The sequence below is a fragment of the Pezoporus wallicus genome, unplaced genomic scaffold (assembly GCF_028554395.1).
Source record: "Pezoporus wallicus isolate ANWC-B61680 ecotype Strahan unplaced genomic scaffold, APGP_CSIRO_Pwel_v1 contig_14831, whole genome shotgun sequence".
In the NCBI taxonomy this organism is placed as follows: domain Eukaryota; kingdom Metazoa; phylum Chordata; class Aves; order Psittaciformes; family Psittacidae; genus Pezoporus; species Pezoporus wallicus.
The window spans coordinates 1-537,500 of record NW_026642428.1 but is presented as its reverse complement, the minus strand read 5'-3'; the positions used below and the strand labels follow the sequence as shown (position 1 = coordinate 537,500).

Below are 537,500 nucleotides of genomic sequence, written 5' to 3'. Positions count from 1 at the left end.
CCCATGTTTGCCTATCATTAAAGAAGACCGAAAACATTATCTGTTATTTCAGGGGGAAAAATACAACTTTTTAGTTCATTTCATACAGATGAAAGCAAATTACAGCAAATCACCTCTCCACTGAATAGCGGCCCCCACATAATGACTTTATTTGCTTAATCCCCAAATTAAACGCCGTTTCGAGCGAGGGCCCTGTGTTATTACTCTCATCATGTCGAGAACATTTTCCTGCCGAGACCAATTTGAATAAAACAAGGGGCCTTCCTTGAACTCAATCAAGGAGTCATAATGTGGTGGGTAATAGAGGTTGCTGATAGATTTGCAGGCAAAAGTGTTATACCTAATGATGGGATATGGATAATAGTCCTCCTGGAGGTCCTGATGCGATTCCAGTTGGCTGCCAGATGCTAAAAATCAAGAAGAGCATTGATCAGTGACAGGGAGCTGTAGTGGATTCATCTAGTCAAACTTCAGCTGGTTTTTCCACTGTACAGTTAAGCCAGGCATAAATTATATTAATTGATTTAATTACATACTTAAAACATCTTCCCCAATTAATTTAATTAGGTGGCTACATGAAGCTACTGGCAGGGGAAGATTAGAGGCTGCTCACTTAATTAACAGAATATGAATGAAAAAAAAGCAAGCAAACATAAATGAAATTGTGAGCACTAATTAAGAGCCTGGCTGCAAACTTAAATACTTTCTGACAAAGTGGTGACAGGAATGGAGACGAGAGAGGGCTTTTTTTCCCAGCAAATTAAGTGCCACAAGGTATATATATAAGGAACCGAGGTAACGCAGTTAAAACATTGATTTTCTGACAGAACTACCGAAGTCAAAAGCAAAGGGACGTTTTCAGGAGAAACACTGCAACAGATTTTTGCAGCCACAAAGGCTGAATTGCTGATGAAGGATGAAATATGATACTCGGACGAGTGTATGGTTAAAGGGGGAAAAAAATGGGAACAGCTTATTGCAATCGCTGAAGCAAGAGATGTTTAGAGAAGCAGCGCTGCCGTAACAGCTGGTAGCACTGCACACCTTGGCCCTGATGTGAAAGCTCTCCAGGTGTCTCTGACGTGATTCCTTCAGGCTCTTTTTCACACGTGCCATGTGATTACACGAGCGCCAGGAAGAGCCGATCACACCTGATGCCCACTGCTGCTGCCGGAGATGGATGTAGGCCTTTCTGGCCTGGTAGCATCGCCATGTTGCTTGGATCTTGGTAGCGGCCATTTCAGTACCCCCGTGGCCTTTGTGTCTTTGGCCAGGTCGATTTAAGATCTTTTCCACAGTTGATTGATTCTTTATCACTGACAGAATGTCATTTTTGCTGGGTTTCTCATCACGCTCGAAGTCTGATGCAACTTCTGCCAACTTTTTACAGTTTATTGTAGCCAGTGGTACAGCATAGTCCTGGAGAAGCTTTTCTGTGTGCTCCAAAAAAGAGGCAATGCTCCCCCAAGATAGACAGTAATGTTGCTTGAATGCCAGAAAGCCTGGAGCTGTCTGGTCTATCGTGCCGTGGTAAACAGCCATGTCGCAATCGAAGCACGGATTCTGTAAGGGCTGACATGGAGATGTTTGTGGGAGCTGTGGGAGGAGAACAGCCACAGATTAAGAGGAATTGCCATTGATTGTAAATGAGTGGTCAAAACACATGACTGGATTACTATTTATGACTTAACTGTGGGAATTTAAGGATCTGAAACACACTCATGTTAATTTATGCATCATAACCACAAAGTGTAGCCCAGCTTTATCATAAAACCCACTGCCACACACAGACCTCAGAGATCATACAAGAGGAAGAGCATTTTTACAGAAATACAATAATTGCACATAAGAACTGTGATTTACCCAATATAAAAATCAAGCTCTACAGTGATTCACTGACTACAATCAGAAAGTATCTGCAATAGCTTTAGTCCACTGAGACTGCCTCTGCCTGTCCCAGAAGAACGGGTGACATCATGCCAATATAAATGCCAGCAGGGTCAAAATTGGAACAGAAATGTTTCTGCTTCTTAACACAACTTTGTGTTTACTGACAACTTCAGCCAGCACCACATTAGCTCTGATTTTCCATCCTCGTGCACTACTTTCAGGTAATTATTTTTATTTACATTAATAACTCATGCATCTCCATTTCTCAAGTTTGCTTTCTCTTTGATTTTCAGCTCTCCTCAATAGCACAAAAGTCAAAGTCTAGAAAGATCAAGCAAAACTCCAGACAGTTTGCTATGGCACACAATAATTAGCCATAAAAAGAAAGAAATGTCCCTTTTGCATGGGGATCAAGAACTATCAGCAGGCATTAAGCAGTCAAGGTCAAACACCCCTATAGTCTTCTGTAAATATAAAGGGAAACACTACATTTGCTTAACTGCAATGGGGGAGATTTAGATGAGACATTAAAAAACTCTTTTATAACAGTAAAGACAGTTAGTTAAGCACTGGAACAGATGGCCTAGGGAGACTGTGGAGTTGCTATCACCGAAAGTTTTCAGAACAGGTTAGAAAAACATCTGTCTGCTATATTATAGATACAGGTAATTCTGCCTGGAGGTCTGGATAACCTCCTAACATCCTTTTGAGACTTATTTCCTAAGAGTCTGTGAAAAAACAGACAAATGCTGGCAGGAGACTTGAGAAACTGGCAATATAAGAAGTATTTCCTATTTTACGTCAATATTCACTGGATTTGGTTGAAACAGTCCTGTACCAATTCGGTGATATTCAGTCACTTTCTAAACCATCCCTGGTGAAGTCAGTATTAAAAACACGAACAAAAGCCTCATCATCCTCACTGTCCAGATACCTGTGTCTGAGGGGGAATCTGCAGCTCGGGTTCCAACTGCTGAGCTGGATACGTCCACACTCGCTTTGATTTCCTTGCTGAAACCTTGGAGCTGCTGGATGGACGTCGTGCAATATTACCTTTGCTAGAGGAGTCTGTGTCATAAATTGCTTGCTTTGAGTTTGGGAAGGTGATGGTGTCTGTATTCTCAGCATCCGCCCTACTACTAATCTCACCTGTACCAAAGGAAAAAAAACATGATTGCAGGTTTCATTGTTAGAAGGGCAACAACAGCACCAAGTTGATACTCCTCCACCTACCATTAGGTACGGGCTCTCTCCAGTTTGCTCTCATGTCCCTGTAGGTTGCAATTTTCAGTTTCATTCTGTAATAATCTAAAGTTTGAAATATGCTAGCCAACAGCACAGCCAGGATAGCAATGGCAAAATGTCGGCACTCACACTCCAGGTTATTCCATATATTAATTTTAGTTTTCATTACGAGGACCTTTTGAATTTACATGATGGCTACTAAACCCACAGCTTGTTTTGCCAACATTCCTTGCCATACATGCCACAAGCAGCTGTAGCAATACATTTAGAGTACACTTTGTGATAGGTCAGAATCATATTGCCCAGAGAATATTCACTTACTAGGAGTCATTCATTTAACCACACTGCCAAAACAGACACTTGATAGCTGTTGTAAGTTATGACTCACACTGGTTTTACACTACCACCACCAGTCAGATCTTCAGATTCAGGTGCTTAGAATTTGGAACATGCAGGTAGGAACCTACCAGGATTTCAGAAATGAAAAAAGAAATCTGATTCCCATTCAATTGCAAGACACAGGATGCTCACGTACTTAGTACACCTAAGAATTTGACTCATTAGACAGCTGTTTCCTTGTGAGATAAAAGAGGGGCCTGAAAGTGAAGTTGCAGGTGCAATTGATGGTTGTTATCAATCCTTTGTACCCACCTACAGCTGATTTCTTGTGCTGCCTGTGAAATTCATGGAAAGGTGCTGCTTTGGATACAACAGGAGGTATCTGGAGAATTATCTTTGCTGCTGGATGGATAAGCCTTTGTTCAGTTAGGCTTGGAACACCTACAAGAAGATGACATTATTGAACAATTCATATATATTCCAGCTGTGAAAGAATTAGTAGCAGTAAAGAAAGAACTCAACGAAGGCAGACCAAAGTTATTGCAATTCCAAATCGGAACTAGAAAAGCGGCAGTTTTCTGTTATTGAAAAATTCATCTTTCAATATTCAGTATTTTACCTTCAAGGATGGTGAGCTTTGCCTATAAAATACATGAAAGATACTGTAATGGTGCTGATTCTAAGAAGAAATTATATGCTTTGTACAACGACAATTTAGTAAGCAGAATGGGTGAGAATTAACTTTTGTAAACCACAGTAAAGGTGGACTGGTTGCTAAAACAGTCCAAGTGCAGGGCTGGTTGAGATTGAATGATTCATAACCAGACATTAATGATAATTGTTTATCCTGACCATGTTTAGTCGTACAAGAACCCTCCATCACACACAATTCTTCTTTCCAGTAGCAACTGAACTCTGTGAATTACAAGATAACTGACTCAAGGAGGGTGACTGATGCTCAACATAACATATGCTGTGTCCTAAGTTAGCTACCACATGGAGTAAGTAGTGTGAAGTCGATCTCTACCCTTTGCAGTGTTTGAGATCACAATTCTTACAAGTTTTGAGGTGCCAGAAAATTTGATTACCAGATAACTGCTGCAAACAGCAAACAACATGCCCTACACAGCATAACTCTGGTGGTAGTGGTACCCAGGTGGGCTTCTGTGACTGACCTTTTCTTAGATCTTCTTCTAACAGGGGTAAGGGAGAATCCATGTAATGAAAGGTAGGCAAACCCCATAGGCTGCTACCTGCATGGCCCTTCACAATCTTCTGACTGCACATCTAGGAAGAGACAAAAACTTTTAACAGAGAAACCCAGGATTCGCAAAGACAGGCTTTTCTACTCCTGCAATAATAAATTGTATGTATATATCTATAATGCACACACAGACAAGGTACCAAAAGAAAAGGAAGTACTTTCAAATATGTAAATAACTTTTCTCTGGAAGGAATATCAGTGGAATTACAGTATGTGGAACTACTCAGAAATAGGTTAACAGTACCACAGGCTTCTGAAGTCCCAAGGTTCCTCAAGGACAGCAGGGGATGACACAGCCTGATAACGTGATGTGGAAACATGTGCCACGCTGGCTGTGCTAATGTGGGATTGAGGCTCCTTCACTTCCCCAATTAACCTGTGCTTGCCTGAAAAAACAGAACCTGCTGGTTCTAAGTGCCAGGAATTCAAGTGGTGACACACATCACTTTGGGACAGCGATACCGTGTGTCTCATTGTTACACTTACACACATAGAGCATTGCACAGGGAAAAGAATATATTGCCTCCTTATCCTTCAGTACTAGAAATACAAACACTGTGTTATCATCTCACGTTTTTGCCTCTCTTTCCCGTATCCCAAGTACCACATCCCATGCTTTTGTGGGTGACAACCTGTTACCAGTTACTCCATTACTCTAATGGTCAGAAATTCTCACATTGGATAGAAATGTTTGAACCCTACTGATGGGCTAAGGGGAAGAAAACAATGCCTTGTGCTAGGAAATTTTTTTAGTTGCTTTTTAAAGTACTATTTCATTATGAATGATAAAATACCTTAAAATAGTATTAAATGCACAAAAGCAGAGAGCTAGGAAATACTGTTAGAGCTGCAAAATGGGAATAATGGTATTTACCTCTTTCACAGAGCACATTGGGACATGCTGGTTTAAAACACAAGGTTTTAATGACTGATTATCATGCTGTGTACAGCTTTTAGTAGAACAGGATCCAGACTAGAACTTTGAGCACTGTGTTATAATTAGTGAATAACATCAACCGCCAGCTGCAGAGAAAGGGGCAGACAATTCTAAAGAACTGCTTATAATCCTAATAGGGAAATGAGATAGATCAAAATAAACTATTCTAATTTTTCCTTCCAATTTGTATAATAACACTGTCCACAAGAAACATTATGGAGATAGAAAATAGGTTTGCTTTATCATAATAGAGAATCTTTCAGAGAAATCATAGGCACTCATTTTAGTTATGGCCATTACAGAGCATTATGCTTTAAGGGATCCAGACGTATGAATCTTCATGTCCTTGTGTTCCAAGAAAAGCAATAAGCATAGAACAAAGATTAACTTTACACCAGTTGGCATGTAAGTGGCTTGATGCTGAGGAAAGAGAATAATAAAGCACACTTTTCCACTCACTCCCAGCCCCAGCAGTTTGTTGTGGACACAACAAAAATATATAAAATGAGATAAATTTAATTAAACAGTGACTCCTTTTCCAGGCTGTTGCTATGAGTAAAGCAGCACTGATTTTACTACTGGTCAGTTTTATCCTAGTTTAAATCCCAGGAGTTTTGTTATGACAAACAGTGCTATGAAACATACATATTTGATTTGTGCTCATTGAGATGTAATAAGCTACCAAGAAAAGCAATTCAGGTGGAGTGTATGAGTTCAACAGTAGCCTAGAGGCTTCTGGCTTTAACTGGAGATGGCTATTTAATTCTTCTTTGCTGTATCCTGTAATTTCTATAAAGTCCATGGCAAGGACTGTGCCACTGTGATTCACTGCATAGGACAGAAAACACTGTTCTGGGGCAGCTCTGTAGCTTCACTGTTACCTAAGAAAATCCCACCCAACCTGTACGCCCTCTCTGTGGTCTTTCCACATCCTATTTGCTGCATTGGGTGCTCTCTTGAAGCCTTCAGTGAGAGAGCAAAGCAAAACTTGACAAACTGCTTTCATCTTTTAGGTACTTTCACTAAAATTAAGCCAATTTGATTACTACTAATAAAAATAATACTGAAAACTGCAAGAAAAAAGGTTTACTTTTAGCATCATTGTACATTTTTATTACTATTATTCAGTGATTTAACTTGAAAAGATTGCAGACTTCCATCTGCTTATGTCAGTGCAATTCAAAACCTTTACTCACACCTACAGCTTTTATGCATAAACACAAAATGTAGTGAATTTAATACTAGATATTCCAGAAGTAGCAGGTCCTAGTTAGCATTTTAATGCTTGTAGTGAGACCCAAACCACCTCAGAAGCAAAGGATTGCACCCCATCCAGCACTAACCTGTAGGCACCTCACCCGCTTCCTCTCTGGCAGACCCCAAGCAACCATTACTGCTGATGGGAATGGGAATCTCGGACATTTTCCTTCATGAATAATGTCTTCTAAGGAAGTTTGTCATAAAGATTATGATGCAGCAAGAATGCTTTCCTTGAAGTCAGCACACAGGATACTGCTTCATCACGGGCACTTTTATAGTACAGTTTTATAGGGCTGGGAGGGAGCCCTTCATTGCAGTGCAGACTGAGGCTTCTTTGCCTTGAAACATGCTTGGGGTGTGTGGAAAAACTATTTTTTCCATTTCAAGCACTTCTGAGTGCAATTAATCTGGGTCAGGAGAAAAACAATTCTATTACCCTTCTAAAGGGGTTTTCTCCTGTGGATAAACCTCTCCCACTTGATTTTTTTCTTTTTGCTTCGTTTTAAACAGGGCACTTGTTGTAAGACCACAGGGGTTTTCTGATTAGTTCTCTATTTGTTTTCCTTTTACCCAGCAATATTTAACTAGAACAACTTCCTTTTTTAGATACATTTATCATACGCTCTTTCCCCCAGTAAAAGAATAAGAAAGTAGTATTAAATACAGAGAGAAGATGAGTACTATCTTGTACCAAAAATACAGTTTATCAAGCAGGAATATTAACTAGATGAGATTCGGTAAGTAAGTAAATAAAAAAGAGCTTCAAGCAATGGGAGGAAATCAGTTCAGATTGTAAAAAACTCCAGTGGAGTAAAGGCAGAGGTGCCAAGTGATCGCTCTTTGCTCTCAATCACAGAATCATAAACGTAGAAATGTTGGTTAGAAGGGATCTCTGTAGAGCATCAAGTCAAATCTTGAGTCTACTACCCACAATAGACCAGGTCTGCTTTGGTTTTGTCCGGATATGAACTGCTATAGGATTTCTTTGCATTTTATGGTTTCACAGCCTTACAGTCTAAAGGGATGTACTTTTTCTGTGTTGATTTACACCCTGAGCAGCCAAGCAAGGAAGCAGTATCAAAGAATAGTTTCACTCACTTCCATCATCTATCAGCTTCTATTGGGAAAAAGGGGAGAAGAATCTTGTTCTGATAATCAAGGCAGTAGCAATAAACAATAAATAAAGAAACTGTTTAACTCTGGTTTCAGATAACCAGATTTGGGTCCTCCAAGTCCAAGAACCAGCACATGCAATAAGTGCAGAAACACTGAAAACTAAGTAAAAGGCATATTCTCACCGGTGTCAGTGGAACTACTCTAATGTCAGATGAGTAAAATTTCTAAGTCTCTGTATGAGATTTAAAATAGGAACCATTTTTATGACTGTCTGTTTTTTTATTCAAGATGATTAATGCTATTTCCCTTAGATGTAATACTAAGATATTAATGTACATTATTTCCCCTCAGATTTTGTTTATCTACAGGAAAAAGTCCAATTTAAGTGGAAAGCCCAATGTTAAATCTTCAATATGGAGCAATTAGGCATCTTTAACAGCAGACCTTATATGTTATTCTTACCTACTTTAAGCTCAAAGTAACCAGAGATGGCTCTGAACTAATCATTTTCTACGTACATGGAAAAATCAAGCTTTGTTCCTCTTATGGCCTACTTCTAGCTCTCCCAGACATTTACCTCTATCCAAGTTATGCCATAACAGGTGCAGAGAGAATAGATGGAGAACTTGAGCGAATCCCACATCTGCTTTTTGAAACAGGCAACAGAAGCAGCACAGAAGGAAGTAAGAAAGATAATTGCTGGCTTGAACCACAGTATGTTTTACTTGTGGGCAAAGGGCCAGCTTACACGAGGCAGAATATGCAGGACCAACTTATTGGAATTCAGGGGTGGGCCTCCATTCTTGTCCGGAGACAGCTGTAAACCAGCAGCCCATAGCATCCCAATCAGGCACGGAGTTTTGTCAAGGAATGCTGATATGTACAGAACCAGCTTCAGCTGCACCCCTACCTAGCACAGTGACAGTCAATCTCCAATTCCAGATGACAAGAACTGGATAAAAACTTAAAACAAATGGTGACCTTTCCAAAGATTAATTTGTTTACCAACAAAACGGTCTATGTTTGTCATCTGAGATGGGGGTGACCTTCACATTCCCATTTCTAGGTTGAAAGGATGCTGACTGGAGTCATCTGTTAAGTTAAATCTCTCTCACCAATTATTTCCTTTTTATTTTTTAGTGACAAGAAGATTTTATTAATTCTCTGTGCTTTTCATTATGATTACATACCATAATACACATGCAACAAGCTTCTTTTGATTTACTGTAGTGTAACAGCGATTTGTTTAAGTCTCATTCTGCTACCACTGCCAAATTATGCTGGGACTGTAATTATAGCCACATGCATAGGTTTAAAACACAATCAGGTTTGCAGGACCAAAAGACCTGTTTTTTTTCTACAGCTTCTTCTAGTCACTTGAAATGAAAATAATTGCCCTGCTTTGCCTTACTTTATTATTTTGGAAATGAATAGACATTCGGTGATAAGCATTAGTTATTAGCTCTATGCAAATCCCGAATAAAGAATGAATAACAGAGGATATGATCAGAATGGTGGTGCTTAAATAAGTTAGCTTAAACCCTCCCCAACACAGAATCACTGCCATCACCATTAGAGCCACACTGTGTAAGATGCAACTCATAAAGGCTAGAAATCATCACCATATTAAATTTTACCTCATCAATAAATTAAAAGGTTCCTAAGTTTACAGTATAATATACATCTGTAAGAAAACAAGGACCAAAGAAGTGCCAGCATAATTCTGTAAGAGAACAGCAGTCCTAGGAAAATGAAAGGTGTAGTTGTGAATCCTGTCTACATTGCAGCAGTACATCAGGATTATTTTTGCTGCAATTCAGATTACTATTGTTTTTCCCATTGTAGACTCCACAGGAAGTACACGTATTTAATCATTATTTATTCATCATTTTTCATATGTTACCCAGATATGAGGTACAAAATAAAAGTGATGCCCAGTCTGCACACAGCGTTTCAAACAGAATTAGGGTCCTCACTTTAAAGTAACTACAGAACTTTCCAGAGGATAAAGCATTAGTGCTTATCAGACCCAAAAAGGTACCAAAGGGCAACAGATAATTGTTCTTAGTTTCTATCATAAAATCCAGCATCAGCAACTTTATAATACCAAAAGAGCAAGAAAAGACATTTTTCATTAAACAGTAAGATCCTTACTAATAATTTTTCCACCTACTCAAACAGCAGAATAATAAGAAGTCCGTGTAGATTTGTGCTGACCTATCTGGTCACCTCACAACCAGCGTGCCTTTAATCTCATCACATTTCTAAATGCTCAGGTCTCCTCAAAAACTCAGATGCTGACAACTCCTGGAAGCACCCTGAATGCAGGCAACCAGGCAATTAGATTTTAATTTACTTCGGTGAGAGTCCTTCTGCCACTGATTTCTTTTGGAGAGAATCTTTGAATAAATGTATCTATGTAGGGCATGTACACGGGTGTACGTGTGTGTGCGCCCGCGTGTGTGCGTACAAATATTGCCCTCTAATGGCTGATGAGTAAAACCAGGGGAGGAAGCGCCCAGTTAATTCTTGTAGGTACTTTAATTGATGGGTTTTTTCAAACTAAACCCCATATTTTAGACCTGCAACAACACATCAATTTATTTCAGTTACTGCTGGTGATCTATAATTCCTTTAAGCTCAAGTATAGCTCACATGTAACACAGGTGCCTTAATTCACTACCTCAGGAGTGGATTTTGTACATCTTATTGCAAAATTTTACTCCCAGTGAAGCCAGAACATTTCAAAACACAGATTGTGCCATGGGATTTGCAAACTCCTAAAAAGCATTTACTTCAGTAAACCCTGTAGGATGAACTAGATAGGAAATATGTACTTGGTTTTTCCCTGTCATGAGCAGTTCCTTAGCAGCTGTAAATATGTATCAGAGAGCTTGACTAATTCACACTAAAGGTTTGTAATTCAAGTCAGCATTAAGAAGTTCTCTCTGATCCGTGCATGTTTTCAGTGCGAGCAGTGAAACACATGGCTCTCTGCAGTAGTATAATATTCCTCCCTGTGAGTGTTTTAGAGTGGTTCTAAACAGCTATTAGCAATGATGCCTTTTTCTAATTAACTCTGTATCACAGGGTTAGACAAATCACCTCTTCATCTGGGCAACAGCTTTCAAAAAGCGTTTTTTACAAGTGGCAGCTTACAGCTGTGCCATTCACAGGTTCTGCTCATGTTCTTTAAAACCAAACACCCCAGAATGTCTCTTACAGCACTGGGCTTGCTTCATAATGCCTCTATTACATAGATTAAACTGTAGAAGAGGATCCTCGTGCGAGACCATTGGGCATATTCTTTCATGTGGACCACAGTGCTGTGCTAAATATCAATGTCCAAAAGTAGGAAGTTCTGAGGTATTTTCACTTAAAATAAAATTATTTAGAACTGATATGTATTACCCTTAATAGTGAAAACTAATACATATAATAAGCCCTTAAGATAAAATTAGTTACTTACAGGAGCAGATTTTTTCTTGGTTATAAGTGGCAACTTGATCTCATTGTTGTGTTTTAAACCAGCTTTATTATCAGTGTTCTCTGGGTGAAGCATAATCTTCATATCCATTTCCACCTGCTGCTGAAATACACGATGGGCATTGTCTTAAAAGCACTGCGCTAGGACAGAAGTGTCTTTAAGCAAGAATTGGCCAACATGTTAATGAATTCGCAAAATTATGACAAAAACCCATGTTGTTTACTATCCACACTGAACTGGGCAGACAAGGAAGAAGTGCCTTTTGAATAACAAGGCATACAACTACTATTCACATACATGTTTTGCCAAAATTGGTTCAAGTAATTCCATTAAAAGCTCTGAAATTTTCACATTTGCAACTCTTCGAGTTAAATTCTGAGTGGAAAGGGCAATCAGGTCGGACTCACTTGATTAACATAGGTCATTTGTGAATTCCATCTTCCTGGGTTATAACAAATGTTTTATACACCCCTATCTATTGGGATAATGTTATATTGCATTCTTCCCACAGATTACAGTGAGAATCCAATCCACCTTGGCTATGTTTGCGAGAGACTTGAATTCAGGAGTCACTGACCTGATGGACCAGAACAGCTTCTTTGGATTGGTTATGGCCCATTGGCTCCATGTAGATAGAGCACTTGCTTGTAAGTAAATGAGGAAATAAAAAAATCCTTATAGTAATAAGAATGAACACATAGTAGTTTCCTAGTGTACTGTGTTAGCTGCATGGAATGGATTCCACTCTTTTGCTAATAAAAATTATTGATTTAAAGCCCAGTGGTCAAAAAAATACTTTTAAAGTTTCCTGTTATGAGAAGTATCTAAAGCACACACTTGTTCTAGAAAAGCCAGAAGTGGTGCCATGTATTTGTACTAGAGTGGAAGTTTCTTAAGTTGAAAACATTTTGGTTCATCTCAAGGCATGTGCTTTAGTTTATATGTGGATTTCTATCTGGTCTATGAGCATCTCCCAATACTTTTATTGCAGTAACACTCTTAACAAGACTCTGCACCCAACAGGGTTTATTTACCAACCAGTGCTAAATAAGGAGGAATCCTTATGGTGAATATGCTTAATTCCCATTACATGAATACAGGAATACAAAAAGCTCTCTTACATAGCAAGATCCACGTCAACATATTTCTACACAGGAACTCATATACTTCTGTTGTGTGAATGTAAAAAAGAAAAATTATGAGAATTTTATTTTTGACAAACAAAATATGCCAAAAAAGTTCAAGAATCATGAGATGTGTATTTGAACTATTAAACCATTGGGAAGCACTAAAAATGGTTTAATTCATTTATCTGCACAATATAGTCTCTTCTTTTGATAGTAATTACAAGCAGATGTATCAATGAGATGCTCATTTAGGTTTGGGTTTGTAAGAACAAAAGTTATTATCCAAGCCAATTACTCTCTTACCCACATGGCTGCACAGAGACAGAAAGTTCAATTTTCACCTCATCAGTGATTTTGTGGTATTTATTTTATTACTATAACCCACCACTGTACAGAAAGGAAACTGCTTGTGCTATTATGAAAGAATTGGGGGGAAATTGAATATCTTCTCAATTAAAATAGGAGATGAGTCTCAACACAGACTCCCCACCCAGACTGAGAGTGCAGTGATCAATGCTGCAGTGGCAGATTCCACACAGGATAACGACAGTTGAAATGCTTAATAAAAAACCACCTGATAAAAGTTACTTTGTCAGCTGAAATGTGTGGCAAGTGACAACTCTGCATTTGCAGGATGTGGAGTGGATGGTATCATGGGTCTCTTCCATCCGTACCATCCAAAGTCTTAAATTTAAGATGTTTTGAACCATCTTGATGCAGAAAAAGAACATATCGGAGCATCCAGAACAGGTTGGTATCTTTGGTACAATGAAATGGTTCAAACCTTATTCTACTTCAGCGCAAAAGCTGTTTCAGAGTGGAGGGCATTTTTACCATTAGTATGCCAATAAATCTGATTCACTATGTAATTCTGTTTTGCAGATGAACACGGTACCTGGCTTCTAATAGAGTCAAATTCCTTTATGAATGGCCTACATTATATTAATCTTCAAAGTGATCTGTATTATGGGTAAGTAAACCACTTTTCATGTCTAGCTATTTGTTATTTGCATATTTTAGAGCCCTCTAGAAACATCTTTTCAGTCACATCTTTAATTCTGTCAGTGATGAGAGAATATTAACTTCTACTGTATATTCAGAACATCACAGAAAATACCAACTATTAGGAAAACCCCCACCCAAACGCCAAAGCTGCACAAGCATCAGCTTGGCTGGCTTCGGTTCAGTGTATTTAAAAAACTAAAACAGAAACTGAACTTCTACACTTACCAGTTAAGGGCAACAGTGGCTTTTCAGAGGCTTTACAGTTACTGCCCAAGGAAGAACCATCTATATGGTTCTCAGGCTTTATTAGAAGAAATCCAATTACAAAATAAAGGGGGAAGGGGAAAGTGCTTCACAATTCCCCCCGTGAGCTGGATTTGCAGAGTCTTATGTGGCTGCTGCTATGATTCACAAATACTCTGTGTGTGAGTAAATAATTTTAAGCCTATTCTGACACCTGTGGGCAAGCTATTTCCCATATGACAAGTCTTCTAGCAATGGATATGTGAAAATAGCATCTGTGCTTACTTGACTCCATCCTTTTTTTATCCTAACTACTATAAGCACAACTTATGCTCCATTTCTACTCTTGCACAGCATACTGTGGACAGTATTACAATATTACTATGTGAATTATTAATTTCCCTCAGAACTGCTATGAGTTGAAACATTGATATCTTCAAGCCTATTTACCTGGAAATACTGTCTGCAAATGGAAAACTATTTATGTCTTATAAAGGTGACTACCTTATACACGAACAGAAGTCTTTCCCGCAGTTTACCGTATCTTTTATGCAAATACAAGACAGAGAACCACTTTTAGTCTCAGACACCACAAACGCTGATATCTGTGCTCATGCTATTCCAACATACAGTTCCATTTTATTTAAACACGCTACTTGCAGAAGCCCGGTTAAGCATATGGTATTTGAAGGACTGGGACCTTAAAGCAGAACAAACATTTGGTTTCATACTCTAAGAATACGCTTGGGAGGGGAGGGGGGAAATAAAGAACAGAGGGCTTGTGGATGCACCCAGGATGATACCAACGTCCTTCCTAACTTAGATTTTATCCCAACTGCAAGGCTGGGAGAAAGCTCATATCTCTCAGCCTGCTCATTCTAGTGAGAATCTTTTTAACGCTTCAGTCACAGACGGTATATTATCAGAAACTGGATCCATGAGGAATCAGAACATAACATTATGGTAACCTACAAGACACCAGTCTGCTCACTGAATGTGGTCTCTGCCAGAATAAGCACTGTGTTATTTCTGACCTGTGACCCTGGAGACATGCGTAGTGCTGATTTGCTGTACACCTGCACAGTCATGGGCCCAACCGGCACTCGTGGTACGATGAGCTGTTTCTGAGAAGCACCAGGATGAAGGCCCCTGATTTAGAAAGAAAAACAGTAAGGTTTTAAAAATTCCTTTGATTTCACTGTTAAACCCATACTGCTGCCACCCGGCTGAGTCCAACAAACTGAATTTAAATTAGCATTTAACAAAGGAAAGATCACAGGACTTAACAGGAGGTTGTCGTAGCTACTTAGAAGTACATTTACTTCTGTATTGTTTTTAACTTAAACCAAAACCAAACCAGCAAATGACCAGAATAACCTCATCTGGGCCAATACTCCCATTTGCTTTACAAGACTCTGAAACCCCAGTTTTTCTGTCCCGCTGCTTGCATTTGTCTCTGCAATAGACCAGCTCTTTCACTTACCATTTAGGGGGCCCTTTTGAATGTACTTCTTTATTATCAGCAGAAGAAATAGTTAACTCTTGTCTGTTTATAGAATTTAAATAATTTTCAGCATGTTTCTGTTAGAGGGAAAAAATAACGTTTAGAGTATTACAAAGGTATGAGGGATATTAAATTTACTTAACTCAGTTAATATTGCAGTCCAGGCCTTCCCTTGACTGAAAAGGTGATGATTTTGTGCTTCTGTTGGACTAAGTCTGATTTTGGCTGATGGGCACAAGATCAGGTAATTCTTATGACCCAAACAAAAGGAAATCATCCTTCGTCTTCTGCTTGTGCTCTATTTTACTTACTCTGAGCCCAAGTTCAGTTCTTTCCCTCACTGTTTCGAGGTCACTGATATCCACAGTTTCTACATTTCTTTTCAAGTCAGTATTTTTCATCTTAACTTTAAGCTTGTGAAGTTCTTGCACCTAAAAAACAAGTTATGACAAAAATCATACCCATACCTTTAACCAAAACCAACGTTATGTAGCAGGACTTAGCCAAAATTCAGTATTTCCTAAATACAAGAGAAAAAAACCGTGGCTGTCCATAACTTCTGTACTTGGTAAGAGAATAGAAAGGCGACAACCCAAGCCCTTATCCCAAGGTCACCGTCGCCTCACGCAGGGGCTGAGCCCTCCCGTCCCCTCAGCAGGGGCAGCGGGGTCCCGTGGGGGTTCTGCCGGGGCCGCTGCGGCGCTGCCCGGACCCACCTGCCCCAGGCCGCCTCCTGCCTCCGGCCGCGGCTCCGCGAGCCCGGCCATGGCGCCCGCCGCCCTCGCCCCTAGCAACGGGACGCGCTGGCCGGACCGCACCATCCGCCGCGCCGCGGGGGGGGGGGGAAGCGAGGGCTGTCCCCGTCCGTCCCCCCCCCCTCGCCGCTGTGTGGTAGCGGCGGTGCCGGAAGGGGCGCGGCGGCGGGCGCCATGGCGGCGGCGGGGCCCTTCGCGCTCGTGACCAGCTGCGCCGCCGGCTTCGCGGCCGAGGAGCTCGTCAAACGTGAGTCGCCGCCGCCGCGGGGCCCCGGCCCGGCAGCCCCTCACCGCCAGCCCGCGCCATGAGGGGAGCCCCGAGGGCTGCTCTCCTCTCTTCCCCTCCCCTCTCGCGCCCTGGGCCTGCGGTGTTTAACCGCCTGCCTTGAGGAGGGAGTCGGGGGCCTCCTTAGTGCTTTAAGGAAGTAAGCGATTTAAGGGAGGTGGTACAGAGCGCAGGTTGTGTGTTGTACCCTCTGTACCAAGCAGCAGGCGGTAACACCGCAACTGAGGGGAAAAAGGAAACCGCCCATTCCATTGGCCCAATTTTAGATGTGAACCAACAGTCTTCAGTTGTACCTGGACTAGATAATTCGAGAATTGCCTTGAGGGTGAATAGGAATAGGACTTTTTAGAACAACAAAGCAAGGACAGGTTCATGAGACCATCAGGGTTGCTGCTGGCCATTCACTTGCGGAGCACAACAGTGAACTTGTTTCTCTGGGACAGGTCCGTGGCCCAGGTGGCCTCAGGAACAAGGGGGACACCAGAGTGGCTCAGGAGTATAGGCAAGAGAAAAACAAGAGATGGGTAAATACCATCCCTTTAGTTTTATCTTTCTATTTACGGAGTGAACAGACTGCATTAGACCTTAAGCATTGTCCAGTGCTGAAAGTCTAAATTCTAAAGGTCTCTTGCTTTCATGTGTCATACTATTTGTTGCCCCGGTGCAGAAGCATAAAGAAAGGGAAAACTAAACCCCTTCCTTTCTGCAGTTATTACAGTTGTAGATTACAGTTACTCTGTATCAAATGCATAGAATTCCTTCCAAAGGAAGTGGTTTTCTGGGCACCCATTTTTCATTTTTATTGCCTAAAAAAAGAGTAAGCCCTGAAGTAGAGAAAATCCTGGTGGAATTTTTAGCAATTGTAGAATCAGGGGGATTCCAGGAAGCAGCTGTTTAAATCTGGGTGGTTTTGCCATTGCAACTTGTTAGTACAGCCTTGCTTTTTAGGGAGCTATCACAAACGGTTTGATGTGCATCCTGAGATGTGCAACTTACCAACACCCTACCCCCTTGTCTGGATTTGTTCTCAGCTGTCTGAGTAAGATCTTACTTGGGACCTCCTAAAGCACAGGGCAGCCCCCAGGGACTGGCTTCTTCCATCTCATTAAACCACATTTTGAATGAACAATAACAGCACCAGCTCTGCGGTCAAAGGCTGCTCTGTCACAGCAGCTGGGTTGATACTGAATTATTTAAGCATTCCATAAAAAAGAATATTACTATCAGTCGTTGCTTATTTTTGAGGAAGGGATAAGTGAATATTAAGGTATTATTCAAGGTTCCTGTAGTTTTCCTTTGATTATTTTTCATTGTGAAATTAATTAAGTAAAAAAGGAAGGTGAATAAAAAGCATCACAGAAGAAAGTCTTAAAACTTCAGGGTTTAACTAGTACTCACTTTCAAATGTCTCTTCTTCCACTGTTTTTCAGTACCAAAACTGGAGCCTTACAGGCAGTCTGTGTGTCCTCTGGTTGGGTGGTTTCACAAAAGACATTAAAACCTTCCTGAAAGAAACATGATGATTTACTAAAATAAATACCACAAGAATTTAATTTTCTGCTTTAGATAACAAGTGAAATCAGATCAGCTCCAGAAGAATGAGCAGAACAAGCATTGTGAAACATTCAAGGACGTACTGATAAGGCCAAGGCAGCTCTGGCTGAAGGGATTTGGTGGGTGGAAGCAAAACGCTGGTGCAGTTCTCGGAACTTGTGCTTTTACTGCATGAAAGTGTCGCACCAGATTAGAGACATTATTTAGTAATGGATTAGAGCTGAATGCTGAGATTGGGACCATTATATCAGCACCTCTGAGGCAGTACACTGAGATACAATATATTTGGTTAAATATGCTATTAAATACTGTGTTGATGGTAGGGCCCATAGAGCAACTGAGTTTTGAGTCTGTACCACAAACATGAAATGAAACTGGTATCATCACTGCTTCTGCCACTGTGTTGCTTTATTTTTCTGGTACATGCTCTTTTTAGGAAATTCTGTCCTGTAAGTAGAAAGATGCTGCTTGGAGCATTCACTGTTAGGAGGTGTATGAGAACTGATCTCTCCTGCTGCTTGCCAGAACTTTCCAGGCTAATTACAAGGCTTTTCCCAGTGTTCTCATCCTGTTAAGTGGGAAATAGCTTGAGGATGAGAAGAATATTCGCTAGACATACTTTAATTCGTTCACATTTCCATAGGATTTCCTGAATGCTTATTGCGTGAGATACTGTGACAAAACAAAGCTATTTAAAATGCAGAAAATAGGACTGGCTTTTCTTTTAGATGTATTTATCCCAAATTAAAACAGAAAATGATTTAGTTTTTAATAATGCTGGCAAATAGATAAATACTGTCTGATGTGATTTCCCCCCCCCTTTTTTGGCTATTTAGAATCATAGAATAGTTAGGGTTGGAAAGGACCTTAAGATCATCCAGTTCCAACCCCCCTGCCATGGGCAGAGACACCTCACACTAAACCAGGTCACCCAAGGCTTCGTCCAACCTGGTCTTGAACACTGCCAGGGATGGAGCATTCACAGCCTCCCTGGGCAACCCATTCCAGTGCCTCACCACTTAGGACTGCCCTTCTCCCCCACAGCATATTTCTTGTGTCTCTTCACTCCTCGTGTAATTTGCAGGAGTATTTTTTATGGTGTATTCCACCAGGTGGCTCTCAAGGCCCAGAATGTGAGAACTACTTGGTGTACCTACCAACTAAGGGGACTTAGAATCATTTAGGGCTTCATAAAAGACTGAATTGTATTCTTACAGTATGTACTCAATCTGGAAAACACAAGAAAGAGTGATCAATACCTTAATCCCTTTGGAAAACACCCCTTCAGTCAGGAGTTGGAATGGTTCTGAAAAAGGTATTACTGTTAAACACACAATATAGTCAAAGCGCTTAAATGTCAGTTGGGTATTAGAGAACAGGGAACACTGCTGCAAAAGGCAAGAGATCAACATCTGGGTCTTTGATTATTGTTCAACTCTCTTAAAGTCCCTTCTGGTCTCCAGTTCTCCTTTTTCAAAAGGATTTGCTGCCTTGCACTGGCAGAACATGGAGCCTCTGTATTACAGAAAGGGAATGGATGTTGGGTTTTACAGTTCTGCAGTGTCCTCTTCTTTATCTTCTGAATCATTGTTTAATTTATGTTGTCTGAATGGAAGATCACAAAGGTAAAAGTCAGCAAGTTTAAGTCAGTGAAATGATCAGACATGTAAATAACTGAAAGGAGTTTCCAAAAGTATTGGTCAGAATTTTGTCCACATTATTAGAAATTACAGATACTGCTGAGTGAGGAAGGGACACAACCAAGGAGCTTTCTGAAAAACCAAAGCTGGTGACTGACTGCCTGGAGTGAGCCATAAAGCAGCAGTCACTGTCTGTTACTGGGCTGAGCCATGCACTGATCTCGTGTGCCAGATGCTGTTTTGTTCTTAAATGGTTTTCTGGTAGAAAATGGGCAAACTGAGTCATGGACTGGGATAAACTGGAAGAAGAGAATTGTCCATGTCCAAGAAATGTGGTGATCCTGGTATAGGTGGGTGTTAGTACAGGGGCTTCGGAGACTGCACGGGTGAATAGTGCCCTTGCCCGTGGCAGGTTATAACTGAGGCTGATACTGGAGCTGCCTTAGAAATTGTCTTGTTTGGTCCCTGGCCTCAAGTAATTCACTGTGAATGAGGAAGCTTCTATTGCTCCAAAGTGCTTTTGTACGCAAGTGTGGGACACAAGTACAGGAATGTCTTAATTAGCATCAGCACTTATTGGTAAGACTATAAAGGTTATTTCAGTAAAGTAAGTGTCCAGCATTAATAAGTGCAGTATTTGTTGGAGGACCTTGAACTCTAAATCATGTTTCTGAGTTACACTAAGCAATGTTCTTTTGTGGCATGAACTTTTCCATGCATGTTTTTAGTACTCTTTAATGGTGCTGCATTTGGAGGCTGTTTGAATTCCTGTCATCCAGACAAGCCACTTCTGCCCTATGAAAAGGCAAGCTAATTGAGACAGCCCAGCAGGCCTGCCTACTGTTGTGGTCACAGAGTGACTCAGTTGGTTTTCCAGGCTCTTTGCATGGCAAACCACTGACACTTTCAATGGCTGAGGAGTTTAAAATTAAAAGTGAGTAACTCCAACTCTGTTAGAGATGAGGTTGACAAGCTGCCTCCTTCTTGCCAGATTAATTTTATGCAAGTTTATTCTGTATGCAAATAGAACTTGATGGGGTTTATTGTGATTAATATCCTCTAAATCAGATATGAAAGTGTTCTCTCTGAATTTACTTCTTTTATATTAAAATACAGGCTGTCCTGGAAAGAAATTTCTGGAATCTGGAGGTGGCAGATGTAATCCTTTAAACTAGCTCCAACACAGACTATATCCTTGACAACTCGCTTTGAGCTGTAGTGTGTTTCTTTTGTAGTCTCTGCTTGTTTACTCTAAAGGGCAAAACCTAATGGTTTAAGTGACTTTTTGTGGCAGAGAACTATTTAGAAGATACCCAAACTACATTTGGTTTCCTGCCATGAGTAATCAGGCTGCTTTGCAGTCATTCATTACAGCCCTTCATGCAGGCTGAGGCATAGCAGGGCTGAAGCCTTTCAGAAGGTTCCCTGCAGCCCTTCGAGGTTAGTGTGCAACACCCATTTTGACTGGGAGAGAAATTCCACAGGGGACTGGCAAAATCTCTTTGGATGAATGGTGGGTCATCAGAAGCACAATGGGATGAAAGACAACTGCTTAAAATACAGGAACCAGTGGCATGTAATAGGAAATAGGACATGGCCTCATTCTCCTAGCAGTACTTTGAGGCTGAAATTTGTCCATGAACTCTTTTGTGAGGGGGAAAAATAATCACTTCCAAAGCAAATGTAAAAGTTCTTTCACACTGGCTTTTGAAAATTGTTCTGCAAGTTCTCTCCTTTTGTGTTCTTGCTAGGGTGGCTCACTTCACTGCAGTGACTTTTGAACAGACTTCCTTTCCTCACCCTCTTCTCCTCCCCCCTTTGGCTTTCCAAGTCTTATTACTGATTTTCTGGGTTTCAGTAATTTCTATGGCCTCCTTTATTCTTAGCTTCTTGTGGCACTATTTGGGGAACAGCCTGTTCTAGCCTCTCCAGGAACTGTTTCTCAGTACCTTCAAAACCTAACCTTTAAGATCTCTGAAGCCCCCATATACTTAATTTCTGTTAACTCTTCTGATGCCCAAAGCAGTTCTAGCTGACTCAGTCCTATACAACCGACCTGTGCCTTAAAGGGTCTGTAAATTTGTCGAGCTTGAGCAAGATATTCTGCCCTTTCCAGCAAGGTATGGATGGGTTCTTCTACCGCAAACTATAATTCACCTCCACCAGGTGGCTGTCATGCTATGAGCGTGCCCTGTGAGGGTTGCTCCCAGCACGCAAAGGGCAGTGTTTAACATCACATTACCAAAACACTGCCTTGGATTTTAATTGTCGAGCTCCTACATGGAATTTAATGGGAATTACAACTCAATTGTAGTAACTTGCTTTATTTTCTCATTAGTTACCTTCAGGTTTTGGTCACAGTCAAACAGTTCTTTACATCCGAATGAACATGCAGGGTTTGTTTCTGCTGTAATAAAGTTTAGGTATTGTCTCCATACATCCTGTTTACAGGTAACGGGTTTGAGGCTAACACATTAAAAGGCATTTCCAGGAAAAAGGTTTCTTTCTGAAGAGCTTCTGTACCACATTTTATTTTGAGAGCCAGACAGTAAACTCTTCTGAAAGGTAAATAATGAACTCTAGCACAGAGTAACAGATTGAGGTGGAATTTTTAAAGATCTGAAACAGATACTGTTTATTAGAGTAAGAAAAGATGGCTCTGTACTGGCATTCTCCCAGCTTCTCTACACAAACTCTTTTCTTGATGCTGGTTTTATCACCCACCTCACTCATTTCCTTTTATACAGGTATCACAGGAAAAGATGACATTACTGTGGGAGCAACTACAAGTGGAAGAGTGAAGTTTTACCCCTGGACAATAGATAATAAATATTACTCTGCAGATATTCACCTGTGTGTAGTACCAGACACATTTCTTGTTACTGCAGATATTGCTGAATCAGTGCAAGCATTTGTTGTGTACTTCGACAGCACAATAGTAAGACTCCTCTGCTTCCTTATATTGCTTTACCTGTATGATATAGTTGCCTTATCACAGTGCTAACCACAAATTACATTCTTTTATCTTGTGCCATCCATTCCTTTTAGGCTGTTGTACTTAATTGTCAGTAGATCAGTGTTAAATTATTCCTGCTAACAATAGAAGGTGTTTTCTTTCCTTTTGCTATTATACTCCAGGTGGAAGGGAGGGTTTTGGGGATGCAACTATGCCAATGAGTTAGGCAAATTTTCCCACCATCTCCAACTACTCCTAGCATATTTCCTTACTTCATTTTATTCTAATAATGATTTAAAACTAGTTTGAAAATCTAAAGGATTTGAGTCTGTATTCCAGATAACTTTGGTTTTTCTCCTTCAGAAATCTGGACTTGATAATGTCTCTGAATGGCTTGCCTTGACAGAAGAGTGGTTACCAGAAGTCATGATCCTTGTTTGTAATAGAGTATCTGAAAATGGTATGAAACCCACAGAAGTTCCATATTAACCTTGCATAATGATCCATTTTCTAGTTAAATCAACACTATTGCGTCTCAAAATATCAGTGCAAGACTGAGCTCTAGATTTGATTGAGAAGAGTCAGGTTACTCTTATGACCAGGAATACAGGTTTGCTTTGGTTCTACATCAGTATACGCAACACAACAGCAAGCTGTAAGGTGCACGTATGTCCCTCTAACTGAAGTCAGCTTCAAACCTGGGGTTAATGGTCTTCATTCACTGTGGCACTTCACTTACACACCCATTTGAGTACCCATTGCAAAGCCATTTGATTTTATGGTAATTGCAAAAAAAAACCAATTCTTTTTGCTTTTTGGAAGCTTTTGGGAATCAAATTCAAAAATGAAGGGAGGACCCATACCAGCTACCATATACTGATTTCCCATACAATCCAGAATGAGCAGACAACTTTGAAGGAATAAAATGTAGCTGAACATTCAGCTACTGGTATTAGTCTCAAATGTGTATCTTCACTATGCATTTTTGTTTCCCAACTTCAGGTGTTAACAGACAGAAAGCTCAAGAATGGTGCATCAAGCATGGCTTTGAACTGGTGGAACTTAGCCCTGAGGAACTGCCTGATGAAGACGGTAGGACTGCTACTTCTCTTTTAACTTCTACAATGAAAAAGCACACCAAAATCTCTCCTGAACAATTGCAAGGGGCATAACTTTATTTATGTGCTACATGATTACAGCATGGAATGCTCCCAGTTGGTGAGGCTTAGCCTCAGCTAGAAAAGGTCAGGAGGAGGAGGAGGAGGAGGAGGTTATTTCCTCCAAGAAATTCCATTTGTCTCCTCCCAAATACAGCTGCTGTTTATGTAGCACCTACATAAAAATAATATCTGCTCCTTTTTCTGGCACCAATCCTAGGACTGTATTGATCATATTCCACTTTGGAAATAAATCTAAAAACAGGAACCAGGGCAGGAAAATTCTTAAGAGAAGTAATTCTGATGGTGACATGACAGGCTGAAAAGGAGATTGTTAAAAACACCTCAGAAGAGCATATGCAGTTACACAGGAAACAAACCAGTTTCAGAATCACTGGCTGACCATACATTTATAACCTGAAAAAACCCATCCGAGTCACAAGAGTGATGTGTGATGTTCCACTCTTGAAAAGTGACCGTGCGCTTCCTGACAACCTTATCAGCATCAGCCCAATCTACTCATTGCAGTGATACAAAGACAGTGTTTACATCTTACCTCTACAGAACCAGAATGAGATAAGCAACTCCCATTTCCAGGCCTGAGTGGAATTAGTCACCGACATTTGCTCTATTTCAGGTTCACTAAGGATGTAGCTATCACCAGAAAGAGTTTAGTCTAAAGTCCGAAGCTAGAACACAAGTCCCACCCCTTCTCCATGTAAGTGCCTAGATACAAATTGTATCCTGGATGGCCAAGAACGCTCCTTCTCTCCCCACCATGTCTTTAAAGTGCATTTGTTTTGGGGACTTTGTTAGTCAAGTAGGGGGGGTGGAGCACTTCTGATCCATAGAAACCAGAAGAATCAGAAGGGGATATCCCTTAGAAGTGCTTTAAAAGGAAATGCTAGCAACATTGAGTTAGTTTTCTATTAATTGTTGTAAAGAACAAGCTGTTTACCACTTAATGGAAGTAACAGGAAGAGTAACAAGTCAGGATGGTACTCTTTGGAGTACTGCAGGGGAGGTGGAACTAGATGATCTTACGGTCCTTTCCACCCCTAACTATTCTACGATATGTTCTTTCCTGGGTATTTAATATGGTTGTTGGTGCACAGGAAGAAGAGTATTCCAGTAAGTAACATATTTACCCCATAAACACACTTTATGAATTATAGAAGATAGAGTGGATGCAGTAAACATACTGGGCCGTGATCTGTTTAAAAAGCCTGACATTTCTGGCAGCTCATCACAAATAAACCGCAGCTCTTGCTATGACTGTCAAACAGTTGTTCGTGCAGTAAGGACGAGACCTCTAAACTGAGACTCGTGGTAATGACTCTGATACAGAACCCAACAGCAGTGTCAGAGGGTAAAATACTTGATCCAAGGGGTCAGAGACAGCTTTAAATTCATTTTTAAGGGCAGTTTCAATGATTGCACCTGTCCCTGAGTCATCCTTAGAGGAAGTTCATTTTTAAGCAATCACATTTTTGTATCCAAAGAGTTTGTTTTCTTCTCCTATTGCTTTGTGAGACCTGCACAAACATGGGAAGCTGACTAAACTGAGGAAATGGAAAATTGACTATACAAGGTGGTGTCAGAGCTATTCAGTAAATAAGTACAAGTCCTAATAATGCTTTCCCAAGTCTTTCCAGTTACTGTAATGCACAGGATAACTTGGAGTTAGATGTGGGTATAGCTTTACAATGATCATTTGTAACAAGCATTGCACTGTTTTTAGATGGTTAACCAAAGTTCTTTACTTTATAAATGAGGGAAAAGTAATTCTAGCATCTATTTTTATGCCATACAGCATTCTCAAAGAACTTGGGGTAAAAAGTGAGTTGCTTTTAACAGCAACTTAAAACTCACTATTAAATTTACAGGTTACTGAACCATGTGGGCCTCATACTAAATATTTAACAAAACCCCACTGAGAATTCAGATTTCTCTGCAAAAGGCTGAGCTCACAGTTCATAATGCATGGAAGTCCAGACCAAGAAGAGATGCATTAATTTAGATTTGTTTGGTCTCTTATGAAGCAAAGGCAAGGAATCTGTTTCTTAACAGTAGTGATTTATATTGACTGTGATAAGATTGGACAGGGATTCAGACACACAGCTCCTTACTTTCAGACATGTAATGGGCTTTGGTCTAAGGAGTGCAATGTCTCTGTCTCTTGGTTTAGATGACTTTCCAGAGTCCACAGGAGTGAAAAGAATTGTACAAGCCTTGAATGCCAACGTGTGGTCCAACGTAGTCATGAAGAGTGGTATGTAACAGGTTCATCTTACATCAGTTCTGGAGAACACAAGGCCTACAGGCCTTACAATTTTGGGCAGGAGTTTAAACTGAGCAGTTACAGTACTGCTGCCACTGCATCAGTACAAAGAGAATTACAGCACTCTTCAAGCTTTCACATGGAATAATAGGGATTCAGGTATTGCTTTCATTGTCCCTTGACGCACAGAGAAACATACAGGCAGTGGGTGGAATTTATTCCTATTTCAGCATCTGTTCATGTTCCTTTTGTAATTGAATTTGTTCTCTACCAATGACTTGAGTTAAATAGTCACTAACTCAAAAACTAAAGCTTGTTCTTTCGCACTCTAGCAAGAAGTACCTCGTCATTATCAGCCTGGCCTAAAAACTGATACATGGGTTAGTGGAGAAGTGTTACATTCCAAATTAGTTATAGTTTAACAAAATACTGTTCTGAAATAGGACTGAGATTGGCAAAGAAGTGATTTCATGTATCTATTGAAAGACATATTAAGTGCATTGCAAGGACTCTATTCCCTACAGAAAATCCCACTCAAGTACATGGAAACCACAGAATGTTCTGGACACAGTGCAAAAACCAGTGCGTGTCCTTCCATCTCTGGTGTCACAAAGCCTCATCCCGCCAGCAACCTTCCAGTGTCTGACTGCACCCTGATATTCAAATTCCCACTGTTGGGGCTTCTTCCTTCCTATGTCTTTTAATTGTGTAATGGTTTTGAGTGCTGAGAGGCTTCTGTTAATTCCTGTAACTGCAGGATGGTTCCTGGGACTCACCAGGGCTGGGATGAGAACTACTAAACCAGTAATCTTCTTTCATTTTCTTTCCTTTACGTAGCTTTTTGAGTGTTTCTCATACCCATCAGAATGAGGTTCACGTGGGTTCTAACTTAAGGTACCCACTGTAAAGCAATAGGCGACCCTTTGAGGTGGTGTGAAGTTTTCTCACTAGTGCTAAAACAGTTCCCTTAATGGCACGTTTCCTGCATTTGACAGATGCCACATTTCACAAGAACAGAACTTGGTCACACGTTCAGGTCTTCAGGGAGGAAATTCCTGTGCATCATTAGTTTGTTCTGTAGAAGTCGGACTCCTTGGAAATCCACATTTTCTATCTCCCCAGTGCAGGAACCACGCAGCATTGATGCATATTGCTACAAACCCCTCAGGAAGGGAGCTATATTTGGAGGTTGTTGCAGCCTGAATGTGCCTTCAAAGGGAAACTGTTGAGCTCATTTTACTTAAAATAAAATCTTTTATGACCTGTAACTATCTTTTGCCTTCAGCTTCCTCCTGATCCTGGAAACTGGCTGCCATGTAAATCACACTGCAGCTTTTCCTGCTGAATTACCTCTACCTGCTGGCCATTTAGAAACCACGGAGTCATACTTCATGTGAAGATCTTTCATAGAGCATAACGTATTTGTGTAGCAGTAAATGCTTATAGCACTGTTAAGTGTAGCCATCCAAACAGCCAGTGTTACAGCACTGCCTTACTTCTGTTTGTATGAGAATTATGTTTACAGATAGAGCAGGAAAGACTTTTTTTCAAGTACAGGTGTTAAACCCATAGTAATTTAAGGTGTTTTACCTTAAACACTGAGAATTCTTCTCAAGTTGGGAAGCAGATTTTTCACACAGCTATTACGAAAAGCCTTGACCTTTTGATTTTCTTCTATAACCATTAAATACATTCATTTCACCAATTCACAACAATAGGTATTAAATATAACATAGTTGAATTACATGCATTTTCACATCAATTAATACCAATTAAACAAAAAGTATTGTCTCTGGTAAAATTAAAACTAAGCAGTTTACCTGAGAGTCTCCAGAGAGCAATTCCTTTTTGGAGTTGGTATGAAGCTGTTGGTTCTCCAGGCCTCAGAGCTCTTCACCTGAGAATCAGGTGGTTTTCTTCCTCTTGTGCAGAACATCTTGCCCATATAAAGGTAGTGCACTTCTGTTGTGATTTTCTGTGTGTCCCCCACCCCACCTATCCGACCTTAGCAGTAAGAAGAGAAACAACTTACTGGCCTTTGAAAAAGGCTTCTTGCTACTTTCGTGCTTAAATAGGTGCTTTAGTGCTCCCAGCTGGAGCTGGTTACCTCAGGTGGGGCCAGGAACAAACCTGGCTCTCTTTACAAAAAAGTAGCCTGGTTTAGGGGGACTAAACATCATTATTTAAACAAATCATGAATTTTGATCTTTTCATTCCAATTTTATATGGAAATTAGGATCACCACATTCTAACTAGAAACAGGTTATAGAGTAGATAAAGGCAGCAGAAAACATTCTTCCATGAAACAAGCATATTATGAGTCTCAGAGCCATCCATGCTCACAGCACAGCATACTAGAACTCTGTGACTACTAATGAATGATACCTGTGAAACTACGGACTCCATCGTTTTGGAGCCACCAACTATTACAGTAAGTGGAGTGAGATAATGTTTGGCTTTGATGCTGTCAGAACACTGTGTAAGGCATCACCCACATCCTGAATTGCACCCAGAAGTTGAAATAACTTTTACATCCAATAAAAAAGAGTTTTTAGGAAGGATTTTGAGGGTGTGCCTGCAACCAAGTGTTGTGTCTGCCGCCTCCCTAGCCACGGGTCCAGAAACAAATAGCTGCTTTTCAGAGGTCCCTGCTGGAGATTCCAGTGCTTTCTAACTGAGCCAGTGTTCTCTAACTACACTGGCGGAGGTCTTGTGTATGTGGTGGTGGTGGGGATGGGGCCACTGTCCTGTACAGGCTGAACTCTAATCGTAGATACAGAAGAGGTACATGATTAGATCACTTCATCCACCCCGCTGCCAATGCGGGAACGTTCTCTCTCAAGTACACTCTGGACTGCAATGTCCAATGTAGCTTAGATGACTCAGACATTGGCGAAATGTCCATCTTTAGTTTCCCAGAAAGACAGCTCTTTGCTCAGCCTGCTGAAACCTGGGGAAGCTGCTCTGGTTTGGGTTGAAGTCCCAGTCTTACTGCTCAGTTGCCTGTTAAGCTGGCTGATGGACTTCATGGGCTTTCACATGTCTTGCAAGTGAACATTTTTAAGGCAATTCCTTCAGCTAGACTGATTCACTTCTTCCCAGACCTCTGGTGAGTGATCTCTTAAAGCAGTAAAGCCCTATAAAACACAGCCAGTTGAAACAAATACCTGCTGGGGGCTGGAGGGAGCAGGAGGGAGAGGACCGGGACAGGACACGCATTAGCCTAAGTACACAGTGAAGATTATTAAACAGGAAATGAGGGCTTAGTAATTCTCTAATGGAGACATGTTTACATGTTTTCTAGAGAGCTGATGGCTTCAGTTACACATTCAACTCTTCAAAACGAGATTTTGTATAAATGGCAAGTCAATTTGGACAGTGCATGAGCATGACATCACCTCAACGTTTGAGGCTAGAGCTTAGTCATTAGGGGAATAACTCAGAACACATTTTTTTTTCAGGGAAAAAAAGTAATATTAATCTCTGTGCTGGCACAAGTCACTTTCCTGGCTGTTTGCAGTACAGTAACTTCATGCTGGTTCTTTTTTAGTTGACTAAAATGCAGAGATTTTCAGAAAAACCTCCTCAGTCCCTTGTGTGACTGCAGTTATCCCCTACTCAGTGCAGGGCCAGCTGAAAACACGGCTCAGGAAAAAAGCCTTCATCATATCATCTATTATGCATATATTTCATTTTAAAATAAAGTTTAAAAAATGCTTTTTATTATACTTTAATTTAAAAATCCTGCCCTGAATCTATTAACTTAGATGACTGTTCAGTTTTACATTTGAACTCACTGGGGGTTTTTAGGTTGGATTTACACCACCATTGAAATACACAGGGGGTGAGCAGATGCAGACACTTTGTAGTGTGAAAACACATTGGATTTGATGGTTGGGGCCTCCCTCGAATTCTGAGTTAGGTATTTAGATACTAAGAACTGCCTTTGCATTTATGCTAGTGCTGAACCTGTTTTGACAACATGTGTATAAGCAAAGACACTTGTTGCATTTCCTGTATCTAACCACAAACCCAGAGCTGCTTCCCATGGATGGTGAAACCCAGTCCACTGAGCCTCAGCAAACAGCAAATGCTGCTTCTGCATCTTGAAAGCTGCCTTGTTTGGAATCAGAGACGTTTTCCAGACTAAATCTTAACAGAGCAGGGACTTCACGTAAGAAGAAAGAAGAGCTCACATCTCTTGTGCCATACACATCTAGTCCCTGTAGGTAATACTGCACAGTAGATGTTGTCAGTACAGTTTTAAAACAGAGAAAACACAATTTCAAGTGCACTGATGCAGTTCCACAGGGTGCTGCTTGTCTCCCCTGAAATAGTCTCTATCCCATCTGGTCAGTTACTGTTTGTATTAACACTGCATTTTCTGTCACACTAACTGCTGGTTTGTTTCCAGACAGGACCCAGGGCTTTGGTCTTCTCAGCACATTAGCGGGTGCAAACCGTAGCATCAGGTCAGAGGAGAGCCAAGATACAGAAGTAAACAGTAATTCCTATTTCTTATTCTTTGCTCATACTGTTTCTTGTGTTGCTTTTTCCAGTTGTCACACTTGGTGTGGTGGTGCCTTGCTTTTATTCCCTCCTTCCTCGAGGGATGCGTCACAGCCTGTTGTGCATGTTGTTTGTCATTAATACCCAAGAGCCGTGTTTTGTGCAAACCAAACTCTACCACCTGATAGTGTTATTTAAAAAACAACAAACCTACCATAGCAAACCTTCATGTAGCACCTATTCAGTGTTGTAAAAGTGGGTTTTCGTAATACACGTTACAGGTTTTGCAGTAAGCAGCAGTTTAAGATAAAGACTAAGCTTTTGAAGTCAAAACAGGAAGCACCTGATTTACTGCTGATGTTTGTAGGTGCATTATTGGGTACTCTAATACCTGTTTGGTTCCTGACAGCCCAATCCAGCAGCAGCAGAAAGGGAAGAATCCTGTTCAGACAACAGGGAAGATGGAGCTAGCACAACCAACCTACAGATGGACAGCACTGTAGGTAAGCTCTTCTGCTTGGCAGATACATTGGAGCAGGCACCCTGGCTGTGATGGTCCCAGAAAGCCACTGGCTTCTTCTCAGTGAAAAGTATAGGATAAACATGCTTGCCCCAGTCAGTAGAGAATAATTACTGAGTTTGGGTGTTCTTATAAACGTGGGCCCAAGTTTGCATGGGACAGAGCCCCTGCAGCACTGGAAACATTCAGATCTGATTTGATGACATTTCCTGATGCACATACTATATACATTGTATATATCTAGAAACATCCATGTAAGAATAAAGCTTCGAGCTTTAGGGTTGCAGAGAAAAATCATTAACAGTTTGACCCAGCAGGAAGTGAATGATTGAAGCATGCTCTGCCTGGGTCAGCCCTAAGAGGTTCAAGGGTTTTGAGCTACAGGTCCCTAAATAATTGCAGGAGATGGGACTTTCTTACACATTTTATGTGGAGACATTCTAAAGGATGAGTGTTGTTAGTTGTGGTCTAAGCACAGTCTCATTACTCTTTAATTTACTCCGTGGTTGCTCCTAGATAGATCATTTTATAATAAGCAAGAAACCTTAAATATTGGATGAACTCAAAAACACTCCTGCAACATAATGTATCAAAATTAATTACCACTGTAATGATGCTGTGAGTTGTCTGTATGAACAGTCAGTAAATTAAATGGTTCTTTCGCTCCTATGGGGTTGGAATTTGCAAATGGGCTTTGCAGATGTTAAAATATGGAGTGCATCAGAAAGGCTTTGCTACCTGCTGAGAAAATGGAATAACTTACCTTGAAGCAACCTGCACGCATTTGTTTCAGACCCTGTGTTAGACACGGACATTCAGGAGCTGGCCAGCCTGACCACCAGAGAGGGTGACCTGGAGAACTTTGAAAGGCTGTTTTCAAAGCTGAAAGAAATGAAAGGTAACGTGCCAGGTTCGGAGCTGTATCACCTATTCCAGTCACGAGAGCCAGTGTGGGAGCTGGGGAGACTCCTGTGCAAATTCCTGTTCTCCTGTCTGAGGTTGTTTAATCTTTTCATTATTTGCCCTTCGCTTGACAGGGAAAGCAGCAGCTATTGCTCAGCTGATTGCTGTCACACTGATTTTGTTCAGCGTGAATTAATGCTACAGTTTCCTGTAAACGACCTGTAACAAGACTCATTTTTAAGCTCTGTAACTGTCTGCCAATCTTACAGTTCAAAGCAACAAATGTTAGAGGTGAAATCCAGTGCACTCAGAAGCATCAGCTTTCTGGTGACTGGGAACTGTGACTGCTCTTACTAAATCAGATTAGGTTTTTATGATCTTTGGGTTTTGGGTGTTCTCCCAAACCCAGCTGCAAGAGGCATTTCTCTGCCTGCTCACTGCTGAGGGTGACAGCCTAAATTCTGTTCCTTTCCACAGATAAAGCTGCAACGTTGCCTCATGAGCAGAGGAAACTACACGCAGAAAAGGTGAGGGTTTGAAATTGGTGATGAATCTGTTAAAACTGGGGTTTTCCTTTCTAAGCCAGGATTACTGCTGTTGTAGAGTTCCTATATTCAGAGTAGCAAGAACAAAGCTCACAGTCCCGGGAAGACTGCCTCCTGTCTCCCAATAACTGAGTAACAAATGGGGGATTTTGAGACACTGGAAGAGGCTTTCCCCTGTCAGAATGTGTGCAGTGAGGCCCTGCAGCCACCGAGGGTGTAAGCAGCTTCCACTTAACTCAATGGAAAAGCCTTGAGCTCAAGGAAAATTTAATATGCCTTAATTAGCACAGGGCTGTTATCAGATGTGCCTCCAAGAACTGCAAATTATTACCTCTGTGTTGCTGACATCACTTCAGAGAAGATTAGCATTGTGCTTAGAACCGTGGCTGCTACATTAAGCTGCTGCTCTGCTTGTATTTTCTGCATGGGAAATGCAAAATCTCAGTCACTTCAGGGGAATTTTTCCCCCTTTCCCGTCTTTTTTTGCCATTTTTAGGTGGCCAAAGCATTCTGGATGGCAATTGGAGGAGACAGAGATGAAATCGAAGGTCTCTCCTCAGATGAAGAAAACTGAGTTCTGTAGCTGTAAGCACCAGAGCAGCCCTCGGGGAGGGATCTTTTCTTGCCATGAGTGTTCATTGTGAAAGCCCCATTTACCTTGAGTTGCGTTCTTTGGTTAAAGGACTCTCGGCATCACTGTAGTAAGTTACACATTCCACAACACCTAATGGTTACAGTGGTTTTGTCTGACCGTTTACTCTCTCAGAGAGAGTCCTGGAAGGCGACACAAGCACTGAGAGGAAATAATAATCTGTTTACATTTCCAAATTAACGTTTTTATTGTTTCCTCTTTTGAGTTTAAATAAACAGATTTACTGCCGCTTCTCTCTCTACATACGGCTGCTGGTGGTGAAGCGAGTACTTAATTCTGAACTGAACATTTTAGATGTAAGCCTGTTTGATGTTTTTATGTGGCTTTATAGCTGAGTTACTAGTTAAAACAAACCAGATTTATATGAGCCATGAAGAGAAAGTTGCTGAATTGTGCCCTGTTGCGCGCTGCCATGCCAAGGCTGCAAGGTTAATCCTGCTGAGTGACAAAGCCGTGAAAAATGGCCCACAGGCTTTGAATTGTGTTTGTGGCTGTAAGTACATGGTCCTTCCTGGGAAATCAGGTGGTGTGCCACACTCCCTGGGTTCCCATTAGAAGCTTAATTTGGGATTAAATGCCAGACAGGTTTCTGCTGCTGTTCCAGGGGTGAAGTTCCCTGCCCAAACCTTCTGCACTGCTTGGCCTGCAAGGCCTAACAGAACGCACAGTCCTGCTGGTGAGTTGTCCTGAACAGCTAAAGAGAAAAGCTGTGATTTCAAACCCCCACCCTGCGACCTGATGCATTTATCACAGACTTACGCTCTCGTATGTTCATTAGAAAGCACCAGAGTACAGGTTTCACCTGGCTGCTTCCTGGCAGCAGGGCTTAGGCAAGATTCCTTTGTCTTCAGACTGGATATATTAGAATCCCAGACTGGTTTGGGTTGGAAGGGACCTTAAAGCTCCTCCAGCTCCAACCCTCTGCCATGGCAGGGACACCTTCCACTGGAGCAGCTTGCTCCAAGCCCCTGTGTCCAACCTGGCCTTGAACACTGCCAGGGATGGGGCAGCCACAGCTTCTCTGGGCACCCTGTGCCAGCGCCTCAGCACCCTCACAGGGAAGAGCTTCTGCCTAAGAGCTCAGCTCAGTCTCCCCTCGGGCAGGTTAAAGCCGTTCCCCTTGGCCTGTTCCTACAGGCCCTTGGCCAAAGCCCCTCTCCAGATTTCCCATAAGCCCCTTCAGATGTTGTCATCTGTTGATGACAGTTTTTTGACAACACTGTTGTCATCTCCTGCACTGGCACACAGCCACAGACTGACTGGAGAATATAAACATGCGAGGGACGTGGAAGACAAGAAGGAAGGCATTAGGCTGGTGGGGGAAGGAAAGAAGAAAGGTAAATCCCATCCTCTCCTCTTTCCTTCCCTTCAGCCCTTCTCTGGTGCTTGCCTGGCCTGCCCTATGAAATGATGTGTATTTCCCCCAAGAGCATTTCCTTACCAGTCTGAAAATGCCACATTAAGGAATCTTATTCAGGAATTCTGAAATTAAGTTTTCCAATGTCTTGTTTTCTTCATGTCAATAAATTGGGTGATCTCAAAGTGGCTCTCCAGAAGTTATTTGACAGCTTTCCATTTTGAAAGCACTTTCACAGTGGTTCTTGACATTCATTGCCTCTTCTTGTAAGATTAAGCAGCACTACAATAACAAGCTGCTTTGGAATGTTGTAAATCATTCCCTGGGAAAACACTACAGTGTTTTCAACTCTAAGAAATAGATCTGAAGCCTTGTTTAGTGCTTTGGAAAGCATTTCTCATGCAAAGACTGAGCAGTGTCTCCACCACAGCAAAGTACTTATTGTTAAGAAGAAATACTCCTTTTACAGGGATACACATAGAGACATTCAAGGGAAGGAACACACCTCCCAGGGCCACCTCTTCCAAACAGGGTGATAGAGAATGGCTCCGGGCCTTGCCGTGAATCTTAACCCCAGCACAGAGCTGTAACAAAGGACTGAAGGGGGGTCCTTCCAAGTAGAGAATGGTTTTCCATGTTTGTTTCTTGGTAGCTGAAGATTTGTTTTTCCCTTCCTAAACACCTGTTGTGCCACAGTAATAAATGGCAAAAACCCAGAGGAAATTAATTGTTAAGTCATTATAAATAACAATAAATCAAGAGTAAAATTGAACTGACCAACTCCAAGCATGCCACTGGTTGCTGTGAGCTTTCAGCTCTGAAGGCTACAGAAATGCTGTGTCCAAATCAGTTATTAAAAGGAGAAAACGGTCCTTGCATACAGTAACAGTGATGTGTTTCTCAGACAGCCGTGGACTGCTGAGATCAGGTTACAGACTTGTGGGTCTTGAGCACCTACACTGAGCAGGTTTCCATCTGGAGCCCCAATACTCCCCAGTTCCAGGGTAACCAAGGGCTCGGAGGGAATTCCAGTCCTGGTCTGGCCTTTCAGCTTTAGGTACAGCCCTGGTGAAGGGGGAGGATGACACCTGCAACACTCCCCTGCCTGGACAGACCAAGGCTTGTGACCCAGCTTCTGCCTGAAGGGAAGCCTCCATGCAGCATGGATTCACTCTCAGGCTTTAGCTAAGGAAGGCTTTGCCATTTTTCATTTACTTCCAGCCTGTATTTTGCTCCAGCTTCCCATTTTAGGGCAGACAAGTCTCTGATCCTGAAACCCATGATACATTCAGGTGACAACGAGCAGAGCTCGCAGCTCAGAGCTGATTTACTGCATCACACTTGAGTTCTGGCCACGCCAGTACAAAACCTGGACGAGACCTGTTTATGACTGCACTGTTGGAGAAGTGAATGGAAAAAGTATTCTCGTAAATCCCGTCAGGAAAACAACAGAAAACTCCCTGAGTGAAACACAACGAGGAACGTTGGGAGCTCACGGAATTAGATCACCGTGCACCTTGGCTCCAGCAGTGATGGGGTTTGGGGAGTGCTCTCTCTGAGGCCAGCCGAATGCTGTGGCACCTGACCTGCCTTCCACTGGAACAGCTGCTTCCCTAGACATTCCATGGCTTGGAACTGCCTTCGAATCCCATTAGTTAAAAGAACTAGTTGTATTTTTAATTACTTTTTCAAATCTGGCTCTAACTTCTTAAACAAAACCATCCAAACTGTAAGAAGAACAAAGCTCTTACCTGTAACTGAGATCTCACATGGATTACTGGGAACAACCTCCGTTACACACACCTAAAGGTGCTGCTGCCTCTGAATTACCTGTGGCTTCAGAACTCCAACTGTGTCCTTAAATACATTGTCACAACACTGTTACTTTGTCATGAGCTCCGTTTTCCAATCAAAGTTTATTAAAATGTCAAAAATAGAACTTACAGTTTCATGTAGGAAAGAGGAGGGCATACATAGTACAGGCCTTTAGTAACAAAATAGGTGATAATGCGCAACAAGCTAAAGCACGTAGGAGGCATCACTGCCCGTTAACATACCATCTCGGGTTAAGTCTAAACTAATGCAAACATGCTCGTACATATCTATCAAAGGAGGAAAGTGGGATGCTGCCATGGGGAGAGTGAGCAGCAGGGACTGCTGCAGGCTCCTCCAGTAGCCACGCACAGGAGGAAATGGAAGATGAACCAAAAACATTTATGGAGTAATTCCTCATTGTCTTTTAAAGCCTCATACATCAGAGCAGACCTGCAGAGCACAACTCTGGAACCTGGCTAGGTGTTAAAAGCTACAACAGCATCTGGGGTGAAGGCTCCTGCTGGGGAAGTCCTTGCTCTGCTCTAGTCACCAGGGTTTGCTGCTCAGGTCTGAGGGAATCTTACTCTCACATCGAACTGCCTAATTTCCAGCAATCACCAGAAAGGAACATCTGAAAGGTTCAATTCTGAGTCCCTGTTTGCCCTTTCTGTTCAAAATATCTGATTCATCTGAATGTTCCAGAAGGACCACATAAATACAAAAGCACGTACATGATAAAAACATCTACTGAACTTCTTAACCATACCGCTCAATCAGCTACGATAGTGACTAAGTATTTCTCATTCTAGCTTACCAGCTTATTTGTGAAATCCCATTCCTCCTCCCTATCCAGTACCTTAGAGACCTGGGAAGCTCACGGTGTGTTGTGATGCGGCTGCAGTCCTTCACTGAGCTGTGCTGCTCTTCCTCCCTGTGCTCTCCCAGCTAGTAAGTAGGACAAGGCTCTGTGTCCACACTTGCTGGGTGTTCTTCACCCTGCAAAGGACTCTGTGGTTCACACTATGCTGATCCTTAAGGGGAGAAGAAATTTAACTTCTCTGTGATTCCTTCTCCAAGGTCACCCCCAGCCTTTTCATGGCAGGGAGGGGTAGCCAGAGCCTTGGGGAGATCAGTTTCAATTAGATTTCTCCACCTTTGTACACAGCCATGCTGATTCCTGGAGATGAAATCAAATGGACAGCACTGGGTTACTCCTAAGCTGAACGCAAAATACAAACTGAAACTCAGTTCAATACATTAATAATAAAAAACCCAAAACAGAACAACAAGGCCATCAGTGTCATCTGCCAGCAGCCAGGCCCCTGTGTGTGGCTACGCCAAGTTAAGAGCCCAAGTTCCTGCTAGTGACTCTCCTAGTAACAAAAATGTACGAAATACGGCAAAACTAGCCAAGACTACCACTAAAAATGAGAAGATTTTCCAGTACAGGAATGGAATCTAAGCGAGGCCGTGGCTGACTGCATACGTTTGTGCTACATACCAGAGCTACTTCCAGAGAGTTTTAGGAAAACAGGGAAACCCGCCGTCATCTCCAGCTGAACGCTGCCTCTCCCCTCCCGTTAGTGTCCTGGCCAGCAGCGCGACTGAGCAGGTTTCACATCTGAAGGGGAATTTGCTTTCATCTGCCCCATCCTTTTCAGCTGTGCAACATCAAAGCAAGCTCGACCACACCATCCCCTGGATCCCAGCCCTGCCCCAGCCTCTCTCTTTGCATGGTCCAGGACTTTCCCTCTGACTTTATAAGGTAACTTTAGAAACCGTAAAGCTTTTATGAATTACTGAGAAGGCAAACAAAGGGGAGGGGAGGAAACTGGTATTTCAGTGCAGATAATCCTCTCCATTTTATCTAACTGCTGCTAGACCAGCTTCCATTTTCCATCTGAAGTCATTTTACTTAGGGGATGATGAGGTGAGATTAACCAAAATCTTCATGCACAACCCAAATCCCATTTTTCAAAAGGCAGCTATTAGTAACAGCCATCAATTATCCTTTATCAAGTAGAAGATACAAATCTGGTTCCTACCAGAAATCCAGGCCCAAATCTTACTTGGGCTTCGTGCTACAGTCAGGGTTTATTCCAGCTTGCAGCCTCTGGGCCAGGCCAGGTTCCTGTGCACACCATCAGCTCACACTGGAATCAAGATGTCATTTCTGTTGCTACTGCACAAGGCTCCACAGGGTCCAACTTCCTCCCTGATTATGTGGACAATGAAAAATGCTGGCTAAAATGAGCAAATACAACTTTAAAGACACTCAGGGAGGAAACCTAGGGCCACCTTACATAGCACATCTTTCCCCCTCTCCCACTAAATCTCTTCTCAAAGTCAGATACTTCCACAAAAGCAAGGATATATTTGTGTTTGCAACTATGTTAGAAACCTGCATCTGAAAGACTATGCCAAATCCATCCTCAACAACGACCTACTGTTTAAGTGGCCAGAAAACACTTATTTTATACAGCTGCTCTTATTGCACAAGTCCATGCAATCAGAGATTTAACTAAAATCGGACACAATGCAAAAGCTTGAAACAGTAAAAGTCCTAGAGAACCTCCAACGCTATCATACAAGCCCTATGGCACAGTGAGAGCTCCCAGTCCAAATTTCACAAGAGGATATTCCTGGATGGTTCAGGAGCCCATCCACCACCGCGTGTCTTCCTTGGAATTTCAATTCCATGTACAAAATGTTGCTTGTTTCCAGAAGAAATCTCTGCACAGCATCCCTTGGTGTGCCTGGTGGAACAAACACCAGCAGAGAGCCTCGTGGATGGTCTGTTCCTGGGTCTGCTGAACACGGGGCACCTCATGCCCTGTTTTGCTGATGCTCAGGTCCAAGAGTGATGGGTTTTTTGCAGACCAGGCAGCAGGGTTGGTATCAGAGTGGTCCTGAAGGAAAAGCCTCTACAGGTACTTGGGAATTCCTGATGGGTGTTTGAAATGCTTCTGCAGTCTGCACCCCTGTGGGACCTCGGTGCTCTGGGGCTGCAACCACAACCTGGCGCTGCAGGAAAACTGCTGCTGAACTCGGTGGTGCTGCTTGGTTTTGCATCTGGGAGCACAACAGGACTAAAGCCTGAACACAATGTCCATCCGGGTCTGTCCTTCCCAGAGCCGGATCCAGCTCCTGTGTTTGCCTTTCATGTATAAAACCAAAAAAGGCAAAGAAGATTTCCATAGGAAACTGATTATCACTTTCTTCCCTCCCCCTTCTAATAGTTTGGCACAAATGCGTAGGATACTCAATGCAGATATAAAGAAACAGATAATGAGATAGCACTGACAAAGTTATGAGACTTATTTGGCAAATGTGAACCATAAAAACAAGTGCTAAGAGTTGGTCTTTTTCCAGTTGTGGAGTTGTCTGCCATGACAGTTGCTGCAGGGAAAAAAATATCAGTCTGGAGCATGTCTGTTTAAAATGAACGTTTTATAATACAAGTAAATACACTCTCTCCCAATTTCTCCAGGCAAAAGCACATCTCAGAGCATTGGAATCAGCTGAAATACGTTCTAAACACAAGGGGGTTGTGTCTGAGATGTCCTGGTTCACGTGCAGTCCCATGTGACAGCACAGGACAACTGCGACTGCTGAAAGCAGCCGCGAGGGTCTGTTCACTTCCATCACTAGAGCAGACCTGGACACTGGAGTCACGAAGCCCCAGCGTCTCCAGAAGTGGCAGATCCCATCCAACAGACTGAGAAAACAGAATTACAGACTTTTGGTGGTTAATGCACACAGACTGCAGGGTAACAAAGGCTTAACTTGGCCATGCAGAGCTGTCCATGTGACAAACATCTGCCTATGAGCAGCTCAAGTCAAACATCGCTGCAGCAATATCAGAGGAGCCTTCAGTCTGGCTTCTTTTGCTTCACATCAATCCAGCCTGAGGCCATCAGGGTATCAGCTGCATCTCTCAGGCACCGAACAAGACTCTGCCTCCTTGTTAGCAGACCAGTGTGGGAAATTCGTTCCTTTTGGGAGCATTATTGGGGGAATTAGTTCTTGTGTGTGCTTCAAACACTTCTTTTTCCCCCTCCTGCTGCAATCCCAGGGAGGACAGGCGTAGATCAGGTGGATGGTGATGGGAACGGACAAGCAAGACTCATCCCAAAGTCCCACGGTGCCTGGCTTTTCAGAGGTGCTGCATGACACGAGCCTGGACTGTGTGAGGCAAATGGGAAGTTTCCTCTGTGGCTCCCATGTGCTCACAGCGGCACGGAGTGGGTGCTGGAGACACAGCACGGCCTCCTCTCTGCTGAAACAAAGTCCAGTTCTTCATCATAGAATCACAAAATAGTTAGGGCTGGAAAGGGCCTTAAGATCATCTAGTTCCAACCCCCTTCAGCCTCAAATTGTAACTGCAAAGGCCCAGAGCGCTGGCACCAAAGTGCTAATGGGTTCAGTGGAAGTGGCTTAAATGGGTAACTGTAAAAACAAAATAGAACAAAACCCACTTTCTTTTTAGCAGATTGTTTTTCACATCACTTCGATAACCGGGAATCCGTTCACTGAGTGTTTAACTAAGGGTTAAGCCAATTCCATTTTCCAGTCTTTGCTCCCCCCACCCATCCCCAGGAGATGTTTCCTTAGGAGACACTGGAACAACGAATGCTCGGGGAGCCCATTTGTGTGAGGACTTTGTCCAGCCACTGCAAGGGACCGTTGAGGTGCAGTTCAATCCAGCAGGGAGTACTGGTCACAGTCTGCCGCCTGCCAGAAAGAAGGGGTTGGGGGAGAGAAGAAGAAAAAAGGAACAGAACTTTACCAATGTGAAGAGGTTTTACAGCTACTGGAGCATTCTTTCCTGCTTAGACAATAGTCGTGCATGTGAGGCCAAAGGAATGTCTCTCTCCTCTGTAACACGCTTCTGGCCTACACTGCCAGCTGCTTTTAAAACCCCTACCTTTTCTCTTTACATTTCTTACGATCCCAAAGGAGCAGCTCACTACACAGCCTATTTACTACTCAGATTCCTGAAAGCAGGCAGCATCGGATCCCCTGAATGGAATGGAAGGTGTTTACCTAAGCACAGTTCTTAAGTTTTCTTTTACAGACCTCATTTTCCCTCTCCTGATTAGGTAGCAACGTATGCAGGTTACCAAGTAACTTCAGTTTCTCTATGGATAAGCCAAGGCTACTCTATTTTACCGTATCTGCAGGTTCTGGCAGGATGTGGAAGTGATGGAGACATCATCCCCAGGCAACCTTTCGGACTCTCCCCTGCAGCCCCTGTGCACTTGGAGCTGCTGCAGCAGCCTCTTTGCACAGCTCTGCTTGCTGGAGGTTGAACCCTACCCTACGCGTGCTGTGCACGGGCTCTCCAACAGACCTGTGCTTGCTCGGCTGCCTTGAAAGAAGCAGAAGTGCAGCTGAGTGTAGAAGGTTGCAAACCCTCTCAGAAAAGCAGGGATGTGCCATTAAAACGTGTTTTAAAATCCCTCCAGAGCTGGTGGCTGTGGCTGGAGAGTAGAGGGGGATGCACTGCTGGGGCACTGCACATCCCCTGCCACAAAGCACATTCCCCCTCTCCTGTCACTCTCCCTGAGGCCGGACCCCAGGGAGTGTCTCCAGATGGTAAAGCAGGGAGGGATGGGAAGGAAGGGAGGCCAAGGCACAGGGCATGGGGCTCTCCCTCCTCTGCCGAGGGATGGCCTAAGCCTTGTTCCATGCGGAGAGGCAGGGACAGCTGCTGTGGAGGAGGAAGATTACAAAGAGAGAGAACCAGCCTGGAAACAGCCTTGGTTTACACCCTCACTTCCCACAGAAGCTGTCCTTGGAATCTGCCTGTGGGAGGGAGAAGGCAAAGCCTGCGGGGCCCAGGGAGAAACCGCTGCTGCAAAGGGGACCCTCTGCCTCATGGGGCTGCTCTGGGCTCCCACCACCACCCCTGCTCCTTCCTGGGCTCCGGGCACAGCTCTGCAGGGCTTTGGCCAAGGGCTGTGACCCATTCTGCTGCTGAATCTGCAGCTCTCCTCCTTTGAACTGAGGATGGAAGCAGATCCCTGATGCACCCCACCCATTCCCGCTCAGGCCGTGCCCAGGAGCCTGCCGTATGCAGCCACTTCATGTGGTGAAGTGTTCTACATTAAAGGGTGTCTCACGGGCTGTTTGGGCAGGAGGACCGCAGGACAGGGAGCAAAGCACCTCTCGCTCTGTCAGCAAAGCACACAGAGCTCCCAGGTCCGAGGTAAAACTAGGCTCCCTTAATGTAGCACAGGGCATTCCCCTTTGCTGCCTGAAACCAGTGTGAGCCATCCAACAATCCTGGCAACACCATACAGAGACCCACTGCCCATGGGGCTGCTGCCCTTCTGCCCTCTGCAAATATACCATGGCAGCTTCGCTCTACCTTCCCACCAAGGTGACCCCTACTGACTCCAGCCTTTCCACAAGGCAAACCCTCAAAGCTCCCCATCCATGCCTTCAGCTTGTGGCCTCTCACTGCACAGAGGACAACGTCTGTATCACAGGCTGCTTGTGCAATTGGTTTCCCCCACTTCCCTCCACCAAATCCCTGGCACACCCCAGCACTGAACACCCCACCAGTTCCACTCCTCCAAAGGCCAAAGAGCTGAACCAGAAATCACTGGAACAGCGCTCTGGATGCCGCTCCTGCAGTACCGTTCTCATATATGAATCGGTTCAACAAGCAAACGTGCTCTGACAAAGGCAATCAGATGTAGTATTTTGTGGCAAGGAAATGAAGGAGCAAGAGAGCAGCTTCGGCGCGGTCAGCGTGAGCGTAGGGTTTCACTGACTCCACTACTCTAATGAGATAGTTGACTTTCCGTAAGTCATGCTCATCTGGGTTTCATTAGGAGCGTGGCTGCGAGCCAGGGCTCAACGCTCTGGCCCGGGTGCAGGACAATTTCAAAACAAAATGGACTCCAAACATCTGGAGAAATGAAGAAAGCAGGAGAGTAACGTGCAGGGAGCAGGCTCCAGCTGATACTCCAGCGTCCGTGCAAGGGGAGCACGGGCAGACAGCCCTGCGGCTCCAGGACACAGGGGCTGCCCCTGGATCTTCAAGGAAGGCCACAGGTTTACAGGGTACACGCTCAAGTGAGTATTTCAAATCACATTTGGCTGAAATCTCTGCCAGCTCTCATAAAAAAACATTAATTTTCCAACGAATTTCATCTCTCCTGCTTGTAATATTAAACGCTGATTTCACTCCTTTTGCTACCTAGGGACACTGGCTTGCTAATGCAGAGGAGCGACAGCAACACCAGCTATGGAGTACTCATCCACTGCACTGCCCCCCCTGTCCCCCATACTGTCAGAATAACCACCAGACCCTACTACATCTTCTTATCTTCAGTATTCACTGAGAAAAACTGTAACCCTGTTTATCCCGCTGCCTCTGGTCACAATGAAGCAACTGCCCTATGACAAGCACTAAGGAAAGGATGAGGAGATTTAACTATAATTGTGCAGCAACTCTAACGGTTCTTCCATATATATATATTTTCAAGCCAATCTGCTTTTACTTTAATCCCATTAGTTCCTGATAAAGGAAGCATCAAACCCAAGCCATATCTATTAGGAAGCATTCACACTGATCCTGCCTAATAACAGTGTAGTTGTAAGACACTCAAACTAGCAAATATACATCTAATTTTAAGAAAGTCCAATGTAATAGTTCCTGTAGAGGCCACCTGGATTTATCTGCTGTGCTTCAGGTAAAGCTCTTGGTTTGTAGAACACTGTGACTAAATACATGTGGTCTTCCCCGCTGTATGGCATGACTCTTTACTATGCGGGTGGCGAGATACCGGTTGCCCAGAGAAGCTGTGGCTGCCCCATGCCTGGCAGTGTTCAAGGACAGGTTGGACACAGGGGCTTGCAGCAACCTGCTCTAGTGGAAGGTGTCCCTGCCAATGGCAGGGGTTGGAACTGGATGAGCTTTAAAGTCCCTTCCAACTCAAACCATTCCATGATTCCAGGATCTGCATTACTGAAGAGACGCTGTGCTAATTTCTCCCCACCTAAAAGCTGAGTGAAGCAGCTTTGCAGGACGTTGTCCTAGGCTGTGGAACACAGGGGTGGCAGCAGCAAGCACAAGAGCTTCATTCATAATGCCTCACCTGTATTCTGCTCCCCATCCCTTGACAAAGCTCATCCGGATCGTGCACATCCTGGTCAGCTGGTACACAGCTTCAAAGCCCTGATTCACAGACTGAGCCAAGAGAGCGGCGAATTCCTGGTTGTTAAAAATCTTCAGGTTACATCCTGCAAGAAAAGGACATGACAGGAACAAGGCATCAGCTTAACCAGATTAACAAAGCCATCTCTGAGGATGGAAAGAAACTCCGTGCTGCTCTCCCATATCCTCAGACCATGTGATACTGTACACAGACTGTTTAAACACAGCATTTCAGAAACAGGAATCAAGGTTGCCACATTTCCACAGCTCATATGCTCAAAAGGAAGAAAACCATGTTAGACAGAGACTGATGAATGCTAGAGCCCACACAGCAGATTGTGATCTATGAGACCAGACTTGGGATCTGCATATGGAACCTCCTTCTATCTCCTTTACAATCATTTCCCTCACATTGTAATTTAAAAGCCTAACTGTGACCATAAGACTTCGCAACAGCAATTGCTACAGGGCCTGAAAAGAAAGGAATGCACAGGCTCAAACCAGGAACTCACTGGTGTTGGATTTACATGGGGGCCATCAGCAGAAGTAATGGAGAAGTTCTGATGTGAAACTGCTCTGACAAGCCAGAAACCTGCTACCAGGGTTAAAAAGGCTGACAGCAGAGCTGCTTCCGCTGTAATTCTCTCCTAAATTTATCAAATGCCAAAGAAACTTCCTTTAAAATTGGAGTTTTTCCCCAGTGTTCAGACTCAGCTAAAAGACTGAGACCAAGTTATTCAACAGCCTCCCAGTACCTAAAGGGGCTGACAACAAAGCTGGAGAAGGATTTTTTACAAGGCCAAGGGGAATGGCTTTAACCTGCCAGAGGGGAGACTGAGATGAGCTCTTAGGCAGAAGCTCTTCGCTGTGAGGGTGCTGAGGCGCTGGCACAGGGTGCCCAGAGAAGCTGTGGCTGCCCCATCCCTGGCAGTGCTCAAGGCCAGGTTGGACACAGGGGTTGGAGCAAGCTGCTCCAGTGGAAGGGGTCCCTTCCTGTGGCAGGGGTTGGAGCTGGGTGAGCTTTAAGGTCACTTCCAACACAAACCAGCCTGGGATTTTATGATCCAACAGTTTTGAGGTGATAAAGGTGAAATAAAACATCCCTCACGGTTTAAACACAAAAAATAAATACACAACTCTTAAAAAAAGCACTGCTACTCTTGCTTTCTCCCAGATAACCACAAACAAGTTAAACTCCAAGATTTGGCACACAACTAATGCTCATTTGGGATCACATATGGGCCAAGTCTGAAAAACAACTATTTGGACTGTGATGAATTGTATTTTGCTAAAATCACTTCTGAGCCTACTCTCTTGGGCTGGACTCATACTGTCATCTGTTTTGGGTCGAACTGCATATACCAAAGTGTAACCACATGCAATAGCTCAGCAGCTGCAGAAACAACCAGCCATCTCTGTGACCATAAAAAAGCACAGCCCAAGAACCATGTATCTTGCAGAGGGTTTGAAGGGATGCTGTGTCAGGCATACTGGAGACTAAGGTGGGGAAATAAGAAGGGTGAGAGCATTGGGGTTGGACTGAGCACAGAGCTATTGCAAAGAAAGCATAAAACTTGATGAGGATCTGTCTGCCAAGCTGTTCAGACTCCAGGACTGGCTGGGAACAGGTTCCTCCAGGACTGTGCCTCGGAGGAGCAGGTACAACTCCATCCTGTCAACAAGGCAATGAAGAAACTGCTTCAAACCCAGCAGAGATTTGAAGATGAGTCTGAGAAGGTGGCAAAAGAAGGGAGAGCTGGAATCCAAAACATGTGCCTTAGATGAATGTGCAGCGGAAATGTGGGTTGTTTATGTCTTCAAATGTTGACTCCAGCCCGGGTGGACTCCTGTGATGTGGCTGGAGAATTAAGTCATGTTTGCAACACTGGCAGCTGCTTCCTAAGCATCTGAGAAAGGAAACCCTTTCAGATGGGCCAGAGCTTGCAGTGCGTGGATCTCAAAAGAAAGACTATCTTTATTCAAGTATTTTGAAACAAAAATGTTTAGTTTTTAAATACACACATGCTTTCAACTGTAAAGAAATCAGCTTCTGTAAGCCCAGCTAAATTCCATTTCAAATGGCAACCTCTCATACTAACTCTTTTGAATGTATCTAACAAAACAAGTATTTTCTTTCTGGATAGATGCAATAAATTCTCTTGTAATCTTCCAGCTTACTTTAGACAGATGTTTGCTGTAACCAGAACAACGAGGTGCCTACAAAAGTGATTTCCTTAGAATGAATCTAATTCAGAAAGGATGGGGTAAGTTTTACTACACAAAAGTATCAATTTAGATTTGTTATGGGTGAATCTGCATTAAGGAAAAATTCTTACATTATATACTTTCACTTAAAGGTGCAAACCGAATTATAAGCATGGCTCCCATAACACAGTAACAGGTTGATAAAACACTGCATGGACAAATGGCAGATTCTGCTCTTAGTTCTGCTTAGATGCTGGAGTACTGTTTCTTCCTGCCTGCACGTAGTGCAAAACCATTACTGGAGCGTATGTAGTAGCTTCTTTTATCAGTACTTCATTCTTGCTATAAAAAATGACCTGCTCGAGTTGTCAGGCTGCTTATAACAGGGTAAAAAAGGTTTCTGATTATTGCCGAGAACAGAGGTCAGCAAACCCACGCCCACCTTCACCAAGAGCTTGCTTTCCATAGCAAGGCCCCATCTGCAAAAGGTGAGGCCTGCGTGGGATCACAGACAAGGCATCCTTCCTTACCTGGTGGAATCTTGCAAACTGTTGCTGGGTGCCAGCCATAGCGTTGGTTGCAGTTGGGAGACTGGACAAAAATGGCACTGTCACTAAGGCACTCAGCAAACACTTCACCACCGATGTAGTAGAGTCTTACTCCTCTTCCTAGGAAACACAGAGCACAGTTTTGGTTTTGCTCGAAACAATCGTCTGCAAGAAGAGCTGGTAGAGATGTAGACACCTCGGCATGAGGCAGCTCTCAAAGCACAGCTGAACTCTCACTAGGGAGCAATAAATCTGCTTTGTGAGCGGGTTGAGCTGAGGAAGGCAGGAGGACCAATTTATAAAGTCAGAATTGCACCCTCTGGCCCCACTGTCAATCACAGCCAGCCTGCATGCATTTACCACCTCACAGACTGCTTACTCCAAACAGAGATGTGTCTGATACTTTCCAGATGAACATTCTATCAGTTAACATATGGTTTTCAGCCTTTTCTGAAAGTCATCGCAGCTGGATACAACTGTTTGCTTATTTAGTTAGTGATTTGGAATTAAATTATACGTTTTCAAGCCATTGCCTCTCGCTTGAGATGACACTGTATACAAGGACAAACATACATTTCCCATAGGAGTTTGCACAAATTATTAAAATCTCAATTAATAAAGAAACAAATTTCACCAAGACATCTTTGTTGCTCAAATAAACACTTGCTGTGGTCTTACATTCCTATTTTAGTATCTTGCTTTCACTCTTCCATAAAGCTAAGGAGCCTGCTGAATTTAAAGACTGAGTTCTGAATCTTGGTGAGGTTTTTTGGAGGTTGGGTTTTTTTTTGGTGCTAGAAGTCATATTAGAAAGATGTAAGGACAGATCTTCCTGTATGAAGCTTACTGCTCAGGAAAGGGTACGAAGGGCAGCAAGATAAGGATAAAAAGCAAGTTCATTTTTAATAGAAGTCAGCAGAAAATGCAGCAAAGCATAAGCAATTTTGCTTTTTATTTAACCAGCATAAATTTGGGATATTCTATTTAGTGCAAGTTCAACTGAAAACGAAATTGAACATTACCTTGAAGTGTAAGGAGGAGAAGTGGGAATTGAGATGAAAATCAAGGAACTAGGTTTCCATTTATAAAAGAAACAGTCAGGTAGAAAATAAAATAGTGCAAGGTGGAAAGGAATTCACAAGATCACCACTAACATCCATCCAAAGACAGGAGAGTGCACATAAGAGTTTAATCTCTGTTTCTGTTACATGCAGTGTTCTAAAACTGAGCAAGGTGCGTGCCAATTAGCTAATTAAAAAGCTTTACATGCAGGTCTCCACCCTCCACCTTGAAAGACACTGACTGACCCAAGGAAACAGCTATTACCAATGTGTCGTCTTGTGAGCTCCACTGCTGCGTTTCTGTTCACGTTGGACAGTAAACCAAGGCAGAAACGTTCAGAGTTAGATGGATCAGTGAAACCATCCACGGTCATAGAGGGCTGAGAGGCGTGGAAAGTCTCTCCCACTCGCTGGTTGAGTTCATAGTAGGATATGGAGCACCAGAACGCCGGCTCGCAGTAGGTAACAGGCTGCAGATCTGCACAAAAGAAGCAGCAAAATGAATCACAGGCCCTCAGGAGGGGAAGGGGGAGGATGAAAAAAGCTACTGTTCTGCCTCATTCCTTGGGCTCACTTTAATCACCAAACTTTAATTACTTGACAGATTTTAATGGACCGCAGCTAGAAAGTTACATCGCTCTGGAGCTTTTGGCACACGGAACAAATACCATTGAAGGTATTAGTCACTTAGCAAGCGAGGTGTCACTTAACTATCTTCTTACTTGGAGAGAATGTAAAAATAAAGTTAGCTTTCCTATGAAATGTGGGATCACTTTTAGATAGCCAGTACCCTAAATGGAGAAAAGGAGAGAAAAGGAAGGACCAGAAAGCCTTAGAAAGAGCAGATCACAACCTGCTTTCACTCACACAGGTCTCCTGAACCCTTTTGCTGTGCACTTAAACCAAGCAGCAAGTCCAGCTTTCATTCTTATTGACTCTATGATCTCTCTGGCACTGGAGAAACTAGTAGAGTTGTCTGAAATATGCACCAAATTGTATGTAATATGGGCATTAAAGTGATGTAAAACTTAGATACTTTCTACCACTGCACTTGATCTCAAATTAACAACAGAAAATCCATTTCCTCAATAGATGATGGCACATCTCTTTTGTTGGGGTTAAGGTTTGAGTCAGCCTGTGGACTGAAGTTCGTGAGCTGACTGAGGCTGAAGAAGTCTCAGGAAGATAATACTTCATATGCCAGAAAGGTGGGACATTCAAATAGCATCAAATGATTTAACTGCTCCCACTGAAGCCAATGTGGTTTCAGCAGAGGAAGGCTCAAGTCAAATTTCTTGGAAATACTGCAGTAGATGATGCCCAGTCCGGCTGCAAGCCAAGAATCTGCTGAGCAGAGGAAGCAGAGAGCAGACTGTGCTGATAAGTGCTCCATTCCTCTCATTCAGTGCAAGAAACAAAAGCAAGAGAATTCCCTCCAGTCCTCCTCCCAGCTTATCACTTCATCCCCATTCACTTGGTGCTTAAAAGCAGAAGAGAACAGCTTCCCATCTGGCCAGAGAGTTAACATCACGCGGCAAACCCCAGGTTTTTCCATAGGCTTTCCCATCTGTTGCTCCTGCAAGGCTCAGGAGAATCTGGGGCTTAAGAGATCAGCTCCAAAAAAAATCAAAGACAGGTTTTTACCATCCCAGCTTCCTCTCACCCTGAGGAGAGTGTCTCGACAGAGGTTTGAGAGTCATTTCTCATCTAGTACCTGCTGTTACTCCTTTAGAAGCAGGCTGAAGCAGCCAAAAGACATGTCGGTTTCCTCTCTGTACGGTGGTGTACGAGTTCCCAAAGTAGCGAATAATCAGAAAAAAACCCTTTGGTTTCTGCTTTGTTAGAAGCTTTGCTGGCAGCAAATAAGGAACTCAACAGACCTGCATTCTGGAGAACTCTGGAACCCTTAGCAGAGCTTCAAAGTCTGTGAATTTTGAAGCTTATTCCCCACACCTTTCACAATCTCTCTCTTTCCTAATTATATCATTTAAAAGAATATGCTCTATCACAAGCAAAGCCCCGTGTTCTTGCTCTCCTCCACACATTACGCCCACAAAAGAAACAACATATCTTCCTCTTATGGAAAAAGGACATCGCGCTCAAAGTGAAAGCTAACAGAAGGCAGCTCAATACAACAGGGGTCTCTACAGCAACTTAAGAGATCTGGTGAGCAGATTGTCCCACTTTAAACAACTTCACAGCTTAAAGCAAGTCCCTCTCCTGGTATGCTGAATGATATCATACTGGACACGGGGCTTTGAGCAACCTGGTGTAGTGGAAGGTGTCCCTGCTTGTGGCAGGAGGTTGGAACTGGATGAGCTTTAAGGTCCCTTGAACCCAAACCAGCCTCTAAGTTTACTGTCTCTGCCTTTTTTCATATGCAGTTTTCCCACTGGAAATGGCCCCATCAGGCATACTTCTCCAACACCAGCTTTAATTCATCCATTAGCGGCTGGGGCCCTGCGCACATCATAAATGACTCTGGGCTTCACATGACTCCAGTGCAATTTGATTAGAGGTCCAGCAAATACCAGCACTGACATTGGTCTCTTAAGGTGCATCCACCCAGTTAAGAAAATAGACTGTGCTCCACAGGACTGTGCTCTTACTCCACAGCAAGAGCCTTTCTCATTGAAAGGCTGCCCAGCTCCAGAAAAATCACATCAACTCTTTTTAATCCTAACAATCCTTAAATTATGTCCTCAGATTGGTCCTATTTAAGTCATAAAACCACTGAGGCCCTTATTGCTCTTTATGGTTTCGTGGTCCTGGCCTTCAGAAACCACCTCCGCTTGCTTGCCCCTCAAGGGAACTGCGGATTCCCCACTGAAGGATGTACGGAAATGTTATTTCCGGCTTATTTGCAACTTGAGGAAAGACACAAACCAACAAATCCTATTTTGAAGAAAACCTGGCCTCTGAAAAAATGCAGCCAAGCTTTTAATGATGCTGCTTTCTGCTGTGATTTGTGGGCTTAGGCTTCAGCTTAAGCTGTCAGGGGATGGGCATGTTTCCTCTTGTGTAAGAGCTGTGCTGAATATTCATGTTCAGTTTATGGATTTACTGTTTGGGGAAAAGTAAGACAATGTAGCTCTGCTAAAGCCAAAGAATCCTGAGGGGGTATACAATCAAATAAAACATGATGCATTAAACCTATGCAAAGCCTGCCTGAGTGATCTCCATACAATTTCAACTTTGGCTCAACTACAGCTTTGCTTTCACAAGTGTCCACTGAGTATTGGGATGCTCCCCATATTGCATCTTCCCTACAAGACAAAAGTACTATCTACTCCTAGAAACACAGAATAGTTTGGGTTCGAAGGGACCTTCAAAAGTCATCTCATTCAGCTGTGGAGGAAAAAAATCACTGGCTGCAGTGTGTGCTCTAAGCAGAAGAGTGGTGGTTCTCATTTCAGCCAGTGCTTTTGATACACATTCGAAGTTACTGATCTGTGTTATCCAACTGGATTAGTTGCAGGCACATTAATTCTAACTCCCTTGGGACAAAAGATGAATAGGTGTACATGCTCTCTTCCCCTCTACACACTCTGAGAAGGGCTGTCTGCTCTCTGCTTTGGGAAATTGTGTTTCAACACAGAGAGGAACAGAGGCTTATGTTCCTGATGGATTTGACCGTAGGGGATGTGCTTATTTCACTTACAGCTTTTGCGTCAAGTCTTTTGCGGAGCAAACACTGACAATGGATTTCCTGTACACCAAGGGACTGCCTCACTCCAAAATAACAATGTGCCTGCAACCACAGGCTTGGCCCTTGGCCAGTGTCAACTCCCTGACTTCATCCCAAATGTCCACATAATGCTGGCAACTCTCCTTTCATTTTGGTTGTTTTCTGTATCTTCTCCAGTTCGTATTTCAGTGATACAGAGGAGATCACTGGATATCTGTAACTTCCATTTAAAGCTTATGTTTGACAACAGAGAATTTGACAGCATGAGCTGAAAGAAGGAAAAAAATAAATCCCAATATGTTACCTTGCAACACTTTTGTGCCTGTGAATGGAAAGATGAAACTCCCTGAGTTCCTTCAATCCCCTGCTACAGTCTTACAGCTTTGTGCTGAAATACATATATTGCTCCTCAAAGAAACCTTGCTTCCATTGTCCTACTTGGTTTGGCCCAAGTTCATTGCCTCTGTAATGCTCTGGAATATGGCCATAGGATTTAAGTCCAAAGTTCAGCTTACACTAAGTAAACTGCCTTAAAAGGTTCACGAAGTTCTGGTCAAATAAATGGACATCAATACGGTGATACTATTTTCTTTAAGGCAATACTGCACTGCTGCTGGGAAGTTGCTGCTTATTATCCTCATTGCACACTGTTGTGTTGTTTCTATTCTATTAATTCTATTCTATGAACTTCTATTTCATTTTCTCCACAAACACACAGAGAAAGCCTGATTAAACTTCTGCAGATCAAAGTACCATCCTAGACACTGGAGCGTTCTGCTAATCCACAGAATTCTATAGTGCAGCAAAAGCAGGAGCACTGCAGGCCATCAGCATCCAGTTCCAACCCCTGCCACAGGCAGGGACCCCTTCCACTAGAGCAGCTTGCTCCAAGTCCCTGCGTCCAACCTGGCCTTGAGCACTGCCAGGGATGGGGCAGCCACAGCTTCTCTCGGCACCCTGTGCCTGTGCCTCAGCACCCTCACAGGGAAGAGCTTCTGCCTAAGAGCTCATCTCAGTCTCCCCTTTGGCAGGTTAAAGCCATTCCGCTTGCCCTGTCCCGGCAGGCCCTTGGCCAAAGCCCCTCTCCAGGTTTCCTATAGCCCCTTTAGGCACTGGAGCTATCCTAAGGTCTCCCCTTCAGGAGCCTTCTCTTCTCCAGGCTGACCCAGCCCAGCTCTCTCAGCCTGGCTCCAGGTCAGGGTTGCTCCAGCCCTCGCAGCATCTCCGTGGCCTCCTCTGGACTTGCGCCAACAGTTCCATGTCCCTCTTGTGTTGTGGGCCCCAAGAGCTGAATGCAGTGCTCCAGGGGAGATCTCACAAGAGCAGAGAGGGAAATGATGACAATTTCGTCAGCTGACAGTTTTAACAGTGGCTCAGCTTCATGCCCCTTCATTTACTATTTTGTAGCTTCCTCACATGCAAAACCTGACAAAATCTTTAAGAGACAAGAAGTTCTCCATTTATGGAAGCTCTTGCCTAAAAGCAATAAATATTTGATTTGCAAAACTTCAAGGTATCTTAATGTTGGGAAGGTAAAATGCTTTTCTGATGTCTGCTGCTTAGACTTACAAAGAGGTTCTTTGTGGTTAACCAGCTTCACCTGCTCCTCCTTAGGTTTTGTCACCAGACAGCACATCAGGCATCCGACAGGCCCATCCACTGAGCAGCATGAGTTAGTAACTAGTGTCCTCCTTAGAAGACACATGTTGGGGCCTCTTTCCTAGAAACTCCTTTCTTCCTTATGTAAGGCAGATGCCACAATCAACTTGCCAGGTTGGTTTTGTGACATATAATGGGCTTTTTACGTTGAGGTTGAAAAGAGATTACTAGAAATTCTCCCCAACTCCCAGGCAGCACATTCAACCAAAAAGAAAAAAGGAGATAAAAATAAGCCAGCCATGTATTCTCTTTTTAGGCTTTAACAGCTAAAGCAAGTAAAAATTTAGTGGCACTGTGGCAATATATCCCATGCTTCAAAAGAAAAGAAAAAAAGGGCAAAAAAAAGAAGAAAAGAAATCCCCTCTTCAACAGCCCCAAGATATCCACAAGTCAGCCAATGACTGACAAATTCTGGAGCAATGTCAAAGTACTCCGTGCCAGGATTAAAAGCATATGTAAACTTTATGGCTACGGTTATTCAAGAGTAATCTCAAGTGGCCTCTGTCTGCTGGCTTAATGAACATTTAGAGAACTGATCCTGCAGCTAGCCAGAACTGTGAGTGCTTTTTATGACAGACTGTTGAGAGCAATTGCAGATAGGGTAAGAGCTCAAACTGATGAAGATCAGACGTTTTATGTCTGTAGGTATGAAAATAAAGGGCAGAGCCATGTGAGACAGCAGCAGAGGTTCAGAAATAACCATAAAACCTCTAATAGTACCGCAAAGGTAAAGGCCTGGTTCCAGGCTCATTTGAGCATAAGACTCCACAAACACCTCTAATGCTCAAATAAGGCTGTCCGTGACACCTATGCTTCTCCATACACCAGCATTCCTACCTTCCCTCCATTTATGTGGACTCTCCAAACACACAGCAGCTACCTCCACTTTGCTCTGCTCAGTCCATGCTCGATTTCATACTATAACAACTTGCATAACTGGGCCAGTTCTTCCAGTGGTTTAGGGCACTGGGACATGAAGGCTCTGGGCTGCTTTATCCCTGTGTGGTGTAGGGATGACCCTAAGGTAGATGTACTCTGTTGTCTGACATGATCCCAGCACTCATAGTTTTGTTGGGAGAACACAAAATCACCAGCAAAACAGATGGACATATTCCTTGCAAACCCATGTAATCAAATGAGTGTATTTTTGCTGTAATCCTTCACACATTCTGGTATTTGTCTGCCAGCATTTCTTGGGTTTTTATTTAAGTCTGATGTAAGTTCAGATTTCTGTATTTTGTCTAGAGTTACTATGAATCACTGTTATCACGGTGAAAAGGATAAGTGGAAAGGAACATCAACAATGCTCACAACCCCAGCAAAAGTGCACAACATCATCATTAAAATGTCACTACCTTGACTGTAATTACACACCGTTCTCAAGATCACACGCTTACCCAGATTATTGTGTGCTGGAGACATAGGGTTTGGTGATAAGTTTGGAGAACCTGAAAATCAAGACATTGTAATTATTGGTACAGCATCTGCACAAGGGAAAACACTTCCACCAAATGCTCAGCTCTGCCTGGGCTTGTTGGAGGGATAACCCACTTCTCACTTAAGACTCATTTTGTGACACCAGCAGCTCCTGTGATGTTGATTACTTGAGCTTTCAAATGCTATTACTTCTATCAGCTTGCTACATCTGCAATATTGCTAAGCATCTTCATGATGCCTTCTCTTAAGCTTAACCCATTAATTTTCAAAACTGAGCAGGCAGTTGTCTGTTTTACTGGCAGTGATCAAAGCTCCAGGTTCCATCATGACAGCTACAGTTAGTTGGGCATTTAACAGCGTGATTTTACATTACTAGGCACAAAACATACTCATAACCACCAAAAATTTATATCAACAAATCTTACTGGTCTAGGGAACATGGAGGATTGGATCAAGATACACAGCTGTGACCAAACAACTGCCAGAATTTTATCCTAAATCATTTCAGTTTGGTCCACAAATCCTGTGCGTGTGTTTCAGGTATCTGCACTTGGATGTCCAGAGCAGCTTCCACAGCCTCTGGATGCCACGTGGAAGCACACAGGTGGTACAGCCCATTTCTGCTTTTCCTCTCACACTGAGTTTTGCTGGTTTCTTTAAAATTTGTTTTTCTACAAAGTCCATGACATCTGAAGGAAGGGATATAGCATTCAAACTTAAACTGGGTATTTATGACATCTCCCAGGCCAGTCCTACTCCAGTCCACTTTCCAAAAAGCCATACATATATTCCAAATGTCAACCACATTACCAATAATTGTATGCACTAAAATGGATTGTCCCAATAGGCTTATGTTTGATGTAGAAAAACAAACCCACAGTGCCTTCCTCCATCTGTGTAAGTGTGGTGAAAGACTGCAAATCATTCATGCCTCTTTTAGAATCCCACGTATGCTCTACGGCTGAAGACATGCACAGAAACCAAGATATTTGTGTGCAGTATTTGCATTAATTAGGTTCTGCATGTCTGTCTCTGTGTAAGTGCCATGTATTTGCATAACCCTCTTGTAAAGCATTAGCCTTTCTAACCAAGGGTGTGGTTTTGGTTTTCAAGCGTAAGCTGTAAGAATTCAGGGTCCAATTCAGCGGTTCTTAGGAGCAAATCCCAGATCAAGAAGAGGCTTTCAACAGTTATTCCCATGTGCTTTACATGAGATGTCAGGCTACATTTGCACTCCTACCAGGATAAAAACCTCAAACCACCGTCAGATCTTCAGTACCCCAAAGGAAAACTTTCAGTGTCTCTGCTATGACCTAGAAAGCTGCAGCAAATGGCAAAACATGACTTACCTGCATCCATGCTGGGGTTCATCTGGTGGTCACTTGTTTCTCCATCCTCACTCAAATAGCCTGGAGGGGGTGTCTCTAGAAGCACAAAATGATCATACTGTTATTGCAACTGGATGCAAAGTCTGGATTTTAGACACCAAAAACATTGACTTTGCTATTCACAAGGAGCTAAATTTCTTTTTTAGTATGATTCTTCCTCAAGCTGCTGAAAGGAGGAGCTGGCACAGCCAGGATGACAGTCATAGCATATATGTGAATAACTGAGAGGGAAACAAAAAAATCCGGATTTTCAATCCCATCAAACTTTAAGCCCTGCAGACAGTATTTGTCCACATATTTTCCCTCTCCTGGTGTGCAGCTGCATAGCTTGTCCATGCAAATAAGGTGTAAATTGCTTGTAAAAGAGATACATAAATAGAAGAGCTCAATTTCATCAGAAATTTAGTTTTACTCAAACTAAAATGGCTGAATTTCATTCAAACCTAACCATGCAGAGGGAACATTCAGCTTCATATTCCACAATCAATAGAGCATGTGCTACTGAAGAGGTGAGTTTAAAGAAAACAAAACCATAAACAGCACTGCTGTGTGTCTACATTTACAGCCTTCATCTATTTTTGTACAGGTTCCCACTCCTTAGCTTCATAGTAACGATGGAAAGAAAGGCTTTCCAATCATCCAGACTGGCATATATAGATACGATTCACTGTGCAATACAACCCTTTTCCCTCTGCTCGCTGTATGGAAGATATATGGTACCTGGAATGTAGTTGCTCTGTGGCTCGATACCTGCTGGGAAGTTAGTGTTCTCTGGAATAGAATGGCTATAATCATCTAACGGCGGGAACTCAGCTGGGATCTCTGTGTGCCGAGGCACCAGCACTGGAGGTAACACTGCACAAATGGAAAGGAAAAAAAGCAGACCAGCTTTAAAATAAAATGACTGAAACCCTAGAAAATGAAGAGAAACCAGTTTGGAGTAACACCCTTAAATACATGCAACACCTAAGTCGCTAATTAAAGGACACAATTTGATAGTTGCTTCTGAAATAGCAGCAGTTAAAGATGCTATTCTTAACATCCCTCAGCTGGGGATGGGATACGTGCTTCTCTGAGCACACCTAGTCTGTCTACCCCTTCTAAGGCGAAGAAACTGGTCATCTTGAAAACCCATTTAGAAGTTATACCACATGATTCCAAAGGAATAAATTTCACACAAAATGAAACAGCAAGGTAGCATTAGCATAAACATCCAGACTGGTTCTGCAGATTTGCACCAACACGCAGCAGAAGTATCTGCAGTTCCAGATGAAAGTCTCTCTCAGAGGCAGGAGGAGGCTTCAGAACAGGATGTTCAGTTGTGCTGGGAGCTACTCTTAGATCCACTTCAACTTAAAATTAAGTTTACCCTTAATTTAATACCAACACTTAGGGATACATACAACACTGTCACAGCTCATACTTGTATCTACTACGTGTGTGAGTTGTTTGCGTGCACAATGAATGCCGCATTAGGAACCTGACAACAGTGCAACCTGCTCTACTTGGATTTTATCGATTTAAAATGATATTTTCCCCTTGAGTGCAGATTCATAAATTATTCTGCTGCATACAGTAAGAGATTAGCATCAATAATAAATACACTTTGGCTTTAAAACCCTACGCCTGCTGCTTTATTCAATTTTGAAATACACTTATAAATCCCTTATGCTGGTACTGAGAAGCTGCACCCGGGGCCAGCAGTACCTGGGGTTTCCACTCTTTGGTAATGGTAAGGATTCACACAGACTTCATCCTTCTTCATGTTAAAGGCATACTCGCACATCTCCATGGCCCGCAGCTCATGGTGGCTATGAAGGTCTGGCCATCTCCACAGCCGGCAGTAGATCACATGGGGAAGACCCTTCCGGTGAGACACCTGGAGCCGGCCATCTAACGATCTGCAGTCAGAACACAGAGATGACAGCGATTTAGACTGGTACACAAGGGTAGTATTGAGCACATCCCATCAAACACTACACAGGGGAACTTAACGTGAAGACTGGAGGCTTCAGCAGGAGGCTCAAAGCAAAGGCCCAGCCAACTCAGCATCCTGACACCAGCTCAAAAGCTGCTGGTCACCTGGTCACCAAAACCTGCTGAGACAGTGCTGCAAGGATGCATTCCGGTCCAGTCTTCAGGCCAAGAGGAAATCTCTGAAACTTAAAATATCTGTTATATAAAAGAGATTTATTCATTTTCAGAGGCTAATTTGGAGGCAGACAAGAGCCACAGCAAGTAAGAATACATCCATTTAGTGGCACTTCTTAAACTAACTAACAAGAGGTTTGCATCACTCTCAGCAATTTATGCTGTGCATGGAAAGGTACATCTTAACATATGTGCTAAGAAAACTGGACTTTTAAGATACAGAGACATGAATTCCCATTGTGACAAGATTATCCAAAACTGACGTAGATACCTTTCCTTCAAACAGTGTTCCCAACTATTACAAACAAGCAGATCTTCCAGTTTCGTTTTCCAAACTGCTACTTGAAAGCAAAAAAAGTAGATTTTTAGCCTTGCTCACTTTTGTTTGTACATCCAGCCTGTGTCTCCTCCAACTCACTTTTCATCTAATTCCATCCACACAATAGCCTGCTCCTAGCAAACCTTCCTGGGAAGGTTCAAATGGTCTCCAGCAGAGGAAAGAGCTGGAGAAGGGTCTCCTCCATCCTGGATATGTACTCCACTCCCTGAGCTGATAAACGGGAAAATCCCCTAGGCACTTTGTTTGAAGTCTAAGCCTTCATTTCCCTTGCTTTTCTTAACAACTGAAATGAAACACTTGAGGGGGTTGGTGAAATGAAATATTCCTAATTTTTAATTTGTCAAGGAAAGAAAAAAGGAGAAAAATTGAAATTTTGCTCGGAATTCTTTCCCTTGGTTCTCCATGTTGGCAGCCAATCCAGAAAAAAAAACCCAAACCCAAACCACACAAACAATTACTCCAGCAGCGGTTGTGCTAGTCTTGGCTGCTCTACAAGAGTTTTCCCAAAAGCTTCCCTGGCAGAGGTTGGTAACATGCACACCTCTTGTAAACACACTGCTACAGCAACGAGGAAGGCAGACACAACCAACCCAAGCTCTTACTGACAAGCACCTGATTTAGGGAAGCAGGAAAATATGTCATACAACGTTATGTATGAAGTATATAAGGAGTTCATCACTGAGGGACTTGTTGGTAGAGGTTACAAAACATCTAAAACCTGCAAGTATATTACAGCCCTGGAAAACGCACAATGACCAGTTATTTATTGCATGTATATATAGTATGTATTTCTTCATATTGCGCTGTTATTTATGGGTCAAGCTCTCTCTTCAGACTGCTTTGGGATGGGGTGACCAACCAGATGAGCATCTGGCACATTCTCCAAGTGTATTCTTAAGCTAAACTCCTTCTGAGGACAGGAAAGCAGAAATCAGTTTTCCTGGGTGAAAGACTCACAAGGAGAGTGCCAGCATCTAGAACCAATCTTCTATGGAAGGTGGGAACCGTGGTGGGTCCAAGGCTTCATTTGTGTGACCTCAGAACTTGTCAATGTGGAAAAACTTATATAATATAGCTACTAAAAAGTGTGAAACTATATTTAGCAAGAAGAGAGTAGGCTGAAACAAGGAATAAACCGGGACTGCTCTTCTGTTCCCTTTTCAAACATCTCCGCACTTAGAAGGATATCTTGCATCTAAGTGAGGGTAAAGGAGAAAAAGACTCAGATTATTCCAAGGGTCCCACAGGAGACACAACTGTGGCAAGTGTTCTTACTGTTCCCAGTCACCATCAGCAGATGGACATGACAGCAGCACAGACAGATGTGGGTTGAGGTTAGCAGCTGAGATGGAGGACTAACACAAAGTGTCTATGACTTCTGGGTTACTTGCAAGGATGGGTCTTCCCTACATTTCCCAGGGTGGAAGAAACTCTTTAAACCTACAGCAAACTTCCCAGTCAGCTGGAGGGTAAAATGCACTCCTTCCCACCACCCCAGGGCTCTTGGTAAGGCTATGAAGTCTTCACAAAAGACGAGCCAATGTCCATCCATGATGCCCTCTCTGGATGCCGTGCTTCAACACCCAGGTTAACTGTGCCCCTGCACCAACAAAGCTCTTGCAGGAGACCGTGGGGAGACACCAAGTCACTGTTGTCTGAGCAGGCCTCAAATCCTGAACAGCTTCAGTGGTTACCTAAACCAAAACCAGCCTGAAAGCAGAACTGATTCTCAACCACTACTATCACAGCTACTCATTTTTGTTAGCAGAGATTACACACTGGGGAAAACGTGTTGTGCTTGCTCTCTACCACTGCTCCTGGCATGAATGCTGTTTGTACTGCACAAGAGATGGGCTGCTCTACAATCTTATCTAAACCAGACTTCTTAAAATGACAGAGCCATATGTTTTATTTTCAGATATATTAACCTCCCCTTCTCCCCTCTGACCCCAATAAGAAGATATGGGAAAAGAAATTATATTTCCCCAAAGCACTGGGGACTAATTGCATTTTTATGATTGTGAAATCTGTCCTCAGGCTCCTCTGTTAAGGGACTTGGGACAAATGAACATCATCCGCTTGTTCTTGGGAACAATGTGGCAAAGTAATAGTGCAGCTTTATTTCTTTCTGCTGTCCTGCCTCAACTCTCAAGGAGAATTTTGACCAAAGCAACAGATAACTGGTATGCCTGAGATGGGACACAGGATTTCATGAGCAAAGACCGTGCTCTACTACAGGCAGCTCTTTGTGTAGATACAGACCTCCAAGTACCACAGTCAGCTGCCACATCTTTCTTAGCTACCTGAATGCTTCTTTGTAGATGCAAACACTTGATTAAGCGTAAGAACTGTCTTGGGCACCCACACATCTCACTTATACATTATCTAGACTGCAGTCACTGGCTCCTGTCCCCTCAGCATCACACCACAAGCTGGTTCAGGTCCTGAACTTGGCAGAAGACTATCCACTTTTCCATGGGTTAACAGGCTGCAACATTTCCTGAAGGAACCTGATGAAAGCCAGAAGCTGTGTGAGATGAGTTAGTATACACTTTTCCTAGTGTGCACCACATCTGCTAGCTCAGCACCTCTGAAGCCCACAGCCCTCATGGATGACCCAAGCAGGCATGTATCTCACTTCCATGTGCACAGTAATCCGACAATAAACTCCATAGAACACACAACCTCTACCTTTTCTTAGTCCTGTTCTGAAGCACAGTCTGATCTTGAATGCTGAAGCAGTCTCCGAACCACCTGAGAGCTTAGCACATCCATTAAAATTAGTGGACTCTAAGTACCAAAGATTCCACTGAGTTACTGAATTGCTCCTCCCTATTTGCTTTGTTTTAACCAGCCTGTGTTGAGCAGATCTCCCGTACAACTGACTTGCTACATTCATCATTCCATGACATCTAACAGGATTTCTTTTAAAAATACTCAGGCTGCTTTGGCCAAAAATTCAGCACTGGATGGCTGTCTCCAAAAGCAGCACCATTTGTTTTGGTGGGACACACATCTTCAAAGTGTCTCTATACTGCATAGTGGGACTAAACAGCAGAAGTAGTAAAAAGCTCTTCCTTTCAGTGTCGATGTTTAGAGCAAGCGGGTGATGCAGACTCTGGCTGCCAGAGGGTGTTCTAGTGCATCTTTTATAAGTAGCACATATCCTGAACTTGCAAGGTAAGAACAAGAAAATATTGTGATCCCCAAGCCTGATTTACCGAGGGAAATGTGATGAGCTGTAGTTATCACCTCCTGTGAGTGTGAGAGAGTGTAGGCTATGACAGCCTGCAAGATTAAGTAAAGCCAAAGCCAGAACACAGCAAGATTGCTGAGCTGATACCAGTTAGCAGTGGGTTATAGCAAAGAAATTAATTCAACAATGATTCAGAAATACAAAGTCTTGATGTGACAAGAAAAAGCAGAGAGGAGGAAGACAGGGGCTCAGTGATGTCAAGGATCAGCCCATTGAGAGGAACAGCAGAGACCAGCACTTCCCTACCTGAACGACAACTCCCTGGCCAGCAGACTGGGTGGCTGTGCTGGGTCAGGAGAGCAGACTAAGGCCCCACAGCATGCTTGTCCCAGCCCATGCTGTGGCTGTTAGCAACAAAGATAATGACTATACACCCATAGCCTGAATGCGGGATACAGCTCAGAAGACTTGGTGCTTGGTGAAAGATGCCCAAGGAGAAGTCAGCCAAAGGCTTGAGGTTTACAATACGGTACAAACATGATCAAGGGGTATCCAATGCAGAGGTTTCTCCACACCTAGGGCAGTTATAATCAAAGATTAAAAAGTGTTGAATGAAGAAAGAGAGACCAAGACCCCAGGAATGCAGTCAGGTGATTTAATTGCTTGCACAACAACTTCAGGCATGGTCAGGACACCACTGCAGTGTCCACAAGAAACAAACAAAAACCCCCTCAGGCTGAACACCTTTAGGATTGATCCATCATTATATGTTGTTACAAGCAAAGTTTAACACATGAAACTGCTAATCCAAACTGCCCAGACTGCTGCTGCTCAAAGACCAAAGGGCAACTGCAGGTCTTAATAGCGAAAACAGAGGGGAGGAAAAAGAATGACAGAAGCATTTTTAAACACTCCTCTGTAACAATCTGAAACAGAGTGAGGAGTAAATAGAACATTAAATTGCGTAACAGGGATTTGACTTCCAGGCACGACTGTGGGGTTTTTTGGTTGGTTGGTGGGGGTTTTGTTGTTGTTGCTACTTGGTTTGTTTCATGTTGGTTTTTTTTTAATCTGATTTGATTTGTAAGACCCTGAATTGGAAAAGAAAAAAGAAACCACCTACCCCCACTTGAAAAGATGTACTTGTTATTTTATGTCTTCCTCTTTGAGCACTTTGCAGCTATCTTTCCTCTAGATGCATAATGAAAGTCTCCCTTGCACCCATTCTCCTTCTTTAAAAGTAAAGTCAAAATCAGCGGGATGCAGAAGTGCAAATTAAGCTAAGTGATATAAGCAGTAAGTTACTACAGGTAACCTCTGCCAAGGTTGGTAATCTTCAGATTTACTTTATCACAGATCCACTCCCTCCCCTTACCATTCAAACTCATACACTCCTGTTTGCAAAGCCCAACAGTTTTATGTCCCTGTCATTAATCTTCCAAGTGAGCAAAATGCCTGAAAGCTCAAGTATCCAGTAACACCAGCATGTGCAAAAAGTAAGGAAAAGAGAAAAACCATCAGGAAATAAAAGTGTAAGTTATGCATTTCCAGGGATTTCCTACTAAAAACCACAAGCAGAAGCTGATCTTTAAACCCATGACAACTAAGTTGCCTGTATGCTCTAAAATGCACAAAGAACTATGGCCACAGGCTGTGATTTTCTCTTAAGCACAAAACATAGTTAGTAGCTCCTTACTGGCTCTGCATCTGGTCTACACCAGGAAAATAAGCACTTATTCTTGTAGCAGAATCTGGCTTTTGTGTGCAGAGCACTGCAGAATCCACAGGGCTTCACCCAAAAGTTGGATGAAATCTCAACTTTCCCTGAATAGTGGCCAAATGAACAACACTGAGTAAAAAAAACCTGATCCATGCAGCACATCTGTGATTCAAAAGCTGATCCTTTGCCATCTCTTTCCCCTCAATTTGCTCAGCATCACTACATTTTCCGATTGCTGGTGCAGTTTTAACAGTACTGTCATTCAAGTTCTGGAAATAGAAGGAACTGCGTCAAACTGAGGTTTGCAATGCACATTATCACACTGCCGTAGAGGAAACTAATAATTAATACTTTTCCTTAGCACTGTACATTTATAGATTAAAAGAATTAACAACACCTCATTTGCAACATGTCTCTATGGAGAAAATAAGTTCTTGCTACCCCCAGAGCAATGAAGTTGGAAGATTCTTCCAAAGCAAAAGGAAAGTTTGTGTCAAATGCAACACCAGGAATAAGGAGTTCATCACCCCCTCAATGCTATCAAAGCTGAGCACTATTTTGTGCTGGTAACTCATCTGGAGTGCTTACTCTTCCCACTGAAGTCTTCCTTGGATGCAGAAGAAAACCCCATGTTCTCTACATCGGCAGATGGTATCTGACTTCAGATGCTTCTGACCTTCACAGTGTGCAAACAGGCAAAGGCAAGGCTGTGACAGCCTCTGGGCGGGTGTACATGGCTCTGTGTGTACTTACAGGTAAGCCCAGGATCACAGCCAGTGGGTGGCACAGCTCCACGCATCTGCTGACCATGAAGTCTTTAACAGAGACTGCCAGAACCTACAGTCTGTGACATCAGGTAGATTTTAAAGAGCAATTCCCATTTCTTCTGATGCTGCATAATTCTTCGAGTCTCATTTGTGCTGGGTTTGAAAAGTAGCTGACACTACAGAAATTACCAATATATCCTGTGTGGGCTCCTAACTGCCTATTTACATCTCTCAGTCTTTACTAAGGCTTTGCAGACTTCCCCTTCCCCCACTTGAAAGCTGAAGAAATACAGCACAGAGAGTTGATGTCAGGATCAGATTATGACAGCATGAGTCATTTATTAAGATTCCAGTAATGCTAAGCTCTTTAGCAGGTGCCTTGAGACAGTATTTTTCAGAGTCTAATTTCAGATTCAGACATAAGTATGTTTTATTGGTTTACCATAAACTGTCTGTCCATTGTTGCTGCTCTAAAGCCGCCTCCTGCTCGTCCTGTACTCCACAGCAATCTTCCCTGAGCTATGTCCACCTCTACTCCCTGCTGACACGCAAATGACAGCTTAGTTGAATTTAGATTTCTTTAAAGCTACAGACAGATCTTGCTTTGTCACGTAGTATCAGGATCTGGTTTTTCATCTGTACTTTTTACTAATCTCTGTTATTTACACCGCTTCTACTTGTGCCACAGCTATAGGTTATTGCTGCCAGCTATTAAACCCAGCTCCCTTTCCTTTATTTATAGTCATTTTGTAATTATATGCCCCTACATCTTTCACTTCCTCCTTTTTCCGATAGCCACTAGAACAGAAATGGGTACTTCAGAGGCCCAACCATGCATGGCCTTCACCCTCCCACCTTAGAAAAGCCATAATGCGTCCTAATGCTTAATTAAGGTTTAATCATAAACCCAGTTCTAAACTTCCTAATGCGCATCTTAGTATTTCTGCCATCTACACTTGCCTACTTGCACTTAGACCCACAAGGTGCGTGGCAGCTCTCAGAAAGGGAGAGATTCTTCCATGACTGACATTTCAAAGGAAAGCAGCGAATTCCCCAACAAGGCACAAACTGAAGTGACACCGTTTCTAACAACCGCAGCAGGAATGATGCAGTTCAAATGTCTCTGATGGTTCTTCTCTACCCTCAGGAAGCCCAGAGCTGTCAGCAAAGCAAGGTGAAAAAACCTTGACTGTCCTTGTTGTTACTGCAAGAGGCAGACAGGGCAAGGTTTAGTTTGGTAAAAATGTGGTAATTCACTGCTACTAATCTACCATGAATAGAAATTGGTAGAGCACAAGGGATGGAAGTGGAATCTCAGGCCCTGAGTGCTTCTGAAGATGTCGCATCCAAGCCCTTTCCCAGAACAGATGTAACTTTTTGCATGATTTCCCTAACTCCTCTTGAGTTCCAGTTTTTCCGAGCAGCCCTTGTCCTTTTATTTAGTTCAGCAAAGTTTATTTGCCCAAATCTGTGTCAGACTCATCTGAATTTATTTGTGCTTGAGCCTTAAGGGGACTGGGGGTGGAAGGAACAGACACAGCCTCTCAAAAGGAGCGTGCCTTTTTGAAAAGTCATTTATCACATGAGCTGGTCAGTTCTTCCCAGAATCCCGTGTTTAACTCCCATCCTGAAATCCAAACCCCAACACACTTGCATCCAACCAAACCAGCGACTTCCTCGCGCCGAGGAGATTCCAGGCATACTGATGGGGCTGTGTATTTGTATGTTCTGAAGAGTTTCATAAGGAGAAACTGGAAGGGTGGAAATGCCAAAGAGATTCAGATAAGCTTCCGTAACAGAGAGAGCATGCAAAACAAAAGTAGCTCAAGAAAAAAGGAATAACTGAAGCACATCGTAGTGCTAGCAAGAGAAAAGAAAAGGTGCTGTAAAACTCCGTTATTGTGTTAGCTTCCATGATATCTACACTGATTTACATTTAATATCTAGCTTCCACATGCATCATTTTGATACTGCAGGGAAAATAATCTTCCTATTTCCACTGAAGCCAAGAGAGCTTTGCAAATTAGCATCAACTGCTGCTATAGCCCAAAGAAAACCACAGCTAAGGACCCAAGGAAAGAATACGCTGCTTAACTGCTGAACGAGAAAAGAAACTAATGTGCAGCTCAATGTTTAGACAGAAGTCTCACACCAAGAGCTGCTGCCCCAAATATATATGTCTGCTAACAAAAGCAAAAGTGATTTTCATAGTGAGTGCTGAAAAATGACAGTTTTAAGACCATGGACTCTCCTTCACAATATATACAATTCCCAGTGCCTTCAACAGAAACTTCATATAAATTCCAGGAGTCGGAACTGACTTCTCAGACAAATGTTTGTGCATTCTATCAAGTTGGGACAAAGCCAACATTTCTTATGGAAACATTTTTGGTGGTCCTGGGCAACGAATGTGTTTACTTTATAGCAGATATAACTAAAAATACACTGTGCTACAGCCTCCAATTATCTTGTTTGGAATAGTTTGAGGCTACTCGAGGTTCATTGCTGTTATTTTCTTTATTATACAGTGAAAATGTTGCTGCTTTCCCTGTAATTTGAAAAGCAGCTATTTCAAGATTGGACATTTGTGTTTGTACCTCCCCCGCTCGGATAATGAGATCCAGGGTGAAGTTTTCCAGAGTGTCCATCGCCCACTTTAGGAAGCAACTCAGGTACTTCAGACAAAGATCGATGCATTCCTTGCATGACACGGCCTTTTTATGACTTCCATTAATTCCACTGGCTCTACACGCTATTGCTTTTCAAGCTGGTTTAACAGCAGCCCAGCTCTGTAATTCTTTGCCCAACCAGTACTAATCAACAGCACACCACAAATGAGGGGACTCGGTCCCACAAACGCTCACGCTTCCGTCCAACATCCTCCCCCACTCCCAGCCCCTCTGCAGGGATGTCCTGAGGGATCCATTCAACAGCAGAGCTACACATGGCTCTGGGATGAGGACCTGTTCTTCATTAAAGCTGCAGCCTGAAACAAAAAGCAGCTTGCTTAAAAAACTTGAGTCTGGGTTCCTCTGCCTTCGGTCTTCCCCATTCTCCCAATCGATTAACCAGCTCTCTTTTCCAACCAAGCTTTCCCAGCCTCCGACCCCCTCTGGCATCCTACAAGTTGTTAATGAATCAGTTCAGCATGAATCATTTCCCATGTGCAGACTGTGTATTTCATCACAGAGCCGATTCTCACAGACTTTCCTCCTCAGTCTCGATGACAAAGAACTACCTCCGCTACCAAAACAAGCCTTGAAGTTTCCACAAGGAGTTAACAGAAGGTGTGTGCTCTGGGAGAGAGGTGAAAAGGGTAGTGGAAGAAGGCTGCGTTAATTTTACAGCTCTGACTTCCTTAATTATGAGTCACCAGCAATGCAGGAGAAATCCAGCTTAAAAAGTAAACCAAAAAGAGTGAGATGTCTTAGGGGAATGCTGCAGATTTCAGATGAAACGCCTCATTAAAAGCCCACAGAAGTTAATATTTTACAGCCTCTTCTGTCTGTAATTACTACCGAAATCAGAGACTCAGGACTCTGCAAGAGTCCACGTGTATTTGGAGGAACAACTTCATAAACTTCTCTGTCTCATAATCAGGTTTTACAGCACATCTGAGGAGGGTGAGGGAAGAAAGGAGGTGGTTGTTAGTTTTATTTTGGGGGACTGCTTCTATACAGTAAGAGAAGAGGGTTATTTGTACCAGAGAGGTAGAAATGCTTCAGCTGAAACGTTTTCTCCCACCAAAAACTCTCAGCAGCGAAAAAGGAAGCTGTGTACGTGGCCACCTGAAAGCTTCCTTTCTTCTAGTAAATCTACAGATCAGTTGAAAGGCTGTTTCTAAGGCTCCCACTGACAGCAGATGTGCCATGCAGCAAGAGAAAGTCACTCCCACAGCCATCCCCTCCAGCCAAGATAATTATTCATGGAAGCCCACTTCTGCTTTCCTAAATTACAGGTGATGGTAAACAAAACCCCAAAACCACCCTAAAAAAAGTTACAGAAAAGAAGGGGGAAGGAGCATTTTCCTCATGCTGCACGGGACAAGGAATTCCCTTGCTCACCAAAAATCACACTTTTAGATGTTGTTGCTCCCTTCAGGATCCCTGTCAGGATGCACCACGTTCCCATTAAGATCTCCACTATCTATTGTAAGTAAAGCAGCACTAACACAAGCACTGATGTTTTCCCTCTCTCCTTCACTCTCCCCTGCCATAAACTGCATCAGCTCTGCACTGGTGATACAACTGGGAGCAAGGATGTAGAATTTCTATGCTTACCTCTGACTAATGCAGGATGTGTGGGAGAGCAGCACAGCAGCATGAATAACAGCTCTATGAAGCATGTATCAGTATCAGGCTAAGTCATTCTTATCATCCAAACAGGATCTTAAGCATGTGCGTGCATGGTACCTTTCCTGTAAAGGTTTTATCGTGGCTATTGCTCGCATGGAAATCCAGCTGCCATGACATAGAAAGGAGCAGGAAAAAGCAAGCAGCTGACATCAATGTGAACAAATACCTTATTTCCACGTAAATGTCAGCAGTAATGAAAACTTGAGGCAAGAAGTGATTAAAGAACAGTCCAGAAAAAAAATCCCACATGAAAACAGGTTACCCCTTCAACCACCACAGGAGACAGAACTGCTCTCAAATGGGATGTTTGTCAGAAGTTTTCCATGAGGTGACCATAACGAACAGCTGAAAATACCAACTGCATCAAAACTCACATTTACGGAACAGGGAGCCATTTCAAGTACCTTTCCTGTTGTCATCTCCCCTTTCCCTCTCTTCAAACTAAAAAGAATTAACATTCACATCCTGGGAACCTCCCTGGATAAATGCTAAGACTTTAAGCTTGAACTGGAAGCTGATCTGCTCTTGCCAAGGAGAGGGGAACAAAGAGGGAGCAGACTCACAGGTAAATATTAGTTTGTACTTGAAAAAGCAAATTTTAAAGCTGCTTTTGATTTTCATGCCAGCTTCACATCATCCTCCATCAAACCTTGGTAGAGCAGAGTGACGCAGGAGGAACGAGCACCCTTTGTCTTTGGTCCAGGGTGACAGTGACACTGCCAGTCATTATCAGCCAAATTATGGAAAATGACCAGCACAATTCCAGAAAGAAGGGATGTTTTTCTCCCTTGCTTTCTTTTTGGCCTCTCTTGGCTGGTGCCTTTAATGCCAGCCACACAGGAGTCTGGCTGGACTGTTGCATGTGGTTTTGGCACTCACAAAAGCGGCAAGGAATGCTGTTTGGGAGCACGACTCTACTCCTCTTTGCTCCCATCTTGTAACCACACAAGCTCTTTTTTCCCAGGTCTCATATCATCTTGCCATCTGGCAACCTTTATGAGTACTGAACAGTAACAGCAGAGAAAAGACTTGAAGCTCTTGAAAGCCACAGGAGAGATCCCTCCTGGCCTTGCAGCAATAGTCCACCATCCCTCTTGCTGTGACCTGAAAGTGGAACCCACAGAAGATAAACCAATTTCCAATTCTTCAAATCCTAAAGTGTTCTCAAAGCTCTACACGTATACAAACAGATCTGTCCATCTTTGTGGTAAAGCCAAGATGAGAGTAACACTAAAATGTTCCTTAACAGCTCCCAGCAACACTATCGTGCTTTCAAGGTCAACATGAAGACCACCACCACCACTCACTCCAAATCAAAGCTTGAGGGAAACTTGAGAAACAGACCATAATAACTACTCAAGATGAAATGCAGACAGGAGACCCAGGAACACCACCCAGCTTCTCTAAAACAACACAATGAGGCATAAAGACCTAACAGTCAATTATGGCCTTCTTTTTATGTCTCCTCTTTAGCAGCATAATGCACTTGCTACGGCCCTGGGTCAGCAGTGACTCAGAGAACAGAGGGCCTTCCAGTGAATCATCCACACATTTTTAAGCACCCTCCAGGTTGTGTTGATTGGGAGATGTCTCACTACCTACACCTTCCCTAAATACTTACTGGGCTGTCCAAGGCATGAGCGAGAGCGAGCACGCGATAGAGGGTGCGAAGGCGCAGCCAATCCTCTCTGAATACCCGAATGCTACAAAAAGGAGGAGACAGCACACAGAGACCTAACAGCACTACTCACTCCTGCAGCTTGTGAATACTGGCATAAGCTACATGAAGATAGGGAAACAATGGGATAAGTCACAAACATTTGATTTCACAAGTCAAGACAGTTTTCTTTCCCCTCCCCTCGTGACTAAGCCTTTGGTCCACACACCCACTCTACCCTCAAAAAACAACTCCATGAAACAAACTTGATTGCTCTAAAATACACACAGGCAATGACCAATCACACCTCCTCCTCACAGCACCAAGTCTATTTACTAAGAGTCTGCACCAACTGTCTGCTTTGTATGAAACAGGATCCAACTCCCTCTCTCAACAAGACATTAAACACTAACAAGTCCAACTCCCCTCCATTTTCCCTATCCCATTCCCAAAGCTCCACATCTCCAGACAATATCTTTTGCCCAGATAAACTTTCTGAAATCACGCCTGCTGTGTAACTATGATGTTAAACCTTACTCTAGGAACCTACCCACCATCTGAACCGCTGCTCCACACCATCTCCAGCGCCCTTCCCCTTTTCTACTTTGTTCACTACTTGAGACATTTTCCTGCACAAAGTGTAAGAAAACACACCCAAAAACCCCAAACCCCCACAAAGCAAATGAAGATCTACGCCTTCTTTTAGCAACCAAAGCAACTTGCCTGTCCTCATGTCATCCCCGCTAACCTCTTCCTCCTCTCTGGAACACCAGATCACTATCTTGTTCCTCCAACCCATCAAAAAGCACAGCTGCTAAAATTATCTTTCTGACCCATCCATCACACTCCTCTCTTAATCTGTCCGATATCTTCTACACGGTATTAAGTTCAAACACTGCAGAGCCCTGCCCTCAAGGCACTCTGGCCCTCTTAATATTACATCTGAGAGCTCATCCCAACTGCAGTTCCTCCCCCTCCTCTCAAATTCCTTGCCCAGAGTGGACATCCACATGGTTCTCCTTGGCTTCAACTTCCCACCTCAGCCTCTCCCTGTCTTGTGCTGCTTTCAGCATTACCCCAGGGCACAGAAAAGCCTTCCAGCCCTGATGAGATGGAAGGATGATCCTTCACTGTCTCATTCCTTTTGAAAGGCCAGCTGAATTCAGCATGCCATACACCATCAACACGATACAAAAGGCAAAATGGTTTAGAGGGAGGAAATAGTGCAAAAGTTTTAAAGTAATTAATACAGCCCATGGTTACAGTTTTCTCTGGATGCTCCCATGAGTACTGTCTTGCATCTTTTACACTGCCAGCTATTCAGGGACAATCTGAACCCCCACCCCCCCCCCCGCCCCTAAAGCAACAAGCACATTCTTGGCAGCTGAATTATTAATAAGGAACAAATGGTAATTGATTTAGAGAAGATTTGCCCCCTTCAGTCATCTAAGTCATGGTGCTCACACAGCTTTGTCCTGCTTCCAGCCCCTCCAAAAGTGTATTCTCCCACCCAGAGCCGTAATGGAGCGTATCCAGCTCCAAATTATCTGTGTTTATGTGACCTCTTTAGCACTGTTGTATCTGACCACTCACTAGATACTGCAAAAGAGAAACACAGTGTTCATTGTTCCTTCTGGCCCTCTCTCTCTCCTCAGCCAGCAAGGAAAAGCTTAACTGGATTAGTTCTTAAGGATTTATTTTTATCCATTGTGAGCTTGTGAAAAAAATTAAAAATTAAAAATAAAATACTCATGGAAAAGATGAGTTTTGCATCAGGCTCTGAATGTGCTGGGCTTGGGGAATTAGCGCTCTCACTGCTGGTGGAAAGTTCCACACTTCTGGCTCAGCTCTTCACACCAAGTGTCTGTCCTCCTCCTCCGGGCACTGCTTTCTCACATTGCAGCTCCAATACTTGCAACAACGATTTTCACTCCTGTTTTGCTGAATGAACTGGGGATCACTGGATAGGTCCTCCCCCTGCTATGAATACAGGTTTACTTCTAAGACAAGCTTGAGAAGTGGCCCCTGAGAGCAGCTACTCCACAGGCTGTTACAGGTGTTGCAATTAACAGCACCACACACACATCCTATTGCTTTCCTAACACTCACCACAATTTGTTTGGCATGAAGAACTGATCAGCAGTCAGCTTGCCACAAACTCAATCTTTTTAAGTCAGGACCCGTGGCTTTATTGAAAACACCACAAAGTTTGTTTCTAGAAACAGTATGGAGATGCCATGGAAAACGCAGTATTGCTGCTCAAAATGCTGGCTGAATCCCAAACAATGGGAATTCTGACATGAGGCAAAAACAGACCTTCAAAGGCTTGTAGGCAAATATACTGTCACTGAATATTTTGTCATGGAAGCAAGAGCCTAAAAATATAACAAGAGCAGATAATGCTCCACGACAGGCCGGCTCACATCCTGTCTTTACTCTGTAAACAGCACAATGAGAATTGGCACTACTGTAGAAATCAGGCCACCCAGACAAAAAGTAGGACAGTAGTTTGTAATAAACTGCAGCCTTCATCCCAGAGCCTCTATGCTCCTCGTCCCAGATATCCTGCTCTATATTAGATGAGCAAGGAACCCAGTGAGAGCACAGCCAGGCAGCTGGTCCCAGTAGCAAATGCATGGTGGGAGCACAGGGAGGAGGCGTGGAAGGGGGAAATGGTTTACCATCCATCTTCTGATAAGGCCAGCACCTGCAGGAGCAGTGTGTGCTGCCCACACCAGGAAGCCTAGCCTTGAGATGTGCTGACTCACTGAAGTGTGGTTGCTTGCAGTTGGCAGTGGTTAAGTCTTCTAAAAACACTTCTCTTCCCTGGAAGCGAGGGGCCGTTGCTATCTCCTTTCTCTATGGAGAAATCAAAGAAGAAAACCAGAAGTGCTCTGGGGAACTAGAAGACATCATATTCTGCATTCCTTGTGTCCATTTGCAAAATTTGGGCTTGAAGGGGAAAATATTTTGTTTAACATAAATGAGAGAATGGTAAAAGCCACAACAGACTGAAATGAAAGAGAAGTGCTGGAGGCACCAGAGCAAACCAAGATTCATTTCTTGTTCTCACAGCAGTACTTTAGTTACATTAGGATGAATTACACCCAAAGCCTTAGGATTCCTTTTAGGTCTTTGATTCTTATCAAAATCATCCCCATTGGTCTCAATGAGTTTCCTTAAAATACATGTGATGAAGTCCTTCATGTGGAAGTGGGTTAAGGACACTGGAAACACTCCAGTCCACAAGAATGGATGTTAAACTTTAAAAGCATTCAGTGCAGTTATGCATAACAGTCCTTAGAACAAAAGGCCATAAACAATTCTTGGGTCTAACAATACACATGATCACTCACACAGTCTAATCTTTTCTCAGAACCTCCAATGTGCCCAGAGCTATGTAAAGTTCTAAGGCGTAAAAAGGTATTCAGCAAGGCAAACAAAGCCAGGTTCCCCGAACCTGAAAGGTTAGTTACCTTCCAGGAAGGGAATGAGTAGAGCCTTCCAGCTGAACCCTGTGTGCTCATTTGCACACGGAATGAATTCAGTGAATTCCATTCCAGCCCTCTAGATGACTGACTTTTCAAGATGCTAATTGCTTTATGGTAGTACCCACTAATCCCCACTAAACCCCAATCAAACAGCAGGGCTAATACACAACCAGCATAAAAGAGAAAGTCCCTGACCCAAAGAGAATGTGATTTCCATTTACAACAGGATGCAACAGGTAAATGAAACTGACAAACAGGAAGGAGCAGTTGTCACAAGGAGCAGTTGTCACAAGGAGCAGTTGTTCAATACTAGAAGCGCAAAGTAGCTTCATGGGGAAAAGAAATAAGAAACATCACCACCACATTCTTCTTCCAGCAATTAATCAGAGTTTACTTTCAAAACACGTATGGTAAAGTCTAGGTGGGCAAATCTGGGCAGCATTTTGTTTCTTTTTACATGCAGGGGAAGAAAAGAGAGAAAAAGACATACACAAAACTAAAAATACACATTTCTCTGAAAATCACAGTGTGGCATCAGGAGGAGGAGGCTGTGGGGAAATATGTGTATCCGTAAAGCAGAGCATGCCAAAGCCATTTTGCTTTCCTCTGCAGATCGCCCTTGATATATTTCCATGGCCCTCTAAGGGATTTTTTCTATCTGTTTTTTATTATTACTCCCTATTTTTAAGGAAGATAGGGTTTTGAAGCCTCAACAAGGGCTGCGCACTCCCACACAGAATTTCACTGCTGTAAAAGCTCTGGCTGCTCAGCCAGCTACTACTTAGTAGCTCTGGTGCAATAAAAAAGCAGCACGGACCTCTAGAAGACGGTGACATTTGTGGATGTACACTGCAGAGAAGACAAAAACAGAACCTAGAGCTGCTTTGCATCCAAAAGCCTCCGACGGCTTCATGGTGCGCCTGCATCCCACACAGCACACAGTCCCTTACACAAAGAGGAGAGCTGTGTGTGGCTGTGTGGGCAGGACCAGCACCTGAGACTCAGCAGCACTGCAAATAAACACAGTTTACACGTGAATTATTGCATAGTTCTAAAGGCATTTCTTTCCTCAACAAACAGCGATAATCTGGAAACCCTGCAAAAAAAGGTGGATTTTCTTGAGCCAAATCCTTCAGATGTTTAAATAAATAAATAAAGGGAATAATCAAAGGCAAGAAAAGGGCTGGAGAAGGGCCAAGGTGCAGACCAGCTGAATCCTTACATGACCCCAAGCTGTGGCTGGTGCATTCCTGACTAGTAAGTTAAGGTGCATCCGGTGCCTGTGTCAGGCACCAGGCTTTTGCCAGATTGGCAAAAGCATTCCCTCATAATGGCTTCTTAATTGTTTTCTGACAGCCATGAGGCATTCTCCAGAGGGCTGTGAAGCCAGAGATTTGGAAGACAGTGTGCCATTTGTCAGGAGCAGGCACAGAGCAAACCAGCCACCTGCTTCCCGTCTGCCTCTCTGCCATCCTCACCTGCTGCTGTGTTTAGAAACTGCGGCCCCCAGAGAACAATTCCTCATTCCAGAAACACCCTGTCCATGTTATGTTTAGGTATTTGCTGGAATTTGTGCATCAGCTCCATCAATTTAACTGCTTAAATCTAAGCACATACTCAGACAGCGCTGCAGAAACAGGTGGACTGAGGAAGCACCTAAATGCTTTGCTCTGTTAGGATAAAAGAGACTTTGAAATCTTGAAACACTCCTGTTGTCTTAGATAATAAAGTGTTTAAAAAATAAAGACCTTCAATATTCTCCTTCACGAGCACCTATTATTCCAACCTCAGAAGGTCTCATGTACCTCAAGGCAACAACTACAAATGCTGATTTAAAGAGAATATTCACCCCTACTCTGTTCCAAACTCCTATCTGAATAAAAGCCAACATATTTAGCATTTTGCTTCCTGCTGTAGAGATTCCACAATTGCAGGCTTTGCCTGTGAGAAGAGGAAAAACAACATGGAATATCATGTGTCACTTCCTTTTCATGGCATGCAAACCTGGGTAAGCAGGGTAAAGGCACCCGCCTTTTACCTAAGCTTTCACACACAATAAATCAAGAAGGTTGGGCCTGCACTCAAAGCACCTCTTCTTTCAAGCTCTGTATTAATGAAATCCCTTCAGATCAAGCTCATTTGAATGTGTTTAACTTTACTTTGAGTCTGATAATAGCACAAGTGTATTGCATCATCTCCACTACAACAGTAATGCCTTTTAAGTTTCTTTTTAGTAGCTGCCTCAGACATGCCTTAGATAATTTTGTTGGCCAACTGAGGACTAATGCAAGACATATTCTGTGAATAAATGCATTTCCAGAGGCTCAGTCTCAGAAGGTGATTTTGCAAATGGCCAATGAGAAGTGCCTGCTTTGAAGTGTTCCTGGAATCAGTTGTTACAGTGCTTAAACCACTGATCGAATTCTACCAAAAAGGGCTTAGAGAAACGTTACTTCAGACTAGGTTTATCTTTCCTATAAATGCAAACTACTGCATTAAAAACAGACCCTTCCCCTATGAAATACGCACTTTCACAGCTCAGGAGTATTTAACTGAGGTGCTTAAAGTCAACATTTCATTTTCGTTCTTGGAACAGTTGAAAAAACTCAAAGCCAAACTGCGCTGGATGGAAAAGGTAACTTCAAAAGTCTTTCCCCTAAAAATAAATGATGAAGTTAACACCAGCCTATGTGAAGGACCAGTCCTGTTGCTCGTGGTAATACAGGCTTAACATCAGTTAACTGGCCTCCATTAAGGATTTCTTAGCCAGTAGGTCTTGTTTTTCCCTTCCTAATGTTTCCTCCCCAGCTGAGGATCTGGGCCAGCGAATGCAAGAGCGGGTATGAAATGCTGCTGCTGGGTGAGTGCAGATTTCTGCCTTGGTAGTGGAAACCATTACAAAAGGTCTATGGTAAGAGAAAATGAGGCTTGTGCTCGGTGGGAGTTGCTGGGTGCTCCATAACCCCCCATCATGCCACTTACTCTCATGCTTCAATGGACTCAATTTGATTGTACACCTATTGAAGCAATCCTGGCCCAAGCTTCCCAAAGCCATCTGGATTTGTACTTCAGCTTCACTAGCGAAATCCCAAAGCATACTCTGCCCGAAACTGAGCAGAGCAGACTGCAGGAAATGCACAAGGTTATTTCTATCCTATCATTCTAAAAACAGCCTCCTGGATATTTTGGGGAGGGAACAGGAGAATGGAGACTGCTACATAGAAGGATTCATTACATTTCTTCTTCAAGATTACTCCATTCTACTTCATATTTGGCGCAACTTTAAACCACTTGGACTTACATTTTGCACAGAATGTTTACAAGATGTGTGGGCAAATTTAGGAATATGTATTTTTTAAACTTCATTGCTTCCCCCCACACACACACAGAGTCTGAGTTACTCTATACATAAGTTTCCTTTTACAGTAAAAATGCCAGGACTTTCCATATGCACTACTGCTAGAGAATGGCATTCCAGGCAGGTCTTCATGCATCCAAAGGATGGCATTAAGCTGCCTGCATTTCTCTAAGTGCTATCTGAGAAGAACACACACCTGAAAAAGCCACCAAGGGAAGCCACAGAAGAAAATACCCCAAAGGAGCTCCCAAATCACAACTGCCTTACTTGTAGTCAGAAGACATTTCAAGGAAAGCACACAATGGCACTGCCAACTTGCTCTCAATGGAACATTTTGTTTTCAAAGGCTGTTTTACAACAAGGCTGTTTTCTTCTTGTCAGGCTCAAAGGAATCCTCAAGACGCCCTTCCTGAAAAGTGTCAGCATTGCACAAACGGGCCTCAAGAAGGAAGGGAGATACTCAAACATCTCCCCAGTGAAATACTGCCTGGGCTCCTTCCAGGCGGTGGTGCAAGAGTGGTGCCGTTACTCCACCTCTGATGGCATTAGTCCTTGGGCACATGCCTTTGCTTCTCTCATTTCGCTGTGGTTTTCCTAACGTTATGCTTTTATAGGAGAGTTTTGCAGCAAGTTTGAGGGAAATGACATCACCAGCCCTCAGTTCCACCAGCTTAATACAGAAAACTGCCACCAAAAAAGCCTTAAAAACATATTTTCATATTTTGGTGCCTCTTTAGCATTTGAAAAAGTGCTAGTGCACCCAAGCTTGTAAAGTCACATGAAGAACTTCCAACTCAAACATCTGAACACTGATACATATTCATCCTCTGTGCTGCTAATTAACCACAAGCTGATTTCCTTCAGCACTGTGTTTATTTTAGCAGCATGGTTGTCCAGAACCCACCGTCCAGAACACAGCAATAATCAGGCTTCATAAAAACAAATTACTGTGTTCACTGCTATACTGAAAAACATTCCCGTTCAATGTTGGCTTCTCTCAAGAGCACAAAAGGTAACAGGCTCTGATCAGACCTGGAGAGTGTCCACTTACAGAGAATGAACTGTTTCTCAGGGAGTGAAAATCACAGGTTTTGCCTCATAAGCCAGGGATGACATGGTATGGCAGAGGCAAAGTTAAAACTCAAAATACTCTGTTGTCCAGCCACAAATTCCCATCTCCAGTATGCTCCTGTGTTTCAATCCAGAGCAGTAACAGATAAGACCAATAGATCCATGCAGGCAAGCAGGAGAAAGCAAAGGTGCAGCAGCATGGAAGGGATGTTGCAGCTTGAGAAAAAATGGCCACAAATCACAATTTTGTCCTCAGAAAAGAAACTAAACCCCAAGGCAGTACACGGTCCCCTGAAATGAACCAAGTGAGCCCTCTAATGTGAAATCTAGACAAGGAAAAAGGCACAAAGAAGCAGAGACAGGAAGGCGAGAGGCACAATGGGCTCTTCTTTAAGGGCAGCTATAAAGCACTTGTGCCGGCACAAAAGTAGTGAGAAGGAAAGAACCCAGCTATCAGCTCTAGGAAAGCAGGTTCTAGTGAAGACATTAAATTTTAGAGATGGTCAGATCAGAGGTACATTGACCACAAGCTGCCCAGCAAGGAATATGAACCACCACAGCACAAATCCAAGAGCGCTATGGGAAAGCTATAGAGAATCTATGTTGGTAATATATATATAGGCTCTTCTTTCTTTACTCTTCAGGCTTCTAAATAGCTTATCAATTCTGTCACTAAGGCTAAATTCTGACTTTATAACAGTGTATCCACAAATAAGCTCCATTAACCTGAGAGAGACTAATAGGAGAAGGTACAACTACTAGAGACAGAAACATTATCATGCACAGGAAAAACCACCTTGGCACTGACTACATGTGAGAAGATGGGTCTGCAACATGCAAGAGGTAGCTGGGTCACACTTGACAGCTGCCTTTCCACGCCCTATTTTCTGTCTCCATGTTCTCTTTGTCTCTAGTTTAGCAGGTAATGTCTAGTATTCTTTCATGGGAAGATCCTCCAGACACCATGCAGCAAGACAGCTCACTTCTAAATAACCACTGCTGGGCTTTGTTTGTTTCATTTACATTATGAAATGCTTTTTAATGGCATTTCATGATAAGATTATCAGGCAATGAAATCTTAATGATTGAGTATGGTGGGTGATAAATGAAGCTCAGGGTTGCCATTAGCTGAACTGGTACCAATAGGTGGCACAATACCAAAACCATCAAAGGGTATGTTCTTCATCGATGAAAAATGCACACTTCCCAGTAATGAAGCCCAAAGGTCACCCCAAAGATTACAAAGCAGAAGCAACTTGTGCTGTCAAAAAAAACCAAACCCCAAGATCCCAAAACAACAAGAAAAGAATAAGCCTTGCTAACAACCCACAGTTTGACTTCATCAAACTTGCGGGCTGCATGTATTCACCACACCGCATGGGACGGCATTCCCAAAAAACAAGCCCTCCTTCAAGTGGGGTGTTCCTGGTTATAAAAATTTAGGAAGGCATTTTTTACTCTCCTTATTCTTCCTACCACCAATTGTTCCCCACGTTTTGTTTCTGTTTATGCAATCAAGTCCTTTCACTCTTACCCATGACCTAACTACCGCTCTGACCAACATACGGGGTTCATATTGTGTGCTGGTAGGCAAGCGAGCACAAGACTGTATTTCAAATTGGCAGTAATCCCATATGGAACTCTGTGACGCTCCTTTTCCTCCAGCAAGGTATTTCTGCTGACAAGGTACAGAGACACACCTCAGCCCTGTAGAGTTCTGCTTTCTCCAGCCCAGTTTTACACAGCCCTAACTCTTGGATGAGAACTCAGACTGGGAAACCTCAACTCCTTTATATTCCATTTTCACTAAGCCAGGCCTGAAACCTTCACGGGCACAGCAATGTGAACTAAAGTATGATTCTTGCAATCTTTTTTTCTCCAAAAGCCCTACCGCTAATGCAGCCATATCAGCAAGAGATGTCTTCTTTTACCATTATAAATTATTTAGCATTTATAACTGATATAAATTACACTGGCAGACTGCTTAGTTGCCCTGAGAACATCACTAAGGCACAATACTCCACAATAAAACTCAGCTTTTTAATGAACCTTCTAACCTTGGTTAAAATCTTCAGGCGGGTTGGATTGTTTTGTGGCCCAGAAGCAAAAGTAATACAGGACGCAAGTACCAGGTTTGTAGGGAACATCCTTGCTTCCATCAATCTCCTTTTTGGTAGGGACTGAGATCTACAGCTAACAGCAATACAATGAAGACGAGCTCCAAGTATGGGTGCATATGCTCTTAGTGGTACCCAGCTGGCAGAGGCATTTTGAGTCTCCATCACAGTCTCTGTCAACTTGGGGACAAACATACTCCAGGAGGGGCTGCAAAACACTCATGTTTAGCAGGATCCTCCTTTGTAAGCCCTGACATCTTCCACTGCCTTTTGCTGTCACAGTGCGACCCTATCCCTGTGTGCAAGACAAAAAGCCATCTGAAATGCCAGATCTTCACTAGCAGGAGATGGACGGTCAAAACATCTTTCCTGCACATGCCTCTGTTGAAACTGTCAGGAAATTTAGTGGTAAAATCAGGATAGACACTGATCAAATTTAGTGGCAAATCAGGATGGACACTGATACAAGACTGCACTGTGAGGGCACCCTCCCATGAGAGAGTTATATAAAATAATTGACAAAAATTATCCGAGTGAAGTCACTGAGAGACCAAATGTTTCACCAATAAAATTTAAAAGTATTAATGATTCCAAAATACTTATCTCAGTGCCCTGAAGAATTATCTGCTCCATTTCAAAGAGGAGGAAGCTGAGGCAAAGGGACACTAACAGACAGGAAGTTATGACAAGAACAGAAGATCAAGTCTAGCAGTTCCCTGGTGTGCCTCATGTAATGTTGTTTCCATATCATGCATATGTGTAAATGTTCTTTGAAGAAGGTAACTGTAACAAGAAATAAACTTTATATCTCACCGTGGCAAGACATGAAATCCTTCATAATTTACAATAGTAAAGAAAAACATTTACTACCTATATGCTATTCTAACAGAGGCATTTCTAACAGCTTCCCTAGCTGTTACAATCTTCCTGCCTAAAGACTTCTAAAAGCATGCATCTGTATGGGAAAGCGATGGAGCTGTTCTCCCTGCATTCATGCACGCCTCTTTGCTATATTCTACTTTACAGAACAGACACTCCTGCTGTATTAGTCAGAGCCCAGCAAAGACAGACACACAGTTCCAGTGAGCAACTCCCCTGTTCCTCTTCAAAGACTCGAGACTTAATCCAAAGCTCAGGAAGCATCTGTGAAATGCACAGGGGCTGTGGATCAGGCCAGAACTGTCTGTGTATATATCTGCTTAGTATAACTTAGAATCATCTTCTCACAGTCCAGGGCTTACACGTCATTCCCATGTTGCTTCAGCAGTGAATTCTGTGGATTGCCCCTTACCAGTCACCCTCCCCAGGTCTCCCACAGGTCACTGTGAAAATGAAATAGTGACCCCTCCCTTGCAAAGCTGAATGTCTTTGTCCCTTCTATGCTATGTGGTTTGGCACAGGCAAATACATTCTCAATGAGTATGGAGTGAGTACATACAACATCAGTCTTTTATTCACTGGCTGTTATTGAAGAAAGAAGTTTTTTGGAGTGTTTCTTGTGGGAATTCCATTTGCTGAGTCTGTGCAGGAGGCCCATGGAGTTACTCAGAGGAGAAGAGCTTCACTGGAACTGCTCCAGAAAAGTAAATACAAAACCAAATTCAAGTACCCACGTTGCAGACTTCACACTTCACCAAAAAACTCCCCCTCACACCGACAAACAGCAAGATCCACACTCTAAGGAATCAATAAAATACACACGTGAAGTACACAGCAAAACCACAGGGGCTGGACAATGCGCTCCAAATGGCATTACTGAGACAGGAGTTCACAGATCAACGCAGCCAACAGTAAAGTAGACAGACCAGGGGAAAAGCTTGACTCACCAACCTTCTCACCCCACCTGAGCAGAGGTCCTCACACAAAGTCATAGAATGCCCTCACTGAGTCTCCAGCTGGTCTCTGACCACGGCTTTCCCAGTGAAAGGGGGATCTTCTGGGGACTTCCCTCCTCTCACACTCAGTTCTTCTCGACTACCCAACCGCAAGGTCAGGGCTCCAGAAGAGCAGCCTCACGCTACTTCTGCACATTGTATTACTCATTTGCAAATTCCAACCCAGGTCACAAACGTGTCTGTGTCTTTTGGACTGTTCCGGGGTTTGGTTTCTTTGGTCAGCCAAGCACACAAGGCTCTACGTGCAACTTGCTGACCTTTCTCTAAAAAGTGTTTGGCTAGAAGATCGAATCACAGAATGGTTTAGGTTGGAAGGGACCTTTAAAGCTCACCCAGTTCCAACCCCCTGCCACAGGCAGGGACACCTTCCACTAGACCAGGTTGCAACCACCATGAGTTCAAACAGCCTCATCTCCTTAGACTGATGTAAAACTGAAGTTATGGCACAAAATCAATCTCTCCTTTGCAGTAACAGTTTATACCAGCATGTTGTGAAGAAGACAGCTTGCATCTACCTCTTCCGGAGGTTGCAGAGACACAAACACACACAAACCTCTGATTAAAAACTCCTCCTGAAGCCAAAAGTGAAGCAGCTGTAACACCTGGAGAAAGGCAGCACTGCTTAACACAAGAATTTCCCACCCTGGTGTTACGTTCCTTGGCAGTATTTGAAGTATGTGGCCAAAAAAATACCAACATCTGTAACAAAACTCCAAACTAGGAAAAAAAGCCACTAAGAAAGCTCCCCACAAACATATGCATACCAAACCCAAGATATCTGTAGCACAAGGGAAAAAACAAACCACCAACCAGAGAAAGAGAGATACAGCAGAAAATCTTTAAGGGTATTTAATAAGAAGCATATATCAAATTAAGTGATCTACACCTGTAAAGTTTAGGGCAACAACAGTATGAATCCCAAGGGGAAGACACTTTGCTCATATACTTTCTCAGGGAAAAAACAAAGCAGAAAGCTGGGATGTTTACAGAGATTTCTAGTTTTCTGATAGGTATCACATACATAGACACAAATAGAATCATTTGCTAGCCTGGATGTGTTATGTTGCAATTTGAAAGTCTTTCTTTTTACTGTTGTACAAACTACACCGGGAACAACTTCAAGTTTAAATAGGGTGCCACTGACCTTCCTCTTCCTGCTCTGGTAAGGACTCTGGAAACTGGATGATATTACAGAGAACCTGTGTTGCAATTGCTAGGCACAACAGGGTCAGACAGAGTTCAGCCTTCCCTTTGAACTTTCCTGCCTTTGTGGGCCATAGTCAAATCATCAGTGTTATTTTACCATGGTTTTTAAAGTTTAATTTCCTTTTTGTGGCTTTGCATTATTAACATTATTGACTTTAAAAGTGATCTGCAGTCCCCTTTTCATCTCGCAGAAAGCATGAAAATATCTGCAGATTCCTCCCCCCTCCACTTAATTAAAAACTTGCCTCAGTGACCTTCTTTAGCTGCTGCACAAGGCCTTTGCTACACAGAAGTCAATAGGAGAAATCCCTTTTCCTTCAGTGGAAGCAGGATTTCTCTAATCCACTCTTCCCGGGAAGGGCTTTGCAGTTTAGCAGAGCAAGAAGCCAGTGTTCAGCTTCATCAAGAGTGTTTCGAATTGGTTCCTTCAGGGTCCAAGTGTCAGTGCTTGACACATGGTAATCTCAAATAAGCTAAGTGAAGAAGAGTTTTAACCAAGTCTCAGCGAGAACCGCAGGAGCAGAGCAGTGGCAAACCAGCAACACTTCGTGACATTCTGCTTTAAATCAACATCACCTGGACCCACCTAAACCACTTCATTGCCTTTGGGGAGTTCCCATAATGATGTAGCTTGTTTTGAGCATGGGTTTTTCCCTACAGGCAAGGTCCATTAGTGGATTTTACATCCTAGGATCTGCTCTGTGATACTTCTTTGGGGGATCTGACACCCAGCTGAGACAGGCACTACAGCTGGAAATTCCAGGCACCTGGCTGAGAACAGGGCTCCATAGAGGAATACAAAAACTGGGATCCAGAAGGAAGAATTGCAATAGCCAGGCACTGATTTTAACCTCAGCCAATGTGGAGCACTGGGCTTTGCTTTTCAAAATAACCAGTAACAGCAAATAAGCCATGAGAGAATAAAGTGCTGAAAATCCAAAATCAGCTGGAAAATTAAATTCCATTCTCAAACACAGTCTATGCCTCACCTATCCTTTTTTCATGTACAATTCCATCCTCATTCCATATTAATGCACTAAAGTAAAATCAGGTCAGCTAAGTGTTACTGCAAGAGGGGCTGCTGAGCCTCCAGGACTTTGGGAAAATAAATAAGTATCAAGGTTCTCAGTCAGAAATACTTCTTAAAATTAAGGAATACAGCTTCAGGCATCTAATTTTGCAGAATCTTTGATTCTAGTACGAAAAAAAAACCCACCCCAAACCAACTAACCCACCACATAAATCCAGTTAAGATTCTATAAGCTTTCCTGTAGCAGCCACTGCTTCCCATAGGAAAGCAGAAATGATTCATCCAACACTGAAGCACTGAAAAGAAAAAGAAGTCACTGAACAGAAATAAGTTAGCAAGGACAGTTTGATGACAGCTCTCCCCCAATGACAAGCTTCTAAAAGATATGCCAGTTACAATAAATATTTCCAAATTAGATATCCGGCATTACATTGAGAGAGCCAAAGGCTTAAAGATGTCACATAACATAAATGCAGCTCTGTTTCACTTTGCAGCTTCTGGAGCAGTGAAGCCCTCAGCTTGCTCTCTTTTTTTTGCCTCCCCCCCCCCTTTTCTTGATATGCCAAATTCATGACCAACACAAGAAACTTCTTTTGCTCCTCTGTGACTAACATTTATCATTGGGGTATAAAGTAGCCATTATTCAACCGAATGCGAATTCAGCAAGTGCTTTTCAAAAGGAGCCACCCCCCAGCAAGAACCGCAAACCAAACAGCCGCCCACAGCCGGCTGGAGCATGCCTCTGCATTCCTGAGCGCTGAATAACAGCAGCCGCTTGGAGCCCGCGCTGCGCCCGCTCCTCGGAGCCCCCTCAGAGACCTTCCCCTATGGCAGGGGCAGTGCTGGAATGGCAGCCTGCATCGCCCCTCATGCGATCGTCTCAACTCCTAAGTGTGCCTTTAAAAAGAGATGCCTCTTTGTCAAACTGAAGAAAGAAAAAGAGGAAGGAAAAAAAGCATCAGATTAAATAAATTCGAAATAAAGTATAAAATTCCAAATCCCTCAGCTGTGTTCTAGCGCTGTCTTGGAATCATGGAAAGCAAGAAGAGGTTTGAGATGCAACCCATAGCTGATTCTGTTCCAGAATGATGCCACACACATCCTCGCTGATTCAGGTATGAAAGTCAAAGGTGAAACCAGTCTGGTCAAAGAGTGAGACCTGCCCAGAACTTGTTTCTTCACTCAGGAGGAAAAAGGCACCTTATACTGGAGGGTATAAGGTGCAAACTCCAGACATCCTATACTAGAGGGTATGCAAACACTAGACAGACCAGCTTTGGGCACCATACCAGGAGAAACCTCAGTCTGCTGCGCCAGGCTTCGATTCCCTGGGTGTGTACAGGAGAGAACGGAACCTGCCTTAAGGTCTGCAGCAGTTTTCTTGCAGTTCTGATCCCATTTCTCAGGGCTTTGCCCATCATCTACCCCAGTGAGGCCTCCTTGCACTGCTGGATATAACATGGCTCTAGGGAATGGAGACAGCGCACACAGCTGCTCCAGGCTAAAACTGGAGAACTATCCCAAGAAAAGAATAGCATCTCTGGCTGGAGAGCGTGGAAGGCTCACACAGCCTCCAGCAGCTGCAGAAGCAATTCTGGACAGAGGAACCACAGAAAGCAATACCCCCCCTCCCCCCGGGAACCAGTCCCCTCGGAGTAAAACTGGAAATATCCCCAAACAATGAAATCAGGCCACAGATAAATTCTCTACACTGTGCAGATAAATTGCTTATGTTTAAAACCACTTTACCTCACATGAAGTTCAGTCAGCTCCCAACTTCCATTTGCTCCATTCAGCTGCAAATCAGCCAAGTGACAGACGAACCCATGATGTGGGACAGGGATGGTAACAAAAGCCTCACCTCAGTGTCATGTAAATCGTATCACAGAATCCCAGACCGGTTTGTGTTGGAAGTGACCCTAACACTGATTCAGTTCTAACCCCCTGTCATGGACAGGGACACCTTCCACTGGAGCAGCTTGCTCCAAGCCCCTGTGTCCAACCTGGCCCTGAACACTGCCAGGGATGGGGCAGCCACAGCTTCTCTGGGCACCCTGTGCCAGCGCCTCAGCACCCTCACAGGGAAGAGCTTCTGCCTAAGAGCGCACTTCAATCTCCCCTCTGCCAGTTTAAAACCATTCCCCCATGTCCTGTAACTACATACCCTTGTCGAAAGTCCCCCAGATTTCTTGTAGGCCCCCTTTAGGTATTGGAAGGATGTTATAAGGTCTTCCTGGAGCCTCAGCCAGACTGAACAAGCCCAATGCTTTTGGCTTGTCTTCATAGGATATGTATGTGCTCCAGCCTTCTCCTTAAATGTTGCACAATGTTCACCCTCCGCACTTCCTGGGGTTGAAGAGAGACGTTTTGCAGCACACAACAGCAATTCCCAGACTGGTCACCTATCAGGCAGCAATCAGATTTGAAGATCTTTAACAGAAAGCCAGAGATCTCTCAAACTTAAGTAATTTCCTTTCGACCAGTGTTAATGCAGCATTTCCATGCTGTGGAAGTCACGGAGTAAAGCACCATCATCCAAACACTGTTGTACCACAAGCTGCACCTCTATTTATTTATTAGGCTGGGGAAAAGAGTTTAGGTTTGCTGCTCTGGTCACTTCACTCATGTTATGCTTTATCTTGACTGGACTTTTATAATTCTTTGAGATAAAATAAAGTACAAACAAATCAAACACCAAAGAAAGATTTTTAAATGGGGATGCCATTTTGAGTACTTGAATAAAACTGAGTAAAAAAATTAGTAACTTTTTTGCTGTAGAAGGTAGTCAACCTCCTGTGCTCTGTGCTGTACCAAGGCACTGGGAATTTCTTTCCTTTTGCTGCTAGCTTTGCCAAGATCTTTACGGGAAGGACTGGAAACTCCTATGATGCATCACACGCCAGCTCCGATCCAAGTCAGGTACCCAAGCTGGTGAGCCAACATGATAATCCTGTATTGCTAAATCCATTGTTTCCCTGAAAAACCTTGAATCACATTTAGTGCTCTTGGCCAAGGAAACCAGATGGTACTTTCTGCAAAACCTGTCACCACCACTCCCAAGTCAGCAAGAAATTGCTGGAAAGAAACAAAGATTCCCCCAGGCTCTTCCGATGGGAATGTCTGTCCCACTCTCCTTCCTCCCCTCATTTTTTTTTTGTTGAATGTGAACAATTCAGGAAGTCAGGACAAAATAATAAAAAAATAAAAGTTGTTGTTTCTGTGAAGCTTAGGAATTTCTGTCCATAAAGAATTAAGAGTCCAGGTTTCAAAGCAACAAGTTAACCGGGGCGGGGGGGAGTGTAAGTTTCATTGTGTAAGTGGGTCAAGTAAGAACTTTGAAGGATTAACTTAATGAAATGGTTCCAAGTAAGTTCTATTCTCTGCTTATTGATTGACTGAGTATCTACCACTATCCTCATATAATGGTATCAACACAATCAATAGCTCTCCATGTCAGCTGCTTGCTAATTTACACTTCCATAGTTGCCATCTGCTATTCAACCCATTGTAACACAAGCCATCAGCCTGGGATCTTTAGCCAGTGTGGTCAAAACACAGCTACTGAATGACGGACATTTTATCCATATTCCCCATGGGAAAGGAATACTTCAATTATTGTTTCATCACTTAGTTTTCCAAGTTTTGATCACACAGCCAAGACACTGTGTGACAGTATCTGTTTATTTAAATTCAGCCTGGCATTTCAGAGAGAAATGGAAGGTACTCCCTGGTATCTTGGGCAAATTAATGAAGACCTGAGGATTCCAAAGAAAACAAATCTGCATGGTCTCCCAAATGCTTCCTGTCATTTTCAATGTAGATTTTCTCTACCCTCATGGAAGGAAAAGATGCCTAGCTGACACCAAGTGTCACTAAGGAGGATTTATTGATTCTTTTCTAAGAGTATTCAGAATACGATTTTTAGTTGCATGCTCTTGGTCTGCCATTAGAAATGTATTTTTAAATTGGCGTATTATTTCCCTTTGAAATCACTGCCAGTAAAACACAGGGCCATGGGAAACTACGGGAGAAAGAAACAGAACTAACTCAATGCTTCTACCCAACAGTTCAAGCACTGGTAGGCGAGCAGTGATGGAACCGACTCCTTAAGAACTGCTTCACAAAACCCTGCAGTTACTGCAGCACAGGATACAACTTCCAGATCTGATCAGAAAAGACGCAAAGAGATCAAAGATTCAACAAGCTGGAGGACAAACGTCCAACTGTATGAGTCACTACAGACAGAATCAGCATGATAATGCTCAACCCTGTAGTCGGGATTATACCCATGATGGAAACAATGGGACATATGGGCACAAGACTATTCCTTTTCCTTTAAAACTCTATTGTTTAAGAACAAAGTAAACCACATCCAAATACATCTGGCATCAACATCTAATGCTTTGCAAGCTGATCCTTCACTGAAAAAAAAACAAAAAAACTTGAACATCTGACTACCCATAAATTCTGCTGCAGCACATGATGGGTCTGGACAGTTTCTCAAGGAGGAAGTTCACATACACATTGTGCTGCCCACCCCCGGCTGCTCCACCAAGAGCCAGCTGGCCTGATTCTCCTCACCCTCTGTCCCTTTTATGTGGTAGAGAGCAAACTTTCTCTAAGATGGTGGCTGGAAACGGCCTAGTGCTACCACAAAGGCAATTCATCCAGTTTGCATCCTATCCCCTGCTTAGATCTGAAGAGTGGCTGGGAAAGGGGCAGCTGGGAGCTGGCTGGAATGCCCTGGAATGCAATGGCAGGCTGCTTCTAAACCACATCTTTTCCCTGCAGGAAACAGGCTGCCAACAGGAAACAGGCTCACGCACTGTACAGAGAATTAATAGTAAAGAATATGCTTCCACAAAGCACTGGAGCTACCACAAGCGACTGCATGAATACACACAAGAAATACAGAGCTTCATAAAATGCTTGAGGTCTTCCTCATTGCCACGTATTATACCCTGGATGTGCCCTCATTTCTGTCTGAGGGCTCCTGGACAGAAACAAGACAACTTCCCCACAGAAATTAAACATGATTATGTGCACATCATGCTACAGGTTTACCTGGGAATGAGCCTTAACAGTCTCCCTGAAAGAAAGCACAGGGCCCAGTTAGCACCAGTTGGGCATCGATTTCCATTTGTATGTGCTATTTTTAGCAGAAACAAGCCAAAAGGTATGCAAGCAATCTCCTTTCTTCTCAGCCTGCATCTGAATGCTTGGTTCCCAGGACACAGCTCTTGTCCAAGTATTGACTCTAGCTGAAGAAATGAAGTGGAAATTAATCACCATTGCCATTTTAAACAACTTTCCTCCAGTTAACATCTTCCCAGGCTTCCCCAGGCCCATCAGCTCTTTTCCATCCAAACAAAAGAAGGTGTTCAGGCAGAGCCTGAAGATCTTCTACACTGCTTCATGCTTTCCAGACCTACTGAAGCCTGGTCAAAGTCCAGATACAAAGTCTGACACTTTGAAGAGGCATCTCAGCTACTGCACATCATGTAGAGTCAAATCATCTGGGCCGCCCAATATGGTGGGTCTAAGAGCTGAGGTCCAAAAGTACAAACTTACTCTGTGTGTGTTAATACGTGTCTGTCAGAGAAATCCTGACTAGAAACAGAACAGCCTTAAGCTTTGCCTACAAAGTCTGCATCACAACAATTTAGAAGGCAGCCCTGCGTTAGAGACTGTCCACACAGTAAAAAGAGCCGGTAGTATTAATCACCTTCTGACAATTTCCACCACAGCAATTTATAATCCTATCTCCTTTAATTCCCCCAAAGTGTCAGAGTTCATCCTGCACTGGATTAGAACCAAGAATGAAGCAAAGAACAAAATCCCACAAAATGGCAATCACAGCTCAGTGGTAAAAGCCTTTTTCTCAGTAACCCTGGAGAGGAACACTTCAGCTTGTATAAAGGCTTTTATAAAGCTTCTTTTGGACCTTAAAACCACTCAGGTGAATGCCAAATTACTCATCTTTTCGCTCACAGCCAAACAGCTCCCTGTCACCCTACTGAGCCTGTAAGCTTTGCAAGAGCAGCAGCCTCTCAGTGAGTCCAAATGTATCTTTCAGATTATTCCCTGGAACTGCAGTTTTTCAGGAAGCTGAGGGCACCATTCTCAGCTCAGAACCATTCAGATGACTTAATGCTTAACTGGTCTTCAACAGCTTTGGATCCTAAGGCACCTGAAGGTCTGTCTGCCACAAGTCCCACTGTGGGCAAGTATTTCAACACATCTTACTGCAATAAGCACTGCAGCCCTTGTGAGGCAGCTGAATGCCAGAAGACAGGCAGATGTCTTCTGCTGCTTTAAACCACATGGGGTGAATGAAAATCCCTTGCATCTCTTTAGAGCGTGTGCTCCTGACTGAGACTACAAGCTAGTTTGCTTTGCTAAGCGCTTGTAAAGCGTATTTCAAACAATTATAATCTTGAGGTCTTCTCTAACATCACCACAATGTATATTTATTAAGTCAAAAGCACACGTGCTGCTACCAAGCAGTTATTTCACATTCATTACAACTTGTCCAAGCAAGCCTTATATGCTGTCTAATCATATGCTTCTCCTCAGGGCAGAAATGCTAAGTGTAGCTTGAAACAAGAAGATACTGTTTTGTCCTGAGTTTACCCATAAAATACATGCTTGAACTATTGTTAATATATGCCTTTCCCACACCCCTCCTGAAGCTGTAAAATCCTATTAGCACCTCAAATAAAAACAAAAGTAAACGGGAAAGAATACAAGGATTTTCAATTCCAGTTTTCCATAAAATCAGGGAAATCACACTCTGACTTGCTCGCTGCTGCTCATAAGCACAGCACACGTGGGCTTCTTCACCACCCAGCACTGTTCTGCTCCAACAAAGGTGGTGGGTTTTTTAATGAAACCTTGTCAGATGTCAGATACCTTCCTAGGAATTTGCCCACCTTCTCACAATAGTCCATACTAGCAAAATTATTTCTAAGCAAAATCAGGAGCACTAAAAGTGATCACATGACTTCTCCAGGTGGGAAAAATCAAGGCTCCTGAGTCAGATGTCAAGGCCATGGGAAGCTGCCTCGTCTCTCACTGCCTCTACAGAAACACTTATGAAGTTTTCTTTCCACAGAGTCACAAGCATCAGGCCATCACGGGGACACCCGTGCTCCAACATGCTCTCTCCCATCCTGCTCAAATCATGAGGCAAACCACAGACTTTAATGCAAACTAAGTCAGCAATACAGCATCCTACTTAAGCATCTTTGCCCTCTTGAAAGCAATACACACAGATGCAACCTAGTTTTAAGGTCGTCTCAAACTTAGTTTCATTCCATTACTAGCGGATACATGTGGTTGATAAAAGGTAATATTCTAAACATAGTATGTTTAGACTTATGTAAGGCAATTGGCTGTGTATAGCTTGGTAAAAATATACTCACAAAAACAGCTTCATGGAGAAAGAAAATGTCTTAGAACATACAAGAATTTGAATCCATTGCTTCCATTAAGACCATGACTGAGTGACAACTGATTCACAGCAGTATGAGACTACGTTGACTGAAGGGGAAAAAGTGAAGACTGAAGGACTCTTTAGTCAAGCCAAGAGAGGTACAAAGAAGCAATGCTGTCAGCTGACACCAGGCCAAGTGCAGCTGAAATATGGTACCTTTATTGTTTTTTCTTTTTTAATGCGAGGAGACTATTAGCTGTTGGAAAGAAGTGCCCAACATAATGGAATCTCTGTCTCGGTATCTTTAAATGAAGACAAGATGCATTTCTAGAGGACACTCTTGTACAGGTTACTCATTTCAATCCAGAGGTCAAAACTCTACCCAGAAATCTGATTTCAAAGTGCATGGTTTACAAGGTATTAGACCGGGTGATCTTGTTGCCATAAAGATAAAAAGATACTCTGAAGACTACAGTAAAGTCTGTGCAAGCAAGCAGCAGCCTCACACAGACAGAAATGGGATTATGCCTTTTAATGGCAATCTACTATTAGACTAAATCAGAGGTGTAACCTGAAGCTGCATCCTTAGTCCCAGCATGCCTCCTTTAGTTCTGTATTTGCTTGCCAGTGGAGATACGATTTCTAGAAACAAGGAGCTAAACTAATTATCTGATGTTCCATTTTCTTCAGAAATCTAAAGAACAAGATTGACTATGTATTAGTGAGCAGACTGCAGTCACTGCAAGCAATCCTCTCCAGAATGCTTTTAGAGGCCAAAGTAGCAGCAAACTCTGTTAAACAGACCTGCTGTGAAAAGTAAAAAACTAGAATTGAAGAAGTATTACTGCAGGCAAAGGAGCCCCCTCTAACACATGCATCTGGCAGCACCTTGGAACAATACCCATGCACGAGGAGTTGTAGATTTCAGGAAGGGAATGGGATGGCTGGACTTAGACATGTGATTAGTTCCACTGATTTATGAGACTCAATCTGGAAAGACTCTTCAGAACACGTGTGACTTCCAGGACGTGAGCGTGGTGGGATTGCTATTACTCATCTCAAGTGTTCACAGGGCAAAAAGGGCTTCCTACAGTTCTGCATGGACACAGGGCTGACCATGGGAAGCTCACTGCAGGACTGAGATCATGGAGATCTTAATTTAAAGAAAGTGGTTCTTAAAGGAGGTGAAGGTGATAAAAAAACCCAACAAACAGCACGCACAAACCCCAACCACATTTCAGTGTCGACGCTTGGAGATAAATCTTCCCCACTCACACCCCTCCCCCATAGCAAAAATAAAGACAAAAATAAACCACGAAGGGAAAGGAAGGAGAAACCTCCCAAGTTTTATGTGTGTTTCAGCCCTACTGCAGCAACTGCTTTACATGGCTTTTACCTGCTTTTTGTGGGGTTTCCTAGCCTTTGACTGCAAATGCAAAGTATTCTACACACAGAGAGCAAAGGGTTTTATACAGAGTCCTTTGTTACTAATGGAAATAGAGACAGGTGTTGACTGCAGAATGGACAGGAAATGCTGTGGACAGGGAAGCAGAAATACTGCAGTCCCTGAGACCTTATTGCAGAGATCCCTGTAAGCTGCTTCCCCCAGGCACTCACTAGACCAGGCCGTGAGAAAATAAGTTCTGGTGATGACTACGGTTCACACACACACTGTAATAAACGCTTCCAGATTTCATGTCTCGCAGCATACTATTACTGTTATTCATTATTTGCTAAGAGATGACAGAAAGAAAAGTATAATAAACAAAAGAATAGAAAACTCCACAGCTCCCGCCCCAGCAGCCTTAGACTGGTTTTGCATAGCGTCCCTCCAGGGTGCAAGACAAGGCTGTTTTTCCCCCCTCTGCCTTTCCAACAGAATAAATGAACAAGTTGAACAGCTTGTGATATTTGCATGACTGGGGAGAGAGATCATGTGAACAGTTTCAACAGCAAAGTCTAAATAGTTTGTGAGTGGTAAAAAGCAGTTAGCAACAAAGTCCTCTGAAGCCCCTCACCTTGCTGATGATTGCACTGGATGTTACTACAAGTATTATGAAATGAATCGGTAATGACAAGCAAACCCTGCAATTTCCACAGTAGGCTCTTTCTACTTATTTCCAGCTTAGAGATAATCCCACTTTTATTAGGTGCTGATATATCACTTCAAGTATTGCTAGTGCACTGCAGAGGAAGAGACCAAGTGCCAGAGAATGAGAGGTTTTAGCTGAAATAATCTCATGAAGGGCTTCAGCTAAGGCCAAGAAGATGAGGAAAGTCATGTTACATTGATTAGAGATGGATATGAACACTACTACCGTAACATTAAAATTACACGAGATTCTTTTGATGCAACTTAAAGGAAACAGATTTTAAGAAGCGTATTTTCACTGAGTGCACTCCAGGCACAATTCCTGTCATTGACATTTACACATCCATGTTCTGAAATACTCTTGTCTCTGACAAAAAGCACAGTGGTCATCTAGCTAATTTTCCACGAAGAAAAGAATTGCATAAAGTTATAATGCTTCACATCTGCATTGTCCAGCATATCTGGGTAGCAGATTATTGCACATGGGAAGATTTGGCAACCGCCAGGTTAATGTTGCCTCTTGTACAATTACCTTATCTGTGTGCTAACAAATGTTCACATTGCAAAGCCAGACTTGGTTAAGAAGATGAGTATTTCAAAGGTTGCTCATTGACTTGTTGCACAAGGGTCACACAGCTACTCATGTTCCACATGTGAACATCAAATCCCTGCAGAGGCCAGCAAAGCCCATGCAGTTCTGCACCCACATTTTGTTCTGTTGTGACACCTTGCTCCAGCATGCAAAACACTTTCAACCCTCAGGAAAAGTGCTAGACTAAGGGTATCTCAAGAGCTCAAGTTCTTCAATAGAGGACAGAACCACTAAGAGCCTACTTACCATACACAATGAGACAGTATTTAGTCTTTTCTTTGAAGGGACATCAAAAGCCATAAGGGAGTCCACATCTTCAGTGCTACTCACCTAATTCAGAGGCACCTTGGAAGCACAGTTACCAAATGGCCAACTGTAATGGCTTTGCACGGGGTTAGATGCCTATTCACCAACGAATCACAACATACTGATTTGCTACTAAAGCCACAAACTTGTGTTGAAGAGTCCCTGGAAGCAAGTGACAAGAAACTACCAGTCACTGGTGTAGGATGTGAGAAAACAAAACACTTCATCATAGTCACATTCTTCAAAGTCAAGTGGCTCAGCCAAGTGAGTAATATTCCTGCAGTGGTTTGTAGGTAACAAGAACTATGTTTGTAGAAGTGGAAACCATAAAGAAAATCATGTTACTGATGTATCATTATCATAATACGTAGAGATATGACTACATAAAGTACATGGCAATGAGATAATGTGGAGCTGTCATTTCTGTTAAAATTAACTTGGCTTCCAAACACCATGAATGAGACACAGAAGCACAGCCCGAGATGTCTGCTCTGTCCAAACCCTCTCTGCCATTTACTGGCATATTAAGAAAACATTTGAGGTTAAAGTACAAGGCAAAAAATTACTGACAAATAAAAGTGAGGGTTATTGCAATCTCAACTTCCACCAACATAGCGCCGCTTGCTCCAACAAGCTGCCTTGGAGGCGCCTGCCAGCCGACTGCACGCCTTCACAGCAGCTTTCCCCTTCCTCAGCCCATGGAAAACCTCCTTAAGCTTTCCTGCACAAGCAGCTTCATCTATGAAGACTGCTGCACAACACACAGGGACACAGCTTCCTTTATCACCTCGTCTTCAGTCCCCAAAAACGACTGCAGCAGACAGAAACGTACGTAAAATTTAAACGCTTCCCTTGCTTGTTCCTCCTCCAGTCTTTTGTGCCAGGAGATAACACCAGAAAACAAAACTGGAGAAAGGTTATCCTATGAGCAAGCCTCTACCCTGCATTCCCAAAGGACTGCCAACTTCAGATTAAGCAGCAGACCTCAGGCCCCATGATAGCTACAAAACAAGCAGCGCCTATCAGTTTTTGTGAACCAAGAGGCACATTTCACTGTTTAGTCTAAAGACAAGTTTCTTCTCAAGAAAGTAAATACCTTTGACTAACAACCTCACTTGCCAGAAAACCATAAAAATTAAGAACAATGCTGCAAGCTTGTGCTGGATCCAACTCAACATGAGGTGCAATTTTTAACTGACAAGAATAAGTTACTGAATCACTGGTAGAAAAGTTCCTGACTGTGTTTTGAAATAATCCTTCTCGTCTAAAAATAAGTCTTCAGTGATTTAATTTATAGCAATACATTACATTAGAGTTACACTGGCCCAACTTTCAGCCAGCTTTTGACAACACTCAACCCTTAAATGAACCTAGAAAAATACTCCTCATAGCTCCAAGCATCACAGTGACTACAAACAAGAATTAAGGCTGAAACACGACTTGATTTGTAAAATCAAGATGTGATTCTAACACAAAAGTGTGGCAAAGTCTTTTACGCTTTCTCAGTTATTATCTCACAGTGATGTGAATCCAGAGCTGCTCTGGACTGCAAACCTGACAGCCCTCAAGTCACACATGAAAAAATATATGACTTACTGAACTAGCAACAAAAATCAAAGCCCACTCCAGCTACAAACCCAAGAACTCCTGTGCCTGGACTGTTTTACACATTGTCACACTAAGTAATGTCTTTTTGCTTTCATAACAAAGAACAATTTGTTCATTTTCTTGCTCTCCAAACAAGCATCTTTCCCTGTTGTTTAAGACACAGCACAAGGAAGAGAAATAACATTTAAACAAAAATACCCACCCCAACTCTAAACCAACAAAGAAAACCACACACAGGAGAATACAAGTCACAGATTCACAGCTGTGGTCAGCTGCAGCTCACAGAACAGTTTCAGCAGGGCCACACAGAATAATCCCCTCTTCACCAGGCAGAGGGGAGGAATCTCTCATACATACCCGCTACTCCATCTTTATGGAATTCCTGCTGCTTGCTTTTAAGCCCTTGAAGCAACTCAAATCTCTGATCAGCATTAGAGCTGATGGAAAACCATTAGCTCCCTTATGTAGGCACATGCACACACTAAACAAGGGCTATTCATATTTTGTTCTAATGTTAATAGACCATTATCTCTTTTCTAATGAAGTTACAGTACTTTCTTCTTTTCTTCCATAGAAAGGTTAATTAAAATACCAGTTTCTACCTGAAGCTAATTCTACTGAACAAAAGGGTTTATTTATTTATAGACACATATTTTAAAAAATATGCATATATACACATATAAAATAATATAAAACATACAAAAAATTATGTTAAAACTCTAATGGCCTCTCTCCAGTCCTAAATGTCCCACTTTCCCTCTATTCTAGTGAAGTGCACAAGGACTGTCAAAATACATGTACTGAATGGCTTCAAGTGCAAGCAGCTCTTTTATTGACTATCGGATATATTGGAAACACATAAACTTTGAACAGAAGCACCCCAAAGACAAATGAATAACACTATTAGTTTTTTAGCTATACTATTAGCTCTACCTCCCACCTTTCCTCTGTCTTTTTCTTCTGGAACAGCTGCCCTGCCGGTACAGCAGAAACTGAAATGCCAACCTAAAAATAGAAAGCAAGAAAAGAGAGGGGGGAAAAAGGGGGGGGGAAGAATGGGAACTGAGAGAATAAGCACAGTGAGAAGCTCTCTAATATAAAACTGTCTCCAGCTTCAAAGTCATCAACCAATCGTAATCTAATAAATGCTTCTTTATTCTTCTAAAATCAGAACACTTGAACTGTCTATTTTTATTCCTGTTTAGAAGCAGCTATCTCAACAGGGCTTTCAAACCAGTAGAGCCTGGCATGCAAAGCAGTGACTTACAAAACTCAATTTCAAGCCATCATTTCCCAGACCTTCACTTGCTTATATGGGTTCATTTGTCTGGCACACCGATGCCCTACAGCACAGACACCATTAGCAGAAAATGAGGAATTAAAGGGAGGAAACTGAGGGGATGTTTACATGAAACTATTCTTTTAACCCAGAACACTACTTAAGGGTTCTCCCTTCTTGACTGTACACCGTTCCTTGTATCTAAATGGCTACAGAGCTCTTCTGATATACTAAAACACATATTCTCTGAGTGTAATCATCAGGAATTGCAATACTTCAGACAGATTTGAATTAAAGCTTGTTCTTCTGGCCCTCAGACATGCCAACAGGAATTGTTAGGTACCCTTCCGGCACCGAAAAATCAAGGCAATAAGGAGCTGTACTCAGGATGAGTCTGGAAAATACACAAGCATAACAAAATACCCTCTCTTGAGTACCCAAGGAGGTGCATCCTCAGCACTTTCATACTTTCTTTGCGAGGAGGCTGCCTGGAGAAGTTGTAGATGCTCCATCAGTGGAAGTGCTCGAAGTCAGGTTGGACAGGGCTTTGAGTAACCTGATCTAATAAAAGAAGCCCCTTGCTCTGCCAAGGAGCTGGACTAGATGATCTTTGAAGGTCCCTGTCAACACAAACAATTCTGTGATTCTAAGATCCTAGAGGCCTCCTCCTGTTTTTCACTGAAAATCAGTTTTATTAATAGAATTATCAATGCTGTATTATGAATATGATATGATTTATTGGTATAATGCAGAAAGAGCTGACTCCTGTTTTCCATCCAGAGCATCGGAAGATGTACCCTCAAAAGTAATGTTTCTATCTTGTATATGGAACACCGTAGCAGGTCTTAAGATGTTTGCCCCCTAAATGTCACTTTGCCTCTGCCCCCCACTAACCTCAGGTAACTCACCCAAGCTCTCAGGACTTCACTCTTCCCATCAGCAAAAGGAGGTATAAATCCTTTGGCTCTAAAGGACTTTAAGATCTGTGGTTAAAATGAGAGGTCACAACTGCTCCCCCTTCAATAGTGCATGGGACCTTCAACAGGTTATGGAATTACCCTAATGAAAATGTCTTTAAAAGGACTCAATGAATATTCCATATAAAGATACTTCATTATTTTTAAATGAGAGAAGCTGACAGCACTGGAGCTTAAACATTGCCCTTCAAAGAAAATAACCATTTAAAATACACAAGGACTTATCTGGACGTTGTTTTGCTCTTAGGAAATATAAGTAATCATGATCTCAAGCATTATTTCCCAATCCTTAATTTTAATGAGGAGATACATTAAATATACTGTTTCCCACAACAAGAATTCAAATTCAGCTTGTGTCAGTACCTTTGAAAAGAGCATTTATTTCTAACTTGTAAATGATTCAAAAGAGAAAACTTAATTAATGCTGTTGTTTCCAGCCAGATGGCCAGCTATTAGTTTTCAGTCATCTCATTTGGAACAATTCACCAGAAGTCTTCAGTTGTAAAGGAGTTTTAAAGCAAACCACGACACTGCCCAGCACTGTTGGTGGCTGCCAAAACATTCAGTAAGACACAGCTATATAGAAAGGTTTGGGTTTTCCAACTGGTGTTGCTGTGGGTTACGGTTGTCTAAGTCCACGAACAACAGCACAACCGCTTGACAGACACACATTTCTTTCATTTAAGACTTTGTATTTGGATGGCATTAAATTCACATATGGTTATATAATATTCCTTAAATGAAAACATGAGGCTACATGTATAGTGTTTCCCCTGGACTTGTGCTAACAGACTCCAAACTTAAGCTCAGTAGCAGACCACTGTGGTATGATGTGTATCAACCAGTCAAAATATTCCATGTGTACAGGAGGCACCAGCACAGAGATGAATAGATAAATATTATGCAAACCCAGTTAAGGTTTACCACTAAACATTTATGGAATTCTGATATTCTCACTGACGCAGCACTTGGATATTTTCAAAGAAAGTTTCCAACAAAAATGAAAAGTGCTTTCTTCGGACAACTGAGATGCTGAGCAGCAACAGAGCGCTTTTGAAAGCAGCAGAGTATTGGGTTTTGCAACAGAGTCTACCTCTTGAGATTTTAAGAGCTTTTCACAACTGCTATTAAATTCTCTAACATCCTTGTGAGGCAAGTATTGTATGTGCTAGGTAGTTAAGTGTACAGTACAAGCAGGTTGAACCTTTTGCTCAATGTTCCATAGTGGTATGGAACAAACCCTGCTGTTCTCAGTCTTCCCTAACCACAGTGTACATTCATTATGCAGTAATCCACAACTGAAAACCTATCTTAATTCACTTATGTTTGGGAAAAATAAATATGCACTTGCAATTCTATACATGAACTTTCAGCCTATAGTTCTACCAAACAAGCTAAACCAGATATAGGCAAAAGCTTCAATGATCAGCTGTCTACCTACACACAAGTTATTTCTGGTATCTAATTCAGAGCAAAGCTCCAAGCAGTGTGCAGACTGCTGGCAGACTTTTCCTGGTGACAGAAATCAGCTATAAAGTTGTATTAGCTTTGACAATCAGTGATTACCTACTTCTTTAAAAAAATCACAGTTATTTCTTTTGTAAAGCTGCTCTCTAATGCAGTGATTTCAAACCAGCTGGATGCCACTTTCTGCCATTCTAACAGTCACCTTCTGCAAAAGCTCCACTGGCCGTAAAAAACAGAACACCACCAAATTTTGAACAGAGAACAGTAACATGAAACAGGCTGGTAAGACAGCTTTGACTTGTGGTGAAGCTTATGGTCAGTAAAGCAGGTAAATCTAGGCCCAAGAAGCAGATAGGGAGAAAGATCAGCCAAACTGTATGCAAGTTTCACCATTCTAAGCTCATCTTACAAGGTAACTGATGTGGGGTCTCACTGCAGCTTTGCTTGAAGGTTCCAGCCCAACATCAATAATAATTCTAGAACTTTCCTCCAAGAGGCTGCTGACCATGGGGAAAGAAAGGATCAAGCCATTACCAGACCTTGAGCTCCTCTGAGTTCAAGGCCTATAATTGTGGGTGCGCTTTATCTAAGCCATGCAAGAGGAAACCCTATTCCTTCCTGTGCTCTATAGCTGTGTAGCAGAGGAGGTGGGAAGGGTGAAACACATTATAAGGGCCTCACCACTTGTATGCAAGCTGGTTAGAAAGAAAGACAGATAAAAACCACAGTGAGAACAGCCAAATGCCACCTTCTGCACAGGACCAGGAGCCCCTGCCAATGCCAAACCCACAGCCAGAGGTACCTCAGCTACAATTTATGGAGAACCTCTGCCAAGCCACACTAGTGCCCACCAGAAAACCCTCCATGGAACAGGAGTGAAAAACTCCTCTGAAAATGAAATGTTGTGCAGCTAAGTATCATTTTCAACAGACTTCCAGCTAAACTCTGCCTGGCTTCTGGACAGATGTCCAGCCCAGGGCTGACAAGTCCAGTCCTTGTGGCTCTGGAGGCCTCGGCTCTCACAGGCTCTGGTGGGCAGGCTTCAAGTCCTACAAAGAACAACCCGCAGAAGCCCCAAATGCCATGAATTTAAAAGAGAAAAATGGATAATATTCTACCTACAAACACCTCTCTCCTCCATTCTCAGTTCACCGCTTTCTTGTGCTGACCTGACTCCCCTTTCTCTTGCATATAAATCAGAACATACTGAAATCCACGTAATTACACAAATGCAAAAGAAGTGGGAAAAGATTCAGACTCCAGGGGCTTGTTAGCCTTTCTTATAGGCAAAGAGTGCTTTCTAAACACTGATACAATTTTTAAGATGCTGTTACACGCATGCTATAAATTGGCTATGCATCTGACTCAAGAGGAACAACAATTTGTTCAACAAATAATAAGAAGAAAAGGTTCTTTCTGTACAGTTCCACATGTACAGAAACCACAGACTTTGTATCCCTGTGAAAAAAACCACATCTGGTCTTTCTGAGCATAGCAAAATTAGAGATGCTTGTAGTTGAGTCTTTGTCTTCCCACACAGCAACACTTAAAATCTAGTTATAGAGAGAAAGGAAAATTGGGGGAAAAAAAAATGTTCTCTAGCTGTTAAGTAGGTAAAGCAACAATAGCTGCAGACTGAACACAAAACCAAAGAGGCGTTTTCATGTTCCAAAGATGTTTTCTACTAAGCCCAGTACTTTTGTGAACTTCAACTGTTCTACATCTGTGAAGAGTAAGTGAATTTCTCTTTCATGAGGCTCACCAGTGAGATTTGCAATTTCATCATGTCTTCCACATCAACAGAAGATCCTAATACTTTAAAAATGCAATAAAATTGACTCCTTGTGCAACAGCAAAATGCTGAACACATGCAGGCTGAAGACACAAACTCACAAGGAACAACTAGCATTCTTCTTCCCATGCTTCCCAGTGTTCTTTCCCCAGTGCTGCTTCTATCCACCAAGACCTGCAGCTTCAGAAGCATACTCTTGATGTAAGCAAGGCTTGTATCATCAATCATGTTGAGATTCTCCACTGTAGAGAAAGGACTGATGGTTCAATACTTGGAGCAGTTGCTGGGGCACACGATCCCACAGATTTCCTGACCTACTGATTTTGAATAGCCTGAAGTCTGCCTGCACCACACACAGCCACACAGGACAGAGAAACCTACCTTGTTGCTTCACGCGCTAATCTGGACACCTGAAACAGCACAGCCGCAGCACCTTAGGTTTAATGGACTTCACAGAACCATGGAAAAGTTTGTGTTGGAAGGGACCTTAAAGCTCATCCAGTTCCAACCCCCTGCCATGGGCAGAGACACCTTCCACTAAAGCAGGTTGCTCCAAGCCCCTGTGTCCAGTCTGGCCTTGAGCACTGCCAGGGATGGGGCAGCCACAGCTTCTCGGGGCACCCTGTGCCAGCGCCTCAGCGCCCTCACAGGGAAGAACTTCTTAACTGACAATGAAGATTTCTTATTCTGAGGTTCACACAGTTCCTGGGGGATCCTCTAAAAAGCAGAGCAGCATTATTTCTTACCTGGCTGGGCTCTTCTGAAGATTAAGGCTACAACTCCTGTTTTAAGTAGGACTCCTATTACTATGCACAATTAATTTATTCCTGCTCATATTTGTAACCTATGCTTCTGAAGGATCAAGCCTTTAATACATAAAGAGAGAGCTCTGGCTTTTTATTCTGTTCCTATGGAGCCACAGTATCAGCAGCAATCAAACTTTTCTTCTTGCCTAAGGGCAAGTCCCACAAGTCCCACCATTCTGTCAGTGGTGGTAAAGAGATGGGTGAGCAAATGAGAATCAGGTCTAAAAGGCCTCACAACATCTTTAAAAGCAGTATTAGCTGCAACAATTGACACATTATTGTCTCTTACACAGAGAGTTGTGCTACCAGTGACAAGTACAAGAGCCCAATTATTAACAACTTCCTTGCCTTTATGCTTGGACTCAAGTCACATGTAGCAAAACGTAATTAGCAAACATTTGCTGAGCTTGGTGGAGTCAGCCTACAACAACCAGAGTGCCTGAGCAAGAACCTCTGCCCTGTCTTTATTCCCTTGCTCCTGTCTGCTCTCTTCACTGCCAATCAACACAAGCAGCTTTGGATTGGAAAAAGCTTTTTACACAGCACATCACGGCAGACAAGGCCAGAAGTTAATGAGGACTATTCATAAGCCTTACTGGAAGAGAGTGCTGCATCCCATCCCTGAACATTTAATTGCACTCAACAGAGGAAAGCTAGGAGAAAAAAGTAATAAAAGAACAGGAAAAGATAATTTGGGTATAAAATCTGATTTCAATTGAATTCAAGCACTGTTTGGCCCTATTTATTTCATAAAGTAGTTCATGCAGGATAATGACATTACTGTGCCTCTAACAGCATTAGAAGCTCCTAATAAATTAACAAGTGAAAATTAATGGCTGCTCAGTCCATTAAATCTTGTTAATTTTATTTTTGTTGCAATAATACAGCAATCACAAGTTTGCATTATTAAACCAATATTTATTAGAAGGGCTCATTTTAATTGGATCCCTGATGTGATAATCCCATACAGTGTGTATTTCTTGATTTCATCCATTTTTTGCATTTATTTCTCATTATATTTAAATGACTGCAATGTTCAGGGTCTTTTCCTAATACTATAAAAGTTAAGCAACCATTTTAAACATTTTATTTCACAAAGATTCAACACTTACTACACAATATAATGAGAATCTCATGATTCCTTTCAGAAGCTATTTTAAATATTTTAATCTTTTGAGAAAGGGGAGAAGAAAAAGGCAGAGATATGAATGTCTGAAATCCTCTCAACAAATGGTAAAATACATTCTTCCCCTTAGCCCACAGTGTTCTATATAAACACTGCAGTTATCTTTCCAGGCCAAGAGGAGATTTACCACCAGTTTTAATGCAAAATGTTAACTGGCCTGCACAGCTCAGGAACAAAAAGATAAATAAATACACATTGACAAAAGGTTTTGAATTATATTGGCTGCTGACAGAGACACCACAAATTTCAGAAGACATCTTGCTAAGGGCTGGGTCTGATGTGCTATTCCTGCAGCAGCTACCCTGAGGGAAAGGGCTGCAACACTGGGCAACACTTTCTTCCCTCATAGCCGCCTCTCCCCAGTTCCTTGTCTCTGCTAACAAAACCAAATGTGTAGTTCCTCCTTAAATGGTTGTATCAACGTTATTGCTTCAGCTAAACGGTAGTTACTTTGACTAAAAGTCAACTACATGTGCTATTACCCAGGCTAATATAAAAGGCAGCAACTCTGGGAGAAGCTTGAGGGGCTGTGGGAGCAGAAACCTCTGTGTCCCAAGAAGGGGGTTTGACCCTTGGGGAGACAACAAGGAGGAAGATGAGAAAGGCACTGATGGACACGTAGGACTGGAGGCAGAAAGCACATGTGACTAAAGGCCTGTGTACACTCACTGTATTTTCACCTTTAGACTTGATCTGCAAAGTCACACTAATTCCATGAAGTTAGTTCCCAGCAGCTTTGTAAAGCAGTGTGTACCCTGCAGCTATCGCTGCCACAGCTGGTTGTGGCAGCACAAAGATTAGGACAGGGCTGTAAAAACCTGCCCATAAAGCTAGGTCAGTACACAGGTTAGTGGACACACTTTTGTAGCAGTAAAATTACCAGTAACAAGGAGCCAGCAAGTACAACAGCAGCATTTGCACATGGGGACTGGACTATAATTATCTCTAGCGCAGCACTGTTATGCCAAGCTAAAGTGCAGACAGTCTTAAACAAGTCTATGCAATATTAAAGCTCCTCACATACAGGGACAAGCCAAAACTGAAAACAAGGAAGGTTAAAACTGGTTTTAAAACAAATATGCACATACGCACGTGGACACACAAACCTACCAGACCTCTGCTTAGTGCTGACACCAGGCAGGCACCGGCCTCGGAAGAAGAACCTATCTCACGGCCTTGCCAACAGCCTCTGTCACTTCTCATATTTACAGTGTCCATGTTTTCCTGGTCTCCAGGCCATCCTAACAGCATGGTCAATTCTTGTAAATATTATGTGATCAACCACCAACACAACAGAAGGGATGCTCACACCCAAGATGTTCCTAAGATCACTTACGTATTCTCCCTGGCTTTCCTCACCAAAATGTAAATCATTTAAGGAACATCTTGTTCAACTGCTTTTAATAATGAAATGTGCCGTGTTACCATTTCAGTTGGTACATTCTACCCTTATCAGATGAGTTCCATAAGAAATAACACCCACCTCTTTTCAAAACTATTTTCTAAATTAAAAGGAACACCACTTAAAAGGAGGTGTTCCTTAAACACAGGACTCCTGGCTCCCCTAAAACCACCCGTGATACCGAAAGAAATAAATACAGTAATAAGTTCACAAGAAAAAATATGCATATGCAAATGTATAACAAATTTATGTTTTGGTATGCGTAGTACCACTAAAGTTCTTGAAACAAAACATTTACTATCTCATCACATATCAGCAAGACTATATATACTGCACAGCTTTTAGAAACTGCTAAGTGCTCATCACATGTTCTGCAGTTCAGACCCTTATATAGGTTAAGAGTTAAAGATTCATCACAATTCAGAGGAATTTTATTTCTAGGGCAAAAGGCTGACAGTTTTGTCAGGTGAACAGTATGGCCTTTCTTCGCATCAGAAATGGTATTAGAAACTTATTGCTCTTCTCACAGGGATCAAGTCCACAGGGATCTCTAGATACGTAATTCTTTACTAACGTCAGCTAGACTTTGCCACCATTCCATGCTTACCATGCTCTTTGGTCTCAGAAGCGAATAGAGCCATCAAAAAAATCTGATAGTAGCTGGAGCAGATTGAAGCTTTCTCACAGAGGAAAGCAGAAAGGCCACAGACCCAAAAACCTGGCTGTGCTGGGGTACTAACAGCACACCGCCCTCAAGCCTGTCTGAAAAGTCATCAAAATGCCCATCCTGAAAGCTGGGCTTTCAAGATCAAGGCAACTACCACAAAGGATGTATTTTAATGGGCAAAAGAATGGGTGTTTTCAACTTTACCTCCCAATACAGTATGAAAAATGTCTTTCTGCCACACAGCCCCAGCCTGCTACAACTCACCAGGTCAGCTCCTGACACCAAAGCCCACCAGCTCGGTACATAGAGGTTTAAAGGGAACTCCCTTCTGGGGAAGGATGGGCTTTGGCAGCAGTACGCCAGATGAGGGAGGGAGGAGGAAGGTCCTCTAAAGGAACCATTCTGTCCAGCCCCAGTAACTGCAGCGCAAGAAACAATCAGAAGGTCTGAGACTGGATGGTTTCTCAGGTGGAAAAAAACAGGAAGGAAAAATCCTGCCAGCAGAGTGTTACACTGGAATCCTTGAAGGTCCCTCCAGCCTTTTGCTGCCTGTCACATATCCTTCCGGCAGAAAACCCAGGGCCTGAGGTGTCTGTCACACCATCTAACAAATGGAGCACTTGGAAAGCGTTACACATGCTGAACAAGTACACAAGCAACTATTCATTGTTTAATAACGTCAGGAGATAGAATGTAGTGTGTGTATTTCCAGTTCCAAGTAGATGAAAGTGACAGCAGGAATAAATTTCATATTCTAATTCTTTAGCCCTACAACAACATTTTTTTTCTGTTCTTTCTTAAAAGAATCCCACCTGATCACTACAAGAATTTGCTGTGTAGCCCTTATTCCCACGAGCCATGTTTCTGCAAAGCTCAAGCACTTTTACATCTGAAACTTGCTTTGTCTCATGGATACAATAGCTAATTTTGGACTTACCCTACTCCTGCTGGGCCAGTCATCACTGGCATAGCTCCACTGTAGTTCAGTCTACTGATGCATTACAGAGAATGCACAACACGAACTAATCTTTAATTATGTTTTTTCCCCCTCCCTCCCCCCAGCATACTTGAGTAAATAGTAAAATGACACATGTAGAATTATTAAAAGAAAATCCAACACAACACCCAAACTAAAACCACACTAAATTGTCTTGCAAGCACTAATTTCCAATGACATGGTAATCAAATTCACAGACACATTAGGACGAAGAGCACAGTCCAGAAAACACACAGCTTGAAGTCACAAGGGCTGGTTATAGTTCCAGATCTGCCACTGACTTCTAGACAAGCTGTTTCACATTTCCCCACCATTCCCCAACCTCTGATATATTAACCTCTCAGTATGCTGCTGAAGAGGGTCCAGTACAATCTAACCACATTCCCTCTGTAATATACATCCCAAACAATAAAAGTACATATAAAGTATCATGTTTAAAAACTAGTGCCAAGGCAGAAGGAGCTACCACCAGAATATGCTGACACTTTTCCCATAACAAAGTTTAAGATCTGCAGGATCCAGGCTCTGTGTCATAAATGAACATGAAATGTTTTAATTTCTGTACAGATCTCCTTTAACAGAGCAAGGTCTAGGGGAAACATTCACTTCTGTGTAGGAGGAACAAGCAGGACAGTCTTTGAAGGTGACAGCATTTACACATGTGGTACCTGTTTGTGTTATGTATTTTTAAGCTTGAAAATGATTTTTCTAAATTAAAGCATCTCACTCCAGCCATCTCTTTGCTTCTTCTGCACCATAAAATGTCAAAACCTTCCTCCCTTATCTAATCCACCTTGTTACTAGCAAAAGAAGTACCAAGAGGCTTCACGCTCTGCTCCCCAACAGGTCAGTCACAGCTAGGCACAATACCCAGGTCATAGCAGCAGGGCTGCTCAAGTTATTTTCTTCTTTTGAAATGGTGTTTCAGGGAAGTGGTTTAAAGAGGGTATTATCAACGTGGAAAACACACTGCTTACCAAGAATTGAAAAATAGAGGTTTTAAGGCATGTTTATCAGCTGGTACCTCTGCAGGTTTTGATTTCTGCTTCAACTAGGAAAAGCCAGAGTAACTAACAAAGGCTGAGGTGTCTATTCGCGTTACTGGCAAAAATCTTAGCCACATCAGTCATTCACCACCAAAAAAGATGAGGAGACTTTATTTTTCCTTTAAAAATAAAAAACCCCACTACCATAGCTAGAAGAAAATGTTAGGAGTTCCAAACATCTACATTTCTAAGCTGCTTGCTTCACTTTTTCATGCAACAGATGCTGCTTTGTATTAGCTACTGCATATTAAATCATTGTGACAACCAAGAAAGCATACATTTGTTTGTGCGAGAGAGAAGCATGAATACACACACAGAGATATCTTCGCACGCAGAAGCATACAATTATGCAGCAGTCAAATATTTGGGATGAACTTTGGCCTTTGTTTAACAAAAAAAAAAACGTACCCTCAAACAACAATCAGTAACAGAATCAGCAGTCATCTGGCTGAGCTCACAGAAAGCAACGGATCTGCAGCAATAAAACAGCACTTGTGGCCAGCTATTTGAAAGCGACTGGGAAATATTTTCTCAGATAGGATACTTATATACACGTCTTTTATGATTTATGACGGTCTTATGGATCGATCTCAGAATGGAGGCTAAAAATAAAGTCTATGTTAATTCAAAGAATATGAAAACCCCAAGTTTTATCCCCTCTCCCATGCTTTTGCTGCACTCCAAACAATCCCCTTCAGCCATTCCATTTGCATTCCCGGTTTAAAAAGTAATTTGAAAACGTATGCACAGCAGAGCTCTAAATCACCTCTTCAGAGTAATATCTGTCTAGCTAATATGGAAGAAACCAAGCAACCCAAACAAAACCATTTTCCTGATACATTAATCAAAAGGCAATCTGCACATAACAGTACTGGAGACCACGCTGAAACTTTTGACAATGAGAGTATCCACAATAATAAGTGTAACTGTTATCCAGAGCGCTTCAAACTTTTTTTTTATCTCAGCTGGAGACATACTTTTTCCCCTGCATTCCCCTCTTACTTTCTTCCTCTCTTGTTACTAGACAGTAATCCAATTCTCTAGCCAGTTATATTTTTCTTAAACTATATATAGAGCCAGGATAGAGCATGCAGGAGAGGACTAACACCGCACCGAAGTGCAGCGGGGCTGGAGAGCAGAACAAGCCCTCTGCCAGGCTGTGCAGAGCACGCCGAGCCCCTCCGGAGAGGGCTGAGACCGTAGAGCCCCTGAGCACCCCAGGGCCTCCTCGGGGGTACCGAGGCCGCGGTGCCCCTTCCCCTGGGCGCTCCCCACCACCACCGCGTACCCCCCTTACCTGGGGATGGTGATGCACTTGGTGTTGATATTCTGGGTGGTGATCGCCTTCTCCAGCTCGTCCAGCTGCCCGGTCTTCTTCAGCTTCTTCACCAGGCTCTTCACCGCCTTCTCGCACCATTTCTCCTCCTGCCCGTTCTGCTCCCCTTTCTTCCAGCCCAGGAGCCGCTTGACGATGGGAGGAGTGAAAGGCAGGATGGAGGACATGCTGGCTCGCCCGGCAGCGCCCCGCCGCTGGCTCCGCGCTGCTCCGCTCTGCCCCGCTCCGCGCAGGCCCCGCCGCGCCGCGGGCAGCACAAAGCCCGGCCCCGGGCGGCGGTGGCCTGGCCTGGCCCTGCGCCGCGCTGCTCTGCTCGCCCGCCCCGCCGGTGCCTCAGCACCTCGGGCCCGCGGCACCAAACTTTGCCAGGAGTTCGCCGCCTCTCTCCGGCGGCGGCGGCAGCTCCCTCCTCCCCCTGCTGCCCCGCTCTGTGTGCGCGGAGCGGCACCCACTCCAGCTCATTCCCAGTCTGTCTCTCATGCAAATTGCCTGCTGGCCGCCCCGGCCCGGCTTCCACCCCCTCCTTCCCTCCCAAACACGCTCGCTCACGCCGCCGAGGGAGGGCGGGGAGGCGGCCGGCCCGCCGGGAGCTCCGCTCCCCCCCCCAAACCTCTCCCTTCCCCGCCGCCGGCGGAGGCCCCCGCTCCCCGGGCGGGACGGGGCTCTGCTTCCCTCAGCGGCGCTCGCGGCCTTCCCGCCGCGCGCCCCCTCAGAGCGCAGGGCGGGAAAGCCCCCTGAGGGGGAGCCGCGGCCCCTGGTGCGGGTTTACCCTTCCTCGGGGCCGTGGAAGCCCATGAGCAACATCAGGAGCCTGAGACAAACCCAATCGAGCGGGAAATCAGCGAATATAAACCCAAGTGACAAAGCCCCCCTTAGTGAAGGGTCCTCAGGCAGGGTGGGATGGATGCAGCCCCACACCACAGTTGTTTCTCTGGGCGGGAAGGTGTTTTTCCACACAGAGGTAGCTGAACACAACCTGGTCAAGTCGTGCTCAAACAATCAGCAGGGTTTGCTTCAAACCCTTGCATTTTCTATTCCATTCCTTCAACTTTCCACCCCGAGCACTGGGCACCCACATAATGTTTGCCCCGTATCAGGCACAAATGACTCCCTGGAGATGTTTACCACCAGACCTGCTCAGACGGAATGTTTCTGTCAATGGGTTCAGATCTAGGTGTGTTGTGGAGATGCTTCGGGTTTGGCTGACTCAGGGAGGCATCCAGGTAAATTTCCAGTTTCTCTTTCCTGCTGCACACACGTGGGCTGCCAGACTTTACCATCGCTCCCTCCACACTGAAAGAAGGCCCAGGCCCTAAAAAACAGGTAAATTCAATCCATAAGCTCCGCAGGGCTCCAGTTCTCTGACAAACCACCCCAAAATGGTGCTGAGGCAAGCAGCAAGGTGGCTGGGGCACCTTACAGTCACCACGGGCCTCCACCGAGGCTAGTTCATGTTTGTGAACTCCATCTGCTCCACAGCCCCTTGCAGCAGTGGGCCAGGAACAACAGGTAGGAGTTTTGGGAGACCCAGCTCCCAAATGGTGCGGTTTTGACCCAAAACGCACTTCCCAGTTGTCTCCATCCTGTCGGAAAGGATGATGGTGAGCCCGCCCTCGGGAAGCCTCGGGGCCGCTCGGCAGCTCGCAGACGCGCAGGTTCTTGCCAACCCACATTCTCATATTCCAGGTTCCAGTGCAACCCAGTGGGGAGACTCCTCGAAAGCCAGCATCCAAAACCTTCCTGTGCCTGCGGATTCCAAGCAGCCAGCCCTACAGATTGCCCTGGGGCAAGTTAGGAACCTAGGAGTTCAGACAGCATCTGAGGCTCAGAGGCTTGGCTTTCACTTGGGTTTAAAACAAACACTGTGCTTTGGTCTGAATTGACAGGACCGAATTCTGAGATACCAATATTGTACAAATTAAATACTCCTTTTTTCCCCTTTTTCTCCATCATTCTCAGATTACTCCCAACATGCATTCCCTGAGTGTCTTGAATTTTGGAGGCTCACCACTAAAATCTTGGACCGTTGCCCTGACCCAGTTTTTGGCTGCCTTGGTTGACATGCCTGAAGTAGGGAAATGTGGAACCCCTGTAGATGATCCCAGCATCACTTGAGGAAGTAGCTCCTCAAGACCTCTGAAACAATGCGGGACATTTTTGACACTCACTACACTAAAAGCAGGATGATTAAATGACTGACTTGCTGTATATTTGTGTTTGCAGAAGAGGCTTAGCTCCTGATAGGTGGTGATCAGTTCAGAAACTGAACTTTCACGTAAAATCTTGGTTTTCACAACTTTAGAGAATAACCTGAATATGTGAACCAAGTGAAACACAGATGGTGAAGTACATTTCTTCATGCAGCAATAAATACTTATTACCATTTTAAATGTGGGTAAGTTTAAAGTCATCTCTTTCCATTTTCTTTATCTTGGCCTAGCACATTTGGAACTAAAAGCCCAGAAGATGATGACTGAGCATGAAGGACCCTTCTCAGACCTGGCAAGTCAGTACTACATCGGGGTGATCTCAGTGCGGATTTCTGCTGGGGACTCTACCTGTTCCCTTCTAGTTGTTGCGGCTAGAAAATCCTGGGGACCATTCCCTACTTTTTTCATCCAGAAAGTGTGCAGTAATACTCAAATCCCATCTCTGCACTCAGAATTCATGCTGTGACCTGGATTCAGCCAGGCTTCCAGAATTTTCTATACATATTCATGGCTAATCTTCACTGTTACAGTCATATCGCAAGCAATCAACTGGGTAAATTTGAATAAGGGGAAGGAGGGGAAAGAGCCGAGTGGTTTGCTCACACTTGCACAGTGATTTAGTGGCAAAAGGGCGAATAGAATTTGCTAAATACTAAACCAAACTGAGTCTAGGTTGCTTACAATCTTGTAAATGAGGCGTAGGCAACTAAATCGCTGATCTAAACTCACAGCAGCACTGTTGAACACTACTGAAAACAAACAAACATTTGGGTTTGGAACGCAGAATAAAGTTTCAAGATTAGGGACATTACATTTTATGGGAAAGCCTGTGTGCCTGCCGGGGTTACCTGTCAGAATGAACTGTTCTCTGAAAATCTGACTTTCTGAACCCCTACACAGTAATCCTTTATTTCAGAGAGTTTTGGACACTCTCCTTGTGGAAAAATTAACGGGCAGGAAAAGACAGGACTCTCCCAGTTTTGCATGGTCTGGATTGGTTTTCTGGTTTACAAAACGTCTGATGTCTTGGAAGCCACCTCTGGGCAGGATAAGTTTATGCATTTATTTGTGATATCGTTTTTGCTTTGCTTTTTAAAAGTCATTGAGGTAGAGCACAGGTTCAGTCCTAATTGTGGTTTGCCCTTAATGAAAAACAAACATGTATATAGTCTGCAGTAATGTGAGGAAACCATCTACTTGGTTCATATACTTGAAGACAAAAACAATACCCTTTACAGCTATCTTGCATTCCTAAACCTTTTACTAATAGACTAAGACCTTAACAATTAGTAAAGTTAATCTCTACGTACCTTGTTTATTAGTGGGATCAATGAATAGGAACAAAACTTAAACTTTACTTTCACAAAGAGAAAAACTGGGCTCTGATTCAGGAACAATATAAAATGAGCAGGAGAAACAAGAAGGTGTTTGCTGAAGCTTACACAAGCACATGTGCACCTTTATTAGAAGTATTTTTGATAGCTTCAAACTGACAAACAGCTTCTGTGCTTCACCTTATCTTCCCTTCATATCCTTCAAGCAGCAAGAAGGGAGCAAGGGATTTTGGGACAGAGATGAAGCCAGTTCCATCACCTGCCACCATTCTCCCCGACACCCCTTGCGCTGGGGCGTGCTGGAACAGGCGGGCTGGAGGAGGCCTGGCCAGAGCTCTCTGGCTACGCTCAGGCAACAGACAGGTCTTAGGGGAGCCTGGTGCCTGCTGAAACAGCTCCCAGGCTGCCTTGACATGCAACTGTGGCTAGTCTGAAAATCAGGGAGTGGTTGAGAACCAGCTTCTAATGTACTGCCCCATTGCTCTTTCACTCCCTGACTGAAATATTAAGTAGAATTTCCTCTGTGGTCATACTTGTATATGGAAAGCAATTTGACAATGACACTGACCAAGACAGCTGAGAAGCAGGTGCACAACCTGTGAAATTCACAGCAAAAAAGGATTTATTAGAGCTACAGCTAAGAGGGCTGTGACCTCCCCAACTCCACTTGCTCCACGTTGCATAAGTAGCAGCCGCACTAAAGGGTGAGGGTGAGATAGGTGGCAGTGAAAGTGAGGAGATAGTTTTAAACTGGGTTATATTCATAACTTAACTTGTAAATAAGGGCTACGACATTTAAGTTTGAATCTATGTCACATACAGTATGCATAAACAAGGGAAAGTGTGGGAGCTTTCCTTGGTTAAGGTAATATATATATATGTAGAACAGCATTTATATGCAAGCAAACCTATCTTAATCACTCGAACAAACCTACAGGAAAATAACTTCTGGTGTGAGTCATGAAAAAAACAAGGTCATCCTAAGTTAATGTCTTCAGAGTTAACTTCAGCACTGTGAAATACACAGCTCAGACAAACCCTTTCAGGGTGCAGCAATTATTCTTCTCTACATATGAGAAAACATATATAGACAATAAAAAGTTGCTTTGTTGAAAATTCGTAATACCTAAGAGTCACAAGCTAATTCACCTGCCTGTTCCAAGAGGCTCCATAGTGTAAAAATCACAGAACCACCTCCAACCAAAGGTCTAGTTAAGCCAGAATCCTGTCTGTGACTATGGCAGTACCTCTTGCCTAAGGAAAAAATACAAAGCAGCAGCATGTCCAGAGCGATCTTTCTTCTAATACGCTCTCTCAATTTTTGGCAATTATTTGTGGAGGCACTCCTGAACTGGAATTGATGTCCCTGGAAAGCCACAGACTCTTGCAGAGTGTAGGCCATTCCTACACTGCAAGACCTCTTTGCTCCTGACTTACATTTACAAGTGGCCTTCACTAGACCCTCATGTCCCACCTGGGACACAGAGCTACTCTAAAGATGAAGTGAAATTGTCCAGTGATGCCTGTAAGATTCCCTCATTACTCATTTTACAACATGGGCAGCACTTGGTGATCATTCAGGAAGAGAAAGGGCAGTGCTGTGGTTAGAGGCAAGTGCTCTCTTGGGACACTGGAGCTGTCCCCTCTCTGACACAATGCTCCCATGTGATATGAAGCACCTTCAGCTAAGATGATGCATGTTTATGGTGTGCCCCTTGCTCTCAGGAGATCTGGCTGCTCCCCTGGGGTCAGGTTTGCAGCAGGGCACACACAGCTGCATGGGAAGCTGCTGAGAGCTCTGCTTCAATAAAGCGGGACTTCCCTTTAGGGCCTCCTGAAAACCACACATCTAGCAGAGCTTCGAAAAGGGCAATCCTAATCCTGGATTCCCCTGATCACTGAAGGCTTGGCTTTGAAATCTTAATATACGTTCTATGCTAGCTCTTAGCATGGTTTACTCATGTCCAGTAAGTGATGGGGGATGGCAGTCCACAGTATGGAGGATAGTTCTGTTGTTTCAGGTTTTTTGTTGTTTCATGAGAGACAATAAAGCCTCATGCTGGGGACACCACAGCCTCCTCCCCTGCACAGCTCTCAGAGGACAGGAGAGGTGTGTGCAGGGACACAAAAGCCTCCTGAGGCTGAGCCCTGGGCTGAACCACAGTCACTTGTCTAAGGCCTGATCTAATCTTTACAAACATGCTAACAGCTTGAAATTAATATGATTTCAATTAACCTGGAGATAAAGCTGCCTATTAGAGACATCCACGGGGCCATGCAGATATCCTGACAGCATGGAGTGGGATGTTTTCAACACCCAGGGCTGCAGGGAGGCAGCACCTGCAAATGCTCAGAACTGCCAAGACTTTGCATACAAGTAGCTGCTGTCAGGCTGTTGCTCACACACTGCACACACACACACTTTCCTGTTCCAAGTCTTGAACCTGCAGTTTTGTATTTTTTAAAGTATGCCACGTGGTTCAAAGAAGATCCATACTCTCAGTTAGAAGGACCTTGCTCCTTGTAAGTCGTTTCCATCCTCTGGCTGCTAGAGTTACTGAAGTCCACGTAAAATTGTACAGTTTCTTGTGGTACAAAAAGCACCAGTAAAAAAAGCTGAAGCCAGAAGTAAGAAAGGAAAAGGCCAGGCCCCAAAGCCCCAAACACAGAGGCTCATTACAGGTAACACAAAAAGTCCAACTCCCAGCCACAAGTGTTTTATTTGAGATTCTTTTCCTGTGTCCATATACAACTGTCTATCCCTTCTGAATTCCTTGCTGTGCCTACACCCTTTTCTTTGCCAGGGCACATCTGTTAAAGTCTTCATTTTGGCTTTTGAAGTGGGCATTTCATATCCAGATGAATTTTAAAAAAGGTCCTGAGCAAAGGCTTTTAACAAGTAAATATAAATATATTATTTTTATGAATAGGCCCCTGTTTTCTCATGTTCCACTTGCAATGGCCTCTTGTCCACAACTGCTGGCATGTCAAACCCTCTACGGGAAGAATCCACTTCTGAAGGAATATACTCTTTCTTCTTGTGCGTAAGGGAGATTCTCAAGGAATATATTAGTGAAAAACTCACATGTTGTGCAGGGGAGGTCCCACCACAGAGCTACAACCTTGGGTAGCAGAACCCACCCTGGCACTGCTCCCCTAGCACCCATCCAGATTGAAACTCTGTGTCTCAGACACCCTCTGCTTGCTATAACATTTATGTTGAACCTGGGCAGAGCTTGAGGCTGCTTATACCGTACATACACGTACACGCACTCCCCAGAGAACAAATGCTTTGAATCTCAGGCCTGTCTCACCAAAGTCAAGTGAGAGCTTACTAATTGCAATTACTACAGAGTTTAGCCAGTAGTTTTCATCTGGTGGCTTCTCTACATTAAAACCAACAGTTAAAAGCTGCTTATTTCTTCATTTTTGAGGTTTACTTCATTAAGACGTGCCATTACCCTCTTTTTCATTTTAATTCTTTTAACCTGAAATGCAATTGAGGCCCCACAAAGGGACTGTCATCCTCATCTGAATCAAGAATCCTCTTTGAGGCAGCAGCAGTCAGGTGTGGAATTATTTGTGCATGAATAATATGTTAATATTGATACATAGCTTGCTTAGATAAGAAAAACAACTTGAAGATTTATGGCAGAAGCTCTGCATAGCCATGCTTTGTGGAGAAACTTTTCAAGCTTCATGTAGAATCCCAAGTGTTGATTTTGCCTCCTGACAGCTTAATGTGTAACCCAAGAAAGTGCATTCTTCAGGGGTGAGGGGAGAGGAAAAAAAGGCATAAAAAAGGAAAAAACCATCACAAAACGCCTATTCTTTTCTGCTGGGGGTTTCACTGCATTTTGGAGAGAGCACAGTCACACTGATATGGGGATCCTCAAACACAGCTGAACTGGAAAGAGTCCACACATACAAAAACCTTGGGTTTACTTTTTTCTTTAAGTCTTTTTCTGGGTGCTTACTATTGCAAAAAATGCAGCTTTGCTTTTATGTAAAGTTTCCATAAAGCTCAACCCCTTTTTAGGCTACAGGAATGGCACAGAAGGGGAAGAGAATCACAAAGAAATGCTCCTGCTCCGTGTGTGTGAGAGGAGGGATGTTTACTCCTTGTTTATTTGTTCTGGGGGGAAATCAAGTGCTTTGTGTGAGGGCTCTTTGCTAGTGAGGCTGAAACACACTCAGGGCCCTGCTAAAGCATTGCCAAGCCTGTCAGCAGAGGGAAAAGAAATCTGGGCAGACTGCCCTAAACTAAAACTAAACTCACATCAAATTCAGTTTAAGCACACAGTACTTGGTATGGGGGCTAAAGGCAGAATTACCAATGCAAGCATTCCAAACTCCCAAGTCAAGACCTTAATGTATGATCAAATGGCCTTGAAATTGTAACAAATTAAAATAATAATGCAGTTTTCTGTTTTTGCATCTCAAAGGGTTCATGTTTCTTACCTTGTCTTGGCCCACATAAAGGATGAGATGAAAGGAAACCAAGGCTGAGGTTCTGATGCAATTATATGGGAGTTAAGGGCTTTAAGAAGCATCACCTGTGCAAGGTTTGCAGCAAACTTGTGAGAGGTAGGAACGGTGCAGAAGAAACCAGAGCTGTGGAGAAAATACAATTAATTATGAATTTACCTGAGATACCAAACAAATTAAGGAAACCTCAAATGCTGTTTTATTGTATCATGTTGGGATCCTGCACTTATTTGTTCTTTCTTTTAGGATGAGCTAACCAGCATAATTTGGATCTGTATCAAGATTTCAAACCAAAGCTCAAGGCTGCCTACAGAAGGCTTCTTCTTGGTTTTGATATGAGGTTTTGTAATGCCACATCACTGGTTACAGGGATTTTTGTAATGTATCAAAGAGCAACTTTTTCAGCATTGATGGTCTTCCCCCCCCCACCCCTGTGTCGGGGGTAGAACTGGAAATCACATCCTTCAGCACTCAAGAGCCCCTGTGAAGTTAATGGAAGCCAATTTAGACACCTGGGTACAGCCTTGATAGAGCTTTTCAAAGGCACATGTGATTTTTATGACCTCACTTTTTGCCTTTAGAAATTCCTTTCGTGGCTTAACTTCAGATACGTCTTCACGAAAAGTCTGTCCTCTGTTTACTTATCAGCACTTATAGATGTCCTTTATAGGACCTGTTTTTAAATCACTGAAGCAAATACTGTGGGTGCTGGAGAGGGGAGTGCAAAGTAAGGAGGCTAGAGAGAATTTCAGTTACCTAACATTTATCTGACTTAGTCATGCGGAACCGGATCAGTGCAGCTGACACGGAACGATGATTAAACTAAACCCTGAATCTATATTCCCATGTGATCACCCTCATTATCTCTGCTATCAAGGTTAATCTGACAAGTAACTTTTATTTAGAATCAGCAATACTTCTTTTCCCCGCCTACCCCAAAGGCACCAGAGTTGTTTGCAGCTCCCCACTTAGAGAAAGTAAAATGTAATTTACGCCTACAGAGGAAAGAGGGAGCTGGTAAAAGAGAACTGGCTTCTTAATTTGGGGGGGCCTGAGCCAAAATGCATTACAGGCAAGAAATCAGGGTCCTTAAAGTGTTTGAAGATCCCCGTGTTAAAAAAGCCAGAATGCTATACCTCAGTTATTAAACATCCATTGACCCCTTGCTCTATCATATGCATTCACATAAAAAAGAAAAAAGCGTATATATTTCAATATCACTTTAATACTGCATAAATTGTTATGGCCTAAGCCCAGAACACTTCACCTTTATAGTCATGTAGATGAACTGCTCAAAGGAAGAGGGTACAGAAAATATTAGTAACGATCACTTCAGCCAGAAATTGCACGGTACTATATACTTACAGGATATTGAATGTGCTGCTAGATACAGCCTATGTTTAGTAAATGGGCCCATATCTCTGCTCAGGTCTATAGGCAATGACCTCATGGCTGACCTCTTTTAATGAGGCTGACTCAATGAAAGGGAAATGGTTAACTCCTCTCCCCTACCATCGCTCTTCCTGACCAGATGTGGTAATGGCAAACCAGAGGTACAAAGGTTCACAGAACTGACTGTTTCCAAAGAGATGCACCATCTCCAAAAGAAAGGAAGCCAGGCTAGAAACTACATTTGCAATGAAAGGGTACAGAGATGGCCTCGTCTAACTCCCATTTCTGGGTTTGGTTTTGCATGTGTTTTCTGGCTTGTTTTTGAAAATCTTAACCAAGCTTCCTGAGGTGGAGACTGAGGCACATTTGAAATTAGTCAGCTCAGTTCTGGTTTCTTCTGACAGTCCTTAGAGTTACGAGTTTTCCTTAGAGACTACTGAGTTGAAACGTGAGGTTCTCTCAGGTCTGAAGCCTGGCATCACGTGGAGGGTGGTTTTTACACATTGCTCAGTTGTCAGTGGTTTCCACTAGTTACTAAAATAGGGGTTGGGGTCAAGGGAGAGGAGGATATAAGGGTGCTGTGAGCAGGGGAGAAGATCCATTATCAAAGTAATTTCTTCATCATTGGTTTGTGCTTCTATGGGGAGGAAAAAGGCCCTGAAAAGGGCCATTGCTTCTGGGGTTATGAGAACTCTACAAGGCAGGAGGAACACAAAGCTGCTGCATCACAAGGCAGGGTTTGAATGGAGTTAGGTCAGATGAGAGTTTGGCCTTTGCTCTGCATTGGGTTGGTACTTGGTAACAGTGGGACTGTGGTACGTAGCAATTTGTTTTGATATTCTGGGCCCTTCATTTTATGTAATATTGGACTCATTATATAAAACACCTCTGGGCAAGAAGGGAAACCAGGCAAGTTACAAAATAATTCTCTGATCAGCCACTCAAAGTCCCATGAGATCTGTTATTGTGACAGCAAATCTCCCCACGATGCATGCAAACTCAATTCCCCCTTTTTGCACTGACATGTCAAAACCTGTGTCCATCATGCTCTCACAGCCTCCTTCAGGCCTTGGCCAGTTTTGGTGCTACCTGAGATGTGTGGAACTATGTTCTTCCTCTTGCTGTTTGAACACAAGGAGGCCTCAAGTAAGGGGAGAAATTTGAAGGCAGCCACCCAGATGTTGCTGCCACAACGTGGGAGACAGAGCCTTTTGTCTCTGCTGTCGCTAAAGCTAGAGAACGATTTATCTGATTTGTGCATGGAGCAACATGATGTGTCTTTCCATTGTGTGCGAGCATTTCTCCTGCTTCAGATGTTGCACTTAAGGGAGCAGTTAGTCCTTAAAGCTACAATGGTTTGGTTTTCTTCAATGTAATTAAATCTGGAAGATACCGAATCAACAGTTTGCCAGTATAGAGTGTTAAGCTTCCTGTTGCTACTTGTATAGCTCAATAGATTATGTGCAGTGTTTTGCACAAATACATTAAGACCTAAATACCTGAACATCTATTCATCTATATCAGATATAACTCCCTTCTAAGCCTAAATAATTAATATATGTTGCCTGAGTCATTAACGTGCCAGAACTGATGAACACTGGACAGTTGAGAGATAAGCTTAAGGAGCAGAAAGTTGACAGCAAACTGCCTCATTCCCCTCCACCCTGTCTCACCCCCTCAAGAAGAACAAAAAAAGAAAGGAAAAAGAAAAAAGGCAACCAGTTGTTCAAATTACAATGGAGTGAGGATGGAGAGATGGAAAATAGGGAGTTCAACAACATCATAGAAGCATGGAATCACAGAATCCTAGAATCCCAGGTTGTAAGGGACCTCAAGGACCATCTGGTCCAACATTTCTAAGCAAAGCATGATTTAGACTGTAGAACAGCATAACCTTGGTTAAGGTAATGCCCAGCACCCTGTCCAGCTGAATCTTAACGGTGTCCAATGTTGGGGAGTCCCCCACTTCCCTGGGAAATTATTCCAGTGGCTTTCTGTTCTCAGTGTGAAAATGAGACAAAAATGAGACAAAAGAGATGGAGAAACCTCAGGGTCCTCCTACATAAATGGGAAGGTGGGTGGGAGGGCTGAAAAGAGGAGGACACAGAAAGGCAAAGGCGAAGCTGAGAAGGAGCTGAATTTCTTTGCCTAAGAGATTTTCTAGCTAGTGCTATGTTAATTTTGTGTAGTGCCAAAGACAACATAAACGGTAGAGAAAATCAGATCTGTAGTGGTCGAGGATGTAAAGAGACAGCCGATTGTATATTTAACAGGAAGTCAGGGAGATCAAAGAGTTCTCAAACTGGTTTTGTTTTTAAATGATACCCTGGCTTTATTTTGTTTAGATTGAGCTGGGGGCCTCTCTGAAGAGGATAAAAGGAGAACAGAAATGTGTAACAAAGACATTTCCCCTCTCCTTAATAGTCAAGGGAAGTTGACATCCCCATCAAGCAATAGCAGCATTATATGTACTGCTGCAAGAGAGGAAGCTATTTTATCCTTGGAAGGAAAGAGAGATGTTATCTTCTAGAAAAGAGGTGAAGTTCTGCAGAAATTCAGTGCTGTTAATAGACTGTTATGACAGTGTGCAATTTCATTTCCAGTGAACAATGCATGTCAGAGGCCTGAATGCTACAGCAGTTAACACAGATAAAACAGAAAACATGCTCTGCAAAGCCTACACTCCCTGGTAATGTATCGCTCCAAACAGTCTTTTCATTTTAAGAGTTAAATTAGGTTTTGACTTTTAGCTATTTTCAGCTCAATGTGAAGGGATGGGTTTGCATTAATGGAAGTGGCAAAGTCTAGCCTGTAATGAATTAAGGTAGGATTAACATCAGGCTCTGAAAAGAGAATTCTCTGAAAGATCTTCTCTAAAAGGGAACATTTTGTAACACTTCTGGAGCAGGCTTTGGGCACAAATGTTGCAAATAAATCAGGTGTATGCTTAAATCTGCCTTTGTTCATCAAAACACTGAAACATCTTTATATTTTTTTTCTGATTTAGAATGATTTGAGGGCATTCTAAAACACATACTTGTTTTGCAGGACATAAAGTTTACAATGTGCAGTCCGTGCTGTACTTCAGTTTCATCCTCCTAGTGTGTGGGCAGCATTATTTAGCTAAAATCTTAACTTCCAGTTAGAACAGGATATTAAAGATGACAAATTAGAGGATACAAGAGGAAGAAGGGGTTGTGCCATGGGCAGCACATATGCCCTCTCTGCTTCAGAAAGAGGAACAAACAAGAGGCTGTTTCCCATTTCTGCAGCCACGGCTGCTGTTAGGATCAGAGTCACAGCAGCCCCTGCCAATGTTACTGCAGTTAAGGTGGTGCCAACCTTTCCATTAGAAACCTTATAGACACCATTCAATAACTTGCCATAGTTATATGGTTATAACTTGGTTATATGGTTGTAACTTGGCACCATTCTATAACCTTATAGACACCATTCAATAAATACTTGCTTCAAGCTGAGACTTGGCATCGCAGATTACCAGTCCTTCAGCAGTTCTGAACACATTTTCTTCCTCCTGAATCTTGAAAATGCCACAAGTATTTTAATGCAGAATGTCTGTGATTTAGAACGTTCCCTTTTGGGTATTTCTGTCATTCCAAACCAACTTCCTATCTCCGAGTGAACTGTGACACCACCCTGCTCATCAGCACAGGGGAAAGCTGTATTCTTTAGGTGAAATCTTCAGTGTATGACACTAAGCACAACATACAAATAAATTATGGTATGAATTATGGCCTCTCAGCTTCTAAATGTGTATCTGTATTTTCCCTTTTGCTGTATCATGCAGCCAAGGTCCTCAGTGTGACCTGTAAGCCCTGTGTGCTCTCTTAGCATCATCTCCACCAACACTGGCCTAGATTTTATCTCCGTTAAGGCTATCAACTAAAACCTCTATTTCCACCAATGCGCCCAGTTTGTTTTTATTCTGCTCACTGCTCATGGATGACTTCCCATTTAATATAACAATTTTAGGGATGTAGGAGGCACCTACACTTTGCTTGCTGGCAGGGATCTTCATCCCCATCCTTATCCAAACAACACAACTGTGTGGCTACGTTGCTGCCAAGGGCCGTGATTGTAACAGGATGGGGGAGTCATGCTGCAAGGCTCTATCTCCCAGCCACAGAAGAGGCAATGCCTGGATGGGAGTGATGTGGGTTACCCCTCCTTCCCCATGGTATGCAGTCCTCATGTTAGAAGAGAGAGGCTGTGAAACCCCATCTTCCCTTCTCTAGCCACAGCTGTGGTTGACTTGATGAGTTTTTGTTCCCTTTTTTGGCATATGCTCCAACTTCAGCTTCACCACCCTTGCTCGTAGGGATAAAGCTCTGCTTCAGCTCTCTGCTCTCATTCCCATGGTGGCACGGAGAAGTGTTCAGAGGTGGTGAGTCAGGCAGCCCTTTCTCACCCACAGGCAGCTGCCTGTTGGGTTTGTGGTCTCTGCCGGCAAAACGCAAGGAACCTTCATTTCACTAACCTTAACACAAGGCTCATAGTGTTCTCCATTTGACTGAGGTTGCCCTCAGTCCGTCCTTTTGTTTTCAAACCCTAAAGCCTCTTTAGTTTCGGGATTCCCCATAGCCTTTGACAGCAGCTGTTGCTGATCACCTGCGGATCACCCACTTTCCTCCTCAAAGCCGAGGCCATGAATGCTTTAGATACAGCCTCATAGGCAGGCAGCACGTCCAGACCTGGCAAGAGGGCAGAGCACGGGGCCGGGAGCCAGGAGGAGGATTCTCCTGCTGCAGGAAAGAGACAGCTCAGCCCCGTGAGTCAGGGCCACGCACCTGCAGAGCCAAGGCTGTGCTGAGCAGCACCCGTCCCTCCTGAAAAGGGCATTTGTTTGAGACAAGTGCTCAGCAAATCTCTTAGCTGTACCACAAACTGGCAAATGGCAGCTCATTTAGAACGTGCCCCGTATCAACTGGAGGGAGGGGATGTGAAATACGGTAAAACTGGGAATCCTAGAATGGTTGGGGTTAGAATGGACGTTAAAGCTCATCCAGTTCCAACCCCCTGCCATGAGCAGGGACACCTTCCGCTAGAGCAGGTTGCTTAAAGCCCTGTCCACCCTGTGGTAAATGCCACAGAAATGCTGAGAAAACCAGAACTACCCCCAGTCTCTCTGAATAAAGGGATTTTTTTCTGCTCTCAACAGAGAGGGGAAGAAATGACATTGCCTGTAGTAACGATGTGCTGAAGGAGGAACTAACCTGGTTCACTCTGGTTTAACAGACAGCAGAAAGTTGCTGAGGTGTGGAGGACTCATGTGCTGCTCACACTGGCTCTTCTGAAACAGTATTCACCAAATCAGCACAGAAATATGCCTGGCACTCAGTCACTAACCCAAGATAACATAGCCCAGCAAGAATGTAGTCTTCAGCCTGACATTCCTTTGAAGATGTGCAGTATTCACAAATTCACTTGATTTTAAGGAATAAAAGGGTAGATTGGGGCCCTAAACCACACAGCTGTACAGCTGTGACACCTCTCAGAGGCTCTGAAGTAGCAATCCTTGCTGCCCGCTGCTTTCTTACTGCCTTCTCCCCACTCTCTCCATCAAGTGGCTGCCTGAGTGGAATTTCCCAGGGAATACACAGGCAGTTTGGCAGCTGCCCTTATGCCCGGGGCTACTGCACATCCAGGAGATCCTGCAGGCATGCAGCAAGCCTGATGCTTCTGGAAACCATTGGACCTACCATGTGCACAATGCTCAGGCAGAGCAAACATGTGCCTGGAGTTTCCAGACCTCCTGCTGCCACTGAAAGGTCTGGGGTGGGGGGAACCCCACGATACCTTCCACCCTGATAACCAAGCCTTGCAGGACCTGGCATAGTTTAATCTGGATCTCTCAGGGATCAGAATGTCATTGCAACAAGACCTGTGTGTAAGTCAGGAAGGGCAAATGAAGCCTATGGTCTGGCTTGGGGTTTACGCCAGGACAAGGGAGATGACAATCTGGTACATTCAGTAATTTATCATTTCTGAAACAACACCTTACTCTATCAGCTCCCCTTCCTTTGTCATCAGAGAAAAACTCACACTTTCCTAGCTGAAAGTTCAGTCTAAACAGAAATGTCACTGAAAGCCCAGCGAGACCTTTGGTTTTCTAGTTTCACTCTCCTGAGCTGTGGGGAAGATTATGCAACAGGAACACTGTGGTGAATCATCTTCTGGCGTTGGAGTAAATTAGAAAATGCTTACTGCGACGTTGTAGGGGTTCGTGCCGTCTATTCGTGGTCTGCTTTTTCTTTTCCAGGGGATCTCAGTGTCTTCAAGTATCAGGTGGTTGCCTGATACCTTTGTCGGAGCTAGGAAAAGGCTCCTGGGTAGGTGCTGCAGCTCAGCTTTGGAGAAGAGGGTTGGGATGGCAGCTGTTGTAAGGAAATGATGCTAGAGGAATTCTGAATGTCCTTGCTCAGCAGTTTTTTCCCTGTGGATATTTCTTGCAGGTCTTTGAATCACTCGCTTTGTTTCTCTGCTGTAGCTCTTAACAACACACTAACCCATGAGGCACCACAGCACTAGGGGGGTCAAGGAGATTTTCCTCTAATGTTTGCTCTTGAAGCATAAAGCCTGGCAAGAGCTCAGAGACTGTTCTAAGAGAGTCTGAGTTTGTCAGAGGAAGGACAAATTGAATGTAAGAAAAATCGTCAGTGAGGCTCATCCCTCCTTCCTTGTAACTTGTGTTGTTTTCTGCTTAAAAATAAGTGTGTGCTTGTCTTGGAGCATGAGAATTCACAAGCTGAGTCTTCCCTTTCCAAATTAAGGACAGAGATCATTTGGGGAAGGAAACTGAAAGGTTAAGAGAAATATGAATATTGTGAGATTCAAAGTAAAACCGTGAGAACTGGAAACACTACAAAGGACATTTACCAGACACTTGGTTAAGATGCGTGATGCCATAAATAACCTCTACATAAAGATGTGAGCCTTAGTCACAATTTCATTTCTGGTTACTCCTTGTACCGCTAGGAAGGATTAGAAGGTGGAAAGTCCTGCAAACATCTAAAGCTAGATCAGAAATCCCACAAATGAACCCCCTGTTGTTAAGAAGTACAGTCCTGAGTTAGGGCAGTACTGAACTACACGATATGTTCTGCTTGACGTAAACTTAAATTCCAGGCAAATAAAAAGGGGCATGAGCTTATTAGCTTGCTCTGTGTAGCACTTCCATGTTCATTTCTTCCAAACAAGAAATTATGAACTTATTTTGCCATGGAAATCAAATAAGGCATCAAAGCCCAATTTCCTCAGGACAGTATCTATCATTTTCTTTGAAGCAGACATTTTTATGACTAGCTATGTTAACAAATCCAAACTAAGTATCCAATCTGTCAAGGAGAAAAATAAGTTTAGAGTGAAAGTAAGTATTGCTCATTAGATTTTAATGGCAAGGCATTTGAAAGAAGAAAACCATCCATTATTACGTTGGTGGAATAGTGTGTTGTCAGATTCTCCAGAGAGGATTTTTATCATGATGTTTAAATATATTATATTAGGGGATCACTGTTACTCTGTTCTCTAAACAAGACTTTTTAGACTAAAAGTTTACAAGTGATATATATCTGCTTATGAGTACTTCCTTAACTGCACAGCAATTAAAAAGAGCTGCTGGGTACTAATCCTACCTGTCCCAAAGCATGTGCATGGGCAAAGAGCTGTGCTGATGCAAAGCTGAACTAAGGAGCATGTATTAACATCAACAGGAGAGCACAGAATGGCACTGAGGGAATCTGCAGGATCAAGGACCAATGTGATTAGTATCTGTCACTAGAAAAAGTGCCATCGGTAATGAATATAGACCCGTGCTGGTAAATCCTGAGCCTAGAGACCGTTTGCTTTTATCACATCTGAGTTTCTGTCCTGACTGATCTCTGGTTTATGTTGGTTCATGCAGCTGAAGCGCGTCGCCAGCAGCCTGTTAAACACTAAGTAGGTCACCGTGAGGGTTGTAAGGAAGGCAAGAGCCGCTCCCCTCCTGACATCTGAGGCTGGCTGTGGAAAGAGCCTCCTGGATAAGCCAGACAGATCCCACTTTACTGGAACACTCACCTTGCCATGGCATCATCCACCGGGTTAGAACTTCAGATATAACATGCCCTCTTCCCCGACTTCCACTGCCTTTTTCAAGACAGAACTTGTTCTACATTTCCTTCACTAACCTGTCACTTCAGGGATCACATCACACAGGTCCCTGACTCAAGTCATCCCTGCTTCTGCAAAAAAGCTTTCCCCTTTAAAACCAGTTTATTTTTTAAAGATACATAGGAGTGATTCTGGTTTTCTTATAAACCACTTCCACACCTAGAAATCCACCCTGAGAAATGAAAGGAAAGAGCTACAAAGACGTGCTCTAGCTTTCTCTCAGCACAGTCACAGGCACGGCAGTGTACCTGCTGATGGATGCAATGCTCAGCCCTATCTTCAGCCATCTCCACCTGGCAGCACAAGAGCGTGCTAACTCTTTGAACCAAAGATTACCACCTCTGCAATCTTTAATGATTTAATACCTTTAATATCACTGTCTCGTCTCACTTTCTTTGGTTGCAGAACAGTGTGAGGTCACTGCAGTCTGCCTGAGTGAAATGCAGTTATTACAGTCAATGCTGTAGCTCAGCCTCGATACTAAGGCTTGCTGCAATCTTTGCCAAACTTTCATCACCTGAGTTGAACATTTCATCTCAAAGGCCTGCCATAGCCTCTGGTTTGCCTTGAGGTTTTATTCACTCTTTTGATTTAAATTAACTCAAGTGAAACCATTCAGCCATTTCTGAAACGAGGGCAGAGTAAAAGAGGTTGTTCTGCCTTTTTTACAACAACTCAGTGACATTTCCTCTGAGAATCATCCTTCCTCTCCTGAAGAGAAGCCTGAAAATTGGCAAGGGAAGGGAGCTATTTCTGGGGGAAAAGAAAAATCACTCAAGTTTGCCAAATCACAAAACTAAGAAGAACTGCAGTGTGGAAGTGCTCAGAAGGTACCTGGTGGATGCTCACCTGTGGTCCGTGGTGGCCTCATCTGGCAGAGCAGGTATTAGCCCAGCACTCATCAGAGCTGGCTTTGCCACTGCAGCTCATGGGTGCTGCAGACAGTGTGGGTCCAATGGCCTTGTGTACTACACATGGAGAGGAGCTGGAAGCTGTGGCAACCTGCAGAATGAAGCTGGGTCAACGAAACTGGGAACAGATGCCAGTGCTGGAGAGAAGAGAGTGGCTGTGCATTAGAGCATGGAACAGGAGATACATGCAGAAGGGGAGTGGGGAGAAAGACAAAACTGGACATGAACAGGAGTTGTGGAAGGAACCAGAGAAGACACAAACCTGATGACCTGTTTGTGTTATCCTACTGTGGCCCCCACAAAACCATTTACTACAAATTATATTACCACGTCCTTGTTTTCCCCTCAGTTTCTATCAGCAGGCAGGCAAGACCCTATTAAGGGATGAATAAGGACTGCAGGGTGATGGAGGCTATAACCTGTTGCAGGAGGTGGGAAGCTTGTGGTGAATTATGGAGGAAATTAGAAAGAGAACCAGTTAATGCAGCTGAAAACTGACCTGGAAACAACGCCAGCAAAATCCTTGCCTCTGCCACAGAACTGCTGAGCAGAATTAGGCAAGTCACTTCAATAAAGAATTCCCAGATGGTCAGTAAATACACATTCTCCATTCACCAAGTTCCTGACTCCCAACTGGATCTGAAGACAGTGGGGCTTCAAGAAGCTCCGGCACTGCGTGGGACTATGATCACAGACGCATCATGTCCATAGCCAGAACTGGCGAATACCCTTGAACTTGATTTCTCTGCCTCAAATGTCATCTATAAACCCAGCATTATACCATTATACCACCCCCGTATCTCACAGGGGAACAGTGACAAATAAATTTGCTAATGCTTGTCATCAGTGCCCTGAGAGAGCTCATAAGGAAGTGAATAATTCTGTCTTCATGGCAGATTTGAATGGTGCGCAGTAAATAAGGCACGGGGCCACACATTGCACAACAAGGAAGAGCAAGAGGTTGAATAATGGTTCACTAAGCAAGTTTGTGCATGGAAAGAGACAGAAGCCCTATGAGGAAAACTGTGCAGTCATATGGTAGAAGATGACATTGTAACTTAAGGGCATACATGTTCACAGACTGGGTGAGCATCCTTCTTTCGTAGTGGCATTTCTTACCTTTTGAGCACTCGACTTCATCACCTTTTGAATGCTTGATTTTGACACTTCAGTACCAAAATAAGCCCTCCTGTGAAAAAGAAGCATCATTCAAGTCAGAGAGTAGATACCTTGTGTACATCGAAAAGGGTCAGGGGTCACTTTGGGCTGGAAAAGATGTCTTGCTTTTCTGTCTCTGCCCACAAATGGTTCCCTGCCCACACCTCTCTGAACTACTGTCTAGAGAGTTTCCTCTTCTCAGAGCTGCCACAAACCTGGGCAGAAGCTGCTGTGTTTGCCTGCACTCAAGTCACCTTTCCTGGGACACCAGCACATGTGATGCTACACTTCTGTAGCTCCCATCATTTTGAATGGATTTCAAAGTGCTCATCACTTACCAGACTTGGACTTCTGGTACTAGTCAGTTGAACAACATAGAAGGATGAACAAGGCATGATTTGGAACAATTTATTTGTCACATATCTGGCAGCACAAGGGCTGTATTTGGGATTCGGGTGCCTGAAGAATATGCTTTCCTACTCTGCTTTCCCTGGGGATGTACACAGGGACTCCAGACACCTGCATAGAAAATGTTGAAAATGATTAATTTTTAAAACAAGTGACCTTAATCCAGGGAGAACCTAGAACCTTGGACCTAGCTCAAGTTTCCCTACTGAGCCTGCTCTAGTAATCTCCAGCTTAGAAAGCTGAAGGCTGGGGGAATCAGAGAGGCTTATGATCTTCATGCATGGCCTCTGCACAGCTGCACAGTAGCTTTTCCCTCCTGAGTCAGTCTTTAAATGAACTTTATCAAGGCTGATGAACCTAAAATTAGATTTTGCCAGCTCTAGGAGGCCTGGGAGCACATCTCCCTGGCCTTGCTCTGTCTCGAGGCTGCATCTTTATTCAGCCAGTGGTGGTTGGAAACCAGAATTCTTGCTTATTTCGGAGCTGTGTGGACACACATCCGGAAGGGAGTGTAATAAATGAGTTTTTTTTTGTGCTGTATTCAAGTTCACATTTCCACTGACTCCAACAGGTTTTGGATCAGGCCCTAGATAGGAATAAGGGTAGTGGGAGACAGTCTCATTAGCACAGAAGTGCCGTTATACTTACAGTGAATGCCAGTAAATGATAATTTCCTGTCCTCTGCAGCCCTCTGTGTGTCTTCTTTGCCAGCAAATCCCATGGGGAAGGGAGTGTCGCTTATTCTGTGTTTGTTTAGTGCCTAGTACAATGAGGCTCTCTTCCAGTTGGGGCCACTTGATGCTACCACAATGCAAATAATAATGATTCTAATAATAAAATGCAGACTTCAATGGGATGTGGGTCAAGCTACTCAGAAGCATTGGCCTTCCTTGCTGACTTGCTTCCTCCCACTTCCTTGCTTCCTCCTCCGGTAGGAGAGCACTTCTACATCATCAATTCCCAGGGGTGGTTGCCCTCACTGGCTCTGCAGGAAGCACCATTGCTTAAGACACTTGGCCTTCATTTTCTTCTTTTGATTTTAATCCTTTTTCCACTGACGTGCTGCAGAAATTCTCTTTCCACACCCTTCACTTCCCGGGAACATCTGCCTGCTTGGATCATCCTCCCGAGCACAGCACCACTTAGCTCACTGTGCTTGGGCACTGCATTAGCCGCAACTACAACTTTCTCCAGCCTTGAAGACATGGAAGAAGTGGAGCTACCACCCAGATACCTGGGAGGAGGCCAGCAGAGCCTGTGGTGGGGTTTCTCAGGAGAGGACAACAGCCCCGGGTATAGGGGTGGTGGGCGAGGGCTGGGGTAGCTTCTCCCACAGCACTTTGTGGATGCGGTGCAGCCAGTTTAGCTTTGTGGACCAGGGCTGGTTTTAGTTTGGTTTTTCACAGAGCGCTTCATTGACAAAAATGGCTCTTGGGTAAAGTGCTGCTTTGTTTTGGTTGGAATTTTCCAAGTTTTTGGACAAAAATACACACGAAGGTTTTGATTTTCTGTCACTTCATCCACGCCTCTACTGGAAAAAAGGAAGCTGAGGGAAAAAATGGGCAAGTAAATACATATGAGACCTCAATAAAAGGATACAATAATCAAGGAATGAAATCTGTGCAAAAAATTTAACTGAACAACCATTTTTGCAGAGAATATATTTAACATTTTCCAACCAGCTTTACCAGTGACCTGTAATTAAAGAGGAGTCCAAGCCACAGAGTTCAGAACCAGACTTTCCCAGAATTTATGGGTGTCCACGTCTGGGTTTGGTTCAGCCCAATACGAAGCATGCCAGGAGCTGAGATCCAGCTCCCACCTCTCCTGAGGCTGGACAGCACCAAGCTGGGGACATTCCCTGCTATAATACAATTAAAGAATAGTAATTGCAAATTGTAATGCTTTGGAAATTCAAGCCAACTATAGAAAAAAGTCAAGAGTGAAAGAAAAGAGAGATAAGGAGAGAAAGAAGGCTCTTAGCTCTCCTTGCGCTTGGTGCAGTGGGGAAGCATTTGTGACGCCCTCAAGGTATGTATTATTTCTCTGCTGGATATTATGGGACAGGCTTCCAAGTGAGCTCCACATCCTGGATGCTGACCTCCTTAGCAAATCTGGCCCTGCCAGTTGATGCCAAGTTCCTGAAACACTGGCTGGGGGCGACTCTGAAAGCACAGCCACACCTGCCCTGGATCTCAGCCTCTAACAGCTTTAGATTGGCACCCTTTCAGCACTGTTTGTAATCCCTCCTGCCAGGTGTTGTTTGTGGAAACACGCTGTCCTCCCCACAGCGCTTATGTCTTAGAACAACTTCATCTCGTGCTTTGGACGCAAACCAAGGTGCCATTCCTACAGGCTGATAAAGAATGCTTGTTTTGTTTCCTTGGTGTGAATATGCTGGGTGGTTTGAAAGTGATTCTAGGGTCTGATGAAAGCAGGCTACCTGTCTTGCTCCTTGTTGAGACCGGTTGGGGCAGGCTGCCAGCAACAGCTGGTTCTTAATTGCATAGACACTTATCTTGTTCTGACACCACATGCAAACATGAATGTTCTGCTGCAAATATGAATTTGGAGATTGACTCAATGGGCTTTCAAAAGCCATAGGAGTATTCTGGTGCATCAGAAGAGGCAGATGGAGGGAAACAGTGCACCAAGGAGGACTACCAGGAGACATAATCTGCACCAGCTAATCATTAGCTTCAGGAAATTCCTCTTTTCTGAGCAGTTCAAGAAAGAGCAGAATCAAAGACATCTTAGTTTGTAAATCAAATGCTGCGAGAATCTTAAACTGAGCAGTGCTGGCCAAACTTCTTCACCCACACAGTTATCCCTGTTGACGTTAGGGCTTCCTTCTGAACTACCTGCCCTTGGCCAGCCCATCAGCATCTGCTCTTGCTTGAGTCACTGGTTATTTGAGCCCAGGACATGTCTTTGTCAAGGCAACAGGGGTTTCTGCAAAGCCTGTGCAGGCGACCTGCTGCCCACGCCTGCTCCAATACCCATCTCTAATTTTCCACCCGAGGAAGGCCGGCTGTGTGTTTGGGCGGGAGCGTTTCCCAAGGTTCCAGCTCTGCCTGGCTCCCAGCGAGGGGTTTATTTTTGGTGCGAATCCCTAAAGCCAAACCCCTTCTCCTCCCTTTGCTCCGACCGCCAGTGCTGGGAGGCTCCGGTAAACACCGTCTGAGGAGGAAGCAGATAGGGAGGACGAGCCGGGAGCAGGGCTCCTGCTGCAAGGAGGGGCTGCAGGGATGGGTATGATACATCCCCGTTGGTGTTACCATGATTTATAATTAAGGTTTCCCTGGTGTAGACATGAGATCACCAAGAAAGGGGCCCTTGAAATATCTCTGGTTCTTTTTCAAGGCATGACATTTAAGATTGCCCCTACTAAAGAGAGTCCTTGAACAGAAAACAGCCCCTGGAGTAGTCAGTGTTGGTCATCAGCTGTCTGTCTACTTCTCGCTCATCCTCAATCCCATGAGAAATCCTATGGAATTTAACAGGCTTAACCAATATCTTCCAGAAAGATTAAATTGAGTCACTGCTCTAAAAATACCCCTCCAGTGAATGAGAGCGATCGCTCCAAAACTTCCTTTCAAAAATCTGTGGTGGGTTAAACCTTCGGCACTGCTTCAAATGGACAATTCAAAGGATTGATAAACAAAGGTCTGCTCTGCTCTGGAAGCTGCCCCTGGCACAGCTTCCCTGCTTAGGAGAATGGGTTTTCACCACACTTATGTCCAGCCAAAGCCCCACCACTGCGCTCTTGCCATCAGGCCAAGAAGGACTTTTGGTGCCACACCTTATGGTGTTCCTGTATAAGGGAACATTTCCTTCAGCAGCACAAACTCTTTCCACCACAGGGTTTTGCTGGTACCACACACTGGAAGCCACTGCTAGTGAGGACAAGACCTCAGTGAGTCTGAAGCTTTGTTTAAGACCAGAAGTATAATACAAGGAGTAGAAAAAGGTGCTGCTAGCTGGTGCAGTGAGTTCCCCATTGAGAAACTGGGAGAGAAAAGAAAGGTGAAGGCTCTGATAAACTGGTTCCCCTTCCAGACACACGATGTGTAACACTGCTGGGCCTGAAATGCATCTTCACCCCAGTTATTTTCCCCCTTCTATTTTGTGACTTGCACTGGACTCTTGTGCTGTTTCTTTCTTCCATTTGCACAACCTCTCACACCACACATCCCATTCACAGCACTTACAGCTTCCTGTTTTTTCTTAAAAGCAAGAGTGAACCCTCACAGCTGGAGCAGAACGGGGATGAGCAAGCACTTGCTGCCCAAATGATACAGAAAAGAAAGCCGTCCAGAAAGGCAATAAGCACATACAGCAAATGTATCCGGTATCTGAGCCACATCTAGGCATTAAAATAAGTAAATGTACTTAATTGAATGGGTTTGACTTTAAGCATATGCTGAAGGGCTTTGCTGACTCAGTGCCCTGGGTGACACAGAGAAGCAGCAAGTGGCCTTACTCCTGGCATTTAGGGTGTGCCTGGGAGCTCACAGCCTGCCAGTGATGCTGATGTCCATATGCCAAGGGTGACTCTCCCAAAAGCATTCCTCTATCAAACCAGGACTGTGTGAGGAGCAGAGGAGAGGATCCAAACCTCTCTTCCAAAGGCACAAGGTTTTGCAGTGGGCATTTCTGCACAGCTCCACTGACAGGCTGCACTGGGTATTGAAATCTAACAACTTGCCCAAAACCGTGTTGCTTTTTCCTAACCCCAAATCTCCAGCACTGCTAAAAGCTGGGTGCAAAGTCCAGGTGGTTTTAACCCGCTCCAAAGCACACCATGATGGAGAAATACCTGGGTACTGGCTGCAAAGCAGCTTCAATACAGCGCCGTGGTCCTGCTCACTCTTTCCAGTCTGGACAAGGTGTAAACCTTCAGGTACAACCCCAGTTGCTAAGGGCTCGTGTTTGGAAAGCATCGTGCTGTGCTTCAAAGCCTTTCATCGGGGCCAGGAGCCAGTGTTGGTGCATCCCTGGTGAAGGCAGCAGAGCTGCTGTGTACCTGGCTGCTGGACACACTTCAAGCGAGTGTTATTGTTTAGTCGGTCAAATCCTGGGGCTCCACTGAGGAATATTTTCCGTCTGCAAGGGGAAAAAAAAGGCTCTGTGAGTTCCAGCCTGCTCAGACGGAGGGGAGTGATCCAAGGTGCCAGGTTTCCACATTAATAATCCCAGGTGCTGGAGCTGCCCCTCGCCTCGTGTGTGCTGGGTGAGTGAGGATAGCACGGGTAGGACACAAAAGGGATGGGGAACAACTCTTCTGTTGTATTCGCCCTTTTAATTTGGACTCTTTCTCATGCATTCCCAGCACTGCACACACAGGGGCTATATGGTTTACTGGAAGTGGCTTGCCCAAAAGTTTTTCATTAATGTTTTACCCTGAAACAACACACACATCAGCCACACCAGCATGTGGTTTCAATCCAGTGAAACACTGATTCAGAACATGTTTAGCAAACATCTCCTCCTGCATCTGCAAACAATAGCTACTTCCAGACTTTCACTGGCCCGTGGTTGCTGCTGCTAAATGAGTTCTCCTCCCTGAAACCGAAAAGGTGAAATTTCTTCCTCAGTGACAGCCACTTCTCTGAATGGCTCTGCCTTTCTCCTGCTTCCCAGCTGGGAGTGCAGCCATCCCCACCAGCTCAGAGAGGATGAGATAGAACCCTCCATCCTGATGCCCCCAGAAACAGGAAACCCACAACTGTCTTTGGGACATCCTTTAGCAGCACATGCCAAAGCTGCAGTGGATAAGAGGCTCCAAGAGCTCTGAAAAGGGCCTCGGTCCATCCAAAATCCTTACAAAATGAAGTAGAAGGAAAGAAAAGGGAGCCTGTGGCTGGACTTGGGCATACACCCTATTGTGTGCCTATTTGGGGTAACTGAGTCCTGCCGACATCCCTGAGCAGGTCAGCCATTCATCCTTGTCACCTCCCCAGCATGTCTGTGTTCTGTCCTTGGCAGTGGAGGTGACTCACTGGCAGTGCCTCCACTGAAATACCGTCTCTCCTGACGCTGTGAAAATAACCTGAGATGAACAGAACCATCAACTGCCTGAAAAACAACAGCAGCCTCTTCTTCAGGGCTGGTTTCCTGAAGAGGAAAGGTGGCAGAACTGGGAAAGCACAGGGACCAGGATAACCCCTGAGGGATGACCCACATTTGTAGGGAGGTTCCTACAAATTCAGTAAAAGCCTGAAGCCCCCTTCCCTGCACACTGAAGCAGATTTTACTGCTCTGAGGAGGCAGAATTACTCACAGGTGGTTCTTTTCAAAAATACATATGGGCTGAGGCTAACAACATACGGTCTGATGGCATATTAATAACAGAGTCGAGGTTCCCTGTTACTCACACAGTGACCAAGCAGACTGAGGGAAAAGACACCTTGAACAAGGAATTCCTACTGCCCTGGTGTGCATGAATCACCCCGACCCAGGTCACCCTGCTCCCACAGCCCTGCCTAGTAAAATTAGCCATTTATGTGTATGCGGAAATAGGGATTTTTTTAATCCCTTGCTTAGATGGTAGGGATGAAACCACAGACTTTCTCCCCCACTCCAGGATTAAAGCACATTTTTGTGGGATACATATAACAAAGACCATGTAATGTCTGTAAAAGGAGTTTTGGTCCCTATTTTCCTTTAGCAATTCCCTGTGCTGATGCTTGTGAATGAGGATGATGCTCCACCGCATCCCTGCAGGGCTCACAGTGGTGCCAACCTGAGCATTTCTTACTCCAGGTTAACCAACCTCCTTTGCCCCCATGTCACCTCTTTCTTCTCCCTTTCCATCCACCTGTATTTATCCTGGGTGAACATACAAAGACTCTGTAGGAATTTTTCCTTGACCTTCTCTGTTCTTAACTGCAATTACAAAGGGAAGCACAGAACAGAGTGGCCCAACTCCCACACTGGCACACACAGTCCCAGACCTGGACTGAGATCTGCCTCTCCAGTGCACACTCCCTGCTCGTGGAGGAGGTCCAGGATTAAAACCTGCTCTGTTGACCCTCCTCTGCTTTGTACTGGTGGCACAGCAGCTTGTAGTCCTGATTTACAAGCAATGCAGCCTTCAGGGGGTCACAGCCCTGCACACAGTGTTCACTTCAGCCCAGTGAGCAGGGAGGATTCCTGACCTCCATCATGATCCTGTTCTTATCTCCTCTGTCCTGGGAACAGATCAAATGTACTGCAGCCGGGAGCAGCACTCTGAATCCAAACAAAGCAGTGCTGGAGGGAGATGACTCAGCCAGCTCCAGCTTTCTGCCCTGCAAACTGGAAGCTGCACCCGTTCAGTGGGATAAATACTCAGCAAAGCCAAGGCTGGGTCCCTCTGCAAGGACAGGTAAAGGCTTTTCCCCAAGGGACAGGACCCAGCTCATGCCAGCAGCACCCACCTTTGGACCTGCAACTTTCAGTGCTGAGATGCTTTTTGCAAAACACACCCCGGTACGAATAAAACCATCTCATTTTTGAGGTCAGAAGTGCCCTGAAGTGCATTTGCCAAATGTATAAACTGGATTTAGCTTCTCTGGAGTGGAGAAAGATGATGGGGACTGGAAAGGATGCAGGAAAAAACACAGACTTGATTTTGTCCTGTGATCAGATCAACCTGAATCAGAAAGGAAAGGGGCCACAGCTCCAGAAACAGCACCAGAAATAAGGGGGTGAGAAGTGACCCCCTCATTTCAGTAACACTGATCCAATATCATTCACTTGAGCAAAATGTGCCTAATTACATTTCCCTAAAATTAAAGGCAGTTAGAAATCACAGCTCCTTGGAATTTGTCTAAAAAGAAATACACCCCCCCCAGCATTCTCATTCATATGGGTCTGTATTTTCAGGTAACTGGTGGGGCTGGGCTCTAGGGAGAGCAAAGCACAGCAGCCTCCCTCCCTCCTGTTTGGTCCAAAGGAAAGCTCAGGGTGAAAATCCAGCTGGATGAAATGAATGTCTCCTCTCTTACAGCACGCAGTAAAACAAAGGAGCACGGAAGATTGACTTTTATCGCGAAATTTGCCACAGTTGATCTTTCCAACTAAGGATGTTCCTTCTCTGCTGGGCCTTAAATTTGCCCGCATGAAAGCACTATGGAAAGCTGAAGCAAATGAGTGGAGGTGTGAAATCAATATACATAAACTCAATGGCTGCGAGCCCCAAGGCTGAGGCTTTAGTTTGCTGCGCTTCATGCAAGATGAGCTGAGACCCCTCTGTTTGACTCCAGGCGAGCCTGCAGACAGACCTTTCACCTTCCGCCCTTGCTAATTCATCTTTGCTTTGTGTTAATGGAACAACAAATCCAGCTTTTGGACCCCAGAAAGAGATCTAATGATGGCAGGCATGGGAGAGGCATGGCTCCCAGGCATGCTCTACATGGGGAGGGGAATTTCTATCCCAAAAGCTCAGAAGGTTTTGGCAGGATATTTTACTTTGATATCAAATTTCCTTCTAGCTCATATTATACCACACAATCTCCACAGATGTGCTCTGAGCCAGACCCTTAGCTGGAATATAGTACTGTGGCTGCAGTGACTTTTAAAGGACGGTTATATTCATTAATGCTCTGATCTCTAATTCATGCATTTCCCTCTTACGAGTGGCCCAGGTTTAAATAGCTTATGTTTGTTACAAGGAACCGTGAGCAGGAAGGTGATGGTTATGCAGCAGCCACCACAGCAAAACAACTTCTGCTCCAAAACCAGCCCCTGTGCTGCAGAATGGGAAGTCAGAAACGCTCTGAATTACACACAGTGACAACCCAGCCTCACACCCTAATGCTTTCAGGTCACTGCATCACTCCAGATACTCAGGTCGCCCCCGAAAACAGCCCCAAAATCCCCGAGCCCCCAAACGCAACAAACCCAGCGGAGTGCATGCATCAGAGCAGCCGGGACGGTTTCTGCCCTCGCAGTGCCCGTTCCCGGTGTACGGGCTCTCTCTTGTGGCTGCCTGCACGCAGCACACGGTGCTCGGCGCCCGCGGCGCAGTTCGGAGCACAGCCCTTCTGGCATGGCCCTGACCCCGAGTCCAGACTGGTTTGGGCTGGAAAGCACGTTAAGATCACCGAGTTCCAACCCCCTGCCATGGGAAGGGAGGTGCTGCTGTGAATGCAGCCCTCAGAAGGGCAGAGGTGGGAGGCTTCTGGCCCTAGTGCGAGTGAATGCTTTGCTTACAGCACTTCCAGCATTGGCTGCAATGGGCAGTGGCAGTTTCTTTCCAGATTACTGCCCTTCCAGGCAGCCAGGGCCATTAACTGCACAAAAGGATGTCATGGACCGATGCTCTGTGCCTGTGGTCTCTGCTGTTTTCATGGTCTTGGATGGTTTTGTGTCCTCCTGTGCTGCCAAGCCTGGCTGCAGGCAGAAGGTAATAATGTTCCTGGAAGGACTTTGGAGTGCAGACTGCTCTGCAAAGACAGCACTGGGACTGCAGGAAAGGATCCTGTCTAATTGCCAAACAGAGCTGGCATCTCCAGGTATCTGCATCAATCTCTATTTCTCACAGCCCAGCAAATAAAAGAGCCTTAATAACTCAGTGTGAGTGGCTGGTGAGTACAGCAACCCACTGTCTGCAGCTGCTGTTCCAGTCTGCAGACAGATCTCTGGAAAACCATGCCCAGCCTTGCCCATCTGCAGCTGCCCAGGACGTAGCTCCTGATGCCAGCAAGCACCTTAGAGTACATACCTGGGGCTTGGTCACTGTCTGTGTGTGTGGTAGGGAAACCACCCCACGCCAGCCAGCAGCACCTGAGAGCTCTCAGAGCTCAGCCACCCCTCTGGCTTTGGAGCAGGGCTGGCTGGAGATGAAAGCTGCTGCTGTGACCCAGAGAAGAGCCCGTGGCTGCTCCCTGCAAGTGCTGAGGCAGCACATTAATAATCCTGAGTGACAGCGCTCTCGGGAACTGATAGGCCAAGCTAACAGATATGTTGAGGCACGGGAAGGTGTCCATATGCTTTGGTGATTGCATTGCTCTCCCTTATTGCACCACATATGCTGTGCTTTTTGCACCTAATAGATTTCTAAATTAGCTCTTTCTGTCTGAGTGGTCGCCTTAAGTGTTTCCATATCACATCTTTTATGACTAATAAGGCTTCCATTTACTTAACCTGTGCTGCCATCGGTGTGTGACATGGTTTTACAGTTACCATACCCTGCTCAGTCCTCCCTGATGCTCTACGTTGGTGATGCTGTGCCACGCCATGTGGCTTGGGCACATAGGAGCAGCTCCATCCCAGGTGTAGGATGTCCCATGGGATATCCCTGGGCCTTCTCAGCCTCACACTTGAGGCTCTTTCACATGCCCCCATTCAGAAGGAGAGAAGAGGTTTGCTCTTTCCGTTCAAGACAAGACCAGAGGAAGAAGCAAAGACAGCAGCTGCTCTTTTTGTCACTCTGCAGCCCTGTAAACATGCCCCATTACAGAGAACAGCCTGGAGGGACCTCTCTAAGCACGGGTTTAGCAAGGGAACGAAAGAGGCTGTTGAGAAATGAATAGCAACAACCCAGCGATGGCAGCACCTTTCAGGGCTGGGACCTGCTGACCCCTGAGCTGATGCATGGAGCTGAGCTAATTAAATAGAAAATAAACAGCCCTGAAGTGCCACTTGCCCAGACAGGATTGCTGCCCTCATGGGATACAGCCCACACTGCCTCATGTGCAGGGAAATGGGACCAGGCAGCAGGAGATACGGGGTTGGTGCCAGTGCCATGCATGGCTGGATGTGGGGAGGACAACCTTGAACCTGTGGCTCTTGGTGTATGCTCGGTGATTGAATTTGGTGTAAAACACCGTTATTGCTGAGTTAAGTGGAGCAGGCATGAGCCAAGGACCCTAACAGGGGCAGACAGGGCGATCACCTTGGTTTGCTCATATGGCACCTCATAGAGTGCTGGGGAGCCAGGGGTGATCCTGACAGCGGGACAACAGCAGTCATACACCACAAGTAGCACCTTGCCTCCCTCCACACCAACATAACACAGTCCTGCACCCCTGCTCTTACCTGCCCTGAGCCAGACAGGACAAACTGCCCCTCAGGAGATGAACTTTGCCGCTGATCCAGTGTCCAAACTGCCCTTTCCTGCTGGTTTCTTTGGTCTTGGGTATGAGCAACCAGAATTCCACTGGACATGCCAGGTCTTTGCAGCACCATCTGCAATACCAACAACATTCCTCTGCCTCCATGGAAAATACCTCTCTAGTGTCCTTGCTTTTTGTTTTCCCAGCCATAGGCAGGCTCAGAGCCACCCTGGAGCTGATGCATACAGGAATGCTCTTGCTATCCGGCTACTACTCCTTGCAGCAACATCCCTAAGTGCTCCAGTCCCCACACTAGTGATAGTCCATAATAGGTGTTGTTTAAGCATCTTGCCATATCCTGAGAGTCCCAGCCCTTCCTTCTGGCATCCCTGCAAGCGTTAATGGCAGGGTTCATGCCCCAGCAAGGCAGATGGTGCCCGGAGCAAAATAAGTGATGTTCTGAGATTGTTTTGTTTGATCAGTGCTATTAACCTGATAGATTGTTTGGGGAAGGGTTTTATCTCAGCCCTCACATCTGTTCTGCATTTGGAGGCAGCGGTGAGAGGCTGGGGGTGAAGAGCAGGTGCTGTGGAGTGTCTGGTGAACATTAGGGAACATTCACTTGGAGGCTCCGGGGCTGCCAAAAAGTGCACTGATTGGACAGATGTTACTTCATTACTGTCAACTCGTCATCCTGGATGTTTTAAGGGAACATTTGTTTGTTAAGGAAACACAGCTGTTACCAAGAAATTTGGGTTTCCTTCCCTTTTTTTAGCTGCAGGGCACAGGAAAAGCCCAAAGTATCTGGGCACCTGCAAAGCCCCTTTCTGGGCAGCACCCTGCACCCAAAGAAGGGGCATAGGCCTGGGAGGATCTTGCCTGTTCACCTACTACCCTCTTGCCCCAGGGCTCAGCCCTGTCTAAACTCTCCTGGACATGCTTTCCTAACCCGGTCTTCAAATTTTCCAGCACTTGAAGGCTGCTGACACTGACAGTCCAGAATCAAACATCACAGAATGGTTTGGGTTGGAAGGGACCTAAAAGCTCATCCAGTTCCAACCCCCTGCCATGCGCAAAGACACCTTCCCCGTGCCTCAGTTTCCCCACTGGGATTTTGGACAGAGCCAATTCCAGCCACAGCGATGTCAGGAGGTTTAATAAGTCCCCCCGTGTCCTGTGATGCTTTGAGGGGAGGCAAAGTTTGCTATAAGCTGCATGTGCAGTTTTCACAGGAGGAGCAGGCTGTGCAGTGACAGCCTCTGAATCCATACTGGGCAATGAATATCTACTGGAGTAGTGAGAGCATTTGTTAGCAAAGTCCTTCTTTATTAGGTATTTAACCCAAAGCAAGTCTCATTTTGCCTTTCCCCTGCGTTATAAATACACCTGCCAATATCTGCAACTAAGTGAGTTGGGAACTGTGCAGCGAATCCAAGCATCCCTTTGTGAGATGCTCCAGACCAGGTCTTCTGGAGCCACTGAATCACATCAGCTTAGGCAGCATCTGATCGATTCTGTATTATCATTGTCCCATCTATTAGCACAATAAACGATTGCCCTGCACTGACCTATCTGTATCTATATGTCTTCCCATGCCTTGCACAGCCTTGTTCTTCCCTTATCGATTTTTATCCTCCAGCTTTTTCCGCTTTGATTGATTCCAGCAGATGCGTGCAAATGAGGAGTCAAACATCTTTATGACTGGAGAACTTCACTGTTCCTAATAACCTCCCTCCCACTGATAAGCATTTAACAGCCGATACATGGGAGGAGCAGGCTGCTCATCCTGAAGGATGGAATGCTTTCTCCTTTCATTTCATCCCACTGGTTGCAGGCAGCTAAAAAGGTGGCTCAGCTTTATGCCTCCTTGTGACCTGTTTCTGTGTTTAATGTCATAGCCCTCAGCTCAGATGCTGCTTTTATGTGGCAGTAAGTCCAGAAGAACAAGCTAATTTCAACCGGGTGTCCTACAAAACGACCAGGAATAGGTCAGCTCCTGCCACTACCTGAAAAGAGTTCCCTGGTATTGCATAAGGCTGGAAAATAATCTTGCATATCAGCATCAGTGCTTCAAGCATGGCAGAAATCAGCCTCTGGAATAAGATACTAACAGAAGAGAGAAAACATCTACAGGTGTATCATGCAGGAGCATCTACACAGACAGCAGTTACTGAGTGCTTTGGTAGGTTTGCACCTATGGAAAACATCTCCTTGTCAAGCGAATTGTGTTTAAAGGCTCCTGAAACTACCTTTGCTAAAAATACACACTTCACTAGGGATGGCTGCAGAGAAACACCAGAGTGTTGGTGGAGGCAGAAAGGTGTAGATGAAATCCATTGATTAAATCTCCTCAAAAGTGAGACACAACCAACAAAATCAGCCATGAGAACAGCTCCTGCCTTTGAGCTAAGCCAGGTCATGTTTCAAACGTGAGCCTCACCCAGGTTCAGGAGCGAACCCAGCTCCTGAAGCACAGACTCCCTTCTCCTACCACCAACAGGGAGGAACAGGCAGGACAAAATCCCAACAAACATTACCCAGAGAGTTCACAACCCCCTCAAACCACTCAAGATTTACCCGGCTTTGACACTGCAGCTTGTAAAACTGTGCTCATCCTGGGCCATTGGGGACTGTGATTTTTAGGAAGGGATCCCCAGTGGCTCCCTATTTAAAATAAATGGGACACTGTGACCCAAAGATCCCCCAAGTCCTACGTATTGGGAATTACCAGCCTGACGTCCCCTCCTACCCATATCCCTTGTAAAGGCTGCTGGAATCGCAGATAAGGTGCTGGTAGTACCAGGCTTTGCCTTGCCTTATTAATGTTAAATAAAAGTTGGATGCTCTTTGCAGTTACAGCTGGAGCCTGAGACTTTCAGAAGGAATCTGCCGAAAATGACTTTTATATACTGACTGCCTGAATGGATAATTAAACAAATAACAAAAGTGAAATGCAATTTGGTTTTACCTCCTGGGAACATTAGCGTTAGTTTATTCTTTTTATCAAAAGACTTCAGAAAAAAAACCCAACTATGCAATTTAACAATATTGCTTTTGTAAACAATCTGAAAATCCAATAACTGTAAAACTTATGACATGTTATTAAAATGTCTGCTTTTTTTTGCTTTCTTCTCCTACAAGCGAAAAAGCAATTCCAATCTCAGATGCTATAATTTAATTATACACTTTTGGCTCTGAAGATACCATAATTCTTAGCACTGAATACATTCCATTTAATGGCCTTCTGGCATGTTTGGGAAGCTCAGACATCGCTGAGCACATTGGTCCGGTTTCACAAGAACTTTGCTCACTGGGTGCCTCACTCTTCTCAGCTCTGAGGAGTCTCAGTGTCCCCTCACCCAGCCAGAGTGACACTGGCCATGGGAAGAAGAGTTTGAGTTTCTTTATCTAATAGGCACGAGGGGGCTTTTGATGGGGATGGGATTGCACTGGGAAACAGGACACTTGCTTTTTTCTCCACAACCCTGAACAGCCATAAGAAATACTACCCAGGCACTAGGACCATGGTGCCTAGCAAGTCTCTGCCCTAAGCCCTGAGCCACAGTGCTGCAGATGCTGCCCCAGCATCAAGGTGCAGGAGGCCTACAAGAAATCTGTAGAGGATCTTTTGACAAGGGCCTGTAGGGACAGGCCAAGGGGAATGGCTTTAACCTGCCAGAGGGGAGACTGAGATGAGCTCTTAGGCAGAAGCTCTTCCCTGTGAGGGGGCTGAGGTGCTTGGCACAGGGTGCCCAGAGAAGCTGTGGCTGCCCCATCCCTGGCAGTGTTCAAGGCCAGCTTGGACACAGGGGCTTGGAGCAACTTGCTCTAGTGGAAGGTGTCTCTGCCCGTGGCAGGGGATGGAACTGGGTGAGCTTTAAGGTCCTTTCTAACCCAAACTGTTCTATGATTCTATGATCTATGACCTCGAGCAACATAACTTCAAGGGGCAACCACCCTGAGAATCATGGACATGCTCACCCGTGCCCACTGAAATGCCACAACCTCAGATCCACGCAAGTGCTGTCCCAGTCCTTGACCTCCCCTGTGCTCAGTCTGCCACCCCACATCCCTCTCCCTTCCCACCCCCTGTTGCAGTGACTTCAGCAAACAGACTTGATGCTTCAGCCATGACCTTCAGCAGAGCAAGAGCAGGACCCACCCTGGCCACAAGAGTGTTTCCAGCACAAGAACTAATCTGAACAGAATTTAAATGCTAACAAATAAATAAAGGCAAGCTACAGTGAGCTAGTAATAAGATACCTTTGGATGTTCATTATGGTGGATTTCCAAGCAGTTAAATACTTTAATGCATTTCCCTTTGGCTTGCATATCAATCTCACAGCCGGTCTGAAAGTAGCGTCTCATCTCCTCCCCCGTTATACATTATTGGTGAAATGCCTCAGTGGCACCAGCAGTGACTCTCCCACCAGGTAGGGGCTGTGATTCATTGACAGCAGCAGCGTGTGGATAATTGATGGCAACTGATTGTCAGCATGTGATGATTATCTCTTCGGGTTGTCTGCAAAACAATTAATGAAAAGAATTTATTTAATTAATCATTTCCTGTAAATAAATGCATAAAATAAATCACGGCGTTGTTTCTAAAAATGGGTTGCTGTAAACGGCTGCCACATGTTAGAGTGATGGAGCTGATGGTGTGGAAGAGGCACTGGAGAGGCTGAAATACAAAGTGGATGGCAGTTAACCCTTCCTCCAGACTTTGGAAATGTGGGACGTTTCTGAGGGAATGGACACCTTCCACTAGAGCTCCAAGCCCTATCTAACCTGACCTTGAACACTGTCCTGTCCCTACAGGCCCTTGTCCAAAGCCCCTCTCCAGGTTTCCTGTAGCCCCTTTAGGCACTGGAGCTGCTCTAAGGTGTCCCCTTAAGGAGCCTTCTCTTCTCCAGGCTGAACCAGCCCAGCTCTCTCAGCCTGTCAACCACTGTGTGATTCTGTGATGTTCCTCACTGATCTCATCTCCATCACAGCGAGAGCACAGGCTGGTGCTCAGCTGCTGGACCCCCAGGTTACCTCTGTTCTAACCTCCCTCAGTACAGACTCTGTTTTGTTCCTGTTCCAGCTCTGGGTTGTTCTGAGGACTCAAACTTGCACCACACAGTGAATCTCAGTCCAGCTCTATGTGCTGCAGAGCCCCTTTAGCTGCTCTCTATGTTACCAATGCTCAATCTTCAACCCTGCACTACCGCAGCATCTCCTAACTGCTACTCCCCAAAAAGGCATAAACCCTGCCTCACACAGATGTCAGTTCCTTCAAACACTCTATGTCTATGCTGGATGCCACCTGGGATGAGCCCCGTACAGCTGGGACAGTATCATACTGCATCGCAGCATGGCATTAGGGTGTTTGAGATGCTTGAAGTCCGCCTGCCTCCCAGAAAAGCTTGTGATAGAGCATCTCATAGGGATAAACCTACCTTTGGCTGCTGCCAGAATCCCGCCTGTAAATCAGGGCAGACTTAGGCCATTGCAGAAAACAATGGGCACTAGAAAAAGTGAGCAGGTAGGTGTTCAAATAATAATGCCACATTTCCATCCAACTAACCCCAAGCGGAGACAAGCACGAGATGTGTCATAAAGCGACAGCGCTTCCAGAACACTGGAAGTTTCCAAAATTAATTTTCTTCATTTTACTTTATTAAAATTGCTTTCATTTATCTCCCCTCTTAAATATTTTATTTTTCCGTATTAATGGCTGCAATTTCTACTGCAGCTTGTTTCTGTCATTAACACTGTACAAACTTAATATCATTAGTAGTTTTTTCCCTTAATTATGTGAGTGGAGAAGAAAAACATCAAAGTTTCCGTGAAATTGGAATAGTATATCTAAATTGCCTCATGTTTATTTTAACATTAACAGTAAATGAAGCTAATGGGCTTTTATATTATTAAAAGCAGCCATTTGTGTCCTGCCTGCTGTAATATATAGCAAAGCTTTAAAAGATGTTAAATAATTAGTTATTTAATAGGGATGTGCAAAATAGATCAAACAAAAGGCAAACTTCCTGGTAGCAGAAGCTTCCGTTCAAACCAGGGCCCCTTTGTGATCCCTTAAAATTGGGGTTTTCCTACCCCATCTTATGTCCCACTGTTAATCTGATTGCTTTAATCTGCAGCAGGCCCAGAGGGTTCCCAGTTTGTCAGCCTGGGGGACAGCACAGTCTGTGCCCAGAAGCAATGGTGATGATGGCATCGAGAGGATGCATGGCTGCAGCTCCCATGGGGGCTCAGAAACAGCTCCTGCCCCGTGCAAGATCTTTCATGGAGAGCAGTGACCTTCCCTCATCCCTTGCCAAAGGCTCCTGTGCTCCAGGAGGTGAAGGGGGTGATGCCAACAGGGAAAATGCTGTTGGTTTTCACTGCTGAAGCATAAGGGCAGGACCCCCACAGGCATCCTTATGCTTTGCAGTGTAAGTTTTCTACAGACAAGCCCAGCACACATCAGGAGTTATCTACTCCAAAATTCACACCAACAAATGCATTCTTTCTTCCTGGGAAAATCTGTAGCAGTGACAAAACCTTAGCAGCCAGATAACAGATGTAATGATGAGGGATGATAACGCTCTCTCCATCACTCTTCCATTGAATGAAGCCTATGGATTTCAGCACAAGGACAAATTCAGGCACAAGTTGCTCACTTGTGGCCATATTGAAACACTTTAGGACAATATTTGGCAATTATGGCTATTGCCTTTAGGGTAATACTGCAAAAGCCTACCCGTCTAACAGGAATTAACTGCAGGATTAGTGCCACTTTCCCATGTTCCCAAAAGGCAGCAAAGCTGAATTCTTTTTAACACCCCATGCTCATATAGGATGATATTTAAACACCTCCTGGTATTGCCTCTCACTCCTTCACACTCGTACTTCAGCACTTTACAAACACCATTAACAGCCTGTATCTCCCTTTCCCGTTTGTTTCTGTGCTAAGGAGATGCATCACTTAAACCAGCTACAGCCTAAGGAAAGGGTGTACGAATGAGCAGTTCTCTCTTTTGACCTATTAGTGCTATTAAAAATGTGCCTGGAATTAATAACAATAATAAACTGCTGTGGCTTAAATAAAATCAATAACAAATGGCAGCTTTGCAGAAAGCCTTGGGAAAAGGCTCTAAGAGGGGAGGGAGGACACAGGGAAGGATGCACTGGGGAGCACACCTGGGAATGACAGAAAGTAATGGTGTTCCCTGGCTTAAACTTAAGCAGGGTTTAACTCTCAGGGGTTATTTTCTGCGTGCTGCTCATCTCACAGCATCTTCACAAGGGCTTTTTGAGCAGTGTGATCCCCCGACACCAGCCTCAAGAGTAGCTGTAAGTCTTGGCTGGTGAAGAGATGCTATTTCCTGTGCCTTGGAGACATGGAAAGCTGTTGAGATAGGGATCGCTCTGCCTCTCTGCAACATGGGCTGCACATGTAGGACAGGGAAAAATAAATAAACTGGCCCCATATTGCAAGCCACAGGAATTTGTCATATGAGGAGCACTGGAGAGGGGAGAAATCACCATGCGGTTGTCACTCCTGTCTAGGAAAACTAGTTCACACCAGCAGACCGTGAGTTTATACCAGGTTGTAATGGCCTGGTTGTTCTTTCATCACCCATGAGCGTCTGGCTGAACTTTAAAAAGGAGCCTTCAGTGGTCAAAGGCAGCTTGAACAACTGGGCATAGCAGAGGAGTGTGCTGGGGATACCAGTGTGGGTAAAGATGAGGGATGAGGTCAAGCGGTTTTGCTTTAGTCTGCTTTAGGGAAAATAAGAGGTAGAGTGGGAGAAAAGAGGAATTGCTTAGGGAGATACAAGGTTTGCTTAAAACATCCAGATCTTGGACCTTGGGATGACACAGTAGACTTAAGGGTTTGCAAGCCAGAAAGTGACCTGATCCAAGGCACTAGTTTCACCCCCTGCTTGGACTGCAGCAGGGTCAGAAATGCCACAATCTCCCTTGGTGAGAACCAAGATCATACTTGCTGAGCTTCAAACTTTATCCCAAGAGACCCCAGTCAGTAAAGGAGACACCAAGGGGCCAAAGTGCAAACCATCACCCATGGGTGTGAAGCAACACTGAGCATCCACTCCTGTCCCTAGCTGCAGTTTCAAGGAGCTTTTGCACCTCCAGCTGCATCCATGCTCTTCACCCTTCCCAATCCATAGTGGGTGCCACTGCTCCTTCATCTGAGGCAGCAGCATCCAATGATCCACTGTGAGAAGGCAGGTTTATCCCCCTCCATCCCACACCTCCAGGCAGGAGGGATGGGAGGAACATGGCCCGTTGGCCGAGAGAGAATAATTACAAGGAAGTGACAGCTTTCCTTCTGCTTAACTTGCTTTGGAAGGAACAGTTGGGGGTACTACAGAAACTAATGTAAGGTAATGTAATCATTTACAGAAGATTTGTGGTAAATGAATGTTTGGCCTCTGTCCAAGCACACAGCCAGGGCTCATTACACCGGAGGAGATGGCAGTGAAAGCTTTCCACGGCCACTGTTTGTCTTGCATTTCATCTCATGTCTGACCCCCCTGACCTCGGAGAAGACTTTGCTTTTGGCTGGCCGGATTTCAGCTGCGGGAAATGCCATTTCTAAATGACAGCACCGTACACGCTCACCGTGCCGGACCTTCCGCGCTGTAACGAGCCCCGGCCTGTTCAAACCCCGCCACTTGAGGGAAGAACACAGGATTTTGTTTTATTATGCTTTTTTTTTTCCACATGAAACCAGCAGCGAGGGCCCTGGGACAGGGTAACTTAGCAACTCCACCGCAGGGATTAGGAAAATTGACTCCAGACCAAACTAAAACAGCAGAGTTTCCTGTTTTGAGCCACTCTGTACTGTATTAAAATTATTTATGAAATGGGTAAGAAGGAGGGGAAGGATGGGGAGCTGGGGCTGCTGCTGGGGGGGATTTCATCCCACTACTGAGCTCACAGCAGAGACAAGCAGCATGTTGGGGACCAGGATGCTGAGCTGGGTCTCAGCAACAGGACTATGGATCATCTGCACATGCAAAGCTTGGGTCAGCAGCTCTGGCCCTCCAACCTGGTTAGCAAAGCACTGGGAAGCATCCCAAAACTCCTGGCACTATTGTGCAGGGGCAGATTCTCATCATGGTGAAGGAGGAAAGATCAGATCGATCTGAGCTTCTGGGACAAAACAGATGAAGCCCACAAGCACACTGAAGTCAATGAACAAACCCATCCCTTCAATGTATCTGCTGATCTCTCAACTCCAGGCAAAGTTTGGAGGGCTGCAGTTAAAAAGATTTTTTTCCCCCTTTTCTATTTAAAGGTGACAAACTTCAAGACAAACAGAGGATGCAAAGAAGCACAGCCCTGCATCCCTCAGACCCCTGCTTGGTCAGGGCAGAAACACTGGCATAGTTTTGGCACCACGCTGGCGTCTGCTTTAGGCAGCAGCATTGAACAAGGGACAGAGGGACACAGACATGAAGGGTTTGAGGGAGATCTTGCTCCATTTTCTTTGGCTGTTTTCACTCTGGAGCCCCAGAGATGTGCAAGGCAGAGCTGTATCTTGAGCTCTCCTGGCTGCAGTTGTGTCCAGGGACTCCACCAGATAATGGGGATGCTCTTGGCATCACCCCAGAGGTGTGGGCAGAAGGGAACACGTGCCCCTCATGCTTTCCTGTGGGAAGCAGTTCTCCTGCTCCTCCCATGTTCCCCCTGCGGTTGAGGCAGCTCCATTTTTTTGGCACTTGCTTTTCTTGTATTGTTACAGCTTTCAAAGAGCTGCTTTTGTTTAAGGATTTTGGTAAATGGCATTAAGCAAAAAACATCGCTGGTTTCAAACCTCCCCAGTCTGCAACAGGGGAAAAAAGTCAACGAGACCCACAGGCAGCAAACAGCTTGCTTAAAGTCATCAGCAGGTTTAAAATAGCCTTGTCCCATGATTGCCCATGTCAGAGGCCTTTGCTGTGAGCTACTGGAGGCTCTTCAGGGCATCTAAAAGACATCTACTGTGTTGTGAGCTGAGCTGAGGCCCCCCTTTCTTCTAGTCATGCACAGCCACCCCGCAAAGCCCCAGAGCTAAAGACCCACAGATGAGGTATTAGCTAGAAAAGTGATGTTTCACATTGGCCAACACGGATTGAGGACCTGGATGGTGCAGTGGGAGCTGACCTGATGATGGATTCCTGCTGGAGTGGTCGTGGGCTGTGCCCACACTAGGTGGGAATAAGCATAGCACCAGCTTTGTCCATGGACATGGGTAACTTCTGTCCTTGAGGCTGGGTTGAAAGCACTACCATCATTCAGCACCTGAGAGAACACCTGAAAACTGCTTCTTTTTCCATTTAAGTAGGAAGATTTACTACTTAAAAGGAGACATGCCTTAAATGTGCAAGAAGGAAATTCAAAAGGCAGAGAAAAAGTACCTTGTCAGAGCCCGGTTCTCCTGCCATTTATCTTCTAGTCCTTAAGACATATTAAAATAGATTTAAAAGGACACTTTAAGTTTTGTCTCTTTAAGGGACACATTAGTGCTACATAAGCTTTTGTTTTAATTAAAATAGGTATTGAAATCCTCCATGAAGCTTCAGTGCAATTGTTACAGACTGCAGTTTCCTTATGTGCAGTGCAGCCAAAATATATTGTAGCTGTTATCTTGCAACAAGGCAGAAGTCTTATTAATTTAGTTCAATCAAATCAAAGCCGCTTTAATTTACAAAGCAATAAAATCTGCAAGCATCACTTTAGATCAAAGAACTAAAAACAGCCTAAACACAAGTGGAATGTTTATTTTGTACAATGGTCCATAACTGCATTTATGTGATTTAAAAGCTTTTTGAAGCATGTGATAATATTACATGCATATAGAATTGTGTCCTTGTTGTGGATCATTACTCCCCACAGAGACCAAAAAGCATTTGCTGTTCAACTCCTACCTAAAATATTTCCTTCTCTGTTTTTTTTTTTTTTTCCCCTTGCCTTAAATGGGATCTCTATGGTAATTTTTTTGCAGGGCTGTGATGCAAAATCATTTACTAACAGGGATGGGAATGCTCTATGGCGTAAGGAAAACTCAGCCAGTTTCCCAACTTTGGATGAAGGGGATATTTGATGGTTTTCCAGCACTGAAAGATGCTTCACTCAAGGGGCAACAACAGCTGGGCACCTCTAGGAATCCAACCCCACCACAGCTGCTTGGAAGAGCCCAACACCAAGCAAAAAGCGAGTTAGGATGCTCTGGAGCTAACTTCCCTCATCCTCCTGATATCAGCCATATCTGGCTGAGGTTTCTGCACTAAGCGGACACAATGTGATGGGAAGAGCAGGGTGGTCCATCCTGCTGGGATGGATTGAGATGTGTAGGAGATGCTCTGATCTCCCTGTGTTTGAAGGGTGTTTGATCTGGGGAGAAGCCCACTACAGTTACCAAATAAAGACTAGAAAGAGCCCTGTGTTTTTAGGTTTCAGCTGTGTGTCTGTAAATAATTTGGTGCAACAATGCCTGCTCTACTGTACTTTGGAAGGAATGAAAAGTATTTGCACGTTAACAAAGGGATTTAATGGATTGGAAAATGACTGTCATTTTGAACATGAGGCTTTCCACTGTATTTGAGAAATCACACAAAGTGCTGAAAAACTGGATGCTGTTTCTCACCTCCCCATTAAATCCTTCCAGATGTGGGGAGAATGAAATATGTGTGTAACTGAATAAGCCACCCCAGTGAAAGGCCAGCTCTTCGCCAGCATTGTTTGTAATGCGAACATGTAGTAGTGCAGATTTTGATAGACTGAGGAATATTTCTGCCAGAGGTTTTTTGGATGATGCTTTACACCAGCATCACCGATGTTTGAGACTTCAGGTTTAAAAGAACCCATCCAAACCCAGACCTAAACACATCTGGTTATCTGACTTTTCCTTGACTTCTTACTCAGGCCAGGAGATGGTGGCAAAACCACAAACTCTCAGGAAAAATAGTTGGAATACAGAACAGTGTTTAGGCAAAAAGGAAAATACATACTGGGAAAAATCAGTTGTAGTCAAATGATGGAAAACTACTGAAACTGCCATGGCTTTCTAAGAAATAACCCATCTCAGCCTGAGTCCTCTGTGTTACCGACTTCCCCATCCAGACCCAGCGCCGGGTGAGCCGGTCCCCAGCAGCCATCCATGGGATTTGCAGCTGGAGCAGCCGGCTCGTGCCGCCCTCTCTTGCTGCCATCCATGCGGTGGAAAAGGCAATTAAGCTAACTGGGTTTTTTAAGTTTTCGAGTCACTGTAAATAATATGGAGCATGAGTTATGCCACAAGGGCGACAGTAATTGCCGGCTTCTTCACTTTTTATTGCCAACAGCACACTGGGAGCTGTTTTATTGGCCCATTTGACTGTAGAAAAGCCCTGCTGGGGTATGTCTTGCCCTCCCTAAATCTGCCTCCGGGGCTGGGCTCTCCAGAATCTCCCGCAGGCTCCGTTTACCTGGCTGTCATCGCTTCCCAACCCACCAGCACCAGGGATGATTTAAGCACTCTTCAGGCCACGAGCACTAGCTGTATTTTCCATGGTAAGACCTGCAAACACTGTTGTTTGAGTGGGGATCTCTGGGTATTTTCATCCCAATTCCTCCCATATATTGACATCAGGCGCTGCTCCTGCCTAACATCCATGCCTGACTGCAATTAGTGCATCCTACAGGATTTCATCCAGCAAGAACCAAGGTGCCATTCATGGATCTGCTAAAAATCATCTGTGCTTCAAAGCCAGAGCCCATTCAAATTAAAATCTTTCATTCACTCCCCCTGACTTGGCACAGGAGTGAATGAAACCATCAGCACAATCCCTCTTCCCACTTATCCTGGTGTAAAATGGAGGAGTATCTCACCACTGCGCCTATGCACCATATGCATCTGTTGTATCTACCTCCCTGTACCATGTGCCCACCTTTGCTTCAGAAAAAGCCCTTCTCGTAGTGGCCAGGATGTAAATCGTGGAAAATGACACACAAAGTGGAAGTTTACAATACACAACCTTCGTCCTGGTCCACTACCTGTTGAATCCATTACTTTTCCCGTTGCTGCTTAAGATGGCTTTATAAAGAAGAGGAAACTTCAATGGCAGCAGATGGCAGATAAGTAGGAATGGTAAATAGTTTTAATTACTGCATAATGTAAGTGAGACAATAAAGGGGAGAGAGTGGGAACAAGCTGCTGCCATGGCAGCCCTGGAACTGTTGCGGGACCCAATTTGTCTGGAAGGCAGCATGTGTTGCTTTGAGTCTTAGGAGGGCTTTAAAAGAGAATGCCGAAAAATATTAATTGCATGGCTCATCTGCCCATCCATCTTCACAAGCGAGTAACACGCTTCCTTAATTTCAGGGGAATCGTTTTCAAATGGGAATCATGCAAATGAGTATTTTAGCTATTCATTTGTTTTACTGCAAGCGCTTTGTGAGCAAATGGCCTACAGCTTGCAATGAATTAAAAGACACGGGCACTGGAGACCGATTTTTAATACAAAGTCTTGACACAGAGACGACCCCGACCGACAACACAGAAAATGTTGGCATAGCAACTTTGGGCATTTTCATGCAAATTGGCTCCTATATAGATGATACGAATGCAATGTTTTCCTTCAACTAATCATCATAAAATTAGTTTCACTATATTTAAATGCTTCTACTTAATGCATTATATCCATATGCATGAAATTGCCTCAGCTAATGCAGTACATAAAATGCCAAAGATACAATGAATAGCCAAATTGCAAACAGTTATGTTATCTCCCATAAAAACTCCTTTTTTCTTATTGAATGTGGGGGCCCCAAAGGCATCTATCACAAATTGCTATTAATGCACATACACACATAGGCGCGTGCACCCACACACAAAACACCTACATTTAAGTAACATTAAGGTTGTTATGCAATCTAATACAAGCCAAAACACCTAAATTCAAGCTGGGGTTTTTGCTTATTGTTGCCTCCATTGTAGTTATATCTGTACTCATGATCATGCGACTTATTAGCTTCACAGGCAAGATGAACCTGATGTTCTATTATTATATACCCAGTTTTCTAAACACCAAAGAAATAACATTTTGCATGAAGCTACCCCCATGCAGGTCCCTGGGTCACATTGTTCCTGTAATACTCAGATCTGCTCAGAGGAGAAGGAGAAACTGCTGCTGCCACTTGGAATTTCTGTGGTTTTGATGATTTTATTCCAAATCCTGCTACAAAAAAGCACTTACGGTTTTTGACCAGATTTACTTTTTGTTATATGTGGATAACAGTGGTCTGAAGGATAGGTTTGTCCTGTGTATGCCCTTGTTTAACACTTGCTCTTCAGTCTGGGACAGGATCTCCCCAGTCTCTCTGCCTGCTCCCCACATTGAAAGCAATTTTCCCTAAGCATGACCTGACAGGAGGAAAATGATTCCATCTGCATTATAGGCCTGAGCAAGCAATTTCTAGAGTCAATGAAATGGACTTCTTGGACCTTGACTGAGCTCAGTCCAATGCTCAGATATAAAGGTCGGTGCTGTGCTCCCCTACAACATATCTCTTGGCCTTGAATATAAATGACTCTGGGTTGCATAAACAAGCATGAGCTATTAGAACAGAGGCACAGAGGAATTCACATTTGCTTCCCAAGAGACTCTTAGATCACAGAATCCCAAACTGGTTTGTGTTGGATGGGACCTTAAAGCTGATCTAGTTCCAACCCCCCCGCCACGGGCAGGGACACCTTCCACTAGAGCAGCAGCTTGTGTCCAACCTGGCCTTGAACACTGCCAGGGATGGGGCAGCCACAGCTTCTCTGGGCACCCTGTGCCTCAGCACCCTCACAGGGAAGAGCTTCTGCCTAATCTCTTTTGGAGGGTTCAATACACGTTTTCAGTGTCAAGCAGGACAGACTACAAATGTATTTTGAATATCTAAAACACTAGGGACAATAAATCATTAAAGAAAACTTTACATCACGCTAAATGCTGTTGGGGGAGTTGTATATTCGGAAGCATTCAACCATTCATCTCCTCCAGCTAAGAATCCAATGGGAAATGAATGGTGAAATCTTTATCCCAGCTTGTAGCTGTTTCAGATGGTGCCTGTATCTCTGACTTCTGAGGGTGCAAATGTCACTATGGAAGTGCCAAGTGGGATCATCACACCCAGGTAATAGTCTCTCATGAGATCCAATACTGAGAAGGAGATCTCAAAAGACTCCAGTATCTATACACAAGGGGTGCAATGTTGTGCATCCTCCTCATCCCAAAATACGTGATCAATGGTGCGTTTTAATTCTGTGTATTTTGCCATAGTCCTTAGGGCCCAAATGCTCTTCCAGAAAGTACTGATTTTAATGGAATCAATTCTTCTAATGCTGTAAATATGGACAGTCCCAAGCAATCAGCAAGAGTAACCCCCAAATAGCTGCCTGGCTGCTTTTACATAACCTCAAATTGTTGAACGACTCATCTGGTTCTGATGTCCAACCCTGGAATTCCCTCTCTGTGCATCTCCTCGGTGGTTTGGTACCACTTGCACAAAGATAAACCACCTTTACCTCATTACTCAAGGACTAATTGCAAGATGATTTAATTAAAGCATACCTCTCCTTCCCCCAAGTTAGTTGTATTTCATATTGCTCTAGTAGGAGTAATTTGCAGAAATTAAGCATTGCATGTCACTGAAATGGTACAGGTGCAATGGAAGAAAAAACCCCTTCATGCAGCAGCAGGCAGTGCCACCAGAGCTCACTGAAATCTCTGTAATGAGCCATTAATTCAGCAAATGCTGCACTTTGCAGCAAACAGTCAAATTACCCACAAAGAGGCTGGTTTTGAAACTTGTAGGTTATTCAGACTTGCTCAATGAACTCTTCATGCAAATGTATTTTAGCCCATTGGGCAAACTCTTTGCTTGGAATATTTGCTACATAAACGCACAATTAGCCCCAAGAATTTATTACATCATCATATCTATAAGGCCAAAAGCAGGATAAGGAGAGGAAGTCAACACCAATAACGGGAGCATTGAGAGCTCTTGTAGAGAACAGGAAGAGACACAGACACAGGATAAGTCCTCAAGTTTTGGCCAAAGAGTTGGCGAAGAGGTCAGGAAGAAATTACTTTATGGGTATAAAACCATTGTGTCTTCTGGAACCAGGGATGCTCCTGGTCCTGACCTGTGAAAGCACATTTACACACTTACAGACATCTGTGCAGACCACATACACGTTTACCATATATTAAACACTGCAACCAAGCCCCACAGGCGTCTGTGACAAAAACCTGGGGAGAAAGGAAGAAATGATTTCTTGTGGGGGCTGAGAACATCCCCACTTGCACCATCCCCTGCTGACAGCAGTGTCACAGGGGAAATAATCCCAACATTTACAGCTCTGCTTTCTACCAGGGCCAGCAATTTTTCAAGCTGTTAATTCACTTCATCTCATGATTCACAAGTGCGTGCCTCCCAGATATTGGCAATCATAATTTTTATTACTAGTTATTGTAACAGTGAAGTCATATTTGTCTCCATTTCACCCTGGAGAGTCATGCAGCAGCAAATTAACATGGTAAGCAAAGCAAGATAGGCAGATGCTGATGGGGTAATGCTATTGCTGCTTTCCAAAGGTGTCACTTCTTGAGGTGCTCACTGCAAGTCCTCCAAAGCTACAGTGTCACTGGCACACAGGGTCCATGCTGAACAAAGATGGGGACATGGGTGCGAGTTCAATCTCAACCTCCAGACCAGGGGAAAGCTCATGGGGCTCTGGGGCAGCAGGAGGCTTTCCTGGCCCACATTTATGTCACGCACCAGCACAGTGGGGGATTTGGCACTGACACTGCCCATCACTGAAGCCTCCTCATTGACATGCCACCAATTCCCTTCTCTTTTCCTCACATGTGATAATATGTGTTTAAAAGCCGTAAAATAAGACCAAATTTTGCTGAAAGAAACAAACCAGCATTTCTTTTGGCTTGATATAAACCACGTTTTTGCCTGCAAATGTGCACAAGTAAAAGAGAGCTTGGCAGGCAGCTTTTAAAATGAAATTAAATCTTGATGCAAGCTACAGGACAGGCTTTTGTCTGTAATCCCCCAAACACCTCCTGCTCAGGAGCAGGGTGCCCAGTCCCACATCCAGTCCCCTGTTTGCCCACGCAAATTCCCCGCTCCAGGCAGGCATTTCTCAGTATGGATTTAAGCACAGTTCACAACACCCATTTTGTAGGGTTTGGGAATGCGTTATTTTCCAGACCCTACTGTCTGTGGAGCTGGATTGCATCAGATGGCAGTTAGCTCTGTATCCAGATAATTCACATCATCATTTTAAGCAGACAAGGAATGACTCTTTAAAGGAAAATTTGACATAATCAGGGTCACTTTATATATTACCTCACAGGCCAAAGCCTTCCCTAGCTGGGAAAAAAATATCCACTCTCAAGTGTGCTGGTCAGGCTCCCCCCAGCCCTAAGCATCCCATGGGATTTTGTCACTTATCAATTAATTGGCATCATCACCGTGGAGGAGAAACCACACATCATGAGGGCTGAGGGAGAGAATGAGAGTCAGAACCCATGTGCTGGCTGGATCTTGTGGAGGTAGGCTATGCTAAAAAGGGCGGATACCCATCCCTGCTGTAGGGTACCCAACTGCTGGTGGATGCTTCAAGACACATGAGATGGTTTCCTCCCTGGAAAGCTTCTTTCTCAATCGGCAAAATTAGGTAAAACAGTAGGGAAAACTGAGCCAAGTCCCCTTCTCCCACTCCTCTGTGCTTGAGACAATCCAGCCCAGGTGAGGGGATCCGAGCAGCTCCCAGAGAGGCATCTCTGTCACTTAAGCTATAATTTGATATCTAGAAGTTCATTAATTTTCTTTTCTTTCCTCTCTCCCCTCCCCCAGATGGGAAGCACTTAAGCTTATCTTCAGCTAAATAACTCAGGTCATAAAAGGTAATACCATGGGTAGCAGAATGTAAACAAACACATTCTACCTCAATAAACATGCTAATTTCCAGCTATAATATTCACAAGTAAAATATCCATCACACAGACCCTATTTGGTGAAGGCAGCAGCCCTCATCAGTCAATGAAGTAGGCTCCTGCCAGTTCACTGCGGGAGGCAAATAGTACAACTTAACTCACTTGATGATGCCCTTGGGGGGAAAACATGAGCCTCATAAATGAGTCTGGAAATGTGATAAAAGGATAATCTTGCATAAATGAGTCTATATCATCATTACCTGCACAAACAGAAGAGCGTGGAGATTGTTTGAATGATGTGACCACATTTAATATAAATTAAGGCAGGGAGTAACCACGCGCAGGGAGCGTTCGTGGTCTGACTTGTCCTGGTACATGCTGGGGATGGTGAAGCTCGGATGATTCCCCTGATCTCCGCTTTGTCCCCCACTGCCATGCACAGCCCTCCGAGCCTGCGAGCACCCACACTGTGGCGCTCAGCTGAGCCTGTTTGGGTGGGATGGCCAAAGATCCCAGGGGACTGAACCCATGGGGCCAGTGGCAGATCCAGCACTTTGCTCCTCCCGGCTCTCAGCCATACCTGGATGTGGCTTTATGTTCTGTCCAACCAGAGGATAAACAAATGACCTCCCAGAATGACATCAGTAAATGGAAATAACCCAAAAGCACCTTGCTATGGTGCTGAAACCCCTTAGAACAAGAGATGATACCCAATGGCTTTTGATACAGCCAAAAATACGTAATACAAGGGGGCATGACTTCATCTCCCCTGCATTTGCAAAGGCAACCCAGAGCTGCAATGCTTCCCACAGCACCCTGGGCTCTGATGACAATCACACCCACCAGTTACTTTGCTTAAATGCCTAAAAGAATACCCAAATAGGATTATTTTCCCAAAAGATGCAAAATCTTTTATTTCAGCTTTTCAAGCAAGAGCACTGATGTTGAGGAACATCCACTTCAGCTGAGTTTAAAAACAGGCTGCTTGGATCTTTCTCTGCTGTAACACTTGCCAGATAACATCACTTTGGGAAGGCTTTGAGTCCTCCTGGGTCAAACACTTGAGCAAAGGCAAAAAGAGGCGAGGAGAACTCAGTGCTCCTGCTCCCTCACTTAGCCTGGTCCATAGGACCTCCGTGCCTCAGTTTACCCAAATACCACAATGTTGAACTCACATGGGAACTCTGAGGGTTTCAAACATTTTGATTCATCTGCAAGCACAGCATTTGGAAGGATAAAGCCCCAAAGCCTTCAAACTATATAATCTGTTGTGCTTTATTTTACCCACCAAGTTAATCCCTTGGGTATCACAACCCATCCACACAGTGACAGTTTGCAGTGACCCCCCGGAGCTGCCAAACCCCTTTCACAAACACCAAGCACTCACTCGTCTTGTTTGGATCAGGCTCTGTGCAGTTTCAGTGCGTCTTTCAAAACAAAATAGACTGCAACTGGTCCCTAGATCAACAACCACGTGGCCGATTTAAGCAGCATTTGAAATGCTTGTTGAAAAGGCACAATTAAAAACACGATTCTTAATTATTTAGACTATATATTGATCTTACGGTTCCATCTGTTGTTAACTGCTACATAGTGTAAATGAAAATCCTTGCTCACATCAGACCTGTCAGATACCATCAGCCCGGGAAGTGTGTGCAGCTGTCATACAGGGATAGGGAAGAGGAGGTTTGATGCCTGGTTTGCAGGGTAAGGACCACTGCGATGCTCTGAGCTCTGCTGCTGGGAGGTGCAGGGAACAACCCTGTACTCCCAGACAGCCCCGAACCTTGCCCTGCAGCCACCCAGAGATGCAAACACAGGAGGACACATGCTGTCCCCTTTTTTCCTGCTGCCCAAAGCCCTTGCTCAGGTTAACCTGGCTGTTCCAGCACACCTTTGGTAACTGAACTCACCCAAGGACACACTTTCTCTGTTTTGGCTAATTCCCAGGCTGGGATAATGATGAACGTGGGTGTGTGTATACATGTATGTATTACCTGAAGCCACAGAGTTCAAAATACAGCAGAGAAGCCTGGAAAGCCCCTGAACTGCACAGCAGAGGAGCATGCCAGAGACAAAACGTCCTCTGTGCAGCATGTCATTGAGCATACTCCATTTCCAACCTCAACATCTCAACTCCCTTTCGCCTGGTGGGATATTCCTATTACAATATCCTTGTACAAATATAGTGCAAAATACTGATTCATAGAATTTTGTTTCCAGCTGCAAATGCAGCCATTCGTGTTTGCAGCTACAATCCCCCTTTTAATTATACAGTGCTACATCTGAGAAACTCAGAGGTCCTTTGAAATGAGATGCTAGGATTAAATGAGCTTCTATTTATAGATGATTCACACCTTTCTCCTTAAGAAATCCATATCTGCACTTGGAAATACCCATGACTGCTGAAGGACACCTCAGGTAGAGCCATCAGCTTGTCTCAGTTGAAGAACCTGAGACAATTTGGAGCAGCTGAGAAGCTTCACATAGTCAATGAGCAGCCACCATGGTACTGGGAAATGCTGTGGGTTAATGCAAACTGAAGCCCCAAGGAAGCAGATGGAGCAGTTGCTTAGGGGTTAATTTTTTTGGTTAAGTGGCTATTTGTGGTCTTGGAAAGAAAAAAGAAGTCAATAAAATAGAAGAGCAGAAATCTTAGTTGCGAGTTTTGGCTGAGAAACAAGATGCCTGCGCCAAGAAGTGACACATTTAAGCTGGTGTGTAATTTTGATCTACATGTTTAAAATATTTTCCTCCGTTCTGTAAATTGAGTGTTTGAATGGGGTGGAGGGAGGGAAAGTACATTGTCATTATTGAAAACATACATTTCTAATCACGACAACTTTGGTCCGTAAAATATGTTGGCTGAAAGAGCTGTGTTAAATAATAGGGGGTGGAAAACATGACTCACAAGTGCTGTGGATGTATAGCACTGGGAAGGCTAAAATGAAATGTTAACACCAGTCTCCTGAGGAGGTGGAGGCTTTGAAATGAAAGCCCAGCAGCTGGTGGAGCAGCACGGGCAGGGGCAGCCATGTGGGGTTAACCTGCTGGCCTGCAGAAGAGCTTTCGTTGCTACTGTGGATGCTTTGGTGACCTTGGTTGCATCTGCAGCAGTGGGATCCCTCCCCAGATATCAAAAGGACATGGAGCTGTTGGAGGCAGTCCAGAAGAGGCCATGAAGAGATGCTGCGAGGGCTGGAGCAGCTCTGCTCTGGAGCCAGGCTGAGAGAGCTGGGCTGGGTCAGCCTGGAGAAGAGAAGGCTCCTTAAGGGGAGACATTAGAGCAGCTCCAGTGACTAAAAGGGATCCAGGAAACCTGGAGAGGGGCTTTGGACAAGGGCCTGTAGGGACACGCCAAGAGGAATGGCTTTAACCTGCCAGAGGGGAGACTGAGATGAGCTCTTAGGCAGAAGCTCTTCCCTGTGAGGGTGCTGAGGCGCTGGCACAGGGTGCCCAGAGAAGCTGTGGCTGCCCCATCCCTGGCAGTGTTCAAGGCCAGGTTGGACACAGGGGCTTGGAGCAAGCTGCTCTAGTGGAAGGGGTCCCTGCCCGTGGCAGGGGTTGGGACTGGATGAGCTTTAAGGTCCCTTCTAACCCTAAGCACTTCTTGATTCTACCCCATCCACTCAGCACACAAAGATCACGGTCATGGAATGAGGATGGCAGACAGCATCATAACACACACCCAAGGAGAGGCGCTTGGTAAATGACCCGAGCAAAAAGAAACCATACAGACCTACCCCTTGCTATTAATTACTATATAATCATGCAAGCTGCACAGCCAGCCATCAGGGTGACACTCTTCTGAGTCACTCTTTTAGAGGAGAAAATAAGGTTTTCACTTTCTACTTCCGGAAGACTCCCATGTCAGTGGTATTGGCACGGATGTTAACTCAAAGGCAGTGGGGACACCCGGATGGTGACCTGGCCGTGTGCCACTGTGGCCACTGCCCAGTCCCTCCCAGGATGCTAATCACAACAGCGACAGAGCTGAGCCTTGCACCAAACCCAGAATAATTTCAGTCAAGCACTGAGAAATTTTCTTACAATAAGTAACTGCTTGCAACACTGAGTCCTGCTGAAATGGGATTAAAAATGCTGTTCTGTCATCCTTTATAAATCTGCAGCAGCTTTTACCAGCCTTTTAATTCCTCACATGATGAGCCAAAGCATGTGAAAGGAGAACTGCTCATTCTTTGTCCTGGGCACTCCCCAGTGCTAATTCTCACTTGCTTAATCAGGACCATTTGGGCAGGGTGTTATGTGCTGTTTCTTTATCTGGTCTCAGGGTAGAGGGAGTTCTGGTTCATGCACTTTGCAGATGATGGGTTACTGCAGCATCCTCCTCAGGCTGGCCATGGGCTACCGGAATGCAAGAGCTGAAGACAACGATCTGTCTTCATCACCCCTTTGTGTTTCAAGGGATTCTGCCACTTGCTGTTAATGGATCAAAAAGATTTGTCCAGCCCCTTCCCCTCTTTGAGTTTTCTATTTGTGCCAACCCCAGTGATCCTGATGCTGAATTAAAGTGGGGAGACTGGTATCATGAAGAGCAATCCTGTAGCAAGCAGGTCAGCTTTTACCATCCTATCTTCCCATTACAGAGGTATCCATGTGCCAGCCGTGCCCTGCAGCTGCAGACACCTGGACACCAAAATACATGTCTCTGTCTCTCTCAAACTCTCCCTGTACTTTGCCTTGGTTTCCCAGCAAGGCTGCACGCTTGCTTTTGCTGGGATATCAGTCCAGTTTGCTGGATTAAAGACAAGACCAAGTGGAAATTTCATTTTTGCCAGCCGGACTTCCCAGCAGTGACTGCAGTGGCTGTAGGGCCTGATAAATATCCTGCTTTCTAATCAATGCATTAGGAAACCAACCCTTCTCCTTGTATTCAATGTGTATAGCTTGTCTTTGCATCAGATACCTTTTCTGATTTCATTTTATGCTGAAGGATATTTATGTATTTAAAAAAAATGACCTTGTCTCACACTATCTTCCATTTATGATGCCCTTTGCATGCCTGCAACTTCATCTAACCAGGTTCCACCATCACTTTTGGAGGGCCACAGGGTGCAGGTCTATGCTGTCTGATGTGACAGGATGGAGATTGCTAGATCCAACCCAAACACACCATTTGGATCAGGATCCCAAGCTGAATCTTGCCACTTGGGCCCATCTCTAATTTTATTATTTCCGTTGAAATAAATTATGGACTTAATTGGAATTTCTGATTTGATCCATCTACTATATGCATAAATATCCCTCAGCAGTTATTTTTCCCCTTGCCCATAGCTCATTATATTTTCCTATCTTGGGATCTTTTTTTTTTTTATAGCAATTTCATCCCATCTGCTCGGGAAAGTCCTTCAGGAAATGAAGGCTCCGCTTCCTTCCCTGCTCTCAGGGATGAGGGCACGCTGGGATGAGGCAGATTCCCAAGCAAACACCCGCCCTGGCTCCTTCTCATGCACAGACACTATTAATTACCATGTAAATGACTCTCTGCAAAACTTCACCCCATTCTCACAAGCAGCCCAGGAAGCTGGTGCACTCCTCTTTGCAGCTGCATCTCCAAGTTTGCTCCATGCTTTAAGGCATGTGCTGATCTGTGCAGAGATATTGTTACTTTGGGTACCTAAATACCAATCTTCTCACTCTGCTTTGTTCTAGGAGCCTCAAACTCTCTATCTTGGTTACATTGAGCACTTGAGTTCTAAAATCCCATTTCATGGGTTTTATAAAAGACTTCCCTGTGTGTTAGGAAGCTGACAATACAAGGCAGAGGGTGGTAGGGTTAAAGAGGCCAATGGACAACACAGCCTTTAAAATAGCCTTAATTACCAGTTGTCTCATTCATTCAAATCCCCTTTCTGAAGAGGTACCCCTGGGTCAGGGATGGACCATGACTGTGCTTCTCTCTGCCACTGTGCACCAAGCCCCACATGGCCACAGCTCAATGCATGTGTACAGCAAGTTATAACCCTAGTAACTGTAAAAAGCACCACTTATTGCACTCAGAATATCTGACCTCCTTTCTTGCAGAGGTTTCTCCAGCCTCAGCTCTTGGAGTCCTCACATCCCTAAAATCCTCCCTCATCTCATCACCTCATCAACACACTGGGTCCTCTGCCCATCTCAGACCTCCCCAGATCTGGCAAGAATTTAGAGAACGTACCCATGGAGGCTTCAGCCTTAAATTTGACCTCCCAGAGCATCACTCCTGCTATCCCTTAAGGCATTGGCACGAACCATGACTAATGTTCTGCTCCACGTCCCCAGGCAACCTGCCTGGGTGCCCTGTACCCAGTGCACAACCCCATTGAAGAGCTATGTGGAGCCGGAGCAGAGACTGTGTTCACTTTTTCTAGAATGCCTCATCCCCCAAACCCGCAGTTTTGGTTGGAACCTCTACTTTCTGCTGTTGCTGTAACAACACTAATTGCCCCCCTTCAACCACCAGCAGCACCCAGAGCCAGCTAGAGGCAGTTTTTGGCTGAGCACACATGTAACAGCTCAGGCTCGCCAGCAGATTTGCCTTGTACAAACTATTCATTACAACCTATCGTGTATGTTTTACAGAGGCAAAATTCCAGCTGTCGTAGCTGAGAAGTGTAGGAACAGGTCGGGAGACTTTCCTTTTCACAAATACATTACAATAATGGAGATGAAGGAATTCCAACAGACCCACACTTCTCAGTCTTTAATCTTGATGCAGAGCTCTTCTGGAGACCTTCCTGGGTATCTGGTGTTTCTGTCATTTTTCTTAATGAAAAATTAGCGAGCATAAGGAATAACTTGTCAAAATATAGGGGAGCGTTTCATGCATGACATATTTTCGCAGACGCTGGAACAGCAAGAGAAGCCAAAACAAATAACGAGAAGTATTTTCATTGCCTAAAGTTGAATATGATTAGGATAAACTGCAGCCACATTTCTAGGAGAAATTTATGTGCTGGCAATAATCAGGCAATTTCAGCTCACAAACCACCGCCCCTTTTCCAAATGGAAATCAAATTAATTAGTACATTTTCCCCCCTCAGAACAATCTTTTACGCAAAGCTAATCCCCAGCCCCGCTCTACTTGGAGATTAAATGAGCTCCCTGATGCTGCTGACGGTGGTTCAAGGCATCTCCCCCTTGGTCCTGGCTGACATTTGCTCACTTCTCCTTTTTCTTGTGAACCAGACCACATTGTGGCTAAACTTGACCTAGAAAGCACCAGCATGGAAGGCTAGGGAGGGTTCCTTGACTCAGGAGGAGACAGGAAAAGCTGCTCCAAGCTACTTGAGCAGCTTTGAGCAAAAACCTTTGACCATCATTAGGTCTTCTTAATGCATTTTACTCCTTGTTATTTACTTGCAATAACTCAAATAGTCCCAGGCCCTGTTAGGGAGTGAGGAAACTGAGGCAGAGTCATTTGCATCGCTCACATTGACCTAAGATCCCTGGGGCTACTCCTATAGTGAGTGCAGTACTGCTGTGCTGGCACCTTGCAATGCTCATTCCATGCTCTGGTGAGATGGGCAAGTCAGCTAAAACCTAATTCTGCAGCTGGCAGAATCAAGCCTGGCTGCTATACCTCAGCCAGGTTCCTGCAGTCAGTAATTCATCTGAGAGGAAGAAATATGATGTAACCCTTCAACAAAAGCTGAAACCTTCAGGAAGCTCCAGCACATGGCCAGCTTTAGCATCTGCACCATTGCTTTTGCAGCAATCATTTGATGGCTGTGCTCTGAAAAGCCCATATATAAACAAGTCCAAGGCTTTTAAAACTAAGGATCATTAGTGCTATTTTATGCTAGCCTAACCTTATTGATTTTCCCATCCTATTACTCCCCTTCCATGACCCTGAAGCATAAACAAGGAAATCATCATGAGGACTGCTCATATGCCCTGATTGCCCAGTACGGGTCACGTAATTGCTGCACCACCATGGCTGCATGCTCATCATACAGGACTGAAAATGCTTATCAACAGGTTTCCTTTGTTAGTTCCAATCCCTATATTAACATCTTCCCTTTCCAGTAGGGATGCTTTGGGCCTGAAGTAAGCTCCAGGAATGCTCCCACCTTACCACATGAAGAAACATCCAACCACCCCTTCTCAACTAGCGCTGGCTTCTCTTTGCATTTCCATGTACTGCAGAGAAGGGTGTAGACCTCTCTAGGACCAGCACATTTAGACCCATTAGCAAGAAGAGAAAATGGTTGGCACTTCACATTGATTTTCATGGAAACTAGAGGCACATGATCTCTTGCCAGCATGACCAAAGCTGCTGGCAGCAACCAAGGCCCAGCTGCACACCCTTGTTAAGCCACGAATTGTACAGGTGGGGTGCAATGGTCTCACCAGCTCCCCAGGATGGGCATTTCAGTCCAGTGTTGCCAAAACTGCTGCCGAGTGATGGGCAGCTCAGACCCCTAATTAATTAGTTTCTGATTAACTTCCCGTGCTTACAGAAACCTTCAAATCAGCACTAAATTAGATTACCAAGATAAGGTTTATTATGTTTTCTTGGGTTCTTCATTTAGAGCTGACAGAGGAGCCTTTGTTTCAGACTGGAAGTGCTGCAGAGACACGGGGTATCACACACAAGTGCCTCCTACACCAGGTCCCACCGCAATCCATCATGAAGGACTCCACCAACACCTACAGGCACTTGCCTGGTCCTTTGATTGCCAGCTTGAAGGCTCTCCCAGTGCCCTTATGAGTGGCACTTTTGCAGGTCAACAGCTGGCTCTGCCTATTGAAGCAAATGCTTTTGAACTCACTTTCTCTCTTAATTGTTATTTCTTGTTTCTTGGGAAGAGGAGCACGCCGTGTAGAGGAGCACAGCACAGTCCGGCTGATTGATGTCCTTCTTTTTAAGCGTTGGGTGCTAGTTTAGTAACTAAGGATCCACCATGCTCATAAAATTTCAACACAGCCAAGCATGATAGTGCCATCTGCTACTAGTTTGACAAGACAGCACTTTATAGCAGTCGGCAGCAGTGAGGTACCACACTCGGTTATTAACTCCAGCAGCGGCTGTTAAAAGGGCAGTTGGGGTTGGGGAAGGCAGAGCCCAAATGGGTTTCTCCCTCGGCCCTTGAAGGACATCACTTGGTCCCAATGGCTTTGGTGGTCATGGAGCTGCTTTCTAAACAGAGCGTTTCTGCAGAGGGAACACAGGGCTGGAGTCAGGAGTAAGAGCTCAGGATAACACACCCAGACAGAAAGATTGATTGTAATTGTGTAAGATAGCCCTTAGCTCACCCATGATTATAATTACATTAAATTGCTATTTAATGGTTTTCACATCATCTTTGACAGTAGGTTATTTTTGTAATCTTTATTTAAAATAAACTCTTTTTTTTGTGTGTGTGTCTCATTGCTGAAACCCTTCTCTGCTTCCTTTTTGCTCAGTGCATTAGGAAATCAGTTTGTCTTCATTATCCCCAGACTCCTGTATCATTTCATTATTACCACAAGATTAGAAAATAAGTAGCTCCCCCAAAAGGGCTTCTGGGTGAACAAACTTTCTGGTTAGAGTAAAATGAAGTGTAGCCTTTTCCCAATGCTATCCACATGCCACAGCCTGTCGGTTCCTAATGTTACTCTGTCAAAACAGCAAGAAAATCTGGGCTTGAAATATCCTTCCCCCATCTTCAGCAGAGCCATTGCAGCAGGGGTTTTGAAGGGAGATCTGACTGCTCTCAGGGCAGAAACAAAATCCAGACCAACAAGTGAGAAACACAACTAATATTTCATCTCCAAAACTGTATCAATGGCTGGGTGCTGTAAACCATCATTGCTGGTGAAGAGCAAACCAAATGGATACACAGATCAACCTGAGCAGAGACACTATGCTCTAGCTATCCCTGGACCTCAGGACTTGGGTTTTGGCTAAAGCCTATCTTTAAATCCACCACTGGTCACAAATGTGTTTATATCTGTCTAAACCAAAACAGGAGGTGAAAAACCTCTGTATGGATTCAGCAGTGGGAGCTGCTGAGCTGGAGGAGTTGAAACATCCTCATGAGGTGCTGCATCCCCAGCAGCATCCCTGCACTTGCTCAACTGTACCATATTGTCACCTGCTTTGGACCAGACTTGTCTCTCAAACAAATGAGTACTTACGGTTCAAGGGTTTTAGCCCCTAATTCCTATTAAAAAAAGTTAGATTTGACTACTAATTTTCTTTTAAAAACTTGCAAAAAACTATTTTGAGTGATTCCCTGCTATGACCACACAGTCAAGCATCTCTGCAATAAGCATGTAACACTCGAATATCACAAGCAGCTTCTGAAAACAAGACCTATGTACCTGAATCTTCACCCCCCAAACACAACTGAAAAAAACTAACAGTGCATTCAGCAGCCTCTGGGGTGGATTATCTGAATTAAGCACTGTCTGTGGCTACCCAAAAGCCACAGCAAATGCTTGGGTTGGAGCAGGCGGTGCTGGGAGGAATAACCAACTTCCCTCGCCAGAACAAGGTTCCCATGGTGGAAGCTTTTCCCCTCGGTGAGTAACAAAAGAAGTCAGAAGGAAGGGCTTGCAACTGGGATCTTGTGGCTGGGGTATTTTACACCAGGAGAAAAGGCGGTGTGGTGATGTTCAGCTCATCCGGAGCTCCCACATCCCAAATCCCCATGGTGAAATCACCATGGGATTGCTCCAGCAGGAGGAGGGTGATGTGCAGGACTGCAGAGGGGACCAAATCCACCCCCTCCGATGCAGGAGAAGTTACCTAATGAAGTCCTGTGACCTGGCCCTCTCCCTTATTGTCCCACATAAACCGCTCTCGTGTTGTTTAAACACTCTGCTGTCAAAACCTGATGGTTCTGGGACAGAAATGACCTCGCAGAGACACGCGGCTGGAAAACTCAGCTCGGGCAGCTTGTGTAATTAACGGTCCTGTTCCCAGAGAGAGACAATGATGAATCTCTGTGTGCTGGGCGCAGTGGGCAGGCCTAATTCAGCAAACCCAGTCACACTTGTCACCCACACTTCGAGCTGTATCAACAAGCTGGCTGGCCTAATGAGCCCAGCTTCAACAGAAAATGACCTCATATGGGGCAGGACCCCAGCCCTGAATTTGCTCTTTGTTGTTGCAGCCGCCTCCCTCCGACACGGCGGACTCGCAGCGTAATCCCCTGGTATCCCCTTGCTCTTATGTGTATTTTATATCGATGAGAAATAGGCTTTGTTTGTGCAGCTCAGGGCATGTTTAAATTGCTGGGCTACTCTATGAACAGTTTATCCAGCCAGATGGAAAAAACAGCGTTTCCACCTTTATGGAAATGTGTGGGACACACGCACCTCTCTCTTTTCAAGCTAATGATTAATTTATCACTTCTTAAGGGTTTTTTCCATCCCCACCCCCCTGCCCCCCAAATGTGATGGAGTAATTAGCAAGGCTTTTTCCTAACTAAGCCCCACTGACATTTCTCTATGCACACTTACCAAGAATAATTGAGCAGAGAAATACCTGAGATACCAGCAGAAGGCATGGAAAAAAATTATTAACCTGGAAGGAGTAAGGTCCTTAAATATTTCTAAACCCTGTTTTCATTCCAGAATGCTTATCGAACTATGAGCACTGGCCAAAAGTAACAAGAGACCTGCTTAGAACCAAGAAGAGCAACCCCAAGCCATCATGCTATGCATTTGCCTGATGCACCTATACTTTATTGCTCCTCACCTCAGCTGGATTTGTCTCTCAGCTCCTCTGGTAGGTCTATAACATCCCCTCTTATCAGTGTTACATCTGACATCTCAATCCACACCACGAGCAAATCTACCATGAAACGATACAGTGGAGAGAAGAAAGCAGGGAAGGAGCCACATGGCTTTGCATCCACCAGTAAAAACCAAATGCAGCCACAACCCTCCCTCTACATAAAGCAATATGTTAAACAATGGCAAATGAACTGATGTGGGCTCAGTTTTAGGTGGGATTTACCATGTGTTTGCCTCTTTTCTCCAAGTTCTGGGAGGCCGACACAGACCCGCAGCTGCAGTAGTGGACTACAGCTTGAGAGCTGCTAACTCAGGAGGTGGAACATGCTCACCCCAACCAAAGCAATACAAATTGAAGGTCAAGCCAGATATAAGTCATAGCTGATTAAAAAAGCCCCACTATTACTTAAGATGGGTTAATATGAGCTGTATACTCAGTAGGGAAAGAAAGGATCCTGTAGCTGTGACCCTGAGCCCTTCTCTACACAGAGCCTCAGGAGAGGAGCAGCTACAGGTTTATGGTTGGAAACCCCAAAATATTTCTCTCTAAGGCACGACAAGAAGCAGGTCCCTTGGGAACTTGTGGTTCAACACTAGTTCACTGAAACAGATAAGCCTCCATGTAATATGTGGTTCAAGTGATTAACATCTGACATAACTGTGCTGGGTTGGAAAGCGTCCGATCTGCAAACAAAGCATGCGGTTTGTGTTCTGTGTTAATGTGGCACTTGGACATTTGTCTCTTCACTGTGTGTTGTTTCATATGTCTGGCACGATGCATCTGAGCTGCAGAAAACCCACTGTCACTGCGAGGTCACCCGCTGTACACTTCTTTTAGCCTACTGACTTTGTATCATGAAAGTCATTAGGGTAATACAAAAGATAAGGTTTCAGTCAACATATTTGTCCTCAGACCTAATGAAAACACAGTAGTGTTACATTTATAGCTCCAGAAACCACAGTCTCAAATTCTATATGCCCTGGAGAGACCTTATCTGCAGCCCAGGAAACAAAGATAAAGATCACATTTAGATATTAACTTCCCCTTGTGCAGGGTCTCTTGCTGCTGTTGAGTTTTCTGCTCAGCCCAAGGATGCTGGTGCTCTGTGGCCATGGGATTATCACACCAAAGGGGGTTATTGAGGGGCTGCAGTGGCTCTACCATCAGCCATCATGGCAAAACCTTGGGTATGTCCTACCAGATTTGTCAGGGAGACCTCCCAGCCACCACTGCTGTCTTTGAGGAGTTATGATTTCCATGCAAATATATCCATAGAGAGAAAAAAAAACCTCTGGTAAGGGAGCCATCACCTGAGACCTAACCCTGGACCAAATCTGGCAGCAGCTACAATGCTTACAGGTCATTCACCCCCACCTGGGCTCTCCTCTTCCTCACACATGCTTCTCATCAAGCATCATCCTGCCTGCACGTTGAGCAGTGCCCAACAGCTCCACTTTGCTTTTCGCTTCTAAACTTAACACCCCTGCAGGTTACTTAAGGTAATATTCCTATGTAGGCAGGGATTTGCTTAATACTGCTCCTACTGTTAAAATGCACAGATGTTTATTTATCTTCCAGTAGCATCAAGGAGAGGAAAACTCAGAGGCACAGAGTAAGTTAAATCTTTTTTGCTGGAAGCAAAAGGGAACAGAAAGGAATTGAATTCATACCGCAGAACAGCAGGATGGGCTTACATCCACCCACACTGGTGTACATGGAAAGGGCATCCTCAGAGAAACCCTTTGTCATTCTGTGACCTCCTGTAGGTTTTGGAGTGATATTACCTAGTCACTCAGAGACAGCTGCGCTGCCTGTGTAAATCATAGGATCATTTACTTTGGAAAAGATCCACCAAGTACAACCATAAACCCAGCACTGCCAAGTCTACCGCTAAACCATGTCCCTGAGCACATCTACACGCCTGCCAAATCCCTCTAGGGATGGTGACTCCACCGCTTCCCTGGGCAGCCTGTTCCAATGCTTGACAACCTCTTCCATGAAGAAGGTTTTCCTAATATCCAGTCGGAACTTCCCTTAGCACAACTTAAAGCCATTTCTTCCCATCCTAAATCATTGTTTCACTTCCTTTCTTTGTAGTGTGAACTAGAAGACATCCAGACAAATTCTGCGTAAGAGGAGAGTGAAACAAAGCCACTCATGGTTTAACTCCAGATACATGAACATGTAGTACACGTGTGCAGAGCAAGAGAGGACGCAGAGAACAGCCCAAGGGCTGGATGCCTCATCCCAGCCACTGCAGATCTCCCCAAACTGGCATGATAAGCCTGAGAACCACCAAGGACCTTGTTGCGGTTTACAGAATTCTTACCCAAGCATCCACCAGACAAAGAACACACGAGTGCTCCCAAATCTGCTGCTTACACTCATCTTCGTCTCTATCCCTTGGCATGGTTTATAACCCAACATCAGGAACTGCCCATTGAAATCCCTGTGTGCTCAGTGCAGACCAGCAACACAGAGCTGCACTGAGGAGAAACCATAGGCAGCATCAAGACTTCAGGTGGTACCAAGGCACGTCCTGAAGGCAAGTCAACAAGCTCAGTGCTGCTTTTCATGAAGTACATGTAATTAAAAGATACATGTTTGGCAAATGCCCCTGTTCCCTAAGCCTGGGGACTGTTGTGGGCTGTTGTGGGCACAGCAGATCCCCACCATGTGGGTGGATTTGTTCACTGGTTTCATGCTGGTTTTGTTTTATCTACAAGGGTCCATTAAGCAAACAAGACTTTGACTGAATTTTGCTTATGGGGCTCTATGAGGCTTGGAGCCCTCTGGACTTGGCTCTGACACTGCCCAGGATTGCTTCAAATGCATCCCTGGCTCACACCTTCCAGCTGCACTGCCTCAATATTTCCCTTTAGAACCCATACCTGGAGGCTCCCTGGCAGCACTGGAGCTGAAACAAACCTCATACTCTCTTTTCTCCTTGGCTGCAAACTGGAAGCAATCACAGCTGCTGCCATCACCCATTAGCAAGATCCCAAACAGCCAGACCCATGGATCAGCTCCTCCAGCTCGCATGGAGCCCCATGCCGAGAAGGCCACAGGAGACAGAACAGTTTTCACTGTTCACCTGCCATGCAGCGAGGCTGTCAAGGCGGGGAAAAATGAGGATTTGCATCTTGGCTGGGGCCTTCCCGCTGTCACTTGGTTTGGCTTTCGAGTTCGACAGCTTCTTGTATTTCCACGAGCTTGGCATGGCTCGTGCTGTGACCTGATCTACAGCTCCACAGGAACAAAAACAGGATTCGCAGGCTTGCCATGCATGCTCTCCATCACCCCTTAAAAACCAACAGGGCCTTTTCCCAGTACATTACACCGTTTCACAAGGGATCATGATACGGTATCAGCTTGTCTACAAGTGAAAACTCTAATACAATACATCTAAACATCCAAATTCAGCTATGCAAAGCTTTCTTAAAGGCCTTTGATTTGCAGGAGAGATGTGTTACAGCTGAAACCTGAAGGATGCTGAGTGCAGCAGGATGAAAACACAGGATTCCCATGTGGTAGCATGAAACTGCTGTACAAGGCTGGCTTGAAAGGGTTGCAGAAAGGTTTCCTGTGTGAAAGAAGAGGCTTTGTGCCCTGCCAGCTTCATCCCCAGATGCACAAAACCAGAGATCAGTGTGAGAAACCAAAAGCAAATATTTCAAATAATACCTTTTGCAGGTAAGTTGTGACACAGTATTTAAAACCAAGGCTGTGTATTAGGAGAGATGCTGTTTCCCCACGCCGGGGTGGTACCCAGAGAACTGAGTCAGGAGAAAGCAGCAGCAGGCTGCATCTCATCTTCCTCCAATCCCTGTACCAGTGATTTAACAATCATGTGGCACAATGGCTGTTTCATTCAATACACACTGTTCAGCTTAGAGTCAATGCATCTGTTACTTTACCGTGGTATCTCTCTTTGCATTCATAATAATTATGGCATAGAAATCTAGGGACAACTTAAAACACATTTTTCCATGGACAGTGGCACTGATGGAGCAGGGCTTCCTAAGCCTCCTTGCCATCCTAAGGGACTGCTCGGTGCAGGATGGATTTCCTTCTGTTGGGGTTCTGAGGAGGCCCCAACATCTACTTTCACTCTGCATCCAGAAACCTCATACACCTCCAGGCCCAGCCTCTCTGGCAAATTTGCTTTCAATCAGCTACAGGTTCAGAAGTCACCGGGGAGGCTCTACAGACACGTGTGGCTGCAAATTGTCCATTTCCTTGGGATAAAGGGCTTAAAGAAAAACCCCAATATTCCTTTTGCACCTGGTCATGAGCTGCATTGAGCTGTGGGACAGCAGGGCTTGTAATGGATGTACTGATGCCCACGAGGGCTGTAGGGAGGTGCTACTGGCTTTTGCCCTGTTCCTTCTCCATGACCTTTGGGAGAAAGCAACAGCAAGGAGCGAATATGGGTTTCAGTTGGGCAGCCACAATGGATTAGGACTGGGATGTTTGGTGCCAAAATCAAAGGGATGTTGCTCCTAAGCCATGTATATACTTTGGAAAAAGGAATTGCTAGAGTTCGTGTGTGTTGCTGAACCATTATCCTTTAAAGCAAAACATCACTATGTATGTAATCAGAAGTTCAAAGCAGTGAAGCTGAGCTGAAAGCTTTCCTGTCATCCACAGAGGCATCTGGGGCAAGCACATCAGCACATCCCATGTGGGAGAGGCCACTGATGCAGCTACAACAGGACTGTTTCCTGACAGATAAAGAAATAACAACCCAGATGCACTCACATTATTGTTAATTAGCACTTCCAGAGCCAAATGTGGGGCTCGTGTCAGCTTAATCCACTGGGACTGTGATTAGAGCATGACTCTTTAGCTGGAAAACTTTCATTTGAAAACTGTTTATACCACATGCTTCACTCTTCCTTTCTTAAAAGCAATACAAAAGCAGTGGGGGAATTCCCAGCTCACTGGAGATGATGCTGGTTCACAAAAGCATCAGGAGAAAATGCATTTCTTCAACCAAGCACCCAAAGGTGCTGTTGGCAGCACAACCTGAGCCTTCTCCCATGTCACATCACTGCTGCATCACCCCATGACCTCGCTCATTTCATCAAGGCACAGAGCACCTTCCATGTGATGAGATGAACCAGTGAAAAGAGACGGGGTAGGTCTGGCACTGGGCCTGGCCAATGAGGATTACCTGAATATTTAACCAGAAGCTGGAATATTCAGGCAGTGAAGCCCTTTCTGTGTTCAAGAGCTATTTAAGCAGTCTTGGAACCAGCAAAAATGTTGGGTCATTGCCAGGGGCCGCCTGGTGCAAAATCTCTTGGCATTTTGCCCAATAATTTTCACAGTAGCAAGGGAGGACTTCTGCTGATGGAAAATGTCAGAGAGATCCCTGTGGGCACTGGGGCTGGAGCTCCACTGAACTCAGTTTGCGTAAGCAAGCTGAGCAAGCCACGGAAAAGAGTGAGTGAAAGACCCACTAAGCTATAAAACCAAAAGCACAAGGAATTTAACTTGTAGCAGCCTGATAATGATTCAATGTTTGCTCATTCTCCATCCTTGCCTTATAGGGGAAGTCCCATGTTGTGGAGGAGAAAATGATAGCAGTGGAGGATTTAATGAAGAGCTTTTGGACAACCAAAACCCTCTATTCATGGGATCCTGGATGCAGAGGCACTGCAGAGGGCTGGCATGCCTGGGAAAGGGAACAGGCTGTTCCCATCAGGCAGCCAGAGGGTTAAAGCAGGAGAAAGTCTTTGAAGAAAAACTGCTGATGGGCTTGAAGGAATCCTTTGAGGACAGAAACCAGTTCCTATAAAAATGTTTTTCAATATATTTTACAGACTGGGACCGTTTATACGAGTACCAAAACTGCCGTGCAGGATGAAAGCCACTGTCTAGCTGGTCCAGCATCCTGTCTCCGAGAGCAGCCAGCACCGGATGCTTCGGAGGAAGGTATAAAAACAATGGAGTAGTCAGACATGGGATAATCCAGCCTCTTTCATCCAGACCTCTAAGAAAGATCAGTTTATATCCAGCAACCCAAAATTAAATGTACTTTAATGGTCTGCCTGGTTTTCTTTACTGACAGATCCTTGTATTCCTGCTGTGGCATTTTCCATTTCTATTTCAGAGCAGTGAATCGGGGTCACAAAGTAACGATTCACTGTTTGATTTTGGGGGAAGCCTAGTAGTTTTGGTGCAAAGGGTGGAAGAACTGTTTGCCTGCAGGAGTCTGATGGGTGATGCTGTGGGCTTTAACCAGGATAAAAATAGGAACCAATTACTTTCCAAAGGGAAAAATAAACTGCTAAGTTTCCACTGACTTGGAGTTGCAAAAATGCATCTCGAATTCTGGAGCACTTGGTAAAATATTGTGGTTTAGGCTTGGTAAATAGCAGGGAGCATTAGTTTAGAAATAGCAATGTAAATACACAACTTAATGGGATGGTTTGTTTCAGGTTCTTTTTTGGGCTATAGACTCATCAACCTGTTTTAGCTTATGTGCAACTTGCGTTTCAGTTTTAAGAGAAACCTACAGCTGGCCATGCAGCTTTAGTCTGCCACCCAAAACAGAGATCAGCTGCTCCATATCAAAAAGATAGATTATACAACACCATACATGTCAACAGCTCAATGTCCACATGGCATTCCTTAGGTGTCAGCATTGAGATCAGCACTGTTTAACATCTTTATCAACAGCATGGACCATGGGACTGAGTGCACCCTCAGCAAGTTTGCCAGCGACACCAGTTTCAAAACTGAACGATCCTTCAACAGATGCTGGACAATGCACAGCACTTCCAAGCAAAGCTGAGTCGAAAAGTTGGTGTTAAAACTCTTGGGCCTTGGGCATCATCGGTGATGCCCACCTTGAGCATGTCCATCTGCTAGCTACAGCTTCAGAGACCTGCCTAGTGCCAGGCACTTCTCTTTGTCATCTGCTCCAAGCTCCACATCATCACAACTTCCCTCCATGCTGAGCTGCAGCCCAGGAGAGAAAACTGGAGAAATCCTCATGGTTGTGCAGAGCAGCTAAATATAGATTGTGGGTTCTCCTATCTAAGCACATGTCCAAAGCAAATCTCACAGGTGCTGGGATGCTGCAATGGTGACTAATGTTCCCACAGGGTGTGTGCCTGGGGGAAAGAGGCATTTAGAGCAGGGCACCTCTTTGCCACTGCTGGAAATCGGGTTGTGGCCCATGTCCCTGGTGGGACATGGAGCAGGCAGCCACCACCGCATTATGACACACATCCCTGCCTCTTCTTTTTGAGCCATCCAAGGCACAGCACTGAGATTGAGCAGAAACAGAAAACTAGATACAGAGTGCACAGTCATGGTGCAAAACCCCAAATGCTGCATCTGACACAGGAAATGAAGCTTTTTGCAGAGAGGACCCACCAACAGCACTGTCTGCAGGAGTGGGTTTCACCAGCGTGGTGGGCACCCATCTCACCACGATGCTCTCTGCGCAAACTCTGCTGCTCCTCCAGCTCCAGCTCTGCTTTGCCACTAGATGGCACAGGTCATTGAGAAATGCTTTATTTTATCAATATTCAGTCTAATCCCAGAGTCAGATCCCAGCAGCAGCCTGAGCCCTTGTTCCAGTGGTGGCTACAGATACTTACAAGACGGGAAAGGGGAGAACAATGCCCTTGTGCAGCCAGAGGATGGAGGGGTCAGAAACATGCCTGGTGCCTGCACACCTCTGGTTCAATACCTTCCCCATTCTGCTATCTTACTTCCAGTAATGGCACTATATTTCTTGCCAGCTAATGAAATATCTCTGTAAAGCTGCCAGCCAATAAACCCTGGCTCATATATTACATAGCTCTCCTACAATTATTTTTCATGGTGTAAGAAAACAAATTAACAGGTAAGTACCAACTGATTCATTTTTTTCCGCTATTAATTCTACAGATTCCAGATTTCACATACAGGAATTAGACCCAGGGCTCAGCATTAGACTCCTGCGTGTCCAGATCCCACCTGAGTCAATACCTGTTGATAGTAAAGGGGAGCAGAATTGAATCGCTTTGACTCTAACGGAACCTGAATATACAGATGGTACCTATTTAAAGTGAGCCTAGATAACAGCATTTCTTTGTAATCAGTCTGGATATCAAAGCAAACTGCCCTTAGTTCCCAGCTCCCAAAAACCTTCTCAAGATCAGTTTTTCCCAGCAGGAATGTTTGTGGGGAGTGAATTTCAAAGCCACATGGATTTGTGGAAAATTAATTTCAAAGCACGTGCCTGAACCCTCTCAAGCATCCAAGTGTTCACCTGACCAGCAACCAGAGCTGCTTCCACACAGCTCATCCAGTCAGTCCCATTCAACTGAACACTTAACTGCTCCCTGAAACACTTCTTGGAGCTTCAGACGTGCAACATACACTCAATTCACACTGAACGCTCATTATACACTGGGGACAGTAATCACCAGGATGGTGAAAAAAGGTTGAATTAACTTCACAAGATGACTACCTGCTCATTTCCAGGCATTGTGCCCCTGAGCTTCCACCAGATTCAGACTCTGAAGGGGAAGATGCTACTCTCAAACACACAAGAGCAGTTGATGACATGTCTGGGCGTTGCTGACGTTATAGGTTTGAACCTTGTGAAAACTGCAATGGAAAAAACAGTTTTCTGCTCAATGTGGAAAGAAAGCAAAAAGGAAAAGAAAAAAGGAGTTGATGTTACAGCCCTGGGCCTGGCAAATGGAAAAGGAGAACATTAAACCTGGGAATGCTTCTGTGAAACTGAGTCTGTTACTTTGATAAATACAAATCCATGCAACACACAAGCACCAGTAGCTTTCCTTGAGCAGGAAGATTTATAAATCCCTGACAAGCAGGGAGTCTGCCTAAGGATGGGGAGCAAGTGAACATCCCTGGCCACCTTGGAGAAGATGAACCCAGGGGCCAAGCCTGAGCCTCTGATCTGACTCAGGAGCAGATGCTTTGCAGTGCAAAAGCAGCCACCCTGTGCACTACTTCCCTGAGGACAAGCTCCTGGTTTTATCCTGTACTGCCACTGCTTTATTTTTGGCCTTTTTTCCCTTTCTCCATAAGCACAGCCATTTCTCAAATATTAGCCTCTATTTGCCAGTTTTGCTTTACAGGAATGAAGAAAAATGTGTACTGTGTGTGATTTCTGACCAGCAAAGCGTTGCGCCAGGACACAGTGCCTCTCCCACCCACTACATCCTCCCTGCAGTTGCCTTCCCAGGAGCAGGTCTGTTACACAAGAATACAATTCATTGTCCCGTCCAGCCCATCCCTTTTGTGTCCTCTTCCCTCAAGCTCCAGTTTAGCCTTTGACCCAAGTCTTCTGGACAGAAGGAGCTCTCTGGACTTTGCAGAGACCTTTCTACATGGTGGTCTTCTTGGACTCAGCAGCCCAGCCTGCAATGATCTTAGCAGAGCATCTTGCCCACCTGAATTAAGAACATCCTCTGAATCATGACACGATGCAAATACCCAGGTTCAGCCCCACAACTGGCTCCTGCTCAGACAACCTGGTCTCAGAAGACCACATCGTGGATGAGGGTTGTGACTACTTGCTATCAGGAGAGCCCACAGTGCCCTCTTATGCCCAGAGGCTCAATGTTGACTCATGAAATCAAAGCAAATCCCCAAACCATTCTCTGTCACACATGCACCCAGAGGAGTGCTGGCTCTTCAAATGACCTTGCATCTAAAGGCAGCTTCTATGTATATGTATCCACAATTACTTATGCATAACATTAAGGAGCACAAAAATTGGCTCATCTGGGCACAATAAACAAACACTGAGTAACATAAATTCCTCATAAATCTGCTATTCCCCTTTTGAATCAATAAAAACTCAAAATGAGGCAGCTATCAAAATACACTGTCCACCAATGCTGGAGCCCAGTCACTCATCACACACTGAACTTTGAATTGGGTTCTGAGAGCTCCTGCACCAAGTTATTCTGGTACACACTGCAAATCAACATACTTCATGAACTGTACTTGCACTTTTTGGTGTGTGCAGGGCAAAGGAGCTCTGAGCAAACAAGACTGGAGGGGTCATCCTGATGCTTTGATTTCTACTTTGAGGTGATGAAACATCACAGCCATGGGACTGATGGGCAAGACACCTCCATCACTTGGCTTAGGGTGCCAATCCAGCCAAGCAGAGGTTTGAGGACTCTGCAAGCTTTGGAAAGCTTGGAGAGGTACAGTCCAAAGACTCAGTCTTTGCTTTGCTACTTGTACTAATATTTATAAAGATAAGAGCTCAATAAGCATAAAGTAAGTACGAAAAGGTCATTTGCAATATGGGAAGTGTGTGACTGCATAAAGAGATCTTCATACAATGGCAAATTGTTTTTTCTCATTGTGAAAACAGGCCTGAATTGCAAATACCTCTAGCAAATCTAATCCCCACTTAGATTAGCACTAGAAGACAAATACACTCAGCTATAAAGTGAAACCAGAGACATTTATTTTCGTTTCAGCTTGAATACTCTAAGATACTCCAGTTTGTTAGAACCCAGTTAGCAAATTACTGACACTGGAAAGAAACACTAACACAGCTACAGACCCTGCATCTTCTGTAACCTTAACTGCAAGCAACATTCATGGAGTAGAGGTCTGTGAACTTTTCACAATTAAATGTAAGGAAAAAGCTGTGAGTAGTCACCTATTACAGACCTCAGGGTGGGCTTTTGCATGTGTTGCTGTATCTTCCATCAACCTAATTTTTCCTCTTCCTGCACACCTTCAAAACACCTTCAGTGGGATGCCCTGAGCTGGATGCTGGCAGGAGGGTCAGCACAGTGTCTTGGTGCATGAAACAATGAATTATACCAACTCTTTCTGTGCTATGATGGCGTTGTCATTTTTTCACCCAAAAAGACTCCTTTGATTGGGTGCTGGGGCTGAGAAGTAGCACCCAAACACAGAGGGCTGAATAAACACACAGCAAAGGGCAAGCATGTTTCTCATGGGGTAGCTCTTATTTCACCAGCCTCTCCAGCAACATCTCCACAGCAATGTAATCACACAGACAGCAAATATTTGGAATGAGAAAAATCAAAGAATGGAGGATTACACATGACAGATCATCAGAATTGGGATTGCTGTTAGCAAGAAGGGCAAAAGCTTCATTAGGAATACACTTTTTTGGCTCACAAATTAATTTCTGTTGTCTGAAAGGAATGTATTGGTGAACCATAGAAACAATCATCACATGTATGGCATCACATCACATCAGTTGCCAGTGTCCTCAACACTGCACTACAACAGCACTTCTCCTCTACAGATTTAAAGGCTGTGGCTGGACAACAGCACACAGTGTTCAGAATATATTGGTTTTAATTAATGATACCAAATAGTTGCACATCTTAAACCAAGTTAAGAAGCAGAAAGGACACAGTGTGGGACACACACAGGGACCCTCGAGGGAAAGGAGAACTCCTGTCTGCGCAAGCACCAAGCATGGGAGATGCTGGTACATCAGTTATCAGCACCACAAGAGCCTCACCTAAACCCCCTAAGACTTCAGTGACCATAAACACCCACAGCTCAACCAGCACAAGGGGAAACCGAGGCACATGAAAGCAAAGTGATGCCCTCCAGGTCCCTCGAGCCCAAAAGGAAGGTTAACCCCAGCTCATGGACCAGCCCCAGTGCCCTCTCCACAGCCAAGCTCTAATTGTTTAGAAGCTTAATAAGTTGTAACTTAAAACTAGTTTATGGCTGTACGCAGAAGAAGAAAAAAAGTCCTGTCGTAAAGTATTTATTACACTTCCTTTGGAAACGATGACAGTCCTCCAGTGAATGTTTTTATTGTTATTCATCATCTTTCGAGAGGGTTAGACAGCTCTGAAATACAGCTTTAATATGAGAGCCAAATGAGAAAGTGCAGATTTAAGGGAAACCTCGGCAGATCAGGTTTCACTCAGTGCCTGCAGCACTTACAACATGTGTTTCTGATCTGCAGCTCCACTTTGTTGTGCTCAAACTGAAACTGCATTAAATTCGCTTTGCAGGAATTGCAAAAGGACAAGAAACACACACACACAAACCCGGCTCATTTTAAGTGTGTGACTCCCGCTTAAGCCATGACCTGGAGACGGAAACGGGGTTTATCGTGGCCAGACTGCAAGTCACAACAGTAAAAAGATATGTGGAATTGTTTTCCCATTTTACTGAGTTTGTGGTTTGAGCAAAACAAATTGAGGATGCGATCAGTAATGGTACAAACCTTGCCAGGCCCCTGCAGGTGAAGCCTTTAAGCAGGTAATCTGGTTGGAAAAATAAGCCAGATTTTCCTCAATTGAAACAACCTCATGCATGCACAGCCCATGTCACCCTGCCCACAAATGGCAGCTGGAAGCCCAAAGCCCGGGAGAAAGGGTTCACCAATTACAAATCCCCTGTCCCCTCACACCAGCTCTTGGGAAAATGGGGCTGAAGTGGAGGAAATCCCATGGTAATTCAAGGAACATCTTTAAGCTTAAAATGTCATGACACGCTATAGCTATTAATTATATGTGTTAATGCAAGAGTGCCTGCCTGAGAAACCAGCTGCTTTGCCAAGCCCCAGAAATGGGCTTGCCCTGGCAGAAAACCTGGAGGAAGACACTTCTGCAGGTCCAATGAGAAACATCCACTGAATCCTATGGCTTTTTATCACCCTCTTTCCTTAAGGCATCTCCATCAAAGGCAGGAGTAAGAATGCTCCATGCACTCTCCCACAAACCCAGCCTCTGTCACCTAATCTGGCAGCACACGGATGGCAGGAGACAGTGAATTCCTCCACGCCTCGTTTAAGTCACGGACATGACGAATTCCTGAGCTTTATGGCTCCTATAAATACTCAGCAACATAACCCTGTTACCTTTCCCTGTAACAGCTTGCAAGGAATTCTACCAAAACAGCCGCGTTCAGAGCAGCCAAACCTGATCGGTTTTCTTGTTATGGTCTGGATGGATAAATATGGACCTGCATCTCCATCTGTGGTTTGGCAGAGGAGTCCCTGGGTGAGAAGGAGAGGGAAAAGAAAAGAATAAACTGACAGTGGTGGATTTAGAGTAAATATTAAGTGGAAGTTCTTCCCTCTGAGGGTGCTGAGGTGCTGGCACAGGTTACCCAGAGAACCTGTGGCTGCCTCATCCCTGGCAGTGTTCAAGGCCACATTGGATGAGGCTTGGAGCAACCTGCTCTAGTGGAAAGGGTGGCAGGAGGTTGGAACTAGATGAGCTTTAATGTCACTTCCAACCCAAACCATTCTATGATCCTATGATAGGATTCTATGAAGAAACTCATATAACCTGCAGAGGTCTGCTTGCAGGAGTGCAGGGCAGTGGTAGGGCAGCATCCCAACTGCATCAGCCTGGGTACCACTGCATCCCAATGCACACCCATTTAGCAACCCCCAGCCCATGCTGTCTTCCCCAAAGCCTCAAGCTCCTTTGTCTGGTTTAACAAAGGACTGTCCCTACAGACGCTGGGTGAGGAGGCAGGATTCCCCCAGCACTGGGCAGCAGATGCTGGGGAGCTCCTCAGCTGTTGTCTGTTTTCACTTTGTTTAACAGCTGCCCTTTGGATTGTGCTACTTTGCAGGCTGTGGACAATGAGGCCGGTGCAGGAAACGCAGCCAAACATTTACCTACTCTGCTTTGATTTAAAACAGCTTGAGAAGGGCTGAAAGTCTGTACATCAACATTTAGCTAATCCAACTTTTCCTCCTGCCAGAGAGTAAGCACTGAAGAGTTAATGAAAATAACTCCTCTGCCTTAAAGAAACCATAGTACGAATGTAGAGTCATGCAAACTCTGATCACCTTCACTTAACATTTGCACAGAATTATTTTAACACTTTATTTTAGCTTAAATAAACATGCTCAGTGTTCCAGACAGGGGGTGGGAGCTCTCTGCTGCTGGGCCACCAAAAGACAAGACAGGAGGCATCTATCCCCAGACAGAAGAGGTCAGAAGCATCTGCATTCATGGGGAGCAGACACCATTCTGAACCTGGTAACATTACTGTAGCCCTGCTCTGTCACAGCTCAAGCTTTTGATGCTTTTCTGGCTAGAAATGAAAAGAAAAAGGCTGACCAGTGACAGCCCAGAGCCCTGCTGCACCACTGAAAGGATGTGGCCAATTCAGAGCCACCCTGGAGACATCTGCAACACAAGACATTCCCCGGTGCCTTCTCTGTCCAGGATGGTCCCAGCTCCAGTGACCCACTGAGAAACACTGCCCAAACACTCCAGATGGCAATTTGTACAGGACTTTTTGGGGGAAAAAGCGGGGAGGAGGGACTCGTCTCGCTGACCCCAGGACTGGGATGCTTGGAGGGCAGGTCTCGCCTCCCATCTGGGCTGTGAGCTCCGAGCGGAGCCAGTCGGTCTGACAACCACTGGCTCTTCCTTGCTTATAAATGCTGAGAACATCAGATAATGCAGGAAGGTCAGGGTCAGCCACTGCGACTGCTTTATCCCAGCCTTGGAGCAGCTCTGCGTGTGTTTGGGTACTGCAGAGATGCAGTCTGTGCCTTTTTATACTCAATATGATATTTTAAATACCTCCTATATTAGCTCTCTTCACAACAGACATGCTGAAGCCCAAAGGGAAAATGCTATGGATTAGTGAGCACCAACTCAGGAGATCTCCACGTTTTCCCTGACTCGGCACAATGGCAGGAATCCTGCTCCCATCTCCCAGCCCCGCTCTTTGCAAACAATAAGTTGCTCATAAAATTTAAGGTCAGGGCCCTTGGCTCATCTCATCTTCCCTGCTTCATATTGCAGAATTACATTGCTTTATAACATCCTCCCTGCTAGATCATGCAAAAGATGACTGAGCTCTGCTGAGCCCAACAACCATTTGATTTAAGCATCTTTCCCAGATAGCATATATCTTTTTGCTGTATTGCTGCATATATTTTTGCTCTGTTGACAATTCCCCCACAGGCTATGGCCTAAAGCCAGGGCCTGCAGAGGGACTTCTCCAGGGTGCAGATTAAATGGTGAAGCTGTTTACCCCAGATGCTGTGGGTTTCACACATCCTTGCTCCATACAGGGAAGAATATTGCTTGGTGGGTGTGTGGTTTTGGGGGTTTTTAACTCTGGTGTGGGTAACTCCAACACTTGGCATGGACTTTTTGGGGAGTACCCTGGCCTGTCCTGCATGGCTGGTGAGCAGCAATGCACACACTTTCCTCTGGTACCCAGAGCAGGGTCAGTGCAGGGTTTGCCGCTGCTGCGAGTGGGTACATCACCCTACTGCAGTGACTGACCATCACTGGCTGGGCAGCTCCAACGATCCTGGTCCTTCATCCTTCCCATGAAGAGGACCCAGGACCAAAACACCAATTGGTTTTCCTAGCTGGCATCACACACAGTATCAAGTGCCACATTTAGAAATAGACAGACACCCCCTAATCAGATGGTTCATAAACTATTAAAAACAGAATAAGGGCTTTGGGGAAGGAGAGGTTGGCCTCTGGGTTCAGAGTCAGTCCAGCACCCACAGGTCACATTTTAATGCTTTTTCCTGAAAACAGGTAGAACAACAAATCTTTTTGCATTCCAAGTAGGAGCTGCATTCTCACACAATCTATTCCGAGAGTCACTCATTGAAAACAACCCTCACGAGGTCTGCAAACCTCCTGAAAGAGCAGATGATGGGCAATGAGCAGAGGATCAGTCCTGGGCCACAAGCTGTGGTGCTTGTGGCCCAGGACTCATCCTGAGCTTGTGCTCATCCCTCCCCAGCACCCAGCTGGTTAATTCATCTCTGCCTCCATTCAACCAGGAAAGCTGGATCAGAGTTGAGCTCTCCCACAAGGCTCAGGCAATGTCACAACCATCACTTCCCTCCCACAAACCCAGATACGGGGCAGATAAGACCCCATTTTAAAATATTTATGGTGTATACAAGCAAAAGGCACATTTACAAGCGGAAAAGCCAGGACTGCTGAAATAAAGAGTGATAATGTTGAGCTGGAGAAAGTTCAGTGTGGCTGGGGAAACAGGCAGACTCACAGCCCCGAAGCACAGCAGTACCCACTCCTCTGTGCCACCCCAAATCCCACGTACGGGGAAGCTGGCCTCAAGAACAAGCCTTTCTCCAAGTGATTCAGCACAGACTCGCTGCTCATCAGCTGCCCGCCTGATGCTCTTGCTTTCCATGAAATTAAATGCCTTTGTTTGCATCATTTTCCCCTAGCTAAGAGAGAGCAGAGCTGTGGAGCTGCACAGGATCCTCGCAGGCTCCGTAGCCGGCAGGAGGGCGACTTGCTTTTGTTTCCAGGATCTCGTGTGCACCAGCTGCCTGCATGCATATTTACTTTTTTAGAAAGCATTTCCCCCTGTAACTTGGCACAAAACCTGATTGCCACATATTTTCCCTTCTTTAAATAAACAGAGCGTAATGTGTGATAATTACGCTCCGTGGCTGGAAACTTAAAACGACTTTGGGGTATTTGTCTGTCACATCAGCTGTGGAACAGCTTAAAATCTACCCAGAGCAGCCAACATTCTGTACCCCAAGAGAAGGATGCTGGGTTGCTCTGTACAGATACAACCTGTTCCCTGTGGCTGCAGCTCTTATGCTATGGCAAGACAAGGCTGAAGAACACTTGGGCAAAGCCCCCTCCAGGCATTTTTGGTGTGAAACTTCATCTCTGCAGCGAGTTGCAATTGGTGTTTATGGTGAGTGAGCAAGCACTTAGGGAAAGAAAAAAATCCACTTTGTGCTGAGAACTATTCCCCTGCCCATCACTTTGGCAGCAGTGGGGCTCCTCACTGATGCAGCACCAGCAAGGGAACAGGCAATGCTTTTAGCCTGGGATGAAGGACCCTGAGGCTGCATCCTTTGCTCCATCCGCTTGCTGGAAGCAGATGGCAGAGTATTTTGCATTTCCATTCAAGTCAAGCGTGAAGGAAAGCATGTACTTCACTAACAAGAGATCAGCCACTATTTATCTTATACGGGTGACTTCATTGTAGAAATAGCACTGAAGAGAGGTTTGCAACCTCCCCAACAATCCACTTTTTCTAAACAGTATTTGGGAAAAGAGCAGAGCTCAGAAAGTAAGTGAGAAAATTAGACTGTTGTCATTTCACAGATTTAAGACTTTGGTGTATTAAAATAGGAAATGTACAACTTGACTCTCTTGCGTCACTTTAAGCATTATATCCCAATTGTGGATCCTCCAGCAGCAGTTTGGTTTTGGTTCCTTTATCACCAAATAGCCAGACATTTGTTCCAGCAGTTGCCCCAAGGTAAGGGCATTTTTAGACACCAACCCCTGGATCAGCAGGTGCAGAGATGCTCTCACCCAGGGTCACTCCATAGCTCACGTTATTGTTTTTAATGCTTCCTCAGAGCGCAACAGGATGGATCTGGTGGAGGATGCTGATGGATGAAGCTGTGGGCAGGAGGGAAATACCTGCTGACTATGCCTGGACAGGGGCCAGCCTGCAGCACTGCAGATGGAGCGAGGACTAACAATGTCAGGAAGTTGTTGATAACTGACTCCACGCTCACTAACAACATTGACTTCCTTTATTTCCCACCTTTCGCTACCGCAGGCCCAGTGCCTTTGCTGCACAATGCTTGTTTCTGTGTGGTAACAGCACAAAAGCAAAACCTGGGCATTTGCCTGGCTCTTGCTGCTAGAAATCAGCCTGCAAGAACAGGAGGCAACAGCCACTGCACTAATGCACAAGAAGGTTTCCCTTAGAACAGGTTCTTTGAGAAAGTAATTAATTCTAAAAATCAGACAGAACACTCTTAAAGACTCAAATCTGTTTTAGCGGAAGGGATACCCTGCATAAGCTCTCCAAGATATAGATGCTGCCAGCTCCTACCATGGCATAAGTATCTTATTTGACTAGTGGGTAGATTAAAGACTCCCTGAACACCACCGTCAGAATCCTTATAACATGGGTAATATTACTGCAGCACTAGGAATGCCACAGGAACACACAGATCACTTCTGCACAGTCAGGAACTTACAGAGACGCTCGCAAAGGTTTTACTACTACACTATCTGGGTCCGACTCATGATAAATCCTATTTATCACCCAAGTACAAGCGAACTTGCAAACAGGTTGAACCTTCACTGGGAGCAGAAGTTTGTCAAAGACAGTGGTGGAAGCAATAAAAGAACCCAAAGAAATACTACCTTAGGTATCATTTTCTATCAATTTAGCTCATTCTTATATGCTACAGGATACACAGTTGTGATATCAGTGCACAAAGCAACTCAAAACCTGCTCTTAACACTGAAAAAATGATTCAATTTTAAGATGGAGGCTTTCTGATGACTGCAGGTTCATCAGATGCTAACATTCATTGATTCATTCAGAAGAAAACCAACTCGTTACCATTTAAAGGAAAATTTCTGAGAAAAAGAGGTATTAAAACAAAAGAACTAACCAAGGATTTCAGTAGATTTCAGGATCTTTAGCAAATCAAACTGGGATGCATGAACATAGATGAGATTTTCAACAGCTACATGGCACGTTTACTCAAATCTTATTTTTTAGAGGCACTTTGCATAGTCAGAGAAAAACAGGTAAATCTTTGCCAGTGACTGCAGGATGCCAGAGAATTTCCACATGGAAACCTTCCTATATCAGCCTCCAAAATCTGGCAGCTCCACAAGATTATAGCCATGACTGAGGTTTAAATGAAGATATCCTTGGCTGGACTCTTCTCTGTTTAATCAAAAGATTACAGACCCCATCCACAGGGCTGTATAAAATGCTGGGTTTGTAATGATGTAGATTACAGCTGCCATCACCACTGAAAAGGTCTGAACAAGTAAATGGATGAAATAAAACTAGAAACAACGTTCTGCTTTCTCATCTGCCACATCACTGCCCCTGAACCACTGTGGAGGACCCAGAGCTTCAAAAACCGTGCTGGAAGTAACACAGCCATTATGGGCTTTATACATCCAAAGACTTCTGAGGTCTTTCCGACTGCTGAAAGACTTGGAACTGGCTTTTGCATATTTTGGATGACCTATTTATCCCAGAATTGGCAAGGCTGGGGAGCAGTTTTCCTCACCAGGCAGGTCTGGGTCATGGGGAGTTGGTAGGAAGGAAGGAAGGAGGTGGAAACTTTGTGTAAATAACAGCCCTCCCCCTTCCAGCTCAGTGCCTCATTGATGGTGCCCGGTCCTTGGCAGGGAGGAGGTGGGACAGGGGGGTTTGGTGTGGTTTGGAAAGAAGTAAATCCCTTTTTCAACTGAATGACATGGCCAGAGCCTCAGATCTCCTGCCAGAGGCATGTTCCCACTGTCAGCAACAGGCTTTAAAAGTAAATATACCCTGTGTCTGCCAGTAACGGGTCTTCTCTAATTATAACCAAGCATCTGACTGCCTCTGCTGAACAGTTTTGGGACTCTGGTGCTGGGCAGTGGTTGCCTTTAAGGACTGCTCTCTCTTACATAGGGCCTGGATGAACTCTGCTGGGTCCTCTCATGGATGCAGCTTTCTCTTGAGAGTGCTGCTCCTGTTTCCACAGCAGAGGGGTAGCAGGGCAAGGAGCTGCTATTAATGCATCAGTGGGGTGGCAATGAGGCAAAAAGGACATGCCATGAGGTCTGCACTCAATCATGGTCAGCACCACAAGTCCCAGGAGGTCTACAGCACAATATGCTGAGCACACACAACATCTCAAGGTCTTTTCTGTACACATATATGCTGTAGAGTATCACATATACTGCTTTATTTTTGTAGTGAACCCTAAAGATTAATAATTAAGAGCAATTTAGCTTCCAAGAATTCTGCACACCAGGCATTTACTAGCCCTGATGGATTTGCTAAGGAGCAGGGTCTGAACAGGTCCAACTTCTACTTTATGCCTGGGTCAAGCACAACAACAGCATTCAGATGAAATCTGTTCTTCACCATCTCTGTTCCCAGCCCCACTCCTCTCCAGCAGCCAGAGCCCCACTGCACCCACATGAGCCCCCAAGATTACTGATGAACGTCCAAGTGAACTTATTCTAATTGGCATTAACTCACATAACTAAACTCTCCATGCTTAAACTGCTTCTAAGTAGCCACAGACATGGTACATGACTGTGTTTAAGCATTATTGCACTTGCTTCTACCTCCACTCAGACCATTTCTGACCATTTCACAGTTCTTTGCTCTCCCCAGGTAAGCCTGTGAACTTCAGCTCCACAGCAGCTACTGGCTCATGGATTTGTAAGTTTTGGACACCAAAACCAATTTAAAGAGTCAAAGGAATTTGCGTAGGACAGACCCCTTTGAAGCTACATGATGCTGAGAGCACATTCTGCCACAGCTGCTCCATCCCCAGCAGCACCTGGCCCTTGATCCAACCTTACTCCTGCTATTTCTATGTTCTTATTTAACATGTCTTTTTCTCACTAGTTACACTTGAGGCCTTCAAGGCTGTATTTTTTTAGGTGATGAGAAGTTCAGCGTCCTCAGCTGAGAAGCATTCCCCTGCAGACAGGGTGCTGGGGAGGGATAGGCATGATTACTGCAGTATCTGGCTTGCACATGAATCCAGCAAGAATAGAGACAACCAAGCTCCCATAGCTCCAGCACCCAAAAGAGTGAAATTATAATCCCAGAGATAATAAAGAAGCTTTATTCCAGCTGTCAGTCAACCTGCCTCCACTCCTCGCCTGCCCTCCAGAGAATACATTTAAAGGCCTCAGACTTGTAGGTGATGATGTTTTATTACATCTCAAAAAGAAAGAGAAAAAGCCCCAGCCCAACACGCAGAGGAATGCAGTTTCATTTGCAGTTTCCTGAAACCTGAGCAGAAAGTTTATAAAAACTTTGGGTCATGTTTGGAGTTAGGAAACAGAATGAGAAATTGCCCTCCTTTTCCTCTTTCTGTTTGCTGAGCAGCACCACCAATCCCACAACCTTCCCACCACCCCTTTTTTCCCTCCAACAGTATTGCAGTTCCAAGCCTTGCTCTGTTGGCTTGGATGTAAATCACAAAGTGAGGGTCTGAACAAGATCCTTCTTGTACTTCTCACACCCCAGTATAAAAAAACCAAAGGCTTAAGAAAGCAATTTGATCCCCACTTCCTAAGTCTGAATTGTCTGGAAACTGTTGTTACTTCAGGTCAAAAGAAAAGCAGAAAAACCCCTCTGACCTCTGAATGTCAAAACAAAAAGATCCGTTTCCTAAAAAGTAGGAGCTGACATTGGAAATGAGGAGAAGAACCAGCCTGAGCCATCCTGTGGTAGAAGTTCTTCCCTGTGGGGATGCTGAGGTGCTGGCACGGGGTGCCCAGAGAAGCTGTGGCTACTCCATCCCTGGCAATGTTCAAGGCCAGGTTGGACACAGGGGCTTGGAGGTGTCCCTGCCCATGGGAGGGGGTTGGAACTGGATGAGCTTTAAGGTCCCTTCCAACCCAAACCAGTCTGGGATTCCATGATTTTCCTCACTCATGATCCTCAAAGGGCCATTGCAAAACTGCTTTAGACAAAAAACTTTTCCAGGGCTGGTTTGCACCAAGGACTGGCTACACCAGGGAGAAGAGCAAGAAGGGACAGTGCTGATGAGATTTGGGTACCTGCACGCTGAGCATGACCTGCCATGGGATAGAGGGATCAGGTGCAAAGCAGGGCTTGGAAGGCTTCCCAGAGCAGGGATTAGGAAAGACAGCCCATGGTGAACAGCAATGGGAAGGCCAAATCCTAAGAGCCTTGCCCCTTGGCAGAGGTATCCAACTTTCTGTGGGGCATCACCCATCCCACTCCATTTTTACTCCGAATAATTCTTCCATGTGCTTTGCTGCCTCAAGCTATCCCAGGGCAGATGTACAACAGCCAGACACTATCTGCATCCCTGAGCATTCCCCTCACATCCATCCAACAACCCATTAGCACACAATACACCATTCCCATGGCTACCTCTACCATAAAGCGAAGATGCAGACTCAAATAGGAGTGTCCTCATTGCATCTCCCAGCTGCTGGCACCACTATGCAGCCAAGCATGAAAAGGAGCATAAAAAGGCCAGATGGCCTCTTCTTCCATCCCTTTTTTCCACTCATGTCTAGCAGCAGTAGAGAGAAGAAAGCAGGCTGGATATCAGGGTATGATAGTGCACAAGGAAGATGAAATAAGTTTACAAAAGCAGCTTTATTCTAGTATTTTCCAATTTTAAGACCTGAATTTTGTATCCTTCATGTTCTTTTTAAGATTGCTTTAAAACCACACTAAAAAAAAACCAAAGACATTGCAGGTGGGATGAGAACCAGACCAGAAAGGTTGTGTCCAAACATTGGATGGACCTGTGATACCTCATATTGGGGAGGAATGTCACTTCTTCATTCTTCAGGCCAACAGCACTTCATTCTGGAGACCCATCTGGCCAAGAAAGAGACAGAGCTACCAAGGAAAGTTAATTTACCATTTCTTGTTGCTGGTGAGTCTTAACACCCAGATCACCAGTGGCTCTGAACCCAGAGCTGCACCAGCACCAGCTCTATGTGCTGCAGTTCAAGTCCAGCAGTAAATCATTTAGATAACCAATTAAGCTCAAACATTTCAGCAAAATGCCAACATTAGGAAATGTTATCTTTTAAATCCCTGGCTTTCCATGACAGCAAGCCGCTGCCAGCAGCAGAACAAGCTGCTATGTGTCCCTGCATACAAACAGTTCACCAGCACTCACAGTGGATCCATCCAGCCCATAACTAATGCCAATGGTCTGAGAAGTTAGGGGATAGGTGGATTTTAGGGTCTCATGTCCCACAGCACTCCTGAAACCACAATCTCTGGTGCTGATGACTTCAGCAAGGGCCACATAAAATCCCAGCCAGCCTATTCCAGCAGGCAGAGGGAGGGACCAGGTGCCTTTGGATTTTATCCCATTTTGCCACGTATTCATGACCACTTTGCACAGAGAGAGCCAACAGAGACTTCAAGGCCTCCTGTGATCACTTGGTCCACAGCCCATCCCTGTGACTATAAAAAAAAAGTTTGAAAACAATCCAGAAACACCCTAGGAAGGCTGCACTTGGAGAGCTCTGTGCCACAACTGTCTAGTCCAAGGAACTTAATGATCCTTGTAAGAAAAAGGTATTTTCTCCTCCTTTCCCCGCAGGAAGGCGCATCAGCCTGGCTGCAGAGCCCACTCTTTGGCATGAGTTCCACCAGCCTGGGCTCATCACTGCTTTCCAGCTTCTTCAGGTTACACCCAATTTCCTACCCCTTTACCACCCTGCCAGAAGAAGAGCCCAGCATCACACTCAGGTTTCTAAAGGCATCGAGATTCTTCTGCATTAGCCAGGCCAAGCTCAGCTGGAGAGCTCCTGGACACTAGAGAAGAGGAGATGTGGAGGCAGAGCTGAGCCAAGTTGGGTAATTATAAGACAACCTCCTTCAAAGAGAAGCTAAATGAAGTCTCACCACACCTCCAGCAGCCACCCATGACAGAACATACCCACACAAACAGCCACAGCAGCTAAATCAGAAGAGTCAAGACACTCATGTGCCCAATCACCCAATAAGAGGCTCCAACAGCATCCACATTTTTTTTTGCACTGTGGGACCCGAAATGCCATGAAAGCAGCTTGGAACCACTCACAGACAGCCCCTTTTCCACAGGGGATGTAATCTCCAGCTGGCTTCAGGTATGAGTAGCCAAAAGCAGATATTCATGCTAAAAAAGCAACATCCATTTCTCTTGAAGTCTACATTTCTTTTTTTGCTGCCATCCCAAATGTCCAACCAATTAGTGTAATGAATGGCAGAGAAAGAAAGCATTTCCATCTCCTCTCCTCAAAGGACATATTACCCATTGGCCCTTGTGTTAACTACTACGGATTTTCCAAGTGTTTTACCATGTAGCGCTGGAAACAAACTCAACCAGGTATGCCACATGCCTTGGATTGCTGCTTTTAGATGGACCACAGCTGTGTCTAGGAAACTAAGCAAAAAGCAGTGTCTTAAGTGAGAAGCGTTTCTGACATTGCAATATATTTTGCCTTTAATTCGTTTTTTCATCTCAGAATATTACTTGCCAAAAGCTTTGCAGTCTGAACAGGTCCAACCAGCTCTCACTGCATACCTCCACTGAAACCAGCTCTGGTAATTATGCATTGAGGGCAGAGATCATTAAAATAAATTACTTGGGTTCTGAAGCCTGTAAACTGTCCTTCTCTGCAATTAAAGCCATTTCAGATTTCAGTTCACTTTGTCACCTTGTCTATCTTTCTCCAAGTTGTAAATTAAACCCAAGAAGGTATATTAAAAACCTGTGAAGTTCTCTCTAATAAATGGGATTGTAGCATTGGCAAGAGGAGCAGACGCGATGCACCAGTCATGCTCTCCAGGATGCAAACCTCCTCATTCCTGCAGGTTGCACATGTGCAACTGGCCACTGAGCTGCTGGTATTGACTCCCCTCCAGAAGGGATGCAGGGCTCTGCTCTCACGTGGTATTGCCTCACTTGCCCTAATAGCTCCACACTACTCTTTCCAAAGTGCCCTGCTGAAGGACCATGTCCCTGCACCCCATTACTGCAGTGCCTGTGGATGGTGAACACCATACTGCCCATATTTTGCAACCCACATGGGACTGGCACTCTCATTTCATACAGCTGCCAGAGATAGTGTCCACCCTCTCTTCCCAAGCCAGTGAAAGCAGCATCCACAGCCCTGGATGCATCCTTCTACAGGCAGCCCGTGCAGACAAGCAGCTCCAGACAAACATCACAGGCACACAACAGTGTCTGAGGTCAGCTAATCCCAATATCCCACAGGCAGCAGTGGGGTGCTGATGAAATCCTTCATCTTATTTCTGCAGCTCAGGGAAATTATCCTTTATTCTCACAGTACGCTGACATTAAAGCTTTTTCCAATTGGTCCAGAGCCTGATTAAGCTAAACAGAAAAAAAACCCATTGATCCAATTGTGCATTTGAGTGTGTTAATGATATCTCTGTACTGCTCAGAGATCCACCTCAAAGCACCACCTGGATTGCTATATGATTTCATCACATACTCTGCCTGCAGGTTTACAGAAGGAGTTTATACCCATAAGCAACATGGAAACTGCTCCATGCAGACAACATGGACACCTCCCCAACCACCACCACCCAGCTCTTCATCCCAGTCAGCACTGTTGGACCTTCGATGTGTTGAAGGGCATTAGGATGCACAACAGAATTAATGACAGATGCTTCCATTCATTAAACAAAGCCTGAGAGAGGGTTTGAATGGGATAATGGGAACATCTGTCATCCCTGCTAGCGCTACTGGCTTAGTTTTGGCTAAGAAGGTGGCAGACATGGGAAGACCCAAGCTCACCTCAGGCCACCCCACCATATTGGTCCTGATGCTCCTACAGCAGTCATATCACTGCTCAGAGGAGGAACAGAGGCATCAGTCCTCATCTGACCGCTCTGTGGAAACCCAGAGTAAACATTTGACATCCACTAGATCAGCTCATTCATCCTGCAACAACACATCCCTTATTGTCCACCAGACAAGCTCTGCTGTGTTTCGTTTGCCTGACCTTTCCAGCGAGACCCCGACTGCCTTTGGCGACACTGAGTCCCGGGGCCACATTCCTCCTGTGTTCCACCATACTGCTGCATTGTGTGGTGGGACACTCTGGCCCAGACGTCATCGTGCAGCTGAAGCATTGGCCCCTGTGGTCCCCACAGCCCTCACTCGTGCCAGCAGACCTGCCGTCGCCAGGACGGGATGGCCACCAACAGCCCGTGGGCAGTGGCAAAGAGGTGCCGAGACCCCACCAGTCCTGGGAAAGAAATGCCCACGGGTTTGAATACAATTAGCAAGCCCAGGCTGGCAGCGCATCCATGGCATTTATTGTTCCAGGGCACAAGAGCTCTTTAGGGACAAAAGTTTCAAGTGCCTCTGCAGAGAGATTAGATCGTCTCCCCTCACTGCTATTATGTTCTGAAATAAAACTGGCCATGGCGGCTGATGGAGTGTCTGACGCTGCCTTTGTGTGTTCCTCCAGGGCCTCCGCTCTTTAAAACTGTTCCCAGCAGGGAAAGTGACCCCACATTTTACAACAAGGGACATTCCCCAGATTAGAGACAGCCAGGCTGCGGCTCTGGGGCTGTCTGAGGAGTCAGCCTCAGGCTGCAGCTCAGCCAGGGATGAGGGTGGCAGCAGAGGTGCCAACATCTGAACCCCAGGGACAATCACAACCATTCTGGGAATCCTTCCCCAGGAGAAGGGACACATGCTCCAGGGAGATGGCTGCATCCTGTTCTGAAGGCACAGGGGAACACTGACACGCTTGAGCATCCCCAAGCCTAGAGAGGAGCTTCCCTTACTGAACACCTCCCCATCGCTTCCAAATCTCTCTGCTCTAGATGTTTACCAGGACCAATTATGTAAGAAAGTCATGATTTAGTTATTAAAGACCAGTACATGGGGATAATGGAGCTGGGTAGCTCCAACTCAGCACATCAATATATTTTATCTTTGTCCCTAGATTGCTGGTGACCCAGGACAAGTCACTTCACCCATTTCTCTTTTATAAAAAAAGCACATACTGACCTCTTCTTTGATATCTGCTATGAATCCCCATTTGAGAGCTATTTTTTCGTTCTGTACACCAAATGACTATTTTGCACACGCTTATGGATAAAAAGCACACATCATCTTGGAGACACCTGCCCCACAACATCAATTCAACTCCAAGGCTCTGCAGTAACTGCAGAGGCAGAAGGAAGAGGGATGAGACCAAGAGCAACTCTCCTGGAGAGCTGAGACCTGCCAGGAGCCACCACACAGACAGACCTTTCTGCTGCCAGCACTGTGCAAGATCCGTCTTGCTGCCACCCACCCTATTTCTCATTTTCTCTTTTCATGGTTTGTCGATTAAAAGCAATTACAGTCTAGTCATATTCCTGGGCTCACAGGGCACCCTGAATGAATGCATCAAAGACAGGGCTACACAGAAAATGATTGCCAACTCAAAGCCACAATACTTCCAGTTGCGTTCCTCAGCTACGACAGGGCGAACCGATGGGGAGTTGAGATGTCTGGAGAACAAAAGCCCTACACAAAGTATTCCTGCCTGACTTGAATCGCAGCCCTGACTGCTGATACAGTCTCAAATGCAGTAATAATTGCTGGCTTTGAAGACTAACGTGTGCAGAGTGCACTTTCCACACCTATTTCACCCAAATGACAACACTTACCTCATCCTCGGCGTACCTGCTCCTCTGAAGCCCTTTGTAGTCCTGCCAGGGCAGCTCATTACAGGTCTCATATGCAGCTTCTTCTGGAAAAAGAGACAGTAAGTTTATGCAGGAGAGAATGCAAAATGAAAGAGGTTGCCCTGAATTACAGCTCACATCCCCATGAGAAAGCTTTTATTATTATTATTTCAAACCACTTGATGAGGGGAAATTAAAGAGTTAAGTTTCCAAATGGATGTCTATTGTACACACCTCACATGCCCAGCCCTGGCTGGTCCTTCACCTGCCACCCTGAAGGACCCTTCTCCCCCTGATCTTCTCCTTTCCATCCAGACTATCTGCAGGCTTTGTCAGTGCAACCCAAAGCCAAATGCAACATCTCCTCATTGGAGAGGAAGTCTTCTTGCCACCTTACTATGGAAGTCCTATAAAACCAAGGTGGGCTTTTCCCAACATCAGCCTTGCAGAGCAGCAACCACACTTAAAAGTCCACTTTGCTACCCAGAGTGACATCCCTGAGACAATAACAAAGGTAAACTAACTTCGAAGAAATGCCATCAGAAAGCCCAAACAGCTCTGACAGAGTGATGCAGAAGAGAAAGCATGACAAGATCCATGAGATGAGGTTGCTTGATCAGCTAAACCAAAATAAATTGATTTGGTTTATTTGGTTCTATCGGGGCTGGAAATGTCCCTCACAAGAGATTTGTCATCAATGCACCATGAGTGCCACCATGACATGCAGACAAATGCCTATGGACCAAGGCACCCTGTTTGATCAGCTCCTGCACACCTTGTTTGGATGCCTCTGTTGAAGACACGAGCTAAGACCCACCAACTCTGTCAGCCAACAAGCTCAGCAGCAGAAACCCATTTCTGAGGGTTGCAGACAGTTTGGAGGCATTAGCACGCAGAAGCAGGTGCTTTGCCACAGGAGACCATATTCCCAAACCCTAGCAAGGGACCCAGCCATCTGAATGTACATAGGAAGCTATACTTTGCTTTCTGCTCTTCCCCACAGAGGAGGGGCTGTGCTGGAGATGTGGCAGAGAGGAAACTAGCCATTTACCACCAGCAGTGACCCCACTCAAGCCATGACATAAGGAAAGAAGGATTTGGGCATTTTGGTTAAAAAGGAGCATCACCACTGCCCACAGTGGAAGCCAGCAGCGCCTGCCTGGCACCAGGATGAATACAAGCTCCAACCATGAACAATGGTGTGTCTGTAAAGCACCAATAACGTGGGGGTGCTACAGGAACAAGACAATCCCTGCAATTATTTTAGCCTTTTTCTGGCCCCATGGAGTCTTGGTTAGGGAATAAATCCTCAAGCGTTTTCCATATGCAGGCTGACATCCAGCAGCGCTGCCCAAACACCACTCTGCACAAGCAGAGGCTGCCCTGAATAGGTGTGACAGGTTTGGTACATTGTGGCGTATCATGCCTAATCTCCAGACCCTCCTGGATTCAGACTCCCAACCCTCTGACTCCTCTTAACACTGTGATCAGCTCCCCAGTGAAACTGGGGCTCAAATCCTTGCAAGCAAAGAAGTCAGCAGCATGCACTCTGCTTGTGACACCTATAGATGCATCAAGGCAGTTGCGCTCACAGAGCTGAGCCCCAGGAATTTGCAGCCTGCACAGAGGGCACAACCCTAATTTCAAAAACAAAGGGAAATTGGGGAAAAAGCCCATAACTTACTGCAGAAAGGGAAAAGATTGCAACCAGGACTTTTTTAACACCACTAGTACATGTGGACAAGTTCAGAAGGGCAGAGGATCAACGTTCCACCAGTGCAACAAAACAGATGCTCTTTAACATCATCGTCTGTCCCCAACATTAACAACTGTGCTGGCACATTCATAAGCCTAATTACCAGCAGCATTGCTGATCCACTATATCTACTAGTACTTGACTCTACATTTTGGAGTCCTCACTGATGTTTGCTTTTTAAAGCATAATTAAACCCCGTGAAGACCCCCTAGACCTCCAAACAGCAATCACACACTATCTTATTCAGAGCTACAACACAAACAGAAGAAAAATAGCTCTGAGGCACAACTTTAACATTTTAGAGACAGCACTTAAGCTATCAGAAGTCATCTTTGCTTGCTAAGCCCAGCGCCTTCTGAAACCAGCTCCCATCCCTGCAGCTCTAATCCATGCCAACTGAAAAAGCCTTTGGGTGTCTATCAATACAATTTCAGCCTTAATTACAGAGCACTATTAAGTAACACTATTGTTCCCTGGAAAAGCCTGTCGAGTTATTTATTAGGAAAGGATTTGGCAGATTGAGCCGAACTGCCAAACCTTTGATAAACTGAAACCTCATTTTCCCTGTGATCTCAATGAAACATATTTTTTTCTTCCTCAATGCTTTGAAATCCAAAGTCTGAGTAGTTGTCACTGAGTGATGATGACAAAAGGCTATTTTCCTGCCATTCAAAACCTGAAATTTTGCTAGTCTTTGCTGTGAAAAACAACCTGGCCAAAGCAACAAGGTTGGCGACTTCTTTATTTCATGTCTGCAGTAGGCAATACACTCATATCTTTCATCTCAGGACACTAGAAAGCATAATACATTGTCCCTGTTTTATGAGTTGAGAGCAGAGAAAGGAACCAGAAACTGTTTCTTCCCCCAGAGTGGCCTCTAGCCTTCTCAATTGCAATTTATAGACTCATGGTACACAAGAGCAGAGCTGCCCCTCATCAGAGCCTCACCCTCCCAACAGGGTGCAAACACCATGGAAAGCTTTGCTTGTGGCTGCCATAAGCCAGGACCACACATGTCCCAGGGCTCCTCTGATACCTCATATGGAGTCACACTGTGGCCTGGTACAAACTGTAGCCCATCACTTACTACCCCGAGCCCAAACCTGGCTAAACTCACATCAGGAATGAGTCCCTGCCACAACAAGGAACTGTTCCACTATGAGGATTTATAGATGCCCTTGCAATCCAAATTGTTCCCGCTTTTACCAGCAGGACAATAGCTAGAGATCAAACACCACTTTGGTACTGCTAGAGAGAGATTTTCCAGCAGGACAACCAGTTTATTCCATCAGGACACACAGCAGTAAGTGACAATTCAACTTTCAGACTATTGATATTTTCCGTTATAAACTTCTGCCCCCCATCACAGTAGAAATGTCACTCAGTGTGTGCTGGGATGACTATTGCATTTCTAAATGACACAGAGATGACACTTGTGGTTGATCTAGTCAGCATTCCATGATGAATCCTCAAGTAACTGTCAGAAAGACAAGTGTTACTAGATGGATTTCCCTCCCTGCACTGCACAGGACAGTATCCACCCTGATGGGCTCGCTCTGTTTCCATATGAAGAGGTGCTTTTCAGTGCCAACAGCTAATTCCTAAGCAAATTCTTTTCAAATGTTAATTACAGTAGAACATGGTTGAATTTTACTGACCCCATCAAATCTGACAGGCAACTTCTCATCTTACCCAGAGCCACTTAAAAGGAAAAGAAAGTCGATTATATCTTCAGGCTAAAATATTTGTTAGTCTAAAAACCTGTAAGCTTCAACCATAACCTTGCAATTTCCCTTGTATGTATTTATGTTGATAACAGGTTCAAGACAGTAATTACTGGGCTTGTAAATACAAGCAAATATCAGGTCTCAGGGCCAAAGGCCAAAACAAGAGTGTGTCTGGTGTTCAGGAAGACTGGTAACTCATTGTTACTCAATGACATATAGACAAAAGAGAGTTTATTCCCAGATCAAGGCAAAGTACAAGACAAAAAGTTGCTTGAAGATCAGGCAGTCATATTTAAGGGTGGGCTTTTACAGTGGATCCCTCCTCTCTGCTCCTTTAGGAACGGGAGACCTGCAGGTTCTTCCTACCAGATAGCAGCAAGGACCTGTGATACTTACTCTTCCTGACCAGGCTTTTTGAAGGCTTGCCCATCCTGGTGTACCTCCTGCTGTTTGGGCATACAAGAAGGCCACCTTCCCCTTGAGGCACATTTCTTGTTCACAGATGATGGGCTGACCACAGCACGTGCCCAGGGCGTAGAAGGACCAAGTGATCACGTGACTGACCTGCAGCAAGCACCAGACGGAACACCCTTTTTGGTTTGTATTTTTCAAGCAAACTTGCCCTCATCATCTGCCCATTTATCGCCACCATCCCCCTGGGCTGTGATGCCTCAATGTGGTAAATCCCGCAAGAAACATGAGTGGGATAACTGGGAAGCAAATGCACTGGCTGAGAGATGGGTTGTGCAACTCTTCCTTATGGAAGTACTTCTACAATGATTCACAAGGTCTCACCACAGCTGAGAGTTACAGAAGAGGTGAGATGGAGAAGTTCACTGCCACGAGGATGAAAGGGACGTAACATCCCTTTTCTGGACACAGACACCACCTTCCTAATGAGCTCAAGAAGCTCCAATGCTTTTCCAAAGCATTACTTCAAAGTGGGATACTGCTGTGAGTTTCATGCCTTTGTCAGTCCATATTCAGCATAGCCATCCCACTACCACAGGGATGGGGTTTACCATATCCCCATCAGTAAGACCAGCCCAAAGCCAGTCCCCCCAGGGACACCTTGGGGAAATGGTAGAGCAATTGTGGACACATCTAATGGCTTTTCCTGCCTTTATGCCAGGGAAGCAGAAAAGTATTTTCCAGGAAGACCCAGAGAACAAGCAGTTTTTAAGCAGGACCCTAGTAGCCAGGCCCATATCTCCATCACCTCTAGAAGAAGCCAGATATTACTGCTCCATTCTGCATGCTGAGGACACACCAGCCCCCAGCCTTGTTGCTGTGTGGTTCTCTCCTAACAGTTTCCCAGTCAAACCAGAGCAAATTCCTTGTGTTCTGAGCACTGAGGGAAAGCCCTCACACCCCGCTTGCATCCATGGCTCTGGAGTCAGCACAGTGACATTATTTCCTCAACACATTTGTTCAGCTTCACATGTGGAACAAATTAGTGGCCACATCCACCACACACATGCTCTTTGCTCCTCTGGGTGTTCTCCACGAGCTCCTGATGGTTAGCAGCGGCTGGATGTAACTATTGTTCCCTCCGCTGTTATGCTACAAAACCTGAGCTACCCTTCAAATAAAGACAAGCAGGGATGTGCATTTCTATGTCCTTTTGTTGGCGTTAATGGGGATTTTCTCCCCAGGCTTCCTTTGATCTGAGTTGGGATCCAATTCCTCCAGCCGCAGCACACTGGTCCTGCAGTTTCTTTTTAGACAGTGACAAAGACTCAAACCTCAAACCCTGCATCAGTGCAGCACCCATCCCCTGAACAAAGGATGAGCTCTGCTATGGGTCACGTCAACATACCCACCAGAGCAAGGGGGAGAAAGCTGTCATGGTGAGGAGGCAAAGCTCCAAACCCATGGTCCTGCCCCTGCCTAAGGCCAGTTTATCCCTGGGTGTCACTTGGCATTTTGTATTAGCACAGAGGAGAAATAATGATCAACATACAAAGGCAGGACTGAGGGAGAGCAACTAATGCAGCTTCCTGCACAAGTTAATCAAAGCCATAACTCCTGTTTTGCATCCACAACAACTTTTCTTACTTCTCCCTTTTTGGCTGGGATTTAAGTTTTTGCCTTTACTATGCTTCAATTTCTTCTCATTTACCAGACCCTTGTACTAGCTTTTCCTCAGCTTTGGCTTCTCCCTTTGCTTCCCTATGTTTCCATTTTTTGCCCCTTTTTATCCTTTGGAGTTTGTCATCTTTCCCATCTCTGCGGATGCACTTTTCCTCCTCGCCACAAGCTCTTTGAAGTGTCTTGTTCTTTCCCTGAAGCAGGAGAAATCTCACCCAGATTCCACACATTTCCATCTCTAGACAGAGCAAACTTGGGTAACACACTCCCACATCTATTTAAACCTCAGGGCTGGAGTAGTGCTGATGGCCATGCACAGCCCTGGGGGCTCCCAGATGCTTCAAGCCTTGACTGAGACAACCCTCCTTCTAGCCCCCAAAAATCAGAAGATGCATTTGAAGGTCTCAGCTTCCTGCAGAGAAGTAAACCCATTCTTGGTGGTATTAAAGAGCACAGAGCATCAAGGACAAACGCTCTCCAGGTATGACTATACCTTGGACAGAAAGGTCTGGCTCTCCTACTCCACAGGACACAGTTTTGGCCACACAGCTCAATTCAATCTCTAGCTGGAGGCTACTGGAAACAAATGGGCAATAAGTGGTTTTTGCAAGAGCAGCCTAAAGCATCTGACAGACATTATCTTTCAGCCCAAATCTTAAGCTGCCATTATCTTTGTCAATCACGTTTCTCCCGATGACCGGCAGAGCCTGAGCAAAGTTGCTGATCCTGCAGGTAAAATCAAAGCCCAGAAAAATTCCTCTGCCAGAGGAAAGCTTTTGTGAGATGAAGATTTCCCCCAGCATATCACCGTTTTCAAGCACTAGTCCAAGCAGCTCTCCATTTCAAAGGCTGCTGTGCTGACAGCTGACACAGCTTATGGAATCCCACTGGCTCCCAGGGTCTGTGGCACAGCTACAATCAGGATTTCCATCTCATAGAGTCCCCCCCTCCAGTTTTATAAGGAATTTAAAGCCTCTGCAAAGTTAACAACTGCACACTAATGACAAGTGGCAAAACTGGTTCCTGGTTTATCTCAAAGGCTTCTGGACTCAGTGCAAGTCACTGAAAGCATCACTGGAGCTTTGCGCACCAGCATGTGCAGGCACAGTTTTAGACACAGACCCAAACTATGCTATTACAGACACTGATTTTCTTTCTAAACCTACTTCTTGCTTCCTGCACTGGATATCTCAGCACAGAAGAGGGTAGATACTCGGTTGTCCCACTAAAAAAAGTCCATGCATCAACTCCGCTGCACATTCTCCAGTCACACACAGCCTCAGCTTTGCTGTTATCCCCCCATGGGAAATACAAGCTGATGTTTAGAGGCATCAAGCAGCTGGTGCCTTCTGATCCCCTGCAGAGCCTAGTTTTTGGGTAATCCCAGTCTATCCCACTAACATCCAAGCTTCTTCCAGGGCCCACAGGACAACTGATGGAATCAGCAGCCATTCCCCTTCCTCCTCTCCCGGCAGAGGTCTCAATCAAATCATGCACACTAGGGGACAGCCCCTGCTTAAATAACTTTCAAAACTCTTAAATAAGTTATTACAACTTGCACAGGGATGTGGCCTGAAAATTGGACGTTTGGCTTTATGACAGGAAGAGGGAAGACCAAACTGACATACGTTTTTTAATGCTTGATAGGATCAGATTTGGGAGTGGTTTCTCAGGCATGTGCACGGCACGTGGCCTCTCGGGTATGTACGTTCTTCTCATGGCTGAATCCTTTATTGAGGTTTGCAGTTTGGACTGTGCAGCCTTTGAAGCTGCCAGCTGAGGCTGCTCAGCAGGAGGATGTGCTCAGGACCCAGAACCTGGAGGAGCTTAACCCGCTTTGTCAGAGAAACCCACATCACACACATCCCAAATGCCACTTCCATCATCTCATAATCCTCCAGTGCAGGATGCCACAGCTATTAACACAGGGATAGTCCCACTCACGCGGGAGGTTTATCTCCAGCTACTTTGTGTCTTTATCCAAGCCTCACCATAGGGAGATTTTCCTCAAGTTCCTTTCCAAAGGGTTTTTTGAACACTGACCACAACTGAAACAACAGGGCAATAACTGCCCAGAATTTATTCTAGCTGTTTCAAGTATTCTGGCTGCCATTTAAGACTCAAGCTAAAAATAGGAAAACCCCCAGAAATCTGTATTTCTAATAAATAATTCCACTCTGGAATTCTCTCCTCTGATTTAGTCTTTCTGAATTAGCACCCAGGAAGAGATACCTTCTACATCAAGCTGCAGCTTGGTTGTTTGCATTCATGTGACCACAGATGCCAGCCTTCACCCCACTATCTTTATTTTCATGAGGAATCATAACCTCTCCCAGAAAACAGCGTTCATAGCTGCCATGAGCATAAGGAGAGAATGCTGCTGGGCTTTCAGTCCCAGACCCATTGCAAGTAGAGGTGGTTGCCGCCTTCCAATCCTTTCTGTCAAAAGGTAACATTGCTTTTTGAAATCACAGACTTTCTGTACAAATAAACCTTGCTTTAAACACTGCTGAAATGTTATGTAAGCAGTTATCCAAAGAGAAACAACATGTTTTTGCTGCTGATTGTATCTGAGCTGCTCATAAACATGAGCAAGTTCCTAAGAACTGCAGATATCTGCAGCTTTAAATAGTCTGCATTTTTCCTGTCAAGCCCACCAGCCTCAGTGAAGTTACTCCAGGGACGACTTTTGTCCAAGAGCAAACATTTTGGAAGGAATGTTTCACAGCAAGGCTTGGGTAAGGCTTTTGGGACACCACCAAGAGTAGGATTATCAAAGGAGAAATCAGTATTGGTTTAGCAGAGGTCTGTTTGGGCTGTCCTCATGTACAGACCAGCACTGATGTGCTGGTCACTTGGCTGCGTGGAAGTTCAGAGGGTTTCCAGCAGTGCTGTGGACACGCCCTGATCCCAGTGCTGCTGGCTGTCATTCCAGCCTTGAGTGGGACATGGTTACCTTCTCCTTACAGAATTCACCCAGCCATTGCCTGGTTTGTGGTTCAGCTCTGGCTGAGCCTTCAACCCAGCTCTCAAACACCTCCAGCTTCACCTTAGGCCAGCCCATGTCCCCAGGACAGCATCTGTCCCCTCTCCACCACAGTCTGCACAGCTGCAACTTCCCTCAAGCTTTGTGAAATGTTTCTCTTCCAACATCTGGATGTGCTGATTATGTGTATGATATAGTGATGCACATTACATCTTCACACCCTTCTGCTTCTCATGATGGGTGAGCCTGACCCATCTTTTGCCTTTCCGCTAACCCACTAAAGCCTGCACTAGAAATTACGGATACTTTTTCCTTAAAGAGGAGGATTTTTCAGTAGAAACAGCAAAACTTTCCCCTGTGTCAGATGTTGAAAGGAAATCATACCAACCAGCACAGAAGGTCAAACCCGCAGCTAGGCATGGGCCAGATAAGCAGCCTCTCAAGCAGGGCTTTAGAAGCCCTTAAGAAACAGCAAGGCTCTCTAGGTTCCAAGCTGTCCATATTTACCTAGTGAGCTAAACCACCATATTCTGTTTGTAAAGAAAAAGGGCAACAGGATTTCAAGTCCAGCACTGCCACAGCTACAGGGCTGTGATCCCACCTCTCCTTTGCACACCCAAGTGCCCCAGCACTCCATCAAGCGGCCGAGCTGATTGGCATTAGCACTTCTCACCAATCTGAATCAATCTGGCATCCCATTATCCTTTTATTTTTCATCCCATTTATTTTATCTCTCAGTCTGCAACACAGTATCTTCAGGCACTTGTGCTATTCAAGGGTTAAAATACTTGCTGCTCACACACCTGATGAGGTTAAAACAGAGGCTTTGGTGCTGATTAATCATTAGCAGTAGTTTCCTCCACATTCCCTACAGAATAGTTCCTAAAAAAGGTCACAGTAGGAGCCTTGTGTGGCATTTTAAATACTTAAAATAGTACATCATTACCAGCGCAAAAAACACTTGCTTTTGGGCTAATTTAAAATGGCTTAACCTCTATGCAGGCCATATAAGGTGAGGCAAAGTTTGGGCAAGATAATGCACTTTGCAGAAAGCAACATACAAAAACCTGAGTAGTGCTGCAGAAGATACACTGAGTTGCAAAACCTCCTCATCAAATGCAATAGAGCAGGGGAAAGAAAAGCCAGCCTTCGCTTTACGGAGCAGAAGGGTGCACAGGAAAGGGAACAGGCAGATTTTTTTGCCCCTTCCAGGCCACCCCTCACTCTACCCTGGCAGGGGCTGCAGCACCAGGGGCCCAGTGCTGGTGGCATTTACTAAAGGCAGCAGCTCTGTTCTCTCCATGCCGTTTCAGAACTAATCTTGGGGAAAACAGGCACAACTTGTCCAGTGACATTTTTCTGTTGGGCACCTCTCCTGTAAATCCCAGCACAAATCTCTGGCTGGGCCAGGGGAGAGTGCCCAGGGTGCCACAGAGCCTGCGACCCTGCTTAGACCCATTTGCATTCCCTTCCCTGCCTTGTCCCGGCTCTAATGCCCAAGTTGCATTGGGAGAGCAAGGACACCAGCACCTCGGACACCTCTATAGCCATAGCAGTGCAGTACAGCCTGGGTGTTGCAGGTGGGTACATGGGACAGGGATGCAGATGCTCTGGGCTTCTGCGTGGGCTGCATTCAAAGGCCTTCAGCAATGGCGCCATGGGGGTTTCCTCTGCCACATGCTCAGATGCAACAGACATCTGGCAGGATTACTGCTGAACAGGCCATTAAAAGACATGTGGGGACTGATGAACCATTCCCTTCAAGAGCCACACACAACAAACCACTCTAACACCTGGTGCAAGGGACACCAGCGCTATTGCTCCTGCAGCAAATCCTGACAGCCAGAGCTTTGCCTCACCTTCCCCATAACACCCCACATGTGGGACCCTTTAGGGCATGATGACCAGTGAAGTCACCGCAACATATCTGCAAACAGCACCAAAAATAACAGTGCTTGTATGTATTGATGGGAAGGTGTTGAAAACTCTCAGCCCACCAGCTTTGGGCCAGAAGACGAGGCTCACTGGCATCTTCTCTCCCATATTTGCATCTCTAGCTGGATGCTCTCCAGCCTTACACCCAGCATAGGGATGTATATACCGGAGACACAAACTTTGTAAACTTGAATATAACTCAATGTTTCTGGAGTTAAAGTTGGGGTGAGCAAGGTCACAAGGACACACAGGCTCTGACACCAACACACAACATAAGGCACTTGTCTTCCCAATGTCACAGAGTCCACACCAGGGCAGAGTTGTAATAGTTACCTGTCCCTACGGGCACAGGGAAAATGAGTTAACTGATCTTATGAAATTCACTAATCAATGTTTATAAAGATTCAGAGATCAGAGTCCCTCTACAATTATTTTATAGCACACCCAAGTCTTTATCAAGAGACCTGTTTGTAACCTCAGAGACTAGAGCAATGTTTTGGTTTAATCCAGCCCTTCCCCAGCCCAATTTGGCAGAAGCCAGGCTGGTGCAGTGCAGAACATGACTTGTCCAAGCCCTTGAAGGACAAGTTGAGGTTTCAGAACCCAACCTAACCAGGAAGATAAAGCTGATGTTACAATGCAAGAGATACTCTGCATGAAGAGCACTGGGACCATGTAACAGTACTGATACCATCTAAAACCACCAAACTCTTGCACAGTCCTTTTATTCCCAGCCAAGACAAGCCTGGCATGAACAGGAAACAATTTCACTGCAGTGTCTGCAATGGCACCCCTGGAAGACCCAAAGAATGCTGATCCCAGCCATGCTGGAAGCTTGCAACACGTGCCCAGCAGCAGCAGAGACTGGAGCAACTCAGCACCAAAGTCTTACAGCAGGAACAAAGAACAACCTTGTTTGGAATCTGCTCAAACTGCTGCTAAGCCAGGGAGGGCAGTGAACAGATAAAATCATGCATGTGCTATCATCCTGGTCTGCATTGTGGGGCCATGAGGGCTGGACACCCTGGAAACCATCAGTCCATGAGCAGGACACAGCTGGGATCACACATGACACCACACAGCAAGGCTACTTTTGGGAGAAGGTGGTTTCTCAGGTTAAACTCTTAATACCCAATTAGTTTTTTTGCACATTGCTCCAAATGCCTCTCCCTCTGCCTTTGGAAATACGGTGGCATCAGATTTTCCAGCAGGAAAACTCTTCTTTGTAGTAAGCATTTTATTTCAGCAACGTGCTAAAGAAGTGCAAAGGGTCACGGGAGTGCTGAGATGACATCAGCCTCTTTACTATTAATCCTGTGTTGAATATTATCCAGGAGAGAGTAATTCTTAATGGGGCCCTGGTTTGTCTTGTTTAAACTTGCACATACCTGAGCTACTTTTAGGCCTAAACCCACAGAAAAGAAAATAATGCAGCTTGGCTTTAGTGCAAGCAAGAGAAGTGCTAATTCCACCTTCTTTTATCTCCAGGTTTACTCAGTAGTACAGAGCAAATACACAAAAATGGAGATAGTTACATTAAGGCACACATAATACTACTACACCATTCTTAATGCCAATTAACTCTGGGGCCTTTCAACATTGCAATCACTCAGAGCATGCTTCAGATAATACAGCTGATAAGGTAAAAAGAAAGTGGTGTGATCAGCAGCTATAGGTAAGCCTGAGCTTCAGCAAGTAGAAAGAAAGCAGCACACAGCATCTTTGTTCTGCAGATCTCCACAGCTTTATTGATAACTAACCCAGCTCCAACATCCACATGCTACTATTAAATACGATGCTTTATACGTACAAGAAGCAAGCCCCAAGCAGTAGGAAAAAAATTCAGGAACTCAATTTCAGTGCTAAGGTTTCAGCTTATCCCAGGTTTACAAATAAAACCAAGTGTAAAGAACCAAGCAGCTGGGCCAGGCTTGCTAGTGAGATGTTAAGGACAGACTCAGGCATCCTGCCCCTGGCACAGCTCGGATCTAGCTAGGGTCTTACTCCATGTGAGAAGAAACTGCCAAAGGAGGTAAGTGTGTGAGCAAAGGACCAAAACCCAGCCCATGCAAAAGACACCTTTGCTGCCTATAGACATGGGTTTTCTCTGCAGGATGCAGGTTACAGAGGTTTCCAGCCCACTTATTAGTAATGTGGATACATAACTGATGGCGACCCAGAAAAGCCTACAGAAAGTGTAAAGCTATATTAGTATATCAAAAGACATTTTAAAAGAATAGTTTTATAACCATATGCCTGCTAGTAATGGCAAAGAGTCTCCCATGAAGTCCAGGTCTGGCACTGACGTCCAATTACACAACAGGCACCAAAAGAAGCCAATGCCAGCAGAGGAGACACTGGTCATCATGGTTCAGCTCACTCATGAGATGCCCAAAGCTGACAGAGAAACCTACACAGTCAAATGGGGAAACTCCATGGCTGATGAGCAAGCAAGAGGCTGCAGAAGCCTAAACTGCTCAACAGCTTAAGCAGCTTAACCTTTTAATTTTCATGCTCTAAATTAAGTCATCAGGTTTGGTTATTTCTGAGATGGAAGGTATGATCTTCCTCTCTAAATATACGTGTGGAAAGTTGCCAGGGGGAATGTGGGCCTCCAAAACCAACAGGCAATTCAACTTTCAGGAGAAGAGAAGCCCTTGGCAACCTCAGGAGCTGCTTGAAAGGTCTTTGTTCATGTCAGGGAGAGAAGACCTTGGTAGGCTTCACAGATCAGGAGAGCCTACGTTTCTGATGCAAACTGCAAAGCGACAGAGCCTTCAAAGCAGAGAAGACGTGTGTAAGCAGAGCAGCCCTGCAGTTCAAAGCAGCCACAGAACTCTTGATCCAACAGCCTCCTGTTAATAAGTGGGACAGTGCCCCGAGGAGCTGGCGATACTCCCTGTGCCTTTGGAGCCTCTCACACCTTGGACTGAATTAGCTCAGCTCATTTTAAACCTGTTTATGGCAAGACCACAACACTGCTCATTGTCATTAGCTACCCTAGGGTATGGGACCTGTCTGACAGCTCCAGACTGCGACAAAACCCAATGGGGCTCTGCTGGAGGAAGGCTCAGGCTCCTCACAAGGCTGGGATGCCTCAGGAGCCAGTGCAAAGACCAGGCTTTTCACTGGCATGGCACTGTCCACATCCAGTACCTATGATACAAGGGGCAAGGCATGATGTGGTTATTGTAGCAAGCCCTACAATGCAACCCCTAACTATTTCTTTCCCCCACTAATTTCTTTCAAATATTAGTTAACAGATGGTGCACTAACACCACTTGGGCACCAGTACCACCCAGGACATCAGAATGCTCCAGACTTCAATACACCAGAAGCAGACAAAGATAAAACCCTCAACAAGGAAGAAGGCTCACACATACAAGTGTGGCATCAGCCCACAGGACGGGAGATTCCTCCCAAAGCACACCAGCAGCTCTGTCAATCTCTTTTCAAGCTTGACACACATTTCAACTTCCAAAAGCATTGCTTTTGGAAGCTGAAATGCCTTTTTCCCTGAAAAATCAAGATTTCCAAATGTTAAATAGTTCTCAATTTTCCACTGGGAATCAAAAAGCATTTAGAAGAAAATAAAAATGGGAAAGACTACTCAAAAAGCATTTGATAGGGTGGGGGAAGTAACCTGCAGCACTTATGCCAGGCAGAGAACTGGTTCAATGTTCAAAACCAAGTTTAGGAGTTGCTAGATTTAAGAAAACACCTTGTTACAACTCATAAAGACAACTGATTAAACCACAGAATCTGACATTATGGAAAAATAAGTTATTTCTTGAGGGGGAGGGGAAGAAGTAGGGTTTTTTCAAACGCAAATGTAACCGGACTGATTTGTGCCAAAGAAATTTTGTTTATATATTTCTAAACTGCACTGTTTGTTCTTTGGCCCAGAGCAGGAAAACCCGGTTTCGGCTCAGAGCTCATGCTTACAGTGCAGTCACCAAGCCTCAGAAGGGAAGGTCTAGAGCCATGGGATGCCACCCGGCCAAGCACAATGCAAACTGAGGCTGTGTAACAAGAGCAGCCCAATGGCCTCAAAACAGTAAACCCGTGCTTGGATTAGTGCTTCAGACTGGTTTAGCAAGCACAATGACTTGGAATCAGTGTCTAGAAGTTTTCACTGGAGGCATAACAAAGTCAATCTAACTCATTTCAACAGGCTTTTCCCTGTTGCAAAGACAGGATCACCCAGGTTTTATAGGGGAAGGAGCCTATCAGGGGAAATGCAAGTTAAAAGAGCAATATCCGTGAATTTTAAAGTCATCTGCACTGCCTTTTATCTACATGCTGCTGAAAATATGAGCAGGATCATGGCAAATCAGGTCATTTCACACCATGGAGCCATAAAAGAACTCTCTGGGTCTTGCTGCTCTAGTTAAAGATGGCTTGGGCAGAGCAGTACTTGTAGGCAGACTACCCACCAGCCTCCCTGTGCTAATCAGAAACAGCTCTATCTGACTTGGAGACTAAAACCAGTCTCTGTTGCTGCTTTGCTGAATGAGCAGAATCCATTAGCAGGTTTCAAGTGAGTTTTTCCTCTTTTCTCTTGGGCTGGATCTAATTAGAAAAGGAACAGCACCACCAAGAAGGCTAAAATGAAACTGTCCCTTCAATTAGTGAAATGTCACTGGCAGGAAAGCCGGACCTCTGGGCTGCTGGTGTGCTGTCTGTGTCTTTGACTTGGCTCTCCAGGAGCACCGGCCACTCCCCTGCCTTCAAACCCTACTTGGTAGCTGGATGCTAATTAAATCAAATGAGGGTTTCAGCAGCAAAAATATTTCTGGAACACATATGAGCAGGGACAGGCTGACTGGTACTGTGGTCACCACCCTAAAGTCAGAGCTGCTCCTTATCCAAGGGATGGAGAAGGGAGACAGAGGCAAAACAAGACTGCTGGCCATGCCAGTGCTCCCCAGTGTCCTGAAGTTCCATCGAGCATGATGGAGGGAGAAGGGCCACCCTGGACCCCAACTAACCTTTTTTGCCTTACCCCAGTAAAGGAATCTACCAACCAGCCATTAAACCAAATCCTCATGCTAAAATGTGTTGAGATTTCACTCAAACTCACTACAATCATGACAAGAAGATTAACATATTTAATTAGTAGCTCCTATATTTAGCTGTTGCTGCCAACTCCTCAGTGCAATACCACAGACATAACTCCATTTCCAAGCACATATATGCTCATGAACATCAAAAGGCTTGGAGATGCCATTTGGGATCAGGAAACCAGGTATTCTGATGCAAATACATCCAGCCCTATTACCATCAAAAGCAAGGCTCAACCAGAAATACAGCTTCTTCAGACTGGGATCCCTTGTGACATCCAGTCTTTCCTGCTTCTAGCAGGATCTGGAATTGCCCTGAAAGAGCCTTTCTTAAGATAGCTCAGAAGACCTGTTTTTAGACTTCACCTCCTCTGCACACACACCTCTGAAGGTCACAGGACACGAGGTAGTGACAGTCTCATCACTGACCTCCCCTTCCCCAAGCAAGAATCACCTTCTGATGTCTCCTGCTCATGACAAGGATGTCATGGGAATCATACAGGTATCATTTTCCATTCCCTTGAAAAGAAGGGACTTGCCTGAAGTAGGATTAAGGCCCATAGCCCATTAATTCCCAGTTTACCAAACCAGGAAACGGCTGGCTCCAGGTTTCCCACTGCAAATCAGCAGCTCCCCCCATCCATGCTGCAAAATAAGTTTCTGCTCAATGCTTCAAACTGAGTGACTGTAATGAGGAACATGACCATTTTTCCATTTAATTCTCCCAAAAGACTGCAAGATTTACAAAAAGTGGATCCAAACAACGGTAAGAGAAGAGGCCATTCCTGTGCTCTGTTAATGGGGTGTTAAATTATCTCAATTACATGTGTTGCAATGTCACATATTTAGCTCTGTAACAAGCACTAAAATCTTGGCATTGCTTTTGGCCAAAGGCAATTGCTTATCAAATGCAGTGCCAAAGAAAAATGATAACTATTTCCTAATGCATTAGAGGAATTTTGCACTGGATGCAGAGCTTCATTAGCCAAAGACAAATGCATTGTGATGGCATGGTTTTAATCTATGTGGGGTCTATGCCGGCACCGCGAGAGCATGTTGTGGCAGGGAGGTCTGTGGAAAGAGGCTCCTGTTGAAAAGGAGATGAGCAGAGCACAGCCAGAGACATGTGCACCGATGCGTGTTAATTTACTCATGCTGCTGTTAAATATTATTTAGAAAGCTTGCCGTCTACATTCAGTGAGGGAACATCAGCAGCACTGAAAGGATGCGTAAGCATTCATTACACTATGTGAAGGATTTGTAGATTCATAGAATCATTTAGGTTGGAAAAGACCCTTAAGAACATAGAATCATGGAATAGTTTGGGTTGGAAGGGACCTTAAAGCTCATCCAGTCCTAACCCCCTGCCACGGGCAGGGATACCTTCCACCAGAGCAAGTTGCTCCAAGCCCTGACCAACCTGGCCAAGATAGAGTCCAACCATTAACCTAATACTACCAAGTCCACCGACACTACCAAGGTTCACCACTTCAGCAGGAAGACTGACTGCAGAAGCACCATTTGCACTAGTAAAAAGAGAAATAAAGATGATTTGCTACCCTGAACAACATCCAGATCTTTGCTGGATACACGACACAATTTGTGCTGTTAGGAGAGCCTGGAGGACTGCTGTGTCAGGACTGCTCTAAGTCACACAGGCACTGTCACATTTAGGTTACTGGCTTCTTCCAGCCTGGTTTGGAAATCCTGCAGCAACAGCTACAGCTTCCCCCAGCACTTGAGCATCTCCACACCCCAACCCTTCTGGAACCTGGAGGAGAAGAGCCTGCACTGAAGGGAAAAACAACATGGGGGAGGAAGAGAGTGAGCTGGGGGGTTGGAACTAGATGATCTTAAGGTCCTTTCCAACCCTAACTAGTCTATGATTCTATGAACTTTCTTTAACCCCAAGAAGAGTGCAACAGGATTTCTTATTTTCTTCCCTCTGGTTTGTCCATCCCTAATTAGTGTCTCAGAGAAAGCCATGCTGGTATTTCTTAACCCCGCTCACACAGGGAGGCTCAGCCAGCACTGCTTGGCGCTGCAGAGATTCACAGTTCATGCTTTGTCCTCCTAGCACTTCTACCAGGCCAGACCAGGGGCTAAGCCAGACAGAAAAGCACACTTTGGTCCAAAGAGTCCTAAAAAGGTGCCTGCAACAGCATCTTCCAGGAGCTGGAGTGCCCTGGCCTGAAACCAGCACTGGGAGTGTGCTAGATTGAGGCTTAATGACTTTGCCATCCAAAGGTTGACCCACAGATTATCACCTGCAGCTCCCCATGGGGACAATTCCCTGAGATTTTGTCCATTTAAGCTCAAGGGTGAGGAGCTCACCTTGGGAGGCTACATCCACCCCAGGCACAGCTGAGGTGGAGAAGGAAGGGTACATCCCACTCCCCCTCTCAGTACTGCAGGGCTAGCAGCTGGTCTCAAGGAATGCAAATTCTTCTGCCATCAACTACTAGAAAGCACGATTTCTGCTCAGAGAGGGTATTTATAGGTTCTTCCTGGGAATGCTGTGGCAGGGAACCACACAGACACAGTCCATAACATCTGGGGAAGGCTGAAGCAAGTTTAATTGCTGTCAGGTTTTGAGGACTACTTACTGGAAGAGTTTGTCAGGCTATTTTATTCACAACAATCAAAATGGTGAGAAATTCTGGACTTGCCGCTAAATATTCATAACTGAACTTGGATCTAAGACATACATCAACCAGGCCAGGGAACAAAATCAGTGCTAAATGATCTGTTAATCAAGAGACTCAAACAAAGAAGCAATGACTTACTAACAAGCCAAAATATGAGCTTGCTCACGCAGAAACCTTGCCATTCTCTTGGATCAAAGCACTTGAAAGGCATCTCATCAATTCACCAACCCCTCCCACTCACAGGCTACCTAGACCTGGCCAGTACATGCCTTTAAGGATGGCAGATGATTTCAGACCAGATGTTGTCAACCAACATAAGCTCATCTTCAGAGCGATGACACAACTTTACGACCTGTAGCATCTGGCTTGCTGGGACTTCCTACTGACCGGAAGGTTGTCAGAGGTGTCCTTAATAAATATCACACCCCCCAGAGCGTACCCACCACAACAGGACTCACAGATGACTTCTCCTGAAGAAGTGCACTCATTAACAGCTAGAGAAGGGGTCTCCATGGGAGGGATTTACTCCAAAGAAGACACATCCTTCCTGATAATGTGTTCCAGTTTCCTTTTCCCTATTAACATCTGGGGGATATTTATAGATAGCCAATTTAGCTCAGTGGTTCCACATATGGTTCTGCAGCAGTGCCTTTTTCAAGCCCTAGCACTCGCTGGGTGCAAAGAGTGCAGAGAAACCCTTTTTCTGGAAAGCAGTGAGAAATGATCCCCAGCACGCTATAAAGCTGAACAAGGAGTCACTAACATGTGAAGAAACAACAGGAAAAGGAATTTAATGTTGAATAAAGTGGTGCAACAGCTCTGGAAAAAAACAAGCGAAGATTATCCAGTTTGTATAAGATATTCCGAAACCCGGTGTCAGTCCATCATGGTTTGTATTAAACCCAGATGTATATCATCTTCTCATCAAAGAGAAGTGGCTGTAGTTGTTACAGTCGGCCAGCTGGTTTTAAGCTCCCCTTTTCCCCGTAGTGTAATATATCCCGTGCTCATTGGAGCTTACATCCCATGGAATATCTTTGCAATTTGTAACCAGCACACAATGCGGCTCAGCTGTAATTCCATAAATCACCCTGGAGCCTCCGTTTAATAATAAATCTTCTGATAGCTGTGGCCTGTAAGGGACCAAGTGAAGGGCTGAAAGGGGATTGGGGTTTTTTGCCTTTCAAAGAGAAAAAGAGGGATGCAAAGACATTTGGAAAAGCCACAAGGGGTCAGTGTCTTGGCAGAAATCCTCCTTCACCGCTGAGGAGCACAAGCACAGTCTCAGCCCCAGGATGTTTTTAATACTCCAAGACAAGGGTAGGACTTGTGGGGGCAGGGGGTTGATTTTGATGTTTCTCCCTCCCTTCTTTTAATGAAAAAGAGCAACTCAAGCAGCAATTCTGCTTTGCTGCCCTGTTTTTCTGCTTGCTTTGGCACAAGTGACCTCTCAGGAGTAGGCAGAGCCCTAAAGGGGGATGCTGACCTTGGACTCATGTTGCTCAACCAGGATGGATGTTGGGGCCATGCAGGGAGAGGCTCAGCACCACCAGCTTTCCCAGAACAACCTCCCAGTGCTCAGAATTATCTCCCATGGTGGGAGAACAATGCCACAAAGAGACAATGGGACCACAGCCCCTTGGGTTCACCCAGTCCCTCTACACTGGTGCAACTCCACGGTGAGCTCAGGGTTCTCCTTGGGTGCTTCCTGGTTTGGTGGCATCACCCCCACCATGCCTGGGGACATCAGACCAACCTGAGTGTGAGTCAGGATGGAACAACATGAAGCTGCACAGTAAAGTGGCAGTGGATCAGTAACAGCCCAAGTACACCCAAACCTGCACTGGCCACGGTGCAGTGAACTTGTGTACACACAGTGCCCTGCAGTATCTTACAGCTCTTTAAATAAATACCAGCTTCTAAGTCTTTCCCTCTCCTCTACCCACCAAAGGGGTCCATTACCAACAGCAGGTCTAGAGAAGGAGGGACCAGAACATTCCCCAGCTCATCTCAAAACAATAATCCCAGAGTGTTTTTAAAACACAGGAACATCTTGTTCAATATTGGGATAGAAGTTCTCATTCACAGCTATGTAAGAAGTTGGCTGATCTTTCAAGGTTCATCTGCCACCTTTCCCTATGCCAGCTTCCTGCCCACATGGAGGACTTCAGAACTGTTCTGAAGATGTTTTCCATCAAAGAGCACTGCTCCAAGAGGTGATGCCCAGAGGCCTCATGAGCCTTGACTTTGTTTCCCTCTCTCTGGTGCATTGTACTGGAAACAGATCAAACACAGAGAAGGGGTTTCTTATGGGGGCGTCTGGGTTGGTGAGGGAGGAATGATTGCCCAAGTCTTACTCAAGGAGCAGCTCTGACCTCCCACACCCCCTCTGCACACCACCACTTATCTTGAAGGCAACGTTTCACAACATCACATTAAACCATTACCTCAGAGCTTTCTTTTACATTTAATAAACCAAAGTTTAGGAATGTTGATATCAAAACCTTCTGGAAGTTTCATCTCAGCTTGCCTAGCTTCAGACTGAAAACAGAACCATCTCGGCCAGCTCCAAAATCATTGCATAGCCTCTTTCATCTTGCTTGATACCAGCTCATCCACATATTTGGGCGAGATGTTAACTAATGCAAGAGTTCAAGGGTATGGATAAGGTTTTTTGTAAAGGAAAAGAAATACTGGCATTCCTGTGTAACATTATCTAGGTGTTCCTGCTCCGGCAGGGGGATTGGACTAGATGATCTTTCGAGGTCCCTTCCAATCTCTAACATACTGTGATACTGTGTGTGATGTCAGTTCCTATCAGGGCATCACACACTTGAAGTCACCTCAGATGCTGAGAATCTTCCTGCCCAAGTTACTACACAGAACCCACTGGAGGGGGAGGATTAGCCCTTATGAAATACCACAAGCAATGACCAGAGGGTAATCCTGTGAGCATGCAGCAAAGACAACTCAGCTGGGACTTTCCTGATGGGAGACATTGAACAAAGAACAGCTTTACTGACCATCTACATGCAACTGCTCCTTGAAGAGCTGCAAGCAAAGCAACCAAAAAATCACATGAGCACAGAGAGAGAAGCATGAAGGATGTCTTAGGAAGGAAAGGCATCTAGCACCCAAGGTTAGAGCACTGAAGGCGTTCCCACACACTTAATTGTTTCACTAGAACTGAGGAAAAACATCTGTAGGGGGGAAAAAAGTTTTTAAAATGTCCTGTGCCAAGGGTTCAGCTCCCAAAGAGTGTTACTTCACAGGGAGCCTCCTCCAATCCACAGTGCAGGCAGGACTGAGGGAGGCCCAGGCTTGATGGGGCAGCTTGAAGAGCATCAGGACATGGGTCACCAAAGGGTTTCTGAAGTTTCACAGGCTTCAGGTTCCACATTTATCTATTTCTGATACTTCAAAGATTTTAACTGGCAGAGAGTGAAAGGAGCTTGAGACAAAACACCCACGGCAGTCAAAACAGGGGCTGTTTAAATCAAACTGCTCAGAACAAGTCACCTTTAGAGACCAAGTGTTACAGACTAGTTTTCACTGATACACCATTCATTTCCACCACCTTCACTATGAGATTTGGGACTGAAAAATCTACTTGAAAGAGGCTAAACCTCAACCGTGCACACATCAATCACAGTGTCTGCAGGGGTGGGGTAAACAGAAGCTCCTGAGGCACCTTGACTGCTGTTTCTCCAGGCAGGCACAGACAGGTCAACATCCAGGAGACTGGACAAGGACCACACATGAGCTGAATCAAACAGGAGGGTTCTGTAGAATTCAGATATTCAGCAGAAAACCTAAGAAATTTCTGCCAAACTCTAATGTGTTTTAACTTTTCTCTTGGTCTTCCAAGGCCAAAGAACAGCTCTGCCATAGGAAAACAACCCCCTTCCCTATGAACACTGCCCATATGTGGGCCTAAACGGTACACAAAGACATCTGCAAGATGAACGAGAGAAAGGCCACTGCAAGGTCCCAACAGCAGTGCCAAACACATCACAGAGCTTCTCCTACAGACCTAGCACCAAACCACCAGATCTAGGAACAAACACTCTCAGGAGTTAAGAAGCGCCAACGGGTTAATTATTGACTCACCAAAGCTATTTCTAAACCCGTGCTGTGACAGAGAACTGTAGAAGCTGTTACAGCATCAGCTCCCCTTGGACTGATGGTCCCACTCAATCCCCATCGTGCGATCTGGACCACGGGCTGGCTTACAAAGCCCTCAGAAGAAAGAGGAAAAAACATGCTGAATTCCCCAGCATTTGAATCACAGACATGTTTGCCAAGAACCGGCCTCCCCTGTTACAGTTTCATAATTCTTCAATCCTTTCAGCCTAACTCAGACACCGTTTGGGTAATAATTAACCGTTCCCAGCGCTCGGCGCCTGCTCAGTCAAGCTCTGCATGTTCAAGCTTGGCATGCGAGGCCTTCAAAGTTAACAGCACTGCAAGTTTATTTCTGTTAATTGTGCTATTTTGGAAGGAGAAGAGGAAGGAAAGCAATTTCCAGAACCTAGTGGAGGTTTTCTTCTCACCCTTCCCCCAGCATCCTTTGGGAGAAGGCACTTCCACACTCGTGGTGTCTCTTCCTCAGAAATGGGTTGTGGTTTCAATTCTGTGTCCCAAAAGTGAATGCAGTGGCTTGCCAAATATCCCTGCTGCCACGAGAGGAGGCACAGCACATGCTCCACACAAAGCCCTTCAGATGGTGGTGTTTAACAGCAGTCAGGGTTCCAGTCTGCTCCCCAGAGCAGTTCATACTGCCTGCCTGCAAAGTCTTGTGTCCCAGATGCCACCTACTGCATGGCACCACAATCTGACTCAGACCAGTCATGATGAAGAGCATCATCCAACTTAAAACACACAACCTGAGTTGGAAGATAAGAGAAGACATGGGTGTTGGATGCAAGAGACAACCAGGGATAAGGTGCAGAATCTTCTCCCTCCAAAACCCAAAACCAGGCTGCAAGGGATGCTCTGAGGACTCCTCCCTTTCTCTCCCATCACACATGCTCTCCCCTGTGACAACAGGCTAAGGGGCATGCTCTGGAGACAGAGCCAGGCTGCAAACTCCTGCTACTGCAACTGACACAGCTCCCATTATCCTAACACTGTGGTCAGACAGGCAGGACATCAAAAACATTCTGTGGCCATTTCATTTAGTTCCTGCCCCACCACAGGTCCCTGGTACAGAAGCACTGTGAACTGAGCAAGAGCCAGTATCTCCTGCATTACTATCACATACTACACAGCAGCAGCAACGGGCAACCCCATCCTGGCCATCCTAGGAAGCAGGAAACAGGTCAGAGATGCTTTCAATTTATTAACAACAACAAATAAGTCAGTAAAGACATTTCTGGGAGTCTTTTATATGGAGGGAACAATTCCATTCGGGCTCTCCCCTGTGTCACAGGTCAATGTGCACTGCCTACAGGAACTGTGGAGGACCCAGACAGTCCCATCACATATGCCATAGGGCCATCAGCTTGTTACCCAACCTAAACTGGCAGCTGGAGGGTGGTGAGGTTGCCTGTGCCCAAAGGGCTGTCACACACCAGGGAGCTGGGAAGCACCAACATACAGATGAGGAACCTCAGAGCAAACACTTGGCAGCGGTTGTAAAGCAACAAGGAAACCGAGGATCCTTTACTGGGACCCCAGGATGACAGCAGGATGGAAACATGCCACCGGTCCATGGGTCTTGTGGTAGCAGATCCCAAATCTGGCATCCCCAAGACCAATTCCCACTGCCAGTGCTAACCCCCTCCTACAGATGTGATCATGCTAAACATAATCCCATAAACACCATCCAGATGTGATTTGGGAGGCTAAATAATAGTTCTTGGTCTTCTGACAATAATGCCCAGAAGGATCTGGAAAACTGACAAAAAAGCTTTGAAGTTTTTATGCAATGTGCTTAGGACTTCTACAGTGACAGCTCCATCATCCCTGTCCCCTCAGCCAAGGCGGTGAGCACCCTTCCCACTCCCAGAGTTGCTGTTGTGACAGGAAACACCAGCCTAAGATCTGTAGAGGGTCTTGTGCTGCATGTTCAGGAATCAGGAAGCTTGGATGCTGCTCTGCTGTGGATCTCCATCTCGGTGGTGTAAAAAAAAAAAAAAAAAAAAAAAAAAAAAATCATACTGATGTTACCAAAGGAATTCTGGGCTTTGGACATTTACTGTTTCCTGGTCCAGGTTGAAAATATTGTGGGAAAAATTATACCCAGCATAAAATTGGTAGCTCTAATCCCAGCCTGCCAGCAAGCAAAAAGCAAGAAGCAGGAAAAACAGTGGAATAATGCTTCTGAGAAGGGGAGAGTAGCCAGTGGGGCTTATTCTTTAACCAAGTTTCCTAAGGAAACGTGGGAGCGAGCCACCCTGTCTGTCCAGTCCTGCCATTTCCGAGCCATTTATTTCGTTTTTAACAAAAGCTGCGTGAGGATGAGCAATTGCAAAAGACATTCCATGGGGTCTGGCATGCTGTCTCCACACCCCTTTTGTCCCTGTGCGGGAAGAGGCTGCAGCAGAAACAAGATGGTTATGAAATAAGGAGCTACAAGAGATGTCCCAGCCTTAAAACCTATGAGCAGAGTCTGCATCTTCTCAGACAAGCAGGAAAATCCAATCCTATAGCGTCTGGAGCTTCTCAAGCCCCCTCCTCTTCAAGAAATGCCTTTATTACCCCCAGAGCTTTGCCTCGCTACCAGCATCCACAACAAGGATGCCCACCAACAGCCCCAAACACACCAGGTCCCATCTTGCTTCTCAGCAGTTTTTTTCTATCTCTATCCCCCAATCCCATGTTCTCCCAAGCCAGGGCTGGAGGGCAGCTGCAAGACTCACATTTCCCCAAGAAATTCCGGGAAAGGCTCTCCTTTTAATAAGAAGGGTTTTTTTTTCCTGCCGACTTCCATAGCCAAGCTAATAAAAATGGAAAGCAATAAGAAATTCCACAGAAGGGAGATGTGGGGGAGGAGGAAAGGGAAGATACTGCTCATTTGAACCTATCCTAAATAGGAGGAGATAATTAGCCACATATATCCCAGGAAGAATAGCAACAGTCTATGCAATTACTGGGAATGCACACTTTAAGAGCATTGGCCAAAAATGCCTGCTTTTATTAAAAAGGAATGGTTTCACAAAGGCCCAACTGTAAGAAAGGTTGTAATTTGCCCAAATAAAACTTAATTTGATCCATGAAATAGCTGTGGTTTATTGTGTAATATATGTGCTATGTGTTTTAATTTAATAGAATCCAATATAATTGTAAGCCAGTCGAGTTTCTAAGCAATTCTGGGTTGTTCCCACAGTGTCTATAGTACAGATGCTACTTTGTGCATCGCACCAGCACATACATAAATCAGGGATAGAGAAAGGATTATCCACAAAGCAGCAAGCAATGCTCCGTCACACACCAAACAGAAAATAAGACCTCTGAGGAAAGCACAAGTTATTTACAGGAAATAACTCTGCATGCTCCACAGTTAACCACTGCATCCCACTCCTGCACCCAGTCTTGGGTGCTGGGACAGTGGCCACAGTGACCAGCCCTAGGATGTCACCCAGCACCAAGCGATGCTGTGGACCCCACTGCAATGCCATGCTACCCCAGCACTCCTCTCTTCAGCCAGATTGAGCAGCCCATTCCACCTCCAGTGAGGGGAAAAGAAGTTTGCTTTCCAAGGAAGCTGTGATCCATGCTGGCCAACTACTGTCAGACCAGATTCATGTTCACCCATGAGGCAGCTTCTGCTCCCAGACAGCTTGGACAAGGGACAGGAGGGATACAGTGGAGTGGAGGCATCAGTATCTTGCTCCCCAGCACAGCTCCACAGCCAGTTTCTTGGAAAACTGAGGTTAAAACCAGCCCCACTCAACAAATGCAACAGCTCAAATCCCAAAGCAGCACACAGCCCCATCCTGAAGTTGGCGTGCTCCACAAGGCCATTTACCCAGGATGAAACATTTGATTTCTGTCCTGGCATTTGTCAAAACAAACCAACCACCTTCTGGCTCCTGACACTCATTTCATGTCCCTCAAAGGCACAGGAGAGCAGCAGCTCTGGTCACGTGCTGCTTCATCCTGATCCAGGACCATGCTACATCCCAGAGGAGGCAGAAACCCTAAGCCTACAGGACCCACTGGAGTTTTGCGAAGTGCAGGTACCTGTATGAGCACTTCAGCAACTCTGCTGCTCTGTTAAAAACACTAATCCACAACCCAAAGAGCTGGAGATGTTCCATGACTTATAAAGACCATAAAGTCAGGCAGCATCACACCCCAAGACAAACCTCCAGCTCATTCCTCTGCACCAACAGAGATTTTTCTCTTTTTCCTTGCTAGCGCATGCATAGGCAACACAACATTCAGATTTTAACTACACACTGAACAAGTCCCCCACATACCTACTGCAGAGAAAACCCTGATAAGCGCTGTTGGACTGACAGACCCTGTAGAACTGTGGCAAAACCTGTGCCACAAAGGGGTCTTAGCCTCTCTTTCTAAGAGGGGAACATGGTTCCTTTTAGCATTCATTTCTGTTCTGGCTTGTAAAAGGTATTTCTCAGTCATAGTAGCAATGAATGTCAGGGACAGGGATGATGAACATCTCACAAGATAAGCAGCAGCCCCTGGGACCTACCAGCAACAACTAGCTGCTTCTCATCAGCCTACTGGTCAGGTTTAAAATACAACACTCAAATTAAGAGGATCTCATCAAACAAACACACTCCACAAATCAAAGCCCACACTCAGGTCCTACACTAGAATTACCAGTTCAGGACTTCCACCTGAGCAGAACTCAGGTGTATTTGGCATAGGGAAGTCAGAATCAGACTACGCATTGATTTTATGAAGACTTGAACTCCCTGGCTTCACCCATAACACCAAGAGAACCAGCTGATGCCTCTGCCAGTGCATTTTTGCTGCCTGCCTAACATCTCAGAACACCTGTGTTCCACCACCTCCCCAGATGAGCCATAAAGCAGCCGGGGTGAGTCAGACCATTCAACTCTTCTACAGGATCAAGATCTTACTCCTCCTTAACAAGGAGGCCTGAGGGCTGTGGTCTGGGGCAGCTCCACCTGAGCAGGAGTCACTGCCTTGGGGGGGGCGTGGGTGAGACTCACCAGCTTAAGATCAGCCAAGGCACCACCATACAACCAAGCCCCGACCTCCCTATGCAAGTAACTGACAAATGCAAGCAAACTCCAAGGCCAGAGCACTGCTGAAGCCCTTCAGCACAGGTGGAAAGTGATGTTTCCTGAGGGATTTGCTGTCCCTGTCTCCTCTGCCAATGCAGGGCTCCTACCATGCTGCTCCCAGCTCCTTTACCTCAGCGCTCGACCCTCTGTGGCAGCGCAGTGGGTGTACAAGGAAAACAAGCTCTTCCTGCTGCACTGCCCAAGAACTCCCTCCAAAAAAGAACTCGGTGATAATGTAGCCACACTGGTGATCCAACAACCTGCCCTGAACAAAGCTAAACCAGCTCAAAAGCAATCACTCAAAACCTTACAGCACCTCAGCACTGGGGCACCCAGAACAGCATCATGAGCTCAGACTGAGGACAGGCCAAACGGAAACACACCAACACCATCCTGCTTTCATTTCTAACCTTAAAATGGTTCAACCCCATATAGAGTAGAATGAAAACAGACAACATGCCACTTACCTTGAGTGCTGGAAAGCCAGGAATATTCCAGAAAAGAGAAGAAACCGCTCACAGAAGATCCCAGGCGCTGAGGGCGGCGGCCATCTTGTTTCCCTCTGAGGTGAGCAAAGAGCGGCAGCTGTGCTGTGGGCACAGGTGAGGCTCATGAGGCCATCAGCAAATGGCGACCGCCTGGGCAGGGACATGGGTGCCCCTCCCTATGCACCCACCCTCCACCCATAGCGAGACTCGGGGCCCCCAGCGTCAAACCCGGTGTGTGGGGATCCCACGGGGAGGGCCTGAGCTGAGCCTTGTGAGGGTCCGGTGTGGAGTTCAATAGCCCTAAAGCTTCTTTAGAGGGTCCGAAGTTTGGGTGGTTACAGTGAAGTATTAAAGGGAAACAGAATGGAAAAGAAGATGTCTTATTTCATTGCCTCACCACAAAATCCCTCTTTTATTCCCTTTAAAGCCTTTGCTGTCAACTGAAATAAACCCAGATTTATTCCTGGGGAAGGGCATGAGTAATAAAGAAGAAAAATTAAGTACAATCACTAGACTGCACGAGGGAAACCATAAAGTTACCTCTGAATTTCAGCCCACAGAAGGGCTTTTGCTGATGCTAACCTGGAATGGAACTGAATTCAAATGCAAAGTCAAGTTAGGGAAGGTCAATGGCATGTGAACAACAGCTTCTGGGGGTGACAGAGGGGAATAACAATGGCCATCCTTGGTGCTGATTTGGTTTGGGCTTTGGAAGAAGCCCATAGAGTGGAAAAAGATGGCACTGCTGCATGTGTGTGTGCATGTAAGGACAGGGAGGAAGGCAGCAGCCAGCTCGGCATGTGAATGGAAAACCTTCTGGGTGACGATGGGAAACGCTGGGAAGGAGAAAAGGGAACAGGAGAAGCAACCTGGCTTGTGTCTGGTTCTTCCCCGTTAAAATGATCATGGTGTTAACAAAAACCTCCTTCAAAAAGGCCAAACCATACAAAAAGGCCCCTTGAGCAACTGCATGCGAGTGCCACAGCTGAGTGGTGCAGGTGCTACGGCAGGACACACCAAAACCAAGCCAAAGGGGATAACAAACCCCTGCAAAGCTCTTGAAAGATGGCTTTAAATGATACTGACATGTTTTGACGCTGTTCCCTGACAACAATGGCTGTAACACAAACAAGGAAGAATGATGTCAAGTATTAATACCGATGCTGCATGAATTCAGCCAACGTGGTCCCAATTAAACATCAAGTACGGCTGTCATTGGAAAAATGACACTGTGACATTCCCTGCTCCCAGCGCCCATCCCAGGTCTGCCCGTTTCCCTGGTGGGATGCAGTTCCCTTCCATAAGGGGATATGGTTCCCACTTTCCCTGTCGCGGCTGGTGTAGTAACACGCAAGTCCAGCTGCAAAAGGCATGACCCAGACATGTATCAGGAGGGCTTTTTCATAGTAAGTTTATGTCCTGCTTTACCCTGAGTTTTGAGCCAGGGAGGAAGTCTCTTTGCATGTTTTCCTCTGCAAAAACATCCCCTGTTAACACTGGAAGCTGAGGAGCTTCTGCAGTCACCAGGCTCCAGAGGCAGGGACTGCAGGAAAATCAATGCACAGGGACTTCCTATCCAGTTCTAAGTGTTGGCAACACTAGTCACTGGCAATAAATAACTCTACTAACCAAGTGAGGCCAGACAATGTCCAACCTGCCCATGGGTAGCTACAGTGCTGACAGCAGATGCTCATGCAGAAGTCAGCAAAGTGCCTGATTTTATCCAGGCTTTCCAGAGAGAGTAAATCAGCCCAGACAAGCTTGTTTGACCAGGACTTCTTCTGGCTTCAACTGCTCCTCAGAGCAAGTATGTTCTTCCCAAACACTTCTCTATCAGTTTATTGCCTGGAGGACAGACCAGGAGATCTACAGGACAAACCTGCACACACTCATCTGGCTCTGCCTTATTTCAAGTTACTGGAGAGGTTCCCAAAATTCAGGCCGCTCTATGGTGTCTCCAACTGAGGATCCACCCAACCATGAGTTGTCCAAACCCACCACTTGTTTCTCAGCCATCAAACACGTCTGGGCCATTCCAGACTCACAGACAACCCCTGTGCAAGGCTTATACAACAAACTGGCCCTACTGGGCAGCCTTTGGTCTATTCTGCTCTGCCCACCAGGGCTGATAACCACTGATTTGCAGCGATAACCATTAATGTGAACAAACACAAACATGCACGCTTATCTTCGTGATGTTCCCATCATGTTTTGTGTTATCAGAGAGATCACAGAGCCCTGAGCAAGAACAGCTACAGGGGATTTTCCTCTCACCACCTCCATTTGCTCCCTGGCTCTCAAACTGTCCTCATTTACCCTCCTCTTGGACACAACTACAGCCTTCCAGCAACCCATGTATTGTTTTCTAAGGGTGCTGGCTGAGATGGAAGACAGTGGTTGCCCCTCTGGAACCTCCCATTGACTGCAGAGTGCCTGAGCAGACACTGCTGCAGGCTTCAACTGAGGATGGATTGGGGGGGGGGCACAAAAAAAGACAATTAACCCCCCCCCATAATGCGAATACTTTATTATCAATGAGTGACTGGTATTAGCTTTTTGCCTGGGTATTAATATTAGTATTTCAAAAAACCATACATCAAAATTAGGGCTTTCTCCTATTTTTGCTGTATAATTTTTCTCCTTTTTTTTCTTTTTTTTCTTAAAAAAAAAAAAAAAATCTGTATTGAAAGAATTATATAAGCCAAAGTGCATTTTCTGTTTTTTGTCCATATACACATTGCACCATACATAAATAATTACATTGTAAAAATGACTCCATAATTACAAGTATAATATATATTTTCATATAATATATAAAACTTTATATTAAATCTAGGTAGATGATATTTGGGATAGTCTGTGTCTTTTTTTTTTTCTCTCTAGTTTCCTTTCGTCAAAGGCTGACTGTTATCGATTGTTACTGAGTAAAATCTCCAGCCAACACGGACACGACGTGATGAACTGTCTGGAGTAACACGGCCCCCAGCCTTTGGCGAAGCTGATCCTCACGCTGTTGGGGTCGTAGGGCCCGTCCGTGTAATCCAGATCAGCCGTGTGCTGCAAGAGGCAGGACTTCTCGTAGTCAAACACCTTGATGGAGTAACCCGGCATCACCTTGCGCACAATCAAAGTCCTACAGTTGGGGATGTCCAGTGTCGGGGAGTTGACGAAGATGGGGTGCTCGCTGCGGTTGTAAGCCCACACACCGTCCGGTTCTTTGCTGAGTAAAATCCCGTAGCCGATTTTACTTCGAGTCCTTCTCACAGTCTCGCTCCTGTTTTCCAGGTTTAGCTGTCCGAGGCAGAAGCCGTTTCCTTGAGGTAGGTCATAAAATATACTGACAGATTGTTCGTACACTGTGTAGAGGCGGCCGACGCGCGTCCGGTGCTCCCAATAGGCCACGTTGCACCAATGGCTCCTCTTCACGGCATCGGGCGACGTACTGGCATCTGTGGGGGAAAGGAGAGGAACAGTCAGGGCTTGCTGTGGCCTCCTGGGAGAAAACAAGTAAGGAGGGGAAGCAAACGGCTCTTCCCACCCGTCAGCTTTGCTCTCATGGGAACTAAACCTGCGTTCAACACAAAGCCCATCTTCAACCCAAAGCTTGTCTTCAATTACACTAAATGCCACCAAGAAACAAAGCTCAAGCCAAGGCTGGTGACCCAATGGGCCAGCTCCCAAAGAGCTAAACCCATCTTTCTCTAACTTAATGCTCAATCCCATGTCCAGCAGCTTGGACCCTGTGTGCTCAAGATATGCAAATTCCTACCACCAAGAGCTGGCATGGATGCTGTACCACTGCAACTCAGCCACCCTTGAGCTTAGCGGGTTCCCAAGCTCCTCCAGCATTGCTGTGGTGGTGTACCCCCATTCTCAAAGGCCATTTCATTGAGCTGAAACACAGGGGATGTCCATGAAGTGCTTGGATGACTGACCTGACACTTATCTCTGCTATGTAATATTCTTTGACAGCAATGCTGATGTTCCCACGGGGAACATGAAATCTGAGGAAGCGTTTCATGCCAAGGGGGAGTAGTTGATGCAAACTATGCATGTCCTACTACAAAGCCACTGGAAATCTTTCCAGAACAATGAGAAACATCTCTTCTTTGTAAGAATTACATTCAAGGAAGACAGGAGGGACAGAGACTGCCAGAAATCTGTTTAATTTATGATGCCTCCAGAATTTATGATGCCTCCAGAAGGAAGATGGGAACTCTCAGCCCTGAAAGAGCCCCAAAGAGGGTGAATTAACCCCTTACTGAACATCATTCCCTCTCCTACTACACTGGTTAACCAAAAACCACCCTGGGATTTCAAGCAAGGAGCTCTGCTTCAAGCCAGCCCTGCTCCATGCCCAGCATTAAGCTCCCTGACAGTATCAGGCGCCCGCAGCCCGCTGACCCCTCTGCCTTCGTGCCATCACGTCTGATTAACTCACACGCGGGGTGATGCCATTATTTTGCTTCACAGACCCTATTGACACACCGGATTTCAAGCACTGCCCTACAGCCCTGGTTCTTTTCAGGCTCAAATTACCCCGAGGGGAATGGGCTCTCCTCCCCATTAACGACCTTTGAATCAAGTGGCTTTGTTAGAGTTTAACTTGAGTTGTAACTATACAAATTTAAGGGGAGGGAGATGGGGGGAAGGGAGGTAACTGGGCAAGCAGGGAGGCCCTTTGCCATGGGCAATGCTCATCGTCTTGCACTGACCCCTTCACCCATCACAGGTCCAAACCAGACATTTCAGATTGGCCTCTTTCTCCTCCATCTTCTGTTAAAAGAATTTTAGGACCCAGCACAGCCATCAACAGCCTCTTTTCAGTTTGATGCACATTTTATCCAGAACTAGGAAAGAAACCCCACAGCAAACCCCGCTGGGAAAAGAAACCCCATTTCCCTCACTTATGGCAATCCTATATGAAGGAGTGAGCCAACAGCTCATGCCCCTTAATACTGGAGGTAATGTCCAGGGCTACCTAAAGGCATGGGGAAAGCCCCGATGAGCACAACTGAGAGAGGGGTGAGATGCACCCCTTAAATTCAGAGTTAGTGGCACTGCACAGCAGGGATATCACTGAATACCCTTGGTCAGAGCAGCATCCCAGAGCCAGGTGAGCCAAACTTTGTGTTACCTACCCTCAAGGACCAGGCCTTGTCCCACCACAGCCCTTGCAGCAGGGTAGGACACTCCACCATGTCCCAGTGGCACCGCAGGGTCTTTGTGTCTCTGTGCTTCTGAGCCATCCCTGGTGGAAGCCACTCAGAGTCACTATAGTAAGAGCATCCTAACACTGCACTTGGCTAATGACAAAATCAGCAAAACCAAATGTTTTTCCCCATTCTTGTTCTTGGGCCAATAACTGTACTTCCTTTGCCATCTCAAATGACCCTCTGGCATCTGGATAACCAGACGTTAAACAAACAACCCAAGTTGCTTCAAAAGGGTAATGACTTCATTGGCAAATGCATGATGGACATGCTGTACCCAAGCACATTATTAAATACTGACGACTGGACTTGACTCTTCCTGAAGTACCTCATGATGCCTTACAACGCACCAACCATGTGAACATGAAGTTTTAAGGAAGGAAGAGAAGGTTCAAATGTAATTCTGGGTTAGAACCGCCTTCCCAGCTGCCTAGTGCTAATATGGTGCACTAAGATCTCCACTAAGAACAGCAACTTGATGATATTGGTGATGAAAAGCTTCAGAACCTCTTTGCTCTTTGAAATGCCCTACAGCAAATAGCTCCAGATTTTTTTTGAAGAGGTAAAACAAGCTGTAGTTCACCAATAACAGCATAAAGAAGAGGATCTGAGCTTCACCTGCAGATCCACCCTCCACAGTGCCCACTTTCCATAGTCATCTTTCCCCTGGGACACCATACAGTTGAGACGCCCCCCCCCCCCCCCCCAATGCCTTTCCATAACTCTTCTCAAATGCTAGATGTTGCTGCTGTCTCACTCAAGTGATGCTGGGGGGTTACAGACATGCTCAAAGCTTTTCATCTCCCAGGCCTAGAGGCTGGTAGCAATTACTGAGCTCTGCATCTGTTTAACCTCCAACCTCCACAAAGCCCTGCATGCCCATTAGGTGAGTTGGTTTTGTTATTACCGCTTTTAGAAACTACCACTCGGCCCCTGTGTTTCCCTCACAGACCAAGAATGGGACAACTTCAAAACTCCAGTTTGCCCATCAGCTGAATTCATCAAGGGAACAGGCAGCAATAAACATTTAAATAGGTGTTTCCTATGGTTTACTGCAAATTAAAGATACCTAGCAGGGGAAAGCAAAGCAGTGGGAAACCAGTGTCTGTTCTACCAGAACATCTCGCTGTAGGTGCCACCATCTCTGCTTGCCAGGAACTGGCCAATATTTAGGCAAAATCATCAATCTACACACATGCTGCAAGCAGGGGAAAGGTTTTTTTTACACCTCCTGTTTTCATGCGCCTGAAATGGTCTTATTAAAATCATTTCCATGCACTTTATGGCAGGAGCTTCAGTGCACCCATCCATGCATGCGTCCTGGAGGGTGAAATCCCCCCTGCCAATGTGCTTCTCATCTCTGTCACCCCGTCACAGCTCCTGCCTGGCACTGACAGCTCTGCCAGCTCAAAGCACGCCTGGAGATGGCCTGTGCTCCTTCACACGGGTGAGGATGTGAGTTTTAGCTAACTGCACATCAAGAAGCTAAAAGTTTCCTTTCCACCCCTCTCTTCCTGGCCAGGGGTGAAGAAAGGCTTTAAAAGCCCTGCACCACCTGCAAAAGCAACCTGCTCATGGCACGCAGGCAAATAAAACACCCTGAGAGGAGACGGTTAAAAGGCTTCTCTGAAAAGCCTTGGGGCAGGTCCCTCTTCTCCCCAGCCCCATCCAGGGGCTCGCACTCCCTGCACTGCGGTGGGCTCTTTTGACGTCTTTTATCTCCCAGTGCACTCAAGCAAATCCTGAGCAGATGAACTCATCTCGCAGCCCTGACACAGAGCAAGCACTTCACCAAGGCCCTCATACAGGGGGGCCTGCGCTGTGTCTTATCCCCTGCCAAGTATTAGTTTTGCCTCCAGCTATTAGCCACTACCACTCAGCAGACAGCAGGGGCGGCCAGCAGAAAAGCATGTCCTCTGCCTTTTAAATAAATATTCCCTTTTCCCCTCCTCTTTTTCCATGCTGCCCTTTATGCACAGGCAAGAAAATCTGCTTTTTTCTTTTTCATCTTTCCTTCCCCCCCCCCCCCTTTTCTGCTGGAACAGAGGCAGCTCGCTGGCTTTCTGTTTGAAGAAAGCAAAATATTTGAGCCCTGCAGTGCCTCCCTCGATGCTATATGAGGCATTTTTAACAACTATCATTGTAGGCAGCTACAACTTCTAACAGCTACATTTAGGCTGGCGTCAGGGCTATCTCTTCCATCAAAGCCACCTTTATTGATCAGATGGACGGGCTGAAACTCTGGCTCTTGTTTACTCTCTCCTCCAAGTCGCCCTTTCCTCTGCTGATGCCTTGCAGCAGACACATCCAAGAGGAAATTCAAACAATTTAAGATAAAAAAACAAGATAGGGAGGCAAGCCGGGGAATCAAAACCAGAACTTAATGGGAAAAGAGTCTCACATGGCTCAGGCAGAAGGAATCCGGCTACGGGAATCAATGCAAAGAGCAAATACTGTAAACCCTCGAGGCGTTAGCAGCACTGCAGAGTGTGGAGGTAAAGAAAATAACTTGAGGTTTTAGCTTCTTTGTGACTTGACAGCGTTTTGTGCCAGTGAAGTTCAAAGCAGTGCATTAAAAGAGAAAAGAAAGATGCTTTTTTCCACAACAAAATGCTGCCCAGTCCCACTGCTTGATGTCGCACTTACAAAAGCAGGATGGAAAACATGGGCAGATCACAAAACACATGAAATATCTCTGATTCATGCTTTGGCTCTTCCAAAGCCACCAAACTCCCTCCCAGCAGGTCAAATGGCCCCCACAATATAGGGCTGCAAGTAAGATCTTGCTGTGTAAAACGAGGGTGAGAAGGGATGTTTGCTGCAGTGCTTTGAGGAATAGTCCCAGTTTTGCACAGATTCCTGACGGAACAGTCACAGGAGGCACGGTGCTGGTTTTCCAAGCAGAGCCTCCCATGAGGAACGGGTGCTGCCAGCTCCCCCCAACCCCAAACCGCACTCACAGGGTTTCAAAACACACTGAAGAGGTGCCCACAGGGGAGACCATGCATGTAAAATATCAAAATGCTCTCTCCAAATGTAATGGGGTCTCGAATGCACACCTGGGCACCTGAAGAGATGAAGTGGGATGTTCAAAGTGTCCTCACACCCCATTTTCATGTCCCACCCTCCTGTACTCCTGCGTCACAGGTCAGCCTAATGCTTCTCCAGCCCTGGAGCTCACTTACATCATTTCCCAATGACCAGCGTCTTTCCATTCGGTTTTGTTCCACTTTAGACTTTACAGATCCATCGTCAAGCCTTTTTTCTCCCCTCTGCCACAGCACAGATGCATGCTTACACTACTGAACACACAGAGCATGGAAGCAGGATGGTTATAGCCACACACAGGTCACCATGAACAAGGTCCAGATAAAAAGCCCAGCGCAAAGAACACACAGGTTTCCCCCAGATCTTTTCACAGTTCATGGGGGAGTCATCAGTTAAAATAATCCCCCACAAACACCCTTAGGAACAAGCTCCAGGGGAAGGAAGGGGTTAAAGCTTTCCACAGCAGAAATGGAATTTTTATGGCCCTGTAAGAAAGAAGAAATTAATTGTCAATCTGCCCCAGCAAAGCTCACAACCGTTTTCCTTAAGCCAATACACTTAAAATACCTCTGCTGTACAAGTTTCAGCTGGAATGCATCACTGCAGTCCTCCCCTTCCCCAAGAGCCCCACTCTGCAACCAGCATCTATGGCATCCACCCAAGCACGAGACCCTCTCCTTTCAGACAGGGGAGAAGCTGAACATTGCCTCTGTGAGATGTCCTGGGGACACATGGCCACAAACTGGACACCATTTGTCTGTCCACCCCCATTGGGAGCAGTGGGGTGGGACTTTGAAGGCATCTTCCCACCCTTGGAAGAGTTGCACCCGTTGGTGAGCCCCGTCTTGGCCAGCAGCTGCTTTGTCAGCCCATGGTAACACGCCAACAATGGCTCCAACATAGATACTTAAGGTGACATCCCAAACCCACCAGCAAAGGAACGAAGGAGGCCATCCTGTGGTGGCCCTGGAGACATCAGATGGAGGCAGGAGGTTCTCCATGCAGCCCGCCAGTGAAAGTCAGGGGAAAATCCTAATGAGGACAGACAGTTTAGTCCCCTTTCCCCACTACTTGGTGTAGACCTTCCCCATGCTGCAGAGCATCAAACTCCCCCCCAGACTTCTGTTTTGCTCTGCTGAGAGAGACATAAAGATTCATCCCTCAATGACAGGAGTGTGATTTCCTACTACAATTAACCTGGTGTCACCGCTGTGGTGGCTGGGTCCCAACTCCTCCAACCCCAGCATGTCTCCTGGCACGTTCCTCACATCGGATGTGGCTGTCGGGCAGCCAAGGAGTTCAGCTCTTTCATCTGGCAAGAGCCAACACCAAAGCAAGCACCACAAAGAGCCAAAAAGAGCCCTCGCTGCCATGTATCCACCATGGAAGAGGCATCTTCCTCCTTCTCCTCCAGCCTTAACCTTGGAGCAGAGCTCTGGAGGGCTCTGTGAGCCCGTTTCATTTGTTAACTCAGTCGATGATTAACTCAGAAGAAAACTTGTGCTGGGTTAATTAATTAAATTACTCCAAAAAGGGTCTGATGGGCAACAGAGCCGGTGGACGAGGTGCATGGAGAGGCCTGGGGGGAAAGGGGGACATTTCCATGGCAGCCCAAGAAACAAAAGCAACACAGGACAAGAGCCAATGCCAAGAATTAGGATGAAAACAATTTTCTCTGCATAAAAGAAACCACTCTGCTAAATCATCAGCTCATGCTCATTTCTTTTATATCCTTCAAAGCAAAACACATGCCATGTTTAGTCCTGCCCGGAAATTTGTAAGTCATCAGCAGCAAGCTTATTTTCAAGCTAAACTCAAGGAGTTTGTTTCTAAAGTACTTTCTCTGGCCATTAAACACACAGACCAGAACAGGGGTTTAAGGTATTTTACCCTTTTTTCCCCCCAGCTCCCCTGTGTGCTTTACAAAGGTCTTTTCAGCCAAGGGTGAAAAGTCCTAGAGAGTAAAACACTGGAAAAGCCCTACTCAGGTTATTCTAAAGGCCGATGTTTTCAGAGGTTTAGGTGACTTTTTGGTTGGGTTTTCCTTGCGTTGAACAGTCTGCACGTAATCTCAGCTTCTCTTGCTTTCACAGGCACATTCATCGCTTTTAAGTTCCTGGGCTGTGCATGTAACTGCTTTATACCTGGCATGTAAAAGTTAACACAACAATGTAAATACATCTTCAAAAGGAGCCCAAAACGTAATCACCTCCCTTGGCTGCCAGCTCCGAAAGCACCAGACCTGTCATCAACCACAATTTGGCTGAGACTTCTCCACTGTTGGAAACCAGCCCTGGGTAAGTCCAAACCCGGCAACATCCCAGGGTCTGCTTGGAGGGTCCCCTGCTGCGTGGATGTGGGTGCCCCAACCAGCCCCAAAAATGGGGAGAGAAAGGAGGTGGTGGAAGACATGGGGGATAATGCGGTGGGAAGGTCCCCGCTAAGTGATTCTCTGTAAAATCAAGAGGTTTGCTGACAATCACTTGAGCATCGTCTAGTTGGGGTTCGCTTTTATCTCTGTCTCCCACTGCCAAATGGGCAAAGCACCGACTACATCTGGAGGGGAGAAGGCTCATTCCCCAGGCGTCCTCAGGAAGGCAGGACTGTGGCGTTAGGGGATGCGGGGACATGGAAAATAGGGAGAAAAAATCCCTTTTTTCCATATTGAGGTTGAGAACTCGCATGTTTTCAGCTCCTCCAATCAACCACGCACGCAATCCCTTTCCTCCCCCTCCCAGAGCCTGAAAAACGCGGAGAATTCGGGAGAAATCACCCCATAAATCACTGCATGGCAGGCTTCCCTTTCAGCCTCCGCCGCAACGTCCAACACTCCCGCCTGGCGCCGCGCCAGCCCTCCCGATTAATTAATCCAGGGGCCTCCCGCTGCAATCCCAGCTACGCCAACCGCATCCCACTTGGGCTGGGGGGCCAAATCCCAAGGGACCTCCTCAGCTCCCTTCTGCCTTTCCCAGTGCTTTGGCTTTGCAGAGCAATTTTAGGTGCTCTCACAAATGCCCTCGGGGAGGGAACTAATCTGCTCCATGACCAGAGCTGCGGCATCTCTGGAGCATCCAGAGAGACTCTGGAAAATGGGATGAATTAATAATAGTTTTCACTCCTTGAGAAGTTTCGGCTGAGCGCTTCAAAGCACTTTAAAAGCAGAAACTAATTAGCAGGTCCCTCTGAAGAGAAACAGGAATAACACCACCTTCCACCTCCATCACGCCTCTTGGGCACAGCATGTTGGGTGCTGGACTTGGCTCTTAGCTAAGCCTGGGAATTGCGTTTACTGGAGGGTGATGGTACAAATGTGTGAGGCCCAGGCTGTAACCAAACCAATTCCCTGCCTGCTTCACACCAGAGTTTTCTGCTGGAGTGGTGGGAGCTCTTTTGGGAAGCCAAACCCTGAGCTGGTGAGGACACTGCCAAGGTGACTGCAGAGATGCTCCTGAGGATGCTTGTGCCTCCATACTCCCACTAAGGATCACTCCCACTAAGGATCACTAACCCAGCACAGGATGCTCAACACTGACACCTGCTCTGGAGAAAAGCAGATTAACAAACAAAAAAAGGCCTTTTTTCCTCCCATTCTTAAAAGACACAAGGGCATTGAGCACCTCCAAACAAAAAGGGCTGTCCTGCAAAGGCCACCCAGCCAGGCAGCACACCATCACTTACTCACACTGCTCTCAGCACAGACCCAACCCCAAATTACAGCTCAGCTTCCTCCAGAAACAACCAAATCTTGCCATTTCCAGAAGGCAAATACTCAGTGGTTCCCCTACGCGAGGCCTCCTTCAGATGTCCCAGGCTGGTCATGCAACACCCGCCTGCAGAGCTGGAAACTTTGGGTTTAAGAGCTCGCACAGGACATGGGAAACAAAGCGACTGGAGCAGCTTTGCTGTGCTTCTGCAGTTTTATTATCAGAGATGCTTCCCAGGGAGGAAAATCAAAGCAATGCCACATAAAACGTCACCGCCGGGTAGATTTTAAGAGCCTGCCATGGCGCTCCAGCCCAAGCTGTTCCCTCCGGAGTGAGCCTGAAGAAGCCAGCCTCACCCTGCTATCACACCTCGATGGATTTACGGCTGAGAACAAGCTGTGGGGTTTCAGAGCGGAGGAAGATGACGTGAGAAGCAGTGAGCAGGCTGAAAAAACCCAAGGCCACCGCACAGCCACCAACAGCATCCTTGAGAGGAGACGAGGGAGCTGGAGGCAGATGTCTGTCGGCTCGATGCCAATACCACTGCATGTATCAAGGACCGAGAAAGCTGTAGGAAACTATCACCAACCTGGAAAACAGGAGGGGTGCCAGGCTGGGGAGGCTCCCTGCAGGCCACGGGCAGGAGCCCATCAAATGTTTTTCTTTGTATGGGCTGGGAATGAGCTTTGCTCCTTCCTGGCCAACAGGCTGCAGAGTCCCGCACTGGGCAGCCATGAGACCCCAGCCTGGGACCTCTGGGAGAGCAAATATCATGGCCTTTCACCCCAAATCCCTGCTGGTTCCCACCCCAGCTGTGGGTCCCCCACCCCAACCCATCCTCTGACCCCCCAATATTACCTTCCCTCTCCCCCAACATCCATAATAAAGGTTTTTTTTCTAGCATGTTATCAGTCCCCACACATATATGGGAGGCAGACAGGAGCTGAGAGTGAAATGGAAATTCAGCTTTTGTTCTTGCTGGCAAAAGCCCAAGATCTTTATATCCTGATAAAGCTCTCTCCATCCTCTCACTGCCTGAGGAAGCACCACAAGACAGGGAGCCACAGCTTCATGGTTGCCACTGAGTGTCACTGTCTGCAGGTCCTTCAGGAATCCAGCTTGTGCTGGATTACCCCAAGTTTTACAGGGAATTAAAGGATTTTGGGTGCCAGCGGGGCCTTTGCAAGCAAACAATCCCTCTGGTGTGCAAGTCAATCTGGTCATGCTGAAAGGATAAACCTGGATGGGGAGGTCTTGGGGTTTCTGCTGGAGAGGAATTAAGCACAATGGGGATGGAGTCTGTGTGTGGTGTGAGCATCTTGGGAAGAGAAGAGCCCAGCGAGGCAGAGGCAAGTCTGGGGTCCTGCCGCAAAGGGAGGATGAGGATGGCTCCTGCCCTCCTCCCTCCTTGCCTGTCTGCACAGCAGGGTTGGGAGGGACGTGCAGAGGGGTGCGTGCACCCACACACGCCAGATTTCCCCATAGCTGCTTCATGTATTTATGTGTCAACATTTTCTGGGTCTATTCCAGCCCTGACTCCAAGCAAGCAGCTCACTCCACTGACAACTGCTCGTGGCCAGCATCCATGGGCTCTTACTCCCACTTAAAGCAAAGACTAAACAATGACTTAAGCAACTCAGGATTTAAGCTCTGTAGATGGTCCCTCATTCCCAGTTGAAGCAGTGAGGACGCTGTGCTGGTGGTTTCTGCTTTGGAGGATGACCTACACCATGAACACCATGGACAATAACCCTTGTGTGCCGTGGTATGTACCAGGGATGCACCAGGAGGGGTCTCCTGGCCCTTTTCCTGTAAAATCCACAAATCAGCAACCCAGAGGAGCGGGATGTGGCGCAGGGATGCGTATCTGCTAGGCTGGGCCACATCAACCCCAAAGACCAAACACACCTCATGTTTTTACACTCCTCGGAATAGTCCTCTAAATCCAATCAAGTGCAGATAAACAGCAAGGAAATTTGCGCAAGGGTGAAGAGCAGGGGATGTGGGGTGAAAAAGGATGATTTGCATGAAACCCACAACATTTGCAGGCATGACTGCAGCTGGGTGAGGCAGCAACGTGTGGCCTCCAAAAGTCCCCCAAAACATCGTCACAGTCATCTCCCAGATGACAGAATTCCTAACCCTGTATTTGCCTATGGAGAGCGGAGGTGACTCATGCTAATTACCCTTCCTGGCCAAGGAGGACTTGTTTTCATTTCTAAAAACCACAGTTTCTTTAAAAAAAAAAAAAAGGGGGGGTGGAAATAGGAAAATACCAAAACACACGGAGAACTCCATGGGATACATCCTGTCCTGCCGCTCTAATACGAATCCCAGACACCCCGATACTCCAGCTTCACTTGGGATGTTCAAAGAGAAAAGGATTAATGAGTTAGAGCGTGGACAGAGCCCAGCAGAGGGGCTGCCAGCATTAGCTCCGTGTCTCCTGATTTCCAGTAATGCTCATTCAATAAATCCCAGCTAAAATAACTGGGGTATGTGTAAGCCGAGCTCAAGAAGGGTCTTGGTCCAGCTTAAAAACCCTCCCACCTCTCCTGGACAAGCTCTCATCTCTCTTGGAGGGCAGCTGGAATTTAAAGCTAAAAATAAGCTTTCCACGACCGGCCTATGCAGGGCTCGTGGCTGCACCTCCTCCACGAGAGGTTTCGGGAGGGGAAAGCAGCTCTGAAGGGAAGCACCAAAGCAAACGACCTTCCCATGGAGAGGAAAAGGGGAAGGAGAGCAGGTCGGGCTCTTTGTAAATCAAGGCCAGGGAGATTAAGGGAGCACGAGAACACCTTGTTATGGCTAACGAGTTCAAGACTGCACCCCCCCACCTGCACAGCCGGGCACTGCGAGAGGAATAACCAAATTCTTCCCCTCCCCTCAAGGGAAATTGATTTGAAGAACTAAATTAAAGCATATTGGGGGGAAGTACGCCTGCTATTCGACATTAAAAAGCCAGCCTGTCAGCAGCCTGAAACAGACCCGTTTCTCCTCTCCGTATCTATATATATCACATATAAAATATCCACATGGATGCAAAGAACCCCCCTGCACAAAAAGAATAACTGAGCATAAAATCCAAGTCAGAGATTTTGCTGAAACACCTTCACCAAGCTGCAACAAGCAACGCTAAGTTCCCACTTTGGACAATTTTTGTTCATTATTGCAATGTTTCTGATGGGGCTCTTTGTCAGGACTATAGTGATGGGACATGGGGTAATGGGTTCAAACTGAAACAGGGGAGATTTAAGCTGGAAATCAAGCAGAAGCTGTTCCCTGTGAGGGTGCTGAGGCGCTGGCACAGGGTGCCCAGAGAAGCTGTGGCTGCCCCATCCCTGGCAGTGTTCAAGGCCAGGTTGGACACAGGGGCTTGGAGCAAGCTGCTCCAGTGGAAGGTGTCCCTGCCCGTGGCAGGGGCTGGGACCGGATGAGCTTTAAGGTCCCTTCCAACCTGAATCAGTCTGGGATTCAATGATGTGGAAGCCTCCTCATCCAACCCCAGTGTGTGCATGGCACAAACCAATGCTATCGACATTATAAACTCTGTCAAGTTTCTAGACTAGAATCCTTAAATTGTTAAAAATAGGAAAGAAACTGCACAGTTCACATATTTTATAAAGCTGGGTTAAAACAACATCTGCAAAAAATATCCCTGTTAAACGAAATAGCAGGATTTTATTAAGTAAATTGCAAGTTGGCAAAAATTCCGAAAGAAAGGGAAAAAGCCACAGCCAGCCCTGTAATTTAAACCTTATTTTAACCGTGACAGCAGGACGGTGAGAGGCTGTGTTTCCAAATGAAAAATAACGCTCAAAATAAAGTACCTGCTCCCCACCTCAGTGTCTGCAGTCACCATGCTAATGGGCTCTTCCCTATGGAGCAGGCCTGGGAGCTGCTCCTGGCCCTCAATCTTTCGTGCTGAATCCACCAAACCTGCAAAATCCAGGATTTTTCACCACTGGAGCGCCCAGCTCCCTGCATGGTGGTGGGGAGTGATGGGTGACAATGTCTGTGAAGCCATGTGAGCTTAGCTACCCCCCCTTGATCTGCATCCCATGGTTCCAAGCAAGGAAAAGGGAGCAAGGCCTTTGCCTGAAGGCTGAGCAGCCAAAGCTGGGATTAACATGGCTGCGGGCCTGAGAAACAGCTCAGCTCAGACGACATTTCATCCCTGTCCACATTTCAAACCCATCCTGCTCCCCTGCACAACACCAGTAGCCAGCCAGGGCTGGTGGCACATACCCCATCCCATGTGGGCAGTGTGGTCCTGCATGGGTGCCCGCTGGGTCTGTGTGGCAGCAGCTGGGCTCCTTACTTTGGTATCTCACAGAATCCTAGGATGGTTTGTGTTGGAAGGCACCTGAAAGCTCACCCAGTTCCAACCCCTGCCATGCGCAGGGACACCTTCCACTAGAGCAGAAGTCCCTGAAGGGACAGGACGTGTCCTGCTCACCTGCAGGGAGCTGGTTTTGAGGTTTCCTTTGGGACTTTGGTGTTTTAGGGCAGTCGAGGCACCACGTGCACAAGCTCAGGGTGCAAGGACACCTCCTCAGCCTGGAGGCACAGCCACCCTCAGCATCCCCTGGGGCAGGCAGGGCGCAGGCAGGGAGCAGGCAGGGCATCGCCTGCCCTTCCAGCCAGTGTTCCAAACCTGCGGAGCTCCTTCCCTTTCCTGCCCGGGGTGACTCAGGCAGGCTGGGCTGGGCTGCGTGGGGAGGCCTTGCTCTTCCCACAGCACCAGCCAAAAGCCTCTGCAGGAGCCATCCCCACAGGGGATGAGGTCAGGGACAGGCGGGGTGGGCTCCTGCTGTGGGGACACCCCAAAGGGCACCGTCCTCTGGGGCCACCTCCTCCAGCACTGGGCACTTGGGGTCCATATATATAAATATATATATATATATGTAGATAGACAGATAGATAGATAGATACTTGAGCTCCAGAACTACCGCAATTAAGATTTCCCATGGAAAGCCCTGCTGTTGCAGGGAAATCACCTGGAAGCAGCGCTCTGGGATCACACTTGATCTGTTTGCTTTGAAAATACTCACAAAACCTCAAAACAAAACCTAAACCCGGCCGGTCCAACAGGCAACCTTGGAGCTGAGGAGGAGACCTTTAACAAAAAGACCAATTATCTGCTTACATTTTGCCTTCGCTATTTTTCCTGGCATTTACGACACCGGAGTTATTTTGAAGGGCTGTTTGCTCCATGAGGAGCTGAGAAAACAGGGATCCCGTTTCCTTTCTGATCTAAACATCCGTTTGCCGTGCAAGCAGGAGGAAAAAAACCCAAACCAAACCAAAACACCCCCCCCCTTACCCCTCGTGCACCTCAGGAAGAGCAAAGAAAGGGGTGGTGGGTGCCAGTGGGGAGGAGAGCACCCACCCTGCTGCTCCCTGCTCAAAGAGGATTTCACCTATTGCCATCCAAGGGGGCATCCGTCCCAAACCATCCCTAAATGAAAGGGAATGGTCTTCCCAAGGGGTTTGGGTTGCTCTCCTTGAAGACCAAGCAATGGACCCATGGCTGGAAGTCAGCGTCTTCCTCAACACATGTACCCAGCTCATCACCACCAGTGGCTGTACTCTCTTGCAGCAGGATTGAGAAGCTCTGAAGGCTGGAAAAACAGGCAGGCTCACAGCCTTGTGCTGGATGAAGCAAGAGATAAAAGCTGCACGGGCACCTCATAGGCATGTTAGAGATAGAGCACCACTGGAGCCTTGCAAAATCAAACATGGGAGCAAAGGAAAGCGGCTGTCCTGGGGCAAGTGCAAGGCAAAGCAGGGAAATCCCTGCCTGCTGCCAAAGCTCATTCCAAGCCATGTGTGCTGTGTGGCACACGTTATCTCAGCACCCAGAAGCGATGAGCATGCTGTAGGGATGCAGAACTGGATAACCAGAGTCATTGCAAGGGCAGGATGGAAGTGCTGGAGATCCTCATGCCTCCCCAAACCCCACTGTGCGCTAATGACTACTTGTGTCTTGGAGGCCCCTTATGTCAGAAAGAGCACCTCTATCAAACCAGCCACACTGACCACAGTGTCACCACCACCAGAACCCCCAAACCTCACATCAGAAACCCCCAAAGCTGCAAGTCCAGGACCAAACCCTGCACAGAGGTGAGATCTTGCACATGCAATTGCTGCACAGACCTCTGGAAGGTGCCTCCTGCCAGGGCTTTATGGCCATTGAGCCTCCCTGTGCGGGGACACACGTGTCACCCCCAGGACCCGGGCTGTCCTTGCCACCATCTCCTCCCAGCTACGCCCTCCACCCTTCAGTGAGCAAAGGGCCAGCTCGCCATCATGTTCCTAAATTTCCTGGCTTTTGAGGATACAAGCCAGGTCATTAACATTATTTATAGGTTCCTGTGTATGAGTTTCCATTTGTTTGTCTGCTTAAAAACAGTGAGGTGAAAAAAAAGGAATTCCTGGAGGTCAGGCAGTGAAAAAACCTCCCGTGTCCATGGTCTCGTGGACCCAAAGGATCAGCAGCTCCTTTAGAGGCAGAGCTGTTTCCTTAAATGCTTATTGTGTAAATATTTAAGCTACTTTACAAAACTTTTACAATGTACTTAGGAAGCATAAATCTCCCCATCAGAGCCAGCGCAGCGGCGCACGCTCAGCCGGTTTAGGGAACACAAACAGGGACAGTTCTAGTGCTAATGCTGGACCCAAGGGGCCCTAAGGTCACAATCTTATGGCGATAATCGCTCAGCTGATCCCATTCCCTCACCCCAAAATGGAGCATGGTGGTTATGAGACATGAGCACTGCAAGACAGGTAACTCCATTGTTACTGTGTCTACAAGAATCTATTCACAGTTACTGCTTAGTGGATGGCATTAGAGAGAGAAGCCCTGAGATCTTCTCTTTGAAATGCAGCACCAGATTTATGTCAGATTAGGGGCAAATCTCTAAAGCCAAACCCATCCGCTAATACACAGCCATTGTAAGAATTAAACCTTTTTATTCCCAAATGCCACGTGGCAGCTTCGAAACAAAACCTAAGCCGTTACAGGCACCACCTGCATCCCTCACCAGTGCAGGGAACTGCAAGTAAACCAATGCCAACCACCCACCACAGCTGCTCTCTGGAGGGATGGACTTCTCAGGTGAGTCGCTGCTTGCATTACAACAAAAAGATGTTGTGCTGCCTGACACATGTGTATTCGGGGTGGTTTCCATATGGAAAGCCATGCAGCTTTATGAGATTTGCTTGACACGGCCTTTCCCAGCTCAAATTCTTCAAATACATGCAGGTCTTCTTATTGACTGCAGGAAATAAGATGTTGAGCAGTTTTTCCCCCCACAAACAGTTTCTTTACTATAATTTAGGTGTGTTTGAGGCCGCAACAACAAATGGAAACAGGGAACTGGAAGTTTATTCACTTTACAGAGAAAAGCTTTCTCTTGGATATGATGAAGTGCATAGAAAGTCCAGAAAAACACTTGGATAGGAGTTCAAACACTGCTGGTGGAAAGATGAAAGCACGCTCTTCCATTCAGTGTTTAAATGAAGTTTCTCATCCTAAATCATTTAGACATTTTCACATTCCCCACATTTCTAGAAGCACTTTTCATTTCTATTTATTGTCCTAACTCAGTGCCTTCAGCGAGCGACCACGGCTCCTTGAGGCAACCTGGTTTCTAAGGGGAAAGTTCTTGCAGGTCAGTAAAGGCTCATGATGAGCAGAGCAGCCTGACTCTTATTCTCCAACCCCCATTTACTCTCCAACCACCATCATATTTTCCTCTTCTTACAGATAAATTCTTCCATGTTGCACACAGGGACAGCCAGGTTCTGCTCCAAATATTGACCAGAAACTCAAAGAAACTCAACTGACTTCACCGTGGTTGTATTTAGACAGCTGTAACTCAGAGCACAAATTGGCCTGGGCCTTCAAATTGTCTCTTTCAGAGACGCTTGGGCTGCTCTCTGCTGTCAGTGATGAAGTCAGCCTTACTCATCTGAGCATAGAGCATGGCTCTGCCATCAGACCATGAAACAGCTCCAACAAGCTTGAGTGCGATTCTTTCTTCCAATGACGCAATTGTAACCAATGGAAGGGTCTGGCCACAGGTATTTTGGCCATCCCCTGTTTCCCAGCATCCCACCAAGGTCATTTTAATGCTCACAATTTACAGTGATGGCAAAGAAACCACTGCCTTGCCATTACTGTGACATGAGATTCTGGGAAAGCTTTGAAACTCTTGAACTATTAAAGCCTATGTGACTATGGAGCCATGGGCAGACCACACACCTTGAGGTGCCCACCTATTCCCTGAGTTTGTTGAGAAGGTCTAACATGAAGCACAATGCTCAAAGCTCTAACCGACCCTCTCCCAGCCAATGCTACAAATCTTAAAGGAATGAGGAACTACAGAAAGACACAGAATAAAGGGGGATAAACTTGCCAGGAGACAATTTAGAGTAGAAACACTGGAAAGGTTTTTATCACAGGACAACACAGCAAAGAAATAGAAATGAGAATTTAAGACAGAGCTTGATAAACACAATGCGCTTCCCAAAGGCGGGAGGTAACTGGTCTAAGGCACCCCGCGTGCAGTTATGTTCTTACCTCCCTGTAAATCCATCATTAAATTAAACAAACAACGCAGCCCCAAGGGGACATTTGTCTTCATGAATCCCGATCCTGCTCAACGCTCCGGCTACCCGGACGGTTCCATCCCTGCTGCACTCCACTGAACCTCTCCCCACGAGCTCGCTGCGCTGTTTAGTTAGCGTGTCCCAGTATAAAACTCTGTTTATTTTGGCACTGTGCACACAGAGAACCCAAATAAAGTCCATTCCCCTTTCTGTGCATCTCCAGCTATTGACACTGCTCAGGACCAATCTGCAAAAGCAAACAAACGCACGTTGTGTAATGGAGCTGGAAAAACAATCAGGAAGGGGCTGGAGATGTGCTCGCAGGCTCCTGTGGGGAGGGCTGGAAGGGGCAGCAGCCCAGGGGAAGATGACTAGAAACTCAACTTTTACTCTGAGAACAACAGCCGCTATTTTCTGCCCATGACTTCATGCTCCCGACCGCTATTACCCAACGGAGATAGTCCAGCGCTGTGAAGTCACAGAGAACTTCACTGCTTCAGTGGCCACTGTGGCACATTTCCCTCTTCAAAATAGCTCTTCACATGCCTTGCAACCAACCAAATCCTCTCCACTGCCTCAGCTGACACAAGGATAAATCACAGCATCCTGGGGCCATGCGAGCAAGGCCAGATCTTCATAGCAGCGCTTCCCAGTAGGGAATGATGCAACCTGTTGGGGTACAACTCATCTGACCTATTTTAGATGTTTCTTTTGAGAGAAGGTGAATTGTGCCCTACAAGTGGCTCCTTCTCCCTCTTGACTGCAGTTAGGCATCTAGAACAGCTCAGGGATGGGTATCTGTATTAATCTAAGTGTGGCAACTGCTACCCAGACACTATCAAAATGGCTCCCGAAATTATCAGCTCTTTATTACACACAACAGCAACATCTCACTAAGAGAATTCAAATCTTATGGGTTTCAAATCTTATGTCACCCTCCTAGATGACTATGGCAGTGAAATCAAGCTGGAAATGGACTGTGAATATAAATACATCCGTGGATCCTTCCACCTGCAGACACAAACCTGAAGTGTAATTGGTGGCAGTCAGCTACACCTATGTAACTAAAGGATGTCTTGAGTATTTTCCAGTGTTGTCAAACACAAAATACACCCCCATGCTTTGAAGAAGGTAAATGAGATCTCCTGATGGCTCTTACAGCCACCACCTGCATGCTGCAGCTTTGCAAAAATCAAAGAGGCTGATATAAGATTAAATGGACTATTTAATCCCTAGAGGAAGCAGGGGCTGAAGAAGCACAATACTGCGGTGTGCAGGAGATTGTGAAGTTAAGCTCAATTCATACAAGCTCTCTCAAAATCAATACTTAAAAGAAAGAGCTGCCACTACCTTCTCCTGCAGTCTGAAGGATCCCGTGATGGCCAAACCCAGGCTGCTGCTGCTGAACAGACTCATGCCAGCCACAAGAGTCTCTGCACCAACACAGTCTCCTCTGATGGGCAATGTAAAAGGCAGAGCATCGATGCTTTTTTAGCCCTGTTGCTAAGACGGACATCTACAAAACTAAGTCCTGCTTGTACCTTCCCTTTGGCACATCCTTGTTCCACTCCTCTCCACAGCACAGAAACGTGGTAGAGGATGGGGTGAGCAGTGCCCAGCCCCATGCGCCCATCCCAGTTAAAGCCAAACTCACCTGGCTTCAGGTTTCCTTACAATTCCCAAAACATGAATACATCCCTAACTGCAGGTGAAGCTGAACCAAGTTTCTGGCAAGGGCTGTGTTTGGGATTGAAACAAGGGGAAAAAAACACAGTGGTTTTGACCCAAAACCAAGATCCCCTCCTCCCCCACCCCCCCCACCCCAACTTGGCAGTTCCCACTGCCTTTTGTCTCAAAGCTCAGGGCTCAAATACTCTCCTTGGGGAATGGGGGCAATTTTCAGAGCCCTGAGAGACACCCAGCTCCGTGCCTGACATTGGACATCCTGATGGACTCGCGCTGCAACAGCCACCGTGAGGCAAACACAGCTTCCAATGCATCAGAAACCCCAAAACACGGGAGACCATTCGTAAGCCCTCACTGCAAATCCCAAATCCCATCCATGCCCGGAGACAAGCACTCAGCAGAGCAGTCAGAGGCTGCACACAAACATAGCTGCAGGCATCTTTCCGACTGCTGCAAAGTCAAGTTTAAAAGCAGGATGTTTGGCTGAGCTGCTCTTCCCTCAAATAAACACCCACAACCTTCCTCAATACAGAGAGGCACCGCGCTGGGAGCACTCGAGTTGCTGGGCTTCCAAAATCCCAGGCTTCAGTTCCCCCCCCCCCCCGCCCAAGCTGGACAGAACCTTGGGAATGGCCAGAGCACTGTAAGGGGCACACAGGCATCCAAGAGCTGTTTCCTTCACATGATTGCATTCACCCAGGTGCTGAATAAATGCCCTTTCCCTCTGTCAAGGCAATAAAACCATGGCTGGTAACAGCAGCCACCCTCACCTACTGCAGATGGGCTTCTTTTTTTCAATCAATTCTAGAGGGAAAACCACATCTGTGGTCCCCTTTCCATCCACGAGACTTGACAGAAGCCAACACAGGTCCCTGCCTAGGTGAGGAGCCCAAGCAGAGACATTAATCCTCCTGGTGCATGTTTTAGCTACAGCACCCAGCTTTCCAGCCTGTGGTGCCTGCATCATTCTGGGCCACTGAAGTCTGGACCTGAGCAGGGGTGTTGGTACTTAATGAAGCAGACAAGTGTTAGCTGTTAATGCTTTAAACCAGTTTCACTTGCAGTTAAACCCTCAGCTTGCTTGCCTGCCCTGGAAGCATCCCCTGAATGCCCAAAACCTTCCCGGATGTTTGAACAGGGTGGAAAACACGGCCTGAAATCCCACTGGGTGCTTCTCTTGCTCAACACACCATCAACACTCAAATCCCCATGGGTCTACACCAAGGCAGCCTGATCCACAGAAGAACTGGAGAAACAAATAAGCACCATGTCTTAACAAACCTCTAATCAAAGCAAGCTTGTGCTGCGATGGCTGGAAAGCCGTGCAGAGCATCCTGCATCCCGGTCTTCCCTCTGCACAGCCCACATGGGCACCCAGGTGATGCTTCAACACGGGACGGTTCAGGAGCCGGTCCCAAACCCAAAGTGTAAAAGCACCCTGTATTTCAGAGCCAGGAGAAAAAGCCTTTTGGAGGCTGAAGGAGAGCCAGGAGCAGTGAGAAGCAGGGGCTGAGTGGTGCCAGCTTCGCCCTCGCCCGGCCCCTGCACGCAGCTTGCTCCTGCCTCCAAGGGGAAATTCGCTTTGTGAGCCAGCTGCTTCTCATTGTGTGCCTCTTGCAGCCTGCATGGGGGGAAGAGAGCCTGCAGAGAAGGGGAGAGGGAAAAGGAGGGGCCAGAGCATGGGATTAAAATAATATTGTGTAGAAATCTCAATGAGAGGGAGAAAAAGGGGAGGGAGAGGAGAGAAACAAACATCTTCTTCAAGGCAGCGATGGAGCGGGGGGATTTGAGCCACGGCTGATCTGAGATTATCTTCTGGCTCTCAGAAATGTTCTGGTGTTGGTAAGTTTGTCCTCGTTTAAACCCTGATTGATAGCATCACACACATCCAACCAGGGCAGCCCCTTCCCATCGGCAAGGTAAAGCTGCCAAGAGCATCACTATGCATTTAACATGGGCAATGCATTCCCTGCTCACATAAACCTACACTAGGCTCTCAAAGCAACTCTCTTGAGCAGCCAAGTCTTGGGGAAGTGACAGCCCTCCCATTAGCCATTAGCATCCTTTTTACTTCCCTTTTTTCTGCTGCTTTTGCATTTTACAATGAACAATTACATTTGCAGCACACTGGGATGCACACAGCTACATCAGGCTGGATGGGAAAGGGCTTCCTGCCCTACCATGGCCAAAACCTGTTTAGTGACAGATCTGATAGAAACATGCAAAAGGCCACAGTGTTAAACAGATTCTTGCATTTTTGCTTTGGAGATTCAATTCCTTTGGGAAAAACCAGGTTTTGAGCCAAGAATCAGGAAACTTTGCAATATTATTTTTACTGTTTACCATTTTTATACAATGGCTATGGCCTGACTGCACCTCTTGAGGCTGGCCTCTGACTGCAAGAGCTCAAGCTGTATTTTCTGGGACCAAGTATCCCTAAGTCTGGTTTTGCCTGCAAGCCTCATTCAGAATCACTGAAAAGCCAGCTAGACCCCCACTGCACCTACATTTATACACAGATCTGCTTGCACCCATGCAGCCAGTGTATGGGAAGGCTTAAGGCTTAATCCTCATGTGAGCATTACAGGATGGGGGGTGGGTTGTACACCAGTCCCTGATGGAGCTCCAGCACTGGTTTCCTATGAGGAATGAGCCCTGGGCACCCAGTTTCCTTGATGGCCTTGAACAGCTATGCTCAGCTTTTCCTTCCTGCAGGTTTTAAGGCAGTCATTAGCTGATGCTTCCCCACGAAGCAGCGCAGCTCAGCATATAAAATACCAAGTGCGAGCAGCCTTTGAAGCGAAGCCCTTCAAAGCCAGACACATACCAAATCCACTGAGGTTTTTTTACACAAACAAATTCAGCATGGCAAGAGCAAAACTAATTTGCAAAGATCTTTAATGTGAAAAGTCTCAAATGACCGACCCTTTCAAGCACAGCTGAATTCAATCTGCCTCTAAAGGTCCATATTGATGATTCAACGTGGAAAAGACCATGGATATTTCCAAATATGTGGCTATAATGACCTGGAAATCAAAACCAACCCTAATTTTCTTGTTGCAGCGGCCCAGAGCGCTCCTATTCTAAACCCAGGGATGTGCGAGTGACATTTTTTTTTCTAAGCATACTTTTGCTGACATTTCCCTTTCATTAAAATAGCTCAACAATGGGGGGAAGAGCAACTCACCATGCACATAGGATCTTTACCTTACTTTGTACTCGCAAAGGGATTTCCTTGCTCTCCTCTGCGGTGGCAGTTTCCAGTCACACGAGTGGCTTTAGCAGAGCGCCACTGGGAAACGACTTTGGGTGTTGGGGCCGACATGTCCCCACCAGAGCCATGGGCTCGGAAGCAAAGCACACAGCATAATGATCAGCTTACTGAGGGACATGAAACAGCCCGAGAGTCTCCTCTTCCTGACTCCTTGTCCCAGGATCACCCCATCCCATTGTAGGAACACTGATGGATTTGGCTGAACTACGAGGAGAGGGACCAACAAAAGCCAGACTGGTCCCATCCTGTGATGGGGACCCAGAATTGGAGCAGCCCTGTGGCTTGGTCCTCTCAGGAGCTGTGTGAATGCTTCACACTGGCCATGCCATCACAGGGATCTGATGGGTTCAGTCATAGCACGGTAATCAATCACCACTGATGGTTACAGACTGATGCAGGCCAACAATGTAGTTACAACTATAATTTGGACTGACCAATCTATTCACTTTCATGCAGTATTTGCTTAAACTCCCTGCAGGAAAAGTGAACAAAAAGGGCAGTAAACACAACACGAGCAGACATGTCCTGGGCACCAATGTCAAAGCTTTGGCCAAGCGCTATTGAGCTACTGAACATACGGCACCTAACAGCATCCAAAGCTCCCTGCACTGGCATGGCCACCCTGACCCAACTCTTCCCCTGGTCCTGGATCCAGTGGGCAGACTGAGCATACCAGGGATGCAACACCCATCCAGTGTCCTCACCTACACTGAGGGAACCCAATGGAAACCCACCTGAGACGGAAGAGAAAGTCCCCACTGAGGTTTTGCAGGCTCCAGAGCTGTCACCCTCACCCAGCTCAGGCCCCAACCATAAACCAAGCTTCACAATAGAGTTATTTGGGGTTTTTTTAAGTCACAAATTATTTCCAGCAGCAGGAAAGTGGAAGGATGCAGCGCGCTGGACCCTGCTCGCCGGCACCCAGCCAGTCTCATAAATGGTTGGCAGCCAGCAGAGCAGCAAACCCGCTCCTATTGAAATGAGCTTGTTACTACTAATTTTTACTGGCTTCCCAGCTGATTCATAAAGTTTTGTTGGGTTTTTTGTTCGGTTGGGGGTGTTTTTGCACATCTCTGAAAGCAATTCCCGAGACACTCGGGGGAAAAACAAGCCCTCGGCCTGCCCACGAAGGGCTGCTCCTTGCACCCTGGCACAGGCATCTATGGTCCCCTCAAAACCACGTCATCTTGTTTTCAGGGCTTCATAAAATCTTATTAGAAAGAGTTCTCTTGTATTGAATAGGCTAAAATCAAAACCTCATGGATTCAGTTTTACCATTATCAGCCGTGGCAAACAGCTTGAGACCTCAATGGCAGCTGCAGACACACATTTTATAGGGAAAGTTTGGGTCCGAGACATTAAACTCCCTGTTTTCCCATCTGCTCCCTGTCTCCACAGCTGGATGCACCAAGTTGTTGCACTAGACAAAAACAACCAGATCTAATCTCAGAGCCCGAGCTTTTTGTAAGTACCAGCAACCATTAGCTGTGAGACTTGGCACAGCTTTGCTCACTGATCTCAGCCTACATGGATGAGATCCCCTTTTTGGACAGGCAAGGGTTGCCAAAGTAATATACCCTGCAAATACCAGAATCATAGAATGATTGGGGTTGGAAAGGACCTTAAAGCTCATCCACTTCCAACCCCCTGCCATCAGGGGGGACACCTTCCACTAGACCAGGCTGCCCAAGGTCCAGGGCCCCAACAGTTTTACTCCATCAAAAACCCCAACACAGAAAGCGTAGAACACAACATGCATACACTTAGCACCATGATGGCCCCCTGGACATGAGCTGAGAGCATCATCAGCCAAGTCAAGCGCTGTAGGAAGATGCTACAGGAACAAGCCCACGCAGCGGCACCTCCCTCAACATCATTTATGTCTGTGTGGTGCTGCAAAGTGTCTCTAACACTTCCATATGGCACTTCCCACGTGCTTTGCTTACTGCTTAGATTTAATTAGTGTGAAGACCTTCCCCTACGCATTAGTTTCCCTTTTCGAAGTGTTGAACCCTAAAGAAACCTGCAGCATGAAGCACAAGCCAAGGAGCCACTCAGTGTAACGCCACAGTTCTCTTTTAGCAAAAAGCCAGATTATGCTATGGCTTCTCTGAATCTTAAGGAAAAGAATGGGAAAACCCCCCAAAACACATAGCTCATTTCCACAGACACTGTAGGGTTGAACAAGCAGCCACAGGAAGAGCTCAGGGCACAATGACTGCGTTTCTACAGAGCCCTGGTGCCCCCGAAGGCACTGCTGGGCACCAGCCACACCATCATTTACTCAGCCATGAGAGAAGGCAGAGCCAGGGGAGTTCCCAGCCACCACTGCCTGTGTTTGCCTTCCCTGCTGCCAGTGTGGGACAGGGGCAGGGATGCTCCCAGATCCCACAGCCCTTCTGCAGGGGGAGACGAATCAACTGCCTCATTCTTCCCAGTGGACAAACTTGTGTTTTGCTGGCGCGGGACCTCACAAACGGAGCGTTGTCCCAGCGCAGCGCCTGCCGCTCGGCCCCTGAATAGGCCATGCTTTGTAACAGCCAGAAGAGGGGGAAAAAGGGAATAAAGGAAATAAAAGCAGAAAACCAGCACATCCATCGCTCCAGGACCCTCTGGAGACAGGTGGGGTAAACCTAAAGACAACAGTGTTATCAACACCCACCAACCAACCCAAGCGCTCCACCTCTGTGGGGCTATCTACAGGGCTTTTGTTCCTCTGTCAAACAGACAACAGTGGTTTGCATCACTACGTGTGAAAGCAAAAAGCAGCTGGCACTTTTTTAGAAGTCTTTAACATTCTTTGGCTCCTCAAATGGAAAAATCTTAGCAAATGAGACCTTAATAAATGGAAAGAGCTGAAAAATAGCCTTTCTGCTGGCGTGTTCCGCTCCAGCTAATGGAATATGTAGATGACACTGACACAGTTGTGTCTCGTACCCTTCCGTAGTGCTGCTGAGAGAAATCCTGCTCAGGTATCCCTGGTGCGGTCCCTCCTTGCATCAAGAGATGCCCCTGCAGCAGGATGAAGTCTCTAAAACAGCCAAGTGAAGGGCTTTTATACCCTGAGATGCAAAATGCCAAGCGGACAGAGAAGCGTTACAGCCTGTATGCTCCCAGCCAAGGTTCGTATTCCTATGGAGAGGCAGGAACAGGTTGTATTGTGTGAGGAAGTTTGGGTCTGATCAGAATTAATTCTTACACAGTAAGAAACCCAATCATAATAAAAAGATGCTGCTGGTACCTTCCCATAGCCAAAGCCTGGGATAAGGAACCCAAGTGATGCTCAGCTTCTCCCCATAGGATAAACACCTCCAGGAAGGGTGCAGCAGGGCAGCAACAAGTTCCAGCACTGCAACGCTGGAGACTGTTTAATCCCTGCTCCAGCCCCAGGAGCTGCAAAGGCCATTACAAGTCAGCATTCAGCAACTCTGGAAGAGGTCAGCCAAGACAGGCACTTCCAGGTGAAATGGCTTTGTTCTTAAGGAAAAAAAACACATCAACATCACAACAAACAGGAATGCAACAGTTCCCAGCATCTGAAGCCCATTCCCCAGGGCTTGCAGCGCATCACACAATGTCTCCTCCATCTCCCCTTTCTGAGCACTCAGCCCCTTGTAGCAATGCTTTTTAACACCCACTTTCTGGAGCAATCAACCAAGGGAAAGGCCTAAAACAGGAGGGAGTGCAAGTGGAGCCTGCTGCTGGGACTAGCACCGTCCAAATCCGATGTCCCACAAGCAAGGTGGGACTTGATGAGCTAACAGCCCTCCTCATCCTCAGTCACCCCTGGGCACCCTGATCCCTGCACAGGACAGGGAGGGAGCCTGCTCTGCTCCTCTCCTCCCTCCCAGATCCCAGGACACACAGCACTGCTCGCCAGGGCTGGAAATCACGGCAGCCGCGTTCCTAATCCCCTCCGATCCCAAGCACTTGGGAAGGACAAAGAGCCGAGTCTCCTTTCCCAGTAAATTGACCCTGCGGTTCCAGGGGCTCGAGGCACTTCAAAGCCTGCAGCAGCCCGGCCAGCAGCAGGAAAGGGATGTACTTTTCGGCTGTGGAGCAGCAAAGTAAAATCCACACAAATAAGCAGTGTTCCAGAAAACCAGGTTTAACCATCAGCGGCTCCCAACGACGGGGGATGTTTTTCCTGAAGGATTTTTTTTTCCCTTTCCCAGTTTGTCTTGAGGTTTTTTTTCCTCTTGATTTTGTACTAAAACAAGTCTCGAGCTCCCACACTGCACACCCCTTCTGGGGCTGAGCATCCTCCAGAGGTAAGATGCTGAGTTCGGCACTGGAGTCTGGGAAAGGAGGTGCCTTTGATGAAGAGCTAATCTACAGACTTCAATCGTTTCAGTGAGCGCCACACATTTAATAAGTTATTTCCGTGGAAAACCTTAGTAACTCGGGTATGAATCAAGCCTATAAACACCTCTCACCCATCAAAGTGCCATAAGAAGAAAAAGTTCTATTACAGTAACTGGGAATATAAACCTCTCTCTACAGGTCCCTATAAGAAGCCAAAATTCCTCCTTCAAAACAGTCACCATTTTCAAAGGTAAATACACTCTGTCCAGTATTCAGCAAATCCCTTTGGGAAGTAAAACACAGGCGCAGAGAAAAAGTAAAGTTGAAACAAAGAAGCAGCATCAGATATACACTGTTTAAAAGACAACCCCAGTTACATCAAAAGAACTTTTACTACCTAGAAAGCCATACCCAACTCCTAATAGGGTGCAAGAATGCAATGTTTTGGCTACAAAGATTAAACTAATTTACTTTTAAGTAACTTGCTTACTTCCGGACTTCTTTTTTAAAGGGTGATGCTTAGGTGCTTGGAGATGTGATTACTCTGTGATTCGAAGCCAAACATCCTAACTGCTCAATGAAGCACAGACAAAACCACACTTTATCGGGGTGTTGTACTGCCTCCAAGAACTTCTAGGCTGAACACTTCCCAGCTAGCTGCGAAAAGCCGTCCCGGTTCCAGGTAAGGGAGGGAAAGAAAAGGCAATTCTTCTCTGCAGAAGCATACTGAGAAATTCAGTGTATTGCCTACAAGGAAATGGTGCTCCCCCCATACTGGTACATCCATTTCAGGGCATCACCCTGCTGGCTCCATCACCACGAATTCTCCCTCAGAGCCAGGATGCTGCATGTGCACACACAAAGGCAGAGGTATCATCTGCAGCTTTAATCCCTGCATTAGGCACAGAACCAAATGCTGGTAGGACAACCTTCTTCCACCCCTCGTGCAACAGGCAGCCTGTGCTACTCCAGACTGCTGCACCCTTCTCCAACTGCACAGCCACTGCCAGAATTCCACCCTCCTTCTGGACAGGACCACCCGCACCTCTCCTCCTTTGCCAGATGGGATGCTGGGTACAGGTGGCAGCATCAAGGTGTACCATCACCCAAGCATGGTCACCCACAAGCTCTATCTGAGGAGCTCCTGCACAACTCAACACTATGGCTGTTGGGTTTGCTGGCCCAACGCGAGTTACTCTGTACCGTTTTAATGGAGAAATAACTACATGCAGGGAATACCTTCCCCAGCCTTGATCCAAGGTGCTTCTCCTTCGGTTAGTAAGTGAGGATGTACTTGCCCAGTCTCAATGCTCAGCACTGAGAGATGCTGCTACAGACAACATCTTCAGCTGCACATTAATAACCCAAGTGGAGCACTCTGCTGGGGTACACCACTTGTGGATAAAGCGCTGCCATCACAACAAGGATTCTGCACATGCAGCTGCAGAATCAGTGATCGCTTCCCTTTCCCTCTTCAAAGAAAGGGATGTTTGAACTCCAGGAGCTGCCAACAAGGCCACCCAGAGTGGCAAACACAAACACAATGCAGAGAAACCCACGGTCCTCCTGTAAATCTCCAGGCTCCAGCTGCTTTATCAACCCACAAAGACATTGGTTGTACAATAAAACAGCACACCTGCATCTCTCTGAAAGGGACCGGCCCTGATGCCACCTCAAGGGCTTCCCCACCTTCCCTTTCAGGGATTAATTCCATGATTCACCTCCTAGCTTGCAAGGTTGCCTTTGATGTCAACCAGGAGCCAGAAGCTGCATGTGAACAAACCCAAAGCAACAGTGGGTCATTGTTCTGAAGCTCTCCAAACCATGGGGAAGGATGCTGCTGCGTGGTCAGCTCTCCAACAGGGATTCCAACACTCACTGCTGACCATGGCCACACCGAGCAAAGAATTCCTCTCTGAAGCACACTGGAAAATAGATGCACTTTATTTCCCATTGGCAAACTAAAGTTACGGAGGAAAACTGTTTAATATAAAAACATCTGACAAAGCACCTCCAGGATGTACTTTTTTGCACCAAAGCAGCAGCTTTTGGCAACCGGCTCGTTCCTCCAACAAGAGCAGTTTTTAGCCAAACCCTGATTGTTATAGACTGTGCAGGGCAGGGCACGCCAGCAAACCTGAAGTTAAATATGAGAGAAAAGGGAAACCAAAACCATTACTGGCCCAAATAAACATCTGGCTGTGATTAAACAGGATGCACAGATACGCTCTACAACAGGACAGGGAGAAGAAAGGACAAAAAGGCTCCAAGGTGCTGCTGCTGGGTCAGACCCCCAGGGCTGCCACCCCGAGCCCAGCACTGAGACACTCCAAAGCCAAAGGAGAGCATCAGCAATGTGCACACCCAACATTTTACCCCCAGAAGGAATGGCTGCCCCATTAATGAGAAAAATAGCTTCTTTTTTTCCCCCTATTAACAGGCAATTTCACAATCTCTCCCCCAATCTGGAAAGGGCAAATGTTTGCCCAGTTTCCACACATATCCGCCTTACATATTTAATAGGCTTCCTCTTTTTTTTCCTACTCCTAACACACAGGATCTTCATAAATTTCCTTGTTAGCATAAATCCTTGCAGGCTGTTATTTCTGGGGGGAGAGGAAGGGAGACGTTCACTTTCTCCATTCAGTGGGTTTAAAATATGCTTCCTGAAGTTCATCCTAAATATTGCTGGAAGCAGAAGAAACCCTCAGGCTCTCGCTCCGGAACCATGGCATTGCTTCAGCAGGGCTGAGTCATCAGCTGGGATGGATGGGCAGGGTCCTGCTTTCCTCCTCCCTTCAGGGGTACAGGGACCCTGCTTCCCAAATCCAACATCCCCCAGTCTCACCACTGCCCTGTAAGCAATTTCACCTTCCCAAGCCTTGGGAAAAGTCCAGGATCATTTAAATAAGCTCCAACCCATTTGGTCTCTTTGCTTCTTCTCTCTGTTTATTCACAATTACCCCCCAACAACTTCGGTGGGGATAGCACAGAGTAAGGCGCTGAGCAAAGCTCATCTCTACATGGAGCCCCCCATCTCCTAGACTTGAGCAGAGCTGCCTGGAGCAGGCTCACACGTGCACTTCTACTCTCAGGTACTGCTCCCTGCTGCACCAAGTGTGGAGAGGAGTTACTCACCCCTCCAACAAACCACCAACTCACAATTCCTTCTTTCAGATGCACATTCCCAGCTACAAATGAGTTCACCAGAGCTGAAACTCTTGAAGAGTTTATCACATGGGAACTGAACTGAGTTCAAAGTAAAAAATAAGTAGTATTCCAAGGAAAATCTAAAGCAGCATCTTCCCTGGCCTCCTGCAAAGCCTCTTGCTGCTGGTACAACATCCCCTTTACCAGCCCCTGCTGTCCCCATTCTCCTCAGCTCTCATTCATTCCCTCCTAGCACTTCTCTCTGCTTGGGTGCATCACCTAGCATCAAGTCACCCTCACCACTAGCTCAGCTGGTCCATGCAGAAGGACCAAGCGCAGGATGCAGAACTAGACACACACACAGGGAGCCCCTTCCCTTTGGAAAACCCCACCACACACAAGGCTCAAGTCTCACAGGCACTATCCCTGCACAAAGGCATTTCCATATGAACAATGAGATTTTCTGTGCAAACACTGGTTTAATTCCAAATTGAGCTTGGAGTATCGAGCAGGCATGTAGGGACACATGAGACAGGCTCTAGTGATGAGTGGCTCATTTTGAGGAAAAATAGCTATTGTAAGAGCTTTGCACTGACTGCTCCAGGCACAGTCTTCATTAAGGGAGACATTAAGGGAGTTCTGTGGAGACACCCAACCCATATGGGACCTCTGCATGGTGGCTGGGGAGGTGAGCAACAAGCTGCACCCATCACTACCCATCCACTCCTACAGCTAGAGACTCACCCTTACTGATTATTCCTCCAAAGAAAACTGATGCCCCAGTATCTCTGCCCTCTCTAGACGATGGACAAGCTGCTCCAGACCTGCAGTGATGACCACGAGCAATGATCAAGTCAGCAGACACCCGCAGGAGGCTTCCAAGCAGCATCACCACCTTCCAGCCTCCTACCTGCACCCAACCCTTCCCCTCCTGCACAGTCCTTAGGGCCTCTAGAATTTCATGCCACCACTATCAAGAACTCTGGCTGCTGCTTCATGGGGCTTTTAAACAGAGCAGTGCAGCAAGCTGTGCAAAGGGAACTCTGAAAATGGGGCTATTGCAGGGTCCTTCCCAAGGAAGGTGAGGGGTAGCCCTGTGGGGTTTAGGGGAAGGCAGGCAGCTCCAAAGCCTGTGGCCCACAGCATCTGCTCCAGCATGTCCCCACTGTCCTGAACCAGCTCCTGCAGCAGCAGCAGCAGCAGTCCAGGCCTCTCTCTACAAGCCTGGCAAGTCCAACGGGTACAGCAGCTTCTTGGCACGCAGTGGAGGAGCCAAGTCTGAGGGGAAGGGAAAAAAACTTACTACAAATGTTCCACCAATTCTGAGTCACGGGGCTGAGCTTTGGTTTCTGCCCTGCTGGATTCTGCCCTTTCCCTGCTATTTCCCTGGCTCCGGCCGGGGGAGCCGCAGGGACGCCGGCTCCAGCCAAGGCTCTGCCAGCACCCGGGGGCTGGCACGGGCTCGAAGTACAGCTCCCACCACAGGTTTTCTCCACCTCTGCTCCCCAGGTGTACATGGCTGCAGGAATAGGCCATGAGGAAGATATCGACCCCCTCTTTAGGCTCCTGCAAGCCTCAATGTGACACTGCCCAAGCTTGGAAGAGGGGAACTCAGGGATCAAACACCTCCAAGTGCTTCTCCCACCCACCCAAAGCCATTGCACATCACTGGGAAATGAGCAGCATCCCCAGTCTGAGAGAAATGCTGTGGCAGGACACTGATCCTTGGACAGCCAGCCTCATTCATGACCCAGATCCTTTGAACCTCAGATGAAGAGGACTCTGGGGTATCATCCCTCAATCCGGTTCACGACACCAAAGGTTGCATCTGCACAACCATTCACAGCGTGTACTTCCAGTTAACACTGACTGCCACTCCAAATCTCACAGAGAGCATGCTAGCTCATGGAAGAGTTTCTCCTATTTAGGAGCAGTATTATAACCATGAAAAGGTCAACTTCAAAAAGAGGGCTTTTCTTTTTAATTCATCCATACGACAGAGGTGATCTTTCGACTCCATGCTTAAACTTCCTGTTTAGAAGTTCATCAAGTAAACAAGTAACAGTAGAAGAATGGTTCTCTTTGTTATCCCAAATTGAATTTTGTGGTTTTAGTAGGAAAAGCCTTTTTGATGATCAAAGCCGAAGCAATAAATAACAGTGGCTTGATGCTAGATCCAAAACGTACTTATTTTTGGAACGGGAGTTAAACGCACATTGAGCGCTCACAAGAAGAGGCTGGGAAGACCGCGTGCTTTGGGTATCATTTATGCAGGCCTACATTTCAAGCAGACCTATTAAATAAGTTGAAATGGAGAATAAACAAACTGAAATGTGGCAGATAGACTGGAGCCTGAGTGGGTTTTTTTCCTCTTAGCTCCTTGTGATGACAAGTATGGGTTAACTGCAGCAAGGCTCTTACCCTCTTTCAGCAATCATGAGCACTGGGGAAAAATAAATCACAGAGCCCCAGACTCTTATTAGAAGTTACACCATTGGAAACTACACAGGGGGAGAGGAGGATCCGATTTCAGCCCAATCTCAGTCACGTGTTATCATTATATTGTTCAAGAAAAAGTTAAAATCCCTCTTCTATTCCAGAAAACCCACCAGATGTCCCATAAAGGACTCGGCTGCGAGAGAAGCGAACCCATTACATCCTCAGGAACCCCGGTTTTCCATCTTGGCTGCTGTAATTAATGGCAATTATCAAGTTACAATAAAAGCCATGGGCATGGGGAGCTTTACGGACGTATATCCAGCCAGAGGAACGTTTGTTAGGAATTGCAAACACTTATTCATTATAGCACAACCCTGAATGATCCAGCTCCTGGCTATCAATTGTTCCCCTGCTACGGACACTTGGCAGCACAACAAAAGCAAGGCGGGTCGGCACGCTGGATTCAGCACACGGCAGCAGGGGGACCTTAAAGGAGAAGAAGGAAAAATCCCAGGAGGAAGCACCACCATGCTATGACACTGCAGTGCCATGTCGTTTAAAAGCTCTTTAAAGTGCTGTGGAGTCGGGATCAGCTTAAAACATCCCAAGGAAGTCACAGGTCTCGCCAAACCAGCCATAAACTCTTGCAGGCAGGTAATGACAAGGGATGACAATAATGAAGCCATAGCTAACGGATCAGTACCCCAAGGGTCCCCTCCACCATCATCAACTTATCATCTCCCAGAGAGCAGCAAATCCCATCCTTGGGCTTAGCAATCCAGCAACTCAGCACTGACAGGTCCAACTCTTACCCCATCACACAGCCCACCTCAGCCACTGAAGGAGGCACATGGGGCTTCACTGAGGATGTGCATCTCCATCTTAGGTCTCAGACCATTAACCAGGTCATTTCTTGCATAGAAATTAAACGTGGTCCTACAGACAGGTCCCTCCTGCCCCCCATGCAGCCAGCCCCCAGCCTGGGATGAGACCCCAGGGGAGAAAGAAGTGAAAGGATCAGCACAGCCAAAGCCCAAAGCCAAGCAAATGAAAGCCCCAACTCTACCTGCTCAGATATAAAATCACCCTAGGCCTCATAGAGCACCATTAAATGAATGAAAGGCTGCAGGGGTGGGGCAGAGCAAAAATCAGAACCTAATTAAGCAAAGCTTTGTTCAGGAGCTTCAATGGCACTGTAGCTGAGAGCCCTGCTCGTGAAAGCAGGGCCAGGACCCAACAGGTAATGCAAGAACCACCACAAAGCAGCATCTCCATGCCACCACATGTCTAAGTGGCTTCCACAGGGGACACACATGGCTGAATGGTCACCTCCCAGATGTCCCAACACACTCGTCCCATGAACAGCATCTTATCACAAGCCACAGGGCACAGATGTCTCTGAAGGATCAACTCAAATCACTGCTATTTCTTTCCCTTCTTTTCACACCAAGAATATAAACCAACAGCAGTACCACAACCCTGTATCTTGTCCCATTATCCAGCCCCAGCCATGAGTTCCCCAGGGCAGACCATGTGTGCCAACCTGAGAAGTCTCCGGGCGTGACGTTGGGCGAGTTTGTAGCCTCTGTTTCAGTGTAAGACAACGTGGAATCTGATAGATCTGGAAGGAAAAGGGAAAACAATAAAGGCACTTTTAGTCCTCCTGTGTTTCCAAGCGCTGCGTGAGCACCCGGGGCTCTTCAGCTTCCCACCACCTCCCCAGGAGGAATTCTCCACCGGGCCAGAAAGCAGTGATTAACTTCGTACCTCTACCACGCAAATGCAAACTTCGAGTTGCTTCGACCACAAAAATAACTGCAGTTAAGTTGATCAAACAAGTAGGAACTTGGTGCTTACTGGGTAAAGTTACATTAAGCCTCTAAACAGCTCCTAGTTACTATACTTAATTATCACCATTAAAATTCTTGAAGCTGTTTATTCTTGCTTCCTTCCTTCCTTCCTCTTTGCTGAAGCGAAGGAAACTTTGTTTTAACAAGTTAAGAGTCTTTGTTATTCTCTCTTGCTTACACCCCTCTAATTAAGTGCTCAACTGTTTGCTCACAGATTAACTATTATTTTTCCAATCCAACAAGCCAGTGAAGCAAATTTCAGTCCCTGGTTGTTGTTTTAAGAAAGTCACGTGTCACTCGCTATCACCTCTCCCTGCAGCACAAGCAGTTTCTAAAGGGAATTAACTTGGAAGGGGGAGCACAGGGAGGGACAATGCCTTTTTTTTTTGCCTCCACACTGAACAAAATACCCAAAGAAAGCTTTGCTCTGCAGGAAATTGTGGTCCCTGCCCTGTCCCACAGGCTGGCTGCGGTGGTGAAAGAGCTGGTCCCTTGCAATAGGAGCGTGCACAGTGGGTGCATGAGCGGCTGCAGGCAGCTCCAGGCCAGGCAGGGAAGGGACTCACCTTTGGCACTGGGCAGCTCCTGCCTTCCCCAAGGGCTGGGTGGGACAGGCAGGTACTGCGCTGTCCGTTCCTACCTCCCTGCCCGTCTCCTCTCCATCCCTGCCTGATGGCGAGCGAAAGCGGCTCACCTTGGTCATTACCTGCCCTGTAAATCAGAGCCACTGACTATGGGATGAAGGGAGAAACCCCACACTTCAGATGTGGCCATGTCTGCACCAATCCTGGCAAGACACCCAAAAGGGATGTGGGATTCCTCCCTTCATAGAATCATAGAATCGTTAGGGTTGGAAAGGACCTTAAGATCATCCAGTTCCAACCCCCTGCCATGGGCAGGAACACCTCACACTAAACCGTACCACCCAAGGCCTCGTCCAACCTGGTCTTGAACACTGCCAGGGATGGAGCATTCACAACCTCCCTGGGCAACCCATTCCAGTGCCTCACCACCCTCACAGGAAAGAATTTCCTCCTTAGATCCAATCTAAACTTCCCCTGTTTATGTTTTAATCTGTTACCCCTTGTCCTGTCACTACAGTCCCTAATGAAGAGTCCCTCCCCAGAATCCCTATAGGCCCCTTTCAGATACTTCCTCCATCTTCCCGCTTACTTGGGCAAGAAGTGGGTGCTGAGAAGGGTTGGTCAGGATGCAGTGATGCCAATTCACAACATGCACACGCACCATGTAGCCCAGGATCCAAGGCTGATTTGCCATGCTCTCTGGGAGCCTTCCCTTCATGCCTACCCAAGCAAGCCACTTTCCCTAGCTTTCATTTTAAGTAACACTTATAATTCCCCATGAAAAGTGAAACATCACTCGGAAATTATACAGCGCTGAGTTTCAAAGAGTTCACGTCTCATTTTAATAAGCAGAGGAAGGGTAATAGCTGGTTCCTCAGGGTGCAGCCAAGGCTGCATGGAAATGGCACCCAGGAGCTCCCACTCCCCCTGCGCCCAATCATCCCGCAGATTACCCACGCAGACAAAACATCATGTCTGCAAACCTTTCATTACAGCTTCATTAAAAATAGAGCTTCGTGTTATTTTGGAAGATCTGCATGTGTCTACATGGCAATTTGAGCTGATAAACCCACATCCATTTACTCCTTAAACCCGTCAGCTGATGCTTGCTCACAAATAATGAGCAGCCATAAAACCCTGACTTGTTGGCTTCTGCCTGCTGTGCCACGTAGGGATGTCTTAGGAGCAACACCAGGGCTGCGCCATGAAAGAGGTGCCGGGAGATCAAAAGAGACAAAACACGTACCCAGTGGCTTTTGCTCATCGTTAGGAGACAGCCGAGAGTAGGGAGGCGGTGGAGACTCTGGAAAACAAAACTTAATGTTAGTGCTGTGCTCAGCTTGTCAATGAAAGCCTGGCGCTTTCTCTGTCAGGGTAGGAGCTCTTCCAAGGTTGTAAACACCCAGTGGAAGGAAACCCACTTGGAAGCAACTCAAAGCCAAGAATTTTGCAAATCTTCAAAGAATGGGGGGGTCCACCTTGACCTTTCAAAGGGGGGTTTACTACTGGAAGTGCTGTGGTTCTCCCCTGCACCCCCTGCCCTGTCTCCCTGCATGGGCCCCCACAACCTGAAGCACACAAAATGGCACGGGGCTCCCAAAGAATGATGCTTACATCATCTGCTCTGGGAGCTGACCCTCCAACCACAGTTTAAACACACACAGGCTTCACAGAAGCTCCCCAAACACACTACAAGGACTGAAATAAGGTGTTGGGTGGTAAAAAGTTGCTCCTCTCTTGGTACATGAAGCCTGACGCCAGGGACCAGACTGACTTCAGCCAATCCAAGTAACTCCGGTCCATCCCAAGGAACCCCTTGGCACTCAAGGGGCTCAGAAGCAGAGGCCAGACCCCCCATGACCCTCCTCCCCTTGACCTCCACCCACCTCCACCCTCCTCCCAAGCACACACTCAGCTTTAAGTAGCAGCACATCAGCAGTCATGGACTTAAAGTTAAGCAAGCCCTTAGAAGTGTTCTGGTCATCTAACAAGCCCTTGCTGCTCTTGTAAAGAGTCAAGGCCATACAAAAGGCTGACTAAGGTCCTCCATCAACTTCATGCTCCGGTTAGAGTTTTTTTTTCCTTCTGAATTATGGTGGTGACGCGTTTCTTTAATTACAACCTGCTAAAATTGAGGACTGCAGCCGGCTGGGCTGTACCATGGCACCAGCACTGAGCACACACTGACTTCACTGAGTAGTCAATGCCATCACCTTGACCCCAGCTTACTGGAACAAGGGTGTGCTCCTCAGTTCCCACACACCAAAAGCACTCAGCCCAACTCGGGTTAGCTCACCAAGAACCACCTCAGCATCATCCATGTGATGACTCTGGGATGGCCTGTGGTCATTTATGGCTTCCAAGAAAAGGTTCCTCATCCCCCATAACCGAGCAAGCTGCCCAGCATCAAGATGCTCTTCTCACAAGGCCCTTAAGAGCTTCCCAATAGAAAAAAAACATAAGGGTGCCAATGTCCCAATCTGGATATAACATCCCAACCTGTGCCATGCACAGTGGGCCAGTGCCATGTTACAGCCAGTCCCGCTGCCACGGGGAAACAACCCTAAGCACCGAGGCATTTTCACACCGTTCAGCTGCATCGCCTGCACGAACACGGATGGTTTTCAAAGCGAGCCACACAAACACTTGTGGAAAAGGGCATCAAGGGCTTTCTCGGGCCCCCTCCACCATCCCCAGCGCCCCGCAGGCGCGGACGAGACCCTGGCACCGGCACCCGCTATCAAAACGATAAAGAGCCACTCGATAAAGCCCTGCTCCTACTACTTCCTGCGCACAGCAGCCCTGCACCGCTGGGAAAACCACCACGGCGGCAGGAAAGGAGCTGGGAAAACTCTGCCCATCTTCAAAACACACGCAGGGCTCCTCCAAACGCTCTACACCAACCGGAGCAAAAAAAGAGCTGCTTCCAGCCTCTAAGCGAGCTCCGGGAGAAGCACGCCCAGCACAGAAGTTTCTTTGAGAGAAGTGATGCAAAGCGTGGCAGGAGGCCGGATTGCAAAACAAGTAATAATAAATAATAATCAATCCGAGGTTTTGCCAAGAAAGGGACCGTCAGCAGGTCGCTGCTGTAAAGCACTGCCCAAGGAACGCATGTGCTCCGGGTCCCGGCGCTTCCACGCTAGTTCGGGCCATCCCCCGCGGCCCCCTCAGGCCCCGTTCCGAGCGGCAGCAGCCAGGCTGGCGCCGGCAGGATGCGAACGGCCCGTTATGGCCCCTCCTGCACCTCAACAGCAGAGGAACCTCCGCGGGACGGGGAGGAAAAGGGGCTCTTTAAGCAGGAGTGGGAACTGGGGAGGGGGAGAATGCCATCCCGGAGCCAAGAGCATCCCCAGGGTTCAAATAAGCCGAGGAAGGGGCCAGATGCCCCAAATCACGGGGGAGGGAAGGTCCCCGACTCCGCTCCGCTCCTCACCTGGCCCACAGAGGCGGCTGAAGTGGTAGGGGTTGCAGCAGACGGTGGGTCCGTCGGCAACGCCGAAGCTCTGGCACTCGCAGAGGGGTTTCAGCTCGGCGGGGTGCTGCAGGTCGGGCCATCGGAAGAGTTTCCCCAGGAGGAGGTGGGGGGGAGCCGCATGTCCCCCCAGGCGCAGCTCCGTGCGGGCCACCAGCACGCAGCCGCTGGGCATGCCCCCGCGGGACTCCACCGCCTCCAGCAGGCTGTCCAGCGAGCGCTCCTTCAGCCGCTTCAGCAGCGAGTAGGTGACGGCCTTCAGCTCCTGCTCCAGCAGCACCAGCCGCGACCGCGCCTCCCGGCCCCGCCGCTCCGGGGAGCCGCCGTCGGCCGCGCCGTCGGGGCTGGGGTGGCCGCCGACGGTGTCTGTGTCCGGGGGCTGGGGGCCGCCCGGCTCCCGCTCCTTGAAGAGGCAGCAGGTCACGGTCCGACCGTCGCTCTCCGGCGCCCGCCGCGGGCTCGCCCCGCCGGCGCCGTCCCGCCGCGGTGGGGAGCGGAGCCGGGCCCCGCGCCGCTCCGCCATGGGGTCCCCGCGGGGCGCCGCCTCGCCCCGCCGCTCCTCCGCCTCCCGCAGCAGGCTGCGCGCTACCGCGCGGATCTCCGACGAAGGGTTTTTCTCCGGGATTTTACAGCTACCGGTGGCTCCGAGGTCGTGGCCGCTCCTGGCGCTCCCATCTCCGCCGTCCCTGTCCGGAATGACGCGGCTCCTCCAAAGTCGCCGCACCAGCCCTGAGCGTTTGGACCTGAACATACGACACGCGGGCGGCCGGGGGTCGCGTCGCTCTCCGCCGCTTCCCCCCCCCCCCTCCGCGGGGCTCCTCGCTCCGCCGCCGGCTCTATCTCATCTCAGACCCGCCGCCCTCGCAGCCTGCCCGCACTTCCCGGCGCCGCCGTTTCCCCGCGGCCCTTCCCAGCGAATCGCCGACGGCCCGCGGCGGGGGCCGCACCATGGGGGAAGGCGGCGGGGGAGGGAGCGCAGCGCGGGCATAGACGGTGCCGCCGGGGTTGCGCCGATGCCCGCGGGCGGTGCGGGGCCGCTCCCGTGGCGGCGCTGGGGCTCGGGCGCGCCGCGCCGTGCCCTACATCGGCTGCCAACGCGGGGACGGGGCCGGGGGGGAGCCCGGGGCAGCGCTCGGCTGCGCCCCGCGGCTGCTCCACCGTACAAGGTGGGAGCTGGGAGAAGATGGGTGGAAGCGGCGCCGGGTTCCGCGCTCGGAGCTGCCGGTTCCGTTCGGCCGAAAAATCGTTCAAAAAACAGAAAAATTATTTAAAAAAAATAAAAGGTAAAAAATGATCAAAAGCAGCAAAAGGGCGAGACCCGCGCGCGGCCGCTGCCCGCGCACACGCGGGGTCCCTCTGCCCGCTCCCGCTCTCCTTCCAGCTCCGCTCCAGGTAGGGGAGGGCCGACGGGGAGGCACGGCGCCGCGTCCCGCCCCACGCGGCCGGGTGGGAACGGCGGCGGCGCGGAGGGAGGGAGGAGGGTGCCCCTGTGGGAGATGCGGGTAGGGGTGGGACACCCCCCCCCCCCCCCCCCCCCCCCGTTAATTAAAAACTGAATGAAATACCGTAAAAAAGCGATTCTTCTTGCGGGGTTCAGGCGAGGAGGTCCCACGGGCACAGCAGCCTTTGGCCGTGGCAGGGACACGCTCCGGAGGCACCGGCCGCAGGGCTCGATCCTGGGGTATCGGGGGTTACATTCCCCTCGCTCGTGGAAAGCAGCGTGGTGTGGGTCAGTGGGAACCTGGAATAGCAAGTGATGGAGCTTTGTCTGGGGGCTCAGCCCGGGAACCCACGGGGAATTGTCAGTGATGAGTGAAAATGAATCTCAGCAATTATTTCCCTGCAGCTGATCAGCAGGGAAAAAAACACCCCCAAAAATAAACCAATAAAAGTATTTCAACCAAGAAACTGCAGTCAGACCTGGATGTTCATCGTTTTCCTTGTATCTTTGCATAGCCAAAGGTTGATGTCCACATTTCCCCAAACCTGCAGGAAAACACCCAATACACTTGGTTAAGTTAGTGCATTTTTTTACAGCCAACTTCATTCACGTGCATCAACTACGTAAGGGATGGCAAAATACCCCGTTTAAAACCTGTATGTGGGACCCAGTGGTGTTTGCACCAACATAAAGGTAACACATCCATAGGTCTTTGACTTCAGGGTTACTTCTGCCCTTAACTGACCAAAGCTCCTTTTCCCTTGCCCTTTCTGCAGTAAAAGCAGGTGATGTTATTTGGGCACTGGCTCACTTTGGGTGGAAATGATGTTCGTCATGGCCCTGTGCTCTCAGTGACCTGCAGAGCAGCTACAGTTTGCACCTACATCACCATTATCACCATTTAGAGCTATTTACAAAAGTCAGCCAATGTCTCACTGTGTTAGGAAGATCCTTATAGCTTCTTTTTGCATTAGGGAATGAACACAAGTTAAGTTGAAAGTCATGGAAGGGCTGAAAATAAAGATTCTCAGACATGGAAGCAGGAATTAGGATTTCCTGGATCTTGGACCCAGGCAGGATCCCTGCCCATCCCTAGGCTGCTCCAGAGAAGTTCCAAAGCTTGTTTAATATCCACATTGATCAATATGCCCTGCATGACCCCAGCATTTACCCCTTAAATGCAGCTGACGCTTTTCTTTCCAATATCATATTTACACACTGCCAGCCAAATTACAGTATGTCACAAATGTGCAATTACCCACATTTAAATACACATAAATATAGCACTGTTTAAACTAAGGATAGGTTATTATTTCAACGTCTTACTGCTTATCCAACACTATATAATCATAGTGCGTGTAGCATGGCATGAAGAACAATGGAGCTTTCATGGAATGCCGACCATCTCTGCGGGCACAGGTATGTGATGGAGAAGCCCTGATTTCCCCCTCCAGTGCCACCCATTCCAGCTCCTGCAACAAGAGCACATTGTTCCTTGCACTAACGTGGGCAAGGAAAACAAAACACTCAATTGTACTTGTCATAATGCACATATAATTTTTAGTAATGTCGGTTATTAAAGGATTTCTAGTAATTAACAGCAATGTGCTCTTTCACTGTCTCTTTTTCCCCCACCTCTTTTTCTTTGCTTGTAATAACAAACATTCCTGGGAGATGCTCTGGAACACATCCTATAGGACTTGGCACAAAAGCTAGGGAGAAGCTTTTGAAAGCCTGCCAGGCTTATCTGACATGGATCTCCCAGGTACTATATAAAGCCAAACCCTCTTGGGTCTGAGAGGATGGTGGGTGGCCGAAAGGGCATCAGCACCAGTCTCGTTCCAGAGCCAATCTATGCCTGGGGGTTGCCATCGTGTCCATGCCTGTGGGGTCTGAGGCATCAGCAGGCACTGGGTTTTCAGTAAGGAAAACTAATCTTATAATAATTTTCAGCTTTATTTTATCTCTAGTATTTTATACATTTCCGGTCAAAGAGAAGGATGCAGAGGTTAAAGCCCAAAATGAATAATGGCCATCTAAATAATGCTTTGATGGTTCGGTTTGTAGATTATTTAAACGCTTTGAAAATGGGGTTGAGCTGGGAATCCCGCTGTGGGGCAGTGAGGGTTGGGGACACACTGCACCCCCATGTCACAGCCTGGGGACAGGGACATGGAGTGTATGAGCCCCACCAGAGAAACCACAACGGAACTGCTGCGCCAGAGCGAAGGGTTCTGCCAAGAACTAAACCGCCTCATAAAATCAGGCTGGTTTTGCTGGAAGCTGATTTTGAAAGGAACCAGAGAAAAAAGGTTTTGACAACATCAGAATGTCCCATTTCCTTTGTTTTAATGACATGGCCGTGATTTTCCAGTTCAAACCGACTTTTCATTTTACCCTTGCAAATGTTATATTCTGTGTGGTAACACACTGTGATAGGACCTTGGCCTGTCTTCAAAATGGAAAGAGCTAAAATCAGAACAAGGCATTCTGATAAATCCAAAGTTGTTAAAAAAATAGATGTTTGAAGAATTTTCCTTCATGGGGAATTTCACAACCGCTGGGCTCTGTGCTCCCAGAGCTTGGCACCATGAAATCCTTGATGCAGAGGATGTGATCCACCCCACCACCTCAGTGTCTGCCTCCATCCCGGGTGGGCTGCAGCTACAGCAAAGCCCATCCCAGCTCCTCAGGGCTCCTGTTGTAGCCATCCTTTGCCACCACTCCTAGGACACGTGTCAGGGGAACACACTGTGGGTTGTTTCACATCACCGTACACTGTTAAGACCTGGTGTTTGCTACCTCCATGTGTTTTCCAGTTGGCAATAAATGCAGTGTGTAGATGGCTCCGAGATAGCCTGAGGTCAGTGGTTTGCACAGACTGCTCTGAGTTGTGTGCGTGCTCCCGTGCAGCTTTTGCCTGCATCCCAATGGGGAGCAGAGCAGCCCCTCATCTCCTGGGACACCTCTGTATGACCTTCCTCCCTGCCAGGAGATGCCCACATCAATGCATTTATATCCCAGCACAGCGATCCGGAGGGCTTTGCACTGGCAAAGTTTGTGTTGGCACCTTTCCTCCAAGTGGGATGAAAGTTTTGCCATCCAGCGATCCCAGCCAAATCCCCACTGGATCTGGTGGCACCGCGGCGCGTGCTGCGTTTGCTGCCTAGGTCCAGCCTGTCCCACAGGGCCTGGGGGGTGAACTGCGGCCACAGCAGCCAAATTGCTCAGGGACAAAAAGAAATTAAATATCCTCCAACATTTATCAGAATCACAAAGGGGGTGGGTCGAAAAAGGGACAAAATCCAATGGGAATTCACCAAAACCCGCATTTCACTGGACCTGAAATTAATGTTAATGGGTTAATGGAAACTCCACAAGGCAAAAACTGCAGGAGTTTCCAGGCTTTTCAAGGCCCTTCCCACCAGTATCTGCTGTGGGTGGGGACAAGCTGACTCACAGTTTCCAGGGCTGTAGTAACATTTCAACACCCCAGCGCTCCAGCCTTGGGGACTGATGGCAAAGAGCACAATCCCAGCAGAATGGTTGGGAAGGATTTTTGACAATGTGTTTTCTTGTGTCAGAAAATGCCTGTTTGGTAAAGCCAAAACTTTGTGGAAGTCATTTGCTACCAAAAAAAAAACAAAAAAAAAAACAAACAAAGTGCCGCTTGGAAAGGTTGCCTGGGCCCAAGCCTGGATTTCTAGTCAAACCCAAGGAGGTACATTCATCTCCCAACAGGTCCTCAGCAGTGGGTGATGGCACCCATCCATAGTGGTCCCTGCTGCAGGAAAGGCCCCTTGCTTGGAGCAGGGACATGGACTCTTGAATCCCAGGAGAAGACTCAGCTCTATGGGTGGTTGCAGCCTCATTTCTCTCTCGGATGCAGCTTTATAAGTCATTGTTATTTGGGGAGAAAAAGCCCAGATGAGATGGATGCTGGAGATGAGAGCACCCATCTGAGATATGGCGTCTTGGGTTCAATTCCCTGGTTTGGGTCAGGATGTACAGGGACTGAACCACAAGTCAGGCCAGTCCACAAGACCAGGACTATCCCCTGTATTATTCCCCACTGAGCACACTGGATTACACCAACAACTGCTGAGAACTGCTGCTGGCTCAGGAGGTTGGTATCAGTGAGGGAAGAGCAGCCACTGGCCACTGCCAGTCCTGTGCCCAGTAGCTACGAGTTGGCTTTGTTGGCTGGATGCTCAGTGAAACATTGCTGATTGATAGTTCCAGTCCCGTCCCTGCTACTGGCATCTAGGAGAGGACAAATGGCACATGGGGACAGGACCAGCCTCTGAGGAGGTTCCCCTGCTGTCACACCTCAAAACTGCTCCAACCCCGCCCTTCTGTCCAGGATGACTGAGGGCAGAAGTTCCTTAACTGCTGTACGCACTCAATGAATGCTGTAGAGAAGATGGGGGAGGTTAGGCCACTGCTCCTCCAGAGGTAGGTTTCTGAGGACTTCTTGGGGTTGGAAAACAAAGCTGTGATTCCTCAAAGCAACAGAATCTTGTGACCCTCCCTCTGCTTTACAGATTCATTTGACAGCTGCAGGATGTGGATCTCCTGACCACCAGTGTGGCACAGGAGTGACTGCCAGGCATCATTACTCCTCTGTGCTCTGGAACAAAGCTGCTGATGCAGGGGAAGGTCTACCTGCCACCAAACCTTCCAGTGTCTTTCCCAATGCCATTGACAGTGATTTTCTATGTCACTTTGAACTAATAATCAGATAAAATGAGGCATGGGGGGGGACAGGATGAAGACATTGACTCTTGGGCTTTAATCTAGTGCTTTATCCAGGAAGACATCCTACCTTGTGGCCCATTATGATCCAATGTGAGCGCCGTGGCTGGCTCCCAGGGTTCTCACAAGCAGGTACTGGTGCAAGATGAAGTGGATGGGGAGGAGAAGTCATGTTCAGCCAGTGCAAGGATGGTGCAGCCTCTGAGACTCCTGCAGGAGAGAGATGTACATGCTCAGTCCAGCCATCCATTTGCATGAGAGAAGAGGGGATTCTAGGCCCACAACAACTCATAGCATCTACCTCAGCCCCATTCTGTCCTTCCCCAGTTGCAGGCAGCACAGCAGGGCTTTGCCATTAAACTCCTCCTGCCCTGGTCTGGCTATAGGAGTCAAGTAATATCACATAAACCAGATGCTGTGTTCAAATAGGAAGGGAATCCCAACTGCCTGCATCCACCAGAGGATACATCTGAAAGCCACACCACCCATAACAAACATACAGGAGTTTGTCCTTTTTATCAGCATTTATTCAGCAGCCTGTGGAGACAGTCTGCTTCTCTGGAGCCCTTTCCAGGCAGATAACACCCAGTTATGAAACGGCCCTTTACTGTTTTTTGGGTTGGCTTTGGTGAATTGTCATTTTGGAGCTGGAAAGGGTCTATCTGTGGAAGGATACCAGTGTGGTGCTGCCACCAGGCTGGTCTAGCAACAAACGGTGTGTAATATGCCAAGCCCAGAGTCTTTAAAAGTAAATCCATCTCCCCCTATCCATATTTACCCATACAATTTGCAAACACAAACCTGGAAGTTCCCTGGGAGGGCAGGATTAAGAAAAGGATTACTCTATTTGGAGCTGGGCCAGAGAGCTGAGGGAGCCTACACCTATGTCCAAAATGGATTTTAATTGAGGTTTGTGGTGCCCAGTGGTGCTCTCCTAGAAGCAGGAGCTAAAAGCACGGTGGGGCTGGACGAGAAGGAAGCATCGGTTGACGAAGCCATCAAAGAAGAGCTGAGAAAGGTCAGATATAAATGGCAACCTGTCCGTTTATGCAATAGTTTGCTCTTCTATTTATGATGGTATTTTCTGGGAAGAGCTGGTCAGAGCCAACTAGGGCAGGCTTGTAAAAAGATAATTTTTCTGCCTTAGAAAACACAAAGGCAGACAGACGGGGCTGCTGGCTTTCCTCCTTTCCCAAGATCTGCTGCCCTGGGCAATTTGTTCTGTTGCAGCAGCTTTTTGCTGAAGTGACTGGCGTCTGGTGCGCTTCAGAGCAGACGCCAGTCACTCCAGTAAAGAGCTGCTTACCACAGCTTTGGTAAATATTTTCTGCAGTGGTGCAGCAGTGTCTTAAAGAGCAGCTCTGTTATTTCATAGGCATCTCCAATAATAACGCGGAGAGAAGCAGCCACAAAACATTAGCAAAAGCTGCTGCCACTGACCAAAACTTCAGAGAAGCAGGAACAGAAGTGGGAAGAGAATAGAAATAGTGACTGAGTCATTGGCTGGAGAGGCTGAAAGCAGCAAGGCTGAAAGCAGCTTCAAAAGCTGGTCCCAGGACACCAGCTTCCCCCAACTGCTTGCAACCTCAAAATGGGGATATGAAAATCATTATGGGAGAAAGAGAATACTGTCTTCTCTGGTCTGAGCCTGGACTGAAGGTAGCCAGAGGCAATCACTTCTAAAGTACCAAAACGACATCTCTTTTTGCTCCAAAACTGTGTTTTTGAGTATCTCTGCTGGCAGCTGGCTGTAGGATCTCCAGGGCTTGCTCATGCAGAAGAACATGAAAATAGAAAGCAGGATTAAGGAGGAAAGGAGCTGACCCTAAAGTCATTGGCACTGCTGGGTGTTACTGAGAGCAAATCATCCTTAAATAGGATACAGAAGTATGCAGTTTGACCCAGCAGTAGCACAGTTGCTTCTTAGACACCCAGCACATGGAGCAGGCTTTGCTGAGAAAGGAGGTGGTGGCTGGAAGCCACTCAGGTCTCCAGGGGATGTTCTCCATCCCATTGCCACACCATGGAATGAGAAACTCCTCTCTGAGCAGGCACCCTGCAGGGTCGGTCCTGCTGTACCTTAAACAGTGCTGAGAAGACATCTCTGTCCAGGAAACTGCTGGCTCCAACATCTCAGAGATGATCAGAAGCAGCAGCTTCTTCCCTAAGGCAGCCTGGGTGCCAGCAGGATGTCTCCCTGCTGGGCAGCCACCCCAGCCACCAGTGCATGGGCACAGACCTGTGGATGAAATGCTGAGTCAGGCAGCCCTGGAGGTGCAGGTCTCCCCTGCAGACCCCAGACGTCCTTTTGGAGCCACAACTGGGGTTTTCCATAGTTCAGCACTAAACCGTCTCACTGCTATTTTGGTGCCAGGCGTCTCTAGCAGCCAAGCCCTCGGAGGGTGTAAGTGGGGTAGCCCTGATCACCTTCCCTGGATAGGTCGCAGCCAAAATCTGACCTCTTGTTTACCTTCTTACACAGATGATTACCTGGGACCATGCCTGACTCCACAGCCTGACCCCGCATGCTGGCTCTTACCCACTCTACCCGAAGTCCAGCCCGTGCTACAACTGACCTGGCACAGGGATGCAAAACTGTCCCGATGTCTGGAAACAGCAGAAGGCTTCCTATGGCCCGTCAGGCTATCCAGGCACAATGTGGGATGAGAACAAGAGGATGGAGCACTGACTGGAGCAGATACCTGATAACAAATGACATTTTACATGAAGTGAGTGTTTTTTACCTCTCAGCCTCTTTTTTTTGGCTACTGAGTAAATGATGATTAATGCACGATCATCAGCTGTGGATGAACTGAGACCAAAAAGGCAAAAGGGTGATGGCTTTAACCTGCCAAAGGGGAGACTGAGATGAGCTCTTAGGCAGAAGCTCTTCCCTGCGGGGATGCTGAGGCGCTGGCACAGGGTGCCCAGAGAAGCTGTGGCTGCCCCATCCCTGGCAGTGTTCAAGGCCAGGTTGGACACAGGGGCTTGGGAGCAAGCTGCTCTAGTGGAAGGTGGTTGGAACTGGATGAGCTTTAAGGTCCCTTCCAATCCAAACTGTTCCATGATTCTATCAAATTGTGTTGCATTAAAAAGAATAATCCCCAAGTTAGGACATCATTTTTGTCTCAGCTGACAGAGCTGCCAACACCTCCCGAAGCCACCTCCAACTGAGGGCTGCAGCCTGCTCCTGCTTCCACATCCCCATGCTATGGCACTGGTCACCATTTGTGCCAAAGACCCCCTGGCTCACCCATGCCTTGTACTGAGGAACAGCATGCTGCCAGTACAGTCCCCATACTCTCAAGGCAAATGCTCGACACACAGGACAAGAGAATGACATCAACCACCCCAACACAAGTTATTAATCTCACCATTAGCCAAACAACAAACGTTCCTCCCCGAGTCGTAAAGCAGGGGTGGCATTTTTATTAGCTGAGGTTTCCTCCTTCCTTTTTTTTCCCTTCCTTTTTTATGGCCTTATCCACAAATGCTGAGAGCCAGAGGGAATTATTTGTTACTTACATTAAAGCAAGAAGCCATCAGACCACAGCTCCACAACCACTCCCCATATCATTATTTTCTTCTTTTGGATTTATATGAACCTCATTATTAAACCTTAGCTAATGCAGACATCCTAACAATGCACCGAGTGCTAATAACTGCTAAGCAGCATTATTAATTATTGTCATTACAGCATTGCAAATAGATTTTGATTATATTAAAGAGAATACTTTCCTACTTTTCCAACCAAAAAAATCCACAAATGTAGCTTATTAACAGCAATTCTATTCTTCTTGGTAAAACTATTGTTAGATTGCAAAGGCAGCTTGTCTGGGCCCTACAAAAACCATATCACGCTGGGATGGCGTGGCATGTTCTCAGACTGGTGTCGCTTAGCTGGGGTTGGGGCTGGAGAGAGCTCAGCAAAATGTGTTAGCGGGGATTCAGAGGAGGAATTGAGGCCTTGAAGCATGACAGCACCCAGTGCTGGTGGCCTATAGGAGACCTAGAAATACATACATCTGCCTTTGAGCTTACACCCCCCTTATATCCCTCCTAAAGCTGACATCAGTGGATGCTGGCAGGTTCCATGAAGGCCTGGGGGAACCAGGATCATCTGTCCCATGGGTGTTTCTGTGCAGTAGGCTGGAAGCAGATATAAGCCCACCTATGTCGAGTTATAGAGCTGACGATGTACAGTATAAGTCCAAGATCCTGTGACAGGCTTTCTCATCATTAACCCTTGCTTATAGCATTCAATGGAATTACTCATGCTGAACCCAGACACAGGAGGGCCACGTAAACACACAGCCACACTTTTAATTAAAGATGTGCTGAGATAAAAAGCTTCAGAAAACAATTTTCAACAATTAAAAGTAATATTAGAGGTGTTTGTCTGCCCCATCTGCATGTGTCCTGAGCAGCTGCGGAGGCTCGATGCACTTTTGCCATCACTGTTTGCAGTGATTGCTCTCCGCTTTGCTGTCAGGCTGAAGGGGCATCCAGACTCTTTGCTCCAAAGAGTTAAGATTTCACTTGTCAGGCTGTTTTTGTTTCTATTCACATGTCAGTGCCTGTCATTTATTTAGTCAATGGGACATGTCCAAGGGATGGAGACAGACTGGGTTAGTCATTCTGACCGTGGGTCGCCAGTCACTGCAAACTGCCTGAGGTCATTTCCAAAAGCGCCACTAACAATGAGAGGGAAGCTGGGCCCGGGAGACCTGCAGGAAACGGCGAGGAGATTAAAGACAGAGATAGTCCTTTGCAAAAGTACACTTGAGGAATGTTCCCTATGTTCTGTCAACAGAGTTTCTTCCTCGCTCAAGACTGTCTATTTTAAGTCTGAGCTCGCACCAAAAATGGAAATCCTTGCTCAATTGCTATCAGCGGATCTTGGGATTCTGGGGCTGCAGCAGCGCTACGGCCGAGGAAATGAACCCTCCAGCTTGGCCTTTGCTGCTGGAGCAGCTTTAAACAATTCCTCCTTGCAGCAGCAGCTCTCTTCTGGGTTTGCTCCTTTGCCTGGTTAAACCTGGCTGGAGCCCATGGTACCACCCTGCACTGCCTGGGAGCATCCAGCATCGTCCCACCGCTGTACCACCGGCACTGCACCTGGCTCCAGGGATGGCACCTCAGCCCATGCAGGGCAGCTGAAAGCAGAGGAGGGTTGCAAGGGCCACAGTTCAGACTCAATCCACACTTCAGGACATTCTCCTGCTTTAAGGAAGGGAATGGAAAAGAAGCATTGAAACGCAACCATAAATATTTGCTGCTGCATCTTGGGCTGAAATCAAGCCCCGTGACTGCAGATCTGGGGGAATGGGAAATTCCTCTGGCAGCCATCTGGGCCTCAATACAAGGCTGAAATACAAGAGCAGTTTTAGGTGCAGAGATGCACATTTTGCTTTTTAAGCGAAATAGTACAGGCTGCTCTTATTAACACACAAGGTACCTCTGGGTGTTTTGGAAAACATTAACAACAACCACATGATTGGTGTAAAACACTGATTTTCCATCCAGACTCTATTGTTTTCAGATAAATACATTCCATCAAGCTTCTTTTTTCGTATCTGAACTTTCTGCATGTGGCTTTTCTCTGTCTCAGACTGATAGGAATGGGGGATTAACAGCCTCCTCCTCATGGTGGCCCAGGAGGAGCCACCGGAGCCCAATGACTCAGAAACTAGTGACAGGGACTAACCCAGCCCTTTGGTTTGGGTGCAATCACCAGTGACATGGGACAGGGGTTAAAGGTAAGGAAGGGGCAGGAAAAGGAGCTGCACAGTGGATTTGAGCTGCTTTGCAGAGGTAAGGAAAAGCAGCAAATGCATTTCTGTCTTAGAATGCAAACATCCATCATGGACACAGACGAGAGTATCCAAATTCCTCAGTGTTGTATTTATGAAGCCATTCGGAGACATGATACAGGCCAGTTCCTGAAGATTTTTCCATGTGTTGTTAAAGATTCAAATTACAGAGCAATTTTCAGGCTTTGAAGACATTGGTCTTGGTATTGCAGAGCCTGGAGGCTGCTCCAGGCAGGGTCTGTCTACGCTGCAGACAGGAGATAACGCAGAGCCACCACGAGCACTGTGCGAGCTCAGGAGTCAGGAGCAGGCCAGGAATGACGGCACGGAGGCACTGGGGGGAATTTGCTCTGCTTGCAGATAAGGGAAGCATCCTGCTTTAAAGCACAGGATAAACAACTTTTAATACGCAAGGGAATTATCTCGAGAAGCCCCCAGGAGGAAGCGTGTCTAGCATGAGGCTCTGCAGGCACATCTGTGCTGCGTGGCACGGCACTGTGCAGGGATGGTCGCCCAGCCTGGACACCCAGGTGGATTTGGGTATCCAAATCCATGCTCATGGATGCTCACCGGGGCCATGTGAGGCTCCACCAACTTGCAAAAGGGAATTGAGATAGTTGTGTCTGTCTCCATGAGAAGAGCGTGGCTCTTGATCTGTTGGTGGCCTCATGGTTGCCCATGTAGGACTTGGGCCACCCAAGGGAGAAATCACCAAAGAGTTGGGTGAAATCAGAAAGACTTAAAAACTCTTTTTCAGCTCAAAACTGGCAATACCAATCACTTTTCCCCACTAATTTCAAGGCAAGGTTGGATGGGGCTTGGAGCAACCTGGTCTAGTGGAAGGTGTCCCTGCCCATGGCATGGGGTTGGAACTAGATGAGCTTTAAGATCCCTTTGAACCCAAACCATCCTAGGGGTCTTTGATAATTACACAGAATAACCGACCTAATTAAATTTGGGTGTGTTTTCATTGATAAGGCTGTGAAAACGCTCAAGGCTGGAGAAGACAAGTTTCATCTCAGAGTGACAGCATTCAGGAGAAGGAACGTGATCACAGCTGCTCCCCAGTGCTCCCCATGAAGCTGCAGGGTCCATCTCACTGCAGAGCCACAGTCTGAACCCTCGATGAGCATCAATCCTGCATGGCATTCCGGGGAATGCGGGCACAAGTTCAGCCCTTTGCCTTATCACAGAGAGGGGGATGGAGGGAGCAGAAAGAGCTAATCTCAAGTTCAGAGCCTGATTTACGGCTGAGGCCTCAGGCAAATCACTTACTGGCTTTGTGGTTTCATTTCCTCATCCCTAGAATCTCTTTCACGGGTGATGTGTGAGGGGGAATTAACATTCAAACGTTGTTTTTAATAAATATTTAAAGATTCATCTTGTGTTTTATGACTATTTCTGAATGATCTTCCTGCCCTTGGGTAAGGGTCTTTCCCTGCCAGCTCTTTAATCTGAGCTCCTCTCCCTGGAGTGGGTGCGATGGCTCTGCTGCAGATTTGTGCTTTCATTGAGTAACAATTAAGCTGCCCCAGTTCAACATAAAGGCATGTAAAGAAAGTTCTCTGCTGCCAGTTCCGCATCACACCGCGCTGGATGCCAGCAGGACACATCAAACCAAAGTGTTCCTCTGCATCAAAACCAAAGCAGCGCCCAGCACACGCTGATGAGCTGTGAGCAAGCTCCAAGTGACCCCCAGCACTCCCAAATTCTTTATTTATGTGTGAAGCATCAGTCAAAAACTCTGTTTTCACCAGCTCAGCATGATTTGGAAGTGAAAGTGTGGGTTTGAAGCTACCCTGTGCTGAGGCCAGTGGAAATTCAGCATGGGTTTGACCTGAGGACTGCGCACGCTTCAGTCGCTGCCTGTTTATTGTTAAACTCATTAAAAACATCAGGGTTTTTGCATCTTAAAAGTCTTTCCTAACATCATAAAATATGTGAATGCTTAAGAAAGAATCCGTGTGCAACTGTATAAATAGTGACTAACAAGTAGGAATTCTGTGGTGTTCAAAGGGAGCAAAAGAAGTTGTCGAGCCTGTGGTATAATGAGTTCATTTGCCTTGCAGCCTACCTGGTGCCCAGCGCCAGCTCGCCCTCCTGATGGGTTATGTGCTCCTCCACCCAGATGAGTGATTTTCAGTTAAAGATTCAAAATTAGCTGTGTGAGACATGCCCCAGCCCAAGGATGGTCACTTCCTCATGAGGTGGATGCTGGATTTCTATGAGAAGAAAATTCAGTGCGCTTCAAAATGAAGCACTTTGACACTTGTGTTGAAATCATCGCCGTTTCTAAGTGACATTTTGGTGTGTTTTTAAAATGCTGCAGGGTTTTGAGAGCAAACCCAACCGTGCCTTCAACCAAACCAACATTCTTGTTCAAATCCTCGCTTCCCAGAAAAGCTGTCAGCCATTTGTTGTATTCAGAACTAGAACAAACCTTTTCCCCAAACCTTCACGCCTGCCAATAATCCTTTTTTATCCCAGATTTAATGTTGTTATAAAACTTCCTTACTGGAACTGCTGGAACTTGACGTTGTCATTAAGTTGATACCTTGCACTGTCACTAAAATTCATGCCATTTTGTAATCCTGTAACTCCCCAAACTCATCTCAGGCTTCAGTGCCCCTCTCGCAGGGATGTTTACAGCTTATTCTTCCTCTGTAGGCAAAATTAACCCGAGAGCTAAACCTGATGAAAGGCACATTGCTGTCTGTCATAAGGGGTATATGTTGAAATATGGAGTGAAAAAAGCCAGTAGTGCTCAAACCACTGCAGAATCCCAGTGGAATGAGGCATGTGAAGGATATTTTATATTTAGCCAGAGGAGGAGAAAGGCAGGAGCCGGATGATGCTGGGTTTTTGTGTGATGATGAACATTTCCAGGGAGAGCTCTCTGCCATGGGAAGAGTTCCACACTTGAGCCTTCTAATGAACAACTGTCTGCAGTGTTTCACAACACCAGGTTGCTTTCCATGGAGAGCTGGAGCAAAGCTGCTTTCTCTCTCCAGGTCCTTTTAGCCCACACAGCTTTATTAGCCCCATGCCTGGGAGTGCTCAAGGCCAGGCTGGACTTGGAGCAACCTTGGAGCAACCTGGTCTAATGGAAGGTGTACATGCCCATGGCAGGGGGTTGGAACTGGATGAGCTTTAAGGTCCCTTCCACCCAAATTGTTCCATGATTCCATGATTAGCTGGGATGGGAAGAAGACTTGGAAGGCATAATCAGAAAACCATAACATCAGTTCCAAGAAGACACATCATCATCATCCTCCCCACTCAAAAGAGTGAACTGGTTCCCAAACTGGGGAGCCACACAAACCCTCAGGCTTAAGGGACACTTAAAAGCTGCGCTTTCGTGGATCATCCAGCGTACACCTCATGAGCAATGATGGGAATTCATGGAGCCTGCTGCTTTCTAAGGGGACAAGCATTTGGATCCCATCAAGTTACAGACTGTGCTGCTGCCTGTGAAGTTCCCTGCTTTGATTCTCTTGCTGAACACTTAAGCCAGTGACTTGGCCAGGAGCAGGCTCACTTTCAACAGAGGCAGTCACATTTCATTCCTGAATGCTCTATGTCCCTCCTGCTGCAGAGTGTCTCTGTGCTGGACCACATCACACTCCTGCAATGGCTGCTCTGTCCTGGGGCTCCTCTGCTGCATGTGAGAAGGTGGAACAATGCTGCTTTCTGAGAGTCCCTCAGAACAGAGGAGCTGGGCATTGTTTGCTTTTCCTGTTTTGTTTTGCATGGAATAACTCCCCTCCATGGAGCCACTTCGGCTCCAGAAACAGACTATTAATAAACTGAACTGCTTTGAATAGCCCAAGCTAAATGCTGGCCTTAGAGGGGGAAAAAGGTCTACGATTGCATAGAGCCTTTTCATCCCTGAGAGCCTTCCAAAGCCCATGTAGTGATTATCCACCACTGAAACGCCACTACTTCTACAGTGGCACGGAGGAGCTGTTTAACACCACAGCCCGGTCTGCCATGGTGGAGTGGAAGTCCTTATGCACAGCAGATGCTTCCTCCACGTTGGATGCTGTCTGGTGGCTTTCATCAACTCACTTTTCGTCTACAAAGAAATGGCCATAGCAAAGGGGGTAAGAGGTGGCCCTGTGGTTAAGGCACAGATCTGGAAGTCAGGAGACTCAGCTGGAGGTTGAGAGAGTCTTTTGGTATCAACATTTTCTCTGCTGGCCTCATCACATTCTGCAGAACATAAGCTTCAGGTTTTAAAGAGAAAACCAGCTCAGTTTGGGAGTCTAAGGTCCAAATTCAAGCAACCGACATGGATGAACTAGATGATCTAAAGGTCCTTTCCAACCCTAACCATTCTATGATTCTATGATTCTATGAAAGCACAGTTGTTTACGCTGTGCTGCCCACTCACCTTTAAATCTTACTCCAGGCACAGGATCAGACTCTGAGGGCCACCTCTGATATGACCAAGGATGTCCATGGTCATCCCAAATGATTCCCATACAGTATTAATAGACGTCTTGGTGAAACAACAAACGGCACAAGCCAAGTGCTCAACCCCAAGCACTCAAACCCTAAAACAGCACCTGCCCCCTCCCAGGACAGAGCTGAGCCTAAAAATGAGCAGTTTTTAAAACAACACGTCTTTCACTCAAAATCCCCAGATAATGACAGGTTTCACTTTCTTCTAGCACCTCCACCACCAAGAAAGCACAGCAGCTTCATTGGATATAGTAACTGCCTTTCCTTAGCATTAACACCCCCCCCTCCTCCCCCAGCTGACACTGTGGTAGGTCACCTCTGTTCTCTTCCCTATTAAATGAAACTGTGGGTTGCCCACGGATCAAGGCTAGTACCTGCACCTGATAATGGTACATATCGTTCATGTACTTCAGCTGATGGAGTGGGAAAGCGTCCCCCGTGCTCACCGCAGAGCAAGGCAAAGCTTTGCCTCTTCCACCAGCTTCATGTGACTGATCTGTAGGAACTTGCTTTGGCACCATCAGATTACTTGCTGTTAACATCATTTATCCTGTTGAAGTTTCTTCCCAGTGAGCAATGAAACATGCCTAATCCAGGCATATTAAAGAGAAACACGTTTCATCATCTCTCCCTCGGCTTCAACCACTCCATGAGAAGGAACAAGGCATTTGGGTTTATGAATTGCTCATAGCTGCAGCAGGCTGAAGCAGCAGCCGGTGGCCAGAATAGAGACACAGACTGACACATTTCAGACCTATGGGGATGTTTAGCTGTGAAAACGATTTGCACGGTGCTTTTCCTCAAACTGCTGCGGATGCTTTGTACCCTGGAACAGCACCAGACCTGAGTGGCTGCTGCTTCCAGCACGTGGTTTCCACGTGGGGGTCAAGCAGCCCCATCACTGCAGCTCCAGCCTCCTCCCAAGCCTTGCTCCAGGCTCAATTTGTGAGTCTGGGAGATGATACTTTACATGGCCTTTTCCAATATATATCACTTCCTATGTTTTAACCTGGTCCCTAAACAAAAGCTGATGTATTTGTTCTCAGTGGATGTGTGCCTATGGGGCATGTTCCCCACAACCAGGGCAGGGATGTGTAAAGCCATGGGTCAGTCACCATCTAATTTAGCAGCAGCATGGCAGGCTCAGCTGTACCACACATCAGGGGCTCCGTGAACATTGCCTCTGAGTGCTGCTGCTGGGCAAAGACCAAACTAGCAGCTCAGACAGCAGGATGGAAATAGGGTGTCAGAAAGAGCTTGAATTGGAGGCTGCACTTTCTTTGTTACCAGATCTTGGAGCAGGGGCTTTCATGTACCTGCCTGTGGCACTGCCAGTTTCTGAGCTCCAGGAGGACCCTGCCAGGGCCATAGTCTCTGCAGTGAAGTCCCTGCTTTTCTGAGACATGGCTAGCCACAATGAAGCAAGAACAGAGAGAGCAAAGACTGACTGCACCCTCAGATGCAAAACAGAGACAGTGCTGCTCTGCCATGGTATGGAGCAAACCCATTTAGAACCAAACCAAGCTTTTCACTTGCCACCAAAATAAGCATATTATGGAATTGCTATCCTCCCCAAACCACAGGGCTGTTTTAATGACCTTCCATTTAAGCATTAAGGAGTGAAATGTCTAATCCTGTCGAGTGTGTAAGAATGTGACTCATTCCTTTAACGCTGTGAACTGCCTCCTTTTTGGCAGCGGTTCCACATGGCAACCAGTGCAGCATTGAAAATGGCAGGATTTGAGTCTGCTACATGAAAATGATAAATAAATTCTAACTGCAGGTGATACCTAATAAAACGTGTGTGTGTGCAATAATATTATCCTGGTTGCCAAGCAACTAACAGTGAAAGAAAGAGATAAAACCTCCTGAATATGGGTATGCACTTCATTCACTTCATAAAGGGACCCACTGGCTCACGCTGGGTTTAGCAGATCTTGCCAGTGGTTAGCACCAAGATCTGCTCTGGCTGAACACAAAGAGAAAGGTGATGAATTATTTGCAGTAAATCAGGGCTGGATTCAAACCCATAGAAATCCCTGGAAGTGCTGCCACTGAGCTTTCCACCAGGTTTCTCTGAGCTTTCCACCAGGTTGGAAACAGGCAACGGGATAGGAGAAAATGGAAAACTGTGATCATGTCCCACACGGATGGGTTCTGCTGCTGCAAATGGGGATGGTCTTGAAGTCAGCTCCTTCAACTCTTCCTATGAGATAAGCAACAAACAAGCAGAAACAACCTATGGCTCCGCACCTACGTATGTGTTCAGCTGCATCCATTGCTCATGTAAGCACTTGTTTGTACACATCTATGCACGTTGCAAGATGCTACTTGGGCAATTAAAGGGGTGAGCTAGCCCCTAATGGGTTTTCATCAGCAGAACCCAAACCACTGAGCCCTCTCCTGCAGTTCTCTAAGTAAAAGAGATGCCGCATTAGTCTTCCAATGAGGATAATTGCATTATCAGTGAGAGCTCTCAAGATCTCCCAGGAGATGTTCTGGAGTTAGCAGGATCAGGTCCTAAGCATGCATGATTCACTGAAATAAACAGTGGTCTGCATGTTTAAACTTGGCTTTCAAATTTACTCCCAGAAATGAATGGCCCACACTCCACAGCATCAGCATCAGACAGGAGGATGTCCGTAACACAGAGGTGGTTGTAACATCTGATGAGACAGCTTTCTCTGATAAGGGTGTGTTGCCCTGTTTCATGCAGGTGTGAAAATGAAGAGCTGAAATTCTGAAGTTGCTTCTAAAACCTGGCCTAACACACGCAGAAGCACAGGCTCCCAGCAGGCATGCAAGGATCCTAGAATCCCAGCTTGGAAGGGACCTCAAAGATCATCTGGTCCAACCTTTCTAGGCAAAGCATGACCTAGACTTGATGTCCCAGCACCGTGTCCAGACAAATCTCAAAAATGTCCAATGCTGGGGAGCCCACCATTTCCCTGAGGAGATTATTCCAGTGGCTGGTAGTTCTCATTGTGGAACTTTCCTCTTGTGTCCACTCAGAATCTCCCCAGGAGTAACCTGTGCCCATCACCCCTTGTCTGTTCCTTGGGAAGTGCATTTGCATTTCTTCTTCCCTTCTGGGCACTCTTTTGGTTCCTCTCCTCTAGCTGGAGGAGATGATGCCCCACACCTGACAGCCATGCACTGGATGTTAGAGGTAGTGCCACCCATCAGTCCCCACAGATGATGCTCTTTTCTGTTTCATATTAAGCAATGCACTGCACCTGAGTTGTATGTTTTAAGGAATGGCTCAAGCTGATCTCCAGTTTCACAGAGCTGGTTCAATTTGCAAGCTAAAAGAAATGAGAAACAAACTTCATGTGAAATCTCACAGTTATCGCGCTGCAGGATCACTGGTGTACGGTTACTCCATGGAAAATACAATAAAAACAAGCACCAGAGTTTTAAAGAGAGGCAGAGGAGGAAAAGCACATAGCAAGAGAAGAACAAAAGGAGCTCCACAGAAATGCAGTGCAGCGAGATGAAGTGTGTTACATACCGAGTGCAATGGTTGCTGCAAATGTCACCCCTCTTTTTGCCTTCTGTTTGCATATCAGTTCAGTTAAACTGTGTTTCATACCTACTGCGTGTAACCTGTGACTACATGATGGCCTGAGCTTCCAGTGATAGGCTGTATTGTACCAGGACCTCCAGCTGAACAAGGGGAACCACTCACAGCCTTGCCCAGGTGCCTGCAGCACAGAGCTGCCAGTAAAGGCCTGACTCCTGGATTTCAGGATTTAAGGTTAAGGATTTTCAGTAGGAGGCTCTTCCGTGCCGACTGTTATGAATCTTCAAGGCTCTGCAGACACTTATATCAGCCCTGGCTATCACTCAACTGCTTGCAAACAATGACTAACACGAGCCCACACATAGCTCTGCTCAAGCACACCACTGCTCACCATCCCTCGTGAGCTGCCCGGCTGTGTCACACCACGTTAGGCCATGGGGATGGTTGCCTTCTGGTCGAGAGATGATTTGTACCAAAGGGTATAAGCACATGCTTGCTTTAAACCTAAGTAACTCATATTCTAGCCCCAGGACTGGCTGCAAGCTTGGCACGCACAGGGCCAGCGTGGAAATCCACTCTGCCATGGAAACACCGTTCAGGGCATCCAAGCTGCAGAGACCAGAGAAAACTTGGGTCAACGTACATGCTCTGGTCACGCCTCTGATGGCAGCTCCGACAGTGTGCATGAGTCACAGGGAAAAGAGTAGAGGAAAGTTCCCTCCTGTTTTAATGAATGAATAAGCTCTAAGATTTTTCTAGGGTGTGGAAAAAGATAAGGCTTAAGGGGGAAATGCAATTGTCTGTGTAGCTTTCAGGTCTACCTGGTGCTTCCAGCACATTCCTAGAAACAGCTGGCATTAGATCATGTAACATATAGGTGCCTTCAGACCATTCTCTGGACTAACTGGAACTAGTACACCTGAGATCCTAACTGCAATACGTGTCATTGTGGAGGGTTTACAGGTTTTATGAAGGTCTTCATGTGCTAAGTCCTAAGGCCACATGGAAAAGCCTTCAGAAGGATTTTTCACTGGAGCTGGCTGCACACAGTGAAGTGAATGGTGGCAGAAACTTTGCTGTGCCTACCTAGATCCCTGGCAGTCTGCAGAGACACCAGCAGCATCTACCTCCCCTTGCTCTGCGCCCCAGGTGAAGGGCAGAGACTGCACAATAGCTTTGTGGACCAAACCCTACCACCACTACACAAAGTCTCAGGGAAGCAAGAAACTGCTCCACTCCAGCCATACACTGATACTCAAGGTCAGAGAACAAACTGGAGCAACATTCAGCCTCAAGGCTCCATCACATAGGTGCTGAAGCCATCTTCACTCTGCCCTACAGAGGCCTTTCAGGGCTCAGATCAGTAGTGACTGGAGGCTGCCTTCCTGCAAGGGTAAAGCCAACACCAGTCTGCTGATGGGGACCATGTCAGCGATTTCTGGAAGCAACCAGATGGAGCCTAAGTGGGTCCTTTACCTTTTATTTCTACTTCTGCCTCTACCACGAGCACAGGGTCTGAGGTGAGTTATTGCTGCAGCTGAGGAATGCGGGGCAGCCCAGAGCCCGCAGCACCGGCACCATCCAAGGAGAGATGTCTTCTGCTGGCATTGTATCTAGTATTCTTCAAGAGAAGGTTAAAGCCTGGGCAGACAACAGTGAGGTGCGTGTGACTGTGACAGGATCTCTTACACTGAACTTTTGGACTCTTTACAGTATGAAACTATATATTATCCCTTCACTGGCTCCACAAGATGTCTGTGAAAGATGCAGCCAGGAATACTCAAGTTCACCCACTGGGGAAACATTGTGTTACGTGAAGATTGCAGCCTTCTCCCCTTATCTGAGAGGCAGTTGATGAAGGGCCTGGCGTCAGTCTGGCAACTCTGATGGCTCCCAGTTAGCACCAGCAAGAGCTGCCTATCAGCAGAAAGCTGGGGCAGATAGCAGACGGGACTATCTAATCACATACCTTTTGCATTAGTGCTGCCATATATTCCTTCCATTTACAATCAGGAGAGTGGACCGCACTGAATTTTCACAGGAATGAACTGTCAACAACCCCATCCTTCCCAAGGCCTAAAAATGGGAGCTTTATCACAGAGGCCAGTAGACTTCTTTTCTTAGACTTCCAGGCAATGGCCGGAGCAGACTTGGAGCCCCCACGAGCGAGACATTAAGGAGACCTTTTTGAGATAACAGCAGTTCACTTGGCTCTCTCAAGAATGCCTTATGGCTGTTCCTTTTCAAAGCCGAAGTAAGGAAACTAGCTCAATTAGAGCATATCAAGAAACTTTGTGTCTCCTGGTTTGTTTACCTTTTATCAGTGCTCTTAATATGCTTTCCTGCTTTTCCAAGAGGAGAAGGAGGGCCATGCTTTGTAAGATCACACTAGGAAAATCCAGTAAGAGGCAGCTTTTTAAAGTAACAAACCAGAGTTAATAACAGGACATAAAAGAACTGCTACCAGCTTTCTGGTAGCTTGATGTTTCACTGCTTCTCTCTGTGGTGGTTTGGCTGCGTGATTATATTTCATTTCCATTTTACAGAAGTCTATAGTTTTAACACACATTGCCAACCTATAATCACTCGGGTTGTGTTTAAATACCTGTGTAACCATTAGCTCTTTCTTGAGCCAAATGCCCATTAGGACTTGTCCTAAATAAAAAGCCCAGTAAAACATCTGCCATAAGGATGGCATCTCAAAGCCAAGCTCTGACTCTGCAGCAGACTCAAGTTCATCAGCTCTTGGAGCCTACATTATGCCATTAATTGCAGGCATCATTAATGGTGGCCAAATCTCAAAAAAAAAAAAAAAGCCAAATGAGATTTCCCTTGAGACAAGCAGATGTATTTGGGACGTCTGGATAAGGCCAAATCCTGCCCGCTACTGAAGCCTTGAAGTCTGGTCACAGAAGGAGAATCAGATTTGCAGCCTTCACATGACTCAGCTCTCTAAGCTGGAATGAGAAGCTCAAACCCCCCTGACTGCAACACACAATTGCTTTCAGTGCTTCTGAAAAGAAAAGTTCCTTTGGAGGTTGGTTGGCTCATCCTACATGTATATATAAAGGCCTTTGTCCCCCCTGCACGCGTCTCCCTTTGAATATGAGCTAGAAACCAGTGTCCTGCACTGCCACCTGATTTCCCAGTTCCTCTTGTGATGAGAAGGGGAAATGCTAACAGAAAAAGGAGACAAATCCTCCACCAGATTTTATATTACAGTGACTTAGTTCTCACTTGCTGCATCCCAGCACCACGCTGAGTTGTTCCAATGTCTGATCTCTGCTCACCTCAGTTGGATTTGAAACTTGCTTTACTGTTTCATCTTTGGAACAGTTTAGGAGAGGAGAACACAAAGCCTGGCCAGGGAAGTCCAGCTTTCATCTGGCTTGATCTGTAACCCAGGGGGTTGGGCTATTAAATCCAGTCTCACCCTTTCCCTCCAGAAAACTAATTTTACTCATTTCCCACTGGGAGATAGAATACAGGTCTGCTCCCATTCCAGGGCCCTTTGCCTGGGACACAAATAGCTTTGGAAACACTCTTATCGAGGCTCAAATGTCCCTTCAGAACATACATCAGCCCAAAAAGGGCTGCCTTGGTACCACTGAACCTCTTAATGAGAAAAATGGGAGCTCAGTGCACAACCAGAGCTTTCCAGGGAGATTTGCTTTCCTCTTAACACCAACACCCCACAGCACACAGGGGCAAATGTCCTAGTTGCAGGAGAAGCCTCTTACAGCCTGCATCCACTGCGAAAGGAACCTGCCCACACATTTTAGGGGGGTCCTCAGGTTGTCTCTGAGGGTTGGTCATGGCGAGGTGATGCTGCACCCCCAGCCATGCACCCCAAAGTCAGGTTATCTCCTGCTAGAGGCTCCTGTTATCCAAGACAGCTTCTCTGGGATCCCCTGTTTTACACATGCTTGCCATCTTTTATGGTTCCTCTTACAACACAGGCATAATCTTAGCTCACAGCCCAGGCTCATACCAATTGCTGAGAGCAGAAACGGTTCGGAAGCGCGGCCAAGTTGAAACCTGGTCTTGAACAGCTTGGGGCTGGCCAAGATGTCCTTGGGTTCAAGCCCCTGCGCTCTGCAGGCTTCCTGAGCCTGACCTCTCCCTCACGTCGGTGACACTTGGCTCACGTGGGTTGAGATTTCACCACCAAAGCACTGGCACCGCTCCTGTTACGGTGCCAGCGAGTTAACAGGCGATCACTAACTCCTGACAGACACATCTGCTGCCCCAGGACACCCAAACCCCGTCTGTGGAAACCATTGTATGTGCTTTTGAGCAAATAAAAAAGAGGGTTTGGCCTTGCACGTCAGGAACAGTGAAACCCCACGTGCTGCTCCCTTCTTCCATGCCAGCCAAGCCTGCTCTCTCAGCTCTGGAAAGGGGCTGCGGGATCCGGCACCAATGGTGGTTGTATTTGGGTGACACAGGGCCAGGCTTGGTGTGAGCTCCTGAGCTGGGTTTTGGAGCCTGCCTCGGACTCCTGCACCAGCAAGCCTCAGGATTTTCTCTCCTGGTATAGAAGGAGATGGAGCAATGGGAGCACAGTGTGAAGGCAGAGGCAGGCACAGGCACTGCAGGCAGCGGCGTGGTGAGCCCCCATCTCCACATCCTGTCATAGCAAAAGCTCATCCCTAGGCTTGTCTCTAGCATGCCCCAGTCTTATCCTAATTGTAAAGGACTAGGCAGGGCCATCAGAGCACGAAGGAGATGCCCACAGGATGAATAAGTGTGCTATAAAAGAGAGGCAGAGCTGGAAGAGACTCCTTCAAACATCTCGCTTGCCCAGTCTTGCACTGGGGTCTTGCCCTAGTCATGGCAGGGACACTGCCACCCTAAGGGAACAGTTTGCTCCTGACAGTTCCCAACCCCTCTTCCCAATGCTTTGCCTAATGGCTTCCAAACCTCCTGTGCTGTGGAGCATCAGGCACCTCTTGCAGACCACCACACGCCATAAAGGAGAGCAGTGGGACGGAGAGGGAACTTTTATGGTTGATGACAGCTTACAGACAAGCTGCAGGCTCCTTCCCATGGCCTCCAGGGTCACCAGCAGCTGCCATTTGGGAACCAAGGCTCCCCGTGTTGGGAGGATGTATTTCCACCGCCCTGTACTCTGCACACTGGTGTTTTTAAGGGCTGACACGTAGCAAAACAAGAACAAAATGTTTGCAGCACACTATCAAACCTCAGTGGCTTCATTTATCCCCACAGGACTGGTGTAAATGGTCAAACAAGATAGCAGAGAGCCAGGCCCACCACCTCTTGGCCTGGAGCCTGCAGAGCAACAACCACTGTGTTTTTCCATCAGCTCTATTTATGAGTTGTCTCTCATAGGAGCTACCTTTGCCTTGTGACAGAAAGCTCCTCTCCAAGTATTTCTGAGATACTCAGAACCTTCACAGGGAAGAACTTCCTAATGTCTCATCTCAATCTCCCCTCTGGCAGGTTAAAGCCATTCCCCTTATCCTGTCCCTACAGGCCCTTGGCCAAAGCCCCTCTCCAGATTAAGGAGTCTCCCCATGTGCTTATGTGCCAGAAAATAGGAAGGGCTGAATCACCTCCTGCATTACATGAAGACCATCGTTCCATTTACTTAATGGAACACATTTTTACAAGGCCTTCACCCCATCTCGACCTTCAGGCTGCCCATACCTTTCCTGCATTTTGTTTCCTTATCACACCATATAATTTGCAGACAAATGAAAATCTGGGCTTGCTCTTGCACAAACCTTTGGCCATAAAAACCTTGCCATTGCCAACTCTTACAAACGTCTCCTCACAGCTGATGGGTTTTGTAAGCCCTTGGTCCTGGGAGGCTTGTCAATACACCAGGATCTCGGCTTCCTTTCTGTTTTAGAAGTCACTTTCTAGCCTTCACAGTTACAGAGGAACGCATGAACCCCAATAACACAAAAGGTAGAAGGCAGAGAAGAACTCCCTTGTTATGAGTTAAGAGAGTATGCATTTGATGGCTTTTTAAGGGAATCTCGTTGGGGTTGGCAGAGGCCTGGGAGCCCAGCCCAGGACCCTGCTCTAGCACCTCCGTTGGAAACAGGGTCCAGCACAACACCCCCTCCCCACTGGGGGCTCTTATCCTGGGAAGTACTTCACCGTGTCTCCAGACATCCCCTTTTCCAGGCTGTTTTTCAACTTGTTACAAAAACTAAAGATGCATTGTATGCATTGGGACGCCTTTGCCAAGACAAATAAACTCCTAGATGCCTTTTTTTCGAGGCATTCGCAGTCAAATGAAGGCAGCCATGAACAATCACTACATTAGACCCAAACTTCAGTGAAATAATAAAAGAAGGTGACACTGCAACCCCGTGTCTTAAATCATATGTGTAATGCACCTCTATCTGCTGCTTTCCATCCAAAAGCTCTGGTAATTAATAGATAAGTGATAAGGCAGAAAGTAATAACGCCAGGAAGCAGAACAATTCCTTTTTATGAAAGACTGTGTTACTGTTTGCTTTCCCTGGAGTGATCTGAGAGCAAGGAATTCACTGCTGATGCTGGAGTGGGGAGTGAATGGTGGTGGGAATTAGAGATCAGTGGTCACTCTGTTGCAGACCTGTTGCAGCCCACCGGAAGGGCGAAGGATGCAGGATGCAGGATGGAGGGTGCCTGTCCCTCCATCAGTTCAGCTCCATTCAGGTTGGCCAGACAAGCATTGCACTGTGGGGGGCTTGTAAAGAGTGGGCATATCCCTGGGACCTTCTAATTAAAGCAAAAGAGGCAGAGAGAAGATGTCACAGAGGTGTGCAGGAAGCTGGTATCAAGGGGTTTACACAAACCTTGCACAGCTTTGCATCAAAGACAAATTCATGAACATAAGAGCATCAGGGGCTTGGTCCATAAGTATTTCAGCCTCATATTTTCTCACACAAGCTCCCCCAAGTCCCTTTCTGCTGCCACACAATTACATGAGAGCAGAATCTTCTTGCTCAACTCCTGGAGAGTAATTGTAGGCTAATAACATGTGCTGGCATGTGGGCTGGGACGTTAAGTATGTGTGTAGGTGCCTCTGGAAATATGTCACTTAGAAAACACCCCTTTAGCCCACAAAAGCACTGTTCAACAACAGGAATTCCTTCAGATCTATATTCATTCAAACTCTAAAGCCACTTTTTGTTGCTATGGGAGGCAATAAACCAGCGCTAAATGGAGGAATTTACACATCAGACATCTCAGATTCCTCTCCCTGCTTTCCCAAGAGCAGTATGAGGGGACAGTTAACGATGGTAGTTTATGGGATAAATATTTTGACAGAATATATTTTGATACCATAAATTTTAACAGTTCTGGCTGGTTTTAAACTCTGTTTTTCCCCAACCAGGAATCTGTGTAAAGTAATAATATCTGAAGTGTTTCTTAAGGAGCATAACCTGTCCTAGGAAAACATTCTCCTGCCCTTAAAATAATATCACTTTGCCTGACAAAGAAACTCCAAATGCCTGCACTTGCAGAGCATTCATGACTCAAAGCTCTTTTATTCCATCTTTAGGTGAGACCTTGTGATCGCTTGTGTGCAGGACCACTTGCTCACAACATTCCTGATGGGCTCCTGCTACCAAACCACCTCCACAGCACCCTTCTGAAGTAGGGGGAAAAGTGCTGCTGGTCTTGTACATGGGAAAACAAAGCAAAAATGACCGATTTGCTCAAGTTGGTGATGAAAGAGAAGTTTTAAGGAAATGGAGGAAGAAAGTGAGCATCAGGGTCCTGGGAGTAACACCTAGGGATGGGTTTCAGAATCCAGAAAGAGAAGTTAGGATGCTAACGCTGCTCCCGTTCCAATTTTGAACACACATCTTGCTTACTTCAAGTGACAGCATAACCTGTCGCGTTGAGCCCACGGACCAAGGCTTGTTTGTTGTGTTGTCAATGACAAACTGCCCTTGGCTTCCATGGGAACCTTGGGGCGCCCAGACAAGAGGGCTCGGAGGATGTGAGAAATTACGCAGCACTCAGTCTGGGAATGTGTCCCTGCCATAAAACTGGCACCTTCACCTGTCTGCTGCCTGCCTGGGGCAGCAGGAGGAGGTTGGCTTTGCCTGGCTCTCAGTTTAGCATAGAGGGGCAAGGGAAAGCTTTCCCCACTGGACTTAGCTATGAATGAGCAAGCTTTCACCTTACCTGCTAAAGAAACCATCACCCTGCAAGTCCATTTGCAAGGCTCTTGGTCCCTCCTCACACACCTTCTGAGCCCAGTTTCCAATAACAGAGGAAGAGAGACCTTGAGACCTTTCACAGCAACTGTTCTTCAATATGGGACAAGAGGCAGGTTTGTTCCCCCACACAGGCAGTGACCAGCGCCTTCCGATGCCTGTTTGCATGGGCAGACCATGGGAAATCACCCATCCCAGGTAGGATTATTATAGACAAGCATGCAAGGGACAGAGACTACAAATCCCAACAAAATCAAGCTTCGTTAGTGCCACTTCTTAATGAGCAGCTTGTTTAATTATACAGCTGAAAAGGAAGCAGTTTCGAACAACTTTCCAATATGCTTCTTGGATGCCATTACACCCACATAGGTCTGTTAATGGGATGGATGTGAAACACCCTGCAAAGTTTTGGGTTAGAGAGTGTGCTGGGACACTTTTTCCACAGTGGAGTTTAAATTCTCTGCAAGTATAAAACCAGAACTCTCCGACTGCACTGCAAAGTGCCATAGCTTCACCTTTTGCAACGATCTGTGATGGCCACGAGTTTCTCTTTCCTACCAAAAGAAGAATATCTACGAACAGCAGGGCCTGTGTCAGTCTTCAGACATGCCAGCTGAGGGCTGAGAACTAGACATGCAGAAAAATGTTGCTGGGAGAAGGCTCTGGCCATATCTGCTTCCAAACTTTCCCATGCACAGAAACGAAATGTGGACCCTGGCACCTCGGTGTCTGGCTCCAGCTCTAAAGTGGTTTCCACTAGTTATAGAACATGCTGACAGGCTCTTCAGATAAGTAGGGCAAGGCAAGGGCACTCGGGCGCTTGGCAGACGGAGACTCTGGCGTCCTGCTTGTGTGGCTTCAGGAGCAGCTTCTGAACGCCAGTTCTAGTGTCTATGAACAATTCCTGTACCGAAGGCACCTGACCCATCAACCCCTTTGGTAATTTAAAGCTCATTAAACTCTCCAATCAATAGTGCAGGACACTTGGAAGCCCTCAAATCCATTACTGTAAATGTCAGAAGGATGGGAAGACAATCACTGTTGAATGTGAACTGACTTCCATGCCTGCTCCCAAATTTAAAAGGATTTCAAGCTGTCCATCCATCTTACATTTTACGTTGTTCCCATCACTGGGCTGCCCAGATCCTTTCCCTATATCAAATAGTTTGCAGTGCCCAAACCTTTAATGGTATTCATGGAATTTCTGTTCTTAGGATAAAATTTCAGTGGAATTTGGAGCTCTCACATGATGATCTTTTCAAATGAGCTCCTATTTATTTAAACACACATTAAACACTGCTCTTTTGGGGTGGGGGAGGCCGAGATCTTCGGATAGCTGCAATTTGGAGACAGAGGCAATTTTGTCTCTCTGCAGAAGCTTGCACAACTGACCATTAACCAAATTGTTGGTGGCGTCAGGATGTTCTACCTGCATTTTCAGGTCTCTCTCCTATTACAGCACTTCCATTTCACAACTGGCGCGTCAGTTTGGAAAGTGCAGAAATTGCTTTATAGCACTATAAAGCTCTGCTTGAGATAATAGGTTATTTTTATCGAGTAAACTCTTCCCCCTGTTAAGATATTTCAGGGAGGCAGGCAGGTGCCTGCAATTGCTGTGATGGTCCTGCCCCAAAACCCCCAATGTCTGTGATGGTTTGGTGTGACCAATGTTTGAGCTGTCAAGTGACACAATGACACCTTTTGGAGGGAAATAAACAGGAAGGGATCCGGATCCTTCAGCAGCCTAAGGCTGTGGCAGGGTGATGGCAACAAAAGGGGGGTTTTGCATGAGTTTGGGGCAGGAGCTGCTTTTTCAGATGGGTTCCCCATCGCTCAGGACACGCTTGTACCGTGTTGCTTAGCCAGGCTCTGTGTTGAACAAACACTCCAGGAACGTGTCGGCAGAGTGGGGGGAGAGGCTGTCACAGGGTATTACTTCCATCCTTGTAATGTTGCTGAAACAGAAGTAGAGGCTCTTTCACACACACAAATTATGCTGTAGCGTAAACATAGCCTAGAGGAGCCCACTCGGATTTCAAAGCCGCACGGCACAGTCCATCAGCCTCACCCAGGATTTGCACACACACACACACAGACACACGCTTTTTTCAGGACAATGAAAAGAAAGCTTCTGCCTCACAATAAACCAGAGCTGATAAGCTCTGCTCTGCCTCTTCTCCAAATAATCTCTCTGCCATCAGCCGGGCAGCCTGAAACAGAGGCGGAAAAACAGAGCATGGGGAGACGTCTTCCCCTACGAAACACATCCCTGACCTGGCGCCCTCCTGAGCACTGAAGACGTTTGCTGACAGCCAGCACCAGCCCTGGTGTGTTCAGAGACTCCAGGCAGCCCCAGACCTCTGCACTGACGCCAACCAAGGTTGGGAAGATGGCAAGTCCTTTGCCACCGTCTCTGGCTCTTGCAAATGAAGGTCAGGCCATAACCATGCAGAGCTGCTCAGCAGAGACTATGGGATGCTGCAGTATCAGTGACCTGGGTTTAAAAGTTACCCAGTGTTTTCCCTGCTCATTGCAGGGGGGTTGATGACCTCTGAAGGTCCCTTCCAACCAGAACTATTCTGTGATTCAGCTGCCTTTTACCCAGCTCCAGAAACATGATTCAAACTAGAAGGCTGACATCTCCAGCAAGCTCCCATTAGTCTGGGACAGTTTGGTTTCCAGCAGATTGGGGATAATTGCTACTGGTTGATCGCCCAAACCTTTCTGCTTTGAACTCGCTTTTCAGTTGCTTATTCATTTCCCCCAAAGTGTGTCTCCTGCTTACACCATGGCGCAGTTTGGACAGGGAAGGAGCAAGTCCTGAATCGCCAGCACCTCCCTCTGCTCATGGACTGCATCTCCACACTTATCCTGGACCACGGGATGGAGGGGCTGGCGTGACAGGGCATTTATTGCTGGAGCAACAGGGTAAACAGAATCCCACATCAACCAGTGCTGTTTAAAGAGTTTACTACATTTCATGGCTGCCATAATTGACAGCAGGGCCCTCAGGTTTGGAAGGCTTCTCTGTTTTCTTTTACGTCCCTGTGTAAAGGCTTTGCACATTGTTAAGGAGGGTCTCCTTGCAGCTCAATTTGCCCTCTGTTCAGGATGAAACTTCCCAAATTCCATCCACCCCCACCCCCACCCCCCTTGTGAGATGGAGAGGTGTTAATGAGAGAAAAGCAATGAATCACAGCCAGCCCAGCAGTACAGGCTGCTCTTGAGCTGTGTAAAGAAGGTAATGTTCATAGGGAAGTGGTTCAACTGGTTTCTTTCTCTGAAAAAGGCCCTAAGAAGAGCTGGAAATGTTTTTGTAGAGCAAATGTCAACAATGGAGGACTCTCCCCCTCATCTCCTTCAGCACAGACCCAAAGCAAAGCCGTGGAGAGATGCATAAGCCATAATTCAAAGCAGCCTATTTAAATCTCAATTCAGAATTACACTCGTATCAAGGAAACTTAATATCTGTATTTTAACATCTTATCTCCACTACGATTTCTCCAAACAAACAGCACTCTGGAAACAGCCAGTAGATAATCCGTCCAATCTCTGGTATCTCAGTTGGGAAAGTCAGCGCCTGGGGCAGGGGAAAGGGATCGAAGGGGGAGCCAGGAGTGCCCAATTCCCATAGGGACATGCAGCATGCTTGCCTCAGCCTGGGGCATCGTCTGCTAGAGGAGCGCCTGGATCCAGCCAGCGTGGAAGAGGTCTGGTTGCATGGGCAAAGCATCATTCCCCTGCATGAGCCCTCCACAAGCTTAGCAAGAGCCACTGTTCATGAAGCAGTGCTCAGCATCAAACCCACCAGCGCAAGACACTGCTGCAACCAGCCAGCTGAGCACAGCCATGGGCTAAGATGCTCCTGTGTGTGTTACCAACATGATAACACACCTAAATTCATATGGGAGAAATCAACGTGTGAGTAAGCACCTGTGGGAATGTGGGGCATGTGGGGAAAAATAGTTTTTTTCAGCATTCCTTTGAAGGTGAATGCTTTTTCAACCAAGAATTGGGCAACAAATTCCCATTCTAATAGCTCAGCAAGCATGACTGGCTCCTGGGTCTAGCATCTCCAGTCTGTCAGTAAAATTGGGCCCTTGGGCACTCCCTTAAGGTCAACAAGCTCTCTGAAAGGAACCTAAAAGAAGTTTGGGGATTGATAAAGCTGCTAAAGCTGTTCCCCACCCACTAGTTTTCACATGCTACACCCCAAACACAACCACCTTCTTCCACATGCAAAGTGCTGACCCGAGTCTGGTCCTATTACATCAGTGGCAAAACTCCTTGTGATGAGGACAGTATTAATGGCTAATTCTGATAGTAATGAAAAGACAAGGAGAACTTTTCATCCAAAATGATACCAGAAGCACCAGCTAACTCTTGGCAGACAGACGGAACAAAGGGCGTGGAAGTTCACTCTGTGAACTGTGTAATGTTTCCTATCCTTACCCTTGCCAAAGGAGCCCAAGATGGGATCGCCCTGGAGAACCTGGATAAAAGATATGGTCCCTGGTACTATTTGGGAGCCAGATCTTCCTCGAGTAAGAAACATTTTCCAAGACCAAACTCAACATCACACCTAACCTATGGTAAAGCTTTCACTCTGTGCTCATTCAGCAAGATCCTCAGCCAGATCCTCACCTATGTACCTATGGGCTTATCTTCCACAAGTCAGAAGGAATTTCATGGATATGTATGAGATTGTCTCATACATATTTGTGGTTATTTACTTGTTTCCTAGCTGAAAAATGCAGATCAAGGAATGGGAAATTACTTATTTTGGCCTCACCCCCAATACTTGAACAGAACTGGAATTTGGACCCACAGTGTTACTCTTTTTTTGTTTAGATGGGACAGAGAGCAAGGGAATTCCTCTGAGACTTTCCCAAACCAACCGGCTTCCTAAAAATAGCTGCCCAGATTGGTTTGTTGGCCTGAGGTGCATTGCATTTTAATGGCGTTATAGGAAGGCTGCGTTTTTATGCGGCAACCTCTTAATCTCATGAAAGATCATTCCTCAAGAACCACCGCTCCCTGTCCCACTTTAAAGGCTCCTTTTCCTCTTTGTTTGTTTCTGCAATCTCTGTCATTGTGTTCATCAAGCATAATAATGGATGCTTTACTGAGAGGTGTGATGGCTTCCTCTGCAAGTCCTCCTGGTGCAGATATGGCAGAATATCTCCTGAAAAGAGCTCACTTTAATTGACTTTGGGTGAGTCATGAGGCAAGAAGAAAAACCACCTCTGAGTATCTGCAAGATGCTTCACCCAGCAAACAGTGTGATACAGCAAATCTGGCAATCTCTTTGTAGAGTACTGCACCAGGTATGCAATGTGAGTGAGGTTTAGATATCAAAAATTCCTAAGAGCAATAGGTTGGCACAATGCTGGTGGTGCTGACCCCTTCCAGGCAGCAAGGGTACCACCAGGTCATTGCCCCTTTCATATGATTTGTCAGATGTTTGACCTGTCACTGACTAGGACCCTGTGGTTGCATCTTGTTGATTTGCACAGTCTCACATCTCCAAGCAAGCAAGCTGGGCTAAATGGACAACACACATCAAAGCATCACAGTTTCAGCCCTCTGCACAAACATGTGGCTTGCCTTCTGGTTGGTTTCAAGCACTAGATCATCTGCAAGAATTCCCCTTCAGAGGATTCATGCACTTCTGCTGACTTCTTGGAATAGGTGCTGGAGGTGTCCTGGGGCTCAGGAACACCCTGACACCTAAGAGCTCTCGTCCATCCCATCCTGTAGGCAGCCCAGCTTCAATTCCAGTTCAGGCTGAAGCTCTGTCAAGTTGTCACCTTGCAGAGGATCCAGAAGCCTACCCAGGAAGCCCTGGGCTGTCTTCTCTCCTGGTGGCAAATCCCTGTGGCATCACCTCAAGAGCTGATGAGAGACACGCAAAGTGCCTCCTCAAAGTTGGCTGCTATACCTTAACATTGTAGTTTTCTTCACTGTAGGGGAAAAAAGCTATCGTTGTAGAATATAACCCTTGAGAGAGCATTGGAAGGTCTTGTTCTCTAATGCAGTGATTTGTTTGTTTGCTGTGATCTGCTTGAAAAGGAGAATTACAGAGTAGTGGGAGAAACACACAAACCACAAACCTGCAGTTTCTTTTTTATGAGGATGCACAGCTCAGGGTATGTGCATCCCAAGCCAAGATTCAACCCACCTTACACAGACATTTCACAAGCCTGCGAGTCTGGTCACCTTAGGCTCCTTCCACAGTAAGTGGAGAACTGTATGCATCTCCACTGGGCACTGCCTAAGACCTTAATTACTCCCTAAGATCTTAATTAATCCCTGGAGGTGTTCGCCTGCATTCCTCCACTGCAGAGGGAGCCAAGTTCCACTTCAGGCATCTCATGCAACGCAACACCTAAATAAGTTCAGGATGAGTCCGCAGAGGTGCAGAACTGTGCAATGCATTTTGTTTCTTGCCCAGGTTTGGACTCTCCCTGCAGTGAATGATCTTCCCACTGCTGAAGTTCTTATGGCAGGAGTAGCACAGAAGCTATGACACTCCTTGGCAGTAGGTAGAACGGTGCTGTGGAAGAGCACCTTCCGCATTCATTTGGGATTTATCCCTCTGGAATAGACATGAAATAGCAGACTGAATCAAATTCAAACACAATTCCTGGCACGGGGGCTGATCCATCATGGAATCGACTAGAAATAGGGGGAAGTTCCTGCAAACCCTAAGTTCCAGTGCCCATGGATGCCAGATCTTCTGGTGATAGATGCAGGACACCGAGTACCATTCCCACCATGCTTTGCACTCTCCCTTGCTCCCAACCATTGCTGGTTCAGTGGGAACCTGTCCTTGGCTGAGGTCAGCTGTTCACCTCACAAAATGTGATCTGAATTTCATCTTTTGCTAGATTTATCCTGCAAAAAGCTCTTGGGGCTTCCTCTTCCATTCTGTGCTGCTCAGCAAGGAACAGATAAGATCCCTTGAACCCTGCTGGAACCCTTCCCATCCCAGTGGCTCCTGGGGACTGGGAAGATCGGGGCTTTTTGGTAGTGAAAGGCTCAGCTCTGTTGATGATCCCAGGCTTTCCCTATCCATGTGAGCCATTTGGTGGGAATGCTGCACCACGTGCATTGCTGTGCTTTGCTCTACCTGTGGGATGGCAGGTCGCCATGGTCAGAAGTTCCTCCTTGCTGAACTGTTCATCACATCTCCAACAAAAATACCCTTTTTATGTGCTAAACCCAGCATCTCATTCCAAATGTAACAAATTAAAGTGTACGAAAGTTTGAAAATACCTTAACTGCTAGGATAAGCAAAACTATAAAAAGCCTAACGCCGCAAATCAGGGACTGTAGTGGGAACCTGAAAAATCTGGGATTGTCTGGGTGAGGGGATTATGATTCCTTTGGGTTGCTACTCCCTGGCATCCATTCATGCTGTGGGAACAAGCACAAGTAGCTTCTGGATTTCTGCTGTTGTCCAGGGGGCTGGGGTTGTTTCTCCAAGTTCTCTATTCCCACAATGTACTTTAAAATAGTCCCTGCCATGGCAATGCTCTTCAGGACTTGCACAGAAGTTCATTACCGTGAATTCAGGTTGTTTGCTCCTTCACCGCTCACCCAAAGTGCTTTTTTCTGCTGTGTTTGCTCAGAGCTGTCACCAAACTGATCTGCACAGTGCTCCACTAAAAACGCAGGCTTTGGAACTGCAAGCTGCAGTTTGCCCAGTAATTTCTGTTTGGGTGGAAAGCACATTTTCCCATGCAGAGAGGGACAAAAGAACATCTTTACAAACTACTGAGTGTATTTGTGCGCGTGTGACAGAGAGGCACAGAGCTGCTTCCTTTGCATTCCTGCTGGTATTCACAGCACACAGATCCAAACCATGGTAACTTGTCTATTTGATGAACGTGGATTACTCCAGTCCTCCATAAAGCAATACTGCTTCTATTGGGTTTCATTTGCAGACAGTTGAGTTTTCCATTCTTTCACACTATCTTGGAATTCTGTCATACTATTGCCAAGAAAACAGCCCCAGTTTGTCACAGGTACCATCAAAACTAGGTAAAAGGAGCACCGTTACTGCCTCTGACAGCCAGGCGTGTCTACCAAACCTCTGCATCTGTATTGCAGATCCTGGGCAAACCTCTGAAAGAAACCTCTCTATACTATAAAATATATTAACTGAATATTTCCTTTCTGAAACTTTGTTCTGTACAAACCAGAAATGATGTTTGAAATGAGTGCCCATCCTTTCCCCCTGCACAACCTCTGCAGACACCATGCTCGGTAACATCCTTCCCGTGCTGGGCTACCATGTCTCAGCACCCTCACAGGAAAGAACTTCTGCCTAAGAGCTCATCTCAGTCTCCCCTCTGGCAGGTTAAAGCCATTCCCCTTGTCCTGTCCCTGCAGGCCCTTGTCCCAAGCCCCTCTCCAGGTTTCCTGGAGCCCCTTTAGGCACTGGAGCTGCTCTAAGGTCTCCCCTTAAGGAGCCTTCTCTTCTCCAGGCTGAACCAGCCCAGCTCTCAGCCTGGCTTTCAGAGCAGAGCTGCTCCAGCCCTCGCAGCATCTCCATGGCCTCCTCTGGATTCACTCCCTCTTGTGTTGGGGCCACAGAGCTGGAGGCAGTGCTCCAGTTCAGTCATGTTGGTCCATTCTCACATACATGCACGGTCTGATGCACAATCCATCCCTGAGCCAGACTGCCTGAACCACCACACAGCACACTGCACTGGTACCTGCGGGGTGACAAGTGTCCATCACATGAAGCACTAGAGGAAAGATCTTGTGTATCTCCCCCGTTTCATGTCTAGTACAAGGTATCATTTGTGATACCAATTCGCTCTCGAGCTCCCTTTGCAAAGAGGGATTACCAGGTGAAACTAAGTTAATGAGAGAGAGAAATACTCAGGGTCTTGCAAGCAAGACAGGTGAAACAGGAATAGTTCAGGGAATACGTGTTAGGAGGAGGCAGAGGCACCAAAGGCTTATGTCTTCAAATGCTTTCATTAGATATAGTTTGGTTGCTGGTGCTGGGAACATAAAACTAGAACAATTGGGGAAGTAAAATAGAAAAGGAAAAAAAAAAAACAAAACAAGAACCCAAAGGGAAAATCAGAAGTGGGAATTTTAAACAGGAAAAGCATGGCGTCGGCTCGGGCGGAAGATAACAGAGAGCTCTGCTGAACACACAAACAAACAAAGGCCAACAGAGACAAACTGGCAAAACATTCCTCTGGCTGACTTAACCACTGCTCTGCTCCACTCACAGGTCTCCAGCCGATGCTGCCACTTTGTCACTGCTCCAGCATCCTTCCCTGCAGATAAATGTGAGTGGAAGGGATCTCTTTGCTGTTATAGGGGCTTGGTAACAAAAGAGCCATGAGAGAGAAATGTCGAGAGCCAAATGAGAAATAGTTCTCCTCTTGTTAAATGAGGATAATACTTCTGACCTCACTGTGAAGTACTTAAAAAGTTATTAGTAAAAGGCTCTAGATAAGGGGTAGGGCATATCCCTGGTACTGCTGACTGCAGCTGCTTCCACAGAGCAAGGTTTTCCCTTTAAAGTCAAGTCCAAAATGTGATGCAAACAAACAAGATGACTGATCCCTCCTGGCCTCGGTGCCACAGGAAAGCAAAATGCTGCAGCTCTGAAGACCAGCACTGCTCCCTCCCAGTCCAGCTGCCACAAAAGCTAAATCCCATAAAGGAGAAATGGCCACATCCATGTCCCAGCTCCTCCTGGTATCCCTGCCATGCTGCCCCACCAGCAGCTTCTTCCTCCACCCTAGTGTGTGATGAATTATCCCAGCGTGTTAAATAGACCTCCCCAGCTCTTCCCCCAGCACAGCACGGCAATGGCACTCACCATCTTCTTGGGAACTGACAGAAACCAAGGTCTAATGGCAATGATTGCTCATCTAATTCAAGTTTGGGTTACTTTAAAAGACTAAAATCATCTAGAGACCTCAGCACATTGCCCTGGAGATACGAATAGCAACCTTCAGATCTACAGCCCTACTGACAGCCATCAAGCAGAGCTGAGGACAGGGTCCATGATCTCCTGGGGAATGTGGAGTTTATTCCAGTTACTCTAATTGTTCCTAACACTATTTCCCAAATAGCACTGCATTCTCAGGAGATGAAGAAAGGATGGCTGTTTATACCGCATGCCATAACTAAACAGTGCTGGAGAATTATCTTATCTTCCCATCAGGATTCAAATGCGGAGGGTTCCTTTTAAAGCCCAAATGAGCCCCCTGGAAGTTTTCCCAAACATTGTTTTACACATTATTTCATCCACGGAAGTTAAAGGTCTCTCTTCAAAGAATGGGAAACGTATCACTTCTTTCTCTTCAGATCTCCGTGAGAAATCATCCCAAGTGGATGAAATCAGTGGAAAGCTGAGATCCCTCTCTTGTGTACAAGGCACTGGGAGAGTCACCATCAGTCCCTCATGCTGATGGCAGTTCTATGAAGCCAAAGCCTGAAATTCCTTCTGCCAGACACAAGAACCCCTTACCCATACATGGAGCTGGTGTAGTGTGATCAGAGGTATCTCACACCAGCAAAACAGGCTGTCTCATCCTGCACCAGGACAGGGAGTGGTGCTCAGCCTGACCTCGGTGTGGCAAAAGTTTGGCTGATGGTAGCTGAGCAAAGGCTTCCTTGGAAAGCTCTGCTCCCCACTGCCCTGAGAGCTGGCCGCATTCCCCACTGCATCATTTTCACCCCCTTGCAAGACTGCTCCTCACATTGAATTGAGAAAAAATGAAGAACGTACAGAAAGAACCATGAGGGGAAGACGAAGTGAGCCTCTGAAAAGGTTCTGATTGATTATTAGTCCCTGCCTCATATACAGCACTTCAAAACACCAGCTCATGAAGTCCTTTCAGCGTCCTGTAATTTCCTTATCTCCATATTGTAGTATTGTAGGAAAAGAGATGTGGGGATAGACACCACCCCCTGCCCACCATCATACAAAAAGCTGCCTGGATGGGGGAACCAGTGTTTTGGGAAGAACCCAACCCAACCTGTCTCTAACTGAACCATCATCAATGAACATCATGAGCAAACTTGGCCCACATGTGATAGCTCCGTATGCCAATCTTTTAAATAGTAACAACCACAATAATAATAATATATTATTAGTAGTAATAATATATAATAATAATAATTATTATTAAGAAAAGGACAATAACAGTTAAATTACCACTACCACCAACTGCTCAGGTGTTTTCAGAGGAACGATTCTCCAGAGTGACAATTATTTCCCTGCATGTATCCCCCTGATTTTCCACAGACTCCTGTTCTTACTGCCATCAAGCACCTTAGAAAACTGAGTCTTCTCTTGATGTCCCTCAGAAGGACTGAGAAACATGGCGGGGGGGGGGAGAGAGAGAGAGAAAAGACAAAGAATAGTGACCAAGAAACAGGAAAAGCCATTATATACAGTAATAGAAAGACTGCTTCCCTCCCCTTCAAAACACGATCGTATTATCTTAGCAACCAGCACAGCAAAGCAGATTTTACCACAGGAATTGTATAACCATTCCTAAAGAAACGGGAAGGGGAAGGCATTTATTCCTTTCTATATTTTATGACGTGAGAACTGATATGATTTGCTGAAGGTGAGGTTGCACATCGGCTTCACACTCATTGTTTTTGTATTTCACTGAATATACGCTGCAGGGCGAGGTAGTTTCCTACTGCTGGTGTTTGAAGAGCCTGAAACCATAATAGTCTCTCTGTAACATTCCCGAATGTTGGCATGTTTGGTGCCTGTTTTGTCAAGCAAACCTTTGCAGTCTCTTTCAGAGTCGACTCGGGTGCACTAAATGAGTTGCTCTCCCACTTCTGCTTGCTACTTTCTGCCTGGCTTCATAAAAAGCCCTTCAGGAGAAATAGATACAGCCATGTAAAAAAAAACCCCACAAAAGTTTTTCATGCTATGTAAAGAGTGTGCTCAGATCCAGCACTTTGGGAATGCTCCGTGGTGCTCGCATTCCATAACCCGTGCCGTGAGAAGGGTTAAATGTGATTTACAACCGTTCGGAGCAATTACACAGCACTGCAATTTAATGGTAATTCCAGCAAGAGCATCTCTGAACAAGACAGACATGTTGGGAGAGCCACTCACAGGAAGCTCTTCAGGCAAAACATTACATACACTGTTAATTAGGGTCATTGACTCCTCTGTGGAATGATCCTTATCAAGGATGGTGAGGCAGAGAGCGCAGGAGAGGACAGGGATGGTTTGCAGAGGGAGGATGGGTGGAGAACCAGGTCCTGTTCAACTTGGTAAATCATTTTCCCTGCTTTATATTGCTGAAGGATTGTGGGCACTGAGGAGATCTTGGAGCAAACCAGGCTTTGCTTGAACTGTGAAAGCTGTTTGTTTGCTTTCTGCTCTACCTGGGCAGTGAGAACAGCTTTGCTTTCTGCCTGTCGACCCCTAGCAGGCTGCTGAAATGCCTGAGTGACAAACGTGGCAGGAGGAGGTTTCAGGCTAAACAAGAACCCGTTTTCATTGCCTTTTTGCCCTTTTATTTCCCTGCAAGATCTCTATTCACGGAGGGCTTCATAAAACATCACCACGCAGTTTAAATGTGCGGCCCACGGTACCTGCCAGTTCTCCTCTCAAGCAAGTCTAACCCCTAATTGCTGGGCCTGGCCTGCTGAATGCTTAGCATCTGAATAATGAATTACTTATCTTTGCTGTTGAGGCAGAAATGTATTAGGCATTACTAGCTCCAGCCTCAGATTCTTTGACTGGGTTCCAGCTGTAAACATTCAACAGGAAGAGGTTAATTTTTTGATTCAGTTAATATAAATACTGAAAGGTTCCTTACTTCACTGTCCCACATCACTGCAACATACATGCTGTAATTAGAAGCATATTTTTGTGATTTCAAGGTATATTTTGCCAAACCAACAAAAAGCATCGAACTCCGACATTTATGCCAAAAATACCCGCTGTATAATTTATGCCAAATCAACAAAAGTCTTCTTTTGTCCTTCCCAAAACCACACTAAAGAGCAGCCTGTGAAGAAGTCCAAATGTTAAAGTTCAAAAAAAGCCCTCTATTATACAGCGTACAAGATAGGGAGAAACAACAAACCCGACTGATTCCGGCGCTGCCATTCCTGTGAGATGGAAGTCAGCATCTTTGTCCCTGCCAGGAATGGTATCTCTCTTTAACTCTGTTTATTCCCCCTCCACCCCATGCACAGTTCTCTGTATTTCTCTCTCTCCCCCCCCCATTTTCCTAAAGCTTACTTAGCATCTGGAATGTGTAGGCAGGGATCCATGTGTTTGCAGTAAACTTTGAAAGCAGAGCCAATGAGGACCACATGGGCAGGTATCCTGGAAAGCTAACCTGGCTTTCAGGGGCTGCTTAATGTAAGATGTACCAAAACCTATTGGACACAGCTCAATTAGGAACAACAACATGGAAAAAACCAAGGAAAAGAAAGAAAAGGAGAGCGTTTTGGTGGTAATTAAGCCTTTCCTTTCCCTGACTTGAAGAACAATTTTAATTAGAAGTTCAAGCATTTGGTTTTAATTCAGCCCAATGCACAAATGGTTTATTTCCACACGGCATATTTTCTTAGTCTACGAAAGAGCCTCCAACTAGGAAGCCATTATGGCCAGTGATTACAGCTTCTACATGCACTTATTGTACTTTTGGAAATAGTGGCAGGAGGGATTCACTTACATTTCTCCCTGCACATGAGGGTGGATCCACGTGCAATTAATTAGACAGGCTCAGTACAGGCAATTAACAAACATTCTTTTTTAAACAGAGAAATTCAGTAGTCTTTACATAGTCAGCATTGATAGTAGAAAATGGCTTTTTGCCAGCGCGCACAGCTCCGAATGGAATTTACTTTAGAACATCTGCTAAGTCTTTAACTAACTGCACCATGACTGAATATTGTTTGGATGAACGTTAGACAATAATGTTCAATCTGGCACCAGCAGAGACCGAATGATTCATTGCCATAGTAACCACTAATGCAAAGGGTCCCTTAAATAAGGATTCGTTATTTAGGGACACATCAAGGATGCTCCAATGCCTTTTCCTTTCGAATTTGATTTTCTGATGCATGCCAAGTGCTGAAAGTCACTTTGGTGGTGTTGAACCCAAGGTCTGGGCTGCCAGAAGACCATCAAAGCCCCCCTGGACCTCAGCAGCTTTGCCCTATTCCATTGCCTCCAACATAAAGGCAAGGGGTTCAACTGGCAGCACGTGATAAGGGCTCTGAAACGGTGGTATCAAAGACCCCACGGAGTGCAGCTATTCCTGAATAAGTACACAGAAATTACAGGGAAAAAAAGTCTATAGAAAGAAGTATATAGTAAGTAGAAATTATATAATTTGGAGAATTTCTTAGGCTATGTCAGTCAAGCAAAGACGGTGGGAGGAAGAGCTCTGTCTATAATCACACCTGATCGGGTCTCCTTGCGCATATGAATAGATAGGAAATACTTCACCAGGAACAACAAATTCAGCTCCATCAGCTGACGTTTTGGGACCAAGTACAAAATTACACGGATTTTAGGAATGGTGGGGCCTTCATCCATTACAAGGGGTCCTCAACCACCTCTGCAGAACAGGTTTACTCCCACCAATGGTATTGAAACTTCTCAGGATGGATGTAGCTTAGTGAGCCATAGGACTGGGAGAGCCACAGTAGCTTCCGAGGTACAAACACCCACTATAACCCTCCGTGCTCAGCTAGCAAGGTGGATGAACCCTCTGCCTCCAAGGTCAGCATAAAAGGCAAGGCAAGACTTCTTGTGTAGGCTGGGAGGTCCCGAGGAACCAGGACCGCTGTCTTATGGCTCTCTCAGAAGCATAAGAGTGGGAGTGCTCAGACACACAGTGAAATAGTCCACGAGACAGCATCTGGGGAGAGAGGCTTATCATCAGTCCAGCCATTTCTGCAAAAATTCCTGATTCATTTCCTGCTGGCTACTGTCAGAGTGAGGGGACAGGACTAGCTGGGCCACATCCCAGATCCCGTCTGTGTTCCTGAATACTTACTTTATCTCTCTGTGTCATGGCGCTGTGATGACATAGCTTGAGGGGCTAAAAATATTGCCAAAAGCTTTAAAAAGAGGCAGAGTTTTATATTTTTTAACTGCACCAGTAAATGGGAATGACTGGATAGATGGGGGTCAGGCTAGGGCCTGGGTGGTTACAGCAGATCTGGATGAAGCCCCATTCCTGCCTGACATGGGTTCTTTTTATTAGGCTTTCACCTGCACGTTGAAGACGTGGCAGAAATGGCAGTGGGAGAAGCAGCAAAGCCATCAGAGCAACCTTCTTTTGGCCACCACTTATCAAACTTGGCTTCCTTTAGGCCTGGCTTTGGTCACAAGTGTGGCTTTGGTCAGCAAAATTGGTTGGAAAGCCAGAGTGAGAATCTGGGGTCATGTTTTCATGGCTGCAAGCCCTTTGCAGAGCCAAGTGGGGGCCACCCCCATGGGCTGCAAGGGTGACTGAGCAGCTCCATGCCCCAGCACCCATCCCTGGGACTGATGGGCTCTGAGTGAGTGTTGTCAAAAGCACAGACCCCTCTGCCCTGGAGACAGCCTCCATCTGCAGGATCTGTCTGCCAGTGCTTCCAGTAGCAAGCTGGGAGGGTCAGGCACAATGCACTTGGCAGAGGAGGTGGGGAAAGGAGCCAGTGTGAGACTTCTGGGTGAGCTCAGTGGTGCAGAGAGGTGAGCCAGGGACATGCTCGGGGGCTGGCTAACACACATCTGCAAATGGCACGGAGCAAGGAAGCCAGATGAGACCCCTGAGCCATTCACCAAGCTGGCAGGCAAGGAAAAGCAGGGCGTTGCTGCTGTCCCCATCACAAACCCCACCAACCATGAACCTAATAGCTCATTCAGAGCTGAAACACGAAGCACAAAACTGCCAGACTCCACCAGGAGTGACCTTTCACGTTACCTCCAGTACTATTTAGACTGGCTGAGCTTCCCTGGCCTAGCAGCAATTGCAGAGTCTCCATCTGCCCACTCCAAATTAGAGTTATAGCGTGTGCAGCCAATGCAGTCTCTTGGGTTTGTTTTTTTTCTTGCAATCTTGACTTCATCCCAGCAAGGGCTCCTGTCTCTAACTCGCCGCTGTCAAAACAACTCCAGCGGGGAGATAAGGGAGAGAAGACTTTGAAGAGGCTCCTTCCTGCAAGCTGCTCGCTATCTCCGCAAGACATTTGTCAGCATCCCCTAGGAAGGGCAGCAGACGTGGGGAAGGCAGGAACCATTCCCCTTCTTAAGCCTCCAGTCACATCACAACACAGTATTTAAAATGGCTCGTGAATCCCAGATAAAAAGCAAGCGATTAGCGTCTAGGAGAAACCTCTGTTTTCTATCACCAGATGTGGCCGTTTCCCATCAGGACAGATATTCATTCATGGAAGGACAAATATTTCTGTCCATTTTTCCCAGCTTTCTTGCTTCTCTGCTCTTCACAGCCACCTTTCTCCTGATTTAAATTAGGCTGTGGCTTTGGAGCATGCCCAAATCCACCCCCAAGAGAAAATAAGATTAGAAAAGGGATGTGATTCATTTGGTAGTTTCCCCTTTCTTACATCTTGCTTTGAGTGAACCGTCGTCAGGCAAAACTGGCAATCAACAAGAGCCAGCTTCTTCACCAGAGGACATGATCCAGGGCTGTTCTGCTTTCTGGTGCTGGTGCAGTTGGTCACTCTGCTTTCATGGCCCAGCATGGCTAAGGCTTCCCTCCCCTCCGCTGGGCTCTGCAGGCTAATGCAGCTCCCTTTATCTGATAAGCAAATCATGCCCAAACTGAACCAGCTTCTGCCATCAGGGAGAAATTCCCCCCTTGGGTGGGTGAAGTGGGTCATTTCCATGCCTCTTGGCTGTTTGCAAGAGGCTTGTTTGCAGTATTCATCAATAGCTGCAAGCCTGTGGCACAGCTGGCATGCAGCAGCACTGCCCATGGAGCTCACCTGGTGATAAATAACCAAAGCCTCTCCAACTGGCCGAGGGTTTGGTTATTTTTTATTAAAAGAGCAAACCACAGACTTTGAGCGCCAATTTTCAAGTTTAAACCTGTGAAACAAGGGGATATGGAAATATTCCCATCCCAGTTTTTTCTGGGTACCTGCTGATCAGCACGAGCCCACAAACCACGCTCAACGCAGGGCTCTTCTTCACTCCTCACTGATTATTTGCATTGATTACTTGACTATTTCATTATTGATGTGATTATTGATGGGCTTTAGCTGCAAAGCCTCCTTTTATACTTGCTGTGACACAGGGCTAACACAGTGTTGTCAGGTCTTGTTTTCTTGGGAAACCCAGCATCCTCTCTGAGGACTCCCTGCTGAGAAGGTCCCCTTGGACCACTGAGAGCAGATCCCACTGATCCGCAACCTGTTCTGCATCCCCATGGAAAACCCAACACCCAGCACCATCCTCAAGCCCCCCAGCACTGAGCAAGCCCTAAACATGTTTTCCCAAGGGCTTGCTGAGCAGAACCATGCCACAGCCATTGAGGATGCCTGGCTAGAAACTCAGGAGCTCACTGCCCAAAGGGACCCCGGAGTGGACGATGGTGAGACATGGTGCAGCCACCACTGCCAAAGGCAGCAGAGGCGGTGAATGGGAGACGCCAGGCGCAGGGAACAGGATGGAGGGGTCGCAGCACCTGAGCCCCAGCCTGGCTCCACAGCATTTCCTGCACCACCGCTTCCAAGGGAGCTCAAAAAAGCCACCAGGGCCGATACTGTTTTCTTCTCTTTAAAATGGGCAAACAAAACACAGGAGTAAGAGCTATTAAAAAAGAAAATACTGAAGTCTGCAGAGAAGAAAAGGCTCCAGCGCTCCGCGCCTTTCTCTGGCTCAGCCCATTGTTCAGCGGAGGCCTGCTGTCCCTTTCCCATGCCAGCGAGAGATTTGCCTGGTGCCGGCCAGTTCTTTATCCCACTGCGCAATTAATACAGCTTCCCTCAGATAAACATGAGCTTGTTTAACTATGTCTCTTGATAGGTCCCAGTAAGGCTTGATAACATGGATGGTCGGATGTTGTCAGGACGAAGGAGTCAGACATGCTGGCAACAACCTTTTCCCTTTCAAAGCACACATGTTTAGAAAAGAAAAGGGCTGCGGCTCTGCACGGCAAAGCGCGGCTGAAATCTCGCAGGAGCATCAAACGGGAGGCAGAGGCACGGTCTGGGAGCTGCACCCTGCCTGCTGCTGAGCCAGGAGCCAGGCTGGTCCTGGCACAGGCTGTTCCCAAGCCAGTAAAAAGCATGACTTACAGTGCTCAGACTATGATTTCTATAGCAGCAGCAGAGGAAAAGCTAGGAAGAACAGTCCTTTTAATTCTCTCCTGTTTTTAACCCCCCAGCACGCATTGATGTCAGCTTCCAAAGGTCACCCCCGACCACAAGCACTAGTTTCTTAATTTAGTAACTTTTTAACTTTATCTTAAAAATCCCTTTGATTTGATTGTGCAAGAATCTCAGCACTCATTAAAAATAAACTAATTATCTGTGGTGAGACTGGGATCAGGACAGCGACAGTGCCACAGCCACAGCAGTGGTAAAACTTCTATGGAAATGATCCCTTTATGGGTCAGGACTGCACCCACATTCCTGGCTGCTCGGGTGCCTGGCTTTCAGGATGCACCCTGTACCCTGATGGATTTGGGGATGGTGAAGATCCCCTCTACAAGATGCCTGTCCCACTGTGAAAGGATGGCGTGGAGGTACCTGGCCAGGACTTTCAATGGGTACTCGCAGGAAGATATACAGGGATTTGAGGGCACCTCACTGATGCTGCTTCGGGGCCTCTTCACCCAGCCACCCACTTCAGGGGTCCTGTACACCTCCTGTCCTCTCTTCATGCTCAAGGCTGAGTTATCTCCACTGCCCTGAGGCCACCCTACTCCAAACACTCCTATCTCCCAGCTCCTCCTCTCCCCTGCTGAAGACATCCCTTCCTTTCCCATCTTTCTCTTGGAAACTATCCTGTTCTTTCCATATTCCCTCCTTCCTTCCTTCCTGCTTAGCTGCAGACACTGTTCCCCAAGTATCAGTCCTTTATCTGTGGGGCAGGATATGGGGGAAGCACAGCCTGCAATGACAGATGTTCTCTTCCTTCCCACCCTGTCCCAGCCTGTATAGCCTCCCTTGTGTGCCCACCAACCTCCCACCTCTCCCAGTCACGCTGGGTTATGCTTGGAAAAGGGCAGCACCCATGGTCACCGATGGCACCCATGGGAGCACCCACTGACACCCAGGTCACCTCACCTCACCCTGCACAGGAGGAGCAAATCAGCACCTCGGTTCAACTGAGGTCTTCAGCTTAATGTGAGGGAGCCGCAGGTGTTCATCGAACAACAGCAGAGCAAAGAAAGCTCCCAAAGCACCACAGCCCCCAATTACAGGGGTAGGGCTGGCTCCAGAGCTGGCCTGAAGCAAAACCCAGCAGGTCTATTAAAATAATAAACCCCCAGTGTCTCAAAAGTACAGGGCAGCATCATCAGATAAAAGGTGAGAAGATCTGTCCAGGGACTAGGGGTGTGCACAAAACCAAACGCAGCCTCAGAGCCCTCTTTGCAAACCTCCCTATGAGAAGATCAGCCCATGGCACCAGGAATTAATCCTGTGATAGGTTTCTTTCTATTGTGGTCACAAATGTTCTGCTGGCACGGATCCTCTCAGCCGGCAGTTGTGTTCTGTGTTATTTCAAAATCTCCATGTAATAGGCAGATTAAGCAGGTTCACGCTTGCAGTTTGCAAATAACATGGTCAGCAGCAGAAGGAATGAAATTCAGGACCTTGTGAATGAAAGCACCAAGTGACCTTGGTGGGGTAGTACTTGATGATGGAGAAAACAAGGAGAGGATGGCACAGCCATGCACAGCAACAGATGAGTGCATGGAGTCTGGCTCAAGGTGATCACTTTCCATTTATCTGAAAGGATACTGATCCTTCAGAAGGCAGAGGCAGGTTCAGAGAGAGGAAATGGCTTTAGGAGGAGCAAGGAGGAAGGCAAAGATGGCTTGTACCCTCTTGTCTTCCATTTCTTTCTTTAGCTTTTCCCTGTGACAGGCTGCTAAGATGCTGCTGGGACAGATGAAGGCTGCACAAGTAGCAGCATGGCCATGTTCAGCTGACATCAGGGGACAGTGAGTGCTATCCCTTAAGGCAGGCATTGGGTCAGCAGGTCAGGTCACCATTATGTGAGTTCCCATGAACACAAAACCACGCTGCTATAACCAGCCCTGATGCTGCCAAATGCACCTTGCCCTTTCCTTTATCTGCAGCAGACTGGGCCACAAATGTACTGCTCTGAAACCGTATCAGTGCACTAGGAAGGTAAGAGAAAAGATTTGTGAGCCAGAACTCCAGGGGTAAGGTCTGTCATGGAACTGATAGTAGTTGGAGCTGGGTGGTCTGGGTGGTCCATGACAGTCTTTGCGGACATTGAGGGCTCCAGTCCTCTTCTGCTCACACTAGACACACAAAGTCACAGCCCTTCTAGACCAGAAAAGCTCTTCCCTTCCAAACCATCACCCCATCTGTTGTCCTGAAGGTTGAGGTACCTGAGACCAGCATGCATGCTGAGGGATATTCAGAATCACCTCCAGCTTCAAGTGTAGCTGTTGATGCCATGCACCTCGGTGCAGAACTCAGCCTTAAGTAGATTCTTGCCCAGTCCAATCACAGCAGTATCTGAACAGAGCTTTCTGCAACATGCCATGAGTACAGTGGAATATTACTTAAGCAAAGAGCAAATTAGAGATTGACCATTGCTGGCTTTCCAAAATTACTAGCACGCACACACTAATATTTAGCATTCCACAGTGTTATCCAACCAGTGCGCCTGTGCCTGCCAGATGGCCTCGCATCAGCCTGATCCTCGTTTGACAGCTAAAGAGCAGACAGAGGACCAAAGTGAAGGGCCTGGATTAGAAAACAGAGCTGCCTGACTCCCAGCTCAACACGCCTTCATCCACATTGCACTGACATCTGAAACAATATGGAGACAATCCTTTGATTCCCTTAAACCATGAAGGATGATCTGAGACTCCCTTTTGTGATACAGTAAAAGAAAAGCAGAGTTGAACCAGGGCATGCAATGCCACAGGATTCATTTGAAAGTACCTGCCAAGCCTCCAGCCTGGCTTCACCACCTGCACAGTGCTGACAGGTGTCAGTATTATCAATATGACATAGAAATTATAAATCCTGCCATGCACCAGGGCCACATTCACCTCTCCCCACAGGAACTGTGCTGCAGTCATGCCTTTCCCTTCCTTTCCTTTTCCCTTCCCTTCCCTTCCCTTCCCTTCCCTTCCCTTTCCTTTCCCTCCTGTTAGACCCCAAAGAGCTATACATCCTTCAGTGAGGCCCTACACTACCCCTTCAATACCCTCACTTGGAGGACTGAGGCTGGGTCAATAGGTTGATTAGTAGGAGGCCTCGTACTCCTCTAACCGAGCCTATTTCTGAGGAAGTCCTTTGGAGGGAGGTGGGAAGAGGGGACCTGAGAGAGTTCTTTCATTGATCAGATTATTTTTAGAAAGCAGATTTCCCTGAATGGGTGTCTGGTTTCAGTGAGAAGAGCAGCTGGTGCCAGTGTTTACGACTCTGAGTCATGTTACAGAGTCTCAAGGCAGCGGAAAGTCTTATGAGCCTTGGACAGTGGTCCATGTTCTAGGTGTGCTGGGTTGTCAAACTTAGCTCTAAGGAACCAAACAGCATCAGTCATTCAACCATTGGGTGGACTCTAGTGACTATCTGCTGGACGAGTTGGAGCCACACACCTCTAAACCACTGGCAAAGAGGACAGCAGAAGAGTGAGGGCAACATTTCAATGGCTGAGGTGCTACTAAAAAGAAACTCATGTTGTTCTGACAACGTAAATTCCCTTTTCACATCACAGAGCTCATTTTTCGCCTTGATCATTCTGTGATGTTTTCTGCAAATGCTTTTGTGTCTTCCGGCACACTACGCCCAAGACCTACCTGCAGCACATACTCCCAAATTTGTATCACTTGTGCAGGCGAAGAGGCTCTGAGGATCTGCCCTGCTATTCTCTATTTCCCCTCACCATTCTCCTCTTCTAATCCCAAGGAAGTCCAGGATGGGAAAAATTACATGGTTTTGCACATCAGAACCCTTCCTGCATAAACCCCAGCTCAGCCCTGTCACCCAGCTCCAGTGAAGCCTGGTTCTGCCTACTTCCATTGCCTGCTGGTGCCTACCTCCTCCTCTGCAGAGCACCGATAAAGCTCAAGACAGATCATCCCTGCCAGAGTCAGGCCAAGTCCTCAGTGATGCAGATCCTTCAGCCTTGGAAGCACCAGGGTCCCCTGTGTGTCACACATGTCCCCAGCTGTGAAGGCTGCTGTTCCCCTCCACACAAGCAATCCCCCTTGACAAAGATCTGATCTAAGCCCCAATAGCCCTGGTGGGTCTTCAGCCCTCTTGCAGGCTCTTGAACTTGCCTTGTGTGGGGCTGGAGGCTGGCACATCCCTGCACAGGAGCAGGGGTCAAGGAGGAACAAGCCACATGGCCATCTAGTGGCTACTTCCCGCAGCTCAGTCAAGCCCACAGCACCCTGACCTGCTCCAAACCCCATTTCCGTCAAGGATCAGGCCCCAAAAGCAGAGGAGAGCCTGGTTTGGAGGAAATAAAGCACACTTTTTTCTCCCTCTGAGCTTCTCCACCCAGCTTTCCACCCACAAAACAGCCAGAAATCAACTGTCAAGCAGGAAAAATCGAAGAAGCAGCAGTTCTAAAAGGAATAAAATAATCCTTTTGTTGGTTTGTGATGGTTTTCAGCACATGGATTCGGCCAAACCCTCACGCAACTCACAAGGCTCAGCTGGCCTTTGGTTTGGAACCAGGGCTCAGATTCGTGCACATCTTCTGAGGGCACCATTCCACTCCCTAACGTGGGATGGTCACACCCAGACAGCTTGCAGGATTAGGTCAACAGATGCTCTTTTCTTTAATTGTTAAGAAAGTCAGCCCTTAGGGAGATGTAGTCCTGAAAGACTGCTCAAGAAGCATGCAGGATTAGCAGAAAAATCAAGGACAACTCAAGGGAGGCCAGTCTTGCTAAAAATGAACTAAAAACACTTTTAAAAGGGGGGGGGAAGACAAAAGGATGCTGGCCATTATGGAATATCTCCCCGTAATGGCACAGGGTGAGGCTCTTTCAGTGGGGTTGTGCATTTTTGGGCAAGTTGAGGATCTGAGTTGGAGCTTTCCAAATCCTTCCGCTCACCCCAGCCTATCAGGGCATGCAAAAGCCCTGAATGGACCCAAATGTCTTTAGAATCAACATCTGGCTCCAATAAGCAGCCCGATGGTCATGCTTTAACAATGTTTGTTCCAAACTAAATCTTTAACTAAACATTTTCTGAAAAGGGGTTTTGATAGTGGAGTTGCAACAGCTAAGAGGCTGCTTGTGTTTGTTTTTACTAGAGATCCCAATTCGCTTGGGTTTAACTCATCCTCACACATTCTTTTGGGGCTGCAACTTGGTGAAGCAGAAGAGGTTTCTGTCATTAGAACCCAATTTGATGGGAGGCATCACTCTGGAGGTTTTAACCTGCAAACTAAAAATGGGCGTAGCATCAGAGCAGATGCTTGGGTCATATTTGGGTACTTCCTCCTTGTGTCCAGGATAGGCAGGACAAAGAAATCTACAGCAAGGAAGATTCAGGACAGAGAAAAAGGATTATAAGGATTAGGTAGAATACAATTGAGGGATGTTTGCAAGAAAATAACCCCCATCTCCTGAACAACGATTTTGCCCTGTGATGGGGATGGATGAGTTGATTTTCCAAGGTGCCTTTTAGCCTTACTCTGTGATGCTGCCCTGAAGACAGCAGCAGAGCCACAGCACCTATATGCCAGCAATCACCCATCACAGATCAGTTCATGCCATCATCTGCAAGGGGTGATTACCAGCCCGCTGAAGATTACAGGCCTCTGCAGAAGAGACATCCAGTCTCCTTCACTCATAGGCTACAAGCCACAGTCAAGACCAGACTCGCCCATCATCCAGGTTGTAAACTCTCTGCACGGGGCCAAGTTCTCACTCAGTCTAGACAAACCAGGCAGAGTGGGTTGCAGCCTGGGGAGAGGCAGGAGCATGGCTGGAAAGCACTTGGGTCACAGGCTCAGCAAGCAGGAGCCTCTTCAGGGGGCTCAGAGGGTTGGTGACTGTCACACAGGGTGTGATTTGCATTGTTCCCACTCTATGGGAAAAGGGGAGCATGCAGGTACACAAACCAGCCAGCCCAGGAGCACTGGGTTCTGCCTCTGGCCCTAACAGTAATGCAGCCACTGTTGCTAGCTGTATCACAGGGATACAAAATGCTTCCCTTGTTTCCTAAAGCACTGACAAATATACTTAAACCATTAAAGAATAGGTAGTTCTAAAGCAGCTGCTAGGAGTCCTATCTTTGTATCTGCTGTCATGAAACATGGAAAGAAACCTCCAGTGCAGAGCAGTATGGGTCAGGTTGGAGACTGGATGGCAACCAACCTCTCTGCATGTCCCGCTTCATTCCCATTCTGCTTTGGGATGCTCAGGGTGGTTGGGACCTGGGTACCATCTCCAAGCACCACTGGTTTAGCCATTGTAGCTGATCCAAGAGAGGAAGAGCCAGTAGATTGCATTTATTTCCTAAATCTAATAAAATAGTTGTAAAAACTCCCCTTAGGATCCCACTGCACTCACTCACCTCCCCACATTCCTGCTTATACCCTCTTCCTTCTAGCTCCAAACATAACCCCAAAGCTAAAACTGGACTTAACACTGCCTATGTTTTACACCTCAACTTCTCTGAGAGCTGGTCCACGCTGAGATCCTGGGAGCCAGCCCAGACCGTGATCCATGGCCAGGTAACACTGCACATCCCATCCCATCCCATCCCATCCCATCTGCCCTGTGAACCTTGATTTGCAATTTTTGTTTTTCCAATTGTCCCTTTCCCATTCCAGAGACGTTTCCTGGCTTGGCTTGCCGAAAGGAAGGACACTTTGCAAACTGCAGATGTGGAGTCTGATTCCCATTTAGGACAGAGGGCCCCTTTACCCTGCTCCAGCACCGCATAAAGGCTTCAAATGCAAATGGGAACCAGGCCCTTGGAGGTCTCACTTTGAACAGGTTATATTCTTACCACTTTAAACAAACCTTTAGGAGAGGGGGGCAACTGGGGTTTAACCAGTACAATATGGCAGGGCCTGATGTTTTAGGCCTGATCTCTTCCTCATCCCAGGAGGACCAGCCCTTCCTGTCTGACACCCCGGGCACCGCTGGGGAAGAGCTGAAGGGGAACGGTCAGGAACCAATTGCAGCCAAACAGAAACCTTATTTTTTTTTTTTTTAGCTGAATAAATATAAAGATACTGTACATGAACAAAAATGAAGCACGCTCCACAGAGGATTTTAAAGCTTCCAAAAATATTCCCTCAGCCCTTGCCAAAGGTAATAGAGGCAGACTTTCCATGGAAAGCATCATTGTGCACGGTGGGGTTCAAGGAGGTCGCTCTGCTTGAAGTGCACAGCCAGCGCCCTGTCCCGGCCCTCCTCTCCACACACAGGCTCTGCCACCGGGAACAAGTGCCCTTTTTTTTTTCCATGAGAAAGAAAACAACTCTTTTTCCCTCAAAGGTGGTATGGAATTCACCCTGGCTGTACCGCAGCAGCCAGCTACAGCTTGTATTTACAAGAAGCCCCCTTAAGAGGACTTTGACGGCTGTTTATAGAAAGCCCGGATAGCAACAGGTTTGCTCAGGGGGGTTCTGGAGCTGTGGAGGTTTTTCTAAGCCCTGCTTTCTTCCCCATCCCCAAAGCAATGGCTGTAACAGATCCTGCAGTAAGGAGGTGGGAAAGGCACTGAGGAGAGGTTACTGCACACATACACATTACTGCATGCTTCTTGGAGGGCTGGAAAATAACCCTCTTTTCTAAAGTTGCTGCCTTCCACCTAATTATCCCCAAAGCTTTGACTTGTAAACACCTGACCTAATTCTTTCCATGGGCAGTTTTTAATAAGAGAAATTCTTCAAACGTGTCTTTATGATGCATCACGCCGTGTTACCTTGTAAATGAGCTGCGCACCGACCCAGCACTTCACAGTGCAACCAGAGAAAGACACTGACTCACCCAATACTCAGTGTTAGGGAGAGGCGATACAGGGAGGGTGGCAGAGGTCAGTCCCCTGCATCTGAAAACCCACGTCTGAGCTGCTGCAGAGGAAGGAAGGTCCTTAGACCTTGTCCTCAGAACAATGCATATGCATATATATTTCCTTTCTCTTTTGGATTACAAAGATTTCTGCAAATATACATCAATGAGGATGCAAAATGTGTTCAACACTTTGGTAAGCCGGGGGGGGGGGGGGGGGAGGTATAAATAGAAACTTAGTGATGCCCAAGCCTCCTTTGCTCAGCACCAGCGGTACCGTGCTCATCGCAGGGGGGGTGGACTCGATGAAGGTCCCTTCTAACCCAAACTGTTCTATGATTCTAGCCCGTGCGGACACTGGGCACAGGATGAAATCATCAGTTCCCATGCACTTCCCAGGCACCACAAAGGTACACGTGGCAAAGCCTGGGAGCCTCTCCAGGAGATCAGCAGGTTTGCCTGCAGCAGCACTCCACGCCGAGGGAAGAGTTGAGAGAGGAACCCTGATCTCCCCACTTCCCCATCTCATGCTCCATCCCGTGTCTTCTCTTGGCACTCCAGATCAGAGCTGATTTTGCAAATCCTCCCTATTTGCATCTTGGATTTGTATATATTTGTATATGGCCATGCCCAAACCTGAAGTTGTTTCGGTAGCGCACATACACCTGGACTAGCAAACGCACCGTATTCAGTGGCTGAGCTCAGCCTTGGTCCACAGTGACCCAGCAGAGCCCCAAGGAGACCAAGGGGCAGGGGAGGGATGCTGCCAGCTCCTGCTGGCCTTCAGCAAGAGAGATTAACCCTCCTGGCTGGAGGGAGGGAGTTAAGGAGCAGGCCTGGAGAAAGAGTTGCCGAAAGCATTGCAACACGATAGAAGCTCTGCAGGCCTTTGATCTCGGAGCTGTTCTTGAACTGTCACTTTAATGATGTGTCAAAGACTAAAAAGAGTTGAGATTAAGAATACTGGAGCCTGGGGAGAAGGAGAAGGCCGTTTTAAACCCTCTGGGTCTTCACTGGGTTTCTGGAAGCTTTTAGATCCTTACAGCATACTGTGCACCAATATATAGCTGCAAAGCAGGTCAGATTTTCGACGTCCTGCACCACGGTTTGCCTTGTAAAAAGCCTGCGTGCTCCCTGCATGGGCAAATCCCTGCCTGCTCCAAACGTGCACGTGCACGCTCTGCTCTAGCAAGTTTTTCACACAAAAGGCTAAAGTGAGTTGTTTTCCCGAGTTTCTCTGTGGGATGCTCTCCCCCTTTTAACGTGTCCCAAAAGCAATGCCAGGGCTGGGCTGCAGAACTAGCGTGGTGGCTGTAAAAGAGGCAGGTCTTCCTTAAACCAGCCTGAACTGCAGCAGACACTGGCAGGTTTATCAGTCCCTGACTGGCAGGAGGACATTTGGGCTCTCTGCAACTGCATATATTTCATTAATATCCCAGCCAGCTTTAATGGCATTACCATCAGGTTAATCTACTTTAGATTAATGAACCTCAGTTTCAGCCAGGCAAGCTAATTAAGATGATTTTCTTTGAACTTGTTCTAATGAATGTATTAATATCATTCAGGGCTTCTTTTGGAGCTACAAGCATGGCCATGTTATTCCTGAGAAGAGGCCAAACATTTTTTATTAGAGAATCATGTGCTGCGCAGAGGCTGGGGCTGCCTTGCCTTTGTTTTCTCTGTGTTGTACCTTTACGCTCCGCAGGGAGAACAGCCCTTTGGCTTGCAGATTTTGCCACGGCTCCACGAGTCAGTAAGAGTTCAGGAGTGCTCAGGATGGGACCTGTTGCCAAAGGTCAGGAACATTCACCACTGACCGGCTCTTGTTCTTAAAAAACACTGTTGTTTCTTTAATGGCTCCTCTACCGTCCTTCCAACAGCAAAATGCAAAGCTGTAGCTTTGTATGAACGATGCCCATGCTGGTATCACCATCAGCAGAATTTTAGGGTTCCCTGTTTCCTGAGTGCTGCTCACACATTTGGCAGATACGCTTCAATGCAGAAGCATCCATACACGCCTGGTGTAAAAGAATGGCATATTCTTTGGGAAAAACTACATTTAACTCCGCTCACATGAAAACAGAGCATGAGGCCATGTGTCTGTATGAAGACCTGACCATAAGATTGGCTCGCTCAGCCTAAGCCACCTGATGTGGTGTCCTCCCAGCGGTATTGAACCTTGCTCCTGTCCTCAAAGACAATTCAGCTACAGTTATGTGCAAACCGACCCCTCCAGTCTGCAAAACTCGCCCATAGGATGAGTACTATAGGAGTACTACAGGTACTAGTGGAGCCAGGCAGGAAAGGAGAATGGTGGGGTTGCTGGTAGCCCCCCAGCACAGTGTGGGGCTGGGAAGGCTGCAGAGATGGGAAGAGCCTCCAAGGCAGGAGCTGTGCAGAGCTCTGATGGTGGTAAGGAACCAAGTCTGAGGGTCCATGGTGTAAGTAGCTGGGCTGGGTGGGCAGGGATCCTGTCCCTCACCATCACGAGCACAGCCAAGTGCAGTTACTGGCTTTCTAGAGTGCTGATGACCCCCACAAGCAAGCATGGCTGTTACAGCTTTTCTAGGTGATTCTGTGTCAGTTTCCCATGTGAGTAAAATGGCAAGGCTACGTTCAAGGCTGGAGTTCAAAGGAGGGAGAAATAACTCACAACTTGGCTTTGCTACAAGCTGCCTGCACTGGGGTCTCTCTTGGACACCACTATGGGAATCTTCCTGGGCTGTTGTTCTGAACAAACATAAAGAATGCATAGGGATAAACACTGGGTTTGCTCAGCCTCTCACTCTTTGCCTTCCTGACAGCCACCGTCGCACCCCACGTCCCTGGGGATGCCACTAAAGAGACAAGTCTTCTAAATGACTCCTTTCTCCAGCCCCAAAGACACTCAACTTGACACCACCACAGCTCAGGGCTTGGGAGCAGCTTCCAAACCCATGTCCCTGGACATGTACAACACGGACAGCACAACACGGTGCTGGCTTAAATAAGCTCTTTAATGAATTGTTACTCAGATGAAATGAGAAAACCACAGGTCCCATCTCTGAGAGTCACAATCCCTCAACATGAATAAACTAAACAGCCTGGAAACAGTGCTATAAAAACATACTGTCACACAGGTATCATTCAAAAGCAGGGAGTATTCTTCTTTCCCCCCCTCCCCCAAGTAACCAGCCTGCAATTGATGCGCCAGGCCAAGGTGGAGTTTATTTATAAATGCACATTTGTGATGAATCACTGGGGGAAATGCATGCAGACTGGAGACAAAAGTCTGCAGTTGCTAAACCAAATAGGAAGTGCTCTTTACATCTCCTCTTCAGTTGGCATCCACTTCCCTTAAGTTTCTTTTCTGCTGGGTAGGCCTGTTTATTTTTGGGCTACTTTTGTTTGCAAAGCCAAACAGAGCTTCTGATTTTTATATTTATCTCTTTTTTGTCTTTGTAAACAGCACTTCTCACTTATTCAAGCCCCAAATTATTAACAGTGGAAATCGGATCACCTTCCTGTGTAGGGTTGTTTACTCTCTTCGGGGAAAGCAAACCCACAGAGTGGAACCAGGGTGGAAAAACAGCCTCATTAAAATGATATAAAAATAAGGACAATGCTGGAGCTACCCTGCCAGCTATGGAAGAACTCCCATTCTCTATTTTCTATTAGGTTTACTTTAAATATTACTAAATTGGAATGATTAAATCAGTATAAATCACTAACCAATGACTACTCATACCTCAGCAGTAAGCTTTCACGTGGCAGGACACTGGTTGGTGGCACTCCCTGTCATTTTTACTTGTTTTTCCCCAAACTGGCCCTACCAAAGCACATAACAGTAAAAGGAACAAGCATCATGTGTTTGCCCAACAGATTCCCGTAGATCTCTAATGGGACACTATCAGGCCTATGGGGATTCACACATCTCCATGCAATAAAGAATCAGCAGAGCTGGAGAGAGAACCTGCATCCCACCAATGAATCCTATTCACCTCCCTACCTCATCCATGTAACCCTTCAAGTCTTAGACCTCTGTTACTGCACTGCACTATTTACTGTGTTTGAATATGAGCTGAGGTGAGATAAGGAACAAGCTCTTGGTCATAAGCCTGACAGGCTGAGAGAGCCTGGAGAAGAGAAGGCTCGAGGGAGGCTTTAGAGCAGCTTCCAGTGCCTAAAGGGGCTACAAGAAACCTGGAGAGGGGCTTTGGATAAGGGCCTGTTGGGACAGGACAAGGGGAATGGCTTTAACCTGCCAGAGGGGAGACTGAGATGAGCTCTTAGGCAGAAGCTCTTCCCTGGGAGGGTGCTGAGGCGCTGGCACAGGGTGCCCAGAGAAGCTGTGGCTGCCCCATCCCTGGCAGTGTTCAAGGCCAGGTTGGACACAGGGGATTGGAGCAAGCTGCTCTAGTGGAAGGGGTCCCTGCCTGTGGCAGGGTTTGGAACTGGATGAACTTTAAGGTCCCTTTCAACCTGAACCCATCTGGGATTCTATGATTCTATCATTAAGCCTTGCATTTCTCATATGAAAATTACACATTGGCTATTTAATCACCATTACTAAGCTCAGAGTTTGTATGCAGAGGGCTGCCATGGTCTTTCCTTCCTGAGACTTTAAAATCCTTCCAACCCCACTGCAGAGAGAATTCACTCTGCCAATTTCTTTTTTTTCCAAAGGGTTTATAGAATGTGCAATGCATGCAAAAAGCAGCCTTTAACTGTTAGCAAAATACAGTCATCTGAAATGTAAGCAGCAAAAATAGACGCGCACCAAAACAGAAACAAAGATGGATGATTTTATCCGCTTCAGACTCGCTGCAGGAAGAAGCACCCTGGTAACCATTATCAATGCTAAACACTGCCTTTTAGTTCTGCAGGACAGAGCAGTGCCTCTTCTTGCTGCTCGCTTTTTATAGTAGGTTAAAAAATAACAATATTGCCACGGCAGGGTGATGCAGGCTCTAAGCTCGCGCTGTCAGAACAATCGCAGCAGTCAAGGCAAAGCCCAGGAACGTGTCGGTGAAGTACAGGACTCCTCACTCGCTTTGGTTGGAAGGCAGAGGACGGCTGGAGTCTGTGGTTTGCAGGCACTGGAGGGGCAGTGCTCATACTTCTGCAATCTTGGTTTTGTGGAATGCTCTGCCTCCTCCTGACCTTCGGAGCATGGATCCAGCCAGCCTGAAGCAGCACTTAAGTGGCTTGAATGCTCTTAGGGGCTCTTTGGTCCTTCGTCCCCGTTCACTGGCTCGGAGAACGCCATGGGAGTCTGCCTATTTATTTTACTGGCCTCGGGAGCAAGGCTTTATTTGGGGAGGGAACCTTGAGCAGGTTTAATGACTTTACACCCTCAAAAGTAATCCCCAAGCTTTTTCTCTGCCTTACTCCAAGTAGTGGCAGTGACAAAGCCCTGCACATCGGCTCTGCAGCCACTGAAAGAGCAGCAGCACCTTCTCTTCCAGGTCTGGCCGCAGGCATGGCCCTTTGCACAGGGTCACATCTCCTGGTTGCCAATGCAGCTCACGGTGCCAGGGCTTCCCGAGGTACTCCAAAGCTTTCAAGACTGCAGAGGGATATGTTTGAATAACAGCCTGCTCCCAAAATTCAGAAGAGCTGTATTATCCCTCCTGCCAGAAATAACGTAAACCAGTGTTACTCTAGGAATGGGGGTGGGTGACCGGTTCCAGTGCCATGCTCAGGACAGAGGGGAACTTGCTGTTCTTAAAATAAAACAGTTCACTAATGAAAAACTGATAAGAAAATCACTGAAATGCCAAAAATTCTCTCTCACACTAAACAAATACTAGTTCTTGTGATCCTATATATATATTTGTTGGTTAAAAAGCACATACCAGCCTGTCTAAATCTGTGATCGGTGCCCAGTTTATAACACCTTTGTGGCTTTATTTTCTCACCCAGACACATCAAAGCAGGGGACAGTTAGCCAAGGAAAACTTCATTGTTAGTATTAACTCACTCCAAGAAAAAGATTTTTGGAAGTTTGAGAATTTTTCACTTCGTGGCAATTGTTGATTAATGAACCTCAATGGCTGCAGCCTAAAAGAGGACTTTGTTCATCAAAAATGCTAAACAGCCCAGGCGGGGTAAGGAGATACTTTCTTTGAACCGAATTGATAGAAAGGCATATACAAAAGAAGAACTGTGAAGATGGATTTATTCAGTGTGATCCTGTTTGCTTTCCAGTTCTGCCCCGGGCTATTTCTACTTGCAGAAAAACAATTACTGAGGACAGGAGGAGAAATCAAAGCATCACAATATAGCTGGAAAGATTAAAGCACTTAGGAAATACTTAGCAGCAATGATAGGAAAGGAAGAGCATTACTCCTCCTCCTCCTCTTGGCTACCCCAGCAGAGCTCTTGTATCAGAGCAGGAGCAGGGCCCAAAGCAGTGACACCTTCTAAAAGGGATGGGAGCACCAGGATCCTGGGGTCTGTCTCTTCCTGGCTCTCTCATGGCTTTGTTTGGAGAAGTCAAAGATCTAAGTCAAAGTCTTAGATCTTGTTCAGAGAAGTCAAAGCAAGCTAAGATCTCTGCAGCTAATTGTGTCAGTCTGAAAACAGCGTTAATAAAAATGACTCATTACACTGGGATGATCCAAGCTTAATTCCTGTTTACTCGCTGCTTTAGGCTTCCCAGCAGAGAGATACCACGTGGAAACACGATTTTATATCTGTTAGCAGATGGTGCTGATGTTCAGCTTGAGCTGATCACCAGCACCAGCAGAGATATGGCGAGGGACCTGCACACAGAAACCAAGCTCGTGCTTGGAGGTGGCATCAGTCACAACTGGAGACTTCAGATTTTTTATGGTTGCCAGGGTAGGGAGGAAGGTTTCTAAGGAAGGTTTTGGCCAGCTGTGAGGAAACAGCATGGCCTAATAGGCAGAGCATGAGGTCAGGGTGACCTCAGTTGCGTCCTTCCCCTCATCTAGAACTCGCTTTCCTCACACATTTGTAGGTTTATTGAGGCAATTGTTTGGGATGTGGACTCATATCTCAGATATGTTTGGGATCATTACAACACCCAGGCAGCTCTGGTTAGACATCAGTTCCTCAGTGCTCTTGAAGCCCACATGAGGATGACCCCGTCTGGTCTGCTCCAGCTGGCTGGAACATTCATGAAGATCTGGAGCACCCACTGCCAGAAAAAAACCCGACCCTTTCCTTGGGGACGCTTGAGAGCTAAACCTTTGTATGTCATTTTGAGATGCCTATCGCAGACAGGGGGAGAGGAATGTAGCATTATGGTAACAGGCTGTGTATTTAGGGAGTCTGCACTGCAGTCAGAGGAAAGGGCTGTATTATGGAAATTATATGGGAAGAGATATGCCCAGGCAGTGCTGGCTGTGCTCGGTAGTCTCAAATCGTTGTGTGAGGGGGTGGTTAGATGATGGGAAGAGACTGCTGTTTACTGTGGAATGTCCTTTCCATCCCTAAGTTTCTCAGAAAGAAAGGAGAACTGTGTGCCTTTATGAAACTCAGTATTTGTATCCTGCCTCTATGATAAGGAGCAGTTTATAAATCACTGAATAAACCAGCTGTAAATCATCATCCAAGCCATTAAAGCCTCTGGGGTCTTTAATAGATTTCCTACCCCTGCTAGTTCATAAGCACAATCCAAAATGTCACCCAGACACTTCTCCCCAAGGCCTTATTTTTCATTTTGGGCTGGAAGTCTGAATTCACAACAGATCCAAAGCAGCATTTATCCCAGATGGGGTTTCAAGCACCACATCCCTGCCTTGCCTCGGCACTTCCTTTATCACGCAGTCCTCAGGACACTAAATAACACGACACAAGGGCAGACCTATTTCTCTCCATCATGGATCTCTGATTTCCACGGAGCACAGCTGTAAGGGTGCAGCAAGGCACCAAAAAAGGTTGAAATTCAAGACACTGGCAGCACACACCTCATACAGAGCCAGCCCTCCTCCCCCTGAAAGCAGGGCAGATGCTTTCATGGGTCTCCACCGCCATAGGAACAGGCCTCCATGCCAGGAGATGAGAACAGGCCTCAGCAGGGGTTACCGGCTTCCTGATGGTGGGCTGCAACACGGACAACGAGGGGATTGCAAAACGTTTGAGGGTTCCCTGTGCTCAGGAGCCTGATGACAAATCCTAGCTGGAAGGAGAAGCTCAGCAGCCAAACTCGACAACCAAGACTGAAGCACAACAGGCGAATGTCTCCACATACCCCACCTTTTAGCTCCTTAGTTCTGCCAGGCTGGAGTCCATCTTAGCTCCAGACTTCCATGGCCAGCAAACCCAAGTAACTACTTCTAATGAGTTTTCCCCTGTTTTTTGAGCATTCACTTTCAAATCCATCAAAAAAGGCTTGGATATATTGCAAGCTCAGGGCACAGTCCACAGTAAGTTGTTCCTCCAAACTCGAAGGACCAGCTTGACATTCAGCTCATCACTAATACAAAACATCCCTTAAACAATGAGGACCATATACAGGACCTCAAGGCCTGTGTTTTAGATATAATATTGCAGCTGACTTACATAGTGCCTTTGCATTAAACAGCTATAACATCTCACATGGCAGAGGTGCCTTAATAAACATACTCCTGGGTTAATCTCTTGAGTAGGAAACTATTACTCAAGCTGGAGAGAACCAAACAAGGCCCTCAAGACTAAAAAAAACCCAGACACTTCCAGGGACTTTATCATAAGCCCCAAAAGACAAGTTTTCAATGGTAGCTTTAGGACACCAAGGATTCACAGCCTGTTACTACTGCAACCAAACCACTTTGGCTCAGCAGTTAGTTAAAGTAAAGTTTAGAAAAGAAAGCTTAAGCAAAACTGATGATTCCAGTCAAGACCCGAGCAAAGCAGAACTACACACCAACTTAGGCACTACAGACTTTTCTGGATCAAACTAAGGAAGCCCAAAGGAATCCTTGTCAAAATCAGGAGAAGGAACAAAAAGGCTGCCACCATTACAAAAGAGATGCCATTTGATCTTGTTAGTGTTTGAGCCCTGTAGCTGAAAACAACTAAATTTGCCTTAGACCAGATGCAGAGGTGTCCCTGCCTATGGCAGGGATTGGAACTGGATGAGCTTTAAGGTCCCTTTCAACCCAAACCATTCTAGGATTCTACTCCTGAATGACCACACTGGTACTTTCTAAAGTCCCATTTCAATCACTATTTTTACCAGGCATTAATTCACCCACAGTAAACCAATGCAGATAAGGCAATTGTAGGTATATAAATACTAGCAAACAGCTCCAAACTACACGTACTTTGCAAGCTGACATGTACAAACTGTGTTCTCACTGTCAGTGGATTTTTTTTCAGCAGGTTGACCAAGACAGGAAACAAGATGCAGGTAGCTCCTCTGATGAAGCCAGCACTGCCAGGTTATGCTCTGGGTAGATCCCACTTTGTGGTATGAAATGCAGAGCCCTGACTGTGGTATGGACTTCTTTGTTGCATTGAATCCCTCAGTGCAGGAGCTGGCTGCCAAGATGAGTTTGCACGGAGCACACCTGGGCCTTCATCTTGAATGCAGCTTCCGTGTTGCATCAGGTAATGTAAAGAGAAACAACAATACCCTCCTCCCGCTATTTCTGCTGTGAAATGGGAGTTTTTCCTTCAATACCTTTGTGCAATGAACAGCCAACTGGCAGTTCCAGACTTTATTTTTCCTTTCCTGGCCATGCACCAATCTTGCTGGAGAACCCAACTTCAAAGGCAACGCAGTGGGATAAAGGGCTGCCTCTGCCATGCCAAGAATGTTTGCCTTACACAGGTTGAGAGGAGATGATAAGTTGGAAGAAAAAGAGGTCTCTTTGGCAAACCAGGTTCCAATGGGTTTACTGTCAAGATGTTAAAGAAAGTATATAAATAGCAGGGGGGCTGAGAACATCCCCAGTGTCTGTCTCCATCGAACAGTGATATGCTTTATCACCTGTGAACGCCCAGTAATATCTGTGAAGATACCTATCCAAATCTACCTATGGCTCAACTTCATGGAAGGAATGCTTTGACCCTGAAACAAAATTCTCTTGTGCTTTATCAGGGAACAGGAAGATTTGAGAGAGAGAACCAGACCAGAAGGTGGGAATGGAACAAGGTTCATCTGAAGGAGCATTTGCTGCCCCTTTGTACCTATTTCAGCTGAACAAAGCCAGGGGCAGGGCTGCCTAAAGACCTGTTGGAGGTAGGAAGGGGTGGCTAAGCATGTCCAATTCCTCCTTTTTCCAGCATGCAGCCTGCCTGCTGCCAATTCCAGGTGTTCAACAATAATGCAGCAGTTACTCCCAAGTAACACCTATAATTTGAGTCACTGGGACATTTCCTCTGGCATTTCAAAGCATATGGAAAGGAATGTGAAAACCTTCCATCAGCCACAGGCAGGCCGCCTGTAAAACGAAACGTAGGGCACCTCAGAATCACTCAGACGTGCCCTAAAACTTTTCCAAAGAACATATTGATGCCTCCTAGTTGCAGTGCGCCACTGGAGACCATGCATGTGAACAAAGCACTGATTTCTACACACTAAATACGCAGCAACAATTGCGAGTGCTCCCGCCCTCTGGAAGGGTTGAACATCATGTTCAAATCACTAATCCTCACCAAGTATCACCCTGTGCTGCCTCAGAAAGGGAGGAGGGATTCCCCAGCCTCCAGGGAATGACAACTCCTTTTCCCAGGAAGGACATGCGGGGTTGGAGTTGCAGGAGTCTTCTGTTCTGCTGTTCCATCCCTGTCTTTTGTGGGAAGACCTGCAGCCTCTCCTGCTCCCGTGATGCTGTTACTCCAGAGAGTTGTGAATATCTGACCATGTTGTACTGGATGGATATGATTTGCCAGATTTTGTGTTTACTATGGAATTTCTACACAGCTTCAGGAATCCCTGTATTTTATAAGAAAACAGACTGGCATAGAAAACCAGCCTTGGCGGTGTTTTATTTATACAATTAACAGTCAACAGAATATAATGAACTCCTATGCACTCCACCTCCCTGCCCTAAAAACCAGTTTTGTTTGACAGACAGTTTTGTCCCCCAGTCTCCAGGGGTACATTAACCTCTGCAAAGTCCATGCCTGAGTTCAGAATTGGCATCATCATTCCTTGTCCTGCTAAGCAAAATCCAGCAAACTCAACACTGAGCCTCTCTTTCCCACTAGAAGGGATTCTTTCAGTCCTACCCCGTGGTACAGGCCTGCAACACAGTAGCAATTTGAAGGCTGCCACCACATTATGCCAAATGGGAGGGCTGCTTCTCTGAAGGCCACCAGTGACTCCTGGGACCGAGATGTGAACTGCTGCACTCAGGAGCACAAGATCTCCCTTGATAGACTGGTGAGGTATGGATATTCCCTGCAGAGCAGCATGGAAGATAACATAGGTGCATTTTTACATTGACATTTTACCAGCCCTGTGCTGCTTGTGAATCTGCAGTTCTTCACATGTTGTCAATCTGTCATGGATCTGACTCTGTTGTGAATCCCAGCCTGGAAACCTCACCAGAGCCACGTGCTTGAACTCAGGACTCCGAATGTCCAGCCTTGAGGGCAATTTGAAGTCCCCTGTTTATAAAAGGAGATCAAGATCTATGCAGGTTTCACAACATGCCGCTTGCACTCCTAGTTTGCTGCTTATCCTACTTGACATTATCAGGATGGCCACATTCCTCTTCCTCCATAGAGCAGTGTGCTCTGATTCATGGCCAGTTAATGGTGTCCAAAGTCAGTGAGAGTTCAGAGTTAGTGAAAAGCTAACATGAGATTTGCAAGAGGCTAAAGAAGCAAGATATGTGAGAACGGATCTGAAATGCAACCTAGTTCAGATGTGCAAATGGCAACTCCCTCTGAGGATTTCCTGGACATCTTTTTCCTAACACATCTTAGCTAAACCTCTTTAAGAATGGATAAAACTGATACAAAGATGTCTACACTGAGGCTGTCTAGGAGTTTAATTAGATCAATTTGAAACTGATTTAGTTTAAACCAGTGAATGTTTTGTAATGTGAACCAGACTTTGACTTTCAAGCACATCAAACCTCATTACATGTATGCTTTGTTATAACAGTGCTTCCTTCCTTGCTCTCATGGCAGATTCCTGCCTCTTGAGGTTTGGGCTGGAATGCCAACAATTCATTTTAATGCAGTTCAGACATTTTAAAGCTTTGCTGAGCTATCCCCAAAATAACCACTGATAGTAGGTGGCAAGCACCCTGAAATGATTAGGGTCTTTCTTGTTCAGGAAAAGAAGACATTCGATGGAACAAAAGGGAAAACTGATGCGAACAGGATAAGCATTAAGAGAGAAAAGGCATGTGACAAATGGTTGAACGCAATGCCTCAGCATGATGGTCACTGGGCATGCTATGTCAAGGTTTTACTTAATTTAGTTGCACACTGTTTGCTCAAGCATTGGAGTCACATTTCCCCTTTCTTGTTGCCATGTCTCCAGTATATTTTACTCCATTCCAGTTTTACTTCCTATCATGTTATTGGCTTCATGCTGTCAAAACACTGAGCACCAGCTGGTACCTCCTTGACATATGTGGTGCTCTGCTTCCCATCCTCCCTGGTCCTCATTCCATGAAATGGCTTTTGCTAAGTTCCTACAGACTGTAGCAGGCTGACAGCAAGGAACTGCAGCATCTGCTTCAACCTGAGACATGAGTTAATCCCAGGACTGGATGGTGGCTATGTACTGTGTTTTGCTGACTCAGCCTTTTGGAGCTGTGCATTGATACAAGCCTAGTTTAAATCTCTTAGTGATTGATCAGTTCAGTGAAATGACATTTAATGTTGAAGAAGACAGATTACCTCTATCCCCACACACTGAACAGATCTTAAATTAAACAAGCACTTCCCCAGACACAGAAAGTTATCCAAATAATGCCTTTCTTTCTCCATAGCTGCTTCAAAGTGGCACTCTTTACCTTTTGGAGAGAGATATAGCTGCACTTAGTGAAAAATATCCACCTGAGGAGGAAAAGGATCTCATTTGGGAGCTCCAGCCCCTATCCACAGCACAGTCTCAAGCAGATCATCCCCCGTACTCAAGTCATGACCAGTACTGAAGTCAGGAAATAACCCATGGACATTACTGCAGTAAAAGAAGAGAAATTTTTCTGCAATGTTCCTCTCAAAACACCCTGTGCATTGAAAACATTCTGAAACAGGTCACCCACCAAACAGAATATTCACATAGGCTGCCACACTGCCAAGGCTTGGAGATGAGAGTCACTCATGGAGCCAGCACGGAGCACTGGGAAGCCACGAGCAGAGCTGTGCCATCCCCAACAGCCGTGTTTTGCCTTTGAGAACTCAGTGACTTCACATAGTTCTGGTTACAAGGATTCACCTGCTCTTGGTTAACGTTTCAGAGGCCTCAAGTGATGCGTTCCCAGGAGGCTTCTCAAACTGCAGGATAATCACTCAGGATTCTTGCATTCCTAATACGTGAGGAGGTGTTTTTCCCTATTCTCATAAGGCACAACAAAAACCAGCAATGCGGAGGGGAGCTCTGGATCCCTTGCCAGCTATTGTCAACACAGATTGAAAGAAAATCAGAACAGGGAAGTTATGTGGTAAGCACTCTTATTTTTCTTAGATGGGCTTGAAATGAGACCTTAACCTCTAAAACAACAAACACTAAAACTTTCAACCATTCAAATAACCCTTTTTCTGCTCTGGTTATCTGAGTTTCCTGTATTACAACAGAAGACCTTAACTAAGTAGGAAGAGATACAAATCTTGGGATCCTACAGGTTTTACCAGCCTCACAGAGCTCCTATGAAATCCTGTGCATTGCCACAATCCTGTCTGCGTTTCTAAATAAAACCCTCTACAGTTTCCAGTGATGCCACATCTGGTACTAAACCAGAAATAAAGTCAAACAGAGGACTTCAATCTTGCTGTCTTGAAGGGATTCTTTGTGGGATAGCCTAGGAATGGTTGGAACAGCAAGGAGGATATGGATAGATTATCCCAATCCAGAAGGGACTAGAGGGAAATTCCTTGTTGCTGGGACTCCTTGCTGGGTTTGTGCCCAAACAGCCCAGAATTTGCTGGGGAAATTTCAGGACAGGAGAAAGCAAGAACAGGAATGATCCAGGTGTGGGAAAAGCAGCATCTAACTCTGGTTGAAGAGGTCCAGAGGATGCCACTACAGCCTGGATAGGTGCTGGGGCTGTCCAAGGGGAAGCAGGGGGTGGAAGAGGGAGCTGGGCACCTTGGTGTGGGATACAGCTGGGAGCCAGCGGCTCCAGGGGAGGCTGAGGAGGAAGCTGTTTGCTTTGGATGTTGTGCCTGTGTTTTTGCTGCACCGCCCCGGGAAGATGCAGCGGGGAGCGAACTGCCCAGTCTGGTGAACTTTTTATATTCCTTTGGCCTTTTATTACCCTGAGAAGTGGAGGATTCTTTATTTTTAAACATAGCTGAAGGGCTAAATTAGCATTTTTGGCAAGAGGAGTGAGCCTGAAAGGCAGCAGGAAGGGAAGCAACTGTTACCTGGAGCCAAAACTGAATGGAAACTCAGGCAGAAATCCCACCAGTGCTGGAGTCCCATCTTTAGTGAGGAAGGTGAGGGGCACAAGAGAAAGACCTGCACAAGGCAGTGCCCAATGGTGATGAAGTACACATGGTGGGACTGCCCTTGCACACAGTGCTCTGCCAACAGACCTTGCTTGGGTGGGCTTCTCCTGTGCAGGGCAGCAGCTCTTCATGTGTCCACCACAGAGTAAGCCTCCAAGCCCACCCCACAGTAAGCACTAACATAAACAGGCTGGTCCCAGGTATGCTTATGGAGCAACTGGGCAGCACCTTTTGCCTTTAGTGCATCCTGGTTGGAGCACCCCATTAAAGACAAGCCTGAGACCCTGTTTCGGCAGGCAGAGGGGCACCACATGGAAGAAATTCAGCAGGGTACATAGTTGTACAGAATCACAGAATCATGGAATACTTTGGGTTGGAAGGGCCTTTCAAAGGTCATCATCTCTCTCTCCCTCCATCTGCTCATGGCAGGAGGTAGCACAAAGATCACTGCAACATCATACAGCATCTACACAAACAGGGATGCTCCTTTGCACACCTGACACAGGCCATAGCTTGGCTTAACGTCTCCAAATCCCACCTGACACCCACCACAGAGTTCATGTACACAAACCCTTCCCAGCTCTTTTCCCGAGAGGCAGAACTCATCCCAACCTGCAGCATGCCCAGCTTGCCAGGGACTGCACTTGGACAGGAGCATTAGCAGAGCATTGCCCTGGGTGGCAAATGTCCTGTGCTGCCACTCACCTCTCTCTCAGTTTCATGGACACAAGGCATTGTGGAGTGGTGCTTTGGGAGCAGGTTTACTTTAGAGGTATGCAGAAGCTGAAGAAGGCAATTCACCCTCTGCCCATCACGATCACAGACCTGTGGAGCAGCTCTGGCTTTGGTTCTCAGCAATGCCTCTTTAACAGTCAAGTTGTTCAGCTCCATAAAAATACCTTTTTTTATATATTGATGTGAGACAATACTGATACCCAGTGGCTGATTAAGTTAATTACAGTTGAGTAAATATCCCCCTTGGTCATCTCCAGGACTGCACCCCAAGACCTGGCTCCCACTAACTGCAGCCTGTAAGCAATGGGATGTTCAGTTCCCACTCATTTTTGGTGCTCTTCAGGCCAGAATTGCTGCTAGAAACTGTTTTTGATTGAGAATCAAGTGCAAGTTATACCTACTTTGCAGAGTCAAAACATTAGCTAAGGCAAAGAGTGAATCCTTTAATCATTCCAGCATGTTATTTGCATTTGCTTTGGCTAACAAATGCCAAAGAGCCATTACCAAAACCAAAGCAGAATCGTGCTGAGGTCATGTTATGCTTTTTGCACAGCAGTGTGCTGCACCTGGGTATCAGTTTGAAACTGCAAACAGGTTTGGTTCATCAGTGCGGAGCAGAAAAACTATGATTTCACAAGCCTAGAAACACTTGGCTGAGGGTGCATCGGGATTCCAGGCAGGATGCACTGCAGCCTCTGGGAGAAAGCTGCTGTCCTCTATTTTTCCATCAATAGTTTTCCTTCCTAAGTACATTTCATTTGAAAGAATGAATGAACAGCAGAAACAAATCCCTGCATCCCACCAACATTAGGCAGCCTATGGACCAAGCCTTCACAAGGTGAGCCAGCGGGGGAAGGTTGGAATTTATCAAAACATGACAGAATAAACGACTTAATTATGTTGGGGTGATTGCCAGCATGCAACGAGAGCAAAGAGCTTCTCAAACTGGCCTGAGGGCAGCGGCAGCTCAGCATCTGCTGCTTTACCCATACATTGCAGCAGTTTCCTGAACCTCCTCAGGTATATGGTATTCTGGGGTTGCCTGTTTTCCTGCCTATACGGATAAGCTTTGATGACATGGGCCCAGAGCTGTCATTTCTGCTGTGACAGCTCTAAAGGGCTCTTGCGTCTTGGCTGCTGGAGTTAGCAGTGTCCCTCTTTTGTCACAACCTGCCTTTTGGTATTAGAAACAATCCCCAAGGCATCACAGAATACCAGCCCAAGCCACCAAACTGTCCTCCTTCAATGAGATGTGAAGCCAAGGCTTTGTGAAGACCAAATCAACTGGAAAGAGAGGGCTTGAGGAGCCACCAGGTCCCCAGGAACACCAGGAGTTGTTCTGTCTCCATCAAACCACATTTCTACAGCATTCACCTCCTCAAAGGATGCATAGTTGTGCCTGGCTCCAGGTCACCAGGACTGGATCTCTGCTGTGGGCTGTAGTTTGGCTCCAGATTTGTCCCTATTCTTGCTCTTTGCAGGTTATGACCTGATCTGATGATCTCTGTTTTGAGTGCCCCTTTAGAATGATCCCTACCCCTGAACCCGCCCATGAAACTTAACAACAAAGACTAAAAGTCTTTCTTACTTACTGATTTTTTCCCCCACCAGCATAAGCTGCAGAATGGCAACTTCCACAGCTGCATTATTTACCTCACATTTTACTGAGGCTGCTTTTATAGCAGTGCTAGAGGTTAAATCCACTGTTATTTCCTACACAGCCTGCCTTTACTGTACGTTATAGTGCACAGTAGTCATCTAATCCAAGCAATAAAAGGATATACCAGCAGCACTGTTCTCCAAAAGAGGAACTCAAATAAAAACAATGAATTTAAATGAAAAGCAAAGAAAGAAAAAGGGAAAAAAGAAAAGAATATTTTTTTTAATGCAGTAAGTGTGTCCCTGGAAGGAAAATCACAACATTTGCCTCATTTCTCAAAGGCGGTGCAGCCAAGAGGCTTGGAAGACAATGTGATTCACTTCAAGTTAGGTAAAGCTTCTCTCCCACCATAACGAGGGGCAATAAACCTCCATCACACACCAAGGCCAGTGGTCCCAACCATGGGTAGCACCTCCTACAGGAACCCTGTGGCTCCTGCCTACCTCCTTCAGCCACTGCCAAAGAGAAGGCAGATCTTTCTTCCCTCCATCCCATCCATCCATCCATCCATGAATCCATTCACCCATCCATCCCTGGGGTGTCTCCTCTTGGCTAACAGCACTCCATCCCTGTAGCCACAGGGGAAGGAAAACACCTCTAAAGGACTCACTGCTCCCTACTTCCAACCCTCCTTCCCATCAGAAGGAGGGAGCCACCAGAGAGACTCATCCACAGACATTTTCCCTCTGCATGCAGGAGAGGGTGTTCCCAGGCTTGGCAGCATCCCCGCATCGAGAATTCGTTTGGCATTTTGCTATTAGAAAAGAAAGCAGATCCCTTTGGAAACCCGCATGGAGGAATGAGCTGCATGTCCCTCATGCCTCTTGAGAACTATAGATAGTGGCTCTCAGTATAAATAGACCAGAAGATGTGTACAGAAAAGCAGACATTGCTCTGGCCTGGCGAGGTTTCTAATGAGATCTCCCACAAACTGCGTCATGATGTCAAGAGGATTTTATTCCCTGTAATTGAACTGTTCTTGCCTGTGTTCTCTGTCCCACCCTTCAGTGCTCTCCTCTCTGAAAATTCCTTTGTTCAGCCTAAAGAGACATTTCATTAAATAAGAAATAATTTCTGGGAGTGGTAATTACAGTCTTGGTCAGATGGATGATATAGGGCTCTTCTGTTTTCCTTTCTGTTAGCAGAAAACAAAGAGAATCCCAGTGTCTTTCATTAGGTGTCAGCTCCAGCCACCTTTGCCACTGCAAAACTCAAGCAGGTCAGTTTTGATCACATTGGATTTGTTCTATCAAATGACCGAAGTCAAGTTGGAAGCGAAGATTGATGCTCTTTGATGATGGATCCTGCCTCCCCGAGCTCTGCTACCCTTGGAAGGGGTTATTCCTTGCACTGGTTCAAGTTAACCCTGTTTCTGTTTTCTTCAGAGTGAGCTCAGCACATACATGGGAAGAAAAAAGCACAATGTTGAGCAACGCAGGGGAGAAGAGCCAGAGCCCTGATCCCCTTCTGCACTGTCCCAGCTTGGTATCAGTGGAATTACACCCCTATAAAGCCCATGCAGCAGAAACCTGAATCCTGAATCTGCTCCAAGGTGTGTTCTGATCATGTTTATTCCGTATTAGCCAAGACATTATAACCAGCCTTATATACGTGGGGGGAATTGGTTAATGCCAGAAATTGCTGCCTTTTTAGTTAATGAGACACTTCATCAAGGTCTGGTTTTCATCTATGTTTCTTCTCCTGCAAAGTGCTTTACTGAGCCCCTCACTTTACAAATCAAAGCAATTCACAGGGCTGCTAGCAAAGCTTGCAGAGGTATGAAGCTTATAGACACCATTGTGCCCATGGATGCTCTCGGAGCTGCACAAACTCCCACACCACAGGGAGCTTTCTGGCCCATCTTTCCTAGCTGTGTCTGCTCCCCTGCTCCAAGGCCAAGACATGCACTAGACGCCTGCTTATTAAAGCTTGCAGATCCAAACACAGCAGCAGTGTGACTTGGATCAGCCAAGCAGATGTGTCATAGGCAGCACTGCTGGATTTTAGGGCTCGGGGGATTTTGTCCTTAGCCAAACCATGCATTTCCTTACACAAGATGAGCTAGACGCCAGGGCGAAAATCCATGGCACGTCACAGCACCACAACCAGAGGCTCTTTTCCCAAGTACCATCAGGACTTTCAAGAAGGTCCCACCAGTGTCTGCCAATATCTGTGAATGGGTGACATTCCCTAGGAAGAGACGTGCTGCTCTCATCCTGTATCCCCATGGACAGAGCTGTATCCACTCTTCAGGACTGGCTGACCACAAACATTGCTGGGAATCCTCCTTGTCACTGCTCCAATTCCTGCTCAACTTGGTGGATGCAGCAGCAGGTCACCTCTGTCCCTGTGCCACTGCACCATGGTTTCCTACTTAACCTGGTTCCATTCCCAGGTTTACACCCTGTAATGGCCAACCTCAGCCTCAGAAATCCTAAATTCTTCAAGTTCCATGAAAACAGGCAGCCTGATAAAGAAGATGGGGTGTTTTGCTTCCCCTTTGGAAGAAAGGGAGGCTCATACCTCTTCCACCACTGGAGACTCCTACAGGTTCCCCCGAGGACCCCGGAGCTCAGGGCTGCTCTGGGAATTACTTGCTATGAACCTCAGCCCGTCCCCATGCAGCACATCCCTTCATCTGGCCAGAAGCTCTCCGGGAAGTCGGGAAAGCTGAGATGTCTTTTCCCCAGCAGATTTCCTGTGTGACCTGGGCAAGTCACTTACAATCATGTGAGATCTAAGAAGTGCAAAATATCTTAAACTCCCTTAAGTATAAGAGAAACTTAAAGTTTCAGCGTAAGATTCCTTCATTTGGAATGTAGCCGAGCTTTTGGGTTTAATACCCCTACATTTGCAAGAAGCTGTCAGAGATCCTTAATGCCCTCCAGAGCTCACAAGCTCAGGTTTACGTTTCAGCTGGAAGCCAATCAATGAGGAAAAAGAGTGAAGCAGCTCCTTTTGTGTGCATCTGAAGAAGGCTATTTCCAACCAGCTACATGGAAGAGTCCTCAGGGCTCCCTACTATCTACCTACAACACGACATAAAATGACCCCAATGTGCTAGGATGGGGAGACAAACTTTGCATGGTTTCTTAGAGATTCACCTTCCCAAAGTTTTCCAGGAAACCCCCCAGCCACGCTAACTGCATCGCTCTCGCTACACCTAGGCAAACAGAGCAGGAGTAAGCAGATATGCCCAGCTTGTTCAAGCTCAACTAGCAAATTCCAGCTGACAGCTCTCAAACCGTGTCTCTGAATTTATTGGCATTTCAGAATGTTTTATAGAACCACGGTCCACTGGCAACAGAGAGCCTTGTTACAGAAACGCAGGGATCAGCAAAGTAACACAGCACAAAACTCTTTATAAAGGTGCCAGTTCATCAATATCCTTTCTAGGGAGGACACTTAGGTTCTGCACCATTCAAACGTTTCCAAACAACTATGCCTAAACATATAGGAGCTGAAAACAGGCTGGAAAGGAGCCTGAAGCCAAATGAGCCTGGTCAGATCTGAATTCCTTGATGTGAGTTTCAGCTGGGAGTTACAAGGCACACGAGCGAGCTGCCCAGAATAGCACTTGCCCCAGCAAACCCTGCCTGCTGGGCTAATGGGTTCAGGCTGCCCAGTGCTGCAAGATAGTGAGGTTGGTTTGTTTTCTTTTGAAACAGGTTCTCATGTTTCAGAAAACAAAGGACTCCAAGGGCTTCATCCTCACCCGGTGTAAATCCCTGTATCCCCTCACAAAGGGGCTTTGCCAGCTTCCACCAACAGAAGGGCTGGCCCACAGTAACTGAGGCGACCAGCCTCTGATCTGAACTGGTGGTGTGATGCTGAGTGATGTGTCGCTGGAGCAGCAGGGTTTCTGGAGTCAGACGCAACTATATCACATATATCATCAAAAGCCTCAGAGCCTGGATGATGTATTAATGTAATAACATCTGAGAACACAGTAACTTTAACGATGGCAGATATTTGAAATGAAAAGAATACTCATGGTGCTAAATCAAGGAAAGGCAGGAAAATCTGGAGCCATGTCTTCCACATTTCCCAATCATTCACATGTTGAAGTGATTGTGAAAAACTGGGAAGAGAATCCACCTGCAAGCCTTGGAGGGAGGGGAAGAAGGCATCGGGCACTGCAGCAAGCAGAGCTCTCCCCTCACCCCGGGGCTGTGCCCGGGGGACCTGTGACATGTGTGAGGGTTTTGCTAAAAGAAGAACCTCTTTACCTTCCTCCTCACACAGCCAAAGCCAGACAAACAGGTTTCCCCATGTTCAGCCCAGACAGCTACGGGCTATGGTGTCAGGCAGTTTAATTCTTCCCTTCACCCTCTTTCATCCCTGTCCCTTGTTTAAATCCTACACTGATGTGCCTCTTAATTAAGTGGCATGAGCACCCATGGAAAAGGCAGCGTTACCTTGCTGTGCTTCCCTCCCGCTATTTTCCATCTCTATTTCTTTAGAAACCAAAAAAGCTCAGTGTCACTCTGCATCCACAGATGTAACTGCGGAGAAGGAAACTTTCTGCTTAGCTGTTGAAAAGACTGACATGGAGTCAAACAGGAACACCCCTGAGCAGCACCGCACCATCCATCACACCCCTCCCTCCTCCTGCCCCTCCTGCTTCAGTCTCCTCCAGTTGTCAGGAAACCCTGCACCAGTAACAGGCAGTACTTAAACTGTCTCAGCAAGTAAAGCCTAACTACTCAAGATTTCAGTATATTTATGCAATCCAGTCTGGCTCTGGGCCCACGTTAGCTTTATTTATCTAATGTCTGTGCTGTAGGCGATGAATTCATAGGGAAGGGATTATTAGAAGACAACACGCATAAAGGAGAGGCCCAAAGTAAGTGAAAAGTCCAGTGGAGCAAGGCTCCCAGCTCTCCTCGGAAATGGTGATTGGAGCAGCAGAGCTGGGAGAGCTGGAAGGGTCCTTGGGCAGGGTCCCTGTCACAGCAAGAAGCACAGGTCTTTGTCCCTCATGGGGACCCTTCCCAGTAGAAGACACGCTGATGATTAGGAGGAATATGATTAGAAACCTGCTTCAAACCCTCAGAATAACGGTCCAAGGCAACTGGTTTCTTAGCTCTGCTGCACATGTGGGTACAGATCTTCTCTGCCTAATAATAGCCTGCACAGAACCTCCTTCCCTTGCCCGCACCATGCAGCCGTGCAGACAAGCCATGGTGTGAGGACAGGGAATCCTCTAACCTAACACCCTGGCACAGCCACTCTGATGTACAAACACCATTTCACACCATTTACTATGAGGGTGCTGAGGTGCTGGCACAGGGTGCCCAGAGAAGCTGTGGCTGCCCCAACCCTGGCAGTGCTCAAGGCCAGGTTGGACACAGGGTCTTGGAGCAAGCTGCTCCAAATCACAGTCATGTCCAATAAAACACTGTACTAAGCTGAAACTTCTGTTACCATCCTACTACTTATAGAGAGCGGTACACTCCACTAATTGCCTCAACCCAATTAGTTATGCAAGAAAATATGTAAAATGAAAATTGATGCCATGAAACCAGCCCATGGAAATTACCCTGGAACCTGAAATCAGCATTTCCGCAACAATTAGGAGTTCCTCGGGGACCCTTTTCATGTGGGAAGGACTCCTGAGTCACTGTTTCATGACACAGTTGTCAGAAAAAAGCTGCTTCCTAGAAAGAAAACCACCTCCTGAGACCTGGTAGTTGAATGTAAGTATTTAAATTCCCAACCAACATGCATCCAGAAGGGAATAATCACACACCCACCACGACAACAGCCGGAATATAGCTGCCTGTACACAGGGCTGTAGAGAATCTTGAAATAAAGGAGGTAATGGATCATAAAGACGGTGTGATCACAATGCTTAAGGACAGAAAAGTCGAATCACAATAAAGCTGTGTATTCTGTTCTCCCCTGGTCATTCCCTGGGATCTAACACTTGGGATTGAGAGCATCCCATGGCTCAAAATCACATTACAGCTCCGGCTTTAATCACTGGAATCTGAACAGAGATAGTATTTTCCTATCCCCAGTTTTGATATCTAAATGGGGAAAGGGCTGTTTCATTCCCGAATTCTTTTCCCAGTTCTTAAGCAAAATAAGAAAAGTTCCAGCTACAGCATGGGATAAAACTCTGCCCATTAGACATGATCTGATAAAAGCTATTTCCCACTGAGCACGAACTGCTGAAGAAAACTCCTTTTGTTTCTCCATAACATTACCTCCGGACTACAAAACATCTAGTTCTCACTTAAACATGGTTATTTTGCTTAGAAACAAGCTACCTCTAAACTTATGCTGCTTTAGGAGCAAGGTATTTGCTCCTATGCATTAGTGCAGCAATAGAATTTGACTCATGCTTTTATACCTCACTTTTTTCCCTCTTTTTCTTTCTGTAAGCTCTAGACAGGGGGAAAAGTGCAACGTAAGGAATTTGCATTGCTGGGGCCTTAGTAATATCCGTCAGTAAACCTGTAATTAGATAGGGAGTAGTATTAATCTTGTGCATTGCCTGAGGGACATTGCCAACATGCAGCAAAACCTCTATTGATGAGGAAGGATTCCAAGCATGCCTGTATGAAAAATGAAAGAGATGAAATATTTACTTACTTTACCCTTCCCTCAACCACTCATTTGCAACCAAGAAACCCTCTAGACCCCCAGAGACTAAATCTCCTACTACCATCACTGCCTTAACACAAAAGGCAATGCACGTTAAGCCTTTTGGTTCCTCCTCAAATGCCTGTTGTAACAGGTATTTCAAAGGAACCCCAACGTGTGATGTTTTCAGATGTGCCACTTTTTAATTTAAAACGTGTTAATGGGATGAGACTGGTTAATGCAAACCTAGATACTGGTCAGTTGTGATAATAGAAGTCACAGCCTTCTCATGCTAACACATGATTCATAACTCAGATCTCATTAAACTGGCATCAAAGACATGATTTATAGATGTGCTTTTTCTGTCCGCTCCACCCTTGTTTCCTGGATGAGAGGGAATAAACTGTTTTACACAGAGGTATGAATTTTTCTCAGATGAGTCTGTATGGTGAGAGATTACCCTGGCCCATTACAGAGAGTTGAAACACCCCCAAAAAGAGTTCTCTTATTGAAAAGGCATTTAATAGAAACAAGTGACATTGTTCCTATTATGCCTCATTGCCGCCTTCAGCACTTCCTCGAGCTATTCTTTTTTATTCTAACTTTTTTTTTATCCCTAATAAATACCTTATTAGAATGATTTGATTTGAAATTGAGAAAAGAGGCAGCAGATGGGAATTGCTAAAGTCCTTTCCACGCTTGTTCACTACTGCAGGCAGAAAACTGTTGTCACCTTTTGTTACAGAGAGCAGAATAGAGAAACACTGCATTTTGTTTTCCCTTTAAGGCTCGCTGGTTTATTCCCCAGCCAAGAACAAACCCTGTCAACTGCTATTTCCTTGTGATCTCTTTTAGAGAGAAGAAAACCCTGGATTTTGACTTGAATGGAACAAGCACTTCACCCCACCTGTGCGATTAACACTACTGAGGCTCTGCAATTAGAGCGTGTGAGGAGTCTGACAGCATGAGCTACTAAAGTCACTGAGGTATCAGCTCCAGGGTCTTGCACATCACTGCTTAACCCAGGGAAGAATTGAAGTATACACTTAACTTCAGGCTAGCGAGTAGTTTCATTGATAGAGATGTGATTATACAAGATAATCAGCATTAATTATGCACCTAAGTGCTTTGCATATCAAGGCCAAATTGTTTTGCAGCTTGAAGGGTTGAGACCGCAGGCTCTGAGCCACCCGTGCTTTTCAAAACTCCTTCCTTGCATGTGGCCAACAACACTGACAGTGGATTGTTCAGCCACATTAACATTATTCATTACTAATTTTCAAACACTAACAAGTGTGAATGCTATATCTGTTAGGACTCAGAGGAGAAATCCAACCTTCCTGCTCCATTTTCCCTCAGGGAATCCCACCCACTATGTCACAACCATCATTTTCAGTGTTTAACTTCTCATTTATTAAAGAGGAAAAAAAAGGGGGCTGACCCAGAAATGAATGGAGCCCAATGTGTCCCCGTGTGTATCCACACACACGGAAGTCAGCTCTGTGGCTGAAGCACGCCTGTGATTTCAGCACAGGGCTCAGTGAAAGCTGAATCCAAACGGGCCCATCTAAATACTGCAACAAATATTTTTCCTCTAAGGAAAAGGCAGGTTCTGAAATCTCCCCATTGTAGCAGTAAGTCAGGGAAGCTCATTAAAGCAGTTCTCAGGAGAGCAGCTGGATTAGCCAAGCCAGTAAAATGCAAACTATATTTGACAGTCACTTTGCCGGCACTATTATTTTTTAACCTAGGGCTTTACACTTTGGTGTCCAAAGTACTGCACCGCTATGCTACTATGCTACTGAATGAAACTGCTCTTCCCAGCATGACCAAGCACACTGGGAATGGGTTATATATATATATATATATATATATATATATATATATATATATATGTTATAATTATATGGTTTTATTTCATGTTGTGCAGGTGTGAAACATCTTTGCCCCAAGAAGACGCAGAGCCAACCAGGAAATATTTCAGTACTTCCAAAACCAGGTATGGATAAAAGCAGGATTTCCCACCCATTCCTCACCATTTCAAGCACACCCTTCGAGGCAGTCCCAGGGGTCTGCTGGGTGCTCAACTGTGTGTACTATGGCAAAGCTGGCTTGAGTGATCCCTCTACTCTCCACAGCTCTTCCTCTTACTCCAACTTTCCTTTCCTGCCGTGGGAGGCACAGGCTGCCTCAGCTGGGTGATGGCTCCATGTGGCCTCACGCTACCTGGGCCTGTGAAGCAACCCGGGTATGTAAAACCAAGCAAGCTTCCAAAAACCCAAAGTTAAAAACAAAAATAGCCACTCAAACCAAGTCATTTTGCAGCTGCACAACGGGTAAGCGCTTGTCTGGGTGCAGGTTCAGATGTGGTTCTTACTCACCCCACACCAGAGATGGCTGAACAGCCTCCCTACCACCTGGCTCACTGCTATGGAGCTGCTGGGCTGCCCAAAGCAAGCAGCATCCCAACAGGCAAGAGGGGGTTTGGAAGCAGAGCACTCCCAGACTGCTGAACCATACGCGAAGAGGAGGAAAGTGTCCCGAGGAACAGGTTCATGCAGTCCTTCCACAGGCTCAGCATGAAATAAAACACTTCTGTGGCCAGAGTGCTGCTGTAGCCTTCCTTCCTTCCTTCCATGAACAGCAAGGGACATCCTTGAACAGGGTGGTGGGCTCCATCTACTAAATAAATTACTCTCTAGACTTAGCAGAGGAAGCTGGGGAACAGGCAGTCACCCAGACAGTAATAAAGAGTTTCCATGACCACCTTCTGTCGAATGGTAAATCCCTGCAGCAAGTCCCCATCAGTTTTAGTCCAGCAAGATTTACTGAGGCTGGGAGACTAAGCAAACTTGTGAGGGTCTGTAAATGTTCCAGAGGATTTTCCCAGCAGGAAGAGTATTAGCTTAGGTGTCCTTGCTAAATTCTGCATATAAAGCTTTATTAGTAACACAGCCAGACAGATCATTAGAATCAAACATTTGTGCTCAAACCAGCTCAGTCTCTATAACTATAATTCAAAAAGCCTTTGGGCCTTTTAAAATTCCATATGTTCTTCTGCCATTAAAGGGCTCCATTCCCCCGGAGGCAGCACAGCACAGAATAAAAATTGATCTTACTACTTAAAGCCTTTGACAACCAACTTTGCTGTCCCAGAAGGTTATCTGGGGAATCTCACATGACATTCATTCGGGCACAGCTTAGTGGTGGAGGAGACTCCTTTAAACAAGAAGAGCAATAGTATGGACTGATCAGCAGTGCATTTTCAACCATTATTTAACCCTGGACATGCTTTTGTGAAGTAATAAGTATAAAGGAGTGGGTACTACTGAATAGAATCATAGAATCACACCCTGGTTTGGGTTGGAAGGGCCCTTAAAGCTCACTCAGTTCCAACCCCCTGCCACAGGCAGGGACACCTTCCACTAGAGCAGGTTGCGCCATGCCCTGTCCAGCCTGGCCTTGAACACTGCCAGGGACAGGTGCCAGGTCTCCAGGTGAGCCCAGTTCTTTGGTAGCTTACAACAATAAATACAGGCTTTTAGGCTGGGATGTGAGGAAGGATACAACGGCTGCTTGAAACAGAAGAAGAAAAGAGTGGAACTCTGGGCACTGCCATTTGTGAGGGCGCAGTTAGATCTAATACCCCTAATGACTGCAAGCACTTCTACCATCATGATGTTCCCCTCTGCTTCCTCTCCAGAAAGGCAAGACAGTTCCCTGCTGTCCTTATGCAAGGACATCATCCTGTACAATCAGTGTAGGAGGGCCTGGGGCAGGAGTGAGGGTGCTGGTAGGCTCCCCACAGGGAGTGTGGCTCCCTCAGAGCAGCTAGCTCTTCCCACTGAGATGTTGACCAAAAGGGAAGTCCTATGACCTGGCTTCCCTGGAAAGCACATGGTGCAGCAAGTACGGGTAACTCATCATTTCTGGGAATTCACAAAGCAAACCTAACAAAGGCTCGTTTTCCACTTGTCTGACTCCCAATCTTTCTCCACCCCCTTCTCCCCATGTGAATCTCTGATGTTTAATAAAAAGAGAGCTGCTTGGCCTCCTCCCTCAGCATGGCGCTAACAGGGGCTCTCCCATTCATTCCCTGCCACCTGTTTTCCCCAAGCTTGTAGGAACACATCCCTCTTTGAGATCTTCACCCTTTTGCTCAATCTGGTTGGAATTGGCCAGTGAATTCAAAAGCTATTAGACACACACATACACCCCCAGAGGCAGTGTGATCATACAAGACTCATTTCCTTAGGATATTAGGCAAAAATGCCTAGTTGAAAGCTTTTTGATGTTGGGTACACCTCTCTCCATTTCCTGGTTCTGCGTGAAATGCCAGCGAGAACCAAAGACATCACAAGTAAAAGCCCATCCCCAGAAGACTGTTATTAGCCTTGTTTCTAGAGCAACTCTTGGATGTATATCAAAACAGAACCTCCTCCCCCTCCGGGGCTTGCTCACTCCATGCAGATCTGTGGGTGGCATCTCCTGATGATCGCTCTCCTCAGGTCCTGCACTGCTGATGCTGGGCTGCGTATTTTTAGCTCACTGTTTGAGTCAGAGTATTAATGTTATCATTCTTATCACTCTCCTTGACTCTTCTGTGAGCCTGGTCATTAGGAAGAACATTCCACTGGTTAGCAACAAGTTACTCCAGACAGACAAATCAGTATAGAAGCTGCCACTCTCAGTCTCGGACATATCAGGGGCTTTAACTAATTCAGTGCAATTTATTAAGAGGAAATGATGGAAATGAAGTTTAAGCATCATTTGTATCAGTACCAGCAGGACTTTTCCACTCTGGTCATTCTGTTCCTACCTACAGGTGAAATCATGGAATGGTTTGGGTTGGAAGGGTCCTTAAAACTCATCTAGTTCCAGCTGCCTGCTACAGGCAGGGACACCTTCCACTAGATCAGGTTGCCACAGTGGTACTGGCACATCAGGCAAGATGGAAAGAGAAATGAAAACCAGATGGACTAATTAGACCAATGAGGCCTTATTCTGGAAATAAGCTTGATATGAACACAAATGCTGCTGCTGGACCACTGTGAATCACTTTGGAGTGACCGTCCGTGTGAGAACTGCTACTGAGAGGTTATTTCAGACAACTTCCACTTGTGGTCAAGCCCTTAGACAGGCAGACTTGGGTGAAGGCTTTCATTCCTGCCGTAAGGCATGTCTGCAGATATTTAGCTCTAAGGTAGCTAAACTCTAAGCCTGTTCATAGCAAAATTATTTTAAGCCCTTAAACCCAGAGTCATGAACCAAATGCTGATCCAAAAACCATATCCTCAACTCATTTCCCATTCTAATCCCTCCTTCTAGGAGATGCTGAACTCTCTCAGTTCACATTCGTTTCAATGGGAGTTGAGGCTGCTGAGCAGAACACAGGATCAGATCTGTACAGTCAAAAACTGCTACAGTGCCTGAAGAACCAGCTTTAAAATGAGCAGCAGAGAGCCTGGGTCTGAGCTGGGAGCTGAATCCATAGAGGGAGGCTGCAGATCCATGCTCCAGTTAATTACATTAAATAATACCTTCTAGTAGATACACAGATCGCTTTCTCCACCACTGCTGCCACCCCTGTGCCAATTATGCTAACTATGGGTTGCTTTTCAAAGGAGGAAGCAAAAAATAACATTCAGTTGAAACTGCAGGAAGAAACTTAGGTGGGCAGAGGGTAATTATCCAAGCTGGAATCCAACCAAGGGACCAGAGTGAAGAACCCCTGCTCTGACTGTGAAGGATCACAGGTTAACCCATGGCAGAGGGGTCTGGAGCTGGTGTGCTGGCTGAGAGCTCTTTCAGTACAGCACTTTCAGAAAAGGCTTTGTTTTCCCATTCTCTGTGTTCCTGAAGAGACAGAATTGTGCTCCTCAGATAAGCACACCGCAAATGGAGACCCATTAAACCACAAAGATCTATTTTAAATTAACATCAGCGATCTAGCTTCAACCCACAAACCCGAGGAAATGCTCCTGAGCTGCTCTCCCCACCAGCAGTCAGTGCACATGGCATGTGAGATAAGAACGCTGCAGGTTTTAGGTGGTAGATGTAAACCCCACCGCTTGGGCGACCTCTCGCTATCTCCTGCAGCTGCAGCGCAGACAGTGAGGTGGGTGGATGCAACCACAAACCTGAAATTTCCCAGCTTTCATTTTTAATTCAGTTCCTTCAAGTTCTTGGAGGGAAGGGAAGGGATGGGCTTTGGGGCTGGGCTTTTTTTTTTTTGCTTGGTTTCTCTGCCAATTTAAACTTCTCTTTATTCTGCTCAGTGCTATGTTTAGGCCTCTCTCCAAAGACTGGCTCCTAAAAATGAAGAGACGATTTTATTACTCCACAGAGGAACTTCAAAAAGGGATCTGATAGTGGGGGACTTTTCAACCTTGCTTAATGAGATCTAATGACTGGAACTTGCAACTAGACGCATTCGACCTTAAATTAAGATGTAATCTTGTAGCTGTGAGGGTAATGACATACTGGAAGAGTTTCTCATGAAAGGTAACCTCAGTATTGCTCAGAAATGTTATCCTGAAATCAGATATCGTTCTAAAAAACAGTATCTAATTTGGGTCTGGGTGAAGGTCTAGGGGCTGGAAGAAGACAGAAGGGAAAGGGGATGAGATCAAGCTGGATGTTTATCTGGGGTTTAGGGATGGGAAAGTCTCTATCACCCCATGTATCGCTGTCCTTCCCTGGCCCCAAGGAGAAGATGACTGCCCACGTTGCTCGTAGTGCTCTGTAACCCCATCCCATGCTCCAGCAGCTTCAGCAAGAGATGTTAAAAAGAGAGGTGGAAAGCAGCATTTCCTCTGATGGGAGACTCAGGGAGGGGATTCCTTCCAGGAACATCTAACCCGAGTGTCCCGTGTTGCCTGGTTGTAATCTCTGTAGATTCCCAAAGACAGAAATCCTTTTGTGTCTCTCTTTAGCTGTCCTGTCAATGCATGTGCTCTGTGTTTGCAGGGAAAGTCTCCTCAGGTATTCCCAGTGGAACTGGAAGCATCAGGGACTACAACAGGAACATTGTCAGACCTGCACTCTCCTACTCTCAGGGTCCAGAAGCACTGGCTGGTAACCAATCAGCAGTTACCAGTACAAGATGCCTAGGAGAGAAGTGCTCCGCTCAAGGAGGGATGGAGCTTCACAACACAGAACATCAAGGATGTCAGCACAACTGCCAGGATAAGGATGCTGTGATTCAATGCAGCTGGGAAAGGGGTAATGGAAAGCTGGTGATTCCGCCTGGGAAGACCAGGACCTCACTGTTATACCCCCTCCAGAAGTCCCTCCCTGCAGAGAAGCCGTGGTACATCAGTGTGGGCACCAGCTGCCCTCCCACAAATCCCCACAATTCATCCCAAACTGCCTGTGCCTGGGGTTTGGACCAGTTCTTTCAGCCAATATGCAAAGTGAGAGGAAAAAAGCATAAGGTTGTGTTTTGTTTTTCCACTTTGTAAGTATTAAATGCATACAAAATACATAAAACACTCGGAACTCTCTGTAAAGGAAATGGCCCTTATGTGGATTTATGAAGTGTTTTAAATATGAAAGAATGCAAACCAGCAGCATAAACCCAACTGAGTGCAAAAAGAAGGGAGTAGAAAAAGGAAGCCTAGGGTGAAAAATGAGAAAAGAAAATGAATTCAGGCCTATCCTGAAAATGAATTCAGGACCAACATCTTTGCCTTGAGATCCAAGTTACTCAGAGCTCCTTCCACTGCCCCTTGTTACCACCTACACCTGGAATTTCTTTTACAACCAAACATGCAGACAATCTCCAGAACATGTAAGGCCCATTTCTACCAAAATAACAGAATTTGCTGCTGTTCTGAAGGGCCTGACTTTGATTTTGTGCAGATTTATGAGGAAGAGTCCCAATAACCAGTAACTGCGAACAGTGCATGGCATAAAACCCTGAAAATAAATGTCTGAAACATTTAACACAAAATTTCCCAATCCTGGTGCTGCTGAAACCAGTTCAGAAATGGTTCGCAGGTGCTCAGAGGTGACACCTTTACATCTGCAGGTGGAGGAGGAGCGTTGCTTAGTGGCATTTTGGTGAGCCACCTCCATGGATTCCATTATGCTGGTAGATGAGAAGTCCTTCATCACCACTACTTTCCACTTCCCTGTCTGTTTTCCCTGCTTTGCTGGATGTAGAAAGACTCCCATAAATATCAAGGAAGGAAAAAAAGAAGTAGGAAAGTGAGGAATGGTCACGAAGGCTTCACAAATCACACAAAGCCCCCAGCATACGAGGGCATGTCATCATTTTATGAACTGCCTGCAATCCAGGGAGAGCTTCTGACATTGTGAGAAAGGAAAGGGCCGGTTCAAGATCCTTCCTTAAAGGAATTAAAAAAGAAGAGCTGAAAGCAGGCAGGAATGTCTCCCAGTAACACATGCCTTTAGAAGGATCCGATAAATCTCAGCCTGGATTTATTTGAAAAGGAAAATTCACATAAAGACACTCCCTTGATCAACATAGCCGGAGTGGCTTATCTTTAAATCAAACCCAAAAGCTCCAAGGCACACATCTTTGAAATCTGAGCTTTAATGGCATTAAGAGACTCAGAGACCACCAGTTTCAGACTCGGATCCTGAAAAGCAGGACTTGAACGAAATGGGTTGATTGTATCCAGAACAACATTCTTGTTTTCAGCTCGGGGGAGGCTGGAGAGCGAAGGGTCAAGCGGGACAGAGATTTATTTACTGGCACTGAAAAGTAAACATCAGGCATTATACTGATAACAACCTGGCCCTGACAAAGGCCATTGGCAAGGCACATTCTTGAGGAGGAAGAGTTTTGGTTGCTATATTTCTGCTTTGCTAAGGGGATAGAGAGTAAAGCAATTACATTCTTAAGGAGAAGAGGCAAGGCAGGGAGTCCTGTGTTTAAAGGGGCAGCGGATGCCAGCAGAGCGGGGACAGCAGGAGAGGGGACAGTAGCTGCAGCCCAGCAGAGGAAGGATCCAGGCTCAGGTCATTGCCAGACCCTCTTTATTTCCATGCCACTGATCTTGGTAGATCTATGAAGCCTGTTAGCCAGGGTATTGGGGCATATCAGCATCCCAGGATGGGTGCAATGCACCATCATCTTCCCTCTGCTAACATGGATAACTCAGAACTGCTTCATTTAAATCTGATAGCTCTCTGCAGTCTGTGAATCCATCCTCTCAGCAAAGATATCCTGCACTAGACGACAACGTAAGATGGGTCCTGCGCTGGCAACAGCTCTAAATTAGCTCCATCCACAACAGAGACCAGCCACCTCTCTTAGACTACATAAAGCAGGATGGGAAGGAAAGCCCTAGTGTTAGGCTGAACGGGACCCTGAGCAGCTCGGAGGTGCTCTCTTTATGCTGATGTTGCTATTCAGGATCCAAACTGGTTTCCTAGCACAGTAACCATATATGAGAATCAGGTATAAAGGTAGAAAGGCTGCTTCTAGAGCATCTTCACACTCTGAGTTTGTTTTCCCACTCTATTTAATTTTGAATACTTACTAAAGCAGAGTCTCCTGTTACTGAGTGTACCAAAAGTCAGAAATATGCAGTAGCTTTCTGGGTGCAGTTGTAGGGAAATGCCTCATGCAATGCCTCATCCCAGCCTGCTTCCCTTTACTTGTGGATTTAACTATTTACATTAGAACAACTTCTGAACAAAACTACTAAGACATTTTAAATGCTTAATTCTCCTAAAGCAGGGGGATGCCTCACTGAATGCCTTTGTTGTCACAGCCTTTTTATCTGCTTCATAGTTCTGATTTTCCCCATTTTAAGGACCCTTAACATATAGAAGGGTTTGAGAAATTTATGTCTCAAATTACTCTAAGAATAAGCACAATTTAATACTTTGTATATTATTTGCAGATTTTATTAACATTTGATGACAATGTGCCTTGGCTGAGAGCCCAGAATGCACAATGCACCTGTCAAAAAAGAAGAGGCCTTTATACCCATTGCTTTCCATGTGATGTTTACATTCATCATCACAATTTGCCTTGCTTTATTTTCCACAAAGAAACCTAAATGTGGGGTTTGGACTGAGTGATGCTCAAATTATTTATGGGTGCCCTGAACTGCTGGTCATCTGAGTGGACTTCACTGTGAAATGGATTGGTCAGTCCAACCAGCACCTTAATGTGGTCGGCCAGCCTTTTTGGATGAAAATGGAAGAGAATTTAGCTTGACAGGGCAAAACACCTGGGAAAAGCAATGGAGTATTTGTGACAACCACCTCGGCATGGAGAAGCAGCTCTTCCAGGCTGCTGGTCTCAGTATGTGTGTTTTGTCTTAATGCCATCCTTATATATGTGGGATGGGGATGGGGATGGGGGGGGGTGTCTTACGGTTTTAAAGAACCCTTTACTTGGTAAAGTTCCTGTCTACAAACCAAAAGGACATCCCAGTTTTCCCAGTGATAGCAATCTGGCCACTATATAACCACATGCAGCTAACACTGGTAGACTAGATATGGCACGAACTTCGTACCAAAGCACCAAAGTGCCCACTTTCTAGTACTTGCCAGCAAAGGTGTTGGGTTTCTACCTTCATATCTGTGTGGGGCAACTCAGGAGAAGTCTAAGCCTGAAGAACAGCCATCACCAATGCAATAGTCCTGTCACAAGTCCTAGGCAGAGCCTGTGGATCCAGGCAGAGGCACAGCCAGGATGTGCAACACAGAGAGCTCATCCCAGCCAGTGTCTGCTAAGAAAGTAAAATCTCTGTCTTGTTGCTCACCATCTCAAAGGCAGGTTGCTGTGGATGAAACATGGAACCGGCAGTAAGAAAAACCTGTGCTATTTCAACAGGTTTTTGGCTACAGAGACCCTACTGCAGCATCCACTGATATGAAAACAACCCCGAGGCACTTCTTTTTCCCCTGGGCTTCTCCAAAATAATAAAGCCAGCGTTGACAGGTGACAGACCACATCTTCCACACTGAAAGATGAACGAAGGAAATAATGATGGCAATCCATGCTGCATCTCCTTCAGAGCAATGGAGCTTAAGGAGCAGGAGCACTGGCACAGAAGGCCAACACAAAACAGGGGCTCTCTCTGTTTAAACACACAATTGCCCTTTATGATTGTGGGGTTTGACGTTTCTTTTTGAACATTTATGATCATTTTGTGTTATTAAAAAATGCAAAGCTCAGAGTTAGTCCCATAAGCTGTCAACATAAAAGAAGCATTGCTATTTGCTTTAGCCAGCGGCACATAGGAATTTGATAATAGGAATCCTAAAACCCCCAAGAATCAAAGAATAGTTTGTGTTGGAAGGGACCTTAAAGCTCATACAGTTCCAACCCCTGCCATGATCAGGGACACCTTCCACTAGAGCAGCTTGCTCCAAGCCCCTGTGTCCAACCTGGCCTTGAACACTGCCAGGGATGGGGCAGCCACAGCTTCTCTGGGCACCCTGTGCCAGCGCCTCAGCACCCTCCCAGGGAAGAGCTTCTGCCTAAGAGCTCATCTCAGTCTCCCCTCTGGCCGGTTAAAGCCATTCCCCTTGTGCTGTCTCTACATCTCTTTGCCAAAAGCCCCTCTGCAGGTTTCCTGTAGCCTTTTTAGGCGCTGGAGCTGCTCTAAGCTCTCCCCTTCCGGAGCTTTCTCTTCTCCAGGCTGAACCAGCCTGGTTCCAGAGCAGAGCTGCTCCAGCCCTCAGAGCATCCTGATGGCCTCCTCTGGACTTGCTCCAACAGCTCCATATCCCTCTTATGTTGCGGGCCCCAGAGTCGAACACAGAACTACAGGTGGGAGCATCTGAGGTTATGAAAGCTCAACCTCAGCATCAATCTTTAACTTACTAGTAGGTACCTGCACTGGTAAAAATGGTTCCTGCTGCTGCCAGATCAGAGCAATGGATTGTCACCCTCGCCTCACACACTTGCAGATACTACCAGAAAAGAGAGAGGCTTTGGTAATAGGAAATCTCCAATCTGTCCTTCATTCACTTTCCTGTTCTCCCTGAACTTAAATGTATTCCCTGTAACACTGCTGGGTAGCAGGGAAGTGCGCTCCCTCCTTCCCCCCTCCAAACCAGTAACTACCTCAGCTCCTCCTGCTATAAGCCCCCCTCCTTCCTTTCAACATTTTCTTTTACTTATACAAATTCCTCATGATCTTTTCTTTTTTTTCACCTTTCTGGCCACTGCTGAATGATGTTTTGTAGACCTGTTTAAGGAAACCTCCGCTCTGTTTAGATCTATGCACATAAAATGCAGTAGGTAGCACAAAATAAACTTTCTCATAATCCTTATAAATCTGTCTAGTTTCAGAAGATTGCTCTGCGTGGGAGAACAGTGAGGTCACTCCAAAGCCCTCATTGCCAAACTCCTTTGGCAATCTTTCCCACCTTCTCCTTGTCCTCACCCCTCTTCTCCCCTTCCCCACTCTGTTCTGTCATCATTCCCCTTGTTCCTTTACTCATTTTCATACTAATTCCAGTGCAGCTGGAAGGAAACACATGTGATGGCAATGTGAAATGGCAATACTGAAGACCTTAAAGAAAAGCACATGGCAAGATGAGCACTAAAGAAGCACTGATGGGAGCTTGGTGAGCATTTTCTGAACAGAAGACCTTTTCTCACCTATTAGTACAACAGAGTTCAGACCGTGACTTCCACGAGCAAAAAACTCCTATAGAAAATAAGACTATCCAGCAACTCCTTCTAGCAGGTTTCCATTCTTCAGCATTTTCTAGAAGCTGGAAAAGCAGCTCAAAGCCTGCGTTCAGTAAATCCCACCGCATAAATAACACTGCCGAAAGCAGAACCAAAGCTCTGCTGTGCTATCATGCTACAGAGCCAATAAACTAAAACAACACTCATGAAATCACTTAACCAAGAGGAGCTTTCCCAGTCGTGTTTCATTAGAAGAATGGCATTCAGCTCTGATCCCAAAAAGGAGCAATCATGCTGCAGTATTCATAAACTGAACTTCAGCAGAAGCAGTTCCACAGAAAAACATGCACTGAGGTTCTCTTTAAAAAACTCCCCAGCTAGCAATGCAAGGAAAAATATGTGTAATGCCCTGATACAACTGACAAGAAAAACAGAGAAAAAGATTTATAGAGTAAATTCATTAAGCTTTCAACTCGCATTCCATCGTTCTGGAGTCCAACTCAAATTACTGTATGAAAGCTCTTTCTCATGGAACTAGATGAAATTTAAGATTACTTTTAATTACAAAGGGTGTGGGAGAATGTTTTCATGGGAGACAAATACCTCTACACCTCTTACCAGTGTGGATTTAAGAGGCTCACAACAAACAGAAACTGATTTATGAGCACTGGGGCATCATTGTGTCAGGCTGCAGCATGGTCGGAGACTTAATTTCTTTACATTTACTGCCACGTATATATCTTTTGCAAGTTCTAATTGGAAATTAAAACGGCAGAACTTTTATGGGAGGAAAGTTTATTGCTACTAATGGTTTTCAAAACTAGGCTACAGAAAAAAATATTAAGCGTGGTGATGATGTGTTCTTTTTAATTTAAATCTAGTTGCACTTTCAATAACTTTTTACATAAATCACGGTCCTGCCAAATTGTTTCTCTGGTTAATCAAATGTATCCTGTTTATTGAATAAATAATGGTCTCAACCTTGCTTTTGCTTGGGTATGAACAATTGGGTAGGAGCTATTAGCTCACACACAGGTTGCAACCCTTCTTTTTATCAAGATTGTCCAAGTTTGCCAAACAGAAACCCTTTCTACTATTGCCTGTAACGCTGCCAAACTCCACCATTTCAGACGAAGCTTTCCATGCTATGCACTGATTGGTTTTTTCCTAACCAAATGGTTCAGCAACTTCAGAGGAAAAGGATTAAAACAAAGGTATAACCACACACACCCCCCCCAGCAGCCTGTCATGGAAGACAGATGACACAATGCATGTGCCAGGGGTCAGCTGTAGGTTAACAGTGACATTTCTGACCATCCAAGCACTTGACTTTGCAGAAAAATAACCCCTCGCTTTTAAGGCAGCTCCTGTTGGTATGCAACAAGAACTGAGCCTCTGCCTGGTGCTGGGCATTCATTTGCACACATTCACATCCAGCTGTAAGTGATACAATAAATGAAACCCACCAAAATGCCAAATACAACTTTTGTACGCAGAAGCCCAGAACACCTTTGACATGTGGATGCTCTGCATAAGGAAGCAAGACAGAAAGAAGCAGCCAGCTGAGGTTGATGAATTATCAGTTGTTGTACAATCTAAACCTTAAACTGTTTTCAATTTTGATGGCTTTTGAAGGTGACTGCCTTCTGTTCTGGGACTCCTCGAATGGCAGAGGGTAACTAGGGACTGATGCTGCCACAGGAAGGCCACAGCAGCCCTGGTGGGACAGGTAGTTCACCACCTCTGGAAGGCTGGCTGCAGCTTGGGTTTGAGGCTTGTGAGAGCAGGGTTTGGAGGGGATTGAAAAGACCTCAAGATACAATAAGTCAATTATTGCTTTTTTTTTAAATTCAACAGACAGGAACAAAAGAAAGCAAAATTCTTTGAGCATGATTTGAGTGCCCGGCCCTCACCTGGCCATAGCACCCTGTTCGTATCTCTGTGCATCACATATTTACCACTGGATCTTTAAATCTAGGACCCAGACTACATTTTGTAGACAACCTTATTGCTCTCTAACTTCTGTCTTCCATCCTATTTTCAACTTTTCCAAAGGGGTGGAGAAGAGCTGTAGAAAACACCATGATGCAATTAGAGGGTCATTAAGTCACTGCTGGCACTGTGTCCTGCTCCATGACTGCTTGCTCTTGCTGTCTGCCCTGTGCCAGCAGTATGTTCTGTGGCTGAGCTGTGGTCCAGCTGAAAACTAACTGAACCGATAAAATGGTAATGTCAGCACAAGAGAGAGAACAGGGATGAACAGCAACAGCAGCAGTGGATCTGAGGATGGAACCACCCTTTCCAGCAATGCAGCAGCCATAGGCCAGATTAAAGTAACCATATAAATACAATTTCAGAGCTGTTAAATCACTCCAAGCTGCTGTAATGAGTTCTTTTATAAATGTACACCCCGATTTGCTTTGCAGGTCCATCACATGAGTCCCTTCGTTTTGCTGCCGTGCCTGTAAAGGCATTCAGTAGGGATGAAAGACTTTGCTTGTGCAAAACGTTTTGCAAAAGCTAATTATAACTTCTGTGCTGTCTCACAAAAAACAGCCAACAAGATCACGTGCAGAGGCACAGGTTCTTCAGGTTAAGAGTGGTTTTATATCCCCACACTATCAGGGGACTGGATCTTCCTCTCAAGGAAATGCATTTCATGTTCATGTACTTCTAAAAGGAGGATCCACTTGTTTATGGCAGGAATTTAAGGCTCTGCCATTCACAGATATGGGATGCTGAAGCCACATCCTTCAATAAAAGAAATGAGGATGAATGAACATTAAGAAATCATTTATGCAAGCCAAACTATCAAATGGAACTGATGTCCAGATGACCATGAGCACTGTCGGTTACTGTACTTCCAAGCTAAAGTTCCTCCTTGAACTGAGATGATGATGCTATTTTGATTTTAATTCATTTTCCAGACAAGAAGTACATCTTTAATATTAACTGGTACTTCTTGTGAATCTGTGCTGTCTGTCAAGTTACAACTTTAGATTGGTTAATAGCATCTTTCAAGTCTCAGTACATCCATAAAGATGCCAATTACACTTGGAAGGAGCCCACACAATCTCACAAGTTCCAATTCCCTCATTCGCTGATATTTATGAAGACTGGATGGGGGCAAAGAACTGGTCATGAAAAGTCAAGCTCCTTGCTTGAAGATTGCTTGAAAATTGCTTGTCTGTGTCACTCTTCACTTGGAAGAGCTGTTGCAAAGTAATCCTTCTACTTACAAGCTTTTAAATAGCAGCCAGCATTGAGCCACCCGAGTAGAAGAGAATCAGCTGCTCAGGTGATGAGTGAAGGACAGCCTTGGCCACTCAGCCCTGGGAAGATCAATGCTGTTGGATGCCTGAAGGGACTCACTGTGCAGAGGGTATTAGAGCAGTCACTGCACCCCTTACCTGAGGGTATAACCCCACAACCTCCATCAGCTTTCAGATGTGGAGATAAAAAGGGATAAAGTAAGAAAGAACACACTGAGCCGGATGGCTACTTCAGTCCCAGAGGGATGGGAAGGGTGACATGTGGGTGACGCAGGGCTGACACCTAAAGGACTCCAGGCCCGAGCAGGAAGCCTTGTTTGCACTCCACAGTCTGTCACTACAGCCCAGGTGTGACTTCTTCTATGATGACATAGGGATTAATAGTCTTGCTTATTTAGACTCTACCTAAGTTATAAATCCAGGCACTGGGCATGGAAGGAAGCAGCACTCCCAGCACGGACACCATGGCAGAGGTGATACTGTGGTTTAACCTTCCTAACCATGCTGGGCAGAGAAATACGCTATACTGTGTAATGTAACCAGCTCAGTGTCAGTGCTGTCGCCTCTGAAGTTTCCTGGTGAAATCAAAGATGCATCTTCATGTTTTGACTGGGACACCCAACCTGAGCTGCAGGAGGAAGTTTGCACTTGGGGAAGGGCAGACTCTGCTGAGTTAACTCCATGGGTCAAGTCTATAGAGGTCGGTGCGGAACAGTGTTCACAGAGGAAGTTCACAGGGGATTGCTGTTGTACTTACACAGAATTTGGTGTCTACAAATCCAAGGTCTCATGACACAGCACGCAGGCCACCACACTGATTGGTAGATTTTAAGTTCAAAGGAATCACTGTGATCATCTCCTGTGACCTCCCACGTGTGCCAAAATCACAAGCAAAATTCAAAAGTAAATTCAGACCACAACCTGCACAGGAATTTCTGTCCAACTTTGAACCTCAAGCAGTGCATTTGAACAGCAGAGAACCAACCACCTGTCTGTGTAAGACATCTCAATGGTTGTCTGTTTTCAGGGATTAAGAAATACACAGTAAAATCAAAAGCACCGCACTGCTAGACTGAACAGATCCAGTTTCTAGTCTCCAGATTGTTTTCTCCTCTTCCTAGTAAACAATGTGCCAACATCCACCCCTTTGGGTCCCTCTCACACAATCTGAGAAACTAAATAGCCTCAACATTCTTGGTTCCTCACTCTGAGATAAGTTTTGCAGACCAAACCATCACCCGATGCCTCATTCCTGAACTCACTTCGGTTTGTGAATCCTTCTGTAATCACTGCTCAAAAATGAAACCAATTTTCATGGTGGGTTGTATGACATTGATGGTAAAAACCTCATCTCCATACGGCCACTGGTTATACACAAAAATTATATTAACTCCCCAAAATTACTGTGCAGAACGTAATTACTGACAAGGTTGGTTCAGCACGTGGATCTGTTTACCTAAATAAAGGCCCGCTCCATGTGACCTACATCATTTTAACTCATCTGACATTAAAATTTACCATCTTGGGGGACTGCTTCCTATAGTTCTATAAACCACTGCCTCCTGCAGTTAACACTTCCAGATGCTATCAGTAATTCACTGTATGACAAAATCAAGATCCTGAATAGAAGCAGGTAGGGAACAGCAGCAGTAAAAGGTCTGCTTTTTGAGACATCCTCCCAGAAACCCTTAGCACTGGATAATGTTTCTCCACATTCAAGGGCTTGTTTAAGAAATATCAGTTAACCAGATGTTATCATATTCAGTAAGAATTACCTTGATTTCATATAATTTAGATTTCATAAACAAAACATAGCTTTATAGGAAATCTTAGACCATGCAGAATTCACATTTCGGGAAAATTACTTCCCATGAACTATTGAACACCAGTACCAGGTTTCTTTGACAATATCTACTCTCTTAAGAGTCCTGTCGATCAACATTAATTCTGCTCCTGTCCTGTAACATTCATTGAACACATCACTTATAAGATCTAGTTCAAGATGCCCCTGCTCATTAAATGGGGCTTGGACTAACTGAGCTTTGAAGGTCTCTTTCAACCCAAACCATTCTATGATCTTATGATTTTATATTGAATTCATATCTAGGTAGACAGGGTGCTGCTGCTCATCTCACCCTACTCACCCTTTGTAAAGGCTGACCCAACATTTGTGTTACCTCCTGCTTCCTGACATAGGCACTGGAGCTGTAGCACTCGCTGTTCAGCACCTTGGGTATATGAATATAAACCACTCCAATAGCTTCTAAAAATATCACGGCTGGGTTTTTTTTTAATATAGAAACAGTTATTTAGGGAATTCTCCTGTCTTTTCTGTGCTGCTGTGGCCAGTTCTACTGCCCCATTAATGATTTTCCCTATATTCTTTCACTAGGAACCTTTATTTCATGAATATCAGTAATTTCTAGCCTTATTCTCAGTCCCCTATTTTCCTTTTATTTTCATTTATACGCATGCAAGGGCATGTTTTCATGTGTATATTGGTATGACAGCTCTCATTTCCCTTTTACACTGACTTGGAGGAGGAGAGAGGGGGTTTGTTCACACTGACAAAGTCCCACAGTTGCAGAACTGTGACTTTTACAGCATCTGCTGCAGTTTCCTTAAACCATTCCCAATTATCATTCCCAGTGTTTGGTTTAGCGTGTTGGGTTTTTTCCCCTTTTCAACCCACTTTGCTTGTAATTGCTTTAATCTTTGGGAAAACAGCCCTTTTAAAGAATCAAGTATATCCATTATACAATTAATGACTCCCAGCGGCCTTCCCTAGCGTGAGATGCTTTGACAGAAGGGAAGTTGAGCAGATTTATTTGCAATGGCACTTCGCAAGATCTTGTTTCAATTTCTTGGCCATGCTGCTTTCTGGGACAAGTAGGTCATTGCACATAAACAGAGAGCACTGCCACGGAGCCTTCGTTATCTTCCTCAATTCAAAACAGGAATATGAAAAATCAAGTGAAACACTAAGTTATTATTCCTGGTTTTATACTGCTCAAACACTCCTGTTACTGGCCTGTTTTCTGTGTCCTACAGATGCGATGAAGAGGCAACAGCAAAAACAAATACTGTGAAAGCGAAGGGTGGAAGAGAGGAAATAGGATTATTCCCATTTTACCAAAAGAGAATTGAAGCACTGAAAGATTAAATGTCTTGCTCATAGTCACACAGGGAAAATGAAGAAGAATCTGGGATTGAACTCAGATCTCCCACAACACAGTCCAGTACTTCAACCACAAAACCATTCTTCATCCACAATGACTAGATCCTGGCGCGCACATACCATTAACTGGCCAGGGGAAGGGACACTTCGAGTCAAGACAATATTAACACTTCATTGCAAAACGGTCACTGGACCATCCCTTGGACTGCAGGATCCAGCAGAACTGATGAGATGCTGAAGCAACTCAACCGTTAACTCAAGCTGGATTCCTCTTGTAAAAGCGGCAATGATGTAAACTCGGTGCAGAGGCTGAGCCTCCTATTCTCTGGAATAAACACATTTGATTCATATGCTGATTTATTTTAAAAAATGGAGCTCATTTAAAATGGGGTGAAGTTTTTGGCATTCTCAAGTCACTAGTTCATGTAATGTTACCATACCAGAGGATCTTCGTGTTCCTGCCAAACTTGCAGCCAGCAGAGTCTTTTACTGGTGATAGTTTAACATTACAGCCCTGTGAGAAAGCAGGCATTTCCCATGATATATGGGGAATCATTTTCTTATTGGCAAGGTCATTGGAAAATTGCAAAATATTTTGCCTAAAACAGAGGGAGTTTCATCCTACTTTTTGCAGGAATGTGCAAGGAGGAGGGTGGGGGGGAAAGAAAAAAGATAGAAGACAGCTCTGCAGCTTCCAGGGGATTTTGGTTAAAGGACAGGGAAAAAAGGCTTTTTTGTTCCAAAGTGTTAGTGTGTTGCTATCAAGCCTGCTATGTATTACACTTCCTCCCAGGAACTGTATATATAGTATACACAAGTATAACACAAGTACAACAGCCTGAACTGCCCTTGCTTCATCTTCCAAAGCTCATCCTTTGGACCCAGCACGACACTTCAAAACTCTTGGACTTTAACCTGAAACTCAGCAGGAGAAACAGGGCATGTTCAACATCACCCCCATGTCAAAGCACAACAAGGACTGATCCTTGGGGGAGCCCCAAGAAAAAGCAAAGAGTAGCACCAGTATTCCAGCAGAAACCTCTTTCTCCTTTTCAAGGAAGCACCGCTCCTGCTTGCTGCCCCAGGAACATTATTATCTCAGAATGAACCTGCTGAGGTTTATCACTAGCATTTGATAACAAATTGCTGCTGCTGAAGAGTGAAACTAACAATGCCTATCTTGGCAGCTGATCTTTGGCCAAACAGGCATTTGGATACTAGAAGGGAAATATATTGCTTTGAAGACTTGCTCTTTGATCAGAAACAGGGGAGAGACCCAGCAGGTCCTTGGAGGAATCCCACACTTCAGGGACAAGGTAAATGAGGGAAGAGGCAGGAAGCCCTTTTTCAGCAACCCCTAAGAAAGTGCTGCACAAAGTGATGTGCTCCAGAGGGTTTATTGTGGAGTTCACAACTCCATAAAGATACTCAACAGTTTCTCCTCTGCAATGAGGTTTACCTGCAGAGAGGGCTGTCAAGGAAAGCAGTAACTGTGGCCACATGTACAGGCCTGTGTGTCCTGCAGGAGACACATTCTCTTGCCCCCTGCCTTGCATTGCCCCACTGCAGCACCTGGAGGTTGAGTGCTCCTGGGGCAGAGCAGTAGTTGTTACCCACACCCGGATCCTCCGCGCCCTATGCAGCCGGTCAGCATGACTTGGATCCACCGACAAGCCGTGTCTTGTGCTCAGGAGCTGCTCACACTAAATTAGGCTTGGATTATTAAGTCTTCAAGAGTATCACCAAAACTGAATTAAGACTATTATCCCTGTTATGTCTGCCAAAGGTAACTCATCTAAGGTATGGCTCCATTTCCTTTTTTGGTTTCTGAACTCAGCATGTGTAGAAAGAAACCTCATTTTATTTGCAGTATCATGGGGTCCCCGGACCTCCTGGCAGCAGAGGTGGCTTCAAACTCCTTCAAAGCATGGACCAGATTTCCAGTGCCAAAGTAGATGTGTATAGATCTGGGGCCTGCTGCTGCCCACCATGGAAATGGATCTCAGCTCTGATCCTTGTCCCACGGACCAGATGTGCAGAGAACAGACCTAGCCCAGGAGGGAGACAGATGATTCCCCAAGGTTTGAGTCTTTGGGTGGTTTCATGTCACTGTGTTTTCATTATGAAGGCTCCTGAATCTGCATCCTTGTCCAAAAAATCTGCAAAGCTGACTGTTCTGTCCCCATTGTCCATTACGAGGTTCCTGGTATGAAGAATTCCAGTCCTCTGCATCCCAGCAGAGCACTTTTATCCCCTGGCTGTTCAGAGACAGGTCTATCAGAACTGGGTTGGGGAAAGACACAACATGTATGGGAGTGATGCTCTGTCACAGCCATCATCTGTCACGACCCCAACTCAGTAGCTGACCTTAAAGCTGTCTGGCTGTGGTTTGTAAATGCATCTGGAATGGGGATGCTCCTGGAGGGATCTTCCAGGAAAAACACATTAGAGAACACTTTTTTTTCTTTTTAAATACTTGCAGGATTCATAGCTCAGAGTTTGCAGCTATAACCCCAAACGCTCAGACAGTAAATCTTGTTGGTGCAGAACCAAGTCCTTGTCCTGGCTCAGCAGGACGTATTCGATGAGGTGGTGGCATGTGCTGGAGGTTTAGGATGAGTTTGTGTAAATTTATCACTGGCTCCCAACTTGGTCAGATATTTCCCCTCTTTCCTCCAAATCTGACTCTCCACAAAACTCAGGTAATAAACGTCATCTGTTCCAAATTACACAGCATGATCCCACCCCAGTGCCTCAGAGCTGGCAGGGCTGCAGCGCGCCGTCGCTATGGCTCGAGGCAGAAGTGTAGCTTATGTATCTCCAAATATTTGCCTGAAAACGCTCTCTTTGGATCCGTTTTTCTGACATTTGCTTGAACAGTTGTCAAGAAACACCCACCCAGTGTTATTGTGCTATGCAGAGAAAGTCATGCAGGCTAACATTCCAGATGACGAACTCTCCAGCAACGTGTTGTCCTCTTGGAGGGCTGGACACAGCTTCTCAATGAGGCTGGTATCAACTGTCAGCAAAACTCCTGGTCCTCGCAGGTTCACAACAGCATCAATGAACTCAGAACCCAGATGCCTGCACTCATGCAATTCCCATTAATGGCGATGGGATTGGTGAGCACATACATGTGTGCTTTTCCCTTTCATTCCTCCCCGCATAGAAAAGACAGCAAACACCTACACTTTCTATTTTACCTAAGGTGACCCTTCCATTTTGAGAGCTCTTAGCACCCCCTCCAGACACCTACAAGGAAGCAGTGGAAAACTATCCCATTACCACTCACTGAAGAAAGATGTCCATCTTTCCTTTTCCTCCCTGCTTCTGCTGCAAGATCCATTTTCAGTTTGGCCTTTCTCTTCCCTCAGGTTGAGCCTCCTTATGTTATACTTTTAGTGCAAATATGAAGAACTGAAGCAACTGCTATGAACAACCTTGGTTTATCCAGGAATGTATTTGGGGACAAGGGACTACCTCGTTCTTATCTTAAAACTGTTCCTTTCTCCTGCCCATAACGTATCATTTCCCTGTCACCACGCCAGCCCACTGAACACAATTCAGCTGGACAGGTGCCAGCCCAGTATTAATTCAGACTCTTGTTAACTTCAGTGTTTCACAAACCCTGGTGTAAGAGCTAATGAGAAATCAGAATCTGGCGCCATGGCTGGAACGAAATCAAACCATGAAGCTCCTTCCCGACCTATTATAAAAATTACAGTGTGGAAAGTGAATTTAATGGTGCAGAGCGCTTAATTGTAATATCAGTGAAGGCTTTGATCTGGGTGACTCTTGACATCACAGAATGAGGAAACTCCCTTAATGATTTGAAAACCCACACGAATGGTTGGGGAAGGAAATTTGGTTTCTGCGTCTATATTAAAAAATGTTATTAAGTCTCAGGAAGAGTTTTATTGCGGGGGGGGATGTTTGGAAAGGGAGCTGGATCACAGAGGGGAAAAAAGGCAAACAAGACATTGAGGGCATTTTTAGTACAATGGAATTACAGCAGCCTGGTACAACTTTGCTGAGGACTGAAATATGTGCATGCTCTCATATGTATCGTGTCTTTAGCCCAGATGAAGCTGTGCCTTAGTTGCAACCCTGCTCTCAAAGCTCCTTTTACCTCGGGGATGGAGGATGAATATATGCCTCCTTAGCCCATTGGCTAATGCAAGGTGCATCCATCTCCAAATCAGCTGACTCAAGTTGTTGCAAAAGGAAACAAGAGGCATGGATCCACTTACTCTTCCAAATGAAAGGATGGGAGCTTCTGATAGAAGCTGGACAAAGACCCAGGCAGAGAGGAAGAAACTTTCAACCCAGGAATCAAACACCACTCACGCTCCCATTCTCCTTCCCTAGAGGTCTAAACACTTGAATTAAGCACTTGGCAATAGGTTACACCTTCAGCTGGCAAGGAGGAATAAGCACAAGTCTTACAGGTTCTGCCCCCCTTTTACTGGATCTTCTGCGTATCTACCTTAACGTCAGAGATGATATTTCATTGAGCCAGGGCTCCTGAAAGGAAGAATTTCCTGCACCTTAGGCTGCTGACAGCTGCCAGACTTGATCTGGCAAGATTTCCTTCACAGGCTGATGTGAAAAACAGAACCTTCGCTGATGCCAAGACTCAAAGAGTGTGATATGTGGCTTAGAAGGAGAAAAGGAAAAAATACGTATATTGGTAGCACCATAAAACCCAAGTCGTGATTTGTCTGCAATCGTTCAAGAAGCCAGTCAGGGAATCAGAATTCACAGCTACCTGGTTTCCACAGCAGTGCTCAGCCTACAAGGTCAGGCTGCCTCAAGTGAGCCTCCAAAGCCATCTGCCTGGATGGGAAGAAAAAAGCAGCCTGGTCTTGAGAATTAAAACCTACACCCTGTAGGATATTGTCCTTGCTCAGCCTTCCAGGGGAGCTCCTGAGAAGCTCAGCTTGGCCTGATGTGGAAGTGGAAACAGCCTCACACATAGTGGGAGAGCTCCTCTAAGGCAGGGTCCCTGCAGCAGCATCATGCAGAGGTGTCTTGGCTGGATTTCAGAGGGGGAGAGGCCAGACTGTGGGTCACAGCTTCAGTGGCTCCCCAGATCTGCAGTCTCTGAAAAATTAACAATACCACTGCTTGGGGATGCATATTTTTCTCCTACACACCCACTTCTATCCTATGAATTCGTTTCTAGAAGATTCTCTCAACCCAACAATCAATACAAACCATGAAAACAAAGAACAGTGCAAAACTCTTCACCCAAAGCTCACACTTAATGCCAGCATTGAGGTTTTTTTGTTAGAAAATGACTTCTTTGTGGGGATTGAATCTGCCAGAGTTAGGATGTGGTACAAGACAATTCCAAGGGAAAACTGTATTCGGTGAGATGCCCTCTGAGTTCCTGAAGCCAAATGCTTTGGTTCTTGTAAGAAAGCTCTAGGAGAAGAGCTCTAAACCTGGATAATTTATCTAAGCTGAAAAATGGACACCTTGTCAAGTAACCCAGAAAAATGCACACTCTAATTGTGTACCTGCAAAGTCACCTTCCAGGCACTGAAAGATTCCCATTACATTCAGACCCATAGAGTGTAAACCAGACTAAATACTTGGCTTTTAGGCTGATGGAAATATTAGCACAAAACAGAGAGAAACGTCACCCATCTATAAGTGCCTTTCAGCAAACACCATTAGCTACACTTTGCATCACCTCAAGGCCCGGTCATCATTTCCTTGAAGAAGCAGCATGGCAAGTGCTGGGCTCACCATACTTTGGGAATGGCCATCACACCTCTGGTTCCCACTGTTCCATGAGCAGGTCTGGGCAAGTGTCCACCTTTCTCCATGCTCCTTTACCAGTCTATTTTTCAGTTTGTCTGGTTTAGAATGGAATTTCTTTGGGGGCAGGCACCTACCAAGGCTGGGACCCCTTAGGTAGAGCCATGTGCAAACAACATAAGATAAATGCCTCTCTTGCAAAGTGTATTAAGTGCAGTGAATTTACTTTTCCCCAGCGGCTGCCCACTGATACAGGAAACCTAATCCTAAACCTCATTAGGTTCTACAAACAATTCGGCCTCTTTCCCCAACCAAGTCACCATCCTGCACTGCTCCATGTTTATATTTTATTTCTCAATTCCCCTTTTTCTCTCCATTCCCTCGCCTTTGCGATTTTCCTTTTGGTAAATATTTCTCCATGGGAGAAATCTGGCCAAAAGAGATTGCAGAAAAAGAAAATGAGCAGGAGAGGTGCAGTATCAATCATTTACCTTCAGTTCCCCAGGGAAGAGGTGGGGAGAAAGAACAGCAAGGTAAAAAAGTTAAAAACGGCAGAACCACAGCAGTGCTCTTTGAAGAGCATCCAAATCTATTTCTTTCAATGTTGAGGCCCTTGTAACTGGTGCCAAGACTTAGAAGGGGAAAAAAAATCCCCACTAATTCACTTCCAAAAGTGAATATTTTAGTATCAGGCCAAACTGCTCAATGTTAATTTGGTTATTTGGCAAAAAATAACAATAATACTAGTACCTGAACTATTGCCATCTGCATCTAAAAAATCCTGGCCAGCCCATTTCCCAGTCCAAGAATTACAGCAGACACCCCTGACTATTAAAAAGTAGTTTGTTATTTTAAATGGCTATTGTATAACCAAGCATTGCATCGTGTTAGGAATGTAGTGACAGTATCTTACACACAAACACGAGATGAGGTAAGAAAAAGCAATATATCAATTGTATAAACATTCCAGAGGTCAAATTTTGGCTCTTATTTCCTGTCATAAATGCACAGCTTTAATTAAACAGTCAGAGAAGTGCTGGGGAGATGAGTTATTTCCATTTGTTACCTACAGAATGAAAATATTCAACAAAGAAAGTGTGTCCTCAGATGCCATGTGTGGGAATGCCTCGAAAGCACAGGAAAGGGACACAGCTGCCTCCCAAATAAGAGCTACCAGCAGATCCTGGGGTGAGTGATGGGACAATCCTAACGAGACCACCCCAGGCTTCTCTCTAGTGAAAAGCAGCAATATAAGGGGCTTGCAGAAACCATTTCAGCCAGAGCCATGGCAGGGCGAGCGGACAGGGAGCAGAGGGAAGAGCAGCGCTGGCCTGGGCTGAGCCAGCTTTCCCAGCAGCCAGAGAGGAGCCCTGGGGAGCTGCTGCTCTGAAGAAAGAGTGCTGGAGGGAGAAAGGAGGGGGAAACAAGGCAGAGGCCTCTGCTCACTGCCCACAGACACCACAGGGATTTGCTCTAACCTCAATCCCAGCATCAGGCTAGGAGGCAGGGTACAGCCAGCACTCGCATGTCCAATCACCTTTCCCATCCCACAGAGAGCCAGGGGTCCCACACATGGGACACGGGCCCCTACCCTGCCAGGATGCTCCACTCAGCTGCTTGTGCTGCTTAGATATCCACAAGCAAGCCACACAGAGCTGCCTCTTTAAGCTAGAGCAGAAAAACTCTCTCCTTCTACTCCCAGAGAATGTGTTGAGCTGCCATTAATTGTATTTTGGATGACTCCTGAAAATCATGCTTTCAAATAATTGGACAGTGGTTTAATTGAAAGCCTGATCTAAACCACATTGAAAGCTGAAGGAAGGGTGCTGCTGGAATGTTTATTTGTGCAGGGCTCTTTCCATGGAGAGTTAATCCTCTATTTAAAGCTTTCACTAATGGGCCAGTCAGGTTGGATGTTTTCCTTCCGAATTAAACACTCTGGGCCATCCCACAGACCTTTGCTCTTGGGCTTGCAGCAGAACCTGGTCACCCCTTGGAGACCTCAGAGGGGACCAGGATCTCACCAGGCTCTTTCCCTCTATACCAGACTGTCACTGTCAGATCATGACGCAGTCAGCTTGTAGAATGGGCTAGAAAACAGGGATAGGGATTGTGAAATAGATAGCACGCTCTCCTAAATCATCCTCTTTTCTCTTGTGAAAGATTTCCTACTCAGGAAACACTGGGGGATTAACCTATTCTGCAAAGAAGTGAAAAGCTTGCAATTAAGAGGAGCTCTCTGCGTACTTGCCCCTTATCTCAGTCCCTCCCATGGAAAGGCCAGGCAATCTCCATCCAGAATAACTTCCAGAGCACAAATCTGGCATAGAAGGGCCTTGTGGACGTGCAGTGACAGAGCTGTGAGCCAGCAGCACCAACCAGTGCCTGGGGCCCACGCAAAAGAGCTTTGTCCAAACAACACCCAGGGTCAGGCTTGATATAAACACAATGGAATTTTTACTGATTAAGGCCTTTCCTCCCTGTGCTGGATATAGGATTTCCTGTCCTGAAGCATGTTTGAGTATGTTATTTCTATGCCAGGGAAGGGAAAACACATGCACTGAGAAGAGAAAAATGTATCTCTTGGGGTGAGGAAAAGACACAAAGCAAAGAATCCTGTCTAATAGCAAAGGAAGCGTAAATAATACAAACTTTAGTGACTTGCATTACTACTGACCACCCTCTTCCCCACAGCTTCTTAAGAAGAAAAGGAAGCCCCAAACTCACAGACATGAGGAAGGGGAAGAGATCTGAAACAGCCTTAAGTATTTGCATATTAAACCTATACTTCAGGTTCTGCAGTAGCTGGATAACCCCATAGGATTCTTCTGCCACAAAATCATAGGAATTTGGAGATGATGATCAGCAGGCTGACACAAACATGCTGTGAGCGGGGAAGTGCCCTGAGGTGGACCTAATAAGCTTTATGACAACTGAAGATTAACCTGCACCAGTCCACACAGTTCAAACAGAAAACGCAACACTGAAGAACTTCCAAACCATCAGCACATGGAGAAACAGCAAAAATGGCCTTTACAAACATATAGTCCAAGCTAATGATTAAATGCAATAAACGGGTGATAAGCTCAGCCCACCACAGAACTGGGAGCACAACAGTGTTACTCAATCAGTTAACACTGAGAGTACATTAAACCTCCCGAGTAAAGTTCTGCCTAATAAAAATTCCCCTATTCAGGACACATCCTGCCACTCATGTGATACTCTGCAAGAAGACTGAAAGAATGAAAGCAGTTTATGGTGCTAAGATGATAAAACAGATCTCCAGGACATCTTTCAGCAGCGCAAGCCAAATAGTACTGCGACTGTTTAGTGATTCTGGTGAAAATAAACAAGTGGACCCCAGCAGCTCTCTGACAGTACCAAGAGGCTCTGTGGGTGGTTTGCACAGCATTAAGGGTAACAAGATTTCTTTTTCCAAGGAAGTTTTGCCATTTAAAAAGAAGTAAAAGAAATAACGCATTACAACAAGTGGCCATTCCAGGAGACGCACGAACTCCATTCTGACTTTATGGAAAAAGGCATCAATACCTCAGCGGTTCATCAATCACAGGGATCACACGCTCCCGCTTTCTGCTGTTACAGTGGAGGAAAATACAAACCCCTTCCAAAGCGGCTCCTCTACTCAAAGCTTTTCACTCCTCAGGACATTCTTCAGAGGGCAAGTACCGAGCAGTGGCTATGTGTGGAGTGAGGCAGACCTGCGCCAAAGTCAGTTTATGAGCAAGTTGTTTGAATGCAATGTTCACAGCGAAGCTGCAACAGGCATGGAGACCTCCAAGAACAAAGCACTAGCAGAAAAAAAGCCAGAGGCAAAACAAACAAAGGGCCTGGACAGTTTTCAGAGGAAAGCAAGAGTAACCCTTGCAAGGACTGCATAACTGCTGGCGAAGCTGTAGCTGTGAATTGACCACTAAACTGATTGATACTGGCTCAAGCCTAAGCGAATGTGGAAGAAAACTTGTCAGTGTACTACTCTGATGGGCCATCAGGCCATATGCAACACAAAACACTGCTGCTTTGCAGAACCCAGCCAGCTCTTGCTAAGGATCCTGGAGCTTCACAATTACAGAAATGGAATTCAAGGGAAAGTCACAAGGAGCTAAATGCCAGTTATGAATGTGCCCAATGCAAATCAGCTTCAATAGACAGTCCAGCTGGTATATACAGAATACATCCATTCTGGGCATCCATTCCTTTTCATCTCCTTCTGCACTTCTTGCTCAGTCAGAACTCCAGTGTAGAGGCAGTTCTGCCTCTCACTGTGCAGAATTACGGGTCCAGTTCCCCATCCTCTCCCACTGAAAGGCAGATGGATGCTTTCACTGGGGGGAATGATGCCTATTGCCACTGAAAATTTCAGTTTAGACTCACCAATGGGATCTTTCAAACCCTTCCTTACTCGATGTCTTACTCCAATAATTTGATCAAGTAGTTGGTGCCCGCAAGGAGACGCTTAAATGATTAAACCAGCAAATATAGAAGAGTTTATAAAATCCCACCTGAATAGAAAAAGTTAAGCAAAACACTGTCATGAAAACATTTCTGATTCCCATCCAAAAAAGCCTACCATTTATTATGAAGCCTTTAAAATTGACAATGAGGGAATTCTTCACTGTGGTCTCGCCCTCGCTTTCACCCTACAAAGTAATGCTGTATGGAGGCAGAGTAAACACTATGTGCTGTATTTTCCTAAATAAAGCAAAGGAAAAAAGCAGATCGATGTCTCTTCTGCTGCCAGCAGATATGGACTCAATTAAAAAATGAAAATATACAATAACTTAACTCTTTGCACAGGGCTCCAAACATATCAATACTGTGAGTATAACATTATTTTCCATAGAAGCACTGAAACAGCCTGGGTTGAAACACCCTCAGTGTTCAAAGTTTGAAGGTGAGTTTGTTGTTCCAAAAGCTGAAGGATCAGCAGGCAGCTCTCAGGCAGGCCCTTGAAGTTTACTCCCTGGCCAGTTCTGTCGAGGATGTTCCCCAAGTTTATCTTTTCCCAGGTGATGTGCCAGGCATGGATACCCTGGAAGGGAGAAGGTGGAGAAGTGGCTCCAGCCTTTCCCCAGGCTCCTCGTCATGGCACCCACATCACTCTTGTCTCCAAGTTTTGGACAAGGGCACCAGATAGGGCTTAGCCTCTGGTAGGCAGATGTAAGTGGCCCATGAGTTTCTGGAAGGGGAAAGAGACTACAGTTTCCTGCCTACCACGGAGTGGATGTCTCTCTTTGACTACCTCCAGCCCATGGTCCATGCAGGTAACAGATCTGCATCACCCAACCTGAAGTGTCCCACAAAGGGTAGCATCAGTTTGCCTGCCAGCATGTGAGAAGGGTGCAGATTTACAGCTGTCCCATCAAGGCTGCTTGTGCAAAGCCTCATCTGCAAAATCCCTCCAAGTGATTTCATGCAGCACACAGAGCCAGAGGAGCTCCCACCCTGCCCTAGACACAGCCTTCAGCACCAACAGTCTTTGCTCACAGTCACAAGACTGGAAGTGAGTACGTTTTAGCTTTAAACAGCCATTAACCTTCAATTCTGAAGTGCAAGTTTAGTCCCTGTCTCGTTTCCTAGTTCCAGAGCTGCCTCAGAAACATTTACCTCATCTTTCAGCTGGTACCAAACCAAAATCCTGTGATCGACTCCTGTGCATGGAAACATTCTTAAGGTGAATGCACTTCCAAAACTCAAAGCTGGAGCTGAGCAGCAGCTCTCCCATGCTCCATGTGCTGTGTGGTGCCTTCCACTATCAAAGTACTTCTGCAGGCCTGGCTGGGAGAGTCAGTGTTATGTATTTTTCTCTTAGGAGAGGAATCCAGGTGCCACATCCCCACATGATGCCATTACACGCTGCTGTAGCCAAGCAAAATTTTTGCTTCAAATTTTGGCTCTTCCCTGTAAGTCAGCACTGACTTAGAAAAACTCTCCTGACTTCAGCTTTTTAATTCCCATTAGCATCAAGTGTTTTCCTGAGTAAAAATGTCTTGACATGGGCAAAGTCCAGGAGACATTGTTAGAACAGCTGCACAGCCAATGCCCTACAGCTCCATTTTCAAACATACTTCAATGCTGTGGCACAATCTGAGAAGCTCACATATATAAAAACAAACTTTGAGATACTTTGCAGCACGAAGAAGGGAGCTAGAGTGTACAGCAAAGGTACTAGAAACTAGCACTGCTGCAGAGGCCAGGCTGGTTGTAACTATGACAGCAAGGGTGGGCACCAAAGAGGTGCAACATTCCCCTAGCTGCTTGTCACTTTATCTGAGCACATGCTTTGGCAGTTTGGAGGCAGATGGGTTGTTGTAGTCTCTTAATTCCTTTCAGTAAACTCATCCCAGAAATGGAGAGCAATGCTGGCTCTCTGTCTTAAGGTTTACTTACTCGCTAGAAATAAAAGCTCCTGCTAGTAGCATGCTGAGGTAGCCACGGTATTTCTCCAGCCCCATAAAGTAATTCCTCCAATGCTGTAGAACTTATTTTTCCTGTAATTTGTGCTCACCCAGCATCTGGTAAACATTGGCCTCAAACCCCTCTGCTGTGCTGGAAGCGGAGAGCAACTCCACCGTGCCAGGCCAGAGCAGCCACACATGTACGAGGTGTGGATTAAAGCAGTAAATACCTCAAATCAGATGTGCCAACCTCCCCCAAGCCATCACATTTCTGAGCATGCCGCGTGAATCAGGTCCAGATAACAGCTATTTACTGCCTTCATTTGCTACTACTCACAGTAAGTCAGGAGCTTCTTGAATTGCTGGATGAACTGGCGGCATCCAGGCTCCTGAATGAAGAGCAGCTGGAGGGACGCACAGTCCAAGCTGTACCCCAAGCTCCTGAGTTACAGAGTTTCTGCAAGCCCACTGGATCACAGATCAGCTCAGCCTGTAGAAACTACTCTCTTTTGTCATTTGGCTAAGTTTGCCAGAAAATTTCACCCACTTAAGAGGGTTTAAAATGAAACCCCAAGACTCCACACTGGGGCAGCGTGGCTGGCTGCTTCTCCCAGATGTACATGTAGTGAGAACATTCCTCCCATGGGGCCTACCTGTGTGAGGGACGGCTGCCAGGCAAAACCAGGCCTGAAGAAAACCAGACTTGGATGTAATTTAACAGAGTAGCAGGTTTGCATTCTTTGAGAGTTAAATAACCTGTAGAAATAATCATAAATTGATCAAGCTGTAGCTTGCTTTCTTCTTTTTGATGCCCTCATATATCCACATATACCCGTGTGTGTGTGAATATATAGATGTCTATGTATGCATGTATGTATATAAAGCTCATGTGTATGGTCCTTCCAGTTCAAAGCTGGGGACCACAGACAGGAATTACCAGCCAGCCTGGACTGCAGTGTCTGTGCAGGTCACTCCTCTGTCCTCACTAAGACCAGAGCACGGGAAAAGAGGAACCCGTCTGATGCAGCTGCACACAGAAACTGAGAACAGAGTATTTATGAAGGCTGCAAAGTCAAACCCAAAGAAATGACTGAAATAAGGCTGCCTTTGCCTTCAAAACCTCTGTTTGACCTCTCTGAGTGTGTACATTACAACACAGACTAATTACAAGATAACATGCTATCTCTCCATAGGATGGTCTGGCTCCAGGAGCTCAGTGAAGCAAACTTGCCCACAGAAGCTTTTTTGTTGAAGAAGTGGTAAAATGCACAGTGAACAAAGCAATAAGGACCCTTATTCATTTATTTCCTTTTCCGATACATTTATTCTACACAATATCCCAAGCTACCAACTTGCACCTTTAAATGACAGTAAAAAACCATCCCTATTGATTGGAGATATTGGGGGACAAAAACATCTTAGTGAAGCATTCAGGTAAAAAACATGAAAATCACAAAAACTCTTGGAAAATTAATCATTCCCTCTCCAATTAGAGTCTTCACAGCTTGCTGCAAGTATGGCCATATGGAGAACAAAGAAGAAGAAATAACACACCGAATAGCTGCTGAAGAGTAACTAGTAGTACCAGTAACAGTGCAGGGTTACTGTAGGGAGCGTCTGTACCTTGCACTGCAGTGGTTGTTCATGCAGCACAAACCAGCAGGGTGATACCTTTGCCAGCCTTGCATGCTTTAGGGATGTGGCAGCTGAAAAGCTGGCAAGCACATGTTGGGTGGGCACACCTGGACACATACTACATTAAACTGCACCATCTCCCATCCTATCCCTTCCCGATACCATGCAGCCCTGCTTCCAGTGGTACCGCCTGGGCTTGGTGCTTTCCCCCAGCTATTGAGGCTTCCCCATCCATGCATACGCTGAGGGGTTTCAGAAGGTGTAAATCTCAGTTTGGAGGTTTGTTTGTTTACTTGTTTCTTAAATGGGAAACTGCCAAAATTCAGGAAGTGTTTTCTAATTTTAACATTTTATTTCCAACAGGGAAAAAGCAAATGCCTACAATACAAGTAATTGCCATTCAATCTATACACGGGTTAGATTTCCCAGTCGGTTTCTCATCTTCCAGGGCTGAAAGGAAAGACTTCCTTTGGGGCCTGCAAACGATCCCTCCATTATGTGAATGCAGTGCATGCACATTCATAGGATTACAAATCTGAGTTTACTCGAACGACTTTGGCAAGGCTATCATGAATCTATATTAAGCTATTCCCCAATATTTATTGTCAACAGCACTGAGATTAGAAGATGCCTGCCTCCTGTTTCAAAACTTAATGGCCCATTGACCGCACTTCCTCCAAAGCACAAACTCCATGTCCCACGACACTAAATCTGTGCCATGCTAATGAAAAGCCCTCTTTATTTCAGGCCAGTATCCAGAATGGAAATGATTTAGGTCACAGTCGTTGTGTATTTTAACTCCCAAACTCACTATTTCTTTAGTAATTAGAGATGAGGTCCATGACGATGCCAAGTAGTTTGCTGACCTAAACATGCCTATCTATTCTGGATACTCTCCTGGAGATTTTTATTTAACACATTTCAAATTAGAGCTGAGGTGGGAATGAAAAATTCTTTGGCACAACTGAAGGACACAGATGAGTGCATTTTCTACTTTTTTGGGGGTCCTTAACACAGCAGTATTTTATTTCATGTTAAAGACACCCAGATGAGACGTGACAACAGTGACTGGAACAGATTTAAACAGGGGCCTGCTTAGCACTACAGAAGGAGAAGGATTTCCCAGAGCAGAACCCTCTGGGCTTGTTCTGCAGGGTGACTCGGGGAGTATTACACACAGAGGCTGGCAATAGCTTTCCTCCTGTTTTTATGTTTGTTATTTTTCTAACCTCTTCACTCTCACTTTGCTGAAGCAGAGGAAATGAGGTAAATTGGTCCTAACACGGGCCAGGAATCGCTGTCCTACTACCGATGTGGGGTTTAAAGGTACTGGGGGAACGGAACAGTAAATCTCCGGAGCACAAATTTCTTGTGATAACACTAAATTTATCCAATATTTATTGCTAAGATACAAAGTGTTATGGCAACATGAAGGAAAACAAGTTATAAGGTTTCCCTTTAAGGCATAAAGAACCACAACACTCCGCAGGCTGCTGCCTACATTTAAGCAAAAACATGGTGACATTTCAGTAATATATCAGTGCACTCACATGCTCTTTTTCACTCCTCTGATAATGCTCATATAACAGACTTCAGTTTTCATTGCTCATCAAGCAGATATATGTCTGCTATAGGGACTAGGATATTCTGTAGCTTTGCTTCAGATAGTTATTTGCTCCAGCATTCCATCTCTATCTTAAACAAGAACCACAGAGGCCCCACGCTGTCAGGGTGGGATGATGGCAGAGGCAGTAGGAAACAGTTTGGAAGTATAACCAGAACATTTTCCCACAAGTTAACAAGAAGCAAGCAGTAAATTCAGTCTAACATGGCTACACTCTCGAGCATCTTAAATAAATATGAAGATGACACTAATAATGCAGAGGGTAGCGTTTCCAACCCCATAACCTGTTAGAAAGTTACTAATCAGATATATAAGCATGCATATAAACACACACAAACGATTCCATGCTTATTATATTTTTCAACCTGAGATCAATAGTCTACTTGATTTGAAAGATCACCTTGCTTCCACAATGGATGGATAAACCAATCTTTCCAGTCTTTGCCTCTATCCTATTTTTGATAAGGTGTTTCTACTGTGTATCTTAGGTTAAGTATTAACTTACATGAGAAACAGATGTTTCCCCTTTGCAAGGAAAAGCATCTTTTCAAAGGTCATCAGTGGGAGAGAAGGACTCCCACAACTAACAAAAGGCAGTGGCAGCTGCCACGGTCCCTTCTGCTTTTAAGATCTTTTTCACGTGGTTTTAACTCTACTGAGAGTTTTAAAGAAGCTTTTTCATCCCACTATCTACTAAAAGGTATTTTCCATACTTCCATTGCAGCAAGATTCATTCCTAAAACCACAAAGACTATTTTGTTGAATGAATCCAATCCCTGTGTTCATTCCTAAACATAACTCATAATATATTTCAGCGGCGCCTCCCCTCCTTTAGATGTTTTTAATATTGGATAGGGAGATTTGCAGGATGTAAGCTTTATAGCCTGTGAAGTTTTCACATCTCCAGGTGGAATTGCTTAGCAGTTACAAAAAAAGAAGGCTTAAAAAGGAAAAGAGAAGACTTGAACCTGCTGGTCCACAGAAGAGGAGTTAATAAAACAGGAAGAATTCTCCAACAAGTACAGTTTTCTCTACTGGTTAAACTTCACGGAATTAATGATCTAAGTTTCAGTGACAACTGAAGGCTGTATTGTATTACTGTATATATACAACAAAAAGTCCCTGTCCCCTTGCAATATTGCCCTCTCTTCAGGAGGGTAATGAAGGGCATTAATAAGTAATAATGTCTAACTGTGCATATGTGCACAGCTAAACAGCACATACAGACCGACAAGCAGAGCAGAGAGGGGCTCAGACCTCACGGGATTAGGAGAATTTCATGTGGAATCCTTGATCTCAGTACATGAATAAATAAGATTTGAGGCAAAGGTGGATCTAACCTGAGATTCTCAACCTGGATCTCTTAATTCAGTGTGCGACTACAGGCAGGCAATACCATTTGAATTCTTTACACCACCAGTTATGGGAATACTAAATCTTTGAAGGAGACAGAGGACCTGTGAATGGAGAACTCTGCTACTCCTCTCTAACAGCATGTTCCCAGTGATCTTATCTGATCACACAGAAGTCCTCAGACCTGTTCCTGGAAGACGTCCTACGTGGAAGGTGGCACAGTCCCAATATCAGAAGGACTTGGATCAACCCCTGTTCTTGCTTAAGATTACCATTTCTTTTCCCAAAGCATAAGATCTTCCCAAGATTCCCTGCCTCCTGCACATGCCAGCTCTAATCAGCTGTGCTGAGGAGAGGGAAAAGCATCCCCAGCCCAGCTGATGTGGCCTATGCCTCCCCTGCAACACCCACTTTACCTCCCAGAGCGGAAGAAGAGGCATAGCAGGGAAGGGCAGAGTGATGCCAAACCACAGGGTGGGGCAAGGAGAGTGTCTGCAGGAATTCTGTAGCACCACCATAGATAGCATCAGTGACTAAGAACTTCAGTATCACACACATTTGGAATTACCAGCAAGTCACTGGTTAGGAGTGCACAAACAACACTGCGTGGCATTGCGCTGACTTGGGCTGCTCCTCAGTCTTTTTTATGCTTTAAATAAACAGACTCAAAGTCCAAGAGTTAAAACTCGATTTCAGCTCTTATAAACTGCCAGTTTCTGAAACTGCACAAGTGAACAATACTAAAATAAATAAAGCCTAAAAGTGAACACTTTCTAAGAGCCCGTACCAATGTTAATGTCAGTACCAGAGAGCGTTTGTCTTCTGTGAAGTTATATGAAGCCTTGGTTTGGCTGAACTCACGTTGTCTGGTCATTTCTAGCTTCCCTAGTGAGAATATGAATGGTTTCTATTTGGAGGAGATTACAGGTAGCCATAAATTATCACCTAAGTGTGGGCTGCCTTGCTCGCCTGAGCACCTTGCCAGCTCTTCACATCACTAGATGGCTGAAGCTCTGGCAGTAAAACCCGCCAAGTCCTGGTCCACGTAAACTCAGTTTTTGACATGTGTTATGTTGATCATAGGGAACCATCAGAGAGACCCAGTTATGGAAGAATGAAGCATTTTTTCCCCATCTATCATAGGTACTTTTGAGATGACTGCATTCCTGCACGACTACATCATCTTCTTTTTTAAACAGTCACTGCCCTTCCCTAAAATATCAGCTCGAAGCAGCTCAGAGTGCCCATAGCATCAGCTGCTAGACACAGGATGTACAACGCACTTCATTAGCACCTGCACATTGCTGTTACTTGTGGAGCTTTGGCTTTCAGGCACATGATATTAATGACTGCATTTAAGTTTCTGACTCAAAGAAGTGAGCTGACATAAAATACTGCCATGAGTGGGGATGCACACAAAGGCCTTTTCCAAAGTACACATTCACTTCATGTTCTTGGTGTAAAGCTACTTGTATGTAATGCATGTGATATACATTAACACTAATCTTTTGTAGTGCATTAAGGAAAGTACTTTAAAGGCACGGTTTAATTATGCTCCTTAACACTCCTTTGTGAGGATGAAATAATCACCCCTGTTTTGCAGGCAAGTGCTAAAAAGTTAATTAAATTACAAGAACCAGACAGTGACTTAAAGACATAGTCAGGAAAAGAGGCTGAAAGACTCAGTTCCAGTCCCTGCTGACAGGAAGCTCTCTCCAATGGATGTCGTAGCTCAAGCCAGATTTCATCTGGCTTCAGGTGCTACTGCAAACCTCATATTTTAATGAAGAGATGAATTGAGCTGTGAGAGATGTTGCTTTTCTATAGAAAGCATAAAATATTGGGGGCATTGTGAAATGGCAACAATGATAAAAGAATATTTTGTATTCCAAACCTGAAAAACTCAGAGGAAAAAAAACAAACCACATGAAGTGAAACTGCAAGAACCTGTTAAAAGGCAACACAATAACTGGTTTGGATCCCGAAGCCTCTGAAGGGTTCTGCCCTTTTTTTTGTCCTTTATCAAGTCCAAACCAATCAGAAATAAATGAATGAATGGTTATTACTGGACATGAAGACACTGTTTGAAAGATAAAGTGAGCGAGAGCATTCATTAAAATGATCCAGGTAGAAGGTCCACTGATTTACATAGGAATGATTTGTTGTTATTGCATTAATGATGTCATCTCTTTATCAAGTCACAACATAAAGCAAGTCAAGTGTTTGGCAGGTGACTAAAGACAAGTTATTAACCAAGTTCAGGTAAACAGCTTCATTCTGCTAGAAGAAAGCCTGGATATTGAGTTCATTGTGCAATCACCAGCTCGATAGGGCTAATTCAGTCAGTTACGTAAAAAGATTCTGGCTGGCCAGGGTGGGCAATGCTTGAGAAGCATTGTGGCAGTACATCAACACACACACCTCTGTGTGTCAACCCGCTGTCTCTCTCAATCCTCAAGCAGTTCATGAGCAAGAAAATACACTTGTTCTGAATGACCATCACTTTGCAGTTCTTGGGTCAGGATGCTGCTGCTCATCCAGACCATGGCTTGAGCTCCCTAGTACAGATCCTAATGCAGATCCTGCCACAGAGATACAAGGAGTTCATTTCAAATGAGATTTTCAAGCTTCCTTGACTCAAAAATATTTTCAGGAGCATTACAAACTGAGGATAAGTCCATCTGCTCACTTGTTTTCCAAGGGCAAATACATGCTGAAGCATAGCAACGTATCTCAGCATAAAGGCCCTCCACACAGAAAGGATCCAGCAGCCAAATTCCACCCTCTACCACACTGTTAATAATAGTTATTATTACTTGAGCTCCCCTAGCTATCCTGGGTGGTTCTCTGAAAACAATGGCACAGTCTTTGCCTTGAAATGGTAATGTTCCATGGAGACATGATACAACAGGCTGGAGGAGCAAAAATGAAAGAGGTGGGTGGGGACCGGGGAAGCCAGGACAACGGTCACAGGAATAGGATCACTCCTTACATCCTGTAACTATCTCCATGCTCCCATTAAGTGATTTAATTAATGACTTAGATACATTTCCAGGAAGGATTGAAAAGGCAGAGAAGAGGGTGGGGCAGGAGCGTTTAGGAGCAATAACTGAGAAGGCAGACTGGTGAAAGTGAACCCAGCAGCTCCTGAACACTGGAATTAAGGAAACTTGGCTGGATTTTGCTTTATGACACAGCCTGTGGTCAAGACATTACAATGCCTCACACACACGTGGATTCTCCGGTGGCTAGCAAGGTGTGCGACCACATCATAGCCAAAACATTTATGGCATCTCCCACATCAGTGCAGCTTCTTTGTATCGCTGAACTGGGAGAGAGTGAAATTCTCAGTTTCATCATTTAAAAGGGAGGGAGGCAGATCCATAGACAAACAAATAAGGCCATGAAAAACAACTTTTCCTTGGGAAACCAACGTGCAAACATGCAGAGAGTTAGAGAATGGGTGTCATGAGTGTGAACAGACCACACATTCTCCAGTTACCAGCAGAGAATGGCTGGGCAAGCTGCAAGGCTCTGGGGACACATGCCACCCAGATTTAGGGCCCTATGGATACACTTCACAGGAAGGGTATTTTGCTGCTTCCAGAGACAGCCCTGCAGCACTTCCTCTAAAGACAGCAAGCTCTGTAGCCTGACCTGACTTCCTCCTATCTCTGGCATCCATCAGCTCAAAACACCTTGAAAAATGGAGCAGAAACTAACTGAAAACATAGTGGTTCTTATTACAGATCATCTTTCTGATCCATATGAAGACTACTCATGTGTTTGATTTTAAGCACTCAGGACAGTGAAGGAAGAAAACCTCATGTCTGGTCTCGTCCTGTTAATGGGACTTGCCATGTGCAGATGGAGATGTGAGCAGGAAATGGAGCTTGTGCACCACCTCAGCAGTGTATAATGGGTCATGTCAGCAAAACAGGAGGTTTCTGCTCCATGTGTTTGTCCCAGAGGAGCTGGGACACACGCAACAGCTCTTGCCCCTTCACTCAGAAGGCGCAGAACAGCTTGGTCCATTTCAGCAGGCAGCCCTCACCTTGGTCAGTGCTACAGAGGCTGACCGGCACAGGAACTACAGACATCCAGATCCCCACTGTGCCCCCACCCTGAACTTGTGCACCACTCACACACTGCTTCACTGAATAAGCAAAGTGATTTCAGGAGCCAGGAAGTTTTCATCTGGCTCAGCCTCTCTGTTTGTTGGCCTTATATACTCCCCAGGTGCAGAGGTGAGCATGAGGTAATCACACCTAGTGAATATGAGGCTTAGTCTATAGGAAACCAGTGGAATTTATGTAAGTTTGGCATGCAGAGCCTTTCTTCTCTGTAAATTCTGCATCGAGTGGCATGCTCAGCTCCAGAACAGTGTGTGCACTATGTTACATGCAGATCTTCCTAATCCAGCTCACTGCCTTAGTCAGGGGGAAGTGGCTGCGACCCTGGACATGGGTCACCACATACTCCTGGTGAAGCCCACCAGTACTTCTATTGGAATACCTGGGTCACATTCAGAATAGGGATTTGAACTGAAACAATGTTTGTTTGCTGCCAGAATCTAAATTCTGTCTTAATGGGCCATTTCTCAAATGATGGTGAAAGTTCAGCGTTTATCCTGGATTTGAGGAGAGTTGGAAAAGGATGTTTAAGGATAAGAAGAGTCATTTAAACTATCAGCCACAGGCTCAAGGGAGAAGAAGAGGGAGGAAAAGACCAATCTTTTCTAGTTTTTAATTCTCCTGAGTGATTCAAAGCTTTTGAGCAGCAGCAGCTGAATTAATGCTGTATCTTGAGGCTAATAACAGCTCATGTACAAGTGACAATAGTCCAACAGACAAATCCTCTGAGACAGGACTTCCTTGTGAATGGCATTATATTCAGGTCTCATTCACAGCCTCCAAGTATGAACACTCAAAGCAGCCCAGTTTTGCCTGCAACAGGGCTGCTCGCACCCTGGTGTGGTTACTTAACTCCCACCAAGGTTAAGGAGCTCCCCACAAGCCATCATGACCCTGAGCTCTCTGTGTACACAGAAGTCCCCTGACTTACCCCATGCATGTGACTTTAAAGGAGCAGTTCAATCTGCAGCTCAAAAGCACATAGACATTGAGAGGGTGATAACATGCAGGAAGAATTGCTATTATTCCCCATGCTCAGCATTCATGAGGCTGAAACTCCAACACTGGTCAGATTTGGGCCCTCCAACATACGATATGGATATATTTGCACATCAACAAACTGGAAAGAGTCTAGAGAGGGAGACTAAGATGGCTGGGGCTGAAAAGGAGAAGTTCCTTCTCAGCCTGAGGACTTGTTCATCTTGAGGAGGAGAAGGACGAGGTGACACCACAGTGCACTCTGCCTGCCTGAGAGGTTGAGAAGGTTGAGAACCAGATGGTTCTCAGAGGTGCTTAGTGAAAGGACAAGAGGCAACAGATCAACATGGGAAATCCTGCCTAGACATGTGGAAGAGTCTAGTCCTTCAGAGGCCAGGAATAAAGGCAGTACAGTAAAGCAGCTTTATCCTCAACCAGCATTTTACACACTGACACCAGAGGTCCATCAGCACAGATTTCTTTTTCTTTCCCTACAGAATACATCCACACTGGTGCTTTCCAACAGCAGTAACAGAAAGCTGCAGTCCTATTTGGAATTCAAATGTCAGATAACAACTACAGCAAAAGCTGCCACATCATCCATGCAAAGGGCTGAGGATCTGGGGGAAGGGTTTGCATATTTGTTTGCGCTTTCAGGGGGGTTTAATTGCAAAATGCTTTTGTAGATACGGGTCCTTTGCCAAATTTAAAGTTTGAATTCCACTTTGACTCTTAAATCAGCAGAGCCCTTTCAACAACTCAAAGGCTTGAACCAAAAGGAACAAGCTACATTGTCCTAAAGGTTCATTCATTTCACAGCCTATTAGAGATCGTCATCCTCACACTCTCAGACAATGAGTTTTAGAAGTTCTTCAAAGCCATTGAGCCATTGGTCCTGTCATTGGATGTTTAAAATGTATTAATTTCCTCATTATGTGGCTATATGGTCCCCTGTGCTATGGCACATGTACCAGAGAAGAAGGTGTGAACTTTTGCATGCTCATGTTCCTGGGTTCTTTATTTAGCTTTACCAATGAGAAACATTTTATATGAATACAAGACTTCATTGTAAAAAACCTTATATTTCCCCAGTGTCTTTTTGTGTCAACAGAGGACTTTAGTGGCAAGTAATGAGTTTGCACTAAGCAGACAAACACAAATAAATGAAATCTATGTGGATAACCAAGTGTGGTGTATGTATATATTGTATCTCCAAGGATTTCAAAAGAAAAGCAACGAAACAGCACCAGAAATCTGGTCCTTTTAGAAAACAATAGCCATTTATAAAACTTGTTTTTGCTACTGACTTTCCCGGAGAAAAATTAACTCCTGCCCAAATGCTCCAGGTTTTTAATGAATTATTATATACCCAATCATGTATATGGTGATGTATCAAAAGCATATATGCGAAATAACATATTATATATTCTATAATTATGCCATTTGTTATTAAGTTTTGTTAATCAGGATTTAGGTTTTTGCCTCTCTCAGCACTTCCTACATTTCTCCCTAACCCGTTCAGAGGGGCACAAAGTCTCAGTGAAATACCCCCTGGCAGTCACGAAGACTGCCTGTAAGAAAGGCCTTTGGCTGGCTGGACCACATGCCTGACCTCTTCCTGGCTGTATCAGCATAAAGGCTGTTTGGCTTGCAGAGCCCCAGCCTAGCTGGTAGAATTGACCTTCCCAAGAATATCTGAACGATATCCAGGATTTGCTAAATATTCAGAGTGTTTGCCATAGACTGTGTCTGAGAACAGAGAATTTATGTACATTGCAGAAGCAGCAAGTCTGTGCCTGTCTTCAGCTCCTTTCAGACACAAACTACTGGACCAGACAGACCTCTGGTCCAACCCTGGTCAGGCACATTCTTTTCCTCACTTATCTTCAAATGCTGTTTCTCCACAGCACTCTGCACTCATTCACGTGTGCCAGTCATCATGCTCAAGTTATGCTCCCTTCAAAAGGGAGCCAAAAGAAGAGCTGGAACAGCTATTTCAGTGTAAAGGTCAGCCAATGATGGAGAAAGGTGAAGGGTGCAGTGCAGTCTGGAAAGCAGGAATTTAGGTGCATACGTGCCACTGATTTCAGTGGAGACAAAGGGTTAAACTTCTCCAATAGCTTAAAAATCCCCATGTAAATGTAGAACTGGCTTCACCACCACTGTGCTGGAACTTGGCAACGGTTTAAGAGGACACATCAACACTAAACAACGGTTTGGAACAGGAAGAGAAGATGAATATCTAATCCGATTGAAACTCCAGAGGAAATATCACGCAGGCTGACTGGAATGGAGCCAGGAGACTCACACTAACAGCTCTGGACTTAGGAAAAGTTCTCCACTCGAGGTCTCTCACTACCATCAATACCCCACGTTGGCACCTGGAAGCAGCACTGCATTTCTAGCAGCCTGAACCTCTCACTCTCAGAGCACAACTAAAAAGATCAGTCTTGTATCTTTTACAATCAAAAGCAGTCTGTTAATACACTTGGTCAGGGCTGTTTGGGAGGAGATGGAGGTTCAGATTAATTTCTTTGTTTCTTTCATACAGAATATATGACACAAAAGTCTTCCAAAATATAAGTGCTTCCTACTTAGGATACAAGTGGTGGGAGCGTTGCCTTGTTGCTTCAAAAGGCTGACAAATCGTGTATCTAAACTGTTTCCACCCAAAAGACCCAGAGGACTCCAAGTTTCCCAGTTATCTAGGAAACCCCACTTACACAAATGCTGTTTCCCAACACACCAGCTATAAACCGCCTCCACTTCTGCGCAAGGACATCCCAAGAACTGCAACATCAGAAAACCGGGAAGTCAGCCAGAACCTTAAAGAGTACTTGATCACAGTTCCCACACCGAAGCTGTTACATATGAAGTCTGTGGTGTCTCGGCGTTCTTCCTGAAGGCTGTTCTCATGCAGATACAGAATGTGAAGAAACCTGTCTCTCCTAGTCTGTGCCCATGGAAAAAAATGCTAATGCACTGAAGCAGGGAGCTCACAGAGAAGAAACTGCACCAGCGATGGCAGCACATGCGGTCCTCAGACATTCCTCCTGGCAGTTACCAGCGCAGAGAGCAGGTTCTTGTAGGGAAGAAGTTGGCTTTTGAACTTTCTGTGGCTCATTTCTTAGCATGGCTCCCTCACAGACCTTGCTGGGCAGATTTTAACAGTTTGGTCCTGCCTGTTACTCCTACAAGCTGCAGAGGCACTCCATCCTGGCCTCAGCCCAAGGTGGTGATTCTTCCTTTCTTTCTTTCTTTTTTAATAATTCAGCTCATTTTTAGCTGGATCACATTTCTGATCCAGGTCATTGTCCTGAAGGCTAATGTTGGAAGGGAGGGAGGCAGCAGAACAAACATCCAGGGCTAGAAAAGAGTGGGATAGGATACCCCTTTGGTGACTGCAGACACTGATTTCAGGATGAAGTGACCTTATAGCAGCTTCCTCACTTGCTTTGTGACCACCTTCTGGACCCACCACCACAAACTGCATCTATTCCACTGACTGCTTCATTGTATTTCTACTTTCATTGTATCTGAGAAATATCTCCCATACAGCTTTAAAACGGCTTTTGAATGCATCTGCTGAGCAGAGCGTATCCCCCATTACTCAACATGTGCTGGCTATCTGCTGGTTCACAGCATGAAGACCAGCCACACTCTGGTCCCATTTCATTGCCAGAATCTACCACAGGCTTTGGGAAACAGTTGTAAGGGGAGAAATAAGGATATTTCAGCCTAATTCACCTTTTGAGCATTGTTGTTGGTATTATTTCATGACGTTACGTAGAGGACTTAACTTCTCCCTAGGGCTCTATCAGCATCAATTCTTCAGGACATAACCTGACTCTCACTAATTGTATGGCACATAACATAGCCCTGAACTTGCCCATGGATTTAGGCAATCACAGAACAGTCTGTGTTGGAAGGGACCTTCAAAGATCACCTGGTCCAACCACCCTGCAAATAGCAGGGACATCTTCTAGATGAGGTTGCTCAGAATCACATCCAGCCTGGCCTTGAAAACCTGACTATGAACAACAGCACATGAAAATAACGACCATCAGCATTTTTCCAATGCATAGATCTATATCCCTGCTCCCTTGAACTAGATGATGTCTCATGGACAAAAGCCTGCAAAGGGCCTTTGCCATGACTCTTCCATATTTCTTCACTCTCAATCAGATGGTGGGAGAATATTTGTTCTTGGGGTGCCCCCGATGTAGAATTGCCAAGAATAACTGTTGCCTGTCCTGAAATGGCAGCTGCAGCCCTGTGGAAACAGCCGCGGCGGGTTCCTTTCTGAAGTGACAGCAGGTCGTACCGACATCAAAGGGGACGTGAGGTTTTCAGTGAGCGCTGTTTGTTGATTTTTTCCCCAGTGAAGTGATATTACATGGCATTTCCAACCCTCAATCCTATTAAGTGACAGAACTACCTAATAGCACTCATTAAATAACATAACTTGGTGTCAGAAATTCACTGACGGGCTCATGCGGTTGAAGGAGTGGACTTCTGCCCTACAACAACATGGGTTTGGTGGTATTGTTACTGAGGTTTTTTAATAAATGCCATTTATTTGAACAGGTGGAAGCAGAAGAGCCAGGACAGTTCATGAAAAGGGTATCGCCAACATAACAGTAAAAAAGTGGGTGCCTGAATTTTACATTTAGAAAGAAGAAAGCATTAAAAACATGTTCGTTGCTACGCTTTCACGGAGACCATTGCTTTGGCGACACCAGCCTACACTGCAGTGTTGTCACAAGGTTATGTTACAACAGTATTCAGGAACTTTCCATCTTTCTGTCCAAGGAGCTAATGTATAAATGAAGATATTAATTCTTTTTTAATCATTTTTTAAAGATATCTGTTGCTTATGGGCCCAAAGCAAACAGAGATAATAAAAACATAAAGGTCTTAAACACCATCACCGTCCCTTGCTCTCAGTCAACTATTAGCTGCACATTTTAAACCTTTAACCCAATGTATTTCTCTTGCAAAGTGAATGACAAAGTTTGTCAGTGTTCACAGAAATAAGCTTATCAATGATGTCTTGCTTCTTTCTTTCTACAGCTCTCATCCTCCTGAAGCCCAAATTGTTTTCTACCAACTGACATACAAGTAGTAACTGCAGTTTTCCTGAGGTAGAGATCTGGCATCAGAATGCAAAGGGAACAGGCAACTGCCTGCCCGAAATCCACCTTTCCTCTCAATAGACAAAGCTAGAATCCAGAAAACAGACATCAGAAAAGACGTTAGGGGCCTCCTGATTCAGATTTAATTTCAGAATTGTTATATACAAGCAGAAAGTATTAGAAACCAGAATTTCTGTAGAACATCTGTGAAAGTAAACTCTACTCCTCCCTTACAAGAGAAGCCTATTTTGCAAGCTGCCATACTCAAAACCAAAGCAGAAAACATTCACACTACACAGTGAGCAATGAAGTTTTACTGGTAAGGAGGTCATGACAGATCCCACTGGAATTGAGTGCTCATGTGAGCAACTGCTCACCAAAATGAAAAGTAATTCGCAACCTGAGCTAAAGGTGTGTAGCTTGCACAGACAAATCCTCCCAAGGTCTGTCCCTCCACACTGAAAAGTCATGGTTTTCATTATGTCTCTACCTGCCCTTTCTTACCAGCCATGCAGCAAAAACCTCTCAGGGTTATCCTACCACCTTACATTACAAGAGCCATTCCACCTCTGGAAAGACAGGGCATCATGGGGCTGTTTTCAGTATTGATCAAGTTGTCATCTTCCCAACGCTGTGGGTCATTTTTCATTTTTAGCCACTGGAGGACGGTCAAGCTCATCGGCAATGGTTTAGAAAAATCCTCTCTTGTATTCTTACAGCTACAGAAAGAAGCATTATCATCACCAGCAAATGCAGAGGCAGAGTGGATCACTTCAGTGGCAGAGCCCATTGGAAAGCACAGGGAACCTTCCCTTTTCATGGGATCATAAAGTAATTTAGGTGTAAAGGGACCTCTGGAGGTCATCACGTCCAGTGACAGTGAATCACTGTCTTGGCTTTGCAATGTCACTGAAGTGAGGAGGCAAAGCAGCCAGCAGCCTTCTGGCTCTGTCACCAAAACCCCAGCTCCCACAATTTTCTAATGATATTTTTAATGGAACATGAATGCTGTTGCAAAAATGACTTCTTTTTGTACCCTAGAGGATTAAAACCAAACATTCTTCCTGGAAATAACAATTACCAGTTAAATCCCTGACTGTAACACTAGGTAAAGGCAGAATGCTCTAAGGAATAACAAAACAATGTGTATTTCTGCAGCAGGAAGAGTTTGGAGATGCTTGTTTACCATACAGCTTGTTCCTACTTGACAGATTCCTAAAGAACCCATATCAAGAGCTCTGATTATAAATAGAGTCAGACAGCATGAAACAGTGTTTCTAACCTGTTCATAAATGGTTTAAAGGAAATTAGAAGTACATCCAAAAAACAAAACCAAGTTTACAGTAAAAGCGCAGAGAGCTAAATTCATCCTGCCAGTAAGCAATGTGTTCTATGGAACTGAGCTGAGTACATCTGCCATCATTTTACCTGGAAAAATCAAAGTGGGGAAAGGAGGAAAGATTTGTAGTTTGCCCTTTGTTTTTGCAAAAGCAAAACAAAACTAAAAAGCCCATGTACCATATTCACCTATTGTACATATGGATAAGTAGTTGAAGTAACACATACAATGATTTCACAATGTGCTTTTAAAAGATTCATTAATGGCTTTGGAAATATGGGAAAGTAATTTATAACAGCACATAAAAAGTAATAGAAGGCCCAATCCTGTCACCACTAACTCAGACTGGGCAGAGCTGAGCTCTCAGGACCTTCTGATGGATTTAGAACATTTTTCAACAGCCTAGTGCAGATATTAGCAAGCCCCAGCCTGGCTGGCTCCCACCATATCCCCACTTGCTAAATCACTCCCTTTTCCTCTTCCCTCCTCCCTCCTTTATTATAATTTAAAACAAAAATATTTTCATGTATTGAGCATTTGTGTATTTGGAATCAGTGCCTGCCTTTTCTCCATCCTGACAACTCTGAGCACTACTGGCCATTAACAGCCTGCAAGTCAAGAGATGCAGACCAGCCAGATACACCAGGCCAGAGCAGCCCACCCTCGACAGCACCCCTGAAACCACCAGTTCTGTGAACTTCTGATTTTCTTTCTGATGAAAACCAAGGTCTCCTACACAATCAGAGGGTAACTGTTGATATGCAAAGGGAGTTGAGTTTCCAGAGCCCTTTATGGTCTGAAGGAAATGTTTTCCCTCTGTCAACACGGTAAGCAAAATTACGAGGATGAACGTATGGATTGAGAGGTTGTGTGAGGGGATTGGCTGAAATTCAGGAGTCCTCTAGGCTGCCTCCTTTGAAGCCAACTTTCCCTTCATCACCAAAGTATTAAACTCTGCAAGTCAGCCCAAATGAACCACAGCCTCTGAAAGATCTAGTAGTTCCTTCTGATGACCTGAAGCAGTAGGAACAGCCAGCCAGAGGCTGGTGCACTTCAGTGTACCATCACACCTCACAGCATCCACTCCTGCCCTGACTCCCTCATGTGCCTCTGGATACCAGCACAGGACCAGGCTTCAGCCCTTCTCAGTGAAGAATCCCAGAACCTCTAGTTAAGTTTCAGTGAGACAATCAGATCACATGCCCCATCCAGTTGCAGGACACAGATCAGAGTCTCTCCCACAGGTTTCTGAACCTCTTTCAGGTTCATTAACTTTTGTTCCTCTACTGTACAGTTTGGTTCAGATTCAAGTGCTGTGCTAGCTTCTAAGTTCAGCTCTACTGCGAATGCCTCTATCAGTGCCTGGCAGTTCTTCACATTTCCAAGACAGCTCATCAAATTAATGCAGGCTGCTATGTCTCTTCCTTCCAGTTTGACATTACCCACAAACAGTAAAACTTCTCCTATTCAATTCTCTTGCTACTCTTCAAAGGCTGAAACAAGGGGGTAAAAAAGCCCCACCATAATGCAGTTGAAAGCCAGTAGGAAAGTTTATTTCTTGTGCTTTTTATTACCTTGCTGCCATTCCCTAGCCATAAGCTGGAAATGTTAAATTATTAAAAATACAATATTAATCAACCAATTGAGTTGCCAGTTCTAATTTTGGATAGAAAAATGGACAAAGCAATAATCAAAGACTTACCAAAAAAGCAGATGGCTGGAGAGCACTTCTGGCAGTCATGCTACTCACACATGGGACCACTTGAGTTTAACAAATTGGACAACAGAGAGAGTACTGAAATGGAAATTGGGGCTCTACTCCATTCAAATTCTTCAAAATGTTTGTTTTGGATTTGTACCTCTGCTGCAATTTACAACTCGAGATTAGATATAGCAAGAGTAATATTCTTGACTAGAAGAAAAACAGAGTGACTCAACCGTTTGCCAAATCACACAGATTGTGTCCCTGTATACAAATAATGACAATGTATAAATGGTTTCTTAAATAAAACCTGGTACTAAACATGTCTTTTACTAACACAGCAATAAAGTTCTACTAAAGTAGTTGGAGCAAGACGCAGGACATTTTCCTGACTCAAACCGCAAATCTTTTCCAAGCAAGGCCCATATCTGCATGTAGACATGTCTAAGTGACACCAGCATGAAAAAGAAACCCACAGCAACTTGAGATTTCAGGGTTGTCTCCACAGAGCACAGAGACCTCCTATTGCAAGTCAGACTACACCTCAAAGCTCCTTGTTCTAAAAGCATGCCCTTCACTGCTAAGGAACTAAAGGGCAGTTGTTTCTGTTAGCCAGTTTTGAGACTGTAAGGCACAGTGCGGTACTTTCTACTCAATCAGGGAAGGAAAATATCACAAAACCAGTGTCAGTATTACCAATACAAAGGCACACAGGTATTAGGTGACACCAAAACAGGAAATAAAAATGACTCATTCCATCAGTCTTGCTGTAAGAAATCAGTTACCTAAGTGTTTGACAGGAAAAACATGGAGGCCTTTGTCAGGGAGATGCCAGTTGCAGCTTAAAGTAAATGGATAGCCAAATATGATGTCACCTACCCCAACCAAAAATTAAGATGAAAGTTCTGCTGGTCTCAGGGACCAGTCACTCACCAGGGAACCAGGGGTGTATATGCACGCCTTCCCGAAGACTCCAAAAATAACATTTTTCCATAGAGCAGAAATTCCTGTAGCCTTCACGCTTTTCCTTTCAGTCATGTTGCAATCCAAAGTGCCAGCCCTCTGTAATGAGGTCATCCGACAATGTAATTTGTAGAGTTTTATTCTGTCAAAATTGATCTTAGTATTTCTATAGCAACTAGATCAAAACAAAAGATGGAGCAGACCGAATAAGTCTCTCCCTGCCACCACCCAGATTTTTATATAAATATATATGTGTGTATATATAAAGCATTACACATATATAATGCTCATGATTCATCATTGAACAACGCTAGAAAAACAGCGCTGGAGAAATAGCAGCACGGATGATAGCATTTAAAACAAGAAATGTTAGCAAATGCGTAAACTGACATCAATAAAACGTTAAAAACAAGCAATTGCTCAATTATCAAACACCTGGGAACAGAGTCTGTCTTTCCCATTAAATCTAGTCAGGAAAAGTTATTACCCATTTCTGGTTGGGATGGGTGGAAGTGAATACTTGTGCTTCTGACAGGACATGAATGCAGTATCTTTCTCCCCGGAGAAAATCACACTTTAAGCATGACTGTTAGGTTGTTAATGATTAAGAAGGCTTGACTGCATTTAGCTACCTAAGCTTAGCTTTGGAAGGGATGTTTGCAACAGATTTGCAAATGTCTGTCAATTTATTTTAGTGCCCCTGCAGGAGCTGAGCTGAGTCCAGCTGCTTGATTACAAAGCACCGGGGAAAACTCTGGATGTGGAACCCAATGCCATTTCCAATCAACTAACACGATTAATAGCACCACCACCCAGCCCCTTCCTTGTGAAACAAAGATTGATCCATTACAATGGTGGGATAAAAGACTGGATTTTTCTGCAGACCAATTTTCCTTAACATCAGAGTAGCTTCTGAACATTTCTTAGGAGATTTCAGTTAGGTTCTGAACACAGACTGTCAAACACACACTGTGTGCAGGTGGACACGTACACCTCATGTAAGCATTGAAAGCCCAGAACAGCCACACAGTTCCTAACTTGGGCTTTAAGGAGCAGATGAACCTCTCCTAACGCGTAACACGTACCTGTCTCCAGAAACCTGCGTAGTGTCACTTACAGCCTCTAGTCTAAAAACATGTGAGAGTTTCAGATAGATCCCTAAAGTGGTTGGGCAGGAATTTCTGAGAATGGCACGACAGGTAGGAAAAGGAAGATGGACTCACTGTATCGCTGCAGGTCCCACTGTGGTTCTGCTGCTGGCTGCCATCTGTGGAGGTCACCGCTGCATCAGCTATGGTGAGGGATTGTGGCTGGAAGGCAGCTTGTCTTCTAGGCCAAGTGCTACTGCTTGTTAAGAAAAGGAGAGAATGTGAAGTTAGAGAAATACTGTCATTTAAAAGAAACAAACACTCTCAAGAGCGGGATATTTCTTTGACCCCAAGCTGTCCTGCTGGAAGACAGAATTCCCCCATCGGTTTAAGAAGGGGAGTGTGATGGACAAAAAGCTCTTGGTGAATACAGGAATAAGATTCTGTGCACGGCTAATTTGAAGCACAGGAATGTTTCCACAGATTACTCACCCTCCTAAAATTAAACACACTCAAGCCTTTCACCTGAGTGAAGACCCTGACCCCGCAAAGCACTCTTCCACTTGATGGAAATTCCCTTGAGTAACAGCAGAGAAGAATTAAGTCCTGGCAGAAGCCAAACTATGTATTCATACTGAATTTGAAGATGCTTCTGAAACAACTTCTATCTATACATGGTCTTGTAGTACTGCCATTTCAAAGCTTATTATACAACTGACACAGATGTCGGCAGGTCTTATATACTACAAATTATAAAATACTATATAAATATGTTTATAAATGCACGCATAGAGCTGTTACCTTATTTTAACTTCAAAAAATCACTGATCTGCTGCTGCAGCAGGAGATGCAAAACACTGACTTAGGCAAGAATGCTTAAGTAGTATAAAATAAAAGAAGCTGTGAGTTTCTTCCTAATTATCACCAGTTTCTGACTGTCAGAGAAGATGTGCCTTTTCCATGTGAAACCCCTCATTACCCCTTCCTTCCAATAAAGGCAATCAACATTGAACTTAGAAGTTCCAGCCTGCATCCAGTTTACAGGCTTTACCATCCTGGCGCTTTGAAACGGCGTCTTGGAGAAGGCACATCAGAAAAAACTGGAGGAAATTGGAGCTAAAAAAGATTTTAAAATTAAACCAGTATTTATGTCTCCCAAATGGGAAGTTTGGAGCAGCGAGGGCAGGAAACGGTATTTAAGCTGATTACCCAAGCAAAGTCCTCTGCCTTTTCAGCAGTGCCGCGGTCCCTCAGTAAAACCATTTAAATTAATTGGGGTTTGGAGCAGGGGGAAGGGGGGGAGATGTCAAATTTTATCTGGCGTGTTAGTGACGGCCGGCTGGAGAGGGGCTTTCAGCCCCGGTAATTGGGCCTGTTTGCTCCCCCTCCACCACAGCTTTGACATGCAATGTTCTAATAACCCACAGCGCAGGTGGCCGCCGGTGTCAGCCCTGCCTGTCCCTTCCCCTCAGCACCCGCTCGGCTGAGCAGGCTGCTCTAGGCCCAGTGGCCATTAACCCCAATGCTCTTGGCGTGTCGCTTAGCAACCGATTAAGTAGCCGGGATCTTTAACATTTGTACCAGAAATTCACACAAATGGAAGTCTTTTGGGCCACGCTAGCCTCACAGACATGGATCTTATTATGCGTTTTACCTAATTATCAAGCGAAGGCAAGCGGAGCGTGGTTTCCTTGGGCGATAATTCCATGGGTGTTTGCATCCCCATAAAAAATTACATCTTCTCATTCACACTTGCACATAACTGACTAGACAAATAATATTATCATAGTGGGAAGAGCCAAAATTAGAAAGGAAATACTGCAACGTTTAGATTTAATCTGGTGAGCATTAGATCATGATTCACTTTGACATAAAAGCTCAAGAGCACGTTTAACTGGGACAAAGCGCAGTGCGATGTTTTAAACAAGAAGGAAATAAGTCTGATGTTTCATGGGCTGCAGTATTTGCTGTTGAAATCCTAATAACTGCCTACACTCTGCACTTATGCTGTACCTAATGAATCGAGTTTAAGTTTCAGAAAGCTTCAACAAATTGGAAGATCTTATTTGCTTCTGACTTTCCAACAAAGAGCAGGTTTTCAACAGAACAGAACAGAAAACTGACAACAAAGCCCCCCTCAGCTTCCAATCACCACACTCCATTCATTTTTACCGTATTTCACAGCAGCATTTTTAAAATAAGCATATTTGGGGATAAAAGATGTTTTAAAAGAGGTAAGTATTCAAACATCATAAGCAAAACTGGCATTGTTGTTTTCCAGCATCCACAGTTAAATACCCCATAGTGGATACACAGCGATGCTTCTCCAAGTCTAGAACCTGCTCAAGCCTCAGGAAGTTTTGATTTACCAAATAAAACAGTGAATTCATTCTCCATATGAAACAGTGGCTGACTCAACACAAGTTTTGGAGGTGGCTTAACCCACTGTCTGTGCCTTCCTCAGTCCAAGGATACCAATAAATCTCCCATGTCCATGTTTCCAGCATAACCTGCATTTTTCCCTATGATTTACATTCATCGAAACACATTTCCTTCATGCAGCAACTGGAATGAACAAATCTAGAAAGAAATCAGACCACAGAAACCAAGCTGCTAACTCTTTCTCACATATGCACATACAATGCCAGGTCCCAGAAGCTGCTGTGATTGTCTGGATATGGTCCTCTTACGAACCCAGCTGAGTGTGGCAGGGCTCTGTAAGCAACTGCAATTTCAAGGCAGATAAATGTTATGTAAACTCAAATTTTGCAGCTTTATCATTGTGTATCTTCCATGCCAAGTGGCTTCTTACATAGAAAGCAAACATCATGGAGTTTATTTCCAAAAAACCAAAAAACAAGTTTACAGTTCCGCTTGGCCTAAGGCTTGTTTATAAACACAGGAGCAGACCGGCCTTATTACAATGGGAATGGCAGAAAAAAAACCCTATTTTCAAGCTGAATATGAGCCAACAGTGAGCTTTCAGCAAGTAAGGCAAAGTGGGCTTTATCTGAAGCATGGCCCTGGCTTCATTGGTCTGATGAAGAGATGCTGATTTACTAATAGCAGCCTGCAAGGAAGTAGCCTACACTGAATCCCCTTACTTGAAGTGAAATTATAATGGCAACAGAGCCAAACTTCTCACTTGACACAGATGACAGAACAGGGGCAGTATCAAAAATGGTGTCTTGGCAAGTTCAGCTTGGAGATTAGGAAGAACATTTTCAGAAGAAAGGTGGGGCAGCCCTAGAACAGGTCACCGGAGAGGCAGAGGATCTCAGTTCTTCAAGGTGTTTCATGCTAAACGTGCACCTTTTGACATTTGCGTTTTCAGTGACAAAGTACCATGTTAAGAAATTCTTGATCAGGTATTGGAGGAACCACTCAACTCCTCAGTCAAATTCATAAAAGGACCTGGTCTTTCTTCTTTAAATACCCAAATGCCTTTAAAAGTCTTATCATAAGCTGCCTAATAACTGCAGCTCCATGCTCTGTACCCCCAGAATACAGAACCATCTGGGGGTTCCATTCATATGCAAACCCTTGCACTTTATCCCAGTGGACTATTCTCTATGAATACAGACTTATTTGGAGTAAAAGTGCAGGATCTGGCCATAGAACTTGCCTCACAAGAGCAAACTCCACATATTTGAAAAGATTATCAGTCAACTACAGTGCTTTCTACTGGAGAAACAGTTAAGAAACAGTTACTCAGTTAAGATAAACAAAGAAATTCCCATGCACTGAAAAGGAAAACCTATTAACTGATTAAACATGTGAATCAGTTGATAAACTGGTTATCAAAGTTCTGAAAACATTTTTAACAATGACCCTTCCTGCCATTTTTAACAATGACCCATAAAAGCTAGAATAATTCAGTGCTTTACAGGAAACCAGCTGGAGAGAAAACAGAACATATTTCTGATCTAAGAAGCTGCAGCTCTGCCCCGTGAGCTGCCAGATTTAGACACCAATTATCAGTGAATTAGTGATAAACATTTTTAATACCAATTAAAATGAGTTTGGATGAGTTTTTGCAAAGGTTTCTAGCTGTTTTCAGTACACAAAAAGATTACCAGTCTTACCCCATCTGCTGTTACTTCTAATTCATTCCTTGTTCGTCAAGAGAGAATTCTGGTGCCAGATTAAGGGGTTCTGCTTAAGCAACATCATTACAATTGCTCAGCTGCAAAGCATGGACAGAACCTCCTGTGTTTAAAGAAAATGCAGCCAGGAACTTCAGGTGGAGATTAATATTTTCCCCAAATTCAGATAAATATTCAGTTCTGAGGCACTTTTCAGACTATTCTATACAAATGCTTGACATCTATTCCCCTTCCTCATATCCTTTGCATTAGCCCTGTAAAACAGCTGTTAACCAAAATACATCCCAATCCTGAACTCCCCTTCTGCATGGCTTCATGGCAAGTACAATGTCTACAGCTCTCTTTTTCATTTCATTATCACAAAAGTCAGTCTAGCTAAAAAGCAATATCACAAGTCAGAGAAATCCCAGAACACAAGAGGTTTCCACCAGGGTCTTGTAGACTGTTCTAATAGCTAGCCAAGATTTTGACATAAAACTTTTCCATCAACTAAGGGCTTTTAAGAAGTCCTAGAAAAAGATTCAAGCTTTCTTCCAATTACTGCAGAGCACTGGAAGTAAGTTAAAAAGGTCAGTATTTAAACATTTGGCTTTACAATGATCTTAAAACAATCCAGTCTTTGTACAAAAAACCCTCTCTCAGCCTTCTCATAAGCTGAAATAATAAGGCAGAGAGAATTAAAAGCCAGAGTTAAAAGCCAGTATTCTATTTTCGTTCCAGAAACACAACATTTAAAAGTAATCAAACAAGGCATTTGTTAACAGAAGAGCATAAATAAGATGAAAATGACCAGAGGTTTCAAATTTTGACGTCTGCTACCATTTCTGGGAACTTCATATCACAAAAGCATGGCTTGCTCATGGTATAGAAAGACCCTATTTCCTTGGCTGCAGCCTGATCTCAGTACTGATGCCTGTGCTTTTGGAAGAGGAAGAAAACAAGAAGTTCAGAGGGTTCTTATTAACAGATTTACATGTATTCTAAGGCTATGATGGATTTGGAATACAGCTGAGACCCACGCAGACCCTGGGTTTGGAGAGAGGCAACGCACTCAGCACCTCTCTGTAAAGAGCTCTTCAAGTCACAAATCTAAAAGGAGATGAATACACACAGGGTTTGATACTTTCAGTTCTGTAATTTGCAAAAGAAGTAGAAACTGCCCAGCTCATATACTTAAGGTCATGTTGCACTTTTTTGGTCTAGAGAAACAAAGCAGTAGGAGAACACTATGTTCTCCCCACCACCTTCCTCCCACTGCCCCCTCTCCATAGCAGGAAGCTCCCAGTGGGAGCCACTCACTGCCTTTCAGAGGGGTTTAACTGTGTGTGAACAGAAATTCACTACAAGTTTCTATATAATCCCTGGCTCAAGCAGTTCCTCTTTCTCTCTATGACCTGGGCTCCATCTGTACTTTGTGTAAAGCAGAAATGTGGTTTTCCCCACTGACACTACAAAACCCTAAAATACTCCCTGAAACTAGATTAAGTGTAAAAATGTACAGTCAGTTTTGCAGCCTTTCATTTCTCCTTTTATCCCGTGCTTTGGAGCAGCCCCTCTGAGATCAGCACAGCCATTTTGCAAACCCAAACCCTACATTTTTACAGAACCTGCTTGGTTTCAGATGTTTCAGTTACCAGGAGCTCAGCCCGAAGAATTTGAAGGTTTTCAGAACTTTCAAGTCACCTTTTTCCTGATAGCCAAGAACCAAGTTGCCCACAGCAATGTCCAAACATTTCCAATGCCTGTTAACAAACACTTGGTTACCTATAAATACATTTAAAGCTATAGCCTCTTTATACATCCCAGTTGTATCAGTATTCAATTAAATGGTTTTCCTATTCTACTTAGATATTTTTGCAGTTACACATAATATACACTCTTTGTTCTTCTTCCAGGGCTGAAATTTGAGCAGAGCTGTAAAAGCATAAAACACCAATGCCCAGATTCGTGATACAGCTCAAGAGCAGAATAGTGCAGCAGGTAATTGATAACATATAGAAAATAACTATGCTTTGATACAGATATAGCTGTGGCCATAGAATAGGGATGAGCAGTTCTAATATTGCAGCAAGGGCAAATATAAAACTTACATTTTAAAAAGCTGTGTGCATACAGCGAGTTGTTACATCTAACATGGATTGAACCCTCTAGCAGTTGCAAGTTGTCTTGTGAGTGAAAACACTGCTGGGATGGAGAAATGTCTCAGCATGACCTGTTGATGTGACTCATTCCATGATCCCCACCACGACCTGCTGAGCAGCAGTGGCAGGACCCTGCGGTGGGGGACACATGGCACAGGGCTGCACTGTGCACTACTCATACGTGCTGCAGATTGAGGCGTAAAACTGGAGAGGGCAAAAAGAGGGATGGGAAAAAAAGAGAGATTCAAGTGAAAAGAAGAGAACTTTAATTTCTCAAAGGAAAAAAAAAATAAGGGGAAGTTACAAAAGAAATCAGAGATCAAAAATCCCCTCTGCAACACGTGAACACTTTTTGTAGTGACAGCATCATTTTCAAACTCAGGTTTCAAGCTTTGCAGATGAAGGCAAAAGCATTAGACAAATAACACCTATGTCCAGTCCTTCCTATAGCTGAGGCCAGATCAAAGCCAGACATGGCATGCCAGACTTTCCTCCTCTTTGCTACTGGGAATTCTTGACAACTCCTATGGACCAGGGGAGGGTGCTTTATTGCTCACAGATGCAGCCTGACTCATCATTTGCAGCTTGATGCTGCATTAGGCATCCCTTTGATTGTCAGCAAGGCCGCAGACAGTTTGCTCTCAAAATGGTAATTCAAATGTGCATTCCCGTGGAGCACTGAGGTGTGTGGTCACATTGGAAGGGACCTTAAAACTCATCCAGTTCCAAACCCCCTGCCATGGGCAGGGACACCTTCCGCTAGAGCAGGTTGCTCCAAGCAGCTTGGCAGAGAGACTGACAGTAGAACTTCTTGAGTTCTCCCTCAGCCCTCCAAAGGGAGCACTGAAGTCTCTGTGATGCCTTTAGTTCTTCCCTAGCTGATAACTGATGTAGATCCTTTTCAAATTGAATAATTCAACTGAATTGCCACAGACTGACAAAACAAAGCAACTGTGTCAAATCTGCAGTTTTCCTAAGAGAGCTAAAGGGGGAAAAAAGAGTTAACAGTAACCCTGCTCTGTCTCAGAACGCCTTTATTTAAAAGTAAACCATGTGTTAAAAAAATAGAAAAAAAAAAATCCCTGTCTGTAACATTATAGTTTTCAAAGATTGTGCAGCCAGGAATTACAGATAAGCCCTCTTAAGACCATAAAGAGAACTCTTTTGATAGTGCTCAGCATATTGAACTGGCTTCTCCCAGTATTTGGAGTAATAAAGCTGTCAAGCAACCCAGAAAAGGAGAGCTAAGCATTTCAAGACTCAGACACATGAACTGCTATTAACCTGCATTAACATGTAATTGTTGCTGTGAGCGCATTGTTCTCAGTGTCAAGTGCTTGTAAAGGACACAAGGAAAATCTTTCCATGTGACAGGGTAACTGCTGCACTGTCCTATACATTTCTGACACAGCCTTCCTGGCAAGCTCTAAATTGATATGTAGGAGTTATTCCTGGAAACTTCCCATATGGTTAGTAAATTTCAGAAGGCAAAGATAAGTTATTTCACTTTAATAACTTCCATGTTTTACATCACACCAAGTAGTTGCTAGTTTGCTGCAGTCTAAGAGCTGAATGAGCAATTTCAGTATGATCTTATATGACTGCTTCAAGTCACTGAACAGCCTACAAGTCTCAGAAAGGCAGCAGGGGGTCAGGGATTGTTTGCTTCAAAGCTTTGAGATATCCCAGCCAAATCAAACAGGTAATATGGCAGGAGGAGGTTTAGGATACAACTTCAACAGATATCTTCAACACTGACAGGCTGAGAGAGCTAGGCTGGTTCAGCCTGGAGAAGAGAAGGATCCAGGAAGACTTTAGAGCAGCTTCCAGTGCCTAAAGGGGCTACAAGAAACATGGAGAGGGGCTTTGGACAAGGGCCTGTTGGGACAGGACAAGGGGAATGGCTTTAACCTGCCAGAGGGGAGACTGAGATGAGCTCTTAGGCAGAAGCTCTTCCCTGTGAGGGTGCTGAGGCGCTGGCACAGGGTGCCCAGGGAAGCTGTGGCTGCCCCATCCCTGCAGTGTTTAAGGCCAGGTTGGACGCAGGGGCTTGGAGCAAGCTGCTCCAGTGGAAGGTGTCCCTGCCTGTGGCAGGGGGTGGGAGCTGAATGAGCTTTAAGGTCACTTCAACCCAAACCAGTCTAGGATTCTATGATACTATGATCTTCCATTCACTAAAGCTGGCTGTGTCTGAAGTGGCTGGGGACACACTTGAATCCATTTGGATGCAAACCCAGGCTATGAAGCACTATTACATGAACAGCTTTTTGGACCTGGCTGCAAAGCCCACACAAAGCCCATTGCATGTCACCTGGAATCAGTAGCTCGGAAGTTCCTGCACTGCTCCCTCAGGCACAGTGAAGACGCACCTTTTAAGATACAACAGAAGTGAGGTTGAAAAGGGGTACACAAAGCTCTCTGTAGATAAATCCCAAGGGCAAACAGCAGGAAGAAGAGCCATATAATCCGAAGGAAAACATTTGCACAACAAGCAGTGGATATAAGCCAGCCATTAATGAACTTCTGCTGGAAATAAGAAAAAGGTGCAGAAAGATTCTGGCACAACCTTCCAACGGGATGGGAGAAGCAGAAACCACACAACAATGTTACTGTGCTTTAAAATGGTTGTATATAAATCACAGGGAAGATGAGAGGACACAGTGACCTATGACTGCAGGGACTGGACTAGCTCAGCTCTTACCCCAAGCTTGTGCTCCATGACCCCCCAAACCTTTCCTTTCCAGCCAGCGCAGGGTTCTGGCATAGTTAATGCTCGTAACTACATGGGTATCACCAAACAGATGATGCAGGAGTATTCTCAGAGATAGATATGATTGCATAGGGAGTTCATAGAATGGTTTGAGTTGGAAGGGACCTCTAAAGATTGTCTAGTCCAACTCCCAGGGTTGCTTCTCTGAGTCCTGCTGTGCTCCCTTAAAGAGATTCCTCCTGGCCAGGTAATTCTGGTTAACCTTCCAGTGACTGAAGTAAAGGCCAGCACATCAGCATGTATTGCTGAGCAGGTAATCATGAAATCTACTCTCCAGGTCTCATAAAAGCACAGTAGAAGCTGAAGGTGCATTTATTCCTTTGGGTTTCATTCCACGCATTGTAATCTGCCTCCCTCACCTTTCACCATCTTGCTTTAACAAATATAGCCTGGGGGGATTTCAGAGCCTGTATCTTCACCTCAGGTTAAAGTGGTTGCTGATGACAGACAGGGCTAAGCACGCGCGCTCAGAACCTGAGCTCTCAGGCCAGAAGCACGTAGCTAAACTTTGCCAAATTACTTTCAGAAAAGCCCTGATTGAAAGGGATCTTCATTGTAAAATGCTGAAAGACACACACAGAACCCCCTGAAACCACGGAATGGCACAGGCAAGAGGCAGGAAACAGCCTGACTCTCACAGAACTGCTCATTTGCAGCTGATGACCACATCGGTTTAATGTGTTCCAGAGCAAATGCCCTTCCACGCAGGATCCACACGCAATCCTACCCAAAGGCCAGCCTCATTTCCACTGCGGCTGGATGGGCTGCAGAGCCCTGTGGAGCTGAAGGAAGCTCAGGTCTGCTGAAATTTATACAGGCAGTGCAAATGTCTCTTTCCATGGAATTGCATCAAACCACTTCTGCCCCCTATTTTATCTCCTGTCTAAACACAACTGCTGCTCAAAGATTCAGTCATCAGAGTTGATGTAACTCCACCTGTCTAAAGATCTTCCATTTCCTGAACTCCTTCATACATCCTCATCATGGGAGACTTTTGCTAGAGATGCTCTGAGGATGAGGCTAACAAAAGAAAGAAACAGAACACATACATATTCCCTATCCAGCTATTTCTGTGGCACCCCCAACACTGGAGATGCCTAAGGGCTGTATTAGGACTGCTTGTGCACAACCTACTTAAGTCCATATTCCATCTGGAAGATGACATGTAAAGGTTTGGTAAAGAGGAGTTTTCTTGATCAGCTCAAGCTTCCACTTCTCAGAATACAAGAACAGAACAAGGATTAAACACTGTTAATGCATGCCATTCTCCTTTACTTTCCTGGCAGTGGCATCCTTTCATGTGGTAGTTTGTTTTCCTACACAACGATTTCAGAAATACATCTCTCCAAACATCTGGAAAACATCCACTTGCTCTGCCCACCAGAGCAGGAACCAGAGAAAATCAGATTGTCTGTGTACTGCCAGGGCCATGTTTGTGGATTACCTCTGCCCTCCTCCAAAGGCTGCTTCAGAGCTCGTTCTGTGGTTACCTGAAAGCCCGCCATTGCCTCCTGAGAGCTTGTCACAACACCGCTCCCGACGTGTTGAAGCCTTCGGTGCCTCTGTCCCTGACAGCAATGGCTCCTTTTAATCCTTCCCAGTTGACACAGATCATCCTGGGATGAAGGAACTCATATTCTATGCTTAAATCATTAAACAAAGAACAAGCAGCAGCTCACCTCTGATGACTGAACACTAATTCTTATGCAGAACAAGCTCTTTCCCTAGGCCTGGGTCAAAGCTTATTTTCATAGTGGGCAGAAGAGGGAGCAGGGAAGGCCTGGGGTTCTCCTTAAGGCACCGGCAAGCAGGGGTCTGTACTGTCATCCTGCTCTTTCAGTATCCACAGCACCACCAAACATCTCGTAACAGATCCACACTCCTCCCTCTGTCAAGTGCAGCTCTAGGTGCCTTTTCCATTCTGATTCCAGCATCTCTGTTGACTGAGAGCCACAGGAAGCTCACTGCCTCTGCACAGAAGACATGGACTGCCTTGAGCAATGTACACCCAAATGGTTTAATCTTCGTTCCCAAGATATATTCAGCCTGAGTGATCTACTTCTTTAAAACTTCTTGAGAGAAAGGACAGCCAGTGACTGCCAGAATTCACCATCCAACAGTTCCCTTTTGTCATGGAAGAGATACAACAACTGACAGGAACCAAGATTTAGGATACGATGGCTTTCAGTAACCATTTCATTGAATTGAATGTATCTGAGCAGCAAAAGGAAATATCAACAAATTCCAGATGCAGAATGTAATTATGTTTGGATGGCAAAATGTTTCATATTGTTTTCTATAGGGGGAAAAAAAACCCTCATCATTAAAGCAGTGGAATTTCAGTAAACTATGTTTTGGGTTCCAGCCCAGAATAGTTACTCTTGGCAATTCAGAGGCATGGGTAAAATATTCCAAGGTTCATAAATCCTTGACTTTAATTTGTAGATATAGGTTACAGTTTGAGTATCACTGCAAGGGGGTAAATCACGCTCCCACCTAAACAGTTGCCAAAGGGTTTGTAGATATAGGTTACAGTTTGAGTATCACGGCAAGGAGGTAAATCGTGGTCCCACCTAAAAAGTTGCCAAAGGGTGTTGTACCAACCTTTTCAGCTCTGCTGGGCAGCTTTAGGAAAACCATACATCAATGTCTTTTGGGCACTCAGATACCATATACTTATAGCAGAAGGCTTCCTTGGCTCTGCAGCATCTCTTTGAACTTACATGCTTAGATGGTGGTGACCCATGAAGAAACAAGATACCTTAAGGTGGGCTGGACATGAACAAGATGTTTCCTCTCTCACATGAGGTTACATCAACTATCTCAGTCCTGCAGGCTCAGTATGAGGAGGTGGTTTGGAACTGTTAGGAATTAATTTGTAAAACAAAAAAACCCAGCAGCATTCAGTAGCCTATAAGGAATTGAATTTAATATGCCTTCTCTGGAATGAGTTAAAGGGTTCCAGAAGCACATGGTGACGAAAAAAGCAGCTAATAATGTCTGGAAAGAGCTTCTTGACTAAGATCTCATGAGATACTAGAAGCATCTTCACGCTTCTCTCAGAGCTTGGGTTCTTTGCTGTGTTAAATTAAGGGTTTAAGAAATTGGTACACAAGATTTATTGGTAAGATGCTGGTTTGTACAGCAAACTCTTTACACAACCTCCTTACAATTAAGATTTGTCTCACAGCAACACATTATGCCACAACAGGGTAGTAAAGCTGGAGGATGAAGCATGGGCCTGTCTGGAGAGACTTTACTCTACACATAGCTCCCAATTTGTCTCATTCTGTTAAAATTCTATGCTACAACAAAGCCTTGACACAGCTAAAACAAAATTCATTTAGAGGTTCTAAGTTAATCTGGTGAACAGTCAAAAGCTGAGCACCATGGGCCACAACTGAAAATGTAAGTATATGCTTAAGAAACACCTGAAGAAATTCCATTGAAGTCAGTGGGACTTCCAAAGTTTAAAAGTAGCTCCAAATTACAGAGTCAGTATTGGGAGAGTCAGGAAGTTGCTTGTAACAGAGTGAAGTGTGAGTTTCAGAAAAAATCATTCCTCTTTCTACCAGGCCTCAGTTACTCTTTGATCGATTTCAGTTCACTTTTGTACTGGCTGCATAATTATTCTATTCATATTCCTCCTCAGAAGTTTTCCTGGAATCTTTTCTTTGGAAGTTATGTGATTTTTCCTAGCATCACACCATATTCTGAAGTCCTGGACTCTCTGTGTAAACCAAAGGGACACCTACAATTTTTCCCCATCTTCCCAGGGTGACAAGAACAATCCTGCGTTCCAAGACATAGCCTTTGGATTTCAATCAGGTATAAGAAGGTGATGAGAAAGGTTTTCTTTAAAGAGCAAAGAACCCCAAACAAATTAAACAGCAGTTTACTTGTGTGTCCTACCACAGCTTTACCACAGACTCAGCAGTATTTGTTTCTTCAGAACATTCAAATTGACACCTGTAGCTGTCCCAAGGAGTTCCCAGTTCCTGGAGAATGGGAGTCCCTTATAATCTATGCAGCCTGCCTTTGTTCTTGGAATCCGTGCTCATGCAGACCAGCTCTATAAACGTAATGTGAGGTTGAGCCAGACTCCTCCAAGCCACTGGTCCTGCCATTGTCCCACACGAGCACCAGGCATTTGGGTGGTTCACCCTGAGACACTGTTCTCTCGCTGCTTGTTTCTCCTGCCATCCTGCTGTTAAACTAAAGCAACATGTCCACACAGTAAGCACCCAATAACTGGGTCACCATCTAATACTGAGAAATTAGAGAGCAGCTCCACTTCCACTACTGAGCCAAACCCCACAGTGAAGTGCTGGCCTGGATTAAAAATTCCCCCAGAGAGGAAGAAAACTGTGGCCTTGTGTGATATGGATTCCCAGTGCCTCCATCCCAGAGGGTTTGTAGGCTTGTACTGAGCTCTGCCAAGCAGATTAGATCTTAGCTGGGGAGAACTGTGCTTTTCTAGAGAAATGTCAGTGCAAGGTGAAACACAGTCCTGCTGTATCACAGCCTATAGCGCCAAATGCATCTTCTCCAATAAATGTCCTGAGAGAAGTTGAAAAGTAAGGAAAGACATTTCCAATAAATCCAGATTTATATATATTAGACTGCAGACATTGGGGGAATGTAAAGTGCTTTTCTAATGGAAGCATTCAAGGGAAAAGCCACAGTTGTAACACGTAACAAATGCACATACCCTGCAAAGTCTGCAGATACATGGCCATGAGTAAGTGGACAAATCAAATGAGTGTGCAGAAGGCTGTGTAGGAACCATTTTTACTTCTATGTTACTAACTGACACCCTCAATGACTATAATGTCTCACTGTTTGGGTTCTCACAGACTCAGATCCTCAGACACATTCAAATCTGTGAGGCCTGGGACTCATTATTACTCTACTCTGGTCATAAACCAGGCATTGAAAATGTGCTTTACAAAATGACAGTTCTGGCTACCAAGCCTGCATTTGGAACAGGAAAAGAGATGGATATAAAGAGGCGGGTGAACACAAGGAAATGCTTCCAGCTCAGGAGGACAGGAAATATTGGCAACCCAACTTCATTAACCCAAACCAACCAAATTCACAGTTCAGCAGGAGGCTGAGCCAGGCACCTCAAAGCCATCAGTTCTAAGGTCACCATATAGTGACCCTCCGTCTTGTAGGTGGCTCACCTTCAGACACCGCATGCAAAGAGATTCAACCACTGTTAAGGGCAAGGTCTAAATGGTACCCAACATGCCAAGGGAGTTCTAGGTGACTGGGCCTGCAAAGCCAGGCACTCATTTGCACAAGCAAAGGTCAAAGCCAGGACACAAGGGAAAGAATCTGTGCATCTCGGTTCACATCCGCCTCTAACAATTTCATTTTTGTATCTTATTTACATCTTTATCTGAATAGAAATCCAGTAAATGAGGTTAAGTTAAACTGGGAAACACAAATTTCAGCTTGAAGCTTTGATTCAGATGATCCGCTTTCTGATAGCGCTTATGTGAATTGTGCTCTTTGGTTATTTCTGGAATAACAGCAGGCAGAGTTTGTAAACAGGGAACCTACAACAATGCTCCTTATTCCCCCACTCGCTTAATAAAGTGAAGGATCACCTAAATTTAAAACAATATATTTAAAACATTAAGAACCATTTCCTGGAGTGTTACCTGGTTTGTTTTAAACTCTTTTTAACAACAACAACAAACAGGAGAAGGCCAAACTGAGAAGGGTTTCGTATTGCTTTTATGTTTCAATTGTACTTCCGTGCTGGTACAAGTGGAAGCACATAACTGCATTTGTACAACAGCTCTTTCAAAAGAGGAAGTCTCTCATGCTCCTAACTGTGTGGTTTTCAAATAAAGACATGAGAAAGTGGACCACAAAATGATAAAAATGGTTAATTTTAAAGGGGTATTTAGATATGAGTCTGAGTATATACACGAGTAACTTGCACCTCTGTTAAGATACAGCTCCTTACAAGCAGCACATGATGCCCATTCCAATTTCTTTATTTTTCATTTCAGACTTCCCTAAATTCTTACATTCCCTAATCTAAATGTCTGGAGACTTTCAAGTCCCCCTCCCACAGCTTCCCCAGGGATATTTCCTAATGCACTGAGAATGAAAAGATAAGAGTTCCCTGACGGTGTTCACACTGTTGGCTGCATTGTTTTGGTTTTCCCCCCGTTTTCAAAGAAATACATAAGATAATGAAAAGGCCACTTTCTCAGTGAGAACACTTGTTCCCATTGGCAGAGATGGCAAAACAAGAGAGGCAAAAAACCCCAACCACAGCGCTCTTACACGTTGTTCATGTTGCAGTCCTAGAACTATGATTTTCAAAGTATTTGCTACTTAAAAAGACTGCCCCAATTAAAGGGGGTTTCTGCCATGCCTTCATCTAATATTGAAATTATTCTTTAAAGGTTTTTCTTTAGGATTCAGAGGTAACAGATGCAAATCCACAACTATGGAATAAAGGTACATCGGATAGTGATGACAGGAGGAGCGCAGCGGGGATTGTCTCTCCCTAATGATTCCTTCAGCAGATGTTTCTGCCCTGGCATGGAGGACTTTGTGCTAAGCCCCATGAAGATACTCCTTCCTTTTCAAAGCATGCCTTCGAGATGCAGCTGTGGTTGGGCCACCTATATCATGAGATTGACCCTTGACCCTGCACTGCCTGCTCTACTACAGGCTTCCTTTCTCTAGGGATAGGCAGGGGAGGGTAGTGTTTCGCTGCTGCCATTCCAAAGCAAGAGCTAGAAATCCAAGAGTCTTTACTTAATAAATAAAATTCCAGCACTATTCACAGCAGTGATGTCTCAGTTTACATGGAGAGTTGACAGAGTTTTCTTCTAGCTACGGGGCTCAAGTGAGTTACGGCGATGAAGGAAGACCCAAGAATGTTGATTAACAGATATTGTAACCTACAAAAAGGAGGCCCAAATTCACATCCATTCCAGCCGTCAGGAACAGCAAGAGGGCAGGGCTGAAGCAGCAACCAGAGATGCAGCAATGCGAGGTATCAGTGACACCCTGCCCAGCTCAAGTCACGCTTTGCTCTGTGCAAATCCACGAACAACTCATGTTAGAAAAATGCTAAACACCAGCACCTCCAACTACATGGAGATGAGACTGTGAGGACACTGCATCACCGCAGGGCATGTGATAGATTTGAGGTACCCACCAGAAGCAGTAGAACCAAAAATCTAGCAAGGCATCTGCAAATGGGGTCAAGAAAAAAATAAGGGGCAATAAAGTACAGAATCCTGGAATGGGTTGGGTTGGAGGGGACCTTAAAGCTCATCCAGTTCCAACCCCCTGCCACAGGCAGGGACACCTTCCACCAGAGCAGTGTTGCTCCAAGCCCCTGTGTCCAACCTGGCCTTGAACACTGCCAGGGATGGAGCAGCCACAGCTTCTCTGGGCACCCTGTGCCAGCACCTTAGCACCCTCACAGGGAAGAGCTTGTTCCTTCTATCCAATCTTAATCTCCCCACTGTCAGTTCAGATCTTCTGAGAAACTTCCCAGCCCTCTCTCCCAGTTCAATGAGCACCTTCAAATTAACAGCTATATTAATTTGATTCTTACTCCTATCTATCTAATTTTACAATAACAAATATATGTCAAACATCCTCAATTTCACTAATTACTAACCCTCTTGCTATACAAGATTTTACATCATCTGTAACACAGACAACTTTCAGTTTACACTCCCAGTGAAGAAAGAAAGTGGACACACATCTAACCCTACCAGAAATTGCCTGTCAGGCTCAGCCATCCCAGCAGAGCATTGAGCTCATGGTTATTACAGATCACTCTCCAGAAACTCAGAGCCTTATGAGGAGCAGGTTTTACAGATTCCAGACGAGCGGCTAGTCCTGGCATGATGACAATGCAATAAACACACATTTCAAAGCCACTTTCCTCAGGTTCCTCTGTTGTGCACTGGAGAGTTGCCAGGAAAAATAAAAATGTTACCCAGGGGTGAGCTCTCTGAAGGCATTAGGTGCTGGAGCTGAACTTCTACGTTGATGGAGCTTACAGGATCTCAGCTATGAGATGCCGGTAATTGGGAATTCAATGTTAGGTTTATGGAAAACAAGGTGATATATTTCTTGTTGTTTTATTAGACAAAGCAAAACACAATCAGCGCTCCACGACATGTGATTATAGTATAGAGCAAGTAGCAAGATTTCTCAAAAGGGAAAAAACAAACCCAAAACGCTCCTGGGGAAGCATCAGTCATCTGTTAAATGAAACCTGTTCTTTCTTTCAGATTAGCTACTGTCTAGTGGTACATAATTAATATTGATTTGAAAGGCAGTCTGCCCAAGGGATCCAGAACAAGTGATTGTAGCACATGCTGACAAATGAAATATCATAATGGTCAGTTTACAGCACCACTTGAATGAATATCTATTAGTAGGAGGGTTTTTTCCCCCCTCAGACTTCCAAAAGGCTAAATTTTAATTCGACTAGATTTCAAACATTGGAAAATGGAAATGATATGTGAAGGAACTGGAAAGTACTGCTCTGTTTTTTCAAACACGTTAATCAGTTCTTCATGTCAAGCCTGGACTGCGTGCCTCAGTGAAGGAATTCCTTGGTGAAAGTCCATGGACTAATGGATGGCATTAAACCTGCATTCCCATGTGGGGTTTGTGTACAGGTTCCATGAGCCACAGACCTCCCAATGCAATCAGGGGAAGGAGGGCTAGAGTTCAGTGCTGTAACCTAGGATGTTAGCAACATGAATTGCATTTCTTGCCCTATCACAAACTTTCAGGAAGATACAGGGCAAGTCTCCATCTTTTTGTGGCTTACTGTCATACCTGGGAAATGGGAGTAACAGGATCCTCAGGGAAGGATAAAAACTGAAGAGCTTAGGAAAATGAGGCCTGTAATAGAAGAGGGACTGACCATAGGGTTAGATGTCCCTACCCGCGTGCAGGCAGTGCTGTCTGACACACTTGCTTTCAGAAATGCATTTGGCTGTCAGAGGGAGTGGACTCTGGTGCCTTCTGCTCCTCCTTCCCTCTCCCCACTGGAGGATTCAGGGGAAAGGTGGGAACATGCCTGGGTTGAGAACATCCTAAAGTGGTATTAAAAGGAGAAACCAAAATGGGCACAAGTAAAGCAGCTGCTGTACGAGATACCTATTTACACCTTGCATCAAGCTTTCTTTTCCCTCTCTCTAATGATAATGCAAGAAGCATTAGCAAAGTCAGGCAGACTACTTCCCCTGGCACTTCTGCCACTAGAATATCAACTCTTGAAATGCAGTTACCCTCAGAATGCAAGAGAAATCACTGAAGTAGACAGTAACATTACATAGTTTAGTAGAAGCTGTGGTCATGACCAGGACAAGAGCTGGAAAGATTTCCTACGTTTCCATCAAACATCCCATTTCCCTCTATACAATCCTATCTCAGGAAACAAACAAAGCAAAACAAAACAAATTCTATTAATTCAAGGGTCTAAGACTAAAGAAGGAAATGACAAGTTATATTAGGAAAAAGAGGGTGGCACTTTACAGGAGAAGAAGCCAAGACGTCCCCAGTTACTAGGAACAGATACATGCGTTCCCTTTGGCGCTGAAGCAAAACTGAAACAAGCCTAAAACTACTCCTTTTTCTTCAGCGTACACAAGAACAGTGCATGATAGATTTGTTTGAATAAAACAATCAGGATTAATCCCAGAAATTATTACTATATCTCAATAAGATTACTGAATCTGGTTTAAACTGTTTATATACAAGTCCAAAACAGTCTAAAGCTCACCCTGTAAATCCTGGGGCTGCGGAGCATCCTGCTGAATTCAAGAGGCACCATTAAAAATAACACATTGTTTGCATTTTTCATAAAGATATCAAGAGGACTTCATCCCTCTGAAACACGATCTCCCCCCGGGGAATTATGGATGAGCAAAACCAGAACAAGTGGAAGTTTCTTTTTTTTCTTTTCCCTTTAAATGCCAAGAAGCCAATGGGTTAAGCTCTCAATTTATCTTTGTTTCTCCAAAGATACACCACCAGTTCAGAGACGTTAAGAGCGAGACCACACCTGTGTTTCTTTAGCGGTGGCCTGCTGAAAATATTTGTCAGGCATTGTGTCAGAATCCAGAGCACATTCTTTCACTTTATGATTAACCTTTAAAGAGATTACGTTGGGAAAACGCTCCAAGTGACATTCATAGTATATTAAGTGCGTTCATACTGGAAAGGGTTTACCCTTGAAGTTGGAGGTGTTTTTCAAACAAAGCCCAACTCAGCTCTGAAGTGTGTGTCCACAGGAAAATGAACACACAACCAAAAGCTGAAAACAAGCCAGGAATGTTCTGATATTTAGAAAGTAGTAAATTCAGTACTCCATAGGAAAAAGAAAAGAGTGAAACAGGCCCTTCTTCTAATAAGATCTGGACAGAGGGATGAGCAAACCAGCTTCAGTTCAGTAAAACCTGAACCTGGACATGCCTTGCACACAGATCCCCTCATCCCACAAACACCCCAAACATCTATGAAAGGTTCTGCCACCTCTCCTGGGCTTGGCATTGCTCCGAGCTGTTCCTCCTGACAAGGTTTGCTCCCTGGATCCATGTCAGTTGGTGCAACTCCAGCGTTGTTTCATTGAGAGTTTATCTCGGAGACTAAAGCAAAAGGCAGAGGCTGCCTGAATCTGGGCCCTGGGCCAAATCTCCAAAGACAAAGAACTTTGTCCAGCACAATGCTAATAAATGATTACACCCTCCTTTTACAAAACATTAATTCCCTTGACTTGGGGCATAGGATTCCTTTTTCACGTATACAGTAGGGCTTAAAGAAAAAACACACCCATTTGTAAAGCCTCTGCAGCGAGACCTGATCAAACTTATTTTCCCACTATTACATTGAACAGAGTCCCTCACTGCGCATCAGAGTGATTTGTACCATAAATGAAGAGGTAGGAATGATGCAAAAGTGAATGTAATACATGAGTTATGGAAGCAATGTGCCAGTAGCACAACACAAAGGCTCTGCTGCATTCCCCACTGCTCTGCATGTCTATGGACACTTATGATGGCAACCAGGAAAGGGATCCCTGAACAGCCAGTTTCCCATATTCCATGCAAGCACTGGCTGTGGGCTGCTGTCCCATCTCAGCACTCTGACTTGGACCTTTGCCCAAGCCACATGGGGATTTTTCCTTATGCAAAATAACACAGAATGCTTCCCGAATAGCCAAGCCTGCATCCCCATGCCTGTGGAGAGAGGATGACAAAACTGATGAGTGACAGCAGCCATTTGGAGTGCAAAACCTCAGAAACTCAACAGCCTTCAAAACCTTGGGAGAACATTTCATGTTCTTGAGCACCATCTGCTGGTACCTTGTCCACTGACACAAGCTCAGCCACCTTCACCTGCAAGTCAGGGGTCCTCTGTCAGAGAGACAATGGCTACCTTCTATCCAAGAACTGCTGAACTATTAACTGATATGTAGTATCTCTTAACATCAATCACGTAGCATTTAATAAACGAAAACAGCAAACTGAGGCAGCCAGATCTTTTCCTCAGGGGTAGCATCCATAATAAGGTAACTAAGAGTATCTGTAAAAGCATTTTAATTCAGATAATTCAGTCTAGAGGTGTGTTTTTGTGAAGTGAATTACCCAGTTCCCCCCCCCCCCCCCACACACACACACACTGTGTTCTAGTGCTCTTTGGACAGCCCTGAACTGCAGTCATGAAATCATAGAATCCTAGAATGGCTTGGCTTGGAAGGCACCTTAAAGCTCATTCACTTCCAAGCCCCTGCCACGGGCAGGGATGGCTTCCACTGGAGCAGCTTGCTCCAAGCCCCTGTGTCCAGCCTGCCCTTGAACACTGCCAGGGATGGGGCAGCCACAGCTTCTCTGGGCACCCTGTGCCAGCGCCTCAGCACCCTCACAGGGAAGAGCTTCTGCCTAAGAGCTCATGAGAAGAGAAGAGAAATCTAGTTCTCAAAGTCAGAAAGAAAAATTTACAAATCTGACCAGGATGCAGAAATGAAAACTGACAAACCCAGGGTTATTTTTTGCTTTTAAGTCTATATTATTCATAAACCAGTACTGCAATGTCAGGGTCTGACTTAGTTTTTGAGGGCTGCTGCTGCCTCTAACCGTGCTTCTGCATGGTTCAACACCAGTCTGAATCCAGCTTCATTGTTATTTAAAAGGCCATAACTTGAGGATGAACATTTTGCAGTCCAGTCTCACACAGAAAATGGATGGTGCCCCTCCTGAGAACAAGGACTGTCCCCAAAAGTCATGGGAAAAGACTTCAGGTCTTTCAGGAGAAACTGCTTATAGGTTGAAAGATTTCATCTTCATCCTAGTGTCTAATTGCTGTTGCTTGTTGACGAAAGGCATGAGAGGACAAGGAAAATAAGGTTTACTACAATAAATTTTAAATACTCTTTGATACAAATGTTTTTTTGTTAAGGACCATGGGCATTTCTTGTGTGATTCAGAATGATTCCCTGTGTTAAGTCATGAAGATAAAAGACCTGTGATCACAAGTTCCAAAACAGGTTTCACATATCTCTAACAAAGACAGTGTTCAGTTTAAAGGTGAAAACACTGTGAAGTCACATAACAGGGATTTTTCTTGAAGGCTCCAGCCTCTCCAGAGTCCCAGTTCCTCTTGAAGCGCTTCTGTTTTCTATATAGCTCTACAGCAGTTTACTCCTGCGCTTGGAACGCAGCGAGCTGGCAGCTCCCGTTAATGCATTCATCAGGAATCTGTAAACTCCAGATGGGAGCACAGGATTAATCCCTCTACGTGGCTCCTAAAGCATCTGATACTCGGGAACATCTGGGATCTTTGTGGTGTCCCACAGTGCAGACCTTTTGTACCACCAAGCAGTAAAACTCAGCTCGCTCAGGTAGGAGAAAACAGCAGGGCACAAGGTCACTCCCAGCCTTGGGTTTGGGGGCGTTGTGGGGAGTTGGTAATTAGAAAGACTTCATATCACATAAATATTTGGAGCTTAGAGAGGCTCTTTCTTTGTTGAGTGACTTCTCAATACATGGGCTTTCTGTGGTTGTTTCTGTCAGCATCATGGATCGCTGCCTTTTCTTTTTTTAATCAATTCCAAAAATCCTTGAAAAACACCAAGACAAAGGCATGACTCACATTCAGAATTTCCTGTGGATTTTTTTAAATGACCAGGATGTCATTGGACAGTTTGTCCTAAAATAGACTCATTGCAATCATTTTCAAAAGGCCAAGGCTGTAGAAAAGTTTAAAGCAGCAGTTCTGCTTTATGAGCCCCTTTTGCCAGCAGTGCTGTGAGTGAAGCCCCAGGGCAATCACTGGCACTTTGGCAGGTACAAGATTCTCAGAAATGGGCTTTAAAGAGCCAGTTTTCACTGAAGACTTGACAAAGCTGTTGGTGTTCCACCAAGAATCAATAGAAACACAACACCAAAGCCATCTCCAAAATCAGAAATGCACTTCAAGGTTCTCCTGAGAGGTTAGGAGATACTGAGGCAGAATTCAAGGGTGAGAGATAGAGAGGAACATCAAGGGCTGATAACCTCTTCTCTTCCTCTGGAACAGGCATGCTGGTGATGGTGAGATATGACCAGTCTTGATCACATCCCCCCTGCAGCCACAGCCCTGCCACCCAATGTCACGTTCCAGTCACTGTTAGTAGGACAAACTGTTTTCTCTTCTGGGCTGCCAGTGGCAGAGAGGATGAAGATAAACGGGAAGGCAGCACACTAGCAAAATATTAAAGAGAAAGGAAGTGGTTTGGGATGGCACTTGGAAGTGTCCTGGAACATTTGCCTGATGGTGTGTTTCTCTAGAGCCCCACAGGGATGGGAAGTTAAGGCAATTCTGCTCCTTACAGGCACATTAACAGAAGTGAGTGTTCGGGTTTTCTCCAGCTCTCACATTCTCCCTTTGAAAAACAGTCTGGCTTTTCATTAGACATGGGGGATTTCTGCTGACCAGAAAGACTGAAGTTGAATGCCATATGCTCCATAAATCCATGCTGATAATTTTGATGATCTGTTAGTTATTTCATTAGCATTATGCAACTACAAAGGGTGAGAGGCCACGTTAAACCCCATAAAACTTTTAGAGTTCTGTGGAGGAGGAGTGGTGGGGAGAGAAGGAGGGAAGGGAGCAGTCTTAGGAAAGTACTGAGGAAAATAATACAAATGACACATTATGAAACTCGGTTCTGGCCGGGCTGGCAGGGTTAGCAGGTGGGCAATGCTTTCACATGCCTTTCAGATACACGCGGATATTGTGCAACTGCAGAGGAAAGCATTGGCAAAACATTACAGAAGGTCGAGAGCCTGTTCCTTGGTCTGATTTGAACTGCTGTTGATCCCAGAGCATGAATCCCTGAATCCCAGGACCAGCTGAACACAGGATGCTCGCTCATGTAGACAGGAGCAGACTCTCACTTTGCACCACTATTGATCTGAAAGCAACAACCCAACAGGGCGGGAGGTGGGAAGTGCTGTGGCTGGGGAGCACAGTCTGGGTGACTCATTCTCCAAAAAGAAATCTCCAAAAGGCTCACAGCTGAGAAGCAGCCAGCCAAGAGACTCTTACTGGTCAGAAATGTAGTATACGAAGGATAAAAACGTGCTCTGTGGTTCCATATGGCCCTACATCTGCAAATATTTTACAATTTCAAATGTTTAGAGAATTACAGAAATACTAATTCCTGCAGCCTCTCTGTGAATGTTCTCAACATATTTTATAGAAGCAGCAGAGGCAGCAAAGTAGCTTGTTCCAAAGCCAGACAGTCAGTAGCAGGTTTGAAGAGATCCAGAGTTAAAGAATACTGCAGAAGATGAAGAATGCTCATTTCATAGCACATTCAGCTTTATGCACAGCATTCACCTGGGTGAGCAGGTTGCCATTCCAGACATTATTTTGTTCAACAGAAGGAAGCAGAAGTCTTAAACACTCACATGTTTTTACACATCCTTTTAAAACCTCATTTTGTGGAATCAAACTCCACATTTATTCTTATGGTTTGGGGATTATTATGGGGTTTTAGTTAAAATTTATCACATATTTGTGGAAAAGACATCAGCGCCACAACCACCACCTTTACACCAGCGATGATCAAGCAAATAGAAGAGAAACCTTTAGTGATTTTTAGATAGTCATTATTTCTGGGGCACCCAACACAAAGAGAGACATGGCCAAGGAGATGCTGCGAGGGCTGGAGAAGCTCTGCTCTGGAAACAGGCTGAGAGAGTTGGCCTGGTTCAGCCTGGAGAAGGCTCCTTAAGAGGAGACCTTAGAGCAGTGCCAGTGCCTAAAGGAGCTACAGGAAACCTGGAGAGGGGCTTTGGACAAGGGCCTGTAGGGACAGGCCAAGGGGAATGGCTTTAACCTGCCAGAGGGGAGACTGAGATGAGCTCTTAGGCAGAAGCTCTTCCCTGTGAGGGTGCTGAGGCGCTGGCACAGGGTGCCCAGAGAAGCTGTGGCTGCCCCATCCCTGGCAGTGTTCAAGGCCAGGCTGGACACAGGGGCTTGGAGCAAGCTGCTCTAGTGGAAAGTGTCCCTCTCTGTGGCAGGGGTTGGAACTGGGTGAGCTTTAAGGTCCCTTTCAACCCAAACCAGTCTAGGATTCTATGATTTCCACTGACATCTTCTGATATTAATGAATTTTGACAACGAATGTTATGTTCACAAACCCAAGGACTATGTAGGATTGATAATGAAACATCCAAATCAAAGAGTACTTTTGAAATCCTGATTTAACTCTTCCTACTTTAAAATTCCCAGTCAGCCATTCAGGAAACAGGATCATCATTGTGCAGTTTAGCTGCCCAGTCAAATACTGCACATACCAAATGATGAAAGAAAAAGGAAGCAAAAAGTTTAAGAACATCTTATGGGCTGTCATCTGTTCCCAGGAAATGATTCCTGCATAAGTGAACCAACAAAAATGAAATTCTGTTAAAAAACAATCCAGAAAGAAGAGAAAAACTCAGTAAATTACTAGCTGCAGGCTCTGGTCAGGAGTTCCTGGCTCCCATTAGCCAGTTCTGCCTCCTAAACCACACTGGTTTCTGCCACACAAACTCCAGATGGAAAAGGCTCAGCTTTGGGTCTCCTGGTTAAACAAAAGAGCAGGCAGGGCTGCAGCCACGGGACTGTAAATATCTTGGTTTGGGCTTTTGGCATCTGTAGTATACAGCTCTCTCCTACATGTGCTTATGCATGTGCACACACATCCATTAATAAAGACAGACTGTTACATTGAGGGAATAGCCAAAAAGCTCTAAAGTGGTGACCTACTGTTATTGCAACCATATCAGCTTGAAGTTGTAATGAACCCTTCCTCCCTTCCACTTCCCTCATGCACTTTGAGCACAGATGGCCAAACCCAGGCTGGGTATTAGGAGCTTCCACTCTTCCGAGCTGTGTTATGGATGTAAACAGACGCTAAGTTTGGTCTGCAGCGTTCTGTATGTTTGTAAAGAACACAGGAACTGATACAACACATCTGCTCCCACAACACTATTTCTTTCATCTGCTTGAGTTTTGGCTTCACTGGGAGGAAGTAATTGGCTGTTAATTATGGGGGCTGAGAACTGGTCACATCACAGGACTGTGTTTGCAAGCATGATTCATGACAACATCATTTCTCAGCAGCTGTCAGCAGTAAAGGCTCAGCACTTACAAGAAACTATTATAATATTCTAGCAGAAAGGATGCAGACAAATGCTGTGCACAGCTGAGAAAGCAGCAAACTAAATGTTTTTTTATAACCTTTATTTGATAGAGACTCAACTTGAAACATGCTGTTTCTCAGGAGAGATAAACAACAACCCTGCCAGCATGGCTCCCCAGCCCGGGAAACTGAAATCCAAACTCTTCAGATGTCCTCCCCAGAGCTGGATGAAAAATGAAAGACCTTTTCTCATTAATAGCTGGAAATCTTAAACTTGTTCTTAATACTCCCCAGACTGTCTCTGTTCCCATGTCTTTCTTGTCTTAAACTTAAATTGTTTGCTCTTTGGGGAAGACATTTTGATTTGTTATCTTCATATAGGCCCTAGGAGATCTGGCCAAATTCCAGCACTACGGTATTTAAAACCAGGAAAACAGTCAACCTGCATCAGCTCAGAAGTCCATATAGAACAGCGTCCTGTCTCCAGTGACTCCCGGTAGCAAATGCTTTGGGGGGAGAAAATGCAAACATCAGAGCATGTGTGGACTGAACTTCTTCCTGACCATATTTCTCCCTGCCTCCTGCAGCCAGTAGCTTAGTAAGAAACAAAGAATAAGAAATAAAAACTGGTATTATGGCACATCAGAGACATCCAGTGTAGTGTCTTGGTCCCTAATGCTGGTGGTGCCACACTGTTGTGGTTGCTTCTTTCAGAGGGAGCTTTGGCAAAGCATGGAAAGTCTGTCCTGTAAAGCCCTAACTCATCACTGCAGATATCACCACCTGAGGTGCCACACGCTGGCAGAGAGCTGATGGGTTGTACCCATCCCATTTTACAACCTTGTGTAATAACGTGAAATCAGCAGCAGTTCGGGTTCAAACGTTGGGCTGTGAAATGGAGCCTTCCACAGGTGTCCTTGCTGTTGGGACAGTGGGTAGCGTCCCCATCAGCCATCACAGCTAAATCCACCCAGGCACATCAGACAAATACACTTAGCATTCTAAACCAAGCCTGTTCTTGGAAAAATTTTATCCCTAGAAACCCAGCATTAGTGCAATGGTCACTGGAAGAGAGGGCTGCAGGAAACCAGTTTGTCATAACCTCAGTTCTAGATCGGGTTTCCATGCACAGAAATAAGAAGCTCTATACAAGCCCTAGACAGCTCTTCTCAGTGGCCACCACTCACTTCCTACTGTTTGCCAGAGGAAAAATATGGTATAATGGACAGTACATCTGCCCCAGTGTAGTCATCAGCAATGATGAAAAACAAGGTGACCCACAGACAACACAGAGAGAAGAGCACAGGCCTTCATAAGAAATGAAAATACATTTATACAGGCTTCCAAGTTTTTGGTGTGGTTTTACATACGCAGTTCCCTGCAGCATAATTGATGCTGGGGAAAAGTCTGGTTTGCAGTAGGCAGGAAAAATTAAGGCATTCAAATGAGCTTCATGTTGTTTGTGGGCTAAACCAAAATACCAGGACTTGTATGTAAAACACAAACGAGAAGAAAGGAAAAACAATGTCATAAAACCCCAGCAATGGAGCTTAAAGAGAGATGAAAGATAACATCTCTAGACTGCCCCTCAAAACAGGTCTGAGCCTTTTTTCACTGACTTCCTTAGACTTTGGAAGGGAAACTGAAAACAACACTTGCTTGTCAATACCCAGGAAATGTTCAATTCGATACTAATTATTTCAGGAAAATGAGATCTTTAGGAACTTCAAGATTATGACCTACTGCCCTCAATAGTCTGACTTTCACGTCATGGAGAAGAGCAAGACATTTCCTTATGTTCATGAAAACTGGCTCTCCCTGGTATTAGAAACAAAACATGACAGTTTTATTGATGAGGAAGTGACTGCCAGAGAGAATAAATCCTTTGCCCAAGAACCAGAAAGTGAATCTTGATCTCTCAAGGTATAGGTCAGTGCCTTAACCCCAAGAATGTTCTTTCACTCACAGTCATGTATCAAAGTCCACTCTCTACTGACTCAACTAAAAAGCCTCTCAGCCCTTTTGCCCTTTGAACATCTGAACTGAAGTTTTACTGGAGTCTTTGCCACACTGGTTGAATGATAAGAAGTTACAAATACAACTGCTGTTGTAGTGCTTGACCAGTGCAGCCTGCTGCCCTCACAAATAATAGCACTGGCTGCCCTGCCTGGCAGTCAATTGCCACTTTTCAGTGGCCACTGTTATCTTTCTGAATACAAATGAGACTACGTTTTAAGGCTATGCAGAGGCAGATCTGCTGGGGTCATGATACCATGTAATCGATTTATGAACAATACATATGAACGTGTTTAAGGCTGCAGTTTTGATTTTGTTGCTATCTTTCCTTGGTGGGCGTGAGCCGGAAAAACTGGAGGTGCAGTGCTTTCAGCCCTAAAGAATCATGGCTATGATCTAACACCATCTGACTAAGCTTAATTGCATGGTGACCAGTTCCTGATTCCCAAGTCTTTGGGTAACTTTCCAGGTTAAGTAACTATCATTTCCCAAACCAGTCCAGTTCCTTGGTACTGAGAGTCATATCCTTGCATCTGGCCAAGATACAGCACAGACAAGGAAAGCAAAAGAAAAGCCACCTCAGCAATCCCAGGTCTTTATACCTATTCAGCACTGCCCATTCCAACACAAATTAATGATGGCCCTGTTGCCAGCGTTACCAGAAGCTATTCAGAATAAAACAGTAGATAAGTCCCAAATCTGGAAGTCTGGAGGGCACCAGCCTCTCTTGCTGCAAAGCTTTCATAGAAGACATCTGGTTTTGAAGATAGGTATGACCTCTCAGGTTGAGAATTTAAGTCTATAATAAAGGTGCCACAGACTATATTGCAGAAGCACCACAAGACTTAGAGATGGTGTTAACTTACTGATCAAAAGCTGATCCTCTGAAGTGTTCCAAAATCCATGTACTTACTCAGGTTGTCTTTATAATAGCTGAACCTTACAAGTATCCGGAATAGGGTGAGCTACTCAAAATTCAAGTCATCCACCTAAGGGTTTCCAAGATACATCTGCCCTACAGAAGCCCCCTGATAAACAAGGTCATCAGCTCTTTGAACATGTTCAGGTTGTACCTATATAAATGCATGTACCTATAGAATACAATCCTGCCCAGATCAGCACCACCTGTGAGGAACTGATTGCCCATTGGTGAAATTGTGCTTAAAACCAGCCTCAGCATAAGGGTTGAGTACAGCTCTTCCCTGGTTAATGGGGTTTCAGTCAGAAGGGTGCAGTCGCTGCCCTAGACAGGCACTGCCTGTCCACCCGGTCACCATTTTTAGTGACCTTCTGGGGCAGTGAGTAGCAATGTTGAAGATGTAGCTACAGCCCAAACATCTCAGCTGGATAATCATTAAGCAATTCACCACAAAGAAAAACAGTGTCTTCTGCAGAACTTGGAGGAAACGTGCACAGTTGCTCTCCGCACACATTTATTTGGAAGGGTTTTAATAAACACAGATGTTGGGAACGGATGGCTACTGTGTAATCATGTGTAGGAAAAGCCAAAGGACAAAAACTCCCTTAATGCAGACCTGCATTCCATGCAATATTCCAAAGTAAGTGAGGAAGAAATAGGGTCAATGTTACAAACAGACAAAAGCATAAGAATCCAGGTGCCAAAACTTGATTGTTCTAAAACATTCTTCTCCCACCCCTCATTTGTAAGCTAAAGAAGAGCCCTGAGCAGGCCTTGCTCTGAGCAACATCCAGAACAGCTTAACAGTTCAAGGGACCCACAGTGCGGGTCCCCTACAAGGAATCTGAGTCACTTTTTTAAAGTGTTAAACCCAGTTTTAAACAATGTCATTTAGAGATGGAAAGACTCCCACTATTTCTGATACCCTTATTTTATCCTTACTGCTCTTGCAGGGACACAGATGCTCAGATGAAAAGCTTTGACTGGGTTTTAGGCTCTGTTCTATTTTGTTTTTTAGAGGTATAAAAAAATCTCCATGAAAATATTTCTGAGGCAACGAACCCACTATTGGCCAGTGCAATTCCCAGGAACAACACTGTGATTCTGCTGTGACCAGAAAGAATCCCAGATTAGCAGAAACGCGTTCACTTTTTCCAAAGAGCAGAAGAGAAAAATAACTGGACACTGAAGCAAATCAAATGTCCACATTCCTGCCTTTTAACAGTCTTCAGTACAAAAATACAAAGTTCAGCTTTTCCGGAACTAACTCTATAATATGCTGGCGGAGCATTGGAATAGTGTTTTTGACTGGATTTCCCCCTCCTCCCATTTTTCTTCCCCTTCATTTGGGACTTTCATTCACTAATCCCAACTAAATAATCCCCAAAGAGTAGAAGTTATTTTTGCAAGTCCAAGATCCTCATTATGGCAGTGAACTTTACCGAAGAATCCAAAACTCAGGCAAACTGAAGAATATATTTGCGATATTCAACAAAATAATAAATTCAGCACATGACACAGGAAATAATAATCAGATGATCTCAGCCCCAGAAGTATTTCAGTGCTGTGGAAATGCCAGGTTGGAGAGTTCATGTGGAAAAGGAAAAGCCTTGTAACTTCTCCAAACATCAGTCATCACTTCCAGATACCTCTAAATACAGCCATTCATTTCACACTGCAGGATATTGTATTGAAAAGCAAGGCAGGGCCAACACAGCACCTTCTACCACTAAATATGCACTGCACAAACCTTAGCTAAGTGTGTTTTTCCTATTTGGAATAGGGCTCTTTCATTTCCAAAAAAGAGGTTCATGCTTCTCACCGAGCAAAATATTTATAGCCACATGCAAAAAAATATAAAAGAGCTTGAAAAGGCAAAGCCAGAGGTATTCCAGGATAGCTCCATGTCAAATAGAGAATGACTCATTCACCTCTTTCAATGAAAATGTTCATCCTAGATAGATCAAAGGCACTAAGCACACCAAGCCCTTTCTGCAAAACCTGGCAAGAAAGTAAAAAGGTTTTCAATCAGCACGCACTTAGTGGGAGGTCTGGGAACAAATGGAAGCCATAAGATGCTGGCATATGAAAGAGACCATCCCCTACAATGGACAATAGGGACAATGTATGTAATCTCAGCACAGTTTGCAAGGAATAGAATAGAATGAATAGATGAATATTTTTGTGCAGCTATACCAGATGCCATAGGGTTCTGATAGTAGCAGTTATGCATTATTTTTGCTCTGGACTTTCAAGGATCTTCCCTGCTGCCTATCATTCACACGCTCCATTGAAACTGATTTGACAGCCGGGAGAAACACAGCCCTTCACCTCATTGCATATTTGCTTTTGAGTCTCTGCATGGATTCTTACCAGCCTGCAGTCGGTTTGAATCTATCTTAGAATCCCAGACTGGTTTGGGTTGAAAGGGACCTTAAGGTCCCTCTACCATGGGCAGGGACACCTTCCACTACAGCAGGTTGCTCCAAGCCCTGTCTAGCCTGGCCTTGAACACTGCCAGGAATGGGACATTGCAGTAAACAAGGGGTCTTGCACTAACTGAGGTCACTGCAGTAAATGGGGTCTTGCAGTAAATGAGTCTCTGCCAGCTGTTATTTTCTTGTTAGGTTGTATTTTACCAGTTGGGCTTCCACCTCTTCCACCACCCCCACAAAGGCTATAAGGGAAGGGAAACAAGAAACCACAAAACACAGGAAAGTAAAATGTCCAAGTCTAATTTAACATAACCCTGACCCATTGCAGTGACTGCCTGCAGCAGAGGAACACAAGGCTAAAGATTATCTCAGAGAGTGGTGTTCTGTGTTCCGCTGTGGCTGCCGTCCCTTCCCCAGCAGCCCAGGGAGGCTCCTTGCACCAAGAGCACCCGGCAGTGCTGGGGCCCTTCCCAGGAAGCTGGGCAGCAAATCCCAGCCACACAGTGACCACAGGCAATGGCATGTGCCAGCCCTCAGCCTTGGCTAGGGAAAGGGCTTTTCTCCAGAGGAAGGTCAGAGAGACCCTGCCGCCTGCATTGCTCCTCTGAGCCACTCATGATCCATTTATGTGTCAGTGTTTCTGGAGATCAACTTTTGGACCTCACAGAAATCATCATCGCTCCAGCAGTAACTGGGTTGTAATTCATGCTGCCTGTTTCTGCACCTTGGGGGTCCTTTACAGTGGCTCTGGTACCTTAAAGTGGCTGGTTCATGGGAACAGGAAGGGTCAGGAGAACTGGCTCACAAAGCTCCTCAATCACGACTTCACTCAGCCTATGCTGCTGCAGCTTCAAGCCAAGCTACCTGAACAGAGGGGTACACAGCCTAAATTACCTCTGAAAAGAAGATTTAGCTATCAGATCTTCCAAAAGCAACATGCAGAAGCTCTCCACAGTTTCCAGAGAAGCTGGAACTGTTTCAGTCACTTCAGAGCAACTGATAAATTAATTAACCCCACACTGGTAGTTCAGTTCAAAGACAACAAAGTCACTGTGAAAGATGAACACAACTGCCCAAATTTCATGCCAAAGTGTAGATGTTGAACCCCTCCAACAAGCACTGCGTGGCTTTGGGCAAACCCTACTTCCTCAGCACTAATTGCAGAGACTGCAAGCTCTCTGAGGCAGGCAGGACATGAGTGGGCCCTCCTGTGATGATTAAATAAGAATGAACATCTCTGGGCAGAGTATATTCCATCCCCAAAGGTTTAGCACTTCTGTGTAGTAAAGCCAACATCTCATATTCCTCTCACTGAATGCTTTACGTAAATGTTTGTGGGAAATGGAGAGAACAGTATCCTGTAAAGCTTCCTTAGCAACTTTGCAGTTTTCTTTGTCCTCCTGCTTCACTAGCTGTTGTTTACCACTTTCAGCAGCAGAGTCAGCAGGTCAGGAGACCTATTTACATCCTGCAGTGTGGCTAATCCATGGCCAGCGCATAGCCAGAGGGACCAGTAATCTACAGGCTGGCCAGATCACTGTCGGTGAAGAAGGTGCTGCCAGACCACAACGTGTGGCCTCCAACTCGCTCCACGCTGTGAATACAAGTAACAGGGATGAGGTAGGCTTGTATTAACACCAGCCTGAGCAAAGCTTTCAGGCACTTTACACTTCATCATGAGAACATTACAGAGAGAAAAGCTCAGTTGCAAGCTTCTTGGGTTCAGGGTTTCTTTTGTGAAGTTCTTATAACCCTTTTTAAATATTAACTGTGCAGAATTGATTATTGCCATAGAAGAGAAAACCCTGACACTAATATACTTCTTAGTCATAAAGAATTCATGCATCTTACCCTATTTTGAAACTCATTATCCAAGCTTCTGGAAGCAATTTTTCCATGACCCTTACACTCCACCAGTAACAAACAGTTTGAAAATTTCACTGGGTAACAGTTGCCTGCAAAGCACTTACAATTCATAAACTTCTCATACAGTTTCTGACATTTATCATTGCTAAAGTAAATGGAAGCAATGGAATCGACTATGCATCATGAGTAATATAATGCAATATTAAAGGACACCCAGTGGAGTACTTTAGAGGCCGAGGAATCTAAATCATACACTCAGTGCTGGGAAACCGTATAGGAAAATGTGCGGCACCATTTGTTGGTTGACTGTAGCTGTCACTGCTCAGTGTTAGCAGAGGGCTGAGCTGCACTGCTGATGTGCAGGGTTACACAATTGACAGCAGTGATTTACTATTCATGTGAATTAGAAGAGAAAGGAACTGTGGAAAGAATTCCTAATGAGTGATCACAAGTGTTTCCACACCGCCTGCCACAGCCTAGGACAAAACGTGGAGCAAGACAGGAAGATGGGCTCAGGAAAAAGGAGAGGATAACTCAAGCTACCAGGACTGAGGTTCCCAGGGGGGCAGCTTGGGGGAGCCCTGCTCTTTCGGGAGTGTCCACCTAAACCATATAATAAAGACACATAACAAGTACGATGCAAAGTGGAACTGATGAGATCTGAAGGAAATTCCCACCTCCACCTCTTCTAACTTCCTTTTTGCTGTCCTCCACTCTCCTGTTCTAGGTAGAAGATGCACAGGCATTGAGTAGATGCACTCAGTGGAAAAAAAGAGTCACTTTGAATGCATAGTTGTGAGCACTACAACAGCCACTGTGATCTCTGCATTTCACTAGGCAGCAATCCTCACATGTCCTCTTTCTATTTTGTATTTTAATCTTGCCTGCCTTCCTTTTCTTTCCCTCTTTTTGCCTTTTTTCTTCAGTCCCGCTGAAGATACACAGAATCATGATGTAAGAAATAAGTCAAACCTTCCCATTCCTCTACTCCTCCTCCAATAATCTGCAAATCCTATTAGCTGAAACGATGTGGGACACTGGGATGGATAGGGGCAGACAGAGAGGCGCAGACAGAAATGCTGCCGGGCAGCGTCTGGCAGCCTGGCACTGCCCGGCTGCCGGTGCTGTCACTGTGGGAGAAGTTCATCAGAAGGCTCAGTACAAACTCTAATTGTGTTACAGAAACTGCAAGATGAAAATCAAAGTTTAAATTACTTGGGTGTTTATCTTCATTTGTATCTATCTGGCTGTTAGTGACATGGATGCATACACGAAACCATGGCAGATGAAGCAATATGAGCTGAAACCGAAGAACAGCCGGTTGAGACCTCTGAGTCCTGTCAGCAGTTACAGAAGGCATTTTGGGGGGTAATGGAAGCAACATTAACTCCAGTGCTGAAGCTCAGCACCCTTTGTCTGTGCTGACACAACAGTCTGAGGGACCAGACCTCTGGAAAAGGGTGGAAGGCTGTTCAAGAAAACAAAAGTATTTGGAGGACTCTCTATGCTGCATCATGAGATCCTGGGATGTAGACCTGCTGCAGAAGAGATACATACATGACACATGAAGCATCAGTCAAATAGAAGTCTCAAAATGCTATTTCGTTCATGTTTATGACTTTAATATCAAAATATAAATTATTTTTCTGGTATGATGGTCAGTTATATTGATCTTCTGGGATAATTATATGTTATTATTAGCAAATGAACAGCTTCTGAAGTCAGGAAATTGATTTTCAGAGTACTCTGTTCTCAGGCTATTTTAATAAGAAGCTTCTCACCATCACAGTTACCAAAGAAAAGTTTGGAATAGGTTAGAAGTGTCTAATGGCTCAAACCAACGGGAGAAACAAGAAGTTTTGAAGCTTTAGGCTTATGGTCTTTAAGAAAATCTCATGACTTCAGAGAGCTTTTTGACTTTCGAAAGCCAGCACTTAGAGATGTGATACTGCTCTTCACAGCCATTTCTTTAAAATCTTTGCAGACAACATCTGTGCCTGACACAGAGCAGACAAGGAAGCAAGGAAGCAAGCATCACGTCCAACATGACTGCCTCGTGCTCCCCTGCTTTGATGTTTTTATGGCATAAGCACATTTACATGTAAAACCAGCAATGCTCTGATGCTATCAAGAGTAAACTTGAGATGGGTGCGTGTTGCACCCTCACCAACATCCCCAGTTCAGTCTGGCAAAAAGGAAAGGCCAGGGGATCGTTGGTTTCCTATTCCCAGCTCTACCTGACAAACTATGTGGTTACCTCTTCTTCACCTCCAGATTCAACAAAGCACCACTGCACTGTCTTCTTGCTAGCCAGAGGAAGTCAAAAGGATAATCCTTATGGAGTCCTTGGCCACTAAGGACTGAAATAGAAAAGGCCAAGTTGGACAGGGCTTGGAGCAACCTGCTCTAGTGGAAGGTGACCCTGCCCACGGCAGGGGATTGGAACTGGATGAGCTTTAAGGTCCCTTCTAAACCAAACCAGTCTGGGGCTCTATGAAATATGGAAGAGAAATTCAAATCTCTTGCTTTCTTCTGAAAGATCAGCCATCTTCTTTGTAGGGGCTGTGATAACACTTTCACCAAGCTCCTCATAGTGCCACTTCCCCTCTGGTGATGATCATGCCACATGCAAGACATTTGGCACACAGAATCACAGGAGAGGGCAAGGAACCAGACTGGGACATCAGTCATGAAAGGGACAACAAAAGTTACAGCTGCTCAGGAATGCGTTTTCTGATAGGGGTTGTCTGAACACAGGTCTCTTGGCAACCAGAACTCAAGATCGTGGAGAAGGGAAGGCACTAATCTATGCTCCTAAATGCATCATAGTGAGAGGCAAGAATTAGATGTGCCTCACAGCAATATAAGGTTTGTTTCACACATACATGTATTCATACTTGCAGACACAAAACCACCCACCCTATGTGGCAAGCTCATGGAATGGCAAATTAGCCTCGGAATTTCCTGAAGATGTTTTGGGAGAGCATTAAAAGGAGGCTGTATTCTAAAAGCGTAATGTCAAAGCCTAGTCTCTGTTGCTCTGATGTCCAAACTGCCAAGCCCCTGCAAGACACACACACACTTTGAAAAACAAAACACCATAAAAAGATCAAAGATCCCTCTGGGAATACATTCTCTGCACTCTTCAAAGCCAAATGTCCCCTCACTTGCCCCCTTGTAAACCGATTAATTTCAGTGAGAACAATCTGCTCACAAAATCAGCAAATTCATGCAGTGAGAGCAAGTACTTGTATATATTAACTCAGGGACTGCAAGAGAACCCTCTGTGTTTTTCTCTGCTCACTAGGAACAACAGGATTTATACTGATTCTCATTTTCAAGCTGCAATTGGTATTTAATCTGTTACCAGGCAGCTTTTTCTTGAGTCATTTTGCACAGGGATCAGATGCAACCCTCTTTCCCTGAATTTAAGAGTAAATGAGTGCACCATCTGGCCAGCCCCTTGTCTGATTCAGCCCCAGCGCCTGCGGTGGTATTCCAAAATGTGAGGAATGCTCACCCAGTAGACTTGGTTCACATCCTCCCTCCTATTGACTAAAGCTGCTCTGGCCCCTTCTGGGCTGCTTTATATAAGAATTTGGTGGGAAAAGTAGGTCTGAATTCTTAACCATCCTCAAATGTGCATGTGTGTGGTCTGAGGAGGCAGCTCATGCAATGAGAAAGGGGAAGCCACTAAAATGATTCTGCTTCTAAATATTTTGACCTTTATTGACATTTCTAAGTAGCAGCAGCTTCATTACCAATTAAAGGAAGTTATTAGCTACAAAAGGAGCCTGTTCTTTTTTCCCTTTATGGCTCCTTTCCCAAACCAGTGCTGTTAGATGAGATCTCTGTGGCAGGACAAGGCAAAGGAACCCAGGAGACCTGGGCTACTTTATAACTAACCTCTATAGAAATCCTCATAGAAGTCAAAGAACTTTCATAAAGTGAATACTCCAGAGACAACCCATTCAGAACAAGAGACTCTCCATTTCTGTTGGTGTTAAAGCCTTGCCATGTTTTTCTACATGGGATTGCTTGGTGGGCATTACTGCTGGTTGGTTTTCTTTCAAGCACACCCATAAACAAGGCCTATCCAAATTGATTTCAGTTGTTGGTTTTTTTTTCCCACTATATGCATTTAGGGGCTGGCACGAGGAGCCGAGAATATACAAGACTTCAAACATGATTTCCTTACTGGGTGAATAACCCCAAGGTATAACTTTCCCAGTAGCCAGGAAGGTAGCTGCATGATCCACACCACATTTTAGAGTATATCAAGCCCAAGACATCATGGAAGTTCCAGCACTCTCCCAGGCACAGTAATTTAGTTTTCATCACCTCTCCTCCTGGTTATACCAAAAGAAATCCCATGACACCTTCCACCAACCTCAGCTCCTGATTTTCTGACGAGTTTCTGGACTCTCAAGCAAGACTTTAAACATTTTTTTTTTCCTTTTCTGATTTTTTTCCTCAGATTCTCCTGGCTTTTCCCCTGCATTCTTTACATCTTCTGTACTGAGCTGCTAACTCACCCTCAGGTTAAGGAAAAAAACACTTACTTGCAACCTATTTGAAACTAAGGGCTTGATCCCACAACCACTAAAGTCAAAGGCAACAAGGGAAGTTCTGTTCAATGGGAATAGGCCAGACCCAGAGTTCCTGGACAGTGTGTTTTTAATCAGGGAGCCTCCACATTTAAAAAGGAAATCATTTGCATCATATTAGTATTCATTGTCCACCTACACAGGATGGGAAATGTGTTGAACAAAAAGGTTAAGTGTGCTGATGCCAAGAGGGCTTGCCCATTGCAGAGCGGATCTCAGCAATGAAAGCATCTCAGTTGTACCTGTTCCAGGAAATTACATCCCAAACCCTCTGCATTCATGGCTCAAGGGAGTCAGACCTGTTTCTAACGGTACATAAAAGGTCAGCTGTGATCACTGTGTGTATTATTTCATCCCAGGAACAGGCCAAGTGTACCAAAAAACAAAAATAAAAGTTTAAGTGAAAGAAGGTAACAGAAGCGAAGCTGCCGCAGCCCATCTGACGTGGTTTACTCCAATATGTCACTTTAGATCAACAGAGAAATGTCCTCCTGCAAAGTGTTTATCAAGGGACCCTTGACTGGAAAAATGATACAAGAGTTCTTTGTGCCTATTGCTGAAAAGCATATGTGGCCTTCATCACTCAGAACAGTTCTCCCCAGCCTGTGGTTCACAGTCAGCTGGAGGCGGGGGCTACTTCTGAAGACTGTGAAACAAGGCTGAGACAGAAAAGCCTCTTGTCAGAAGGCTGCAGTTTGCTGCAGAGATGCAGTCCTCTCCCCTGGAAGAGTTTTAGGCACCTGCAGTTCAAAACAAGATCACAAGTCACTTGCATACAAGATGACTTGTTTGATATTAGATATTAGCTCCACTCAAACCCTTAATTTTCTTTCCAAGAGGCTTCGAGATTTTCTCCGAGTCCTGTCCTGCTGCCTTTTTACTGCTTCACTTATATTCACTAAATCATTTTTCCCTTCATCTTTCCATTTAGAGCAGAACCCGAAAGTGCAAATCTCATCTGTTTCCAGCCCTTTTTTTCTTTGTACGGATCTGCGATGATGAACAGCACCTTCTTACCCTTGCATGTAAATCTGTTAAGCATGACCAGTAAAACTGGGAGCTTAGAGAATAGTAAAGTTGAGAAGGGACCTCTGGAGATTGTCTGAGGAGAAATTATACTCAAAGATCTTTTCCTAAAGATTAATACCGAAGAAAGCTTGTGCAAGTATCAGCCAAAGTAGCTACTGATGTGCAGTCTCCAAAGACTTGGAAAAGCAAATCCAGCCCAAGCTTGCACCAGTGAACAGGTAGGAATGAACTATTTGCCTGAATTTTGATGACCTTGAACAACTCAATAAATCACATCACTCCACATACACAGCTTGATAGGAGTCAGAGCGCTGTGCTGCCCTTGAGAGCTGGGCAGTGGCTTCTGGGAGGAAGGAAATAGCTGCCACATGCAGTAAATAAAAAGAAGTTAAAAACAAGAAATACACACGCAGTTCTGCTGCAGAATCATTCCATTCAGCCTGGCTAGAAACACAGGCAGCTACAAACCCATCATTCATCTCCAACATAAACACAGATCTGGTTAGACTAGCAGCAACATAGGTTGAGATTTTTAGTAGATGACATAAATAAATGTATTTTTATATTTCCTGACCACATTAAGCTTGAAATCAGAGTTCTAAAATGTGAGCCACACACTATAAGGCTTCTAATAGCCAATAAATTCAGATAGTCACAGTGAAGCAATGTCTTCTCCTTAAAGGTACATTTTGCTGCAGTGTATATAAATACACTGGGACTTGGATTTTATGGAATTGAAATTATATGTAGTTGAACATGATCATTCAAAAAAGGTTAAAGTTCTCTTAGGAGGACAGCAAGATGGAAACCACTTCAGAAGGCACAATCTCAGATTCCAAATATTATTTCTACATGGAAAGACATTAGTAAGGAGATGGTGGGAGGCTGGGGAAAAATACCTTCCCCCCAGAAGGTACAATCCAGGAGAGGAGAGCTACAACATCCCAGGTCAAGAACATCAATGTATTCCTCTGTTCCTGTCCCAGCTCTGCTACACTAAGAGAGCACAAAACAAGTTTTTATCCTGTCCAGTACATCCCCTTCCCATTTGTAAAGTAGGGATTATAGTGCTAGTATTCCTTCAGGTGGTGTTAAAGGAATGAGTGGTCTTAGAGAATTATCAGTAAAACTTAGGAGCTAAAATACAGCACTTTAAAGTGGAGATTGGTATTATCACCATGATATCCCACACTGGGAAAATGAATACAACAGATATAATGAAATTTTGGCTTTTCAGAATGGGTCAGTAGCAATGTTAGGAGTGATTTTCAGGTGGTGGTTGGCCTTACAACACTTAAAAGCTACCTGAGATCCATGAAGACTGATGTCCATGCTGACTCCCAGGAGTCAGAGAACCTAATGCTGAGAGAACCTGTGGGATCACAAGGCTGACATCCAGCCTGGCACCGCTCACTAAGCAAGCTCTGCTGAAGGACAGCAGTGCACTGCATAGACTTCGAAGGCAAGTCCTTCAAAAGGGAACACAGTTGTTTAGTTTTCGGACCTACCACTTTTTAAGGGTCTCTTACAAAGAGACAAGTTCCCAGTGGGTGAGCAATAAAGCCAGTCAGTGTGTGCTGGCTCTACTGCCCATTATTGACTGGATATTGCTGGAAGAGCCAAGATGAAAAATATCTGAGTGCTGATGTCACCTCGACACAATTGCTGTGGAGGTTACTCAGTTGTCCTTGGGGCGCCTATTCATTTTCAGAGACATGCTGATCTTTGCCTGGTGGCTGGAGTTTTATGACCAGAAAGAAATGAAGATGGCAGCTGAGAGCTTCACTTCACAATGAGTAAAATCATCCTTTTAAGGGAGAATTCATCATTCCTAGCTCAGTTTAAAAACCAGCAGTTGAGACTAAGGAAATGGAATGTACCAGCAGAAGAGATTTTAAAACACAAAGTACTTTCAAGTGGAATATAGCTGCACAATGACAAACAAAACAATAATGACAACGTCTCCACCCACCTACGTTAAGGTGGAAAAGTCAAGTATTCAGAGCTGGCAACACCAGAATCAAGGTTGCTTTGTGTAGTCCTAATTCACTTCTCCTGTGAGATACAATTAAAAGCTATTTTTCCCCATGGCCTCACCCCAGTTAGTGGGCAGGATGAACAGAGCTATTCAGTATTTCTTTTTGAGTCAATGTGTGGCCTTGGTTTTATTTATAGCATGCAGTTTAAACTCTTCACTGAAAACAGGATTATTCATATCCTTGTGGGTTACAATATAACACTTATCACAGAAATATTTGCTTCAAAACCATAACAAATGTCTCCTGACAAAACCCCTGCCAATGAGGTAGGATGGTAGCATGGTCCCTTCAGCCCAAATGCTTAATCAGAATCAGAGGTCCCACAAGATTGTTTTGATTAGTATGAGATCATCTGAATGTAATACAGCGTATAATATATTCTTGTCTTTAGCAAACCAATGGTAAGAAAACCCCCATTTCTCCAAGAGAAAGCTCCAAAACTTCCACTGTCATGAGATCTGTATTTAAGGAGCCAACTGTTTCCTTTCAGGATCATCCACAGCATTTGCAGACCTTGGTTTCTGTGGTTTAAGGCACCTCCTTCTAAGACCACTGGGCAAATGAAAAGCACAGGCTCGTCTGGAGATAAGCAATGGAGCAGAGTAAGGCTAGGATGCAATTATTCCCAGTTCACTTGATTTGGGAAGATTCCCACTGAAATTTGCAATTTAAAAGAAAAAAGAATAAAAATGACTCCCTACCTCTGTTTGCCCTTATTTAGAAGTGTCCATGCATTTACGTATACACACCTGAACACCAAAAAGCAGTCATATCTGATTGCAAAAAACCCAAGACATTTGTATGTCTGTAGGATTTTGGCTGGAACACAACAGTGTCAATGTCCTTTTTCAGCAGTTATCAACCACAGCCGATGCTTTACATAAACTTGAATTCAGGGACTACACAATCATTCTGCAACAAGATAACTGACATCCACCCTTTTGAGTTGGATCTGAGCCACAAATCAAGTCACTCTTAAGACATCATCTCTGTGGGGAAAAAAACCATTACCTCGAGTTCCTCCACCAGTATGAAACCCATCTGAGAAATACAATTTTCAAGTTTATTTGCACAACCTCTCCAAGAAATCAATTCATGATTCCCTATGTCATGCTGCTTGTTTTACATTGCAGCCTTCAAGAAAAATGCTTATATTCGAAATATGAAAATATAGCAATTACTTACTGTTCTGACAGCCATCAGGAGCTCTTTATACTCTTCTGGTCCCTGTGCTTATCTCAAACTGCTCCTCAATGATATTCTCTTCAGAGCAGAGGATCAGATGGCTGAAAGGAAAATGCACAATGCTACAGTTTCTATCCACAACACTGGGAACTTGGCATGTCTGCAGGCTTTGGCATTATTATTATTACAAATATATTTTGGAATTTGTATTTTTGGCATAACTGGAAGATTGCTGTAAAGAATGTAGTTCTTCTTTTTAAAAATGTGTTAACTCAGCTGGGATTATCTCAATTCAAGTACTCCAGCAATGACTGTAACTAACATTCTTATTTGATTTGAGGTAGCAAGAAGAAAGTTAACAAACATGATCCCAAGTATTACTTAGTACCATTACTACCTTAGGCTGCAGCTGCCTGAAACACTGGTGCTGCTACAACCTCACTGGATCAAGACAGTTTTGCTTGTTAGAATGTTTTGTTTCTTTAATGCAAAGCTATTTTAAAGCTTAAAAACTTAAAGAAAACCAAACCAATCATGCCTAACTGGAACTACCAGTGCCAGCCTATCTTCTGCTCTGGATTTACAAAGACATACTTAATTCACAATGTAAGTTACCCCTCATAGTTTAAGGCAAGACCTTTAATTTATGCAGACAGAAGTTTATGCTGCTGTCTAGATTGTAAGTCCATCCTCCAAACCACCATTATTCTTTAGTACAGCTCAATACAAATCAGTTGTAACAGCACTAGGGATTTTCCACTGCAGACATGGACTTCACTTAATTAACTAAGAGCTGTATAAACACAGCAGGGAAAAGAAATGGTCTCTTCCTCAAAGACACTGATGCAATTATTCTGTTCTAGCAGGGGGATCACAAAGCATTTTGCAGTTCAGTCTCTCTGGAAGGAAGGCTGTATTTCAGACCTCTGTATTTCAGACCTCTTTTACACATGGGGAACTCAAGGAGGAATAAGCTCAGTAGCAAGACACAATGAGCTGTGCCTTCTCTCTGAAAGGGGACACACTCAGAGTGCTGGACTAGAAGTTCACAAGTTCATTTTTGCAGAAATTGGCACTAAAGCTCAGAATGCATTGAACTCACAGACCTGATACCTGGTTTAGAAGCACCCACCTCCTCAGCCTGATTAAGACTACCCACCCTCCACCTGATGCTCTCAAGTGACCTCACTGAATTGCTCTCAGTGCAAAAATACCTGTCAAAAGAATGCACACAAGCTCACTAACCCACTGGGAAACACAAGCAATGTTGCTTCATCCACATGCCTGAGGAAGCTATGGTGATGTAACAGTTGCCACAGATCCTATACAAGGTAGGAATTATAATCATCTTATTGCCAACATCTGGTCAAGTTTAAGATGAGAATCTTACAAAGCTTCTACTTATAGCTCTTCGTGCTTTTCTGAGCTTGGATTCAATCTCAGCTCGGGGTTTTTTAACTTTAAGAAATGCATTCTCTGATTCATTGCAATGTTTCAATGAATTATTTCCATTATTCACTTCTTTACTGCCTAAAATTGAAAAAAAAAAGGCTCCGAAATTTTAACCTTTCACATCACAAAGTGACAAAGACTCTCAGAACCTTGCCTAAGCCAGGTGGTAATTAGCCAGACCTTCTACTGCTTAGGCAGTCCCCAAAACAAGGGGGCTGTGCTACAGCAAAGCACTGAAGGAGATATTTCACTTGAATAATACAACAAAACTCCACTGAAGATTGCCAATGAGTCCTAGTAAGGCCTCATCTCTGAAATTTATCCCTGACAAGTTAAAAGTAAAAGCCATTGCTTTTTTTCTTGCTGGTTTGTTTTAACAAACAAGCTACAAGAAGAACCAGGCCCTGCCACCAAACAACAGTCACTGTAAGAGCTCACCCCAGCTGTACAGGAATTGGGATTATCCTGATTCATCCTCATACTTTCCCCATCAAGTATGAAACTTTTCCTAAGAAATGAGGACCTGACAGTTTAGAAAACAGTTCTCTCAGGTTGTGCTCATGTGAGTAAGCACTTCCTTTCCCTTGCAGACCTGACAGTGCAGTCCCATCATTCCTTTGCTGCTCTTCTCCACATACTGACCAGACAGACAGAAACAGATCCCCACCAACAAACTAACATTAGTAGTTCATAAATAACAGATTTCCAACTCACTGGCACCTTGTGCAGCACTTTTCACCAGGACTTTTCAAACTGATCTGCAGGGTGGGGAGTGATCAGCACTGCAAACACCTCACAGGTGAAGGGACTGAGGAAGCAATCACAGGGTCAGCCCAGCACTCCCCTGGCTCGCCCCCAGCTCCTCCAGCGTTGTGCAATGCTGCCTCTTGGTGGAGCTCGGCTAAATGCTCTGCAAAGTAGCTCAGCTTCCCTCCCCCGCCTAAACCTCTAGACCTGACAGAAGCAAAACTAATATTGAGTTATTAAGGTGCTTTATCTGTCCACTTCCTCACAGCTTGTGTCTCCTGCTGCATGAGAAGGGTCTAAGGTCATACCTTTTAGGGTAGCATTAAAGATAAAATGCCCAAGGGGTGTGTTTTAAAACTGGCAGTTAAACTGGGCAGCCAGAAGCACTGAGTTTGAATGTTTAATAAGGTAGGTTAAAGATCCATAGAAAGAGCAATTGTGTGACTTTAGTAATGAGCTAATTCAATTAATTAAATAATGAACTAATTCAACCCTTTCCAAATCAATTTGTGGACTCTTACTATGATCAATTAAAGTGCTTGGGGACCTTTATTAATTACAACTATTCCTAGTTCTTCTATGCATTTTTGTTATGCTGCAGTGTAAAGATGAACATTCAATAAAAATAAAACTCTGCCTTTTTGTTCATACTCACAAACTGATGGGAAAGCCTCCAAAAGCATTCTCAATGTTTTGTAGTTGTTAAGACACTTCATTTTCCCTCATTCCCAAGCTTCAGAAGCTTCCTCTTTGTGATTGCAAACAGATGATGGCAGAGCACGCAATTAGACTAATACAAGTAAATTCCAATCAGTGGTAGCCTGCAGCAGCTTCTCAGTATTCACATCAAATGGAGGCCAACTCTTAGCATGAAGCTGTCAGCAGGAAAAGATAAATTAAAAGTGATTTTTAGAAGCAAACTTCTGTGACCTTCTTCATTGCACCCAGGAGTACGTGTAGCATCTGTCACTTATTAGATATTATGGGTTGGGATTTTCAACCATCCACTCAGTTTGGGCATTCAAAATCCAATATGTACCTTTGACTATATGAGTGCAGTCTCACTAGTCTGGGCCATTTGGGAGAACAGTGTTACACTTGTCTGCACCATGAAACAGTATTAATATACAATTTAGGAACTTATTTGAAAATGACATCTTTGAACTTGAGCTTTTAATACAAGTAGAATAGATTGTGAGGGTTTACCCCATCTTTGCCAATCTTTACAATCCCTCTTTGCAAAGCAGAGATGGCAGATTCTCAAATAGCTTAGTTTTTCCAAAAATTATCACTAAGCCCAGTTGGTAGTGGTAACAGCTACTCAGTGCTCTCAGTGGGCACAAAGTACAATAGCACTAGCTTTCATAACAGCGTAGGAGCTGCTAAGTAAATACGGTGTAAGTTTCAGAGCTACCTACCTTGATCTCACCTCAGGGATCACAGTTCAAACACAAGATCTTCCAAACTTCTGGGTGGTTCTTAAGATGGAGACTGTCTTCAGAAGCTGCCCACAGATTTCCCAGGCTACAAGAGGACTGGTATCCCCATCAATGGGAGGCCAGCAGAGGTACCTCTGTCAGACTGGGCACCAAACAGTTGCATGGTAACATCCTGCTGATGGTGCCAGCCAGTGTTTTGGTGCATTGCATCCTGGAAGGGGTTTGAGCCTCTTGGTAACCCAGAGGAACGCAGGTTTGTCTTGTCAGCAGGTCAGGTCAGTCCATGGCATAAAAAGCTGGGGAAAAGGTATATTACAAGGTCAGGTCCCCCAGAGTTTATTTGGTGCAGGGCAGAGCTATGCACACATGACCACACAGTCTGGAGAACAGCACTGATGTAAGATATAAAATGGCTTTAAGCACGGAGATGTTGCCAATTTTTATTCTAAATTCACTGGACAATCCTGGTGTATCTATGCAAGTTCAAACCCAGGCTTTTTAGAGCAGAATGAGTCGTCAGTGTCCTTGATCTCTTTTGAAAGGCAATGAAATGTATCTCCCACATTTCCAACACTCCCTTTGGCCTTTCAAATTCACTAGGTCAGAAGAAACAGTTCTGAACATCTCTATTAACAACCATATTCCCCCAGCTGCTTCAAGTCAAAGCAACGTGACTGACTGTAAAGCAAGGCCTCCTCATTTCAATTACTTCCAATTTGTTATTTTTCTCTGAAAAGCAAGGCTAGGCCATTAGTACAGTTGAACATTAGACAAAAAGTTTCCAAAAACAGCTAACATAATGCCACGAAAGTAATTTTGTAACACAAAAAAATACAAGTACAGTTACACAAGTGTTCTTGTTCCAAGAACAATTGTAAGTGGGTTTTGTCTTGATTTTGAAAAATCTCCAATATCTCAGGGTAGCTGCAGTAGACCACACACTGGAAAATTATGTGGTTTTCTGGTCACTGTATAATAAGAAAGGATTTTTCTGTCTGAGACAGAAAAGGCCTATTCAAGGTTGGAAAGGGAGTGCTGGAATCAGGAAGCTGGGGAGATAGGTCATAATAGTACGAGGATAATTAGGTCTAGTTGTCTGAACTGCTGCCAGGGAATTAGGAAGGACAGCTTCTACTTTTTCATCAGCCTAGGCAAAACATAAAGGCTAAAGCAAAACTCAAATCAACACCAGTTTCATGGTATCTGCTACTGGGGAGCTCCATCTCTGGTTGTCTATCTGCAGATAAGAGGTTTCTCAACATGAAGTGTAGGACAGAGAGAAAATAAAGTGGGAGAAGTATCAGTTCCTTTAATATAGTGGGGTTTGTGCCAAAGTCTTTGTGATACGATCACACAGTATCCCACAGCAAGACAATACAGAAATATCTATACCATTTATGGATGAAGATCCACCCCAGGCTGCAGACAAGTGAACAGCAGATAAACTGTGACCCGAGCCAGTCATGACTTTGCCCTGACTTCACAACTCGCTGTAGGAAGCCAGTTGTACAACCCACTTTCCAGGTTACTTTACTGCAGTCACTTAGCAATTCTGGATGGACTCCACTGAGTACATTTTTCTAACATTCTTTTTACCAATAAAACAAAGTAAGAGATTTTATAGCCTTGATGTGTTTCTGGCACGTTTTAAAAGCTGCTGCTAATAAAACTTTTCCAAGATGAAACAAGAAGAAAAAATTACCAAGTTGTAGCAATGTAAATATCTCATGACTTTTTTTTTTCTTTGTAAAGTTGGGCTTTTCTGCAGGAAACTGGGAATCAACATCACAGAACAAGATTGTGTTAAGAGAAGAAAACCCATGTAAGCACAACTTAGAGTGGAACAGTATCACGTTTCTAGAAGTCCCTGTTAAATGGAGTTTGAAAGAATCCTGTTTTCATGCACGCCAAGGGCTTACTCCTGCTGACCACTGAAGTCAGTGACAATTCATCAAAGGACTTCAGTGATGTATAACCTAGTCCCTAAAGCAGCAGACTGGCTTGTACCTATGGCACAGGGCAGAGAGCCAAGAGATCTTAGTGCAGATCCTGGCTTGACACAAACTCCCTGTGCTCCTCATCCATAAAGAGGGGTGATCTGTGTCTGCTTCCACTGTCAGTTCTCTGAATAGTCACTCTCTCTCCTACACACCAGAGCCTTTGTTTTTGAGATGCAGTTGTGATTTAACACTGAATTACTAATGCACACCCTTAATCATCCCAACAACTCTAGCATCATACAGCAGTGCTGTGACTCCTGCACCCTGCCCTACCCAGTTGTGTGAGAGATGGAAGCATGCCAAATGTACAGCAAGTACTTTAAAATGTGCTGTAAGCACCAGGCTCACCTGCAGTAGGCTTACCTGTGTATAAATATTGCCCTTTATGTGCATCACAAATCACAAAGTGCATGAGCTGCTTGATTTTCAAGGATCACCTCCTCTATGCTTGAAAAAGGTCCATCCTAATGAGCAGGAAGTTAAGCACGTGTACCAAGAGACCTGCATGGGTAAGCAAGGAGCTGCTGAGAATATTCCTTCTGGAGTTTCAATGCACTTTTTCACTTCTGAGATCAGAGGCAGTGTATGAACTGCAGTGCCATCACCTATCTTACACTACCAAAGAACACTTTTAATGTTAATGCTCTTTCATGACATTGACCACGAGAGGGCACCAGTACTGCTCTAAAAAAACACAAACCTGAGTAGCTGAATAAATGAATGGGAATTTGTTTGCAAACTGTACAGCAACAAAGGCCTAGAGATAGCAGCTTCCACAGTCAGGAGTCACCCACCCACAGAAAGCCCAAGTGTCAGGCGGCTACAATGGTGCACTGCGGAGGGGAGAAAGAGAATTCCCAGCTCCCTAGAGTCAACAGAACTGGAGTTTTTCCTACTTTCCCTGCAAGCCTCCCTTTGCTTACAAACCCTTTTGCTTAGGGTGGGTTGGTGACAGGTTCACACATCTTTTTGCACGAGTGTTGTCCAGAGGCTCCCTCTGCATCATCTCTGTCCTACCTCAGCCCTCCTGCACAGAAGCAGTACCTGTCTCTTGGGAGGCTCAGCCTCTTCTCTCTCAGCACAGAAAGGCTTTTCATTCCTGGAAGCCAGGTGAGCAATGCCCAAACCCACATGTTTTCAGCCCAGCAAGCCCTAGCAATGGGTTTGCTTGTTTCATAGTCCTTTCAATGAATAGTACCTTTACGGGAGGAGTGAATGATAACTCACAGAACTAGAAGGAACAGCCATAGCTCAAGCTGAACAGCTGACCTCTAAGGCATGAAGAGTTGTTTTTTTCCACAAAGATATCACCATAAGGACTTCTAGAAACAAGAGAAAATAAAAAAGCATATTAACTTTCAAGCCTGGATTCTGAATACCTGATTCCATATTATGCCATATAAACACAAAACTCTTGACTTCACAAAATCTCCCAGTGACATCTCTCTGCCAAATCCCATCTAGGAATCAGACATCAGACAAGAGAAAAATATCTACAGACACCTCATTCAAGAGCAAGTGCAATTATGTATGGATGTATAGATCACTCGCAAAGCTAATTTTGCTTACAAAGGAAAATCATTGCTAAAGGTTCATATGGTTAAGCTAAACCTTTTCCTGCAGCATTCACCGTGAATACAAAAGGATTGTTCTTTTTTGTTTTAGCTGTAAGTGAACAAAATGCTGTTTTCAACTAGATGTTTCTCCCGAGTTTTTGTGACAGCTGGATTAATTACATGCAATTATCCTGTGAAAGTAAATTTATTCTGAATTCCCTGGTAAATTTCTGGCACTTCAGAGGAATCTCCTGGCTGGGACACATCTATTGGGAAGAACACCAGGTAAGCCAGAAATGGGGGGGAGGGGGGGGGGAATTCAAATAACTCAATCTATAATCAAGGTAGGAGGTAATACAGTTACTACAGAACAAGAGTCAAAAGGATGTTTTACACCACCAGCTTTAAGCTTGAACTTCTGCCCTATTTGAACCTTTGCACTATTGATGAACCTTTCTGCACTATTCAGGTAGCTGCTTCTTCTACTGTATTCGTATTTTGCAGAAAACCAGAGCAATGAAGGGTTCCAAAAAGCAAGTATTTATTTGAAAAGAAGATTAATAGAATATTCAACAATGAACTGCACATAAAATTAGATTATTTACTTCAATACAGTGTTGTAAAATCGTGTTTGTTTAAAAATGTGTTTTTTGTGCTTGGCAATTGTTAAAGTACGGAAATTATTTCTATCAGAATTATAGGATGTGGTATTTCAGAACATTTACCTGCTCTTGGGATGCTCAAGGCTGTTAACTGCTTGTCTCAGCGTACATGTCCAATCCTGTAATCCCAGCTTGCTTTCCAAAGCTCCAGATGTATTTACTTTTTATACAACACTGCAATGCAAAATATGATTATTTTTAATATTTTTTCTACTTTTCCTCACTTTCTAACCCCATCTTCAAATCCACCAACAGAAGCTCAGGAAAGTTAAACACGTCTTTTGGGAACTGTATACACCTGGGGAAAGTGATACTGTCCTACAAAGCCCTCCTGCAACTTTATTTAAAATGGATAGAATTGCTCATAGAATAGAATCATAGAATCGTTAGGGTTGGAAAGGACCTTAAGATCGTCTAGTTCCAACCCCCCTGCCGTGGGCAGGGACACCTTACGCTAAATCATATCACCCAAGGCCTTGTCCAACCTGGCATCCACCCAGTTAAAATTGTAAGTTGATGCTGGAGCTGCATAAAAGGGACATCATCAAGATAAAAGCTGCAATTATTAAAACTGCAACACCTACAACTGTTAATTTTCCTTTTCAACTTCCACAAGGTTTTTTTCCATTACATATGTAGCTGGCAAGATGCTAGAAGCACAATCACTTTTACTTCTTGCTTCTCACAGCCACTGTTTGCAGAGTTTTACTGACACTAGTGGGACAGTGGCATTCAGAACAAAACAGCTTCCAACAAGGAGAATTTAGAATATAGTAGAGATGAGTAATGTTATAGCAAACATGCAGAGAATGCTTCTAATAGTTCTAATTTTGCACTTCATTCTTCCCTCATTTCATCACCCTGCCAGAAGCTTGACTGCATCTTCCATTTCACCCAAGCACTGCTTTTGTAGCCATTCAGCAGAAAAAATAAGCTCTTCCCTTTAGATCACCCTAAGCCTACTTTGTAGGGTGGCAACACTTGACAATGCTCTTCTATTTTACCAGGTGGGAACTGGCAGAGGACAGTTGGCAGTGGGGAAATTAAGAGTGATGAAGACTTACGTTCTGAGACTATGGTATATGCTTGTGCCAATAACACGGCTGGATACAGCTGAGAATTTCCAGTGGACAAAGAATAATTCAGGCTCCTTCTATTATGGCACTTTTCCAAATGGTACTTTTGAACTACGGTTGGTTGTGGGGTTTATAATGCTCTAGATCGACTTGTGTGTTTGCACAAGGAAACTACTAAAAGGGTTTCCTTGTCCTTCCAGGGAAACGGCAGAAACAAACATTCAGCATCTTGCAGAATGCATACTTTAACATCATGAGCATCTAGCTCTGGGGATACAGGAATCCACCTAACTCTGTTCTTCATATAGTCACTTAAACCAGTAAACTTTGAGTAAATGCTAATAGAGTAATATTTTATATTCAGATCTCCCTTTCCTGTCTGTGATTAAGATGCAGAGTGACAAATCACACCCGAGAACTCTTCTCTTTTTTCACTATCTACGAACAGTGAAGACCTATCAACTAAACACATCCTCTGTGATGCAGCTAACTTAAGAAACTAACATGAGTGAACTAGTTGTATTGTGTTTGTTCCAATCTGTTTAGTGTTATCTAATCCACCCATGAGTACCGCTTTATGAAACCTCGTTCTTTCTTCAACATGAATTTATACACATGCATTTCATTCAACCAAAACCAAAACTAAAATGATACAGGCACTGATTTGTTTTCACGTTTTTAAGTGACTTATAAAATGGATTAACCATGTCCTTTTGTATAAAACTAGGAAAATAATCCAGAATCTTTGTACGTGTTTTATATAACAACAGCTACACTTGCAATCTCTGTAAAACCCCATGAAAACTAGCAGAAATGTAGGAAACTGATTTTTTCTGACAGCAAGGCATTTCTGCCACACTATCAATGCACTTCCTCAACACTGCAAAAGAACAGAAACAAGATTTAAATATGTGAAAGAATTAGATTCCCTTTTCAGTGCATGAGAAAAGGACCCCTTTGGTCTATACCACATTTTCAATCATTTTTAATGCACTGTTAAAGTTTCACATAGAAAACATTGGCCTCTTCACTAGGCACAGAGTTATGTTCGGTTCACACACAGCTCTGAAGGTGTATCGATTACTTTCTCATATGAAAATTTAGTATGAAGACCATGGCAGGGGAATGTTGAGATCCTGACTCACTTCTTTTTACCTTCAGGGTTTTTATGGGGTGTTGGAAGTTCTGCGTACCAAACTGAAGGGGCCTGGGACAAGGATGGGAAAGGACCAAGTATCTGGGATGCTTTTACTCACAAGAAAGGGAAAGTGTTCAGAAATGAAACAGGAGATTCAGCATGTGATGGCTACTACAAAGTTAAGGTATCGTTAAAGAGGAAATGCACCTTTAGAAATGTTCTGGAGCCATGTCATGATATTTATTGCTGAATTTATTCTTCGTGCTAACTCCAGGACGAGACAGTAAATGAAAGCCCGGATTTGTGGGTTTGTGCCTAAGCTGAGATGTCTGAAGTCAAGATTTACAGATTTATATTTGTTAAAACATTCTCATTGCAAATTCTGACTAACATAATCGTGCTGCAGAATATCTCAACTCATTTTTCTGTCCCCTGTTTGATGGTGAAAACATGCTTCCACAGTTGTTAACACAAAACATTACAGGACTTTAGAGTCAAGGAAAAAATAGTCAAAAAGCACACAAGTAGAAAGAGCCATCATCTCAAAGCAAATGCAGAAAATAACTGACAGAATCCTCTTTTTTTGGGCAACTCCTCTAGATTTTCTGCATTCAGTACTATTAAAGACAAACGAGTAACTGTAGAGTCACTCTGCTTAGACTAGAGATATGTTAATTGGGTTTTCTTTTCACAGGATGACATTCAGTTATTAAAGGAGTTGAAAGTGAATCACTATCTCTTCTCTATCTCATGGCCTCGGATTATGCCCACTGGAATTAAAAGTAAGCAAAACATTTCCACCACATTCTTACCAGCATTAGCGGACATTCCATAGTTGTTTAACATTGCCTTTAAGCAGATTTCTGTTTCTTTGTCCTCAGAACAGAATTTAACCATTACCCATCTGTTGAAGCACACCCATCACTGTAATGTAAAATGCCTCAGTTAAAATGTTGAGGTTTCTATTCTTCCAGCTATTTGAAAACTAATCCAGGTAATTCCTTGTCTGTGTGTTTCATCAGCAGAGCAAGTGAATGAGAAGGGAATACAGTTCTACAATGATACAATTAATAGTCTTCTGGAAAACAACATTATCCCTATTGTGAGCCTCTACCACTGGGATCTCCCACAGGTTAGATAATGTTTAAGTAAGTGAAATGTTAATATAAATGCTTCTGATAGGAAATTTATATGGAGTTAGAAAAATGACTAAAGATGGCTACATGCTTACGTATGCTTAGAATTCTTTTCTATTAATCTGCATTTTATATACACTGAAGATCAAAAAATCTTGTCAGCTACTGAAATATAAGTAAGTCTTTTTTAACAGGCAGGTGAAACTCTAAATAGCATTATTGATTCTTGACATTCTTCTTTACAAAGGTTCTTCACGAAAAGTACGGGGGCTGGCAAAATATAAGCATGATAAATTATTTCAATGATTATGCAAATCTGTGTTTTGAGAAGTTTGGTGATCGTGTGAAACACTGGATTACTTTTAGTGACCCCTGGGTAAGTTATCAATGCTTTCCTTCCAATCACTCCCATTACATAGTCCTGTTCCCAAAATTCTGTGGAAATGACACTACAGGAAAGTATGTTAAAAATGGGAGAAGGAAAGGGAGCCACTTTGCCCCAGAATCTCAGTGGCCAGATTCTGCACAAGGACAGAGTTTTAAGATATGAAATTACAGTCACCAACACGTTGTTTCCAATAAGCCACAGTATATTATCAACCAAGCAATGAGGCTGTACATTGAAGTCAAGGGGAGGTGAGAGAAAAAGGGGAATGAAAAGGATAGAGAAACGAACCATACAGGAGAGCAGAGGATTCGAGTCCATAGCACAGCAGCAAAATCTTTAGCGCTGCTGTTCAGAGACTAACTCACTCTAAATACTCTATGTATTTGCAGGCAGTTGCTGTAAAGGGATATGACACAGGAGAACATGCGCCAGGACTGAAGCTTGGTGGATGCGGCGCGTACAAAGCAGCACACCATCTAATTAAAGTAAAGTCATGCTTTAAATTCTGTGTGAATTAAGAGGTTTTAGCAGATCATTTATGTTTTTTGATTCTGCTCTTTAAATGGAAATACACTTTTGCACTGATGTAAGTTCCAGCTAGTACACTGTGGGAACTGTAAGCCGTCCTGTTTCCGCTATGTGGATAATTAAAGAATTGCTGATAGTGCACCTGGGTCTTGAGCAAGCCAGGGAGTGTTTGTGTGCATGGGTGCAAGGTCGGGCTGGGAAACAGCCTGAGAAGTGATTGTTTATAGAATGGAATTTATAGGGGCTGAAGACAGTCACTGTGATTGATGTGGTGCTGTTTGGCTTCATAGCTCAGACCCATATCTATACGCTATGGCGAATAAAGAACTGGACTGGAACTAGTTGTGGAGGCTGTGTGGGTGTGTGTGTGTGTGTGTGTGTGCGTGCTTAGCCTCTTTCTTTACAGACACCACAATTTCCAACTAGTCCATTGCAATTATCACCCGATTTAAACCACCAGCACCGAGGTGTAGCATGGTGTACCAGGAGCTTGATATGACACTTGCAACAACTTACGTTTTCTTTATAATTTAAATATCTCTTTTACAGTATGTTTCAAACTGGGTGAGTAACAAAAGACCCAGGTTACTCCAGAACCAAGGAGTAAAAATCCTGACCAACAGCTTTGAACTCGAATTCTGAAATGAACTTGACTTTTGCAAACAACTTGAGTAACGTTAGCTCTCCTGAAAATGAACTTTGACTTGCCTGAATAAATTAGGCAAAGACATCCAAAGATGGGACACTGGACATACACTACACTGCATTTTTATTACCTTCATAGGGACCTCCTGGGATTTAGGGAAGAAATCATGCAAAATGCTTTTTTGACATTTTATATGAAATGAAAGCTCCCACTATATATATAAAAAATTATGTGATATTTTAAACACACGGTGCAAAACCTGCTCTTGATCTTTCAGCACTGACTACGGCATAAGATTAAAATGTGCACATGATCTATTTTCTTTAACTTCCAGGCTCATGCAAAGGTATGGCACTCCTACAATGACACATGGCATAGCGAGCAGCAAGGTAATAAAGATTCATTCTGTGATTATGCTTCTATTTATATTAGTGTAGTAAAGATTATGTAAACTGCAGAATTGTTGCTTTGTGGTTTAAGGTACGGTTGGAATTTCCCTAACAAGTGGCTGGGGTGAGCCTATTGATCCACACAGCCAAACAGACAAAGTTGCTGCTGAAAGATACATACAGTTCCATTTGGGATGGTTCGCAAATCCGATTTACAAAGGAGACTATCCAGAAGTTATGAAGAATTACATAGGTAAGTCCCAGTAACCAACTATAACATGAGGAAATTCTACATTTACAGCATATTACAATGACCACCATGTAGTTTAGTCCAGTATGAGGACACAGGAGAGGCAAGGCTAAGCAACAACAAGTCCTCAGCAGTCTAGGGGACACGCTAGAACTATGTTGAGCTGCTCTTGAGTCCAACAGTTGCTTATCTCAGTGCTCCAAACTGGAAAGGAAGCAAATACTTCACTTTTCAAGTCACAGTCCATTTTAGTGCCCTGATTGAGATAAGGAGTTCTTAAATATCTTTCTTTAACATAAAAAACAAAGAACCAGTAGTTTTCCATCGCTACAGCTTGCATTTCTATAGGGTTCTTCCACTACCTTTGTTACACAGGATGAAGAAAGTAGACAACATACCCAGCAGCAAAGCACTTCTTGTGATGTTTCCTTTCCAAGCATTCTGTTGACATTTATCAATGCTCTTTGGAAAAAAACCCTAATCACTTTAATTCACTTTCTTCTTCATGTATGGTACCCAAAGTGTGAAAGATTATTTCATCTTCAAAAAGCAATCAAACTAAACTGCCCTCTACTAACACCAAGTTCAGGAAAGCAGCATTTACTGTTGGCGAGGTAAAGAAACCAAATCTCTGTGCTTCTCAGGTGTTTCCTATAATTACTTTAATAGGTAAGAAAAGTGCCCAGCAGGGCCTGGGGACCTCAAGACTACCAACCTTCTCAGCACAAGAGAAAACCTACATTAAAGGCACATTGGATTTCCTGGGAATAGGCCATTTTACTACTCGTTATGTTCTACAGAAGAACTTTCCTTCTCTACAAGTGCCCAGTTACCACACTGACTATGATCTGGCTGAACTGGTGGACCCAAAATGGCCAGCTCCAGGACCTAAATGGTTATATTTTGTGCCCTGGGGATTCAGAAGATTACTCAACTTCATTAAGGTGATTATAGAGTAAATCTTTAAAAGGAGAAAAACAAGATGCTGGTTACATGCAGGAACTACACTTACACCATTTTAGATTGTCAACTTTTTCACCTACATGTGTCTGGTCATACTGGGAAGTTTCTTTGCCACCTTGATTTCAGTTCAGAAAACTACAGAATTGAGTAACTTCAAAATGAAAAAACAGCTAAGTTAAATTCCTACTTACACATTTACTTACTATTACCTTTAGGATGAAAAATCAAGTAAAATGCATAAAAAATGATTTTCTAAGTCTTGTGTTCTGTATAGGATGCTTTTGTTTATATGAACCAGTCTAAAACCATCTTTGTTTGCAGACGCAGTACGGGAACCCTCTCATTTATGTGACAGAGAACGGAGTTTCTGAAAAGATACAGTGTACTCAGCTGTGTGATGAATGGAGGATAGAGTATCTGAAAGCATATATTAATGAAATACTCAAAGGTAACTTTAAAAACATCTTTTTAGTGTGTGAGCTTTCTGAGTGTTTTCACCTTCCGATTAATTTTTTACATCATAGAGAAATAAATACTCACAAATCTAAATGGACAAAGTAGACTAATAATTTTCCACAGAATTGAAAACCCAGCCAAATGTAGTGATGCTGATAACTATAATAGCCTACATGAGATTTAATACTGTAATAGATCATCAGTTTCCACTTTTAGAAAGGAGAAATTACATCTACGAGCTCTGGTATCTCTAAGCTAAAGGAAGCATTTTCAAACAATCTAAACTACTTCACATTAACCATTGTCCTGTCCTCCTCCCCAGCTCCTTCTGGTATAAAACAAACCACCTACAGAACCAGATTTTAAGGATGACAAATACAGGCAACAAGTTTAACAGAATCATTTCTATTCTGTTTACAGCTCTGAATGATGGTGTAAATGTCAAAGGCTATACTGCCTGGTCACTTCTGGATAAGTTTGAATGGAACAAAGGCTTCTCTGAGAGATTTGGATTTTATCACATTGATTTCAAAAACAAGAACAAACCACGATACCCAAAAGCATCTTCTGACTATTATAAAAAGATTATCAGTGCAAATGGATTCCCAAACCCAAGAGAGGTGATGTCAATTGCTAGTTTTATTCTTTTCTCTTTCTCTTTGATATATGGGCAAATATCACCTTGAATTTTGGGAAACAACTTGCATGAATGCAGTGCTTGAAACAACACCTGGGTTCTGTAAATCAGAGATGTGTTAAATACACAGACCTCCAGAGACAAAATGGAAACAGCCTCAGATACTGTTTCTAAAGCATTTCACAAACTCTAATGGGACTTACTGATGTGCTTTGAGATTTGAAATCATGTTACTATCAGATTTCTAGGCAGAAAATTACACATGTGCTGCCTTATCAGAATATGGAATATACCGTGTGCTTTTAAAAATGTTATTAAACAATTAACTATAAAAAAATACATTGCAATAAAAATCACAGAGATAAACATAAACCTTCAGAAAATCATGTGTTGACAGAATAAAATAGGTTCAAGACAGTTGTAATGGGCAAATGCTCAGGGACAGAGAAGAAGCTTCTGAAAATGAAACAGTCTTACAGTTTAATCAACCTTCTCAGGTGGACAGCTGGTATGGGGAAGCCATGGACTCCTGCTCCACCACACACCAGAGCCTCGCTACAGGTAATTGTGCCTTCTGTTCTGTTTTAGAAAAGCATATCATGGTTTTCTAACTTTAGATTTCTCAGCAGAGTAACAGAATGCTTCTGTTACTAGACCCTAAAAGATATTTTCTCCCTGAAAGCACAACAGCTTTCAAATAAAATAAGCCTCTCAAGAAATGTCTGTCTTCACTCTCTCCCACTAAAGTCACCATAGCTAAGTGGATCAACTTTGCATGTTAACAGCATACACAGATGAAGGAGTTACTATTTAAAATTAAGGCTGGAGATGACAGTATTCTCCTTAAGATGCTAAAAGTGCTAAATGCTCTTTCAAACAAGCCAAACCCAGAGAAATCAAGACAACCTTGCAGACAGAAAAATCTCTAAATCATAGAATCCACCAGTTTGGAAAAACCTTTAAGTTCATCAAGTCCAACCATTACCCCAGTACTACCAGGATCACCACTAAACCCTGTCACTAAGGCCCTCATGTACATGTTTTATGAACGCTTCCAGGTATGGTGATTGGGCAGGCTGTTCTAATACCCGATCACCCTCCTGGACAAAGAAATTCTTCCTAATACCCAGTCTAAACCTCCCCTGGTGCAGCTTGAGACTATTTCCTCTAGTCCTATTGCTTGTTACTTAGCAGAAAATACTGACTCCCACTACATCCTCCTTTCAGGTAGTTGTAGAGAGTGATAAGGTCCACCCTGAGTCTTCTCCAGACTAACGCCCCCCCCCAGTTCCTTCGGCCATTCTTCATCAGACTTTTGCTCCAGACCTTTCACCAGCTCTGTTGCCCTCACTTCCCTACTCCTGCTGCCACGCTATTTCTGATACAAGCCTGGGTGCTGTTGGCCTTCTTGGCTGCCTGGTCACATGGTGGCTTATGTTCAGCTCCATCAATCAGCACCTCCAGGTCACTTTCCACCGAGCAGCTTCTCCAGCCACTCTTGCCCAAGCCTCAAGCATTGCACGGGCAAAATAAGAGTATTGGAGGGCTGTTTCTGCCCGGTTTCGAACCGGGGACCTTTCGCGTGTGAGGCGAACGTGATAACCACTACACTACAGAAACCCACCACATTTGACTGCTACATAAAATGGAACTATAAAAAAATGGGCTCAGGACTTGCCTAAAGTAGTATCAAGCCACATTTCTGATCTTTCATACTCCTGGTAACAAAGCTAACAACACCACAAGTTCCAGCAGCTGCTGAAGAATACCTAATGCAGCAGACTTTACTTGCAGTTCCCACAGTGCTAACACATCTCAGTCAAGACCTTCCCAGAGTAATTGAGGACCTTTCACAGTTCCTGAACTAGAATTAGTCTAGCACAGTGGGTTTCTGAAACTTTTAGGAAAGACTAAATAAGCACTATAAAGTCTCAGAAGGAGGATGAGATAAATTCCACATGCTAGAAAAGGTCAAAGCAATCATCCTGAATGTATCCTACTTGGCCTCAGCTGCTGAGTTACACATTCTGTGTGAATTAACTGCATACTGACCTCCTTAAGGCTTATTTGTGGAGTAAAATACTACAAAATAAAACCCATTTGACTTTTTTAAAGAAAAATCATGAAAAGGCTGAAGCACTTCCTGAGGATTTCTCTCTGACAACTTTTTTTCTACCTTTCTCTTGGGGTGGGGAAAACAAAAATCAAAGTAACAGTAGAATACTGCTAATGCACTGAAGCTAACTCATGGTAAGCACGGTATTTGCAGCCCTTTGAATACTGCCATGTCTTCAGAAATTAAAAAGAGGGAAAACTATCATGGATTTGCTCCAGCTTTTGCAGACTTACAGATTTTTTTCTGTTTTTGTCAAAGTTAACATTTAACAAAGTAATTTTAACAATAAATGTTAAAAAAAATCCTTAATCTTTTAACTCTAAGAATTAGTATACTCCAGTAGATTAAATATCTTGTTTATTATTCATTCAAATTTTAGATTCCCTGATTGCTCACATGGAAATGGCGACAGAGATTGTTCTTCCCACAGTTTTCACACTCTGCATACTCATCAGTATTGTCCTACTAATATTCTACCTTCGAAATCACAATTAAAGTTGCATGCTTAGACACACCTTCATTTTGCCTAATGAATAAGTGCAACTGGGCTTGAGTTTACCACAGGCACCTCTTTTCTACCACTGCAGAATGGAACATTAGGAAAGGGTAAGAGATAAAATTTACTGAGGATAAACCAGGAATTATAGAGATTTATAGATTTTAAGAATCACGAGTACTGGGGATTCCTTACTCCTATTTATCAATAACTTTTTTTTTGTGCAAAACATTTGTCTCTTATTATTTAATCAGCATACGCTATACTATGTAATTGTTTCAAGTTGCACTACCAAAACATCAAACTATCAACATAACACATGCAACTATGATCCCAACATACTTCAATGCTTATGCCCAACCAATTATGCTGAAGAAAATCAGCAAAAGTATGCAAGAAAACTGTTAAAATAATTCAGTTCGTATTGAGGGGAAAAAATAATCTGGAGAGAGAAGTAAATCCAAGAATACTTCGATGTATAAGTACAGGGACAAAGGAAACCTAACTGTCAGAAGTCCACACTGCCCTGAACAGCTTTCCAGATATACCTGGAGGATGAAATGGCACTTGACACCAGGAAAACATGACAGTATTGCTTGTTCTGTTGGCTTAATTCACCCTTTGAACATTATCTGACCACATTCTTAAATAAAAAGATCTGAAACCCCAAAGTGCAACACTTTATTGAACGCTTGTAAATAAGTGAACAAAAATATCTACTATATTTTCAAAATAATTATCCCATACAGTCATTATTGCACAACATTTATAACAAACTGGACGCAGACAGAGGAATTATGTCCATGTATGTCAGTCACACTTGAAGCACACTAAAGCAAGTAACTCGGGCAGATGCATTGTTCTTCAAATCACAGAGTGTTTCTAAATATACTGTTGGGACACAGATAATACTGAGCTTTCATCTTTACTGTACCTTTCAAGGGCCTGCCTGCAGAGAAACACGCATTTATCTGAAATGCACCTGACTGCACTTGACCACTGTAATAAAATACATTCTGTCTTGGGTGCTTGCATTAACTGTGGAATCGGATAAGAAACCTGCATAAAAGAAAGAATAAAAATGGGATTAGCCACTGTCCTTGGAAAGAGAAATTGTAGAGATTGGGTCATGCAGCAGCTTCAAGAACTGGTTTCAATACTTTTACTGTAAGAATCACTTCCTGACAAAAACTGACAGGAAAGCTTTACCAAAGCATTACCCTGTAGCAAACCTCACCCCAAAAGGCTATTTCTGTACCAGTCTACATGCTTAATTCTTCCCCATTCTCACGCTTCTGTCATTTTAATTCTAAAAACATAACACAGCAAAGGTGAGAGGCAGAAAAGTCACTGCTTTCTGAAACTCTCACATTCTATAAATATCGTTTCAGCCTTTCAATAAAAGAAAAAACATCATTTTTCTTTAGCTGACAAGCTTGAGTAAGAAAAATCTCAGACCCACTGAACCCAGTATAAAAGCCAAATTTGATTCAAGTGTCTACTTTTATTATTTCATTTTGCCACAAACACTCCTTACTTGTATTGTTTGACGTCATATGTTCAACTGGAGGATTAGTACTAACTTGCCATGATGTTTTAACCTCCTTCGGTCCATGCCCACTACTTATATCCACCTTCCACACTTCTGGGGGACTGCTGAGAGAATACCAAAACCAGTCCAAATTCAGTCAAGGTATTCAGTCACATCTCAATTTTAATGCTGCAAACATTGAGGGTTCTCTTACTCTTGATAGAACTTCTTGACAAGAGCCGAGCCGATGGGCAGTTGAAACACATGCTTCTCATCTAGAGGATTCTCTCTATAATACTTCATGCAGATTCTACAATAGACAACAATTGGTTACTTTGGAGGAATGCTTATGCGGCACTGCATAAACCTTGTGTAACATGAACTATACTCTCAGATTTTATTATTTCCTTTCATTTTCCATTTTAGTCACAAAGCAAAATTTAAGCAGGAAGATCCAGCTGCTCCTTCTGCAGTCTCATTATCATCAACATTAAGGAGGGCTGCTTTGTAAAGAGAGTGCCTTTACAACTGCTGAAAAGAATTATTTCTTATTGTCATTTCAAGAGCAAGAAGTAAAATGAAATAATTACTGTGTCAAAGGGAAGAGGTTCTCGTGTTTTAACTGAAGTAGGACTGTACAGCTGACCATTATTTCCAACATATGGTGAAGCTTTTGAACACGATGAACTTGTTCTTGTAAATCCACTGATGTGGAAATGAAGTAATCCTGGAACAGCAAAAAAGCTTCTGCTCTTAACTGGACACTCAATGTCTACAAGCACACAACACAGTCTCAGGGTACTAAAATAATTTTCCTGCTTCTTTTGAGATGGCAAAATTTTAAGAACAGCCCAGCAGACTCAGAACTATGTTCCATGCTATCCAAGTATGAACAGAAGTTCTCTGTCCTGCCTGACAGCCACCCATATCAGATACCTAGGAAGTCATATATGAATAACGAAACAACATGGATATTTCTGCGGTACGTTGTTCCATCCTCACGATTTGCAATACAGTTTCTCAGCTTACAGGAATGACTGCAACCCCCCATCAGCTAAGTATACTCTACACTGCTTTCAGAGCTTAAAAAATAAAGCATCTTACCAAATAGGTCAATGTTGCAAGTTCCTGGCCTGTGAAATAAGCAGGAGAAAAAAAAAAAAACAAAAAACAAAATTAAAACTTACTACATCGTGTCAGATGAAATAAAAATACCATTCAGGTAATCAAATGGGGAATTTTACCAAAGAAGAGTCACTAGGACTGCAACGTTATTTATTGACATGATTACTCATTAAAGACAAGGAAAAAAACCTGTAAAGTGACATGGTAGGGCTGTTCTTTTACTTACAACCAATCCTGCACAGTGAAGAAACCACATATTTGAAGACAACCCCTCTTCTTGCGACATACAGGTTTACAAATAGTGAAAATGCAAAAGCAAGTGAAACGAAGAATGAAAACAGGATGACAAAGCAAGAAAGAAATGAAGCAATAAAGGAAAAGAAAGGGTTTAATAACAATGTTAAAACACAAACTCCTCCTACGGATTCAGAAAAGCACCCCTGTCCTGGGTTCAGGAACTGCACCAGCTGCTAGGAAGAACAAACATAACTTACAGCTGAACCCAGGCCAACCCTAAACCAAATTATAATAGGGAAATACTCAGATCTCAATTTGAGAAAGCAGCACACAATCATACAAGTTATAGTTATTTTAAAACTTTTTTTTTTTTTTTTTAAATTTTGCAGCCATATACAACTGCAAAGTACAATGACCAAAGGAGGCTGGCAACAGCCTTTCAGCAGATGGGAGCAGAAGCGAGATCGAGGTTACCCGAACCATCATTGTTTCCTGCACAGAATACCTCTCCTCTTGAATTCTAACCATGTTAACAGCTACCAGGCTTACCTATGAAAAAATTGACATAATCCTTCTTCATCTTATCCAAACCAATCTCCAAGAGCATTTGAATTGGAGTGATGCCAGTGAGAGAAACAGCCTCCATCTTTCCATGGTAAGACTGTTGAATCAATTTGCTCAGCAAACTGCTACTCCCTTGATGAATCTGAAAATTAGAAAGGTTTTCTTGTGATGTAACTGTACAAAATAACATAATCGTCAGTTAGAAGTACACCACCACGGACACAGAGGCAACCTGCGACACCTCAAAGTAACTTGAAAACAATACAACACAAATGAGGGGCAATAAAGTGACAAGAACTATACTGTACTTCAAACAACTCAAAATGTTAATGTTTACTGTAAAATACAAGTACAAACTTATTGTTAAATACAAATACATACCCAGGGCTGTATCTCACCACGTTCCAGGGATTCCAGGATCAGTGTGAAACATGCCATCAACTCCTGATAGGAACTGACACCTTAAAGAAAAAAAAAGGGTGCAATATTTTATCAATCCATATCATGACTTTAAAAAGGGTTACTCTAAAGAAACTACGACCAAAAGAGACCACTGAACTGTGTATGACTGCTGGAGAACAGCACACAGCAGAGGCAGATTGTCATAGAACACGTTTTAGCTACATTCTCTCTATAGACATTGAAGATCAACACACTTCTATAAACTTAACTGAACAGTTGCTGCACTCAAGGGGAATGAATGCAATTAAAAAGATACATAAGCCAATCCCTCAAACAGAAAGGACTTATTATAATCTCTGGAACAGCTTAACAAAAGTTATTTCTGTTAAGTGATCTGAAAAAATAATAATAGAAATATATTTTACTGAAGGACCATGAATGGTATTACAAGAATGATATTTATATGCAGCTTTATCAACTTAAAAGATGTCCCATGTCCTTCGGATCTAGAAAGACAATTTCTAAAGCTTTCTGCTTTAGAGCACCTGACTGTTAGCAATTGCTTTGTACCTTTTACAAATAAAATGAAATACAGTATCTGCTGCTAGATGTTGCTCTACCTTTTTATGTTGCAAGAAAGTAAATCAACTCACATACCTAAAATTGGCTCTTTGAGGAAAAGACAAAACTGTTGATAATTTTCTGAAAAGCTTAGTCCTTAAAACCGAGAGAAATTCATATTCATTTCACTGAGAAAGCAACACAGAATAGTAGACACAGAGAACAGAAGAACTAATGGAAACCAGATGAGGCAAAACCCCACAATACACTTACATTTCATTTTGCACCATAATTGTTCAGCAAAATCCAGGTCTCCTCGCTCACTGAAGATAGATTTTATTGAACTGTCCACTGCCTCTGTGTCACATTGGATTTTCTAAAAAAGTTAGTTGGTCTTAAGTAAGACAGGATGTCTAACGTTGAAAGGCCTTGGGAATTTAACTTTTCTCCAGAGATCAAAATAGGATGCATCACTAATTTTTCCTCTTTTTCCAGGGAAACTACCACCTAGAAACTACTCTGCATAGTAGTTTGGAAGCATAGTTTTATTTAAAACTGAGACTAATTCCATTCAGAACTATCACATTGGATAATTGCTACCTTTGGACCATGAAGTGAAACCTACCATCAGAAAGGCTTTGGATCACAGCCAAGTAAAGCTCAAACAAACTGTCTAATAAAAACCTCTCAAGATGATCCTTCTCTCCTTACAATGACACGATCCATAGAGCATTGGTAAACAGCAAGAATAGAGCCTAGCAAGCACTAGCTCAGAACAACCTGTGTTACACTGAACTTACATGATTAAATAACTGTATGTACAACCAGCAGTGCCCTTGGAGACTAAAATGAATACATAAATAGGTTCTCAGAACAAAAAACTCTTGTCATCCCCATCCTAATTATTTCCGGTTTAGCTGATACAAAACACATTCGATTTTTAGCTTATCAGTGATACACAAGTTCCCTTTCAATAAGGAAAAGGCCCAAATCTTTTCTTGTAGACTGAAAAGGAAATCTGAATTTCTCCATTGCTTTAGAATATCTCAAACCCCTAGATAAATAAGACAGATACCCCACTGATACCATTAAATTGGCCCAAAAGCATTACATTAGTCAAGAAAAGCAAATTAATGCTAGAACATAAATACTATATATTAGAGAAGATATTACGCAAGTCAAAATTTGCAGTAACTACAGTGGTTATAAGGGTAAAAAGCTGACAAAATAATCGGTAGGAAATCAGATATACCTCCATTCCATCTCTGTTTCCAGACACACAACATCCATCCAGCTTCCTCTTTAAATCTAGTAGAGGAGAAAAATAAATTTCACCACTATGGAAGAAAAAAGTATAATCAAACCAATCATCTAAAACCCCAGAGACATCATCACAAACAAATACCCTGACCAGATGGCTAACAGACCAAATGCATCCATTTAGAAACGGGTTTTACTGGGCAAGGACATAGTCTGAAGATCGAATTTCTTAGTATTTCTTACAAGCCCTGCATTTTCGCCATATACCTTTACTACATGCTGTTATCTGAGTATTGCCTTGTGAAGTGCCAGTGTGGAAGCAGTAAGGAGCAGCAGGCGGTCTGTTAAGCGTCTGGCTTTCTTCTACATGATTTCTCAAGAGTTTTTGTCTGGTTTATCTTTTGTCCAAGCTTAATCTACATACCAAAAATTTTACAGTTGCACTTGAGAAGCTTTTGCATCCCTGCGTCTGCTTCCCTTATTAGATTTGGTTTCTAGTACCTTAAAACTTCTGACAAGACACACAGCGTTCACCACAGTTTTCACAAGTCATTTTGTATGCTTTAAGACATCATCAAAATAGTTTTCCACCACCAAACGGACATTTGGCACATGTGGAATTGCCTTTTACTTCTGTGAAATGTGCCATCCCTCCCTCCCCATCTCCCCATGTAAGAAACAGCAATTACCAGCCAGAAATTCCTGGACTAGTTCAACAGCAGATTCAGGCTCTAATGGCTCAGGCCACTTGGTCACACCTGTCTTCAAACCTTCAGCCAAAGCCTAAAGGCAGCATGAACATCGAAACAACACAAATCAGTTCTTGTGTGAGGTTCTGCACGTCATACTTCAAAAAGCAGTTAACGTCCCCAAGAATCACACATCTCTCTCTGTACAGCCAGCCATGATATCAGAAACTTCTTGAATTTCCTGGCTTGGGTGTTCATGAGTCCTCTTTGTATTCAAGGTTCCCAAAACTGAACTCAAAGTTTATTCGAAAATAAAAGTTACCCTTGAAACATCTGGTGAAGTTTTAAATAAATTAACACATAAAAATCACCATTCCATGTAAACCCAAAACTCAAACTTCTCGCTTATACTTACAAGGAGAAACTGCAGTTCTCTGTATAGCTGATACACAGGACTTCTGGGGTCCCCAGGCTCCAGGGCAATATTCTGAAAGTTCCAGGAAGTTTATGTCAGTGTCAAGCCTTAGAAACCAACTGTCCTAAAACTGTCATTAGTGAAATGCATTTCAGCATAACTGGTAATTTAGACTTTAAACGCTTGTGTTGCTTAGACAGTCGCACAAGTATCAAGAGTTAAGCTTATTTTCTATCCTTTACATGGCTTATGTCATGAGTAGTGTAAAGAGCTCGGGTTTGCTTGCTTCTTCCTTCTTGACTTACCAGTGTGGCAGCTGAAATTAGTGGGGGTGTGTCCAGAATCTTATCAACAGTATTCCATGTAATATCAACACAGATATTGATTTCAGATTCTACAATTGTGTCCTCCAGTGCAGCAGCTCTGAGAAGTTCATACTGAGCAAATCCTTTTGTTGTCACCTAGGATGAACAGGTTTAAAAATCAAAAAAAATACAACACTGGTTGGTTCGTATGCATGCAAAAAAATCACTTTAAAAGCATTTCACACACACACAGAAAGGGCTAATATCAGAAAAATTCATTACAACACAGGGAGCTCAAATGTTACTTCAGGAGAGACTTATATTATGGGCTCGTACTTAGGTGAGTTTTTAAAAAGAATCTATAAAGCTTCCCAAAACCAGCATCATAAATCCAAAACCAGAGTTTTAAAACTTAGACTGGAAACTTGACAGACCGTAAAAACTTACGACAGATGAATGATGCATTATTTTATGTTGCATTTTGAGCTCTCCCAGGTTTGCAAAACAGGTTTTATCAGCTGTAGGACCTAGGAAAGAAAAAAAAGAATAAAAAAACCCAAACATTTGGCATAATTCAAATTCAGAACTTCTTTTTCCTTCCCCCGCCCACCTTCCCTTACTTTCAAAGCAAGGCAGTACCAAGCCAACACCCCACAACAGACAACTTTGGCATTGCTACATCGACATTCCCACAGTTTTAAGCCTTCCATATTTTATTGTGTGTCATTATAAGCTTACCATCACATGTAACCATATGCAAATTGATCCCCATGATTTTGTTTCCAGCTTTGAGAGGCTCAGCTCCAAGCCAACAGGTATGTTCAGGATCAGAACCGTCACACCTTATCCAGAGGGGAGGAAGCACAACCACTTCACCTAGCTTCAAGTGGGTCATGTTTGGATTTTGAACCATGGTAAACAAGGAAATCAACTGTCTGAAAATACAAATGGGGAAAAAAGTAAGATGCCAGCAAAATACAGCTAAATCCAACCCTACGTAAAACCGAACCAGTGTTTATCACACTTTGTTAGCGGACATTAAATCATTCTGCAAAAAGAATGCAGTCTCATAATCCTCTTGTTACAGCTTTCTTTGCTCTCCTACACCCAGCCAGTCCCACTGACCTCACAGGACAGCTTGCAAGTGCCTTCCCAATACCTGGACTTCAGGTGCTTTGTGGGAATACTATTAGCCAGGAGAGGCCATCTTACAAGATGAAAAGCAGTCATATCTCCTCACTCAACTAATGCGTAGTTTAACTTGGGGGGATTCAAAATAATACAGGTTCTGAATATTGGGAAGAGAGACAAAAAAAATATGACATCTGATGACACTTACTTTGCTCTTCTGACAGAAAGAGGCACTGGTCCAGAATTCTCCTTTGGTAAAAGCACAGAGGCATCTGCTTTTGATTCTTCCATGGAGTCACTGTCTTCACTGGGTCTCTTTAAGAGAAATAATTAGATATGTAAAAAAAACGGAAGGTGTGTGAAAATACTTGATGGGAATTCAAAAGTGTGGATTAATCAACAGCACGTACACTTACTGCTTTCTGCAAAACATAAATCATAGTGTTTCCATGCCAAAATCTTTCAACGGGACTTTCACAACTATCACCAATCAAACAGATCTCTACATCACTCTGAAAAAGAAAACAGTTAAACTTTTAAAATACACTACATGTAAATACTGCATTCCAGCACATTTTTTATACCAGAAATGGCAAAGGTAACTAATTCGACGAACTGTTTCCCAACCCTATTACAACTATTCACTTATCTAAGGCTGGCTGACTTCAGGAAAACACAGTTCCTGCCTGCTGTTGGTGGAATCAAATCAGCTGCAGAAATGCAACAATTTTTTGCTCACCAATGTGGAAAATTTAATCTCTAACAGGTTGATTCTATGAGAAGCTGAAGTTTGATTTGATCAACAAAACTTCAGATATCTTGATATCTAAGGGGACCTTGTTGTCACAACTGCAGTTACCAGACATCTTGAGATGGAAAACGCTTATTTAAAGTAACATTAAATACCGATCACTTCTCTTAATGTCTCGTGAGAACTCTAAACAAAGTCTGGAGACATTAAATAACTCAAGAATGAAGGAAGACCAATCTGTCTTTGGGCTTTTCCATGCCCAGAGAAGTATTGTTTGATCCTTTGCAACTAGTTTGGTTTTCATATTACTGTATACTTCAACAGCCCCTGATTTTATTTTCAAACTATTACCAAGCTCATATAAATTCCAAGATTAATACAACTAAATAGCACTGACGCTCTCCAGCCATTGCTATGTGCCAAAAGCTACTAGAAGCAATTGCCATTTTCATACAGATAGCCCAATCCCCCTAAAATTACTTAAATAAAAAGCATGCCATCAGAAGCTGCGAGTTTGAGGCATGAAAACGCTACCTGAGGGCAGCCACTGCTGCAGCAGCTGTTTCCTCCCCACACAGCTCCACTGCGCACCTTCTGCGCTCCACTGGGCCGCCACCCAGTAACACTCTCACCTGACCCATATAGTCATTTTGAACAACTTAATTCCTATCAAGTACCGAGCAGCAGGTGGAACGGAGGAATAAGAAGGGCAGAGAGGGCTGGCGGCGACCCGGGAAGGCGGCACCGAGGCCCGCGTCTCTCCGCCCTAAGACAGGCGGATGTAGCCCTAAGATAGAGATGGATTTAAGAGGTGTCGCTGAGGTAAATTTTCGGTTTTACGCCATATTCTCACATATGCCTCAGCCGCTAATCAGTGGCTGAGTATTTTAAACAGACACACTCAGGTTACGTGACTATATTTTCATATATATGTTTACCTCTAAGAGATATGGATGTTCAGGGATACTTTCCCTTCCTTCTTCATATATCCTGAAAGAAAACGTTGAAAGTACGTTAACACTTAACGTACATACATTTTTTTTCCTCAGCGTTCCTCATTAAACAATGAACTGCATAAAAACAACACGGTCCTACAAACAGAGCCCCTGCAGCCTCTCACACAAGACCCACTCGATACCCCCACCTCAGCCACCCCCTCCCCTAAGCAGAGGCCCCTGCAGGCAGAGACCGCTGCTTCTGGCAAAGCCTCACCGGAGCAGACACTGGTACAGCCCGACCGCACCCCGCCACCGCTGCTCCACCACCATGACTGCCGCCCGCCACAACCGAACTGCGCGCCTCACCCGCCCCCCCGGCACTACATTTCTTTGAGGCAGGGTGACTCGTCACGCCGGATCCTTCCGCCAGAAAAGAGTCCCTCTGTTTGAGAGGAGACTGAGAGCGACAGAGGCCTCCGGAGGGACATCGCATGTCGTGACATACCCGCAGGGGCTCAGGCAGAGGTCAGGGTAGGGGACGGACTGGCGGAACGGCGGACGGCGGTGGGGCTAGCGTGCGGAAGAACATCGCTCATACTGAACGGGGAGTAAGGTGTCCTTCCTTTTCCGGTTGGGGCCTCGGCGGAGTCGGGCGGGAGCACGGTCCGCTCCGCGCCGCCACCATGGTGAGGCGCAGGCCGCGGCAGCCAGGCGCGGTCGGGGCAGTCACTGAGGCGGGCGGTGGGTTCAGGCTGGTGGGAGCCAGGCCCGGCGAGCAGAGCTGTGCCGGGTCGTGCCGCGGGCAGCCCTAGGGCTGGAGGCGTGGGCCGGCCTGCCGGCCGCCATTTTGGAGCCGTCAGCCCTCGGCTTGCCGCGTGGAGCCCGTGTGGGGAGGCCCGGCCGGGTGAAGGGGGCCTGGGGAGGGTGGCAGAGGGGATCGCGGCAGAGGGCTTGGCTTGGTCCGCTGAAAGTCACCCTTTCACTGTCCGTGTGGGAGATGGGGCCTGTATCGCCGCCTAGCAGGGCTTCTCTGGTTTTCTCATTTATTTCTCTAAAGGAGAATGAAGCCACACGGAAGCTTTGGCAGCTACATGGAGTCAGAAGAATGTTTTTTATAAGTAGCTTTTGCGCCTTTTTTGTTATTCCAGAACAGAACGGTTTGGGTTGGATGAGACCTTAAAGATCATCTAGTTCTAACCCCCTGCCACAGGCAGGGATTACCAAAGGTTACTAAATTGTTACCCAAGGATTCAGTTCTAGATTAATGTCACCCAAGTGACTTGGAGATCTGTTGAACTTAAAAGCTCAGGTATAGTTTTCTGGCCGTGGATTGTGCTGAGGGGCACTATGTTATGTGAAAATTATTGCTATGATGATGTAATTTGCGTCTTATCCAGTGCTCAGCGACAGTTGCCTGCTGTCAGCGTGCTGGCACTGCTGAGCTGAAGACCCCTTCATTCTGAGCAATAGTGGATGGATGGGAATGGTGAATGCAAGAAACTTAACTTTACTTGTGCTTAATTGTGCATCCTTTTCCTTTCCCAGGCTTGCGCTCGCCCACTGATTTCTGTGTACTCTGAGAAGGGGGAAGCATTGGGCAAGAATGTCACCCTGCCCGCTGTGTTCAAGGCTCCCATCCGCCCCGACGTTGTGAACTTTGTTCACACCAACCTGCGCAAGAACAACCGGCAGCCCTACGCTGTCAGTGAGCTTGCAGGTATGGATGGATGGGAACACCGGTGGTAGGCCTCGCCTGTGGTGTAGGTGGGCTAAAACTGAAACAGATCCAGAATGGAAATGACAAGTGCTGTCAGTGGGATTCTGTATAGGAGGTGCGATGAAAACCCCCGTTTAATAATCCTTGCTCTGTGTTGAGACTTGCCTGAGGCATTTGTCAAGAAGAAACCTGTGCAGATGGCATTTGTTAGCGTTGCTTCGGCAGCTTGTAGGTGCAGACACCCTCTGCTTCCCAAGAAATCTGTACTAGGAACATGCGCTTATTGATGAAAGTATTTCACATAAACATGTTAGCCTGCTAGGAACAGCAGTGCCCATTCAGATCTCCAAACTGAGGGCCAGGCTTAGAAATTAGTATGTTAATGTACTTGATTGTAATAAGCAGGTCTTTCATATGGTAAGAATTAACTACCCTGCTCAGATCGGGATTTGTTTTGCTGAAATGATGAGATTCCACTTCATTGGTCCGTGTTTCTGAAACACATGATAACAGTGGAAGTTCTGATGGCTGCTCCTGGATTCAGCTTATCCGTGTTTGGGAAAACTCCTCTGTTGTCACTGTTCTGAGTGAAAATCTTTCTATTCCAGGTCATCAGACCAGTGCTGAATCTTGGGGCACTGGGAGAGCTGTTGCTCGTATTCCTCGAGTACGAGGGGGTGGAACTCACCGCTCTGGTCAGGGTGCCTTTGGAAATGTATCCTTTCATAGCTGCTGCCATCAAGCAGAACAATTAAGTATCTAAATAAAACAGAACCTTCTGCTTGAGGCAGTCGTAATCTACAGTGCATGACCAGGTTTAGGAAATGAATGATGTGATTAGAACCTTCTGTATGCAAATCCAGCCTGGTTTTAATGAGCAGCAGCCCCCATTGATCCCCACTGCAGAAGGGGGTGTTGTGCATCGCATGATGCCCTATCCTGCCGTGATGTCGTAATTTGCGTCCTACTCTGTGCTGGGTGACAGTTGCCTGCTGTCAAGTGTCCTGGTGCAGGTGGGTGACGAACACTTAACGCTGAGCAAGGATCCAAGTGCCACACTAGAGAGAGAAGCTTCAACAAGGTGGTTCTTAACAGTCCATGCCTAGATGTGTCGTGGAGGCCGCATGTTTGCCCCCACCAAGACTTGGCGGCGCTGGCACCGGAGGGTGAACACAACTCAAAAGCGTTACGCCATCTGCTCTGCCCTGGCTGCATCTGCTCTTCCAGCTCTCGTCATGTCCAAAGGTGGGAATACTGTCTCTGGAAAGGCTTTACCTTGCCTGAGCAGCATCAGTGACTATGTGATTACTCAGAATGTTTCTCCTGGGTAACTGAATTAGCTTCTAAAGAGTTGAGAGACTGCCCATTCTTCTGTGCGGAGTGGTTTGCTTAGTTACAACGTGGGAAGGCACTTTGCAGTTGTGCAGTGTTGGAAGTTGGGAAGGTGCTTTTCTTTGTGTTGCTGACACAAATCTTGTGTTTATAAAAACTGAATCGGGACTCACATGGCAGTTCAGTTTGATTACTGCTCATGGAAGCCAAAGATTTGCTTAGTAGTTACTCAGGTACAGCAGGTTCTGCCCAAGGCAGGCATGTGAGACTTCACTGCTGTAGTTATTTTGCCTGAATATCAGATCATGAATTCAATTTCCACTTCTGGTGATTTTGTACCATTTCTGCGCACACAAGTCAATAACATGGAGAAATGCTTGTGGCCAGGGTCAGTGGGTAACTCCCTGTCTTGTAAAACCCTCACTAGGCCACCGGATTGAGGAGATTCCAGAACTTCCTCTGGTTGTTGAAGATAAAGTTGAGAGTTACAAGAAAACCAAGGAAGCTGTTCTCCTTCTTAAGAAGCTTAAAGCTTGGAATGACATCAAAAAGGTGAGTTTATAAGGTGGTGTTTTTGAGGGAGCCCCAGGTGATAAGACCCTGCAGTAGGAATCCATTCTCATCTCTGAAGAATGATGAACTCCTCACTGGTCCGTGTTGCAGATCCACAGTGATGATTGTGAAGTTCTGACTGAAGCCGTTTGATTGTGCCTGACTGGTGGGGTTGAGACTCCATGGAATACTCAACCTTGTTGCTTTTCCGTAGGTTTATGCCTCCCAGCGGATGCGAGCTGGGAAGGGTAAGATGAGGAACCGCCGTCGCATCCAGCGCAGGGGACCCTGCATCATCTACAACGAGGACAATGGGATCATCAGAGCTTTCCGGAATATCCCAGGTAACTTAACTTCGGATGTGCCGACTCTTTGTTGGGAGACTGCCTGGAATGATGAGATTCCACTTCACTGGTCCGTGTTTCTGAAACACATGATTTTGTGGAAGTTCTGACTTGGTGACGAAGCCTCTCTCTGTTTCTGTGGACTTCCGTGTCTGTTCAGAGTGTAGTCCTCCATTCCTTGATTTTAATCACAAGCTGACGGGATCGGTTCGCCTGTTTTCCTGTAGGAATCACTCTCCTCGATGTGAACAAGCTGAACCTGCTCAGACTCGCTCCCGGGGGCCACGTTGGGCGTTTCTGCATTTGGACAGAAAGTGCCTTCCGCAAGCTGGATGATCTGTACGGCACCTGGCGCAAAGCTGCCACGCTCAAGAGCGACTACAAGTGAGTGTGGACAGGATGGGAGAGTTCCAGACCCAGATTAGACCTTAGGCAGAAGCTCTTCCCTGTGAGGGTGCTGAGGCCCTGGCACAGGGTGCCCAGAGAAGCTGTGGCTGCCCCATCCCTGGCAGTGTTCAAGGCCAGGTTGGACACGGGCTTGGAGCAACCTGCTCTAGTGGAAGGTGTCCCTGCCTATGGCAGGGGGCTGGAACTCCGTGAGCTTTAAGATCCCTTCCAACACAAACCAGTCTGGGATTCTGTGACTGACAGGATGAATGTTTGTTTCACAGCCTGCCCATGCACAAGATGACCAACACGGACATTGGAAGAATCATGAGAAGCCAGGAAATTCAGAAGGCCCTGCGTGCTCCAAAGTAAGGGATTTATCTATGAATGGGCACCTTCCCCAGTTGCCTAAATCCCTCAGGTGGGGGGGCTGGGTTTAGGTTACATTTTGGGTACAAATACAAGGAATTACAATTCCTCAAACCTCAGTGAAAACTGAGCGGAATGTGGGTTGTGGCCTGAGCCGGTGCTACGCTATGGATGTGTTCTCCGCAGGAAGAAGATTCGCCGCAGGGTCCTGAAGAAGAACCCATTGAAGAATCTGAGAATCATGATCAAGTTGAACCCGTACGCCAAGACAATGAGGCGCAACACCATCCTGCGCCACGCACAGAACGTGAGTGTGCCGGGGCCAGGCGCGGTGGGGTCGGTACCTCAGGGATGTCCTCATCATCTCGTTTTGTCTTTCTTTTTGCAGCATAAACTTAAGGAGGAGAAGAAAGCCAAGGCCAAGCTGGCAGCCAAGGTCCCGGCAGAGCCCGCAGTCAAGACCCCTGAGGCCAAGGCCCCTGCAGCCAAGGCCCCTGCAGCCAAGGCCTCTGCAGCCAAGACCCCCGCAGCCAAGGCCTCTGCAGCCAAGACCCCCGCAGCCAAGGCCCCTGGGAAGACCAAGGCTAAAGCATGAGGCGGGCGGCTTCCCGCGGGAGCGTGCCCGGCTCTGTCCGGGATCACCGGCAATAAATCCTCTTGGAGCAGAGCGCCGGTGTCGTGTTTGTCGTGTGTTCGGAGGGGAAAGGATGCGGGGCGGGGGGAGGTCTTTCCCTACCCCCGCTGGAGCCGGGGTTTGTCCGTTTCCCGTTTTAATCGTGGGCTGTGACCGGAACCGGCCGCACGGTGGCAGCCGCTGCCCGGAAACGTTCAAAGCGCGGAGGACCGTGTGGCTGCGCCTCCTCCGCCCCGCCAGGGGGCGCTGCGGCGGGGCGCGATGACGTGAGCGGGGCGGGCTGGCGCGCGGCGGAAGATGCTGAGCCGGCTGCAGGAGCTGCGCAGGGAGGAGGAGACGCTGCTGCGCGTGAAGGCGGCGCTGCGCGAGCAGCTCACGCGGCTCAGGGTGCGCGGGAGGCGGGGGGGGGGGGGGGGGGGGGCGGGCCTGGACCGGGACCGGGCGGCGGGGGATGGGGCGGCCCCGACACCGAGAGCGGCCGGGGGGTGCTGGAGATCATGTGACCGATTGCGTGTGATCACAGACACCGAGGGCGCGGGCAGAGGGAGACCCACAGTACACGGACCGTAGGCAGAAGCTCTTCCCTGTGAGGGTGCGGAGGCGCTGGCACAGAGGAGCTGTGGCTGCCCCATCCCTGGCAGTGCTCAAGGCCAGGTTGGACACAGGGCTTGGAGCAAGCTGCTCTGGAACTGGAGGAGCTTTAAGGCCCCTTCCAACACAAACATTCTGTGGTGTTACTGAGTCATTGCTGCAGAGGTGTCAGTGTGCCCGTGCTGCAGGTGGAGGAGCTGGCCCTGCAGTCCATGATCCGGTCCAGAGAGGAGAATGGGACCGTCCCTTCCTCAACAGCAGCAGAGGAGGTTCAGAAGGTGAGGGAAGGCTTTGCAGGGGGAGAACAGGGGGATGGGGAGTTCCAGGGGTGGCACCGAGGTGACAGCAGTGCCTGTGAGCAACTGGGGGGGCTGCGGTTCAAGTTCTTGTTGACCTCGTTCACACTGCTTTGTAATTATAGATCTGATTGTGACACTCTTACCCTGACAGACTCTTGGGCAGATGGACAACGAGGCTGCCATCAACCAAACCGAGTTACACTTAAGTCTTCAAGATCATGGAGAGGAGGAAGAGGAGGAGGAATCAGATTCTTGACGGAAGAAAACCTGAGATGGTTTTCATACAGACTCAGGAGTTTCTGCCTCATTCAAACTCACCATTTTGTCCTGTGCACAGATACAAACTGCAGGACACGCAGGACATGAGGTCTGGTGCAGTTACACTTGAACATGCAAATGTCATGTCATAGACATTAAAAGAATGAACATTTGCCGTACAAACATGTAGCGTAATCCCTTCCCTATTTAAAACCTAATGTAGCTTACTGCATCCGTGGCTGGGGCTTGGGAAAGTCATTGAGTCAGACTAATTTAACATGTATTGTGACCAGCAAGTTTGTTCTTATTTCCTGATGCTGAGAAATGAAACCAGGCCACAGAGGCTGGTGCTGACCCAGTGATTGTGTTTTAGACCTCATCTGCCTCAACTGGGAGGTGGGAAAAGCCATGTCCAGGCTCCTGGCTTCCATGTTCTCACCTGAGCACAAGGTTTATTCCTTCCTCTTTCTGTACCTTCTGGTGCTCTACCATATTGGCAACTTGGACCAACACAGTGAAGTGTTTCCTACTTTGTGCTCTCTCAGACTAGCAGCCAAGAGCCTTGTACTCATCCACAAATCATACATGCTACTTGTAATACAGAACTAGTGCTTTTTGAGCACTGTTACTTACTTTTTCCCTTAGCAACTTGTAAATAATGCAATTCCACCTTCTGCTTTCAAGTGATCTTCAAGGAGGAGTTTAAGAACTTAGTTATAAAATGGGAAGTGAGTGCCCTCTCATTTCTTTAATAGCACAAAAAGCACTGTAACTGCTGCTCATGGACAGACAAGATGCTTTTCCTCCTCATTTTATCCATTCTCATTTAATACACAGAAATCCAAACTCTGTTAAACTGGTTAAAAACAAACAATAAAAGTAATATCCTGACTCAGCCACTCTGTCAGCTGTCATTGTCACTTACCTGCTGGTTGTGCCTGCACAACAGTAGGGGCTGTTGCTGACTCCCGTATCACTCAGAGAAAACAGAATCAACACCCTTGTGAAGTCTGCTTTTAAGAGCAGGAAAGGATTTGGGAATTGGTTGAGTAGCCCAGGTGTGGTCAGAACCTGGGATTCTACTTCCCATGAGCTGTCGCTGCTGTCTGAGGAGAGATGGGGTATCTGGCTCTTATTTGGACTGTAGCTTCCTGGGGTGTCCTACTACATGTACCTGGACTTGCAGTGCTCATGTTACCCTTGTCTGGGGAGCAAACATGTAAAATGGGAGCTCAGTGTCAAGCTGGCTGTTCACATATTGCACATTTCTATTACCAAACAGTAAAGAGTACTACTGTAACACCCCTGTGTGTTTGTGTGTGTGTAATTCACATGTAAAGCTCAGGACATATTTAATTAAACACTACCCAGCCTTGGCACTACTAAAAAGTCACATTCAAAGGAGAAGCGGCTGAAAGAAGCCTCGGCTGTGTCAGTGAGTCATTTCCTACTGTCACTGGCGGAAGGGCTGTTCTGTCTCTCTCCGATACTCGATACTGTTGGCCAAGTGGAAGTTTACATCCCGACAGATGGGGATTCCTTTTGGGAAAGAACTTCAGGCATTTCCTTCTCTGAAAGGTCAAGGAGCTGAACTCTGGCTAGTGCTGCTCACCACAGCTGTTAAATCTCTGTGCAGAGGACACGCTCCTGGTTCTGTTGTACAGGAACAGCAGCAGGTGATGGAAGCTGGGCTTGTGAGGGAAAATAACCTGCAGAAATGAGCATTATACAGTGTAGAACCTGAAGCAATGAGTGCAGTGATGGATGCAGACAGGTAGGTCTGCCCTTGGCTGGGTGGATCACAATGTTCCCATGCCACAGCCTCTCACACCCTGCCCGGGGGGGCACAGTACTGAGCACTGAAGGCTGTACAAAGTTGTGCCAGTGACACAGACACAAGCTCTGGAGTGAGGCTTCTCTCCGACAGCCCTCAGAAATGCAGGGAACAGGGTATATACAGAAAGAGTGTGTAATGCTCTTTGGTTAAGGTCTTAAGTCTCTATAAAAGCTTCAAGAAGTTATTTGATAATATATTTATTAAGAGAACCCATTGCTAAACATCTGAGAGAATAAAACAATAGAGGATCTTCATACACTTCAGACACTAAACACAGTTGTCATGAAACTTCAGGTTAGAAGAAAGCAAAACTGCCTGGATCTTTGTCTCGATTCTGTAGGACACGGCCAAGAACTAACTTTTAAAACTCAATCAGAAAGACATCACTAAACCCAAGTAGGATGATATGTTTTAAAAATAAATATAGAAATATGAACAAGTCTACAATTAGAATAGTGCCCTGGACGTTCCAAGAAATGCAGAGCTCTTCCATCTAGACCTGTGAAGAGAGATCTCGGAACAAACATTGGAACCATCAGGCCTAACTTTCAGGTACAGTTTGACAGCAGCAGAAGCATGCTCGACAGATACAGGTTCAGGGCATCCCTAACCCTTTCTGCGTGGGAGATCAGGTAAGCATGATTGAAGTACCAACGATTTACAAAGGATCTTGATAAAGTTCAAACAGGCTGGGAGGAAACACCCTCAGTGATATCTTCGTTAAGAAAGAATATCCATAATCACTTAAAATCAGCAAGCACTGGAACTTAGACATCTTACAGTTTGGTCAGTGAACGAATGTCATCCAATACGATACCAATTAGTTTATGACAAAGTTTAAAACCATTTGGCACATGCTATAAAGACATTCTTCCTTAAGAGGTGAAATACATGTCTGAACAGGTAGAAGCTGAGGAAAGAGGACCAAAATAGCATCGTTGTTAACAGATGTACAGGACAGGAGCAGCTCTTCTGCACTCAGACTCCAGCAGCATGTGTGGGGGTGCTTGGTTGGTTAAGGCCTATGGTTGAACAGAGCCACCCTGCAAAATCCACCTCCTCCGCTTCAGATCTCTTAATGAAAGCATGAATCTGAGCAGAGGAGAACATCATCAGTATTCAAGCACCCAAATCTGTTAAGTAATAGTTTTGAATAGCCTGCAATAGCATAAATCCAGTTTACTTTCAGTTTTCAAGCTAGCTATAAGATCTGGCAAGCCACGCGAAGCAACCAGGAGAGGTTTTCTGCAGGGTTCTGGAAATAGCCAGCATATGAAGTGTACACGTGGCACAGTATTCCAGAGGAATGCTGCCTACACGGTGCCTACTGCACAATACTTACACCAAAGTATGCAATAAGGACGTGACTCAGCCACTTGAGATAATACTCTGGAAAATGTCTGCTTGTGCATAGAGAGGCTTTTTGTAATCAAAAGAGTCTGACTGCATTTTGTACCCTTATTGTACAACAGGATCACAGCAGGGGAAACGTGATTTTCTGCAGCAGAACTTCAGTGCTAGAGTTACAGTTAAGGCCATGAAAGATCCAACGAAACTGGTAAGGTCACTTCATGCAGAACAATTGCAGCATGGTTGGGTGTAGTAGTTCATAGTTTTTGCTAAGCCAAGCTGACACGAAGGATAAAATCTGCCTCTCTTTCAACAGATGATTAAAATGCATTTAGCTATTCCATAAGCAAGTGGTATTTTGTTCTCTTGTCCTCCTGAAAGTGATAATCTATACACCTTATTATTGACGGATAAACCCAAGAAAGAGAATTCTTTTGCTCATTCATACCATTAGGTCATCTACTTCTTGTCATTACCAGACTCCCAAACCCACTCATTTTGGTCTCCTTGACAGTCCCTGTCCTGGGAGCTTGTGAAACCTGTAACCCCTTGAAAAGAAGCCCCAGAAAAGCAGCTGCTGCTAAAACTGTCTGAGCTGCTTATGTCAAGGGCCACAAATTACACTCTGGGCCTCACACTCAGGTCCTGATCTTAGGGCAGCTGAGGAATCCAACCTGCATGGACAAGAGCTCTCAGTTCAAGTTCAGAGCTTTCACTTACCATCAGCTGCTTCAAGTCGGCTCTCTCAGCGGGATTTTTAATTAAACTAGGAAAACAGAAAGTGTTGCACAAATTACATGTATTATCTTGTAAAGATCAGGTTACATCATGCTGGTGTGCTGCTTTGGTCTAAGAAGATCCCACTCTAGATACAAGCATTAGGTAATGCAGTGCCTCAAACAAATCAGGCTCTGTACACGAGTCCCTTCTGTAGTTGTCACAGGTACAGTTTTAGGTATGAAGTCCTGAATTGCCCGATAACTCTCCATGAGGGCAGCAGTGAGTGTCTATAACCAAGTGTCTATAACCAAGCTGGAGAGATCAAATTCCCATTTAAACAAAACCTCAACACTAGGAACTGCTTTATCCCCCTAGTTTCTTTTACCCAAGCCTTTTCAAGCTCTGTACCAAGTATGGCTGTTGCATTACTTTTGTGCCGTTTGGTAGCAGTAAATATGTATATGTAGCTTCTAATAAATTAACTTCTCAAACTGTAAAACTGCCTCCCTCAGCATTGAATATACTGGTTCAGTGCTGGTATCACTTAAGTGCAACTGGACAAGTAAATCAGTGGGTAAACTGTTGCTGTGATAAAGTTGTTGGTTCAGTAAAACACTGGGAAAGAAAAAGACAAATATGTGGAGCCTGCAAGACTTGCGCATCACAAGGAACAGTCATTGCAGAACACTGTGAAGGTTACTCAAAAGTAAAGATCCTCCTTTGGAACTGTGGCATATGATCAGTCATAAGTGCTACGATGTCTTCGATGCTGAGAAACCTAAGTTGCATACAGCAGCAGAAATCATATTGTAAGGAGGGGAACATCTCTCAGCTTTGGGGTTCTCTTTGGATACATATGCTGTTAAGCTGGTGCCTGCAGGATGAGCTTTAGGCACATTAGCAGTCAGAGAAAGAGGATTACACTAACTGAAATCACATTTACCATAGCCACAAGTAGGAACTGTCCTGGTTTTGGCTGGGATAGAGTTAATTTTCCTCCCAGTCTCTGGTGCAGTGCTGGCTTTAGTTTGAGAACAATGCTGATAACACACCATGGTTTAGTTTTCGCTAAGTAGCGCTTACCCTGATCAAGGACTTCTCAATCTCATGCTCTGCCAGAGAGGAGAGGCACAAGAAGCCAGGAGGAAGCAAAACCAGGAGAGCTGCCCTGAGCGAGCTGAAGTCTTATTCCATACCACAGACCATCATCCCAGTATATGAACTGGGAGAAGTTGGCCAGAAGGGGCTGCTTACTGCTCAGGGACAGGCAGGGTGGTGATCATTTTTATTGAGCATCACTTGTTTGGTCACAGTGTTTACTCCTTCCTTTATTTCCTATTATAATTATATTTTATTTCAAATATTAAACTGTTCTTATCTCAACACACAGGTTTTTACCCTTTTCTAATTCTCCTCCCCCTTCCACTGTAAGGTACTCAGCAAGGTACACTGCAGGGGTACCAGGTTACCAGCTGGGCTTAAACTACCACAGGACTCTGCCAAGTTACTGATACATTAAGACAGCAGGGCTGATCCCAAGTGTGTACCTTCCCAACTTAGCCACAGAAAAGGTACTCACCATTTGTTAACAAAATCTTGAAATTCAGAACCAAAAACACCATTGGGCAGTTTTGGAGGTGGCTAAAAAGAAATAAATCAGTCATTCAGCATAACTAATACATGGTGAAGCACAACCTACCTAGAGGTCTACCAATTACACGGCCTGTATCTGGGTAAGTTTACAACTGTGTAAGTACAAGTGCAAATAGTTCATTACCTCGTTGACAATGTAATCAAGAAGCTCAAAGATTGCCATTGGGGGTCTGCTGTCTGGTCCATAGGCTAAGGAGAAATTGCAGAGTAGAAAAGCACATTGTTACTCTCCTGTGGTAGGGGTGCTTGAAGATACTAACACCTTGAAGCTGACAGAAAAGGGTATTAGAAAAGAATGTACAAGCTGTTGTAACTTACAGCTCACTGGTCGACCAGGCGTTCTTTGCCTGGGTGAGGTCTCTGTGACTGGTGAATCTCCCTCTACGGGGCAGCCAAACATTAATTCAAGCTCCTTGGAATCAGGAGGAGGAATCGGGTATCTGCCAATAGCCATTTCCACCAGTGACAGCCCCATGCTCCAGATATCCGACTGCACCGAGTAGTGAGTTCCCTGTAGTCTTTCCGGCTACAACAGATGAAAAGGAAGGAGAGAGTTTAATAACAAGAGAAAACCCTGCATTCTGCAATAACCTGGATAAAACGAAAGATGAAACCTTAACTGGTTAGAATGACATGTGCCAGTGAGTGACTTCTTGATCTTTTGCTTTCACTCTCTCATCTGGAGTTCCAGAAGTCCTACAAACACTGCACACACCACTGCAAATAGCTCTGAGGATACTCTAAAATGATGCTATTATGTCACTGGTTTATTTCTTTAGCTTTATATATAAATGTTTCAGATATTAATGATGGGATAACTAAAGAGCAAGAAAGCAGAACTAGTACAGGCAACTAAAGATTCATCTGGTTTCCCTGAGAAACTGCTCTTGGCTTTCTGCTTTGGGAAGGAGAGGAAGGTAGCTTCATTAATTGTGTCCAAAAGCAACGTGGTGCTCTAGCAGTAGTCCTGTGGTTTGTGATGCTTCTCAGCTGATGCCACTCTAATAGCTCCCTACAGCAGAAATGCATTAATGCAAGAGCTGTTCTATACGTGCATGCTGCAGTTTCAGATCCATATTCACATAACTTCTACAGAAACTGCTGAGCTTTATAATCCATCAATATGCTAATAAAATGTAACACACCAATTGAATGACACAGTATTATACAGGGCACAGACCTTTCCTGGAGGTATAACGATAGAAAAATGTATACAGGATAGGAAGATGGGCATGTGTTGGGCAGGCTGAGCTGCCTGCACACTAAGGTCTGACAAACTGAAGCGAAATAGGCTTAATTATTTGCATTATAAACATGTATGCAGGTAAGACAACAGACTCAGCTAAAAACACACTAAGGAAGCTGCTGCCAGAAAAGATACTTCAGATACTAACAAAAATAACAATCACCGTCATGGCTTGGTCTGTGACATATGACAAGAGAGCAAAGCTAAATCTCAGTCTGTAAAAACAGTAAAGTAAAGAAGACCAAAAGCAGACAGCACTTTGCTCTCACTCCTCCTTCTGAAAGAAAAGGAGCCAGCAGTATGTTAAGGGCCCAAAAGAGATGGGGCTATGAATTTCTTTTGTTAATTACCAACAGTCCCTGACTGTATGTGGGAACATAAGCCAGTTTTATTTCAAGTACATTACCAATATTATATGACAAAAAAGAGAACACTGTCTTTGCTGTTGAAGCGCAGGACCCATACAAAGCTATTATGCTTTAAGCAGAGAAAATAGTTTAAGCCCACACAGTTTCAGTCTTGGAGCAGAACCTCTGAACATGCTATTGTAAGAGCTAATTGGTTGTCTGCTGCACCAGGTGTGTACATTAGAATGAGACTTGTTATTTCCATTAACTGCAACTTTCACATAATGCAAAGAGTTCATGGGAAGAGCAAGTTTCAAGGTATTCCTCATACAGAGGAACAAAGAAAACCCTGTAAACAGGCTCAGACTGCTGCCACGGCCTTGTCCACAGCAGCCACTCCCATGCTTTCTCTTGTTGCTGCAGTGCATTGGGCTCCCAAGAGCAGGCACAACAGGATCACCAGAGAGGCAGCAGTGTACACTTGCCTGCATAAATGACCGCAGCAAAATGATGGAGTGGGAAGAGAACACCACTTAAGGAAAGCAAACTGCAAGTACTGGGCTTTTTTGGAGACATGTATACAAAACCCAAATGCATTAACTGACTGGATTCTGCAACATGGACACAGCTACATCTGTTACAGTGTTACAAAACATACCACGTTGTTTGGTTTTCCTTGCAACAGTTCCTTCCCCCGCTTACAATCCGATAACTGGAATATTCCTGGAATGCAGGAAGTGCTGAACTATGACCAGCAGTAGTAATGGCAATAGATGGTTTCTTAGTTTGATTACTGGAATCATGGTATCTCTACCAGAACATAAAGCTACAAAATCTGTACTTACAGACATGTAGGAACGTGTGCCAACAAACGAGTTTGCCATAGAATCTATCAGTTGTCCACTGACACCAAAATCACAAAGCTTGATTTCTCCTCTGGAGTTCACCAGAATGTTAGAAGGTTTAACATCTGCAAAAAACCATCATGAATGGATGAATTATATTTAACAGATAAAATAGGAAATTTGACAACAAAAGTAACATGAAAGGTGAGAGTTACCATGTGTCTCCCTTTGTTTCCCTTCTGACTATGACACAATTCTACCCCTTCTCTGGGAATACTCGGGGAAGAGACTGGGTTCCCTAGGCCTATTTCACTGGCTATTTATCTACAGACAGCTGCAAAAAGGCTGTTAGTTTGCAGGTTTTATTTCACCCTGTTCCTTGTCCTTCCAATACTCAGTTTGGGCATCTACATCATCCTTGCAACGACTAAGATGCAAGATGAACATTAAAGTGTACCTCAGCACAGCTGCTTTAGCCCAGAAAGAATCACTAAAGAGGCCCTATATTTATTTTACAAAGGTAAATGAACTACAGCAGCCACTTCATCATCCTTAAGTTAATATTCATATCTATGTAACATAAACCACCCTTTAGCAAAACAGTTCGTGGAGTGCGTTGTTACTGTTCTGGGTTTGTTTGGGGGGGGTCTTTGGGGGTGGATGCTCTTGGTTTTGTCTGTTTGTTGTGTTGGAGTGAGGTTGTTTACAAAGCTCTGAAAAAAATCATTATCCTATTATTGAAATTCTGCTTTTGAAATGCTCTGAGATTGTGTTTACCTGTGACAGAACCAGGCAGGATTTTGACTCCATCACTGTTTCTAAATAGAAATGTAATAAGGGTCACTGGTAACCAAGCAACTAATAACAGCTATTTGAATGCAAAGGTACAGAGAACAATTATTTACTGTTTCTTTTGGAGCTGTAAGGTTTTTTTTATTGCTTGGCTGATCCTTACCAATGCATTATTGAGATAAGTAAGCAACAGTTCACATTTGCAAGCAGTGCTACAGAAATAAGGGTGCTATAAATGGAGTTTGAAGAAAGATCAGCTCAGCCTATTAGAATTTCACGTTAGACCCTGCTATTGAAGAGCAGACCCAGAGGTCTAGATAGCCTGTAGCATATTTTCATTTGCTTTTCCCTTTTGAACACAAACATATTCCAGGCTGGTTTTATTTCAGCGACTGAGGAACTGACCTTAGTTAGTGATAGGATGGCACTGGAAAGACGATACTAACAATACTCCTCATCACTGGAAAAAGATCCCCATGCAGAAGGTTATGCCTCACTGAGCAACATCCATGGACATTGCAGATGAAGACAGACAAAGCTATGTCTTAGTTGTTTGCCATCTTAGCGCCCTTTCAAAGAACCAAAACCAAGCTTAAATAAAGTTACCTACATATGGAAATTGTGGCCATATCTTCTGGTTCCTACCATCACCCTTCCAGGTAACTGAAACTGTCCAGGCACACTGGAAAGCGTTTCAGGATTATTTCTGTGTATAGAAGTTCTTCTACGCTCAGCTACAGGACAGCAAGCCTGCAGCTTGTCCACTTTGCTTGGAGTAAGCATCAGCCTGTAGAAAATCCAGCGTGATCTAACACAAACCATCCCCTGCTCTTAACACAAAGGAAGTCATGCCTGTGCACTTCTTTCTACCAGAAAGAAAATCCCAGCTGCTTCTGCCAGGTACAGGCTTCCTCCTTATGGAGGGGGAAGAACATGGGCACATGTTTCGTGTGTACTTTTAATTCCCTATCCCTAGGAAAGCAACTGGCTTATAAGCATTGCTCTCAACAGATTTTCCTCCTGTCAGAGGAGCAGGTACTGGGCAGTTAGTGGAGCTGCGGACCAGGCAGAACGGTACAAACTGGTTAACTCTGAGCAGTGCCTCAGTAAAGAGAGGCTTTTAGAGGCCACCTGGGCAGAGAGCTGAACCTTCTGCAAGTTTTGACTGCTTGCAGAGACCTCAGCACATTGCACGGTGAAAAGGAAGAATCCATTCTGGCAGCTTGACCTATCAGTTTGAAATTCCATCAGGAATAAAACACAAACAAACCCACAAAACCCAAGGAGATGGTGGAGTGAAGCAGGCAGCAGACATTCTGGCTTCACAGGAATCTGCACCTAGAGCTCTGTGTAAAAGCAAAGGGGAAAAACGTTTGTGAAACACTGGAACCACTGCAGAGCCTGAACACAATGAGAGACATGGCCTCTAGATTTGTACTGCTTATCTGTGCACATCTACTCATTCGTTTAAGAATAAAGACTTAAATCCTCACTTATCTCTACAGCTCATGAATACTTCATGTTCATAATTAAATGGCCAAAAATAACATTAGCATTCCTCTGTTGGTGAGCCAAACAACACTCTTTATATTCATCTTGTATGCTCTAGAATCCAGCTGGGCTTTTGAAGACTTAACTTTTACCTTCAGTGTTCTCCTAGCTGATAAGCTCACACTGTTCCTTCCTTACAATAGCACAGCAAACCCTGACTCCTCACTGGAGTTTTGCACGAAGCTTGTCTTTCTCTGAGCATTTTCATTTTCCTCACAAGGCACCCAGTGCAATCGGTGTGATGTCTGCAAGGCTGCCGTCTTCCCATCCCTCTCACTGCAGCACACTATGCTATTTTAACTCCAGAGTGCCTGAGCACTTCAGCAGTTTCTCTGGAAACCAGAGATTCGTATTGCCAAATGCAACAGGAATGCCAAAGCATCCTTCAAAATGTCTACTGCAACTGGAAAGATACGGACAAATCTAGACAGGAAGACAAGAAATTGAAAGGACATTTCATAGATCATCCCAGACAGCTGTGCAATTCTAGAAACGTCCTTGGCCAGTCCAGGCGGATGGATCCATGACACTGAAAAGGCAGCTAGTTAATAGAAAGAAGCTTCCAGGGTTTACAGAACATCTTGTAATCTCTGTAAGAGGTCCATCTGCCTCCTCTGCCTGAGCCCAGCTCTCCCCCTCAGGTACAAACCTAGTTCTGAAAGACAGGTGGCCCTGGGTATTATCATACCACCATCAGGCAAGCATTTCTTCTGCACAGAGGCTACCCAGCAGCCAGACACCTGACCATAGATTTGCTTTGCAGCACGTTATTGGTATCTTCCAATCAATTCCTGTTTCCCAAGGCAGGATCTCAGGAGAATATTCTAAAGCTAACACACTAGAAGGGACCACTGACAGCATCCCTGCTGTGTGCTGCCTCCTGCCCTGAGCCGCTAGCTGCAACGGAGTTCAGAAATCTTATGAAGCATTTTCTATGCAAGAGGAGAGTTTCCAGGGAGAACCACACTCCAAACTGGGCTCAGAAACAACCAAAATGATGCTCTTATTAACTTACAGGATTCTTACTCACCCAGAGACAAAACACAGCAAAAACACACTAATGTCTTCACCTGCAGCAATATACTGTCTTTACAGAACATTCCTTTCCTTGTCATTTAGTGCCTTTCATAATTAACCACTAAGGTAAATGGGCCCATAGAATTAGCATTTCCTGTTCTTGACTCAGAAGAAACTTTAAAAGTCTAAGAATGTAAAATTATACCATAAGAAGCTTTGGTTGTTGAGGTTTTATTTATTTACGATGGTATTGTTGCATTTTGAAGCCACATTTAACACTGACACACATTACCTAAGCGAGTTCTGATGACGTTAAACCCTACTGACACCAGTTCACTCTACACACTTTTCATGGATTATGTTTTCTCCACTTGCTAGAACTCCTTAATCCCAGAGGACCACACAAATGTACAGCCAGCACACAACTGAGCATCAGTCAACCTGCAGAAGATAGTTTCATGCTGCAGGACAGCATCTTGCTCAGAAACCTGACAGCAGGAAGCTGAAGCAGGGCCCTCCTCAAGAAGGACAAGTTCTAACAGCTCAGTTGAGTTTGCCAGCTTACACATGAGGCTCAGCTTATGTATGAGAGGCGACTGGTGGACAGTATCAAAGACAAACACCAGCAGATTTAGGTCCATATGTCAAGAGATGAGCAAGTCTGGCTCCGTATGTCAGGAGACACAAACGCTGTTCTGGATGGTTTTCCTTTTCTCTGCTAGCACTAGCCACAACCAACTTCCAAAATGCCATTTCAGCTCCCACTTTATCAGGCATCACACAGTTCAACGAGAGCTTCTGCATGAAGCGTACAAGGTCACATATTCCTGACGCTGTCAGGGCACTCAGCATGGAAACTGAGCTGAGAAAATAACAACTGCAATCTGTACATGGAATTTTACACTGCAGGGCACATTCAGTGCATTGGAACCAATGGAGAAGAGGAGCTTTTGCTGGCCTGCGCATTTAAAGTATTCTGATGTAGACAGAACTGTGAGGTTAAACTGCACTTAAACATGATGAGGAGGAGGTTACTTTGGATTTATCAGATTGTAAAACTGGAAATTAAGTTAGAACAATTGCTGTGTCAGCACCCAGGCGAGCAAGAGCAACTTGACACACACGCACCCCCCCACCCACCAACATAACAAACCACTGCCATGGCTCTGAGAGCTACAAGGTTGTTCTAGTATTCCCTAGAATATGATCTCTTTTCCAGGAGTCTCCCTTATGCTCTAAACAGAGAGAAATGTCTTTGTCATCAGAAATCTTTACAGAGTCTACCTCCAGCTCCTTTCTCCAGAAGAGCTATATTTGATTGCTAAAAGAAACACCATCTAATCAGGTGATCCTACAGACTGTATAAGCTGGGACTGCCAATTACTTTTCTCTGCCTGGCCAATAAATGTAAACTCAGACACATATTAGTGTCTGATGGAGATATTTTTATAATCTGAAGATTGATTTCATCTGGTACAAGACTCCCCAAGCAGTCGGCATGGTTTAGACACACTGCCTGATCACTGCAGTGAGCAGTGCCATTCAAACAGGAACATTAAATGTTCCATCTCCAGTCGTCACTTTACACGCATATTAGGAATAATGGAACTTAGTACTTTACCATTTCAAGTGTTGGTTTTGTTTAATGGAAAAAACACAGCAGCTTAAAGAGATGGATTTTAAAAAGGGCAACTATAAGGTGAAAATAAGGTAGTGCAGTTATTTATAGTGCAGTAAAGTAACTAAGGACCCCAGGAGTGTAGAAGCAACACTCACTTTACATAGCTTCACTGTGGCTTTAAACTCATGTAAGTATAAAAAGATATGCAGTTCTGCATGACAGATGTCTGTAAACAGTATGTGAATAAAAGACATCTGCTGGGGATGGGAACTTTCCTTTAAAACTTTGAATGGCAATAATGAGCACTGAACTGTTAAATTCATTTTAGGTCAGAGGTTTTAACCCTCAATCTCTCCAAAGACTTTGTCATCATGGTTAACAGATCTGTTACTATCAAGAGACTAGAAGTTGCAATGAGGAATTTGCTACAGTGGAACAATGCTTTTTAATAACAGTTTTCTTCATAAAGAGTTAGTTTATGCCATTAGAAACCCCATTCACAGGTATCTTAACTGTCTTCTGCTTCTCTTTAACTGAGCATAGGAATGGAAACTACATAAAGAGATGACCTCCATACATGCTGCCTCATTTGAAGTGCTGACACTGCCAAGAAAGCTACTGCCCACAGGTACACAGCCAGAGTGCAACTCTTCACTGCAACTACACTGTGCAACAGGCAACTTGGCCCAAGCACCACTGCTGGAGGAAGAAATGTTTGAGGGCTTCCTCAGTTCACAGCACTAAGACTGTGTTCTCTGCTTCTGTACCTGTCTGCACTTACCTAGAAGTTTATAATGTACTTTGTGTTGAAAAAGTCTATTCCAAGGAGGTGAAGGAAGACTTATCTGGTATTTAAGGGAAATACAATCACTCAGGTCCTTCAAAACATTCCTATCTTTGCTGCAAAGGGAGTACTTCTGGTCTTAAGTTAAGATTCCCAGCTCTAGCACATACTCCCACTGGCCAAATCACTGGCAGCAAGCAGTTTCACACACTGACAAATCCTCTTATAAATGCAGAGAAATTGCAGTAAGACATCAGAAGTTGAAAGTATATGACAGTAAGATATCTGGATATACCTCCCAAGAAAAGCCCTCTGAACCAAAATCACATTAAACTATAAAGAACCAGTCATACAAGAAGCACATATTAACCTGAATAAAAATTAAAAGTTACAATGTAAAATTCTCACCTCTGTGCATTATTTTATGCTTTTCTCTCAGATATGTGAGTCCTTTTATTACCTAAAGGCAAAGAAAAAAAACTTATTTTACAAAGCAGAAGAGGTAAGTGCATGCTTTGTACAAGAACTCCAACTGAATGCAATTAACAGAAATCCCAATGTGTAATCACTGCAAATCAATACTCTGATTTAATTTGTACCTCCAGCTCAGACTAGATAAACAGTCAACCAGCCCTTCACTGTTAGTTCTGCATACAGGGCATGTTGCACAATAGATACGAGAAAGTAAAGCTCCAAATTCTCTAATCAAGTGTTGATTCTGTTCTTATCCAGAAGCATCAACTGATACAAAAGCAGAAAATCGAAGCAAATACAACGTGTTACTCATTCCAATGTCCTGAGATACCAAACGAGGACATGTACAAAAACTGTGCTTTAAAAGAAACAGGTGAACACCTGGTAGTATTTCCCCCTCCCACATCGCCCAGCCCTGAAGTGGTATGGGAATGCCAAATCCAGGAAGCTGCTGAGACATGCATGTACCTAATTCCAGCCTTTGAGAGCAATGAACACACTCACCGCAATGCTAACTTTGCCCAGTATCTGCTCAGGAATTCTTCCAGCCTTTTTCAGTACTTGATCCAAGGAGCCACCATCCTAATAATGAATGTTTGAATAGTCACGAGTTAATGGAATTACTCTAAAGCCGCACTGAAACCTAAGTATGGGAAGCACGAAAGTGTTGCCTTTCATGTTGGACTTAACATTGTTATGGTGCATATCTGAAAATCAGAAATTACTCCATAGGAATTAGTCACTTTCATGTTTATTTTAAACAAACATTCGGCCAGTAACAACATCCACTCAAATAAACACTCCACACAATGATCTTCCATACCAGCATTTCCATGGTTTGGATCTTGTTAAGGAAGTACAGTCCACAAATAGCTGTCAACCAAGTGTTTGGAGTCTTACAGATTCTGTCCACCTTCAGTCCAAATCAATAACATGCATTTCTTCTTCTTGTCACAATCATTCCCTGATATTCTATCCCCATCCAAAGACAGAATGAGGACTGAAACACCACAGGAGATCTTATGATCCTGGTTACATGGATAAAAATGAGTCACACTGGAAAAGACAAGAGTTCTCTTCCTGAATGTGTGCTAATGGTACCCTACGATCATAATTATGCCCAGATCCCTCTTCTCCTCATCTCCCAGAGGAGATCCTACACAGAGGAGGTTGGCCTTAGTTCTGCATATCCAGGGTGACCGTGTCAACTTCCAAGGATGGGGAGTTGATTTGGCTCTCAAAGAACCAAAACAGGAAGAGATGATTTTGAAGTTTCATGGTAAGTAACAGTCTCAGTAATCATATTTGGTTAAATAAACTGACTGCATGCACACACACCCCCAGCAAAGTCAAATATATTTCCACTGTTGCTAAGAGCTTTGGAGAAGGAAAAAAGTAAAAGAAAAAAAAGCTATTTGTTTTTAGCAACAGATTCAACAATAGGCTTGTGCATAAGTTTTGGATTCTCTAGAATAGAGAATATGTAATCAAAAAAATAGAAAGCTATTTCTCTAATTGCAAAATGTCCTCCTGTTGTCCAGATCAGCATTTGGTATCTCCAAGTACTCAAGGCAAAAATCCACCTTGAAAAAGCAATTGCCTTGTGCCTTAACCTATCCATTTACACATGTAAAGAGAAAAGCTAAAATGCAAAGTTTTGTTATTTGAGGACAAAAATCCACAACTCTTAAAAGAAGAGTAGAGAAATACTTACTTGAGCATGTATTTTTGTAAAAAGATACACCCACATATGCTACACTTGGTAAAAATATGTCAACAGGAAAAAGATCTATATACATTTCTTGTATAACCAGTCTGTATTTCTGGACAGCTGTATTTCATACAGGTAGAACCCCATTTCTTTCTTTCCCCTTCCAAGGACTAGCTCCGCTCCTGGAAGAGGCTGAACCCAATTCAATTGCCTAGTGTTGGCTGCAGCCTTCAGTGTCTTCCAGGAGCAGACTCCAACACTTTAGCCTGTTAAATACCTGCTGCTAAGCAAAGTTATGCATTGATTTTGAATTTCTGTACCTAAAAATATCAAGCACTCAAATCTTCAAGTTCCATGCCTTTCCCGCCTCCAACTTCTTGTTCATATTCATACTTCTGTTTTGTAACTCACTGCTAAAAATAAGGATTTTGACTGGCAGTAATTGAAAGGTATATACAAAAAGGCAATGGAGATTCTCAGCTCATTGTTCATCCAGAAGGAGACCAAAAGCTTCCACCTAATGATCCATATTAAGCCATCAGTTTAATGGCTTAAGACGCCAATTTAAACAATCCCCCTTTTCATTCTACTGCAGAGCTTATTGATCAGTTGGACTATGGGTAAAATCTTGTATGCAGTCTGACTTCAACCAGATCTCATCCTGCCTTCCCCTCAGCTGAAGAGCCTTATGTCAGATACATCATACCCTGCTTAGGAACATGCAAACCATCATTGCTCCTGTTAATTTTCTCACTGACAAATTAATTAAGATTTTTTTATGCCTTTTATTTCTACATGTAATTACATACCACCATCTCTCTTGGCGCGTATTAAGATACATACTGCTCTTCTAGCCATTGCAGATGCACACATTTGTGACATTCATGACATGCGTTCTGAAACAATGCCCAGTCAGTCATTTTTAACATCTATTTCTCTGGTTTTCATTATTCTTCTCCATTCTGAGAAATTAACTTCTTTATAATTCCCAACAGTCACTTGTATTTTGGGGGATGCACACCTTCTATTGGGTGAGCACATGCTTAAAAACTGGATTATGAGCACTTGTTCCTAAGCAACCATCGATTCCTTCTAAACATTTCAGTCAGAGAAGGCCAGAGAAGCATTAAAACAACCACATGCACTTTGAAGAAAAAAGGTTTGTCTCCAAAGCAGCAGGGTTTTTTTTCAGGGATATACATTAAAAAAGCCTTCAGATTTATTGTATTTCATATTGTTAAAAACAAACCTCTACTGAGCAAGTGAGGCACAAAATTTGCCTGACCTTTAGTTACAGAAAATTCCCTTTTAGTATTTGGCTCCATATGGCTGGAGAAAGGCAAACAGCTGTCAAGAAGAAGCTGTACTTTTCTATTAAAATTAAACACAGTCAAAAGTATTTTTGGCATTAAAAACAGTTGTGTGAGATCCTTCTGGGGCACTAATCTTTGTTTGTATTTTCAGTAAAATTTGAGAAAAGGGAGATAAAATATCAATTCATTTGGTTGCTCCAAGCCCCGTCCAACACTACCAGGGATGGATCATATACTTTGTTAACTTAAATCCTTTTGACACTCAGGTTTTGCACTAATGATCTGCTAACAGCTTCAAGCTAAGACAGATTCATATATACTTACCATGTGTTCCATGCAAATGCTGATTTCTCCATCACTGTAGAAAGCTCCATAAAAGCCCACTATGTATGGAGAGTTGCACTCGTGGAGGACTTGCAGCTCCCGGATGATCTGGTTTCGAATAGCTGGCTTGATCTCTAGATGAATTAGCTGTAAAACAATCCACTCTGTATTATTTTCTTAGTGGTACAGTGCCATTCAGAAAGACCAGGTTGTTCAGAGAGGGTTTTCAATACTTAACCTGGATAAGGCCCTGAGCAGCCTGCTCTGATCCCACAGGTGACTACTTTAAGCAGGAGAGTAGACCTTCTGAGGCCACTTCCAATAAGAACTATTCTATGACTTAACTTTAAAATAACTCATCTTCTTCTTTTAGTGGCAAAGGGAAAAGAAAATACTACACTACAGCATGAGAAAGGTGAAACATAAGCACCCATGAAAAGGTGGGATTTCCATCTCCTCACTAAAGGTTTCTCCATCACAAACTTTTTGTCCCAGCACATTTTCTTCACTTGGGTTTTGTTCTATGGAAAAGCCATGAACAAATGTCTAAAGGAAATGTGTCAGACATACTGACTCAGAAGCAGCTGCTGAAAAATATCTGCACAGGTGTTTGTGAAGCATTAGTGAAAGGAATGAGCTGAACCTCAAATTAAAGGCTCCCCAAACTGAATCTAAGCTAAAGAGAAGATTACAAACAATACTTTGTTTCACTAGATGGTTTCTCTCATTCAATCCAAGAGGTGTATTTCTTTTGTGAAAGGGAAGATTACGAGACATCATGGAAGTCAAATTTTAGTCAACAGATGAAAGAAAGACTGCAGTTCAGCAAACATCTCAGTTGCATTGAATATTACTGGATTTCCTGTTAAACCCACAGTATGCGGGGGGGGGGGGGGGGGGGGGGATCAATTCAATTGATTTAGTTCAAGAAAACCTCAATGATTTGTCCATTTTGCAGCTGTCACACCTTAAAAATGGGCATTTTTATTTGCTTCTCTCCAAACTGTTAGGTTTTTATTTTTCAAGTCAGTACATGCACATTTTCCTTGAGTTTTGCTGAAGGTGACGGTGTACTGCTCTTAAAAAAATAAATACCCCAAGTCTTTTGACTTCTCAGTTAAAGAAAAAAATTGAAGTTTTCAGTAATATAACAATGGGATCTGGGATGTGAGGGTGACCTGTGTTTTATCCTTCTCAAAGGCAAGGTTATGTTTCTGATACAGCACAGCAGCCTGCCACCTCACCCACTGCAGTACAACAGCCTGTGCCCCAACAGGCTGCCTCCCAACAAGTGCTACCTGTGCAAGGAACTTTACTCCTGGAAGGATAAGGCATGAGGTACCCAAAGAAAGTATCCGAGATGCTTTTCCCTTACTGCATTTGGTTCCCAGGGATACTGAGAGAAAGTGAAAGCTGCCCACATAAACAAAGTGAGGATTAAAACATCAAGCTATTGCAGCTAGAAAAATAATCACTGTTCTCTCACAAACTAGGTCACAACTGCTACTGGCTGTAAAGCATAAAGCTGAACCATGGAACAATACTCTTGCCAGAAGGACAAGTACCTTTTTGCACAGATGCCACCTGCACCCCATGATGAAACTATAAACCAGGAGATGCCACTGTACTCAGTGCATTCCCTCACTCTTGTTTTTTGTGTTCATTTCTTCTTGTATCATCCAGAGCCCTTTTCTGGTCTGCAGCTGTGAAGGAACATCTTAGACAGGCAATATCCTTGCCCTTCCTCTAAACTCATGGCAGGATATATATGTATATGTATGTATATCAGGATATTGTCACTTTTCCCTCATTCATACCTTTCAGTAACTTCTTCTAGGCCTTCTACTCATTACTGAGTTTACCACATTTTATCTGAAAGTATATACCCATCTGAAAAGACTATTTGTCAAAATGGGGAAAAGAAAAGAAAGGAATGAATGCCTAGCCTTTCATTATGAACACATAGGACACTACTCATGAAAACCCGGGAAGTTTAGGATAAGCAGGTGCAACTTATTCTGCTTTCAGAGAAGTCGATGTGTTTCATGAAGTTGACATTTTTATGTGTCAACACCACTTATTTCTCTAAGGCAAGTCACCATGTTTGATCAGAGACAACCTCCTTCATAAAAATCATCCCCAGGTTTCTATTTTTGAGACACTCACCTTTCTTGCCATTATGAGACCAGAAGGTTTGTGAGATACTTTGAAGACCACACCACCATTTCCTGCTCCCAGCTCACTGATCTTCTCAAAGTCATCATCTTTCAGCTCTCCGACCTTTTGTTTCTGGGTAAGGAAAGCTTCAAGGCGCTTTCGTTGCTGCTCATCCAACTCTAGTTCTTCCAGCTTCTTCTGAAGTGCTTCCAAATTTGTCCTGTATCAACAAAAAAAAAAAGAGCAGCTCAATTATTAAGCTGTTTGAGCTTACCCAGCAGTGTTGCAAGACAAAGAGCAATAGAGCATTGAGGTCAGATTAAATCCAGTACATTTTTGCAGCTATATACATTATCTCAAAAGACCCGACTTGTACAGTCATCCACATCAGACATACATTATTGGATCTCTGTTTTAAATAAACAGTATTTCATTCCAGATAAAACAATGACATAAGCATGAACGGATAATATCCAGTTTCCCCATCTTTGAGGTTCTGTTCAGATCCATGCATGTTAAGTTTCACTACCTGCAGGAGTGGCTTCATGACTCAGCATTGATGACCTGAGCTCTCATGAATCACAGCACATCACTCCACACTATTTTTGGTTTCACATTTTCAAGGATTGTGTTGTAATTTCCTACAGAGTTTATCTACATGTTTTATCTACTGTTTTTCACACAACTATATAACTAATAATCCATTCTGAAGCTTCTTATTTAGGTATCAGTTATCAAGCAGAACCAGACAAACGTGCATTAAAACCACAGCCACTGGAAACAGAAGTTGGTTTAACCAGGGAAAAGAAACAGCCCAAAGGTTTTAAGCTCACTTTTTCTTTCATTGAAGGGCACATCTACTAGATATTTAGGTTTAACATCATTAGGCAATACAAAATAGTAATACAAAATTTTAAACAGTAGCTAAATTTGACACTACAGAAACAAGTTCAGTTTCTCAGGAAGATTATTTAATAGCTTCACTTCAGATTTTATGGACACCCTTCATTCCAATAATACAGCACCTTAAAAGCTCACTTAAAAGTTCCCTTCTCCCAGTTGCAATAATAACGTGCTGCAAGAATAAGTATTTACCAGCAAATACCCGTTTTGCTTAGCTAAATTTAATGCAATGCTCCCAGAGAATACAGTGTTGCTACGATGAAAGACTTGAACAGAACCTACTTCTTCAGAGCCTAAACTATTTTCCATTAAAGATATAAAATCCACTAATAATCAAGAAAACTATTTCTATTCATCACTTCATAAACCGTCCACTTTCAAATCACACTGTATGAAGTGACATTCTCTGCATGCCCAGTAAGGGGCTGGTCACTTGAGAAGACTGATTCTCCAAGAAGGAAGGACAAATAAGCCTGCCACTCAACAGAAAAAGGGAATTATAGGATGAAACCCTCAACTCATTCACTGGAGAGCCTGCAATTCCAGGCAGGATAACAATCCTGGTTTGACTGTAGGAAGGTTTAATCAAGGCAAATAAAAATGATATAAATATTCACAGCTCTTCCTTACTACACAATCACTCTGGAAGTTTAAGCAGTAACGCACTCCTACTTCATTTATCAGTTTAAGTATGTCAGACAGGATGCAACTGTCAACCTAACTTAGGGTGATAACACTTCAAGAAGTTAAGTAGAGGAAATGGAAAGAGACCTTTGATGTTAAGGGGAATTCTGTTTGACATTTTAACTGTCCAAGCTTAAGATTGTCAGGCAACACTTGGAGCAGGTTTCACAAAACACTGCTGCTCAAGACCATGAAAGTCTCACATAGTAAATGTGGATGTATCTATTCTACTGTAGTCACACTAGATTAACTGTCTCTATCTTGGTATAAAAATAATTTCATTCTGATGCAGATACTTCATCTTCAGGCTATGCTACAAAAGAGAAACACACTCTTGTTTCTGTCCTCATACCATGATTTACACCAGTATAATCACACTGGAATATAATCATAGAACTAATATCCTACAGTATTCACCAAGAGAAATCTCCCCGCATAGATAACCCTGGCTTATAGTAACATTAAAAATCACTCTGACTTACAACCTCTGCTTAAAGATTAATCATTAAAAAAGGTTTTGAAATCCAGTTTCTAAAATGCAAACCAGAAAGCAAAATCACTGGAACTCCAAGCTCTAATGGCAAAACCTTCATTACATGCAGTGATGAGCAAGACAATGAGAGCAATTAAGCTTTAGGAGGTCACTTGGATTTTTCAGGACCAATTCTCTAACAGTAAAGCAAATTAATCTGAAGATACTAACCCAACAAATGCCTTGTAAGAATTATTAATCAGAACGTAACTAGAAGTAACATCTCCAGTTAGTTTTATGATAATTGAATGACACATCAGGACAGAATTGATGTCTTTATCATTCTGGTCCTCTGCTTGAGGCACTAAATATTAATCTATTTAAAACGTAAACAGATAAACAATTAAAGACTATGTATGTCATCAGAATTGGTGGTGGCAATCCACACTCTGTTTTAGAAGGCAGGACTCCAGTTTCAGTTTTTAACCTGAACTACTGTAAGAATACTATCCCCTGGCAGGTACCTATGAGGACCCTCACCATATAAAAGCCTCGCAGCCAAGGTGCAGTGCAAAGCACACACAGGAACTGGTGGATATTTAAATCATTGCATATGAAGTATTATAAATGAAACTAAACTGACACATACAAAATAAAGAGGGAATGCTCAAGGCAGATCATCACTGATCTTTACAGTCTCTTCCAACCCAAACCATTTACGATTTTATGATCACTAGGACACGATGAAAACATTAAGGAAGCTTTGCTAGCCAAAAGCAGCAGCATGCTGATGTGCTAATGTCTGCCCCCAGAAGGAGCACTAGTAGTGACTTAATCTTCTATAAAACTTTTATTCAGAGACAAAAAGATTCCTATTAAAATTCATCACCATTACTTGCTGCAGTCTTGGAGTTGTTTTTTCTGTCAGAGCACTCTTCCTCTGCCAGAGTTCCATCAAATCACCTCAGTGCTTCACTGCTCCAAGCACTACTCTAAAGCAATAGGTTATCATTTAATTTATTGCTACCTGTTTTAAAGCCAAGCACATACTAAACATACTGCACTAGGGAAAGAATTCAGCTTTCATAATGTGACCATCTGAATGAAGCCACAAGGAGGTCAGTGCTGGTTTCTCCATTCATTAAGGACACAGTGTAATTTCACAGAGCACTATCTATAAATATGTTCTTACTCAGGTAGCAGAAATGGGTAAATATGCTCTAGAGCCAGCAGACACCACCACTGCACAAAGTGTAGCATCTTAGGTGTTGGACTTCAGATACCAAGATCTCCCTCTTCTAGACTGGACTGGAAGTTAGAACATACACTCAGGGCAAGACTTTGGGGGAGTTGGCTGTTTGTTTCCAAGAGCAGCCCCAGGTGTTCCAGAGGTTCTCCACCCACTCCTGATCAGGTATGATCCTTCCTGTTGAGTCGATATTACTTCTTTTTTGTACTCAAAGTTTTGCTGACAGTGCAGTGTCCTCCTCCCAGTTATGTGACACTTCCATAACCTCAGAAGTTGAAAACAAATGCAGAACAGAGTTGAGAGCAGCCTCCTACAAGATGCACACAAGCACACCCCACTTCCCCACACAACAACCACCCTTTGCTGTGTGTGAAGGAATTTCACCTCTACTAATATCAATTTAGGCTTCACAAAAATCCCCATTTTAGAGGCCAGAAGACAGCTGCAACCTGACATCCTGAGGGGACCCACATCCACCCCTTCCACAGCCAGCTTGTGTTGCATCCCAGAGGTGAGAAAGGTTTTCTGAAGAGAATCACTGCATGGGACACTGGGAGCTTTTCAGACTCAAAGCTCACCTAAGACCTTCAGAATGGGCTCACCCACCCCAGTATCTCACCTCCTGAGAATGGCAAAAAGCATTTTAGATGTTTAGAAAAAAAAAAAAGAAAACTAGGTGACAACAACCAAAAAAAAAGCACAGCAACACCTCTAGCTGCTGCGAGATGAAATGTTCTGTCCTTTGCTTCCCAGAGATGCACATGTCCGTTCAGGAGCCTGTGGATAAGACCAAGATGTGTCACAAATGTCATCAATTCACCAGGTTACCAGGTCACTTTTTGAGCCTGTCATACTGTTCCCTTAATGGATGGTTGAAGGTATTTTCAGACTTTCCAATACCAACCACCCCCATGACACAGATCCACTGTAAACATGCATATTATATACAGGTGAGAATCACAGGGAGATGCTCATGTTAGTTACTGAGCAAACCTGGTTTTCCTACACACAGTTTGGGCAAGGAAGAGTAGCAGAGTCTGCAGAGGACTCTCACCCTGCACACAACGATGGGCAGAAGGCAAGAAGAGATCTCTCAGCTCATGATTTTGGGGGCAGCCACCCCAGTGCTTGAAGAAAGCACTCCTGGAAGAGATAGATTAACTTCTCAGAGCATACTAGCTCTCTCTGAACCAGTAACGTGGAGAGAAATGCTGCCATTAGCTTGCGACCACTTAATGCTAGAACAAAACCAGAAAAATAAATCCTTATTCTTAACTCATATTAATAACACTCCAAATGCTGGAGAATTTAATTCACATGAGTGATAAGTTAATCATATACTCAACCCTAAAAGCTACATTAAAGCTGTACTCAACCCTGAAGTCTACTTTAGAGGGAAGAAAAAAAGGTGGTAGAGGAAGAAAGTCTGACAGAGCCTTCAGCAGTAATTTGTCACATAGTTGTTCAAAGTTATTACTATCAGTTTTGCAAGCTGAACAATTAGCATGAGTGAAAGCATCAAGAAGTACGTTCGGTTTCAGATCTCCTGTCACATGAGGATACAGGCTTGGGGGTTGTTTTCCAGAACATTGACAGTAATGCTTTCCCCAAGCCTACACAGCTGTCAGTTTAGAGAAGAAAGTAGGCAGTTCACTACATAATTTCCATGAACAACCTCAATCAGGGAGCTGAAATAAAGCATTAGGAACATGAAGACATTCTGTGGTTTTGAAAAGACAGACTACTATTTCATGTGACTGTGCCAAACCCAATAAGGCTATTTTCTATTTAGCTTTTCCTTTAGCAAAGAAGAGCTCATAGAGTAACATGGAAGATGGAAGCAATTACAGTAGGCTCACAGCTTACTGCACAGGTGTCTATGTTTGGGCTAACGCCAGTAGACTCATAAAACCCACAGTTAAAACAACAACACAACAAGATCCAAACTCATTGGAAGTGCAAAGGAGTCTTGCTTTGGAAAAAAACAGTATTCCCCAGTTCCTGCTTATTTTCAATCCTTGCAACATGTTAGAGGCCCTTCCTAAGCTGTCTCTGCCTTTAGGTGGGTATATGATTGCCCAATACACTTGCTCACTTCTAGCATGAATTTTAACATCTGAAAATGCTGTTCCACTTTCACAACACAACAGACATAGCAGGGGGTATACTGAGGTTTAATACAGCCAGAGAAAAAAATAACCCAGTAAGAGGCAATTTGATTAAAATCTATTTCTTAGTAAAAGGTATGTAAACCAAAACTATTAGAAAGGTATCATCTTGTCAAAGGAAGCATCCTGCTAAACTAATTCAATGTAAGAATTCTCATGTGTCTAAAAGCTCAGAGTCATGCATTTGAAAGAATAAAATCTGAGCTAGGACTTTAAGTCTCTGGCTGAGTCTCCAACCAACGAGACAACTTAATATGAACCACTCCTCATCAGCTGAGCTGCTGAGCAGGAATCTCTGCTTAAAGCTTCCCCCCTCTTTCGCTTTAGCAAAAGAGCATTCAAAATCCCATTAAACATCTTGACTAATTTTTTGTTAAATAACCCAAAGCATGCCCAATATCATCTGAATTGAAGACAGAGCTCACTGAATAGAGCAAAACCACAGAAGCAAGCAGTGGCACAACTGGACAGATGCTGGATTCCTGCCCTGGAAGCTTGTTCCTGCCAGATGTTTGGCAGCTGTTCCCAGCCAGCACTCAGCCTCACAGCCCTTTATCCTGGATGGTGGCAGGAGCTGCCAGCAAGGCTCAGCCACCCTTTCACATGGTTAGCTCTGTGGCTAAACAATGCAGCTGGTGGTTTGGGGGTTTTGTGCTCAGTTAAAAGGCTTCCTCAGGACTTACTGTAGCACTGGATTCAAAGTCTTCCACAAATTTGGCTGTTTCAAATTAAGAAATTCAAGAGCTAAACCTCCTGAACTAGAAATCCAAGTTCTTGGTCTCCCTTTCACATCTGCACACCTATCACTGATTTTTCCCAGCCAGCACTACATACAACCAGAACAAATGAACCATAGGGCAATTAACACTTCCTTATGGACAGAAAATATAACTTAGTTATTGGATATTTAGAACACAAACCCAGAGGATAGATAGAAGTTAGAAAATTCTCATCACGAACTGACACGTGTATTTACGCAAGTCCTGCTTTTCCATTGTTTTGTCTCTGAACTAAGAGCTAAATGCAATGACAAAAACAAGGGATAAAGATGTGCAGTAGTAATGGTAACACTATCCTCACAACTCCCTTATGTGGTAGCAACACAGCCTCTGAGAGACACTACAATAATACAAAAGATGAAGTTACAGTATCGGTTTACAAGGCTTATGGAAAAGCCAGGATTAGAATTGAAACAACTCTGTACAGGAGCAGAGAAAGGAGCCAGAAGCACAAAAAATTGCCAGAACGTGGAGCTGAAAACAAACAAATAACCAAAATCCCCAAACATAACTGGGATTCAGCAGACAGAAGGTTTAGCTCCTTGCCTGCATTTTAAATGGATGGACTGTGTACCACAGCACTTGTCAGCATAGCCACTTAGTGGAATAGATGAGTAATTTTTACTTAATATATGTATAAGCTGTACCAATACATATAGAAATAGCCACATAATCTAAATACATCTATATCCAGATTGAATGTTAAACAAGCATTCCGTGATTGTTCTATTGGCTACATTAAATCTGCTGACTCATCTTCCCACCACATCAGAGAAAAGGTTCTAGAAAAGCACAAGACAATGCCGAGTTGTACAAAACACCCCAAGAAAGAAGAGCTGCCAGGAAGTTCCAACAGTTTGCTTTAAAACCCTGTAAGTAGACTTTTAAGAAGATACTTGTTCATCCAAAGCATCACACACACACTGCTGGAATATCTCCATCCTAGTTCTCAGGCTGTAAAATCATCTGCTTCTAATTTTTATCAGACAATCCCAGAATGGTTTGGTTGGAAGGGACCTTAAAGCTCATCCAGTCCCAACCCCCTGCCATGGGCAGGGACACATTCCACTAGAGCAGCTTGCTCCAAGCCCCATCCAGCCTGGCCTTGAACACTGCCATGGACAGGGCAGCCACAGCTTCTCTGGGCAACTTCTCTTCTTGCTCCTTTAGCCCGTGCCACCCCAGAACAGACAGCACTTACCACTTCCTTCTGCTGAAGGGTGACTGAACCCTGATGAAAACCACATCCCCAGCTGTCAGTAAGCAGAAGTTGTGCTGGAATTCACTCTGCTCTTCTTCAGACAAGACTCAGGATGATAATAGCTTCTCAACAGATGTTTGCGAAGAGCCACCAAGCACTGAATTAGTCTTTTCCTAGCTGTTCAATTCATCTGGGCACTAACTGGCACAATGCTGTGCTCATTCCTTCCAAAGTATAACCAAGATTTTGCTTAAGTAACATTGTACATAGAGCAAATCAGAAACCAGCCAATTCCTAATTAATAGCAACACATCCTAAGTCTTCACCAAAAAAAAACCCAAAAATAAATGCATTGCTTCCTTTAAAAAGTATAAATTTAAAAGTCTTTGGAAGAAAAAACCTGCTCCCCAAAAATTCAGCAAGCTGGAAACTGATGCTGCTTCCTCAAAGAGACATTTGTGTGTTCTGGCAGTAGAATCTATACACTTCATAAAGCTCAGTCAATCCCCAGGGCAATGATGGGAGAACTAATGCAGCTGTAAAAAGGGTAACACAGGCAATGTGGGGGAAAAGCCTTCTTACTGGAACATTTCAAACTGAATCATTTAAAGGGAACATCCAGGTTCCATACATAAAACAAAATTCCTTCCTTAGTTCATTTCAGAGCATTTTTCCTGCATACATTAAAATATTTCCTCTGTATCCACTCAAATGATGGGCTGATGTATTTTCTGTCTCATGTGAATTCCCCACAACTTTCACGTTGGGTCTTTTTTTAAGCTACTGCTAAAGCAAAGAGCCAGTAGCACCATTATACCAAATAAATAATTACATTCCATATGTGGTTTACCTAGCCCCTTTCAGTCTTTATTTAAGCCTTATTTGGTGCAGATAACACTGGAAGGTATTCTAAGTAACATTAACGTGTTCTTCTTGAGAGAGAGACCCGAGACCACTCAATTAAAAGATGTGCTGCTCAAATTGTAATAATTACTGAATTTCAACATCTCAGTGGTGTCTCTTGGACTCCGAGTGTGCTATCATTGGCCTCTTGCCAAAGCAGGTGGCTCTGCCCCATTCCATCCCTAGCTATTCATTCCTAAGTAACCAATTCAGGTAACAGATCCATTTAAAATTAACCTAAATACTGCAAGTTTTGAGCCAGATTATTTCCCTGATTTAGCTCATCATGTGGCTCCATCAATGCTGCTGTGAGTGCAAGAGGACGGAATCCGGGCTTCTTTGGTGGGTAAATTCTCAGTCAGATCAGCACACACATCTGACCCTCTGAAAGAGTAGATACAAGAAAAGCATCAGAGAGACACGGACACAGCAACGAAAGGAGAGGAGTTTAGAAAAAGCAGGATCTTCAGATGCTTACTTGTGAAATCACACCTTTGTAACTCTACCTGCAGCACCAGTGCTGTAAAGGACAGAAAAGGAGAAGTGGCTCTATCCATATGACAGCCTGCACTTCCCTCAGCTTTCATCTCACTGGAACACAAATACACTTATTTTTTACACCCTGTTTTTATTTAACTCTTCAAAACGGATTTAGGCTTTTTGCAATACATATGTCTGCATTGCTGTCATTACATTTAAATACAAGCATAAGAACATCACAAGACTTGGTATTTACTGTCATCTTAGTATTAAGTGTCTTAAAATCTCTCCTACACCCATAACTGTAAAGTAAAAGCTGCCTATCAAGAAAAAACAGCACAGGTCACTTTGCCACTTCTGTTAACTTCCGTACTACTTGTATGCACTTAATTGTAAATCTTTTAAGCACAAACATCCAGAAACAATGTAAGTACTAAGTAAGAAGTTATTTTCCACCACTATAACAGATCACATGTTCTATTAGCTTCTAAGAATTATTAAAATGCTATTTGTAATTCAGTGAAAGACTATGCTAGACACATGCACATTTAAAGAGAATGCTCTGAATATGTTTTAATCCAAAACTGGAAAATTTTGTTTCTGAATTTCTTTTATTAAAACTATTTACAAGCTTGCAGTAATTCCACATTCGGATTCAACGCAGCTGCAATCTGGCCAGGTCAGTCATAAAATTCCAGGAAATAATCTTCCAGAACACTACACAAGGGTGCAAAGCTCCCCTGAAGTCAAACGAATTCCACAGAGGGGCTTGGCCCTCCTCAGAGACTTCATGGTTTTAAAAACAATGGAAAAAACCCTCCAGAACAAATTCAGAAGTGACCCAGCTTGCATTAAAGTGAGAAGCTCTGAAAATCTTCCCGTTTCTCCTCAACTCATATCCAAGAAAACTGACCAAAAGAAATTATTCCACGAAGGACAAATCCTCTTGGAAGGTCTACTGAGAAACAGCCCACTGGTTATGCTGTTCCCCCCACTCCATTTTACAGTACAAACTTAAAAACAAGGAAAAAAACCAAACCCAAAACACAACCCACACTACAGATGATGGGAGATAATCTGCCTTTTTACTCCTACAAACTCCAAAGCGACGTTTCCTTGAGAAAGATACTGAAAACATTAAAATCGCAAGATGCAGAGTAAAGAAGCAACTATTTATTTTCCAAATTGTAATATAAGGTGGAGTTCAAACCAGTTTTGCATAATTTCCAAGTCCTTCTTTGACTATCAAATACAGGCAGTTGTACTCTGAGGTCATCCAGCTCTTCAGGGGCTTCTTTAAATGCAATTTAAACAGAATAAAAACCAGTCCAAGCAGAAACAATAGGAAAAAGTTGGCAAATTACAACTGCAGCTCTTAACCTGTGACTGGAACTTGCCAGTCACCTATTTCTACAATATTACTCTCTGGTCTGAACAGTTCTAAGGCACACATGCGCTGTAATTAAGACAGTTTAAAGAAAGAAAAAAGCCAGAACTGCTCAGGAATGGGCTAAGCACCACCAGCGGCAGCAGCATCGTGCCTGATGACCCGTTTCCATTCACCATCATCTCTGAACTTCCTATCATACCATGCCCTTAAGAAAACAATACGCTTCCTAAGAAGATCATGGCCATGGGTCTTTACCACCTTAAACTCCTCTCCAAGACCTGTCTGTTTACAGCATATTAAAGGAAGATGCAAATTCCATTGTCTACTTTTGTGTTTACGTTTCTATCTAATTTAACAAAAGCCAGAATTCATCTGTCATGCTGTCCTTAGTCCTCCCAACCAAGAATACAATCCTACTTTGCTCATTTTACACTGTATTACAGCTATACCACATCTGAGATGTGCTTGTCCCTGTCTTCCCAGTACAGGGATCGCAGTTTAGGCTTGATTTGGGAGATACTAGTTGAAACACATACAGTTTGTATATTTTGGAATTCTTTAAACAGATGACTGTAAGACATTTGAGCCCCAACCACCTCTGCAATGCCAACACTTACACAACACACAGTCAGTGGCACTTAATTTAAAAACATTGTTTCCATTTTTGTATTTAATCAAGGTCCCAAGTTCTTCTGGAAGGTTCAAGTTCCAATACCAGAGACAGGGAAGTTGCCTTCACTCAGTGAAAGTAAAGAGAAGTTAATTTGTAGACATACCCAAATGTAACTGATAATACAGAAAAGGCAATCAGAAAGTCTCTTCTGTAATCAGAAGTTTGAAGCAGTGATAACCATTAACACATACTGGTAACTGCAGCAGTAATCCTTCCACAAGAGACAACTAAAAAACTAATTATAATGCTCATTGGATTGTTGTCCTCTGGGACAAAATGTATTGACTATTTATTTCATTTTTTCTAGTAAGCACTTTTGAAATAGGCTGTGAATACAGACTTCGTTATATGCCAAGACATTCTATTTCATTAAATATAATGTAGGATCTCAAGGCACAGGTTTAATCAATTTTCCTGTACATATACTTTTGGACATCGGCATTTTAACTGATAAATTTTAATGCACTTCCCCGAGACCAGTACACTTCAAAGCTCACTATGTAATGTCGCCTATACACAATAGGTTTTGTGGAATGCAAGTACTGATTTTTCCTTGACATATATTATTGGGCTGTAATATAGAAATATGTAACTATAGGTGCATTTTGTGCCATCTCTAAAAACTTTATGTAGCAACTGTATTTAGTATTTGTTTGAATTTAAAATAACAATCAAGCATTGCGATCTCATTTAATATCTAAGTATATGTAATTGCTATGTACAGCAAGCTATAAAACTAGTTATCCTTTATCTTCACCAGCATTTTATATCAAAATAACTTCCTCATAAATACAATCCCTCCCTCTGCTTTTCTATAAAGATGCAATTAGAAAATTATATGAAGCAACCTTCTTTTCATGTGAACAAACCCCTTACTGTAACACAGAAAGTGGCATTATTTGGAAACCCACCCTCCTGCTTCTTTGCAGAGCTTCTACTTCATGTTCTAGGTCTAGTCTGGATTTAGAGAGTAATGACTGTAAGACATTCAAAGGGATAGGGAGTCAAAAGTCTGAAAAGAACAGAAAGTGGAAATTCTGTTCTTGTTTTAGGTCCTAAGACAGTAACCACCATGGTCAGTCAGAACAGAAGTATTGCTTTAACATTTTCTTCCAGCTTTGTTTGGTTATCACAGTTTTCTCTGCAAAATCTCTGCACAAGTGTAACTGTGCAGTTCCAAAAGTACCAGAATATAATTAAACCTGCAACTGGCCAGCATCATCTTGGTTTCATTCTGATGATCTGAAGCAACACAAAGCTCAAGAGCAGCAGCACAGGTTCCACTCTCCCTGCACAACCGCTTCTCAGCGGGAAGTGTCAAAAGCAGAAGTGAAGCTTAGGAAAAATCTTGTAGTAAGTTGTGTCTATTGTCCAGCAGGGTAGCTGGGAATTTGGAAGGCCCTAGAGAGAACCACAGCATCCTGCAGAAGTAACTAAAGTAATCACTACAGATAAAAACTGCTGTCAGAGAAAAACATTTTGAAATTGTCATTAAAACAGGCAGGATAAATATAGTTAAATTGCAAGTACCCTAACTCTCCTTCACACTACCCAGCCGGGGAAAGGAAAAAAGCAGGAAGATAAAAAACAAAAGGAAAAAAAAAGGGAAATCATACAAATGAGAACCAGGCCTCATCTGCATACTTCAGGCCCTACACCTTGTGCTACAAGCTTTTACTTACTCTAGTCAATGAGTTCCCATCACCAAATAAGGATGAAGACAGAGGACAAGATAAAACGGAAACCAGGACATCCTGAATCATCCAGCCCCTTCTTTCATTTCCTTTCTTTCCCCTTCCTTTCTGCCAGGAAGCCCAAGTATTACATATACTCATTCCTAGAAGTATTAAGCTTCAATATTTTAAAACCAGCAGGACATTCTGGGAGTCAAATACCCATCATAATATGTTGCAGAACCTTCCACCTTTGACATTTTCTAGATTCCAACATCCAATTACTGATGGCCAATATATATCTGTTTGATTTTGTGCCAGCATTGCCTTTAGGCCTAAATAACCTCCTTCCTTCTGGATATTTAGGTCCTCCATGCATTTACAGACAGCAATTATATCGCCTCACTCTGAATCTTCATTTCACTTTAGCTGAGTAATTTGAGCTCTTTTCATTCTCTATCAAGAGGTTCTCCTCTCTGAAAAAGAACAGGGAAGCATCCGAGATGATTTGCAAAGCAACAGATTTGTATATGGTGAAAGCAAATACGTAACTGGAGACTCACATGGCCAAAATTCCGTTATACCAGGAGCAGAGCTTCACGAAGTGTTAATATGGTAGCTCACAGATGCACAGCATACTTGAAATGCCTAACAATGCATACAGGCTGACAAGCACCTCTACTGCTGATCTCAAGCAGTAACCAAAGGCGGGGGGGAAGCACAGAACAGGAGAGAAAAAAAAAAATGCAATCTTACAGATGAAGGAAAAAACCAAAAGTTTTCACTTTAATTCCGAAAACATTTCCAAATTCTGATGCAACTATTCTTTGCTGTTTGAGATCTTTCACAATGAGGATTTAATATTAGCAGGATGAGGGGATATTTCCATGATTAATTAATTCTGGCTGTTTATAGGACAACAGGTTGCTGGATTTACTTTCACTAAGCTACTGCTTTTAAAAATACTTGACAGATCTCTAAGCCTGGCAAAAGCTGGTTGTAAGGTCTTCTATATATATGGGGTTGGAACTGGATAATCTTAAGGTCCTTTCCAACCCTAATTATTCTATGAGTCTATATATGACAAAGAGCAGAAGTCACATACCAAAGAAATCACATACAAACCAGAAAACTAAGCAAGACAGCTCCCCAGTGTAAACAAGATTCAACACTCCCATGAGTCTCCAAAGGTTTTGAACAAGTAAATGAGTACCAGATACGCAAAAGTAATTCAAAGTTAATGACATTTCTTGAGTGAGGTAGTACAATATTTAGTATATTACATGTTTGGTGATTAACTTAGGTACTAAAACCAGCAAGTGACAGGTATCAGATTTATTCTATAAAACAAGACTAACAAGCAACAGGACTCCCCAAGGAGTAACTCAATGTATCGTCAACTAACTTGAAGAAAATTAACCGAAAAGTGCTATAAAGGCAACTATAGAAATAATATCCCCCCCACCACCACCAATCCAGAACAAAAACTGCATAATATTCACATCACAATGCTCAGATACAATCAGTAACTCCTGCCAAAGAACAGTTTTCAAACAGCTCATCTCTCAGTTAATTATCAAAAGAGTTTGCTAGAAGTGTCACAGCTGGAGCTGCTAGATGCTGATTTATTTTATAAGATGCTAGGGTGGTTAAATGAGATCTGAGCCGTCTGAAAACGTGGCAACAACGATCCAAGCAGAGCACTTTAAAGCCCAAGACTCGCACGTCTCCCTGCAATTGTCTGACGTACTCTGTCAGGGTGGCACACAAGCATATCGAGCCCAGTTCACATATCCAAGAGAAGACTGGGCTGACCATACAGGGACAGGAATCTGTTCTTCCAAGACACAGCTTTATTTCAGGGCTCCGTTAAGAGCTAGCCCATCACCTTAATCTAAATATTAAGTGGCAAACACAGACCTGTTAACCTCAAAGAGAAATCTTTTATCACACTTCATTACTTCAGGGTGCTGGCGCTACATCTGCGTAACTGGAGTCACGATGCTCACCCACATCCACAAGCTCAACACAGGCTTCGTAACAACACATAACTACTCAGTGTTCAGTTTTTTTTCTCTTCCATAAGTGTACCCACAATTAACCTTCCACACACGTACACGGCGTAATGTTTGTATCACGCAGGAAAGCTCAGAAGCATCTTCTCCAAACACACTCACAGAGGTACCTGCCATAACATTGCTAATTACTGAAAAACAGATTTACTGAAACTAGCAGCAGCTTGGTTTGAAGCCAAGGACGAGAGGAAGAAAACAAACAAGCAAAAAAAACAACCTAAACAAAAGCAGAACACCTTTTCTACAGACCTGTGCTTTTCAACAGAACTTCTCCCCCACACACATTTATGGAACATGCTATTGGAGATGTATAATTTGGCACTTAGTAGATAATTATATAACCTGAGAAATCAGCAGATACCATTACGGACTACGAGAAGAGAGTTAAACAAGTTTTCCTCCATTTTTTCTCCAGGTTATCTTGCACAACTAACTGAAATATGTTGCCGAAGACCCCACTCACCGATCACGGTGAGACCCCCAGTAGCTACCACAGGGGGACCATGCACCCCCCGGCATCCAGAGTTCTGATTCTCCTAGCAGCCAAGGCCGTGCCGACTTAAAGCACAGAGGCTGAAGGAAAAGCCGAACCAACCGGGCCGGTGCCGCTCCAGCTGAGTCCACCGCCCCGCTACGGGCAATGGGATGGGAGCAGCCGGCCCGGCCGCGCCCGTCATCTCAGCCCCGCCGGAGCCCCGGCCACTCTCTTTCACTCACTCTGCAGAGCTGGTCCCGTTGACGGCAGATCCATCCGGAGCGGGATTGAGCTGAATCGGCCCAGGCTTCTTCTTCGGCATTTTCGCCCCCAGACGGCGCGGACGGTAACGGACGGCGCAGCCCTAGCCCCACTTCGGCCAGGTCCGAGGGACTTCCTGCGCTGGAGTAAAGTTGAGGGGTCCCCTCGCCGCAGGTGCGCAAGCTCCTCAGCAGGCAGGTGCCTGTGGTGGCGGTGCCGCCCTCAGCCCCCGGCAGTCCGCCCGCCCAACGCCGGCCTCCCCCCACGGAATCGAGCAGCACCAAGCTCCCTCCCGCACCTCCCGACGGGAGCGCTGCCCGGGCTCAAGATGCGCCCTTCTGCGGCACTGCGCCTGCGCACACCAGTCGGCCCGCCCGGCGCGCAGCCGTGGGGAGCAGGCGCATGCGCCCTGAGGAGGAGGAAGCCGCGCTGAAGCCGTGCCCGCACTGTGCGGTGCCCGCAACGGCGGGGATCGGTACCGGCTCCCTCCGGTTTATGGCTTCATCTTAAAGTTGTTTGGGTGTGACACCGGGGGTTTGTGGAGCTGGTGTTGATCTCCCCCGTGTGCCACCATCAACGCAGCCCGCTGTGGGAAGTGCTGTGGTTATAATTAAAACATCAGCCTCAGCCGGGGGACTGACGGCTGCTAAATCCTTCCCGAAGCAAATGCCTGATTTAAGAACGGAAACTTACGATTACAGTTATAGAATAAACAGCAAAAATTAGTCTGAAAATTAAACCAGCTGCTGGTGATAAAACCCTACTGGGAAGGGCCAGTTTGTGTCACATCAACACATTAGCGCGATGACAGATTTTTGCGAGTACGTTTCTGACAAGTTCTGACTTCAGTTACCACGGATTTGGGGAGCTTTCTAGGTTTTTGTAATTGTTGTAGTGAACCTGAAAACATAACCAAGAAGATTTTATTTTCCAGGAGCTCTCTCTCATGTTCTGGAATACAAAAGGAGGAATACATGAGTGAGGAAGTATGATTTATAAAACAAAGAATCTGTGCTGTCTGTGGGGATTGTTCTTGATGCTTCTTTAACAGTTTTAAGGTTGGACGTAGAAGACCTGAACAATTCGAGAATGAAGCTATGAGCCCACATCACAGGAAGAACAGCGCCTTGTTTAAACAAGTTAATTCTGGGGAGAAAACCACCAATATAAACATGAGGTTAAGCTTTCAGACAACAAAAGCCACCTCTCGCTGCTGATAAAAACTGCCATGTTGAGGCTTAAACACCAACTTGCTCCCACCCAGCTATAAAGTACTCATTTTTCAGACAGGAAATCTGCTGCATAGTGCATTAATTAACTGACAGAGAGGAGATGGAGATGAGATCTGAGGAAGAAGTTCTTCCCTGTGAGGGTGCTGAGGTGCTGGCACAGGGTGCCCAGAGAAGCTGTGGCTGCCCCATCCCTGGCAGTGTTCAAGGCCAGGTTGAATGAGGCTTGGAGCAACCTTTTTGGAAGTGCATGAGCTTTAAGGCCCCTTCCAACACAAACCAGTCTGGGATTCTATGATTAAAAACTACTTTGATTAAAAATATTACATTACTTTTGCAAACCACAGAAGAACCCCACCATGGAATTCAGAGTGGGTTTTTATAGAAAGTATTTAAAATACATGTGTTATTATCACCATGCTTCCAGGTAACAACTTCTTCCTAATATCTAATCTAAGTCTACCCTTTTTAATTTAATTAATGCTTTTATAGCAACTGAAATTATGAACAAAGTCCCCTTTATGTTACATGAAAACGCTGTATCTTTCCCAACATTTACCTAGCTCTAAAGTGGAAAAGACTGAATTACTATTTTCCCAGTTTTCCCGTCAAAGACACGCTCCCTCCTTCCAATTCCAGGATTAAGAGAGGGCTCCCTCCTCTGGAACACTTCATGCTTGCACTGCAAACTCAGTACTGGGGAATCTTGGACAATTGCTGAATTCACCCATCGCTTTTAGAGTCCCTTTTTCCTGCAGCACGAAATCAAAGATAGTTTGAATTGGCTGAATATAGAAATAAGGTCACGGCAGGGGGTTGGAACTGGATGATCTTTAAGGTCCCTTCCAAACCAAAGCAGTCTGTGATTCTATGATTAATGACTACTTTGATTTAAAATATTACTTGACTTTTGGAACCCACAAAAAAATAAAATACATGTTTTGGGAATTTGGATATTCTCTGTGGAAGGAGCTGCATTTTGCTTTACAAGTGGGTGCTTCTGAGGGTGGATTACAGAGAAAAAGGTGAAGGTAAAAAATAGAAGGTAGTGTAATACCTGTGAAAGACTTGTGAGCAGGGAGACTTTCTGACTTATTGATTCCACCACTGCTTGGAAAAATACAACTTATGTCTCTGTAAATAGAAATGCAGCAAAGAAACTTGTCATCATTACCTCTTTTTTCCCTCATGGAAACTTGAATCTTGTCTAGTTTCTTGCATGAAAAGAAAACACGCAAGAAACAGGATACATATACAAGAAACATAATTACAATCTAATTATTGTATGGATTAATGCATCACTTAATCAAACCAACTTTTAAAACTCGATTGCCACATAAAGCTGCTTATTGACTGCCAAAACGTATGCTTTGGTTGCGAGATTTAATGTTTCAGAATCTATTTAGTGGTTAACAAAGCAATTGAAGGAAATAATTAGTCCCATAAGCAATGGAATTTAAGGAGCCTGATTCGAATTTGATTGAAATTGGCCAACAGGATCAAAAATTATTAGAAGAGGGCTGACAGACTGACTTTCAAACAGCTTTTCAAAGATCTTTTTCAAAGATCAGGGTCTTGCACACCCTGTTCTCCTCAAGAAGCTGGGATTGAAAAGAACACTGTGGATAAGAATACAGTCTTGAAAGTTTAGTAATATACTAAAAGCTTAGAAATTAATGTTGAAGATGACTGTAGAACATAAAACTTAGATTAAGTTATCAAGGTATAAATCACAAATAACTGAAGTTTGCTCAAGCTGTGAGATGTGATCTCCCACTAACACAGCGACCATGGTACCGGTTTTGCGCTAGAAAAACAGATCTGCCAGTGCAATATTTAGAGAGTTTCTGCAGACAAGTGCAGCTCCCATTGGAGTAAAACCTTTCAAATGTAGAAGTAGCCAATTACTTAACAGATTTTCTTCACTATGTATTTAACAGAAGACAGGAAACAAGACTGAAATATAAGGTGCTCATTTTCTGCAGTTTTTCTAATGAAGTGACACTATTCAGAGAAACAAGTAATAATATTTCCATTTCATTGAAACTGGAAGCCAGAAGCATTTTCTAGAATAGAGGCAAGCTAGGTTTGTTTTTTATTTTCCCCTGACTTATTATTTTATCAGCATGTGGCTGGTTATTCATTTCCTGAGGAAAAAAAAGCCAATAATCAATGCCTGCCAGCGTATCCTTTTCATTTAATTAGGAACAGAGGACTGGAAAAAACCACCCAGGTCATCAAGTCTGGTCTCTAATTAAACACTCTGCAAAAATATTGATTAATCAAAGCTGCATAAATATGGTAGGTTTTATAACACTGTACCCCTCTGCAGAGATTGCAAGTGGCCTGCTTTAACACTTGTATAGGAGGTTTTATACCTTTCCAACACTTTTTTCCTGTCTGTTATCTCCTTGTTCCGGCAAAGGCAAAACACAAGAGGACAGAAGTCTGCTTATGCAGACGTGGGTATATGGAGACTGTTCAGCCACACAAATTCATGCTCCCTTCTCCCTGCCTTTGCTCTCACAGATCCCTGCTATGCTACTTCTGTTCATTTAACACTGATTTTGCAGAAAATACGCAGGGACTTACAGGGATTTGAAAGTCTTGAGCCTCTAATCAGTTCAGCTGACATTAGCCAAGTATTAAAACACACTTACTTCACATATAACCTCCCCCCATTATATTTTAAAGAAAACATTGACATGAAAAGATGTATCACACTAATAGTTACCAATCACATATTTAGGCTACACCAAACACCTAATTAATTTGTTTGTAAGGGGTTTATTTAATATAAAGAGTAAGTTACTTCCAAAGCAAACAGCTCATCATATAGACGTTTGATTTTCAGTAATTTTCTATGACAAAACTTTAGTGTTTTAAGATGGAAATTAGCAGTATTAGATCTACTATTATTACTATAGCTTTGTGTTTCCTTAATACTTCATGTGCCTCAGTCATTTGAAGAAATTGGCCATATCTAAAAAGATAAATGGATTCAGTACTAACAAATCCATTACCATGTTCTCTCTACAGTTAGTGTATCCTTGGCTAAAAAAGATGTTGCTGCATTTGGGAATGCACATTTTAAACATTAATTGTTAATATCATTCTGACTAAAAGATAATTTTTATTTTTATTCTGGAAAGTAACAACAATTGATTTTCATTGTCATACTGAAAAGAACACATTAAATTACCAGAAACAGCATATGTCAAATATGACTATACAGAGAAAAAAGGGAAAGCCAATTCCTTCAATGTATTAATATGGTATTACTTTCTCTCACTTTGCTTAAAGGAAGAAGCTGTTATTTAAGTCAGATATACGTCCATGGACTGACCTGTAAAACTACACTGAACTTTCCAGGTGCATCAGAACTGGAGACAGAACTTGGAAACTCTCCTCATTTCTGCAGTTCAACCCCTTTAAAGGGAATTTTATGTGCACAGCTGCCACATATAAAGAGGGCTTGATATATTCATTACACACAATTGCAAACTACTTAGTTTCAAACCACCAGGCGGCTTTAGCTAGTACCTGTATGGAGAAAAGCTTGGGCTTGTTGCTTGCCCTGGAAGCCCTTCCCTCAGAGGTACGGAAGCGAGGAAGGGCTCAACAGGCACTGTTCCTAGCAACATTCCGGAACCTGATTGCTCGCGGGGCCTCGCATCCTCACAGTCAAACTCCCACCGCCGGTAACTCTCGCCTGAGGCGGTGACACCCCATGAACCGCCTCAGAGCCCGCCTCAGCCACACCTTCACCCTCCCCTCCCCTCCCGTCCGCTTTTGGCGCCAAAACCGCCATCGCCTCCCTGCCGCGCATGCGCCCTGTCACGCAGCCGCCGCCGGGTGACTGCTCCCCTCAGCCGGGCCGTTCGGGCACTCGCGAGAGGCGCGATTATCGCGGTACGTCCCAGGCGCGCTTCCCGACTGGAGCCGGCGTTCTGTGGGGTAGGAGAGGTGCGGAGCGTCTTTAAGCACCTCTCGTCCCGGTGTGTACGGATCTGTCTTCCCGCTTCATCTCACTTCCCACCGGTGGGCGCAGGAGAGCCCTCACCTCACGTCCTGCGCGCCTCAGGATGGCTGTAGCGGTGTGAGGGGAGCGCGGCCTCCTTGGCGCCCGGTGGGCTGTGGCTGTGGAAGTCTGGCCCTGCAGACCCCAGCGACCTTCTGTGGACTCCCTCCGCCTCCGTGCGAGCCTCGCAGCCCGGAGGAAGGGAGGGAGGGAGCTCACAGTCGAAGGTCAGTGCAGTCGGAGCTGCTTGGGGTGTTCCCTCGTTATTAAGCTGCTTCAGAAACAACTTTCCCTTAAAGCAAGAGCCGTTCCTGAGGCCGTGGTGAGTCCGGGTCATGCTAAGCCCGATGTGATAAAAGTTTTTGGAATTAGCTTCGCTGGAGGAGCCCTGAAAGGGGAATCCGCCTCTAGACTGTTTCTGAGCGGGTGAACTGTAAATTAGAGGAATTATCCCCTTGCACACTTGCGGTAGCCTTGGATTATTAGGACCGTGCGTGGCAAAAAGCTGTCTTGAGAAGTGCTTTGGCTGGAAATCCATGCATTTTGTTCTATTCCTGTGGCCTGTACCTACCACTGCCAAGTCCTTTTGAGGATCTGAAACACAAATCCTTATTTTATTCAGCCCAGTGAGGGTGGATTGTATCATCCATCTGCATGGTATCTGCTGCTTAATTTGTATGTCACTTTTTATTAGCTGGCATTTTTTTTCTGTGGAAGCTATATGTATTTGATGTTTATCTGCTTCTGTGGCAGCCTTTTCTTCTCTCTTTAAATGCTTTTGGTATTTCCTGCAGGAGGGAAGAAGAGGTTATCTGTGGCAGTGATGGATCCTTTGGAGAACAACTTTTTTGATGTTCCTGATTATGAAAACACAGAAGATGAAAGGTTCCCACCTCTCCCACCTCCTGCCTCTCCAGGAAGAGATGATGCTGAATGGGCTCAAGCTAATGGAGGTGAGCACCCCTGACCCCTAAAGATCCTTTTTTGCAGTATGGGCAATGAAATGCTGTGAAATCAGTATTACTGATGGTGTCCTTCACTGTCTTGAGTTTACTGTCTTGTACAGGTAAGAGAGCAAATCACAATTTCTATTGTTATTAATTCTATGCTGTCAAACTCCTGGGGAAAGTTTCTTCTTGTAGGTTCCACGAAAATACGTTCACAATTGAATCCTTATAAAATTCAAGCTCTTCTGACAAAATGTAGATAATTATGTAAGTGTGACCTGTTGCTCCTCTTTTTTATTACTTGGAATTAAGAAGAAGCAGTGATAAACATGTTTGCCTTAATCCCTGCTCTGCCTGTGTTGCTGGTGGTTTATGTCTTTCAGAATTATCAGTGGAAATCTTGAGGCACACCTATCAAATTATGGTTGTTGATACTCTCCGTTTCTTAACACTTAGAAACAACGTTTACTATTAGTATATTCTTGTCAGAACTACAATCTAAAAGTTCTAAAATTAGGAAATTTCCCTTTTAAGGAGCTTACTTTTGCTAGAAAAGGGGATTCCTCAGTATATTTTAAGAGACTGATTTATTTCCAGTCTATTTTGTGGGAGAAGCAATGTGAAATACGCAGATGTCCTTTTGGAGTCCGTACCTGCAGTGGAAGTCTTGTGACCTGCCTTTTTGATAGGGTAGAAACTTAAAATGTACATGATGCAGTTCTAGTTGATGCCAACTGCATTATATACTTAAAGTTTGTTGTTTTCTTTGTTAGAACCAGATGGGAACCAGCAATCACAAGCAAAGGAGTCTGCTGCAGCTGTACGGAAAGCAGTTAAAAGGCCAATGCCTAAACTAGATGCCCAGAGGTAATAGTTTTTACAAAATACTCATTTCTGTGATGAATTTGTTATATAGCTGTGGGAAAATGATTAAGGTTACTGTGTTCCCTGCTTGGTCATAGCCAAATAAAGAGTGTTAGAGATGGAAATGCCTCTTTTACACTGTATCTCAAACTTTTTATTCCTTGCTTACCTGTGTAATGCTGTTAATAGTCTTTCTTGAAGTTTTCTTGGGACTTAGTACATGACTAATACTTGAAGAGATAATTTATTATTTATACATAGGACTCTTCCAGCTGGATCTTCTTTATTTTCTTTCAGACATATTATTATAGATTTCTTTATTTAATTAAAGTCTGCATCAAAATAAACCTCAGTATAATGATGACTGTAAGACAGTACCTGAAGTACACTTACACCTGACTTACATACAGGCTGGATAAACTCTGTATAAGGGATTTTAATATTTTCTTTGCTATTACCACTGAAACTGGTTTAAGTCCTTTATAAGCAATGGAAAGAATCTGAACTTTCCATTTCTTCTATTTTAAATACACTGATGAAGTCAGTGATACCACAAGGTGATGGTCACTCATCTAAGCAGTTTCACTTGGACAGTGTAGTTATTAGACCTGACCATTCAATTTTGTTTCCATGTCATCAAAAGCAAGAAGCTTCTTGGACTATGAAGTCAAAGTATGTACATGTATGTGAATACATGTATGGTGAATTAAATAATAATAATGATAGTCTTGGGTTTTATAGTAGTCTTTATCCTATTCTGTGTGTTTCCTTCATGACTTCTAATTCCATTCTCTTTCTATATATCTATTAAATATTCCATGTATCTTTCAAATAGAGCTTTGCAGCTTGAGGCTATTTAAAGGAATTTGAGGGGGGTTTGTTTCTTTGTTATTGTTTTTGTTAATTAGAAGTAGTATGGGTTTCAAATAACTTCACCCATTTGCTATTACCAGGCTAATCTCAGAAAGAGGACTTCCAGCCCTAAGACACATGTTTGACAATGTAAAGTTCAAGGGTAAAGGGCACGAGGTAAGATGTAGGGAGCTTTTGTTTTGTTCCTGGGATTTGATAGATTGCTGCCCAACTGACAGGAGAAAATTGGTATTACACTTCGATTAGCCAGCTTTTAGCAGTATTTGAATGTACCCTGATGGGGTTTGTAATTGCAAATTTAATGAAACACAAACATACATTAATATTTTAATAAAATCCCTGTTTTGATCGCAAAACTCTTTTCCTCTACTCCAAAACTAGACTATCATGTCTGTGACTGTTGCCCACAGAAGTGTTTTGAAATTGCAGCAGGCTAACAAGACTGCCTACTATGCCTGGAATACCTTCACACCTAGGAAGAAAATTAACTCTATATGAGGCAAAACCAGGACACATCTCATTTCATGGTCGGTTTCCTTTGTTACTGAAATTATTCTGGTGCTGCTGTGACACCTCTATCACAAAGGTTTTAATGCTGAAAATTGTGACATACCACTTAAGCAAAGAGAAAGCAGTACTTTCCCTACAGACCGTCTCATTGGCTTGGATACACTTAAACATAAAAGCTAATTTTTCCTTTAAGTATTAGATGATCAGCACATTTGCAAGGATGCCTGTGCAGCTCTGCTTTACAGGCAACATTCATGGTATCGATGAAAGACAGAAAGAAACAAGGAGATACCACTGGTGTGAACAGAAATCTTTACCAGATGAAGTGATTTAGATGTACATTTTCTGTGTGTTCTGAGCATCAGAATAAATACCAGCTGTGTCCCTGTGGGTTCTTTTCAGTCTGGGTTCAGACCTAGGTTGTCTTAAGGCCAGCTTCTTAGAAGCTGTCAGATGTTTTGCGGTATCTAAATGCTTTTCCTGAACTTGGATTGCTGCTGTTCTTCTCACAGCTTGAAATTGCACTTTCAGACTTGGCTGTGGGAGGGTTACCCACACGTTCATATCACTTCAGTTTTCAAGAGACTTTCAAGCTGCAGATGCTTAATGCTTTCAGAAACATTACTGTCCTGTCTCCCTCTACAGTCTCCTGACTTAGCTTTTACTAGCTGGATGTCATCTTCTATGCTCTAGGCAGAGGACCTGAAGACTCTTATGCGACACATGGAGCACTGGGCTCATAGGCTATATCCAAAACTGCAGTTTGAGGATTTTATTGACAGAGTTGAGTCTTTGGGAAACAAAAAGGAAGTTCAGGTACGTGTTGCTCCAGTAATGCATAGTCTAAGAAGCAGGTTTAGGAGAGCAGTTAGGCAATACAGGAAAACTTAAGTTGTAATACTGCTAAGGAGTATAATGTTATTGAAATTAATGTCTGTCTTTGTAAAAATAGCTCTTCCCAGTGTTTAAATTTACATTTAAACTTCCTTCAGTTGAATTCTGGAGGATTGGCTTTGACTTTTTCAGGACATCTTTAGCCAAATGATTTGCTTAAGAGTGCTGGAACTGATTGGTTTGGGGGTTTTGTTAATGTCAGAACCTGCAAAAGAAGGTTTCTGAAGAAGGCTGCTTCATCTGTCTGGTGGGAAATGAAGGACTAAGAGAATGAACCACAGCATTAAAAGTTGTGGGTCAAACAGAGGTGTAATGAAAGGAGATTTTTTTTTGCAGAGTTAAAAAGAAATTGGGAGTAGTGTTAAAACCAAAGCAATATTGCATAAAAGATTTTGTTACAGATGAAATATCACTGTTTTAGTCTCTCATTTGCAGACCTGCCTAAAGCGGATTAGACTTGACCTTCCTATTATACATGAAGACTTTTCAGATAACAAAGGTATGCCTATTGTGATTAAAATTTACTTCCCCTCCTATTGACAAGAAATTAATGATCATTATAAGTTTCTAATGTAGAAAAAATTGTTGAGTGGTCCCCTATTTTATAACCAAGCTTCTGTAAAACTTAAAACTGCAAAACAGAACTGGTGCTTGGACTAAAATGAGATATATATATATATATATATATATGACAATAAATAGTGTGATCTACTGAAAGGAAATGGAAAATGGGTATTATTACCAGCATTGTTAGGAATACTCTTCCAAAAAATCCTCGAACTGAAATTACGAAGCGAACACACTGGTTTGTATTGTACTCTTAGGAGTGTGCAGTCTGAAGAGCTGTTGGGTCTTATTATTGCAGAAATCAAGGCTCATTATACTGTTTATACTACACACTGTTGCAGTGAGTGTAGTGTTCTCTATAGGAAAGTACTTAGACTGTGGGCAGTGTGATGTCTGTCTTCTTCCAGTATCAAAGTCTAGCAAGTAGATGATTCCAGTCTCTTCCAATCAGATGATGGTTTAAGAGTAGAAAAAAACAATGTTTTTTTTTTTTAATAAATAGAGGGAGCAGAGTTAATTTGGTAGCTTGAAAGTAATTTAATTGGCCGAAATAAGAGAGTTTAGTAGTTGTTCCTAAAGTTGTTTGGAGGAGTTCACACTTTGCTGAAACAGTTACCTACCATTGTCCAGTATATCTTCAGCTGAACATCAGCTCTCAGACCAGCCAGTCCTTGGGAAAGGTGTTCTCACCTGCAGAGACAACCTCTGGGGAGTTGGGGACCTGTGGCTGGCTTCACTGCTGGCTGCATTTGCCAGGAATGAATGCAGCCGTGAGCAGCCACAGACAGTAAAGCCAGTGGTTCCTGCCGACAGAGTCTGTAGAGTCATCAGATTTTCTGTGCGATGGTTCCATACATTTGTACTTAAATATGGTGCTGACCTGTTCTTAACTGTGTCAGTGAGTGTACTGCTGCAACTGCTCAGTCCAGTGGAAAAGCTTGAGTAGGTATCTTATGGTTTTGAAATAAAATTTCAAGCTAGAGTATTAATAACAAAAAAACTTGTTGTTAGCTAACTTCTCTATTCACAGGCTTAAAGTGGCGCAGAGGCACAGACATTCTGGGCCTTAGGTGCTCTGCTTCGTGTTGGTGGTGAAGTTTGTCTGAAGGAGTTGGACTGCCTTCATTTTGCATGTTTTAATGTTGGCAGACGAGTAAATATTGCATAATAGTGGCACACTAAATTCAAAACTGATTATTCCATGTCTGTGTTTGAACCTCTGTGATTCCCATAGCTAGTCCTGCAATTTTCTAAAGGATAGTGTCCTATTAGTAGTAGGGATAGGAGGAAAATCATGTGGCCTTTCCATAGGGATTGTTTGCATTTACTGTCTCTTTTTAACTTCAGGCACAACTCATGACTGTTAACTCAGAGCTCTGCCTCTGTAGACTCAGGCATTTATTGTGTGTTCAGGATATCTGATAAGCAATGTTTCTGTACTTTGAATATCAGGTATGTGGACCTAGGCAGAAAATTGCCCATTAAAAGTAAATTACGGAATGATCTTCAGTTGTCAATGCAACTTTAAAGTGTAGAGCATAAAAATGCTTTAAATATGTTCTCTTGGCAGATACTGAGCAGTAGATCTCTCTAGGGTGAAAGCGTTAATTCTACTACTTTTCCCTCATTTTTTTTATCAGATGCCGAAGGGGAAAGCAATGGACTGGATACAGCAGCTGAAGATGTAGGTTCCAGCTCTGGAAATGCAGAACAACTCAATTCTGTGTCTGCTACAACTCTCACAGAGGAGCAGCAGGAGCGAATCAAGAAGAACAGGCAGTTGGCCTTGGAGCGCAGGCAGGCCAAGATGCAGTGCCACAGCCAGTCACAACACAACGGTAACCAGCTTGGAACTTAAGTGTTGATGTTAAGGTCTATAGCCTTAGCAGCTCATGCAGCTGATTGCTGAGTGAGTTTAAAGGTCAGGGTATGGGTTGTTTTTCTAGTCTATAGTAAAATGTGGAGCTCCAAATTTGAACTGTGTTCCTGTAGTTACACTCCTCCTAAGCTAGTTGAGAACTAGCTAGTTGCCATGCCAAGCTGTGATGGCTTTGTCTTTGATGAAGTGAAACTCAACTTGCTGGTCATCCTTGGAGTTGGCTTTCCTGCAGACACTGATTTTGGTGCTAGAAGCTGCAGTTAAACAGAGCAGTGGTGGCTTCCATGGTAGCGAATTGGTTTTGCTTTGTTGACTTTTATTTTTCCCAACAGAGCTCTCCACTAGTTACCCAGAAGAGGAGTTTAACACCCCTGTTGCTCAGGATCCTGCTGACCATATTGAAGACACCCCAGTTACTGCACTCAAGGTTGCTGTGGATGGAGATACAGAAGCTGAAGATGGAGACACAGATTTGGAATATGCCAGTGAAAAGCAGTAACCATTCTCCTTAGCTTTCTTCATGGAAAACCCCCAGTATTTTAAGTACCGTCATTATAGTTGCTGGCTCTTTTTACTATGACTTTTGTAAAGTTGGACTCTTGCAGCTGCAGATGAGCACCAGACAACACCACATTCATCTGTCTTTAGAACATCTTTCCCACCTCCCGCAGGAGCCTTTAGAGAATGTTAATGAGGGGCTTTGACCTATTTTACTTTTGTTAACACTTGATGTCAAACTCAGTTAACTGGGAATACTGAGACATGAAGTTTCTATTAAAGTTGTGGTTATTTTAACAGAGTGTGTCTACAGTAGGAGGTAGGGTGGTGTCTGACCAGGGGCCTGGATTTTTTTAACTTACTTTTCAAGTATGTGCATCTCTGCCTTATAAAATGGAAGCTATTACATTTCAGGAGTTGGTTGCATGAGGCTCTGACAAGTACAGGCCCTCCCCATTTCCCCATCACTTGTGCTCACGGTGTCCCTTTACAGACAAGTCCATCCCTCAGGGGAACATGCTTTGGTTTTCACCTTATTAGTTATTTATGTTCAGCTGATTACGTTCTCTGCCTTGAGGCTGTTTCATCCCTTTCTTATAAGTTGTTTCTTTCCCTGCACAACAGCCTCTCCCTGCTGGGGAATGAGAGGAGCAAGTAAATCCCTGATCCTTCCCTTGCCAGCAGGACAGGAGAGAGTGTTGTTCATAAAGAACAGAGTTTATGGAAGCTAAATTAGGACAAGAATAGATGAAATAATTTTATGTCATCAGGTGTTGCTTTATGCCAGATGTGCATATGGAGGATTTCAATAATTCTAGGTTAATGTGAAGGAGCTGGCCTTCATATTCTTGTAGCTATGAGTTAAATTCCTGGAATAGAGCCAATAGGAGGAAGAACACGGGAAAGTAACTTTTAGCATGATAGTTCAAAGAACTCGTAACACTGGGGTTAGGCTGGAAGATGAGTTTTATCATATATAAAATCTTTTGCAAACTCATACATGGTCATAAACACAAAAATAATTCTTCTTTAAACTAGATATTTAGTTTCTTATTAAAAGGATTCTTGAATACTTAAATAGAGCGCTTTTAAAAACCCCAACAGCAATACAGAGTAGACAGGAGCAGAATATCACCACGCTGGGTTACAGTTCAAGTTCTGACATCAGCCGAGACATCCAGTAGTGCCAAATCCCTTATCTCCTCCAGCAGTTGGTATAAGCTGGCTCCCTTGGTCTGGCAGTACTTCTCAAAGTCTTCATCAATTACTTCAACTCTTTTCTCCTGGGCATGCTGGGCAGCTTCTGCTGACTGACTGACTGCTTTCACCAAGTCACATTTCACCCTCTGACAGTTCCTCTGGGAAACCTCCATGTCCACAGTCTGGTGCGGTGCATTCTTGATTATTTCAAGCTTGATGGTGTCAGCATGGCAGCGGGAGGTCTGCACCAGCATCTTCACCTTAAAACCAAGAGAAAAATACTTTATTTCTGATAGTGTTGTTTCCTCTTGCTTCTGATTAAATTGTGTTGGCCCCCCAAAACAAGAGGGATATGGAGCTGGTGGAGTGAGTCCAGAGGGCTTTAACCAGCCAGAGGGGAGACTGAGATGAGCTCTTAGGCAGAAGCTCTTCCCTGGGAGGGTGCTGAGGCGCTGGCACAGGGTGCCCAGAGAAGCTGTGGCTGCCCCATCCCTGGCAGTGTTCAAGGCCAGGTTGGACACAGGCTTGGAGCAACCTGCTCTAGTGGACGATGTCCCTTCCTGTGGCAGGTGTTGGAACTGGGTGAGTTTTAAGGTCCTTTCCAGCACAAACTGTTCTGTGATTCTAAATACTCACCGTAATATGATCAAAAAGGCTTAACGTAACTGAGTCCCCAGTAGTTGTGGTGGAAGTAATTTTGTTCTGAAAGCGCTGCAGTGATCCAGGCTTCCACTCACAGCTCCCATCACCTTGACAAGAGATAACTAAACCTTCTTTGTTTTTCATATATGCTGCAGCTTTGATTCCATATCTATGAAAGAGCAGATGAGCAGAGCCTTTGCTAACCATTTTCACATCAGTTCTCTTAATTTTGAAGCTAGCAAAGATTGTGTAGAAGTCACATAAAGGGGCAGTCAGTGTAACCTGATAACCCTGCTTCAGAGACACTGGTGTGCATTGTCAAATAAACCTCTAGAGTATATGAGAATAGCCCAAAGATGGTGACTGATGTGATTTGAAAGAAACAGAAAGATACAGGGTGATCCATTCTCTTATGTGTTGGGTGGAGACCGAAATGGCCCAATGATGGAAGGGCAGCAGCATTACAGGTTATTCCAGACAGCACAGTGAGGTAACAGTTCTCCATTTCAAACACCTTAAGAGCAGCAGATACTTGCAGTGGGTTCTCTGTAAGGAAGCCTGCCTTACTTGGGTAGGTTCTGGCTCTCCAGCCTTGCATCCACGCCAAGTCATCTGGAGACCAGATGCCTACATTGAGCTGGTTTATACCCAAGCTCAGTCTGTGGCCAGGATCAAGCCAGGCCCTAGCTGTATTTATGCAAGTTCAAGGTACTCTTACAGCAGTTTGATTTATCATCCTTGTAGAATGCTGTTTGGGTTTTGTTTCTTTCTTATTAAGTAGCATTCTTATGCCTACATTTGACATACTTGTGAGCTAGTCAGGCAGACAGTGTTGCTACCAGAACTGCACAAAGATCATTAAGTAACCCAAAATGTCCAGAGCCAGTAAGGGAAAGGAAGGGGCTTTCTCTTCCTCCAAGGCTTGGAGATCTGGCCAAGTCCTATAGAAGGCAGCACTCTCTAGTCCTGTCATGACTTGCCTTCTTACACCATTCCCTAGTCAACTTGTAACATATGCAGAACACATTTACTGTACTTTAAAATACAGATGTAAAAGCTCAGAAAATGAACTGTAATGTTAGCTTCCTGCAAAGAGCTGTATTCTACCAGCATAAATCAGCAGCATGATACAGGCGCTTATAAAACCTAACTACCATAAACAGCTTCATTTAAACACTTCTGTGCTTTGTGCTGCCTACTATGAGTAGTTGCTTGAAAGGTGCTCCCAGCCTGCACAGAGTATAGTCTGCTGTTAAGAAAAAGAGCACTGAGGAATGCACAGCTTTGTGGTTTGGGAAATCACTTTCTATTGTTAAAAAAAAAAAAAATGAAAAGGGGGAAACACTCCAGTCATTGTTCTGCTTGGGCAAAAAACGTCCTTCTCATGTTTTGAAGTAACCACACAAAGCATAGTCTTATCATTTCCTCATAGGAACTCCTTCCCAGAGTCAAAGCACAGCAAAGCACTGCTAATGCTTTACAACGGAAATCTAAAACGCAGATATCAGTCACCACCAGGCCAGGCTATGAACACTTCCTTTCTCAAGGGCCAGAGGTGTCCTCGCAGCATTCCAGTAACACTTATGTCTTGTTTTCAAACTCACCTCGGCACAAAAACAAGCACTCCATTTGTTCGTATGGAGTAAATAACACCATCTGCTATGCAGCGCTCATCTGTTTCTGGGGTTTTGTCTTTGAAGTACATGCACTGGAAGAGTTCAGTAGACTGCTTCTGAGCACGCTGGGCTGCCTGCAGGCACCCCCACCCCCCAAAGAGAGAAGACAAAACAATGTACATAAGTATTTCAACTGGCTTTCATTTCCATAGTTTCTTTTTCCCACTACTTTCTCCCTTACCCACCCTTAGAAAAATTACATCTAAAAGGAAATCCTACATGTAGTACAGGTGACGTATGAAGTCATTTTTACTACCACTCTCAGGAGAAAAAACAGTATTTAAGTAAGAAAGCCCCACAGCATTACAAATAAAAACAAAGTGATAACTCTGTTGTAGTACCCAAACACGGTAGTCAGGATCAGTATCACATTCCTTTGGGTGGTGTGAGAACACACTGAGACACATACAGTGACCACCTTACCCTGTTCCTGTTGTTAATGTGTTTGCACAATTCCTCGAGATCCTTATTACTGAATAAGTTAACATCTCCTTTCTTTTCCTTCAGAGTCGCTGCCATTAGGAGTCTGTGGACAATAATATCAGCATATCTTCTAATTGGAGAAGTAAAATGAGTGTACTTCTCTAGGGCAAGTCCTGTGGATAAAAGAGGGAGCAGTGATAAGCAAGCACAGCAATCCTCTGCCTCCCCCAAACAGTTCAGAATTCAGAACAGGAGTAGCATCAAAACATAAGGTGACAAGATACCATAATGATGAAACTCCTCCTTGGAGCATGAGCCAGTCGAGAAGTACAACGCGTTGGACATGGCATGAGTGGCCATTGAGCGCAGCAGTTGGTTTACAATGGGATCCAATGGGTCATTTGCTTTATCCAGAGACTCGGCCAATGCTTTGTTAGACCTGTCAAAAAAGTGTTAATTCTGGAGAAAATTATGCTGTCCCTGCTCATAATGGTTTATAGTTAAAAAATCCACTAAAAATCAGCCCTTCTTTAGAACATCGTCTCCCACTCACAGAATGGTATTGGGAAAACTGGGTTTAAGAATTGCTACACAGAGCCTGTAACATTGGTACTCAGAACTGCAGCTGTTGTGACATAACATAGCCAAATACTTCATTGCTTAACTTTAATTAAAACACTTAAGTAATAAGATACCGTGTGTCCATTGCGAAGCCTTTGGCACTGGCACATTCTCGGAGCTCAGTGAAGAATTCCTGCCGTGGTGGAGGGTGCTGCCGCAGCAAAGCTTGCTGAGGAAAATGCTCAGAAATCTTTTTTGCCACCCAGTGGTTGGCAAGAATCATACATTCAGCTACAGTCTCGTGCACCTCCAGGGGCTGCTTCGGGATCAGATCGTGGATGTTGTGTTTATCATCCAGCTGCACTCGGATTTCCACCCCTTCCAGCTCCAGAGCGCCGCAGCTGTCCCGCTTGACTCTTACATGCCGTGCTATATCCGTGAGTTTTGATACCGCCCAAACCAGCTCAGCCAGCTTCTTCTGCCTCGTTCTTTCATCCAAGTCTTTCAGTTCCAGGATATCACCAACCACGCTTGTGTCTCCATCCAATAACCCCTGTGCAGTTTCATAAGTGAGCTTGTACGCGGATCGGATGATGGTTTTGTTGTAGCAGACGCTCAGTATTTCATACGATTCCTTCTCTAGTTCCCACAAGACACTCACAGCGTACCTTAGAGAAGAAATCACAATGCTGTAAGTAGTGCTGGTTCACTTAAACAGGCTTTTCAAGCACATCCAACTGTTACACATTTACAAGTTTCATTCTGGTTGGTTTTCGTTTGGTTTTTTTTAGTGGAAACATCTTTCTCTTCACAAAACAAAGCAGTGCTCAGCAATGCCACTAATTAATGCACTTGCCTGTCAGTCTCATGTATCACAACTTAGTGAGGACCAGCTACAGACTGTAGCAGTATTTTCACCCCTTTGTTGAGGCAGAGTATCCCTAAGATAAGAGGCCACATCTATTCTAAAGCACAGCTATACTACATGAGTTATTTTTAGTAATTTTTATTTTATTAATCAGATGCACCCCCGATCAATATATCTGCACCCTGCATATCCTCATGCCAGCTAACTCTCTAAATTGTAATAAAAGGGGATAACGGGATGTTTGAGGTACAGGACAATAGTAACAAACATGATCATACACATGGGTGCACGCACACCAGGCTGGAACCCATGTGAAAAAACAAGTGAAAAACAAAGATGCCTTCACTTCTACGTTGCTCTTTAAATACAAAGCAAATTGCTAAAGGCATGGGCTTCTGTCCCTGGGGTAGAGCTGGGGAAGAACCGCCCTCACTCTCCCTGAGTTATCAGCAGTACCGAGTTAGGCCTTATAAAAGTGATCCTGGAATTACAGTTGGACATTCAACATTTATTGTTAACTCCCACTGAAAACAAAAGTATACATGAAAAAAAGCGCACATTCCTGGTGCTCTCTGGAAGCCTCCACAGGGCTGACAGAGGTAGGAAACCTTGCTTTTGCTTCAGAATTTTGTCAGTGCACCTTTTGGCACGGCAATGTATTACAAAGCACTGACCCTATTTCACTGAAAGGTAGTTTGAAACATACACTGTTCTTTCAGTTGAGGATTTAATAGCAATGCAAAAACATTCAACCAGCTGATGAACAGACTGGCAGCAGCAATTAAATTACTGTAAAGATCTCCTTCCTCAGAAACACTACAGAATCTTACCTATCAACTCCACTGAGCAGAGAGCAGATGTCAGCACTCAAGACAGAGGGCAGCATGTCATAGCGACGATCAGCTAAATAGTAAGTTGTTGCCCTAAGGAATAAAACACATTTACTGTTCTTCTCACAAGGACTCAATGGTGTGTATCTCCCATGCACTTTTTGGTACAAGCATAGCTTCAGAAAAACAAAACACACAGCATGATTTTAAAAGGTTATTACTGAACACAGAGACATGCAATATCAAAGTATTTAAATAACTATTTGTATAGTACAAAGCCTAATTTTGCCTTCCTCAGTATCTTCAGCTGCCATTAAAGCCAGAAATAGGGCTGTACAAAATAGGCTTAGCTAAGAAGAGGTTAGTTTACATTGCTTTGCAGCTACAAAGAGTATATTTCATGAAGTAATTCAGCAGTTTAAGTTCCAAACAGTGGCAATAAAAGAAACCAGAAAGAATGGAATATTTGGCACAAGTTCAGATATTAAAATATAAATCTGCCAAATAACTCTAGAATTAAACTCATGTAATAGTTCCATTTTGTGGGTGTTCTATGTGAAGATTTGTCCCCTCTGGAATGCAAACAAGTGGTTTGTAAATCCTTCAAATCACAAATGTTAAAGGAGACTGTAAAGCAAGCAGCAGTGAGTAGGGAAAGATAAATCCTAGCTTTGTGGAAAAGAGCAATTTCATCCTAAGAGGGTGAAGCAGTGGGTCAGAAGCAGTTTTTTCCCCAGCAGGCCTATTTCATCCAAATAAAAGCAGAACACCATTAGTTACACAGTAGTTTTCATAAGCTGTTTCCATGACACAAAGAAAGAATGTTTCCTTCCTCCCACTGTTTCTCAGTGTTCCCTTAAGGCAGCATTACAATGTTCTAAGCTCCATAAATTGTCTCAGTTTTAGAAAGTAAGTTACCTTGCTCTGGCCTCAACATCAGTGTAAGAATTTGCTGCCACAAAGTGGGTCACATCTGCAATGTGGACGCCTAATTCCAGATTCCCATTAGGCAGAGTTCTAACAGAGAGAGCATCATCCACATCCTCACAGCCTTTTGGATCAATGCTGAATATCAAGTGTGTAGCTCTCAGGTCAAGACGTTGTTTTTCCTCCTCTGGACTTACTTTCCATGGATTCTTTGAAGAACTCATGGGCATTTCACTCATCTGCACAAAAACATTATTGATGAACATACATTTATATCCTTTTCTACAAAAGGAAGCCAAGAAAATAGATTTAATTAGCTTTCCCTTTTCTACACCAGGAATTGTTTTGTGTACTACTTCACCCTAAACAAATTCTTCTTCCCTTGCATTTTCCAGGTAAGCCTTATTACATGGAAAGTATGAAACAGAATTGAAAAGAATGTACATGTTTTATTAACAACTGATATTACTGTGGTGATACTGCAGCTCTGGCAAACATAACCACTGCATATGGTTTATTACATACTCTTTTTCTTTTTCAATTAATTGGAGGTATCAAAGCAATTATCTACGAGAGCTGCTTCCTCCCCTGCTTGAAGACAAAAGGATTTAAAACAATGATTTTAGTAGGACCAGGTCTTTAGGATCAATACCATGAACACGTATTAAAGGCAGTAATAACCCAAAAGCCTTCCTCAAAATTGAATTAAGAGTTCGTAATCTTCTCATAGCAAACAGATTATCTTAAAATCCCTCTCCTGACTTGACAATTCATAGTATCTACAGAATCACTGTCACAAAAGTAATTGCAGAAAAATCATCTCCAATTGGTTTTCAGCTTTCCGAAACCTGGCAAACCAAGACACCCAGCTGTGAGAGGGTCCCCTGAAAATCAACAGAAAAAGAATGTATCTAATCCCAAAACCAACCTGGATTTCTGAGAAAGGAGCAACACAGATGCTGTTCTCCACCAGAATAGCTGCAATTTCTCCCTCCAGATCTCCAATTCTTCCTAGAACTCTCACAAAGTGTCCATTTGGATACACAGACGTTGACTCCCAAGAATCAATACGCACGACGACTCTATAGTCCTGCCACAAGACAATTCTGTTAGAGCAGCAACCTGCTCCTGACAGGCAACCAATACAAACACCCCTCCAGGGGCACACAAAGCCATCCAAGACTAGCAACCCTGACAACTTGATAGGAAGGAAAGAGAAACCCACAGTGAGAGGCAAACATATACTGAGAATAACATTTCTTTCCTAATCCCACTTGGAAGAGTATAAAGACCCACTTGGGGTTATTATATGGAGAATCTCTATCTTAAATTATAAAAATTAACAATTATTCTTATACCAGAAGAGACATGTTCTGCAATTCTGTGTGCAATTACTTCTTGCCTGTGAAGAAGTACTTAATGTTACAGGGTAAAAGCATCCAGGAATTAATAAGCCCACATTTCTCCTCTCTACAGCAATGGCAGGCAAGTGCCCATAATCCATTATCAATTTGCTGAAAAGCTCTCCTTGCTTTCACCAAAGTTATATATACACATATATATATGTCATAGATGCAATAAAGCCACAAGGGCTACTGCTATTTATACCCCTGATATGACCTTTAATTTATCAGAAAAACCCCAAAGCAAATAGTATATAAATGCTCAGGTAGCTGGGCTATGGCCCAAATTCAGAGCTCAAATAAGCTTTGTTACCTGAAGCTGATGTGGTTTTGACAGGAATTGAACACATTCCTTTGAGGCAGCAGTTGAACCACTCTCCCAGGCTTCATTTGATTCATATTTGTACCCATGTTTTTGCCAAGGGAAACATCATTACAGCGTGTTACACCCACACAATTCTGTATGAACACGGGATAACAAAACACTTCTGTCAAATTACCTGGAGTGCTTCAGCTTGCTGGGTACTGATCCGGATTTTGGGAATTCTGTAGTCCCAAGGTGTAACAAGGACCTTCTGAGCATTTCTGCCCTGGGGCTGGCTCTCTTCTCTAGAGGGGAAAGTGACCACATAATCCCTCCAGTTCTTTTGGATGATTCCAACAACTTTACCTTTTAAGAAGGAACATTTTTGGCTGTACATTAATGAGTTAGGAACATGAGAGCAAGTATGTGGGAGGTATAGAAGAGTCAATGCTTCGCAATACTAATGTGTCCACAAATCTGTATTACAATTGCTAATAACATTTGGCATGCAAATAATACAAGCTTCTTATAAATTATCACTGGCACAGCCAGATTTTAATGAGCTTTTCTGTTTATGTAGAGACTAACTCATTGTATAGATTGCAATTGACACAGCACATCAATTATGCAGAGAGATTCCCACTCCTACTGAGATGTGGCAAATTCCAGTAAAAAAGGAAATTGAAAGGATCAAAATAAGGCATTTTCTTGCAGGAAGAGATTTAACCTCTTAAAACTTTTAACTCTGACCTCAGCAAACTTTTAAGCTGTAGTAGTACACACAGAGTAGTATTTTCAAGTAAGACTCTGAGTTTCCATGGTACACAGGCAGGTCACATTGCAATGGGAGCTGGATACTTCTTACCTTACAGAAATCTTTTTCATCTTACATGTTATTTATCATCAGGAATTAAAAGGATGAAGTTATCTTTCTGTCTAATCAACAGTGATAGGGGAGAACTTGAGTGCACAGCCTGGTGAATTGGTCTCTATTAGAATTGCAGTTCATCTCTCAGAGCTGTGAAGAGTGACAGCGTGGGCTTGGGTAGCAAAGTGCTCCTACCTCAGTATTTTAGGAAGGTAACTGCAGTAACTGACCTATTTCTGAGAATGAAATGAAAGGGGTTTACACATGGAAACAATCTCATGGCTTTCTTGTTGGGATACATTACGATGCTTTAATTTAGGATAACCACTTCAAATTTACTATGGCACAAAATACGTGATAGTGACAGAAATAGAGGGAAGGGACTCTCTAATGAAAAGCACAGCTCAGAGCAAAGAAGTGAGGTGATCTTAACAAAACCTTTACCTGTGGGCATAGGGTCACCAGTGGTGTCCGATGGTGCTTTATCCTCAGTCTCATTTTCACAGAGGGCAACAGTCCTTCCTTTCCACTCATGCAAAGGCAGTAACTCAACAGCCACCACGTCACCGTGGATTGCACGATTTCGAGCTTTGGCCCCGTAAATAAGGATGTCACTTTGAATTTCTAAATTTAAAATAAAAAGAAATAAAACTATAAACTTCTAAAAACAAAAATCAAATCCCTTCACTCTTGGCAGCATTCTGCTGAAAGAAGAGAAAATGATATTTGCAATATGATTTCTTCCATAAAGGACTACTGGCAAGCAATTAATATTGCAATTAAAACTAAAACTTTGTCCTCTTTAATAAGGCAATATTAAGCGATTCTGTAAGTGCACTTTTGGCTAAAAAGATGCATCAGTTGGGATGAGCTCACCGTTCTTAGGCAGCAGTTTAGAAACACTCACGGTTACACTGTGGAAATCCCTGCAACAGGATTCTGGGCAGGGTCCAGAATAAAACAGGATTTAAAAAAATGATTAGTATATTGAACACTTGCTTGCCTGCAGGGTCTGTCAGAGGAACATTTGAAAGTGGGACAAGAGATTTGTGCAAGGATAATGAGCTGTTCCTCCAAGGTATTTATTACTAGCTCATATCAGAAAGACACTACTGGTGTTCCAATCCAATCCAAAAGGTATTGTTCCTATTATGCTCACAATAACCAGCTTCTAATCCTGCCACCATCTATACAGACATTTATTTCAGTCAAACAAGTGGTCATCTGAAGCAGGAGCAAAGCACAGGGTAACAATTTGGAGCAGTATTCAACTTCAGAAAAAGTATAGGAAACCTGTCAGCAGGACATGAGTCCAAAACATGGAGGAAAGAGGACATAAAAGGTATTGTTTTCTCCTGAGGTTCACCCTCTGCATTCATCTTCCCCTCCTTTCTGACCCATGAATAAACCGAGCATTGCAGTATCTTAGCTTCATCTTCCTCAATAAGTGAACAGCTACATACAGATGGCTCCATGGCATCATGCAAGCAGCACAGACAGTGTCAAAAAGGCACTGCTTAAACCCACTTGTTGTCTTTTCACCTGTTTCTTTGCTGCTAAATCCCTGAAGTCGAACAAAAGCTTCCAGCTGAGCTCTGTGCTTATTGACACTCAGTGCACCCTGAAAGAAAATAACAGATAAAGAGTGAAACTGTTACACCTCTAAATAACCAACCTTAAAGTATAAAATCTTTAGTGTTACAATTGTTTTCACAAACTGGTAGGCTTTATTGATATGTAGGTTATTCTGAACACAACCATTCTCTCTACAGGGGAGAATAAATGATGCAGAACCAAGTCCTCACTTATGGAAAAGAGTGGGACGTTCTTCTTGTTTCCTTTCCCCTTCCCGCTATAGCGTTTCTTTATCTAATCAGTCTAATTCAGGCAACTAAAGGGACCAAGTGCAAGATGGCATTGTGCTGTGTATGCTCTCTGTATAGCAAATTACCTGTATATATCTTCCAGATTTGATCCCAGCCTCCAATACTTCCAGAGGTAAGTGCTCAGGATATTCTTTTCCATTGTTTTCTTGGCTTTCAATCTCCCGTTCACGCCGAGCTTGAAGTATAGAGTCAAAGAGTTCACGGGCAGCCTTTAAGTCAGGCCAAAAGTTATCCAAGTAATTCTGTATGCACATATATGAACAAACATCAAAGTATTTAGAAGTCTCTGCTCTTTCAATCACACATCTGGAAAGCCCATAATGGGTAAGAGCTGTCTCATGCTACACTGAAATACCACTTCCAAGCGGTAATGAAGTGTCTGCTCTAAACACCCCAGATTTATCCCAGATTCAGCTTAACCCATTTATTAAATACAGCAAAGGAGGTGTGACTGTTAAGTTGGCAACCTAGACCAGAGATTCACAAAAGTTTACTACCTACATACCCCATCCAAGCTATGTACTTCTCATTAAGTGCCACAGCAGAAGAATTAAACTGGCAACTCATCATTATTTTTACACTTCTTGTACAATGCCACATATGGGCCACTTCCCATTGCCTTGTAGCAATTAAAATACCAGCATCATCATTTTTATATAGCTTTAAGGTAAACCTGTTTGGTCCTGGTTTTACTCAACATTCTTTCACAGCTGCACATGAACATGTCACCCACATATCCCACTGATATCCCCAGCAACTAATTGGGGAATGAATTACCTTCTCATGCATCACTGTATCCTCAGTAGTCAAGGCTAAAGGAAACTGGCAGAATAATGCTGATGGATATTAAGGCTACGACTGTACACGGACTGCTTGCCTTCCAGGTTTAGGCAGCTGGCTGATGTCACTAATCATTGTTCATCTGTGTCAAATTCTTTAAAAATAAGGAAAACCATGAGCAGAGTTACTAAGAAAGATGGCCTCTACCTTTGGAGCTGCTGTTTTGTTTTTCAGTTCCCTAGTTTGCTCACTGCAATGATGCTCCCATGACTGACATCTTAGCCTTTTTTGATAAATGAAGACATGAGTTAGCATCATAGTTTTCCTAAATGTAAACTCTGAAGCGATTTGCACTACACATTGGGCTTTAATGTACTCGATTCATCATTTTGATGCAACATAAAAGAAACCTTCCTCTGTTTCTCTAGCATGTTACCTTGAAGGAAATCACAAACACTCCTTCCGTTTCATTTCCATACTGCCTGATAGCATCTTCATCTTCTGTTACCATAACAATTGGCATCTGACCTGAGCAGTGATTATAGTACCAGACCGCTGCATTGTAAATACTCCTAGAAAAGCAAAGTTTGAAATAAGATTTCTGGCATATCCCATTTGTTACTTGCAAGACATTTGCCAGCCATGTATAAAGGAGATTTTGGGTTAAGATGCACACTTTTGAGAGATATACACCAAGCTACATGAACTTTCTATCTGCAAAAACTATGTGTCATACTTTAAGCACTAAAAGAACAGAGGAATGTTTCCTTCCAAATACATCCACTCCTGCCCTTGCTGCAACATGACATGTTGCTCCTCTGAGTAGAAGTTTGGAAAAAGCAAGCTGGAGCTGTCAAGACTTCAATGTTATGGTGCTTGCAGGTTCTCAAACAATACATCTAGCAGCCCAATAAGATATGTGTCCTACTCGTTGTGTTAAAGCATTCTTCAAAATGGCTGTGGAACTTTAAAATGACCCAGCTTTTTTAGCACTACTCCATGTAATTAAGTACACTTGTGTCTGTTTTCCTTATAAAATATTGACGCTTCCTTAATCACAAAAGCACAATCTAGACTTCCACTGTTCCAGAGCCAAGCAGAGGAAGAGTATGAACTCTTATGCACCAAATGCATTCTAACATTCCTAAATACAATGCCAGGATGTTGTCCAGCATAATACTGCATAAACCAAACCTGGTCTGCCATTTCTCCATGGATTCTCCCTTCTCTCTCGGCAAATAACAATGCTGATGGAATTCATTAGCAAATACGGCACAGTCGTGACGGGCATCCTTTGCTAGATTTCGTAGCTTGTTGTACTGCCTGGAATAAGAAAAAGATAAATAAATACAATCTTATGCTTTCTTTTGATAATACTACTTTAACTCCAGAGGAAAATACAGCTGAAAAACTCAACGAAAAGTACTCCCATGCACCAAGAAATGCATTCATTAGATTACACCATTGCTGACAAAACCCACAGCATAATTCGTAAGCAAGCTTTTCTTACTTCTATTATAGTTATTTTTAAACATACTTCTTTTCCAGTGAGCCCCACAAAACATCATAAGTATTCAGGAACTTATTTTGCCACTTCTGGGACAAGAGCTGTTTCTTCAGATGTGTTTGTGCTTTAGAATACAGAAAAGCCTTAACGGCAAATTATACTCTCATATACTCTCATGCTACAGCAACACATAGGTTAATGTCTGGTAAGGTAAGTACCATATAATGGTATTAATTGCTCCTCAAAGACAAGTGCTCAGTCTTTAATACAGCAAATCAAAACCATGTCCTTAATCTAGTTGTGGCACATGATACTTGATCATTACTGCAAAGTCTCCTTAATTCCTGTCAAAAGCCAACTGATTAGTTAATAAAGCTACAGGTTTAACATCACTCCTATCAGGGAAAACTGCAACAGGCATTGATGTCCATGGACCACACAGGATCAGAGTTCTTTCCCTTCTGTGAAATTATATGAGGACCTTTGAAAGACTTAAAACCAAATTAATTTGGTTTTAAAACCAAATTAATTTGCTTTTAAGTGTATTTGTATATACATTATTTGCTGACTTCGGGTTACTGTGTTTACATATACATTTTACTATATTAGTTTCTTCAATCTAACTTAAAAATAAGTTATTATAGGGTAAGTACCTGCGTCCTTTTTGATGTTGCAAAGCTTGACACGCTGTTTGCATAAAGATGATACCCTTCAGCTCCGGAAACTCAAGAATCTCAAGGTAATCCTGAACCACCTTGCAGTCAGGGACGACATAATGTGTAACATCATCCGATAACAACTTGCCATCTAAAACAGAATTTGGAGTTCAAAGGTTTAAACCTTCAGTTGCAATATGGAGCTCTTAAAAATAGTTTCAGACGTCTGGAAATTTGGAGTTATGCATCCTCAAGGGTATACACGTATCTGTTTCTGATGAACAAAATTATGACTACTATGGCGTAACTCTGTAGCGCAATCTCTGAAATTTGTGACAGAGCCCTTTTGTACCCACTGATGCCAAAATTTCATGCAAATTTATCCAAATGAGTGAAAAATATCCATTTAAAGAATGCACGTAACAGTCTCTTTTTTTTTTTTCTGCTTTCAGATGGAAAAGGAAACTACGCATCTGCCACAGAAAATCTTTGCATGGAATTTTCAAAGGGTGTAGAATTAACCTGTTACACTGCTTCCATAGCACTCTCTACTAAATACAATTCATTTAGAGCAGGCTGCTTTTCTACATCTTTACATAAAAGAATACAGATAAGGCTATGCCTGGAGAAAAGCAATGCTACTGCAAGATGATGATGTTCTTGAATCTAAATGATCAACTATCATTGCTAATTTTCTCTAAAGAGACTCCATCCCTTAGGAATACACCATCAAAATACCACAATCAAGCCATTTCAGGTGCCATCTTAAAATGTGCTTCAAAATTAATGAATTTAATTGCTTTAGATACTTCAAAGATTACCCAATAAACTTTAGGGCGGGGGGGGACCTCCACCGAATTTTCTCTCTATCCCTTATGGTATTATAAATACTGAATTTACCCTAGTGCAGGCAAGTTATATATATAATACAAGTATACAGATCTTGATGAGTCAGGTTACTTTCATGTACATCTTAGAAGGTGACACAGGATAATTAACTGTGATCACTAGAAGTGTGAATCCAGCAGGCACAATTCTCCAGACAGTAACATGGCCCCATCTCACCCTGAGGGCATATAATGGATGATAGCAAAATGCACACAAGAAAGCTGATATTTATTAATAATTCAGAAAAGCACTAAAAGTGAAATGTCTCTTAAAGATTTATGTAATCTACCCACATAGAGCTATCCTTGCCTGACCTATATATTTAGATCAGAATAACTTCCAAGTAGGCATAGCATACCATTACAGGTAGATGTGATTTATGTAGGCAGTCTCTCCCAGTGCATGAAATAAGTTTGCTCAGCTCACTGTGCAAAGCCAGGAATGAATCAGAGTCATGGGATAGTTTGGGTTGGAATGGACCTTAAAGTTCATCCAGTTCCAACCCCCTGCCACGAGCAGGGACACCTTCCACTAGGTTGGACCAGGTCGCTCCAAGCCCTGTCCAACTTGGCCTTGAACACTTCCAATGAAAACAAATGTTTACCTCACCTCAGAATTACCTAGAATTAATTTACCTGGAGTTATTATAGAGACATATTCCAACACCCATCTAGAGCACAAATTACACTGAAGTCCAGAAGAGGGGAAGTTAGGCATGGCAAGGGAGAGAAGACTTTTTTTTGTGGTATATGCCTGTTATTTATCCTTAAGGAATTCATAACCAAATGCAGTACGTTAGGGAGCAGTAACTATCATTAGTTCTGACATCCTAGACAGCAGTGATACACTACACTGCCTTCCACTCTCAACTGCAAAAGGCACCTAAACCAAAAGTAACAACATCTATCAGAAAAAAGAAGAGGTAAAATTGTAAACCTTTTCTTTCAGGTAAGGAAATAATGTCCTTTATTTAAATAGGCTGGATACTGTGTTAGTTATTTCCCTAAATTGTGCTATTGAACTACAGCAAAACACTCTGAAATATCAACCAAAGGTCATATGATGATCTATGGCGCACTTAATACCCGACAGCGTGTAACAACAACAAATCTAGACACCATCGGGGCTGCCAGTGTTCCCATGTCTGAGATGAGCCGATACAACACAGGCAATTAGTTAATTACTTAACAGAAATAACTGCTGGTGCAGAATTACAACCACCCCGAGTTAATGGCTTGACCCCACTGTAATTACTTAACAGGTACGTGCAGAACTTAATTCATGCTATAAACCACCAACCTGGAGAAATCAATGCACTTTTAAAAGATGTTTTATAGAAAGCAAACTGAAATGTGAAAAATCCTTTAGCTTTTTATGACTGTGAAGCGCTATAACCCACCACCCTGCACAAACTAACGCACTTCAAAACTATCTCTTAAAGAAACTTTTAAAGGAGCTTTAAAAAAACCCTTGAACACTCCTCCAGCCCTTTATCACTCTCTGTAAATCAGCGCACAGCTAAATCCTATAGCAAATAACTTCTCAATTCCCTTTTCTAAACGCGCCTCTTATCTCTGACAGACTGCTCTGCACGAGTGACTGCTGCTGCATCCTCCACACGACACCGTTCGGCTTTTCCACTACTTTATATGTCACTCAGTTCCGTCCGGACCCAGCTCGGGACCGGCCACCAGCGGCCACGACGCCCCGCTCCCCCCTCCCTCCAGGCCTTATTTCTCTTCTCTTCACCGCCCATACCGCTCGCTGTTCCCCTGCACCCGGTCCCGCCGGTTCCCATCAGGCCTCCGCGCCCGGCACCCGGCTTGGCACGGACCCCGCCGCCCCAGCTCTGGCCTACAACAGCCGTGTGGCAACCCACCCACTGCTCACTCCGCACGTCCTCCAGCCCGTACCCCGCTGCCTCTCCCCCCAACCCCACCCGGCACCCCCAGCCTCAGGCCGCCAGCCCCCCTCACCGCGCGGGCAGCCGGCGCGGCACAGGGCGCTGCGGCACGGCACGTCAGGGCGGAGGTAGTGCTCCCGCACGACGCGCACCGAGCGGCCCTGCTGGCCCCGCAGCTGCAGCACCTTCTCCGTACGCAGCATCGCCGCGGCCGGGGGATCGGAAGCCCCACAAACAGGCCCGCCGCTCGCGGGGCGCATGCGCAGG

The 537,500-nt window shown here is 44.7% G+C and overlaps 11 protein-coding genes, 3 long non-coding RNA genes and 6 other non-coding genes across 40 annotated transcripts in view; 10 read left to right on the top strand and 10 right to left on the bottom strand.

Moving 5' to 3' along the window:
* Positions 1-15,851, bottom strand: part of IQCH (IQ motif containing H) — a 54,926-nt gene extending 39,075 nt beyond the window's left edge. For 5 of the 11 annotated variants that reach the window (XM_057430500.1, XM_057430505.1, XM_057430509.1 and 2 more), the window contains exons 1-10: positions 15,729-15,851; positions 15,397-15,494; positions 14,948-15,062; positions 11,521-11,640; positions 4,650-4,761; positions 3,787-3,915; positions 3,124-3,198; positions 2,825-3,039; positions 1,045-1,596; positions 341-407 (exon numbers count right to left, since the gene is read on the bottom strand). In XM_057430500.1, the coding sequence (XP_057286483.1) occupies positions 341-407; positions 1,045-1,596; positions 2,825-3,039; positions 3,124-3,198; positions 3,787-3,915; positions 4,650-4,761; positions 11,521-11,640; positions 14,948-15,062; positions 15,397-15,494; positions 15,729-15,818 (1,573 nt within the window). In that variant the 5' untranslated portion in view covers positions 15,819-15,851. Of the gene's footprint in view, positions 1-340; positions 408-1,044; positions 1,597-2,824; positions 3,040-3,123; positions 3,199-3,786; positions 3,918-4,649; positions 4,762-11,520; positions 11,641-14,947; positions 15,063-15,396; positions 15,495-15,728 lie in introns of those variants that run through there. The other 6 variants (XM_057430502.1, XM_057430503.1, XM_057430504.1 and 3 more) reach the window with 6 other exon arrangements.
* AAGAB (alpha and gamma adaptin binding protein) lies at positions 12,073-33,416 on the top strand. 2 transcript variants are annotated; one of them, XM_057430521.1, is made up of 11 exons: positions 12,073-12,185; positions 13,548-13,635; positions 22,400-22,590; positions 22,972-23,068; positions 23,611-23,700; positions 25,954-26,037; positions 30,461-30,543; positions 30,965-31,058; positions 31,869-31,973; positions 32,456-32,505; positions 33,020-33,416. In XM_057430521.1, the coding sequence occupies exons 2-11, from the start codon at positions 13,593-13,595 to the stop codon at positions 33,095-33,097; spliced, it is 915 nt and encodes a 304-aa protein (XP_057286504.1). In that variant the 5' UTR covers positions 12,073-12,185; positions 13,548-13,592; the 3' UTR covers positions 33,098-33,416. The 2 variants fall into 2 exon arrangements, with proteins under 2 accessions (XP_057286504.1, XP_057286502.1); XM_057430519.1 differs by lacking the exons at positions 12,073-12,185; positions 13,548-13,635 and adding an exon at positions 16,293-16,419.
* Positions 33,417-40,716: 7,300 nt separating this feature from the next.
* Positions 40,717-110,047, bottom strand: SMAD3 (SMAD family member 3). Its single transcript, XM_057430518.1, has 9 exons — positions 109,807-110,047; positions 58,211-58,404; positions 57,224-57,358; positions 56,465-56,539; positions 55,076-55,126; positions 48,597-48,809; positions 47,253-47,390; positions 44,459-44,603; positions 40,717-41,081 (listed from the first exon to the last, which is right to left on the bottom strand). The coding sequence occupies exons 1-9, from the start codon at positions 110,010-110,012 to the stop codon at positions 40,958-40,960; spliced, it is 1,281 nt and encodes a 426-aa protein (XP_057286501.1). The 5' UTR covers positions 110,013-110,047; the 3' UTR covers positions 40,717-40,957.
* A 976-nt stretch (positions 110,048-111,023) lies between these two features.
* Positions 111,024-131,458, bottom strand: LOC130610531 (uncharacterized). Its single transcript, XR_008975068.1, has 5 exons — positions 130,564-131,458; positions 129,469-129,538; positions 128,288-128,440; positions 117,851-118,003; positions 111,024-111,157 (listed from the first exon to the last, which is right to left on the bottom strand). It is a non-coding gene; the product is annotated as an uncharacterized LOC130610531 (long non-coding RNA).
* Positions 131,459-134,903: 3,445 nt separating this feature from the next.
* LOC130610530 (uncharacterized) lies at positions 134,904-197,913 on the bottom strand. The gene is made up of 4 exons (XR_008975067.1): positions 197,826-197,913; positions 145,221-145,479; positions 140,941-141,090; positions 134,904-135,021 (listed from the first exon to the last, which is right to left on the bottom strand). It is a non-coding gene; the product is annotated as an uncharacterized LOC130610530 (long non-coding RNA).
* Positions 197,914-228,444: 30,531 nt separating this feature from the next.
* On the bottom strand, positions 228,445-268,405 carry SMAD6 (SMAD family member 6). Its single transcript, XM_057430517.1, has 4 exons — positions 267,064-268,405; positions 264,877-264,933; positions 262,740-262,817; positions 228,445-229,210 (listed from the first exon to the last, which is right to left on the bottom strand). The coding sequence occupies exons 1-4, from the start codon at positions 267,851-267,853 to the stop codon at positions 228,669-228,671; spliced, it is 1,467 nt and encodes a 488-aa protein (XP_057286500.1). The 5' UTR covers positions 267,854-268,405; the 3' UTR covers positions 228,445-228,668.
* Positions 268,406-273,326: 4,921 nt separating this feature from the next.
* LOC130610529 (uncharacterized) lies at positions 273,327-442,035 on the bottom strand. 2 transcript variants are annotated; one of them, XR_008975065.1, is made up of 8 exons: positions 441,652-442,035; positions 440,889-441,108; positions 438,035-438,135; positions 396,379-396,502; positions 395,126-395,254; positions 275,875-276,000; positions 275,378-275,537; positions 273,327-273,508 (listed from the first exon to the last, which is right to left on the bottom strand). It is a non-coding gene; the product is annotated as an uncharacterized LOC130610529 (long non-coding RNA). The 2 variants fall into 2 exon arrangements; XR_008975066.1 differs by having other exon boundaries at positions 396,379-396,499.
* Positions 442,036-448,075: 6,040 nt separating this feature from the next.
* Positions 448,076-456,144, top strand: LCTL (lactase like; the record flags this gene model as incomplete). The annotated part of the gene is made up of 12 exons (XM_057430522.1): positions 448,076-448,288; positions 448,799-448,886; positions 449,127-449,236; positions 449,488-449,616; positions 450,018-450,113; positions 451,137-451,191; positions 451,283-451,444; positions 452,111-452,385; positions 452,726-452,852; positions 453,281-453,480; positions 453,995-454,058; positions 455,993-456,144. Coding segments are annotated over 12 exons (1,635 nt in total), but the record flags the coding sequence as incomplete, so codon positions are not given.
* On the bottom strand, positions 455,045-455,117 carry TRNAV-CAC (transfer RNA valine (anticodon CAC)). The gene has a single exon. It is a non-coding gene; the product is annotated as a tRNA-Val (tRNA).
* Positions 456,145-456,778: 634 nt separating the features above from the next.
* ZWILCH (zwilch kinetochore protein) lies at positions 456,779-464,865 on the bottom strand. 6 transcript variants are annotated; one of them, XM_057430515.1, is made up of 16 exons: positions 464,740-464,858; positions 464,538-464,644; positions 463,937-464,133; positions 463,646-463,725; positions 463,199-463,354; positions 462,894-462,965; positions 462,479-462,572; positions 461,782-461,837; positions 460,803-460,905; positions 459,948-460,027; positions 459,552-459,708; positions 458,745-458,773; positions 458,231-458,367; positions 457,855-457,950; positions 457,647-457,765; positions 456,779-457,418 (listed from the first exon to the last, which is right to left on the bottom strand). In XM_057430515.1, the coding sequence occupies exons 1-16, from the start codon at positions 464,767-464,769 to the stop codon at positions 457,408-457,410; spliced, it is 1,524 nt and encodes a 507-aa protein (XP_057286498.1). In that variant the 5' UTR covers positions 464,770-464,858; the 3' UTR covers positions 456,779-457,407. The 6 variants fall into 6 exon arrangements, 4 of the variants coding, with proteins under 4 accessions (XP_057286498.1, XP_057286497.1, XP_057286496.1 ...); XM_057430514.1 differs by having other exon boundaries at positions 456,779-457,168; positions 457,647-457,762; XM_057430513.1 differs by having other exon boundaries at positions 456,779-457,168; positions 464,740-464,856.
* Positions 464,866-466,600: 1,735 nt separating this feature from the next.
* Positions 466,601-471,386, top strand: RPL4 (ribosomal protein L4). Of its 4 annotated transcripts, none has more exons than XM_057430529.1 (11): positions 466,601-466,704; positions 467,564-467,735; positions 468,344-468,450; positions 468,842-468,980; positions 469,495-469,619; positions 469,834-469,963; positions 470,191-470,347; positions 470,635-470,718; positions 470,906-471,026; positions 471,108-471,155; positions 471,285-471,386. In XM_057430529.1, exons 1-11 carry the CDS (start codon positions 466,702-466,704, stop codon positions 471,312-471,314), a joined length of 1,116 nt encoding a protein of 371 aa, XP_057286512.1. In that variant the 5' UTR covers positions 466,601-466,701; the 3' UTR covers positions 471,315-471,386. The 4 variants fall into 4 exon arrangements, with proteins under 4 accessions (XP_057286512.1, XP_057286511.1, XP_057286510.1 ...); XM_057430528.1 differs by having other exon boundaries at positions 471,255-471,386; XM_057430527.1 differs by having other exon boundaries at positions 471,108-471,226; positions 471,272-471,386.
* On the top strand, positions 467,384-467,484 carry LOC130610545 (small nucleolar RNA SNORD16). The gene has a single exon (XR_008975073.1). It is a non-coding gene; the product is annotated as a small nucleolar RNA SNORD16 (small nucleolar RNA).
* LOC130610543 (small nucleolar RNA SNORD18) lies at positions 468,193-468,264 on the top strand. The gene has a single exon (XR_008975071.1). It is a non-coding gene; the product is annotated as a small nucleolar RNA SNORD18 (small nucleolar RNA).
* On the top strand, positions 468,676-468,776 carry LOC130610546 (small nucleolar RNA SNORD16). The gene has a single exon (XR_008975074.1). It is a non-coding gene; the product is annotated as a small nucleolar RNA SNORD16 (small nucleolar RNA).
* On the top strand, positions 470,007-470,077 carry LOC130610544 (small nucleolar RNA SNORD18). Its single transcript, XR_008975072.1, has one exon. It is a non-coding gene; the product is annotated as a small nucleolar RNA SNORD18 (small nucleolar RNA).
* Positions 471,387-471,602: 216 nt separating the features above from the next.
* Positions 471,603-472,581, top strand: SNAPC5 (small nuclear RNA activating complex polypeptide 5). The gene is made up of 3 exons (XM_057430524.1): positions 471,603-471,740; positions 472,133-472,222; positions 472,395-472,581. Exons 1-3 carry the CDS (start codon positions 471,651-471,653, stop codon positions 472,497-472,499), a joined length of 285 nt encoding a protein of 94 aa, XP_057286507.1. The 5' UTR covers positions 471,603-471,650; the 3' UTR covers positions 472,500-472,581.
* Positions 472,582-474,519: 1,938 nt separating this feature from the next.
* On the bottom strand, positions 474,520-507,801 carry MAP2K1 (mitogen-activated protein kinase kinase 1). Its single transcript, XM_057430499.1, has 11 exons — positions 507,611-507,801; positions 492,253-492,463; positions 490,087-490,233; positions 487,243-487,320; positions 486,673-486,724; positions 480,500-480,624; positions 478,380-478,587; positions 478,186-478,250; positions 477,988-478,049; positions 476,409-476,454; positions 474,520-475,430 (listed from the first exon to the last, which is right to left on the bottom strand). Exons 1-11 carry the CDS (start codon positions 507,688-507,690, stop codon positions 475,317-475,319), a joined length of 1,188 nt encoding a protein of 395 aa, XP_057286482.1. The 5' UTR covers positions 507,691-507,801; the 3' UTR covers positions 474,520-475,316.
* A 5,283-nt stretch (positions 507,802-513,084) lies between these two features.
* On the top strand, positions 513,085-519,918 carry TIPIN (TIMELESS interacting protein). The gene is made up of 8 exons (XM_057430498.1): positions 513,085-513,201; positions 513,674-513,832; positions 514,600-514,693; positions 515,644-515,719; positions 516,767-516,889; positions 517,403-517,466; positions 519,175-519,372; positions 519,746-519,918. Exons 2-8 carry the CDS (start codon positions 513,703-513,705, stop codon positions 519,910-519,912), a joined length of 852 nt encoding a protein of 283 aa, XP_057286481.1. The 5' UTR covers positions 513,085-513,201; positions 513,674-513,702; the 3' UTR covers positions 519,913-519,918.
* On the top strand, positions 518,258-518,392 carry LOC130610547 (small Cajal body-specific RNA 14). The gene has a single exon (XR_008975075.1). It is a non-coding gene; the product is annotated as a small Cajal body-specific RNA 14 (non-coding RNA).
* Positions 519,919-520,933: 1,015 nt separating the features above from the next.
* DIS3L (DIS3 like exosome 3'-5' exoribonuclease) lies at positions 520,934-537,439 on the bottom strand. The gene is made up of 17 exons (XM_057430497.1): positions 537,307-537,439; positions 534,440-534,593; positions 533,474-533,602; positions 532,716-532,851; positions 531,565-531,741; positions 531,156-531,234; positions 530,058-530,237; positions 528,942-529,111; positions 527,967-528,128; positions 527,030-527,277; positions 526,112-526,204; positions 524,548-525,081; positions 524,137-524,291; positions 523,853-524,025; positions 523,358-523,503; positions 521,748-521,922; positions 520,934-521,371 (listed from the first exon to the last, which is right to left on the bottom strand). The coding sequence occupies exons 1-17, from the start codon at positions 537,434-537,436 to the stop codon at positions 521,063-521,065; spliced, it is 3,150 nt and encodes a 1,049-aa protein (XP_057286480.1). The 5' UTR covers positions 537,437-537,439; the 3' UTR covers positions 520,934-521,062.
* Positions 537,440-537,500: the final 61 nt, after the last annotated feature.

What these genes read in the sequence shown, in the direction of transcription:
- RPL4 (XM_057430526.1), top strand. An exon ending in GTCAGGGTGCCTTTGGAAAT is followed by an intron (nt 468,451 to 468,841) that starts GTATCCTTTCAT and finishes GTCCATGCCTAG; the next exon opens with ATGTGTCGTGGAGGCCGCAT. An exon ending in TCCTGCGCCACGCACAGAAC is followed by an intron (nt 471,027 to 471,107) that starts GTGAGTGTGCCG and finishes TTCTTTTTGCAG; the next exon opens with CATAAACTTAAGGAGGAGAA.
- AAGAB (XM_057430519.1), top strand. Translation starts at nt 16,347, where the DNA reads ATGGCGGCGGCGGGGCCCTTCGCGCTCGTGACCAGCTGCGCCGCCGGC. An exon ending in TAATAGAGTATCTGAAAATG is followed by an intron (nt 23,069 to 23,610) that starts GTATGAAACCCA and finishes TCCCAACTTCAG; the next exon opens with GTGTTAACAGACAGAAAGCT. An exon ending in AAAGCTGAAAGAAATGAAAG is followed by an intron (nt 31,974 to 32,455) that starts GTAACGTGCCAG and finishes TCCTTTCCACAG; the next exon opens with ATAAAGCTGCAACGTTGCCT.
- SMAD6 (XM_057430517.1), bottom strand. Translation starts at nt 267,853, where the DNA reads ATGTTCAGGTCCAAACGCTCAGGGCTGGTGCGGCGACTTTGGAGGAGC. An exon ending in CGATGAGCAAAAGCCACTGG is followed by an intron (nt 262,818 to 264,876) that starts GTACGTGTTTTG and finishes TTTTCCTTCCAG; the next exon opens with ATCTATCAGATTCCACGTTG. An exon ending in CACGCCCGGAGACTTCTCAG is followed by an intron (nt 229,211 to 262,739) that starts GTTGGCACACAT and finishes TTTCCCCCACAG; the next exon opens with ATGCCAGTACGTCGCCCGAT.
- ZWILCH (XM_057430513.1), bottom strand. Translation starts at nt 464,769, where the DNA reads ATGATTTATGTTTTGCAGAAAGCAGTAAGT. An exon ending in GCATATGGTTACATGTGATG is followed by an intron (nt 463,726 to 463,936) that starts GTAAGCTTATAA and finishes TTTCTTTCCTAG; the next exon opens with GTCCTACAGCTGATAAAACC. An exon ending in AACCTCTTCCCTTTGACACA is followed by an intron (nt 457,951 to 458,230) that starts GTAATTATTTCA and finishes TGTCTATTGTAG; the next exon opens with AATCTGCATGAAGTATTATA.
- SNAPC5 (XM_057430524.1), top strand. Translation starts at nt 471,651, where the DNA reads ATGCTGAGCCGGCTGCAGGAGCTGCGCAGGGAGGAGGAGACGCTGCTG. An exon ending in AGCAGCTCACGCGGCTCAGG is followed by an intron (nt 471,741 to 472,132) that starts GTGCGCGGGAGG and finishes CCCGTGCTGCAG; the next exon opens with GTGGAGGAGCTGGCCCTGCA. An exon ending in CAGCAGAGGAGGTTCAGAAG is followed by an intron (nt 472,223 to 472,394) that starts GTGAGGGAAGGC and finishes TTACCCTGACAG; the next exon opens with ACTCTTGGGCAGATGGACAA.
- TIPIN (XM_057430498.1), top strand. Translation starts at nt 513,703, where the DNA reads ATGGATCCTTTGGAGAACAACTTTTTTGATGTTCCTGATTATGAAAAC. An exon ending in TCAAGGGTAAAGGGCACGAG is followed by an intron (nt 515,720 to 516,766) that starts GTAAGATGTAGG and finishes TCTATGCTCTAG; the next exon opens with GCAGAGGACCTGAAGACTCT. An exon ending in GAAACAAAAAGGAAGTTCAG is followed by an intron (nt 516,890 to 517,402) that starts GTACGTGTTGCT and finishes TCTCATTTGCAG; the next exon opens with ACCTGCCTAAAGCGGATTAG.
- SMAD3 (XM_057430518.1), bottom strand. Translation starts at nt 110,012, where the DNA reads ATGTCCTCCATCCTGCCTTTCACTCCTCCCATCGTCAAGCGGCTCCTG. An exon ending in AAGTGCATCACCATCCCCAG is followed by an intron (nt 58,405 to 109,806) that starts GTAAGGGGGGTA and finishes TTCTGACTGCAG; the next exon opens with ATCGTTAGATGGCCGGCTCC. An exon ending in ACAGAGCAACTACATTCCAG is followed by an intron (nt 56,540 to 57,223) that starts GTACCATATATC and finishes TTGTGCTTCTAG; the next exon opens with AGACACCCCCTCCAGGCTAT.
- MAP2K1 (XM_057430499.1), bottom strand. Translation starts at nt 507,690, where the DNA reads ATGCCGAAGAAGAAGCCTGGGCCGATTCAGCTCAATCCCGCTCCGGAT. An exon ending in AACGGGACCAGCTCTGCAGA is followed by an intron (nt 492,464 to 507,610) that starts GTGAGTGAAAGA and finishes TTGTTGATACAG; the next exon opens with GACAAATTTGGAAGCACTTC. An exon ending in GCACACGTTCCTACATGTCT is followed by an intron (nt 478,588 to 480,499) that starts GTAAGTACAGAT and finishes CATCTGTTGTAG; the next exon opens with CCGGAAAGACTACAGGGAAC.
- DIS3L (XM_057430497.1), bottom strand. Translation starts at nt 537,436, where the DNA reads ATGCTGCGTACGGAGAAGGTGCTGCAGCTGCGGGGCCAGCAGGGCCGC. An exon ending in CCGCGCCGGCTGCCCGCGCG is followed by an intron (nt 534,594 to 537,306) that starts GTGAGGGGGGCT and finishes ATTCTGTTTTAG; the next exon opens with ATGGCAAGTTGTTATCGGAT. An exon ending in TGGTGACCCTATGCCCACAG is followed by an intron (nt 529,112 to 530,057) that starts GTAAAGGTTTTG and finishes CCTTCTTAAAAG; the next exon opens with GTAAAGTTGTTGGAATCATC.